At 39.6% G+C, this 576,716-nt stretch overlaps 2 protein-coding genes, 1 long non-coding RNA gene and 1 pseudogene across 47 annotated transcripts; 3 read left to right on the top strand and 1 right to left on the bottom strand.

Moving 5' to 3' along the window:
- Positions 1-88,727: 88,727 nt before the first annotated feature.
- Positions 88,728-115,859, top strand: RESF1 (retroelement silencing factor 1). 42 transcript variants are annotated; one of them, XM_086401390.1, is made up of 10 exons: positions 88,728-88,792; positions 90,064-90,152; positions 92,754-92,888; positions 97,587-97,724; positions 100,976-101,038; positions 101,525-101,651; positions 106,524-111,555; positions 112,758-112,841; positions 113,480-113,668; positions 115,140-115,859. In XM_086401390.1, the coding sequence occupies exons 7-9, from the start codon at positions 106,581-106,583 to the stop codon at positions 113,662-113,664; spliced, it is 5,244 nt and encodes a 1,747-aa protein (XP_086257516.1). In that variant the 5' UTR covers positions 88,728-88,792; positions 90,064-90,152; positions 92,754-92,888; positions 97,587-97,724; positions 100,976-101,038; positions 101,525-101,651; positions 106,524-106,580; the 3' UTR covers positions 113,665-113,668; positions 115,140-115,859. The 42 variants fall into 42 exon arrangements, 36 of the variants coding, with proteins under 36 accessions (XP_086257516.1, XP_086257515.1, XP_086257513.1 ...); XM_086401389.1 differs by having other exon boundaries at positions 88,728-88,796; XM_086401387.1 differs by lacking the exon at positions 92,754-92,888.
- Positions 115,860-128,300: 12,441 nt separating this feature from the next.
- Positions 128,301-129,112, top strand: LOC147372493 (integrin beta-1-binding protein 1 pseudogene; annotated as a pseudogene).
- Positions 129,113-305,016: 175,904 nt separating this feature from the next.
- Positions 305,017-558,762, top strand: BICD1 (BICD cargo adaptor 1). Of its 4 annotated transcripts, XM_086401424.1 has the most exons (10): positions 305,017-305,943; positions 417,416-417,628; positions 485,602-485,754; positions 502,013-502,438; positions 512,219-513,310; positions 517,078-517,229; positions 520,289-520,606; positions 521,566-521,759; positions 548,950-549,025; positions 552,768-553,609. In XM_086401424.1, exons 1-10 carry the CDS (start codon positions 305,731-305,733, stop codon positions 552,853-552,855), a joined length of 2,925 nt encoding a protein of 974 aa, XP_086257550.1. In that variant the 5' UTR covers positions 305,017-305,730; the 3' UTR covers positions 552,856-553,609. The 4 variants fall into 4 exon arrangements, 3 of the variants coding, with proteins under 3 accessions (XP_086257550.1, XP_086257548.1, XP_086257549.1); XR_015164115.1 differs by lacking the exon at positions 548,950-549,025 and having other exon boundaries at positions 520,289-520,496; XM_086401422.1 differs by lacking the exon at positions 521,566-521,759 and having other exon boundaries at positions 520,289-520,496.
- LOC147372491 (uncharacterized) lies at positions 546,460-563,441 on the bottom strand. The gene is made up of 2 exons (XR_015164116.1): positions 563,379-563,441; positions 546,460-546,657 (listed from the first exon to the last, which is right to left on the bottom strand). It is a non-coding gene; the product is annotated as an uncharacterized LOC147372491 (long non-coding RNA).
- Between the last annotated feature and the right edge of the window lie 13,275 nt (positions 563,442-576,716).

Genomic DNA, 576,716 nt, shown 5'->3' with positions numbered 1-576,716 from the left:
CAAAGTGATGTCTCTGCTTTTTCATATACTGTCTAGATTTATCATTGCTTTTCTTCCAAGGAGCAAGTGTCTTTTAATTTCAAAGCTGCAGTCACAATCTGCACTGATTTTGGAGCCCAAGTAAAGAAAATGGGTCACTACTTCCACTTTTTCCTTTTCTATTTGCTATGATGTGATGGGACTGGATGCCATGATCTTTGTTTTTTGAATGTTGAGTTTCAAGTCAGCATTTTCACTCTCCTCTTTCACCCTCAAAATTTTCTGCCATTAGAGTGGTATCATCTGTATATCTAAGGCTGTTGATATTTCTCCCAGCAGTCTTGATTCCAGCTTGTGATTCATCCAGCATGGCATTTCCCATGATGTACTCTGCATAGAAGTTAAAAAACGAGGGTAACAATATACAGCCTTGTTGTATTCCTTTCCCAATTGTGAACTAATCAGTTGTTCCATGTCCAGTTCTAACTATTGCTTCTTGACCTGCATATAGGCTTCTCGGGAGACAAGTAAGATCTCTTTAAGAATTTTTCATTGCTTGTTGTGATCCACACAGTCAAAGGCTTTAGCATAGTCAATGAAGCAGAAGTAGATGGTTTTCTGGATTTCTGTTGCTTTTTCTATGACCCAATGTATGTTGACAATTTAATCTCTGCTTCCTGTGCCTCTTCAAAACCAAGCTTGAACATCTGGAAGTTCTTGTTTCAGGTACTGCTGAAGCCTAGCTCAAAGGATTTTGAGTATTACCTTGCTAGCATGTGAAATGAGTACAATTGTGCAATAGTTTGAAAATTATTTGGCATTGTCTTTCTTTACAATTAGAATGAAAGCTGATGTTTTCTAGTCCTGTGGTCACTCATATAGTCACCTGGAACAGACAAATTCACAGAGACAGAAAGTAAAATACGTTACCAGGGGCTGGGGAGAGAGGAGAATGGGTAGTTATTGTTTAATGGGTAAGGAGTTTCAATTTAGGGCGATAAAAATGTTCCAGAAAAGAATAGTGGTTGTACAACATTGTGAGTGCAATTAATGCTACTGATTCTACACTTAAAAATGGCAAATTTTATGTTATGTATATTTTATCACAATAAAAATGTAGACAAACATTACTAGCTCTATAAATTTACATATAATGTAAGCTTTTCCTTCATTTTGTGGTAGAAACATTAAAGCAATGATTCTTAAATAATTGAAATTAAAAGAATTTCAAATATCACTTATATTAGAGAAGAAAACACCAAAAAAGAGAAAAGCCCACCATGCTTTTAAAAATAATTAACAAAATGTACTCCATAACATGTGCATATTTTTTATTTATGTTCATAAGTTATACATATGAACATAAATGTTATAAAATTTTTAACTATATATGTAATATATATTTGTGGGAAATGACATGTATCATGAGAAAGAAAAGTTATGTGACAAAAAATAAATAGCTTTCAGGGAAGAATACAAACTATCTTAAACAATTTACAAAATTCACAGTTTCCTGAACTTTAACAGCATCAACAAGGACCATTTACTGAGAGGATGTGGCTAGAGGTTTTCTAATGAACTCTGTTCATTTCCAAAGCAAACCATTCAATATCACAGTAATCCAAGTCTATGCCCTAACCAGTAACGCTGAAGAAACTGAAGTTGAACGGTTCTGTGAAGACTTACAAGACTTTTTAGAACTAACACCCAAAAGAAGATATCCTTTTCATTATAGGGGACTGGAATGCAAAGTAGGAAGTCAAGAAACACCTGGAGTAACAGGCAGATTTGGCCTTGGAGTATGGAATGAAGCAGGCAAAGGCGAATAGAGTTTTGCCAAGAGAATGCACTGGTCATAACAAACACCCTCTTCCAACAACACAAGAGAAGACTCTACACATGGACATCACCAGATGGTCAACACCAAAATCAGATTGATTATATTCTTTGCAGCCAAAGAAGGAAAAGCTCTATACAGTCAACAAAAACAAGACCGGAGCTGACTGTGGCTTAGATCATGAACTCCTTTTTGCCAAATTCAGATTTAAATTGAAGAAAGTGGGGAAAACCACTAGACCATTCAGGCATGACCTAAATCAAATTTCTTATGATTATACAGTGGAAGTGAGAAATAGATTTAAGGGCCTAGATCTGTCAGATAGAGTGCCTGACGAACTATGGAATAAGGTTCGTGACATTGTACAGGAGACAGGGACCATCCCCATGGAAAAGAAATGCAAAAAAGCAAAATGGCTGTCTGAGGAGGCCTTACAAATAGCTGTGAAAAGAAGAGAAGCAAAAAGCAAAGGAGAAAAGGAAAGATATAAGCTTCTGAATGCAGAGTTCCAAAGAATAGCAAGGAGAGATAAGAAAGCCTTCCTCAGCGATCAACGCAAAGAAATAGAGGAAAACAACAGAATGGGAAAGACTAGAGATCTCTTCAAGAAAATTAGAGATAGCAAGGGAACATTTCATGCAAAGATGGGCTCGATAAAGGACAGAAATGGTATGGAGCTAACAGAAGCAGAAGATATTAAGAAGAGGTGACAAGAATACACAGAAGAACTGTACAAAAAAGATCTTCATGACCCAGATAATCACAATGGTGTGATCACTGACCTAGAGCCAGACATCCTGGAATGTGAAGTCAAGTGGGCCTTAGAAAGCATCACTACGAACAAAGCTAGTGGAGGTGATGGAATTCCAGTGGAGCTATTTCAAATCCTGAGAGATGATGCTGTGAAAGTGCTGCACTCAATATGCCAGCAAATTTGGAAAACTCAGCAGTGGCCACAGGACTGGAAAAGGTCAGTTTTCATTCCAATCCCAAAGAAAGGCAATGCCAAAGAATGCTCAAACTACTGCACAATTGCACTCATCTCACATGCTAGTAAAGTAATGCTCAAAATTCTCCAAGCGGCTTCAGCAGTATGTGAACTGTGAACTTCCAGATGTTCAAGCTGGTTTTAGAAAAGGCAGAGGAACCAGAGGTCAAATTGCCAACATCCGCTGGATCATGGGAAAAGCAAGAGAGTTCCAGAAAAACATCTACTTCTGCTTTATTGACTATGCCAAAACCTTTGCCTGTGTGGATCACAATAAACTGTGGAAAATTCTGAAAGAGATGGGAACACCAGACCACCTGACCTGCCTCTTGAGAAACCTGTATGCAGGTCAGGAAACAACAGTTAGAACTGGACATGGAACAATAGACTGGTTCCAAATAGGAAAAGGAGTACGTCAAGGCTGTATCCTGTCACCCTGTTTATTTAATTTCTATGCAGAGTACATCATGAAAAACGCTGGGCTGGAAGAAGCACAAGCTGGAATCAAGATTGCCAGGAGAAATATCAATAACCTCAGATATGCAGATGACACCACCCTTATGGCAGAAAGTGAAGAGGAACTCAAAAGCCTCTTGATGAAAGTGAAAGAGGAGAGTGAAAAAGTTGACTTAAAGCTCAACATTCAGAAAAGGAAGATCATTGCATCCGGTCCCATCACTTCATGGCAAATAGATGGGGAAACAGTGTCAGACTTTATTTTTTTGGGCTCCAAAATTACTGGAGTTGGTGACTGCAGCCATGAAATTAAAAGACGCTTACTCCTTGGAAGGAAAGTTATGACCAACCTAGATAGTATATTCAAAAGCAGAGACATTACTTTGCCAACAAAGGTCCGTCTAGTCAAGGCTATGGTTTTTCCAGTAGTCATGTATGGATCTGAGAGTTGGAATGTCAAGAAAGCTGAGCACTGAAGAATTGATGCTTTTGAACTGTGGTGTTGGAGAAGACTCTTCAGAGTCCCTTGGACTGCAAGGAGATCCAATCAGTCCATTCTCAAGGAGATCAGTTCTGGGTGTTCTTTGGAAGGACTGATGCTAAAGCTGAAACTCCAATACTTTGGCCACTTCATGCCAAGAGTTGACTCATTGGAAAAGACTCTGATGCTGGGAGGGATTGGGGGCAAGAGGAGAAGGGGACAACTGAGGATGAGATGGCTGGATGGCAGCACTGATTCAATGGATGTGAGTTTGAGTAAGCTCCGGAAGTTGCTGATGGACAGGGAGGCCTGGCGTGCTGCGATTCATGGGGTCTCAAAGAGTCAGACACGATTGAGTGACTGAACTGAACTGAACTGATTTTTAGGTAAGCATGTCAGGTAACACTAAAACAATTACTGTTAAAAGATACATAGCAACTGTCTTATAATTCTTCACATTGTTCTATAGATGAGTTGAAATAGTCCAAAAGAAGTGTAATTTCATATTTCAGAGTATTTTCAAAAGTCTTAAGTGCTTTATGTAATGTGAAAATGAAGAGTATGATGTGAATGCCTGACCCAATGACAATAAGCTTCATTTTGGCCATGAACTATCAAACAAACCTCTTTATTCAACAAACCCCATGTGAGTGCTTACATGGCATAAGCTCTGGAATCCGACAGACAATGGGGTCTTCTAGAGGCTCCATTTGAAGCTGTGTAGAATACACAGAAGAACTGTACAAAAAGGATATTCATGACCCAGATAATCACAATGGTGTGATCACTCACCTAGAGACAGACATCCTGGAAAGTGAAGTCAAGTGGGCCTTAGAAAGCATCACTACGAACAAAGCTAGTGGAGGTGATGGAATTCCAGTGGAGCTATTCCAAATCCTGAGAGATGATGCTGTGAAAGTGCTGCACTCAATATGTCAGCACATTTGGAAAACTTAGCAGTGGCCACAGGACTGGAAAAGGTCAGTTTTCATTCCAATCCCAAAGAAAGGCAATGCCAAAGAATGCTCAAACTACTGCACAATTGCACTCATCTCACACACTAGTAAAGTAATGCTCAAAATTCTTCAAGCCAGGCTTCAGCAATATGTGAACCGTGAACTTCCAGATGTTCAAGCTGGTTTTAGAAAAGGCAGAGGAACCAGAGATCAAATTGCCAACATCCGCTGGATCATGGAAAAAGCAAGAGAGTTCCAGAAAAACATCTATTTCTGCTTTATTGACTATGCCAAAGCCTTTGACTGTGTGGATCGCAATAAACTGTGGAAAATTCTGAAAGAGATGGGAATACCAGACCACCTGATCTGCCTCTTGAGAAATTTGTATGCAGGTCAGGAAGCAACAGTTAGAACTGGACATGGAACAATAGACTGGTTCCAAATAGGAAAAGGAGTTCGTCAAGGCTGTATATTGTCACCCTGTTTATTTAACTTCTATGCAGAGTACATCATGAGAAACGCTGGACTGGAAGAAACACAAGTTGGAATCAAGATTGCCGGGAGAAATATCGATAACCTCAGATATGCAGATGACACCACCCTTATGGCAGAAAGTGAAGAGGAACTCAAAAGCCTCTTGATGAAAGTGAAAGTGGAGAGTGAAAAAGTTGACTTAAAGCTCAACATTCAGAAAAGGAAGATCATAGCATCCGGTCCCATCACTTCATGGGAAATAAATGGGGAAACAGTGGAAAGAGTGTCAGACTTTATTTTTCTGGACTCCAAAATCACTACAGATGGTGACTGCAGCCATGAAATTAAAAGATGCTTACTCCTTGGAAGGAAAGTTATGACCAACCTAGATAGCATATCAAAAAGCAGAGACATTACTTTGCCAACAAAGGTTCGTCTAGTCAAGGCTATGGTTTTTCCTGTGGTCATGTATGGATGTGAGAGTTGGACTGTAAAGAAGGCTGAGAGCCGAAGAATTGATGCTTTTTAACTGTAGTGCTGGAGAAGACTCTTAAGAATCCCTTGGACTGCAAGGAGATCCAACCAGTCCATTCTGAAGGAGATCAGCCTTGGGATTTCTTTGGAAGGAATGATGCTAAAGCTGAAACTCCAGTACTTTGGCCACCTCATGGGAAGTGTTGACTCACTGGAGAAGAATCTGATGCTGGGAGGGATTGGGGGCAAGAGGGAAAGGGGATGACAGAGGATGAGATGGCTGGATGGCATCACTGACTGGATGGATGTAAGTCTCAGTGAACTCCGGGAGTTGGTGATGGACAGGGAGGCCTGACGTGCTGCAATTCATGGGGTTGAAGACAGTCGGACATGACTGAGCGACTGATCTGATCTGATCTGATCTGAACTTGGGAACAGTTACTTAATTTTTCACTGCTTCAATTTCCTGTCCACAAAATGGCAGTTAATAATAATCTTGTTTGAATGACTAATAAGATAATGTATATAAGATTCTTATATCTCAGATGGTAAAGAATCTGCCTATAGTGCAGCAGACCTGGGGTTTATCCCTGGGTTGGGAAGATCCCCTGGAGAAGGATATGGCTACTTGAGTATTCTTGCCTGGAGAATCCCATGGACAGAGGAGCCTGGCAAGCTACAGTCCATGGGGTAGCAAAGAGTTCGACATGATGAAGTGACTAAGGCTTTCATTTTCACTTCACATATAAGATTTTTAGTACTATGCCTGGCACAAATGAATGACATGGTATTACAAGTGATGGACTGTGTAACGGGCTGAAAATGACTTACATGGCACAAGGTGCAGTTTGAGCCTGTGGTCTGCTCACTCTAGGTTCGGACAATGTGGTGGGTGTGCTAGACTGGTGGCCAGATTTAAGAGGAAGAGAAGAATCTCCTGAAAACCTCTCTTTCCTCCAAGAGGAAGACAGGGTTAAGAAGAAAAAGTTTAGTTCAAGGAAAAGAGGCTAAAGTAAGAAAGGAGAATAGCAATGCAATACTCAGTGTAATCTACTGGTCACAATCTCTGTCTACAGTGCAATTCAATTAAAAATTTATTGTAAAAATAGAGTGAAATGTATTTGGTAATTTAAAACACACCACTAAATAACCCATGGAACCAAGCAGAAATCTTAATAAAAATTAAGAAATCTTAAACTGAGTGATAATGAAAAGTACCAAATATCAAAATTGGGGTGCATCTGAAGCAACAAGAAGTGAGTGGTTCTCCCCTGCTGGTCTAACAGCTAAGATTCCATGCTCCCAATACAGGGGGCTCCCACTTTATCCCTGGTCAGGGATCTAGAGCCTGCATGCTGAAATGAAGACCGAGTATAACCAAAATAAATTAAAAAAAAAAAATTAAAAAAAAAAAAACCACCATGTAGAGAATTTTTTCTTTCTCTCTCTCTCTCTTTTTTTTTTTTTGGTTTTATGTCTATAAAATGTCTATATCAAGAAATAGGAAAGGCTGGAAATTAAGCTTAAGGAGTTTTTTTTGTGTGTGTTTGTTTTATGTCTGTAAAATGTCTTTATCAGGAAATAGGAAAGGCTGGAAATTAAGTTTAAGGAGTTTTTTAAAAAATGAGCAATTGAATAAATAAAAGTTCAGTTCAGTTCAGTTCAATCATTCAGTCGTGTCCGACTCTTTGTGACTCCATGAACTGCAGCACACCAGGCCTCCCTGTCCATCACCAACTCCCAGAGTTCACTCAGACTCACATTCATCGAGTCAGTGATGCCATCCAGCCATCTCATCCTCTGTCGTCCCCTTCTCCTCCTGCCCCCAATCCCTCCCAGCATCAGAATCTTTTCTAATGAGTCAACTCTTTGCATGAGTTGGCCAAAGTCCTGGAGTTCCAGCTTTAGCAACATTCCTTCCAAAGAAATCCCAGGGATGATCTCCTTCAGAATGGACTGGTTGGATCTCCTTGCAGTCCAAGGGACTCTCAAGAGTCTTCTCCAACACTACAGTTAAAAAGCATCAATTCTTCGGTGCTCTCACATCCATACATGACCACAGGAAAAACCATAGCCTTGACTAGATGGATCTTTGTTGGCAAAGTAATATCTCTGCTTTTGAATATGCTATCTAGGTTGGTCATAACTTTTCTCCAAGGAGTAAGTGTCTTTTAATTTCATGGCTACAGTCACCATCTGTAGTGATTTTGGAGCCCAAAAAAATAGTCTGACACTGTTTCCACTGTTTCCCCATCTATTTCCCATGAAGTGATGGGACCAGATGCCATGATCTTTGTTTTCTGAATGTTGAGTTTTAAGCCAACTTTTTCACTCTCCTCTTTCACCTTCACCAAGAAGCTTTTTAGTTCCTCTTCATTTCTGCCATAAGGGTGGTGTCATCTGCATATCTGAGGTTACTGATATTTCTCCCAGCAATCTTGATTCTAGCTTGTGCTTCTTCCAGCCCAGCGTTTCTCATGATGTACTCTGTGTAGAAGTTAAATAAGCAGGGTGACAGTATACAGCCTTGATGTACTCCTTTTCCTATTTGGAACCAGTCTGTTGTTCCATGTCCAGTTCTAACTGTTGCTTCCTGACCTGCATACAGGTTTCCCAAGAGGCAGGTCAGGTGGTCTGGTATTCCCATCTCTTGAAGAATTTTCCACAGTTTATTGTGATGCACATAGTCAAAGGCTTTGGCATAGTCAATAAAGCAGAAGTAGATGTTTTTCTGGAACTCTCTTGCTTTTTCCATGATCCAGCGGATGTTGGCCATTTGATCTCTGGTTCCTCTGCCTTTTCTAAAACCAGCTTGAACATCTGGAAGTTCACAGTTCACATACTGCTGAAGCCTGGCTTGGAGAATTTTGAGCATTACTTTACTAGCATGTGAGATGAGTGCAATTGTGCGGTAGTTTCTGCTTTCTTTGGCATTGCCTTTCTTTGGGATTGGGATGAAAACTGACCTTTTCCAGTCCTGTGGCCACTGCTAGTTTTCCAAATTTGCTGGCATATTGAGTGCAGCACTTTCACAGCCTCATCTCTCAGGATTTGAAATAGTGCAACTGGATTTCCATCACCTCCACTAGCTTTGTTCGTAGTGATGCTTTCTAAGGCCCACTTGACTTCACATTCCAGGATGTCTGGCTCTAGGTCAGTGATCACACCATCGTGATTATCTGGGTCATGAAGATTTTTTTTGTACAGTTCTTCTGTGTATTCTTGCCACCTCTTCTTAATATCTTCAGCTTCTGTTAGGTCCATACCATTTCTGTCCTTTATCGAGCCCATCTTTGCATGAAATGTTCCCTTGCTATCTCTAATTTTCTTGAAGAGATCTCTAGTCTTTCTCATTCTATTGTTTTCCTCTATTTCTTTGCATTGATCGCTGAGGAAGGCTTTCTTATCTCTCCTTGCTATTCTTTGGAACTCTGCATTCAGAAGCTTATATCTTTCCTTTTCTCCTTTGCTTTTCGCTTCTCTTCTTTTCACAGCTATTTGTAAGGCCTCCTCAGACAGCCATTTTGCTTTTTTGCATTTCTTTTCCATGGGGATGGTCTTGATCCCTGTCTCCTGTACAATGTAACGAACCTCATTCCATAGTTCATCAGGCACTCTATCTATCAGATCTAGTCCCTTAAATCTATTTCTCACTTCCACTGTATAATCATAAGGAATTTGATTTAGGTCATGCCTGAATGATCTAGTGGTTTTCCCTACTTTCTTCCATTTAAGTCTGAATTTGGCAATAAGGAGTTCATGATCTGAGCCACAGTCAGCTCCTGGTCTTGTTTTTGTTGACTGTATAGATCTTCTCCATCTTTGGCTGCAAAGAATATAATCAGTCTGATTTTGGTGTTGACCATCTGGTGATGTCCATGTGTAGAGTCTTCTCTTGTGTTGTTGGAAGAGGGTGTTTGCTCTGAAAAGTGTGTTCTGTTGGCAAAACTCTATTAGCCTTTGCCCTGCTTCATTCCGTATTCCAAGGCCAAATTTGCCTGTTATTCCAGGTGTTACTTGACTTCCTACTTTTGCGTTCCAGTCCCCTATAATGAAAAGGACATCTTTTTTGTGTGTTATACAAATAAATGTATGCAAATTAATTTGAAAATTTAGATCAAAAATTCAAAATTTTAGACTTACTTGATGGTCCAGTCGTTAAGATTCTGCACTTCCACCGCAAGCAGTGAGTGTTCCATCCCTGGGCAGGGAAATTAAACATGACTTGAGGCATGCCTCCACCCACCAAAAAAAAGAGAGAGAAAAATTTTTAATTTTAGAAAAAAGATAACTTACCAAAACTTATTGAAGAAGAAATAGAAGCTTAAGTAGTTCCATCACTAGTAAAGTACTTCAAATACAGTAGCCTTTCCTTCCTTCAGGAGATCATCCAAACCCAGGGATCAAACCCAGGTCTCCCGCATTACAGGTTGATTATTTACCAGTTGAGCTACAAGGGAAGTCCAGAAAAATATATGAGACCCTTTAGATTTTAAATGCATTGTATTAGACCTTTAAGAAATAGATCATTGTGATCATATGACTCTTCCAAGTAGTAGGAAAAGAGACAAAGCTCTTGGTAGGAAAGCTGTCAATTGTACACTTAAAATCTTTTTCCCCTTCTTCCAAAGGCAAGAAGGCTACAGTGGACATGTATCACCTAGCCAGAGACTCTGTTTCTCCCTCTGTTGCACTTAGATGCGGTTATGTGAATAAGTTCTCCTCAACTGAATGTGAGCAGACATAAGTACAATGTCCTTCCCTTAATACAGTTTGTGTCCCCACAGCACACATTTCTTACCTTTTCCTGCTGGATGAAACATGGATGTAGCTGCAGCTCTTGTTTCAACCATGCAAAGGGAACATAATCCTAAAATCTGGCTTATCCTCAAATTCGAAGAAATCTGGGTTCCTGAATGACAAGGACTGGATCCACCTGGCAAGTTGGGACCCCTGTCCTTGACTTTAATATATTAAATGGAAAACTATATTAAAATGAAAAAGAGTCAGTTTTTTAAAAATGGAAAAGATATGTCATAAATTAAGAGAAGATATTTACTATACATATTATCCCTGAAAGATTAGTGTTCAAAATATATTTTAAATATCTGACAAATCAGTCAGAAAAAGACATCTTTTAAGATGGGCAAAAGCTATAAACAGTCATTGATATTGATGGTGTTCAGAACATGGTACCACTAAATATAGCAAGTTGGCATTCTAAATATCATAAGCTGAAAGAGTCTGAGAGAACAGCAGAAGCAGAAAGATCACTTTGATTTCCTTCCTTGCCCTTCTTCCCCTAAAACAGGTCATAAAATCCTTCTGTGAAAGGTCTCTCCCTATACCCCTAGGAAACAAGCATCTTTATCTCCAAAGAGGAAGGCACACTGAGAATGTAAACAAACAAGACTTGCTAAGTTTTTCCTAGTTTACTGCACTTCCCTCATACTCCTTAACCTGTCATATTCCCCCACACCTATCCACTCTTCATTAAACCTACTGTAAAAATACTGTTTCTCTGGGTCTTCATTTTCTTATCAAGGCTTCCCTGTGCATAAAACTTATACTAAATAAATTTGTATGCTTTTCTTCTGTTAATTTATTTTTGTAAGTTTTATTTTTAGACCCAACTGGGGACACTAAAAAGGTTGAGGAAAACTTTTTCCTCCTCTACACTGTTCAGTCAACTTATATATCTTTGTTAACCAAATATTCAACTAAATATGTATTGAATATCCACAATGTTTTAGGCATTACTCTTCGTACTGGGGCTACAAAGTTCTTGAACTCCTGAACTTAAATCCTTGTAGATATGTAATTCACAAAAGTGAAGGGCACAAATAGCCAATAAACATGAAAAGATTCTCATTGCTCATCAAAGCAGCAATCAGATACAATTTTAAACCCATCATGGTTGCAAAATTTAAGTTAGACAATACCAAATTTGGGGAAATTTTTGAAGCAGAAGACATCTTATATACTACTAGGGGTGGGGCACATGATGGGGATTGTAAGTTGCTAAAGCAACACTGGAAGATATGTTGATAATATTTAGTAAACTTGAAGATGTGCCTACATTGTATCTGTATTGTATTATTTTCATCTCTAGGTATGTGCTGTTCATCCAAAATAAAAAGCTGTGATAGAATGAATATAGTATAATACCACTATGTAAAATAAAAACCACACAAAATGATTCTATGTTTTATTTAATAATACATACATATATTGTGAATAATATAACATGTAATGGAATGATGAAACAACAAACTCAGGGTAATACTTAATTCTTAGAGAGAAAGGTGGGGATATATATAAACTAAGGATTTAAATGCATTGGTATAACTTTTTCCTTTGGCTGGGTAATGAGTATTTTTGTGTTTGCTGAGCTATTCTTTACATATTCCTTACATGTCTTAAATATCAGAAGAAAAAAAAAAAATTGGGGAATTTCCTGATGGTCCAGTGGTTGGGACTCAGTGCTTCCATCATGGGGGTCCCAGGTTCAATCCCTAGTCAGGTAACTAAGATCCCACAAACCACACAGCATGGCAAAAAAAAAAAAAGGTAAATAATAAGATTGGGACTATCCCAAGTTAAATCACAATCAGAAAGGCATGATTGAAATGTTACTGTAACTAAAAAACTGAGGCTTAATGAACAGTGCTTCATTCTCTCTATGGAAGGAATGTTTTTAACTGTCTTGAATTGATCTGTAAGGCATAATAAAAGGGACGTTGCAGACTAAGAAACTCTAACTAAGCTGGTAAAAAATCCACCTGCAATGCAAATCGAACCCAGTTCAATTCCTGGGTCAGAAAGATCCCCTGGAGGAGGGCATGACAACCCACTCCAGTATTGTTGCCTGGAAAATCCCTATGGACAGAGGTGCCTGGAAGGCTACAGTCAATGGGGTCGCAAAGAGTCAGACATGACTGAGCAACTAAGCACACAGAATCTGGGAAGGACGCTGGGGAGAGGATTCTATACCTGCTTGACTTGACTGAAAACCAGGTAATGTACTTTCAGAGTAACATCTGGCATGCTCATTGATAGTAATATTTATCACAGTAAAGTGACAAATATAAAAGCCAAAATCTCTATATGAGATTTTGAGCCTATGTACCATAATGGCTAGGATTATGTCTGTTTTGTTCACTTTGTATTCTCGACACATGGCACCAAGATAAACACATAATTATTTAATGAAAGAATGGTTAAATGAATCTCTTGAGTTGGTTCAATCAACTTTGGGTATATTTAACAATTTAGTTTGTAAACTAAAGAACAGACCTTGAACTGGATGGTCCTGGAACTATAGCATGAGGAGCCTGTGCACAAGTCTGCTTGTCCTTGAAGAATGGCAGAATTTGCCACCATAACATGTGCATTTTTGGCCATAAGGATTCTTTTGAGGTGAAGGTACTTGAAAAATAGCAAATGCAGGAATTCTCCTTATCTGCCTAAAGACAGATCCTCCAAAGGAAACTCAGTTGTCATAAATCTCTTCCCCAAGAGTTTCATCAGTCAGGTAACATTGACTCTTACCACAGGAGAGGAGTTTAGAAGTCAACATCACACCCTGATATACTTGTCATACTATCTCTTTTAAGGATTCATTCGATTTTTCTAAAAACAACTTACTTTCCATTAAGCCTAATCCTCCTTCCCTTACCTCCCTATGACCATATATAAACCCTTCAAATCTCACTGCTATTTGGGATACTCAGTTTTTTCCCCCCTGATGTCTTCATGCTGATACTGATTTCAGACATGTGCAGCAGTAAATGGTAGCAAGCAGTAGCTGGAAGTAAGGTCTTAGTTTCCAAGACCAGGAGTGCTAACCACTGGAGCACAGGGGCCAGCAGTTAGGGCTAGAGTCCCTAGTCCTTGTCTGTCTAGTCAAGAACAAATTTAGGTGAGGTGGCAGAAGGTAAAGCAAGAAGTTTACTGAAAAGTACATGTGGAAAGGCAAAAGGGCAAACTCGGAAAGAGTCGCCCCTTTGGGAAGTTTAAATCCTTTATAAGGGGGCAGTTTTCTGGGTCTTTGTCTCCTTTCAGGCCAATCATCTTGCTTTGTCTCCTCCCCACCTCCCCGGTTAATTTGTCTCAAGACCCTCTCCTGGGGTGCCCTTGCCCTCCTCAGCCAAGATGAATCTCGAAGTGAAGGCTTCCTTTGACTTTTGACTTCAAGGTGCCTTTTTGTAGTGTTTCCCTTGTCCTAAAAAGGGTGGGGAGAGAGAATCCCTTAATCCTTTACTCAAATAGAGTTTTGCCTCTCTGTCCTTGCCGTGACTTGAGATGTTTACAAGAGACAAAGACTGGCTGTCTGCCCTATTTCTGTTGCTACTTCCCTTTAAGAGGGTAAACAGGAATCCCTCAACTGGAGCCCATCTATCTCTTAGCTCAATACTACTAAAAATTAATGAATTGGTATGTCTTTTCTCCTGTTAATCTTCCTATTGTTGGTATTTCATAGATCCAGCTATCAAACATAAAAAGTGTATAAAGAAAGTCTTTCCTCCCATACTCTTTATTCAGGCATAATTTAATTCTTCTCACTCACCCTCCAACTTCTTTTACTCTCTTCCTCTCCTCTCTTTCCTCCTCTTCTTTCCCCTTCAAACCCAGTGTATGCTTTACATTATAATACATTTGACTTGTGATTCAGAAAATGCAAAGTAAGAGAATTTTGAAAGAGGAAGCTGTTGTTTCTGTTTCCTAATGATATACACATGAAAGACCTGAGTATTCTGAAGTTAAACCAGTTCATTGTTTACTCTTACGATTTGCTTAAAATGTTCTGAAAACAGATTTGCTATTGGTGAGTAAGCCTTTACAAAATGATAAACTCTACATATGCGTTTCCAGTGGAATGCCAATGGGAGGCCGCAAGGTTAATGAAAAAGCTTTAGAAGCATTCCAGCTTAAGATGGTGGATAGAACACATCAGTCTAATCGTTCCCTCCCGAAAACTACAATTTTTATGAGTCATGTCCTACTCTTTGCGACCCCATGGACTACATAGTCCATGGAATTCTCCAGGCCAGAACACTGGAATAGGTAGCCTTTCCCTTCTCCAGGGGATCTTCCAACGCAGGGATCAAACCCAGGTATCCCACATTGCAGGTGGGTTCTTTACCCACTGAGCCACAAAAGGGAAACCCAAAACTACAATAGTGATTTTTTTTTTTTTTAAAGAAAAGACTGGACTGCATGAAGAAGGGGACAACAACAATAAATTTCTGGAAAGCAAACACTGAAAACTAACTTAGAAAACCTGAGAAAGCTGAAATCTATAGCGATGGTATAGAAAATTGAAAATAGACATAATTTTATCAAAGAACTACCCACAAACTCAAATCCTCTCCCTAACTCCACGCTACTGAATGACCGTTTGTCCCTGACTCCAGGAGAAACTCCAGAGTCTCTAGAGAGGGTAAAGAGAAAAGTCTCTGGACAGGGAACAGCAGGCAGTCTGCCAACACGAGTTCATGTGCTTGATGCACAGTGAGGCCAAACAAACTGAAATGGTGGCCAGAGTTTTGAGCAGAGATAGGTCTACTACAGAGCCTAGCAAGCAGAAAAGCCCCAAACTTCCTGAAGGGGTTTCGCAAAGGACTTTTAAAAGTCAGGTGAGGGAGGAGGGTCTCAGTGTGTGTGATCTGCTCGTGCACAGTTCTCTGATTGGCTGATGATGAGGTAGCAGAGTGCTGTCAAAGGGTTTAGCATTATCAGTCCTTAGGCTCCAGAAGGCCTGGGGCTAGGGGCTCATGGTCATCAAGTAGTTAACATTTTCCATTTGTTAGAAAGGAGGAGGTTTTTAACATCTGCAAAACAATTCAGGTATTGTGCATCAGATACTATTATCTAGGCACTTCAGAGAGGAACTAAAGCAGAGGATATGGAGGAAAGTTTATCACCCTCTCTCATTCCCCTGCAAGGCCCCATGGGGTCTTGCTCTGTTACAAGTTAAGGGCATTGACACCATGAGAAAGTGAAGGTTTACATAGTCACATGTATCCTGCTTGCTAAGGCTCCACCTCCTTCTCCATAGTACTCAACTATAAGATCATGGCATCTGGTCCCATCACTTCAAGGGAAATAGATGGGGCAACAGTGGAAACAGTGTAAGACTTTATTTTGGGGGGCTCCGAAATCACTGCAGATGGTGAATTCAGCCATGAAATTAAAAGACGCTTACTCCTTGGAAGAAAAGTTATGACCAACCTAGATAGCATATTGAAAAACAGAGACATTACTTTGCCAACAAAGGTTCGTCTAATCAAGGCTATGGTTTTTCCAGTGGTCATGTATGGATGTGAGAGTTGGACTGTGAAGAAAGCTGAGTGCCAAAGAATTGATGCTTTTGAACTGTGGTGTTGGAGAAGACTCTTGAGAGTCCCTTGGACCGCAAGGAGATCCAACCAGTCCATCCTAAAGGAGATCAGTCTTGGGTGTTCATCGGAAGGACTGATGTTGAAGCTGAAACTCCAATACTTTGGCCACCTCATGCGAAGAGTTGCCTCATTGGAAAATACTCTGATGCTGGGAGGGATTGGGGGCAGGAGGAGAAGGGGACAACAGAGGATGAGATGGTTGGATGGCACCACCAACTCGATGGACATGAGTTTGAGAGAACTCCGGGAGTTGGTGATGGACAGGGAGGCGTGCTGTGATTCACAGGGTTGCAAAGAGTCGGACATGACTGAGTGACTGAACTGAACTGACTAATTCTGTCCCCAGACCAAGGCAGTCAGATGTTTACCCTTTAGGCCCAAGATTGGCACCCTTCCTTGGGGAAATGTGGGCAACCCAAAACAGACTAAGTAGAGAAACTGACATTTGGGATTATCCAAATGTGTGCACACTCAGTCGCTTAGTAGTATTCGACTCTTTGAGACACCATAGACTATAGCCCAACAAGCTCCTCTATCTATTGAAATTTTCAGACAAAAATACTAGAGCGGGTTGCCATTTCCTTCTTCAGGGGATCTTCCCAACTCAGGGATCGAACCCTTGTGTCTTGAGTCTCCTGTATTGGCAGGTGAGTTCTTTACTACTAGTGCCACCTGGGAAGCCCAACAAATAAATGGTCCTACGGTAAATTTAAGAAATAAATTCTTAAGCAAGTTCTCTTTGTATTCAGAATTTCCAGTCATCTCTTTAGTCCATCTCTCTCAGTCATCAGGACAAACACAAGATTACCAGAACTCTAGAGAAAGTCTCTTACTATGCAAGATGAAGCCCAAAGGAACAGAAACACACCTTGAAGGAAACAGACTGTGTAGATGAAAGAAAACTTTATAATATTTGTGTTCAGTCAAAGCTTTCCAGAAGAAAAGCATGAAAGTGAAAGTCACTCAGCAGTGTCCAACTCTGTGACTTCATGGACCATACAGTCCATGGAATTCTCCAGGCCAGAATACTGGATTGGGTAGCCTTTCCCTTCTCCAGGGGATCTTCCCGACCCAGGGATCAAACCAGTGTCTCCTGCATTGCAGGCAGATTCTTATCAGGGAAGCCCAAAGAGACCAAAAGAAATTTGTTTAGTTCAGTTCAGTTGCTCAGTCGTGTCTGACTCTTTGTGACCCCATGCACTGCAGCATGCCGGGTTTCCCTGTTCTTCACCAACTCCTGAAGCTTGCTCAAACTCATGTCCAGCAAGTCAGGGATGCCATCCAACCATCTTATCCTCTGTTGTCCCCGTTTCCTCCTGCCTTCAATCTTTTCCAGCATCAGGGTCTTTTCCAATGAGTCAGCTCTTCATATCAGGTAGCCAAAGTATTGGAGTTTCACCTTCAGCATCAGTCCTTCCAAAGAATATTCATGACTGATTTCCTTTAGGATTGACTGGTTTGATCTCATTGCTGTCCAAGGGACTCTCAAGAGTCTTCTCCAACACCACAGTTCAAAAGCATCAATTCTTCAGTGCTCAGCTTTCTTTATAGTCCAACTCTTACATCCATACATGACTACTGGAAAAACCATAGCTTTGACTATCCAGACCTTTGTTGGCAAAATAATGTCTCTGCTTTTTAATATGCTGCCTAAATTGATTATAACTTTTCTTCCAAGGGGCAAGCATCTTTTCATTTCATGGCTGAAGTCACCATCTGTAGTGATTTTGGAGCCCCCAAAAATAAAGTCTCTCACTGTTTCCATTGTTTCCCCATCTATTTGCCATGAAGTGATGGGACCAGATGCCATGATCTTAATTTGCTGAATGTTGAGTTTTAAGCCAACTTTTTCAGTCTCCTCTTTCACTTTCATCAAGAGGCTCTTTAGTTCTTCACCTTCTGCCATAAGGGTGATGTCATCTGCATATCTGAGGTTATTGATATTTCTCCTGGCAATCTTGATTCCAGCTTGTGCTTCATCCAGCCCAGAATTTCGCATAAATACTCTGCATATAAGTTAAATAAGCAAGGTGACAATATACAGCCTTGATGTATTTCTCTCCCAATTTTAAACCAGTCCATTATTCCATGTCCAGTTCTAACTGTTACTTCTTGACCTGCATACAGATTTCTCAGGAGGCAGGTAAGGTGGTCTGGTATTCCCATCTCTTGAAGAATTTTCCACAGTTTGTTGTGATCCACACAGTCAAAGGCTTTGGCATAGTCAGTAAAGCAGAAGTAGATGTTTTTCTGGATCTCTTTTGCTTTTTTGATGATCCAACAGATGTTGGCAATTTGATCTCTGATTCCTCTGCCTTTTCTAAATCCAGCTTGAACATCTGGAAGTTCTTGGTTCACATAATATTGTACAATAAACACCAAGCTTGGTTTGTTAGAAACGTGCCAGGCAAGGGAGACATTGGACAAATGAAACCAGTCAAATGAACTCTCTGAGACTTTATGTAGTTTTGTTGGGGAGGAGTTAATCAAAGGATGGAAGTTAGCAAGGGTGAGGGAGGGGCAGGAAGGAAGGTTAGGCTAAGACAGGAAAGAAGTAGTCAGATTGCAAGTGAGTTGAGTCTCTGACTGCTTTGATAGGCTAGGCAAGGCTGTTTGTGAACAAGCCTGTGGTTTTATCTTTCTTGAACACATGTGTTTAAGCTGAGCTCTTGCTGAAACAATTTGTTTTGCAAGTTGTGGAACTAAGATCTCACAAGCTGCAAGGCACAGACAAAAAAAAAAAAGAAAGAAAAAATTTGAAGAAAATGCCCAGAACTGAAGGATCCAAATTTTCAAATTGAGAGTCATCATAACAGATTAAAACTGCTCTACACCAAAGCATATGATTGTAAAATTTAAACATTTAGAACAAAAGAAGAGATTCCCAAGCTTCCAGAAAAGTAGGTGAAAGCGAACAAGGAACAAAAAAAGAGAAAAAGAAATTAGAATACCTTTGGACTTCTCAACAACGAAGTGGTGAGAAGAGCAACATGTTTCTCATGACCCTCTAAACATCCCTGACTGGGTCTGAAAATTGAACTGACAAAGACAGATTTACAGGAGAAAAGCATACAAATTTTATAGGGATTTTACATGTCCATGGGAGCCTTCACAGGAGAATAAAGAACTGAAGAAGTGAATGGAGCCAAAGGCTTTTATACTTTTTAGACAAAGAAACAATACCTTTTGAAGAATTGACAAGACAAAGGTTTTGGAGTATGGGTGGTAAAAAGCGAAGAAGTAACAAGGTTTGTTTATACAGACTTCCAGGCCCTGGACTCCTGTCTCTGCTAATAAGTTTTTCTCCTGATACAGGAAGGGTACCTAGAAGATTTATCTCCTGCTTTTGGGGAAGTGTATGCCAAGGTGCCATATTTTGGGGGTAGCACATCCTGGTATACTGCAATGCTTTAAAAATCCCGAAGAACAATTTATTCCAGCAGACAACTCTATTCAACCAAATTATCAAACAAGTGCTGGTTTATACAAAAACTTGCAAAGAGTAAAAAGAATACTTTCATATGCTCTTCTTAATGAAAATGCTAAAGGAAATGTGCCACAAAAAAATGATAAAACAGAGAAAAGAAGGTATGAAATATAAGAAACGAGATAGAGGCAAAGGGATGCCTGAGATGATGGTGACAGAAAATCACAGGGTGAAAACTGATATCGGGTGGCCTTGACGTGCAATGGCTTAGAACAGGACTTGGGTTCCCAGCTGGAAATTGGGCTGTGTCACAGCAGTGAAAGCACCAGATCCTAACCACAGAACAGTGGTCAGTGACAAGGGCCCTGGCCCTTCGGCTTTGCAGAAAAGAATTTCCACAAAGACGGAAAGTAGTGAAGCAAGTAAAGTATTTATTAAGGGGGAAAAAGTACAGTACGCCACAGGCGTACTCAGAAAGAGAGAGAGTCAGAGTTGCACCCTCATGGCAGTTTGAATTACTTTTATGGGGTACTTATTCCAGGTTTCCTTTGGCCAATCATTTTGATTCGCTTGGCTCACAGTCTGTATTGGTATATCTCTGGATCCTCCCATATGTGCGCACGTATCTCTCAGCCAAGGTGGATTTCACCGAAAAGGCGTCTGGATAGAGCATCCCTTGACATAACTACCCCTTTGACCCTCAAGGAGCCTTTTCTGAGGGAAGTCTCCTGACTTTGGGAACGAGAACTATGTGGTCTGAACAGGGTCCATCCTCCCCCTTTAACTGCCCTGCTATTCTTGTCTTCGAGTTTCAATCCACAGGGAATGGATCTCCAATCACTTTATGCTGGGTAGGGGTCCATATACTTCCTGCCTCAAAAACTAGGTACCAAGTGTAGAAGGCAACTGACCCAGATCGGGAGCAATGTAGCTCAGGAGACAGACGCATTGAGAATCATCCCAATGATGCTTACTGCCCTATTTGACCTGAGCTCAGAATCTTGTCTCATTTGGCTTGTTTGTATTGCTTGTGCTTCTCCCTCACTGCCTGATCATATAAGAATCCTTTTATCCCATAAGTGTTCTGCTTTGGTCTATTCCTGAGATCTAGATGTAGGCCACAGTTAGCTAGAAATAGAAAATATAGAGCATTGCATGCTCCCTTACCATATTCCTGCTGGATGTCCATTCCTGAGCCTACACCACACCCTTGCATTTTTCAGGATTCATGACCCTGCCCTCATATTGCCCCAGATGGGGTTCTTACAAACTCTCAGAAGACATTCAGCTCTGCCTGAGAATTTTTCACTAAACAGTGGCAATGCTACATTTTCTTATCCAGATAATTTTGTTCTTGCTATACAGTGTTTTACAACCAAAAGTACAGCAAATTATTTCTTAATGAATGATGAATGGTCACCCAAAATTGAATTGCAAAATGTTTAGGGTCATTTCAGCATAATAAAATGATCAGGTGCATCTGCACAGTTAGCTTGCTGAGAATTCCAAGGAACAGAGAATTGTCTTTCTTCCTAAAAGACCACCAAAAAGATCCAATGATCAAACAAAGCTAAGTTTATTGGGCTTACTGCTGAAAGAAAAGACACCACTTTGACACAGTCTCAGTAGTATCTCAAAAGCACAAAGTCTCAAAACAATATTTTTAGGGTTTTAGGGCCAGTGCAGGGGGGTTTATGATGGGTCTCACAAAGCAGAGAGTTTAATGCGATTAGACAAAGCTACTCTATAATGGTTTTGAATTGTGTAGGAGGGCCAGATGAGTGCCTTGATGTAGGTACTGACTAGCAAGCTTGATGAATAAACTATTTTATTTGGTTCCTAGTTTCATGTCATACTATGAAGTATTTCTATGAAAGAGTAACTATGTTATTTTTGTTTATCCTAGCATTGTTTAGCACAAAGGCAGGAAAGAATCCTTCATCTCAGAGTTACTTAACACAAAGATAGGGAAATATGTTGATTTTGCTACTGAACTCCAGTTCATGTGCCTGACACAGTGAGGTCAAACAAACTGAACCACGGAAGATTGGAGCAGAGAAAGGTTTATTGCAGGGCCAAGCAAGGGGAACAAGTGGCTCCTGCTCAAAAGCCCTGAACTCCCTAATGGTTTTCAGGGAGAAGCTTTTATAGGTAAAAATTGGGGTGAGAATGAAGCCAAATCCAGCCTTTGTACCCCAACATTGCAATTAAATCACAGAGTTTTTGGTGAACTAGAAAAGAATAGCTTTTAACAAGGTCTTACTGTATACCACAGGGAATTATATTCAATATCCTGTGATAAACCATAATGGAAAAGAATCTTTAAAAAGGACATGTATATGTGTATAACTGAGTCAATTTGCTATACAGCACATTGTAAATCTACATCAATTTGGAAAAAAAAAATAGCTTTGTTGCAGGGAAAAGCCAATTTTGACTGTATGGTAGAACTGTTTCCTTGACTTGCTTTTTGTTGTTTTTGTTATTATAATCATACATAATGGCCTGCCTCAGAGAACACTCTGTCTCACTGTTACCAAGTGGCTTTGTTCAGAACCCTGTCCATCTATAGATGACAGGAAGGAAAAAATTAACACATCCTCTGCCTGAGACTTTGCATTCTAGGAGATATTTATAAGATTACTGGCTTTTTCACTTTGTTTCCTTACCTCCCCCGTCTCTGATCTATAAAAGAACCTGGCTTCCAAACCCCGACAAGATGGCTATTTTGAGACATTATTCTGCCGTCTTCTCTATCAGCCAGCTCTCCAAATAAAGTTGTATCTTTGATTCAGCACTTTGTCTCAGATTCACTTGCCTGTCATGTGGCAAGCAGAGCGAGTTTGGATTCCTTAACAGCTTTGTGGCTTTGGCAGGCAAAGAGAGGTACAGCAGACTAATGCCCTCAAAACTGTGTGTCCCCACTTGCAAGGGGGAGTGAGGAGTTTTATAGTAATAGTTCAAAGAGGGCATGATCAGCTTGTGAGCATTCTTCTGATTGGCTGATGGTGAGGTAAGTGGAGTTAGCATCATCAACCTTCTGGTTCCAGCTGGCCTGGGGTCTCTGTGTTTACCTGCCCATGGGCAGCATAAAGATAACTTCTCCCACCTAGAAGTGAAGTGAACTTGCACAGTCGTGTCTGACTCTTTGTGACCCCGTGGACTGTAGCCCTCCAGGCTCCTCCGTCCTTGGAATTTTCCAGGCAAGAGTACTGGAGAGGATTGCCATTTCCTTCTCCAGGGGATCTTCCTGATCCAGGGATCGAACTCAGGTCTCCTGCATTGCAGGCAGATGCTTTACTGTCTGAGCCACCAGGAAAGCACCTCCCACCTAGGAGGGATTTTAGTATCTACAAAACAACTAAAAGATATTGTTATGTATATCCTTTGAGGGGGAACCAAGACTCTGTCCCAAGGCTTCACTATTGTTTCTTGACTGCTCCTCCCTTTGTCACCACACCTTCTCCCTTCCCAAATTAGCAAATGTTTGAACTTTCCCCTTGGAACTCAGGGAAAGTCCTGGCAGCTGAAAGGACAGGGAAAGAATTTGTACCCAGGAGAGCCACTCAGAGGCCTGATCAGTTTCAGTTATCATAACTATTATCTAAGATCCAAATAAGGTAAGAGACTGAAGAATGTTGGGATATTTTTATTGAATTTGTAAATCCCACTGGCATTATGGGAGAAGACTGTGCCAATCTCAAGTAACTGGAAATATTTACAAGTATTTTTCTAAATGAATCGTGACATCTACAATAGCATCAATTCCCCACAGTTAAGGCACTAAGTCCTTACCATTGGACCGCCAGGTAATTTACTATATTCTATTTTGAAATCATCAAACCTCAATTGTGTTTAAGAGTGGAACCCTTTTGGGTAGGATGTCATGAAGGAGTAAGAAAGGCAAAATCTACATGGGACATTATCATATTGGATATTATCTTCAATCAAAGAGCAAGATGAGAAAATCATAATTTGCTCATATTTGACATTCAAGCATCTTTCATATATGTTTCCTCAAGTAAATTTGCATCTCATGAAAATGTTGCAGGAAGGGGGACCCCTTCCAGGGCCCAAGAGTGGGCTCTTGTCTAATGCTCAGAAATGAATTGTCTGCAGAGATATGTGTGCTGACAAAGCAAGAGATTTTATTGGGAAGGGGTGCCCAGGTGGAGAGCAGTAGGGTAAGGGAACCCAGGAGAACTTCTCTGCTTTGTGGCTCGCAGTCTCAGGTTTTATGGTAGTGGGATTAGTTTCTGGGTTGTCTTTGGCCAATCATTCTGACTCAGAGTCCTTCCTGGTGCACACACATTGTTCAGCCAAGAAGGATGCCAGCGAGAAGGCTTCTGGGAGATGGTAGGACACGTGGCGTCTGCTTTTGACCTTTCTCAAACTCTTTTGGTTGGTGGTAGCGTATTAGTTCCATGTTCCTTACTAGAACCTCCTGTCATAAAATAATTCACACAAATGTTTACTATGGTGCCTGGCCAGGCTGGGTGGTTTCAGTCAGTGTCATCCTCTAACAAAAAGAGCTTTGTGTGCTGTTTTCAAGGACTGAGGGAGTAGGTACAGAATAGTATAGACTTCTGTCTCACATCTAACTTGAGACAGAAAAAAATGAGTGGTAGGTGTTTGGGTGACTTTCCTTCCAATATCATGTGAAATATTTTCTTCAAATGTTATTTGAATTGTTTGGCATTATTTCACAGTGTTATTGAACATGGCTTCTGAAGTTAGAAAGACTGGTTTAATTCTTGTTTTGCCATTTAGTTGCTGACTGGTCTTGGCACAGTTACTTAATCATTCTGAGCCTTAGCTCTTGCATCTGATAAATGGGGATAAATAATAATATCTATGCACTGTATCACTGAGAACATTAAATAACATAAAGATTGTCAAACACTTAGTACCATGCTCAATAAATATTAGTGGAGGTTTTAATAACTTTCCAGTATTGTCCTAAAAATCTTAAAAATAAAACTCAAGATGGCATTTTTTAAAAAGACTTTCCTAATCTGGCTCTTGCCAATCTCTCCAGCTTCACCAAACTTCAGATAGTTTCCTCCACAAACTATAGAGTTCCTTGAGTCCCAGCCTTCTTTAAGCCTTCACATTCTCTACTCCCAGAAATATCCTTCTCTTCTTAATTCATTATCCTCACCTTGGCATTACTTCCTCTCTGAAGTCTCCATTGACTGAATTAAGGTGCTTGTTTTTTGCACTTATCATAACTCCTGTTCATACCTTTCTATAGCTTTGTACTGATGACTTGGTTAGTTTAAATTCTGTGAGCTCCTTGGGAGTACAGATTATGTCTAATTCATGTTTTGAACTCCAGACGCTAGTGCAGTGGTTTGTAAATGGTAGACATTCAAAGAGCCCTAGATAATTAAATAACGAATGAATAAACTAATTACCTCCAAGTTCTAATCTGGTGTTTTGCAGGTCCTGGACCTCTTTTGCTTGAACATTCAGGAACACACAAGCTTAAGGGAACTGAATCACACTAAATAGACTCTCGATGTAGTGTGTAAAACAGAATGCAGCCTATTGAAAAATAACTCCTGTCAATGTGATGGAAGAAACATTCCCCTATTGAGTTTTGAGAAAGCTATTCTGGCTCATACATGAACTCGATCTCTACCAGAACAGCCTATATTATAGCCTGTCAAACATGCATTGTACTTCTACTTTAACCATTAAAAAAAAAAAGATTATCCAGAGGTTAATAGTGTCCGTTTTGAAGAGAGGAATAAATATCCCTTCCTCTCTATGATACCAATGCTAGTACTCCTTCAAAGATAAGACTCCCTTTTCAGACACCAAGGTCATACTGACTTACTGTGTATGCTAATCTGTCTTTCTTTTTTCCCCAAAGTACAGCATGTGGGATGCTGTGAAAGTGCTGCACTCAATATGCCAGCAAATTTGGAAAACTCAGCAGTGGCCACAGGACTGGAAAAGGTCAGTTTTCATTCCAATGCCTAAGAAAGGCAATGCCAAAGAATGCTCAAATTACCGCACAATTGCACTCATCTCACATGCTAGTAAAGTAATGCTCAAAATTCTCCAAGCCAGGCTTCAGCAATAGGTGAACTGTGAGCTTCCAGATGTTCAAGCTGGTTTTAGAAAAGGCGGAGGAACCAGAGATCAAATTGCCAACATCTGTTGGATCATTGAAAAGCAAGAGAGATCCAGAAAAACATCTACTTCTGCTTTATTGACTATGCCAAAGCCTTTGACTGTGTAGATCATTGTAAACTGTGGAAAATTCTGGAAGATAGGAATGCCAGGCCACCTGACCTGCCTCTTGAGAAATCTGTATGCAGGTCAGGAAGCAACAGTTAGAACTGGACATGAAACAACAGACTGGTTCCACATAGGAAAAGAAGTATGTCAAGGCTGTATATTGTCACTCTGCTTATTTAACTTATATGCAGAGTACATCATGCGAAATGCTGGGCTGAAAGAAGCACAAGCTGGAATCAAGATTGCCAGAAGAAATATCAATAACCTCAGATATGTAGATAATACCACCATTATGGCATAAAGTGAAGAAGAACTAAAGAGCTTCTTGAGGAAAGAGGACAGTGATAAAGTTGGCTTAAAACTCAACATTTAGAAAACTAAGATCATGGCATCTGGTCCCATCACTTCATGGCAAATAGATGGGGGAAGAGTGGAAATAGTGTCAGACTTTATTTTTTTGGGCTCCAAAATCACTGAAGATGGTGACTGTAGCCATGAAATTAAAAGACACATACTCCTTGGAAGGAAGATTATGACCAACCTAGACAGCATATTAAAAAGCAAAGACATTACTTTGCCAACAAAGGTCTATCTAGTCGAGGCTATGTTTTTTCCAGTGGTCATGTATGGATGTGAGAGTTGAACTATAAAGAAAGCTGAGGGCCAAAGAATTGATGCTTTTGAACTGTGGAGTTGGAGAAGACTCTTGAGAGTCCGTTGGACTGCAAGGAGATCCAACCAGTCCATCCTAAAGGAGATCAATTCTGAGTATTATTGGAAGGACTGATGTTGAAGCTGAAACTCCAATACTTGGGCCACCTGATGTGAGGAGCTGACTCATTTGAAAAGACCCTGATGCTGGCAAAGATTGAAGGCAGGAGAAGAAGGGGATGACAGAGGATGAGATGGTTGGATGGCATTACCGACCCAAAGGACATGAGTTTGAGTAAACTCCAGGAGTTGGTGATGGACAGGGAGGCCTGGCATGCTGCAGTCCATGGGGTCGCAGAGAGTTGGACACGACTGAGTGACTGAACTGAACTGAACTGAAAGTGTGTGGGGCTTCCCAGGTGGTGCTGGTTGTAAAGAACCCACCTGCCAATGCAGGAGATGCAGCTTTGATCCCTAGGTTGGGAAGATCCCCTGGAGAAGGAAGTGGCAACTCACTTCAGTTTTCTTGCCTGGGATATCCCATGGACAGAGGAACCTGGTGGGCTACAGTATTTAGAGTCACAAAGAGTTGGACACAACTGAAGTGACTTAACACACATGCATAGTGTGTAGATTTATTTAGCTTCCTCCAAGTTACATCTGTGATGCAGGCAATGAGAAGAGAGATAGGATGCTATCGAGAGCAGACATGCAGGTGGTGGAGACCATGGTGCCTGGACCTCCTCCATACTCGCTCAGCTTGACTAAGGGCTCCTGCCTCTCGGCCCAGGACACAGACACTCAAAACTGTTAACGGATATAGGAACAGTTGACAAGGACCCTCCACTGGGGGCCTTGGCTCTTCATAAGAGCACAAAGAAGAATCTGAGGTCTTACCTGTGACAAAAACAAGTTTATTAAGCAAAGAACAGAAAGAACACCTCAAGGGAGAGGCAGGCCAAAGCAAGAGAGGCAGTATAGGGGTTTTCAAGACAGGGCTTTTATATAATCATTTAGGTGGGTGTGGTCTGACAATTTTGATTGACAGTTACAAGCTACAAAATAACAGGCTCTCTTGTGCATGTCTTTCCCATAATTCAGTTTGTTATAATCAGATGTGTGTATGTATAGAATATTTATGAACCCTTAACAGACTCTATGGAGAAGGCAATGGCACCCCACTCCAGTACTCTTGCCTGGAAAATCCCATGGATGGAGGAGCCTGGTGGGCTGCAGTCCATGGGGTTGCTGAGAGTCAGACACGATTGAGCTACTTCACTTTCACTTTTCACTTTCATGCATTGGAGAAGGAAATGGCAACCCACTCCAGTGTTCTTGCCTGGAGAATCCCGGGGATGGGGGAGCCTGGTAGGCTGCCGTCCATGGGGTTGCACAGAGTCGGACACAACTGAAGTGACTTAGCAGCAGCAGCAGCAGCAACAGCAACAGACTCTCAGATGCCTAAGGTCATTTGAGGACACAGCTGTGCACCAAGAAGGGTGTGCTAGAATTGGAGAACTCCCTGTGGTTAGTTTGTATCCACTGTACCCCTAGGGCACAGGAGCTGGATTTGGAAAAGTTGTCATTTTTGTAGCATATCTGTGAGCTCTCCTAGGCTGCAATGGAGTATGTCTGGAGGCGGAGTTTAGAAATCAGTTTGAACCTTTTTCAGCTAGGTCACCCCTTGTTCCTCCTGCTAAAGTTTCTACCAAACAAAACAATGGCATGGCTCAGGGTCACAACCACTCCCTGGTGATGCTGAGTTGGGGAGCTGGTCCTCCAGCCACTGGTGTTGGGGGAACTTAGCCACCTTCCATGCCTTGAGGGCCTGGACGGCAGCCACCCTTGTGGCCGCCTCGTGGCTGTGTAACTGCTGGGCTGTGAGAAAGGGCGATTCCAGGCAGCAGTGATTCTCCACCTGAATCTCCAGGCAGTGGACGTACACGAGCCTCAGCCTGGGTGCTTTCTGATGCACTGGCAGCCTGGATGCAGCATGGCACAGGAGCATGGTAGGAACACGGTGCCAGTCATACCTCAGATCTGCCCTCCGAAGCAATCTGTGTCTTTTGAAACTTTCAAGGAATGTTTCCCCATTATGTTTGATGTTTGTTCTTTGTTCCGACAAGATATAAAAATGTGCTGAAAACCATGCATCTCCAGACCACTTTCTTCCTTGGTGGAGACCACACTTTTGGGCAATAGTCCTCAGTTTCACTCAGATAAAACTCTTCGATTCTTATTATAGATTGTTGATTATTTGCATCAAAAATGCATTATCTCTCCCAGAGGAAAATGTTTAGTGATAATGTAATTTTTCAGGAGCCTGATGTGTTCTGGGTACTGCCCTGTACTCACCAAAAGCAAGTCCATCCCCCTAATATATAGCACAGGGAATTCTGCTCAGTGTTATGTAGCAGCCTACATGGGTGGGAGGCTTGGAAGAGAATCAGTCAGTTCAGTTTAGTTGCTCAGTCGTGTCCAACTCTTTGCAAACCCAAGGGGGAAAATCAGTTCAGTTTAGTTCAGTCGCTCAGTCATGTCTGACTCTTTGTGACCCCATGAACTGCAGCACGCCAGGCCTCCCTGTCCATCACCAACTCCCGGAGTCCACCCAAACCCATATCCATCGAGTCGGTGATGCCATCCAACCACCTCATCCTCTGTTGTCCCCTTCTCCTCCTGCCTTCAATCTTTCCCAGCATCAGGGTCTTTTCAAATGAGTCAACTCTTCACATCAGGTGGCCAAAGTATTGGAGTTTGAGCTTCAATATCAGTCCTTCCAATGAACACCCAGGACTGACCTCCTTCAAAATGGACTGGTTGGATCTCCTTGCAGTCCAAGGGACTCTCAGGAGTCTTCTCCAACACCACAGTTCAAAAGCATCAATTCTTTGGTGCTCAACTTTCTTTACAGTCCAACTCTAACATCCATAAATGACTACTGGAAAAACCATAGCCTTGACTAGATGGACCTTTGTTGGCAAAGTAATGTCTTTGCTTTTTAATATGCTGTCTAGGTTGGTCATAACTTTCCTTCCAAGGAGTAAGCATCTTTTAATTTCATGGCTGCAGTCACCATCTGTAGTGATTTTGGAGCCCCAAAAAATAAAGTCTGACACTCTTTCCACTGTTTCCCCATCTATTTCCCATGAAGTGATGAGACCAGATGCCATGATCTTAGTTTCTGAATGTTGAGCTTTAAGCCAGCTTTTTCATTCTCCTCTTTCACTTTCATCAAGAGGCTTTTAAGTTCTTCTTCACTTTCTGCCATAAGGGTGGTGTCATCTGCATATCTGAGATTATTGATATTTCTCCCGGCAATCTTGATTCCATCCAGCTTGTGCTTCTTCCAGCCCAACATTTCTCACGATGTACTTTACATATAAGTTAAATAAGCAGGGTGACAATATACAGCCTTGACATACTCCTTTCCCTATTTGGAACCAGTCAGTTGTTCTACTGTTCAGTTCTAACTGTTGCTTCCTGACCTGTATTCAGGCTTCTCAAGAGGCAGGTCAGGTGGTCTGGTATTCCCATCTCTTTCAGAATTTTCCACAGTTTATTGTGATCCACACAGGCAAAGGCTTTGGCATAGTCAATAAAGCAGAAGTAGATGTTTTTCTGGATCTCTCTTGCTTTTTTGATGACCCAACAGATGTTGGCAATTTGATCTCTGGTTCCTCTGCCTTTTCTAAAACCAACTTGAACATCTGGAAGTTCATGGTTCAAGTATTGCTGAATCCTGGCTTGGAGAATTTTAAGCATTACTTTACTAGCATGTGAGATGAGTACAATTGTGCGGTAGTTTGAACATTCTTTGGCATTGCCTTTCTTTGGGATTGGAATGAAAACTGACATTTTCCAGTCCTGTGGCCACTGCTGAGTTTTCCAAATTTGCTGGCATATTGAGTGCAGCACTTTCACAGCATCATCTTTCAGGATTTGAAATAGCTCAACTGGAATTCCATCACCTCCACTAGCTTTGTTCATAGTGATGCTTTCTAAGGCCCACTTGGCTTCACATTCCAGGATGTCTGGCTCTAGGTGAGTGGATACATGTATATGTATGGCTGAGTCCCTTTGCTGTCCAGCTAAAATTATCACGGCATTGTTAATTGGTTATACGCCAGTACAAATTAAAGGGTTTCTTTTTGTTCGTTTGCTTTTTTAAAAAGCAAGTCCATCTCTTGATAATGGACCAATGTTAAGTAGGCTGTTGAGATTGCTTTACAGATCTGTTATGCCACTGTGAAACCATTTACCTCAGATTGGGACTTGAACCCATGTTCTGGGATTTGAACCCAGCCAAAACATTGCTTGTGACTCAAACTCACGTGGCTGGGACTGGAACCCAGCCAAAACCCTGCTTGGGACATGAACCCAGCCAAAACCTAGTTTTAGGACTCAAACCCATGTGGCTGGGACTCAAACCCAGCTAAAACCATAAGACCTGGTTTCAAGACATAATGAAGCTCAGGTTCTTGATGTCACATCACAGAAAGAATTCAGTGAGAGACAAAGTGATAGGTAAGAAGTGAATTTATTCAGATTCAGAAAGAAGCACACTCCACAGAAAAGGGTGGGACATGGCAGAGGGTGAGTGCAGCCTTGAAATTTGGCACGATTAGTTTTTATAGGCTAGGTAACTTCATATGCTAAGGAGTGGGAGGATTATTCCAACTATTTTGGGGAAGGGCAGAGATTTTCAGGATTTGGTCCACTGCCCACTCCTTGGTCTTTTAACAGTGTCTTGGAACTGTCATGGCACCTCTGGGTATGTCATTTCACTTGATTATTGAGGATCAAGGTCTAGTCTTGTCTGCCAACTTGGTCCCATTTGATTCTAATCAATTTATGTTGTGTCCTTGGGCTACGTCCTTCTTTCAAAGGTTGTGACCTGCACCTTTCCCTCCCATTACAAATGTATTAATTTACAATTTCATTGAGCTCAGAATGTTCACTTCTATGTGAGGAGCATATTCTCACCCAGCACTCAAGCACTCAAGCTTCAACAGGAAGCTGTAACAGGAGGGAAAAATCCTCCCAGTCATTAGCATATGAATTCACCCAGCATTTAAAAACTGACTACCCTGCATTTCTTAGCTGAATTCACCCTCTGCAATGGTCCACATTCTGCCTGTGAAGTGTGAGCCTCTCTGAATCTGAATAAATCCACTTCTTACCAGTCAGTTTGTCTCTCACTGAATTCTTTCTGTGATGAGACATCAAGAACCTGAATTTCATTAGGTCCTGAAACCAAGTATCATGGGTTTTGGCTGGATTCGAGTTCCAGCCAAGCAGTTTGAGTCCAAGCAGGATTTTGACTAGGTTCAAGTCTTGGTCATGTGGATTTGAGTCCCAGTCTGAGGTAAACAATTTCAAAGCCAATGACAGTCATTAAATCACAAGGTAAAATCATTAATTCACAATGTAAAATCACTAAGACAAGAAAGAAAAATACCAGTTACCGATAGTTCACTGTTGCCAATAAATCCAAGAGACGAGTGTGGAGGCAAAGGATATTTTGCCTTTATTCAGAAAGCCGGTAGACCAATAAGATGGCAGACTAATGTCTCGAAATGCCAGCTTCTTTTATAGAGCAGAGATGGGGGAATGTGAAGAAATAAAGTAAAAAGGGCAGAATAGTTAAGGAAAGGTAGTGAGAAAGTAAAGTAAAAAGGGCCATCAGAATTACAAAATGTCTCTGTGAAGGGCCAGCCTGTGGAAGGGATTAAACTCTTCTTTCCTGTAGTCATTCACAAGTGGGCAGGGTCAGATTATCTCCCTGTGAGCTGAACAAATGCACTTTAGTTTAACAGTCAGGCAGAGGAGCAGGGTTTTCTGAGGTAGGCTATTACGTAGGATTATAATAACAAAAGCAACAAAAAGCCAGTCAAAGAAACAGTCCCAACATGAAGTCAGAATAGACTCTTTCCTGCAACATACTCAGCAACTTGATGATGAGAACATTGTCTCTACAGACTGAACTACCTACAAAGCCAAGTCAAAATTAGAATGAAAGAGCCTAGATGCTCCCATCATTTCATAGCGTATAGAAGGGGGAAAAGTGGAAACACTGACAGATTTTATTTTCTTGGGCTCCAAAATTGTTCCCCGAATCTTGGCTCTCTGCACCCAGTGCCAAACAGAAATACAGAGACAGAGTTATGGAGGAGAAGGAAAGACTGTCTTTATTACTTTGCCAGGCAAAGGGGAGCACAGTAGACTGGTGCCTCAAGAACTGTGCCCCCATCCCTAGTGAGTAGGAAAAGGTTATATAGTCAGGCAGGAGTATGTGATAAGGATCAAGGCAGTAGCAGTCTTGTGAATGAGTGAGTGAGTGGGTCGCACAATCGTGTCCGACTCTGCGACCTCATGGACTATAGCCTGCCAGGCTCCTCCGTCCATGGGATTTTCAGGCAAGAATACTGGAGTGGGTTGCCATTTCCTTCTCCAGGGGATCTTCCTCACCCAGGGATTGAACCTGGGTCTCCCACATTGCAGGCAGACTCCCTACCGTCTAAGCCACCAGGGAAGAACAGTCTTGTGATAGTGTCAGTCGCTCAGTCGTGTCCAAATCTTTGTGACCTCATGGACTGAACTGTAGCCCGCCAGACCTCAAATAGTCTTGTATTCTTCTGTAATGTTTCAAAAGGGTGGGGTTGCTGACTGGTTAGGGTGTGTGCTGGGTCTTAGGTGGTCCATCTCCTAATCTTGATGAGCCTTTCTTGTCCTTTAATCTTGCCTCAGGTGGTTTTGTTGCTGTTCTTCCTTTGATTAGCAACTGTTTTGCCATTTGGAACTGAGATAAGGTCATGGAGGCTAGAGTCTTGCCTATAAGAAATGGGGGACAAAAAGGCCTCCGTGCCTAGGAGTCCCATAGGGCCCTGCTAGGCATCAAAATCACTGCAGACACTGACTGCAGCCATGGAATTAAAAGACTCTTGCTCCTTGGAATGAAAGCTATGACAAATCTTGAGAGTCCCTTGGACTACAAAGAGGTCAAATCAGTCAATCCAAAAGGAAATCAACCCTTAATATTCACTGGAAGGCCTGATGCTGAAGCTGAAGCTCCAATACTTTGGCCAACTGATGTGAAGTGCCAACTCATTGGAAAAGACGCTGATGCTGGGGGAGATTGAGGGCAGGAGGAAAAGGGGGCAGGCAGAAGAGGATGAGATGGTTATGTCGGGAGAGTACATAATTTCTTTGGCTTAGTCTCACCAAACGAAGATTTGAAATGACAGGCCAGTGTTACAACTCTGTTACAGTTCAGAATTTTACTTGGTAAACAGAAACACCACCAACTTGTGAGGGTGGGCCGACCCTGAAGGAGAGGCCTCAATCCATCTTGACTCACTCTTTTTATACTTTTTGTCCTCTCTCTCTCCCTCCCAACCCCCAGCCTGCCCTATGCAAATTAGGCCCGCTTCTGCTGCTGCTGCTGCTAAGTCGCTTCAGTCATGTCCGACTCTGTGCGACCCCATAGACGGCAGCCCACCAGGCTCCCCCGTCCCTGGGATTCTCCAGGCAAGAACACTGGAGTGGGTTGCCATTTCCTTCTCCAATGCAGGAAAGTGAAAAGTGAAAGTGAAGTCTCTCAGTCGTGTCCGACTCCTAGCAACCCCATGGACTGCAGCCTACCAGGCTCCTCGGTTCATGGGATTCTCCAGGCAAGAGTACTGGAGTGGGGTGCCATTGCCTTCTCTGAAATTAGGCCTAGCACCCATCATTGATCAAGAAAGGGATGCATTTGTTTCATGTGAGGTTTTCACTCCAGTCCTTGGATTTTTCCTTTGTTCCCTTTTTGTGGGCTTTTCTTCTTTCTTTGTCTGTCTTTTAGCTGCCATGATTTTGGATTTTTCTATTCTAATTACCTAACAGTTAGCATCACCAACTCAGTCGACCTGAATTTAAGCAGACTCTGGAAGATAGTGAAGGACAGAGGAGCCTCATGTGCTACAGTCCATGGGCTTGCAAAGAGTCAGACAAGACTTAGCATCTGAACAGAGAATATAAGGCTAAAATAGAGACAATATGTTAAAGGGAACTGGATACTTAAAGTCTGTGGTTTAAAGCCTCTTCCTTACTGTAAAACCACCAAAGAAAACTTGTGAACTATATCTTTTATAACATTTACTTGGCTGACCTATCACCTTCACACTAAACCACTGTGGGTGGGTTAATCTAGTAGGCAAACTTTTCCTTGAAGGTGCATGCATGCTCAGTCATGTCTGACTCTTTGCTACCCTATGGACTACAACCTTCCAGGCTCCTCTGTCCATTGGATTTACCAGGTACGAACACTGGAGTAGATTGCCATTTCCTCCTCTAGAGGGTCTTCCTACTCAGGAAGAGAACCTACGTCTCCCTCATCTCTTGCATTGGCAGGCAGATTCTTTACCACTGAGCCACCTGGGTAGCCCCTTTCTTAAAGGACCAAGTAATAAATATTTTCAATTCTGTGGGCCATGTGGTATCTGTTATAAGTACTCAACTGCCGTCTTAGCTCAAAACCAACTACATGTACTACTTAAGTAAGGAAATTCTCTGGCAGTCTAGTGGTTGAGACTGCACCTTCACTCCAAGGATGCAGGTTTAACACTGGTCAGGGAACTGAGATACCTCCATCCTCAAAGTGCACACGCACACCAAAAAAATAACCCAAAACAAAACAACAAAAAGCCCAAAACTAACAACAACAACTTAAGTGAATGAGCTTGGCTATACTCAAATAAAATCATTTATGGGATGTCCCTGGTGGTCCAGTGGCTAAGATGCCACACCTTCAATGCAGAGGGCCTGGGTTCAGTCCCTGGCTAGGGAACTAGAATTCCATATGCTGCAACTGTTTGCATGCCACAACTAAGACTTGGCAAAGCCAAATAAATAAGTATATTAAAAACAATTTTTTGGACACTGAAATTTGAACTTTCATTTAAAAATAAATCTTTCCTTTTCTATAGCTCTTTGGAATTCCTTCCTATTTGCTAGGTGAGATGCAGCCCAATTTATAAATTGTTGAATAAAAACAATTCAATTTTCAACTTATACAGTTGAATTTTGTTTTTTAATAAAGAACTTAAAAAATGTTTTTTTCCTATTAGTGATATAAAGGATTAAAGTGGAATCTGGTTGTAAAGTAAAATCCTACTATTTTCATTTATATTACACACAATAATCTGAATATTCACTGCATGCCAGTATCTAGGACTCTTCACTGAATGGTTCTGATGTGGGTTTTCCACATGTTGAGCTGAAATAGTCTACCAGATATTTCTCCAGCAGAGATGGGTTCATTTGGGATCAGTAGAGAATTGCAATTTGGGGTCTGCAACTATGAGGAGCCATGTGCAGGTCTCCACACACAAAGAAAAGGACAAAACTTTAATGAAAAGGAAAGGGAGTTGGGAGAGCTATAGTGAGCAAAAAGCCCATGGCTCTTCCTTGGCTGAAAAACTGCCAGGAAAGAAGAGGGGTCTTTCCTCTTTCTCTTGGGCTCTGCTATCATCTCAGGATAGGAGAGTTTCTCCGTCTTGTCTCTCAACTCTTTTTAACTGAAGTTTCTGGGTATTACTTTTTTACATTTTACCTTTAAAAAACGCAATAACTTTTTACTTTGTATTGGAGTATAGCCAATTAACTACATTGTGATAGTTTCAGGTGAATGGTGAAGGGACTCATAACCATTCAACCCCAAACTTCCCTCCCATTCAGCCTGCCCCATAACATTGAGCAGAGTTCCATGTGCTATACAGTAGGCCCTTATTGATTATCCATTTTAAATATAGTGATGTGTACTTGTCCACCCACAACTCCCTAACAATCCTTTCCCTCCATGCTCCTCCCTTCCCCTACTCTGGTGACCATAAGTTCATTCTCTAAGTCTATGAGTCTCTTAATATTTTACCTTATTGATCAAGGTCTTCCTCTGAAGGCATCCCAGATCAAGAGTCAGGTTTTCTAGTTTTAGCAGCTTTTTGTATCTCTGTCTAGAGGAAAGACCTTTCTTGGGTGTAGTGCTTCACATCAGAGGGAAAGTACACGAATTGGAAACCTACTGAGGTCACATTCAAGTAACAAGAGTAGAGAAGGAGGCAGGATGGAGAACTCTCAGGCACATTTTATCTAAAGTTCACATGTAACCAAGATCATAAACTTTGGATAGTCTCTGAATCATTTTGTCATCATTGTAAGTTTGCTCAACAAACGTTCGTAAAGCCTAGCCTAGGTGTCTTGGGAAACTTGTCTCATCAGATGTCATTTGCTTCATTTCTGGGAAATCTTCACATTCAGGTGACCAGATGATGTACTGGTCCAGTAGGGATTCCATGTTTTCTTTAGATGTGTCATATGCGGACATGACTGAGCAACTGATCTGATCTGATCTGATGAATCCAAGAGTCTATTTCTGGAGTTTGGTGACACAAAGGTTGGTTATCACTGCCTGATAAGGGCCTCTCCAGTGAGGTTGAAGAATATTCTTCTGGAAGTGTCTTTTCCAATAGACAAAATCTCCAGATTGCAAGTTGTGATGCTTAAGGTCTTCATCTCTCAAGGGTGAAAAGATTGCTCTACAAACTGTGGTTATTTTTAATAGAAGCAATTAGGCCTTTGCAAAATTGGAACATCTCTCCATTTATCAATTGTGAGTCAAAAGAAGCAGGAGCCAAGTGGATTGAATGTCCTGTGGCCATCTCAAAGAGTGAGAGTGTGAGTTTCTAAAGGGGTAGATCTGAGATTAGAAGCACCCACAGCAATGGTTTGGCCAAGTTAGTCTTAATAAAGCCATTAGTGTGTTCAACTAAACCAGAAGATGGAGGATGGTAAAAGAGGAACCTTTGTTCTTCCTGTTGACCTCTATCATCCAAGGGCTCCTCCTTCTGGTCTCCCAATTCTGTTTACTTGAGGTTTCTATTCATTAATTTTTTATCCATGCTCTCAGCAATTCTGTGACACCAGCTGGGTATCCTACAACATAATTCTGACAGTATCTACCTGGAGATAGCATTAGAACCTTTAAGAGCTTAGTCTTACAAGACTCTTCCCTCACCTCCACTTCAGAGTCCAACTGCTAGTCCAGGTGGTAACCTGTGCTTCTGACAAGCCAGCTGTAAATTAAAGTTTCTCATCACCTCCTCCTTGGGTTTGATTAATTTGCTAGAGCAGCTCATAGAACTCAGAAAAACACTTTACCAGTTTATTACAAAGAATATTAAAGGATATGGATAAACAGTTAGATGAACAGATACACAGGGCAAGGTTGGGGAGAAAGGTGGGAAAGTGTGTAGAGTTTCTATGCACTCTTAGGTATGTCAGTCTGTCAGCATTTCCATACATCCAGCCTGGAAGCTCTCCCAACCCTGTAGTTCATGCTTTATTACTTTGACATGACTGGTTAAATCACTGGTCACTGATGACTGATTCAACATGCAGTCCCTCTTCCCTCCCCAGAGATGGGTGGTGGGGTGAGACTGAAAGATCCAACAGTGTAAATCACCAGCTAGTTTCCCTGGCCACCAGCTCCACTTTAGGAGTTTACCAAAAGTTGTCTTATTAACATAAACTCCTGCTTGATTGAGAGAGGATTGCAATATGAATAACAAAAGACACCCATTTTACCTTAATTCCTCTAGAATGATTTCAGGACCTGGGAACATAACTAAATATTAAAACAATTGAACATCTTACATTGGAAATTACAAGGGTTTTGCCAGGAACAATGCACGAAGACTGAAAACTAATCAAAGGAAACCTCAAATAAAGTTAGAGTTGGGGAGCCCTGTAAAGAGGGCTCTCACACCCTACCACTCATCCCCAGTGACATGACAGATATGAAGGAGAGAGGCCTAGAGCCTGGGCTTCCATTCTGAATGCTTAACTTGTGTTTTTCTTAATTTTCTAACACATAGAGGAGATTTTCTAGTTATCATTTTATTTTTTTTTAATTTGTGGCACAGCAGGTGGGATCTTAGTTCCCTAACCAGAAATCAAACCTATGCCCCTGCAGTGGAAGCTCAGAGTCTTAACAATTAAACCACCAGGAAAGTCCCTAGTTATCATGTTAACTTATGTTATATATATGCTTTTAATCTTGTGAGTTTTGTTAAGATTTGTATTATGGCCAAATAAATGGTGTCATTTGTGCTTAAGGAGATATTTATTTATTTATTTGCAGTGCAATACAGTGTTCTATGTTTCCATTACATCAAATTTTGTAAATCATAGAAATCAAATTATCTACATTCTTTTTTTGATAATATGAATATTTTATTGATTCACTGATTGATTAACTGAGGTATTATTGATCAACAACATCAGTTTCTGGGACTTCCCTTGTGGCCTAGTAGGTAAGAATCCTTGCTTCCCATGCAGGGGATGTAGGTTCAGTCCTTGGTGTGTGAATCCTACATGCCACACTGTGTAGCCACAAAAAAAAAAAAAAAATTATACTTTATTAAAAAATGGCTGTATTTCCCAGTGCTGTACAAAAATCTTCTGTGTTCTTGCTAAACATTTTTTGTCAATTACTAAACTTTTCCATGGTGATTATAGACTTGTTTCTTCTGTTAATTATGTTAGTCTTTCTTCTATATATATGTGTGTGTGTGTGTGCGTGTGTATGTATTTTAAGGCTATGGTTTTATTTTCTTGGGTTCCAAAATCACTGTGGACCATGACTACAGCCATGAAATTAAAAGACACGTGCTTCTTGGAAGAAAAAAATATGACAAACCTAGACAGTGTGTTAAAAAGCAGACAGTTACTTGGCTGACAAACCATGGATTTTCCAGTAGTCATGTACAGATGTAAGAGTTGGACCATGAAGAAGATTGAGTGCCAAAGAACTGATGCTTTTGAACTGTAGTGCCAAAGAATGAGGGTCCATGGAATTGTAAGGAGATCAAACCAGTCAATCCTCAAGGAAATCAACGCTGAATATTCAATGAAAGGGCTGAAGCTGAAGTTCCAAAACTTTGGTCACCTGATTCTAAGAGCCAATTCATTAGTAAAGACCCTGATGTAGGGAAAGATTGAGGGAAAGAGGAGAAGGGAATGACAGAGGATGAGATGGATGGATGGCATCACCACTCAGTGGACATGAGTCTGAAACTCTGGGAGATAGTAAAGGTAAAAAATATATATCAACATTGGATAAATCTAAACAAATGTCAACTACAAAATAATAATAGACTAATAATCAAATTTAAAAGAAAAAATCCAAAATAAAATTAAAATATACAGTAGGTTCATCTTTTGGAAGAGACAAAGATATTGATTAACTTTAGACATTGTAATTTAAGTAAACATATTGCAATGTATAGAATAAATACCATCAGAGAACAAAACCACATTCTAAATACAAATATGATGTAAAACTTTCAAAGTAATAGGAAAATAATAAAATTCTGCTAAAAGAAGGCAAAAGGGAATAGGAAGTAAAAGAGCATAAACTAGTATAGGAGATTTTTAGGTGACTAATTTCCTAAAAGATGAATGAACTTGATTCTTTAATAGTTAAAAATCAGTTCAGTTCAGTTCAGTCGCTGTCATGTCTAACTCTTTGCAAACCCATGGACTACAGCGCAGAGGCTTCCCTGTCCATCACCAACTCCCAAAGCCTACTCAAAGTCATGTCAATCGAGTCAGTGATGTTATCCAATCATCTCATCCTCTGTCGACCCCTTCTCCTCCTGCCTTCAATCTTTCCCAGCATCAGAGTCTTTTCCAATGAGTCAGTTCTTCACATCAGGTGGCCAAAGTATTGGAGTTTCAGCCTCAGCATAAGTCCTTCCAATGAATATTCAGGACTGATTTCCTTTAAGAGTGACTGGTTGGATCTCCTTGCAGTCAAAGAGACTCTCAAGAGTCTTCTCCAACACCACAGTTCAAAAACATCAATTCTTCAGCCCTCAGCTTTCTTTATAGTCCAACTTTCACATCCATAAATGCTGCTGCTGCTGCTACTGCTAAGTCGCTTCAGTCGTGTCCAACTCTGTGCAACCCCATAGACGGCAGCCCACCAGGCTCTGCCATCCCTGGGATTCTCCAGGCAAGAACACTGGAGTGGGTTGCCATTTCCTTCTCCAATGCATTAAAGTGAAAAGTGAAAGGGAAATCGCTCAGTCGTGTCCTACTCTTAGAGATCCCATGGACTGCGGCCTACCAGGCTCTTCCGTCCATGGGATTTTCCAGACAAGAGTACTGGAGTGGGTGCCATTGCCTTACATGACTACTAGAAAAATCATAGCTTTGACTAGACAGAACTTCGTTGGCAAAGTAATGTTTCTGCTTTTTCATATGCTGTCTAGGTTGGTTATAGCTTTTCTTCCAAGTAGCAAGTGTCTTTTAATTTCATGGCTGCAGTCACCATCTTCAATGATTCTGGAGCCCCCCAAAATAAAGTCAGGACTGGAAAAGGTCAGTTTTCATTCCAGTCCCAAAAAAAGGTAATGCCAAAGAATGTTCAAACTACCCCATGATTGCATTCATCACACACATTAGCAAAGTAATGCTCAAAATTCTCCAAGCCAGGCTTCAGCAGTACATGAACCATGAACTTCCAGATGTTCAGGCTGGATCTAGAAAAGGCAGAGGAACCAGAGATCAAATTGCCAACATCTGTTGGATCAGCAAAAAAGCAAGAGAGTTCCAGAAAAACATCTACTTCTGCTTTATTGACTATGCCAAAGCCTTTGACTATGTGGATTAGAACAAACTGTGGAAAATTCTGAAAGAGATGGGAATACCAGACCACCTGACCTGCCTCTTGAGAAATCTGTATGCAGGTCAAGAAGCAACAGTTACAACCGACATGTAACAACAGACTGATACTAAATCAGGAAAGGAGTACATCAAGGCTGTATATTGTCACCCTGCTTATTTCGCTTATATGCAGAGTACATCACAAGAAATGCTGGGCTGGATAAAGCACAAGCTGGAATCAAGATTGCCGGGAGAAATATCAATAACCTCAGACATGCAGATGATACCACCCTTATGGCAGAAAGCAAAGAAGAACTAAAAAGCCTCTTGATCAAAGTGAGAAAGAGGAGAGTGAAAAAGTTGGCTTAAAAGTCAACATTCAGAAAACTAAGATCATGGCAACTGGTCCCATCACTTCATGGCAAATAGATGGGGAAAGAATGAAAACAGTGACAGCCTGTATTCTTGGGGGCTCCAAAATCACTGCAGATGGTGACTGCAGCCATGAAATAAAAAGATGCTTGCCCCTTGTAAGAAAAGTTATGAACAACCTAGGCAGCATATTAAAAAGCAGAGACATTACTTTGCTAATAAAAGTCCGTCTAGTCAAAGCTATGATTTTTCCAGTAGTTATATATGGATGTGAGAATTGGACTATAAAAAAAAGCTGATCACTGAAAAATTGATGCTTTTGAACTGTGGTGTTGGAGAAGACTCTTGAGAGTCTCTTTGACTGCAAGGAGAGCCAACCAGTCACTCCTAAAGGAAATCAGTTATGACTGTTCACTGGAAGGACTGATGCTGAAGCTGAAACTCCAGTATTTTGGCCACCTGATGTGAAGAACTGATTTATTGGAAAAGACTCTAATACTGGGAAAGATTGAAGGCAGGAGGAGAAGGGGTCGACAGAGGATGAGATGATTGGATAACATCACCGACTCGATTGACATGACTTTGAGTAAGCTCTCAGAGTTGGTGATGGACAGGGAAACCTGGTATGCTGCAGTCCATGGGGTCACAAAGAGTCAGGCATGACTAAATAAAGTCTCTCATTATTTCCATTGTTTCCACATATATTTGCCATGAAGTGATGGGACTGATTGTCATAATCTTGGTTTTTTGAATGTTGAGTTTTTAGCCAGCTTTTTCACTCTCTTCTTTCACTTTCATCAAGAGGCTCTTTAGTTCTTCTTCACTTTCTGCCATAAGGGTGGTGTCATCTGCATATCTGAGGTTATTGATATTTCTCCTGGCAATCTTGATTCCAGCTTGTGCTTCAACCAGCCAGGCATTTCACATGATGTACTTTGCATATGAGTTAAGTGAGCAGGATGACAATAAACAGCCTTGACGTACTCCTTTCCCAGTTTGTAACCACTCAGTTGTTCCATGTCCAGTTGTAACTGCTGCTTCTTGACCTGCATACAGATTTCTGAAGAGGCAAGTAAGGTGGTCTGGTATTCTCATCTCTTTCAGAATTTTACACAGTTTGTTGTGAGCTTCACAGTCAAAGGCTTTGTCGTAATCAATAGAGCAGAAGTAGATGTTTTTCTGGTTTTCTGTTGTTTTTTTGAGGATCCAATGCATGATAGCAATTTGATCTCTGGTTCCTCTGCCTTTTCTAAATCCAACTTGATCGATCATCTGAAAGTTCACAGTTCACATACTGTTGAACCCTGGTTTGGAGAATTTTGAGCATTACTTTGCTAATGTATGAGATGAGTGCAATTTTGCTGGGTTTTAAAATCCATTCTAGGGTCTGCCTGCATAACTTTAGAAATGTTGAAAGAAAATAGTAATAGGAAAGAATAGAATAGAAATAAATAGACGGAAAACTTTTACCAGGCAAAATAAAGCCAGTATATACACATTAAAATGAGAAAACAATACAGTTCAATACAAGTAGAATTATTAGAAACAAACGGGTGCTAACACTGACTGAGGTAAAAGCGTAAGGACTTCCCGGTGGTCCAGTGGTTAAGAATCTGCCTGCCAATCCAGGGGACACCGGTTTGACCCTTGGTTCTGGAGGACCTCACATACCTTGGGGCAACTAGGCCCATGTGTCACAACTATTGGTCTGAGCTCCTAGAGTCTGTGCTCTGCAACATGAGAAGCCACCGCAACGAGAAGCCTGAATACGGCACCTGGAGAGTAACTCCCACCTGCTGCAAAAAGCGAGTGCACAGCAATTAACAGTCAGCACAGCCAAAAATAAGTAAATACATTTTTTAAAAAGATAAAAACATCAAATTGTTATTGGCTCACTAATTCTTGTCATTTTATAATTTGATCCAACATGGTGGTATGTCATATTCCTCATTATCAAAACAAAGATTTGTTCATAAAACTTTGCCTTTCTTCTTCAAATATCTCATTCTCCCTCTCCCCCTCTGCCTTCTCTTCATGCTCCATCCACCCTCCTTATTTTTTATTTCAATAAACCACCAACATTAATCTTATAGGGAAAAAAGCATTTCAAGATTTTACTTTGAATTTCTACTATTACTTGTAAGGTTGAAAAAAAGTGACTGGGCCATTTTTTCTTTTTTAATATTTATTTTTATTTATTTGGCTTCTCTGATTTTCCCTCAGGATCCTAAATACTCACTGCAGTGTGTGAAAGCCCAGCAGTGGTGTGTGGGATCCAGCTCCCTGACCAGGGATCAAACCCATGCCCCCTGCATTGCAAACAGGGTGCCCTGGCCACTGGACCACCTGGGAAGTCCTGAACATATTATCTTTTTTTGGCATTTGAATTTACTCCTTTCTGTATTATTGTCTCACAGACTTTACATATATATCTAATGGCATAATTACACATTTATATGTAAATTATTCAAAAGGGGAGACTACCACTCTGTACCTGTAACTAAACAGATGAATTTATGACTTAAGAAAGACAGAACTGTTAAGAAACCACTGACCTAAACAGTTCGCTTTGGCCAGGCAGGATGACAACTACCTGTCTGAGTTTTCTCACAACAAGAGGTTCTGATAAAGATGGTGCAGCTGCCTCTGAAAGCTAACCTGGAGAATTCAGGAGGGACCAAAAGGAGGAAGGAGGCACCAGCCTATTGTATGTCTTATAAAACTAACCTAAAAATTTGGGAGGGGCCAGAAGGTGGAGGGACAAGACAATATGTCCTACCAACCTTTCAGAAGCCATGGAACTGGAATCCATCTTGGCTGAGAGAGGGAAGGACCCTGAGTTAGATCAAATAGAGGTAAAAGAAACATAATCGGCCAGAGGCAATCTGGAAACTAACCCCACTGTCATAAAAACTGAGACTGAGAGTCACGTGACAAAGTAGTTCTTCTGGGTTCTGTTACACTGAGGCTCTCTTCCTGAGCACCCCCTTCCCAATAAAGTCATTGGCGTTGTCAGTACATTTGTCTTTTCAGACAATTTATTTCAGAGTGTTAGACAAAGGTTAGAAAAAGGAATGCAAAAAGGCAAAATGGTTGTCTGAGGAGGCCTTACAAAGAGCTGAGAAAAGAAGTGAAAGGCAAAAGAGAAAAGGAAAGATATACTCATTTGAATGCAGAGTTTCAAAGAATAGCAAGGAGAAAAAAGAAAGCCTTCCTAAGTGAACAATGCAAAGAAATAGAGGAAAACAATAGAATGGGAAAGACCAGAGATCTCTTCAAGAAAATTACAAGAAAGGAACATTTCATGCAAAGATGGGCACAGTAAAGGACAGAAATGGTATGGACCTAACATAAGCCGAAGATATTAAGAAGAGGTGTCAAGACTACACAAAAGAACTATACAAAAAAGATCTTAATGACCCAGATAACCATGATGGGGTGGTCACTCACCTAGAGCCATACATCCTGAAGCTAGTGGAGGTGGCGGAATTGCAGCTGAGCTATTTCAAATCCTAAAAGATGATGCTGTTAAATGCTGCACTCAATATGCCAGCAAGTTTGGAAAACTCAGCAGTGACCACAGGACTGGAAAAGATCAGTTTTCATTCCAATGCCTTAGAAAGACAATGCCAAAGAATAAACTACTGCACAATTGGACTCATTTCACATGCTAGCAAGGTAATGCTCAAAATCCTCCAAGCGAGGCTTCAACAATAGTGAACCAAGAATTCCAGATGTACAAGCTGGATTTCAGGAAGGCAAAACCAGAGATCAAATTGCCAACATATGTTGGATCATAGAAAAAGCAACAGAAATCCATAAAAACATCTGTTTCTGCTTCATTAACTACACTAAAGCCTTTGACTATATGGATCACAACAAACTGTGGAAAATTCTTAAAGAGACAGAAATACCAGACCACCTTACCTGCCTCCTCAGAAACCTGCATTCAAGTCAAGAAGCAACAGTTTGAACCAGACATGGAACAACAGACTGGTTCCAAATCAAGAAAGGAGTACGTCAAGTTTGTATATTGTTACCCTGCTTATTTAACTTCTTTGCAGAGCACATCATGTGAAATGCCAGGCTGAATGAAGCTCAAGCTTCAGTCAAGATTGCCCGGAGAAATATCAATAACCTCAGATACACAGATGACACCACCCTTATGGCAGAAAGCAAAGAGAAACTAATAAGCCTCTTGATGAAGGCAAAAGAGGAGAGTGAAAAAGCTGGATTAAATTCAACATTCTAAAACAAAGACCATTCCATCTGGTCCCATCACTTCATGGCAAATAGATGGAGGAACACTGCAAACAGTGACAGGCTATTTTCTTGGGCTCCAAGATCACTGCGGTCGGTGACTGCATCCGAGGGAAAGACACTTGTTGCTTGGAAGCTACAACAAACCTAGACAGGGTATTGAAAAGCAGAGACATTACTTTGCTGAATAATGTCAGGATAGTCAAAGCTATGTTTTTTCCAGTAGTCATGTTTAGATGTGAGAGTTGGAGCATAAAGAAAACTGAATATTGAAGAATGGATGCTTTTGAGCTGTGGTGTTGGAAAAGACTCTTGAGAGTCCTTTAGACCGTGAGGACATCAAACCAGTCAATCCTAAAGGAAATCAACGCTGAATATTCATTGGAAGGACTGATACTGAAGCTGAAGCTCCAGTACTTTGGCCACCTGGTGCAAAGGGCTCTCTCATTGGAAAAGACCCTGATGCTGGAAAAGACTGAAGGCAGGAGGAGAAAGGGATGCCAGAGGACGAGATGGTTGGATGGTATCACTGACTCAATGGACATGATTTTGAGCAAGCTCGGGGAGATGGTGAAGGACAGGGAAGCCTGGCATGCTGCAGTCCATGGAGTCGCAAAGAGTCAGACCAGACTGAGCAACTGAACAACAGACAAGGGCTCACTCTTGGGCCCTGGAAGAAGTACCCTTTCCTGCAACAAAACTACGCTATTGAGCACAATATCCTTGAGACAAGCTAACTTCCTGTCTTATGAGGGCTTTGGGAAGCAGAGTTCTAGTAGTTTTATTGACTATAGAGGTAAAAGTGGGTTTACACCAGTTGTAGAAATGTGACTTATGCTAGTTCCTGAGATGAGAGTTGGTCATTCTGGCAAGACTTGTTGAATAGCTGATTTCAGGAAAACTAGGCTGTCTCTGATTAGCCAACTTTCAAAGGCATTTCCAGGAAAGCAAATTGATTTAAGAGGGTTACTTTATACCATGGCTATGAAACTATTAGTCTATCCTAGGAGCATAAGGACTTTATAATATTCAGCTTGCCATATTAAAGAGATTAAGCTTTTGTCATGTTGTATAAATTTATGTTTACACTTTTTCTTTTAATTTAGAGACTCTTCAAATGTAAAAATCTATAGTTTGTCAAATGTTCTTTTTTTCACTTTTGGCCAAGACCTACCTGCACCTTTCAGGATCTTAGTTTCTAACCAGGGATTGGAACCAGTCTGTTGTTCCATGTCCAGTTCTAACTGTTGCCTCCTGACCTGCATACAAATTTCTCAAGAGGCAGATCAGGTGGTCTGGTATTGCCACCTCTTTCAGAATTTTCCAGTTTATTGTGATCCACACAGTCAAAGGCTTTGGCATAGTCAATAAAACAGAAATAGATGTTTTTCTGGAACTCTCTTGCTTTTTCCATGGTCCAGGGGATGCTGGCAATTTGATCTCTGGTTCCTCTCTACCAGTAAACAAGCCTTTTCCAAATGCAAATTTCTGAGCCCAGGTGAAATAAAGCCAGCTATTTAAGCCATTAGCCACTTCCTCCTCGGTAAACACTGAGGAGTTGGGGGGAGGTGGCCATCCCCCATATTCACCATCTTTTACAGTAAACAAGGAATTAGTATGTGAACAATAAGGAAAGCAGGATTGGCCCCAAATAGCTAGAGGCATATGAAAGAAATGATTTTGGCACACTTGGACACTTGCTTCTTCCCATACATAGAAGATAGCTAAATCTCTTCATGTGAGAGATTTAGTTTTCTCTTCATTAACAGTAATGTTTTAATGTTCAGATTAACTGCCCCTTGCTGCAAACTTGCATATAGCCTGGCTCCTCCTTAGTCTCCTTGGAGTCAGCTCTCTCCAGATCACCTGAGATACTGTCTCCCAGGCTCAAGTGTTAACATTCCCACTAAATAAAACCTAACTCCCAACATTTATGTTGCATGTATTTTTTAGTTGATATAAACTTGAGAGATAATAGACTATCAAGTGCAATAAGAGTTAGTAAGGACTGATGTAAAACAAGGATAAGTTGTGTTGCAGGAAGGGGGACCCCTTTCAGGGCCCGAAAGTGGCCTCTTGTCTATCACTCACAAATGAATTATCTGAGGAGACACATGTACTGACAAAGCAAGAGATTTTATTGGGAGGGAGTGCCCAGGTGGAGAGCAGTAGGGTAAGGGAACCCAGGAGAACTGCCCTGCCTTGTGGCTTGGGTTTTATGGTGATGGGATTAGTTTCTGGGTTGTCTTTGGCCAATCATTCTGACTCAGAGAACTTCCTGGTGGTGCACACATTGCTCAGCCAGGATGGATACCAGCAAGAAGGATTCTGGGAGGTGGTTGGATACATGGTGTCACCTTTTGACCTTTCCCGAACTCTTCTGGCTGGAGGTGGCTTATTAGTTCTGTGTTCCTTACCAAGACCTCCTGTCTTAAAGTAACTCACACAAATGGTTACTAAGGTGCCTGGCCAGGGTGGGCGATTTCAGTCAGTGTGCATCCCCTAACTGCTGGATGTGGGAAAAGATTCTGGAAGGGATAACTGAGGATTCAAACTTGATACAACTCAACTGGTCAACAAAACTTGTTCTTTTGGGCAACACAAATTTCAATCATATTTTTAAAAAAAATTCTGCCCTTTATTTGGCATTAGTTCAGTAGATTGCAAATAGTGGAGTCCTCTTGTGGGATTTTAGTAAGGGAAGATGATTAAGCATAAAGACTGGTCTTGTAAAAAGAGCCCCTAAAAACTGAACTTAATAAATCCTCAGGGAGGATTAGAAGACTGAGAACTCAGGTGGCAGCTTTATTTAAATGGCTATTCTAAACCTAGCCAACAAAACTAATCATGATTAGTGTGCTTACCCTGGGGTGGTTCTCAAAGGTGTATAAATCCCTAAGTCACACCTAGGACATCCCTACAGATAAGTAAAATGAAAAGTTACTTTCCATTCCCAAAAAAATTCTCAAAAAAATTTGTGAATATTGTATTATGTTAAAAGGCAGAAAGGCCTACATCTGGACCTCACATTACATGAGATAAAAAATTTCCACATGGTGATGAAAGAAAGGGGAAAAGAGTGGGGGAACGGAAAGGAGGCAGGGAGGGAAGAAAAGAAGAGAAAGGGAAAGAAGAAGGGAGAGAAAGGGGAAGGAAAGAAAGAGAAGCAAAAGGAAAACCAAGCAGCTTAGAAATGAAAACTCACATTCAATTAATTGGTAGATGTGAAGGAGAGAGGCCTAGAATCTGGGTTTCCTTAAGAAAAGTGCTACGCCTTTTATAGGCTAATTGTATACTACTGGTTTTTGACAGACAAAGATATCTGGAAGCAACCTAGTTCAACCTAGTTGAATTTTTTAAAGAAAAAAATCAAATGCCCAAAGGTTAAATTACTTATGAAAATTTAGTACCGGAGTTGGAGCTTTAACTGAGATCTTCTGATTTGTAAACTAATAGCAGGTACTTTCGGAGAAGGCAATGGCACCCCACGCCAGTACTCTTGCCTGGAAAATCCCATGGATGGAGAAGCCTGGTAGGATGAGGTCCATGGGGTCGCTAAGAGTTGGACACGACTAGCGACTTCACTTTTGCTTTTCACTTTCATGCGTTGGAGAAGGAAATGGCAACCTACTCCAGTGTTCTTGCCTGGAGAATCCGGGGGATGGAGGAGCCTGGTGGGCTGCCGTGTATGGGGTCGCACAGAGTTGGACACGACTGAAGTGATGCAGCAGCAGCAGCAACAGCAGGTACTTTACAATATGCTTTATTGCACCCCTCAACCTCAACAGCTAATGAGTAAGAGAGGAAAAACTCAGCTAAACAGAGATGTTCAGCTATATCTTAAAGATTCTGCATAAGATTATCCCTTTGGATGAATTCCCAAGAATGTAAATTAATATTTCCCAGGAGTACTAAAGTCAAATTTTTAATTTCTTATGTACCTCATATGACCAAATTTTCATCCCAATCCCAAAGAAAGGCAATGCCAAAGAATGCTCAAACTACCACACAATTGCACTCATCTCACACTCTAGTAAAGTAATGCTCAAAATTCTCCAAGCCAGGCTTCAGCAATATGTGAACTGTGAACTTCCAGATGTTCAAGCTGGTTTTAGAAAAGGCAGAGGAACCAGAGATCAAATTGCCAACATCAGCTGGATCATGGAAAAAGCAAGAGAGTTCCAGAAAAGCATCTATTTCTGTTTTATTGACTATGCCAAAGCCTTTGACTGTGTGGATCACAATAAACTGTGGAAAATTCTGAAAGAGATGGGAATACCAGACCACCTGATCTGCCTCTTGGGAAACCTATATGCAGGTCAGGAAGCAACAGTTAGAACTGGACATGGAACAACAGACTGGTTCCAAATAGGAAAAGGAATATGTCAAGGCTGTATATCGTCACCCTGATTATTTAACTTATGTGCAGAGTACATCATGAGAAATGCTGGGCTGGAAGAAGCACAAGCTGGAATCAAGATTGCCGGGAGAAATATCAATAACCTCAGATATGCAGATGACACCACCCTTATGGCAGAAAGTGAAGAGGAACTAAAGAGCCTCTTGATGAAAGTGAAAGAGGAGAGTGAAAAAGTTGGCTTAAAGCTCAACATTCAGAAAACTAAGGTCATGGCATCTGGTCCCATCACTTCATGGGAAATAGATGGGGAAACAGTGGAAACAGTGTCAGACTTTATTTTTGGGGGCTCCAAAATCACTGCAGATGGTGATTGCAGCCATGAAATTAAAAGACGCTTACTCCTTGGAAGAAAAGTTATGACCAACCTAGATAGCATATTCAAAAGCAGAGACATTACTTTGTCAACAAAGGTCCATCTAGTCAAGGCTGTGGTTTTTCCAGTGGTCATGTATGGATGTGAGAGTTGGACTGTGAAGAAAGCTGAGCACTGAAGAATTGATGCTTTTGAACTGTGGAGTTGGAGAAGACTCTTGAGAGTCCCTTGGACTGCAAGGAGATCCAACCAGTCCATTCTGAAGGAGATCAGCCCTGGGATTTCTTTGGAAGGAATAATGCTAAAGCTGAAACTCCTGTACTTTGGCCACCTCATGCAAAGAGTTGACTCATTGGAAAGGACTCTGATGCTGGGAGGGATTGGGGGCAGGAGGAGAAGGGGACGACAGAGGATGAGACGGCTGGATGACATCACTGACTCGATGGACATGAGTCTGAGTGAACTCTGGGAGTTGGTGATGGACAGGGAGGCCTGGTGTGCTGTGATTCATGGTGTCGCAAAGAGTCGGACACGACTGAGCGACTGAACTGAACTGAACTGAGGAAGAAGATAAATCACTTATGATGACTCTAACAAATGTAGCCTTTCTCCCTAAAACTTGAAAAACAATGAATTCAGTTCAGTTCAGTTCAGTTCAGTCACTCAGTCGTGTCTGACTCTTTGCGACCCCATGAACCGTAGCACCCCAGGCCTCCCTGTCCATCACCAACTCCGAGTTCACCCAAATCCATGTCCATTGAGTCAGTGATGCCATCTAACCATCTCATCCTCTGTCGTCCTTAAGAACCCCATGAACAGTATGAAAAGCCAAAATAATGAATAGGGATAGCATACAACAATCCAAGAAATGACTCTACACATGGACATCACCAAATGGTAATATAGAAATCAGATTGATTATGTTCTTTGCAGCCAAAGATGGAGAAGCTCTATATAGTCAGCAAAAATAGGATCTAGACCTGATTGTGGCTCAGATCATGAACTCCTTATACAAAATTTAGGTTTAAATTGAAGAAAGTAGGGAAAACCACTAGGCCATTCAGGTGTGACCTACCCTTATGATTATACAGTGAAAATGACAAACAGATTTAAGAGATTAGATCTGATAGACATAGTACCTGAAGAACTATGGATGGAGGTTCATAACATCATACAGGAGGCAATGACCAAAACTTTCTCCAAGGAAAAGAAATGCAAGAAGGCAAAGTGGTTGTCTGAGGAGGCATTACAAATAGCTGAGGAAAGAAGAGAAGCAAAAGGCAAAGGAGAAAGGGGAAAGATATACCCAACTGAATGCAGAGTTCCAGAGCATAGCAAGAAGAGAATAGAAGGCCTTCTCAAATGAACAATGCAAAGAAATAGAAGAAAATAATAGAATGGGAAGGACTAGAGCTCTCTTCAAGAAAATTCGAGATATCAAGAGAATATTTCATGCAAGGATGCACATGATAAAGGACAGAAACAGTAAGGACTTCACAGAAACAAAAGAGATTAGGAGAGGTGACAAGAATACACAGAAGAACTATACAGAAAAGTTCTTTATGGTTAGATCTTTGGCCACCTCATGCGAAGAGTTGACTCATTAGAAAAGACCCTGATGCTGAGAGGGATTGGGGGCAGGAGGAGAACGGGACCACAGAGGATGAGATGGCTGGATGTCATCACCAACTCAATGGACATGAATTTGGGTAAACTCCAAAAGTTGGACAGGGAGGCCTGGCGTGCTGTGATTCATGGGGTCACAAAGAGTCGGACATGACTGAGTGACTGAACTGAACTGAACCATAATGGTGTGGTCATTCACCTAGATCTGTACATTCTAGAGTGTGAAATCAAGTGGGCTTTAGGATGCATTACTATGAACAAAGCTAGTGGAAGTGATGGAATTCCAGCAAACTATTTCAAATGCTAAAATCTGATGCTGTGAAAATGCTGCACTCAATATGTCAGCAAATTTGGAAAACTCATCAGTGGCCACGATACTGGTAAATGTCCCTTTTGACTCAAATCCCAAAGAAAGGCAATGCCAAATAATCTTCCAACTACCATATAGTTGCACTCATTTCCCTTGCTAGCAAGGTAATGCTCAAAATCCTTCAAGTTAGACTTCAGCAGTACTTGAACCAAGAAATTCCAGATGAACAGGCTGGATTTAGGAAAGGCAGAGGAACCAGAGATCAAATTGCCAACATTCGTTGGATCATGGAGAGAGCAAGGGAGTTCCAAAAAAACATCTACTTCTGTTTCATTGACTATGCTAAAGCCTTTGACTGTGTAGATCATAACCAAATGTGGAAATTCTTAAAGAGATGAGAGTATCAGAACATCCTACTTGTCTCCTAAGGAACTTGTATGCAGGTCAAGAAGTAACAAAATCAGACATGGAACAATTGACTGGTTCAAAATTGGGAAGGAAGTATGACAAAGTTGTATATTGTCACCCTATTTATTTAATTTATATTACTTCATGGAAAATGCTGGGGTGGTTGAATCACAAGCTGGAAACAAGATTGCAGAGAGAAATATCAACAACCTCAGATATGCAGATGATACTACTCTAATGGCAGAAAGTGAAGAAGAATTAAGAGCCTCCTGATGAAAGTGAAAGTGGAGAGTGAAATATCTGGCTTAAAGCTCAACATTCAAAAAACTAAGATCATGGCATCCAGTCTCATCACTTTAAGGCAGTAGAAGGGGAAAAGGTGGGAGCAGTGACAGATTTTATATTGTTAGGCTCCAAAATCTCTGAGGACAGTGACTGCAGCCATGGAATTAAAAGATGCTTGCTCTTTGGAAGAAAAGGTATAACAAACCTAAATAGCATACTAAAAAGCAGAGACATCACTTTGCTGAAAAAGGTGGGCAACTAGAGAAGAGTGGGCATAACAATGAAGACCCAGCACTGCCAGAAATTAATACATAACTTAAGAATAAGAAACATACAGGAAAGGAGATTGATTTTATTCAGATCAGAATACCTCAGCAAGGTGGTCTTGCCTTAGACTTTTATTGGTAGGGATAAGTAAGTATTGTTGGGGGTGATTTCCAGTTGACCTTGTTTTGTAAGCAAGGTAAGTCAGTCAATTGCTGGAACAAATATTTTTCTCTCTAGTTAGCTAGTTTCAGGGAGACAAATAGTTCTAATCTTAGCTGAAAATCCCTAATAGTTGGAAGATTCTTGGGCATTGCCCTTCTTTGGGATTTGAGTCAAAAGGGACATTTACCAGCTAAGAAGACAAAGAATGAGAAGTTGGTTGGATACAAAGCAGGTTCAGGCAAATGAGAAGAGACTGTGTCTGCCCTTGTTGCAGCCTTTTCCCAATCAACAATTATTGAATCACTGATTATTTTCTTCATTAAACTAGATTCCTCAAGTAATCAAATTCTTCATTGCTTTAAGTTTGATGGAAAGCTCTCAGTTAAAAAAATTAATTTATGGAAAATAGAACAGTTTGCTGTGAATGCTTTTAAGTTTTTAGTTATCAATGTTTTTGCAAATGAAATTGTCTAAAAACAGCTCTCAGAGTAGACTTCAGTAATGTATGCAGGAATTACATAAATACAATATAGAAAAAAATCAGGTCCTCCCTGGTAACTCAGTGGTAAAAAATCTGTGGGTCAATGCAGGAGACACTGGTTCTGTCCCAGATCCAGGAAGATCCCATATGCTGCAGTGCAACTAAGCCTGTGTGCCACAACTACTGAGCCTTTGCTCTACAGCCCATGCTCTGAAACAAGTGAAGCCACCACAGTGAAAAGCCAATGAGCTCAAACTAGAAAGTTGCCCCTACTTGCCACAACTACTGAAAAGCCCATGCAGCAATAAAGACATTGCACAGCGAAAAATAAATGTATAAATTTATTTTTTAAAACAGGAAAAATCAGAGGATAGTATGGCAGTGACAGTTGTACATTGCAAATGTACTTAATGATACTAAATTGTACATTTAAAATGGTATATTTTTGTCACAAGTATTTTACCACAATTCTTTTAAGTATATAAAAAAAGATGAAATCAGAAAACATAATTGGAAAAATCTTTATAACAGCAAGAGAAACTAGAGTATCTCAGAAGAAAATTATAACTATAAAAATGCATAAAAGAACACAAAGATAAAGAGAAAAGAAAAAATAAAGAATAAAAACAAAACAAAGAGAGACAAAAAAAAAAAAAGAATAACAGAACATGAAGACAAGTGGAGAGATTTACTATGCTCCTGGATTAGAGGACTCAATGTAAAAAAAAAAAAAAAAGGAAAACCTAGTCTAGTGGTTAAGTCTTCAGGCTTCTACTAGACGGGGAATTTCCACATACTATGCTGCTGGTGATGCTAAGTCGCTTCAGTTGTGTCCAACTCTGTGTGAACCCATAGACAGCAACCCACCAGGCTCCCCCGTCCCTGGGATTCTCCAGGCAAGAACACTGGAGTGGGTTGCCATTTCCTTCTCCAATGCATGAAAGTGGAAAGTGAAAAGTGAAAGTGAAGTCACTCAATCGTGTCCGACTCTTCGCGACCCAGTGGACTGCTGCCTATCAGGCTCCTCCGTCCATGGGATTTTCCAGGCAAGAGTACTGGAGTGGGGTGCCATTGCCTTCTCTGCCACATGCTATGATAGATGGCTAAAAATTAAAACAAACAAACAAGCAAGGAAGTTCTCCAATTTACCTATTCACTTTATGTAATGTAAAGGAAGTCTTAATAGAATTTACATACACCCATTCCCACCAGAGATGCTCAGAGGGCTCAAACAAACCTTGTGCACACCAGGACCCAGGAACCCCCCAGAGACTGAGACAGAACTGTGAGCCTCTCCTGTGGAGGTACAGGTCAGCAGCGGTCTGCTGCAGGGACAGGGACTCTGGGTGTGGGTATGGCATAAGTCCTCTTGGAGGAGGTCAACATTAATCCACAAGAGAGCTGCCAGAACTTACCCAGGACTGAGAATAGACTCTTGGAGGGCACAACAGAACCTTGTGCACAAGGACCCAGGAGAAAGGAACACTGATCTCACAGGAGATTGTCCCTGACTTGCCTGTGGGTGTCCAGGAGTCTCCAGCAAAGGCATGGGTTGGTGGTGGCCTGTTGCAGGGTTGTGGGCACAGACTGTAGCAGTACATGAACAGGATATTTTGAGGGAAGTCACCATTATCTTCATTACCTCCACCATACTTTCAGTTCAGTTCAGTTCAGTCACTCAGTAGTGTCCAACTCTTTGCGACCCCATGAATCACAGCACGCCAGGCCTCCCTGTCCATCACCAACTCCCAGAGTTCACTCAAACTCACGTCCATCAAGTTCATGATGCCATTCAGCCATCTCATCCTCTGTCATCCCCTTTTCCTCCTGCCTCCAATCCCTCCCAGCATCAGAGTCTTTTCCAATGAGTCAACTCTTCACATGAGGTGGCCAGAGTACTGGAGTTTCAGCTTTAGCATCATTCCTTCCAAAGAACACCCAGGGCTGATCTCCTTTAGGATGGACTGGTTGGATCTCCTTGCAGTTCAAGGAACTCGCAAGAGTCTTCTCCAACACCACAGTTCAAAAGCATCAAATCTTCGGTGCTCAGCTGTCTTTATAGTCCAATTCTTACATCCATATATGACTATTAGAAAAACCATAGCCTTGACTAGACAGACCTTTGTTGGCAAAGTAATGTCTCTGCTTTTGAATATGCCATCTAGGTTGATCATTACGTTCCTTCCAAGGAGTAAGCGTCTTTTAATTTCATGGCTGCAATCACCATCTGCAGTGATTTTGGAGCCCCAAAAAATAAAGTCTGACACTGTTTCCCCATCTATTTCCCATGAAGTGATGGGACCAGATGCCATAATCTTAGTTTTCTGAATGTTGAGCTTTAAGCCAACTTTTTCACTCTCCTCTTTCACTTTCATCAAGAGGCTTTTGAGTTCCTCTTCACTTTCTGCCATAAGGGTGGTGTCATCTGCATATCTGAGGTTATTGATACTCCCGGCAAACTTGATCCCAGCTTGTGCTTCTTCCAGCCCAGCGTTTCTCATGATGTACTCTCCATAGAAGTTAAATAAGCAGGGTGACAATATACAGCCTTGACATACTCCTTTTCCTATTTGGAACCAGTCTGTTGTTCCATGTCCAGTTCTAACTGTTGCTTCCTGACCTACATACAAATTTCTCAAGAGGCAGGTCAGGTGGTCTGGCATTCCCATCTCTTTCAGAATTTTCCACAGTTTATTGTGATCCACACAGTCAAAGGCTTTGGCATAGTCAATAAAGCAGAAACAGATGTATTTCTGGAACTCTCTTGCTTTTTTGATGATCCAACAGATGTTGGCAATTTGATCTCTGGTTCCTCTGCCTTCTCTAAAATCAGGTTGAATATCTGGGAGTTTACGGTTCACGTATTGCTGAAGCCTGGCTTGGAGAATTTTGAGCATTACTTTACTAGCGTGTGAGATGAGTGCAATTGTGCGGTAGTTTGAGCATTCTTTGGCATTGCCTTTCTTTGGGATTGGAATGAAAACTCACCTTTTCCAGTCCTGTGGCCACTGCTGAGTTTTCCAAATTTGCTGGCATATTGAGTGCAGCACTTTCACAGCATCATCTTTCAGGATTTGAAATAGCTCAACTGGAATTCCATCACCTCTACTAGCTTTGTTCATAGTGATGCTTTCTAAGGCCCACTTGACTTCACATTCCAGGATGTCTGGCTCTAGATGAGTGATCACACCATCGTGATTATCTGGGTCGTGAAGATCTTTTTTTGTACAGTTCTTCTGTGTATTCTTGCCATCTCTTCCTAATCTCTTCTGCTTCTGTTAGGTCCATACTATTTCTGTCCTTTATTGAGCCCATCTTTGCATGAAATGTTCCCTTGGTATCTCTAATTTTCTTGAAGAGATCTCTAGTCTTGCCCATTCTGTTGTTTTCCTCTATTTCTTTGCATTGATCGCTGAGCAAGGCTTTCTTATCTCTTCTTGCTATTCTTTGGAACTCTGCATTCAGATGCTTATATCTTTCCTTTTCGCTTCTCTTCTTTTCACAGCTATTTGTAAGGCCTCCCACCATACTTTGGCCCCCGGAAAATAGCAGGGAGGGAACACAGCTCCACCCATCAACAGAAAATTGGATTAAAGATTTACTGAGCATGGCCCCGCCCATCAGAACAAGACCCAGTATACCCCTCAGTCAGTCCATCCCATCAGGAGGCTTTCATAAGCCTCTCGTCCTTCTCTGAGCCACCAGGGAAGCCCCCATCAGAGGGCAGAAAGGCTTAAAACCACAGTCACAGAAAACTAATCAATCTGATCACATGGACCACAGCCTTGTCTAACTCAGTGAAACTATGATCCATGCCATGTAGGGCCACCCAAGATGGACAGGTCATGGTGGAGAGTTCTGACAAAATATGGTCCACTGGAGAAGGGAATGGCAAGGAACTTCAGTATTCCTGCCTTGAGAACTCCATGGAGAGTATGAAAAGGCAAAAAGAAAAAGACACTGAAAGATGAACTCCCCAGGTCAGTAGGTACCCAGTATGCTACTGGAGATCATTGGAGAAATAACTCAAGAAAGAATGAAGAGACAGAGCTAAATAAAAAACAACACCCAGTTGTGGATGTGAATGGTGATGGAAGCAAGGTCTGGTGCTACAAAGAGCAATATTTCTTAGGAACATGGAATGTTAGGTCCATGAATCAAGGCAAATTGGAAGTGAACAAAAGAAGACGGCAAGAGTGAACATCAACATTTTAGGAATCAGTGAACAAAAATGGACTGGGATGGGTGAATTCAACTCAGATGACTGTTATATCTACTACTGTGGACAAGAATCCCTTAGAAGAAATGGAATAGCCATCATGGTCAACAAAAGAGTCTGAAATGCAGTACTTGGATGCAGTTTCAAAAATGACAGAATCATCTCTGTTCATTTCCAAGGCAAACCATTCAATATCACAGTAATCCAAGTCTAAGCCCCAAACAGTAATATTGAAGAAGCTGAAGTTGAACCATTCTGTGAAGACCTACAAGACCTTTGAGAAATAACACCCAAAAAAGATGTCCTTTTCATTATAGAGGACTGGAATGCAAAAGTAGGAAGTCAAGAAAACACCTGGAGTAACAGGCAAATTTGGCCTTGGAGTACAGAATGAAACAGGGCAAATGCTAACAGAGTTCTGCCAAGAGAATGCACTAGTCATAGCAAACACTCTCTTCCAACAACACAATAGAAGACTCTACACATGGACCTCACCAAATGGTCAACACTGAAATCAGATTGATTATATTCTTTGTAGCCAAAGATGGAGAAGTTCTATACAGTCAGCAAAAACAAGACTGGGAGCTGACTGTGCCTCAGATCCTGAGCTCCTTATTGCCAAATTCAGACTTAAATTGAAGAAAGCAGGGAAACCCACTAGACCATTCAGGTGTGACCTAAATCAAATCCCTTATGATTATACAGTAGAAGTGACAAATAGATTTAAGGGACTAGATCTGTTAGAGTGCCTGATGAACTATGGTCAGAGGTTCGTGACACTGTACAGGAGACAGGGAGCAAGACCATCCCCAAGAAAAAGAAATGCAAAAAAGCAAAATGGCTGTCTGAGGAGGCCTTACAAATAGCTGTGAAAAGAAGAGAAGTGAAAACCAAAGGAGAAAAGGAAAGATATACCCATTTGAATGCAGAGTTCCAAAGAATAGCAAGGAGAGATAAGACAGCCTTCCTCAGTGATCAATGCAAAGAAATAGAGGAAAACAAGAGAATGGGAAAGACTAGATCTCTTCAAGAAAATTAGAGATACCAAGGGACCTTGTCATGCAAAGATAGGCTCAGTAAAGGACAGAAATGGTATGGACCTAACAGAAGCAGAAGATATTAAGAAGAGGTGGCAAGGATACACAGAAGAACTGTACAAAAAAGATCTTCATGACCCAGATAATCATGATGGTGTGATCACTGACCTAGAGCCAGACATCCTGGAATGTGAAGTCAAGTGGGCCTTAGAAAACATCACTACGAACAAAGCTAGTGGAGATGACGGAATTTCAGTTCAGCTATTTCAAATCCTAAAAGATGATGCTGTGAAAGTGCTGCACTCAATATGCCAGCAAATTTGGAAAACTCAGGAGTGGCCAGAGGACTGGAAAAGGTCAGTTTCCATTCCAGTCCCTAAGTAAGGCAATGCCAAAGAATGTTCAAACTACCGCACAATTGCACTTATCTCACACACTAGTAAAGTAATGCTCAAAATTCTACAAGCCAGTCTTCAACAGTACATAAACCATGATTTTCCAGATGTTCAAGCTGGTTTTAGAGAAGGCAGAGGAACAAGAGATCAAATTGCCAACATCCACTGGATCATTGAAAAATCAAGAGAGTTCCAGAAAAACATCTGTTTCTGCTTTATTGACTATGCCAAAGCCTTTGACTGTGGATCACAATAACCTGTGGAAAATTTGAAAGAGTTGGGAATACCAGATCACCTGACCTGCCTCTCGAGAAACCTATATGCAGGTCAAGAAGCAACAGTTAGAACTGGACATGGAACAACAGACTGGTTCCAAATAGGAAAAGGAGTTCATCAAGGCTGTATATTGTCACCCTGTTTATTTAACTTATATGCAGAATATATCATGAGAAACGCTGGACTGGAAGAAACACAAACTGGAATCAAGATTGCCAGGAGAAATATCAATAACCTCAGATATGCAGATGACACCACCCTTATGGCAGAAAGTGAAGAGGAACTCAAAAGCCTCTTGATGAAAGTGAAAGTGGAGAGTGAAAAAGTTGGCTTAAAGCTCAACATTCTGAAAACGAAGATCATGGCATCCAGCCCCATCACTTCATGGCAAATAGATGGAGAAACAGTGGAAACAGTGGCAGACTTTATTTTTGGAGACTCCAAAATCACTGCAGATGGTGACTCTAGCTATGAAATAAAAAGATGCTTACTCCTTGGAAGAAAAGTTATGACCAACTTAGACAGCATATTCAAAAGCAGAGACATTACTTTGCCAACAAAGGTCTGTCTAGTCAAGGCTATGGTTTTTCCAGTGGTCATGTATGGAGGTGAGAGTTGTGCTATAAAGAAAGCTGAGCGCCGAAGAATTGAAGCTTTTGAACTGTGGTGTTGGAAAGAGTCTTGAGAGTCCCTTGGACTGCAAAGACATCAAACCAGTCAATCCTAAAAAAATCAGTCCTTAATGTTCATTGGAAGGACTGATGCTGAAGCTGAAACTCGAATACTTTGGCCACCTGATGCGAAGAGCTGACTCATTTGCAAAGACCCTGATGCTAGGAAAGATTGAGGTAAGATGGAGAAGGGGACAAAACAGAGGATGAGATGGTTGGAATGCATCACCGACTCAATGAACATGAATTTGAGTAAACTTTGGCAATTTGTGATGGACAGGGACGCCTGGCGTGCTGCAGTCCATGGGATTGCAAAAAGTCAGACATGACTGAGCAACTGAACTGACTGACTGGCTGACAGTGTTGATAGATAAGCATACATAAACATGTACACGTATTGATTCTATATTATCAATTATCTGGAATGAATTATTCAAGGAATAGTATTATGAAGAGTGACTAACTAGAAAGTGATCGTTGAACTCCTACAACTGAAACGGTGTAACTCACACTAGGACTTGAACCCACTTGGCCAGGACTCGAATCTGGCCGTACCCATGGTCTTCCAACTGAGATCACACACCTAGTTTTAACACTTAATGAAGCTCATGTTCTTGATGTCTCATCACAGAAATAATGCAATAAGAGAAAAAATGATAGGTAAGTGGATTTATTGAGAGAGAAATACACTCCACAGACAGAATGTGCACCATTGCAAAAGGCTAAAGCAGCGTTGATATGCGGTGTGGTTAGCTTTTATCGGCTGGATGATTTCATAGGCTAGTGAGTGGGAGGATTAATCCAACTATTTTGGGGAAGAGGTGGAGATTTCCGTGAATTGGGTCACCACCCACTTTGTGGTCTGTGATGGTTGCCCATGGAAATGTCATGGTGCCTGTGGGTGTGTCACTTAGCTTGCTGATATATTACAATGAGCTTGTATACTGAGGCTCAAGTCTAGTGGAAGTCTGCCATCTTGGACCCATTTAGTTCTAATCAGCTTATGCTGTGTCTTTGGTCTATGCTTTATTTTAAAGTTTGTCCCCTGCCCCCTTCCGTCCTGCTTCCCAACTTACCTTACACAAAAATCAATTCCAGAAAGATCAATAAAAACAAAGAAAATCTAGATATTTTTTCTCCAAATGTACTAAAAGCTTAAACAGGCATCACATTGATGGTGAAATTTGGCCTCTGTACACTAGTGGGTGCTCAGTCGCATCTGACTCTCTGCAACCCCATGGACTGTAACCTGCCAGGCTCCTCTGTCCATGGGAGTATCCCAGCAAGAATACTGAAATGAGTTGCCATTTCCTACTGCAAAGGATCTTCCTGACCCAGGGATCAAACCCAAGTCTCCTGTGTCTCCTGCTTTGGCAGGCAGATTCTTTACCGTTGCGCCACCTGGGATTGAATCTCAGATACAGAGTATTGGGTGAATTAGAAAAGAACAGCTTTACTGCTTTGCAGGCAAAGGGAGCTCCGGTGTCCCAGTTCTGGTGCGAGGGTTGGGAGGAGGGATGAGTTGTGAGGAGTTTTATGGTCAAGGGGTGGAGTTGTTGATAAGGATCAAGGTGTGTCCAGGGCCTGCATTCCTTCTTCCTTTTGAAGATCTTCTGGAATCGTGTGGTCTCCTGATCTGTTGTTCCTGAGGTTACTGAGTTGTGATCTTCTCTTGAATATCTTCCATTTGGTGGAGGTTTTAGTCTTTAGCTGCAGAAAAGCTCAAAGATACTGTTCTGTATATCCCTTGAGGAGAAACCAAGACCCTGCCCCAAGGCTGCCCTATTGTTTCTCCTCCCTGTCTCTGTATCCCCTCCCTTCCCTGATTAGCAACTTCTTGAACCTGCTCTTTGGAACTCAGAGAAGGGGACACTGAAGGGCTTTTGTGTCCAGGAGCCCCAAAGGGTCCTGCCCAGTTTCAACATCAAATAGAAACTCCATGAGGAGGAATGGAGTGGAAAGTTGCCTTAGCATATGTAAACTTTTATATGTAGAATGAATAAACAACAAGGCCCAACTGTGAAGCATGTGTGCTTGCTCAGTCATTAAGTCAAGTCTGACTCTTTGGGGCCACGTGGCCTGTAGCCTACCATGCTCCTCTATCCATGGGATTTTCCCAGCAACAATACTAGAGTGGGTTACCATTTCCTCCTCCAGGCCTATTGTATAGCACAGAGAACTATATTCAATACCTTATGATACATTATAATGGAAAGAATATAGAAAAAAATGTATAAATATGTATTACTGAGTGACTTTGCTCTATAGCAGTAATTAACACAACATTGTACATTAGCTATACTTAAAAAATAAATAAAAATAAACAGAAATTCCAAACAGCAAATAGGTTAAGGTGCTAATCAATTCCCATAATAATCAGTAATATCACATTAAGTTATGTCTATATATGCACCAGAATGACTGATTTTAAAAGGCTGATTAAAAAAACCACATATTGTTTTTTTTTTTTAATTTTATTTTATTTTTAAACTTTACATAATTGTATTAGTTTTGCCAAACATCGAAATGAATCCGCCACAGGTATACCTATGCTCCCCATCCTGAACCCTCCTCCCTCCTCCCTCCCCATACCCTCCCTCTGGGTCGTCGCAGTGCACCAACCCCAAGCATCCAGTATCGTGCATCGAACCAGGACTGGTGACTCATTTCATACATGATATTATACATGTTTCAATGCCATTCTCCCAAATCTCCCCACCCTCTCCCTCTCCCACAGAGTCCATAAGACTGATCTATACATCAGTGTCTCTTTTGCTGTCTCGTACACAGGGTTATTGTTACCATCTTTCTAAATTCCATATATATGCATTAGTATACTGTATTGGTGTTTTTCTTTCTGGCTTACTTCACTCTGTATAATAGGCTCCAGTTTCATCCACCTCATTAGAACTGATTCAAATGTATTCTTTTTAATGGCTGAGTAATACTCCATTGTGTATATGTACCACTGCTTTCTTATCCATTCATCTGCTGATGGGCATCTAGGTTGTTTCCATGTCCTGGCTATTATAAACAGTGCTGTGATGAACATTGGGGTACACGTGTCTCTTTCCCTTCTGGTTTCCTCAGTGTGTATGCCCAGCAGTGGGATTGCTGGATCATAAGGCAGTTCTATTTCCAGTTTTTTTAAGGAATCTCCACACTGTTCTCCATAGTGGCCGTACTAGTTTGCATTCTTGGCAATAGGAAACTTTATGCTCTGCTGCTGGGAATGTAAACTGATACACCTTCTTTGAAAAACAGCTTGAAATTGAACATACACAATAACTCTAAAATTCTTCTTCTATCACTTCAAAAGAATATGATTTGTTAATTAAAAAAAAAATCAGGAAGAGTAAATTCACATAAAGGGAGTAATACCAGGCTTCTGCCCCGAAAAACTTTGTGTCCCCATCACAGAGGATTTGATTAAGGGTTTTATAACAGTAGTTCTAAGTGGGGTCTCTGACAAGATTAGGGTATGAGTGGGACTTGTAACCCCTTATTCTCTAGTGATTGGTTTCCTAATCTTGATGAACTTCTCTGGTCCTTTTAATCTTGCCTCAGGTGGTTTCTTGGCTGCTGCTGCTGCTGTTGCTGTCGCTTCAGTCATGTCCGACTCTGTGCGACCCCATAGACTGCACCCCTTCAGGCTCCCCCGTCCCTGGGATTCTCCAGGCAAGAACACTGGAGTGGGTTGCCATTTCCTTCTCCAATGCATGAAAGTGAAAAAATAAAGTGAAGTCGCTCAGTCGTGTCCAACTCCTAGCAACCCCATGGACTGCAGCCCACCAGGTCCTCCGTCCATGGAATTTTCCAGGCAAGAGTACTGGAGTGGGTTGCCGTTGCCTTCTCCGGGTTTCTTGGCTACTCTTCCCTAGATTAGCAACTGTTGGAATCCATCTTTGGAACTAAAGAAAGATCAAGGATGCTGGAGTTTTGCCTACAAGAAATGGAGGACAGAAAAGGGTCTTCATGCCTGGAAGCCCCACAGGGTGTCATTTGGTTTCACTTCCCCAACCAGGGATTGAACATGTACTCCGTGCATTGTAAGTGTGTAGTCTTAACTACTGACTTGCCAGGGAAGTCCCTGAACTGTTTTCTTAAGAAAACAGCACTGGAGACTTCCCTGGTGATTCAGTGGCTAAGACTTCGTGCTCCTCATGCAGAGGGCTTAGTTTGATCCTTGGTCAGGGAACTAGATTCCACATGCCGTAACTAAGAGCTCACATGCAACAACTAAAGATCCTACATGCTACAACCAAGATCAAAGATTCTGCTTGCTGCAACTAAGACCCATAGCAGCTAAATACATAAATACATTTTGCAAATAAATAAAAATAAAAACTATGCATAATAAAGCAAACATGAGAGGAAAAACATCACAACAAAGAAAAATTAATGAATAGTTGATTTATGGGAGAAATAGAGAATTTTATTCAAGTCAACTTGAGGATTGCAACCCAGGTGACGGTCTTTTAGGAAACTCTGAAGACTGTTCCACTTGTTAGAAGTCAAAGATACAGTTTTATACATTTTGGACACAAAAGATGTCCACTGTCATTTTACATGTAGTTTACCAAAGATACTTAGTCTCGACCTACAGGTACCAAGAGTGTAGCAGGTCACTATGACTACTTACAGCATTAAGAAAAGAATGTTATCTTCCAAGTGTTGTGGAATCCGGAGTCACAAAACACACCTCAGAGGACACTCAGGACAGTGGAGTACAGTTTATTACACCAGCAGGTCCAAGGGGAATCAGTTCCCTACAAGGACCTTGACGTTTCTGAGAGGCCATTTTATACCCCCCACTACATGACTGGCTACATGTTAACAACCTCTTTGTTGTATATGATTGAGTTTTACAACAAGTAGGTGCTAGCAGAACAAACAATTAAGGTTAAAGGGGGGTAACAATGAGTATACATCAAGGGAGGATGTCTCCATGGTTAATCTAACAGGTACAGCCTGACCTCAACTACAATCTCCGTTTGTCATCTGTAGGGAGGGAAGTCTTCAGGAGACATGGTTTTCATAGCAACGGTTTCCTCACTTTTGGGCAGGGTTAAGGCCCAGTTTACATCCTGTCTTTAAGGTGGATGACAGGCTTCAAGATGGAGTCTCTCCTGCTTTCCTCACACTGGCCCCAACATAAGTAGTTATGTTTCTAGAGTCAGAAGAAGGGGAAAAAATTGATCTTTATGGTTGAGCGGACATTCCCACTTTTAAGGATGTCTGGTTAATGTATAATGCTGATGCACACTGCACATTTAGGGAAGACCCAATACAGACAGCTAATACGTTCTGCTTAATTTTCTTAACCCAGCTTAAAACATAAATTTTACTTCATCAATCAGTATATTAATATATATCTTTGAGAAATAGATTATTAATAATATTTTATTAAAATTTTTTTTCATCGTCTAATGAGCATTTATTATTTTTAAAATTATTTTATTTTTGGCTGTGCTGGGTTTTCATTGCTGTGCACAGGCTTTCTCCAATTGTAGTAAGTGGAGGCTTCTGTCTAGTTTTAGTTCGTGTGCTTCTCATTGTGATGGCTTCCCTTGTTTCGAAGCATAGTCTATAGGCACACAGGCTTCAGTAGCTGTGGCTCACTGCCTTAGCCGCCCCACTGCATGTGGAATCTTTCCGCACCAGGGAGCAGACACAGAAAGTCCTATTATTTTTATAAGAAGGAAAATGGTGGTACAAAAAAAACACAGCATGTTTCAGCATGTCCTGACTCTTCTTTTAAGATGGGTGATGCAATAAGCTGGTCTCTTGTGGGTTTTACAAAAACATGTAGTTTGTGTTTTTCCCCATGCCTGAGAATTTTACCTCATATAATGAGCATTTGATAGGTCTGTAAAACAGGGCAAGTTAATGCTTTAAACTGTGATTGAATTACACAGACTGCAGGTCTTTTCCAAGTTCTGACTAGGAAGACATTTCTGTACTGTGTTGTTAATCAAAGCAACTTCTTTGGATAGTATACTTGGAAAACAGTTAGTTTTAACCTAAGGCAATGAGAGGAAAAACCCTACTTGAAAAGGTTTACTGCCTGGAGGTGTGCTAATTAAACTAACAAGACAGATTAACAGGAGAAAAGTTTTTTGTTTTTTTTTTTTTAATGTGAGTAGGAGTTCACAGAAAAGAAGTGAAGTGAAGCCGCTCAGTCGTGTTCGACTCTTTGAGACCCCATGTACAGTAGCCCACCAGGCTCCACCATCCATGGGATTTTCCAGGCAAGAATACTGGAGTGGGCTGCCATTTCCTTCTCCAGGGGATCTTCCCAACCCAGGGATCGAACCCAGGTCTCCTCATTGCAGAAAGATGCTTTTACTATCTGAGCCACCAGGGAAGACCATTCACAGAAAAGAAGTGAAACTCAAAGAAGCAGAGTTTCTTCAGAAGAAAGGGGTTTGAGAGACTTCTCTGGTTGTCCAATGGCTAAGATCCTGCACTTCCAATGGGCATGGGTTCAATCCCTGGGCAGGGATCTAAGATTCCACATGCCACTAGGGTAGCCAAACAAACAAACAAACAAACAAAAAAAGTGGAGCCTGGGAGGGATTGAACTTCAAGGGACAAAAACTCCTAATGAAGTGAAACTAGTGAAAGATAAAGGCTCTTTTAGAAAGAGTTTGTTTATGCAAATTGACATTCTTCTCTCCCTGTTGGGGTGGGAGGGTAGGGATAGCAGGTGGGAGTGTTTCTTAATGCCTTCAGCTCAAAATAGTCTTTATATCAATGTGGCATATTTAGAGGTGTCATATTCTGATCCCTTTCAAAACTCTATCCTACAAAATAAAACAACCAGTTATTTGACCAGTGTAATGGGTTTATTCAGGAATAGGAGAGGAACTGCAATTAGAGACAAGAAATTTATAGCAAAAACCATAGGCAAGCCCAATTAGCAAAGGAGAGGAAATTTTATTTTATAGAGAAAGACGAGGAAGTTGGGAGGTGTAGTTTTGAACAAAAGTCCATTGGAAAAAAGTGAGAATCAGGGTGGCAGAGCTTTTCCCATTGGCCGGACTTATTGCCTGGCAAGAAGAACTCTTCCTGTTTAGATCTGTAATTGATGGTTCCTGTTGGGATTTGTAATTGATGACAAGTGGTAGTGCAGGAGGGCTCCCCATTCGGGCCCCTTAACTCCATTTAAAATGAGGTTTTCTTTATTCTGTTTCAAAAAACAAAAATGAATGAAGTCAAAATACCCATGAAGTAAAAAAAAAAAAATTACCATTCTGTGCCCAGAAATCACTGCTGTGCAGAGTTTATGCCCCTTGGGGAGGCAGGATGACACAGTATTTTTGAGTAGAAGCTCCCAATTCCCCCGCTTTTGATATTCTAGCAGTGTGTTCCTGGGCAAATTTATTAATCTCTTTGAGCTCAATTTCCTTACCTGGAAAATAGTGTTGTAGTAGAGATCAAAAGAGATAAGGCACACTTAGTAAAATGTCTGGTGCCTAGCACACAATGAATGTACCAAATGTAATTTTATGTTCCTTCTTTGTTGTTGTTCAGTTGCTCAGTCATGTCCAACTCTTTGTGACCCCATGGACAGCACACCAGGCTTTCCCGTCCATCATCGCCCAGAGCTCGCTCAAACTCATGTGCATTGAGTCAGTGATACCATCCAACTATCGAGTCCTCTGTCATCCCCTTCTCCTCCTGCCTTCAATCTTTCCGAGCGTCAGGGTCTTTTCCAATGAGTCAGCTCTTTGCATCAGGTGGGCAAAGTATTGGAGCTTCAGCTTCAGCATCAGTCCTTCCAATGAATATTCAGAGTTACCTGATTTCCTTTAGGATTGACTGATTTGATCTCCTTGCAACCCAAGGGACTCTCAAGAGTCTTCTCCAACACACAGCTCAAAAGCATCAATTCTTTGGCACTCATCCTTCTTTATGGTCCAACTCTCAGATCCATACAAGACTATTGGAAAAAACCATAGCTTTAATTATCTGGACCTCTATTGGCAAGGTAATGTCTTTGCTTTTTAATATACTGTCTAGGTTTGCTTGGCATGCTGCAGTCCATGGGGTCTCAAAGAGTTGGACACGACTGAGTGACTGAACTGAACTGAACTGAGGTTTGTCATAGCTTTTCTTTCAAGGAGCAAGCATCTTTTAAGATGCTTTTTGCATGTGTACTGACTTCTTGTATCAGGCAGAGTTTGAAGACAGAAGCAGAAACACCATGGATAATTCAATAAGAAATTCATTATAGGCATTAGACCTTAGACAATTATGGTAGCTGATTAAGAAGTCTCTGCAAGGCTGTTGGCTCTGTATTGTGTAGGACTTGAAGTCATCCAGGCTAGTAACCAAGGGAGCTGGATATTAAAGTAGGGATGAGCAAGAACTAGAATCTATAAGGATAAACTAGAAACCACAAGGGTAAATCATGATATTGAGTGAAATGCAGGAGAAGCCAGTGCCCTTCACCATGAAACTACCTATGCATTTGACCCAGGACTAGGAAAAGTTGAATGAGGAGATATGGGTTTGCTTGAGAAACTATGCATTGGGTACTACTGTAACCTCACAATGTGCATTAGCAGATCAGTGACAGTATGTACTCACTATGGCAATGCCTGACACATTATACTGACTTTCAATGTGAAAAAACGTGACAGTTAATTCACTCAGGCCTTCCAAAAAATGCTCATGCTTCTCCTGTGGCCAACTGTAACTCAGAATCATGCAGGGAAAGAAATTTTTGGAAAGTTAGTTTGAACTTAGCTAAGTTAACATAATACAAAAACATTATACTACTTGTATTGTTTATGATCCTGTCTACTTTGGTCTGGAACTGAAAACTTGAAGGAAAAAACACACCATAACATTTAGCATTCTTTTATTTTGAAATTTGGGGCCTTCAAATAGCAAAAACCATTACCTTCTTTGTTCTATTTAATGAATTTTTAGTTAAGAAAACAAATATTTCTTCAAAAGATATAATTTTTGTTTTTTTGGGTCATGCCACATGATTTGTGGGATCAGGAACACCCTGATCAGGGTGTTGGGCCTCTGGCCCCAACAGTGAAAGCCCAGAGTCCTAACTACTGAGCCTCCAGGGTACTTCAAAAATGTAATTTTTATCATATCACATAATTTGTTTCAGAAAAGACTGTCAAACTCTTGTGCAGATTTGGCCTTTGGTAGAGGGTTTGAGTGCATGCTAAGTCACTTAAGACTTAAGTGTTCAACTCTCTTCAACCCTATGGACTGTAGCCCGCCAGTCCCATGGACTCTTCTGTCCATGGGATTCTGCAGGCAAGAAGACTAGAGTGGGTTGCCATGCCCTCCTCCAGGGGATCTTCCTGACCCAAGGGGCAAACCCGTGGCTCCTGCAGCTCCTGCATTGCAGGAAGATTCTTTACCGCTGAGCCACTGGGAAAGCAAGGCTGAGTGTGTTGTGCCAGCATGTCTAGCTTGACTGCATCCTTGTTTGGTACTCAACTAGTGCCCATCCACACAGATGTGGATGTTTAGACGAGTTTCAGAGAAGTCGGAATGAGGCAGGTAAATTCCCAAATAAGCACATGACAGTTGTGATGCCTGCTTTCCACTGAGTGAGACAGAACAGTGGTGGAGCCTAGCGTATTTCTGCAATGGATGACATATGTGCAGGAGGAGAGGATATGGTTTTTTAGGAAGGCAATCTAGAGGCAGAAAAATGAAAAGTATTTTTGTCAGAAATAGGATCTGGGATTTCCCTGATGGTCCAGGGGTCTAGTAAGAATCTACCTTATGATGCAGGGGATGCAAGTTCAATCACTAAGATCCCACATGTGTCAGGGCGGCTAAGCTGGTGCTGCAACTATTGCTTTCACACACTCCAGAGCCCATGGGCCAAAACTAGAGAGTGTGTGCACTGCAATGAAAGATCCTGCATGATGCAAAAAAGATCCCTTATCCCGTAATTAACTAATTAATTAAAAAAACAAGGTCTGAACAAAACAAAAGAAACAAACAAACAAAAAATCATAATAAGGTCTGAACTGCATCAGGGACCATGAAGTTAAATATAAATAGTAAAGTTTAGTTCCAGCTGCTGCCATTGCCCCCAAAATTGTTGGATGGGCTTTTGCTATGGGGTGAAAATAGGGGGATATAATCAACTGGTCTCTGATTCCATTGTGCTTTGTTAAGAGCCCTAGAATTTGTCCTGATATTTTATACACAAATAGAAATAAAGGCTTATGATAATTAGGGAGTCCAAGGGTGGTGAATCTATTCAGGGCAAGGATTCAGGTCTGTCTACTAGTTAAGGTCTTACAAAGAGGCAGCCAGTAGAGAAAGTTAGGAATCCATGTCTACCATGCCCCATGAATTAAGAACTCTTTCAAAGTATGCTTTGGTAATTAGCCACGTAAAGTTATGAAGAGTTTCCATTCTCTGAAGCAAAAAATACTTTCCATTTTATATGGTGATGTCATGACTAACACAAAGAACTTTGACTTAAAAATTGTAGTTTATCCATTGAAAACTTGCATCTCTCATTTGATAATACTATCATCGAGTGGACAGAATCAATTCTTCAAGAACTTTCTATCTGGAGAGCATAACAGAAGACCTACACCTTATATTAGAGTTTCCCCATCTCTGGGTCTCATAAATAGATGAAACAATTGGTGGAGTTTAGAGATTCCATAGAGGGCTTCCCTGGTGACTCAGTGGTAAAGAATTCGTTCGCCAATGCCAATGAGGTTCCATCCCTGGGTCAGGAAGATCCCCTAGAGAAGGAAATGGTAACCCACTCCAGTATTCTTGTCTGGAAAATCCCACCGACAGAGGAGCCTGACCAGCTACAGTCCATGGGGTCTCAAAGAGTCAGACCCAACTTAGCCCCTAAACAGCAACAAGAGAAATTTCTCTCTTCCCTTAGGAGGATTTAGACAGTTTTTTTTTTTTTCCTCTCTCTCACTTACCATTTTATTGTTTTAATAGCAAATATATATATAAAATATTCATTTATATATTTAAAATAACCTCCACATGGTCCTACAGAAGGTACTGCAGGGTTTGTGGGAACCCAGCCCTGTGCTTGGCCATACTCCTGACAGGGCTCCTACTCTCTCTGCAGGACCACTTCCCCAGCTTCCTAGCGTGCTCACGGACCCGATGTTTTTGTCATTGTTTAGTTTCAGTGACAGAAGACAGAAAAGCCAACTCTGTTTTGGGGAAAATGGTGTTTAATGATGCTGCCCTGTTAGCCTTAAAAATAGCCTTGGTGCATTCATTCTTAGAAAACCTTTCCACTCCATTACGTGCGGGCAGGTTGGTCCTAAAGCTGCTGGGGGCAGCACTCACGGAAGTGGGCGCTAGGGAAGCAGTCATGGGGGCAGAAGGAAGGCGGACATGTGGCTCCATTTGCTCGTCTGAAATGTGGGTGAGAACTGCCTCCTGTCTCCTGGTCTGGCGGCTCCAAGGAGTTGAGCACACCGCCCCTCCATTTCCGGGTACGTTCCAACACACACAGGTGAATTTAAGGGGGAAAAAAAGACAGATCATTCCTTGCGATGGTGGCTGAGCCAGCGGAGGGCCCCAGAGGGCACACAACCTCTTCCGGGCCTGCTCACCGTGCGCGGCAGGAACACAGAGGCGCTTTCCTGAGCAGCTCGCCCAGCGAAGAGCACTGTCCATCCGTGGAGCGATAAGAGAGTATCAATTCTTAAAGGCGATGGGGATGGGGAGACAAAAGTTTGTCAAGCTGCCTCAAGGAGTAGCTAGTTGGAGCAGCTGTCCTGGGGCAGGATTTCCAGTGCCCCACCTCTCTATATAACTGAACTGGGCTGGGTGGGGACGGTGCTGAGGTGCTTCTGTGTCCTGGGGATCATGCTCATTGCAATCGCAGTGAAGCTCAATAGTCCCTCCTCGCTCATCGGTCAGGCCCTCACCGAGATCCTCCAGCACCAAAAGCATGCGTGACCCCCCTTGAGTGCTGCTCCTCCTAGTAAGGGGCTCGGGGCCCTCGAGGAGGCTGCTGCAATGCACAAGAGCAGGGCGAGGCTTGGGACATCCCGCAGCACCGGGGAGGGGTGAGCAAATGGAAGGGACCTTGTCCCCAGATATCCGAGGGTCAAGCCACGGACTTGATCCGAGCAGTGGGCACAGTGTACGGTGTCACATCCATAGCTCACCATCCTCACCCAGAACCTGGGGTGGGGGCAGCCAAGGGGGGACCTGGCGCAAGGCCTGACCACAGCCACTTCCAGCCACGTGGCTTTCCGCAAATGACCTTCACTCTCTGAGCCTCAACTTCCTCCAGTGGAAAGGGGTAAAACTTTACCTTTTCAAGGTTATCTTGAGGGTTAGAGAAAAAGTGAGTAGCACACAGTAGAGTCCCAGTAGGCAAGAACTGGTATTATCAGAGGACACGGGCCTCTCTTTACACTCAGTTGGAAGAATCCAAGCTTGACCCTGCCCTGGGCAGAGAACACAGTCAGAGCCCCCACACCATTGTCTACAGAACTGAAAGATTGTAAACCAAGCCAGGGAACAGTGACATGAAACTTGTTCTACCTTTCCATCTTGATAACCTGGAAGGCAGTTTTAATTAATTTAGAATTCGTAGCTTTCTTGGATTTCTGCCAGAAAGATGAGCCCCATCTGGGCCCTGTCTGGTACAGGCTGGCGGCTGGCACTGCATCCGTTGTTGTTTAGTTTCTCAGTCATGTCTGACTCTTTGCGACTCTATGGACTGTAGCCTACCAGGCTCCTCCATCCATGGGATTTCCCAGGCAAGGATCCTGGAATGGTTGCCATTTCCTTCTCCATAGATAGTTGTTAATGACATTATGCAAAGCTGATCTTGACCAAGCTTAAAGCTATGAGGTCAGCACACTTGGTCATCATCTTTACCTCTGATATAAGACATTATGAGGGGACATTGTTTGGTGAAAGGGGTATGTTTAAAAAGGAGCAATGGAGAGAAGAGAAGAGAATCTAGGGAAGGCACAGGAAAAAGAGGATGAGCAGAATGAGAGGTAGGAGGAAGAGGAGATACAGGGTTCAAGGAGGAAAATCAATGTAGGTTTGGATCAGAAGAAAGAGAAGAGATTTTAAGATTGGATTTTAGATCTTCCACATGTTTATTAGCCTTTCCTGAGGCATCATTAATGGCAGGAATTTTCAAATTTTCCTTTAGAGGGTTCTTCATGCTGTTGCCAGACTCAATGAGTCTGTGCCAACAAACACGCTAAGTTCAGTTCAGTTCAGTTCAGTCGCTCAGTCGTGTCTGACTCCTTGCAACCCCATGAACTGCAGCACGCCAAGCCTCCTTGTGCATCACCAACTCCCGGAATTCCTCAAATTCATGTCCATCAAGTCGGTGATGCCATCCAGCCATCTCATCCTCTGTCGTCCCCTTATCCTCCTGCCTCCAATCCCTCCTAGCATCAGGGTCTTTTCCAATGAGTCAACTCTTCGCATCAGGTGGCCAAAGTATTGGAGTTTCAGCTTCAGCATCAGTCCTTTCAATGAACACTCAGGACTGATCTCCTTTAGGATGGACTGGTTGGATCTCCTTGCAGTCCAAGGGACTCTCAAGAGTCTTCTCCAACTCCACAGTTCAAAAGCATCAATTATTCGGCATTCAGCTTTCTTTATAGTCCAACTCTCACATCCATACATGACTACTGGAAAAACCATAGCCTTGACTAGACAGACCTTTGTTGGCAAAGCAATATCTCTGCTTTTCAATATACTGTCTAGGTTGGTCATAACTTTCCTTCCAAGGAGTAAGCATCTTTTAATTTCATGGCTGCAATCACCATCTGCAGTGATTTTGGAGCCCCCCAAAATAAAGTCTGACACTGTTTCCACTGTTTCCCCATCTATTTTCCATGAAGTGACGGGACCAGATGCCATGACCTTAGTTTTCTGAATGTTGAGCTTTAAGCCAACTTTTTCACTCTCCTCTTTCACTTTCACCAAGAGGCTTTTGAGTTCCTCTTCACTTTCTGCCATAAGGGTGGTGTCATCTGCATATCTGAGGTTATTGATATTTCTCCCGGCAATCTTGATTCCAGCTTGTGTTTCCTCCAGCCCAGCGTTTCTCATGATGTGCTCTGCATATAAGTTAAATAAGCAGGGTGACAATATACAGCCTTGACGAACTCCTTTTCCTATTTGGAACCAGTCTGTTGTTCCATGTCCAGTACTTTCTGTCAAAGCAGAAGTATTTATTACTTGTAACAAGTAAAAGAGGTGAGAAAGTAGTTCTCAAAGCACTGTCTCTGCAAACAGCAGAATCAGGGGAGTTCTAAGCTAAAGGCATCTGCATATTCAAGAAAGGATGAGTGTGATCTTCCACTAGAGGTGGAGTTCTAGAGGTGATTTTGCAGTGTGACAACAGGCTCAGACAGATGTTGCTGTTTAAAGCACAGCAGCTATCCCCGCCCTTGGGGCGGAGATTTTAACTTTAAAATGAGGCAAAGGTTACTCTAGGTTGACAAAATCCAGGCATCTAATTGAAAGAAGTCAAGAGGGTCAGCAAAGGTCAGCATCATCAATCCTTAGGCTCCACTTAGTCTGGTGGTTGAGTGCTCTGGGGGGGTTTGGATCCTGCAAAACAGCTCATGAATGTGCTTCAGACTGATCTGTACCTTTGAAACAGAACTAGAAGTCTTTATGACTGATTTATTATCTTTCCTGTGGCTACTTCTCCTTCCTGCTAATAGTCATTTGCTCCTGCATTCTTTGTTCCTTTTAAAATCATTAACTGCTGAGATCTATTCTTTGTTTCCACAGGAACACCAAGGAAACCATAGTTTATCTTTCCCCCAGTCATCAGCAAAGAGAACACAGAGGGGTTCTGAAATAAGCTTATCCAGTGTATGCTACTATAATATTTCTCTTTTACATGTTAGTCTACTTCTGCAAGATATGATACAATCTGGTTCAACCCCATCCCTTCCTTACTAACAATGCTCATTTGAAAATGCAAATGGTTAAATTTTTAGAAGCTTTCAACCACTGTTTCTAAGGTAGCAAGCAAATGAATTGTCTTATTCATATCCCAAGTCCCCCAGAATAACCACTGAAGTTCTGAAGTGTCTTTTGTGAGGGACTTCCCTGGTGGTCCAGTGGTTAAGACTCCCCATTTCTACTGCAGAGGTATGAGTTCTATCTTTGATTAGGAAACTGAGATCCCAGATGCATATGGTGCAACCGAAAAGAAAGAAAGAAAGTGTCCTTGGTAAGATCCTGCCAGACCTTCCAATATTGAATACTTGTTGCCCCTCAAATTTTGATGCCATTTTCAAATGACAAGAGCAAACAAGAATAAGTGGGCCAGGAAGGTGTCTTGGAGGTATGAGCCCAGTTCATCTGTGAGAACCTGAAATAGTGAGAACAAATAAGTAGGCTTGCACCACAGATAAAAAAAGAATAAAGTTTTAGGTGGTGCTTCAATACAGACAGCAGATCAGGAGCCGGGCTCCTTGCAACATGAGAGGACATGAAAAGGGGTCTCAGGCATGTTCTTTTCTCCTTGTTGTGCCCGGGGTCTGAGTAGCAAGGGGTCCAGTCCTCATTGGAACTGAAGTGCCACAATATTAGAAAATGGGCCGGAACACTGTTTGCATAAACCTTTATTGAAGAATGCTGCGTATGAGCAAGGATGGTATTTTAGCAAGAGGGGCCCATTGAAATTTAGCCAATTTGAGAAACAGATGGCCAAAGATGGGTCCTTGAGAAAGAGAAATGATTCTTAAGTATCGGTAGCCACTGTTTGGTAAAGAGGAATTGAGGGGTGGTGACAGGTAAGGATTATGGTCAGGTGCAAGTAGGGGTAAGGAGGAACCACTGTGGAGACAAGGACATGAAAAGGCCACTCACGTCTTTCAGTCTCTCACAACCTTCAGTATCACCTTGGATATCACCACTGAGAAGGAACAGACCCGACAGAACGGGGTTAAAGTAAGGTCTTTAAAAACAAGTTGAATTTATCCTCCTTAATCACGAATCTTGAAAGAATAGTAGCTTCAACAAAGAGTGAGTTGATTAGCAGCATCAGTCTCCAAGACTCAAAGCTTTTAGCACCTGAATTGCTGGGCTATTTTCTTTTTTGATTGCTGAATCCTGTGGCTACCTTCTCCCTTTTTGTTCTTTGTTTTCCAAATTAACCTTGAATTTTGTTTTCCAGTTGGTATTTCAACTCACCAGGTCTTTCTGACTGTTCAAATACACACAACAATGAGATCACTTTACTTAGATTGAGACGTTAATACCCATTGTCAATCATAGCAAAAGAATAACTTTCTTGGCACTACTGAAAACTGTTCTAGCCTTTAAAGGAAGTAATCTGGCAATACCTGTTACGTTGAAATTCCAGTTCATCCTAGCAATTCTCCTCCTGGGAATTCTTCGAATACTTGTGGATTGTTCACAAGTGGCAAAAGTTGGAAACAAAGCAAGTTTCATTAGAATAATAATGAATTTTAGGTAATTATTAAAAATGGCTTAGTGCTATTACTATAACCTGGAGGGATTGCTATGGCTTGTTGAATAAAGTAAGAAGCAGAAAAGAATGAACCATATTCTATTTAATAAAATGGTGAGTAATATCTCTGTATATGTATATTAATATATGGTTAAATGAGCATGGATAAAAGTACTGATGTACACACGGATTAGGGGGAATTCTTGCCTGGAAAATCCCATGGACGGAGGAGCCTGGTAGGCCGCAGTCCATGGGGTCGCGAAGAGTCGGAGACGACTGAGCAACTTCACTTTCACTTTTCACTTTTATGCATTGGAAAAGGAAATGGCAACCCACTCCAGTGTTTTTGCCTGGAGAATCCCAGGGACGGGGGAGCCTGGTGGGCTGCCGTCTATGGGGTTGCACAGAGTCGGACACGACTGAAATGACTTAGCAGCAGCAGTGGTTAATATTAGTGGTTTATACTTATACCAATACCACAGTTCTTGGTTATTATATAGCATGTCTTTAAATCAGGTTGTGAAAGTCCTTTTTAACTGTTCTTCAGGACTGTTTTCATTGTTCTTGGTCCTTTGCATTTCCAGGCTTAGGTCTCCAATTATTCCCCTTCTTGTCAAATCCAAAGAATATTTTCCAGTTTATTCTTACTTGATCTTTAAGAGGACTGAAAGTTTGGTTTTTTTTTTTTTTTTTTTTTTTTACTTACGTGAACTGCTCTCTTTCTCTGCCTCTGTGAGTATTCTTCTAGTTTTCCTTCTGTTTTTCTGGCTGTTCCCATTTCTCTTTAAGGTGTATCTTCCTCCTTTTCTATTAAACATTAGAATTTTTCAAGACTTGGTCTGGACACTTTCCTCATTACACACTTCACATAAACTAATACTGTTTCATAACCAGAACTTTAATCAACTTATAAATGAGAGAAATTTATCTTTTTCTCTGTAATAGTCCTTTCCTGGTGGCTGGCTTAGTGATAAAGAATCCACCTGTCAATGCAGGAGATGCCAGTTTGTTCCTGGAAATGGACATGGCAACCCATTCCAGTATTCTTGCTTGGAAAATCCCATGGACAGAGGAGCCTGGTGGGTTACAGTCCATGGAGTTGCAAAGGAGTTGGATACAACTGAGCAACTAAACAATAGTAATTTCCCCAGCTGGTGGAAAACTCTTCTTTACAGAACTTTCAGTACCTAGTTTACTTCTATTTTGTCCCTTAAACATTCCCTTGGGCAGAGGTTATATAACATGGAGTTCATTATATTGATTTTTCTGTTGCTGACACAACAAATCACCACAAACTGAGCTGCTTGAATAACACCTACTTATTATCTCTCACAGTTTCATTTCCAAGCTTATTCAGGTTGTTGGCATAATTTATTTCCTTCTCATGCTTTGCACATGGCCCCTCCAATTTTAGGCCAGCAACAGTTGAGCCCTCCTCATGCTTTCATTCTCATATACTCCCTGTGATGGAGAAGGAAATGGCAACACACTCCAGCATTCTTGCCTGGAGAATCCCACAGACAGAGGAGCCTGGCAGACTACAGTCCATGGTGTCGCAAGAGTCGGACATGACTTAGTGACTAAACCACCGACGACCACAACCTGTGCCACCTCTCTCTGGCTTCCTCTCCTATCCTCATTGTTTGGGTTTTAACGTTCAAATGATTATGCTGGCTGCCTCACCTAGATCCAGATAAATCAAGCTAATCTGCCTATTTGAAGGTGTATGGTTTTTCCTGTGGTCGTGTATGGATGTGAGAGTTGGACTGTGAAGAAGGCTGAGTGCCGAAGAATTGATGCTTTTGTGCTGTGGTGTTGGAGAAGACTCTTGAGAGTCCATTGGACTGCAAAGAGATCCAACCAGTCCATTCTAAAGGAGATCAGCCCTGGGATTTCTTTGGAAGGAATGATGCTAAAGCTGAAACTCCAGTACTTTGGCCACCTCATGTGAAGAGTTGACTCATTGGAAAAGACTCTGATGCTGGGAGGGATTGGGGGCAGGTGGAGAAGGGGACGACAGAGGATGAGATGGCTGGATGGCATCACTGACTCCATGGATGTGAGTCTCAGTGAACTCCGGGAGTTGGTGATGGACAGGGAGGCCTGGCGTGCTGCGATTCATGGGGTCGCAAAGAGTCGGACAAGACTCAGCAACTGAACTGAACTGAACTAAAGGTCAGCCGATTAGTGATTTTAGTTATATCTGCAAAGTCCCTTTTGTATGAAAGCAATAATAACCGGGACTTAAACTGAAGTAAGTAAGGAAAACCACTAGACCATTCAGTTCAGTTCAGTTCAGTCGCTCAGTCGTGTCTGACTCATTGCGAACCCATGAACCACAGCACACCAGGCCTCCCTGTCCATCACCAACTCCTGGAGTACACCCAAACTCATGTTAATTGAGTCAGTGATGCCATCCAACCATCTCATCCTCTGTCATCCCTTTCTCCTCCTGCCCTCAATCTTTCCCAGCATCAGGGTCTTTTCCAGTGAGTAAGCTCTTCGCATCAGGTGGCCAAAGTATTGGTGTTTCAGCTTCAACAACAGTCCTTCCAATGACCAACCAGGACTGATCTCCTTAAGGATGGACTGGTTAGATGTCCCTGCAGGCTAAGGGATTCTCAAGAGTCTTTTCCAACACCACAGTTAAAAAGCATCAATTCTTCTGCGCTCAGCTTTCTTTATAGTCCAACTCTCACATTCATACATGACTACTGGAAAAGCCATAGCCTTGACTACAGAGCTTTGTAAATGAAGTAAAGTCTCTGCTTTTTAATAAGCTGTCTAGGGTGGTCATAACTTTCCTTCGAAGGAGTAAGCATCTTTTAATTTCATGGCTGTAATCACCATCTTCAGTGATTTTGGAGTCCCCAAAAATAAAGTCAGCCACTGTTTCCCCATCTATTTCCCATGAAGTGATGGGGCCGGATACCATGATCTTAGTTTTCTGATGTTGAGCTTTAAGCCTACTTTTTCACTCTCCTTTCACTTTTATCAAGAGGCTCTTTAGTTCTTCTTCACTTTCTGCCAGAAGGGTGGTGCCATCTGCATATCTGAGGTTATTGATATTTCTCCCGGCAATCTTGATTACAGCTTGTGCTTCTTCCAGCCCAGCATGTCTCATGATGTACTCTGCATGTAAGTTAAATAAGCAGGGTGACAATATACAGCCTTGATGTACTCCTTTTCCTATTTGGAACCAGACTGTTGTTCCATGTCCAGTTCTAACTGTTGCTTCCTGACCTGCATACAGATTGCTCAAGAGGCAGGTCAGGTGGTCTAGTATTCCCATCTCTTTCAGAATTTTCCACAGTTAATTGTGATGCACATAGTCAAAGGCTTTGGCATAGTCAATAAAGCAGAAATAGATGTTTTTCTAGAATGCTGTTGATTTTTCAATGATCCAGTGGATGTTGGCAATTTGATCTCTGGTTCCTCTGCCTTTTCTAAAACCAGCTTGAACATCTGGAAGTTCACGGTTCACGTATTGCTGAAGCCTGGCTTGGAGAATTTTGAGCAACACTTTTCTAGCGTGTGAGATGACTAAAACTGTACAGTAATTTGAGCATTCTTTGGCATTGCCTTTCTTTGGGATTGGAATGAAAACTGACCTTTTCCAGTCCTGTGGCCACTGCTGAGTTTTCCAAACTTGCTGACATATTGAGTGCAGCACGTTCACAGCATCATCTTTTAGGATTTGAAATAGCTCAACTGGAATTCTATCCCCTCCACTAGCTTTGTTCGTAGTGATGCTTCCTAAGGCCCACTTGACTTCACCTTCCAGGTTGTGGTGAGTGATTAGACCATTGTGATTATCTGGGTCATGATGATCTTTTTTGTACAGTTTTTCTGTGTATTCTTGCCACCTCTTCTTAATATCTTCTGCTTCTGTTACGTCCATACGATTTCTGTGCTTTACTGTCCATCTTTGTATGAAATGTTCCCTTGGTATCTCTAATTTTCTTGAAAAGATCTCTAGTCTTTCCCATTCTCTTGTTTTCCTCTATTTCTTTACATTGGTCGCTGAGGAAGGTTTTCTTATCTCTCCTTGCTATTCTTTGGAACTCTGCATTCAAATGGGTGTATTGTTTCTTTTCTCCTTTGCTTTTTGCTTCTTTTCATTTCACAGCTATTTGCAAGGCCTCCTCAGACAGTCATTTTGCTTTTTTGCACTTCTTTTTCTTGGGGATGGTCTTGATCCCTGTCTCCTGTACAATGTCACGAACCTCCATCCATAGTTCATCAGGCAATCTATCAGATCTAGTCCCGTAAATCTATTTCTCATTTCCACTGTATAATCATAAGGGATTTGATTTAGGTCATACCTGAATGGTCTAGTGGGTTTCCCCACTTTCTTCAATATAAGTCTGAATTGGAAATAAGGAGTTCATGATCTGAGCCACAGTCAGCTCCTGGTCTTGTTTTTGCTGACTGTATACAGCTTCTCCATCTTTGGCCACAAAGAATATAATCAATCTGATTGCAGTGTTGACCATCTGGTGATGTCCATGTGTAGAGTTTTCTCTTGTGTTGTTGGAAGAGGGTGTTTGCTATGACTAGTGTGTTCTCTTGGCAAAACTCTATCAGTCTTTGCCCTGCTTCATTCTGTACTCCAAGGCCAAATTTGCCTGTTACTCCAGGTGTTTCTTGACTTCCTACTTTTGCATTCCAGTCCTCTATATAATGAAGGGACATCTTTTTTGGGGGATAGTTCTAAAAGGTCTTGTAGGTCTTGATAGCACTGTTCAACATCAGCTTCTTCAGCATTACTGGTCGGGACATAGACTTGGATTCCTGTGATATTGAATGGTTTGCCTTGGAAACGAACAGAGTTCATTCTCTCATTTTTGAAATTGCATCCAAGTAGTGCATTTCAGACTCTTTTGTTGACTATGATGGCTACTCCATTTCTTCTAAGGGATTGTTGCCCACAGTAGTATATATAATGGACATCTGAGTTAAATTCCCCTTTCCAGTCCATCTTAGTTTGCTGATTCCTAGAATGTCGATGTTCACTCTTGCCATATCCTGTTTGACCTCTTCCAATTTGCCTTGATTCATGGACCTGACATTCCAGGTTCCTATGCAATATTGCTCTTTACAGCATTGAACCTTGCTTCTATCACCAGTCACATCCACAACTGGGTGTTGTTTTTGCTTTGACTCCGTCCCTTCATTCTTTCTCGAGTTATTTCTCCACTGATCTCCAGCAGCATATTGGGCACCTACCGACCTGGCTGCATGGTGCAGGAGCAGTGGTTGTGACGTGCAGGAGTGGATAAGAGGAGATATCCCACGTCCAATGTCAGGAGTGGCGGCCATAAGGAGCTCCCCCCCAAATCCAAGTTAAGGAGCAGTGGCTGTGCTTTGCTGGAGCAGCCATGAAGAGATACCCCACGTCCAAGATAAGAGAAACCAAAGTAAGATGATAGGCGCTGAAAGAGGTCATCAAAGGGCAGACAGACTGAAACCACAATCACAGACAACTAGCCAATCTGATCGCATGGACCACAGCCTTGTCTAACTCAATGAAACTAAGCCAAGCCATGTGGAGCCACCCAAGATGGATGGACGGGTCATGGTGGAGAGGTCTGACAGATTGTGGTCCACTGGAGAAGGGAATGGCAAACGACTTTAGTATTCTTGCCTTGACAGCCCCATGAACAGTATGAAAAGACCATTCAGGTATAACCTAAATCAAATCCTGTATGATTATACAGTGGAAGTAATGAATAGATTTAAGGGATTAGAGCTCTTAGACAGAGTGCCTGAAGAACTATGGAAACAGGTTCATGATATGTACAGGAGACAGGGATCATGATATTGTACATCCCCAAGGAAAAGAAATGCAAAAAGGCAAAACAGTTGTCTGAGGAGGCCTTACAAATAGCTGTTAATAGAAGAGAAGCAAAAGGCAAAGGATAAAAGGAAAGATATACCCATTTGAATGCAGAGTTCCAAAGAATAGCAAGGAGAGATAATAAAGCCTTCCTCAGTGATCAATGCAAAAAAGAAATAGAGGAAAACAACAGAATGGGAAAGACTAGAGATCTCTTCAAGAAAATTAGAGATACCAAGGGAACATTTCATGCAAAGATGGGCTCAATAAAGGACAGAAATGGTATGGACGTCACAGAAGCTGAAGATATTAAGAAGAGGTGGCAAGAATACACAGAAGAACTGTACAAAAAAGATCATCATGACCCAGATAATCACAATGGTGTGATCAATCATCTAGAACCAGACATCTTGGAATGCGAAGTCAAGTGGGCCTTAGAAAGTATCACTATGAACAAAGCTAGTGGAGGTGATGGAATTCCAGTTGAGCTATTTCAAATCGTTAAAGATGATGCTGTGAAAGTGCTGCACTCAATATGCCAGCAAATTTGGAAAACTCAGCAGTGGCCACAGGGCTGGAAAAGTTCAGTTTTCATTCCAATCTCTAAGAAAGGCAGTGCCAAAGAATGTTCAAACTACCGCACAATTGCATTTATCTCACACGCTAGTAACATAATGCTCAAAATTCTCCAAGCCAGGCTTCAACAATATGAGAACAGTGAACTTCCAGATGTTCATGCTGGTTTTAGAGAAGGCTGAGAAACCAGAGATCAAATTGCCAACATCCGCTGGATCGTGGAAAAAGCAAGAGAGTTCCAGAAAAACATCTATTTCTTCTTTATTGTCTATGCAAATCCTTGGACTGTATGGACCACACCAAGCTATGGAAAATTCTTAAAAACATAGGAATTCCTGACCACCTGACCTGCCTTCTGAGAAACCTGTATGCAGGTCAGGAAGCAATAGTTAGAACTGGACATGGAACAACAGACTGGTTCCAAATTGGGAAAGGAATATGTCAAGGCTGTATAATGTCACCCTGCATATTTAACTTATATGCAGAGTACATCATGAGAAATGTTGGGCTGTATGAAGCACAAGCTGGAATCAAGATTGCCAGGAGAAATATCACTAACCTCAGATATGCAGATGACACCACCCTTATGGCAGAAAGTGAAGAAGAACTAAAGAGCCTCTTGATGAAAGTGAAAGAGGAGAGTGAAAAAGTTGGCTTTAAAGTCAACATTAAGAAAACTAAGATCATGGCATCTGGTTTTATCACTTCATGGCAAATAGATGGGAAAACAGTGGAAACAGTGTCAGGCTTTATTATTTGGGGCTTCAAAATCACTGCAGATGGTGACTGCAGTCATGAAATTAAAAGATGCTTGCTCCTTCAAGGAAAAGTTATGGCTAACCTAGACAGCATGTTAAAAAGCAGAGACATTACTTTGCCAACAAAGGTCCATCTAGTCAAAGCTCTGGTTTTTCCAGTAGTCATGCATGGATTTGAGAGTTGGACTACAAAGAAAGCTGAGTGCCAAAGAACTGATGCTTTTGAACTGTGGTACTCAAGACTCTTGAGAGTTCCTTGGAGTGCAAGGAGATTCAACCAGTCCATCCTAAAGGAAATCAGGCCTGAACATTCATTGGAAGGACTGATGCTGAAGTGCCAATACTTTGGCCACCTGATGAGAAGAACTGACTTATTGGAAAAGACCCTGATGCTGGGAAAGATTGAGGGCAGGAGGAGAAAGGGATGACAGAGGATGAGATGGTTGGATGGCATCACTGACTCAATGGATGTGAGTCTCAGTGAACTCCGGGAGTTGGTGATGGACAGGGAGGCCTGGTGTGCTGCAGTATATGGGATTGCAAAGAGTCGGACACAACTGAGTGACTGAACTGAGCTAAATAATAACTATGGAGTAATACCAGGAGGTGAAAGTCATATGGTCCAAACTTATGCCTACCACATCCATGGATAGAATTCAGGAATACCATGAATTTGAATGGCAAACAATTTATTTTCACTAAACATTTTATCGAAGGATACCATTTCCTTCAAATGTAAATGTTGGCAACAAAGCCACAGAAATATAGCACTATTAATGTTTTTTCACCATAAAAATCACAGGTATTCTTATGTTATTAGAGTTAATGCAGATAATCTTGAAATGGCATTTATGTATCACTTTTAAAATCACAGTTGCTATTAGATCTGCTACTAGATCTTATTTGTTTTGTTAATACAGAAACATTGTCATATCACACATTTGTTTTTTAAAATATTTTGTTAAGTTTTTATACTCAATTTCTTTTGTAATCATATATATTTTATTTTAAGCATTCCAAAACATTATTTTATGAAGGGGTCTATAAGCTCCACCAAACTGCCAGAGAAATTCATGGCACAAGAAAGGAAAAGAATTTTTGCCTTCAGGAACAGTTTTCCTTTCTGAGGTTGAAATTAGGTTACTGCCATTTCTACATTCCAGTATAAACAAATTAGAGAGAGGAATTTCAGGGTAAGACATTCCTTCACACAGAAGTTGCATACAACATTTTTTGCTCTTATGTCATTGTGAGATCTGAAATGTGGCAATATTTAGCTGCAAGGGAGGCTTGGGGAATGTATTCTCCAGGAAAGTGACCTTGTACCTAAATACTACTAACAAGGAGAAACAGAATATTGGGGACAACCAGGGCTTCCCTGGTGGCAGTAAAGAATCTGCCTGCAATGTAGGAGATATGGGTTTGATCCCTGGGTGGGAAGATCCCTTGGAGGAGGGAATGGCAACCCACTCCAGTATTCTTGCCTGGAGAATCCCCATGGACAGAGGAGCCTGGTGGGCTACAGTCTGTTTTGTCGCAAAGAGTCAGACACAACTCAGCGACTAAGCACAAGAAAAGAAAATCAATGACCTCATTTATCTCTTAAATGAATAATAGGCATCTTTATTTATTTTTTACAAATTTCTTACTATGGACTTGCTAATGATGTCATGCATTTTTCCAAAACATGTTTTTTAAGTTAAGGCATTAACAAGCCTGGAGTCTAAGTATTATGCCTTTGAAAGACTGAGATAACATCTATAGCCAAAGTAATTTGACTTGAGAGACTTTTCTTTTGAATACTGTAAAACACAGGGAGAGGATCTGTAATCTATGATAGGGGACACAGCATAGAACAATCTGATCTTTTGAGGGCTCTTTCCCCAGCCTGACCAGTCAGATAACAAAGTTATTCATTTGGCATACTGAGTTATAAATGTCTTAAAGAGAAGGCAACTTATAGTCCAGCCCCTGATTAAACAACTTTCAGGTCTTGGAGATTGTGTCCTCCCCATGCAAGTTTTCTTGCTGGTGACCCTTCAGGGCTGCTGTATTAACAAACGTCAGTTGTACTTTAAGAGTGGTGGAAAGACTACACTTTGGAAAATCAGACAGGCTTTCATTGTCTAAAGCAGACAGGAGAAAGTCAGCACAAACACAGGCAAGGATATACAGCACGGAGATCAGCAACTCCATCTCAAATAGAGTTGTAGCTTCCTGGGCACTACATCTTGCTGGAATAATATCTTCCTTAGGCTTCCTTCCTTAGGCACTATAGGGGGCTTCCCTTGTAGCTCAGTTGGTAGAGAATCTCCCTGCAATGCAGGAGACATGGGTTCAATTCCTGGTCAGGAAGATCCCCTGGAGAAGAAAATGGCAACACACTCCAGTTTTCTTGCTTGGAGAATCCCATGGACAGAGGAGGCCGGCAGGCTACAGTCTATGGGGTTGCAAGAGTTGGACACAACTCAGCGATAACAGGGAGACAGGCTCTATAGGAGTGGGATCTGTGTCAGACTTTCCTGCAACAAAACGCCTTGTTTCTTGGGTACATTTCTGTTTGCTGACTTGTGTGGCTTAGGTTCTAGAAAACCCCTTATGTGACCCAAGTATACCACCCCAGATTCCCAGAAACTGCTTTTAGCCATGTGTTAGTTGATGTAAGTATCCCAACAATCCTGAGGTAAATATTAATGTTATTCTCAATTTACAGATGAGAAAACTGAGCAGAGACAGGTTAAGTAATTTCCCCAAAGCTGTATGTCTAGTGAATGGCAGGGTCATGAGGGCAAAGGAATACCCTTTCCTGTATATTGCAAGAACTAAGCACCTCTGCCCTTTCTCATTCTTATTCACTCAGATTGGATTACTTGTTTACTTTGTTGACTTTAAAAATGAAAGTTATTTTCCCAGCTAGAAATGGGTTTATTCTAGAATAGCAGGGGACTTGTAACACAGAAGAACAAACCTGACTCCATATTGGATCTGTTCCTTTAGCTCTAACCTTTTGCTGGTGCTCAGTCATGCTGGTTCTGCAGTTTTGTACAAAAGAATGTTGCCTGTAGCCTGAAAGGTACATGATAGTCCATTCTCAAGGCTCTGCTTCCCAGGCTTGACCTTTAAATGTGTAACAGTTTTCGTTTGTTGTTGTTTTGTTACTAACTGTTACCCTTTTATGACTCCATAGACCATAGCCCACCAGGCTCCGTGTCCATGGGATTTCCCAGGCAAAAAATATTGGAGTGGGTTACCATTTCCTTCTCCGGTGGATCTTCCTGACCCAGGGATCAAATCTGGTTCTCCTGCATTGGCAGGCAGAGTCTTTACCACTAAGCCACCAGGGAAGCCCAATTTTCTTTTATGCAGAGATAAAAAATTGCAGAACAGAGAATAACAATTGTCTTGTTTTATGTTTACAGGACCATCCTAACCAGACCTATGTGGATGGCTGCAGGAGCAGAGGGTTATCATATCATCCTGGGGGCATGACCTGCACCAAGAAGGTCACACCTTCATACCTGCAACACCCAACCACACTCCCTCCCCCTTTAGTATAAAAGAAGCCTGAATTCTAATTCAGGTTTAAGATGTTTCTTTGGGACACTGCTCTGCCATCTCTTCTGTCTGTTGGTTTTCTGAATAAAGTCGCTATTCTTTGTTCCAACAACTGGCCCCTCGATTTATTGGCCAGTCATGCAGCAGGCAGTGTCAGTTTGCATTTGGTAACTAAATACAATTTGGGTCAAGCAAACTGTAGCAAAAGCCAGAGTCCAACAAACAAAGCAAAGTTACTTTATGGAGAAAAAGGAGTTTGGGGGCAGTTCTTTTGAAGGAAGTTTCATTGGGGAAAAGTGAGGGTGACAGTTTCTCATTGGCTGAGTTGTGGGGTAGTCTATTTCTTTTAGCAGCCGCAATGTATGGGTTGGTCAAAAAGTTTGTTGGACAGCTTACATCTTTTCCTGTTGGGCCCTGTAATTGACAATTCTTTCTGTAATTTACTGAGAGTGGTACCGTACTGTATGACAGCTCCCTCTTCTGGCCTCTCAACTCTATTTTGGTGAGATTTCCCTTTACTGTATTAATTTTCACAACTTTGATCTATAGAAATCCTCAGGCAAAAAGAGTCTATTTGCTTTGAGAAAGTTTTTCTGTGTTAAAGGATGTTCCCCTTTGTTAGAAATATACATTTTCAGCCCGGAGTTAGACTTACTGAATGGGTAATTTTGTAGGTGGTGCTTTTCAGTCCCTTTTTAACCTTCAAAAGATTCTGATGCAAGTTAAAGACAAAGAGCCACTGTTGGAGAAGTTTCCTTCTTCAGATACATGAGCTAGCTGTGCAAGCTTGGGAGATAACCGAAGGGCCAGGCTCCCCGGACTCTACTTTATCCGAGCGGCACTAGGACCCCGGTACCGGATACCGGGTCTCGCTACAGCCGTTGCGCCGGGGCGGGGTTGGCTTTCCGGGAGTGGGCCTCCCCCTCGACCCGCCCCTGGAGGCGGACCCGAGTTGACTTAAACTCCGGGGCCGAGAGGAGCTGCGTTTTCCCGGCTCGCCCCGGTTGGGTTCAGCTCCGGTAGGTAAGTAGGGACCTGGTTCCCGCCGGCACTCGCACGTTTCCTCGAGTTCTCGGCGGGGCGGGGGGGCACCGGCAGCCCAGGTGCCCGCAGGCGGGGACTGGGTGTGCGCGGCGAGTGCTTTTGTTCTGTGGTGGGGACTGAGCGGCGGCTACGGGCTCTCCGGGGGCTCGAGTCTCTGGCCAGCGGTGAAGGCTGGCCCGCCGGGCTCGGCTCGGTGCCCGCCCACCGCGCGGGGTGGGCCGGGAACCGGGGCGGACGTCGACCCCGAATCAGAGGGCGGCGCCTCGCCGGGTGTTTCTGTAGAACGCCTTTCCTCACCACAGAGGTCGCGGGTGGCGACTGCGAGGACGCATTTTGTTAAACTGCAAGGCGATTGGTTAGACTGATGGATGTGAGAGTGGCTTATGTTTTTAATGATTTCCTGTCGCTGGCTTGAAAAAAAAAAATCTTTGTTTTGAATTTATTTTTCCAGTGTTCCCTTCTTCCCCACCCCCATTAGGCCGAACCTCCCAAAACAAAATTGCTCAGCTTGGGTCTCCAAGTGGCCCGCAAACACGTTGGTGCCGGAGTCGCTTTCCGTTCCTCAGCAGTAGTTAGTCCCTCGAGGCATTTTTAAATGCACAAATGCGTACCGATTTTAGATGTTCTCGAGGGATACGAATTTCCTAAGCAGATGTCCTTTGGGAACAGCAAGTTTTCAGAGAATGGTTTCAGTGAAAACAATTTATTTGTAATATTTTAGTGTCTGCCTTCAAAATAAAAAGAAGAGTAGGTGAAGGGGATGAGCTGGGGTGTATTTAAATAAACGCGTCGCAGAGCTTGTTTGGGGATTTTTCTGATTAATGTGTTAACTCTAAATCAAACGAGTTCTATTAGGTGTTAACATGAAAGAGTTATGGTTTTATTTTTTTCTGTGCAGTTGGATTCTCATTTTCTAATTCGATAAAGAATTGTTAAGTTGAAAGTGTTTAGAGTGATAGAAGGAGTGGGTCAGGAGGCGTGCACTTGAATTATCACTTAAAAAGTAAATGGTAATTTACGGTAGACCCAGTTTCTATTTGTTACTTTGCCTTCTTAAGAATTCAGTAAGCTTAGTTTGCTTTTGATCCAGCCTTAACACGGTTTGAGCAGCAATGTCATAATCAAGTAAGCAAATGAGTATGTATCTTTATTATAAGTTTAATGTGAATTTTATATAAATAACATAAAATTACAAATTTTATATTGAATTTATTATCAATTATAAAATGTTTATTGCTGTCCCTAGGACCAAAGAAGTAAACACTGTGGAGTGGTACTGACAAGTTTGGAGGGAAATGGTAGCATATACAGTAATAAAGGAGTAATGATTTAAAGGTAAGTGTGTTAGCTTTAAGTAGTCTACTCTAATTTATCTGTTGTGGAACAGAATGATTAAGCTGAACTAGTATTGGTTCAGTATTAAACTACAATGGCTCAGTAAAGAATCCACTTGGAATGCAGGAGGCCTGGGTTTGATCCCTGGCTTGGAAAGATCCCCTGGAGAAGGGAATGGTTACCCACTCCAGTATTCTTGCCTGGAGAATTCTGTGGACAGAAGAGCCTGGTGGGCTACGGTACCTGAGGTCACAAATAGTTGGACAGCACTGAGTAGCTAACGCCACCACCAGCTTACAATGGATTTGATGACAAAGTTTGAGGAGAAGTAATAACAGTTGACACAACAAGGAATTTTAAATTACTAAGGAAGAGGTCTACTTAACATTATTCTCTACATGGTCTCTTTCTTGTTTTATTTTTCAAATTCATTACTTGTGGCACATGGGATAAGGCAGCACAGAGCAGAACTCTGAGAGAACTGATCCCTAAAATAGGGACCTGTACAGCCAAAGTGGTCATTTCTGGGGCGTCCATTCTGTAAACTCCAAGTAGTATTAGGAAACTTTCTGTACTGATTTGAGACCATGGTCCCTGCAGTCACACTGCTGAGCATCAGATCTTGGCTCTTCCACTTACCATCTATGCAGCCTTGGGAGAATTATTAAACTTCTCTATCAATTTCCTCATCTTTTGTAAAATAGGGATAACAATAGTATCGACCTCATGGGATCGTTACAATAAGTTAATGAGTTTTGTAGATATAACACACTTGGAAGAGCTCCTGGTAAATGTAAGTGCTTAATAAATTTTAGCTGTTGTCATGTTAGAGAAAATATATTTTATGGCCTGTCTTATAGGAGATGTTTCACTCATTTAAACTCTAAGTCAAGTTATCAGCTTTGTGTTGATTAAACCCTTCCCTGTAGATCCTGTAAGTTCTGTTTTTGTAAGGAAGTACCAGATGCAACTCTAGTTTTTACCTGCAGGAATGTTTGAAGTCAGCAATGCTTCTACAAAATTTTCCAGCCAGGGCAGATTTGTCCAAAAGCCTTATATTCCCTGTTCTGGATATACAGGACTCTTCTTCCCCGATAGCTCAGTTGGTAAAGAATCCATTTGCAATGCAGGAGATCCTGGTTCAATTCCTGGGTTGGGAAGATCTGCTGGAGAAGGGATAGGCCACCTACTCCAGTGTCCTTGGGCTTCCCATGTGGCTCAGCTGGTGAAGAATCCGCCTGCAGTGTTGGAGACCTGGGTTTGATCCCTGGGTTGGGAAGATCCTCTGGAGAAGGGAAAGGCTACCCACTCCAGTATTCTGGCCTGGAGAATTCCATGGATTGTATAATCCATGGGGTCGCAAAGAGTTGGACAGGACTGAACGACTTTCGCTTTCATTTTTGGAGAAGGAAATGGCAACCCACTCGAGTATTCTTGCCTGGAGAATTCCATGGTCAGAGGAGCCCAGCAGGCTACAGTCCATGGACTTGCAAGAGTTGGACACGACTTAGCGACCAAACCACCACCACTTCCCATTTAGATTAACAATGTTTTAGATGTGATAAAGTGCAAATGTTCAGTGCAAGTGATCCTACCTAATGTTTAAAAAGGATTTAGAAAGGTGAATTTCAGGAATTGCTTTTCATTTTAAATCAGTCATCTCTGCACTGCCACCCCTAGCCCCACAAAGGCATATTCTGTGTGAAACAGGCTCAGAAAACATTCAATTTGAGACTTTATGACTCTGTGACCCATGCTCTGCAGCATGCTAGACTTCCTTTTCATTCACTATCTCCTGGAGTTTGCCCCAATTCATGTCCACTGATTCCAGTGATGTCATCCCAACCATTTCATCCTTTCTCGCCCCCTTAACCAGACAGTTTACCAACCCAATCTATTGAAATGTGAATTAAAATGTACTTTGTAATAAACCTTGTAAAGAAGTATCTTACGGACCTTTGAAGAATTCTGACAGCTCTGTGGTATATCCATCCTTGATATCATAAGAGTGCTTATAAACTGAAGGGCAATGTTAGAGGCTAGCCTATTGTAAAAGTCTCAAGTGAAGCATATAGTTCCATGTAATGGTTGCAGAGAATGTCTCAAGTGAAACATATAGTTATATGTAATGGTTGCAGAGATTTTGTGACAATCACCAAGATTCTCTTGATATGTATTAAATTGCAAGGCTTCACTTGTAAATGAAAACTGTGTCCAGTACTTTGTCCACCTGATGTGAAGAACTGACTCATTGGAAAAGACGCTGATGCTGGGAAAGATTGAAGGCAGGAGATGGTTGGATGGCCTCACCAACTTGATGGACATGAGTTTGAGCAAGCTCTGGGAGTTGGTGATGGACAGGGAAGCCTGGTGTGCTGCATTCCATGGGGTCTCAAAGAGTCAGACACAACTGAGCAACTGAACTGAAATCACTTGTAAATAAAATCTTGTGGTTAAAATTGCAGAGTGTTACAAGAAATTATGTTGTCCAGTTAGGTTTTAAGAAACAAAAAGTCATAAGCAAGTTTTTAGTTTTTAAGCTCCCAAAGAGAATTTATTGGATCATATAAATTAAAGGGTTCCATGTGGCTTGACTTTCAGGTTTGACTGGATCCAACATTTGAATCTGAAAGTTGTAAAGACTTGAAACACTGTCTTTGAGCTCTGCTGTCTGCTTTGGCATTGACTTCATTCTCAGGCACACATGCCTTCATTGGATAGCCCTAATATCTCCAGGTATATGATCAGTCAGCTTCAACTTGCACAGAACATGCCTTTTGTCTGTGCTCTGCCAAAAGCCTGTAGTTCATTGTGTCACGTGCCCATGTCTGTGCTAATAACTGGGGAAAAAAAATTTAAGCTACAGTTTAGAGATATAATTCATATGTTATATTCATACAATTATTTATCTATTTACCATGTACAGTGGTTTTGCATATACTCAGTACTATGTAACCAATACCATCGTCACTTTTGGAACATTTTCTTGACCCCGGAAAGAATCTCTGTACTCATTAACGGACACTCTCCATTCTACCCATCTGCAGGCAACCATTTAATCTAGTTTGTCTCTATAGATTTGTGTATTCTGAACATGTGGTCTCTTACGACCCTGAACACCTTGCATGATGTTTTCAAGATGCATTCATATTAAAGCATATAAAAGCATATTAAAGCATGTCTTTCATTCATTTCTATTGCAAAGTAGTAATTCCATTGTATAAATATACCACATTTTGTTTTCCTTTCATCAGTTCACACACATTTGGATCATTTATGCTTTTTGGATTCTCTGAATGATGTTGCTGTGAGCATTCATGTACAAGTGTTTGTATGGACATATATTTTCAGTTCTCTTAGGTATATACCTGGGAGTGGAACTGATCTGTTTTATCATTTGGTAACTATATTTGGCCTTTTGAGAAATTGCCAGATTTTTTTGGCCACACCTTGTGGCATGCAGGATCGGGGATCAAACCTGTGCCCCCCGCAGTAGAAACACAAAATCTTAATCACTGGACTGCCAGGGAAGTCCCTGTCAGACTATTTTTGATGAACCCTGTACATTCTCAATAGCAACATATAGGAATTTTAGTTTGTCCACATCCTTACCACACTTGTCTTTTTGGTTACAACTACTGTAGTGAGTATTAAGTGGTATCCTGTGATTTTATTGCTTTCCCATGGTAGTTGGCAACCCACGCCAGTATTCTTGCCTGGAGAATCCTGTGGATGGAGGAGCTTGATAGGTTGCTATCCATTGGGTCACACAGAGTCGGACACGGCTAAAGCAACTTAGCATGCATTGGAGAAGGAAATGGCAACCCACTCCAGTATTCTTGCTTGGGAGTTCCATGGACAGAGGAGCTACAGTCCATAGACTGCAGTCCATGAGGGTTGCAAAGAGTTGGACACAACTGAGTAACTAACACTTTCCCTAGTTCTTTGTATATTCTGGATTCTAGTTTCTTGCTAGTGATCATGTATGTGAGGACTTGTTTTTGGTTTCTGTTCCATTGATTAGTGTCTATCCTAATTTAGTCCCACGTGGCTTTGTTTACTGTAGTTTTGTAGTTTAAGTTTTAAAATTGGGAGGTGTGAGTCCTTCAACATTATACTCTTTCAAAATGAATTTTAGGATCGGGTTCTCAATTTCTGCAAAGAAGACATCTGGAACTTCGGTAAGGGTTGTCCTGAATCAGATCAATTTGAGAAGTATTGCCTGCCACCTTGAGAGTGTCTGAATGTGGCATACTTTTCCACTTGTTCATTTAGGTCTTTAGTTTCTTTTGAAATTATATAATTTCTGTATAATAATTTCTGTAAATTTTCCACATTTGTTAAATTTATTCCAAAGTGTTTCATTCTTTTGCTGTTAACTGTAAATACATTTGATTTTTGTATATTGAGCTTGTACTAGGCAACCTAGTCAAAGTAGTTCTATTAGTTTTTTTAGTGGATTCCTTATAATTTTCAATATATGAGATGCCATATGCAAGTAAAGGTAGTTTACTAGGTAGAGGGAAAACATTCAGGCTTTAAAGCTGTGGCTTTTTTTTAGATGTCTTACTAAATTGAGGAAGTTCCCTTCTGTTCTAGTTGTAGTGTTTTTATCTGAAAGGACATTAGATTTTAGGATGAATTTAATTTCAGTCATGTTAGATGCTTTTTATACCTCCATTTCAGATGGTCATGTGGTTTGTGTCCTTTATTGTATTGGTGTGTTACAGGATATTGGTTCTACATTAAAAAAAAGAAAAGTCAATCTTGTATTTCTGGGATAAGTCCCACTTCATTATAGCATATAATTATTTTTATATGCTGTTATCTTTGTTTTGCTAGCATTTTGTTGGTTTTTCCATCTATATTCATAATAAATTGGTCTGTAGTTTTACTGTTTGTTTTTTCCCCTTTTTCTGCTTTTGGTATCCTTAGTTTTCTTAGACATTAAGTCGCCATCCCTTGACCTTTTCTCATGACCCCCCACCATTTTACAGTGGACCAGATGAAGGGGCTAAAGATTAATGATCACCAGTTGTTTATCCCTCAGGCATATGGAACAGAAGTTAATTACTACCCTTTCCTGGATCCGAGAGCTGATAATTTATCAGACCAAGGACACATTCCTCTGAGAGCCAGGAATTCGAGACAAAGGATATAGTTTTAGGTTAATGGAGTGGGATGTTTGTTGCAACAGGCTGAGGTCTCAGAGTTCCTATACTAACTCCCTAATGATTTCTACCTCAGTATTTTATAGGATGATGGAAATTGATCTCCAGTGGGTCACTGCTTCATTAGGTCCCTAAAGAGTCACTGCCACAAACTCTATGAGATTTTACTTTTTCCTTCTATACAGTCGTGTTATTTGAAAAAGTGTTGTGGCTCAGGTGCATGGGATTGCTCACTTTATACTTTCACATTATTTCTCATCCAGCAGAATTTGAGTGGCTCCCTTGTGCTTGCTGGGGAAGGAAGACAGTACTGATCAGGGGGTTGAGGGTACATAGAAGTCATTAATTTACCCTAGATTGTCACCACTATCTTCAACATAGTTGCAGGCCAAATGAAAATCTTAATTATAAGGACACTTGGAAACTCAGCAGCTGCTGATTTGGGGAGTGGACGTCCTTGGAGCTGTGTCCTTGGGCAAAGGCCTGAAAACCTCATCCTATTAGTCATGATTTCTCACGGTTTTCTGATTAAGGGGAAGCAGAACTCTCTTGTATACATTTTCTAGAATGTAGTTATGGCTCTGAATTTAACTGTTTGCTGGATCTGTCATCCTTTACTTGACCCTGCTGAAGATAAGGTAGATTATGTCCTATATGTCTCTTCTGGTACTTGGGGGTCTCTTTGCGTCATTAACGTCAGCCTCTGGTTTTATAAAATCTGGATCTTAACCCCATGACAACAAAATGTCTCCATTGCAGTTCTTAGAATCCTGTCAACAACCTGGGACTACCAAAGCAATCACTATAATGTGCCTGTAATGACAGGAATAACTAACAGAGTAAAAGATTATATCAGTTGTCCCTTTAGAGGCATTTCATCCTAACTTTATGGGAGCTGAATGGTGAACCTTAGTGGCCTCTGGAACATATTGGGAGCCTGGTTATAGCGTGATCATCATCTTGCTGGGACTTCCTGTCTAGTCACCCTTACCCAGTGTTAACTAAGTAGAAATATACTTAAATAGGAGGTTGAGTGCCAAAGAATTGATGCTTTTGAACTGTGGTGTTGGAGAATATTCTTGAGAGTCCTTTGGACTGTAAGGAGATCAAACCTAAAGGAAATCCTAAAGGAAATAATCCTGAATATTCATTGGAAGGACTGATGCCAAAGCTGAAGTTCCAATACTTTGGCCAACTGATATGAAGAGCCGACTCATTAGGAGAGACCCTGATGCTGGGAAAGATTGAAAGCAAGAGGACAAGGGGACTACAGAGGATGAGATGGTTGGAGGGTGTCACCGACTCAGTGGACATGAGTTTGAACAAACTCTAGGAGATGGTGAAGGACAGTGAAGCCTGGCGTGCTGCAGTCCATGGGGTCGCAAAGAGTCAGACACCACTGAGTGACTGAAGAGGGTATCTGATTGAGTTGACCTGTGCTTCTGAATCATGTTTGGAGCTGGATACCTGAAAGACTGGAGAGCAGAGATGGAGGTGAACAGCTTCACCACGGTGCTCTGGTGACCTTTTGTAGGGCCTCACAGGAAAGCTTTGATTGATCTCAGGTGACTGATACTTTGACAGGACACCCCACAGGTCTTTCTGGTACAAACGTTGATAAGCAGCTTCCTGAAAAATGGTACAAGGTGATTCTCTCTGCCTCCCTTGTTTCAGTTGCACCAAAGACTTGACTGTCTCCTTCCTTTGGGGGTGTAGTGGTAGGCTATGAAATGACTGCAGTTTAGAATTCTCAGTAGTCTGTTTTCTCATCCACCTCTGTATTGCCTTATGGGACTAAGGACACTGATGTTGGTTTTGCTATTTGTGTTAGAAAAAAAACTTCATGAGAACCCATTCAGTCTTAATCTGCTTTTTTTCTGCAGCAGTGTAGAAAGCCAGCCTAAAAGCCGGGACAGTGGGACTTCAGCCCTGCCAGCCCTGGTCCTTCTGCTTAGGACTGCTTGGCTTCATGCATTTGTTGTAACCATTAAATGTGACAGTGCACTCAAAGCATTCAGTACAGTTCTTGACATAAGTTTTCAAAGGTTAGCTCTTACTACTTATGGAGTTGTATTATAAATGTAAAATTTAGGATAGTCTATTCTTGAAAGCCTAATTCAAGGGAAGGGACACAAAAGCCAGACCTGAAATAGCTTGAGTAAATCTTGATGCTTTGGAATTCTTCAGAAGTGGGTTTTATATTTGCTGGTATTTGTGGTTTAATTGAGTTTTTTAAAAGTATCTGTACCTTTTTCCATTGCAGATCAGTTTTTAAATGAAAAACTCTAGTTTTCCTCAATTTAACCACATCAGGGGACTCTGCAAAGAAACAGAAGCAGAATGAAAGCCATAAGGAAAAGGTCCAATTTAAAATACCAGAACAGATACAAGTGTTTTTGAGGTATGAGAAGAGTATCATATTTTTTTAAGAAATCCTATATTTTTGAGGTACTGGAATGCTGACAGATGAAATCATGCGATGTTTATGGTTGACACAGATGTGAAGGGAGGGGTGGAGACTTTCCCATCTACAACTTTAAATAGGGACTTCTCTAACTTGGTCTTCAGCAATTATAGGTAATGTTTATTCATTTGACAAACATTTATCAAAGCTTTCTAGACAACTACTATAGATATACATCCTTTTAAAAAAATTTCTTGGCCACAGAGCACTGCATGTGGGATCCTAGTTCCCTGACCAAAGATCCAACCTGTGACCTCTGCCATGGAAGCATGGAGTCTTAACAAGTGAACACCTGGGAAGTCCTTATATATGCATCTTTTAGGTTACCCTGAAACAGCCTTTATTTTAAAAACCCGTCTCTCTTGATTTTAATAGCTTTATCTTTCACTATGATAATGTTCCAGTTTCTTTGATAAATTAATGGTTACCCTTGCATATAAGATAATCATGTGGCCTAATTTGTCCTCTCATGTTGTTTCTTACTATTTTGTCTAACCTAAAGTAGGCCTAGCCATGGGAAACCATGAGAGGTCCATTTCAGTAGAGTTCTTTCTGTTGGCGGTTGTATGTGCTTGTGCACATGTGCTTAAGATAGGTATTAATATGATTATTCTTTAAAGGTATGATTTTTAGGTTATTTTTTGGTTTGTAATTTTCTGTGATAAGGCTGATTTTAAAATAAAGGAGGCTTTCCAGTTAAACCATATGTGCATTGTATGGATATAGAATATTTTTTAAAAACTCACAAGTCTTAATGTTAGTGAGGTCTTCATGAAAATTTTATGTGAAAATCCACAGGCATTGTTACATTTAGTCTACTGTAGCCGTTGACTTCCCTTTTTTTTCCTGCTTCACAAATTGGTCTTAATTTTGCAGTTTACAGCTTGCTGTTCACTGCTTACTCAGCCATGGATTTTAGTGACTTGCTTTGTTAATTTTTCTCACCAAGTAATATTAATAATATGTAAGATTTAAATGTAGGGATCGTCAAAGCTAAATTTTTGTCTATTTTCAGGATTTAAGTTTTTTTTTAATTAGGAAATTTGAAAGATTGTTTTTGTGATGACACAGAACGTTTCCATGGATTCTCTTTGAAATAGGAGTATATGAATTATGACTGTGAACCACCCCCGCCCAGTGTAGACACTAGCACTTTATCAATATCAACACACCCGGACTGCTTGCCTCCCCTCCTGGTGAGGGCCACCTCACCTTATCAGCATCAGCAGATTAATATTGCTTGTTCTCCAAACTGTAAAACCGACATTCAGATGGATGGGTTAGTAGAGCCAAACTTTGTGCCAGCTATATCAAGGATCATTATTTAGGGCTTGCTAATTTACCTGTAGCTGTTCATAGCTAGGAGCATTCCCTGCAGCAGAATATAAAAATCTAGAGCTAGGTGGCTTGCTGGCATGTGCACCCGTCACTAGACTGCTTGCTGACCCTTTTACCACTTGACAAAAGTACATGAACTGTTGGATCCAACCTGTAGTAACTGCCAGAGAGCAGACAACCTTAAAACTACAAGCATCCAATGGACAGCTGTGTACTAACCTACAACCTAAAGGTACTGTAGTTTTTTAATTTTTTTAAAATCTCCAGTATAGAAAGGTGGGTGTGTATAGTATGTTCAAAACTCCTATTTCCTTGTGTGATTTTTTCCCCCTGCCAATTCTGTTCATTACCAAAAGTGGGGAATTGAAGTCTTTGACTTTTGGTGAATTGCCTGTTTTTGACTTGTCTATGTTTTACTTATGTTTTAATGCTCTCTAAAGTGCACATATATAGTTGTTATGTATTGGTGGATTGACCCTTTTATGGTTATAAAATGTCTCTCTTTATGTAGAGAAAAATTTTTTGTTTTAGTCTTACTTTTTTCTGATAATGTATATAGTTATTCTGCCTTTCTTGTGGCTGTTGGCATATCTTTTTTTATCCTTTTGTTTTCAGTCATTTTTATCTTTGAATCGAAGGTATACCTATTCAAATATATAGTTGGCTAGCCCTTTTAAAAAAGTAATCTGACATTCTGTCATTTGAATTGTTTAATCTACTCACTTTTAGTGCAAATTGTTAATGTGGTTGGATTTATATCTGCTGTTTATACTTTTTATTTTCTGTCTCATGTGTTTTTGTTTCTCACTATTTTCTTTTCCATTAAGTGAATATTTTCTAATGTATCATTTTAGCTGCTTTAATAATTTTTTCAATGTATATTTTAAAAGTTATTTTATAAAAGCACAAATTACTTTTGAAAGTCATTTTGGGGGCTTCCCTGGTGACTCAGTGATAAAGAATCCACCTGCCAGTGCAGGAGATGTGGATTCAGTCCCTGGTCTGGGAAGAACCCACATGCTGCAGAGCAACACTTGAAGAAGTTTCCATACAGGCCATGGAAAACATTTTTCACAAATTCTAGAAGTCCTGTGACTAGCCTATGTGCATCACAGCTTTTGAGCCTGTGTTTTGAAGCCCAGGAGCAGCAACTGCTTAGCCCATGTGCTGCAGCTACTGAAGCTTGCATGTCCTGGAGCCCATGCTGCACAAGAGAAGCCACCACAATGAGAAACCCAAGCACTACAACTAGAGAGCAGCCCCCTCTCACCACAAATAGAGAAAAGCCCTTGCAGCAACAAAGACGTAGCATAGCCAAAAACAATCAATAAAATCATCTTTAAAAATCATTTTTGTTTCTGTCTTTAAGGGTGTTAAGTAAGCATCCTAAAATCTGATTTGTTGTATTTGTGATTTTATATTATTTTAATGCCATAGCTCAAGGTAGGCATGTGGAATCTTAGTTCCCTGACCAGGTATCAAACTCAGGCCCAAAACAGTGAAAGTGCTGTCCTAACATCTGGACCACAGGGAATTCCCAGAGGTAGGATTTTAAATACAGAGATTTGATACTGTAAATACAGATTACATTTACGAGGCTGTGATTTATAGATTTGGTGATAGTAGGGTGGCAGATAGTGCTATTTTTTTTCCCTCTGAAATATAAGCCCCTGAGTAGGGGGAGCATGTTTATGGGTTGGTGTCTCTGGGGACCAGGGAGGAGAGAAGAGTGGGAAAAATAAAACTACTTTAAAGTTACAGCAGAATAAAGTAGAATTGTTGTACACCTATTGATGTTTATATAAACTCAGTCCATTGGCTTGTGTGATTTTTTTTTTTTTCCCCCCCAGATAACTTTGGCTACTCCTGTGCAGAGAGGTTCTTAAAGTTCAGCCTTCGTTGGAATTTGTTAGGTAAGTGCCATGGCTGTCAGAAGTTGGGAGTGATCAGAGGGTATGGAGATTTGGGGGCAAAAGTTTTTTTCCAAGAAAAAGTTAAATGATACACCATTGAAATCCTGACTCTGGTAATCTCCATTAAAATATATTTTTGAAATATCTAAGAATATATTGTATCCAGAAGTAGAAACTGTAGTCAGGAAAAAGATCAGAAAACTTTTAACTCCCCCTTTTTGTGGGGGGTGGGTGGCACACTAAGCAGCATGTGGGATCTTGGTTCCCAGATGAGGGATGGAGCTTGCACCCCTGCAGTGGAAGTGCAGAGTCTTAACCTTTGGACCCCCAGGAAATTCCCTTAACTCCTTCTAATTTAGTTAGTTCAATGTTGAGTTTTTCTGTGCCAGCGTGAGAGGTCGGGGGGGGGCGGAATCCGACACCCCCAAATTGCTCCTAAAGAGCATCCAAATTACTCCTAAAGAGCATTTTTCTTCCTACCCGTAGGCTCTTTTGGAGAAGGGAATGGCAATGCACTCCAGTATTCTTGCTTGGAGAATCCCATTGACAGAGGAGCCTAGTGAGCCACAGTCCATGGGGTTGCAAAGAGTCAGACACAACTGAGTGACAAACGGTACACTACTATAGGCTCTTTTATTAGTCTGCCGGGACTGCTCTGACAAAATGACCAAAGTTTGGTCTTTTTTTTTTTAACCAGCTGAGCTTAAACAATAAATTTCTTACAGTTCTAGAGTCTGGAAGTCTAAGATAAAAGTTTCTGGTTTCTTCTGAGGTCTCTCTTCTTGGCTTGCAGACAGCTATCTGTTTATGTCTCCTTACATGGTCTGTGTGTGCATGTACCTGGTGTCTTTCTTGTAAGGTCACTAATCCTGTTGGATTAAGGTCCTAACCCTTTTGACCTCATTTAACCGTAATTGCCTTCCTGAAAGCTGTATCTCCAAATTCAATCACACTGGAGGATAAGACTTCAATATATGAATTTAGGGGGGACAGAATTCAGTCTGTAACAGTGTCCCACCCCCCCAAGCTCACATAAGAAATAGGGAATTATTGGGAATTCACCATCAATATTTTCAGTACTACTGTTTATGGCTGCACTGGGTCTTCTAGCTGTGAATGGGATTTCTCTAGTTATAGTGTGCGGCCTTCTCATCACCGTGGACTCTGGGTATGCACGGGCTCAGAAGTTGCAGTGCAGGGGCTTCGTTCCCCTGCAGCATGTGGAATTTTCCTACACCAGGGATCAAACTCCTTTCCCTGCATTGGCAAGTGGATTTTTAACCACTGGACCACCAGGGAAGTCTTATAGTTAAAGCTTTTTACTTTGTATTATACTTCTCCCTGGTCACTTGTCTTATTCAAGGAGCTTTGCTGGGAGAAGGCCTGTGAGGAAAATATAGCTCTTTCTTCTTAGCACCTGTTTTTAAACCAAAATATATGCTGTCATGATGGATACGGATGATCTGGTTCCCTGACAAAGTAAAATCTCAAAGAGAGGAGGTTTCTTTAGTACCTTGATCAAATGACAGGTCAGGACAAACAGATTTCACAAGGCCTTGAAAGGCTCCCTCCTATTACATTGTGTGTGTGAGTGAGTCAGTCATGTCTGACTCTTGATGATCCCATGAACTGTAGCCCACCAGTCTCCTCTGTCCATGGAGTTCTCCAGGCAAGAATACTGAAATGGGTTGCCATTCCCTTCTCCAGGGGATCTTCCCAACCCAGGGATTGAACCTGGGTCTCCTGCATTTCATGCAGATTCTTTACCCTCTGAACCATCAGGAAAGACTATTAAGTTAGTTATGAGCAAATACAAAAGTAAACATAAATATTCCCAAGAATAATACACATAAAACCAAAACTTGTGCCTTCTTCAATCTAGTGTGAGTGCACTATGATCCATAATGTAATAGATCTAAAAGATCTACAGATTATTTTGGATATTCTACACAACTGATACAAATAGTTTGTTGTATATTTTCCTTCTCAATTCTTAACACTTTTTACCATCTTCAGTGCAACAATGAACAGAAGTGGGTGATAGTGGTGCCTTTATTTAAATTGTTTTATTACTAATAATTTTACTGTTTGCTAAATTTTTTTAAAGTTACCATTTATCAAAATTAAGGAAACTTCTGTTCTTTGTTTCATACAATTGTCCTTTTAATGAATTTTATCACCTGTTCTTAGTCAGTTCAGTTGCCTGGTTGTTTCCGACTGTTTGAGACCCAATGGACCATTGCACGCTAGGCTTCCCTGTCCATCACCAACTTCCAAAGGTTGCTCAAACTCATGTCCGTCAAGTTGGTGATGCCATCCAACCATCTTATCCTCTGTCACCCCCTACTCCTTCTGCCTTTGATCTTTCCCAGCATGAGGGTCTCTTTCAGTGAATCAGTTCTTCGTATCAGGTGTCTAGGTTGGTCATAGCTTTTTTTCCAAGGAGCATGTGTCTTTTTGTTTTGTGGCCACAGTCACTGTCTGCTGTGATTTCGGAGCCCAAGAAAATACAGTCTGTCACTGTGTGATATTTTGCTCACATTTTGCTTAGGACTGTTGTGTTTGTTTCTGAGAGATTGACATCTTAATTGTCTTTCTTTTCAGCCTTGGTATCAGAGGCTCAGTAAATAAGTTATGAAGTGTCCCCTCTTTTAAAGAGAGAGTATTTTTATTATGTCAACTCTGGGTAGGGTATGTTTTTTTCAAGGAATTTCTCTATTCCACGTAAATTTTAAATGTTTTGAAAATATTTAATAAATACACTATCATTTTAATGTCTATAGGGTCTAGTGATACTCTCATTTCCCAATATAGGGTTTTTTTTTAAATGACCAGTGTTGACAGAGGCTTATTAGTTTTTATTCTTAACCAACTTGTGACTTGTTTAATCTCTGTTTTCATTATTTATTTCACTCTGTCTTTTCCTTGGATTAATTTGTCATTCTTAAATTTATATGATAAATACAGAGATTATCTCCCAGTCTTTTTTTTTTAAACATACATCAACCCATTTTATTTCTCCTTTATTGACTTCTCTGTTTCACATGTCCTAGTGGATCTGTCAGCAAATTTTGTGGTTTCCTCCTTCACAACATACACAGATTCTAATCATTCCTCACCACCTCCTCCAGTCTCCCAGTCTTCTATTAAATAAGTCAAGTCTTATGTTAATATGAGGATGGGACCTGTTATGAACTGAACTGTCTTGTCCAGTCTTATGTCTTGTCCTCTATTCTACCCTCCCACCAAATGTATATATTGAAGCTCTAACCTCAGTGAGACTATTTAGAGATGGGGCCTTTAAGGGAGATAATTAAGGTTAATGAGGTCATAAAGTGTTGTGGTCTTTTACAGACTGGGACCTGGGGACTGGAGTAAACGAAAAGAGAGAAAGAGCAATATCCCTTGGGTTACGGGGAAAACCAGTAAAGCCCATACATAGGACTTGAACTGCTCACGAAGGCCGACTGCATCCTCTCAAGGAGGTCTTGAAAGCCTGGGTGAGAAAGTGAGCTTGGTAGGCTTCCACGCTCCGAAGAACTATCCAGAGACAGAAAGAAGGACGTGGGGGACCCAAGTCTCTAGTGGAACAAGGGTATTTTATTAGCAGAAATGCATGCTTATATATCTTCAGTAAAATGATTACTCAGCCGTTAAAAAGAATGAAATTCCACCAGTTGCAACAAAATGGATAGTCTGTTAAGTACAAGGTTACTGAAGGGAGTCACTGAAGGGAATCCAAGCAGGTGCTCTTTCCTGTGATCTCAGTCATGAGAACTGTGTGCAGCTCTACTTGTTCCTGTATTCCAGGAACTGATAAGGAACAGAGAATCCTTGAGAAATGACACACAAAGAAAGAAAATGCAACATATTGGATCCGTTAAAGTTAAACGTCCCTGACAATAAGGGTGGAATCTTATTCAGTAGGACTGATATCCTATTGGATATTTAGAGGAAGAGACACCAGAGCCCACTGCATTCTTTGTTTCTGAATTATTGGCAATTTCCTAGTTCCTTCTATAATTTCTAGATTAATTCCACTGTGAATTAATCTGAAATATTTATCCTTCAAAAATGAGATCTGTTTATGGCCTAGCAATATGGTCAATACTGGTAAAAATTCCCTGTGCTCTTAGAAAGAATGTGTATTCTGTAGTTGTTTGGCATATTATTAATATGTTTGAGTCAAATTTGTTTACCCTGTCATTTAATATGGTTGTGTGTGTGTGTGTGCACACATGCACACACATGCACTCATTCACGTCTGACTTTGTGACCTCATGGACTGCAGCTCACCAGGCTCCTCTATTGATGGAATTTTCCAAGCAAGAACACTGGAGCAGGTTGCCATTTCCTTCTCCATGGGATCTTCCCGACCTAAGAATTGAATTCATGTTGCTCGCGTCTCCTATATTGGCAGGCGGGTGTGTTTTTTACCAGCTGAGCCATCAGGGAAGCCCATTATGGTTACACATTTGTCCATTTTTTAGATATGTCCATGTAAGTGTTCTGGAGAAGGAAATGGCAACCCCACTCCAGTATTCTTGCCTGGAAAATCCCATGGATCCTGGTGGGCTACAGTCCCATGGGGTCGCAGAGTCAGACACGACTGAGTGATTTCACTTTATGTAAGTGTTGGTGAGAGTATAATTTATTTCAATCTGTTTGAAAGGCAATTTGTCACTGACTATGAAAACAATTTTAATGTCTTTTGAATTTCACTTGTAGAAATTTCCAGGAACATATAGCACAAATATAAAAGCATAAATACATGCTTTAGTGTAGGATAGTTTACAAGTGCAAAAACCTAAGAAAACCAAGTATTCATCAATAGAGAAATGGTTAAATATTGATATACTCATAAAGTGGAATGTTTATGCAGACAGTGAGATAGGTATATGTGTAATGGAATGATAAGATGTCCTAGTTATAGGGATGAAAATCAGGCAAACTGCAGGCAGCATGTTTGGTAGGATTCTGATTTAAAAGAATGAGATTTTATGTGTTGGTGATTTTTATGTATAGAAATTGTCTGAAAGAAAAGTTCACAGTAGTAGATAGCCCTCGGGAGTTAGACACTGGAGATGAACAGTAGTAGTAAAGACTTCATAGTATATGCTTGATTATTTTTTAAGTTTTTTTACAGTGAGTATCGGTATCTTAGAATAAAGAGCTGGTTAAAATAAATAAATACAGAAAGTACTTGTCTCTTAAGTGTAGCAAAAAAAATTGCTAATTATATTGAGTAGAATGAGTTTCTGTTAAACACCACTGAAAATTTTATTGAGATTTTCCATATTTATTGTTGCATCTTCCTTTGCTGTTTCTCTTACCTGAATTGAAGATGAGGCTTTGTCTAGTGTGAGGTTTCAGGAATTTTGATTGACATGGTCAGCATTAGTAATAAAGGTAAGCTGAGAAAATTATCTTAAAAATTCTGACCAGGCCAAACAGCTTTTTAATAAAAGATGTTTATTTCCTACAGATTCCTGGCATTCAAAACAGTTGGCTTTCAACACACTGATACTGCATCAACTTGACAATGAATTGGAATGCAAAACCAGAGAGTGTCACCTTACCACCACAGTATCCTAAAAAACAAGCATCTTTTTTGGAGCAAGGTTTAGTAAATACACTTAGCACAACATCTCAAAGTTCTTTCCATACTGGAAGTAACCAAGAACCATGCCTGTTTCTCAGTAATTCACATCCAGTTTCACAGCCGCTACTCAACATCAGGAATCATAAGACTCCTCCACAAATCCCTATTTCTGATTTGCATAGTGGGACCATTGTGACCTCACAAACTTCAGTAGAAAGAATAACATATGCAAATGTTAAAGGACCCAAACAACTAAGTCATGATTTGCAGATTTCTTCAGGAGTTACACCAGATGTATGGTTGAACTCACCAATGGGGAGTTCTACGCTTTCTCATACAGGGGCAACTGTATCTCATCAAACTGGTTTTGGAACGAATGTACCCAATGTGCATGCACTACAGAATCAGTTTCTAACATCAGATACCTATTCTATGCAACTGCATATGATCCCTTCTAATTCTGGAAGAGTTCCTATAACTTACCAAGGAAACACAAGACTAAACCTACCTTTGTCGGAGCAACAGGTTGATTGGGCACCTCAGCGAGCATCCAGTGGACTGACTTATCAAGATTACAGACCACTTCCAAAGCAATACAATTATTCACCACGAAGCTTTTTGCAGGAGCCTGCTCTTCAGAAACAAAACCCTATGTCATCTGTATCATTCCAAGTTAAAAATAATCAATCTCCAAATCCTGCACTGACATTTAAGTCAAAGCAGATTGCAGCTGTACCATCATATCAATATGCAGTTACTCAAACTGACAAAAGACCTCCTCCTCCTTATGACTGTAGATATGCAAGCCAGTCTTTGCAAAGTACTCCACGTGTTGTTAAACAATCCTCTATGGAAGTTCCTCAGAGTCAAGAAATGCACTTACCTGAAATGAGGAAAGACTTTTGTAGAGACTTTCAACAGCAGTGGCAAAACCTGAATGAAAATTTCAGTATGATGGGAGGTTCCTGTAACTTGAAAGTAAATACCAGTGTCAATCATCCTTTTAATGAACCTGTTAGATCATCTGTGACTGGTGCTCAGGCTCTTGCTCAAAATAATCAGGAGAGAACAGTGGATTCTCAAAATCTAACTTCAAATCAAGCACTAGACACAAGTGCCACAAAAGAAAAGTTAGTGAGGGATATTAAAACATTAGTAGAGATAAAAAAGAAGTTTTCAGACCTTGCAAGGAAAATTAAAATTAATAAAAGTCTCTTGATGGCAGCAGGTTGTATTAAAACACCTAATACCTCTTACAGTGAATCAGCTCAAAATTCTGGATTGTCTCTGAAACAAACTGCCAAAATCCAGTCTGAACCACAGCTAACTCTAGTCACTCCAGAGATTGTGGAGGATAAACCACCAACAGTAATGGAATCTGCAGAAGAAACTAATAGACCACAGAGGGTGTTGAGTTCCAACCTTCAGGACAGAAATTTTAACCAAGTCAGTTCTGTTTCACTAAATTCTGCCTGTTCAGAAAAGTTGCCAATACCAGAACAAGTCCATGATTTGGAAGTTGTAAATTCTTTAAAGACATCAACTGTTGAGGTAACTCAGGCACCATTAAATAACACCCAGCTTTCATCAGGAAATTGTGTCAGCATTGCACAAAATGTGCCAACAAATTCTGAAATAACTTTTCTTCCTCATTCTACATCATCTGAGGAATATATTTCAAAATATCCAAATAAAAATAGGCTAATTCTCAGTTTACTTACTTCTGGAAGTAAAACTCAGAAGAAATTATTAAAAGACACTGGTGAATGTATTCATGATTCTAAACTGCATAATTTTGAAATGAATGCAAATACCGAAAACACTGGTAACCAACTGAAAACCACGGAAACTGTAAATCTTCCAAGGACTTGTAATAGAAATGCCAAAATTGCAGACACTTCTTGCTCGGAGTGTAAATCATTTAATGGGGTGTCTTCTAACAGTGGCTCTCGCTTTTCCATGGAATTGCTAGCAACATGTCTGTCTTTGTGGAAAAAGCAACCTTCAGAACCTACCAAAGAAAAACAGGATAATGAGTCAAAAACAAACATAACAGCCATTGCAGTTTCAAAGCCTGCGCCCATCTGTGAGAGTAGTCCATTTTCACCTGTGGCAAATTCTCAGAATAAGATAGTAAACAGCTCACTAGAAACTATTTCATCAGTGGTAGCACAAAATTATGAGTCTTCAGGAACAACTACTACAAAAGGAATTGCTGTAGTATCACCCTTAATTCTTTCAGATGTCAATACATTGTCTGTCAAAGATACAACATCTGAAGCTTTACCTGAAATGGTGTATCCAGTTATTAAAGAAGGCAGTGTTTGTAGCTTACAAAATAAATTGACGGAAAATACTGCTGCTTTGAAGATTAATGTTAATGAACCAGTAACAAGTACTACAGGCATTATGATTTTCCCACTAATTGAGGACAAGCAAAGTGAGTCAACTAATACTAATTCAGAAGGCATACCTAATACCAATCAAGGAAAGCACAATGAATCAGAACCAGATATCCAGTGTCCTGTGAGTGATCAGCAAACGTCGTATATATCAAAGGACAGTAGTAGTGTGGGCAGTGATGTATTACAGATTGGCAGTATTTGTTCTCTTGTGGAAGGTGATACCTCTTATGATTCCCAAATAGCAGAGATATTCAACTTGCTCCCTTTGCAAAAAGTTGAGCCACAGAAACCTCTACCCAATCACCAAATGATGAGTAGTAGACAACAAAATGAACGTTTAGAAAACATCACTGAAAGTAAAGACTTTGACTTTAAAAAAGATGAATTTGTGCAGTGCACAGATGTTTCAAATAAAATAACAGATCAGTCAGAATCACTGCAACTTCCAGCACTGTCACCTTTGAAATGTGTTGAAGCAAAGAGTGGAATTCTAGAGGATGGCAGTTTGGAGCATATCACTGAAAATGAAAGCATGGCAAATGATACATGTTCATCAGCTGCTACTCAGCAGGACAGTTACCCTCAGGAAGCTGATATGTCCTGCAGTTATACTGAACAGGATCCTACTACAGATGAAAGTCTCCATGATAAGACATCTATCTTATACCTACATGATCAGCTGTCAGAACTTTTAAAAGAGTTTCCCTATGGTATCGAACCTGTGAACATGCATGAAAGTTCTGTGGTACAGCAGATGGCAAACCAAATTTCAGAAGCTCAAACTTGTGGTAAAACTGACTGTGACTCCAAAGGTTCAACAGACCAGATACAAATTACAATATTAAACACAGATCAGATGAAAGAATTGTTTCCTGAACAGGACGATCAACCCAGCGAGGTGGACAAATTGACAGAACCTCAGAAAGAAAAGCCTGTAACAAAGGAAGAGAAGCAGTGTGACCCACAGGCATGCAGAGTTGAAGAACGCTGTGCTTCTGTACCATTGGATTCGGAAAAAGATGATATCCGCTGCTGTGCTTTGGGGTGGCTCTCTATGGTTTATGAAGGAGTACCTCAATGCCAGTGTAATTCCATCAAGAAGTCAGATTCAAAAGAAAAAAAACAGATAAATCCTTGTTCTCCTTCAGAGGCCAAGAGTTATAAACAAGGAGAGAGAACCTCTGACAGAGATGTTCTTGTTGCATTAAACAGTCCTCCAAATAATCCTCCAAAGAGTCCTCTGACTTCTTCAGTTGAGAAAAAACATTTTCCTGAAACAAAGCAAAGCAGCAATATAAAAGACAAATCCAAAACAGAACGTAACAGTTCACTAAGGACAGAGCAAGAATTATCTGGTCAACTTTTATCTAAAGGTGATAAAAAACTGGATTCTTTGCAGAGTCACAAAAGAAAGAGAAATCTGCAATTTCATGAGGTAAATTTTAATTCTGCTAATAAAATTACAAAATTTTCTCAGGAGAGCCTGCAGAGGAAGTTCATGGCACAAAACTTAGGGCCACTAAAACCAAAGATGAGTTTTTTGACAAGCAAAACTAAAGATTTGAATATGAAGAATGGTTCTTTGGTACAGTCAGTATCACCAGAAAAGAGAAAATTGAAATCAGATGGCTCTAAACAAAAATCTTTGGAAGAAAGGAAATTAGATGAAGGGATCACACTTGATTCAGATATAAAGAGGAAGAAACATGATAAACAAGAGCAGAATAAAAATGTGGGAGGTGGTGCATTTAAATTCTGTAATTTTTCAACGCCAAATGAAAGAGCTTGGATTAAAGAAAAGACAGTATCAAATGTTAAATCCTCGGGCTCTAAGGATAGCTCATCTAAAATGAATAGAGTTCTATCACCAAAGGAGTATTTATCAAGGCAGAAGCATAAGGAAGCATTAAAGAAAAACTATCTGAAAAATAGTGATTCTCAGTATATGAGGCCCAGTAAACTTTCTGTGCAAGTGGAAAGTTCTGGGAAATCAAATGAGAGACCCAATGGCAGTGTACAGACCTGTAAGGAATCATTAAATATTGGTACAGGCCATGGTAAAAGCATCAAAACCCATCATTCCAAAGAGTCTAAAACATATATTTCAAGGAATATTAAAGGAACAGTTGGTGGAAAGCAGTCTGATAAAATGTGGATTGATAGAACCAAGCTAGACAAAAATTTAAATAATATAAATAATGAAGGTGAATTAAGCCAAATGTCTTCCCAAACAAAGGATCAAAGGAAGCTGTATCTGAACAGAGTTGCATTTAAATGCACTGAACGTGAGCGCATTTGTCTCACAAAATTAGACAATTCACCCAGGAAGCTTAAAGAAAAGAGACCGGAAAGTAAATCTAAGAACCCATTACCTGTGAAAGATACCACGGAAAAACTAAGCATGCTGGAGTTTAAATTATGTCCAGATGGAGTGTTTAAAAATACAAACACTGTTGAAGACCAGAAGGATCTGCAGCACACACCTAGGAAGGAGCAAGCCCCTGTGCAAGGTCCAGTATGATTTTTTTTTGCTGGTGTCTGCAAAAGTGTAATGCATTGTAGGTCAGCAAGTGGCAGAGCACCTCTCTCAATGTCTGGGTAGCTCGGGAACACTTAAAACTTATTTTGCGTTTACTGAGGTTTTATCAGTATGTTGATAGTTCATTGGTCAATATTTGTTTTAAAAGTTTTTGCCCCACTTGTTGTAAATTATATTACATGCACATTAATGACAAGGTTTATAAAATTTGCAAGGTTTTCCAAATACAAAAGATCTCCCTTTTCACTAAGTAGTGAAGAACATTCTTTGAGCAGTTATAAAAGTATCAGGTAAACATTATTTTAAGTCTTGCTTTTTGTTCAGTTCTTTGGGCTTACAATTTCAGACCCCCAGTGATTTTGAAGTTTTGGTCTAAATACTAATAGCTGTAATTGTTAATGAAATCTTTTTGTTTGTACAGAAGTAGTTCAACTTCTTGCCATCTTTAAGTCAGTTGGTGACTATTTTATCACTAAGGTTAAAGTGGTACCTTCTCATATACCCCATAATGGCAATCATGACTTTTCACTAGCTGAAGGATAGAATTCTCAACACAGTGCAAGATGGAATGAGAAAATAGGGGACTCAGTATTTGTGGTAGTAAGGAAATATTTAAAGGTGGTGGTTAGTAAATGTAAAACATTGTGTTGCAGAAACCCAGATTGGAAAACTAAAGGACTTGAATGGAAATCTTAGTTTCTCTTGCACTGTTCAGACAGTGTCTGTTGGGGTGTATAAAATTACAATGAATAAGTTACTTTTTCTTGGAAGGTGTATGGATATGTGAGTATATAGAGTATAAATTTGTATTGATTACACTTCGTTCTTAAAACTAGATTATTAGAATCTGAGGACCTGATAGTAACAGAAATGTTGGGTGTAGATGCAGCAGTGTGAGGTATGTTCTGTGTCATGCCTTTAAGTCATTGACATGTGTTGGTGTTCAGTCCAGGTGAGAGAAGCATAGTTACATTATGAAGATAAACTTTTTAATTGTGAGATTCAGTCACCTCATATGGAGAAAGCATTTTTCCAGGCCCTTTTTAGAGTTAATGTGTGAGTATACCTAATGCCTTCTAAAATCTGTTTTAGGCTTACGTGGTTTTCCTTCATTATAGTACTAGAAGAGATGAGTAGCAAAGTCTAGAGATCTGAAAATGAATATTTAAATAGTTTCAGGAATAAAAAGTACAAAAGAAGACTGGTTAAAATGTGTGACTGAGGAGAAAAGGATGCCGGAAGCCAACCAAGAAATAGGTAAAACTTATCTATTTGAAGTTTTTATTTTACTTACCTGACACTCATATCTAAGCTGGATTAGTTCTGAAACTATTGTGAAGCTTGGTTTTTATCCATATTTCTTTTAAAAAATGATTCAATGTTTGAGTAGTGGGAAGACATTCTCCTATGTTTTCTGTCATGCTTTGGACAGAAAAGTAGTGATCTGTTTCCTTTTAAGAAGAAAATTCTCCCCTTGACTTAGGCAAGGGGTTGGCATACTTTTCCTGTGTAGACCATGTCCAATAAATATTAGGTTTTGCAAATCATGTTCCCTAAATACTAGACTCTAATGTTACGATAACATGAAAAAATGGCTGTAAAATAACAAATGAATATGGGCTATGTTCCAATTAAAGTTTACTAAAACTTGTAGAGGCTGGGCTTGGCCCACAGGCCTGTTAGCTTACCCTCAGGCTAGATTATTTGCAAGTTAATTTAATTTTCCAAACCAAGTAGACAAAGATATTCACATTTATCAGTGAAAGGTTAGATCATTTGATTAAAGTTACATAGCAGCAATAAAGAGAAGCAAAAGAGGAAGTGTGACAAAGGTTTATTATTGTTGTTTAGTTGCTAAGGTGTGTCTAACTCTTCTGCAACCTCATGGATGATAGCCTACGAGGCTCCTCTGTCCATGGGGTTTCCCAGGCAAGGATACTCGAGTGGGTTGCCATTTCCTTCTCCAGGGGATCTTCCAGACCCAGGGATCGACCTCATGTCTCCTGCATTGGCGGGTGGATTCTTTACTGTCGACCCATCAGGGAAGCCCACAGAAGAGTTAAAAAACAAATATATATAAACAGGCATGTATAATTTGAGTCTTCTACATTGAAGATGTATATGGGAAAAAAATTCAGCTGAATCAAATCGAAAGAAAAAGGAATGAAATCTTAATTAGAATAGGAAGACAATGGAAAGTGCAAAAAATGAATTAGTGAGAAAGTAGAAAACACACTCCTAAAGTTGAGAAAGATGTAAATGGGTGTGGTGATTGGGGCAAAAAAGGTCTTTGGAAGTGGGAGGGGACATAACTTGCCTCATTGCCTCAGAGATGGCATGACCTGAGTCCGAAAATACTCAGAAGACAGACACATTCGCAGTGACCAGAGAGGCTCAGGAAACGTCATGAGCTAAACAACAGACAAGAAGATAACTGCAGACAGGGTGAGCAATAAACAGTGAAGGTGGGACATAGTACTCAGGTTCATGATGAAAAAAACACAAACCGGGGCCCAGAGCAGAGCTGCACGCAACGGGGTGAGGGGAAAGCTAAGAAACAAGTTTGGAGCTCTGTCAAAAGTCTAATGAGACGCAAGGAAATCATGAAAAAGCATACCAAGATGAAGAGGCTAAAGAATTAGAACAAGCTTAAAGCAAAGGTCATCAATTCTTAGATGGCTATAAAAAATACATTTTAGATAAGTGACAGTAAATTTGGTGGCAAAAGTTGGAATGTAAATGGAGTAAGTGGTGAAACTGTCAGGCTGAGGTAGAAGAGGAGGTGACAGAATCCAGTGGAAAACCACTTAGAGCCCACCTCAGTGATCAGCATTGAGGACAGAACACTAATGTGGTCAGAGAAGAACTTGAAACATTAAGAATTTAACAGTAACCATACTCTGTTACCAAAAAATGAAGAATAATAATTAAGAGGACAGAGTACTTGACCCATCTGGCTGGAAGAAGTAAAATAAGACTTTTAATCCAGAAAGGAATGGCTAGAGCAGGAAGGCAAAGTATAGGAACTCAGAATTGGAATAGCTTCTCAGATAAAGAGGTACGTTTTAAAATGCACAGAAAGAGGAATAGCTGGCTGGGCCCATCAAAGGGTAGTGAGACTAATGATAGCACTATAGTTGAAAGAAACAGATACAGATATTTCTTAGAATACCTCATGCATAGTAAGGCCAGAATATGCAAACTGTACTTCCATGTGCTCTTTGGAACTGGCTTGCCCTGATGCATTTTATATTGCTAGTTTAAATGGCTCTTAGGAGAGTCACATTCTTAAAAGTATGCAAGTGATAAGACATTTTCCTTGGTAGGGGTATAGATAAAGGAGAATAGCCCTGGTCAGTGAAGATGGGAATGGGGTAGTAAAGGGGAGGCAAGATGTCCTGTTTATATACATTATAATTCTGTAGGTAAAGAGCCATTGTTTGTTATACTTTACTCTTTATTGCAGATAAGAATGCATGTTTTCCCTCTCAATTTACATTGATTGTACTGGTCACTAACATTAAGAGTAACAAAGTAAAATTTTTGTTTCCTTAGATGATAATGTTTTGGCTAATTCAAGGCTCTCCAAGAGAAACTGCAGTGCAGATGGATTTGAGATACTACAAAACCCAGTAAAAGATTCAAAAGCAATGTTTCAAACCTACAAAAAGCTGTACATGGAGAAGAGAAGCAGGAGTCTTGGTAGCAGTCCTTTAGAATAATTTTGAGACTTTAATTCTTCTTACCACCAGAAAATTTCTGTTAAATATTTTTCTGGAAATACTCAAGATTGCCATGATAAAATTTCTGAGTCTGGTTACCCCTTAGGTTATACATATCATTGAAATTAATTAAATTGGCTTGAGAACCTTATTTTGTGGGTAGCAGACATAAGAAATAGGTGGTATTTGTCAAGGAAACCATAAGCTATTGAATTCTGACATTACTGAACCAAATGTACCATTATCTTAAATTTTTATACAAATCTTGTTTTGAAATGCGAACTATCCATCCTAAGGGAGATTTGTTCCTTATTTAAGGACTAGTTTATTTCCTCTGGGACTGTATTTTTGTTTTGAAAACTTTTTAGCAAAACTTATTTTTTCAGAAATGCTCACTGTGAATGTCGAAGTATATTCTTTAGTATTTTATACTGAATTGTTAACTTTTTGTTGGAAGTCTCGTTTTATACTTATTAAACTGAATACAGTTTTTGGAATAATGTTTAAACATTACTTTTCATACTTGAAATAAACATTTATTTTTTAAAAACTAGGTTGGAAATGGTTTTAATTTTGTTGCCTATCCTCACAGCAGCACTTTTTAGAAAGGTGTTTTTAAAAGAAATGTTAAATATTTTCAGGTTTATTCAGAAGAGGAGCAAAAATTTTTCTAGGTTTAGGAAATTTCAAGGAATGCAAAATAAAATTGTTCATATGTTTCTGGGCTTTACTCTATATGACAACTAGAAGTACGGATTTGTTGTTTTCATAAAACCTTAATGTTACAAGGTTTTAAAAATACATTTTAAAATTTTTTCTGGGAGTAGGGAGAAATGGAATATTCATTGAAAGTACTGATGCTGAAGCTGAAGCTCTAATACTTTGGCCACCTGATGCCAAGACCTGACTCATTAGAAAAGACCCTGATGCTGGGAAGGAGTGAGGAGAGGAGGGAAAGGGGATGACAGAGGACCAGATGGTTTGATGGTATCACTGATTCAGTAGACATGAGTTTGAGCAAGCTCCAGGAGATGGTGAAGGACAGGGAAGCCTGGTGTGCTGCAGTCCATGGGGCTGCAGAGTCAGAAAGGACTAAGCAACTGAAAAACAAGGGAGAAATGGGGAGTTACTTAATGGATGTATAGTTTCTGTTTTGCTAGTGTCAGTATTCTTAGCACTGCAGAAATATGCACTTTAATAAACATCTCTGAGGTGGTAACTCATTCTTCACAGGTTTTAAAATTATTTTCTGAAGAGTTCAGAAGATGGGGCATATCAATATATTAAGCAGCATGCTTCCATAGGAAAAGTCACTGTGCTCATCCTGAGTATTCGATGGTTTAAATGTCAATAGAAGGTTCAGTTAGAAAAGCAAAATTGTAAAATGCCATCAGTTGAGGCAATGCAATAGTTGGAGACTAATAATGGTCATCAGGTTGGTCGTTGTGTTCTTTACCGCTGGGATCTCTCAAAAAAAGTCTCCCTTAAGAATGTCTTTGATAAAGTAGTGCAAGTTGTTAAGTCTTAGCCCCTGAATATACATCTTTTAAATGTCCTAGGTGATGAAATAGCAAGCACATATAAACTATATGCATTCCAGAATGATGTAAAGCAAGAGATACAAAAGCAATGGTGATGTTATGGTCATTGAGTAGTCCCATGGAACATCATTTTTACTTGAAGTCATCTGACATGTTTGTCTCAAACTACATCATCCTGATAATTCAAGGTGAATAAAAGTATTTGTTGCCAGTGATAAAATTTAAGCTTTCAAAGAAAAATTGGGATTTGGGGAATTTTTTATCTAAGACCATGCATTTGATAGTATCCCACTACCTGGACCCATACTCAACTCAATGAGAATATTAATGAACATAATTATTTTTGATATTATACACCAAAATGCCAGTATTTGGAACATCTATATAGCTTAATGGACCAATATTTCTGATGACCAATGCAAAGAGATAAGAGATCCATTCAAAATGCCAGGTAGACCAATGGATTTTAATAAAACAATGTGAAAATTTCTTTGTGGTATCAGCTTCTTACCAGCTGAGAAGTAAAGCTAAATTCATTGCCACTAAGTCTTTATGGAACAGTTGCTTGTCAACTTTTGATGCAGTATCAAGAATGATGCATGATTATCTGAAAAGGCTGTGAACACTATAAAAAAACAGATTGGATTTTGTTGATGTCAAGACTGTATCAGCAACAGAAGGCGCAAATAATTAGGGAATTCAGTTGTATGCTATAAAGTTAGATTTGCAAAAAATGTAAAACAATGATGCTTTTCTCAAATTTGTTTTTAGATAATTATTTTTTGTAACTTTCTTTTCTTTTGGCTGTACCACTCAGCATACAGATCTTAGTTCCCCACCTGAGGGAGTATGGAGTCCTAATCTCTGGACTTCCACGGAAGTTCCAAAATGTTATCATGTAATGGGGTTACTTTAAAATGAAAAGTGCTTTTAAAAATGTGTTTAATCTCTATGAGAGATTAAATTTTGAAAAACATCTATTGAGTTTCCTCAGTTTTTTAAGATTGTAAAAAAAAAAAAATCTCAGTGGTTAAAGTGGTGATTCTGGAACAAGCACAATTAGATGGATAAGTTTGGTCTCACCTCTATCAAATAACTTGCAAATATTTTTCTCAAATCAGGTAAGATATTTAGGGTTGCACATGTTTACTTAACAGTGTTGAGGGACTTCCCTGGTGGTTCAGTGGCTAAGGCTCCTTGCTCCCAAAATAGGGGTTCTGGGTTCAGTCTCTGGCCAGTGAACTAGATCCCACACACTGCAACTAAGTTCACATGCCTCAGCTAAAAGTCCTGCATGCCGCAATTAAGGCCTGGTATAACCAAACAAGTAAAGAAATATATATTTTTTAAATGTTCAATTGGCTGCTGTCACTATTTTTTGTTTAGAATTGACTGGGTTGATCTTGCTTTCCAAGGGACTCTCAGGAGTTTTCTCCAGTACCACACTTACAAGTAGCAATGAATAATTAATGACATTGAATTTCAGCAGAGAATGAAAGAAGACTGCACTGATTTAATAAAAAGAAATTAAATCTTTTAAGTGATGTGAGGTTCAGGGGAATTGTGTGTAAAATATTACTTTATGCATAATACAAAGAAAAACCCCCGGGGAAAGAAAGGATGAAGAGGTCTTTCAGGAAGAAGGGAATTTAAAAAATAGTAGAAAGTAGGATGCAAGAGTGAAAGATAAATCAATAAATACCCACCTAAAGAATTGACTGTAGAAAGTAAACTGTAATTAATAACTAATTTTAGAGGAAAAATACAGAGTAAAAATATTCATCTGAATGGTGACATTCTGGAGGAGACCCAATAGGACTTAATAGTAGGTAGACAGGGTAAGGGAGAAAAGGGAAGAATCTTGTTTCTGGATTGTGCCACTGAGTGGGTGGTGAGGTCTCCCTTGCCTGTGTGGGACCAGATATCTTGGGACTGGGGATTGATTGTCTTCAGCGAGTGGCCAGCTTTAATGGAGGTTTTGCAGTGACCAACTCCTTTTCTTGGAGGACAGGCTGTAAGGCCACAGTCTTAAACAAGTTAACCTGCACTTCTTAGTGGTTGAGTCAGGGATTGACTGTCTTAAGCAAGTGGCCAGCTTTAATGGAGGTTTTGCAGTTGAGCTATTTTAAATCCTAAAAGATGATGCTGTGAAAGTGCTGCACTCGATATGCCAGCAAATTTGGGAAACTCAGCAGTGGCTACAGGCCTGGAAAAAATGAGTTTTCATTCCAATCCCAAAGAAAGGCAATGCCAAACAATGCTCAAACTACTGCAGAATTCACTCATCTCACATACTAGGAAAGTAATGCTCAAAATTCTCCAAGCCAGGCTTCAACAGTACATGAACTGTAAACTTCTGGATGTTAAGGCTGTATTTAGAAAAGGCAGAGGAACCAGAGATCAAATTGCCAACATCTGTTAGATCATCGAAAAAGCAAGAGAGTGCCAGAAAAACATCTGCTTTATTGACTATGCCAAAATCTTTGTGTGGATCACAACAAACTGAAAAATTCTTAAACAGGTTGGAATACCAGACCACCTTACCTGCCTCTTGAGATATCTATGCAGGTCAGGAAACAACTGTTAGAACTAGACATGGAACAACAAACTGGTTCCAAATTGAGAAAGGAGTATACCAAGGCTGTATATTGCCACCCTGCTTATTTAACTTATATGCAGAGTACATCACGAGAAACTCTGGGCTGGAGGAAGCACAAACAAATCAAGATTGCTGGGAAAAATATCAATAACCTCAGATATGCAGATGACACCACCCTTATGGCAGAAAGTGAAGAACTAAAGAGTCTCCTCATAAAAGTGAACTAGGATAAGCTGTGGTACATATACACAATGGAGTATTACTCAGCCATTAAAAAGAATACATTTGAATCAGTTCTAATGAGGTGGATGAAACTGGAGCCTATTATACAGAGTGAAGTAAGCCAGAAGGAAAAACATAAATACAGTATACTAACGCATATATATGGAATTTAGAAAGATGGTAACAATAACCCTGTGTACGAGACAGCAAAAGAGACACTGATGTATAGAACAGTCTTATGGACTCTGTGGGAGAGGGAGAGGGTGGGAAGATTTGGGAGAATGGCAATGAAACATGTAAAATATCATGTAGGAAACGAGTTGCCAGTCCAGGTTCGATGCACGATGCTGGATGCTTGGGGCTGGTGCACTGGGACGGCCCAGAGGGATGGTATGGGGAGGGAGGAGGGAGGAGGGTTCGGGATGGGGAACACATGTATACCTGTGGCGGATTCATTTTGATATTTGGCAAAACTAATACAATTATGTAAAGTTTAAAAATAAAATTAGAAAAAAAAACAAAACTCAACATTCAGTAAACTAAGATCATGGCATCCGGTCCCATCACTTCATGGCAAATAGATGGGGAAACAGTGGAAACAGTGTCAGACTTTATTTTTCTGGGTTCCAAAATCACTGCAGATGGTGACTGCAGCCATGAAATTAAAAGACGTTTATTCCTTGGAAGGAAAGTTATGACCAACCTAGATAGCATATTGAAAAGCAGAGACATTACTTTGTCAATAAATGTCTGTCTAGTCAAAGCTATGGTTTTTCCAGTATTCGTGTATGGATGTGAGAGTTGGACTATAAAGAAAGCTGAGCGCCAAAGAATTGATGCTTTTGAACTGTGGTGTTGGAGAAGACTCTTTAGAGTCCCTTGCACTGGGGAGAAGATCAAACCAGTCCATCCCAAAGGAAACCAGACTTGAATATTCATTGGAAGGACTGATGCTGAAGCTGAAACTCCAATACTTTGGCCACCTCATGCAAAGAACTGACTCATTCGAAAAGACCCTGATGCTGGGAAAGATTGAAGGCCGGCGGAGAAGGGGATGACAGAGGATGACATGGTTGGATCACATCACCAACACAATGGACATGAATGAGTTTGAGAACTCCAGGAGTTGGTGATGGACCAGGAGGCCTGGCGTGCTACATTCCATGGGGTCGCAAAGAGTTGGACACAACTGAGCGACTGAACTGAACTTGCAGTAGCCAACTCCTTTTCCTGGAGGACAGGCTGTAAGGCAACAGTCTTAAACAAGTTAACCCACACTTCTTAGTGTTGAGTCAACCCGGTATAGATTTTACAGAGGAATGGAGCTATGAACTTGGACCCAGGGCACCATCTTCCCAGACAGCATTCTTTTCTTGGATGGTATTTTAGGATAAATTTTAATAGAATGTCTGAGGTTTAATATGGAACCTTTATAATTTATCCTACCATTTGCTTTGTCTAATTAGGATAGATTTATCTGTGAGATAAACGGATTTTTTTTTTTTAAGATAGCCAGAAACCTACACTCTTAACCTGAATTGAAAGAGAAGGGCACGAAAGAAAATTTAGCCTTTCCTGTTTTAAGTCCTTTAGTTGCTTCCTTCCTGTCTTTTATTCTCTTCTCTCTCTCCGTAACTCCAAGTTGGTGATTTGCTTGAGATTCCAGGCAATTGTGGAGATCCAGTAATCTGGGAACTGCTGTATTTTAGGTATGTTACATTCCATTGGTCACTGGTATGGCATGCTCTGATTGCTATGATTATACAGTGGAAGTGATAAATAGATTTAAGGGACTAGATCTGATAGAGTGCCTGATGAACTAAGGACGAAGGTTTGTGACATTGTACAGGAGACAGGGATCAAGACCATCCCCAAGAAACAGAAATGGAAAAAAGCAAAATGGTTATCTAAGGAGGCCTTACAAATAGCTGTGAGAAGAGAAGAGAAAAGCAAAGGAGAAAAGGAAAGATATACCCATTTGAATGCAGAGTTCCAAAGAATAACAAGAAGAGATAAGAAAGCCTTCCTCAGTAATCAATGCAAAGAAATAGAGGAAAACAACAGAATGGGAAAGACTAGAGATCTCTTCAAGAAAATTAGAGATACCAAGGGAACATTTCATGCAAAGATGGGCTCGATAAAGGACAAAATGGTATGGACCTAACAGAAGCAGAAGATATTAGGAAGAGGTGGCAAGAATACACAGAAGAACAGTACGAAAAAGATCTTCACGACCCAGATAATCATGATGGTGTGATCACTCACCTAGAGCCAGACATCCTGGAATGTGAAGTCAAGTGGGCCTTAGGAAGTATCACTATGAACAAAGCTAGTGGAGGTGATGGAATTCTGTTGAAGTATTTCAAATCCTAAAAGATGATGCTGTGAAAGCGCTGCACTCAGTATGTCAACAAATTTGGAAAACTCAGCAGTGGCTACAGGCCTGGAAAAGATCAGTTTTCATTCCAATCCCAAAGAAAGGCAATGCAAACAATGCTCAAACTACCGCACAATTGCACTCATCTCACATGCTAGTAAAGTAATGCTCAAAATTCTCCAAGCCAGACTTCCAACAGTACGTGAACCATGAACTTCCAGATGTTCAAGCTGGTTTTAGAAAAGGCAGAGGAACCAGAGATCAAGTTGCCAACATCGGCTGGATTATCGAAAAAGCAAGAGTTCCAGAAAAACATCTGCTTTATTGACTATGCTAAAACCTTTGACTGTGTGGATTGCAATAAACTGTGGAACATTCTGAAAGAAATGGAAATACCAGACCACCTGACCTGCCTCTTGAGAAACCTGTATGCAGGTCAGGAAGCAACAGTTAGAACTGGACATGGAACAACAGGTTGGTTCCAAATTGGGAAAGGAGTATGTTCAAGGCTGTTTATTGTCACCCTGCTTATTTAACTTATATGCACAGTACATCATGAGAAACTCTGGGCTGGAGGAAGCACAAGCTGGAATCAAAGATTGCCAGGAGAAATATCAATAACCTCAGATATGCAGATGACATCACCCTTATGGCAGAAAGTGAAGAACTAAAGAGCCTCTTGATGAAAGTGAAAGTGGAGAGTGAAAAAGTTGGCTTAAACTCAACATTCAGAAAACTAAGGTCATGGCATCCGGTCCCTTCACTTCATGACAAATAGATGGGGAAACAGTGGAAACAGTGGCTGACTTTATTATTTTGGGCTCCAAAATCACTGCAGATGGTGATTGCAGCCATAAAATTAAAAGATGTTTCCTCCTTGAAAGGAAAGTTATGACCAACCTAGACAGCATATTAAAAAGCAGAGACATTACTTTGTCTACAAAGGTCTGTCTAGTCAAGGCTATGGTTTTTCCAGTAGTCATGTATGGATGTGAGAGTTGGACTATAAAGAAAGCTGAGCACTGAAGAATTGATGCTTTTGAACTGTGGTGTTGGAGAAGACTCTTTAGAGTCCCTTGGACTGCGAGGAGATCAAACCAGTCAATCCTAAAGGAAATCAGGGCTGAATATTCATTGGAAGGAGTGATGTTGAAGCTGAAACTCCAATACATTGGCCACCTGATTCGAGGAGCTGACTCACTGGAAAGTTGAGTTGGGATGTTGGGAAAGATTGAGGACAGGAGGAGAAGGGGATGACAGAGGATGAGAAGGTTGGATGGCATCACCGACTCAATGGACAGGCGTTTTGGTAGACTCCTGGAGTTGGTGATAGACAGGGAGGCCTGGCGTGCTGCAGTTCATGGGGTCGGAAATAGTCGTTCACCACTGAGTGACTGAACTGAACATATCCAAAATGTGGCTCCTACCTTGTAATACTGTTGGGTTACTGAAAACATAATTCCAATTTTGGACTTTGAATTTTAAATAATTATAACTAGGCTCAAGCTCTTCTTTATTAATCAAAATAGAAACTATTCATTACATTCAACACATTTTTGACAATGAGAATTAACTTTATTTATTCCTGTAGTGTAAAAATCTGTGCTTGGGATTGAACAAACTCTTGGAAAGCATCCTGCTGGTTGTGGAAGTGTTTTCCCTACAAAAAGTTGTCAAGATGCTTGAAGAAGCGGTAGTTGTGAGAGGTCAGGTGAATATGGCAGATGAAGCAAAACTTTGTAGCCCAGTTCATTCAACTTTTGAAGCGTTGGTTGTGTGACATGTGGTTGGGCTTTGTCATGTATAACAACTGGGCCCTTTTTGTTGTCCAAAGCTGGCTGCAGGCATTGCAGTTTCCAGTGCTTCTCATCAATTTGCTGGGCATAATTCTCAAATGTAATGGTTTCACTGGAATTCAGAAAGCTGTAATGGATCAGATGGGCAGCAGACCACCAAACAGTGACCATTGCCTTTTTTTAGTATAAATTTGACTTTGGGAAGTGCTTTGGAGCTGCTTCGGAGAAGGCAATGGCGTCCCACTCCAGTACTCTTGTCTGGAGAGTCCCACGGATGGAGGAGCCTGGTAGGCTGCAGTCCATGGGGTCTCTGAGAGTTGGACACGACTGAGCCACTTCCCTTTCACTTTTCACTTTCATGCATTAGAGAAGGAAATGGCAACCCACTCCAGTGTTCTTGCCTGGAGAGTCCCAGAGACGGGGGAGCCTGGTGGGCAGCCATCTCTGGGGTCGCACAGAGTCGGACACAACTGAAGTGACTTAGAAGTAGCAGTTGGAGCTGCTTCTCTGTCCAATCATTGAGCTGGTCATCACTGGTTCATATACAAAGTCCACTTTTCATCACACATCACAGTCTGAAATCATTTGTTATTGTTGCATAGAATAAGACAAGATGATACTTCAGAACAACAATATTTTGGGTTTCTGGTCAACTTATAAGGCACCAACGTATTGAGCTTTTTCACCTTTCCAATTTACTTCAAATTGTTGACTGTAGAATAGTCAACATTCAGTTCTTAGGCAACTTTTCATGTAGTTGTAAGAGAATCAGCTTTGATGATTGTTCTCAATTGGTTGTTGTCAACTTCTGATGGCCAGCCACTACCCTGCTCATCCTCAAGGCTCTCGTCTCTGCAAAACTTCTAGAACCACCACTGGACTGTATGTTCGTTAGCAGTTTCTGGGCCAGTTGTGTTGATGCTGCCAGTTGTCTCTGATGCTTTACAATCCATTTTGAACTCGAATAAAAAAAAATTGCTCAAATTTGTTTTTTGTTGAACATCATCTCCATAGTCTAAAATAAATATAAAATAAGCAGCAAGTAATAAGTCATTAATAACTATAAAGCAGGAAATGCATATTAAAGTGATATACAACATAACCACATTATTAAAGTGTATTCCAATATCAAATGGCAAATTTTAACAATGCAAAACCACAGTTACTGTACCAACCTAATATATTTTCCAAAGTCTATTTTTAAGATATCAAATTATCAAGTGTAAATCATTTATTTACTCATGACTGTATGGCCTGAGTTAAATATCAAGTTGTTTGGCTTGGGGAGAATTACCTCAACTCAGTTCTTTTTATTTTTTGTTTTTTAAAATTGATCTATAAATTCAAAGTGCTCCCAATCTTAATCAAAACAAGTTATTTGTGAATTTCAACAAACTAATTCTAAAAAATTTATGGACAGGCAAAAGACCCAGAATACTCAATGCAATACTGAAGGAGAATAGAGTTGAAAGACTGACATTCCCTGACTTGAAGACTTACTATAAAGTAACAATAATCAAAATAGTGTGATATTAAATAATAAATAGTAGATCAGTGAAGCAGAGTAGAGAGACCAGAAGTTGTTGCTCAGTCGCTCAGTTGTGTCCAAATCTTCATGACCCCATGGACTGAAATACCAGGCTTCCCTGTCCTACACTGTCTCCCAGAGTTTGCACACTCATGTCCATTGAGTTATGCCATTCAATGTGTTCATACTCCTCCTGCCCTCAATCTTTCCCAGCATCAGGGTCTTTCCCAATGAGTCAGCTCTTCACATGAGGTGGCCAGAATATTGGAGCTTCAGCTTCAGCATCAGTCCTTCCAATGAATATTCAGCATTGATTTCCTTTAAGATCGACTGGTTTGATCTCCTTGCAGTCCAAGGGACTCTCAAGAGTCTGCTCCAACACCACAGTTCGAAAACATCAATTCTTCAGCATCAGCGTTCTTTATGGTCCATCTTTCACATCCACGCATGACTACTGGGAAAACCATAGGTTTGATTATATGTACCTTTGTTGGCAAAGTGATGTCTCTGCTTTTTAATATGCTGTCTAGATTTGTCATAGCTTTCCTTCAAAGAGCAACCGTCTTTTAATATCATGGCTGTAGTCATCATCAACAGTGATTTTGGAGCTCAAGAAAATAAAATCTGTCAACTGACAGAGGATGAGATGGTTGGATGGCATCACCAATTCAATGGACATGAGTGAGCAAACTCCAGGAGATAATGAAGAACAGGGAAGCCTAGAATGCTGCTGTCCATGGGGGTCACAAGAGTCTGACATGACAGAGCAACTGAACAACAGCAATACATCTATTAAAGGAGACAAAATTCAAAATACAAAACCAAATGCTAGAGAGCCTTTGGAGCAATAGGAAGTCTCATATATTGCTGGTCAGAATGCAATGCATTTCACCCACTTTGGAAGAGAGTTTGTGGTTTCTTACAGAAATAAACTCTTTTACCATATAATCCAGCGATCATGTTCCTTGGTATTTAGCCAAAGGAGTTGAAAACTTGCACACAGATGTTTATAACAGACTCTTTGCAACTCCATGGACTGTATCCTGCCAGGTTCCTCTGTCCATGGAATTCTCCAGGCAAGAACACTGATGTGGGTTGCCTTTCCTTTCTCCAGGGGATCTTCCCAACCCAGGTACTGAACCTAGGTCTCCTGCATTGTAGGCAGATTCTTTACCATCTGAGCCACCAGGGAAGCCTTATAACAGTTTTATTCATATGAAAACTTACAAGCAAAAACATTGTCTTAAGTAAGTGAATAAATAATGGTACATCTAGACAACAGGATATTATTCAATGCAAAAAAAAAAAAAAACCAATGAGCTACCAAGCCATGAAAAGACATGGGGGAATCTTAAAAGCATATTACTTAGTGAATAAGAAGCCAATCTGAAAAACCTACCTCCATACTATACAATTCCAACTAAGATATTCTGGAAAAGGCAATGAAAATTCTATATATGATACTATAATAATAGGTACATGTCATTATTTGTCCAAATCCATAGAATATACAACACTAAGAGTGAACTCTAAGGTAAAATGTGGATTTTGGATCACTACAGATTCATCAGTTGTAACAAATGTACCACTCTGGTGGGGATATCAGTAATGGGAGAACCTATGCATGTTTGGGGCAGGAGGTACTTGGGGTTCCTTCCTCAATTTTGTTGTGATCTTAAATCTACTAAAAAATAAAGTCTTGGAGTGACATCAGCATTATAGGGGCATGATACCCTCCTTTGTCTCTCATCTTCAATTTACAATCAGTAAAACATCCATGACTCAACCAAGGTTCCTCTGACCAACACACCAAGACACCAGAGTTCTACACATCAATACCTCAAAAGGGTGTGCACTGGAACACATAGTGGAGGCAGAACTAGGGGAAAAGTGGAGGCCGCGCTTTCAATCCTAGCCATCAACCACCTGAAAGCAAAAGTATACAAACCCTTGAATAAGGTGATTATTTCAGAATCAGAAAATTACAACTCTATATCAGTATAGGTTGTTAAACAATTACAACATAAAGGTTAAAGGTGGGGGAGGAGCAGTAAAAATAACTATTTTGCTGTTGTTTGGTCACTAAGTCACATCTGACTCTTTTCCGACCCCATGGACTGTAGCCCAACCTGCTCCTCTGTCCATGGAATTCTCCAGGTAAGAGTACTGGAGTGGGTAGCCATTTCCTTCTCCCGGGGATCTTCCTGACCCAGGACTATAGGTACTTCAATACCTTACTTCAATACCAAACTTACAACATAAAATGAGACAATTTGCGACAACAAAAACATAAAAAGGTAAGAGGAAAAGGACAGAACTCACATAGGCAAGTGAAGATAACATGTTATTGACAGAAAAAGGACTATTTGAGACATTTTATAGAAACCTCATGTTGATCTTTTTGAACTGTGGTGTTGGAGAAGACTCTTGGGGAGATCCAACCAGTCCATTCTAAAGGAGATCAGTCCTGGGTGTTCTCTGGAAGGAATGATGCTAAAGCTGAAACTTCAGTACTTTGGCCACTTCATGCAAAGTGTTGACTCATTGGAAAAGACTCTGATGCTGGGAGGGATTGGGGGCAAGAGGAAAAGGGGACGACAGAGGATGAGATGGCTGGATGGCATCACCAACTTGATGGACGTGAGTTTGAGTGAACTCCAGGAGTTGGTGATGGACAGGGAGGCCTGGCACGCTGCAGTTCATGAGGTCGCAAAGAGTCGGACACGACTGAGCGACTGAACTAAACTGAACTGAACATGTTAACTACAAGGCTAGAGCAGAGACACAAAGCCTATTAAAAGAGGAAACTGAGTAGAACAGGAGTTGCAACAGCAGCTCAGGCTGCGCAGGCAGTGAGTCTGTGACCCTGAGTGCAGACAGTAAGGTACCTTGTTTTTCTGATGAGTAATGACCGTGTTGGAATGAAAGGAAGCTATCTGTGCAGACCACTGTCTGTGAAATCTTTGAAGGTGATAAAGTAGTGTTGGATTCTGCAGTGAGAGCCTCTGGGTCAGCTATGTAGTAAGATGTTTCAGAAAGATAAGAAGCAATACAATAGTAGCAATTCCCAGAGCAGAGAAATCAGTAGTAAGGGCAAGTCTGTAGATTCCAGCCTTGGGAGGCTTTCACAGTCCAGCAAGGTGGCAAACCTTGACACCAATTCCACCAAGACCTCAGGACAAAGCAATAATAATTCAGATACCTGTGCAGGATTTATATAAAAAAAAATACATTGATGCAATTGAGAAACTGAAACTCTCTGAAGGGTAAAGTCTTGAGGGGCTACTAGAACTGATAAATTATAAAGAAGTCACTCAGGAAGATAAAAAATTGCCTTTCGTCCCTTTGGAGGAAGAATTTACTATGCAGGTTACCAAGTTTGGTATAGAAGTATCCACATCAGATCAGTATGATGTTTTACATGGGTATGCTCTGTATTTAATCATCCAAAAGGTATGTTATGATGATGATCTGGGTGCAGGAAAAAGCTTATTGGCTTTGAAGACTACAGATGTGAACAATGAAGAATACAGCCTGTGGGTTTACTAGTACAATAGCCTCGAACAAGCACAAGCAATCTGTAAAGTTTTATCCACTGCTTTCAACACTGTACTGACATCTGAGAAACCTTGAATTTTGCAGTCAAGGGGAAGTTGACTTCAAGTGCAAGTTCAGCTGTTTTCTCAGTAGTTCTGTTTTCAATCTGTGGTGTTGAACTATTATGGACATATAAACGATCCTTTGCTCTAGATTTTCTGAAGAAAATGCAATGTACAAAATATCAACCATCTGTTTTTCTATTGTGTCTTATTTGCTGCTAAGTTGTTTCAGTCGTGTCCGACTCTGTGCGACCCCATAGACCGCAGCCCACCAGGCTCCCCCGTCCCTGGGATTCTCCAGGCAAGAACACTGGAGTGGGGTGCCATTGTCTTCTCCAATGCAGGAAAGTGAAAAGTGAAAGTGAAGTTGCTCAGTCGTGTCTGACTCTTAGTGACCCCATGGACTGCAGCCTACCAGGCTCCTCCACCCATGGGATTTTCCAGGCAAGAATACTGGAGTGGGGTGCCATTGCCTTCTCCGATGTCTTATTTAACAGTGAAAAAGAGGAAACTGAGAAAAACAAAATAGAAAACCATGAAACTAAAATGGCAAACAAAAATTCAAACAAAAAAAGAAACAATGGAGATATAGAGCAACTAGAAAATAAAAGGTAAAATGGCAGTACTAAGTCCTCATTTATCAATAATCATCCTGGAAATTGAATCCATGAATTAAAAGACAGAAAGTAGCTGATAAGTTTGAAAACAAGACCCAACTAAATGCAGCCTCCAGAACACTTAGTTCTAAAGACAAATGTAAGCTCAAAAGAGAAGGGATGAAAGATGATACTCCAAGTAAATGAGAGCCCAATAAAGCAAATGTAGCCATACTTATATCCAACAAAAATAAACTTCAAGCCAAAAAACATTACAAGAGACAAAGATGGACATTATATAATGATAAAGGGGACAACTCAAGAAGAAGATATAATGATTATTCATATATATGCACATAACATAGGAGCACCCAAATATATAAGCTAATTATTAACAGATTTAAAAGAGAAACTGACAGCAACACAATATAGTGGACTATTTTAGCACCCTACTTATATCAATGGATAGATCATTCAGGCAGAAAGTCAACAAGGAAACAGTGGCTTTAAAATAAAAATTTATATCAGATAGGCTTAATAGAATCACAGAGAACATTCCAACCAAATGCAGCAGAATACACATTCTTCTCAAGTGCATATGGAAAATTCTCCAGGATAGACCATAATTTGGAAAACAAAACTAGTCTCAATACATTTAAGAAAATGAAAACCATATCAGGCATTTTTTTTTTGCCACAATAATTATAATCTAGAAGAAAGCTAGAAAAATCACAAATATGTGGAAACTAAACAGCATGTTATTTAACAGCTATTGGATTTAACATAGAACTCAAAAGAGAAATAAAAACATATCTGAGGACAAACTAAAATGAAAACATGATATATCAAAATCTAAGGAATGCAGCAGAAGTGGTACTAAAAGGGGAGTTTATAGCAATGCAGGCCTATCTCAAGAAACAAGTAATAATTCAAATAAGCACTCTACCCTTACACCTACTGGAACTAGATAATGAAAAGCAAACAAGACCCAAAGTCAATAGAGAGAAGGAAATAATGAAGATATGAACAGAAGTAAATAAAATAGAGACTAAAAAAAACAACAAAAAAGACCAATGAAACTAAGAGCTGGTTCTCTGAAAAGAGAAATAAAATGAACAAAGTTTTCCCTAGACTCACTAAGAAAACAAAGAATAAAGTCAGGAAAAAAGCGGGGAAATTACAATTGAAACCACAGAAAGGAAAAGAAGTAGAATACCATGAACACCTATATGACAACAAATTAACAACCTAGAAAAATGGACAAATTCTTAGAAGCACACAATCTTCCAAGTCTGAATCACGAAGAAATAGAAAATCTGAACAAACCAATCACTAGCAAAGAGATTGAAACAGCAATCAAAAACTTTCCAAAAAACAAAGTCCAGGACCAGACAGCTTCACTGGTGAGTTATCTCCCCAATTCAGAAAAGATATAAGACATATATTCTTCTTAAACTTTTCCAAAAATTGAAGAGGAGGGAACAATTCCAAAATTTTACAAGACCAACATTACCAAAAGTTAAGTGAGGACAATAAGAAAAGAAATTTACAGGTCAATATCCCTGATGTACATAGATGCAAAAATCCTGAACAAATTATTAGAAAACTGAGTATTAAAAATACATCAGAAGGATTATATACTATGATTAAGTGGTATTTATTCCAGTGGTGCAAGAATTGGTTCAATAGTCACAAATCAACCAATGTAATACACCACATTAACAAACTGAAGTATAAAAATTATGTTATTTTATCAATAGATGCAGAAAAGGGCATTTGACAAGTTAAACCTGTTTTTCAAAGATTTCAATCTCATTCATGCACAATAAAGCTACTAGCCCTTGCAATGGCCTGTGAGCCCAACTTCAGCAGGAGCTAAAGTATCTAGGACTTAGAGTCAGAGAGTAGTGATTTCATCCTGACTTTCCAATGAGCTGATAGGCTGTGACTGCTAAGCACTGAGATACAGAATTCAAAGATGTAGTATCTGCCTTTGTTCCTGGCAGAAAAAGAATTTAATGTTTTTGCCTTGTTGTGAAAGAATTCAGAGATGAAGCAGGGAGGTTAAAGAGTAAAGTGAATTTATTTAATCAAGAATACTCAGAGGGAGAGCAGGTAGACAGGTGAGGAGCTGCTGTCCTGTTTCTCTTTGGCCATCTGGTTATGAGGGCCATACAAATGAAGGGGCAAAATATTCACTGGGGAAGGAGGAATTTGGGGGTCATATTCCTGATTTTCCTCCCCACTCTATCTTCCTGAGGGCAGGAGGGATTTTTTTCTTACTTAGCTTAGATAGGAAGTGTCACAGCATAGGTGCATGACGGGTACTTCTTATCTCCAAGGCTAGTTTTATTGCAATGAGTGCATATTAAATAAGTTACATTCACATGCAGGAGATTCCTGCCTTTATCTTTCTTTATCTGCTTCCAGGACACTTATTGCCCAAAAGGTGTGGTTTCCTGTCAGTCCGCATGTTCCTGATTTCCTCTGTCTGCCCATGAACCCCCGCTGTTTACAAGATGCATGATTTCCTGCCACCTGGCCCCTGCCCCCATTTCTCTGCTCTTATCTAACTACCTACCTGCTGTAACACCTTAAAATTAAACACTAGCTGGCAACCCAGGCAAAGAAAGATTACAGAAAAACATTTTTTATCTCACTAGCATTCACTGAGCACCTACCATGCACCAGATACTATTCTTCACAGCATGGAATCATGGTCAAAAGTACAGACTCTGGAATCAGCCTCCCGGAGTTCAAATCCTAGCTCTGCCATTTACTAATTGTGCTACCTTGGACAATGTATTCAATACTTTACCTCTCTTTGCTTTACTTTCCTCATCTATAAAAGGGCACTAATAGGAATTCCCTGTCAGTCCAGTGGTGAGGACTCTGTGCTTTCACTGCCAAGGGCAGAGCTTCCGTCCCTGGGTCAGAGAACTAAGATCCTCCATGCTGGGTGGAGGATTTATTTTAAAATTTTAAAGGGGAAAATAATAACAATACATACCTCAGAGCACTATAATAAAATGAGTTCCTAACTGTAAATGACTTAAAGACAATGCCTGGTCTTCCCTGGTGCTTCAGATGGTAAAGAATCTACCTGCAATGCAAGAGACCTGGGTTTGATCCCTGTACTGGGGAGATCCCCTGGAGAAGGGAATAGCTACCCACTCCAGTATTCTGGCCTGGAGTATTCCATGGACAGTATGGTCTATGGGGTTGCAAAGACTCAGATATGACTGTGACTTTCACTTTCACTAAGACAATGCCTAGCACATCGGAAATTATATTTGTTTTGTTAAAAATTAGTCTTAAAATCTGTCTATCAGGACCTTGGTGTCATGGTCCAGGAGTGGGTTGGAAAAGAATTTCCAGATATGAGACAGAATGAGAGGTAAATAAAGTTTATTAGAGTGGGAGATGCTTTTAGAACAGTGGGCCAGCTCAAAGGAGAACCGACTTTGAACAGGGGTCCTTAGTCCGCTTTTATACCCAGAGTACAAGGAGTGGGATAGGGGTCTTGCAGGTCATTTACTGATTGAATGAGGCACATGTACTGGGTGGGGGAAGAGTAAGGCAAATACCTTTTCCCTGTGTAGGGTAGGAAGGGAGACAGGTTATATTGCTCAGGAAGACCTGAAATCCATTAATAGTTAACAGCATGGGGGAAGGAAGGACAATAATGGTCTGATTTTTCTGTTCCTGAATTCCAAGACCCTCCTTCGTTTTATCTGCTCATTAGTCTTTGGGTCACCACACTTGGCATGGAAAAGGAACAATTTATTTTATTTAACACACTTTTCCCATTTTGAGAGGAAGATTATGAAATAAAGCACTAATTTAAATGTCAGTTTTAGAAATTCTTTCATCTGCTCCACAAATATCTATAGAGTCCTCCTCCGAGACAGGCACTGTCCTGTCCAGTAAACAAAGTGTCAAAGAATTTAGAGCCCAGTGGGAAAGACAGCATGGAATAAGCGTGCAAATAAACATAAACTTAACAACTGAGGTTTGTGCCAGGAGGGAAAAGGCAGAGTGCAAAGAAAACTATAGAAGGAAGACAACCTAAACTGGGAAGCCTGGGGAAAAGTCCTAGGAAGTGATATTTAAGGTGAAATCTAAAGGATAAGGCTTAGAGGAGCAAAAGGAATGTAGAAGGGAAGTGGGGAAACATTCCAGGAAAGGGCACTGCAAAAGTGAAGGCCTTGAATGTCAGAGGAATTTGGGGGTCCTTGAAGAAATGCCACAGGAATCTGGGGCCTTGGGAAACAGTGAGAGAAGAGCAAACTGAGACATGAAAACTGACACTTAGGCAGGAGTCACAGAATGCAGTGCCTTTTGCCCATACTAAGGATGATGACAAATTACCTTTGGAGCAATAGAAAGGCATTAGAAACCATGCACAAAAGTGCTGACAAGATCGTATTCATACTCTAAAACATCCCTCTGAATAATGAAGAATCAAAGTGTAGCAGACCTACCATATTCTATTTTCTATAAATTCTCGCATTAAGTTAAAGTAACTAGGGATGTTTTAGATGTAAAACAGGTAAAATTAATTGTTCAGCTTCTCCCTTCAAAGATGCAAGTCCTAATCTTGACTAAATATGTTTACTTGTTATATTGAGAAAGTGAAAGCGAAAGTCGCCCAGTCGTGTCTGACTCTGCGACCCCATAAGACTGTATAGTCCATGGAATTCTCCAGGCCAGAATACTGGAATGGGTAGCCTTTCCCTTCTCCAGGGGATCTTCCCAACCCAGGGATCAAACCCAGGTCTCCCACACTGCAGGTGAATTCTTTACCAGCTGAGAGCATACTAGTAATTATATGGCAAAAAAAAAAAAAAAAAAACAAACCCTGACCGTGAGAATGTTAACAAATTTGTACTATTTGGCCTCAAATGGCCAAGTGTTGTCATTTTATTTATCTTTGAAATTTTTCCCTGGCTGAACATCTTGTGGAATCTTAGTTCCCCAACCAAAGAATGAACCCTGACCCTTAGCAGTGAAAGTGTGGAATTCTAACCACTGGACCACCAGGGAATTTCCAAAGTATCGTTATTTTAATTTGATTTTGATAAGTGATAGGAAAAAATGAGAGTAGGATATAAAAGAATAGACTGTACAAAACTACAATGAGTTATCATTTTATACTGGTCAGAATGGCCATCATCAAAAAATCCACAACCAATAAATGCTGGAGAGGGTGTGGAAAAAAGGGAACCCTTCAATACTGTTGTGGGGAATGTAAATTGATACAGCCACTATTATGCAGGTTCCTTATAAAAATAGATATACTATATGACCGAGCAATTCCACTCCTGGGCATATACTCAGAGAAAAGCATAATTCAAAAAGATACATGCAGCCCAATGTTCATTGCAGCCCTGTTTACAATATCCAGAACGTGGAAGCAACCTAAATGTTCATCAATGGAAGAATGGATGAAGAAGATGTGGTACATGTATACAGCGGAATACTACCCAGCCATAAAAAAGAATAAAACGATGCCATTTGCAGCAACATGGATGGACTGAAAGACTGTCACATTAAGTGAAGTAAGTCAGACACAGAAAGACAAATATCATATGATATCACTTATATGTGGAATCTTAGAAAAAGGGTACAAATGAACCTATTCACAAAACAGAAGTAGAGTCACAGATATAGGGGAAATAACTTATGATTACCAGGGGATAAGAGGGAGGAGGGATAAATAGGGAGATTGGGATTGACATACACACACTATAATAAGAACCTGCTGTATAGCACAGAAAACATGGCTCAATATTCTTTAATGGCTTATATGGAAAAGAATTTAAAAAAATGGGTGACTCTATGTATATGTATAACTGATTCACTTTGCTGTACACCTGAAGCTAACATAATATTATAAATCATGTACTCCAATAAAATTTTTGGAAAAAAAAAGATTATATTATTGTTATTCTCTATTTGACAGAGAATTTTATTTACCTAAAAATTGTGAAAAAAATACCCATTTTATTGTCAAAATTTTCTCAGCTTCCCATAAGACCACCAAAGAAATCTACTCAATCAAGCTGAGTTCACTGATGTTACTGCAGCACAGAAGAGACCACCTTGATTCAACTGTGACCTGGGAGCGAGGCTGCTGATTAGGGTAGGGCTGAAGATTAAGAGTTTGAAGGCCTACACTCATGGTTTAAAGATGGTTCTTCAAGGCAGGGACTTGTTTGGAGCTAGGCAAAGTTTATGACTGCTAAGTGAAGATTTTAAAATAATTTTTGATAAGCAAACTGGTGTCAAAGAAGCAAGCTCTTTGTCCAAGTTACCAAGCTGTTATTTTAATAGGAGAGCTATTCCTGTGGATGATCTGCCCAGACACACTGCTTGGCAGACATATCCTGAGGTAAGCAGTGAAGTTATTCATTCCTCTTAGTCCTATCTCCCTGGGTAAAAATTTCCTGGAACAAGAATTAAGGCATGTAAGTCTCTATTTTCCAGAGAAGGCAATGGCACCCCATTTCAGTAGTCTTGCCTGGAAAATCCCATGGATGGAGGGGCCTGGTGGGCTGCAGTCCCTGGGGTCGCTAGGAGTCTGACACGACTGAGCGACTTTACTTTCACTTTTCACTTTCGTGCATTGGAGAAGGAAATGGCAACCCACTCCAGTGTTCTTGTCTGGAGAATCTCAGGGACGGTGGAGCCTGGTGGGCTGCCGTGTATGGATTCGCACAGAGTCGGACACGACTGAAGCGACTTAGCAGCAGCAGCAGCAGCAGCAGTCTCTATTTTCACTTTCCCTTCAAAAATTCTCCTTTCAAAATCCACTAATAGGAACTTCCCTGGCAATCCAGTGTTAAGATGCCGTGCTTCCAATGAACAAGGGCACGGGTTCAATCACTGGTAGGGGAACTAAGATCCCACATGCTATGTGCTGTGGCCAAAAATTAAATAAATAAAATCCACTAATACAAGAAATTGATGGGATGTAGTTCAGGAACGTAGTTGGACTACAAGTATAGTAAAGGATTAATATCTTAATGTATAAAAAATGATATTAATATTAAATATATATACATTGCTATATATTGTTCATATAAGCTTTAAATATGAAGACTCAAATAGGTTAAAATTAAAAGCACGAAAAAAGTTACACCATGCAAACTCTAGTCTTAAGAAAACTGGAGTGGCTGTGTGTGTCAGACAGGCGGACTTCAGGACAAGGAATGTTAGTAGCGATAGAGATATATTTCATGGTGATAAAAGGATCAATCATCAAGACAACATAACAGTGCAAAATATGCAAAATATATATGCACTTAATAACAGAGTTTCAAAACAGACTGTTATGTAGGAATGAAAGTGACAAAACTGAGAATTTGACTTTCTCAGTTATTATTAGCAATGGTTTTCAATTATTTTTTCACCCCTCTCCCAATAATTAATAGAAAAATAGAAAGCAAAAAAAAAAAAACAGAAAAAGATAAAGAAAAATTAAAGAAAGAATGACAAAGTCAAGAGTCCTTCCTTGTCCTCAATCTGTATGCCTCATCAGTCACAAAGTCTTGGAAATATAGTTTCCTCTACATTTCTTAAATCTGTTCTGTCATCCCCATTTCCATGAATTGCAGACATGAACTGATCTCCTTCCCTCATTAGCTAGCAGCAATCTGATTTTCCCGTGGTAATCAGGATAAAAAGCAGAGACATTACTTTGCCAACAAAGGTCCATCTAGTCAAAGCTGTGGTTTTTCCAGTAATCATGTATGGATGTGAGAGTTGGACCATAAAGAAGGCTGAGCGCTGAAGAACTGATGCTTTTGCACTGTGGTGTTAGAGAAGACTCTTGAGAGTCCCTTGGACTACAAGGAGATCAAACCAGTTAATTCTAAAAGAAATCAGTCCTGAATATTCATTGGAGGGACTGATGCTGAAGCTGAAGCACCAATACTTTGGCCACCTGATGTGAAGAACTGACTCATTGGAAAAGACCCTGATGCTGGGAAAGATTGAACGCAGGAGGAGAAGGGGATGACAGAGGATGAGGTAATTGGATGGCATCAGCGGATGGCATCATGGCTCAAACTCATGCTGGACATGAGTTTGAGCAAGCTTTGGGAGTGGTGATGGACAGGAAAGCCTGGTGTGCTGCAGTCCATGGGGTCACAAAGAGTTGGAAATAACTGAGCAACTGAACTGAAATGAAAGGAACCAGATGCAAAAGGCCACCTATTACATGATTTCATTCATATGAAATATCCATAATAGGCAAATAAATCCACAGAGAGTAGATTAGTGGTTACCTAGGATTGGGGGAGGAGGAATGGAGGTGACTGCTGAGGGTACAGGATTTATTTTGGAGATGATGACAGTATTCTGGAATTAGTGGTTATGGTCGCAAACTTAATGAAAATACTGAATCACTGAATTGTACACTTTATATGTATTGTGAATTATGTCTCAATTTTTAAAAAGCGAGAGGAAAAATCACTTCATGGCAAATAGATGTGGAAACAGTGTCAGACTTTATTTTTCTGGGCTCCAAAATCACTGCAGATGGTGATTGCAGCCATGAAATTAAAAGACACTTACTCCTTGGAAGGAAAGTTATGACCAACCTAGACAGCATATTGAAAAGCAGAGACATTACTTTCTCAGCAAAGGTCTATTTAGTCAAAGCTATAGTTTTTCCAGTAGTCATGTATGGATGCGAGAGTTGGACTGTGAAGAACGTTGAGCGCCGAAGAATTGATGCTTTTGAACTGTGGTGTTGGGGAAGACTCTTGAGACTCCCTTGGACTGCAAGGAGATCCAACCAGTCAAGCCTAAAGGAAATCAGGCCTGAATATTCATTGGAAGGACTGATGTTGAAGCTGAAACTCCAATACGTTGGCCTCCTGATGCGAAGAGCTGACTCATTTGAAAAGACCCTGATGCTGGGAAAGATTGAGGGCAGGAGAAGAAGAGGATGACAGAGGATGAGGTGGTTGGATGGCATCACTGACTCAATAGACATGGGTTTGGGTGAACTCCAGCAGTTGGTGATGGACAGGGAGGCCTGACGTGCTGTGGTTCATGGGGTCGCAAAGACTCAGACACAACTGAGTGACTGAACTGATCTGAAGGGGAGAAATGAATAGAACCTTTGTGAACCTCCATTCCTTGGCTCCTCGGCTCATGTATTTAGCTATGAGGGAGAGGTTGCGATGTATTTCCACTGATTTAAGTCACACATTAACCTTGTATAACAATCCTGTTAGGTAATTTTCTTTCAGCTGATGTGGTCACTGAGCCATTCTACCACATTGTCAAGCCAGATGCTTCTGGGTTGCTGGGGCTTGTGATAATGCTAATGAATTCTGTAAGTATAATTTCAATCTATTATGTCCTTCTCTGCAGTCTCCTTGGTCTGAAGTGGTTTGAATGGAATATGAATGGCAATGAATGAGGCCTTCTGTTTAGTGCCAGTAGAAGCATTTTACACAGGAAAGGCAAATTCGTATCTGGAAAATGTTTCTATTCCCAAGAGGACAATATCTGCTCCTTGTATGATGGAAAGTGTCCAATGCATCAGTTTGCCTCCAACCGGCTCACTGGTTCCTGGGAGAATGGTGTGTTCAATAAGGGGCTCAGCATGGCCTTGGCTTTTATCACATGGAAACTCAGAATAGGCAGAAGCCAGATCAACCTCAGTGAAGAAAAGCTCAATCACAGCCTCCTTTCCTGTTGTCATATCACTTCATAAATGGGCCTGTTAAGTAAGTACTAGGCAGCTGGAGAAAGAGATTGATTGACATCCATAGGATAGAATGTAGTGTCTGTCTGATTATTGAGAGCTTTTCTGCCATAGATGTCCTCTGATGAGCATTGATATAGGTCATGGATTTGTCATACATGCCCATTCTGTGAAGTCCTCCACATAACTTTTCCCCTAGACTTCACCAATCTTCCAATTTTGTTCTTCCTAAGCTTTCATGCAATAGGTCAACCCATTAGTCACTGTACATGAATTAACATTTTCAAAATAGGATACATAGCCATCTATTTCCAAAGTTAATAACCAAATACACTGGCTCTTCAGGCACTCTGGTACTTGTTTAATAGGTTTATCAAATGATATACTCTGGCATTTTGTACAGATTTCTGGTAGTTATTGTTAGTTTTGATCTGTCTGGACTAGTTTGTAGATGCTACACAGGTAAATGAAGCAGTACTTTCTGTTTCTGCTCCACATTTAATCCCAACCAAGAATTTGCTCTTGTAGAGGCTGTGGGGTATTGGAGTATATGTAACTAGAAATGATTTAGAGTATTGATTCTTCTCTGTTCCTGGTGGCAGGCTATAATGACTTTGGCTTCATTACTGTCTTTTAGTATCATCTCTGAGATAAGCTATAAAATACTTCTCTTGAAGTCAGCATACTGTACAAACCATATTTGGGTATACTCAAATACTGTAGGGTACACCAGGACCCTACTTTCTTTCCTCACTCCTCATAAGGCCGTACATGTGGTCTGAGGGAAAGCTAGTACAGAAGGAGCGGTTATGACAGAATGCTGGGCTTCATGTTTATGTTTTAATTATGCCTTCAAGATCTGTATGAGCTGGTAATGTACATACTGTTTTCACTTAACAGTGAAATGCTGCTGCACTGGTTCAATTATAGAGCTTTGTGAATCAGATAACACTGCATTCCTGGGCAGTTGAGTCTGCATAGTCAATTTGTGTCCTAAGAACAGGGCACAGTAGCAACCTAGGAGCTTTTCTCAAATGGAGAAAACATGTTAACAAAAGAGGACATGGTGCTAAGGAATTTGCTAGGATTCTCCTAAAAGATGCTTGTGGGAGGTTTCAGACAGCACTGAAACTCCTTGTACCAGTGGGCTTGTGGGGCCACTAGACCTGAGGAGTAGGGCAGGTTGCACCACCCCCTGGGCCTGCTGGGGAACTTTCTCTTATCTGAGGCCCCGCAGAGATCTGGAGTCCTGCGAGTTACTTGATAAATTGCTTAGGGCAACACATCCAGAGGCCCATCAAATACCATGCCTCTTTGTGGTAGTGTTACTGAGTCCAAGCTCAAATTGAGAGACAAGCTATTGGGGCAAGGAATAGCAATGGAAAAGATAGCAGGCTAGTATCCCTACCATCTTACATGAGTTAGAATTCAGGCTTCTTTTATATTAATAAGGGAGGTTAGTTGTTGCAGACTTCTTGGTGTAGGTTATACCCCAGAGAAGATGTGATAATCCTTTATTCTTGCAGCTATCCACATAGGTCTTGTATAATGTTCCTGTAAGCCTCCAACAAGACAACTGTTATTCTGTTCTGCAACAGTTTATCTCTATTTGAATGGAAAATGTTGTACCTTTAAAGGTCAAGCCTGGGAGGCAGAGTCTTGAGAATGGGCTATCATGCACGTTTCACTCTGTAGGCAACATTCTTTTAGACCAAGGCCCAGAGCCAGCATGACCAAGCACCAGCAACAGAACACAAAGGTTACAGCTAAAGGAACAGATCCAATATGGAGTCAGCTGTGTTTTTCTCTGGAAGTGGTACAATTTGCACCAGACTACTTCTAGACACCCAAAACATAATTAATGTACCCAGCCCTTGAATTTTTTACAAGGTTTATTTCATATCCTCTGGCATACGTGTGCTTTATTAAGTCTTTGGACTAGGTAGCCATTCCCTTCTCCAGTGGATCTTCCCAACCCAGAGGCTGAAACTGGGTCTCCTACATTGCAGGCAGATTCTTTACCATCTGAGCTACCAGAGAAACCCTTATTAAGTCTTATAGAATGGTCATTAGTTTCTGCTTGTCAGGTCCAATTAGCATATCATCAAAGAAATGGACCAATGTTCTGTAGGATGTCAATATGACAAATTTCACTCTATAACAGAAAGCAAAGTGCTTGAAGGCAGATGAGTAAGTTACAACCAGGTACATGTGCTGTTGTGGGCCCACATCCTAGTGCTGCTGAAGCCGGTCCGTTGAGAAACCAAGTACTGCTCTTAGAGGGTTGGAGAACTCAGGTTTATTATACCAGCAGGCCCTGAGGAGCTAACACTTTCAGCTCTGTGCCCTGAATAAGGAGTTACAGAGTTTTTAAAGACAGTGCATAACACCAGACTTTAGTGGGCAGTGCTGACTGTTAATAGACCAGTTCAAACTAGGAGTTCCACTCAGGAGTGAACAGCAGTTAGGACACAGCAGAGGGGATGCCTGATCTTTACAGAAACAAACATGGCTAAGCAGGATTACAGGGGCTGGGTAATTGACAAGGGTGAGTGAGGTAAGTTTCTGTTCCTAGCACTGTTGCAAGTTTCTGTCTTCCCAAAACTATGTAACCTACATGACTTTGAAAGGAGCTAGCTGAGTTGCAGAAGCAGAATATGAGATTATTTCTAGCTGGGTGCAAGTTTTTAAATCTTCCTCTTCAATCTCCCCTCTTGATGCCTCTTAAAGCTTTATATATTATAAAAGGCATCAACCTCTTGAGCTTCTTGGCTCAAGGGCTGATAACTTTTCAGTGCTAGGAAGAGTGTGGTGGCCTTCCTGTTTGCAACGGCCTCAGCTAGGCTGGAAATTGTCCTCACAAATAATGGCAAGAGACGAGGAAAGAGGAGAAGGTTTGTTTTGAATCCTAGAGTTTTGAATCCTCCTAGATAAGAAAACCATCCCCCCAGATAACTCTCCAGATTACATCCCTTCCAGTCTGGACTGGAACATGAGCTATGTTAGTCATCTTTCTTGTTATTTCTTCTATAATCTTGCCCTTATCATCTATTTGTAGGCAACAGTTACTAAGATTGAACTTTCCACACATGCCCCCTTCTGCAGTCAGTAAGTAATCTAGGGCCAGGCAATTTTGATAAATAACATCCTGGTTTGTTGTTCTGCCAGTAAATTATGAGCCTTGGACATTTCATTAGTAATAATTTCAATCACCTCCTGGAGCCAGATAATTCTGTTAAGCATGTAAATTGGGGTTTGGTAGTCCCAGAACCCATCTTCTGCCTGTGTGGCTGGCCTATAGGATTGGATTATGCATTCAGGAGGATACTCGTCATCTTTCCAGTCTCCAATCTGTAGAGACCTGCACTTTTTGGTGGGGCCTCTCTCTTTATAAACTGGGACTCCCAGTGATTCATCTTGGGCTACGGGGAATAGGAAAAAGGAGAGATGGATAGTCCCCAGTACACATGCCCCTGACCAGTTGGCTGGCAAAACTGAATATGCGTTAGTTCCACAAATCCAGTATAATCTTTCTGGAGCAGGTCAATGGCCTTCAGTGGATAGGTCATCCCACTGGGTATTTAAATTGGGGAAGCTTGCTAGAGGTTGAGGATTAGGCTCTGTATAGTTGGGGCTTCCCCACCAACTAGAAGTATGAGTAGTTGTATTTGGCCAAGACAAGTGAGGTTTCCTACCAGATCATTTGGGCCCCACCATGTCAGGCAGGTTTTTTTTGTTTTTTTTTTTTGTTTTTGCCAATTATGGAAGTCTTTAAATGCCAAATTCTGACCCTGGTCTTCTTGAATTTTTCTGAATTGTTGAAGGGTCTTTGTGGATCTAACTCTTTAGTTCCCAGGGCCATTGGTCTTCCATATTAGTTCCTCCACACATAACAAGAAGTAACCATCAAAGTCTGGGCTATGGTCTCTGCTAGGGCTAGAAACAGATTTTTAGTCTTGGCTGAAGTAGGAGGGTGGCCACTTTCCATCTCTTCATAAAAGAAATGGAAGAGCTTGTGTGTGGAAATCCGGAGTGGAGCAGAAACGCTCTGAATATCAATACAGTTCTTGAGTCACTACCTCTCTCATTAATACAGATTTGATTTGATGACCCTTTTTCCATTTTGGGTCTCTGAGGTTGAAAATAGTGAAATTGACTGGGTTACATGTCCCCACCTTACATTTGGGATCAACATTTCTCTTTTGGAGGAGTGCTACTTTATCCTTATTCTCCCAAGTTGCTTATGTATTTTCCAAGGTTGAGCAACTGACACAGGGGCCAGGTCCAGCAGCAATACCAGGTATCTTCATAACACCCAGTGTTATGGCATGCTGGGTTACATATATATTTGTCATTGAATGTATATTCTTGTTCCCATGATAAGCCCTTGCAATTTAGAATTAGGGTTTTTGTCAGCAGCAGGGCATACATCAAAATACACCAACACCAGGTGTTCTAAATTCGTAATTTGTGTTCAGTTAATCAGGAGTCTTCCTTCTAGGTGGCAAATTTCTAATGAATTTTCATTGAGGGGGAAACCGGGGGTCAAAACAAATATATTGGTCTTCTTGTTGACAAATAGAACAGGTTGTTTTGTTATATACGTAAGTTTCCTTTACCTCTCCTTGGCAAGAGAAGTGAGTATGATAAAGCAAGGTCCAAGTGACCCCCTGACCTGATCTAGTCATGTGAATGCATGAAATACATGTGGGGTCTGTTTTACTCTCTAATACACTACAGCTCAAAGCTTGTGGCTCAGACGGTAAAGCGTCTGTCTACAATGCAGGAGACCCGGGTTCGATTCCTGGGTCGGGAAGATTAATGGAGAAGGAAATGGCAACCCACTCCAGTATCCTTGCCTGGAAAATCCCCTGGACGAAGGAGCCTGGCAGGCTACAGTCCATGGGGTCACAAAGAGTCGGACATGACTGAGCGACTTCACTTTCACTTTCAGCAGGATATAAACCGCTATTATACAAAACATTTGATTCCACTTAACAATCCTTTAGGTAGACTGTAGTCAAGGCAACCTTTTGTATCTGACTCACAGAAAGCATCAAAGCCAGTAGAATAACCAGCCCCATTCAGCAGAGTGTCATCATAACCCTGACTTTCTGATGTCCCTAGTCAAAGAAGGGAAGGCAAGGGGTGGGGTGGAGGGATGGGATATCTGACCGGGGAGTGATTACAACAGGCTCCTAATAGGGATGATACTCCCCACTACGATGAGATAGCAGACAGCTAACAGCAGCTTCTGACCCAAATTCCAGTCCTGGGGTGTGGCTGAAACTAGTTCTATAGCAAAGAGCACAACAGTAATGCCGATCGGGGAAGGGGCCAGGGTGACAATGGAAGCCCATTCATATCTTGATAACTGGATCCTCAAGCTTCCACCGTACATCAACCAGCCAGTTGACAGGATGTAACTGGAACAGGGCTGAAGAATCCTCAAGCTTCTGCCATGAGTTGACTAGTCCCAGAGTGACTAGAGCAGGACTGTTGATTTTGGATCCAGACCTTGAGTGGGTTCTCGGAGTCTTGAACTCCTTTCCAGATGTCCTTATCATGGAGAGCTGCTGTCTTAACTCTGGTGTGGTGGATCCAAGGGGTGACATCTGTAACTTAAACAGCAGTAGGGGTTGCCAGGATGACCATATGGGGGCCTGTCCAAACTGGTTGAAGTGGTTTCTTTTTCCAGTCTTTAACCCATACCTCATCTCCTGGCTGATAGGGATGAACCCAATGGCAAAAAGGAATGGGAGTCCTTTCTAAGGTTTCTTGGGTGATATGACATAAGACTTCTCCCAGGGCCAGGAGGTGTCGGGACATCTCCAGGTCATCTAGTTGCTGGGGGTCTCTCTTGAGCTTTCCTATCACTGGGGGTGGTCTCCTGCCGGGGTCCGGCCCCGGTGGATCCAGGGAATTCGAAGCGGGGACGGCGTCGGCGAGGATCAGGAAACAACTGCTTAATTAAACGTTAATTAAGGATATAAAAAGTAATAGAATGAGGATAGCTCAGTGAGGAAATTCAGTGGAGAAAAGAGGCTGAAATAAGGATAGCTCAGTAGGAAAATTCAGTGAAGAAAAGAGGCTGAATAATTCAGCCAGAAGGTAAGAGAAAGAACGACATGGGGAGACCAAGTTTCGGTGAACAAGGCCCGCACTTTATTTTCCAAAGTAGTTTTTATACCTTAAGTTATGCATAGAGGATAATGGGGGAAGGGGTAGAGTCATGCAGCAAGCCAGGCTTTCTTCCTGCAAGCTTATCATATGCAAAAGCTTAGGTGATTTGCATTATCTTCTGGCCCGGAGGCCTGTTAACATTTTAAGACCCTTTCTTCAGAAAACTTATTTTTCTCTAAAGGTGATAAGTCAAGCGCCACCCTCCAAAAGCGTTAGATAAAGTTGCATTCCTACAGAGCAAAGGTGTGGTGGGCTATAACAAAAAAAAGAATTAACTCAAGGGTCCCAGGTTACAAACATTAAAGCTACTATTTACACCAATTATATTAATCAATACACTGCCAAGGACACAGCAGGTAAGGGATATGGAGACTTAGCAGCAAACATTGGCCCAACAAGTGAAAATCCCTTCACCAATACAATTTCTAATCAATCTTTTAACTGCTCAAAGGAATCTGTATTTAGACAGTTTAGAACATCTCATGCCTCTCACAGTTGGGAGGCTCTGAGCAATCACATGTGGCCGGAAAACCTATTCAGGCAGGCTAGAGGACTTCCAAAGGAGTTTGTAGGTTGAAACACTGTCACACCCAGGAATTATTAACTGGAGCTGTAAGCTAACTCTTGTTTCAGAGAGAGGTAGTGGGGGACAGCCCCCCGTAAAGTCTGAGGTGTAGGTGAAAGCACAAAGCAGAAAGTAGGCAGACTCTGGTTTTGGGGGTAGATGCTCTAGAATTTCCAGGGAGACTCCTGAGGCTTGATCCCGCCTTTCCGTATGCCAAGCCTCCTTCCTCATGACCTTTGCCATGGGCGGAGCTTGTTCCCCGCAGTCTCCCATATAAGATCTCAAAGGGAGAATAGCCTGAGGACCTCTGGGTGCATCAGGTTCAGAGTAAGGCTAGGGGTAGCATGTTGACCCAAGGTAACTGGATCTCCTAACAGAGCTTAGCTAACGTAGTCTTGAGGGTCCGATTCATTCGCTCAACTTGCCCAAAGCTTTGTGGCTTTTAAGCAGTATGGAGCTTCCATTTGACTCCTAGTATCTTGGACAAGGTCTGACTTATCTCAGACACAAAGGCTGGCCCGTTGTCAAACCCCATGAAGAGAGGTAGCCCATATCTCTGGATTATGTCTCTTAGTAGGGCCTTGGCCACCTGTCATGCCCATTCAGTGCACATGGGTTAGGCCTCAGCCTATCCCAAATAGGCACAGACTACCACAAATAAATACTTATAGCCCCTATAGGGCTTGACTTCAGTAAAGTCCACTTCTAAATCTTTAAAGGGCAGTGTCCCAACTATCTGTACCCCTGGGCTGGGTCTTGGTCTTTGACTGGCATTGTTTTGTGCACAAGTCACACATCTAGCACTGATCTGGGCACACAGGGTTGGGAACTTAGGAACTAAATAGTAATAACTCAGTAAACTTTCCAGCACAGTTTTCCCTAAGTGAGTTGTCTCATGGTGCTGTTTCACCAGCTGGACTGTATATTTCTGGGGACAAAGAGTCTTGGGTCTGGTAGCTTCTACCAGCCCTCTTTTCCTTTTGTTCCTCCCTCTCTAAAGCCTTTTGATCTTCTTCCTTGGTATATCTCAGGGACAGAGGCAATTCTGGTGCCAAGAGGACCTTAGAGAATGGTTTAGGACCCAATGTGGGACTCAGTTGGGTTGCCACCTCCTTGGTTGCCTGGTCGGCCAACTGATTCCCTTTGCTGACTAGATTGGTTCCTCTTTGATGGCCTTCGCAATGGATGACTACTCCTTGGGAAGGCTTCCAGGCTGCCTCTAACAGCTGAAGGATTTCTTCTTTGTTTTTGATCTCCTTTCCCCTCCTGTTAATAGTCCCCTTTCTTTATAAATGGCTCCATGAACATGTAACGTAGCAAAGGTGTACCTTGAGACAGTGTAGATGTTAACTTGCTTTCCTTCAGTGTGCCTTAGTGACTGGTTGAGTGCCCACAGCTCAGCCCCCTGTGCCAACCATCCTTGTGGCAAGGCCTCAGTCTTTACTATCTCATCTGTTGTCATTATTCCATAGCCTGCCTTGCATTATCCATCCTGGACGAAACTGCTTCCGTCAGTAAATAGTTCCAGTGCCAAGTTCTGGAGGGGAGTGTCCATCAGGTTTGGCCTGCTCAAAAAAATTTCATCTATGACCTCCTTGCAGTTATGATCGAGGGTTCCCACCTCTGTAGGTAAGTAGGTAAGTAGGTGGTGGGATTCAGTGTCCGCACAGTCTCGAGGTGGACCTGTGGGTTTTCACAAAGCAGTCCCTGACAGTGAGTCATCCTGGTATTGGTCAGTTACTTGTGCCCTTGGCTGTTCATCAGCACAGTAACAGCATGGGGAACTTTTACATTTATATTTTGTCCCAGTATAAGCTTATCTGCTTCTCTGACCAGGACCACAGTGGCAGCCAATGCCCAGAGACATGGCAGCCATCCCGTGGCCACACAGTCCAGTTGTTTGGACAGGCATATGACCAGGCGCTGCTATGGTCCAACTGTTTGCATGAGGACCCCCAGTGCAGTGTGATTTTTCTCATGCACAAATAAGTTAAAGTCCCATGTCACATCTGGCAGCCCTAATGCTGGAGCGTTGGTCAAGAGTCTGTTTATCTCCCTGAAGGCTTTTTCTAGGGGGTCCTTACGAGATCCTGCTGTGCCTTGTACAATGCTTTAGCAATTTCAGGAAAGCCTAATATCTGATCTGGCAGAATCCAGCAGCCCTGAGGAACTGACAGACTTCTTTCTTGGTACTTGGCCTGGGTATTGAACAGATGGTTTGCTTCCTCTCATATCCCAGCACCCGATGCCCTTTCTCAATGACAAATCCAAGGTACTTGACCTCCTGTTTGCAGATCTGAGCCTTTTCCCATGACACCTTGTAACCCATGGTGGAGAGTAGAGCCAAAAAGGCATACAATCTAAAACCACTGGCTTAGAGGAACTTGCCCCCCACCCCCATCATGTTAACAAATATAATCTACCTTTCTGACCAGGAGGGAGAGGGGTGTGCATGGGAAGGGCCTTGTCTTACGGCCTTATATCCTAGATAGCACTGATGTCGCCACTCCTGGAAGGCCTAATATTCCCAGACAGCAAGATTACGTGCCTCCTTGAAGACAGCCTTGATTGCTAAATGCTTCAGGGGGTCAGAACTGAAAGGAGGTGATCCCTTGTAATGGGATTCATGGAGGAATAACTTCAGGCAGATCTTCGGAGAGGATCTGGGTTGATTGACCATCTCAAGGGCACTGAGCAGGTGGAGAGAGCAGTATATGTACTCCTTGCTTAGGTGAAGGGCCTAAAATCCTTGGGGAATTAGGGGATTATGAAGGAAAAGGTGACAAAGGAAGGTAGCTTTGTAGTGAGAATTCAAAAGTGTGCAGGAGCACATCAGAGTGTGCCACTCCACACAGGCTGGCTCAGGGAATCAAGAGAGAGGGATACAAATCAGTCTGGCAAAAGGGGCAAGTTTTTCAAGGGAAACCTAATTTTTCAATACATTAGTTCAAAGAGTCAGCTGACAGAAGGGGAGAGTGAGGCTTAAAATTTTAGGAAAATAATTTTGATGGAGGGCCCTAGGGCAAAGGGCTGTTTGGACATAATACAATTTTAAATAAAATCAATAACCAATTGTTCCCCCTCCTCATGTATCCCGCCCTGTGTCGGTGGCGTGAAGACAAACAAGGGTGAGTGCCCCCTCAAAAGAAGAGTTCATTCAGGTGCTCACCTGGCCACATCCTCGTGGAGAACTTAGGGGTCTCTTAGCTTTGATGGGTCAGTATAAACCCCTGACCCAGATCTGACTCGCAGGGAGGGACTGGGTCCCCCAGAGACAGACACTGTGTTGAGCCATATGAGGTCACCCTGAAACCACATGTTAGGGCCCACTTGGACTCCATAGCCACACAGGCTGTGAAGTCACACAATCCCATTGGAACAAGACCATCCAGGGCACTCACTCACACACACATTCAGGCCAGAGCTTGTCACAGTACCTCCCCTCCCTGGGAAGGTCCCTAACTGGTGGTTTTCTTACTGAAGATCATAGGAATTGATCAAGCTCCTCTTCCATCTGGAGATGGGACTTGACTGGGTTCTGTGCCCTGGGGTCTTACCTTATTATGTGGCTGTGTTCCTGGTGAGTTGGTCCGTCCCTCAAATAAGTCCAATTGGGGCTTGGCCATCTGGAGAGTTGGAATCTTGGTCAGAAATCCAGAAAACTGTCAGGTGGTGTGCCTCCTTATTTGTCTCGGAGTTCCTCTGCTCTGGCCTGGTCAAGCCACTGGTCTGGCAGCTCAAGGGGCCAGCATGGTTGAAATCTCGCTGGTGCCTCCATAAATGTTGCAGAAGTCAGTCTGTGGAGAAACCAAGCACTGTTCTCAGAGAATTGGAGAACTCAGGTTTATTATGCCAGCAGGTCCAGAGGAGTTAACACTTCTAGCTCTGAGCCCCAAACAAAGAAGTTACAGAGTTTTTATACAGACAGTGCATAACACCAGACTTTAGTGGGCAGTGCTGACTGTTGATCAGATCAGATCAGATCAGTCGCTCAGTCGTGTCCGACTCTTTGCAACCCCTTGAATCTCAGCACGCCAGGCCTCCCTGTCCATCACCAACTCCCGGAGTTCACTCAGACTCACGTCCATCGAGTCAGTGATGCCATCCAGCCATCTCATCCTCTGTCATTCCCTTCTCCTCCTGCCCCCAATCCCTCCCAGCATCAGAGTCTTTTCCAATGAGTCAACTCTTTGCATGAGGTGGCCAAAGTACTGGAGTTTCAGCTTTAGCATCATTCCTTCCAAAGAAATCCCAGGGCTGATCTCCTTCAGAATGGACTGGTTGGATCTCCTTGCAGTCCAAGGGATTGTTAAGAGTCTTCTCCAACACCACAGTTCAAAAGCATCAATTCTTCGGCGCTCAGCCTTCTTCACAGTCCAACTCTCACATCCATACATGACCACAGGAAAAACCATAGCCTTGACTAGATGGACCTTTGTTGGCAAAATAATGTCTCTGCTTTTGAATACGCTATCTAGGTTGGTCATAACTTTCCTTCCAAGGAGTAAGCATCTTTTAATTTCATGGCTGCAGTCACCATCTGTGGTGATTTTGGAGCCCAGAAAAATAAAGTCTGACACTTTTTCCACTGTTTCCCCATCTATTTCCCATGAAGTGGTGAGACCGGATGCCATGATCTTCGTTTTCTGAATGTTGAGCTTTAAGCCAACTTTTTCACTCTCCACTTTCAGTTTTATCAAGAGGCTTTTGAGTTCCTCTTCACTTTCTGCCATAAGGGTGGTGTCATCTGCATATCTGAGGTTATTGATATTTCTCCCGGCAATCTTGATTCCAACTTGTGTTTCTCCCAGTCCAGCATTTCTCATGATAGGTCAGTTCAAACTAGGGGTTCTGCTCACTCTGGAACAACTTGGTTATAACACAGCAGGAGTGGAGGGGGGGAATGCCTGACCTATATACAAACATGGTTAAACAGGATTACAGGGGCTGAGTAATTGACAAGGGTGAGTGAGGTAAGTTTCAGCTCCTAGCATTGTTGCAAGCTTATGTCTTCCTAGAACTATGTAACCTACATGACTTTGCAAGGAGCTAGCTAAGTTGCAGATGCAGAATGATCATGAGGTTATTTCTAGCTAGGGGCACGTTTTCAAATTTTCCTCTTCACTAGAAGTTGAAAAAATTAAAATCAGGAGGCAAGAGGGCTGCCAGGTCCTAGATAGGACCCACAAGGGACCTGGGACCCACAAGGAACCTAGATAAGGCCTCTGACAGGCTTTGCCAGGTCTTAATCCTATCTGGCAAAAACCTGTGGGAATCCTAGTGACTGAGAGATCCACTTGTGGGAATTTTCCACCCATTTTATTAACTCTATACCAACTAGTAAGAAACATAGCCAAATAGCCACATGAAGTATTTAGGTTTAAATTAATTAAAATTAAATACGGTTAAAAATTCAATTCTTCAATAGACACACGTGCCTAGAAGCTACACTGTTAGCCCGATATAGAACTACTGGATGCTGCTACTATGAAGTCAGAGTGGAAGTAGCCAATGATACCCCCCTACTTAACCAACAAAGAAGATTCCCAAAGGCCTGTCAAACCAACCCACACACTTATGGTCAATCAATCTATGACAAAGGAAGCAAGAATATACAATAGAAAAAAGACAATCTCTTCAGTAAGTGGTGCTGGCAAAACAGGACAGCTACTTGTAAAGGAATGAAATTAGAACATCCTCTAGTACCACACACAAAAATAAACTCAAAATGAATCAGAGACTTAAATATAAGGCAAGAGACTACAAAACTCTTAGAGGAAAACAGGCAGAAAATTCTTTGACATAAATCTCAGCATTGTCCTCTTTGATCCACTTCCTGGAGTAATGAAAATAATAACAAAAATAAACAAATGGGACCTAATTAAACTTAAAAGCTTCTGCACAGTAAAGGAAGCCATAAACAAAATGAAAAGACAACCTACAGAATGGGAGAAAATATTTGCAAATGAAGTGACCGACAAGGGATTAACCTCCAAAATACACAAATAGCTCATGCAGCTCTTTGTCAAAAAAAAAAAAAAAAAAAAAAAACAAACCAAAACCCAAAGCAAAAGAACAACTCAATCAAAAAATGGGCAGAAGATCTAAACAGATACTTATCCAAAGAAGGCATACAGGTGGCCAAAAAGCACATGAAAAGATGCTCAATATCACTGATTATCAGATAAATGCAAATTATAGCTAAAATGAGCTAAATCACTGCACACTGGTCAGAAGGGCCCTTGTCAAAGTCTATAAACAATAAATGCGAGTGACAGTGTGGAGAAAAGGGAACCCTCCTTACACTACTGGTGGGAATGTAAATTGGTACAGTCACTATGGAGAACAGATTGCAGGGTCCTTGAAAAACTAAAAATAGAATTACCATATGATCTTGCAATTTCACTCCTGGGAATATACCTGAAGAAAATTCAAAAAGATACATGCATCCCAATGTTCATTGCAGCACTATTTGCTATAGACAAGACAAGGAAGCAACCTAAATGTCTATTGACAAAGTAATAGATAAAGAAGATGTGGCACCTATGTAAATGGACTATTACTCAGCTATAAAAAGGAACAAAATAATGGCATTTGCAGGAACAGAGATAGACCTAGAGATTTTCATACTGAATGAAGTAAGTCAGGCAGAGAAAAACAAATATCATATGATATCACTCATATGTGGAATCTAATTTTAAAAAGCAGTAAATGAATTTATTTACAAAACAGAAACAGACTCAAAAGACTTTGAAAACAAACTAATGATTACCCAAGGGGAAACTTGGTGGGGAAGGATAAATTAGGAATTTGGGCCTAACTACACACACTCCTATGTATAAAATAAATAACCAACAAGGACTACTGTATAGCATAGGAAACTCGACTCAATATTCTATAATAACTTGTATGAGAAAGAGTCTGAAAAAGAATGGATATATGGATATATATAACTGAATCACTTTGTATATCTGAAGCTAACACAACATTGTAAATCAATTATATTCCAATAAAATTATTTTTTTCTAAATGTTGAAATGGCAGACATCCCTGGTGGTCCAGTGGTTAAGAATCCACCTGCCAATTCAGGGGACATGGGTTCAATCCCTGGTCTGGGAACTAGGATCCCTCATGCTGGGAAACTAAACCTGTGCAACACAACTACTGAGCCCACACATTCTAGAGCCAGTTCTTCACAAGAAGAGAAGCCACCACAATAAGAAGCCCACCCACTGCAATTAGAGAGTAGACTTCCCTCTTTGCAACTAGAAAAAAGCCCATATGCAGCAACAAGGAGCCAATGCATGGCAAGGAAGACCCAACACAACTTTGTTGTTGTTCAACCTCTAAGTCATGTCTGACTTTCTGCAACCTCATGGCCTCTAGCATGCCAGGCTCCTCTAATCCTCCACTATCTCCCAGAAATTGCTCAAATTCATGTCCATTGAGTGAGTCAGTGATGCTATCTAGTCATCTCATCTTCTGCCGCCCCATTTTCCTTTTGCCTTCCATCTTTCCCAGCATCAGGAACTTTTCCAATGAGTTGGCTCTTTGCATCAGGTGGCCAAGTATTGGAGTTTCAGCTCCAGCATCAGTTCTTCCAATGAATATTCAGGGTTGATTTTCTTTAGGATTGACTGGTTTGATCTCCTTGCTACCCAAGGGACTCTCAAGAGTCTTCTCTAGCACCACAGTTTGAAAGCATCAATTCTTCAGTGCTCAACCTTCTTCATGGTCCAACTCTCACATCTGTACATGACTACTGGAAAAACCATAGCTTTGATGATAGGGACCTTTGTCAGCAAAGTGATGTCTTTGCTTTTTCATATGCTGTCTAGGTTTGTCATAGCTTTCTTTCCAAGGAGTGTCTTTCAATTTCATGGCTGCAGTCACTGTTCACAGTGATTTTGGAGAACAATAAAATAAAATCTCTCACTGCTTCCACTTTTTCCACTTCTATTTGCCATGAAATGGTGGGGCTGGATGCCATGATCTTAGCTTTTTGAATGTTGAAGTTCAAGTCAGCTTTTTCACTCTTCTTTCACCCTCATCAGGTAGAGTCTTGGGAATAAACATCAGGACTAAACAGAGTAACAATATACAGTCTTAATGTACTTCTTTCCCAATTTTGAATCAGTCTGTTGTTCCATGTCCATGTTGTTCCATGACTTCAAACTGTTGCTTCTTGACCTACCTACAGGTTTCTCAGGAGGCAGATAAGGTGGTTTGGTATTCCCATCACTTCAAGAATTTTCCACAGTTTGTTGTGATCCACATAGTCCAGAGCTTTTGTGTAGTCAATGAAGCATATGTAGATGTTTTTCTAGAACTCCTTTGCTTTCTCCATGACCTAATGAATGTCGGCAATTTGGTCTCTGATTCCTCTGCCTCTTTGAAAGCCAGCTTGTGCATCTGAAAGTTCTCAGTTCCCGTACTACTGAAGCCTGGCTTGAAGGATTTTAAGCACATCCTTGCTGGCATGTGAAATGAGCACAATTGTATGGTAGTTTGAACATTCTTTGACTTGCCCGTCTTTGGGATTGTAATGAAAACTGACTTTTCCAGTTCTGTGGCCACTGCTAAGTTTTCCAAATTTGCTGACATGTTGAATGTAGCACTTTTTTACAGCATTATCTTTTAGGATTTGAAATAGCTCAGTTGGAATTACATCACCTCCATTAGCTTTGTCCATAGTAATGTGTCCTAAGGCCCGTTTGACTTCACACTCTAGGATGTCTGGCTCTAGATGAATGACCACACCATCATAGTTATCCAGGTCATTAAGACCTTTTTTGTACAGTACTTCTGTGTATTCTTGCCACTTCTTCTTAATCTCTTCTGCTTCTGTTAGGTCCTTACCATTTCTGTCTTTTATCATGCCCATCCTTGCATGAAGTATTCCCTTGACATTCCCAATTTTCTCAAAAAGATCTCTAGTCTTTCCCATTCTATTGTTCTCCTTGATTTCTTTGCACTGTTCACTTAAGGAGGGCTTATTATCTCTCCTTGCTACTCACTGGAACTCTGCATTCAGTTGAGTATATCTTCCCCTTTCTCTCTTGCCTTTCACTTTTCTTCTTTCCCCAGCTATTTTAAAGCCTCCTCTGACAATCACTTTGCCTTCTTTGCATTTCTTTTTCTTTTGGTAACTGCCTCCTGTACAGTGTTACAATTAGACCTGATTCCTTGAATCTACTTGTTACCTCTAGTATATAATCATAAGGGATTTGATTCAGGTCATACATGAATGGCCTAGTGGTTTCCCTACTTTCTTCAACTTAGGACTGAATTTTGCAATAAGAAGCTCATGATCTGAGCCATGCTTAGCTCCAGATTTTGTTTTTACTGACTGTATAGAGCTTCTCCATCTTTGGTTGCAAAGAACATAAACAATCTGATTTCAGTATTGACCATCTGGTGATGTCCATGTGTAGAGTCATCTCTTGTATTATTGCAAAAAGGTGTTTGTTATGACCAGCATGTTCTCTTGACAATATTTTGTTAGATTTTGCCCTGCTTCATTTTGTACCCCAAGGCCAAACTTGCCTGTTACTCCAGGTATCTCTTGACTTCCTACTTTTGCATCCCAATGTCATATGAGGAAAGTTAGTTAGTTATAGAAGGTCTTGTAAAATCTGTCAACTTCAGCTTCTTCAGCAACTGCTCCTCCCACCCCCAAAAAAGATTAAAGGAAAAGTCTGTCAAACCACATAGGAAATCTTTATACAGATTCTGCTGGTCACTTAGTCTTGGTTTTGGCTTTCAAGATCATGTCTGCTTGTAGTTGCTACACAGGTAAATGAACCAGTCCTCTCTCTCTCCTTCAAATTTAATTACATCCAATAATTTATTTTGCTCATTAAAAGACTGTGGGATGTTGCACTCAAAGAAACTCCTGGGCTGTTTAAAAGAGTTATTTTCTTTCTAGTGATAGATATAATGATGTTGGTTGCAATCAGGATTCACTTTTTATTGGTCACATGACACCACATGTCATGATATGTGTCTTAATATTTATTTTTTAATAATCTCACTTAAAAATTTTTTTTGATCCACTAGTGCTTCACATAAGTGATACATGATGGATTCTTATATTTTTGGTTAGGTTTCATGTTCTTATCAATGTGATAGTTATTAATTAACATATCAGTTCTTTCATCTATCTATAGAGGAGGCATTAAGAAGAGTGAGGAGCTCTGGAGTCAAGTCAGAGAGCTGGATTTGAAACTTGGCCTCTATTACTCACTTAACACAAGTTATCTAACTTTTTTAAGCCCAAACATTCACTGTTTAATAGTCATTCACTTATTCATAAAATAAATAGTTTTAAAAAATAAACTAGAAATTGGGTAAATAATGGTGAAGAAAACAAGTGCTTTTTCTCTTTCACAATGGAGATAAAGATTCCTGCACCTCAAGGTGGAGTGTGCACTAAACGAAATAATATGTGCCAAGTGTTGAACAATAAATTGGCATAGCACTTGACAAATCCTAAAAAAATGAGGACATTTCATGTACTTATAGATACTTGAGCACCTTTTATGCACTAGCCTGTGCTGTCCAATTCAGTGGCCACAAGTCACATATGGCTATTAAGAATTTGAAATTCATACAACTTAGGATGAGCTGTACATGGAAGATATATACACCAGAATTCAAAAGAAAAGAAAAAGATATAAAATATCTCATAATAATTTTTATACTAATTACATGTTGATAATACATTTTAAATATATTGAGTTAGATGAAATACATTGTTAATTTCACCAGTTTCTTTTTACTGTTTTTTAACACAACAACTAGAAAACTTAACATTCTATATGTAGTGCATGTTTCATTTCTATTGGACAGCACTGTGATAGACAAGAGGCACTGTGAATACAAATATAACTAACTCAGGGTTCCTGCACTCCACGAGCAGCTAGAAACTGAGAGTAATTGTAATATAATGCAATAAGCACTCCTACAGCAGTAGAAAACTCAGCAGGGTAATGTACAAAGAGAGAAACAGTAAGAGAAAATGTCATGAAGAACAGTGCAGAAAGAAGTCTAACTGCAAGAGAAAAATTGATTCTAGGGAAAGGCATTTAATCAGGTTCTTTGCAGATGATTTGACTGATGCTAATGGTGATTGCAGGTATGAAATTAAAAGACGCTTACTCCTGGGAGGAAAGTTATGACCAACCTAGACAGCATATTGAGAAGCAGAGACATTACTTTGCCAACAAAGGTCCATCTAGTCAAGGCTATGGTTTTTCCAGTGGTCATGTATGGATGTGAGAGTTGGACTGTGAAGAAAGCTGAGTGCCAAAGAATTGATGCTTTTGAACTGTGGTGTTGGGGAAGACTCTTGAGAATCCTTTGGCCAGCAAGGAGATCCAACCAGTCAATCCTAAAGGAAATCAGTCCTGAATATTCATTGGAAGGACTGATGCTGAATCTGAAGCTCCAATATTTTGGCCACCTGATGCGAAAAACTGACTCATTGGAAAAGATCCTGATGCTGGGAAAGATTGAAAGCAGGAGGAGAAGGGGACAACAGAGGATGAGATGGCTGGATGGCATCACCGACTCGATGGACATGAGTTTGAGTGAACTCCGGGAGTTGGTGATAGACAGGGAGGCCTGGCATGCTGCAATTCATGGGGTTGCAAAGAGTTGGACACGACTGAATGACTGAACTGAACTGAATGGAGTTTCCAAAGCCCCTTGAATACCAGTGGAATTTAGACATAGTGGAGATATCTCAAGTGCACACAGAGTGGTGATAGTTCTGCCCAAATGAAGCAATTCTATGGGACTGGATCACTGAAAGAGTTCCTGTGACTTTGCAGGATACACTTTGGTAATTTTTAAAAAGAAGTATGTAGTACAGCTGGGGTAAAAAGTGCAGACAGCTAGAGAGAGCTGAGTCTTCTGGGCACAGCTCTCAGGGCCCTCTCTTAGTCTGTGGACTATGAACCACCAAGACAGGGGCGAGATGCAGCAGTCTCAGGGATGCTGAAGAACAGGTCTACCCAGGGGTCTTTTAGCCTCTGCACTAGGTAACTAAAACCAGTCTATGCAGCTGGTTAACCAGGTGCATCACTGTCTATCCTTATCTTGGCCCAGGAGCCAGACTTCCAGGCTTCTCTGGAATAAGCATAGAGTTACTCAAATTACACAGAAAGTTCATGTGTCCATTTAGCCTTCCATCCCCAAAGAATAAACGATGCAGGATTTCATTTAGGAAAAGACTCTTAGGTAGCCTCTAAGATGGTCCATAGTGATCGCTTCACCTTCTTTTTTTAAAAAAAAAATTTATTTATTTGCCTGTATTGGGTCTTAGTTGCAGCATGGAGGATCTTTCATTGAGATGCACAGACTCTAGTTGTGGCACACGGATTCTTTATACATTAATACTTGAGGTGTTGCAGGAAGGTGGACCCTTCCAGGGCTCAAATAGGGCTCTTGCCTAACACTCAGAAATTAATTGTCCGAGGAGACATATATACTGACAAAGCAAGAGATTTTATTGGGAAGGGGTGCTCAGGCAGAGAGCAGTAGGGTAAGTAACCCAGGAGAACTGCTCTGCCATGTGGCTCGCAGTCTCAGGTTTTATGGTGATGGGATTAGCTTCCGGGTTGTCTTTGGCCAATCCTTCTGACTCAGAGTCCTTCCTGGTGGTGCACCCATTCCTCAGCCAAGATGGATGCCAGTGAGAAGGATTCTGGGAGGTGGTTGGACACTTGTCTCCTTTTGACCTTTCTTGAACTCTTCTGGTTGGTGGTGGCTTACTAGTTCCAAGTTCTTTATGAGGACCTCCTGTCATAAAGTAACTCATGCAAGTGGTTACTATGGTGCCTGGCCAGGGTGGGCAGGTGCTTTCTCTAACAGTGGCACTTGGCAGACAAGATCTTAGTTCCCTGACCAGGGATCAAACCTGCATCCCTTAAAGGCAGATTCTTAGCCTTGCATTCAAAGGCTTCCAGGGAAGTCTCCCTTATTTATACCCTTGGATAACCCCCTCATCTTCAGTGCACCTTGAACCTGGCGATCTACTCCTAACAAATAAAACAGCAAAAATAATAGGATGTCACTTCTGAGAATAAGTTACAAAAAGATTGCGACTTTCATCCTTCCAGCTCTTTCTCACATCCATGTTCTATTGTTTTGACAAAAGTTAGCTGCCATTTTGTGTTGCAGGGAAAAGCCAATTCTGAATCCATGTTGAAACTGTTTCTTTGACTTGCTTTACATTGCTTTTGTTATTATAATCATGAATAATGGCCTGCCTCAGAGGACCCTGCCCCAAGAAGAGATGGCAAGAATACACAGAAGAACTACACAAAAAAGATCTTAATGACACAAATAGAGACGATGGTGTGCTTATTCATCTAGAGCCAGCCATCCTGGAGTGCAAAGTCAAGTGGGCCTTAGGAAGCATCCCTAAAAACAAAGCTAATGGAGGTGATGGAATTCCAGCTGAGCTATTTCAAATCCTAAAAAATGATGCTGTGAAAGTGCTGTGCTCAATATGCCATCAAATATGGAAAACACAGCAGTGGCCACAGGACTGGAAAAGGTCAGTTTTCATTACAATCCCAAAGAAAGGCAATGCCAAAGAGTGCTCAAACTACTGAACAATTGCACTCGTTTCACATACTAGCAAAGTAATGCTCAAAATTCTCCAAGCAAGGCTTCAATATTACCTGAACTGAGAATTCCAGCTGTTCAAGCTGGATTTAGAAAAGGCAGAGGAACCAGAGATCAAATTGCCAACATCCATTGGATCATAGAAAAAGCAAGAGAATTCCAGAAAAACATCTACTTCTGCTTCATTGACTGTGCTAAAGCCTTTGACTGTGTGGATTACAGTAAACTGTAGAAAATTCTTGAAGAGATGGGAATACCAGACCACCTGACCTGCCTCCTGAGAAATCTGTATGCAGGTCAAGAAGCAACAGTTAGAACTGGACATGGAAAAATAGACTGGTTCTAAATTGGGAAAGGAGTACGTCAAGGATGTATGTTGTCACCCTGCTTATTTAACTTATATGCAGAGTACATCATGCAAAATGCCACACTGGATGAAGCACAAGCTGGGATCAAGATTGCCAGGAGAAATATCAATAACCTCAGATATGCAGATGACATCACCCTAATGGCAGAAAGCAAAAAGGAACTAAAGAGCCTCTTAATGAAAGTGAAGGAGGAGAGTGAATAAGCTGGCTTCAAACTCAGCATTCAAAAAACAAAGATCATGGCTTCTGGTCCCATCACTTCATGGCAAATAGATGGGGGAAAAATGGAAACGTGAGAGACTTTATTTTGGGGGGGGAGCTCGAAAATCACTGCAGCCATGAAATTAAAAGACACTTGCTCCTTGGAAGAAAAACTATGACAAACCTGCTGCTGCTGCTGCTAAGTCACTTCAGTTGTGTCCGACTCTGTGCAACCCCATAGACGGCAGCCCACCAGGCTCCCCCGTCCCTGGGATTCTCCAGGCAAGAACACTGGAGTGGGTTGCCATTTCTTTCTCCAATGCATGAAAGTGAAAAGTGAAAGTGAAGTCGCTCAAACCTAGACAGCATATTAAAAAGCAGAGACATTTACTTTGCCAACAAAAGTTCATTTGGTCAGTGCTATGGTTTTTCCAGTAGTCATGTATGGACATGAGAGTTGGACCATAACACAGGCTGAACACTGAAGAACTGATACTTTTGAACTGTGGTATTGAGAAGACTCTTGAGAGTCCCTTGGACTGCAAGGAGATCAAACCAGTCAATCCTAAAAGAAATTAACCCTGAATATTCCTTAGAAGGACTGATGCTGAAGTTCCAATATTTTGGCCACCTGATGTGAAGAGATGACTCATTGTAAAAGACCATGATGCTGGGAAAGATTGAAGGCAAAGAAGAGGGCAGCAGAGGATGAGATGGTTAGATAGCATCACTGACTCAACAGACACGAATTTGAGCAAACTCTGGGAGATAGTGAAGGACAGGGAAGTCTGGCATGCTTCAGTCCATGGGTTGCAAAGAGTTGAACACGACTGAGATACTGAAACATCAAGGCCTCACTGTTAAATTAAAGTGACTTTGTTCAGCTCACAGAGAAATAATCTAACCCTGCCCACCTGTGAACAGCTGCAAGAAAGAAAAGATGAACACATCCCTTCCAGAAGTTGGCCATTCCCAGAGATTTTTTGCAAGACTGATGACCCTTTTCACTTTACTTCCTCATTGTCTCTCTCTCTACTCTGCCTTCAACTTTAGCTCATCACCGCTTCTCTCTATGGTTCTGTAAAGAACCTGGCATCCAGGCTCCAATAAGTTAGCTATTTGGTGACTCAGCTGGTAAAGAATCCACCTGCAGTGCAGGAGACCTGGGTTCGATCCTTGGGTTGGGAAGATCCCCTGGAGAAGGGAAAGGCTACCCACTCCAGTATTCTGGCCTGGAGAATTCCATGGAGTTAATAGTTATAGTCCATGGGGTTGCAAAGAGTTGGATATGACTGAATGACTTTCACTTTCACTTTGAGACATTAGTCTGCCATCTCCTTGGTGAGATGGCTTTCTGAATAAAGTCATATTCCTTGCCTCAACAGCTCATCTCTTGGAATTATCGTCCTGTCGTGTGGCAAGCAAAGTGAGCTTGGACTTGGAAGCTGTGGTAGAGAATGAAGAGACCTGCATGGCAAAGAATTGAAAGAGGTTCCAGGCCAATGCCTATAAGGAACTAAGGCTCTCAGTCAATCTGACAGCTTGAGAAGCCTGAATCCTGCCAAAAATCATATGAGTGAACTTAGAAGTGGATCCTTTCAGTCAAGCCTTCAGGTGAGACCACAAGCCCAGCCAACACTTTGACGGCAGCCTTATGACAGACCTTGAGAGCACTCAGTTAAGCCACTTCCAGACTTCTGACCCACAGAACTGTGGCACAGTAAATGCTTACTGTTTTGAGCCCTGCACGATGACAGTAATGTATGCAAGGATCTAACAATGAGCTGATCAGATCAGATCAGATCAGTCGCTCAATCGAGTTTGACTCTTTGCGACCCCATGAATTGCAGCACGCCAGGCCTCCCTGTCCATCACCAACTCCCGGAGTTCACTCAGACTCACGTTCATTGAGTCAGTGATGCCATCCAGCCATCTCATCCTCTGTCGTCCCCTTCTTCTGCCCCCAATCCCTCCCAGCATCAGAGTCTTTTCCAATGAGTCAACTCTTTGCATGAGGTGGCCAAAGGACTGGAGTTTCAGCTTTAGCATCATTCCTTCCAAAGAAATCCCAGGGCTGATCTCCTTCAGAATGGACTGGTTGGATCTCCTTGCAGTCCAAGGGACTCTCAAGAGGCTTCTCCAACACCACAGTTCAAAAGCATCAATTCTTCGGCACTCAGCCTTCTTCACAGTCCAACTCTCACATCCATACATGACCACAGGAAAAACCATAGCCTTGACTAGATGAACCTTTGTTGGCAAAGTAATGTCTCTGCTTTTGAATATGCTATCTAGGTTGGTCATAACTTCCCTTCCAAGGAGTAAGAGTCTTTTAATTTCATGGCTGCAGTCACCATCTGCAGTGATTTTGGAGCCCAGAAAAATAAAATCTGACACTGTTTCCACTGTTTCCCCATCTATTTCCCATGAAGTGGTGGGACTGGATGCCATGATCTTCGTTTTCTGAATGTTGAGCTTTAAGCCAACTTTTTCACTCTCCACTTTCACTTTCATCAAGAGGTTTTTGAGTTCCTCTTCACTTTCTGCCATCAGGGTGGTGTCAGCTGCATATCTGAAGTTATTGATATTTCTTCTGGCAATCTTGATTCCAGCTTGTGTTTCTTCCAGTCCAGCGTTTCTCATGATGTACTCTGCATAGAAGTTAAATAAGCAGGGTGACAATATACAGCCTTGATGTACTCCTTTTCCTATTTGGAACCAGTCTGTTGTTCCATGTCCAGTTCTAACTGTTGCTTCCTGACCTGCATACAAATTTCTCAAGAGGCAGGTCAGGTGGTCTGGTATTCCCATCTCTTTCAGAATTTTCCACAGTTTATTGTGATCCACACAGTCAAAGGCTTTGGCATAGTCAATAAAGCAGAAATAGATGCTTTTCTGGACCTCTCTTGCTTTTTCTATGATCCAGCAGATGTTGGCAATGTGATCTCTGGTTCCTCTGCCTTTTCTAAAACCAGCTTGAACATCAGGAAGTTCACGGTTTACATATTGCTAAAGCCTGGCTTGGAGAATTTTGAGCATTACTTTACTAGCGTGTGAGATGAGTGCAATTGTGCGGTAGTTTGAGCATTGTTTGGCATTGCCTTTCTTTGGGATTGGAATGAAAACTGACCTTTTCCAGTCCTGTGGCCACTGCTGAGTTTTCCAAATTTGCTGGCATATTGAGTGCATCACTTTCACAGCATCATCTTTCAGGATTTGGAATAGCTCAACTGGAATTCCATCACCTCCACTAGCTTTGTTTGTAGTGATGCTTTCTAAGGCCCACTTGACTTCACATTCCAGGATGTCTGGCTCTAGGTCAGTGATCACACCATCGTGATTATCTGGGTTGTGAAGATCTTTTTTGTACAGTTCTTCTGTGTATTCTTGCTATCTGTTCTTAATATCTTCTGCTTCTGTTAGGTCCATACCATTTCTGTCCTTTATTGAGCCCATCTTTGCATGAAATGTTCCTTTGGTATCTCTGATTTTCTTGAAGAGATCCCTAGTCTTTCTCACTCTGTTGTTTTCCTCTATTTCTTTGCATGGATCACTGAAGAAGGCTTTCTTATCTCTTCTTGCTATTCTTTGGAACTCTGCATTCAGATGTTTATATCTTTCCTTTTCTCCTTTGTTTTTCGCTTCTCTTCTTTTCACAGCTATTTGTAAGGCCTCCCCAGACAGCCATTTTGCTTTTTTGCATTTCTTTTCCATGGGGATGGTCTTGATCCCTGTCTCCTGTACAATGTCACGAACCTCCATGTATAGTTCATCAGGCACTCTATCTATCAGATCTAGGCCCTTGAATCTATTTCTCACTTCCACTGTAGGATCATAAGGGATTTGATTTAGGTCATACCTGAATGGTCTAGTGGTTTTCCCTACTTTCTTCAATTTAAGTCTGAATTTGGCAATAAGGAGTTTATGGTCTAAGCCACAGTCAGCTCCTGGTCTTGTTTTTGCTGATAGTACATTCCAAATATAGAAAGTTGGTAGGTTGTACCGAGTCGTAAATGAAGAAAGAGAGGCAGTAAGCAAAGTTAAGGTCATACTGACACAGGAAAAAGTTAAGGTAGAAAAGCACAAGGCCGCTAGAAATTTTAAGTGCAAAGCCAAATACAGGTGGAAGCTGAAGGACAGTCTGAGTACTATGCTGGGATTATTTAGAAGGCATATTCTGGCCAATTAGTCCAGTACTTATATTCATGGAGAAAGGGCAAGTGTTGACAATATTCACCATGGAACAGAAATGCTTCTTGGTAACTGTATGCAATTGTTAATTTTAGTATTTGAGGTCAAATTAGAGGATTTTTGATGATTATATTCTTAGGCGCTATTTTATTAGCATAAAAGCTGTTTAATCTTAAATTAATTTTCTATAGTTCGGTTTTCTCATATGTATAAACAAGGACAATGTAACTTCCTGGTTTACTGTGAATATTAACTTTTCATTAATGAGAGACAATGAGTATGGGTTAATTAATAAACAGTGTACTTGAATCTGACCAGAAAAATTAACTATTCATACATTTTGTTTTCTCCAAGATTCTCTGAAACATCTAAAAAGAACTGAGAGATTTCCTTGATGGTTCAGTGATTAAGACTCCACGCTCCCAATGGAGGGGGCATGGGTCAATCCCTGGATGGGGAAATAAAATCCTGCAAGAGGCAGGGCACAGCCAAAAAACAACAACAACAACAACAAAACTACAATGTGAAAGTGTTAAGGAACACAAGTTCAAGTTCATGTGCTTCCTGCACAGTAAGGCCAAACAAACCAAAACATTGAAGTTGGGAACTAAGAAATGTTTATTGCAAGGCCATAGAAAAAGATGGGTGGCTCCTGCTCCCCAAACCCCAAACTCCCAGAAGGGTTTCAGCAAAGCAATTTTGAAGGCAAGTGAGGCAGGGGTGAGGTTGGTTATTGCAGACTTCTTGGTGCAGGAATTCTTTGTTCTTGCAGAGGTCCGGGAAGGTCAGGTCATGAAGTTTCCATAAATCTCCAACAAGACAATTGTTATTCTCTGTTTTGCAACTTTTTACCTCTATATGAATGGAATCTCAAAGATCATAGCCTTGAGAATAAAATGTCCTGTATATTTCAGGCTATATGCAACATTATTAACTCAAAGCAAAAGCAGTAGAAAATAAAAGTTAAAGTTAAAAAAAAAAAAACAAAACAGATATGATATGGAGTCAGATTTGTTCTCTGTAACAAAAGGCCTGGGGCTTCTTTGGTAGCTTAGCAGAAAAGAATCAGCCTGCATTGCAGAAGCCAAAGGAGACAAGGCTTCGATCCCTGGGTGAGGCAGACACCCTGGAGGAGGGCATGGCAACCCACTCCAGTATTCTTGCCTGGAGAATCTCATGGGCATAGGAGCCTGGTGGGCTACAGTCCATAAGGTCGAAAAGAATAGGACATGACTGAAGCAACTTAGCACACACACACGCATAACAAAAGGCCTAGCGAAAATCTAGAAAAGTTTCTACTATTTTTCATCATAATTCATTTTTTATTGTTCAGTGATTACAATCTTAATTCATTGCATTATTATTATTGTTATCTTAGTTATGAAAATATTCCCACCACCAAGTCTATTGAAATTTTCATAATCTCATGTTTTTTATATCTGAAGGTTTTTACTTACTTATTTTTATTGAAGTATAGTTGATTTAATGCTTTTGAACTGTGGTGTTGGAGAAGACTCTTGAGAGTCCCTTGGACTGCAAAGAGATTCAACCAGTCGATCTTAAAGGAAATCAGTCCTGACTATTCATTGGAAAGACTGATCCTGAAGCTAAAACTCCAGTACTTTGGCCACCTGATGGAAAGAACTGACTTATTGAAAAAGACCCTGATGCTGGGAAAGATTGAAGGCAGGAGGAGAAGGGGACAACAGGATGAGATGTTTAGATGGCATCACTGACTTGATGGACATGAGTTTGGGCAGGCTCCTGGAGTTGGTGATGGACAGGGAGGCCTGGCATGCTGCAGTCCATGGGGTCTCAAAGAGTCAGACACGACTGAGCAACTAACTGAACTGATAGTTGATTTACAATGTTGTATTAATTTCAGGTTTTACAGTAAAGTGATTTAGTCATATATATATATATATATATTGACATATATATTTTTGCCATATTCTTTTCCATATGGGATTCCCTGGTAGCTCAGCAGGTAAAGAATCTGTCTGCAATGTAGGAGACCCCGGTTCAATTCCTGGGTTGGAAAGATCTGCTGGAGAATGGATAGGCTACCCACTCCAGCGTTCTTGAGCTTCCCTGTGGCTCAGCTGGTAAAGAATCTACCTGCAATGTGATAAACCTGGGTTCAATCCCTGGGTTGGGAAGATCCCCTGGAGAAGGGAAAGGCTATCCATTCCAGTATTCTGGCCTGGAGAATTCCATGGACTATATAGTCCATGGGGTCGCAAAGAGTCGGACATGACTAAGCAACTTTCACTTTCACTAAAGTGATACCACATGATGTTTGTCTTTTTCTCTCTGACTTACTTCACTTAATATGATAACCTCTGCTGCTGCTGCTAAGTCCCCGCAGTCGTGTCCGACTCTGTGAGACCCCAGAGAGGGCAGCCCACTAGGCTCCTCTGTCCCTGGGATTCTCCAGGCAAGAATACTGGATTGGGTTGCCATTTCCTTTTCCAATGCATAAAAGTGAAAGTGAAGTCGCTCAGTTGTGTCCTACTCTTAGCGACCCCATGGACTGGAGCCTACCAGGCTCCTCCATCCATGGGATTTTCTAGGCAAGAGTACTGGAGTGGGGTGCCATCTAGGTCCATCCATATTGCGGCAAGTGGAATTATTTCATTCTTTTTAATGGCTGAGTAACATTCTATTGCATATACATGCTATCCACATCTTCTTCATCCATACATATGTCAACAGACATTTAGGTTGCTTCCATGTCTTGGCTATTGTAAATAGTGCTGAGGAGGTTGTCTGAGGAGGCCTTACAGATAGTTGAGAAAAGAGAGGGGAAAGACATTAGAGAAAAGGAAAGATATACCCACCTGAATGCTGAGTTCTAAAGAATAGCAAGGAGAGAAAAAGCCTTCTTAAGTGAGCAATGCAAAGATAGACAAAAACACTAGAATGGGAAAGATTAGCGATCTCTTCAAGAAAATTAAATATGAAGGAAACATTTCATAGGCACAATAATGGACAGAAATGGTACGGACCTAGCAGAAGCAGAAGATACTAAGAAGAGGTGGCAACAGTACACAGAAGAACTGTACAAAAAGGTCTTAATGACCCAGATAACCATGATGGTGTGATCATTCACCTAGAGCCAGACATCCTGGAGTGTGAAGTCAAGGGGGGTCCTAGGAAGTATTACTACAAAGTTCGTGGAGGTGATGCAATTCCAGCTGAGTTATTTCAAATCCCCAAAGTTAAAGTGCTACACTCAATAAGTCAGCAGACTTGGAAAACTCAGCAATGGCTACAGAACTGGAAAAGGTCAGTTTTCATTCCAATCTCAAAGAAGCGCAGTGCCAAAGAATGTTCAAACTATTGTACAGTTGTGTTCATTTCACATGCCTGTAAGGTTATGCTCAAAATCCTTCAAGGTAGACTTTAGCCATACGTGAATGAAGAACTTCCAGATGTACAGCTGGGTTTGGAGAAGGCAGAGGAACCGGAGATCAAATTGCCAACATTTGTTGGATCATAGAGAAAACAAAGGAATTCTAGAAAAACATCTACTTCATTGTTTATGGTTAAACCTTTAATGTGTGGAATCACAAGAAACTATGGAAAATTCTTGAAGAGATGAGAATATCAGACCACCTTACCTGCCTCTTGAGAAACTTATATGCAGGTCAAGGAGCAACAGTTAGGATGGGACATAGAGCAATGAACTAGTTCAAAATTGGGAAAGGAGTATGTCAAGGCTGTATATTGTCATCCTGTTTATTTAACTTATATACAGAGTACATCATGTGAAATGCCAGGCTGGATGAAGCTCAAGCTGGAATCAAGATTGTCGGGAGAAATATCAATAACCTCAGATATGCAGATGACATCACCCTAATGGCAGAAAATGAAGAGGAACTAAAGAGCCTTTCCATGAATGTGGAAAAGGAGAGTGGAAAAAAAAAAAAAAAAACTGGCTTAAAACTCAACATTCAAAAAACTAAGATCATGACATCCAGTCCCATCATTTCATGGCAAATAGATGGGGGAAAAATGGAAAGAGTGAAGGACTTTATTTTCTTGGGCTTCAAAATCACTGTGGACAGTGATGTAGCCATGAAATTAAAAGACAGTTGTTCTTGGAAGAACTATGACAAACCAATACATGATATTAAAAAGCAGGCTGACAAAGGTCTGCATAGTCAAAGCTATGGTTTTTCCAATAGTTGTGTACATATGTGAGGGTTGAACAATAAAGAAGGCTGAACCCTGAAGAATTGATGCTTTTGAATTGTGGTGCTGGAGAAGACTCTTGAGAGTCCCTTGGACAGCAAAGACATCAAACCAGTCAATCATAAAGGAAATCAACCCTGAATATTTTTTGGAAAGGCTGATGTTGAAGTTGAAGCTATGATATTTTGGCCACCTGATGTGAAAAGCCACCTCACTGGAAAAGACCCTGATGCTGGGAAAGATTGAAGGCAGAAGAAGAAGAGTAGATGAAGGGTGAGATAGTTGAATGATATCACTGACTCAATGGACATGAGTTTGAGCAAGCTCCAGGAGATGGTGAAGGACAGGAAAGCCTTGCGTGCTGCAGTCCATGGGGTTGCAGAGTCGGACACAACTGAGCGACTGAACAACAGCAACAGGAACATTAAGATGCCTCTGTGTTTTCAAATTAGCGTTTTTGTGTTTCCTGGATATATATCTAGGAGTGGGATTGCTGGATCACATGGTGACTCTGTTTTTAGTTTTGGAGGAACCTCTATGCTGTTCTCCTTGTCGTCTGCACATATTTATTAATATATTCCCACTAACAGTGTAGGAAGGTTCTCTTTTCTGTATACCCTCTCCAGACATCTTTTCATGTGCCTGTTGGCTATCAGTATATCTTCTTTGGAGAAATGTCTATTTAGATCTTCTGCCCATTTTTTGATTGGGTTTTTGTTTTTTTGATATTGAGTTGTATGAGCTGTTTGTGTATTTTGGAAATTAAGCACTTGTCGATTGCATCATTTGCAAATATTTTCTCCCATTCTGGAGGTTCTGTTTTCATTTTGTTTATGGTTTCCTTTGCTGTGCAAAAGCTTTTAAGTTTAATTAGGTCCCATTTGTTTATTTTTGCTTTTACTTCCGTTATTCTAGGAGACAGAGTCAAAAAAATATTATTGCAATTTATGTCAAAGAATGTTCTGCCTATATTTTCTTCCAGGAGTTTCATAGTTCACATTTAGGTCTTTAATCCATTTTGAGTTTATATTTGTGTGTGGTGATAGAGAATGTTCTAATCTCATTCTTTCACATGTAGCTGACCTTTTCCCCTACAACCACTTATCTAAAAGACATTCTTTTCTCTACTGTATATTCTTGCCTCCCATCATGTACTGAATTAGTACATCCATCACCTCAAATATTTGTCTTCTTTGTTGTTAAACCATTTAAATTCTACTCTTTTAGCAAATTTCAATTATATAAGACAATTTCAATTACCATTTAATATAATGTTATTAACATAGTTACCATGTTTTACATTCGATCTTCTATCTTATTCATTTCATAGCTGAAAGTTTGTACTTTTATCAAATTTTCCCTATTCCTCCACCTCCCAGTCCCTGGTAAACACTTATCTACTCTGTTTCTATGAATTTAACTTTTTTTTTTTTTTTTTTAGATTTTGCATGTAAGTGATACCATGCTGAATGTGTTTCCTCTGTCTTTCATGTTTCACTTAATATAACGCTGTCAAGTTTCATCCAAGTTGTTGCAAATGTGAGGATTTTCTTCTTCCTCCTAGCTGAATAACGTTCCATGTATGTATCTTCCTTATACATTCATCTGTTGGACACAAGTAATTTCCATATTTTGGCTATTGTGAATAATGCTGCAATGAACATGCAAGTGCAGATATCTCTTAGATATTCTGTTTTCATTACCTTTGAGTATATACCCAAAAGTCGGGTTACTGGATGATGTTGTAGTTCTATTTTTTGATTTTTGAGAAACCTCCATACTGCTTCTATAGGGACTATACCCTATACATTCCCACCGATAGTACACAGTAGTTCCCTTTCTCTATATCCTTGCCAACACTTGTCATCTCTGGTCTTCTTGATGATAGCCATTTTAATAGACATGAAGTAATAGATATCTCATTGTCATTTTGACTTGCATCAGGGAAATCCCTGATGATTAGTGATGCTGAGCACCTTTTCATGTACTTTTTGGCCATTTGTGTGTATCCTTTGGAAAAATCTCTATTCAGATCCTCTACTCATTTTAAAATTCAATTAATAAATATATAATGATTTTATAAATAAATCCTAATTCATTGAAAAATGTAAATGCACATTATTTCCATACTCCTTTTCTTTGACCCAGATCAAAGTTTTTCTAAATTTCTCTTTACAGTTAATGTCTGCGTAGCATGACTGGATGAGGTCCAGATTCCAATTCTTATGGCTAGTCCAATATAAAGTTTTCAGGCAGCCCGTGTCAAAATCCGGAAACTGTTGAAAATAAAACCAAATCAATAAAGCTGTATCCAGTAAGAGTTTATTGTGCATAGAAGAATAGTTTTAAAACCGGGAGTTTTCAGGTGAACAGTGGCATTAAGCACAGAGACATGTTATAGGATGGCTTATACGTTGAAACGGAGAAGGCAATGGCACCCCACTCCAGGACTCTTGCCTGGAAAATCCCATGGATGGAGGAGCCTGGTAGGCTGCAGTCCATGGGGTCGCTAAGAGTAGGACACAACTGAGTGACTTCACTTTCACTTTTCCCTTTCATGCATTGGAGAAGGAAATGGCAATCCACTCCAGTGTTCTTGCCTGGAGAATCCCAGGGACGGGGGAGCCTGATAGCCTGCCGTCTATGGGGTCGCACAGAGTCGGACACAACTGAAGTGACTTAGCAGCATACATTGAAAACACAAAAACTAGTTAATCTTTATAATCATTGATTATAGCAGTGGGGTTTTTCCAAATGACAGGGATTTGTTAAAGTGGTCTTCATATGCCATTTTGGGCAACCTTAAACAATTTAGGTCAATTTAGGTTTAGTTTATGATTTTCAGGGGCATTTACAATCCAAGTTAAGTTTCGCTTACTCTGCAGAATAAGCTATACTAGGTGTTGCTTACGTAGCTTAACTGGTTCTGTCTGCTCAGGAAATTTTCAAGTGTGATCTCAATTTTGTATTTTAACAACTTTATTCTTGTTCACTCGAGAAATGAACTTAAATGCTTTCCCTTACACAATGAGCAATTAAGGAAGGATATAACACACCTGCCCACCAAAAGCATAAGCAGACAAGTATAAAATTAAAAGTTAAATTTGAACCATGTGATGCTGAAGCAAAATTATCTCATACAGCATCTCATCCAACCTTCATTTGAGGATGAAACTTTTAGTTAATGAAAGAGCCTGAATGAGAACTCAAGTTGCCTCATTATATTCATTGGTCATTGAATTACCATATATTTATTAAGCACAACATTGTGCCAGACACTAGTGAGTGCTCATTAGACAAAAAGAACAAGAGAGATAAGGTTTCAGCCCTTGCCAAGCTTACAATCCAGTGGGGAACAGACTACAAAAATTGAATAAGGAAACTGTATCATAATAAATTGCATTAATGCTATAAAGATAAAAGTAAGAGTGCTCTATAAAAGAAAAAAGGAGGGGAAATAACTAAAACAGATCAGATGGCTAAGTTTCTCTTAAAAGAGATAACATTTAAGTAGAAAACTAAAGGATGCTAGAGAGCCTACTATGGTTGTTTCAGGGAAAAGCTTCAGGAAGAGGGAAGACCATGTGAAAGCCTGGGATAGGAATCAGATCAGATCAGATCAGTCACTCAGTCGTGTCTGACTCTTTGTGACCCCATGAATTGCAGCACACCAGGCCTCCCTGTCCATCACCAACTCCCGGAGTTCACTCAGACTCACGTCCATCGATCGAGTCGGTGATGCCATCCAGCCATCTCATTCTCTGTCGTCCCCTTCTTTTCTTGCCCCCAATCCCTCCCAGCATCAGAGTCTTTTCCAATGAGTCAACTCTTCACTTGAGGTGGCCAAAGTATTGGAGTTTCACCTTCAGCATCATTCCTTCCAAAGAAATCCCAGGGCTGATCTCTTTCAGAATGGACTGGTTGGATCTCCTTGCAGTCCAAGGGACTCTCAAGAGTCTTCTCCAACACCACAGTTCAAAAGCATCAATTCTTCGGCGCTCAGTCTCCTTCACAGTCCAACTCTCACATCCATACATGACCACAGGAAAAACCATAGCCTTGACTAGACAAACCTTTGTTGGCAAAGTAATGTCTCTTCTTTTCAATATGCTATCTAGGTTGGTCATAACTTTTCTTCCAAGGAGTAAGCGTCTTTTAATTTCATGGCTGCAGTCACCATCTGCAGTGATTTTGGAGCCCAGAAAAATAAAGTCAGCCGTTGTTTCCACTGTTTCCCCATCTATTTCCCATGAAGTGATGAGATGAACCTGTGTATTCCAGAACTAGAGAAAAGACCTGGATACTAGGAGCTCAGTGAGTAAAGGGTGCAGCTTGTTTTGTCTTTGCTGCTGCTGCTGCTGCTAAGTCCCATCAGTCGTGTCCGACTCTGTGCAACCCCATAGACGGCAGCCTGCCAGGCTCCGCCGTCCCGTCTCTGGGATTCTCCAGGCAAGAACACTGGAGTGGGGTGCTGTTTCCTTCTCCAATGCATGAAAGTGAAAAGTGAAAGTCAAGTCACTCAGTCGTGTCCGACTCTTTGCGATCCCATGGACTGCAGCCCACCAGGCTCCTCCGTCCATAGGATTTTCCAGGCAAGAGTATTGGAGTGGGTTTCCATTGCCTTCTCCATGTTTTGTCTTTAGCATCCTTAAAAAAAAAAAAAAAAAAAACTTATGCTGCAACCCAGTAAATAAAATACCTGAGAATACCCTCTTCTCTGGGGCTTCCTTGGTGGCTCAGTGGTAAAAAATCTGCCTGCCAATGCAGGATATGTGGGTTTGATCCCTGGGTCAGGAAGATCCCCTGGAGAAATGGCAACCCACTCCAATATTTTTGCCTGGGAAATCCTACGGACAGAGAGCCTGGTGGGCTACATTCAATAGTGTCACAAAGAGTCCAATGCGACTAAACAACAGCTTCTATGATGGAAAAGCTGGGTGGAATTCGACCTAAATGAAGGCATTAGCATGTGAAGGGAGCAGAACTATGCCTGGTTCATAATAGGTACTCAACAAATGTTGGCTTCAAAAAAGACAAGAATAAGAAGCCTTATTCTTCCTCCCTCAACTTTCCAGGTGTCCCCTCAGGAGACTCAGAGAAATACCTCAGCTTCCAAAGAACAGAGCTTGATAATCACTGCACTGTTGCTGCTGCTTCACAGAAGAGTATGAATTTCTGAAACTATTGTTCATAAAATCAACTTAATACAAAGAGTATGAAGGAACCTTGATTAGTGAGGAATTCTGATTAAAAGTTGCTTATGGGTCTTGATTTATGGAGAATCTTGAACAACACATAATGGTAAGAGAGAAGTAGCAATGTGAAGAATCTCAGATAAGGCCCAACTGGTGCAGTAAATGAAGTAAAAATGAGAGCAAACAAGAAAAGATAGCTAGATGGCAAAATGCAATCTGGTCCAGTGCTTCTCAAACATTCAAGCATAAGGATCACCTGAAAAAGTAAAAACAGCTCCAGAGCTTCTGATTTAGCAGATCCGAGCTGGGTCTTGAGAATTTGTACTTCTAACAAGTTTCTAAATGATTCTGGTACCTCACTTTGAGAACCACTGGTCTAGATCCTAGAAACCTGAAAAAATTAAAAAGAAGCAAATGGAGGGACAGGTCATACTCAACTATGAGGTCCTTTTGACTGAGTCTCACACAATCACAGGGGGGTGAGGGTCAGCCACTCAGTGTACTCTCCCTGCCAAGTTACAGTGAAAGCATGTCTGTGAAGCCCTGCTCTATGCGTTCAATCCGCTGTCACTTTAGAGGCCCAGAGCACACCTAGCCAACAAGTTCTTTCAGTTAATCAGGATAAGAGTCAGTCTCACAGACCCCAAATCCTCTGAGCTGATGGCTGGATGCAGGTTGTTTGGGGATCAAGATTTGGATACTGTCCTTTAGGTCTACAGACTTCCAGAGCTCTGTTCACAAAAGCATGGGAACATTCCTAAACTATTTCAGCCAATCCACTTTTCTTGAATATCACTAATTACACTAATAAAAATCCATTTTTAAAACTCACTATGATAATTTGTAAAGATGCTGGGCTTTTAGAAGCACAGAACTCAAGTTTGTACTGCTAACTTCTAGATTATGGCCTTCCTAGTAAAATGCTAGATACCCCTTTGGTGCGCTACCTGATAGGACACCTACTCTGCTTATCCTAATGTGTTTGATGACAATTACTTTGTAAGGGTCACAAGACATTGTAAGGCGAGCACGAGAAAAAAAAGAGCGAGCCAGGAAGTCAGGCAGAGAAAGATTTGTTACAGGAAGAAAAAAAGTGACTGGCTTTAGAGAGAAATCAGTGCTCCCCCTTTTACAGCCAATCATTCTTATACCCTAGTGGTGGAAAATTGTGCCCTGAAGGAAGGGGTCCTTAGTTTATCTTTAGCTTGCAGCTGGGGTCTTGTGATCACATAGTCGGAGGGGTCTCATGGTCAGGTGGTCTTGTAGTCTTGAGAAACTGGCACCAGCAGGGAAAAACAGGATGTCTCCTTAAGGAAAAAAGAGGATCCCACCAGGGCAATGTGGCCACTGTGACTTCATCCCGTGTTTGTCAGGTCACCACAATGGGCCATTTTTTTAACAATACACTATGAGCCCCTTGTGGATCCTAATAGATACAGTAAAATTTCAAAAGTGAAAAATGATTTTTAATAAAGTTGAGGAAAGATAATATTCACAGATATAATGGAAAGTGGGGTATACTCTATTTTTTCTTGGCCATGTGGCTCATGGAATCCTAGTTCTCTGACCAGAGATCAAACCTCTGAAGTGAAAGCACATAGTCCTAACCACTGGGCCACCAGGGAAATCCCAGGGTATATTCCAATTTAGCTTAGCATGTTGTTGGTGGACTAAGAATGATCTGGGGGGGAGGAGATCTTAAAATTCTTTAAGTTCTGATTGCAACAGTGTCTGCTCCTGCTCTCCCTTCTTCCTTTCTTACCCTCCCAGCTCCTTCATGAGACACCTTCTTTAAATAACTTGTGCTGCAATGCATCCGTGTGCTATTTATGGTGCTTTATCCTGAGTCAGATAGAGTGGAGGACCAGTTATACAGAGTCACAGAGCATGAATCTATGAATAGGGAGGTTCATCACACATATTATCTTCCAAACAGTACCATTTTGAAATTAAAAGGAGGTGTGAAAAATAATTTATGGTTACTTCCAAGATTTTTGAAATATATGTGTATTGATCAACAAATTAGTTATATTATTTTGGTGGATCTACGAAAAAAAATTAATTCCAAACTAAGAACTAAAGAGCCTCTTGATGAAAGTGAAAGGAGAGTGAAAAACCTGGCTTAAAGCTCAGCATTCAGAAAACTACGATCATGGCATCTAGTTCAATCATTTCATGGCAAATAGATGGGGAAACAGTGGAAACAACAGCTGACTTTATTTTTCTGGGCTCCAAAATACTGCAGATGGTGATTACAGCCATGAAATTAAAAGACGCTTACTCCTTGGAAGGAAAGTTATGACCAACTTAGATAGCATATTAAAAAGCAGAGACATCACTTTGCCAACAAAGGTCTGTCTAGTCAAGGCTATGGTTTTCCCAGTGGTGATGTATGGATGTGAGAGTTGGACTATAAAGAAAGCTGAGCGCCGAAGAATTGAAGCTTTTGAACTGTGGTGTTGGAGAAGACTCTTGAGAGTCCCTTGGACTGCAAGGAGATCCAACCAGCCCATCCTAAAGGAGATCAGTCCAGGGTGTTCATTGGAAGGACTGATATTGAAGCTGAAACTCCAATACTTTGGCCACCTGATGTGAAGAGCTGACTCATTGGAAAAGACCCTGATGCTGGGAAAGATTGAAGGCAGGAGGAGAAGGGGATGACAGAGGATGACATGGTTGGATGGCATCACTGACTTGATGGACATGGATTGGGGTAGACTCTGGTAGTTGGTGATGGACAAGGAGGCCTGGTGTGCTGCTGTTCATGGGGTCACAAAGAGTCGGACATGACTGAGCGACTGAACTGATTTTCAAAATAATATTCTAAGAAATAAAAAATAAGATCTATCTGTATATGTTAGACCAAAAATTAAAAATTTTATGTTGATTATACAAATATTAAAAAAACATGAGCAAAATAATTATCTTAGGTATATATTCACATATCTTAATCAAGTTTTCTTCTATTTTTCAGCTTTATTGAGGAATAATATATAAATAAAATTGTTCATATTTAAGGTACAACATGATGATTTGACATACATATATACTTTGTGAAATGACCACCACAATCAGTTTAACTAATACATCCATCTACTCATATAGCTATCTATGTGTGTGTGTGTGTGTGTGTGTGTGTGTGGTAAAAATGCTTAAGGTCTACTTGTGGCAAATTTCAAGCACACAACAAAGTAATATTTACTATAGTTACCATGTGGTACATTAGCTCCCCAGAACTTATGCTTCTGACAAATGAATCCTTTGACTAGCATTTCTCATCTTCCCCACATCCACCTTTCCCCTCAACTCTCTGGCCCTGGTAAACATCATTCTGTTCTATTTCTATGAATCAACTTAAAAAAAAAAAAAAACATTCCACAAATGAGCGGGATCATGCAGTTTTTGTCTTTCTTTGGCTAATTTCACTTAGTATTATATCCTCTGGATTCATTCCTATTTTTGCAAATAGCAGACTTTACTTTCTTCTTCATTGTATGTGTGTGTATGTGTGTGTGTGTGTGTGTGTGTGTGTGTGATATCACATCTTTATCCATTCGTCTATTGACAGACACATAGTTTGTTTCCATAGCTTGGCTACTGTGAGCAATGCTGCAATGAACACGGGAGTGTGGCTACCTCTTTCAGATAATGATGGTTTCTTTCAGATACAAGCATACCTCAAAGATATTGTGACTGCAATTGCAGACCACTGAACTAAAAAGTTGTAATAAAGCGAATAAATGATTTTTTTCTTCGTTTCCCAGTGTATACAAGTTATCTTTACACTATATTGCATACTCTTAAGTGTGCATGTCTTTAAAAACAATGGACATACCTTAATTTAAAAGTACTTTATTGCTAAAAAATGCCAACCATCATCTGAGCCTTCAGCAAGTCATAGTCACATTTGGACAAGTGGAGGGGCTTGCCCAAATGTGATGATGGTTGCTGACTGATCAGGGTAGCAGCTGTGACAATTTCTTAAAATAAGACAACAATGAAGTTTGCCACGTTGATTGACTCTTCCTTTTGCAAACGATTTCTCTATAGCATACAATGCTGTTAGATGACATTTTACTCACAGTAGAAATGCTTTCAAAATTGAAGTCAATTCTCTCAAACCCTGCCACTGCTTTACAAACTAAATGTATGTACTATTCTAAATTCTTTGTTGTCATTTCAACGGTTTTCACAGCATCTTCACCAGGAGAGATTCTATCCCAAGAAACCACTTTCTTCATTCATAAGAAGCAACTCCTCATCCACTGGAGTTTTGTCACGAGTTGTAGCATTCAGCCACATCTTTAGGCTCCACTTCTAATTCTAGAATCTAGGATGGTGAATATTTTCCAGAAGGTTTTCAATTTACTTTGCTGAGATTCCATCAGAGAAATCACCATCTATGGTAAGTTATAGCCTCACAAAATGTGCTTCTTAAATAATAAATTTGGAAAATTGAAATTACTCCTTGATCCATGGGTTATAGAATGGACGTTATGTTAACAGACATGAAAACATTAATCTGGCTGTACATTTCCGACAGAGCTTTTGGATAATGAGTGCCATTCTACATGCCAGGAAGAATATCTGTGATTCATGGAAAGACGGCAAAGTATCAATATTGATAGGAGTTTGGAGGCAAGTAATTCCAGTCCTCATGGGTGACTTTCAGAGGTTTAAGACTTCAGTGGAGGAGGTAACTGTAGATGTAATGCAAATAGCAAAGGAATTAAAATTAGAGGTATTTTTAAACTGTGATATGTACATTTTTTAAGACATAGCTGCCGTCTATGGGGTCACACAGAGTCAGACACGACTGAAGTGAATTAGCAGCAGCAGCAGCATGGTTGTACACTTAATAGACTACAAGTATCAGTTCAGTTTAATTCAGTCTCTCAGTCGTGTCCAACTCTGCGACCCCATGGACAGCAGCATGCCAGGACTCCCTATCAATCACCAATTCCCGGAGCTTGCTCAAACTCATGTCCATCGAGTTGGTGATGCCATCCAACCATCTCATCCTCTGTTGTCCCCTTCCCTTCCTGCTTTCAATCTTCCCCAGCATCAGGGTCTTTTCCAATGAGTCAGCTCTTCATATCAGGTGGCCAAAGTATTGGAGTTTCAGCCTCAGCATCAGTCCTTCAAATGAATATTCAGGACTGATTTCCTTTAGGATTGACTGGTTTGATCTCCTTGCTGTCCAAGGGACTCTCAAGAGTCTTCTCCAACCCCACAGTTCAAAAGCATTAATTCTTCAGTGCTCAGCTTTCTTCATGGTCCAACTCTCACATCCATACATGACCACAGGAAAAACCATAGCTTGACTAGACAGACCTTTGTTGGCAAAGTAATGTCTCTGCTTTTTAATATGCTGTCTAGGTTGGTCATGGCTTTTCTTCCAAGGAGCAAGTGTTTTTTAATTTCATGGCAGCAGTCACCATCTGCAGTGATTTTGGAGCCCAGGAAAATACAGTCTGTCACTGTTTCCACTGTTTCCCCATATTTTTGCCATGAAGTGATGGGACTGGAAGCCATGATCTTAGTTTTTTGAATGCTGAGTTTTAAGCCAGCTTTTTCACTCTCCTCTTTCATTTTCATCAAGAGGCTCTTCAGTTCCTCTTCACTTTCTGCCGTAAGGGGGGTATCATCTGCATATCTGAGATTATTGATATTTCTCCCTGAAATCTTGATTCCAGCTTGTGCTTTATCCCACCTGGCATTTTGCATGATGTATTCTTCATACAAGTTAAATAAGTAGGGTGACAATATACAGTCCTGACATACTCCTTTTTACTTTCACTTTATCAGCTGAAGAAGTAATAAAATAATTTTATAGACAGGGGAGACATACCACTGGTTTGTCTGTATGGTTCCTACATACCAGAGACTTATATGTTTATTTGGAGAAAGTGAGAAGTTTAATATGGCTGGCACACACACAAAAGCCATGACGTTGGAGCATGGGATGAACGTAAAAATCATTTGTGAAAATAAAAATAGTTTGTGAAAATAAAGACTAACTGAATGAGAACAAGTGAAAGTTATTCAGAGATTGCTATAACAAGGGAATCAGTCACCATTGCTTGTGTTTGGCAGAGACTCAAAGGTATGCAGATGAGTGGGAAATTTTTATAGTGGAAAAAAAAGAAGACTTTGGTCAGTAACTGCCAGCTTCCCTAATTTTCTCCATGGATTCCAACTAGGAACCAACCAGAGAAAGCCAATTATGCTCTTCTAACCAATCACATAGGATGTTTCATTTCTAGTTAGCTGGTCACCAGCTTCTCCATGCCAACAACCTCTGATTGTAACATACATGGAGGCTTCCCTTTTTCCACTATAAAGATATCCCTCTCCTCGGCCTGCCTTGTCTTTATTAAATTGCAAGTAATTGTGGCTGACTCCACAATAGCAAGCTCTGCATAAAGAGCCTTTTCTTTTTCTCATTTGGGTGGTCTTTGTTTATTTCCACATGGTCAAGTTTAAGCTACTATCTGGACCTCCTCAAATTTCCTCTTCAACTCTTGCCTCCTCCAATAATATAAATTGATACCAATTACCTGGTACTAGTGGTAAAGAACCCATCTGCCAATGCAGGAGATGTAAGAGATGTGGGTTAAATCTCTAGATCCCTTGGAGCAGGGCATGGCAACCCACTGCAGTATTCTTGCCTGCAGAATCCCATGGACAGAGGAGCCTGGTGGGCTACAGTCCATGGGCTCACAAAAAGTTGGACATGGCTGAAACGACTTAGCATGCACTCATGCACATATCTAAATCTTCTAAAACATACAAAATAATACAGTGTTGCATTACTTGTAGCTGCCACTGTTGGTGCCCCTATCCATGTTCCTGACACTATAGTGTATCCTTAGCCGATTTCCAATGCTCTGAGGGTTTTCTCTGATGCATTTAAACATCCACCCAGGAGTCCGTGACCACTTACTGAAGGCAATTAGTATATAAATACCTCAGCTCTCTCACCCCTTTCGTGGGATGAATGAGAGGCCTGCTTTCTACACAAATTCCCAGAGTTTCCCAGCAGGATTAAACTGCAGTTGCTCACAATGGCAGCTGACTTGATAACTCATCCTTTCTTTAGTTGCCTTCCTTTTCATCTTTGTCTCACTTCTCTATTCCTCTCACCTAAAATCACATCCCAAATAAATTACTTGCTTTCAAATCCTTTCTTTAGCATCTGCTTCAGTGGAAACCCAAGTGAATATAGCATCTGAACTAAGAATAACCCAAATCACCTTCATTCTAATAACTAACAACTGGAGAAAGAAGAGGAGGCCACCCCCCAATAAGTTTTCACTGCAATATATGTCATGAAAAAATAAAGAAAAGAAAAAGAAGGGAATTGGTAATTCCATAATAACTTAAAGTATAACATGTATCTTATTCATTAAATAATTTTCTAATGAGAATAAGTTACATGTCTCTATGCAGTTATTTAAGACTTTCGAATTAACACAAAATTAAATGTAGAAGATTTCAATGCAAATGGTTAAAGACAGAATCAATAGCAAAAACAAAGTTTTGGAAGAGTTTAATTTCTTCATGGAATGGAACAAAACTCGACCAGAAATCTATCATTTATGGTAAATGGGGAGTTTCATCAATAGTTAAATAAAGAAGCCAGTGTTTTAGCAGTGGTTCTCAAATGTTTTTGACTCAGAACACATTAATACTCTTAAAAATTATTGAGAACTTCAGTGAAGTTTTATTTACATAGTTTTCATTTATCAATATCTATTGTATTACAAATTAAAACTAAGAACTTAAAAGGTTTATTAATAATCCATCTTAAATTGCAATAAATAATTGTGAAAAACACAATTTATTATTGAAAAATAATAAACCTCCCAAAACAATTTTCTCTGAGAATGGAGGCATTGTTTTACATTTTTACAAATCTCTTTGATGTTTAGCTGTTGAGGTCCTTTAATGGACCGGAACCTGGTGGTCTGGAGTCGACCGATAAGAAACTAAAGGAGAGAGAAAGAGGCTGATATTCCTTGGTTTACGCAGAAAGCCAATAAAGGCCCTGCCCGGGGCTTGCTCTGTTCACGAAGGCCTCAGGCGCCCTCTCGATGGGGCGAAGGCACAGAGCACCTTCTCGAGAGGGTCTTAGAAGCCCAGTCAGGAAAGTGAACTCAGGGAGCCTCTGCACTCCAAAGAAATAGCCTGAGAGAGAGAGAGGAAGAAAGCAAGACACGGGGACCAAAGCTCTGATGGAGCAAAGGTGTTTTAATCAACATGGTGTGGGCATATATACTGTAGTTATTCTCAGCAAAGATAAAGATTAAAATTCCAGACTTACAAAACATAGGCGATCCATATTAAAGAGAGAGAGAGTTGTAAATAATCACTTTTACCATATGGTTCATAAAAAGGAGGCGGGTACTTATCACCATATAGAAAAACTAACAAAGGAAATGCCTGGATTCCTCAGCCCTGGGGAGAGGCTTGCCTCTCCTCTTAATTCCTGAATATTCAGGAATTAATAAGAAACACAGAATTCCTGACAGATCCAAAACAGCACACAGGAAGCCTCCTGTTAAATGCTTCCTGACATTTAGCCAACCAGAAGACAGCTTGATTCTCATATCTGCTGTAGATTCATTCTGTTACGATACCAATGTCATGCAGCCTCTGGAACACTTCATTCTACATTCATAAGAGAAAGAAAGTAAAAAAAAACAAATAATGACATAGCATTATTTTGAAAATAAGTTTTGACCTTATGGAACCCCCGTAAAGATTTGAGAGTTCCCCAGGGTCTCTGAACTACACTGGAAGAACTGTTGCATTAAAGGATACACAAATCAGGGCGCACACATCCCAGTGAATATTGTTACACCATAAGAGGTAGGTGTTGAGATATCCAGTCTTTCTTATCTTGGTCTTTTGGTACCGTTCTAACCTCGGGAGCCACGTCATTATCTCCTTATAAGGAAGTAACCCCCTCTCGCTAATTGACAAGTCTCCAACATCTGTTGCTCATATTCTTCCTATTGCTATTTATTGCTGCTGCCCATGCACCCTGAGCATAAGGATAAGAACTTTCCAGCTTCTGAAGCACAGAGGCTTGGAGGAATCAAGCAGGGGAAATGTGCCAGCCACTGGTAGGAATCTGACAGGCCTAGCTTTTGGAGCATGACTAATCTTCACATGACTTGACCACATTTCTTTGGTTGGATCATGGAGGGAGAGTCAAGCTTCTTTCTCTTATAGCAATGTGATCCAGTTATACATGTGTATGTGTGTGTGTATTATTTTTTAATATTCTTTTCCACTATGGTTTATCTCAGGATATTGTATATAGTTCCCTGTATTATGCAGTAGAAACTTGTTGCTTATCTGTATTGTTCCCTTCTTAATACAGGCTAGGCAGCAGGGAAGTTGTCTCACTTATATGCCATATTTTTCATTACAAAAGAGAGAGATTATCTTTCTTTTACTTTTATTTTTCAATTAAAATTGATATGATATACATATATGTAGCAAAAATATTCCTGCATGCTAAAGCCACTTCAGTCATGTCAGACTCTTTGTGACCCTATGGACTGTAGCTCCTCTCTCCATGGGATGCTCTAGGCAAGAGTACTGAAGTGGGTTGCCATGCCCTCCTCCAGGGGACCTTCCCAACCTAGGGATTGAACCTGCATCTCTTACCTCTCCTGCAATGCCAGGTGGATTCTTTACCACTAGTGCCACCTGGGAAGTTCAAAGTATCTTTCCAACAAGCTAATTCATCCTATAGACTGCAACTCAACATCTCCCCATTTTCCTCACCTCTCTCTCCCTCCAAAAACTAAAAATAGAACTATATGATCCAACAATGTATCACAGTATATATATTCCAAAGAAATAAAATCAGTACCTCAAAGAGACATCTGCACACCCAGGTACATTGCAGTATTATTCGCAATAGCCAAGAAATGGAAAAAGAAACAAATACCCAAGTATCTGTTGAGAGATGAATGGATAAAGAAAAATGCAATGCGATATACACATGCACATGTACAATGGAATGTTATTCAGCTTTGAAAATGAAGGAAATCTTGCCATTTGCCACAACCTGGACACAGTATGCTGAGTGAAAGAAACTAGACACAGAAAGAAAAAAAAAATTGTAATCTCATGAGTATGCGAGATCTAAAAAAGTCAAACAGAAGTGGAGAGTAGAAGTGAGACATTCCGTAACTCCAAAATTGTAAGAGTAAACAAAACATACAACTGCAATTGGAACTGTCGACTTAAAAAAAATGCACAACTTGAGAGTTGTGAGTTAAGTTTTATTGGGGGCAAAATGAGGACTGCAGTCCAGGAAACAGCACCTCAGAGAGCTCAGAGAAACTGTTCCAAAGAGCTAGGGGGGAAAGTTCGGTATATATGTGATTTTGGTGAAGGGGGAATAGATGCAATTAAGTAAATATTTTCCCAGAAGTTTTCTGCTGGTCTTGTGAAGCTTTGCTAGTCATGAGAAACAGTAGTCACCCTGAAGGATTTTAGTGCCTTTCTAGATATGGGAGATAACAAGAATTTGGCTCATAAAATTGGCTCCTAAAAATATCCAACTATCTGAAGACCTGCTCTGCTAGTTTTTGTCTGAGCAGAATGCCCCATTTCTGCTTTGCACCCTGAGCTGCTTTCAGGGGTTGTTGAAGGTCAGCAGCTGCAGCAAGCAGCACACAATTTAATCCTCATAGAGGTACCTACCTCATAGAGGTGGATAGGTAGGTGCCCATAGTAAGTGCCAATTTATAGTGGACAGAACAAAGCACACCAAATACAAAATAGTGGTGGCTTGAGACTGAGGGTGGAAAGCATACCAGAGGGACTTTAACTTCAATATATTTTTCTTTTATTAAAAAAATTCAAAGCAAACATTACTAACTTAATACTTGCTAATTGCGGGAGGTAGGTATTTTGGTGTTTAAGGGCAAATATAAATAGTAAGAGACTTAATTCCCCCTCTTAAAAATGAGGGAAGAGGGACTTTTCTGGTTGCCTAGTGGTTAGGATCAGGGCTTTTACCACCATGGCCTGGGTTCAACACCTGGACAGGAAACTGAGATCCCACAGGGCAAGACCAAAAAAAAAAAAAAAGTGAGGGAAGGAACTCCTCTATTTTCTTAGAGCATTTTCTTTAGAAAACTTGTAAGTGTAAATTTCTTCTCTGCCTCTTTGAGATGTACGTAAATCTTTTAAAAAGACTTTTTACTAGTTTTGTAACCCAGGGACACTTTCTCAAGGACCTGGGGGGCCATCTCTTTGAAGTGTAAATATCAAGGGAGAGAGTGCCTTTGTCTAGCAGTTGAGATTCTAGGAGCCTACCTTTGGTGGGTTGCTGCTGCTGCTGCTAAGTCGCTTCAGTCATGTCCGACTCTGTGCGACCCCATAGACAGCAGCCCACCTTTGGTGGGTACTTAGCTCCAAATTGGCTTAGAGGATAAAACATCTGCCCACAATGTGGGAGACCCAAGTTCAATTCCTGGGTAGGGAAGATCCCCTGGAGAAGGAAATGGCAACCCACTCCAGTACTTTTGCCTGGAAAATCCCATGGATGGAGGAGCCTGATAGTCTATAGTCCATGGGGTCGCAAAGAGTCGGACATGATTGAGCGACTTCACTTCACTTCACTTAGCTCCAAACTGCAAAACTAGATCCTCTCAGAAAGACATGATAAGTCCATTTTTCTTCATATAAAGTCAGTTAACACAGATGGCTACTGCAATTTCCAGGTGAACTTAGAATGTGTGCCAAATTGTGTTCTTTTACTTGAGGGCTAGTTATTGTTTATCTTCAGAACATGTGTTTGATGGGTTGTATCTGTCTGGCTATACAAAAGGGTGAGATTTTTTTCTATCTTTGCAATCTCTTAAGACACCAACCTGGGCTTCCCAGGTGGTGCTAGTGGTAAAGAACCTGAGTGCAATGCAGGAGACATAATAGGCATGGGTTCGATCCCTGGGTCAGGAAGATCCCCTGGAGGAGGGCATGGCAACCCACTCCAGTATTCTTGCCTGGAGAATCCCATGGACAGAGGAGCCTGGCAGGCTACAGTCTATAGGATCACAAAGAGTCGGACTGAAGCAGCAGCAGCAGCAACAGGACACTGCCTGTGATACACATTACATTCTAGTTTAATACTTACTCAATTAAAAAAAAACTGGTTTCTTTTTCTACAACGTTCATGGAGAGGTTTGAGAACTAGAATATTTCTTGCCATGTAAGTAAACAAGGATGTCATAGTCATCAGTGATAGCAGTCTTCCAATGTGAGCCAGTGAGCCCTGAGGGAACTCAAGAAGGAGAATACCTGCCATCTAGCAGCCTTCAGACTACAGCCAATCCCTATGGTGAGCCCTGAAGAAAGGAGGCTCAGGATGTGAAAAACACAGGAAACTGGCCCCAGATAGATGAGGTGCATATCAGAGGAATGATTTCAGTGAGCCCAGACGCTTGCATCTTCCCATAGAAAGAAAAGAGCTAAATTCCTTAATTTGAGATGTCTGATTTTCTTTAATTAACAATAATCTTTTGATGTTCAGACTATCTGCTTTTTGTTGTGAAACTTCTATATTACCTGGCTCCTTCCTTTGCCTCCTCAGAGCATGTTTCTCAGGGTTATTCAAGATACTGTCTTCTGGGCTTGAAGTCTTAAAAATTCCCACCAAATGAAACATAATTCTCAACTTTGGAGCTGGAGATTTTAAGTCAATAAATTTCTTTTAAGTCAATAGATTTCTTGGGCTGGAGAAAGATTTTTTTTCTAATACTTTCCCTGCACACCCCAATAAGGAAGAAAAAAAGATATACTCATGAATGACTGCTAAAAAAAGTTGTCTATTTTCCTATATTGCTCTTTCCTAAAGCAAAATTTATTTTGTTTAGTAACTAAGCTATTTTTCCTCATGCAGTTAATTTATGAAAGGAGTTTTTGCCTTTAAAAGTCTAAAAAACTGCATTAAGTCCTTAGTATTAAATACATTTTCAAGATTAAGAGGCTTTAGAAGGAGAGTTTTTCTCTCTCTTAAAAATGTTTTCTAGTATCTGTCAACTAAAAAAAAAAAGCACAATGTAAATGTTGAGAATTATGTTTTATGTGGGGAAAATTTAAGCCTTAGGTAGCTCTGAGAGACTGTTTTAGAGAGGCAAGAGAAGAACAAGGATACATAGACATTTTTTAAAAAACAAAAACATGTAAGTAGTTGACCATTAAAAGATAACTGCCACTTAAAGACAAGGTCTTCCCGGATGACACAGTGGTAAAAAATCTGCCTGCCAGTGCTGGAGATGCAAGAGACATGAGTTCAATCCCTGGGTCAGGAAGATCCCCTAGAGGGAGAAATGACAACCTGCTTCAGTATTCTTGCCTGAAAAATCCTATGGACAGAGGAGCCTGGCAGGCTACAGCAAAGAGTCAAACATGACTGAGCATACACCCACACAATTAAAAAAAAAAAAAACCCTGATATCTCAAGTTAATATGGCACTTTTCTATGTATGAGAAGATGAAAGAGTCGGGGCTTAATGAAATTACTCCTTTGATATGCACCTTATCTAGGGCCAGTATCCTGTATTTCTCAGTCCTGAATTCCTCAGCAAGCACCATCAGGAGGTAGATGGCTGCAGGGGCTGATGGCTTGATGACTATGATGTCCTTTATTTACTGATAAGGTAGATGACATTCTTTGTCCACAAATCCACTGCAGTTTCTTCTTTGATCCAAGATTTATTTATCTTATTTGCTTATTTTTTTATTGAAGTTTATAGTTGACTTATAATATTATGTTAGTTTCAGGTGTATAACAAAGTAATTCAATGTTTGTATAGATTACAGTCCATACAAAGTTTTGTAAAATATTGTAAAATATGTCTTCTGTGCTGTACATTATATCCTTGTAACTTATGTATTTCACAACTAGTACTTTCTAGCTTTTGACCCACTTCACCTATTTTGTCCCTCCTCTCACCCTCTCCCTTCTGATAACCACTAGTTTGTTCTCTGTACTTATGAGCCTGTATTTGTTTCTAGAAGAGTTTTAAATCTAAAACAGTACAATGAAATTCATAGAGGATTTATTTTAATATAGTATATGCTTTAAAAATATAACATAATTTTTCCTAGCTTTACTGAGAAATCCTCATCCATCAGAGGGCAGACTGAATGAAAACCTCAGTCAGAGAAAACTAACCAAAATGATCACATGGATCACAGCCTTCTCTAATTCAAGGAAACTATGAGCCATGGCATGTAGGGCCACCCAAGGTCCACTCCACAGGTCTTGGTGGAGCGTTCTGATAAAACTTTTAGTAAGTTTTATCAGAGTTCTGATAAAACTCCAGTGGTCCACGGAGAAGGGAATGGCAAACCACTTCAGCGTTCTTGCCTTGAGAACCTCATGAACAGTATGAAAAGGAAAAAAGATATGACACTGAAAGATGAACTCCCAAGGTTGGTAGGTGACCAATATGCTACTGGAGAAGAGCAGAGAAACAGCTCCAGAAGGAATGAAGAGGCTGAGCCAAAGTAGAAACAACACCCAGTTGTGGGTGTGTCTGGTGGTGAAAGTAAAGTCTGATGCTGTAAAGAACAATATTGCGTAGGAATCTGGAATGTTAGGTCCATGAATCAAGATAAAATTGGGAGTGGACAAACAGGAGATAGCAAGAGTGGACATCGACATGTGAGGAATCAGTGAACTGCAATCAGTAAAATGGACTGGAATGAGCAAATTTAATTCAGATGACCATTTTATCTACTTCTGTGGGCAAGAATTCCTTAGAAGAAATGGAGTAGCCCTCATAGTCAAAAAGAGTCTGAAATGCAGTACTTGGGAGCAATCTCAAAAACAAGAGAATGATCTCTATTCATTTCCAAGGAAAACCATACAATACTACAGTAATCCAAGTCTATGCCCCAACCACTAATGCCAAAGAAGCTGAAGGTGAAGACGTACAAGACTTTCTAGAACAAACCAAAAAAGATGTTCTTTTCATCAGAGGGGACTGGAATACAAAAGTAGGAAGTCAAGAGATACCTGGAGTAACAGGCAAGTTTGGCCTTGGAGTACAAATGAAGCAGGGCAAAGGCTAACAGAGTTTTGCCAAGAGAACGCACTGATCATAGCAAACACCCTCTCCCAACAAGACAAGAGATAGCTCTAGGACGGTTCTAAGATGGTGGAGGAATAGGACGGAGAGACATTTTCTCCCCCCCAAATTCATCAAAAGATCATTTAAATGCTGAGCAACTTCCACAAAACAACTTCTGAATGCTGGCAGAGGACACCAGGCACCCAGAAAGTCAGCCTGTTTTCTTCAAAAGGAGGTAGGACAAAATATAAAAGACAAAAAGAGAGAGACAAAAGAGTTAGGAACGGAGACCCATCCCAGGGAGGGAGTCATAAAGAAGTTTCTAAACACCAGGAAACTCTCTCACCTGCGAGTCTGTGAGGAATTTTGGAATTTCAGAGGGCAACATAACTGGGAGGAAAACACACACACACACAGAATACACTCCTAACGCAACTCTCAGTGGAGAAGTAGCCCAGATGTTCACCTCCATCACCAGCGAGTGGGGCTGAACAGGGAGGCGTGGGTTGCATGCTTAGGGTAAGGACCAGGCCTGAATGCCTTGAGGGCAAACTGAGGGAGCTAACATGAGATAGCAACCCAAACTGAGGGATAGTCAGAGAGAGAAAAAAGAGAGAGAGAACTTTCCCGCAAAAAGCTCTAACCTAAGGCATAGGCTGGTATGCTCACAGAACAAAGGACTGAGTGAATTCCAAAGGAGAACTAGCCAGCTGCGGACTGGCTCATCCCCTTGTTTGAGGCAGAGAGGCAGGTGGGCAACAGCCGGAGCTGGAAGGCAAGGGGCAATCTTGGGCTCAGAGACAGCATCCTCCACCAAACTGTGAGCAGGCTTCCAGTTGCTAACCAAGTTTTCCTGGGATCCTGGACGGTTGACATCTACCAGGATTGTCTCAGCCAGAGATCAACTCCCCAGAGGAGACACACAGCACACCTGAGACGGCGCTCTCGTAGCGCACCCAGGAAGCCAAGCAGCCGGGACTAGGGAGGTGATTAAGTCACACAGACCACCTGGGACAGTGCGTTCGCCAAGCACCTGGTTGCCTGAGCTGCTTGGACCTGGGAAGGGCACAAAATCCAGGGTCCACCTTAGACAGTTCCCCTGTAGAGCAACCTGGAGCCTGAGCAGTGTAGACTGGGACAGCACATGCACTGTGAGCTGGGGAAAAACCCAATGTGGTCTATACACTGCGAGCACTCCCGACTCACACCAGCGATATTTGTTTGCAGTGTTTCTTTCTACCCACAGCACAACTGAACAAGTGAGCCTAAATAAGTGACCACCTTCGCCCCCTTGTGTCTGGGTGGAAATTAGACACTGAAGAAACTTGCAAACAGAGGAAGCCAAAATAAGCAAAGAAGAGGGAACTGCTCTGAAAGTGACAGATGCAACAGATTAAAACGCTGTAGTTAACATTGACTAAGCATTGAAAGGAGCCTGTAGACCTTGAGAAGAAGTATAAGCTGAAACAAGAAACTATCTGAAACTGAACTGACCCCACACTGCCCTCAACAGCTCCAGAAAAATTCCTAGATATATTTTACTATTATCATTTTTTTATTTTTAAGTTCATTACTCCTTTAATTTTCATCTTTATAACCTACTATTACCTTGCAAAAAGAGGCCCTATTTTTAAGGCAAATTTCATATCAGTTCAGTTCAGTTCAGTTGCTCAGTCGTGTCCAACTCTTTGTGACCCCATGAATCGCAGCACGCCAGGCCTCCCTGTCCATCACCAACTCCCGGAGTTCACTCAGACTCACGTCCATCGAGTCAGTGATGCCATCCAGCCATCTCATCCTCTGTCGTCCCCTTCTCCTCCTGCCCCCAACCCCTCCCAGCATCAGAGACTTTTCCAATGCGTGAACTCTTCTCATGAGGTGGCCAAAGTACTGGAGTTTCAGCTTTAGCATCATTCCTTCCAAAGAAATCCCAGGGCTGATCTCCTTCAGAATGGACTGGTTGGATCTCCTTGCAGTCCAAGGGACTCTCAAGGGTCTTCTCCAACCCCACAGTTCAAAAGCTTCAATTCTTCGGCACTCAGCTTTCTTCACAGTCCAACTCTCACATCCATACATGACCACTGGAAAAACCATAGCCTTGACTAGACGGACCTTTGTTGGCAAAGTAATGTCTCTGCTTTTGAATATGCTATCTAGGTTGGTCATAACTTTTCTTCCAAAGAGTAAACATCTTTTAATTTAATGGCTGCAGTTTTATAATTTTTGTGATTGATTGTGTTTTGTATTTTTAATATTATAATTTTGAGAGTCTAACCTTTAGATTTTTAATCTTTACTTTTTTGTTATTTTTAAATCAGTTTTGTACCCTTAAGAATCTAATCTTTGGTACCCATTTTTACTTAGGGGTTTGATTACTGGCTTGATTGCTCTCTCCCCTTTTGACTCTCCTTTATCTCCCCCAGGTCACCTCTATCTCCTCCCTTCCCTTTCTCTTCTCTGCTTAACTCTGTGAATCTCTCTGGGTGTTCCAAGCTATGGAGAACACTTAGGGAACTGATCACTGGCTAGATTGATCTCCCCTCTTTTGGCTTCCCCTCTTCTCCTGGTCACCTCTATCTCCCTCCTCCCTCTTTTCTTCTCCATGTAACTCTGTGAACCTCTCTGGGTGTTCCAGACTGTGGAGAGCACATAGGGAATTGATTACTAGCTAGATTGCTCTCGCCCCTTTTGATTCCCCCTCTTCTCCTCCTGGTCACCTCTATCTCCCTCCTCCCTCTTCTCTTCTCCATGTAACTCTGTGAACTTCTCTGGGTGTCCCTCACTGTGGAGAATCTTTTCACCATTAGCCTAGATGTTTTATCATCTGTGCTGTATGGATGGAGAAGTCTTAAGGCTACTGTGAGAATAAAACTGAAAGCCAGAGGCAAGAGGCTTAAATCCAAAACTTGAGAACACCAGAAAACTCCTGACTTCAGGGAACATTAATTGACAGGAGCTCATCCAAAAGCCTCCATACCTACACTGAAACCAAGCTCCACCCAAGAGTCAATAAGTTCCAGAGCAAGACATGCCATGCTAATTCTCCAACAACACAGGAACATAATCCTGAGCATTAAAATACAGGCTACCAAAAGTCACATCAAACCCATAGACACCTCAAAACTCACTACTGGACACGTCATTGCACTCCAGAAAGAAGAGATCCAGCTCCACCCACCAGAACACCAATGTAAGCTTCCCTAACCAGGAAACCTTGACAAGCCACTAGTCCAACCCCACCCATAGGGAGCAACCTCCACAATAAAGAGGAACCACAAACTTCCAGCATACAGAAAGGCCACCCCAAACACAGCAATCTAAACAAAATGAAAAGGCAGAGAAATATTCAGCAGGTAAAGGAACATGATAAATGCCCACCAAACCAAACAAAAGAGGAGGAGATAGGGACCTACCTGAAAAAGAATTCAGAATAATGATAGTAAAGATGATCCAAAATCTTGCAAACAAAATGGTGTTACAGATAAATAGACTGGAGACAAGGGTTGAGAAGATGCAAGAAATGTTTAAAAAGGACCTGGAAGAAATAAAAAAGAGTTAATCAATAATGAATAATGCAATAACTGAGATCAAAAGCACTCTGGAGGGAACCAACAGTAGAATAACAGGCAGAAGATAGGATAAGTGAGGTGGAAGATAGAATGATGGAAATAAATGAAGCCGAGAGGAAAAAAAGAAAGAAGAATTAAAAGAAACAAGAGACCTCTGGGACAATGTTAAACGCCCCAACATTCGAATCATAGGAGTCCCTGAATAAGAAGACAAAAAGAAAGGCCATGAGAAAATACTTGAGGAGATAATAGTTGAAAACTTTCCTAAAATAGGGAAAGAAATAGCCACCCAAGTCCAAGAAACCCAGAGAGTCCCAAACAGGGTAAACCCAAGGTGAAACACCCCAAGACACATATTAATCAAATTAATGAAGATCACACACAAAGAACAAATATTAAAAGCAGCAAGGGAAAAGCAACAAATATCACACAAGGGAATTCCCATAAAGATAACTGATATTTAAATAGAAACTCTTCAGGCCAGAAGGGAATGAACATACTTAAAGCGAAGAAAAAGAAAAATCTACAACCCAGGTTACTATACCCAGTAAGGATCTCATTCACATATGAAGGAGAAATCAAAAGCTTTCCAGACAAGCAAGCCGAGAGAATTCAGTACCACCAAACCAGCTCTTCAACAAATGCTAAAGGATCTTCTCTAGACAGGAAACACAGAAAAGGTTTATAAACTCGAACCCAAAACAACAAAGTAAATGGCAATGGGATTATACTTATCAATAATTACCTTAAAAGTAAATGGGTTGAATGCCCCAACCAAAAGACAAAGACTGGCTGAATGGATACAAAAACAAATAATATATGTTTATAAATATATGTTTATAAATATAAATATATAAAAAGTATATGCTGTCTACAAGAGATTCACCTCAAAACAAGGGACACATACAGACTGAAAGGGAAGGGCTGGAAAAGATATTTCACGCAAATGGAGACCAAAAGAAAGCAGAAGAAGCAATACTCATCTCAGATAAAATAGACTTTGAAATAAAGGCCGTGAAAACAGACAAAGGACACTATATAATGATAAAAGGATCAATCCAAGAAGAAGCTATAACAATTATAAATATATATGCACCCAACATAGGAGCACTGCAATATTTAAGGCAAATGCTAACAAGTATGAAAGGGGAAATTAACAGTAACACAATAATAGTGGGAGACTTTAATACCCCACTCACACCTATGGATAGATCAACTAAACAGAAAATTAGCAAGAAAACACAAACTTTAAATGATGCAATGGACCAGTTAAACCTAGTTGATATCTATAGGACATTTCACCCCAAGAAAATGAATTTCACCTTTTTCTCAAGTGCACATGGAACACTCTCCAGGATAGATCACGTCCTAGGCCATAAATCTAGCCTTGGTAAATTCAAAAAAATTGAAATCATTTCAAGCATCTTTTCTGATCACAACGTGGTAAGATTAGATGTCAACTATGGGGAAAATATTAAAAATACAAACACATGGAGGCTAAACAACATGCTTCTGAATAACCAAGAAATCACAGAAGAAATAAAAAAAATCAAAATATGCATAAAAACGAATGAAAATGAACACACGACAACCTAAAACCTATAGGATTCAGTAAAAGCAGTGCTAAGGGGAAGGTTCATAGCAATACAAGCTTATCTCAAGAAACAAGAGAAAAATCAAATAAATAACCTAACTTTACACCTAAAGCAACTAGAAAAAGAAGAAATAAAGAAACCCAGGGTTAGTAGAAGGAAAGAAATCATAAAAATTAGGGCAGAAAAAATTGAAAAAGAAACAAAGGAGACTATAGCAAAAATCAACAAAGCTAAAAACTGGTTCTTTGAGAAGATAAATAAAATTGACAAACCATTAGCCAGACTCATCAAGGAAAAAGGGAGAAGGATCAAATCAACAGAATTAGAAACAAAAATGGAGAAATCACAACAGACAACACAGAAATACAATGGATCCTAAGAGATTACTATCAGCAACTATATGCCAATAAAATGGACAACTTGGAAGAAATGGATGAATTCTTAGAAAAGTATAACCTTCCAAAACTGAACCAGGAAGAAATAGAAAATTTTAACAGACTCATGACAAGCACAGAAAACGAAACTGTAATAAAAAAAATCTTCCAACAAACAAAAGCCCAGGACCAGATGGCTTCACAGGTGAATTCTACCAAAAATTTAGAGAAGACTTAACACCTATCCTACTCAAATTCTTCTAGAAAATTGCAGAGGAAGGTAAACTGCCAAACTCATTCTATGAGGCCACCATCACCCTAATACCAAAACCAGACAAAGATGCCACAAAAAAAGAAAAAGAAAGAAAAGAAAACTACAGGCCAATATCACTGATGAACATAGATGCAAAAATCCTTAGCAAAATTCTAGCAAACAGAATCAGTTCAGTTCAGTTCAGTCACTCAGCCATGTCCGACTCTTTGCGAACCCATGAATTGCAGCATGCCAGGCCTCCCTGTCCATCACCATCTCCCAGAGTTCACTCAAACTCACGTCCATCGAGTCGGTGATGCTATCCAGCCATCTCATCCTCTGTCGTCCCCTTTTCCTCTTGCCCCCAATCCCTCCCAGCATCAGAGTCTTTTCCAATGAGTCAAGCCTCCCTGTCCATCACCATCTCCCAGAGTTCACTCAAACTCACGTCCATCGAGTCGGTGATGCTATCCAGCCATCTCATCCTCTGTCGTCCCCTTTTCCTCTTGCCCCCAATCCCTCCCAGCATCAGAGTCTTTTCCAATGAGTCAACTCTTCGCATAAGGTGGCCAAAGTACAGGAGTTTCAGCTTTAGCATCATTCCTTCCAGAGAACACCCAGGGCTGATCTCCTTCAGAATGGACTGGTTGGATCTCCTTGCAGTCCAAGGGACTCTCAAGAGTCTTCTCCAACACCACAGTTCAAAAGAATCAACAACAGATTAAAAAGATCATACATCATGACCAAGTGGGTTTTATCCCAGGGATGTAAGGATTCTTCAGTATTTGCAAGTCAAACAATGTGATACACCACATTAACAAATTGAAAGATTAAAACCCATATCATTATCTCAATAGATGTAGAAAAAGCCTTTGACAAAATTCAACATCCATTTATGATAAAAACCCTCCAGAAAGAAGGCATAGAAGGAACATCAGATCAGATGAGATCAGTTGCTCAGTCGTGTCCGACTCTTTGCGACCCCATGAATCGCAGCACGCCAGGCCTCCCTGTCCATCACCAACTCCCAGAGTTCACTCAGACTCATGTCCATCGAGTTCGTGATGCCATCCAGCCATCTCATCCTCTGTCATCCCCTTCTCCTCTTGCCCCCAATCCCTCCCAGCATCAGAGTCTTTTCCAATGAGTCAACTCTTCGCATGAGGTGGCCAAAGTACCTGAGTTTCAGCTTTAGCATCATTCCTTCCAAAGAAATCCCAGGGCTGATCTCCTTCAGAATGGACTGGTTGGATCTCCTTGCAGTCCAAGGGATTCTCAAGAGTCTTCTCCAATATCTCAACATAATAAAAGCCATATATGATAAACCCACAGCAAACATTATCCTCAGTGGTGAAAAATTGAAAGCATTTCCCTTGAAGTCAGGATCAAGACAAGGGTGCCCACTCTCACCACTACCATTCAACATAGTTTTGGAAGTTTTAGCCACAGCAATCAGAGAAGAAATAAAAGGAATCCAGATTGGAAAAGAAGAAGTAAAACTCTCACTGTTTGCAGATGACATGATCCTCTACATAGAAAACCCTAAAGACACCACCAGAAAATTACTACAGCTAATCAATGAATATAGTAAAGTTGCAGGATATAAAATTAACACACAGAAATCCCTTGCATTCCTATACACTAACAATGAGAAAACAGAAAGAGAAATTAAGGAAACAATTTTATTCACCATTGCAATTAAAAAAAATAAAATACTTTGGAATAAATCTACCTTTATTGTGCCCATCTTTGCATGAAAATTTCCCTTGCTTGGTATCTCTGGTTTTCTTGAAGAGATCTCTAGTCTTTCCCATTCTATTGTTTTCCTCTATTTCTTTGCATTGTTCACTTAGAAAGGCTTTTTTTTTCCAATCTCCCCTTGCTGTTCTTTGGAACTCTGAATTCACATGGGTATATCTTTCTTTTTCTCCTTTTCTTTTCATTCTCTTATTTTCTCAGCTCTTTGTAAAGCCTCCTCAGGCAGCCATTTTGCTTTTTTGCATTTCTTTTTCTTGGGGATGATTTTGATCACCACCTCCTGTACAATGTTATAAACCCCTGTCCATACCTCTTCAGGCACTCTATCAGATATAATCCCTTGAATCTATTTGTCACTTCCAGTGTATAATTGTAAGGGATTTGATTTAGGTCAAATCTGAATAGCCTAGTGATTTCCCCTACATTCTTCAATTTAAGTCTGAGTTTTGCAATAAGTTGCTTCAGTCGTGTCTGACTCTGTGTGACCCTACAGACGGCGGCCCACCAGGCTCCCCCGTCCTTGGGATTCTCCAAGTAAGAACACTGGAGTGAGTTGCCATTTCCTTCTCCAATGCATGAAAATAAAAAATGAAAGTGAAGTTGTTCAGTCATGTCCAACTCTTAGCGACCCCATGGACTGCAGCCTACCAGGCTCCTCTGTCCATGGGATTTTCCAGGTAAGGGTACTGGAGTGGGGTGCCATTGCCTTCTCCGCCACTCTGTTGTAACAAGTAAAATGCTGAACAGACTGAAAAATCAACTTTTCTTGGATCTGTAAGTGGAGAGGGCACAGGGCAAACTGCTCAGTATGAAGAAGTATGTAAGTTAAAAATTCTAGGGGGACTCAGTCATAGAGGGGACACTACATTTTTGTGAGTTGTACCTCCAGGAGCTCAACAGGTTCTCACAGTAAATATCAGAGAAAATATCAGTGCTTCTGGCCAGGGGATAGGACAGGAACTATTTTGAAATATACCAGAGCACTCGGTTCTAACAAGGCCTGCCCTCAGGGAAAACTAGTTAACCAGATCCTAATGAGCTGGGATATTATAATATCAGAGACTAATCGAACTGGGAGAAGGAAAATAACCAACTCCCACACACTCTAGTTATGCTGTCCCACCTAAGCAGGGAGAAAAGGCTGAGAAACACTTGTGAAGTTCATAGTTCAGAGGCAGAAGCTCACTAAGATTGAGACTTACCCATATAACTATGGAATGCTTCTTATCCCCCTCACACTTCACCACATTACTAAACTCCCATTTATAGTAGTTTTTACCTTGTATATACTGTGTGGCTATCAAGAAAAAAATTTCAAGGCACTCTAAAAGGCAAAAAAACACAGTTTGAAGAGGTAGAGCAAGCATCAGAGCCAAATATGTCAAGGATGTTGAATTTATTAGACTGGGAACTTAAAATATCTATAATATGCTAAGAATTACACCTGACTTCTCAGAAAACATGCAAGCAAGAAGAGAGTGGAATGAAATACTTAAAGTATTGACAGGAAAAAAACCGCCAATCTAGAATTCTGTACTCTGTGAAATTATCCTTCAAAGGTGAAAAAGAAATAAAGACTTACTCAGACAAATAAAAACTGAGAGAACCTGATGCCAGTAAACCTGCCATGCAAGATACTAAAAAAAGTTCTTCAGAGAAAAGGAAAATTGTATAGGTTGCAAACTCAGAGGTACATTAGGAAAGGAACAGCACTGAAGAAAGAACAAACGAAAGTAAAACAATAACTTTTATTTTTCTTATTCTTAATTGATCTAACAGATAACAGCTGCTCAGAATAATAGCAGCAATGTACTTGATTATGTATGTTTATGTCTTATATATGTATATACATGCTTGTTGTTGTTGTTGTGCTCAGTCATGTCTCACTCTTTGCAACCCCATGGATTGTATAGCCCACCAGGTTCCCTTATCCACGGAGTTTTCTAGGCAAACATACTGGAGTGGGTTGCCATTTCATACTCAAGGAAATCTTCCCAGTGCAGGAGTCAAACCAACATGTCTTGCATCTCCTGTATTGGCAAACAGAATACTTTTACCACTGTGCCATCTGGGAAGCCCTATATATATGCTATATATACTTTTAATAAGTGAAATGAATGACAGCAATGATACAAGGGATAGGATGAAGGAGTTAAGATTATTTTATTATAATAGGTACTCATACTACCTCGGAAAAGGTATACTACTGTTATTTGAATGTGAACTTGGATTAATTATAAATGTATATTGCTAACTCTAGGGAAACCACTAAAAATGGTAAACAAACAAAAAAAAAAATGATACATATATGTGTGTGAGTATTTACATATATCTGTGCAGGAGATATACGCAAAAAAGCAAAGACTGAAAAACAAACAAACAAAAAGGAACAAAGAACAAGGGCAAAATATATAAAAAGCAGTAATAAATAGGATAGATATTAATCTACTATATCAATAATCACCTTGAGGGTCTTCCCTGGTGATATAGTGGTTAAGGGGGCAAAAGTTCAATCCCTGGTCAGGGATCTAAGATCCCGTATGCTGCACAGAGCTCCCAAAAGTTTTTAAAAAATTATTTTGAATGCCAATAGTATAAATGTACCGGTTAAAAGACAGATTGTCAGAGTGGATCAAAACACACAAAAAATTTTGCTTTCTACAAGAAATTCACCTTAAATATATTCATTAAAAACACATATAGATTAAAAGTAAAAAAAAAATGCCATAAAAACACTAATCAAAAGAGAGCAGGAGGAGCTAGCTAAATTAACTTCACACAGAGCAGACTTCAAAGCAAGGAAGGGTATCAGGCATAAACAAAGGCATTCAGTTCAGTTCAGTTGCTCAGTCATGTCTGACTCTTTGCAACCCCATGAACTGCAGCACGCCAGGCCTCCCTGTCCATCACCAACTCCCGGAGTTCACTCAGACTCACGTCCATCGAGTCAGTGATGCCATCCAGCCATCTCATCCTCTGTCGTCCCCTTCTCCTCCTGCCCCCAATCCCTCCCAGCATCAGAGTCTTTTCCAATGAATCAACTCTTCACATGAGGTGGCCAAAGTACTGGAGTTTCAGCTTTAGCATCATTCCTTCCAAAGAACACCCGGGACTCATCTCCTTTAGAATGGACTGGTTGGATCTCCTTACAGTCCAAGGGACTCTCAAGAGTCTTCTCCAACACCACAGTTCAAAAGCATCAATTCTTCGGCGCTCAGCTTTCTTCACAGTCCAACTCTCACATCCATACATGACCACAGGAAAAACCATAGCCTTGACTAGACGGACCTTTGTTGGCAAAGTAATGTCTCTGTTTTTCAATATGCTATCTAGGTTGGTCATAACTTTCCTTCCAAGGAGTAAGTGTCTTTTAATTTCATGGCTTCAGTCACCATCTGCAGTGATTTTGGAGCCCAAAAAATAAAGTCTGACACTGTTTCCACTGTTTCCCCATCTATTTGCCATGAAGTGATGGGACCAGATGCCATGATCTTCATTTTCTGAATGTTGAGCTTTTAGCCAACTTTTTCCCTCTCCTCTTTCACTTTCATCAAGAGGCTCTTTAGTTCCTCTTCACTTTCTGCCATAAGGGTGGTGTCATCTGCATATCTGAGGTTATTGATATTTCTCCCGGCAATCTTGATTCCAGCTTGTGCTTCTTCCAGCCCAGCGTTTCTCATGATGTACTCTGCATAGAAGTTAAATAAGCAGGGTGACAATATACATCCTTGATGTACTCCATTCCCAATTTAGAACCAGTCTGTTGTTCCACGTTCAGTTCTAACTGTTGCTTCCTGACCTGTATTCAGGTTTCTCAAGAGGCAGGTCAGGTGGTCTGGTATTCCCATCTTTCATAGAAGATAGAAGCAAGGTCCGATGCTGTAAAGAGCAATATTGCATAGGAACCTGGAATGTCAGGTCCATGAATCAAGGCAAATTGGAAGTGGTCAAACAGGAGATGGCAAGAGTGAATGTTGACATTCTAGGAATCAGCAAACTAAAATGGACTGGAATGGGTGAATTTAACTCAGATGACCATTATATCTACTACAGCAGGCAGGAATCTCTCAGAAGAAATGGAGTGGCCATCATGGTCAACAAAAGAGTCCAAAATGCAGTACTTGGATGCAATCTCAAAAATGACAGAATGATCTCTGTTCGTTTCCAAGGCAAACCATTCAATATCACAGTAATCCAAGTCTATGTCTGAACCAGTAACACTGAAGAAGCTGAAGTTGAATGATTCTATGAAGACCTCCAAGACCTTTTAGAACTAACACCCAAGAAAGATGTCCTTTTCCTTATAGGGGACTGGAATGCAAAAGTAGGAAGTCAAGAAACACCTGGAGTAACAGGCAAATTTGGCCTTGGAATACGGAATGAAGCAGGGCAAAGGCTAGTAGAGTTTTGCCAAGAGAATGCACTGGTCATAGCAAACACCCTCTTCCAACAACACAAGAGAAGACTCTGCACATGGACATCACCAGATGGTCAACACTGAAAGCAGATTGATTATATTCTTTGCAGCCAAAGATGGAGAAGCTCTATACAGTCAGCAAAAACAAGACCAGGAGCTGACTGTGGCTCAGACCATGAACTCCTTATTGCCAAATTCAGACTTAAATTGAAGAAAGTATGGAAAACCCTGAGACCATTCAGGTATGACCTAAATCAAATCCCTATGATTATACAGTGGAAGTGAGAAATAGATTTAAGGGCCTAGATCTGATAGATAGAGTGCCTGATGAACTATGGACGGAGGTTCGTGACATTATACAGGAGACAGGTATCAAGACCATCCCCATGGAAAAGAAAGGCATTACATAGTGATAAAGGGATGAATTCTCCAAGAATACATAATAATCTTAAATGTGTATGAATTTAACAACAGAGCAGAAAATGTAAGACGAAAACTGATAAAACTGCAAAGAGAAATAGATGAATCCACTATCATGGTAGGAGACTTCAACAGTCCTCTGTCAGAAGAGGACAGATCCAGCATGTAGAAAATCAGTAAGAACACCGTTGAACTCAATAGCACCATTAATCAACTAGATGTAGTTTACAGGTAGGGATTACTTCACCCAGCAGCAGCAGAATGTACATTGTTTTTAAACTTATATAGAACATTCACCAGAATAGACCACATTCTGGGCCATAAGACACACCTTAACAAATTTAAATAAGTAGAAATCATACAATCTCCTCTCTAAACACAATAAAATTAAACTAGAAATCAATACTAGAAATACAACTGTAAATACTAAAATGTGGAGATTAAACATCACACTTCAAATAACATACAGTTTATGTATGTTAGTCTTGGGCTTCAAAATCACTGCAGACGGTGACTGCAGCCATGAAATCAAAAGACGCTTGTTTCTTGGCAGGAAAGTGATGACAAACCTAGACAGTGTGTTGAAAAGCAGAATCATTACTTTGCCGACAAAGGTCCATATAGTCAAGGTTATGGTCTTCCCAGTGGTCATTTACAGTTGTGAGAGCTGGACTGTAAAGATGGGAAAACACCAAAGAATTGCTGCCTTTGACCTGTGGTGCTAGAGAAGACACCTGAAAGTCCCTTGGATAGCAAGATCAAATCAGTCAATCTTAAGGGAGATCAACCCTGAATCTTCACGAGAAGGACTTATGCTGAAGCTGAGGCTCCCTGTGTTTTGGTTATCTGATGGAAACAGACAACTCATTGGAAAAATCCCAGATGCTAAGAAAGATTGAGGACAGAATGAGAAGAGGGCATCAGAGGATGAGATGGCTGGATGGCATCACCGATGCAATGAACATGAACTTGGGCAAACTCTGGGAGATGGTGAAGGACAGGGAGGCCTCGCATGTGGCAGTCCATGGGGTTGCAAAGAGTCAGACATGACTGGGTGACTAAACAACAATAAGGAAAAAAATCTCAAGAGAAATTTTAAAATATTTTGAACAAATGAAAACACAACTTATAAAGACATGTGGGATGCAATGAAAGCAAAGCTCAGAGGGAAATTTATAGTACTGAATGTATATAAGAGAAAAAAAAGAAAGATCTAAAACCAATGATTTTTTTCTACCTTAGGAAACTAGAACAAAAATAGCAAATTAAAAGCAAAGTAAGAAAAAATTAGAGCAGAAATCAATAAAACTGAAAACAGGAGATCAGTAGAGGAAATCAATGAAACTAAAAGCAGTTTCATTGAAAAGATCAATAAAATCAATGTGCCTCTAAACAAGATAACTAAGGAAAAAAGAGAGTAGATACAAATTACTAATGTCAGAAACAAAAGGGAGAACATCACTAGGACATTAAAAGGATACTAAAGGAATATTAAGAACAACTCTTGCCCACAATTTTGATAAACTAGATGAAACGGACCAATTCTACGGAAGACACAATCTGCCAAAACTCAAGCAAGAATAAACAGGCACTCTGAACAGACCCATATCTATGAAATAAATTGAATCAGTACCTAGTAATATTCCAAAACAGGAAGCACCAAGCCCATGTGGTTCATTGGTGAATCCTACCCAACATTCAAGGATAAAATTATGCTGATTCTTTACAATCTCTTCAGAGCGCAGAAGCAGAGTGAATACTTCTTCTGTGAGGTTCATATTGCCCTAATGACAAAATTAGACGAAGACAATAGTAGGGGGAAAAAAACTGCAAACCAATAACTCTCATGAACATAGATGCAAAAGTCCTCAACAAAACATTAGCAAATTGAATTCATTAATGAATGAAAAGAATTACACACCATGATGAAGTGGGATTTATCCCAGGTGTGTAAGACAGGTTCAATACTCAAAAATCAATGGATGTAATTCATCAAACAGAGAGGCTAAAGAAGAAAAGTCAGATAATTGTGTCAATGGATGCAGAAAACACATCTGACAAAATCCAACACCCACTCATGATTAAAACCATCAATAAACTATGAACGGAGGGTAATTTCCTTAATTTGATAACAAATATCTACAAATTCCTACAGCTAACATCATGCTTCTTGTGAAAAACTAGAAGCTTGCCCACCAAGATCACAAACAAGGCGAAGAAGTTCTCACTCACCACTCCTTGTCAACTTTGTACTGCTAATGCATCTTAAGACAAGTAAATGAAATAAAAGGTATAGTTTAGGAAAGAAGAAATAAAGTCTTTGTACATGATATCTGTATATAAAATGTGAAAGAATCAACCATGCTCAACATCACTCATTATCAGAGAAATGCAAATCAAAACCACTATGAGGTACCATTTCACGCCAGTCAGAATGGCTGCGATCCAAAAGTCTACAAGCAATAAATGCTGGAGAGGGTGTGGAGAAAAGGGAACTCTCTTACACTGTTGGTGGGAATGCAAACTAGTACAGCCACTATGGAGAACAGTGTGGAGATTCCTTAAAAAACTGGAAATAGAACTGCCTTATGATCCAGCAATCCCACTGCTGGGCATACACACTGAGGAAACCAGAAGGGAAAGAGACACGTGTACCCCAATGTTCATCACAGCACTGTTTATAATAGTCAGGACATGGAAGCAACCTAGATGCCCATCAGCAGATGAATGGATAAGAAAGCAGTGGTACATATACACAATGGAGTATTACTCAGCCATTAAAAAGAATACATTTGAATCAGTTCTAATGAGATGGATGAAACTGGAACCTATTATACAGAGTGAAGTAAGCCAGAAAGAAAAACACCAATACAGTATACTAACGCATATATATGGAATTTAGAAATATGGTAACAATAACCCTGTGTACGAGACAGCAAAAGAGACACTGATGTATAGATCAGTCTTATGGACTCTGTGGGAGAGGGAGAGGGTGGGGAGATTTGGGAGAATGGCATTGAAACGTGTATAATATCATGTAGGAAACGAGTTGCCAGTCCAGGTTCGATGCATGATGCTGGATGCTTGGGGCTGGTGCACTGGGACGACCCAGAGGGAGGGTATGGGGAGGGAGGAGGGAGGAGGGTTCAGGATGGGGAACACAGGTATACCTGTGGCGGATTCATTTCGATATTTGGCAAAACTAATACAATATTATAAAGTTTAAAAATAAAATAAAATAAAAAAAAGAATCAACCCAAAATCTCCTGGAACTAGTAAATGTTTATAGCAAGTTTGCAGAACACAAGATTAATATAGGAATTCAATTTAATTGCACTGTGTTTTATTGTTTTGCTGATGTTGTTTTGTTTTTTCCTTTGAAAATTGAAGATTTTTGGCAATCCTGTGTTGAGCAAAATCTACTGATAACTTTTTTACAACAGTATTTGCTTACTTTATGTATATGTGTCACATTGTGGTAATCCTCATAACATTTCAAACCCCAGTACCAGTAAAATGTGAACAAGGCAAAGAAATGGAGGAAAACAATAGAATGGGAAAGACTAGAGACTTCTTCAAGAAAATTTGAGATACCAAAAGAACATTTCATGCAAAGATGAGCACAATAAAGGATTGAAATAGTATGGACCTAACAGAAGCAAAAGGTATTAAGAAGAGGTGGCAAAAATATACAGAAGTACTATTAAAAAAAAGGTCTCCATGACCCGGAAAACCACGATGATGTGATCACTCACCTAGAGCCAGACAACCTGGAGTATGACGTCAAGTGGGACTTAGGAAGGATCACTATGAACAAAGCTAGTGGAGTTGATGGAATTCCAGCTGAACTATTTCAGATCCTAAAAGATGATGCTGTTAAAGTGCTATACTCAACATGCCAGCCAATTTGGGAAGCTCAGAAGTGGCCACAGCACTGGAAAAGGTCAGTTTCATTCCAATCCCAAAGAAGCGCAATGCCAAAGAATGTTCAACTTTCTTAAAGAGTTATTAAAGAAAATTCTTAAAGAGATGGGAATACCAGACCACCTTACCTGCCTCCCGAGAAACCTGTATGTAGGTCAAGAAGGAACAGTTAGAACTGGACATGGAACAACAGACTGATTCAAAATTGAGAAAGGAATATGTCAAGGTTGTATATTGTCACCCTGCTTATTTGGGAAGCTCAGAAGTGGCCACAGCACTGGAAAAGGTGTTTCATTCCAATCCCAAAGAAGGGCAATGCCAAAGAATGTTCAAACTATACACATGCTAGAAATTTAATGCTCAAAATCCATCAAGCTAGGCTTCAACAGTACAAGAACTAAGAACTTCCAGATGTACAAACTGGATTTAGAAAAGGCAGAGGAACCGGAGATCAAATTGCCAACATCCACTGGATCACAGAAAATGCAAGGGAATTACAGAAAAGCATCTACTGTTTCACTGACTACCCTAAAACCTTTGACTGTTAGATCACAACAAACTGTGGAAAATTCTTAAAGAGATGGGAATACCAGACCACCTTACCTGCCTCCCGAGAAACCTGTATGTAGGTCAAGAAGGAACAGTTAGAACTGGACATGGAACAACAGACTGATTGAAAATTGGGAAAGGACTATGTCAAGGTTGTATATTGTCACCCTGCTTATTTAACTTATATGCAGAGTACATCATGCAAAATGTTGAGCTGGATGAAGCACAAGCAGGAATCAAGATTGCCAGAAAAAATGTCAATAACCTTGGATATGCAGATGATACCACCCTAATGGCAGAAAATGAAGAGGAACTAAGGAGCCTCTTGATGAAGGTGAAAGAGGAGAGTGAAAAAGCTGGCTTCAAACACAACATTCAAAAAACAAAGATCATGGCATCCAGTCCCAACACTTAATGGCAAATAGATGCAGAAACAATGGAAACAGTGACAGATTTTATATTGTTGGGTTCCAAAATCTCTGCAGACGGTGACTTCAGCCGCGAAATTAAAAGACTTTCTCCTTGGAAGAAAAGCTATCACCAGCCTAGACAGTATTAAAAAGGAGAGACATCAGTTTGCCAACAAAGGTCTGTAGAGTCAAAGCTACAGTTTTTCCAGTAGTCATGTATGGATGTGAGAGTTGGACCATAAAGAAGGTTAAGCACCAAAGAACTGATGTTTTCAAACTGTGATGCTGGAGAAGACTCCTGAGAGCCCCTTGGACAGCAAGATTAAACCAGTCAATCCTAAAGAAAATTAACCCTAAATATTCGTTGAAAGTTCTGATGCTGAAGCTGAGACTCCAATACTCTGACTATCTGATGTGAAGATAGAATAGACCCTGATGCTGGGAAAGATTGAAGACAGGAGGAGAAGGGGGTGATAGAGGATGAGATGGTTGGACGGTCTCACTGTCTCAATGGACATGAGTTTGAGTAAACTCTGGAAGATAGTGAAGGACAGGGAAGCCTGGCATGCTGCAGTCCATGGGGTTGCAAAGAGTTGGACATGACTGAGCAACTGAATGACAACAACCAGCAAAATGATTATGACTTGCTGAAGGCTCAGATAATGCTTCACATCTTTTTAGCAATAAAGTATTTTTAAATTGTTATGTACATATTTTAAACATAATAGAAAGTGAAATGAAGTCGCTCAGTCCTGTCCAACTCTTTGTGATCCCATGGACTGTAACCTACCAGGCTCCTCTGTCCATGGGATTTTCCAGGCAAGAATACTGGAGTGTGTTGCCATTTCCTTCTCCAGGGACTCTTCCCGACTCCGGGGTTGGACCCAGGTCTCCCACATTGTAGGCGGACGCCACAATGTGTCTGAGCCACCCAGACACGACTGAGCAACTTCCTATATACCACAAATAAACAATGGAATTTGAAATTAAAACACAATACCATTAACTTTCAGTTCAGTTCAGTCGCTCAGTCATGTGTGACTCTGCGACCCCATGAATCACAGCACGCCAGGCCTCCCTGTCCATCACCAACTCCCGAAGTTCACTCAAGCTCACGTCCATCGAGTCGGTGATGCAATCCAGCCATCTCATCCTCTGTCGTCCCCTATTCCTCCTGCCCCCAATCCCTCCCAGCATCAGAGTCTTTTCAAATGAGTCAACTCTTCGCATGAGGTGGCCAAAGTACTGGAGTTTCAGCTTCAGCATCATTCCCTCCAAAGAAATCCCAGGGCTGATCTCCTTCAGAATGGACTGGTTGGATATCCTTGTAGTCCAAGGGACTCTCAAGAGTCTTCTCCAACACCACAGTTCAAAAGCATCAATTCTTCAGCGCTCAGCTTTCTTCACAGTCCAACTCTTCACATCCATACATGACCATAGGAACAACCATAGCCTTGACTAGACGGACCTTTGTTGGCAAAGTAATATCTCTGCTTTTCAATATACTTTAGCACCCCTCAAATAAAATACTTAGATATAAATTAATAAAATATGTACAAGATTTATGTGAGGCAACTACAAAACTCTGACAACAAAATTAAAGATCAATTCCACATTGTAGAATTTTGCTGTGGAATTTAGGTGAAAAAAATTCTCTTCTTTTCCTCCTCTTCCTCGTTCTCCTTCTTCCTTCTTGTCCTCATCTTTGCCTTCTTCCCCTTTCCCTTCTTCTTTCTGTCTTATTGAGGTAAAAATGACGGAAAATTTTAAGTTTCAAACTACTTGCACTTTGGGTGTTTTTTTTTTTTTTGGTTTTGTTATGTCTTTGTGTGTTTTAATAAACTGTGGATAAACTTTCCATCAGTTGTCAGTAAGCTGCAGATATGGAAACACAATCTTCAGAACACCCTTGGGAGTCACCATCCTCAGCCTCAGTAAGACAACTGCTGTTTGATAGTGATGCCAAAGTGGACTCAGTCTAATCTCCAGATGCTTTGACTTCAGGTAAATTGAGGAATAATGGAGAGGAACACCAGCTACACTTACCACCATCTAATGTCTTCTAGACTGTCCAGAGGGCAAACTCGAGTAAAATTCAATAAAAACATATTCACATCTATGTGCAATTCACACACCTCTCAATCAGTGGGCATGATGCTAGCAGGAAGAACTCTGGTAGCCAAATATGAAGATGAAGTTTCTCATTCTGAATTTATCACTGTTTCTATTAATATATGACCTTGAGTAAATAACTTCATGTCAATGGCATTAACTTTTTCTCATTTGTAAAAGTAATGGAGCTTGATTTAAGATATTCTTTACAGTCCTTCAGGATTATTTTTGTCTATATCTCAGGTGAGGGAGGGGGGATCACAGGGTATGCGATCATCTCTTGCACAGTTCTCTGATTGGTTGATGTTGAGGTATCAATCCTTAGGCACAGTAGTTCTGAGTGTTCAGCATCGTCAAGTAGTTAGTTTCTCCCATTTGGTGGTGGTTTTAGCATCTGTAAAATAACTTGGGAAGTGTGCGTCAGATACTATTATCTAGGTACCTCGAAGAGTAGTTAACAGCAGAGAATAACGGGCAGAGGTCTGTTCCTGTAAACTCTATAGGGTCCTGCTCAGTTACAAAACAAGAATTGATATGTTTTTTCTTCATTCATATCTGTCCACTTTATTCCCTCCTGTCTACCAGAAGCAAGTGAAAAAGGCTGGTTGCCACAAGGTGAGAGAAACAGGAGGAGAATGGTAATTCAATGAGTACTGAGTTTCATATGCAAAACTTAGGACAGCCAAAATTTCCCAAAATGATTACCAGTAATATTGATTGGTAGCTGAATTGAAAGAAGTAGGACTAGATCTCAAGTCCTGACCTTTAGATATCTATGACACCTAGTATTACCTTGTTTATTTTTTCTTCAAGTAATGACTGGGCATTTCCTAGAATAGTTCTCAAAGGAATATACCTTATATTATGTTCTAGGGTAAATACATACACACGTGATTGAATTAGCACTTAGCCCTGACATCATACAATGCATTCTCTTCTTTTCTATTCTGTTTGTTTGTTTCTGTTTTTAAATTTTTGGTATCCAATAGCAATTTAAAAGCATTGTCTTGGGGTAGAGGGAATATGGCTAGCAGCTGTCTCCTTCTTGGACCTGGGCTGTGGATTTTAGAACAGATGTTTGTTATTCACTTCCAAGCTTCCTGGGCTATTTGCCAGTGTGGTTGTCCTGCTGTTGGTCTTTGAGTATTGATGGCGCATCTGTCCTGGCTCTTGATGAGAGTGGGGTTAGAAGTGGGGTACTCAGAGAGAAAGCTCATTAAACGTGGCCTTGTTTCAGGATTCAGAATGTGGTGGGTCTGCTCTAAATCACCCTGTCAAATAGGTAGTTCCTTAAAGGAAATTTGGGGATATTCCCTGGCCGACCAGTGGTTAGGACTCCATGCTCTTGCTGCTGAGGGGCTGGGTTTAGTCCCTGGTCAGGGAACTAAGATCCCATAAGATGTGGCAGGACCAAAAAAAAAAATTGGATCTATGATTTTAAAAATTCTTTAAAATAGTTAACCAATTTAGAAATGTAGTCACCTCCTGCTGCATATCAGGAATCTGTTACTAAAAATTTAGTTCTGCATGAAAGTGCTTATCTGGAGCCTTTTTACAATTATTCAAACAGGAAAAAAAAATTAGTATGTCAACTCCAATTCCTTAAGCAATTTCTTAAACAGTTAGCTAAAGTGTGCTAATACACCTAAATATAACTTAAAAATCCAAACCATCTTGTTAAGTGTCAAGTGCTTAAAACTTTGTTTCTTAATCAACAAGTTATTAATATGGTTGATAACAAGCAGCGGCCTTTGTGCAGGAGAAGGTCACTACCAAGATGGCTTTAATGTTCCCCTTGGGCTTCCCTGGTGGCTCAGACAGTAACAAATCTACCTGCAATGCTGGAGAGCCAGGTTTGATCCCTGGGTCACGAAGATCCCTGGAGAAGGGGATGGAAACCCACTCCAGTATTCTTGTCTGGAGAATTCCATGGACAGAGGAGCCTGGAAAGCTACAGTCCATGGGGTTGCAAAGAGTCAGACTGAGCCACTAACATTTTCACTTTCAGCCTAACTAAACTTAAACTGGCTTTTTTTTTTTTTTTTTTTTTGAGTTGAGGCCCTTTGGCTCCTTTTACTTTGGAAGACTTGTAATTTTTTTTTCCTCTGCCCTTTTGATATGTTAAATCTTTTTAATAGCCTCTTAGTTTTACAACCCAGGAAAGTCTTTCTCAAGAATCTGGGAACCCTCCTTTTGAAATGTAATCAGCAAAGGAGATTGCTTTGCCCCAATTTTACATCTACTGAAGGACGGTAGGCACCAACTCCACATTTCCTTGTTCAAGATTCCACAACTGTCTCTTGCCATAAATCTGAAAATTTTATTTTTCATTTCAGTTCAGTTCAGTCGCTCAGTCGTGTCCGACTCTTTGCGACCCAATGAATCACAGCATGCCAGGCCTCCCTGTCCATCACCAACTCCTGGAGTTCACCCAGACTCACGTCCATCGAGTCAGATATGCCATCCAGCCATCTCATCCGCTGTCGCCCTCTTCTCCACCTGCCCCCAATCCCTCCCAGCATCAGAGTCTTTTCCAATGAGTCAACTCTTTGCATGAAGTGGCCAAAGTACTGGAGTTTCAGCTTTAGTATCATTCCTTCCAAAGAAATCCCAGGGCTGATCTCCTTCAGAATGGACTGGTTGGATCTCCTTACAGTCCAAGGGATTGTTAAGAGTCTTCTCCAACACCACAGTTCAAAAGCATCAATTCTTCGGCACTCAGCCTTCTTCACAGTCCAACTCTCACATCCATACATGACCACAGGAAAAACCATAGCCTTGACTAGACAGACCTTTGTTGGCAAAGTAATGTCTCTGCTTTTGAATATGCTATCTAGGTTGGTCATAACTTTCCTTCCAAGGAGTATGCGTCTTTTAATTTCATGGCTGAAATCACCATCTGCAGTGATTTTGGAGCCCCCAAAAATAAAGTCTGACACTGTTTTCACTGTTTCCCCATCTATTTCCCATGAAATGATGGGACTGGATGCCATGATCTTCATTTTCTGAATGTTGAACTTTAAGCCAATTTTTTCACTCTCCACTTTCACTTTCATCAAGATGCTTTTTAGTTCCTCTTCACTTTCTGCCATAAGGGTGGTGTCATCTGCATATCTGAGGTTATTGATATTTCTCCCGGCAATCTTGATTCCAGCTTGTGTTTCTTCCAGTCCAGGGTTTCTCATGAGGTACTCTGCATATAAGTTAAACAAGCAGGGTGACAATATACAGCCTTGATGTACTCCTTTTCCTATTTGGAACCAGGCTGTTGTTCCATGTCCAGTTCTAACTGTTGCTTCCTGACTTGCATACAGATTTCTCAAGAGGCAGACCAGGTGGTCTGAAATTCCCATCTCTTTCAGAATTTTACACAGTTTCTTGTCATCCACACAGTCAAAGGTTTTGGCATAGTCAAGAAAGCAGAAATAGATGTTTTTCTGGAACTCTCTTGCGTTTTCCATGATCCAGCGGATGTTGGCAATTTGATCTCTGGTTCCTCTGCCTTTTCTAAAACCAGCTTGAACATCAGGAGGTTCACGGTTCACATATTGCTGAAGTCTGGCTTGGAGAATTTTGAGCATTACTTTACTAGCGTGTGAGATGAGTGCAATTGTGCAGTAGTTTGAACATTTGTTGGCATTGTCTTTCTTTGGGATTGGAATGAAAACTGACCTTTTCCAGTCCTGTGGCCACTGCTGAGTTTTCCAAATTTGCTGGCATATTGAGTGCATCACTTTCACAGCATCATCTTTCAGGATTTGGAATAGCTCAACTGGAATTCTATCACTTCCACTAGCTTTGTTCGTAGTGATGGTTTCTAAGGCCCACTTGACTTCACATTCCAGGATGTCTGGCTCTAAGTCAGTGATCACACCATCGTGATTATCTGGGTCATGAAGCTCTTTTCTGTACAGTTCTTCTGTGTATTCTTGCCATCTCTTCTTAATATCTTCTGCTTCTGTTAGATCCATACCACTTCTGTCCTTTATCGAGCCCATCTTTGCATGAAATGTTCCTTTGGTATCTCTGATTTTCTTGAAGAGATCTCTAGTCTTTCCCATTCTGTTGTTTTCCTCTATTTCTTTGCATTGATCGCTGAAGAAGGCTTTCTTATCTCTTCTTGCTATTCTTTGGAACTCTGCATTCAGATGTTTATATCTTTCCTTTTCTCCTTTGCTTTTCACTTCTCTTCTTTTCACAGCTATTTGTAAGGCCTCCCCAGACAGCCATTTTGCTTTTTTGCATTTCTTTTCCATGGGGATGGTCTTGATCCCTGTCTCCTGTACAATGTCACGAACCTCCATGTATAGTTCATCAGGCACTCTATCTATCAGATCTAGGCCCTTAAATCTATTTCTCACTTCCACTGTAGAATCATAAGGGATTTGATTTAGGTCATGCCTGAATGGTCTAGTGGTTTTCCCTACTTTCTTCAATTTAAGTCTGAATTTGGCAATAAGGAGTTCATGGTCTGAGCCACAGTCAGCTCCTGGTCTTGTTTTGGTTGACTGTATAGAGCTTCTCCATCTTTGGCTGCAAAGAATATAATCAATCTGATTTTGGTGTTGACCATCTGGTGATGTCCATGTATAGAGTCTTCTCTTGTGTTGTTGGAAGAGGGTGTTTGCTGTGACCAGTGCATATTTTTTGGCAAAACTCTATTAGCCTTTACCCTGCTTCATTCCGTATTCCAAGGCCAAATTTGCCTGTTACTCCAGGTGTTTCTTGACTTCCTACTTTTGCATTCCAGTCCCCTATAGTGAAAAGGACATCTTTCTTGGGTGTTAGTTCTAAAAGGTCTTGTAGGTCTTCCTAGAACCGTTCAACTTCAGCTTCTTCAGCATTACTGGTTGGGGCATAGACTTGGATTACTGTGATATTGAATGGTTTGCCTTGGAAATGAACAGAGATCATTCTGTCGTTTTTGAGATTGCATCCAAGTACTGCATTTTGGACTCTTTTGTTGACCATGATGGCTACTCCATTTCTTCTGAGGGATTCCTGCCCGCAGTAGTAGATATAATGGTCATCTGAGTTAAATTCACCCATTCCCGTCCATTTGAGTTTGCTGATTCCTAGAATGTCGACATTCACTCTTGCCATCTCTTGTTTGACCACTTCCAATTTGCCTTGATTCATGGACCTGACATTCCAGATTCCTATGCAATATTGCTCTTTACAGCATCGGACCTTGCTTCTGTCACCAGTCACATCCACAGCTGGGTATTCTTTTTGCTTTGGCTCCAACCCTTCATTCTTTCTGAAGCTATTTCTCCACTGATCTCCAGTAGCATATTGGGCACCTACTGACCTGGGGAGTTTCTCTTTCAGTATCCTATCATTTTGCCTTTTCATACTGTTCATAGGGTTCTCAAGGCAAGAATATTGAAGTGGTTTGCCATTCCCTTCTCCAGTGGACCACATTCTGTCAGATCTCTCCACCATGACCCACCCATCTTGGGTTGCCCCACGGGCATGGAAAGCCTATTAGCAAACACAGATGGCTTGTGACTTCCCCATAATGTCCTCCAGTACTTTTCTACTAGCTCACCCCAGCCCTTAAAAAGCCCTACCTCACTGTTGCCACGGAGTTGAGTTCAGACTTAGTCCTGGCCTCTCCCTCCAGCTGCAGGAGCATTGAATAAAGTCTTAATCATCCGATTAACTTTTTGTTGTTGTTGTTCTTTTTTCCTCCTTAATAATATACATATTTTATTGAAGTATAGTTGACTTACAATGTTTCAGGTGCACAGAAAGGTGATTCAGTTTTACTTATACACATATAATTTTTCTGAATTATTTTCCATTGCAAGATATTGACTATAGTTTCCTGTGCTATAGAGTAAAATTTGTTGCTCATTGCATATCTCTTGGAGGAGGCAATGGCACCCCACTCCAGTACTCTTGCCAGGAAAATCCCATGGACAGAGGAGCCTGGTGGGCTGCAATCCATGGGGTCGCTAAGAGTCAGACACGACTGAGTGACTTCACTTTTACTTTTCACTTTTATGCATTGGAGAAGGAAATGGCAACCCACTCCAGTGTTCTTGCCTGGAGAATCCCAGGGATGGGGGAGCCTAGTGGGCTGTTGTCTATGGGGTCACACAGAGTCGGACACGATTGAAGTGACTTAGCAGCAGCAGCAGATCTTTTTTTAAACTAGAAATTTAGCATTCTTACTAAATCAAACAATTGGAATCAAAATGTCAAAATTTCTTAAGCAAAAATTCATAAACTTTCTAAAATATATATATATATATTATACATTTATATATATACAAAAGCTTTTCTACCACATCTGATAAAAGCCTGAGAAAGAACATCATTAAAAAAAATTATGAAATAGAAAAACTGAAACAAACTAGATAAAAGTAAAAGATCATCACATCATCCAGTTGTTTTTAAACATGGCTGCTCATTAGGAACACATCTGGAGCTCTAGAGAAAAAAATGCAATACCTGGGCATTTGTATTTTTCAAAAAATTCCAAGATAATTCTGATATGCATCTGTATTTTAAAGAATGATTACAGGTTTTTCTATTAAATTATAGTTTTGGTGATACAGAGTTCTATTATTTTTCTGTTGACCAAACATGATACAATGGTATTAAGTTAGTAAAAGATGTTTATCAGTTTTCCCAATCAATATATTGACAGATGAAAAATAAGATAATTACAATTGCAAGCCACAATGGGAACATGAGTAACCTAAAAATAAAAAATAATTACACACAATTGAGGGCAGGGGGAATCAAACAGAGTGATGTTGTAAATGAGAGTGCATATGTGCACATGTTTTCATCTACTCAGCCAGTCTATGTCTTTTGCTTGGTGCATTTAATCTATTTAGATTTAAAGTAATTATCAATATGTATGAGGCCAGGGGCGGTGGCCGGGAGGACCAACCCCACACCGTGGCTGCATGGGCACAGGAGGGCCTAGAGAAGCTATCCCATGCTGAAGGTCAGGAAGGGCGGCGGTGAGGAGATACCCCTCGTCCAAGGTAAGGAGCATTGGCTGCGCTTTGCTGGAGCAGCCGTGAAGAGATACCCCATGTAAGACGGTAGGTGTTGCAAGAGGGCATCAGAGGGCAGACACACTGAAACCATACTCACAGAAAACTAGTCAATCTAATCACACTAGGACCACAGCCTTGTCTAACTCAATGAAACTAAGCCATGCCCATGGGGCAACCCAAGATGGGCAGGTCATGGTGGAGAGATCTGACAGAATGTGGTCCACTGGAGAAGGGAATGGCAAACCACTTCAGTATTTTTGCCTTGAGAACCTCATGAACAGTATGAAAAGGCAAAATGATAGGATACTGAAAGAGGAACGCCTCAGGTCAGTAGGTGCCCAATATGCTACTGGAGATCAGTGGAGAAATAGCTTCAGAAAGAATGAAGGGTTGGAGCCAAAGCAAAAAGAATACCCAGCTGTGGATGTGACTGGTGACAGAAGCAAGGTCCGATGCTGTAAAGAGCAATATTGCATAGGAATCTGGAATGTCAGGTCCATGAATCAAGGCAAATTGGAAGTGGTCAAACAAGAGATGGCAAGAGTGAATGTCGACATTCTAGGAATCAGCAAACTCAAATGGACGGGAATGGGTGAATTTAACTCAGATGACCATTATATCTACTACTGCGGGCAGGAATCCCTCAGAAGAAATGGAGTAGCCATCATGGTCAACAAAAGAGTCCAAAATGCAGTACTTGGATGCAATCTCAAAAACGACAGAATGATCTCTGTTCATTTCCAAGGCAAACCATTCAATATCACAGTAATCCAAGTCTATGCCCCAACCAGTAATGCTGAAGAAGCTGAAGTTGAACGGTTCTAGGAAGACCTACAAGACCTTTTAGAACTAACACCCAAGAAAGATGTCCTTTTCACTATAGGGGACTGGAATGCAAAAGTAGGAAGTCAAGAAACACCTGGAGTAACAGGCAAATTTGGCCTTGGAATACGGAATGAAGCAGGGCAAAGGCTAATAGAGTTTTGCCAAAAAATATGCACTGGTCACAGCAAACACCCTCTTCCAACAACACAAGAGAAGACTCTATACATGGACATCACCAGATGGTCAACACCAAAATCAGATTGATTATATTCTTTGCAGCCAAAGATGGAGAAGCTCTATACAGTCAACCAAAACAAGACCAGGAGCTGACTGTGGCTCAGACCATGAACTCCTTATTGCCAAATTCAGACTTAAATTGAAGAAAGTAGGGAAAACCACTAGACCATTCAGGCATGACCTAAATCAAATCCCTTATGATTCTACAGTGGAAGTGAGAAATAGATTTAAGGGCCTAGATCTGATAGATAGAGTGCCTGATGAACTATACATGGAGGTTCGTGACATTGTACAGGAGACAGGGATCAAGACCATCCCCATGGAAAAGAAATGCAAAAAAGCAAAATGGCTGTCTGGGGAGGCCTTACAAATAGCTGTGAAAAGAAGAGAAGTGAAAAGCAAAGGAGAAAAGGAAAGATATAAACATCTGAATGCAGAGTTCCAAAGAATAGCAAGAAGAGATAAGAAAGCCTTCTTCAGCGATCAATGCAAAGAAATAGAGGAAAACAACAGAATGGGAAAGACTAGAGATCTCTTCAAGAAAATCAGAGATACCAAAGGAACATTTCATGCAAAGATGGGCTCGATAAAGGACAGAAGTGGTATGGATCTAACAGAAGCAGAAGATATTAAGAAGAGATGGCAAGAATACACAGAAGAACTGTACAGAAAAGAGCTTCATGACCCAGATAATCACGATGGTGTGATCACTGACTTAGAGCCAGACATCCTGGAATGTGAAGTCAAGTGGGCCTTAGAAACCATCACTACGAACAAAGCTAGTGGAAGTGATAGAATTCCAGTTGAGCTATTCCAAATCCTGAAAGATGATGCTGTGAAAGTGCTGCACTCGATATGCCAGCAAATTTGGAAAACTCAGCAGTGGCCACAGGACTGGAAAAGGTCAGTTTTCATTCCAATCCCAAAGAAAGACAATGCCAACAAATGTTCAAACTACTGCACAATTGCACTCATCTCACACGCTAGTAAAGTAATGCTCAAAATTCTCCAAGCCAGACTTCAGCAATATGTGAACCGTGAACCTCCTGATGTTCAAGCTGGTTTTAGAAAAGGCAGAGGAACCAGAGATCAAATTGCCAACATCTGCTGGATCATGGAAAAAGCAAGAGAGTTCCAGAAAAACATCTATTTCTGCTTTCTTGACTATGCCAAAACCTTTGACTGTGTGGATGACAAGAAACTGGAAAATTCTGGAAGAGATGGGAATTTCAGACCACCTGGTCTGCCTCTTGAGAAATTGTATGCAGGTCAGGAAGCATCAGTTAGAACTGGACATGGAACAATAGCCTGGTTCCAAATAGGAAAAGGAGTACGTCAAGGCTATATATTGTCACCCTGTTTATTTAACTTATATGCAGAGTACATCATGAGAAACCCTGGACTGGAAGAAGCACAAACTGAAATCAAGATTGCCGGGAGAAATATCAATAACCTCAGATATGCAGATGACACCACCCTTATGGCAGAAAGTGAAGAGGAACTAAAAAGCATCTTGATGAAAGTGAAAGTGGAGAGTGAAAAAATTGGCTTAAAGCTCAACATTCAGAAAATGAAGATCATGGCATCCAGTCCCATCATTTCATGGGAAATAGATGGGGAAACAGTGAAAACAGTGTCAGATTTTATTTTTCCGGCCTCCAAAATCACTGCAGATGGTGATTTCAGCCATGAAATTAAACGACGCTTACTCCTTGGAAGGAAAGTTATGACCAACCTAGATAGCATATTCAAAAGCAGAGACATTACTTTGCCAACAAAGGTCCATCTAGTCAAGGCTATGGTTTTTCCTGTGGTCATGTATGGATGTGAGAGTTGGACTGTGAAGAAGGCTGAGTGCCGAAGAATCGATGCTTTTGAACTGTGGTGTTGGAGAAGACTCTTGAGAGTCCCTTGGACTGTAAGGAGATCCAACCAGTCCATTCTGAAGGAGATCAGCCCTGGGATTTCTTTGGAAGGAATGATACTAAAGCTGAAACTCCAGTACTTTGGCCACCTCATGGGAAGAGTTGACTCATTGGAAAAGACCCTAATGCTGGGAGGGATTGGGGGCAGGAGGAGAAGGGGACAACAGAGGATGAGATGGCTGGATGGCATCACTGACTGGATGGACATGAGTCTGAGTGAACTCCAGGAGTTGGGAGGCCTTGCGTGGTGCAATTCATGGGCTTGCAAAGAGTCGGACATGACTGAGTGACTGATCTGATCTGATCTGATTTGATGATCCTATTAACATTTTGGGGGGTTTGTTTTCTTTAGATCTTTCCCTTGTGTTTCCTAAATTTCCTTTGGCATTTGTTGTAAAGCTGGTTTGGTGGTGTTGAATTCTCTTAACTTTTGCATGTCTGTAAAGCTTTTGATTTCTCCATCAAATCTGAAGGAGAGTCTTGCTGGGTAGAGTATTCTTGGTTGTAGGTTCTTCCTTTTCATCACTTTAAATATATCATACCATTCCTCTCTGGCTTTTAGAGTAACTGTTGAGAAAACCATTGATAACCTGATGGGAGTTTCCTTATATGTTATTTGTTGTTTTTCCCTTGTCACTTTTAATATTCTGTGTCTTTAATCTTTAATTTTTGTCTGTTTGATTGCAATGTGTCTTAGTGTGTTCCTCCTTGTGTTTATCCTGCCAGGGACTCTCTGTGCTTCCTGCATTAGGTTGACTATTTCCTTTCCCATGTTAGGGAAGTTTTCAACTATTATCTCTTCAAATACTTTTTCAGGTCCTTTCTCTCTTTCTTCTCCTTCTGAGACCCCTATAATGTGAATGCTGGTGTGTTTAATGTTGTCCCAGAGGTCTCTTAAGACTATCTTCATTTCTTTTCATTCTTTCTTCTATATTCTGTTCTGCAGCAGTGATTTCCTCCAGTCTGTCCTCCTGTTATTCTGCTATTGATTCCTTCTAGTGTATTAATCATCTCTGTTTGTTCTTTAGTTTTTCTAAGTCTTTGGTAAACAATTCTTTCAACTTCTCTATTGTTTTCCTGAGATCCTGAATCATCTTCACTATCATTATTCTGAAATCTTTTTCTGGAAGGTTATCTATCTCCCCAAAAAACCTACTGGTTTTTCCAGTAGTCATGTATGGATGTGAGAGTTGGACTATAAAGAAAGCTGAGCGCCAAAGAATTGATGCTTTTGAACTGTGGTGTTGGAGACAACTCTTGAGAGTCCCTTGGACTGCCAGGAGATCCAACCAGTCCATCCTAAAGGAAATCAGGCCTGAATATTCATTGGAAGGACTGATGCTGAAGCTGAAGCTGAAGCTCCAATACTTTGGCCACCTGATGCAAATAACTGACTCATTGGAAAAGACCCTGATGATGGGAAAGACTGAAGGCAGAAAGAGAAGGGGATGATAGAAGATGAGATGGTTGGATTGCATCACTGACTAGATGGACATGAGTTTGAGCAAGCTCTGGGAGTTAGTGATGGACAGAGAAGCCTGGCGTGCTGCAGTCCATGGGATTGCAAAGAGTCAGACACAACTGAGTGACTGAACTAACTGAACTGACTGCTTATCTACAGTTCATTTAGTTGTTTTTCTGGGGTTTTATCTTCATCTGTGACATAACTTTCTGCTTTTTCATCCTGATTAACTTTTTGTAATGTGTTTTTTGTTTTTTTGTGTTTTTTTTTTAGCTCCTGTGGGACTGTGGTTCTTCTTGCTTCTTCTGTCCACCCTCTGATGCAGGAGGCTAAGAGGTTTGTATAAGCTTCCTGTTGGGAGAGACTGGCAGTGAGAAAAACTGGGTCTTGCTCTGGTGGGCAAAGCTTCATTCAGTAAAGCTTTAATCCAATTATCTGCTGATGGATGGGGTTGCACTCCCTCCCTGGTAGTTGTTTGGCCTGAGGTGACCAAGCCCTGGGGTCTATGGTCTCTAGTAGGGTTAACGGCAACGTCCAAGAGGGAGCATGCTAAGACAGACCTTCCCGGATTGCTGCTGCCAGTGCCCCATCCCTGAGGTGAGGCCCTGCTGATCCCTCCAACACTAGCAGGTAGTTTTGGTTCAGTCTCCTGTGAGGTCTCTGCTCTTTTCCTCTGAGTCTTGGTGCATACAAGATTTTGTTTGTGCCCTCCAAGACTGGAGTCTCTGTTTTCCCCAGTCCTGTGGAAGTCTTGTAATCAAATCCCAGTGGCTTTCAAGGTCAGATTTCCAAGGATTCCCAGTTCCTTTGTCAGATCCCCAGCTGGGAAGCCTGACATGGGGTTTAGAACCTTTACAACAGTGGGCGAATTTCTTTTGTATTATTGTTCTCCAGTCTGTGGGTTACCCACCAACGGGTATGAGACTTGATTTTATCGTGATTGTGCCCCTCCTACCATCTCACTGTGGCTTCTTCTTTGTCTTTGGATGTGGGGTATCTTTTTTTGGTGGGTTCCAGAATCTTCCTATTGATGGTTATTCAACAGCTAGTTGCAATTTTGGTACTCTTGCAGGAGAAGATGAGCACTCTTCCTTCTAATCTGCCATCACCTGTTTAACTTTGTCCAGTGTAATTTTTTTTTTTTTTAACTCTGTCAATTGTCCTGTATATCATCCTTTTGAGAAACACTCAATTTCTCAGTTTTCAAAAAATTTTTATGGAGGCTCTGTATTAGTTTCCTGGGGCTATCATAAGAAAGCACAATAAACTGGATGGCTTAAAAACAAACAAACAAATTCATTCTCTTACAAATTTGGAGGCCTGAGCCCAAAAGCAAAGGAGCTGACAGGACCATGCCCTTTCTGAAGGCTCCTGGAAATTCTGTTCCATGCTCCTTGGTGCTCCTTGACTCGTAGCTGCATCATTCCAGTCACTGCCTTCATGGTCTTGTGGCATTCTCCCTATGCATTTCTCTCTCTCTGTCTTTTCTCTTTTTATAAGAATACTAGTCATACTGGATCAAGGGCCCACACTACTTTCCTATAACCTCATCTTAACTTACATCTTAATTATATCTGCAATGACCCTATTTCCAAATAAGGTCACATTCACAAGTACCAAGGATGAGACTTCAACACACTTTTTTCAGGGGGCACAAGGCAACCGAAAACTCACACTGTAGAAACATCAATAGTACTTAGAATAAAAGGCTTCCCCTGCATTTAATATTTTGTTAAAATATTGTATTATGTTTGTACAGGGGAGAGTCTATTTGGACTGCATGTTAGATCTGCTTCTTTTGACTTTAACTCTTGTTTTTTGTTGCTTTTGTTATTGCAATCATACATAATGGTCTGCCTCAAGGGACCTTGTCCTTCTGCCTGACTGTTATACCAAAGTGCCTTTGTTTAGCTCACAGGGAGATAATCTGACCCTGCCTTCTTGTGAATGACTGTAAGAAAGAAGAGACTAACACACCCCTTCCAAAGGCTGGCCCTTTCCAGAGATGTTTTGAAAGAATGAGTTCCTTTTCACTTTACTTCCCCACTGCCTCTCCCTCTATTTCTGCTTTATTGACTATGCCAAAGCCTTTGACTGTGTGGATCACAATAAACTGTGGAAAATTCTCAAAGAGATGGGAATACCGGACCACCTGACCTGCCTCTTGAGAAATTTGTATGCAGGTCAGGAAGCAACAGTTAGAACTGGACATGGAACAACAGACTGGTTCCAAATAGGAAAAGGAGTTCGTCAAGGCTGTATATTGTCACCCTGTTTATTTAACTTATATGCAGAGTACATCATGAGAAACCCTGGACTGGAAGAAACACAAGCTGGAATCAAGATTGCCGGGAGAAATATCAATAACCTCAGATATGCAGATGACACCACCCTTATGGCAGAAAGTGAAGAGGAACTAAAAAGCCTCTTGGTGAAAGTGAAAGAGGAGAGTGAAAAAGTTGGCTTAAAGCTCAACATTCAGAAAATGAAGATCATGGCATCTGGTCCCATCACTTCATGGGAAATAGATGGGGAAACAGTGGAAACAGTGTCAGACTTTATTTTTCTGGGCTCCAAAATCACTACAGATGGTGACTGCAGCCATGAAATTAAAAGACACTTACTCTTTGGAAGGAAAGTTATGACCAACCTAGATAGCATATTCAAAAGCAGAGACATTACTTTGCCAACAAAGGTTCGTCTAGTCAAGGCTATGGTTTTTCCTGTGGTCATGTATGGATGTGAGAGTTGGACTGTGAAGAAGGCCGAGTGCCGAAGAATTGATGCTTTTGAACTGTGGTGTTGGAGAAGACTCTTAAGAGTTGGAGAGACTCTTGGACTGCAAAGAGATCCAACCAGTCCATTCTGAAGGAGATCAGCCCTGGGATTTCTTTGGAAGGAATGATGCTAAAGCTGAAACTCCAGTCTTTTGGCCACCTCATGCGAAGAGTTGACTCATTGGAAAAGACTCTGATGCTGGGAGGGATTGGGGGCAGGAGGAGAAGGGGACGACAGAGGATGAGATGGCTGGATGGCATCACTGACTCGATGGACGTGAGTCTGAGTGAACTCCGGGAGTTGGTGATGGATAGGGAGGCCTGGCGTGCTGCGATTCATGGGGTCGCAAAGAGAGTCGGACACGACTGAGCGACTGATCGGATCTGCCTCTCCCGCTCTATACTGCCTTTTGACTTTAGTTCCTCATTGCCTCTTTCTCTGGCTCTACAAAAGAACCCAGCTTCCAGACCCCGACAAGACAGTTACTTTGAGACATTACTGTGCCATATTCTCAGTCAGTTGGATTTATGAATACAGTCACTTTCCTTGACTCAACACCTCGTCTCTCAGATTCATTGACCTGTCTTGCGACTAGCAGAGCAAGTTTGGGCTTGGTAACATGTTTAAGATGCAAACAGATTTGTCTGTTGGCTGGAATGCTATATTGAGAAATACATATGTCTACAAAGTTTGCATATTAAAAATAGAGAAGCATCTGTCTCTCTGGGGAGAAGGTTTACCTGGAAGATACTGTGCAGGGTAGGTAGTACTCTGTCTGCCTGGACAACAGGTTAGGTCTGGTGAAGGTGATGCTTCTTTAAGGAGGAATAAAGGAATATGTCAAAGACAAAACCCAGCAAGTAAGGAGGTTGACTTTATTCAGACTGTTGTGGTAAGGAGAACACCCAGATCCAACATCAAAGTGCCTCTATGGGATGGCTTTGCCTTAAAAAAGATGCACAACATGAGAGTTGAAAGTTAAGTTTTATTTGGAGCAAAATGAGGACTGCAGCCCAGGAGGCAGCACCCCAGTTAGTTCTGAGAAACTGCTCCAAAAAGGCAGTGAGGAAAGGTCAGTTATATATGTGATTCTCATGAAGGGGGAATTCATATAGTCATGCACATATTTTTCCAGAAAGTTTCTGCTAGTCTTTGAAGATTTTGCTACTCATGAAAAACAGTAGTTAACATAAAGGATTTTTAGTACTTTTTGAGAATATGAGGAAATACAAGAATTGGGCTCATAAAAATTAGCTCCTGAAAATATCCATTTGAAAACCTGTCCTGCCAGTTTTTCCCTGAGCACAGAGAACATTTATGTTCTCCACACTGAACTCCTTTCAGGAGATGTTGAAGGTCAGCAGCTGCAAGCAGCACATGATTTAATCCTGTAGAGGTAGATGGCAAGTGCCCATGGCAAGTGCCAACTTACAGTTGACAACTTACATAGGGAGAGGACATAAAGAGGTCATAGTGGAGGGTATTACACTTGAAGTTGCTCTGTAGGCAGGAGAAATCTGTCGGCAGCCAACTGAGGCTAGCTAGTTTCAGGGGAACAAATAAATAGCTAATCAATTATAACAAAGAATGGGAAATTGGAGGATCTCTGTATGGTCTTGTTGGCAAGTTCAGGCAAAAGGAGAAAGAAATATCAGTGTTTGGCCTCATCACAGGCACACAGAGGATTATGAGACAATTATGGGAGTCATGAGATTTTTGAGTCAAATGGGGAAGGTACACAGTGGATTTTTATGAGTCAAATGGGGAAGAGTGATTCTTTGAATAAGCCCTTTCCTAGAACACAAAAGAACGTGGGGGTTAGGAGTGGGGATGGATTTTGGAAAACAGAATGTTGCAGGAGGTGTTCTTTATCACTGCTGCCTTCCAGAAGCACAGGATAAAATTCAACAGTGTCAATTGTCAGAAGGAAGGACCCATGTATGGCTGACTGCATCTTGTCATTGCCTGCCTTTAACTATTTACAGTTCTCTTTTAAGAAGAGGCTTATTTATCCTTGCAAAAATGAATTCCACAGTTCCAGGATGCCACTGCCACCAAGTGGTGATATCCACTTAGTGACTGCCAAGCCTCGGGTTGTGTGTACCCCAGGAGCATGCAAGAAAAACCACTGGGATGCAGTAAGAAAATACCAGTTTCTACTTTACTTGTATCAAAAAAGCAAGAAGAATTTAAAATTTAGTACTGATATTTAACATACCGTTCATGCTGGGTTCCTCATTCTGAATCTGTGAAGGTGTCACAAGTCACATTCTCAGGGAGGAGATGAAGCTTCACACTGTGGTAACTTTCCTTTCTGAACTCCTTCTAAGTGTAGTAACTTTGCAGACTGTAAGTGCCTGATTACGGGCAGATAATATTACCTTGTTGTTGCTCAGTTGCCCAGTCATGTCCAACTTGTTGCAACCCCATGGACTGCTGCACGCCAGGCCTCTCTGTCCCTCACCATCTCCCAGAGTTTGCCCAAGTTCATGTTCATTACACTGGTGATGCTGTCCAACCATCTCATACTCTGATACCCTCTTTTCCTTTTGCCCTTGACCTTTCCCAGCACCAGGGACTCTTCCAATGAGTCATCTGTTTGCATCAAATGACCAAAATATTGGAGCTTCAGCTTCAGCATCAGTCCTTCCATCAGAATATTCAGGGTTGATCTCCCTTAAGATTAACTGGTTTGATCTTCTTGTAGTCCAAGGGACTTTCAGGGGTCTTCTCCAGCTCCACAGTTCGAAGGCATTGATTCTTTGGCTTTTTGCCTTCTTTACAGTCCAGCTCTCACAACCCTACGTGACCACTGGGAAAACCATAGTCTTGACTATATGGACCTTTGTCAGATGAGTAACATCTCTGCTTTTCAACACACTGTCTAGGTTTGTCATTGCTTTCCTGCCAAGAAGCAGTTGTCTTCTGATTTCATAGCTGCAGTCACTGTCTGCAGTGATTTTGAGCCCAGGAAGGGGAAATCTGTCACTACTTCCACGTTTTCCCCTTTTATTTGCCCTGCAGTAATGGGGCTGGATGCTATGATCTTAGTTTTTTAAATATTTAGTCTTCAGTCAGTTCATTTGCTCAGTTGTGTCTGACTCTTCATCCAGATATTTAGTCTCAAGCCAGCTCTTTCATGCTCCTTCTTCACCCTCATCTAGAGGCTCTTTAGTTCCTCTCTACTTCCTGCCAGTAAGAGTGGTAGGTATCATCTGCTCTGAGGTTATTAATGTTTCTCCCACCTATCTTAATTCCACCTTGTAACTTATCCAGTCTGGCATATCTCACAATATGCTCAGCTTATAGATTAAATAAACAGGGTGACAACAGACAGCCATCATACTCTTTTCTCTATCTTGAATCAATCTTTTGTTCCATACAGGGTTTTACTGTTGCTTCTCGATCCACATACAGGTTTCTCAGGAGACAGGTAAGATGATCTGGTATTCCCATCTCTCTAAGAGCTTTCCACAGTTTGTCATGATCTACACAAAGGTTTTAGCGTAGTTAATGAAACAGAGATAGATGTTGTTCTGAAATTCCCTTGCTTTTTCTATAATCCAGTGAATATTGTTAATTTGATCTCTAGTTCCTCTTTCTTGTCTAAACCCAGCTTGGACATCTGGAAGTTCTTGGTTCACATAATGCTGAAGCCTAGCATGCAAGATTTTAAGTATGACCTTACTAACATGGGAGATGAGTGCAATTGTCTGATGGTTAGTACATTCTTTGGTACTACCCTTCTTGGGAATTGGGATGAGGATTGACCTTTTCCAGGCTTGTGGCCACTGCTGAGTCCTCCAGATTTGCTGACATAATGAGTGCAAAACCTTGATGTCATCTTCCTTTAGGGATTTGAATAGTTCTGCTGGAATTTCATCTCATCCACTAGCTTTATTAACAGCAGTGTTTCTTAAGGCCCATTTGACTTTGCATTCCAGAATGTCTGGCTCTGGGTGACTAATCACACCTTCATAGTAATCTGGTTCATTAAGATCTTTTTTTATGCAGTTCTTCTGTGTATTCTTTCCATCTCTTTTCTTGATCTCTTCAGCATCTACTAGGTCTCTATCATTTTCATCCTTTATTGTGCCCATTTTGGGGCAGAATGTTCCCTTGATATTTTCAAATTTCCCAAAGTGATCTCTAGTCTTTCCCTTTTTGTTGTTTCCTTCTATTATTAAACACTATTCATTGAAGAAGGCCTTCTTGTCTCTTCTAACTCTTCTTTGGAACTCTGAGCTTAATTGGATGTACCTTTCCCTTTCTCCCTTGTTTTTGCTTCTCTTCTTTCTTTAATTATCTGTAAAGCCTCCTCAGATAACCACTTTGCCTTCCTGCGTTTCTTTTTCTTTGGGATTGTTTTGTTCACTGCCTCTTGTACAATATTATGGACCTCTGTCCATAGTTCTTCAGGTACACTGTTATCAGATCTAGTCCCTTGAATCTATTCATTACCTCTACTGTTAATTCATATGTGATTTTATTTAAGTCATGCCTGGCTGGCCTAGGGTTTCCCCAGTTTTCTTTAGTTTAAGCTTGAATTTTGTTATAAGGAACTGATGATCTGAGCCACAATCTGCTCCCAGGGAAGCCCCTAATATTACCTTAGTTTCAACTAAATCTAGTCTTACACAATGGACAAGTAGCTTTAAGAGACACTTGCAGAGGATCCACTGGTTTATAAAAACAACTTGAATAGTGCATATACCAATAAACAGGAATCTGTGATATCACTGACAAATATTCCTACAAGAGTAGAAGCTCTTAGACAGCTGCTTGACCAAAAAAAAAAAAAAAAAACTAGCATATTTTACAAGAAGCTGATCAAAACATTCAAAATTGTCAATACTGTTTGAAATATGGACTTACTTTAACATTGTTGAAAAATGGAATATTCCCTGCCATATCAGTACACAAGGATGTCATAATAATCAGCAATTGCAGCCACCATGGATGGTGAGCTGGTAAGCCTGGAGGGAACCCAGGAAGGAAAAAATACCTGCCATCTAGCATCCATCAGACTGCAGCCACTCCCTATGGTGCACCCTGAGGAAGTTCAGGATGTGAAAACACAGGATACTGGCCCCAGATAGCTGAGGTGTGTATCAAAGGAATGATTTCAGTGAACTCAGACTCTTGTATCTTCCCTTGCACAGAAAATTGCTAAATTCCTTAACTTGAGTCATCTAGTTTTCTTCAGTTAACAATATCTTTTGATGTTAAGACTACCTGCCTTTTGTTGCAAAACTTCTATATAACCTGGCTCCTTCCCTCACCTCCTTGGAGCACTTTCTCAGGGCTATCTGAAATGCTATCTCCCAGGCTGCAGTTCTCATTTTGGCCCAAATAAAACTTAACTCACAACTCTCATGTTATGAACTTTTTTTTTTCAGTATTGTTAATCTGAGCCTCACCCTAATTGTTATGGTGAAACCTAATTGAAGAGGTTTCATGAGATACATGTTTTGGTTATTACAGCCACTTGCCCACCAAGATTTGAAATAAGCTGAATTTATGTCTATATTTCACAGTGTTAACACAGCCTTTTCAAAATTTGTGAAATGCAATATATTCCATCACTAGTCCTGTCCCCATTACAGTGGAGAAGATCAGTAACTAGAGTCTATGCACACTTAGGAGATATAAGTATAAACTCTAGGTTAAGCATAATTTTTGAAAAGGTAAAATCATGACACTCTGGCAAATATAAAATGAACTCATGTCAAAGATTTAATTAACTCATTAATTAATAAGGCAACCAATAAAAATGCTATGATCAATTCAAAGAACATCTTAGAAGCAAAGGAATTTATATGATAAGATTTATAGAGTATAAAACTGATTAATGCTCAACCGGCCACAAATCTTTGAGTTATCTATTCTACCTACAGGAGAAGGCAATGGCACCCCACTCCAGTACTCTTGCCCGGAAAATCCCATGGATGGAGGAGTCTGGTAGGCTGCAGTCCATGGGGTCGCACAGAGTCAGACACGACTGAGCAACTTCACTTTCAATTTCCACTTTCATGCATTGGAGAAGGAAATGGCAACCTACTCCAGTGTTCTTGCCTGGAGAATCCCATGGACGGAGAAGCCTGGTAAGCTGCAGTCCATGGGGTCGCACAGAGTCAGACACGACTGAAGCGACTTAGCAGCATTCTACCTGCAGAGTTACTTGCAGCTCTACCAGACAAAAATCTCCAAGCTAACAAATAACTTCACTAATTCTAGGACCTTTAATCAATAGTAAATAATGGGATAAATTTATGTTACCATAACCTTCTGGCCAAATTCAGGCCATGTATTTTGTAAATAAATTTTTATTGGATCTCAGTCATTTCTTAACTTATTACCTATGACTGCTTTTGTGCTATATTGGAAGCACTGAGTACTCAGGGTCCTAAAGCAACCAGACCCTTAATATTTACTATCTGGACCTTTACAGATAAAGTATGTTAGCCCTTGGCCTGGACAATCCTTGGGCAGATTTTGCCTCCATATGGTACTGAAAGGGTTTCTACTCATCATTTTTGCCTTATTTCTAAGTTTTGGGTAATTTTCTTGACAGCTGCTTGAGAATTCTTTAGTTAACTTATCCATTTCCATTATCTTCAAATAGGTCTTTTGGTTCAAATTCCCCATGTTTTATTTTTTTTTTAGTATTTTTTCCCTCAAAGTGTTTTAGATATCAGTTTTCTGTATATTGTTTTATTAAGTATAAGTAATTCAAAGGGCATTTACTTTCATCCTTTTAAATGAACTGCAACATTGCTCAAAGTATAAAATTTTGCATTTTTTACTTTGAAGTTTAATTGATAACACCATGATATATATTGTATTATTTCAATTTCATGGGGTACAGTGAGACTCCCATCCACACATCTAATTCAATAACATTTCCTTTGGTATGTTTTCTTGAATTTACACACCCATCATTGTTTTGTATTATGTTGTCTATTTTCCATTTCTCTCATTTTCTTGTAAGTCACTTCAATCACTTTGCACATTTTCTTTATAACTGATGTCATTTCCACAAAGTGCTCTTTCAGGTTATTGCTTTACATTTGTTACAATGTCACTTTTCTTTGTATAATCAAAACAATTTCAGCAATAGCATTAACTTTATCTTAATTTTTGTACTTAGTTCCCCCAGCTCCTTTTCCCCCCTGATCTTATGTAGCCTTCTTCATTCAGTCTTAATCAAACATTTAATTTTGCCCATGTATTCTTTAGTTTTCCAGATCACCAGTTCATTGTAAGAGGATATACTTCAGCACCAGAGAGACGGAAGAAATGCATAAAGCAAGGTATGTGAGAAGCGATGCAGAGCCTCCACATTCTCTGAGTGCACATGTCTCACCTAATCTCCATGTTTGCCAATATGGAAACTCCCAGTTCCCTAAGTTTTTGTTCAGCAAATGAATGTTTATGGAACACATACTATGAGCCAGATAGATACTGCAACAAATAGACCTCTCTCTGTTACTTCCACAGTATAGTAAGGAAGTCATGTGTGTTATGGTAAAAAGGTTTTCTCTAGGGGCAAACTCTGAGTCAGTCTGAGAAAGACATCCTAAATGTGTGAAGACTGGAGACAGGGGGAAAAAGGGAAATGAGACACAGTCAATATATGCTAGAGGAGAAATCTGAATTGCTATTGGGATCCCTTTGGTTTTGAAAAAAAAACACGTCAATATACCTTTTGATTGTTGTTGTTTAATCACCCAGTCACGTCCAACTCTGTGATCCCATGGGCTGCAGCATCCCAGGCTTCCTGTCCTTCACTATCTCCCAGAGTTTGCTCAAATTCACATCCATTGAATCGATGATACCATCCAACCATCTCATCCTCTGTCACCTTCTTCTCCTCTTGCTTTCAATCTTTCCCAGCATCAGGATCTTTTCCAATGAGTCTGCTCTTCACATAGGTGGCCACAGTATTGGAGTTTCAGCTTAAACATCAGTCCTTCCAATGAATATTCAGGACTGATTTCCTTTAGGATTGACTGGTTGGATCTCCTTGCAGTCCAAGGGAATCTCAAGAGTCTTCTCTAGCACCACAGTTTGAAAGCATCAATTCTTCAGTGCTCAGCCTTCTTTATGGTCTGACTCTCACATCTGTACATGACTACTGGAAAAATCATAGCTTTGACTATACGGAATTTTGTTGGCAAAGTGATGTCTCTGCTTTTTAGTACACTGTCCAGGTTTATCATAGCTTTTCTTCCAAGGAGCAAGTGTCTTTTAATTTCATGGCTGTAGTCACCATCTGCAGTGATTTTGGAGCCCAAGAAAATAAAGTCTGTCACTGTTTCCATTGCTTCCCCATCTCTTTGCCATGAAGTGATGGGACTGGATGCCATGATCTTCGCTTTTTGAATGTTGAGTTTGAAACCAGCTTTTTCACTCTCCTCTTTCACCTTCATCAAGAGGCTCTTTATTCTTCACTTTCTGCCATTAGGGTGGTGTTACCTGCATATTTGAGGTTACTGCTATTTCTCCCAGCAATCTTAATTTCCGCTTGTACTTCATGTAGTCCAGGATTTCACATGATGTACTCGGCATATAAGTTAAATAAGCAGGGTGACAATATACAGCCTTGACATACTCCTTCCCAATTTTGAACCAGTACATTGGTCCATGTCCAGTTCTAACTGTTACTTCTTGACCTGCATACAGGTTTCTGAGGAAGCAAGTAAGGTGGTATGGTATTTCCATCTCTTTAAGAATTGTCCAGTTTGCTGTGATCCACAGTCAATGGATTTAGCCTGGTCAATGAAGCAGAAGTATATGTTTTTCTTAAATTCCCTTGCTTTTTCTGTGATCCAACAGGATGTTTGCAATTTGATCTTTGTTCCTCTATCTTTTCTAAATCCAGCTTGTGCATCTGGAAGTCCTCAGTTCACATGCTGTTGAAGTCTAGCTTGATGGATTTTGAGCATTACCTTGCTAGATGTGAAATGAGTGCAGTTGTGTGGTAGTTGGAAGATTATTTGGCATTGCACTTCTTTGGGATTGAAATGAAAAACTGAACTTTTCCAGTCCTGTGGCCACTGCTGAGTTTTCCAAGTTTGCTGGAATACTGAATATAGCACTTGAACAGCATCATCTGCTAAGATTTTAAATAGCTTTTCAGGAATTCCATCACCTACACTAGCTTTTTTCATAGTAATGCTTTCTAAGGCCCACTTGACTTCACACTCCAGGATGTCTAGCTCCAGGTGAGTGACCACACCATCATGGTTATCTGGGTCATTAAGACCAAAAGTCAAATCAAAGTGGTATTTTGGAATGGAGATGTATCAGGCAATGTGAAGCTAGGCTGTTTTTCTCAGGACTGTAAAATGTCTTCACATGTGTCTCCTTTCAGTAATAAATATATTGGAACACCCACTTTACTACATACCTACTCATGCTGACTTTATTTTGGGGGGCTCCAAAATCACTGCAGATGGTGACTGCAGCCATGAAATTAAAAGACACTTACTCCTTGGAAGGAAAGTTATGACCAACCTAGACAGCATATTAAAAAACAGAGACATTATTTTGCCAACAAAGGTCCGTCTACAAGGTTATGGTTTTTCTAGTAGTCATGTGTGGATGTGAGAGTTGAACTATAAAGAAAGCTGAGTGCTGAAGAATTGATGCTTTTGAACTGTGGTGTTGGAGAAGACTCTTGAGAGTCCCTTGGACTGCAAGGAGATCCAACCAGTCCATCCTAAAGGAAATCAGGCCTGAATATTCTTTGGAAGGACTGGTGTTGAAGCTGAAACTCTAATATTTTGGCCACCTGATTCAAAGAGCTGACTCATTTGAAAAGACCCTAATGCTGGGAAAGATTGAAGGCGGGCAGAGAAGGGGACAATAGAGGATGAGATAGTTGGATGGCATCACAGACTCAAAAAACATGAGTTTAAGTAAACTCCAGGAGTTGGTGATGGACTGGGAGGCCTGGTGTGCTGCAGTCCTTGGGGTTGCAAAGAGTTGGACACGACTGAGTGACTGAACTGAACTGAAGGTAACAAAGTGAAAGTCACTCAGTCGTGTCCAACTCTTTGTAACCCCATGAATTACACAGTCCATGGAATTCTCCAGGCCAGAATACTGGAGTGGGTAGCCTTTCCCTTCTCCAGGTAACCTTCCCAACCCAGGGATTGAACCCAGGTCTCCCGCATTGCAATCGGATTCTTTACCAGCTGAGCCACAAGGGAAGCCCAAGAATACTGGAGTGAGTAGTCTATCCCTTCTCCAGCGGATCCTCCTGACCCAGGGATCAAATCGGGGTCTCCTGCATTGCAGGAGGATTCTTTACCAACTGAGCCCTCAGGGATTGGGACTATCCAAAAGACTTCCTAAAATTTCCACATTGCCCTCTAGAGGGCAGTACAGTTCCTGCGGAATATCACTGAAATCAAAAAGATCTACTACAGGCTAAACCACCCTGGGTTGCCATTCCCTTCTTCAGGGGATCTTGCGGACCCAGGGATCAAAACCAGGTCTATTGCATTGCAGCCAGATTCTTTACCATCTGAACCGCCAGGGAAGTCCCTCAGGATTTAGGTAGGGAGCATTATTCTCCTGCCTGGAAGGCTGGCTTAGGGTGAGGGTGAGTGGTCGGATCAAAGGTATATTTTTTTCTTTGCCTAGCCCCCCAGGAAGTTCCTCTGGAGAGGGGACTGGCAATCCACTTCAGTGTTTTTGCCTGGAGAATTCCATGGACAGAGAAGCCTAGCGGGCTACAGTCCTTGTGGTCGCAAAGAGTTGAACATGACTGAATGACTAACACGTATAACACACACACAGTCCCCAGGAAAGGCAGGAGTTTTGGTGCTTCCACAGAAATGAAAGCCAAAGGTAACATTTGATACCTTTCTCCTGCATTTTAAATTTTCCTTGATCAGTTTGCCTGGCATAGAAAGCTAGGGTCAAAAACGTTTCCCTACAAAAAATGATGGAATAAATGCAGAGATTTCCGTCTGTATCTATATGTGGGGATGCACATATAGGCATATTGTATCCATACGCTCATACATGTTGATTGTGTCAATGTATTGTAGAAAAAGTGAAGGCAATCTAAATGTCTGTGTACAGGAGAGTTGATTTTAAAAAGAAAAAACAAACCTATGGCACATCATTAAATGAAATTCAGGAGATATTTGGAGGTATTTCAAGTATAGTAACCAAAAGTGAGGGTTCAGCTGCTTGCTGCTCAAAAGTCACTAAAGAAACAAGGCTGGTGGAAAGGAAATGCTTTATTTTGGAGGAGGGCAACCTGGGGGTTGGGGAGGGCAAATCAAAGGCTGACCCCCTTTTACCTCTCACTCCCACCAACAATCAATGGGCAAGAGCTTTAGTAGATGGAGGGATGGGGCTACATGCAGAAACAGCAGTCAGCTCTGACAGTCATGTAGTGGTCTGATCAGTGTCATCTTGACTGTTTTAAGTACAATTAATTTCGATTCCAGAATCGGTTTGTTCTTATTTCTTTGAGGCCAGTTCTTGGAATTGTAGCAGCTTATGTCATGGCTACGGTCTGATTATCAGTTAATTTCTTCCACCTGATAAGGGTTTCGATATTTATAAGACAGCTCACAGGATATAGCTCAGAATATTTTCTATAGCCCTTGAGGAAGAACTAAAAGTCCTGGACTTTGCTTAATAGCTATATTATTATTGTTGAATTTCCTTTGACTGTTTTCCTTTCTTTTCTTTTCTGCATTTTCTCACTTCTCTGATTGAACTTTTTCTTTAGCTAAAATTTTTCTGCAGACAAAAGGCAGGCTGAGGACATGGGGGGCAAGGACCATATGCTCTGTTTCAGTACTGTTCCAGACCACTGTAATAAAGCAAATAATGCAATAAAGCAAGTCACAAGAATTTTTTGGTTTCTCAGTGTGTGTAAAAATAATGTTTACACTGTAATGTAGTCTATTAAGTGCACAATAGCACTACATCTAAAAAACCAATGTACATACTTTAATTTAAAAATACTTCATTGCTGGGAGTTCTCTGGTGGTCTAGTGGTTAGGATTGAGTGCTTTAAACTGCTATGGACTGGGTTTACTCCTTGGTCAGGGAACTGAGATGTGGTGTGCCCCTCCTCCAAAAAAAGAATTAAATGTTCATTGGCTACATTAAAAAAACAAAAACTTTATTTGCTAAGAAATGCTACCCATCACCTGAGCTTTCAGTGTTATAATCTTTTAGTTTGTGGAGAGTCTTGCTTGTAATTTATGGCTGCTGATTGATCAGGGTGGTGGATGATGAAGATTGGGGTGGGCTGTGGCAATTTTTTAAGATAAGACAATGAAGTTTGCCATATCAATTGACTCTTAACTTTCATGAACAATTTATCTGCAGCAGTCAACGCTGCTGTCAATAGATAGCATTTTACTCAAGGGAGAGTTTCTTTCAAAATTTGAATCAATCCTCTCAAGTCTTGCCACTGCTTTATCAACTCAGTTTGTATAATTTTCTAAATCCCTTGCTGTCATTTCAACAATCTTCACCAGGAGAGATTCAATCTCAAAAAAACCACATTTTTTTTGCTCATTCATAAGAAATAACTCCTCATCCATTTGAGTTTTATCATGAGATTGCAGCCATTCATCCATATCTTGAGGTTCCACTTTTAATTCCAGTTCTCTTGCTATTTTCACCACATTTGCAGTGACTTCCTCCACTAAAGTCATGAACTCTTCAAAGTCATCCATGAAGGTTTGAATAAACTTCTTCCAAACTCCTGTTCATGCTATTTTGACCTCTTCCCATGAATCACAAATGTTTTATATATGCATATATATAATTGTATTTATTTATGTAGACTGTGCTGGGTCTTCTACGCAGGCTTTTCTCTACTTTGGAGAATAGGGGCTACTCCCTAGTTGTGGCGCACAGGCTTCCCATTGAGGTGGTTTCTCTTGTTGCAGAGCATGGGCTCTAGGGAGTATGGGCTTCGCTAGTTGTGACTCTTGGGCTCTAGATCACAGGCTCAGTAGTTGTGGCGCATGGGCTTAGTTGCTTTGTGACATGTGGGATCTTCTGGGATCAGGGTCAAACCTCTCCTTCATTGGCAGTCAGGTTGTTTACCAGTTAGCCACCAGGGAAGCCCTCACAAAGGTTCTTAATAACATCTAGAATGGTGAATCCTTCCAAGTTTCTAGTTTATTTTGCTCAAATCTATTAGAGGAATCACTAATTAAGTCAGCTACAGTCTTGGAAAATGTATTTCTTAAATACTAAGACTTGAAATTTGAAATTACTTCTTGATCCATGGGCTGCATAAATGATGCTGTATAAACAGACATGAAAACTACATTAATCTGGTTGTACATCTCCCTCAGAGCTTTTGTGTGTCCAGGTGCATGTCAAGGAGCAGTTATATATGTTTTTTAAATATTTTTTAATGTGGACCATATTCAAAGTCTTTATTGAATTTGTTACAATATTGCTCCTGTTTTATGTTTCTGTTTTGGCTGCAAGGTATATGGGATCTTAACTGCCTGACCTGGGATCAAACCTGAATCACCTGCATTGGAAGGCAAATTCTTAACCACTGGACCACCAGGGAAGTCTTTGAGCAGTTATATTTTGAAAGGAGTCTTTTTTTTTCTGAGCAGTAGCTTTCAACAGCGGGCTGGAAAAACCCACTGTTTTAAACCATGTTGTAAACAGATGTGCTGTCATTCAGGCTTTGTTGTTCCCTTTATAGAGTACATACAGAGTCGATTTAGCATAATTCTAAAGGCCATAGGATTTTTGGAATGGTAAGTGAGCATTGGCTTCAACTTAAAATCACCAGCTGCATTAACCCCTAACAAGACAGTCAGTCTGTCTTTGAAGCTTGAAGCCAGACATTGACTTCTCTCTAGTCATGACAGTCTTAGATAGCATCTTCTCCCAAGAGAAGGCTGTTTCATCTACAGTGAAAACCTGTGTGTAGTGTAGCCACTTTCACTAATGATGTTAGGTATGTCATCTGGATAACTTGCTGCAGCTGCTGCATCTGCACTTGCTGCTTCACCTTGCACTTCTATGTTTAGAAATGGCTTCTCTCCCTAAGCCTCATGAACCAGCCTCTGTTAGCTTCAAATGTTTCATCTGTAGCTCCCTCACCTCTCTTAGCCTTTGCAGAATTGAAGATAGTTAGGGCCTTGTTCTAAATCAGTCTTTGGCTTAAGGGAATGTTGTGGCTGATTTAATCTTCCATCCAGACTGTTACAACTTTCTCCATATCAGCAAGAAGGTTGTTTTGCTTTCTTATCATTGGTGTGTTTACCGAAGTAGCACTTTTAATTTCTTTCAAGAACCTTCCCTTTGCATTCATAACTTGGCTAATTGTTTGGCAAAGAGCCCTGGCTTTCAGCCTATATCAGTTTTTGAGATGCCTTCCCCACTGAGCTTAATCATTCCTTTTACTTGAACACTTAAGGGGTCATTGCAGGGTTATTAATTGGTCTAATTTCGATATTGCTGTGGTTCAAGGAATCAAGAGGCCTGAGAAGGCAGAGACAGATGGCTGGACCATGAAGCAGTCAGAATATACATATTTATCAATTAAATTGATCATCTTACATAGATGAAGTTCATAGTCCAAAATAATCACAATAGTAACATTAAAGATCACTGATCACAGATCACCATAATAAAATAATAATGAAAATTTTGAAATATCATGAGACTTACCAAAATGTGACACAGAGACAAAAAGCAAGCAAATGCTATTGGAAAAAATGGCACCAACAGATTTGCTGGTTGCTGGGTTGCCACAAACCTTCAATTTCAACAAAATGTAATATCTGTAAAGTGCAATAAAATAAGCACAATAAAATGAGGTATGACTGTGTCACAGTAGCCATTAAAAAGTGATGTATATCAATTCACTGACTTTGGAGAATTTTCTCAGTAGCAACAAAACTATAAATTTGATATGTGTAGAAATTGAATTGAAACAATACAAACTAACGTATTAGTGGTTAACATATTAGTAGTAACATATTATGATTAGTTATTCTATCATCTGAAAATTGCAGGAAATGTTAGGAGGTTTACAGTAGAATGACCCTGTAAGTCATGACTATAAGCCACAGAAATCCATGTGTTGATGTCTCAATTTTAATCTGGTCTCTCTCATTTTTTTTTCTTTTTCCAATATTGCTCAAATTTATGTGACTATGAAACCCTATTTTCATGTGAAATTCTTTTAGAACTATTTTGCTACATCTTTCAGAGAAAGCAGAATTTGAAAAAATTGGTAGGTAGTGAGATGAATACAAATGCATGAATTTTCTTGTGAAATAATACTGTAAACATACAGAGCTCTAATTATGTTCTAGGTATTGTTTTGGTGCTTTACAAGTATTCACTCATTTAATATTCATGACAAGCCTATGAGATGAGTTACACTTATGGTCTAAGACAGATCCAATTTCATAAAATTATTAAGTGGTAGAGCTGAAAGTTGAATCTGAATAACTTGGCTCCAAAATCTATCCTACCTGATGATTTTCCATTTATGTTGTTGCAAATGGCAAGATCTCATCTCTTCATTGGCTGAGTAGTATTTCATTATATGTGTGTGTATGTGTGTATCTAGATATATATAATCTCAGAATCTTTATTCATTCACTCATCAATGGCCACTTAGGTTATTTCCAAGTCTTAGCCATTGTAAATAATGGTGCAATAAACACAGATGTACACGTATCTTTTCCAGATAGTGATTTCATTTCTATCAGATAAATACTGTGAAGTAAAATTGCCAGAGTATATGGTAGCTCTACCTTTAATTTTTCGAGCAATCTGCATACTGTTTTCCATAGAGGCTGCACCAATTTGCATTTACAAGGTTCCCTTTTCTCCTCATCCTTGCCAAGGTCATTTTCTATTGTCTTTTTGATAAAAGCCATCTTAACAGGTATGAGGTGATAGCTCATTATGGTTTTAATTTGCATTTCCCTGAAGATTAGTGATGTTGAGCACTTTTTCATGTAATCTTTGGCCATTTGTATGTCTTGTCTAGTGAAATGTCTAGTCAGATTCTCTGCCCACATTAAAAAAATTTTTTTTATTGGAGTATAGTTGTTTTACAATGTTGTGTTAGTTTCTGCTATACAACAAAGTGTATCAGCCATAAATATGCATATATCTCTTCTTTCTGGATTTTTTCCCATTAAGGTTACCACAGAGCATTGAGTAGATTTCCCTGTTCTATACAGTAGGTTCTCATTAGTTATCTAGTTTATAGCAGTGTATATATGTCAATCCCAAATCCCAATTCATCCCACCTCCCCTCCCCACCACTTTGGTGTCCATGCATTTGTTCTCTACATCTGTGTCTCTATTTGGCTTGGCAAATATGGTCATCTGTACCATTTTTTTCCATATTCAACATATATGTGTTAATATACAATATTTGTTTTTCTCTTTCTGACTTACTTCACTCTTTATGACAGTCTCTAGCTTCATCCACATCTCTGCAAATGGCATCATTTCATTCCTTTTTGTTGTTGAGTAATATTCCACTGCATATATGTCCCACATCTTCTTTATCCATTCCTCTGTTGATGGACATTTAGGTTGCTTCCGTATCCTGTTTATTGTAAATAATGCTGCAATAAACATTGGGGTACATGCATCTTTTGGAATTTCATTTTTTTTTCAGGTAAATGCCCAGGGTAGGGATTGCTGGGTCATATGGTAATTCTGTTTTTAGTTTTTTAAGGAATCTTCACACATTTCTCCACAGTCTCTGCTCATTTTTTAGTCAGATTTTTTTCTATTAAGTTGTATCAGTTCTTTTTGCATTTTAGACATTAGCCCCTTATCAGATAGATGATTTACAAATATTTTCTTCCATTCAGTAGCTTTTCATTTCCTTTACTATACAGAAGGTTTTAAGTTTGGTGTAACCCATTTACCTATTTTTACTTTTTCTGTCAAATCCAAAAAAAAAAAAAAAAAAGGAACATGCAAAAAACCATTACCAAGATATCAAAGACCTTATCCTCTATGTTTCCTTCTGGGAGTTTTTATGGTTTCTAGGAGTTCTTCAGTTTTTATGGTTCTGTGTTCAAGTCTTTAATCCATTTTGAGTTGATTTTTATGTATGGTGTAAGTTAGTGGTCCAGGTTTCTTTTTAAGTGGCTGCAAAGTGGCTGTCCACTTTTCCCCAACACAATTTACTGAAGAAACTGTAGTTTCTCTGCTGTGTATTATTGGCTCCGTTCTCATAAATTAAGGGACCTTATATGTGTGAGTTTATTTCTGGGCTCTCTATTCTGTTCTACCAACCTAAGTATGTATTTTTATTCCAACACCATATTGTCTTAATTACTAAAGTTTTGTAATACAGTTTGAAATCAAGAAATGTGATTCCTCTAGCTTTGGTCTTCTTTTTCAAGATTTCAAGGGTGGCAGAGTTGGTAAAGAATCTGCCTTCCAATGTAGGAGATGCAGGAGATGTAGGTTTGATCCCTGGATTGGGGAGATTCCCTGGAGTAGGAAATGGCAACCCACTCCAGTATTCTTGCTTGGAAAATTCCATGGACAGAGGAACCTGGTGGGCTACAATCCATGGGGTCACAAAGAGTTGGGCATGACTGAGTGACTGAGCATGCATGCATACATGTCCAGATATCATTTTTTTATTTTTTAAAGTAATAAATTCAACTTTTTTCTTTTATTTTATCAACTTTTTTCTAAGAAAACTTATCTACAACTTGAAGATAGAGCAAAATTATGACTGTATGCTTTCAAAGTTATACTAAAATAAGTTCTGCCAAATATTGCCTAATTTTCTGGGACAATGGTTTTCAAATGTGTTGGCTTTACACCTCCCATAAATTCTAAAAATTATTGGGAATCTCAAAAACTTGGTTAGATGGGCTATGTCAATCAATATTTAATGTATTATTTAAACACAACAATAACAAATTCATTCCAGATCAGCAAAAATAACATATTGTTTAAAGATAACTTATATTTCCCCAAAATAAAATAATTACTGAGTAGAATGGCATCATTTTACATGTTTTCGAATCTCATTAATATCTGCCTTAATAGAAGGCAGGTGGGTTTTCATATCTGCTTCTATATACAATCTGCAGCAATATCACATGTAAACTCCATAACCTTGTGAAAGAAAGAGAGAGAAAAAGGCAAATAATGTCTTAGTAGTATTACAAAAACAGTTTGACTCCACAGACCTCTTTAAAGGATTCTGTGGCCCCTACCATCCCGGGGTCTCAAAGACCACACTTGGAGCTCCTGCTGTAGGGGAACACAGAGTTAGGATTCAGACCCTGTGAAGTTAAATGTTAAGTGGATGGAAAATTTCCAAGTGATATCTTCTTTTTCCTCACTGGGCCTCCGTGTGGCCCCCAGTATATTGTCTTTACCGACTGAGCTATCACGGAAGCTCAGTTGGTAAAGAAACAAAAGAAAAGTTTTTGGATTTTTCACCAACTGAGCTATTCTGTACCAACTGCGCTATCAGGGAAGCCCCAGTGTATTTTCTAGTACAGATTTAAATCATTTCTGTCCCATAGAAAAGATAACTCAAAAAGGTACAATTTTCATTTTAATTAAACAGTTTTCTATTTAATTTAGCAATCACATGTTCACATTTTCCCCCCTTAGTGGTTGTGTGTGTGTTTGTGTATACATATATACACAGTTCTTCAAATTCTCCTTTGAACCAGTTTTTCCATCCAGCTGGTCCCCCTCATTAATTAGTTAAATAAACTTTTAACCTAGATTCACCTTTGGTAGTTTCTCACCTTATATTTCTTTAATTCATGTTTGTAAGTATTTGAAAGTTATACTTTGATGTTTCTCAACATTTTATCTTGAAAAATTCCAAAATTTTAGAGAAGTGGCAAGAGTACTGCAGTGAGCACTTTTATGCCACTTACTTCGATTCAATCATTACATTTTTACATTTGCTCTAACTAATTCTCTCTCTCTTTCCATTCACCTATTAGTCTATAGTAAAGATAAGGATCGGTGGCTGCAGGGGCACAGGAGGGCCGAGAGGAGCCACTCCACATTCAAGGTCAAGAGGGGCGGTGGTGAGGAGATACCCCTTGTCCAAGGTAAGGAGCAGTGGCTGCACTTTGCAGGAGCAGCCGTGAAGACGTACCCCACGTCCAAGGTAAGAGAAACCCAAGTAAGACGATAAGTGTTGCGATAGGGCATCAGAGGGCAGACACATTGAAACCATAATCACAGAACTAGTCAATCTAATCACACTAGGACCACAGCCTGGTCTAACTCAATGAAACTAAGCCATGCCGTGTGGGGCCACCCAAGACAGACGGGTCATGGTGGAGAGGTCTGACAGATTGTGGTCCACTGGAGAAGGGAATGGCAAACCACTTCAATATTCTTGCGTTGAGAACCCCATGAACAGTATGAAAAGGCAAAATGATAGGATACTGAAAGAGAAACTCCCCAGGTCGGTATGTGCCCAATATGCTACTGGAGATCAGGGCAGAAATAACTCCAGAAAGAATGAAGGGATGGAGCCAAAGCAAAAACAATACCCAGTTGTGGATGTGACTGGTGACAGAAGCAAGGTCTGATGCTGTGAAGAACAATATTGCACAGGAACCTGGAATGTTAGGTCCATGAATCAAGGCAAATTGGAAGTGGTCAAACAGGAGATGGCAAGAGTGAACGTCTACACTCTAGGAATCAGCAAACTAAAATGGACTGGAATGGGTGTATTTAACACAGATGACCATTATATCTACTCTGCAAGCAGGAATCCCTTAGAAGAAATGGAGTAGCCATCATGGTCAACAAAAGAGTCCAAAATGCAGTACTTGGATGCAATCTCAAAAACGACAGAATGATCTCTGTTCGTTTCCAAGGCAAACCATTCAATAACACAGTAATCCAAGTCTATGCCCCAACCAATAATGCTGAAGAAGCTGAAGTTGAACGGTTCTATGAAGACCTACAAGACCTTTTAGAACTAACACCCAAAAAAGATGTCCTTTTCATTATAGGGGACTGGAATGCAAAAGTAGGAAGTCAAGAAACACCTGGAGTAACAGACAAATTTGGCCTTGGAATAGGGAATGAGGCAGGGCAAAGGCTAGTAGAGTTTTGCCAAGAGAATGCACTGGTCATAGCAAACACCCTCTCCCAACAACACAATTGAAGTCTCTACACATGGACATCACCAGATGGTCAACACTGAAATCAGATTGATTATATTCTTTGCAGCCAAAGATGAAGAAGCTCTATACAGTCAGCAAAAAAAAGACCAGGAGCTGACTGGCTCAGATCATGAACTCCTTATTGCCAAATTCAGGCTTAAATTGAAGAAAGTAGGGAAAACCACTAGACCATTCAGGTATGACCTAAATCAAATCCCTTATGATTCTACAGTGGAAGTGAGAAATAGATTTAAGGGACTAGATCTGATAGATAGAGTGCCTGACGAACTATGGACGGAGGTTCGTGACATTGTATAGGAGACAGGAATCAGGACCATCCCCATGGAAAAGAAATGCAAAAAAGCAAAATGGCTGTCTGGGGAGGCCTTACAAATAGTGGTGAAAAGAAGACCAGCGAAAAGCAAAGGAAAAAAGGAAAGATATAAGCATCTGAGTGCAGAGTTTCAAAGAACAGCAAGAAGAAATCAGAAAGCCTTCCTCAGCAATCAATGCAAAGAAATAGCAGAAAACAACAGAATGGGAAGGACTAGAGATCTCTTCAAGAAAATTAGAGATAACAAGGGAACATTTCATGCAAAGATGGGCTCGATAAAGGACAAAAATGGTATGGATCTAACAGAAGCTGAAGATATTAAGAAGAGGTGGCAAGAATACATAGAACTGTACAAAAAAGATCTTCATGACCAAGATAATCACGATGGTGTGATCACTCACCTAGAGCCAGACATCCTGGAATGTGAAGTCAAGTGGGCCTTAGAAAGCATCACTACAAACAAAGCTAGTGGAGGTGATGGAATTCCAGTTGAGCTATTTCAAATCCTGAAAGATGATGCTGTGAAAGTGCTGCACTCAATATGCCAGCAAATTTGGAAAACTCAGCAGTGGCCACAGGATTGGAAAAAGTCAGTTTTCATTCCAATACCAAAGAAAGGCAATGCCAAAGAATGCTCAAAGCAAAGCCAAGCAAAGCACTCTCTCAGTCATGTCCGACTCTTTGCGACCCCATGGACTGTAGCCTACCAGGCTCCTCCATCCATGGGATTCTCCAGGCAAGAATACTCGAGTGGGTTGCCATTTCCTTCTCCAGGACATCTTCCCAAACCAGGGATCAAACCTGGGTCTCCCACATTGCAGGCAGACGCTTTACCGTCTGAGCCACCAGGGAAGAATGCTCAAACTACCGCACAATTGCACTCATCTCACACACTAGTAAAGTAATGCTCAAAATTCTCCAGGCCAGGCTTCAGCAATACATGAACCGTGAACTTCCAGATATTCAAGCTGGTTTTAGAAAAAGTAGAGGAACCAGAGATCAAATTGCCAACATCCCCTGGATCATCAAAAAAGCAAGAGAGTTCCAGAAAAACATCTATTTCTGTTTTATTGACTATGCCAAAGCCTTTGACTGTGTGAATCACAACAAACTGTGGAAAATTCTGAAAGAGATGGAATACCAGACCACCTGACCTGCCCCTTGAGAAACCTATATGTAGGTCAGGAAGGAACAGTTAGAACTGGACATGGAACAACAGACTGGTTCCAAATAGGAAAAGGAGTACGCCAAGGCTGTATATTGTCACCCTGATTATTTAACTTCTATGCAGAGTACATCATGAGAAATGCTGGGCTGGAAGAAGCACAAGCTGAAATCAAGATTGCCAGAAGAAATATCAATAACTTCAGATATGCAGATGACACCACCCTTATGGCAGAAAGTGAAGAGGGACTAAAAAGCCTCTTGATGAAAGTGAAAGAGGAGAGTGAAAAAGTTGGCTTAAAGCTCAACATTCAGAAAACAAAGATCATGGCATCTGGTCCTATCACTTCATGGGAAATAGATGGGGAAACAATGGAAACAGTCAGACTTTATTTTGGGGGGCTCCAAAATCACTGCAGATGGTGACTGCAGCCATGAAATTAAAAGAAGCTTACTCCTTGGAAGAAAAGTTATGACCAACCTAGATAGCATATTGAAAAGCAGAGACATTACTTTGCCAACAAAGGTCCATCTAGTCAAGGCTATGGTTTTTCCAATGGTCATGTATGGATGTGAGTGTTGGACTGTAAAGAAAGCTGAGCACCAAAGAATTGATGCTTTTGAACTGTGGTGTTGGAGAAGACTTTGAGAGTCCCTTGGACTGCAAGGAGATCCAACCAGTCCATTCTAAAGGAGATCAGTCCTGGTTGTTCTTTGGAAGGAATGATGCTAAAGCTGAAACTCCAATACTTTGGCCACCTCATGTGAAGAGTTGACTCATTGGAAAAGCCCTGATGCTGGGAAGGATTGGGGGCAGGAGGAGAAGGGGACGACAGAGGATGAGATGGCTGGATGGCATCACCAACTCGATGGATGTGAGTTGAGTGAACTCCCGGAGTTGGTGATGGTCAAGGAGGCCTGGCGTGCTGCAATTTATGGGGTCTCAAAGAGTCGGACACGACTGAGTGACTGAACTGAACTGAACGGAAAGATAATTAGTCTATTAGTACAGATAATTTAAAAGATAAATTTTCCAGTGTCCAGGAAGGGAAGGAAAGAATTTCCCCCTATTTCCCTTCTTTTTTTAAAAAAATTAATTTATTTTTTTATTGAAGGATTTTTGCTTTACAGAATTTTGTTGTTTTCTATCAAACCTCAACATGAATCAGCTATGGGTATACATATATCCCCTCCCTTTAGAACTTCCCTCCCTTTTCCCTCCCCATTCCACCCCTCTAGGTTGATACAAAGCCCCTGTTTGAGTTTCCTGAGCCATAAAGCAAATTCCTGTTGACTGTCTATTTTACATATGGTAATGTAAGTTTCCATGTTACTCTTTCCATACATCTCACCCTCTCCTCCCCTCTCCCCATGTCCATAAGTCTATTCTCTATGTCTGTTTCTCCACTACTGCCCTGCAAGTAAGTTCTTCAGTATTATCTTTCTAGATTCCATATATATACATTAGAATATGATATTTATCTTCCTCTTTCTGACTTACTTCACTCTGTATAATAGGTTCTAGGTTCATCCAACTCATTAGAACTGACTCAAAGACATTGCTTTTTATGACTGAGTGATATTTCATTCTGTATGTGTACCACAACTTTATCCATTCATCTGTCAGTGGACATCTAGGTTGCTTCCATGTTCTAGCTCATGTAAATAATGCTTCAATGAACAATGGGATACATGTGTATTTTTCAATTTTGGTTTGCTTGGGGTGTATGCCTAGGAGTGGGATTGCTGGGTCATATGGTGGTTTTATTCCTGGTTTTTTAAGGAATCTCCATACCATCTTCCAAAGTGGCTGTATCAATTTACACTCCCACTAACAGTGCAAAGTGTTCCCTTTTTCCATACCCTCTCCAGCATTTATTGTTTGTAGCCTTTTTGATGATGGCCATTTTGACCGGTGTGAGATGGTACCTCATTGTGGTTTTGATTTGCATTTCTCTAATAATGAGTGATGTTGAGCATCTCTTCATGTGTTTGTTAGCCATCTATATATTTTCTTTGGAGAAATATCTGTTTGGGTCTTTTTTCCACTTTTTATTGGGTTGTTTGTTTTCCTATTTCCCTTCTTTAGAGCATTTCTGTGAGAAAGGCTGTGAATCTGTTCTCTATTTTTTTTAAATAAACATTTTTACTTTAGATGCTAAATGTAAGGGCACTCTCCTACAGATCCAAACACAGTGATCTCACTCAGAAAGTTTAGAATTTATATAGTAAGCCAGCCTATTATCTAACATACATATTCATATTCTAATTTCCCCAATAGTTTTAATAATCTTCTTTAGAGCTTTTCCTTTGTTTCTTTTTGTTTCAGGATCCAACCAGGATTACACATTTCTTCTTTAGGAATTTAAACCCTCCATTGGCTTGGTAAGAGCTTACAACTTTAACTTTTCCTCAGTCAGAGTTTCTGCTTTATACAGAAAAGTATAAAGAAAGAAACAGGTAGATCATAGCTTAATGTACTAGATTCAAGTCTTTATATTTGCAAATTAATTTCACTAAGCCTCAGTAAATCTGTTAAGATGCTTTTGGTTGCAAGTAACAGAAAATGCAAAATAAAAATGACTTAATTACAGTTAATATCTCATATTTAAAAACTTCTAGAATTAGAGCAGCTACTCAGTAATGCTATCAAGAAACCAGGTTTCATCCATCTTTCCATTGTGCCATTTTCAGCGTATTGGTTTGTTTCCTTAGACTGCTCCCCTCATGGTTCCAAGATGGCTGCCACAATTTCATGGTCACATAAGAATAATAATGTTCACAGGCAGAAAAAATCATTTACCTCTACTTGACTCTGTTTTTTAAGAGCTCAGAAAAACCTTTCTAAATGTTTCCTCTCACACCTGTTCTCCCTACCCTCCCAGTGGTGGATTGCCCTGGCTAGAATTTCATTCCGTACCCTTGTTCACATAAGCCTTTTGTCAAGCTCCATGAATGCTCAGGCCAATTAAGATTTCTCTCCTATCTGGCAAGGGGCTCAGATTTTCATGAAGAATTTGTCTACATGATAAACAAAATCAGGCTTAGGAAAGATGACAACAGTGTCTGCTATACTCAGTTTTCTCCCTTATCAAAAGGAGGATGGTAATACCTACAGAAAGTTGCTATGAGTATAAAATGAAATGTGTGAAATTCCCTAAGCTAGTGACTGGCATAAAATATGTGTTGATTAAAATTAAATTTCTTTCTTAAATTTCTGCTTAATATTTTCTACTGTTGTTCGGCCAAAAGATGGCAGCAGAGGGGAAAATCTTTAATTGAATAGGCTCTGCTAGCAGTTACCCAGAAGAGAATATTAGTTTGCCTAATTCATTACAGTATCTATTTTAGATTTTATCTGAATCTTTAGGCACTCTTAATTTTAACATTGCTAGCAGAACAATCCTTAACAGGTCATGACTTGCATTTAAAATTTTTTAAAATTTATTTATTTTTTGGCTTCACTGGGTCTTCACTGCTGCATACCAGCTTTAGTTGCAACGAGCAGGGGATACTCTCTGGTGCAGTGTCCTGGCTTTTCATTTTGGTGGTTTCTCTTATTGCAGAGCAGGGGTTCTAGGGTGTGCCGGCTTCAATAGTTGCAGCATGTGGGCTCAGTAATTGTGGCCCACAGGCTCTGTTGTCCTGCAGTAGATGGGATCTTCCCAGACCAGAAATTGAACCTGTGTCCCCTGCATTGGCAGGCAGATTCTTAACACTGGACCACCAGGGAAGTCCCCATGATTTGCATTTTTAATGTTATAATAACTGTTCTTGAATCATATATGATTTCCACATGTATCAATCATCATATATCAATCATTTTAGAAGAAAAAAGTACTGTAATTACAATTCTTAGCTAAGTGAAAAATTAAATTGACTGGAAAACAAGCTACCAAAAACCACCCTATTTCTCCAATTACTTATATTTGAGGGGCAAATGACTTAATAATTTCACAAAGCCTCTATCAATATATATTAATCAACTACCAACTGATTAATACTTATATCTTCCAATGGAATTTGCTATAATAACTTCAGAAAACATTTTTAAAGCACCTGTATATGCCAAGCTTTGTGCTCTGTGCTGCCTTGGAAGAGTGTACTGGTTTGGGCAATGACATGAATAGAAATTCCAACAAGTAAGGTAAGTGCTAAGGTAAATGTGTGTACATGGTACATTAATAGCATTGTGAAGGGAAATAAATCCGTCTTAGAAATTAGGGAAGTTTTTCTAGGGTAGATGAGGCCTGAGCTGCTGTTCAATGAGTGGGATGGGTTTAGAAGAGCAAAAGTTGGCTAGCAAATAAAGTTGGGAAGACATTGTAAGATGAGAACAATCACAAGCCATACCATAAATCTCAAGATGTTGGAAGAGAGGGAGCTCTGTGCAGGTAGCAATATTATTGAGACTAAAGTTTATCATAGGAAGAAGAAGGAGATGAAACTGGGGACCTAGGGGGCACAGTTCACAGAAGGCTTTGCAGACTTACTGAAGAAGATGATTTAAAATTAATAAAAATTATTTATTAAAAATAAATAAAAGTTTATTAAATTAATAAACTCTGAAGAGTTTTAGGCAAAGAAGTAATATGGTGAAAATTTCCACTTTGGGTAGTTCAGTCTGACAGATGTGGCAGATGGGTTTAGGGAAGACAAGATAAGCATCAGTCATCAGACTAGGGGTATTTTCTAGGTGAGAGGTTACATGGGCTTGAACTCGGATAGGGATGTTAGGTGGAAAGGATTGTTTTAATGATTGCAGAGAGTTAAAAATTTTTAATTTTGACAAAGGATGAACAAACAGATATAGAGAAGTTAAGGATATAAGTGAATGGGGAACAATTAATGAATAAAGGTACTGAAGAAGATGTTTCATACAACCAGGTTCCTATTCATAGCTATCCATAGCTATGACTACTCATTCAATTATTCTTGTGAATGTTTGCAAGGAGGCTCTGGATGGTGGGTTTGTCCCATTTTTTTGGTCTACCCAGCAACAGAACTCCTTGATAAACGATTGGGAGAACTTCTCCAATGAATCTTAGTTGGAGGCAGAGATTACCTTCCACAACAATAGGCCAGATACTAGTACTTTCTCAGTCCATGTTAACTCAAGTACACAGACACGTCACTGGCATGTCTGGCAGTGTTCCTGTTTGACTTTTAATTTTAGGCAGAGTGGTAGAAGAAACAAATATGATGAAATTTCTCTGTAGCATCTGCTGGCTGCTCAGATTTAAGCATGGTCCTCTCAGTTCAGTTCAGTTCAGTCGCTTAGTCATGTCCAACTCTTTGAGACCCCATGAATCGCAGCACGCCAGGCCTCCCTGTCCATCACCAACTCCCAGAGTTTACCCAAACTCATGTTCATCGAGTCGGTGATGCCATCCAGCCATCTCATCCTCTGTCGTCCCCTTCTCCTCCTGCCCCCAATCCTTCCCAGCATCAGGGTCTTTCCCAATGAGTCAACTCTTCACATGAGGTGACCAAAGTATTGGAGTTTCAGCTTCAGCATCACTCCTTCCAATGAACACCCAGGACTGATGTCCTTTAGGACGGACTGGTTGGATCTCCTTGCAGTCCAAGGGACTCTCAAGAGTCTTCTCCAACACCACAGTTCAAAAGCATCAATTCTTCAGCGCTCAGCTTTCTTTACAGTCCAACTCTCACATCCATACATGACCACTGGAAAAACCATAGCCTTGACTAGACGGACCTTTGTTGGCAAAGTAATGTCTCTGCTTTTCAATATGCTATCTAGGTTGGTCATAACTTTTCTTCCAAGGAGCAAGTGTCTTTTAATTTCATGGCTGCAGTCACCATCTGCAGTGATTTTGGAGCCCAGAAAAATAAAGTTTGACACTCTTTCCAGTTTCCCCATCTATTTCCCATGAAGTGATGGGACCAGATACCATGATCTTAGTTTTCTGAATGTTGAGCTTTAAGCCAACTTTTCACTCTCCTCCTTCACTTTCATCAAGAGGTTTTTAAATTCCTCTTCACTTTCTGCCATAAGGGTGGTGTCATCTGCATATCTGAGGTTATTGATGTATCTCCTGGCAATTTTGATTCCTGCTTGTGCTTCTTCCAGCCCAGGGTTTCTCATGATGTACTCTGCATACAAGTTAAATAATCAAGGTGACAATATACAGCCTTGGCATACTCCTTTTTCCTATTTGGAACCAGTCTGTTGTTCCATGTCCAGTTCTAACTGTTGCTTCCTGACCTGCATACAGATTTCTCAAGAGGCAGGTCAGGTGGTCTGGTATTCCCATCTCTTTCAGAATTTTCCACAGTTTATTGTGATTCACACAGTCAAAGGCTTTGGCATAGTCAATAAAGCAGAAATAAATGTTTTTCTGGAACTCTCTTGGATTTTTGATGATCCAGCGAATGTTGGCAATTTGATCTCTGGTTCCTCTGCCTTTTCTAAAACCAGCTTGAACATCTGGAAGTTCACGGTTTACATATTGGTGAAGCCTGGCTTGGAAAATTTTGAGCGTTACTTTACTAGTGCGTGAGATGCGTGCAATTGTGCGGTAGCTTGAGCATTCTTTGGCATTGCCTTTCTTTGGGATTGGAATGAAAACTGACCTTTTCCAGTCCTGTGGCCACTGCTGAATTTTCCAAATTTGCTGGCAGCCCTCCAAATAATTATCTGAGAAAAGTGATATCTGTTGAGTAAACTTTCTATCTGCTTAAATCAGCCAGAATTGACTGCTGTGGCTCACAAGTGGAATGTCAGGTAGGTAGAAACTCATTCCAATGTCCTTTGGAGCCATCACTAGTCACTTGCTGAGAAAATGACTCTTTCCCACTTTGTTCAGGCAGAGGTGCATCTGCTAATCCTATCTTCTGTGTGCTGTGTCTCCTGTCACCTCCAAAACCAGATTGGTATGAGGAAAGAAATTGTATGTGAAAGATAGGCTGTGCTGAGGTGACTGCTGTGTAGTGAGAGGAGCCTGAAGCACGGGGACAGAAAAAATATCTATGCATGCATTTTGTTGTGCTTCAGAGAAAATCTTGTACTTGTTATATACTCTGTGGTACTTAAAAGTTGTGTGATCAGTGTGGAAAAAGAATAGCATGGGCTTAAATGCCCGCCTATGCTAGAGGGGCTGTTTGAATCCAAATTAAGTGGATTATTTGAATATGAAGATCTAGGGCTCAAGTTGGATGAAGCTCTTGGCTGCCTGACACCTGACTCTTACAGACACAGCAGGCATAAGGTTTTGTCATATGCAAAGTCCTTGAATAAACTGATTTCCATGGCTTAAATTTGTTCCAACCCAAATCTATTCTGTTTATAATCAAAAAACCAAGGTGATGGATGCTGGGGCATCTCATGTATACATCAGTTGGAAGAGAGATGCTTGCACATTTACTCCCTGTTTCACATCTTAAATCCCCTTAAATTCAACCTTCCCCAGGAAGGAGTTAGGGGATGTTACAAAGACACAAGTGGAAAGAAATGTGGAAGTGGTAAAAGCATCTGAAACAGAAGTGAGCATACAGTATTGCCTATGAGTCTGGCTCCTCTTAGATGCAAACATCAAGATAAGTTTAAACATGAAGTATTTTATTAGAGAAGATGCTAGTGTGAAAGGAAATAGGGAAGGAGTTGAGGAAGACAGAGTGATCAGAAACATCAGACTGATGCAAAACTGACCCGGGAAGCACCTTACACAGTCTGCAGCATAAAAATGATTCAGCCAAGCCTTTGAGGAACCCTTGAGCTAAAAGTAACAATAATCTTTCAATATCACCCAATACCCACATTCAAAGTTCTACTAGTAAATCTTGATTCAAGTTTTTTCAAGGGTCTAAAAAATCTATATTATTGGTTTTCTTGAATTAGGGTACAAAAAAGTCTACTGCTGCTGCTGCTAAGTCGCCTCAGTCATGTCCAACTCTGTGCGACCCCATAGACGGCAGCCCACCAGGCTCCCCTGTCCCTGGGATTCTCCAGGCAAGAACACTGGAGTGGTTTGCTATTTCCTTCTCCAATGCATGAAAGTGAAAAGTGAAAGTGAAGTTGCTCAGTTGTGTCCGACTCTTCGAGACCTCATGGACTGTAGCCTACCAGGCCCCTCCGTCCATGGGATTTTCCAGGCAAGAGTACTGGAGTGGGATGCCATGTCCTTCTCCAACAAAAAAGTCTACTTATCACATTTGTTGTCTCTTAAAAGTGTTTTGAAACTTTCTTGGGGAAACAAGAAATTTAGACCCAAAGGAAGACTCAAATTCATAAACATAGAATTAGCTGTTTATTATTTTTTAAAAATTAAAAGATTTAAATTTTTTAGCTTTACTGAGGTGTAATTCACAAAGTTGTAAGATATTTAAAATGTACAATGTGATAATTTGATGCATGTATACATTGTAAAAAGAATTTTCCCCATCAAATTAATCAACATATCTGTCACCTCACTTTTTGTGTATAAGAATTCTTACTTTTAAAAATTATAGTTGATTTATAATATTGTGTTAGTTTCAGATGTACAGCAAAGTGATTTAGTTACATGTGTTATATATTTTTCAGACTATTTTCCCCTATAGGTTATTAGAAGATATTAAATGTAGTCCCTGTGTTATACATTAAATCCTTGTTGCTTATCTATTTTAAGTACGGTGGTTTGTATCTATTAATCCCATACTTTTTTTGTTGTTGTTTAGTTTTTCCATGCTGAAGTTTGTAACCATTTTTCACATTAAAAAAAAAAGTTTATCTATTTAGTTTTGGCTGTGCTGGGTCTTGTTGCTGCGCTCTCTGGTGACAATGAGCAGAGGCTGCTCTCTAGTTGTGGTACTTAGGCTTTTCATTGCTGTAGCTCCTCTTGTTGCAGAGCACAGACATGAGTGCTTCAGTAGTTGTGCACAGGCTTAGTTGCCCCCTTGCATGTGGAATTTTCCCAGACCAGGGATCCAACCCATGTCCTCTGCACAGCAGGCAGATTCTTAACCACTGGACCACCAGGGAAGTCCAATCCCATACTTCTAGTTTATCTGCCATCCCCCCACCCACTGCATAAGGAAAAAAAAGTTCATGCACTCAGGTAGTTCATGCGTGATTACAAACCTTGGTGGATTTTCAGCTCTGTTTACCTAAAATTAAAGCTACAGATGTTATACACCATCCTACTGTTGGTGAACTCAGTTTACTTGTTGCATTAACACCGTAACATTGGACATTATTTTGATGTCCTGTTTTCATAATTCTTTATCAATGCTCCCTACAGTTGCCCCTGAAAGTGCATTTGCTTGACAGTATATATGACCAGTCACATTATTCAACATTTTTCAGTAAAATTAGGTTGCATTCAGTTTCTCACAGTGTCTTTTGACCTATCATAGCCCACCAATTCTTTGTTTGCTTGTTTGTTTTTGGCTGTGCTGGGTCTTTGTTGCTGCACTTGGGCTTTCTCTAGTTGCTGCGGGGTGAGGTGGGAGCAAGGTTATTCTCTGCTGCTGCTGCTGCTAAGGCACTTCAGTTGTGTCCGACTGTGTGACCCCAGAGATGGCAGCCCACCAGGCTCCCCCGTCCCTGGGATTCTCCAGGCAAGAACACTGGAGTGGGTTGCCATTTCCTTCTCCAATACATGAAAGTGAAAAGTGAAAATGAAGTCCCTCAGTTGTGTCCGACTCCTAGAGACCCCATGAACTGCAGCCCACCAGGCTCCTCCGTCCATGGGATTTTCCAGGCAAGAGTACTGGAGTGGGTTGCCATTGCCTTCTCCAGGTTACTTTCTAGCATGCGGAATCTCCCCAGACCACCGATCCGTTCTGTGTCCCCTACACTGGCAAGTGGATTCTTAACCACTGAAACACCAGGGATGTCCCATAGCCCACCACTCTTAATAAAGAATGCTGTTGACTTGATTACAAAGCCAGGTCAGTTGCTCTGCATAACGTACTAAATTCTGGTTTTAACCAAAGATTCATCCTTAACTTTTTCCTCTATTCTCCATGTTTCCTATAGACATTAGGATTGATTGGATTCAGGCTCAAGGGTTTAATTTTGTTTTGTTAAGACTATTTCATGGGTGATGCTGTATGCTTCATATTGCCTTGTATTTGAAAGCATGTTATATCTGATTGTTTCACTTCTAGTGGATGCTAAGACTGATCAATGAGTTCAAGTGTTGGCAACTTGATTCCTTTATTGTAGTTTTCCATTTATCTTAATGATTTTATCATATATTGATAACCATAGTTTGAGTCATTTCATTAGGAGTTGCAAGATGTTGACTTTCTAATTCTAGTATGACTCTTATCCAATAGAACTATTAGATTTCCAGGAAGCACTATTAATACTGCAAAAACAATATAAAATCTCAGTTCTTTCGCTTTAGTTAGCAGTTTTAAAAATAATGAGTTGGTGCCCAACAACCTTTAATTATGGCCATGAAGGCTTGTATTTTTCCTTTCTCGTTTTATATTTTTCATTCATTTTAATCACTTGGAATAATAGTGTTTTTGAATCATCAAATCATCTCACCTTTGGCCAATGGGAGCCTCCTCAATCTGTCTCATGAGTTTTTTGTTTTTGTTTTTAGATGTGTACCCATTATTAGCCTTTGATAGCTTCTTTGCTTTCTGGTACAACAATCTGTTCCAAGCTCATCTTGTATATTTTCTGCCCCAGAATTGGATTAAGCTTGGTGCCTTTTAGTGAAAATCATATTTAATTGTAGCTATTCTAACTGGGGGTATAGTGGTATTTCATTTTGGATTTAATTTGCATTTCACTGATAGCTAATGATTTTGAACTCTTTTCGTGTGCTAATTGATCATTCATACATCTTCTTTGGTGAAAGTGTTCAAATCATTCACCCATTTTAAAAACTGGGTTGCATTTTTATTATTAAGTTGCAAGGATTTCTTTTTGAGTTCAGGATGGGGAACACATGTATACCTGTGGTGGATCCATTTTGATATTTGGCAAAACTAATACAATTATGTAAAGTTTAAAAATAAAATAAAATTTTAAAAAATAAATAAAAAATGTATATTCTGAATATAAGTCCTTTGACAAAACATGTATTATGAGTATTTCTCCCAGTCTGTGGCTTGCCATTTAATTTCCTTAATTGTGTCTTTCAAAGAGTAGATGTTTTAATTGATGAAGTCCCACTTATTAATTATTTCTATTTGGTTTCTGCTTTTTTACGTTCTAAGATATCTCTCCCTACTATAAGATTATAAACATTTTTCTCCCTATGTGTTTTAGAAATATTATGAGTTTAGCTATTATCTTAGTTCTATGACCCATTTTGAGTTAACTTTTGTGTATGGTATGAGGGTAAACATTGATGTTTATTTTTTACTGTATGGATATGCTGCTTTCCACTCATTTGTTGAAAAGACTTTTCTTCCCATCATTTTTGAAAATCAGTTCACCACATGTGTATGGGTCTTTGGACTCTCTATTCTGTCCTGTTGCCCCATATATCTACCCTTATGCTAATATAAAATTGTCTTGATTACTCTTGCTTTATGGTAAGTCTTGAAATCAAGTAGTATAAGTCTTTGAACTTTGTTTTTCTTTTTCAAAATTGTTAGGTTCTTTGAATTTTTATATTAATTGTAGTTTGTCAATATCCACAAAAGAGACTCTCAGAATTTTGATTGGAATTGCATTGAGGCTATTGATCAACTTGTGGAGCATGGGCATTTTAATAATATTGATTGTTCCCGTCTATGAACATACACTATGTTCCATTTATTTAGATCTTCTTTAATTTCTCTCAGAAATGTTTTATAGTTTTAGTGTACAGGTCTCATAAGTATTTTGTTAACTTTTTTTTTTAATTGGCCACACTCCATGTAGCATGTAGGGTTTTCCCAGACCAGGGATTGAACCTGTGTCCCCTGTGTGGGGAGCACAGAGTCTTAACCACTGGACCACCAGGCAAGTCCCTAAAATTTTTTCTAAATAGTTTATGTTTCGGATGTTGCTATAAATGGTATTTTAAATTTCAGTTTCCAGTTGTTCATTGCTAATATATAAAGGTTTGTATCCTGTAACTTTGCCAGATTCACTTATTAGCTTTAGTTACTTTTTGCAGATGAAAAATGATATTTGAAGACTGCAGTCTAGATTTGGGGAACATTCATTGCTATTAATACTTGATTGTCCTTGTTTCTAGGGCTCTTCATTGGATAGCTACAGGAAGAAATTGTGAGTATACACTGATATTTCCAACTCAAATCTCAGATTACTAGGTTTTTACTTCAAACCTTTGATTTAAATGAATTGTATCTCAAGTTGAAAACTCTGTTTCCAAATAATATTAGCATAATTACTTATTTTAGCTTGCAATATGAATATATTTGTACCAATGTATCAATATTAATGTCATTACTAACAATAACAGTATTGAATGAAGTTCAAGATTTTTTTACAGGTCTTTTATCTTTAGAATATGTATCATTGAGAATGTTCAAATATACTGTGCATATAGTGAATATTCGTTTTGATTTATTTTCAATTTCTGTACCTTGATTTTTAATTTAATTTATTATTATGTGAACATTTTTATTACTACAAAGTTAAAACTAAATAAACACATTCAGATAAGTCTCATTTCCATAACTTCTCCTTCCATCCTATTTCTTCATGGGCAACTATTTTCATCAGCATTTCATTAACTTTTAATTGATGGATTATGCAAATATAAGCAAATATTTTTTGTTTATTTATGCTTACATCTTTGTGATAGACTACTAAAAATGGGAATGTTGGACCAAAAGATAAATACACCTGTAATTTTGTTAGATATTGACAAATTCTGCTTTATAAAGCCTGAACTAGTTTTAATTTCCATCAGAAGTGTATGACAGAGCCTAATTTTCCCACAACCTTGCTAGCAGTATAATGCCAAATTCAGGGGTTTTGCCAAAAGTTGAAAAATGGTATTTCAATATGATTTTAATTTATATTTTATACCATATTTCAAAGATTTTTAAAAAATATTGATGATGCTAAAAAATTTGCCTTTTAACATGTACTGCTGATCCTTGGAAAGGGAAATGGATTTTATTACATGGATTTGACATTAATTATCTTCTGTGTTGAATTCTTGATCAACAATCAATTATATGCTAATTACATATTAATTAATGTAAATTCAGAAACTGGCTATCTACATCACGGATTAGCTAAATCCATATTTCCTCTCTTCCTTCTTCTGTCATATTATCTATAATTATTTTACCAATAATTAATGCTTTTCTCATTAGCTGACTCAGTTCAGTTCAGTCGCTCAGTCGTGTCCGACTCTTTGCGACCCCATGAATCGCAGCACGCCAGGCCTCCCTGTCCATCACCAACTCCCGGAGTTCACTCAAACTCACGTCCATCGAGTCAGTGATGCCATTCAGCCATCTCATCCTCTGTCATCCCCTTCTCCTTCTGCCCCCAATCCCTCCCAGCATCAGAGTCTTTTCCAATGAGTAAACTCTTTGCATGAGGTGGCCAAAGTACTGGAGTTTCAGCTTTAGGATCATTCCTTCCAAAGAACATCCAGGACTGATCTCGTTTAGAATGGACTGGTTGGATCTCCTTGCAGTCCAAGGGACTCTCAAGAGTCTTTTCCAACACCACAGTTCAAAAGCATCAACTCTTTGGTGCTCAGCTTTCTTCACAGTCCAACTTTCACATCCATACATGGCCAATGGAAAAACCATAGCCTTGACTAGACAGATCTTTGTTGGCAAAGTAATGTCTCTGCTTTTGAATATGCTATAAAAAAATAATGGAAACTTAACTAAATTAATCAGTTTCACTGTGTACTGATTATTCAACATTACAGTTAGTTAAACTGTAAACTTCCCCCTGCATTTTTTATTTTAATAGTGCATGTTAACTCTACCACCTTGGAAAGCTGAGTGTTGTCTGAAAGACACATGTGCCCTGATAACATATGTTTTAACAGGCTCTCTGGAGAATGGAATAAGAAAGTGGTGGTTTGCATGAGTGAGTTTACATTTCTGAACTGTTTTTCAGCTCTATTCATAACTGTAATTTAGGTTATCTTGTTAGTAAAGTGAACCATCACTGACAGAGTTTTCAGGCCATGTCGGGCAACATGGAGGGAAAATGAAGACCCAGTCACAACTGTTAGAAGTATAGACACCTGCACTGACAGTTTATTATTAATGCCATATGTCGCCGACTCTCCTGTTCTCGATGTATCCTGATTATCAGTTAAACTGGTAATGCCCACATTTACCAGGGGAATATTGGGCTCTGAAAACCTAACTGGTAAGATGCAAAGGCTGAGGACAAGTGACACGTGTAGGGTGCTCCAGTTGACTCTCCTTGTACTAGAGGAAGAGTAACTCTAGTTGTAACCCTTGCCCTTTGTGAAACGGTGGGAACACTTTCTGAGAAGCAGGGATACTAGTTTCCTGAAGCTGTCATGGTCTTAGTGTGAGTGGTCTGTCCCTTTGGAAATCTCCTGAAATAGTCTCCTGACTGAAACTTTCCTTTTAGACTGTCAGGTCCTTGAAGACAGGACTCCTGTCTTGTACACTTTTGATCCCTACATGAAACTCATTCCTTCCATATTAGAGGGTGCTGAAGCCTTGGTAAGTTGTGGCCTTGGACAGTAGTTACTGTTCAGGGGAAGCTAGTGAACTTCATGAGGGTAGGGATTACATGCTTTGCCTTCTATTGTATGTCCAGCACTTAGAATGTTTGGTGCTCAATGGGTGATCAGTTTGCTAAAGGAACAAATTTCCCTCTTGCAACAGCTGAGTGTCACAGCCTTGCTTTACACCTGCAGTCTCCAAGTCAATGAAAAACAAATCTGCCTGGATTAGGGCCTCCAGCATCTCACATGGGTAGGATCTGGAGTTGATTTGCTTACCTAGAGCCCAGGGCAAATTTCAGATGCACAGCTCTTTTCCCTTCCTCACTGCATATTTTGTGTGTCTAATTTGATTAATGGGAGTCTGTGCCTATCGGGATTTGAGTCCTACCATTAACCAGTCCACCTGGTGATGGACCAAATCCCCTGCATAGCTCTAGTTAACCTTCTTTTTTCTTCCCAGTAGAATTGGTCTCAGCACCCAAATACTCCAGCTTTGTTCTGTCTCTTGACTATCCCTGAGTCCACAGTGGTGCTATAATTTTGACATCAATTTTTGCCAATATGCATTGACTCTTACACCAAAGTCCCTGTCTATCAGAAGGGATTCCTTAGCTACTGACTTGACCTGGATCAGACATGAATCAACCTCTACCTCCACAACACAGACACAGACACACACATACACACACAGGACTTTGGACTTCCTAAGTTTAAGGAACTGTCAATAGTTTGGGGTGTGGTTCTATTACCAGTATGCTTCCTAGTCACATTCATTAATTTCTTGGGCATATCTCCATCTCTCTGCCAGTTCATGTTGGATTTCCAGCAGATCTTAAGACAGGGCTATATATGGTTATAAGAAACACTTCTCTTCTTGGCACTGCACAAGAACTTTCAGGGATAAATAGAAAAGGAAAAAAAAGCTTGCCTTTATTGTTTCAATTCACCCTATGTGTCCACTTCTTAAAACAGGAATATTTTGCTTTCCCTTTATAAACCAAACAGCTAACATGACATATTTTTTAATTAAAGAGTTCCTTATGATTTTGTTTCCTTAGCTAATAATTTATTTAAAGTGGATACATGAGCCAGTTCCGGCAAATGAGATGGAAGTAGAGCTGACCTAGGAGGGTTACCTTTCCTGAAAAATAAAACAAGCACACCAAAGGAAAATGCTCTTGCCCCCTCCATCTTTTCTTGGCTTGAATTGGGGGATTTCTTGGAGCAGTATCCTTCCTGCTACATGTAGAGGACAAAAGCCAATGATAAGCACAGCAGAGCCAGAGGAGAGCTGAATCCCTCATGGCATCATTTCGCAGCTTAACTGATGCAGCAACAATCTACTTCTGGCCATGTTTTATGAGAAAATTTATTTGTTACTTGTTTAAAAATGAAATGAAATTTTCTTTTACTTGTTAAAGCATGAATTCCTAACCTATAGTTAACTTTCTCTTTTTAGCACATCAGTCTGGTCTTATTTCTAAGCATTATCTCATCTGACACTGTGAGCTCACATTCACATATTCCTGGCCCAATCCTCTCCTGGAATTTTATTTTTTGTTTTGTCCTAGTTTGAACTGAATACTTTTCCCTGCCCACCACTGGATGTCTTTAAACAGTTTTGTAGTCTACTCCAATATAAATATTATGCTTTTAATATGTAAGACACAATGATGTATGAAGAACCTATTATTAATGAATTATCCTCCCCCTACCCCAATCCCTACACTAGTTATGTTATTAACATCACCTCACTGTCTCTTCATAGCATCCCCATGTGGTAGGTATTAGCCTCCCCCAAACCTCCTTTTGTAACAGTGGAACTTAAGCACAGAGAGTTTGGGGAACTTGCCCAAGATGTCTCAGCTAACAATTATAGAGTCAGTTTTCACATCCAGGGATACTGGATCCTCAAAATGCTCTTGCATTTAGGGACCAAGCTTGTATTTGTCAGGATTTTAGTTGAAACAAAGTAATGCACTCTACCTCTTTATTTTAGAATATAGGGTAGCTTGTAGAATTTCCAAGAGCTTGAATAATGCACAGCTCAAAGAAATACCCTACAACACCATGGGCTGCCAACACAGAAACCCCACTGCTACTCATGCATGTAGGCACTGGGGACCCATGATACTAGGGCTTGGTCAGTAGAACCTCTGCCTGGAAGAACAAATGCCTCTGCAACAACTGTACAGCCTTTTCATCGATCTTTGTCAACTTTCCAAATCTCCCAGGCTTGCTTGGCAAAACCTGGGTCATATATGTAACTGTGGCCACAGGGAGTCTAGAAAACTGAGTTCTTAGTTTTCCAGCATACACAGTGCAGGACGGAAAGCTAGAAGGGGTTGGAAATAGCACTAAGTGAGCCAATAGGAGGCTCTTCCACAAGATTTCCTAAACAAGGATTATTCTTTACAGGAGATACTTCGTAAATTTAGTGACTGCCACAAGACACAGAAAGCAAATGGATTGCAAGTCAGCAGTATCTCTGAAAAAGCAGCTGTGTTAGAATGATTAAGATGGAATTTCATAATGTTGGCCATGATGAATGGATGATACCTCCCATGGCCTGAGGAGGAGGAAATGTGGATTCTTGCTATAGGCTAAGAGTTATTCCCGAGAAATTTCTTTTTGGTAGCTCAGTATATAAATTAATTACAATATTTATAAATGTTTAAATAATTGTAATATAATTATATAAATATAAATTAGATATAATTTATATGGTATTCTTAAAAAGACGATCTGTTTCAAATAAATTAAAAGCTTAAAAATTTTGTTTTAACTTGTTTTAAATTGATTTCTGAAGGAATATGGCCAAATAAAATCTGCTCCTACCTTGTGTATATGAAAACTCCAACCTGTGGACATACCTTTTGTGTTGCTGTGATCTTGAGATGTGATCCTGAGATCTTCCTTCCTTACAAAGGGAGAATTTTGTGTTGCTATGATTAAAGTGAAAGTGAAGTCGCTCAGTCGTGTCCAACTCTTAGTAACCCCATGGACTTCAGCCTCCCAGGCTCCTCCATCCATGGGATTTTCCAGGCAAGAGTACTGAAGTTGGGTGCCATTGCCTTCTCCAGTTGCTATTATTAAGACACACTAAATAAAAGGTCTTGTAGAACTGAAATGTAGAAGAATGCTTGCTAACTGCTCCCACACTCAACACTTCAGTAATGGGGACATTTTAACACCTTAAAAAAAAAAACTGAAAGTTTTTTCATTGATTATTCTATGCTAAATTGTTAGTTTTGTGGGTTTTTTTTTTTCTTTCAATGTCGTTATTCATTAATTTAGTACCACCAGCTAGCTAACAGGTTGTCCTATAGCCTGTCAAGGGCATTGACAATTGACAAGGATACTGCTTTTCCTGAAGGATTCTTGGGGGCTCTTCACCCTCCAAGAACAGGGTTCTGACAGCAGAGAATGTCAGTGCACTGATGAGGAGTTTCCAAATGGCAGACTGAACATTTCCTGCTGCTGCCAGAAAGCAGATACCACAGAGTGAAGCTCTTATTTGCATTCAGTTCCACCCCTGTTCATTCATTTTCAGAGCCTGTTTTTCCTTTGACAGTATTTCTCAGAGAGAACTATGACAAGTGTACAAATGAACTGTCTATTTCTACTTTGAAGTACAGCAACATGTCTACTGTCTTAAATCCTCAAACTTAGCAGCTTCTAGTTCATTTTCTTGATGTATCCATTATGGTAGCTCTACCAGGGTTCTCTAATCAAATTTTCTTTAGTGAATATCTCAGAAGATACAATATATCTCTTTATAGGACTGCATAGCTTTCATAGAATTTACTATGAAGTTACTTGAAACTGAATCATACTTTTCTTATTAACATCATCTTTCGAAGGAAGAATTTCATGTGTAAAAAAAGACTAGTCGGAACAGATAAACAGAAATACTCAACAGAAATACTCAAATTAAGATATAGATTTTTAAAGGAAAAAAGTGAAAGTGTTAATTGCTCAATCATGTCTGACTTTTTGCAACCCGTGGACTGTAGCCCACTAGGCTCCTCTGTCCATGGAGTTCTCCAAGCAAGAATACTGGAATGGGTTGCCATTCTGTTCTCCAGGGGATCTTCCCAACACACGGACTGAACCTGAGCCTCCTGAGTTACAGGCAGATTCGTTAACACCTTGGCCAACAGGACATCAATTATAACATTTATTTATGTTAAGAACATATATTTGTTGTGGCATAAATATAAGATTCAATGTTTTTTGAAAACAAATCATGCTGTATTAAGGTTAATCTCCCTTGGTTATTAGGCCTAGTTAATAATGCCACCCGCAAAAAGGCAATGCCAAACAATGCTCAAACTACCGCACAATTGCAGTCATCTCACATGGTACTAAAGTAATGCTCAAAGTTCTCCAAGCCAGGCTTCAACAATACGTGAACCGTGAACTTCCAGATGTTCAAGCTGGTTTTAGAAAAGGCAGAGGAACCAGAGATCAAATTGCCAACATCTGCTGGATCATTGAAAAAGCAAGAGAGTTCCAGAAAAACATTTATTTCTGCTTTATTGACTATGCCAAAGCCTTTGACTGTGTGGATCACAATAAACTATGGAAAATTCTGAAAGAGATACCAAACCACCTGACCTGCCTCCTGAGAATCCTGTATGCAGGTCAGGAAGCAACAGTTAGAACTGGACATGGAACAACAGACTGGTTCCAAATTGGAAAAGAAGTATGCCAAGGCTGTATATTGTCACCCTGCTTATTTAACTTAAGAACAGAGTGCATCATGAGAAACACTGGACTGGAGGAAACACACACTAGAATCAAGATTTCCAGGAGATACATCAATACCCTCAGATATGCAGATGATACCACCCTTATGGCAGAAAGTGAAGAAGAACTAAAGAACCTCTTGATGAAAGTGAAAGAGGAGAATGAAAAAGTTGGCTTAAAGCTCAACATTCAGAAAACAAAGATAATGGCATCTGGCCCCATCACTTCATGGCAGATAGAAGGAGAAACAGTGGAAATAGTGTCAGATTTCATTTTAGGGGGCTCCAAAATCACTGCAGATGGGGACTGCGGCCATGAAATTAAAAGACACTTACTCCTTGGAAGAAAAGTTATGACCAACCTAGACAGCATATTAAAACGCAGAGACATTACTTTGCCAACAAACGTCCGTCTAGTCAAGGCTATGGTTTTTCCAGTGGTCATGTATGGATGTGAGAGTTGGACTATGAAGAAGGCTGAGCGCCGAAGAATTGATGCTTTTGAACTGTGGTGTTAGAGAAGTCTTGAGAGTCCCTTGGACTGCAAGGAGATCCAACCAGTCCATACTAAAGGAAATCAGTCTTGAATATTCATTGGAAGGACTGATGTTGAAGCTGTAACTCCAATACTCTGGCCACCTGATACAAAGAACTGACTCATTTGAAAAGACCCTGATGCTGGAAAAGATTGAAGGCAGGAGGAAAAGGGGATGACAGAGGACAAGACGGTTGGGTGACATCACCAACTCAGTGGACATGAGGTTGAGTAAGCTCTGGGAGATTGTAAAGGGCAGGGAAGCCTGACGTGCTGCAGTCCATGGAGTTGCAAAGAGTCGGATATGACTGAGCAACTGAACAACAACAATAATGCCAACCATATCCTTTTCATCATAGGGGAGAGTAATGCAAAATTAGGAAGTCAAGAGATACCTGGAGTAACAGGCAAGTTTGGCATTGGAGTACAAAATGAAGCAGGGCAAAGGCTAACAAAGTTTTGCCAAGAGAAACCACTGGTCATAGCAAATGCCTTCTTCCAAAAACACAAAAGATGACTTTACACATGGACATCAGCAGATGGTTGTTATGAAATCAGACTGATTTTAGTCTTTGCAGCCGAAGATGGAGAAGCTCTATACAGTCTGCAAAAACAAGACCGGGAGCTAACTCTGTCTCAGATCATGAACTCCTTATTGCAAAATTCAGGCTTAAATTGAAGAAAGTAGGGAAAACCACTAGACCATTCTGGTATGACCTAAATCCAATCCCTTACAATTATACAGTGGAAGTGACAAATAGACTCAAAGGATTAGATCTGATAGAGTTCCTAAAGAACTATGGGCAGAGCTTTGTAACATTGTACAGGAGGTGATGATCAAAACTGTCCCCAAGAAGAAGAAATGCAAAAAGACAAAATGGCTGTCTGAGGAGGACTTACTAATAGCTGAGAAAAGACGAGAAGCAAAAGGCAAAGAAGAAACGGAAAGATATTCCATCTGAATGCAGACTTCCAAAGCATAGCAAGGAGACATAAGAAAGCCTTCCTAAGTCGTCAATGCAAAGAAATAGAGGAAAACAATAGAATGGGAAATAGAGATCTCTTCAAGAAAATTAGAGATAACAAGGGAACATTTCATGCAAAGATGGGCACAATCAACAATAGAAATGATATGGACCTAACAGAAGCAGAAGATATTAAGAAAAGGTGGTGACAATACACAGATGAACTATACAAAAAAGATCTTCATGACCCAGATAACCACAATGGTGTGATCACTCACCTAGAGCCAGACATCCTGGAGCACAAAGTCAAGTGGGCCTTAGGAAGATTCACTACGAACAAAGCTAGTGGAGGTGATGGAATTCCAGTTGAGCTATTTCAAATCCTAAAAGATGATGTTGTGAAAGTGCTGCATTCAATATGCCGGCAAATCTGGAAAACTCAGCAGTGGCCACAGGACTGGAAAAGGTCAATTTTCATTCCAATCCCAAAGAAAGGCAATGCCAAAGAATGTTTAAACTACCACATAATTGCACTCATTTTACATGCTGGCCAAGTAATGCTCAAAATTCTCCAATCAGGCTTCAACAGTGAACTGAGAACTTCCATATGTTCAAGCTGGATTTAGAAAAAGCAGAGGAGCCAATATCAAATTGCCAACATCTAGTGGATCATAGGAAAAACAGAATTCCAGAAGAACATCTACTTCTGCTTTATTGACTATGCTAAAGCCTTTGACTGTGTGGAGCACAACAAACTGGAAAATTCTTCAATAGATGGGAATACCAGACTACCTGACCTGCCTCCTGAGGAACCTGTATGCAAGTCAAGAAGCAACAGTTAGAATTGGACATTAGAACAGTTTGAACCAGTAACAATGGACTGGTTCAAAACTGGGAAAGGAGTACATCAATGCTGTATATTGCCACCTTGCTTATTTAATTTATATGTAGAATACATCATGTGAAATGCCTGGCTAGTGAAGCCCAAGCTGGAATCAAGATTGCTTGGAGAAATACTGATAACCTCACATACACAGATGACACCACCCTTATGGCAGAAAGTGAAGAGGAACTAAAGAGCCTCTTAATGAAAGTGAAAGAGGAGAGTAAAAGAGCCGGCTTCAAACTCAACATTCAAAAAACTAAGATCATGGCATCCGGTCCTATCACTTCATGGAAAATATGGGGAAAAAATGCAAACAGTGACAGACTCTTTTCTTGGGCTCCAAAATCACTGCAGATGGTGATTGCAGTCATGAAATTAAAAGAAGCTTGCTCCTTGAAAGAAAAGCTATGACCAACCTAGACAGCATATTAAAAAGCAGGGATTTTACTTTGTCAACAAAGGTCCATATAGTGAAAGCTATGGTTTTTCTAGTAGTCATGTATGGATGTGAGAGTTGGACCATGAAGAAAGCCGAGCACAGAAGAATTGATACTTTGGAACTGCGGTGTTGGAGAAGCCTCTTGAGAGTCCCTTGGACAGCAAGGAGATCAGTTCCATGAATCCTAAAGGATATCAGTCCTGAATATTCATTGGAAGGACTGATGCTGATGCTCCAATACTTTGGCCACCTGATGCAAAGAACTGACTCATTGGAAAAGACCGTGATGCTGGGAAAGATTGAAGGCAGGAGGAGAAGGGGATAACTGAGGATGAGATGGCTGGATGGTATTACCAAATAGATGGACTTGAGTTTGAGTAAGTTCCGGGAGTTAGTGATGGACAGGGAAGACTGGCGTGCTGCAGTCCATAGGGTCACAAATAGTTGGACATGACTGAGTGACTGAACTGAACTGAATAAAGTCAACAAAAATTTAATAAATAGTCCGAGAAAGAAATGGAATTTTTTATTTCAGCCAAACCGAGGATTATGGGAGACAGTTTCTCAGAAAGTTCAGAGAGGAAAATGAGGAGGTCAGTATACATGTGATTTTGGTGAAGGGGTACATTCAACCAAGCTGACTTCTCAGTGGAAGGTTGCTGCTAGCCGTGAGGAACAGATATCTTAGTTAATGGTTTTAGCGCTGTTCAAAGTATGGGAAGAAGTAAGAGTCCAAGTTTACAAAAAATATCTCCTGAAATATTTCTAACTACCAAGAGCCTGTTTTTTTTTACAATTCCCCTTCATTCTGAATTTTGACCAAGATTCAGGAAGCGTTTTATGACCCATTTGGCCCATGATGCTAGGAATGCTCATTCCCAGGTCAGGGAAGATTTTGTTGACAGGCCACTCAGTGTATTATTGCTGGACTGCATGCGTGCATGCTCAGTCATGGCCAACTCTTTGCAACCCCATGGACTGGAGCCAGCTAAGCTCCTCTGTCCATGGGATTATCCAGGCAAGTCTACTAGAGTGGGTTGCCATTTTCTTCTCCAGAGCATCTTCTTTACCCAGGGATTGAACCCATGTCTCCTATGTCTCCTGCATTGGCAGTAGATTCTTTACCACTGAGCTACCTGGGAAGTTCCTCATTGCTGGACTAGGCCTTGTTAAAAGTAACCAAAAAGTCTCTGGACCACCTGCTTTACTAGGCTGTTATGATCCTGGGAATGGTTCCCTTTCATTTCTTCTTCCTATATCTAGAATTGCAGTATTACAATCATTGATCTCAGTCCATCCTAAAGGAGATCAGTCATGGATGTTCATTGAAAAGACTGATATTGAAGCTGAAACTCCAATATGTTGGCCACCTGATGCAAAGAGCTGACTCATTGGAAAAGACCCTGATGCTGGGAAAGATTGAGGGCAAAAGGAGAAGGGGACAACAGAGGATGAGATGGTTGGATGGCATCACCGACTCAATGGACATGGATTTGAGTGGACTCTGGGAGTTGGGTGGACTCAATGGACATGGGTTTGGGTGGACTCTGGGAGGCCTGGCGTGCTGCAGTTCATGGGGTCACAAAGAGTTGGACACGACTAAGTGACTGAACTGAACTGAACTGAATCATTGATCTTATTGAACTATATATGTGATCCATCATTTTGAGGCTCAGTCGCCCATTTGGCAAAGCAAGAAATAATAATCTTGTAGAAATAGGCAGAATATAAGTAACATAGCTAGTAACATTTATAAGGTCACAATTAAGTATTTAAGCTAAGAACTTCCATTAGGTGTGGCCCAGTATCTCCCCAGGCCATAATATCTCCCCAGGCCTGACCAGTCTGTTCTGCACCAACCACTATCTTTAAGGGAAATGATATATTGGCATTCTTCATGACGTTCACCAAAGATGTCTACACATACAAGGCAAGTGGTGAGTCACTGTGATCCCTTAAAGAATTGAGAAAGGAATATTATCTTCTATGGTTGGTGCCAGAAAAAAAAGATTGATCTTTATGTTTGAGTGGGTATTTCTGCCTTTGGGAAGGTCTTGTTAAAACAGTATGCAGATGCACAATTCACACTAGAGGGGAGGGAAGAGGCTGAAATAGAGAAAAAAAATCATGTTTAAATTTTTCTTGTCTGGCCTTAAAATGTGAATTTTTATTTCACCAATAAGTAACCCTTTTAAAATCTCAGATATTGTTTGTAGCCATTTGTTTCAAAGGAGTCTGTGTTTTACTCTCTGCTCATCAATTTGATTTATTTCATTAAAGGCTTCTGTTTGTATAACAGGTCTCACTATCTTCAGTATATCAGATAGATAAAATGCTCTATTGTCTTTTGTTAAGAGTTTCATGCTATTTTTATTAAGCCTGAATGTTTGATTGAACACTTGTTACTAGTTGAGGGTTGGTTTAACCCAGGGCAGGAGTTGGCAAGCTGGGGGTCTTTGGCCAAATCTGGCCCAATGCCTGTTTTTGTTTAGCCCATGAATCAAGAATGGTTTTTATATTTTTAAATGATTGGGGGAAACAGGTCTATTTTGTAGCATGTTAAAATTATAAAAAATTCAAATTCCAACATCCATAAATAAACTTTTATTGGAACATAGCTGCTGTGTTTGTGTAAACATGGTCTATGGCTGTTTTCATACTGTAATAGTTGACTTGAGATGTAGTGACAGAGATCATGTAGCCTGAAAAACCTAAACTATTTACTATAATTGGCCTATTATGGCAAAAGGTTGTTGACCTGGACTAGATTTCTGAATTTCAATGTTGATACCTTTCTCTCTTCGCTTCTCCTTCCCTATGTTCCTCCTTTCTAAGTACTTCTCAGGAGGTCCCAATCTGATCAGAGGTGGCAGTCTGGTTAAAGTGAGGGTCTTGGTTTATACCTAAGTCTGAAGTGGATGAGGTTCAGAAAGAACAGAGGAGAACTTTAAAAAAAATCTTTTTATTTTATATTATAGTTGATTAACAATGTTGTGATAGTTTCAGGTGAACAGCAAAGGGACTCAGTCATACATATACATGTATCCATTCTCCCCAACCCCTTTTCCATCCAGGCTGCCACATAACATTGAGCAGAATTCCCTAAGAGCAGAGAACTTGATAGAAGACAAACCTGGGTTTGGATTCTGGCTGTGCTGGATAAATATCTCTACTTAATGAACATCAGTTTTGTCATCCATAAAGCAGTAAAATACTTCATAGATGTGTACTGTGGAGTTAAAAAAATTGACTATGTACAGCCTGATATGTACTAAGTTTGCAAAAAAATACAAATTTCCTTTCTGTTTCTCTGTGTTCCATGCTTGTGGTTGTTGACCTAAATTTGTAGAGATGGCCTGGAGACAAAGAACTCCTTACATGGAGTAGGTTTTTCTTTGGTTCCTCTCTCAGTGGGTTGATTAAAACAGCATTTCTGGCTTAAGTGAAATTTCTCTCAATACTGCACTAAGGCAATTTCAGCGTAGGTCTGAGAAAGTCTGCCTGCAAAGTAATATTGTGGCTGATGTGTGGAATTTGTGCTTTAATGACTTTTTATTGTTTTGCTGAAGTTCATCAACTTTGTTTTCATGTCCATTAGCTCTTTTTAAAAAGTAAGCAATATATGTCTAAATTTACATTTATAATGAATCTCACTATCCTATAATATGTCTTTTTTTGTGTGGATATCCCTAAAACAAGATTCTGGTCACTATCAACACATTTTTTTGACCAAAATGCCCTGAAATTCTTTGACCATACACTCATCTTTTAAAAAATTAATTTTTATTGGAGTATAGTTGTGACCATATGCTCTTAAAGATATACTGTAAACCTTAAGCAATTTGCTGTGTTTTTAAAGTGCTACTCTTTTTTGCTATGCCAAAAAGTATTTAACAAAGTTCTTGCTGTTAAAAATGCTTCCATGATCATTGCTATATCTCTGCTTTGTTTTTGTTCTGGATAGAAGCCACAGTAATAACTTAGTTCATTCCATGAATTCTGAGTCTATTTTGCTAAAATAGACAACAGCTGAACCATACTTACATCATAATCTAATGACCTAACAGTGTATAAAATAACATTATAAATCTGGTTCCTTTTTGAGAAGGAAATTTACTTAAAATACAATTTTCTTTTATACTAACAAAAGTTTTCACCATGATTTATATATATATATGTATGCATATAGATGAGATGGCTAGATGGCATCACCAATGCAATGGACATGAACTTGGGCAAACTTCAGGAGATGATGAGGAACAAGGAGGCCTGGCGTGCTACCGTCTATGAGGTCACAAAGAGTCGGACATGACTGGGTGACTGAACAACAGCAACATATATATTTTAATACTTGATCTCTAGAGATAATATTAAATATTGTTTTATTTTTAAATATAATTAAATATTATATTTAACATTAAATATAATGTTTAGAGTTTTTGCTAAATAGACTCAGTCCTAGTGTCAAAACTAGGCTTTGATGATTAGAACAAACTTTGCTTTTTCATCTTTATGAAATGAGAATGAATTTAATTTCACAATCTTAATCCCAGGTTCATGATTGCATAAAGGAAGCACCAAGAGCAGAAGGAGGGAGCCCTTTGAGTCTGGAAGGAGCAGAGAGTGAGTTTCTTCACAGCTGGCACAGAACAGAGATCTCCTCCCTGCAGTACCCTGGAGGTGGCAGGGCTGCTGATGGGGCCGGTTGTGGGTAACTGGGTACTGTTTCTTGAGAGCCATGGTATGGGACTGCAGGGGGGTCCTTTCATATGAATTACGTGATACGTGCAATTCTTTGTGACTGGCTTCTTTCACGCAGCACATTTTCAAGCTTCACCCACGTGCAGCATGTATCAGTACACATTTCCTTTTATTGCTGAATAATAGTCCACTGTATGGACATACCACATTTTATTTATCCAATTATCAGTTGATGGATATTTGGGCTGTTCCCACTTTGGGGAAAATAATATAAGGTCCCATGCATGGCAATTTTGTTTAATTCTCTCTCCCTCTTTTTCCAGCTCAATGAAGGGAGCTACTAGGTATATGTATCTGCTCTACTGTGCCAAACTTGTCCTCAGGGGAGCTATTCTAAGGTCTAGACTGGAGGATGAAGAGTTAATAAATCATTTTGTCCTCTGCACAAAGCTTCATCTTCCACATTAAACTTAATCAGCACTAAAAGTGTATTTGGGTTTCCTATTCCTTTGTAATATTTCTCAGTTAGTCCAGAACCTAGGTGGGAAGAGAAAGACTGTTACCAAAAGGAGTGTGGGGTCTCATTGCTTGGCGCTCAAAAGACAACAAACAAGCCAGGTTGGTGGAAAGGCAAGTTGGCTTTATTTCAGATGTCTGCAACCTTTGTGGGGGAGGGTGGCGGACATCTGTACAAAGGCTAACTACCCCACACTGGCAACCAGTGGGGCAAGAGCTTTTATAGACAAAAGGAGGGGGCTACATGCAGAAACAGCCTAGTCAGCTCTGAAAGTCATCTTCAAATTGGTCACCGTGGTCTGACCAGCAGCATCTTAGTTGTTTTAGGTAGTTAATCTGCAGTTCTAGGGTCCATTTGTTCCCATTTCTTTAAGGCCAGTTCTCGGAATTGTGGCAGCTTATGTCGTGGGTACAGTCTGGTCATCATGTAATTAACTTCTCCCACCTGAGGTTTCTGTATCTATAAGACAACTCACAGGATATGGCTCAGAATATTACCTATTGTCCTTAAGAAGGAACTAAGGTTCCTTGACTATGCTTAATGACTATATTATTATTATTTGGTCTCTTTTTACTGTTTTCCTTTGTTTTTATATGTTCTCATTTCTCAGATTAAACTTATTCTTTGACTAAAGCTTCCCACAGATAAAAGGCAGGGAAAAGGACATGGGGTAGGGACAAGGACCATAGGGTCCTGCTCCATTTAGGCCTATTTGTGAGTTCCCTTCAAAGATTTGATCAATAATCAATCTCAAAATGTCATGACTTTCACACAAATGAAGAGGAATAAAATGAATATTGGACATGGTTGTTAACTGGTATACAACAAGTTATTTCTTGATAAATAACTGGTTCACTGCCCTTAGTTAGAAATAGGTCAGGGTTAAGTACTCTGCCCGGAGCCAGCGAGAGACATTCCACTCGTGACAAAGGTCATGAGGAAGGAGGCTCGGCATACGCAAAGGCGGGATCGAGCCTCAGGAGTCCCCCCGGATATTCTCGAGCATCTACCCCCCAAAAAACAGAGTCTGCCTACTTTATTGCTTTGTGCTCTCACCTCTGACTTTACTGGGGGCTGTCCCCTACCACGATCTCGCTCTTTCTGTCAAAGAGTTAACTTACAGCTCCAATTAATAAAGTTCCTGGGCAATTAGGAGTGTTTAAATCCAAACCCCTCAGATGGTTCTCTAACTCGCCTGACAAGTTTACCCGGACTCCTGCAGCTATGCATACGATTGTTTACAGTCTCCCAGCCTCGAGAGGCACGGGAAGCTTAAGATATTCAAATAGCTTAGAGCCTCTCAGAGAGTTAGAAACTGTCAGAATAAAACTAGTAAAAGATTTCATTGATGAGCCAATGCTTGTTGCCAAGTTTCCACATCCCCTGTGTTGTATCCTTGAATGTGTATTAATTAATATAGTTGGTATGTAGAAAAAATAAGTAGTGGCCTTGGTGTTAGTAACTTTAGACCCTTAAGGTAATAAATTCTTTCCTTTGTTGTAAACCCATTACACATCCGCCCTATAGGAATGCAATTTTATCTTCGGAAGATGGCGCCAAACCTTAAAATAATTACTCTTAGGGAAAATAAGTCTTTGTTGATAAGTCTTTGTCAAGAGTCATAAGATGTTAATAAGCCTTCTGGCCAGAAGATGATGTAAATCACCTAAACCATTTGTATACGATAAATTTGTAGGAAAGAAACCCTGGTTTTTGATAAGGATCAAAGACTGCTGACTTTGCATCCCCTATTATCCTCTATGTGTAACTTAGGGTATATAAGCCCCTGTTAAAAATAAAGCTACAGGCCTTGCTCACCAACGCTTGGTCTCCCCATGTGGTTCTTCCCTTTAACTTCCAGCTGAGTCTCCATCTGGAGCGTGGATATCCTCTGCGACCATTTATTTGCCTGGGCTTCTAAGACCCACTCGAGAAGGTGTCTAAGGTGGGGCATCTTCCGCTATTCGAGAGGGCGCCTGCAGCCTCCGTGGTCAGAGCTAGCCTGGTGTCACGAGTTATATTGATTTTCCGCGTAAACCAAGCTACTCAGCTTCTTTTCTCCACTGAATTTTCCTACCGAGCTATCCTCATTCTATTACTCTTTATATCTTAGAAAAATAAATAAATAAATAAATAGTCGCCTAGGCCGTCTCTCCTTCGAATACCCTGGATCAGCCGGGGCTGGACCTCGGCAGTACTCCCCATCCCTCACTACCAGGTTATAATGAAATTAAGTTTCAGACAAAATTAGACCACCCATATATGTCATGGAGCATGAACTTATCAGCAAGCGGGCACACAAAGCTCATACAATCTGTCCTATTTGGTTAGACGGAGGCCCAGTCTGTCTCCTTAGGCTCTGAAGCATCTCTCACACAAAAGGTTCATTCTGAGGCATAGGTGTCAGTATTTTGGAGTCTGGATGTGGGTAACTTCGTCACTGTTCCTCAGGCAGCTGAATCCTCTGAATCAATGGCTGAACATGGGAGGCTGAAGGCCCAAACTGGGTACCTTCCCTTAGGCACAGGCACTAAAATTCCTAGATTCTTTTTCCATTTTTAAGATTATTTTACTTTTAAAATTTTAAGGTTTTTTTTTTATTGAAATATAGTTGATTTACAATATTTTGTTAGTTTCAGGTATACAGCAAAGTGATTCAGTTATACATACATATTTTTTCAGATTACTTTCCATTACAGATTAATATAAGATATTGAATATTGTTCTCTGTGTTATACAATAAATCTTGTGGCTTATCTAGTTTTTGTATAGTAGTTTGTATTTGTATCCCTGGTGACTCAGATGGTAAAGCGTCTGCCTGCAATATGGGAGACCTGGGTTCGATCCCTGGGTTGGGAAGATCCTCTGGAGAAGGAAATGGCAACCCACTCCAGTACCCTTGCCTGGAAAACCCCGTGGATGGAGTAGCCTGGTATGCTACAGTCCATGGGGTTGCAAAGAGTTGGACACGACTGAGTGATTTCACTTTCCTTTCTTTCCTTTCCTTTTGTATCTGTTAGTCCTATACTCTTAATTTACCCCTTCCCTCCCCCACTTTCCCCCTTTTAACCATAAGTTTGTTTACTATGTCTGTGAGTCAGTTTCTGTTTCATGTATAGATTCATTTTTATTATTATTTTTTAAATTCTACATATAAGTGATATCATATAATGTTTGTCTGACTTACTTCTGATTTTCTCTGCTGCTGCTGCTAAGCTGCTTCAGTCATGTCCAACTCTGTGGGACCCCATAGATAGCAGCCCACCAGGCTCCCCCATCCCTGGGATTCTCCAGGCAAGAACACTGGAGTGGGTTGCCATTTCCTTCTCCAATGCATGAAAGTGAAAAGTGAAAGTGAAGTCGCTCAGTCATCTCCGACTCTTAGCGACCCCATGGACTGCAGCCTACCAGGCTCCTCTGTCCATGGGATTTTCCAGGCAAGAGTACTGGACGGGGGTGCCATTGCCTTCTCCTCTGATTTTCTCTAGGTTCATCCATATTGCTGCAAACAGCAATATTTTGTTCCCTTTTATGGTGGAGTAATATTTCATTTTGAAGATCCAATGGATGTTGGTAATTTGATCTCTGGTTCCTCTGCCTTTTCTAAATCCAGCTTGAACATATGGAAGTTTATGGTTCATATACTGTTGAGGCCTGGCTTGAAGAATTTTGAGGATTACTTTGCTAGCATGTGAGATGAGTGCAATTGTGCAGCAGTTTGAACATTCTTTGGCATTGCCCTTCTTTGGGATTGGAATGAAAACTGACCTTTTCGAGTCCTGTGGCCACTGCTGAGTTTTCCAATTTGCTGGTGTGTTGAGTGCAGCACTTTCACAGCATCATCTTTTAGGATTCGAAATAGCTCAACTGGAATTTCATCACCTCCACTAGCTTTGTTCATAGGGATGCTTCCTGAGGCCCACTTGACTTCGCATTCCAGGATGTCTGGCTCTAGGTGAGTAATCACACCATCGTGATTATCTGGGTCATGAAGATCTTTTTTGTATGGTTCTTCTGTGTATTGTTTCCACTTCTTCTAATATCTTCTGCTTCTGTTAGGTCCATATCATTTCTGTTGTTGATTGTGCCCACCTTTGCATGAAATGTTCCCTTCTTATCTCTAATTTTCTTGAAGAGATCTCTAGTCTTTCCCATTCTATTGTTTTCTTCTATGTCTTTGCATTGATCACTGAGGAAGGCTTTTTTATGTCTCCCTGCTATGCTTTGGAACTCTGCATTCAAATGGGTATATCTGTGTGGAACACAACAAACTGGAAAATTCTTCAAGAGATGGGAATACCAGACCACCTTATCTGTCTCCTGAGAAATCTGTATGCAAGTCAAGAAGCAACAGTTAGAACCAGACATGGAACAACAGACTGGTTCCAAATTGGGAAAGGAGTACATCAAGGCTGTATATTGTCACCCTGCTTATTTAACTTATATTGAGAATACACCATGTGAAATGCTGGGCTGGATGAAGTACAAGCTGGAATCAAGATTGACAGGAGAAATGCCTGTCAGATATGCAGATGACACCAGCCTTATGGCCAAAAGCGAAGAAGAACTAATGAGCCTCTTGATGAAAGTAAAAGAAGAGAGTGAAAAAGCTGACTTAAAACTCAGCATTCAAAAAACTAAGATCATGGCATCCGGTCACATCACTTCATGTCAAATAGATGGGGAAATAGTGAAAGACTTAAGTTTTTTGGGCTCCAAAATCACTGCAGATGGTGACTGCAGCCATGAAATTAAAAGACGCTTGTTCCTTGGAAGAAAAGCTATGAACAACTTAGCATATTAAAAAGCAGAGACATTACTTTGTCAACAAAGGTCCATCTAGTCAAAGCTATGGTTTTTCCAATAGTTACGAAAGGATGTGAGAGTTGGACCAAAAGAAAGTTGAGCACAGAAGAATTGATGTTTTTGAATTGTGGTGTTGGAGAAGACTCTTGAGAGTCCCTTGGACTGCAAGGAGATCAAACCAGTCCATCCTAAAGGAAATCAGTCCTGAATACTCATTGGAAGGACTGATGCTGAAGCTGAAACTCCAATACTTTGGCCACCTGATGTGAAGAACTTACTCATTTGAAAAGACCCTAATGCTGGGAAAGATTGAAGGCAGGCGGAGAAGGGGACAACAGAAGATGAGATGGTTGGATGGCATCACCGCCTCAATGGACATGAGTTTGAGCAAGCCCCAGGAATTGGTGATGGACAGGGAAGCCTGATGTGCTGCAGTCCATGGGGTCACAAAGAGTCAGACATGACTGAGCGACTGAACTGAATATTTCATTTCATATATATATATGTACATATATACCATATCTTCTTAAATCAATCAGTTGGGTATTTAGGTTGTTTCCATGTCTTGGCTATTATAAATAGTACTGCTATGGACACTGGGGTTCATGTGTCTTTTTGAATTAGAGTTTTTGTCTTTTCCACATATATGCCGAAGAGTAGGAAGGACTGCTGAATCATATGGTAATTCTAGTTTTAGTTTTTAAGGAACTTCCATACTATTTTGCATACTGGCTGCACCAATTTACATTCCCACCAGCGGGGTTCCCTTTTCTCCACACCCTCTCCAGTATTTATCATTTGTAGACTTGATGATGGCCATTCTCACTGTTGTGAGGTGATCATTGTGGTTTTGATTTGCATTTCTCTATTAGCAAGAAAATCTTTGTTCCAGCAAAGAGTGAATAAAACACTTTAGTCTCTCCACATATCCTGTTGTTGCTGTTGTTCCATTGCTCAGTCATGTCTGACTCTTTGAGACCTCAGGGACTGAAGTATGCCAGGCTTCTCTGTCCTTCACCATCTCCTGGAGTTTGCTCAAATTCATATCCACTGAATCCGTATGCCATCCAACCATCTCAACCTCTGCCGCCCCCTTCTCCTTTTACCTTTAATCTTTCCCAGCATCAGGATCTTTTCCAATGAATCAACTCTTCACAAAAGGTGGCCAGCTTCAGCTTCAGCATCCCTCCTTTCAATGAATATTCAGGGTTGATTTCCTTTAGGATTGACTGGTTTGATCTCCTTGCTATGCAAAGGAGTCTCAAGAGTCTTCTCCAGCACGACAAATTGAAAGCATCAATTCTTTGGCGCTCTCCTTCTTTATGGTCCAACTCTCATATTTGTACATGGTTGGTGATGGACAGGGAGGCCTGGCATGCTGCAATTCATGGGGTCGCAAAGAGTCGGACACGACTGAGCGACTGAGCTGAACTGAACTGAACTGGAAAAACAATAGCTTCGACTAGATGGATTTTTGTTGGCAAAGTGATGTCTCTGCTTTTTAACATGCTGTGTAGGTTTGTCACTATTTCCATTTTTTCCCCATCTATTTACCATGAAGTGATGAGCTTGTATTTCTGGAAGTTCTTGGTTTACATATAGTTGAACTCTAGCTTGGAGAGTTTTGAGCATTACCTTTCTAGCATGTGAAATGAGTGCAGTTATACAGTAGTTTGAACATTCTTTACCAGTAAGAACTCTTCTAACATCAAGATGCTAATTAACAAAGTCTCCTGCTGATTAAAGATAAAGAACTTGCATGGTACACTTTCTGATTAGCATGCTGGCTGGCCCCCTGAAGGGGTGGGGAAGTTTCAAAGAAGGGCATTTGACCTGCGTCTGTCTCTTGTGTTCTATAGAGCACACAGCCTCTGCAAATGGCTGGTTCAATGTCTTTGCAGCAAAGGACTTCAAAAATATGCTGATTTGAGTTATTGACTATTTTGAGCTGAAGGCTCTTGAAAAACAAAGTGTTAGAGGAGGCTTTCTTTGAACTTGCCTTATCTGCCTAAAGACAGATCCTCCAAAAGTCATTCAACTGTCTTAGATTCCCATCTTGCTAGTTTTATCAACCAGGAAAAACTGACTCATCACAGGAGAAAAGACCTGAAGATAACACCACACCCTGACACATTTGTCACAAACTATCATCTCTCCCATCTGTTCTAATGCCCATTTGTCATTCCTAAAAATCAGTTACTCTTTCCAAAGTGGCTTACATCCCTCTATCACTACCTCATAAAGACTGTATATAAGCTCTCAGATTGCATATTTTTGGGGGATATTCTCTTTTTTGCCACATCCCTGTAATATTAAAAATTACTAAATTTGTGTTCCCTTTGTTAATTTGCCTGTTGCCAGTTTATTTATTGACCCAGATATCATACCTAGAGGCTTCCCTGCTGGCTAAGTCATAAAGAATCCACCTGCCAATGCAGGAGACACAGGAGACACATGTTTGATCCCTGGGGTGGAAAGATCCCCTGGAGAAGAAAATGACAACCCACTCCAGTATTCTTTGGGGGGAAATCCCATGGACAGAGGAGCCTCGTGGGCTAGAGAGTCCATGAGGTTGCAAAGAGTTGAACATGACTTAGCAACTAAACAACATCAATCCAGAAGGGTAAAGTCTTTATGCCCCTACAAAGGTTTGTAAGCTTATATTTGCCCATAAACAGAAGAAAAACACAATAACAAGGTTCCTATTTCCATACATATTTGAATTCTCCAATAAAGAGAAAGTATAAAATTTATAAGCAATTATATTTTTTCCATTTATTGTTTGATCACCAATTTTGTTATTCTTTTTTCCTTCCTTTTCAATGTTTGAATATATTCCTTATTATATGTTATAAATTGAATGATTTAGGATTTCTTAGTTCCTGCTGCCTGCCCCTAACATTTTTAATTTTTCCTCAGGCAAATTAATGGCCACAGTTCAATTTTCACTGGAGGCTTTGTTGAATACCATTATTATCCTAACTACCATTTCATTGGTTTCCTTAACCCAAATTATTCCATGTCTCATCTTTTTTAAAAAAACTATAGCATTTTGCACAGGGTTTTTTTTTTTTTTTTTTTTTTCAGGTCTTAGTTCACAAGTTTATTATGAAAAACACTGCAATACCCTTGTGCAGTAACATCATCTTGCACAGGTTTTAAAGATGGCAAATTGTGTCCCTCAAAATGAATGATTTATAGAAGCCCAAGTTGTGAACTGGTGAGCTCAATGAAGACATAATTAAAATAGTTCCCAGTCCATTGTGTCTGACTCTTTGTGGCCCCATGGACTGTAGCCCACCAGCCTCCTCTGTCCTTGGAGTTTTCTGGGCAAGAATACCAGAGCGAATTGCCATTTCCTGCTCCAGGGGATCTTCCCAACCCAGGGATCCAACTGCATTTCCTGCCCTGGCAGGCAGATTCTTTACTACTAGCACCACATTAGGGATTGGTTGTATCTACAAGATCTCCCTAGGTAAGAGAATTCTCTTTAGGACAAAGTTAGCTTGGGCTTCCCTTGTGGTTCAGCTGGGAAAGAATCCACCTGTAATGCATGCAGGAGACCTGGGTTCGATCCCTGGGTTGGGAAGATCCCCTAGAGAAGGGAAAGGCTACTCGCTCCAGTATTCTGGCCTGGAGAATTCCATGGACTATACAGTCCATGGTGTCACAAAGAGTTGTACATGACTGAGCGTCTTTCACTTTCAGTGTGGCCTGATACAGTGACTCTCCTGGTGATTAAAATTTCTTCTACTCACCTCCCATGTTCTCCACTAGGAGTCCTTTTTAGTCCACACCTTCACTCTAATAGAAGAACAAGTTTTGCCTGCTGCTCTGCTGCTGTCTATTTCCAGCCACTTTTGAAAGGTGTAATAAGTATTTATGGAGAATGCTTTCCATAGGGTAAGATGGGTCCTGAAAGCATCAATCTTGCCTGAGCCACATTGGAGACAGAGCCAACCTTACTCACTCAGCTCAAGAGAATTCTACCTGTCACATTCCGGTAAACAAAAATCAAAAGAGTTTGGGATTTCTTTAATTTTGTCTTGGGGCTAAGTGACAGAATTTCTGGTATTGAAGTGAAAAAATGATTTTTAAAAATTAATTTGGTGTGTTGTGATATGATTCACATACTTCATCTAGTTGTCTTTTCTTGGGATGTGTTCAGCTTCATTATATGTTTCCATAGTCTGGAAAACCTGCCCCTCATGTTCTTGCTGCCTCCTATTTTGTGCAGCAATTGCTTCAATGGTCCATTTCAATTTTTAGTCATATTAACTGCTTCAGGAGTGTTGTTTGGAAACATGAACAAAAATCATCAATGGTTTTTCAGTTGACTCATTCCACATTGCTTAAAATACATCCCCAAATTTGTGGTTATGTCAGTTAGGAGTATGTTCTCTGGACAACTCAGGTTTCTAGACTTTTCACTGGGGTCTCTTGTTGTGCCCTTGGTCTGACTGAGCAGGCAAAGCTTAAGCCAGAATGATTGTCAAAACTAGTAAAGAAAAGCCTCTTAAGTCTCCCAATGCCAGTTATGTCTCAGGATGTGTCTGCTAACCAAAGTGAATTGTCCCCATCATGTCTTTATTCAGCTCATCAGGCCGTGGTTGGGACAAGAGTCACCACCTTCAAGGCTTGTGCAATTCATGGTTCCAGCCACCAGCACTTCTCTCGTTGGGCTGTGACTGGTGGATGGCATGGCAGATCCATTCTTGAATCATGCCAACAGTATTTACATGAGTAAGGTGGGTAGGAACTAACTGAATGACCTCTTAGAGTTGCTGTAAGAGTTAAATGAGATAATGCATGTAAAACCCTTTGCACAGAGCCTCAGTTCAGTTCAGTTCAGTCACTCAGTTGTGTCCGACTCTTTGCGACCCCATGAATTGCAGCACGCCAGGCCTCCCTGTCCATCATCAACTCCCGGAGTTCACCCAGACTCACGTCCATCGGTCAGGGATGCCATCCAGTCATCTCATCCTCTGTCATCCTCTTCTCCTCCTGCCCCCAATCCCTCCCAGCATCAGAGTCTTCTCCAGTGAGTCAACTCTTCACATGAGTGGCCACAGTACCGGAGTTTCAGCTTTAGCATCATTCCTTCCAAAGAAATCCCAGAGCTGATCTCCTTTAGGATGGACTGGTTGGATCTCCTTGCAGTCCAAGGGACTCTCAAGAGTCTTCTCCAACACCACAGTTCAAAAGCATCAATTCTTCGGCGCTCAGCCTTCTTCACAGTCCAACTCTCACATCCATACATGACCACAGGAAAAACCATAGCCTTGACTAGATGGACCTTTGTTGGCAAAGTAATGTCTCTGCTTTTGAATATGCTATCTAGGTTGGTCATAACTTTCCTTCCAAGGAGTAAGCGTCTTTTAACTTCATGGCTGCAGTCACCATCTGCAGTGATTTTGGAGCCCCCCAAAATAAAGTCAGCCATTGTTTCCACTGTTTCCCCATCTATTTCCCATGAAGTGATAGGACCAGATGCCATGATCTTCATTTTCTGAATGTTGAGCTTTAAGCCAACTTTTTCACTCTCCACTCTCACTTTCATCAGGACGCACATACATCTTTCAAAACTTAGCTCCAATATTGCCTCTTTTGTGAAGCCTCCTTGACAAATTCCCAAGAGCATGGATATAAAAAGTCACTGGAGTTGCTCAAGATTTTTCACTTTAACAAAGACCTTTCCTCTCCATCATCTCATTTGACTACTATGACTGCCATGGGAGGTTATTATTATTATTCCCATCTGACAGATGGTAAGACCAAAGCCCAACAGGATGAAATGACTTTACTGAAGCCACACAGGACATGAATCCAAGTCCTATGACTACTAGTCTACTGTTTTGTCCACTACAGCATTGTGGTAGCAAACATGATCTGTAATTCTTAGTTATTCATTGGGGATAGAGGCGAAAGGGGTAGAAAATTCAGTAGGTGAGGAGTACATGGCCTAGGAGAGAAGTTTGTATTAATAGCCAGTAAACATCATTTGCCAGCTGCAAGATCTTTGGCAAGATACCTAATTTCTCTGTGCCTTCATTTCCTCTGTCAAAATGGAATATTACCCTATCATTATAATAACCTTCAATCTCCTTAGTTAATATATGTAAAATGCTTAGAACAGGGCTTGGCATAGAGTGGTATTCAAGACAAATTATCTTTAAAAAAAAAAAGTTGAAGAAAAAACTATGAGTTAGGAAGGAACCAACCTTTCTATCTGTTTTCCAAATTGGATTTCAAAAGCTTGTAACTGGGTTTTCCTTAAGTACCCAAAGACTGTATTTATACATGAAATAAATTGCCAGTGGTTTGTCAAGTTTGGCTATGGGCTAGGCACATCTTTTTCTCAAAGTAGCCTCATGAAAATAGGCTTCTGCTATACACAGGGACCTTATTAGGAGAAATCAGAAAACAGATGAGAGAGCTATTATAGCATGTGCTTTGTGCTTATTAAGAATCTTTAGAAAGAAGACAAAAAGCTAAATTGTCACAGAAGAGAAACTAAGAAGTTGAGTTAGGTGTGCAACACAATGCCAAACCATTTAACTTCCCTCCACTGCCAATGAGAGAACGCATTTCTAAAATGAAATGATTTTAGAGGAATTCCCTGGTGGTCCAGTGCTTAGGACTCTGTGCTTTCACTGTTCTGGTTGGGAAACAAAGATCATGCAAGTTGTAAAGCCAAAAACAAAAAAGTAAAGTGAAATTATTTTAGTATAGTGATTTATTTGACTTTGTTACTAAAAATTGTCTGTGCAAGCTGGTTGTGTAGCCGTGACATCAGTTGGGTTTCCATGGTTATGAAAAATAATTACTCTCCTACAAACAATCTTTGCAACAGAGAAGTCTTTGATTATGATTTTACAGTTGTATTGTAATTCAAAGAATGCTATTTCTTTGAAATAACAAAGCATGTTAAAACTTAACATTTAACTTTTTTTTTTTCTGGAATTGGTCATATTTTAAAGTATAGAGCTTAGGTGGCTCAGACAATAAAGAATTTGTCTGCAATGCAGGAAACCCTAGTTCAATCCCTGGGTCAAGAAGATCCCCTGAAGAAGGAAATAGCTACCCACTCCAGTATTCTTGTCTGGAGAATCCCATGGACAGAGGAGCCTGGTGGGCTACAGCCCATGGGGTCACGAACAGTTGGACATGCCTGAGGCAACGGAAAAACAACAATCTATTTAAAAAGATATAAGGACAAATACCGGAGAAGGCAATGGCACCCCACTCCAGTACTCTTGCCTGGAAAATCCCATGGACGGAGGAGCCTAGTGGGCTGAAGTCCATGGGGTTGCTGAGGGTCGGACACGACTAAACGACTTCACTTTCACTTTTCACTTTCATGCATTGGAGAAGGAAATGGCAACCCACTCCAATGTTCTTGCCTGGAGAATCCCAGGGACGGGGGAGCCTGGTAGGCTGCCGTCTATGGGGTCACACAGAGTCAGACGTGACTGAAGTGACTTAGCCTAGCCTACCCTAGCCTAAGGACAAATACAAAGACCTCAATAAGAAAATTGTGAATGATGGAAAGAGAGAGAAGAAATATAAACGATAAATAAACAAACATAGCAGTTTTGATCAAAAGGCTCATTCTCATTCAGTTCAGTTCAGTGCATGGGGTCGCAAAGAGTCGGACACAACTGAGTGACTGAACTGAACTGAACTGATACTTCAATTAAAAAAAAAAAAAAGTGTATTACACTTCCTCCCACCAAAAAAAGAGAAAGAAATTAAAGAAAGAAAAGAGTACTCACCTTCGTGTTGCCAAATTCAGTGACATTTCTGTGTACACATCTTATTTGACTCCACATCTTACTCGACCTTGATCTCTCAATGGCATTGACTTGGTCCTTATTCTTTTACACTTCAAACCTTCTCTTCTTTTGTTCCCTTCAGATGTTTCTCTCCTGATTTTCCTCCTACCACACTGAATGGTCCCCTTTCTGCAGGCTTCTCCTCTTCCAACTCAACATTTACTAGGGGTTCCCTCAGGATAGGTCCTGGATCCCTTCTCTTCTCTATTTACATTCTTTTACTAGATAATCTCATTCATTTTCTTTGCTTTAAATACCAATTTAATACTAGTGATTTTTCAGAGGAGAATTTTTTGTATCTCCCAAGAAGTCTTTCTTAAATCTGGTCTTACATTCAATTATCTACTAAACATTTCTATTTAAATGTCTCAAAAGTGTCTTGAACTTAATATGTCCAAAATAGAACTCTTAATCTCCAGCAACTCCCCTGCCCCAGCCTTCCAATCTAACTAATGCAAACCATTGTCCTGATTGCCCAAGTCAGGAAATTAGAATTTATTAATGGTTCCTTTTTCTCTCTTCTCCATCCTATATCTACTCTCCAATCAAGTCCTGAGACTTTTTCCATCCCCTCTCCCAGTATATTCTGAATGCATCCACTTCTTTTTTCTATTGCCACCACCTTAATTCAGGCCACCATTTTTTTTTTCCTCTCGGACAATTGCAACAGCTTCCTAACTAGTGACCCGCTTCTATCTTTCGATACCTCCAAGCTTTTTTGTGCATAGAAGTGATATTCTTAAGATACAAATAAAAAAATTTCATTCCTGGCTGAATAACCAATAATATCCCACTGCATTGAGACTAAAATCCAAATTTCTTATTCTTTTTTTTCTTTTTGACTGTTAGGCAAAGGAAAGCTTCTGAACAGATTTGGGATCGCTATATAAATTCTGAGGCCATCAAAAACCAAGAGAAAAGAACATATGTTAACAAAAAGAAGTAATTAAGGAATTCTACTCAAATCTTGAAGAGTTGTGAAATGAAAGTCACTCAGTCGTGTCCGACTCTTTGAGACCCCATGAATCACAGCACACCAGGCCTCCCTGTCCATCACCAACTCCCTCAGTTCACCCAAACCCATGTCCATTGAGTTGGTGATGCCATCCAGCCATCTCATCCTCTGTTGTCCCCTTCTCCTCCTGCCCCCAATCCCTCCCAGCATCAGAGTCTTTTCCAATGAGTCAACTCTTTGCATGAGGTGGCCAAAGTATTGGAGTTTCAGCTTCAGCATCAGTCCTTCCAAAGAAATCCCAGGACTGATCTCCTTTAGGATGGACTGGTTGGATCTCCTTGCAGTCCAAGGGACTCTCAAGAGTCTTCTCCAACACCACAGTTCAAAAGCATCAATTCTTTGGCACTCAGCTTTCTTCACAGTCCAACTCTCACATCCATACACGACCACTGGAAAAACCATAGCCTTGACTAGACGGACCTTTGTTGGCAAAGTAATGTCTCTGCTTTTTAGTATGCTATCTAGGTTGGTCATAACTTTCCTTCCAAGGAGCAAGCGTCTTTTAATTTCATGGCTGCAATCACCATCTGCAGTAATTTTGGAGCCCCCAAAAATAAAGTCTGACACTGTTTCCACTGTTTCCCCATCTATTTCCCATGAAGTGATAGGACCAGATGCCATGATCTTCATTTTCTAAATGTTGAGCTATAAGCCAACTTTTTCACTCTCCTCTTTCACTTTCATCAAGAGGCTTTTTAGTTCTTTTTCACTTTCTGCCATAAGGGTGGTGTCATCTGCATATCTGAGGTTATTGATATTTCTCCTGGCAATCTTGGTTCCAGCTTGTGCTTCTTCCAGCCCAGCGTTTCTTATGATGTACTCTGCATAGAAGTTAAATAGGCAGGTGACAATATACAGCCTTGATGTACTCCTTTTCCTATTTGGAACTAGTCTGTTGTTCCATGTCCAGTTCTAACTGTTGCTTCCTGACCTGCATATAGGTTTCTCAAGAGGCAGGTCAGGTGGTCTGATATTCCCATCTCTTTCAGAATTTTCCACAGTTTATTGTGATCCACACAGTCAAAGGCTTTGGCATAGTCAATAAAGGAGAAATAGATGTTTTTCTGGAACTCTCTTGCTTTTTCGATGATCCAGCAGATGTTGGCAATTTGATGTCTTGTTCCTCTGCCTTTTCTAAATTCAGCTTGAACATCTGGAAGTTCACAGTTCACGTATTGCTGAAGCCTGGCTTGGAGAATTTTGAGCATTACTTTACTAGCATGTGAGATGAATGCAATTGTGCGGTAGTCTGAGCATTCTTTGGCATTGCCTTTCTTTGGGATTGGAATGAAAAACTGAACTTTTCCAGTCCTGTGGCCACTGCTGAGTTTTCCAAACTTGCTGGCATATTGAGTGCATCACTTTCACAGCATCACCTTTCAGGATTTGAAATGGCTCAACTGGATTTCCATCACCTCCACTAGCTTTGTTTGTAGTGAGGCTTTCTAAGGCCTACTTGACTTCACATTCCAGGATGTCTGGCTCTAGGTCAGTGATCACACCATCGTGATTATCTTGGTCATGAAGATCTTTTTTGTACAGTTCTTCCGTGTATTCTTGCCACCTCCTCTTAATATCTTCTGCTTCTATTAGGTCCATACCATTTCTGTCCTTTATCGAGTCCATCTTTGCATGAAATGTTCCCTTGCTATTTCCAATTTTCTTGAAGAGATCTCTAGTCCTTCCCATTCTATTGTTTTCCTCTATTTCTTTGCATTGATCACTAAGGAAGGCTTTCTGATCTCTCCTTGCTATTCTTTGGAGCTCTGCATTCAGATGCTTCTATCTGTCCTTTTCTCCTTTTCTTTTCTTCTCTTCACAGCTTTCAATACTGAGTAAAGGTTGTGACTGTCTAGCTTCATCTACCCTCTGATATTACCTTGGACCTCAGGCTATCTGGCAAAAAGAAATCAGCTATAAAGAGAAACACTTCTCGAGTGTCTGCTTTACCCTCAATTACTACCACACCAGTTGTGTCAGTTTTCCATACATCAGACAATTCTGCAACACCAGCTAGATGTCTTACAACTTAATTCTGACACTACCTACCTTTAGATAGCGTCAGATCCCACAGGGTTAAAGGCTCAGTCCCATAAGATTGTCCTCTCTGCCCCCTACTTCAGACACCAGTTTAAAGTCTAGGTTGTTACCTGTGCTTCCCACTGTTGTTGAACCAAAGTTTATGTACCTGATGCACAGTGAGGTCAAACACACTGAAACATCAGTTTGGAGCAGAGAAAGATTTATTACAAGAGGCAATCAAGGATAATGGGCCACTCATGCTCAAAAGACTGAACTCTCCTATGTGTTTCAGGGAAGAGTATTTAAAAGCAAATTTGGAGTGAGGGCCGCACGGTGTGTGACCTTCTTTTGATTCATTGGTGGTGACGTAACAGGATGGTGTTCCAAGAATCTCAGTCCTCAGTCTTCTGATTCTGACCAGTCTGGGGTCCATGTACTTAAGTTCAGCCTGAAGTTACTATCCTACACCTGGATGGAGGCCTTAGTTCCTCTAGAAGAACTCAGAGACATGCATCAGACTGTTATCTATTTATATCCCTTGAGGAGGAACTAAGGTTCTGTTTTTATCAAACTGTTTGAATCTCCTTTGGAACTCACAGAAGGTCTAGGAGGCTGAAGCTCTTTTCCCTACAAACAAGAAATAGGGAACATGGTCTGGCTTGGTTTCACTGTCAGCTATAAACCAGAGGATTCCACACCCTAGTCTTCAGCTTCAATTAGTTTGTTGCTCCAGAATTTAAGAAAATAGTTTACTTGCTAGATTACTGATTTTTAAAAACATTGAATATGTTTTATAAAGTGTTATCTCTCTTTTTAAACAGAGATTTCTTTAACTTATGTGTGCCCTGGGTCTTTGTTGCTGCATGCAGGCCTCCTCCGTTGCAGCAAGCAGGGGCTACTCTCTACTTGTGGTGCATGGGATTCTCATTACAGTGGTTTCTTTTGTTGCAGAGCACAGGCTTTAGAGCACTGGCTCAGCAGTTGTGGTACAGTGGCTTAGCTGTCCCATGGCATGTGGGATCTTCCTGGGCCAGGGATTGAACTTATCTCCCCTGCATTGGCAGGCAGATTCTTTACCACTGAGCCACCAGGAAAGCCCAATTACTGATTTATTATAAAAGATATAATAATGGATATAGATAAATAGATGAAGAGCTACATAGGGCAAGATTTGGAAAGGCCTCAAACATAGCTTCTCTCTTCATGCAAGTGGGGTGTATACTACCTTATTGGCACATGGATGTGTTCACCAACCCAGAGGCTCCCCAAACCACATCCTTTTGGGTTCTTATGGAGGATTCATTACGTAGGATTGATTAATTAAGTGCCCAACAGTGATTGATTCAATTTCCAATCCTTCTCCCCTCCTTGGAGGTGGGGCTGAAAGTTCCAACCCTCAAATTTTGATTGATCTCCTTAGCAACCAGCCCCCCTCCTTAGGAACACTTCAAAAGTTACCTACCTCATTAACATAAACTCAGATGTGGTTGAGAGGGGCTTGTTACCAACAACAAGATACTCTTTCACCCTTATGGATCTGGAGCTATTCAGTACCAAAGACCAAACACTATAACAAAAGATGCTCCTGCTGCTTTTATCACTTAGGAAATTCCAAGGGTTTAAAGAGCTCTATGCCAGCAAACAAAACAATGAACAAGGTGAAAAGACAACCCACAGATTAGAAAATATTTGCAAATGATGTGACTGACAAAGAATTAGTCTCCAAAATTCACAAACAGTTCATGATGCTTAATAGCATCAAAGCAAACAATCCAATCAAAAATGGGCAGAAGACCTTAGTAGACATTTCTCTAAAGAAGACCTACAGATGGCCAAGAGACACATGAAAAGATGTTCAACATTGCTAGTTATTAAATAAATGCAAATCAAAACTACAATGAGGTATCACCTCATACCAGTGTGACTGGCTATCATCAAAAATCCACAAACAATAAATGCTGGAGAGGGTGTAGAGAGAAGGGAATGTTCCTACACTGTCAGTCGGAATGTTAATTGGTTCAGCCACTATGGAGAATAATTTGGAAGTTCCTTAAAAAAATAAAAATAGAGCTATCATATGACCATGCAATCCCACTCCTGGGCATTTATCAGGAGAAAAACATGATCTGAAAGAATACATGCACCCCAGTGTTCACTGAAGCACTGTTTATAATAGCCGAGATATGGAAGCAACCTAAATGTCCACAGACAGAGGAATGGATAAAGAAAATGTGGTACATATATGCAATGGAATATTACTCAGCCATTAAAAAGAATGAAATAAATGATATTTGTAGCAACATGGATGGACCTAGAAATTGTCATAATGAGTGAAGTCAGTCAGATAGAGAAGGAGAAATGTCATATGACATCCATTATAGGTGGAATGGAAAAGAAAATGATACAAATGAACTTACTTAACAAAACAGAAGGAGACTCACAGACTTAGAAAACAAATTCATGGTTGCTGGGGGGAGGAATGGGGGATGGAATAGTTAGGGAGTTTGAGATGGACAGGTACACAATGCTGTATTTAAAACGGATAACCAACCAGAACCTACTGTATAGCACAAGGAACTCTGCTCAAAGTTATGTGGTACCTGGATGAGACGGGGGGTTGAGGGAGAATGGATACATGTATATGTATGGCTGAGTCCCTTCACTGTTCACCAGCAACTATCACAACATTTTTGTTAATCAGCTACCAGTTCAGTTCAGTTGCTCAATTGTGTCTGACTCTGTGACCCCATGGACTGCAGCACGCCAGGCTTCCCTGCTCATCACCAACTCCCGGAGTTTACTCAAAAACTCATATACTCTTGCCTGGAAAATTCCATGGATGGAGGAGCCTGGTAGGCTGCAGTCCATGAGGTCGCTAAGAGTCGGACACGACTGAGCAACTTCACTTTCACTTTTCACTTTCATGCATTAGAGAAGAAAATGGCAACCTGCCCCAGTGTTCTACCTTAGAGAATCCCAGGGACAGAGGAGCCTGGTAGGAGGCCGTCTATGGGGTCGCACAGAGTCGGACACGACTGAAGCAACTTAGCAGCAGCAGCAGCATGTCCACTGAGTCAGTGATGCATTCCAACCATCTCATCCTCTGTCGTCTCCTTCTCTGCCCACCTTCAATCTTTCCCAACATCAGGGCCTTTTCTGATGAGTCACTTCTTCACATCAGGTGGCCAAAGTATTGGAGTTTCAGCTTCAGCATCAGTCCTTCCAATGAATACTCAGGACTGATTTCCTTTAGGATGGACTGGTTTGATCTTCTTGCAGTCCAAGGGTCTCTCAAGACTTCTCTAACACCACAGTTCAAAAGCATCAATTCTTTGGCACTCAGCTTTCTTTATAGTCCAACTCCTACATCCATACATAATTACTGGAAAAATCATAGCTTTGACTAGACAGACCTTTGTTGGCAAAGTATGCTGTCTAGGTAGTCATAGCTTTTCTTCCAAGGAGCAAGCATCTTTTAATTTTGTGATTGCAGTCACCATCCACAGTGATTTTGGAGCCCAAGAAAATAAAATCTGTCACTGTTTCTATTGTTTCCCCATCTATTTGTCATGAAGTGATGGCACCAAATGCCATGATCTTAAAGTTTTCTGAACGTTGACTTTTAAGCCACTTTTTTCACTCTTCTCTTTCACTTTCGTCAAGAGGCTCTTTAGTTCTTCTTGACTTTCTGCCATAAGGGTGGTGTCGTCTGCATATCTGAGGTTATTGATATTTCTCCCGGTAATCTTGATTCCAGCTTGTGCTTCCTCCAGTCCAGTGTTTCTCATGATGTACTCTGCATATAAGTTAAATAAGCAGGGTGACAATATAGAGTCTTGACATACTCCTTTCCCGATTTGGAACTAGTCTGTTGTTCCATGTCCAGTTCTAACTATTGCTTCTTGACCTGCACACAGGTTTCTAAGAAGTCAGGTCAGGTGGTCAGGTATTCCCATCTCTCGAAGAATTTTCCACAGTTTATTGTGATCCACACAGTCAAAGGCTTTGGCATAGTCAATAAAGTAGAAGTAGATATTTTTCTGGAACTCTCTCGCTTTTTCTAAATTCAACGGATGTTGGCAATTTGATCTCTGGTTCCTCTGCCTTTTCTAAATCCAGCTTGAACAGCTGGAAATTCGCAGTTCACATACTGTTGAAGCCTGGCTTGGAGAATTTGAGCATTACATTGCTAGCATGTGAGATGAGTGCAATTGTGCAATAGTTTGAGCACTCTTTGGCATTGCCTTTCTCTGGGATTGGAGTGAAAAACTGAACTTTTCCAGTCCTGCAGCCACTGCTGAGTTTTCCAAATTTGCTGGCATATTGAGTGCAGCACTTTCACAGCATCATCATTTAGGATTTGAAATAGCTCAACTGGAATTCCGTCACCTCCACTAGCTTTGTTTGTAGTGATGCTTCCTAAGGCCTACTTGACTTTACATTCCAGGATACATTCCCTTTTTTTCCCTTCCAGGTAAGGGAAGTTATACCCTTACCTCACTCAGTATATGAATATTAAATTCAAAGTGGATCAGAGACCTAAATGTAAGGGCTAAAACTACTAAAATACTTAGAATAAAACATAGGTTTAAATCTTCATAACTTCAGATTTGGTAATGGATTCTTAGATATGACACTAAAAGGAAAGGGAAGGGGAAGGGAGAAGGACACTTACCAGCAGTTCTACACACATTTTAAACCCAGTTAGCCAGATCTTAGTCACTAGCAAGTGACTTAATGTCCTAACTTAAATGGCCATATTTATTACATGACCATGTACACAGTGAGAAATTGGAGATGTAATCATTATAGAAGGGAATAGATGTTGAAAGACATGAAACAGTGAGCCATATGCCATGATTTAACTCATCAGCTATCTTTTCATCAATATCTTCAGTTTCCATGTACCCTAGTCCTCTTGCACACTCACAGATAAAACTATAATCCTACATTGATACAACTACTATTAATATCATCTCTACTGTTACAACTCGGTCCTCTAAAAAAAAACCATACAGCTATGTGGTTTTTAGCACTTCTATAAATTCATTGTTTTTAACTTCAGCTGGACTTTTGACTCAACTGGGTGACAAAAATTTATTAAAAAACAATATTTATAGTTCTTTGATCCATGCATGTGGTGCTAAGTTGCTTCAGTTGTGTCCTACTCTGCAACTCCAGGGACTGTACCTCACCAGGCTCCTCTGTTTATGGGATTCTTCAGGCAAGAGTCCTGCAGTGGGTTGCCATGCCCTCCTCCAGGGGATCTTCCCAACCCAGGAATAGAACCCATGTCTCCTGTATTGGCAGCTGGGTTCTTTACCATTAGTGCTGCCTGGGAAGCCACTCTTTGATCCATGTGCATGCCAAGTAGCTTCAGTCCTGTCCAACTCTTTGCCACCCAGTGGACTGTAGACCCCCAGATTCCTCTGTCCATTGGATTCCCCAGGCAAGAATAATGGTATGGGTTGCCATTTCCTACTCTGTCTTTGATACATAGCACCTTATAAAACTTTAGCTGGATTTATCACTTGAACTGCTAACATATAGTTCTGCACACTACAGTGGTTCTCAAAATAAACTTTATAAAAAAGAGGAATTGGTATTTTAAAGCAGGTGACTCAGAACATTGTCTTAGATCAAGAAAATCAAGGCTCATCAGAGGACAAATGCTAAAGAAATAATGTTACAGGGAAGAACTGACTCCATGTTGGATCTGTTTCTTTTACTTTAATCTTTGCTTCCTGTTGCCTTTGTTCATTGAAAGGATACTGTTCATACATAACGGCCTGCCTTGGGGAACGCTGCCTCTCTGCCTGAATGCCTTTAAACCAAAATGCCTTTGTTCAAAACCCTGTCTACCTGTAGATGGCTACAGGAAGGAAGAAATTAACACATTCCCTTTCCCAGGCTGGCCATTCCAGGAGGTAACTGCAAGATTAATGAAATTTTTACTTTACTTCCTCACCTCCCCCCATCTCTTTTCTTTTTTTTTTTTTCCCCCCATCTCTTTTCTACAGCAGAATCTAGTGTCCAGACCCTGATAAGACGGCTATTTTTAGACATTAGTCTGCCATCTTCTTGGTCAGCTGGCTTTCAGAATGAAGTTGTATTCCTTGCCTCCACACCTCATCTCTCATTTAACTGGCCTGTCATGTGGCAAGCAGAGTGAGCACAGACTCAGTAACAATAAGACCTGGTAGTCAGAATTTTTTAGTCTTCTATGAATGAAAGAGTAGTTACATTAGCTTGTATGCTGTTCAGTTCAGTTCAGTCACTCAGTCGTGTCCGACTCTTTGTGACCCCATGAATAGCAGCACGCCAGGCCTCCCTGTCCATCACCAACTCCCGGAGTTCACTCAGACTCATGTCCATCGAGTCAGTGATGCCATCCAGCCATCTCATCCTCTGTCGTCCCCTTCTCCTCCTGTCCCCAATCCCTCCCAGCATCAGAGTCTTTTCCAATGAGTCAACTCTTCGCATGAGGTGGCCAAAGTACTGGAGTTTCAGCTTCAGCATCATTCCTTCCAAAGAAATCCCAGGGCTGATTTCCTTCAGAATGGACTGGTTGGATCTGCTTGCAGTCCAAGGGACTCTTAAGAGTCTTCTCCAACACCACAGTTCAAAAGCATCAATACTTCGGTGCTCAGCTTTCTTCACAGTCCAACTCTCACATCCATACACGACCACTGGAAAAACCATAGCCTTGACTAGATGGACCTTTGTTGGCAAAGTAATGTCTCTGCTTTTCAATATGCTATCTAGGTTGGTCATAACTTTTCTTCCAAGGAGTAAGCGTCTTTTAATTTCATGGCTGCAGTCACCATCTGCAGTGATTTTGGAGCCCAGAAAAATAAAGTCTGACACTGTTTCCCCATCTATTTCCCATGAAGTGATGGGGCTGGAGGCCATGATCTTCGATTTCTGAATGTTGAGTTTTAAGTCAACTTTTTCACTCTCCTCTTTCACTTTCATCAAGAGGATTTTTAGTTCCTCTTCACTTTCTGCCATAAGGGTGGTGTCATCTGCATATCTGAGGTTATTGATATTTATCCCAGCAATCTTGATTCCAGCTTGCACTTCTTCCAGCCCAGCGTTTCTCATGATGTACTCTGCATAGAAGTTAAATAGGCAGGGTGACAATATACAGCCTTGATGTACTCCTTTTCCTATTTGGAACCAGTATGTTGTTCCATGTCCAGTTCTAACTGTTCCTTCCTGACCTGCATACAAATTTCTCAAAAGGCAGGTCAGGTGGTCTGGTATTCCCATCTCTTTCAGAATTTTCCACAGTTTATTGTGATCCACACAGTCAAAGATTTTGGCATAGTCAATAAAGCAGATATAGATGTTTTTCTGGAACCCTCTTGCTTTTTCGATGATCCAGCAGATGTTGGCAATTTGATCTCTTGTTCCTCTGCCTTTTCTAAAACCAGCTTGAACAACTGGACATTCATGGTTCATGTATTGCTGAAGCCTGGCTTGGAGAATTTTGAGCATTACTTTACTAGCATGTGAGATGACTGCAATTGTGCGGTAGTTTGAGCATTCTTTGGCATTGCCTTTCTTTGAGATTGGAATAAAAACTGACCTTTTCCAGTCCTGTGGCCACTGCTGAGTTTTCCAAATTTGCAGTTTCACAGCATCATCTTTCAGGATTCAATTCTGGTTCTTTCCAGATGAAATAAATGAAGGATAGATTTAACAATGAAGAAAGAACTAATGAGATGAGACTGTCCCCCAAATAGGCAAATGCTGATAACAAAAATGGTAAAAACCAAGAATTAAAAAAAAAAAAAAACACACAAAATACATCATTTAGAAGGTAAATGAAAAAAAAAGTTGGAAAAATGCAATCCCAACTAAAATTAAATTGAGTGCTTTGAGAATACCAGTGCTGTTCTAGTGGGAAGATCCTTAAGTATTCAGGCTGTGGCTAAGAGAAAAACCTAGAGAAGCTAATCATTACTCATTTTGAATATATAAAACAGGGAGAAAACAGTCATGTGGCTTCCCCCCCCACCCCCCGCCAACATAAAATATTCCAGCTTTTATTAATTAGCATCAGGCATCTTAGAAGAGACAAAAGATGAGGTAGCAGAACTGGGAAGGCTGTCTGAATAAACACACAAAATAGAGCAGACAGGACTCAGGAAGTCATGTGAGCAGAGGGAGCCAGCATCCTCTGGGAGTGCCCCTGGACCCAGGGGTGCTCCAGGATCTGGGCCAAGGGCAGCTGCCCAGACAGCTTGCATTTGAGCAGCTTGAAAATCAAGTCCCAGCTTCAGAAGGCATTGATGGGGGAACCTCACATCTACCTTGAGGACTCATTTGGAGGTCTCAGTGCATGAGGTTGTTTTGAAGCGTGGATTTCCTACCAGCAGTTCATAGCAGAGGATTCCAATGAACCACAGATGCACCTTCTTATTGTATGTTTTCCCCTCCATGTTTCTCCAGTCATGGAACTGTCTGCTCAGGCTGTCTCCACATCTTAAACTTCTCCTCATGACTTAATCTGCAGCAATCTGGTTTCTACCGTCTATGTTCCATGCAAGCTACTCTTGCCAAGAATATGAACCTCTGAGGGATGTAACATACAATATGATACATATAATCAACACTGCTGTATATTATATATGAAAGTCATTAGGAGAGTGGGTTCTAAGAATTCTCATCACAAGAAAAAATGTTTTGTTTCTATTTATTAAATTTTATATCTATATGAGATGGCAGATGTTCACTTACTGTGATAATCACTTCATGATGTATGTAAGTCAAACCATTATGCTGTACTTCTTAAATTTATACCATGCTGTATATCAATTATATCTCAATAAGACTAGAAGAAAAAATAAACTTATAGGGAAAATTTTTTAAAAGATCTATAATCTGAGAACTATAAAACACTGATGAAGGAAATTGAAGATGATTCAAAGAAATGGAAAGATATCCTATGCTCTTGGATTGGAAGAACTAATATTGTTAAAATGGCCATAATACCCAAAGCAATCTACAGATTAATTTGATCCCTATCAAATTACCCATGATATTTTTTCACAGAACTAGAACACAGAATCCTAAAACATATGTGGAACAACAAAAGACCAAAAATTGCCAAAGCAATCCTAAGAAAAAAGAATGAAGCTGGAGGTATAACCTCCCCAGACCTCAGGCAATATTATAAAGCCACAGTAATCAGAACAACATGGCACTGGCACAAATAGACATTTACCTCAATGGAACAGAATAGAGAGCCCCCAAATAAATCCATACACCTATGATCAATTAATCTTCAACAGAAGAGGCAAGAATATACAATAAAGAAAAGACAGTGTCTTCAGCAAGTGGAGTTGGGAAAGCTGGACAGCTACATATAAATCCATGAAGTCTTCACACAGTATACAAAAATAAACTCAAAATTGCTTAAAGACCTAAATGTAAGACCATATATTATAAAACTCCTAGGTGAGAACACAGGGAAGACATTCTCTGACATAAATTGTAGCAATATTTTCTTAGATCAATCTCCCAAGACCAAAGAAATAAAAGCAAAATAAACAAATGGAATCTAATCAAACTTAAAAGCTTTTGCACAGCAAAGGAAACCATAAAATAAACCAGGAAAGACGACATGCACCCCAATGTTTATGATAGTATTATTTACAATAGCCAAGATATGGAATCAATCTAAGTGCCCATCAAGAGATGAATGTATAAAGAAGATGTATACATATACAATGGAATATTGGTTTCCCAGGTGGCGCTAGCAGTAAAGAACCCACCTGCCAATGCAAGAGTCATAAGAGACAAGAGTTTGATCCCTGGGCCAGGAAGATCCCCTGGAGGAGGAAATGGCAACCCACTCCAGTATTCTTGCCTGGAGAATCTCATGGATGGAGGAGCCTGGGAGACTACAGTCCATGGGGTAACAAACAGTTAGTCTTGACTGAGCAACTTAGCACAAACAAATGAGATAATCCCATCTGCAACATGGATGTACCTAAAGGTTATCATACTGGGTGTATACTGGGTGAAGTCAGTCAGATTGAGAAAGACAAATATATGGTATCACTTACATGTGGAATCTAAAAAAATAATACAAATGAACCTATATACAGAACAGAAACAGAATCAAGCACAGAAAACAAACATGGTTACCAAAGGAGGAAGTTAGCAGGGGGGATGGATCAATTAGGAATATGGGATTAACAGATACACATTATTATATATAAAAAACAAGAACTGACTGTATAGCACAGGGAAATATATTAAGTATCTTATAATAACCTATAATGGGAAAGAATCTGAAAAAATATACATATAGCTGAATCATTTTGGTATATATCTGAAACTAACACAATATTTTAAATCAACTATACTTGTCAACAAAGGTCCGTCTAGTCAAGGCTATGGTTTTTCCAGTGGTCATGTATGGATGTGAGAGTTGGACTATAAAGAAGGCTGAGCACAGAAAAATTGATGCTTTTGAACTGTGGTGTTGGAGAAGACACTTGCGAGTCCCTTGGACTGCAAGGAGATCCAACCAGTCCATCCTCAGGGAAATCGGTCCTGGGTATTCATTAGAAGGAATGATGCTAAAGCTGAAACTCCAGTATTTCAGCCACCTGATGCAAAGAGCTGACTCATTTGAAAAGACCCCGATGTTGGGAAAGATTGAAGTCAGGAGGAGAAGGGGATGACAGAGGATGAGATGGTTAGATAGCATCACCGACTCAATGAACATGAGTTTGGGTAAGCTCTGGGAGTTGGTGATGGACAGGAAGGTCTGGCGCTACAGTTCATGGGGTCGCAAAGAGTCGGACACGACTGAGCGACTGAACTGAACTGATATTTCAATTAAAAAAAATAAAGTGTATTACACTCAGTTCAGTTCAGTTCAGTTGCTCAGTCGTGTCCGACTCTTTGCGACCCCATGAATCGCAGCACGCCAGGCCTCCCTGTCCATCACCAACTCCCGGAGTTCACTCAGACTCATGTCCATTGAGTCAGTGATGCCATCCAGCCATCTCATCCTCTGTCGGCCCCTCTTCCTCCTGCCCTTAATCCCTCCCAGCATCAGAGTCTTTTCCAATGAGTCAACTCTTCGCGTGAGGTGGCCAAAGTACTGGAGTTTCAGCTTTAGCATCATTCCTTCCAAAGAACACCCAGGGCTGATTTCCTTTAGAATGGACTCCCTACCACCAAAAAAAGAGAAAGAAATTAAAGAAAAAAAGAGTACTCACCTTCGTGTTGCCAAATTCAGTAACATTACTGTGTACACATCTTATTTGACTCCACATCTTACTCGACCTTGATCTCTCAATGGCATTGACTTGGTCCTTATTCTTTCACACTTCAAACCTTCTCTTCTTTTGTTCCCTTCAGATGTTTCTCTCCTGATTTTCCTCCTACCACACTGAGTAGTCCCTTCTCTGCAGGCTTTTCCTCTTCCAACTCAACATTTACTAGGCGTTCCTTAGGGATAGGTCCTGGATCCCTTCTCTTCTCTATTTACATTCTTTTACTAGATAATCCCATTCATTTTCTTTGCTTTAAATACCGTTTAATACTAGTGACTTTTCAGAGGAGAATTTTTTGTATCTCCCAAGAAGTCTTTCTTAAATCTGGTCTTACATTCAATTATCTACTAAATATTTCTATTCAAATGTCTCAAAAGTGTCTTGAACTTTTGTCTAAATTAGAACTCTTAATCTCCAGCAACTCCCCTGCCCCAGCCTTCCAATCTAATGCCAACCATTGTCCTGATTGCCCAAGTCAGGAAATTAGAATTTATTAATGGTTCCTTTTTCTCTCTTCTCCATCCTATATCTACTCTCCAATCAAGTCCTGAGACTTTTTCCATCCCCTCTCCCAGTATATTCTGAATGCATCCACTTCTTTTTTCTACTGCCACCACCTTAATTCAGGCCATCATTTTTTTTCCTCTGGGACAATTGCAACAGCTTCCTAACTAGAGACCCTACTTCTATATTTTGATACCTCCAAACTTTTTTGTGCATAGTAGTGATATTCTTACAATACAAATCAAATAATTTCATTCCTGGCTGAATAACCAATAATATCCCACTGCATTGAGACTAAAACCCAAATTTCTTTTCCTTTTTTTTTTTTTTTTGACTGTTAGGCAAAGGAAAGCTTCTGAACAGATTTGGGATCTCTATATAAATTCTGAGGCCACCAAAAACCAAGAGAAAAGAACATATGTTAACAACAAAGAAGCAATTAAGGAATTCTACTCAAATCTTGAAGAGTTGTGAAATGAAAGTTGCTCAGTCATGTCCAACTCTTTGCAACACTTTGGACTATACAGTCCATGGAATTCTCCAGGCCAGAATATTGAAGTGGGTAGCCTTTCCCTTCTTCAGGGCATCCTCCCAACCCAGGGATTAAACTGCGGTATCCTGCATTGCAGGCAGATTCTTTACCAGCTGAGCCACAAGGGAAGCCCCAGAATACTAGAGTGGGTAGCATATCCTTTCTCCAGCGGATCTTCCCGACCCAGGAATCGAACTGGAGTCTCCTGCATTGCAGGTGGATTCTTTACCAGCTGAGCTACCAGAGAAGCCCTGAAGAGTTGCCTTAGGCACAAATGATATTTGTCTTCAGTGTTCCTAGCCTCCTCCTTTTCAACCATTCTGTTCTTTCTTTGGTGTAACTATCAGAATCAGGGGGAAATAAAAGCAATTATAACTGTAAGTTTAGTAACTTTTTGCATTTTTAAAAAATGTACTTCTAATTATGAGATAATAGACTTCTTTTTTTATTACCAAAGAAGTTTCAGATGTCATTGAGGGGGATTAGAAAGAAGGGGAGAGGGTTAAAAAAAGTCCTTTCTAGGAGTCTCAAAAATCATAACTCATAATCCATCAGCTCTTCTGACTTTAAGGCTGATTCCGTTGTGCTAAGTCACTTCAGTCGTGTCTGACTCTTTGTGACTCTGGACTGTAGCCTGTCAGTCTCCTCTGTCCGTGGGATTCTCCAGGCAAGAATACTGGCGTGGGTTGCTGTGTTCTTCTCTAGCAGATCTTCTCAACCTAGGGATTGCACCCTCATCTCTTATGTCTACCTGCATTGGCAGATGGGTTCTTTACCACTAGTGCCACCTGGGAAGCCCAGGTTCGGTTAATAGGGCTATTTAACAAGTTTTCTAGTTCATGTTGAGAAGCTAAACAGAACTATCTTGTCTCTTCTTGTTTCTGTGATGTGAAACTCATTTCTCTTGGAAAATTTTTACTCTGTGAACATTTACAGTTTGAAACATCAGACTCTTTTTCTAAATTGAGATATAATTGACATAGAACATTGTATTAGCTTCAGGTGGGCAACAGCCAAAGTCTCTATCCTAACCTGCAAGGTAGACATGATTTCCGAGTATGTTTCAGTGTTGCCTGTCTCTCTAGCGTAGTCTTAAACCATCTCCCCTTTGCTTAATCAACTTCAGCCTCTGATTTTTATTCTTCGCACTCATCAAGTTCTTTTGTGCCTTAGGTTTTTACACATGCTGTTCCCACTCCCTGGAAAGGTCTTCCCCTGCATTTTCCATGTCTAATTCCTTCATGTTCCTTAGATACTAAGATAAAATCACGTCTTCAGAGAGATCTCCATTGATTATCCTGTTATTTATTTTTTCTATCTCAATTTTATCCTTATGTGTATGCTCAGTCGTGTCTGACTCTTTGCGACCCTGTGGACTGTAGCCCTCCAGGCTCTTCTTGTCCATGGAATTTTCCAAGCAAGAACACAGGAGCGAGTGGATTGCCATTTCCTCCTTCGGAGGAGCTTCCTGACCCAGGGATCAAACCCTTGTCTCCTCTATTGGCAGGCGGATTCTTTACCACTGTGCCACCTGGGAAACTCCAATTTTATCCTTATTTTTCTTCAAAAATTTAAAGAAACAAGCACACATATGCTGCTTGAAAGCAGAAAGTGTTAGTCGCTCAGTCGTATCCAACTCTTTGAGTCAGTATGGACTGTATAACCCACCCAGCTCCTCTGTCCATGGAATTCTCCAGGTAAGAATACTAGAGTGAGTTGCCATTCTCTTTTCCAGGGCATCTTCCCGACCCAGGGATTGAATCTGGGTCTCTGGCACTGCAGGCAAATTCTTTACTGTCTGAGCCATCAGGGAAGCCCATATGCTGTGTATTAGGTATCAAATACTATTCTATTCACAGCAATCTCACTAGTTGATTAAGTTATTTTTCCATCTTTAAGGATGAGGCAACTGAGGCACAATAACTAGTAAGTGGTGAATTTGGATTTCGCCCCAAGCCAACTAGCTTGTGCTCTTAACCATTTATGCTGTATTTTGCCTGTCAATAGAAGAAGGCAATGGCAACCCACTCCAGTACTCTTGCCTGGAAAATCCCATGGACGAAGGAGCCTGGTAGGCTGCAGTCCATGGGGTTGCTAAGAGTCTGACACGACTGAGCGACTTTCACTTTCACTTTTCACTTTCACGCATTGGAGAAGGAAACGGCAAACCACTCCAGTGTTCTCGTCTGGAGAACCCTAGACGGGAGCCTGGTGGGCTGCCGTCTATGGGCTCTCAGAGAGTCGGACACAGCTGAAGTGAATTAGCAGCAGCAGCAGCCTGTCAATGTCAAAATTTGGAATTATTGTATTACTTTCCGTTTTTGTTGTTGCTGTTTTTTTCATTTACGTTATTCTTTCCCTGTCCCTCCCAGAACATAAACTCCGTGAGTCAGGGATACTTGAACATTGTCATCTTATTGGTCATTGATTTCACAAGGTTTAACTGTTGTACCTCGGACACAATGAGTACTTAATAAACATTGGTTTAGCCACTGAATGAATGAATGGGAGCAAGAGAAAACAATATTCATGCTGACAAAGTTGGTGAAAGGTTGGTTTGAGGTGGTGGTGGTGGCAGTTTAGTTGCAAAGTCATGCCAGGCTCCTCTGTCCATGGGATTTCCCAAGTAAAAATACTGGAATGGGCTGCCATTTCCTTCTCCAGGGGATCTTCCCCACCCAGGGATCAAATCCACGTCTACTACTTGGCCGGCAGATTCTTTGCCACTGAGCCACCTGGGAAGCTCTGGTTTGAGGTACTAGACCACAAAAACACAACTTTTTAAAATATATTTGTGAGAAAGTATCATAAATGACTGGAAGTTGCAAAGATAAAGAAATATGAGGGAACCGTGCTTCTACAAATGATTTAAGAAATTATTTTCTGGGTACCTGACATTGATTTATATATATGTATGCACGTATATATGATACGGGAGACAGAAATGGTAACCCACTCCAGTATTCTTGCATGGAAAATCCCATGGATGGAGGTAGCCATGGGGTTGCAGAGTCGGACACGACTGGGCGACTTCACTTTCTTTCACTATGACACATATATGAATAAAGAGAGAAATATAACTGCAATACTGGAAGAGTATGATATATAAGGAAATGCTTACTTTTTTCAAGTTAAATACTGACTTAGAAAGGATCAAAGTTGTAATCAAATCTTAAACTATTAAACTAGTATACATGGCTTAATGAAGTTAGGCTGAATATATTAACAAAATTGTATCAATCAGGAAAATGGGGCATAGGCAATGGGTGGCAATGGAAACTTAGGAAAGTTACAGAATAAAACTCCATTGTTTGTTCTATCCAGAGGAAAAAGAGACACAGCGATCTACCCCAAGTGTTGTGATCCCTTTGAAGAACTGTGCTTATACTTTGTGGCGTGAGGGCATCCTGGGAAGAACGCAGTTTAGCTAACTGCAATTACAGGTTTCCTCTCCTTTTCTTCAGCAGTGCACGGTCATTCGTCCTTGTCACGGAGACTGGACACTAAAGGAGCACATGGGGTGGGGATGGGCTTCTTAACTGCAGTGAGATCAAGGCTGCAAAGCTGGAATAGAATTTCCTGCTGCTAAGTTGCTTCAGTTGTGTCTGACTCTGTGAGACCCCATAGATGGCAGCCCACCAGGCTCCCCCATCCCTGGGATACTCTAGGCAATAATATTGGAGTGGATTGCCATTTCCTTCATGGTGATCCAAATCCAAAACAAATTTCATGTGTTTTCTTTTTCCTTTCCCTTCCCTTTCCTCCTCTCCCCTCTCCTTCCCTTGCCTTCTCTTCTCTCCTTTCTTGATCAGATAATCACAAGAGAATATCCTGTTGTAACTGTGAGCATGTGGAAGGAATCTCTTGTTTTGGTCTATTTTTGAAGAATCACATCCAGAGAACCTGTTAGTCAAGGCTTTATAAGGACATTGTCATTTGCTCTTCCTCCCACACCATCAACCACTGTCTTTTTTCCCTTCACCTTGTACACAATGAAGGGAGAGTCCTGCTTAAAGAGAGAGCATGTGTGTGTGTGTGTGTGTGTGTGTGTGTGTGTGTATTTGAACACTTCTTGGCCACTTAGAAACAACTCTGCAATAAGTGCCACCAGGAGAGAGGGAAGAAACTGGTCAGGTCCTTGATCTATTGACTCCATAGCCTATTGCATGCTAAGTCACTTCAATCGTGTACGACTCTTTGCAACCATAAGGACTATAGCCTGCCAGGCTCCTCTGTCCATGGAATTTTCCAGGCAAGAATATTGGATTGGGTTGCTGTTTCATTCTCCAGAGAATCTTCCTGACCCAGGCATCAAACCCATATCTTTTATTGCCACATCTCCTGCACTGGCAGGCAGGTTCTTTACCACTAGCTCCACCTGGGATGCGCCTCCACAATCTACTAGTTACACAGAAATAGTGTAATTTTTTCATTTTCTGCTCCTATTGCTGCCTTTCTTCTTGGTTGTTCTCAATTCCCATTTCTTCTTCATTCTTTATTTTCTTTCACTCTGACCTTGCCTTCATTTCCTTTTGTGACTCTTCATTATCACTCTTCATATTGATTACAGAGGTCATTTTATAAGCATGTAATATAGTTTTTGGTTTTGCATTAGTAATGAGTGAAGGTGAATAAACATAATGATTCAGGTTACAGCTCTAGAGTTATGATTAAATTTTGGCTTCATCAGTTAAGAGTTGCCTGACTTTGGGCAAATCACTCAAATTCCCTGTGCCTTTCTTTCATCACCTGTGAATTGCAATGGTTCAGACCTCAGAGCTGCTGTTAGGATGGGAGAGATTGCATATACCATACTTAGAATGCTTGGCACATGGTCTCCAGAACTGTTAGCTCTTTTTAAGACTATTTATTGTAGGGTACTGTTGATACTATATAGAGGGAATTTCATGCAGTTTTCCTTTATTGAAGAATCCGTGGAGTAGAACTACTGGGGCAAGAAATAATAGTACCCAGAGGCCTACATTATAGATCTTTTTCTAAGCAGTGATGTGATAAACTGGACACAGAAAGCTTGGGTGAGGGCAAACAATCTTTAGCGAAGACTGTCCTGAGACAGTAAGGTTACTCGGAGAGGGCAGAGGTGAAGGATAGGGAAAGGAGCGGGCACAAGGGGAGACGAAGGAGGCGGAAGGGGCGGAAGCAGGAACCTTGTGTGTGTGTGTCGAGGGGCGGGGTGCTCCTAGAAGGCTTTGGAAGCAGAGCGTTTGGGTGCAGAAGACCGGGAAGGGTGCTGCGAGACCGGGGCGTCTGAAAGAGGATGCTCGGGCCCCGGGCACGAGCGCGCTAGTTACCGTTTGCTTCTCTTCGAGGAAGGCACCGGTTCCAGGCAGCTTCCTGAGCTTGGGCTCACGTCTCAGCGAGAGCCAGGCGCCTAAGCCACCCTCTGGGGCCTCGACACCCATCCGGCGGCCAGCCGGGCGGGCAGGGCCAGGCCGGGCTGGGGTCCCACCCCGCACGCGTCCAGCTTTCTCAGCCTCAGCCCCCGGCAGCCGCGGTGCGGACCGGCGGGAGGCGCCTCCGGAGGTTTCCGTCTGGTCCCTCCCCCTCCCCCCGCGCCGACTCCGTCCGCCTCCCCGCCTCCCGCTCTGAGCCCCGGCCAGCGCGCAGGGAGGGAGCGGGCCGACGCTGCATCATTCCGCACCGGCTGCAGCGCGGCCGGAGGGAGCAGGTGGAGCGGGCGGGCGCGGCGAGCCGGAGCGCGGGACCTGGGGAGACTGCAGTGACGCTGCCCCGAGACATGGCGGCCGCGCGCCTCTGAATAAGCAGAATCGGAGCCCCTTGTCGCCCCCGGCCGCCGCAGCTGGGCCATGCCGCACCGCTGCTGACCGCAGGCAGGGTCCGGCCCGGAGGACACATGCCGCAGCAGCTGCCACCTCGCCGTTGATCCTCTCCCCTGCATTCTCCATGTTGCGTTTCTCGCCAGGTTCTCAGGCAGTGTAGCTGCGGCTGCCAGAGAGGCAATTCTTTTCCCATTTTCATCCTTCCCTCTTTAGTTCCTTCTCCCTTCCCCCGCCTGCTTTGCATCCATCTCCTCCACCCGGTTACCCACTCCTACCTCCGTCCACCGGGGCTATGGCCGCGGAAGAGGTATTGCAGACTGTGGACCATTATAAGACCGAGATAGAGAGGCTGACCAAGGAGCTCACGGAGACCACCCACGAAAAGATCCAGGCGGCCGAATACGGACTGGTGGTACTAGAAGAGAAGCTGACCCTCAAGCAGCAGTATGATGAGCTGGAGGCTGAATACGACAGCCTCAAACAGGAGCTGGAGCAGCTGAAAGAGGTGAGTTGCCTGTCACCTCTTCCCCGCTCGGCCTGGTCCCCCCACCCTCGGCGCCCACTCATCATTTATAAAGTAGTCGGGAAGCTTACTATTGAAAGGACTGTTTCTTCACTTAGAACCCTTGTAGATAAGAAAAGATTGAAAGAGTCCATTGTTTTAACCCCAAGAGGGAAATTGCCCAGGAAATGAATGTATAATCTGGAATTTGGGAGGCGATGGCTGTTTGGCCTGTGGGGGAGGGAGATTCGTAAGAGTCCTCAAGTCTCAGCACTCAGAGGCGACATTCAGCCGGGTCGGAATGCATAAATCAAACTTCTCAAAACTGCTGTTATATCAAGCTCAGGTTTCAGTGACAATCCCATAATCCACAAAGGCTTTGAGTAGGTTTGTGTTGAGGAGCCACAGTTTCAAAGGATGTAGAACCTCAGCCTTCTGATGAATGTAACCACTCCTTGATGAGATTGGAAACTGTTATTAAGAGAATTCCCCGCCAATCCCATTTGAAAAAGAGTGAGCACTCTTCCTTTTCCTTGGCTTTAGTTATCCTTGTCTGGCTGCAGGAGAAAAACAACTCTACTGCTGGGGATTGCTGCTGCCTCAGTTTCCCCTCTGAGTGAGGATGGGCCATGCCCAAAGTCTTATAAGGTCACCCTGACCAGGGAAAATTAAGTCCCCTACAGATGGTCTGAAAGAATGGCATACATCAAATGCATGAGTAGCGGTGCATTTCAAATAAGGCTCTTCTGTTTTAAATGACTGTATATATAAAACCAGAATGTCACAAATGGACCGTGTATATATAACAGTTGTCCTCTTTAATCTTTTGGTATTGGCTTCTTTTAAAGACTAGCTAATGTTTGGAAAAAAATAAGTAGTGAATATACTTTGATTTCCTATCAAAAGACTTAGAGGAATATACATATTGTTGAAGAAATTCAGTCTGTTTTACCCAATTCCTGAGGTACTATGTGTAGCATAAATGAAAATGTACACACTGCTTTTCTGTGTGGCACGTCTTTATTTTTATGTGCCTGTTGGCATTTAAAATGTTAATTTTAATCTCGTATATAATGTTAATCATACATGTTTTTCTTATAATGTACTCAAACAGTTTCTCAGGGGGCTGTCTTGTTTTGTATTATTATATTTAAGAAGCATGATCTATGACATATCTAATCAACCTGCCTTCTAATTTAATACATAATATGGTAAACATTTATACTTTCAGATATATATTATTTTTATTCTTATGCCTAAATGTCAAAAAAAATAAACATATGGTAAAAACCACAATTGGAAATCTGATTTTTTGTGTGTTAGGCTGTAAATTTCTAGTTTATGTTCTTTTGGTTTTGTCTTTTGTTTTTGTTTTTACCAAGTATATGTCTGTTCTTAACTACAACTAGATTTAATGGTATTTTCCAACTTAGATTAGGTCTTTACCTGATACGTTTAAATTCAATAATGATAAACCTGGTGAAGTCAGCAAACAGGATGGTGATTGTAATTTTCAGGGACGTTTTGATGTTGTCTACACTTATCAACACTGTTTTACCAAGACAAGGAAGTGCAAACCAGGCAATGTTAAGCCATCACCTCTTTGATAAAGATGGTAGACTTAATTTAATGAAATGGAATATAACTGTTGACTAGCTTTCCTGCTTGATTCAAATAACCCTACTACGGTTTTTCTGTGTCATTGCATTCACCATATATAGTAAACTTTAATGCAATTGTCGTTTGCCTTTACTAGACCATGTGTTCTCTAGGCAAGGAATCTGTCTTAATTAATATTGCATCCAAAGTCTTTAACACAAAGCCCACTACATAGTGAGCCTACAGTAAATATTTTATGAAAGAATAAATTTATACTGGAAGAATATATACTTTATCAAGCATTCACCAGTCCATATTGGTTAGTGTCAGAGAAAGACTAAGAAAATGAGGAAGTATATGTAGTGACTAGTGTTAAAAGCTACCTGTATTACTTTCATCAGCATCATAGGAAAAATGAGAAAAAATGTTTTATAAGAATATTGTGACATTTTTCTTAATATAGAATAATGCAAATACCAATTACAATTTTTTTCCTACAAAAATTGAGGTGTATTTTGTTCTGTATATCAGGAGATTAACAAATATTTATCAAAATTATTGTCAGCAAATGATACTTGTTTACATATGTATTTTGAGTTTGCATTTAGCATAAATATAATTGAAAGTTCCCAGTGAACTGGCTTATACAATTATATAAAAGTGTATTTTAGGGTAATAAAATTAATCATTATATTTGATAGTGAGACCTGTTATTTTGACCCTTTAAACACAATGTATCCTTTAGGTGGGAGTATTATTTAAATGAGCTAAATCAGTCTCAATAATATTTCCTGTGTGAAAAGTAAATGTAAAATAATTGTGGAAACTAAAATATTGCGGTGATGATATCACATAGAAGTCATTTTTGAAAAACACATTTTATTAGTGCTCTGATTTATCAAAAGGAAGTTTCGTTCGTTTGAAGGTATATATAGGAAATGATGTTGCTGCACTAAACTATAAAGCCAAGTATAAAATCTTTGGTTTATTTCCTAGCTGTTTCAACAGATATAATTTATTTAAAAGTAGTTGGACCAGTCAACAGAAAAATACTGTGCTAAGTTCAAGTTGGACATTAGTAATTTGCAGTGTCGCGACATGGCTCAGTCTTTACAGGTCATGTTGTTTTCAAGAGTCAGCACCCAGCAATGCTGCTGTCCCCCTTTCCCAGGCTGTGTACAGCTCTGACTGTAATGCAAGTGAGCAGTATTGCTGAAGATGCGCAGAATCAAAATGATTAATTCACTGTTATCTAGTTACTTTCTTTCCTAAGCCTGGAATGTTCTTTGTCTTGGCTTCATAACATTAGGGCTCTGCCCTGTGCCTACATGACTGTTGTAATTACAAAAGAACATGCTAAGTTGCTTCAGTCGTGTCCGACTCTGTGCGACCCCATAGACGGCAGCCCACCAGGCTCCCCTGTCCCTGAGATTCTCCAGGCAAGAACACTGGAGTGGGTTGCCATTTCCTTCTTCATACTTGAAGAAAAAAAAATACTAATGCTGTGAAAAAAGAATGACTTCTGACATCATCATACTGCTCTCCTTTTCATTATCTTTGGAGAGCGGGACAAAGTACATGTCCACTAAAATACTTGACCATGGCTTTATGATTTCACGGATAATGCTTGCTTTTCAGTGGCCTGAGGGCCTGGCTGGGCGTAGTTTTGGGATGTGTGTAAATGAGCACTGTGCCTGTCACCCAGGCCAAAATAGTATTTGAAGAAGAGTCATGGTTCTAAAATAATTTGAAAATTAAACATTCATTTTAAAAAAATAAAAAAAACCCTAAAATTTAACTTTAAGAGTTGTGTTTTTTGGCTTTAAAAATGTTTAAAATGTAGAGAAGTTTTTTTTTTTTTTTTTTAATGTAGAGAAGTTTTAAGAGATCCTCTTCGAAAGGAATGATTCAGCATTCCTGGTAGCATGAAAACATGTCCATGTGACAACTTTAGAAAAGTTTGGCAGCTAGGTTACAGTGCACTCTCTACTAAGAATCTTTACCTCATTTCCTCCTTTTGTCAGCCTGACACTAAGGATAGACACAGGGTGCTGAGGGAGCACTTTGTGGACACAGAGCAGCTTTTCCTCTTAGAGCCAACTTGATGCTTTTTCAGGATTCTAATTAAATCGTCCAAGAAATAAACACTGAACTTAAATGTTTTTAGAGATTGTCATATTAGGGACCTGACAAAAGTCATTTAAGTACCTGAGTTCATCTTTAAACAGAACTCATTTTTTTCCCCTCTTATGGTTAGAAAGATTGTTAGTTTCTCTTCTCTTTGTAAATTCTAAATCATAAAATCATATGAGGGGAAAAACCCAGATTTATTTTCCAGTCTATGAAGAAACATAGAGAAAGTATTTATTTATCTAAGCTAGTAGTTTTATTGTTTTTAAAGAAGAAATGTTATACTTACAGTTGCATTTATTATCAAGTTAATGAAAACATCTAAAGTATGTGGACATATACTTTTGGAAAGTGTTTATAAGCAACCTCAACAAGCAAACATAATCACACTTTCAATCATATTTCTTTTTCTTTTTTTTTTTTTTTCACCTAGTTTCTCTAACTTGTGGGCTTCCCTTGTGGCTCACCTGGTAAAGAATCCTCCTGTAATATGGGAGATCTGGGTTCTATCTCTGGATTGGGAAGATCCCCTGGAGAAGGGAAAGGCTACCCACTCCAGTATTCTGGCCTGGAGAATTCCATAGACTGTATGGTCCATGGGGTTGCAAAGAGTCGGACATGACTGAGCAACTTTCACTTTTTCTCTTAACTTGCACCATTTTTTTTCTTTTTATTTCAACTCAAAATTTCATCTCTAGAGAAGTTATTTCTCAGATACTACTTAGCAAAATTTTATCGTCTCATCACATTCATCATATTTGCATGAACATGTACAGCAGCCATGATTTGAAGATGGTTTTCAAAATTTAATACTTACAAATATTCTCCCCTGTCTTCCTCTTAAATATGCTTGTACTGTATGGATATTGCATTCCAAATTTGAAAATACAATAATTAGCTTGCATGTTGAAATACATAGTAAAGGACTTTCCCACACCTAAGATTTTACCTGTAAACATGGCTTTGAAGGAGAGGAGGGTATAAAGAGGTGCAGAGTCTGACTGTTAAATAATTGATTATGCTGAAGGAGAAGTGGCAGAAAATGAAATTGGGAAAGTATCAGTGACTGTATTTTGTTAGAGATGGGGAACCATTAAAAGGAAATGAAAGGAAACAATAACTGTTTGGTGCCTTACATCTTATTTAATCTTCAAAGTAACTCAGAGGTTTATTGCCTTTTTTTTTAACAGATAAGAAAATAATTAAAGTAATAAAGACTTGAACTATGTATACAGCCCCATTTAGGACTAGGCACTTTGCATGCCTTATCCGTAATTCTTACAGCAGTCCTTTTACAAGATAGATATGGCTTGCATCATACAAAGAGAAAACCTAGTCTTAGGGAAGCTAGGGGTCCTTCCCAAGGCCACAAAGTGAAGTGGTGAAACCTGGTTCAGGAAGAAACTCATTTTCTTTGCACTTATTACCTGAGAGGCTCCAACACCTGAGTCAGCATGTGGTTAAGAAGGTCATGGTGTTGGTCATAGAGGGTGGATTGGAACTGCAGAGGCAGTAGGCGTAGTGGTGTGAGGGGGTACAAAACCTGAGGGCTGTAAAAGGGATGTAGGGTGGAAGGTGGTGTTGGATGTGACCGGTTGTGGAGAGTGAAGAAGAGAGTAGGTTTGAGAATACCGGGATGGATTAGAAGGTGGTTTCATTCACAAAGGAAGGTTCTAGGGAGAAAGTTTTAGAAGGCAAAGTTGATGCCTGAGTTATATGAGTTTTTAAAATTCATGTTTTCCTTGAGGGGAGGCATAAGTTGCTTGATAAATTAAAATACTCAACTCTTAGTTTAATAAAACAAATGAATAATTTTTGCAGTTGGTTGTCATTTTATTCAGTCCTAATTTCCAGAATATGGAATACACAAATAATTTAACAATGTTTTCACCAGTTACCCTGATTGCATTCTGAATTAGGAGATGTGCCAACTCATAAACAGTGGGCAAGAAGCTGGGCTGGCCCAGTGAGGAAAACCAGCCCTTGCAGACCTCGTGGGTTAGGGGTGGTAGGAGCAGCAGCACCCCAACCCTCACTGACTGAGTGCATTAGCACTTTTTCTTTTTTTGGCCACAAGAGTTTGACTGCTCTTTAAAAATTATAGCTGTATAATTATGACCATTTGTGGCAATGATCCTAGTCAAGTAAAAGCGTAGACAATTAAGTAGTTTCCCCTGCCTTTCCTCCCAGTTCTGTCTCTGTGTTAGCACTTTGGTGAGTATTCTCTTATACTTGTTTTAAATATCTTTAAACATGTGAATCCACATGCAAGTTTTTTGTTGTTCTTTTGTTTTTATTAAAATAGAATAATGTCATACATATTACTTTGTAACTTGACATTTAAATTTAATAGTATATCCTTTTAAAATGAAGTATTTCTAGGGCAGGACTGTATTTTTAAGGCACTGATGTTTCGAGTATGAAGCAAATGGGACTGATTTGGGAAGAAAACCAGAGAGCCTCAGGGAGTGTGGTTGGCACTGGAGGCTGGAGGGGGTGGGGAGGTGACCAGAGTTGGCCCTAAGGCTAGCTTGGGTGGTCTGTGAGAGAGAAAACATGTGTGTGTGTGTCATAGAAACTGGTGGAATTTGTTGGGTTGCCCCATGACAGGCCTGTGTGATAATACCAAGGGAAATGATGAAAAGTTTTCTGGGTGAATTAGCAGTGATTTTGATTCCTTGTCTTCTTGGCTGGTGTTGGAGCTACATGGATCACCATAATAGGTGGCTGGTTTCCAGGGCCAGCAAGAGCTGGTCCTGCATCCTGCAGTATGGCCACATCCTGTCCATGCCAGGTCCTGGGGAGAAGCCAAGATGATGCAGAAGCAACTGGGATTCATTACGTGATCCCTTCTTTGCCCTGTGATACTTGAGGTTTTGTTTTGTTTTTAACTTTTCAGAAAAAATTACTTTTATTATAATACTACTTTGGTTATAACTATAAATATAATTTACTTTTATTGAAGACAATAAAGTACCCAAAATTATGAAGAAAATTAAAACCATCCATAATTTTTATTGGCCTAGTATTTTATAATCTACATGTTCAACTATTTTACATTTTATACCAACTGGATTTTTTTTTTCTTTAGATTGTCCATTACTTCTTTTTTTAAAAACACAGGCTTCATCAGAGGCATGTCCATTACTTCTTGTTTTATTTCATTTATTCATTCAAAAATTTTTACTCAGTGGCTACTATGTTGGTGGCACTGTGCTGCTTTCTGAAGATAGCAAGATGGGACTCCCTGAATGAAGCTTATGGGGAGAGAGTCAGCAATCACACACACATGTCAGATGTGAGAAATGCCATGAGTGAAGAGATGAAGGCTTGCTGGGGAAAACACGATCAGGAAAAACCTCTCCCAGGGATGACATTTGAGCCCAGATCTGAGTGATTAGAATGAGCCAGTCAGGTAGAGATTGAGGGAAGTGAATTTTAGGAAAAGGAACAAGTACAAAGATTGTGGAACTCTGCTGGTAGTTGTTAGGGGAAATGGTGGGTCATTTTGCCCTGTAAAATCAACTGTTCATATAAAGAAGATGTGGTACAGTGGAATACTACTTAACCATAAAAAGGATGAAAAATTTTGCTGTTTGCAACAACGTGGATGGAACTGAAGGGTATTATGCTTAGTGAAATGTCAGACAGAGATGAGACTTACCTGGTGGTCCAGTGGTTAAGACTTTGCTCTTCCACTTCAGGGGGCTTGGGTTCAATCCCTGGTCAGGGAACTAAGATCTCGCATGCCACATGGCATGGCCAAAAAAAAAAAAAGAGGAAGACAGAGTGTTATCACATACGTGTGCATGCTTAGTCGCTTCAGTCCTGTCTGTCTCTGTGACTCTATGGACTGTAGCCCATCAGGTTCCTCTGTCCATGAGATTCTCTAGGCAAAAATACTGGAGCGGGTTGCTATGCCCTCCTCCAGGAGATTTTCCCGACCCAGGGATCAGACCTGCATCTCCTGTGTCTCCTACATTGCAGGCAGATTCTTTGCTAAGCTACCTGGGAAGCCCGTTATCACTTGTATATGGGATCTAAAAAATAAATGAATGAATGTATCAAAACAGAAACAAGCTCCCAGATATAGAAAACAAACTAGTGGTTACCAGTGGAGAGGGGCAAGACGAGGATAGGGGATTAAGAAATACAGACTATTATGTATTAAATAAATAAGCTACAAGAATATATTGTACAACATAGGGCCTATAGCCAATATTTTATAATAACTTTAAATGGAGTATAATATATAAAAATTTTGATTCATTATGTTATACATCTGAGAACTAATATAATATTGTAAATCAATGATACCTCAGTAAAAAGGGAAAATTAGAAACATTCATTTGAAAAATGACCATCCATAAAGTAGTATATTATCTTTAGATTCTTCAAATAAGATTTTGGAGCTCAACATTGGAAGTGTTTGTACAGAGCCTGGATACCCCGTGAGGTCTTCTTTTTGAAGAGGTGACAGACTACTCACTAGGATCAGTTGGTGGGTGATTTGTAAAGCTACTGCTGCCTGGACCCCATCTGAGACAGTTCAGCCATTGGAAGTAGAGCGGGGCTTCAGCATGTTAACCCCACTCCCATGGGTGCAGCCAGGGCTGACAGCCTCTCTCCTAGAAACTTCCAACTCTAGGAGTAAGTGACTCTGTAGAAATGTGAGTGTTTAGTAAGAAAAACTGGAAAGTCATGAGCTAGTACGTAGACCTCAGTCACACGTGTTTTTACTTCTCTAATTCCTATAAATGAAGACATGGGAAAGGCTTTTTTTCTGTAATTGAAGACATGAGAAACCAACAGATATCATCAGAAGCTTAATTGCATTAGACAGTTAAGATGTGTGCTAAAAGTGTATATTTTCTGATCTTTCAGGGTTCTTTAAACTTTTTTTAAAAAAGTTGTCTCCTTTTGTATGAAATTTATTTTAAAAGTTATTTGTCTCCTTTGTTGTGTCTGTTTCTTGCTCTGTTACAAATTTTGTTGTTGTTCAGTCACTAAGTTGTGTCTGACTCTTTGCAGTTCCATAGACTACAGCATGCCAGGCTCCCCTGTCGTTCACTATCTCCTGGAGTTTGCCCAAACTCATGTCCATTGAGTTGGTGATGCCATCCAACCATCTCATCCTCTGTCATCCCCTTTTTCTGCCCTCAATCTTTCCCAGCATCTGGGTCTTTTCCAATGAATCGGCTCTTTGCATCAAGTGGCCAAAGTATTGGAGCTTCAGCTTCATCATCAGTCCTTGCAATGAATATTCAGGGTTGATTTCATTTAGGATTGACTAATTTGATCACTTTGCAGTTCAAGAGACTCTCAAAGAGTCTTCTCCAACACCACAAATCAAAAGTATCAATTCTTTGGCGCTAAGCCTTCTTTATGGTCTAACTCTCACATCCATATATGACTACTGGAAAGACCATAGCTATGTCTATACAGACCTTTGTCAGCAGGGTGATGTCTCTGCTTTTTAATACACTGTGTAGATTTGTCATAGCTTTTTTTCCAGTGAAAGTGGAGTTGCTCAGTCATGTCCGACTCTTTGCGACCCCATGGACTGTAGCCCACCAGGCTCCTCCGTCCATGGAATTTTCCAGGCAAGAGTACTGGAATGGGTTGCCATTTCCTTCTCCAGAGGATCTTCCTGACCCATGGATTGAATCCAGGTCTCCTGCATTGTAGGCAGCCGCTTTTACTGTCTGAGCCACCAGGGAGCAAGCATCTTTTAATTTTGTGATTGTAGTCACCATCTGCAGTGATTTTGGAGCCCAAGAAAATAAAGTCTGTCACTGTTTCCATTGTTTCCCCATCTATTTGCCATGAAGTGATGGGACTAGATGCCATGATCTTAATTTTTTGAATGTTAAATTTTAAGCCAGGTTTTTCATGCTCCTCTTTCACCTTCATCAAGAGGCTCTTTAGTTCCCCTTCACTTTCTGCCATTAGGGTAGTATCATCTGCATAGCTGAGATTGTTGATATTTCTCCCAGCAATCTTTTTTTTTTTAGTTGAAGGATAATTGCTTTACAGAATTTTGTTGTTTTCTGGCAAACCTCAACAAGAATCAGCCATAGGTATACATACATCCCCTCCCTTTTGAATCTCCCAGCAATCTTGATTCCAGCTTGTGCTTCATCCAGCCCAGCGTTTCACATGATGTACTCTGCATGTAAGGGTCACATAAGCAGGGTGAAATATACAGCCTTGACATACTCCTTTCCCAATTTTGAACCAGTCCATTGTTCCATGTCTGGTTCTAACTGTTGCTTCTTGACCCCCACACAGGTTTCTCAGGAGGCAGGTAAGGTGGTCTGCTACTCTCATCTCTTTAAGAACTTTCCACAGTTTGTTGTGATTCACACAGTCAAAGGCTTTAGTGTAGTTAATGAAGCAGAAGTAGATTTATTTTTGGAATTCCCTTGCTTTCTCTATGATCCAGTGGATGTTGGCAATTTGATCTCTGGTTCCTCTGCCTTTTCTAAATCTACCTTGTACAACTGGAAGTTCTTGGTTCTTGTACTGTTGAAGCCTAGCTTGAAGGATTTTGACTATTACCTTGCTAGTATGTGAAATGAGCACAGTTGTACTGTAGTTTGAACATTTTTGGCATTGCCCTTCTTTGCGATTGGAATGAAAACTGACCTTTTCCAGTGCTGTGGCCACTGCTGAGTTTTTCACATTTGCTGGTATGTTGAGTGCAGCACTGTAACAGCATCATCTTTTAGTATTTGAAATAGCTCAGCTGGAATTCCATCACTTCCACTAGCTCTGTTCATAGTAATGCTTCCTAAGGCCCACTTGACTTCACAGTCCAGGATATCTGGCTGTAGGTGAATGACCACACCATTATGGTTATATGGGTCATTAAGACCTTTTTTGTATAGTTCCTCTGTATATTCTTGCCACCTCTTCTTAATCTCTTCTGTTTTTGTTAGGTCCTTACCATTTCTGTCTTTGATTGTGCCCATCTTTGCATGAAATATTCCCTGGTATCTCCAGTTTTCTTGAAGTGATCTCTAGTCTTCTCCATTCTGTTGTTTTCCTCTATTTCTTTGAAAATTCATAAATATTTATTAATTTAAAGTTTGCAAATTCATAAAGAGAATTGCTTTGGTGGGTTGATCTTTAACTTCCGGGGGTTATTCTCACCTGTTCTTTTAGTTATTCTTAGTGTTTCAAACACTATTTTATGGAGAAATAGCACAACTCTAAAATGTAATATTTAACTGCTGTGTTTCTATCTTTCTATTTAGAGTTGAAATAAAGAGACCTGTTTACATTCATGGGCAGTACATAATAACAGTAGCAATTTCCTTAAGAATGTTTTTTGCAGTTTGGCCTGAGTCTGTAAATAGAAGGCTCAGAATGATGGGTCTTTGTTTTTCTCTGGCACCCTGCAGAGTAATGTGGAATCAAATGCCACTGCTAAAGAGCTCTTAGCCGTCAATTTTTGAAATTGAAAAAGGTTTATATTATAACATGAATGTGCCTTGTTGATAAGCCTCACTGATTGCCATTCTCTAGATAGTATTAGATTTTTTGAAGTTGATCTCAATGTGAGATAACTAGATGGAGACAGGATAAATTTAATCTTGTACATGATTTTGTTTGATGAGCTGAAAGTAATGTCGTCTTACAGACTGTCTTTCTGGCATACATGGCCATTTTCCTCCCCTTTAAATTGTAATCTGATATTCTTTCTCCTAATGCTGATATATGCATGGAGCCTTTAAGCTCAAAACCTCAAGGACATACAATTAGGAGAAAAAGCAACCATTAGAAAGAAGGATATATTATGTAAAGTTTAAAAATAAAATAAAATTAAAAAAAAAAGAAGGATATAATACACTTGAAAACAAATTATAAATACTTTTGAATTTTTGGCCCTTTGATTTATATTTTAAGTTGATAAAGGTTCTTAGTGTCGGTAATTCACAATTAACTATGATTTAATTATTTCATTCTAATGATCTAAACAGCAATAACCCTTTTGTTAATATTTTAAAATAATTTAGAACTAGAATCATTTTTTTTAAAGAATTCTTAGGTTCTCTATCTTAATCACTGCAGTTATTTCCAATCAAGTTTTATATGCTCTTTTCATTTTAGCCGAATAGATAATATATCTTTGCAAGTCACATTGAAGCATTTGGGATAATATGAGCTATTATTTGCTAAAATTGAGACCAGGATCTCAAACCACAATTATATTTTTAGACAATGGTTACAGTAAGACATTTCAGGAAATGACAATGAAAAGAATCGTCAATTCCAAGAGAAAATTTTATAAGTTGCATTTTAATTTGTGATGCTAAATGTGATTTAGACGTGGACAATGGACACCAAAGTAAATACCAAGAACAAGTAGGTCATTGCATAAAGCTGACTAAGGTTCATTCATTCTTTTCTACAATAACAATATATTTAATACCTCCTATGTGTTAAGCACAGATCTAGGTGCTGAGAATGCAGCAGAGACAAGACCAACAGGAATATACATGTTCATGAAGTTTACATTCTGCAGGAGAATGGAAGGGGAAACAATAAACAAAATAAATAAGTAAAGTAGAATGTTAGATAGAGAAAAATAGAGCAGGGAAGGGGGAAATGGCAAGATAAGTGGGGAAAGGTCAGAGGGAGCCTGGAGAGGGATGGCCAAGAGAGTGTATAGCTGGAAGGAGGTGGGGAGTGGTGTGAGCAGTAGATGAGGTCAGAGAAGGAATGAGTATCAGTGATGCAGCAGCTTTTAAATTATTACCAGGACTTTGGCATTTGTTCTGAGTTATATGGGAAATTTCTGGAGGTTTTGAGCACAAGAGTCACAATGGCCTACTCTTCCCTCCCCCTGACCTGTGTGTACATTCAAGGACACTGTAACCTCTTTCAGGGAAAGGATTTTAATTAATCTGGTAATTTATGAGATTTGTTGTATTCTCCTCTCTGCCTTACCTATAGCAAGTGTTTAAGAGATGTTTATGGTATTGCGTTCATTTAGGGTGAAAAAAGAGATGAAATAATTAAGGTAGTTATTTTGAAAAGAAGTTGAACTAGACTCTCCTTGTTTTAAAAATAATTATGTGTTTGACGAATTAAACCAGCTTCCAAAAAAAGATACTGTGTTGTCTTGCCTTGTTCCTTGAACCAGAATCTTTACCTAACTTTCTTCTACTCTCTGTCCCTTATTCTGGACCATCTGAGCCACTTGGTAGCCGCTAGTCTAATGTGATATAAGGACAATTTTATATTGTATTACTGGTTCTGTACCATGATATTCTAGTCCTTGAGGGACTGGAATGGATGCTTGGTCATTGATTCATTCATGTATTTATTATTTAGAGAGCATCGGTTATATGCCAAGTTTCTGCTGAGTGTATCAATCCAAAAATGAGGAAGATATGGTCTTTAAGTTAGTTATTTGTTGTTAGAAGGAAAGACATGAGCAAATATGATTAAGGTATTTTATTGGAAGGATCACAGGTTTTTGGGTCAGAACAAACTGCATTAAAATGTGTTTAGTAGCTCTGCGATCTTGGGCAAATACTTAAAATTCTATGAATCTCACTTTCCTCCTGTAAAATGGAGGAAGATAGTAACTATGAATGTTAAAGAGAAGTCCATGTAATAAAGCATTTAATACAATCCCTGACACATAGTAAGCACTTGATAAATGGTGGATGTGGTGATGATAATTCATCATAATAATAAAATAGTAAAAATAATAGTTTTTTGGCTGTGTTTGATAGGCCACCAGAGTGGAGGGCAGTAAACTCAAAGGAATCAGGAAACTTTCTGATCCAGGAGGACATGTGAGGAGGCATAAAGAACATGTGAGGAGGGATTTTCCAGGCATGTAAGGGGCAGAGTCATTCAGGAAAAAGAAATAGCCTGCAGAGAAGGGAGGATTGGAGAGATTGTTGCTCATCAGCATCTGTGTTGTTGCAGGTGGTATTTAAAAGGGGATGAGGGGTGGGAGGTGAACCTTGGGGAGGTGGTTTGGGGCCTGACCACAGAGGGCCTTGTAACGAGGCTTGGCGAGGCTAACTCTGTGATCTCTGCAGGGAAGGCTTTGCCCCGAGAGCCAGACTTCGATAGGGTGAGAAGTACCTCTAACTAACAAGGTGTCTTCAAGTCTCTGCTGCTCATGTGCCCCGTTTGTTTTAGCTTCCTGGCCTCTTGTCTGGCAGCTTCTGCGTCTTACCTCCATTGTGAACAGATTGCCTAATTGCCCCTTCTTTCTGGGTCCTCAGTGCCGCTGGCCTTCCTTGAGGCTGGGCTGCTCCTGTTCCTTACAACCCTCATCACTCCCACTCCCTCTAGTTCCTGATTCTCTTGGCTCTGAGAGTCTCATGCCCTGTGGTCCTGACCTAGATTCTAACCTGTTGATCAAGCCTCAGATGTTGAGTTCTGTTCATACTAGACTTAATATTTCCTTGGCTTTGCTGCTTAGGATTCATGGCTGTTTTCCTCCTCTCTTGTCTTTTCTCTCAGTTGCCATTGATTCAGCTTCAGCCTCCATTTTGCTGCTGTTCTGGGTCTCCTTTATGCCTTTAGAATGGAGTCAGGTCACTTGTGGGAGTGATAAGGAGCTTCATCTATTTACCGTGGGAAAAGCATTGATAGTGTCAAAGCAGGACAGTAATATCATTAACTTTATGTTTGAAAACAGTGATTTTTGACTTTTGATTCTGACAGTACAGTAGTGTAGGACCTCTGAGTAACCCTTCTGCTGGGAACAATTAAAAATGCTAGATAAAATATAAAACTATAATATATGCATATACACAATACTATATAGTTTTATATAATATATAAAAATATAAAATGCATGAATGAATTGACTTCTTAGTAAGAATGCTCAGAGGCTAAATGGAAAAGCAAGAACCTTTAGAAGAAAGCAGTGTATCAGCACTTTTGCCTTGAGTAGCAAAAGGTATTTATTACCTGTAGCTCTATAAAAATTCTGCCCTTAGTTATTTTATCTCAGGCATTGGAAAAATAAATTTCTATACTAATTCTCAATATCTGATCTCTTTAATAACAAATAATATCATACTCCTGTAAAATTTAAAACTTTTATGAAAAAGACTCAGATGAACTATCACCTGAGCTGAAATTTATTTTTATCATCTTACGTTATTTCATTTTTCACAGTATGAAAAATATAATAGTTTGTCTTTTTATTTTAAAAAAACCTTCATAGTGTTAACTTGTGTTCAGATAGTTATAAATCAATACTTTTCCCCTTATGTTTATAGCTTAATTATGTTTTCAAGTCAAAACTATTTGAGGTTTTCCCCTTTGATAATCTAATATTAATAATATGGATAGTAAAAACTCAGCGATCCAGCATCACATTTAAAACTCCCTATTTAATGTTTTAAAAATAAGACTTCTTCAGTCCCTTTTTTCTCCTTGTATACTTTCCTTTCTCATCTTCTTTTATCCCCTCACTTTACATTAACTTCACACCAGAATATCAAGGATTTAATGGAATATGAAAGAATGAACTCTAATTAGGAGAAAATTCCCAGAATTTTATATGTCAGTGTGGAAGAAATCTTCTAAGCAAGATATAGAACTTAGACTCAAAAGGCAAGACTGACATACTCAGTTACATAGAAATTTTTTTTGAAAGTGGATAGGCATCATAAGCAGAAGTGCAATACAGACAACAGACTAGAAAAAAATGCAATATGATTGACTTACAAAGGATTATTACCCCTAATATCCAGGTACCCTTGAATTGATTGAAAACAGCAATAATAGAAAATGGGCAAAGACTGTAACTAGACAAACAGAAGAGGGTTTGCAGATAATAAATATGTAAAAGATGCTATATGTCAGCAGTCAGTTAATGCAAATTAAATAATAGGGAGTTTTCACTTTATTACTAAGCAACTTACAAAAATTTTAAATATTGATAACATACAGATTGCAGAGTGTGTAGAAATGTGAGCATTCTTATACATTGTTTGTGGTAGTATGAATTGCTGTGAGCTTTGAGAATGTGATTTAGCAGTCTGTATTAAGGTGTAACATGCATATAGTATTCGAGCCCAACAGTCTCTCACAAACCATAGGTAAGTGTATACCAGTTCTCAAATACCATGCATCAAACCGAAGCACTGGTTAGCATTAGTACCTAACTAGACCCTCATAACTCTAAACATGTATCGTATATGTGTGGAACATAAAATAAATCAAATTATACTCTTTTTTTTTTATGTATCCTAACAGATTGCTATATGTTTAGGTAAAATCATATCTTAAAATCTAGCTGTAATTCCATACTTATCACTCCTCTCTTAGCCCATTTCATAGACCTGGTTTAAGCTTTTGGCATAGTGGTCTTGGAGCGTGACTTTTAAAACATTTATTTTGCATTACTTTCAACTCTTCTTGATCTTGAAAATATGTTTGTGAGCATTTTTGACAAAAAAGTGATACTTATACTCTATTCTGGTGGATTCGGGGGCTGCTCCTCTCAACAACAACTGTGCTTGTTGTCCTCAGAAGCAGTCCTAGCACTGGACTCCTGACCCTACGGACTGAAGAAGTAACACATTCACTCTGAGATTTACAAAAATATTTATAAGAAAATTCTCTTTCACACTCTGTGAACAAGCTAGGTGCTGATTTGAGATGTTCTAAGCTTACTGTTACCTCTCTGTATTTACGTATTTATGTAATAATAAAAGTTGTGGCATGTAAAAGCAACTTTTGACTGAGAATCCATTACAAAAAGGAAAACTTAATATAGGAAAAAGTAACTAGAAATGAAGGTTAGATGATCCTTTAGGTCCAAATGAAGTTTTTTTCATTCCTAATCCTAAACAGGAAAAATTATTGTGGACATTTATTTTTTCACAGATGATAATTGAACACCTGCCATGTCCTAGGCATTGCAGTTAGGTGCTGTGGCGTACAAAGTTCCTGCTGGAGGGACTTGACATACCATTGGGGGAGAAAAGCATAAAAGAGTAAGGAAATAAATAATTTTGCATAATGATGTGTGCCAAACAGTGAAGAAAGCAGTAAAGAAATAATAAGACTATTATTATGCCAGGTATACTGGTGGGGGAGGCTGTTCAGAAGTGAGGGCCAGATATGGCCTTTCAAAGGAGATTGCATCTCAGGTGATGAGAAACAGCAAGCCTGGAAAAGATTTCAGTGTCCTGGGCTGAAGGTAACAGCAAATATGAAGGCCTTGAGATGTGAATGAGCTTGGTGTTACTGGCATTTTGGGTACAGCAGTCCGTGCAGCAAGAATATTTCTGTAATCACAATGACCTGAGAGTGGGGACACCCTGGCACATTGTGGGTGAGGCCAGGGGTGCTAACATCCTCCAGGAGCCCCTGGAGGATGATTTCTGTAATCATTGTGATTACAGAAATATTCTTGCTGCACAGCATAGTGGCTATAGTTAACATTACTCTTTTATATATTTAAAAGTTGCTAAGAGAAGACTCTTGAGAGTCTCTTGGACTGCAAGGAGATCCAACCAGTCCCTCCTAAAGGAGATCAGTCCTGGGTGTTCATTGGAAGGACTGATGCTAAAGCTGAAACTCCAGTACGTTGGCCACCTCGTGCAAAGAGTTGACTCATTGGAAAAGACCCTGATGCTGGGAGGGATTGGGGGCTGGAGGATAAGGGGACAACAGAGGATGAGATGGCTGGATGGCATCACCGACTCGATGGACATGAGTTTGAGTGAACTCTGGGAGTTGGTGATGGACAGGGAGGCCTGGCGTGCTGCGATTCATGGGGTCGCAAAGAGTCAGACACGACTGAGTGACTGAACTGAACTGAACTGAACTGAAGACGGTAGATCTTAGTTGTCATCATTAGAAAAAAAATAGAACTATGTGAGATGTTGGCATTAACTAGACTTCTTGTGGTGATCTTTTTGCAATGTACCATATAACAAATCGTGTTATATACCTAAAAACGGATACAATGTTATATATCAATTATATCTCAAATAAAATTTTAAAAAACAAAGAATAAACAAAAAAACCACCCTCACACTTTTCCCTCCCTTCCCCCCAGGGTGAGGCTATACTACCCTCAATAGAGAACCCATACAGTCTGGAGCAAGGGGATAGTATGGATGTTAGGAGGATGGAGCAGTGGACAGCAAACAAATCCTTGAGCCCTGGCAAGAAGTCTGGACTTTATTTTAAGCATAACCGGCAGCCACTGGAGTGATGTGATCTGATAAATATTTCAGGAAAGATTACTCGGTCTCCGCCTTGCAGACTGTCAAAGGAGTGATCCAAGGAAGGGAGCTATTACAGTAGTTCCAGTGTCAGGTGATGGTGGCTTGGGCTGGGGGAAGAGCTACTTGGGGGTGAGAAAAGAATAATTAAGAATGCATGTTGAAGGATTTGCTGATTAATTGATTATGAGAGCAAAAGAAAGGGAGAAATCAGGATGGCTCCTAAGTTTCTTTATAACAAGCTAAGAAGATTATAAAGGAATATATATGATGAGATACAGAAGTAAAGGAATAATATTTCACAATTAAATTTAGGAAATGAAATACATATTTATTTGAATTTGAAAATTCTTATGGATCCCAATTTTGATGCTTTTGTTTAAAAAAGAATTTTAAAATGTGTCTGCCAAAAGCATTTAACATTTGGAAAGGATTCATGACTTTGACAGAAAAACAAGCATCTTATAGTTATTATGCTCGATGATGTAATTTACTGGACTTAAGTTGGCTACATTTCATGATACACATTATGTAGCCATATTTCTTCATTTTATTACAAAGCTAAAATGTTGTCATTTTTCTTCCTATAAAATAAAACAAGCTAGCCATATATACTCTCTTGATTTTCTGTGATGGCAACCCCGTCCAGTTACTAAAATGGATATCAGTGTTTTTTAAACTAAAGAGTTAATTATTTATAGGAAGCAATGTGTATACTCTAGATTAGAAACAAGGAGAGTGGGGCATAGATATATCCTTAAACTGGAATTAAAGTAAAAAATGCGACTGGTACAAGTTAACAGCTTTCCTTTTCCTCTGCTGTGGGTCTTTGTTGGCTCGCTTGCAGTGCTAGATCATATTGTAGTCCCTAAGGGCCAGGGAGGCAAGTGTACAAGACTGTGAACATGCTGATGTGACCCTAGTCTGCAGGAACAGAAATGCTGTCCAGAAGGTAATGGTAAATGTCTGTCCATCCACTCCAGGAATATTTTGTTCTAGGTATCATGATCCAGGCAGAAACAATGGACAGCAGAAACAAGAGAACAGAGCTCAACTTAATATGAAGAAGGACCTTCCTTTATGGAACACTAAGAGCAGAGGGGAGAAGTAGCAGACTTTCTGAGGAGAGAGACTTCCTTTTTGGCTAATGGAGATGTTTAAGCAGAAGCCAAAAAGCTGTTTGGTAGGAATGTCAAGGAAGTGAGTCAGGCATTGATGGACTTTGGAACAGAGGTCATCTAAATTGTTTTCAGCATTGTAACTCTATCATTAAACATGCCTGTCTCACTGATACTGCAGAATTATAGTCCTGATGACAACAGCTGTACCAGTCCTATTTTGCAATGGCTGCTGGTTGTTAAACTCTGCAGGTGAAATACCAGAGTGACAGAGAACAGTGGAGAACAGTGCCCATGAGATTGGCCAACCTCACCAGAGCAGAGATCACACACTCTACTCTCATAGGCGAAAAGCAGCCCATTGATTTAGGAACATTTGATGTAGGGAGCTTCTTTTTATTTACAAAAAGGAAAGTCATGTGAAAAATCTGGATTTGAAAGCTCTCTCAGAAAACTGGAAGGTTTCACGAAGCCCGTGGCCCTCATTTCTTTATGAACGCAGTATGCTGGAGCCAAGTCTCTTTTTTTCAGAAAGGGCGTGAGTCTCCGGTTCATCACAGTCCCCACCATTCCATCTCTTCCATAACACCTTACTGTCTGCCTCTCTCACTTGTATTATCTGTCACTTCCTTGTTGGCGTTTGAAGGTTGTTGGGTTTTTGTGTGTGTGTGTGTGTGTGTGTGTGTTTGTGTTTTGGCCAGGCAGCTCTCAGGATCTTAGTTCCCAGACCAGGGATAGAAACCGTGCCCCCTGCAGTGAAAGTTGGAGTCCTAACCACTGGACCACCAGGGAAGTCTCTGACATTTGAGTTTTGACTTCTGATCTAGATGCTGACAGTCTTGACCTTCTATGGAAAAACAGAGAAAGGAAGAAAGCAAAGTCAAGAATGAGAAAGCAGAGGAGTTGGAGTCGGATCATTGTACATTTCCAAGAGCTCTGGATTTGGGTTAAAAGGACTCAAATTTTATTCTGAGTCTTCCTCATATCTCAAAGCCTCCATTTCTTCATCTACTAAATAAGGACAGTAAACAGGTCTATGTTTACTTTTGAATGAGATGGTAAGTGCAGGAGTGCCTGGCACGTGACTTTGCCCAAAGTACATGTTCTGGTTAGCTAATGTCCCTCTATGCTCTCCTGTATAACTGAAGGCATCTCTAGTGTTCCCCTGTTCAGTGATTGTTGATTTTCATGTCTGTTTTCTGTTTCTGTCTTATTCAACTTTATATCACCAAGCACTGAACTTGACATTTTGATGAATGAATGGAGTGAATTTTGAGAGTGAGGGAAGAGAGAACTGAAAAAGTATATGACTGGGCATCCCCTTCCTTCCCTGTTTCTCAGATGCTCCTCCCCTCCTTCCTGGATCCTCAGTCTCCTAGGCCTGCCCTGAACTCCAGTCTCTAGATGGATGTCCACCCGTACTCTGGACCACAATGTGCCCACGTTGAACATTCTTAAAGAAATTACGAAGGTGGTTCTTTGTTAAGTGTATCAGGAGCTTTATTATCAGGTTTGCTTAAGGCTTCTGAAACAGTTACTAACAGTGGGTGTATAACACTGTTTTGGTTTATCATGACTCTGGTTTTCACTGAATACTTAGTATTTTAAAGTGGTTGTTTTATTAATAAGTTATTTTGCTTTTGTGGCCTGAAATACTCTCAGATTTTTACTGTGGTGATTCATTACTCAGATATATGATTTTTCTCTGTGTTTCAAAAAGGAAACAAATCATAGTAGAAAAAAAGAGAATGGGGTAGCATGTTTGGTGGTGTATGTTTCAGCTGGGGCATCTGGCTTGATTATCTTACATCATATAAAGCCTTTCCACACCTAGTGTCAGCATATGCAACCAATATTACTTATCGTTTCTGTATTATATTAATATGTGGGTGTATCTGTTTGATTAAATGGACTGTTTTATGTTTCCCAGCAGTGTGGCTATAGAAACTACTCTAAATGTTGTCAGGAAACCTGAGTTTTAATTCCAGTTCCCTATGTACTTGCTAGGAGACCAAGACCAAATATTTAAACTGTTAAAACTGCTAAACTGTGTTCACTGCCTACCAGACCAAGTAGTCTGCTAAATATGTAGTCTGTGTGATCTCAACACCCTCAGTAGTCTATGAAATAGATTTTTTTATTATTTCCATTATATAGACGAGAATATTGAGTCAGGTTGATTAGGTAACTTGTCCAGTTAATGATGGTACCAAAATTTGAGTCAGGCAGTATGACTTTAAAACTTGCATTAACAATAATGGTAATATTAGCAATAATATTACTGTAATGGTAGGAGTAATAGTTGGACTAAGAAAGTGTTGGTTGTGTGACAAGCATTTTTCCAGGTATTACACATTCATTTAATTTATTTGAATGTATTGAACTGTGCTTTCTTAGTTCTTAGATTTGCTACAAGTATTAAATATGAATTGTGTATACTATAGAAATTGTAAGTTAACTCAATTTCTTGGGTGGCATTATTGTACAGTCACACATACGAATGAAGAATTCTATGATTTTTGAGAATTCCCTGGTGGTCCAGTGGTTAGGACTTGGCATTTTCAATGTCGTGGCTGGGGAACCAAGATCCTGTAAGCCATTACAAAAAAAAAAAAGCATGAATTTTATTATTTTGATTAATTCATATCATTTAAAGTGACCAGGAAGGTAGAATTTGCTGCATGCAGAAAGGCAGCATTTGTAATTAGTTTATTTAAAAAGTATGACAGTAATAGCTTGGTCCTTCTTTAGTAAGTTTGTAGTTAAATTTTCATTTTCCTTAAAACTTTTTACAAGATAGAATTTACTCAGGGCTATTATTTAGTGACTGTATTATAACTTCATAATTGGAGGGGCTAATTATCTGTCTTGTGCCCTAGTCGCTGTGGTTGCTATGGTGACTGCTTTAATAACATTCAGTTACCTTGACTGCTGAATTAAGTTTCAGTGCACCATCACTTGTTTAAAACCATGTTTTCCAGTGTGGAACCACTCTGCTTCTGTAAATTTGTGTTTGTTATTATCTAAAAAATTTTAAGGCAGTTGTTTTATGGCTTCTGCTGTAATTTTGTGTGTGTGTGCAGCATGATGAAAAAACCAAAAGCCCTTAAATTAAATCAGAGTTTAATCCATGTCCTTAAACTCTATGGTAAGCTGATTTTGGCCTTTTCTTATCCCTTATACACAGTCCCAGCTCAGTAAATCCTTGCTGACTGACTCTCAAGTTATGGATTATTTTTATAGTAGCATATGGTAGGCTTAAAAAAAATACTGGTAGTTGAAAGCTTGTTGGCATGTATCCATTTTCAGATTTTTCTAGAAGGTCTCATACTAAACAAGAAGCAAAGGAACCATCTGTCCCTGCACCTCGGGTGGATCTCAGTGGTCTCCTTTGGGTTGCACTGTCTTTGTAGTGGATCGCCTTGCTGCGTTGTAATTAAGTCAGCTGGTGGGGTCCCAGTATTGAAGGGGTTCTCTCCCTGCTGGATAAGTACCACTGCCTTTGTGTTACATGCCATGTTACTGTGGAGTGGATAATTTTTTTCCCTGCACAGGTCTTGATTTAACAGCAGGATCCTCGGGGCTTCTTCCAAGAAGCACCACATCTCCCTGAAAATAAATGGAGGATGAATTCTTTCTTGAGATTCTGAAAATAAATAAAAGCTTTTCTGTTTCTCATGTTCAAAACAGTCCGAAATGTTTATAGTTATGTTCCCAGCGAGTAACTTAGTTCACTGGCTTCCTTCCTGCTCTGGCAAAAATGGTTTTTTTATGGCAGAGAAATTTTTATAAAAATGTAAAATTTTTTAAAAATGCCTAAAAGTCAAGAACATAATATCCTTATTAACCTCTCACTGTGGGCTAATAAAAGAAAGGCTATAAATAAAATGGTTATACTTGGATTTGAATACCCTTTATTCATCTTTTCTCTTATTCTTATCTTCATAAAGCCTTGTGTTCTCTCCCCTAAGCAAGCCTCCTTCCTCTCATCCATTTTCTTACCCTCTCACCCATATCCTGCCAAACTTTCTACTTACCTGTTTGCTACCCTTCTCCATGGTAAGAAAACATTCTTGTGTCTTAATCTCCTCCCAGAACATTCTTTCCATCACCTCAACTGGGTTTACTTATCTGTCCCTGCTGTGCCCTGTAGAAGATAGTGCTCGTTTTCTCGCATATCCTACAAATCTAAGACTCCAGAACCAATGGCATAGTCTCCCCTCAACCCCCATTGCAATCTCCAGGCCATTATTCTATCACTGCCTGTACTTTTGCTATGCATCCTTGTCGATAGTCTTTTTTGACTGAATCATTCAGTGAGAAAGAATAGACTCAAGTGCTCAGATGGGGAGACACAGGGGGAGAATTCTTCAGCAAATATGTTATGATGTAATGCTTTTACTCCTTTATGAGAACCTATCACTGCATTCATAAGCACACAATTCTGACTACATGGCTGAATACAAGGCAGCTCCAAGAATAATAATATAAAGTTTGGATATTTAAGTTGAAGGTAGAAACAGTATTAGTTCACTGGTAAGATGCATAATCTTATCTTAAAATGTCTGGTAAATCAAGTAAAAAATGGACTTCAGTTTTTCAGGAAGCATTTTATGGCACTTTCATTTCTTGCCGGAAGTCTTCGCAGGGCTGACCTTTGGGAGCCTGCTTTGCCCTAAGGATGTATCAGTAGGAACAAACATATGATTAGAAATGTAGGTTATAAAAAATGCTGGAATTTATTTGCAGTTACAAGTGTTACTGACCTGTCATATAAGAAATAGAAATCTACTGCCTTCTTTGCCAAAAATTCTTACTTATTGGGTAGGTGAAACATAGAATGTCACTCTATTTTGAATTTTTATGGTATTAATAAAGTTGAACAATTTTTTTCATGTTGCTTACCATTTTAAATTTGTCTTCTGTTAGATTGTTTTGGGGGTGTGTCCTTTGTCTTATCAAACTGCATGTCAATGCTTCCACTGAAAGAAGTGCCATATAGTTTGAGAGGACTTATTTTCTAAGCAGATTATTTGATTAAATGTTTATAAGAACTAGATCCTCAAATAAGAAGCAAAATGTTGGGTTTTAATTTGTTTGGAAAAATAAAATTTTATATGTGTATCCTCATTCTCATGGGGTTATATATTTAAGAGTAGCAGTTTTGCATTTGAGAAAGCAGAACTGAAAAAAAAAAGACATTAATAATTGCATTAACAGAGTGATATATACCAGAGGAAATGCGGTGACTTAAATTCAATGACTGAAAACTTAATTTTTCATTGTAGTTGAAATCTTCCTTAGAACGTACTTGTTTCCTTGACTCAGAAAGGAAAATGTGTTGGGTAACACTAGGTACCTTATAATTCTGTGAAAATCTGTTACCTTCTGAGGGTATGAAAGTTCAGAACTAGGGTTCTCTGTTTTGTTTCTTTGCCCTGACAAGTAATTACTTTTTCTGAGCCCTTGGCTCTCCTTCTGTGAACAGAAGGTGCTCCATCTGCCGTTTTAAAGTGAAGATTTACAGTTCAAACAGGACAGCGTTTAGATCTTACACATGTTTTCTGATACCCACTTAAAATTTAAGACAATAGAATTATTCAAGACCTTGCTATCTTCTTTGTGACTTATTCAGAATTTATATTTTTGATTTATTTTTGCCCTTTTATTTTATCTGCTTTTGGCCAATTTGTTGTGTTTTTGTTAGGTTAAACATGTATGAAAAGATGTCTCAGAACAGTAGCCTGTATTTCTAATGCCCAATAAGAACTTCGGTGTGGAGTCCCTTCCTTTGGACAAACTTTTGTATAGCACATACCACACTATCCTCTACATGTTGGTTTCCTTACCTTTTTTATTCCCCATTCTTTTGTGAATTTCATGAGTCAGCAGCCTTGCCTTACTTGTTTTGTGTCTCCTTAGGGCCTAGGGCACAGAAGGTGGTCAACTAATGTTTATTAAATGAAGACCTAAATCTTCATGGTCTCATGGTCTCATTTCTTAAAAGGTATAAATTTTATCAATGTTTTCCATTTTGCTGAACAAAAGAGGAGATAATGGATTCCTTTCTCCTATTCCTTTCTCCTATTATTCCTATCTCCTTAATAGAAAGGAAAAGTCATAATAAAAACCATAGAAGTCTCTTCACTTTTCTCTGCATAATGTCAACTCTTCAGGCATCACTGGGCAAGACCTGTGCAGGAGGGATGAATTGTATGAAATTTCCATTTTTATAGATCCAAAATTATAGGATACGTAATCCCACATAGCTCAGTCTAATATAATAAGCAAAAAGGTATGGATGTGGGGGCTTAAAGTTTAATCCATTTTGGGAATCTCTGTTATCTGAGAACAACTGATAAGCACAAAAAGTCAAAGCAAAATAATTTACTTAAAAATTAGGACCAACATTTCATAGTGGATAGTCAAGAAAAAAATTAAAATTCTTTATTAAAAAATATACATATATATACATGTGAAACTATGCATATGTATGTGGAAATATGTTGGAAAAATAAAAGTAAACCAATTTTCAAACTGAAAATGGTTTATTGTTACCTATGGCATTTTTTCCTCTACAAAAAAGCACATTGCAACAGACTTCACTTCACATATGACTCTACAAGCATTTCTTTAAATAGATTCCAAACTGAATTTGAGGACTTCATTAACTTTCCAGGGTTAAAAAAATACTTAAATCATTAAAATTATTTTCTTATGAAGCATCCAAAATATAAACAGGCTTTCTTATTTTCTTTTCTTCAATTATGAACAGTCTAAGTCTGCAAAACTCTTATCTATCAGGGACTTGGGGTGTTACTGGAGCCATATTTTGTGGGTTTTATGAAGTCCTGCATCTTTTGTGGACCTTATGAAATCCTAAACAATTTGAAAATTTATAGTGAATTCTGTTTGGATTGCCTTTGCTATGTCCACAGCAGCACTCCGTGAAACCACTGCAGAGACTGATTCTCTGACTATAAATAGTTCTCTCAGTTCTACCCATGCCCCTTATCCTGCTTTCTGTTTTTTTGTGGCTGTTATTATCTCTTGACTATATTTTTTTGTCATTTGTCTCCTCCCATCTAGTTTCCAGAACTAGTCGTATATGTCTGCATCAGTTCAATTCAGTTCAGTTGCTCAGTCGTGTTCGACTCTTTGTGATCCCATGAATCGCAGCACGCCAGGCCTCCCTGTCCATCACCAACTCCCGGAGTTCACCCAGACTCATGTCCATCGAGTCAGTGATGCCATCCAGCCATCTCATCCTCTGTCGTCCCCTTCTCCTCCTGCCCTCAATCCCTCCCAGCATCAGAGTCTTTTCCAGTGAGTCAACTCTTCGCGTGAGGTGGCCAAAGTATTGGAGTTTCAGCTTTAGCATCAGTCCTTCCAGTGAACACCCAGGACTGATCTCCTTTAGAATGGACTGGTTGGATCTCCTTGCAGTCCAAGGGACTCTCAAGAGTCTTCTCCAACACTACAGTTCAAAAACGTCAATTCTTCAGTGCTCAGCTTTCTTCACAGTCCAACTCTTACATCCATACATGACCACTGGAGAAACCATAGCCTTGACTAGATGGACTTTTGTTGGCAAAGTAATGTCTCTGCTTTTGAATATGCTATCTAGGTTGGTCATAACTTTCCTTCCAAGGAGTAAGCGTCTTTTAATTTCATGGCTGCAATCACCATCTGCAGTGATTTTGGAGCCCCCAAAAATAAAGTCAGGCACTGTTTCCACTGTTTATCCATCTATTTGCCATGAAGTGATGGGACCAGATGCCATGATCTTAGTTTTCTGAATGTTGAGCTTTAAGCCAACTTTTTCACTCTCCTCTTTCACCTTCATCAAGAGGCTTTTTAGTTCCTCTTCACTTTCTGCCATAAGGGTGGTATCATCTGCATATCTGAGGTTATTGATATTTCTCCCAGCACTTTTGATTCCAGCTTGTGCTTCTTCCAGCCCAGCGTTTCTCATGATGTACTCTGCATATAAAAAACATCTTAAACTGTGAAATATGCTATATGTACAGGAAAAGTACACAAACACAAATGTATAGTCTAGTAAATAATATAAAGCCACTATTCATGTAGTCATCACCCAGGTGACTGAATAGAATACAGGAAATAGAGTATGTGAGCATCCCAGAATCTCCCTTTGTGCCCCTCCTCCATTGCAATTCCTCCACCCCAGGTAATGCATAATTTTGAATTTCCTGTTTTATGAAATGCCTATTTAACTCTTTAGCCATTTGAAATATTAGGTTATCGGTCTTTTTTTTTTTAAAGATATAGGAGTTCTTTATATATATTCTGAATTCTAGTCCTTGGCTGCTGCTGCTGCTAAGTCACATCAGTTGTGTCTGACTCTGTGTGACCCCATAGACGGCAGCCCACCAGGCTCCTCCATCCCTGGGATTCTCCAGGCAAGAATACTGGAGTGGGTTGCCAGTTCCTTCTCCAATGCATTCAAGTGAAAAGTGAAAGTGAAGTTGCTCAGTCGTGTCCAACTCTGTGTGACCCCATAGATGGCAGCCCACCAGGCTCCGCCGTCCATGGGATTCTCTGGGCAAGAGTATTGGAGTAGGTTGCCATTGCCTTCTCCCCTAGTCCTTGGGGTGAATGCCAAATATTATGGTTTAAATCAGCAAAATATAATTTCTTAGATACAAGAAATATTTTGTCAGATATAGCCTCTAGCTATATCTGGGCCACTTGACAAATCATCCAGAGATGTTATATAGAAAAATGAATCCATTTAGGCTAACAGCATTTAGTAATTGCTTTCATTAATCAAAGCAGGTTAATTTACTGTCTACTTGCATAACAATGTCAAAAAAATCTCTCATGTACTAAAATCTTTTATACAGCATGTTTAGGTGTTTATTTCCTTCATTAAGATTCAAATATTAATCCAAATTACTCAGAATCATGTTGTCTCCTTCACATTTCTGACACCCCTCCCCATTCTCCTGCAAGACAGGCCAAGCTGCATAATCAGCCATCCCAGAGCTCAGAGTCCTTCTCTTTTGTATTCAGATACCATGCTCCTGGGCTTTCCCCATGACTCAGTGGTAAAGACTCCACCTGCCAATGAGGAGCCTCAGGTTCAATCCCTGAGTCGAGAAGATCCATGGAGAAGGAAATGGCAACCCATTCCAGTATACTTGCCTGGGAAATTCCGTAGACGGACGAACCTGGTGGGCTGTGATTCATGGGGAAGCAAAAGCGTTGGACATGACTTAGCAACTAAAACAACAGCAACCATCCATTTACTTTTATGGACAGATGCCAATGGCATTTCTATGGGAGGGGGCAAATGAAATTGTCTCTTATCAGGAAAAGAGTTGATTGTCTCCTGGTGGTTGAGTGATACACATAGATGTTGAGGGAGATCTAAGTGTTTTTGAAAGCAGTATTCCTTAATTCTTGTCAGTGTTTTCATCAGTACCACTATGCATGTATTTGGAGAAGGAAATGGAAACCCACTCTGGTATTCTTGCCTGGAGAATTCCATGGACAGAGGAACCTGTTGGGCTATAGGCCATAGGGTCACAAAGGGTCGGACATGACTGAGTGACTGAGCACATGCATGAATTATCTCTGCATATCTTAGCACTTTGTTTTGGACTCATACCTTTTGGTCTTTGCTTTTGCTAAGGGGCTGAGTAAGAGAGGAACAAGAAAGTAAAGAAGACTTGATACTAAGTACATCCATTCAGTGCCCACAGCTACACATTATTGAAATATGAGGAATGCTATTAACACATGTTAACGATCATGGATATGACAAAAAGTGGTAGAGAAAAAAGTCATGGAGAGGTGAAGTAGGAGGAATGAAAGAATTCATCTGTGCTGTCAAAATCTGTTTGTTGTTGTTCATTCACTAAGTCGTATCCAACTCTTTTTGACTTCATGGATGGCAGCATGCTAGGCTCCACTGTCCTTCACTATCTCCCAGAGTTTGCTCAGATTTATGTCCATTGAGTCATTGATGCTATCTAACCAGTTCATCCTCTGCTGCCCCCTTCTTCTTTTGCCTTCAATCTTTCCCAGCATCCAGGGTCTTTTCCAGTGAGTCAGCTCTTCGTATCAGGTGGCCAGAGTATTGGAGGTTCAGCTTCAGTATTAGTCCTTCCAATGAATATTCAGGGTTGATTTCCTTTAGGATTGACTGGTTTGATCTCCTTGTAGTCCAAGGGCCTCTTAAGAGTCTTCTCCAGCATGACAGTTTGAAAACATCAATTCTTTGGGGCTCAGCCTTCTTTATGGTCTAGCTCTCCTATGCATACATGACTACTGGAAAAACAATAGCTTTGACCATACAGACCTTATAAAATCTTTTATCTATATTCCTAAATCCCATTTTTTCCTTCTTTTGATTATTTAGGGGTTACCAATTAAATTACCAGACACCATGTTATTACATAGGAGATCCTGAACATCTTTAAGTAGCTCCTAAAGGAGATCAGTCCTGGGAGTTCATTGGTAGGACTGATGTTGAAGCTGAAACTCCTATACTTTGGCCACCTGATGCGAAGAGCTGACTCATTTGAAAAGAGCCTGATGCTGGGAAAGATTGAGGGCAGGAGGAGAAGGGGACAGAGGATGAGACGGTTGGATGGCATCTCCGACTCAATGGGTTTGGGTGGACTCTGGGATGGACAGGGAGGCCTGGCATGCTGCAGTTCATGGGGTCACAAAGAGTCGGACATGACTGAGCGACTGAACTGAACTGAATCTGAGAAGAGGAGAAGAGGCGGGAGATGCTAAAATAATTATAATACACTCTTATAATATACCATAATGTGAGAAATGTGTTGGGAGCACAGAGAACCAGTAATTTTACCCAGAGAAAACAGTTTTTGAACTGATCTTGAAGGGCCAGCTTGATAAACTTTGATGTTCAGTTAGATTTGATGTGTTACAGAGAGGGAGTTTTTTCATTTGGTTGTTTTAAGGCTAGATGAATATTATTTCTTAGTGACGAAAGTGCTAGAAGACAGCAGATTTCTATTTTCTGCATATTTATACATTATGAGAATTCACTTACAGACATGCTCATCCTTGTACATAAATTATTCATGTAATATTTACCTTCCCCCAGTCTGAGTTGTCAGCTTTGGACATAGAGAACAGGGAGCCAGTTCCTCCTCCAGTGGGTATTTGGGTGGAATGCTTTCAAAGAAGCTTCTTTCTCTTAGTTCTTTTTATTTTTCCACAAGTTCAAAGATTTTGATTAGATATTTTGCTTGTGTCATACCTTCCTGATCTATTGATGTCCAGGAAATCTGATAACAGAGACGTTTAGACCTGTTTAATCTTTGAAATGACCCTCAAAGCCAGTTCAGTTTTGCTGAAGTGAAGATCACTGTCACAATTTGAGTCTTTGAGCTAGTGAAATAGAGAAATTTCTGGTCAAATGATGAACTGAAGACTCAGCAGATATGCTGAGACAGTTTTATTTGTCCCACTAGACATCTTTCCTTTTTTGTGGTGGCATTAGACTGATATTATATATTGGCATTCTGTAAGCCTACTTTTATCTACTTTGACAAGTGAAAGTAGAGATCAATTGTGTTTTCACCTTATTGTGTTTTCACCTAATTGTGTTAGCAATTATGTATCCCAGCAGGAGTTTACTAAGTACCTACTATATGTGAAACACTGTATAGGTGCTAGCCACACAAAGATGAGCAAAATAGGGGTGAGTTCTGTCTTCCTAGCACTTAGAGTAGGAAAAATGGAATTAATCAGCTTTCCATGTTTATAATTACAAATGACATACACAGAAGTAAAGGCTCTCTCATAACCCATTCATTCTTCTTTTTTAATCTTCTTCCTAATTATACCATGTGTATAAGTTAACAGTTATATGTCAGGCTTATTCATCAACCAGCTAAGACATTTTTACTAACAATTGCTGTTTATTTAGTCACTCTTACATATTGGCCAGTAGTGCGTCACAGCCACGTTGGCTTCCAGATTATCACCTTGGGAAAGCAGGAGATGAAGAGATCATCAACTGAAGTAGAAAACATAGGAGGAAAGATTTGAGACTAAGAAAAAAATGTTTTGAATACATGGAGTTTAAGGGAATTATAAGACATTCGAGTGAAGGTACTAAACAGTACTGAACAGGCTAGTGCCAATACACTTCTGAATCTCACCAAATGGAAAAGCAAGAAAATTAATAAGGAGCCATTACGTATCTTGCTCTGATTGTGCAATATATGATGTCAAATTATTGCATATAAGTCATTCTTGGAGTCATGGAGTGAATGAGTTGAAAGACCCCCAAGACTCACTGTCCTCAGAGCTGGTGAAGGAAGAGGATGCAGGGAAAGGAGAGCCGTGAGAAGGACCAGGCAGGAGTGGTGAATGGAAACCAACGTGGGAAGTGTTTCAAGATAAAACACTTCAAATGTTTCATGAGAAAAACCAAAGCTGAGAGAGGCCAGGAAATATCAGAGCTAGAAAGCAGCTGGATTGGAGGTTGACAGGAACATGAGCAGAATTCTGAATTCTGAAACTCAGCTCTCATTTTACTAAAAGGGCAATTGGGTGATGATTTTTTTTCCCCTGGCCACCATTTTGGATATTTGATTACCTATTAGACAGCTAAACTTCCTATTTCTTGGTAGTTAAGATTTACCAAGGAGAATTTCTGTGCTATTTAAATGATTTGTGATTAAAATCATTCAAGTTCATTGTTCACTGCTCACTCAGTTTATTTCTTTTGTTTTGCTTTTTAATGTCTGCTTCAAGGCTACTATCTTTATAGTTTCCATGGTGATAATTTTTAAAGCTTTTTCAAGTTTTCTTGAAACATAAATGCACAATGGCTTAGTGAATGTGGGCAGTGAGTAACTGGCTCTGTGATTAACAGCTGCCATCTCAGGCAGTACTTAAGTATCGGCAGCACTTTGAGAGCAAGTCTAAATGGACCCATGTGTAATCTGCTGTGAAAAACCATTTGTATAGTTTCACTATTTAATGTGTAAAAATAAATCAAATTAAAAGATTTCTATACAAGTCACATTTGGTTTTAAGTTTTACTAATTTTTATATGTAAATATGTAAATAAAGGATACAATGTACAAATTGAAAAAAAAGCAACTTTTGACAGCAGCTGTTAATGATTGTGCAAATTGAAAAAACCACTTAAAGGGCCAGAGAAGGAAAAACCTGAGAGAGACAGCATGGCCAGCAAGCTTTGACTACAATCTTAAGAAAAAGTGATATCTGTACAAGACTGCAGCAATCCAAGGTAGCTTTGTTTTAAAAAATAAGCAAAGAACCAGAAGGATCTGGAAGCAGTTGTTTGCCATGTCCATCCAAGATCTGAGCAGGGGTGGGTACCCTGCATGGACCTGTAGTGGTCAGTTCTCCTAAGAGACCTGTGCTGTGGAGACAGGTGTACTGGGTTGTTAGGGTCTGATGCAATTACATTTAAAGCAGGCAGATCTCATGTTGACTCTTCATCCATGATCTTCCAACTTGCATACTTGGTTAATTCATTTCTGGAGAGCTTGCCTTTGAAGAGAAAATGTGATTTTTCTACGGATGTCTTTCCCTGGCCTCTTGGCAGTTCTCTAAGTTTTACTGTAAAATAAATGTCTAAGAACTTCCCTGGTGGTCCAGTGGTTAAGCCTTCATGCTTCCAATGCAGGGGGCATTGTGCCCAATCCCTGGTTGGGGTACTAAGATCCCACATGCCACAAGGCCAAAAAAAATTTTGTCTGTTCTGGTTTTTTGCATCAATCTCCTGTGGGTTTAATTCATGTGCCAGAGTATCACGAGCCTGAATGAGTCTGGAAAGGGATAGTTTCCTTGTCCACGACTCATGACCTAGATCATCAGATTCATCAAGTTATGCTTCTTGTTAAAATCTCTAGGCCTGCAGGCAAGTGGGCACTTTCCTAAAGAGATTCCTCCATTTCACCATAAGGCCTTCCACTGGGCAATTACATGTTAGTTATTTTTCTAAAAATGATAAAATTTAATATAGTAAGACTTAATTCTGTAATAGTAAAAATGTGAAACAGATATTACCTGAATGACTGATCAGTTGTAAATGTCATAATTGTTCCCATATTGCATTGTGTCTCCTTGTGCTAAATTGCATGAGCCAGGCCATTTGTATAACATGGTTCTCTGAATAGGTCTTCTGAATCATCCTTTGAATGATGCTCCTAAACATATATTAAGTATAGATCCTGGGTAGTATTGGAGTCAGTGTTGGTCATCAATAAAGCTTTTCTCTGTGGTGATGGGCTGGTTTCTTATGAATGACAGCATTTATACAGCTATATGTTCTTATATATTGACATTATTTAATAATGCATGTAGCTTTGTAATAAGTTGAATAAGCCACATTACTTAATAATCCAGTCTGCCTTAAAATGAAAGTGGAGAGTGAAAAAGTTGGCTTAAAGCTCAACATTCAGAAAATGAATATCATGGCATCTGGTCCCATCACGTCATGGGAAATAAATGGGGAAACAGTGTCAGACTTTATTTTTTTAGGCTCCAAAATCACTGCAGATGGTGACTGCAGCCATGAAATTAAAAGACGCTTACTCCTTGGAAGAAAAGTTATGACCAACCTAGATAGCATATTGAAAAGCAGAAACATTACTTTGCCAACAAAGGTCTGTCTAGTCAAGGCTATGGTTTTTCCAGTGGTCATGTATGGATGTGAGAGTTGGACTGTTGAAGAAAGCTGAGCGCTGAAGAATTGATGCTTTTGAACTGTGGTGTTGGAGAAGACTCTTGAGAGTCCCTTGGACTGCAAGGAGATCCAACCAGTCCATTCTGAAGGAGATCAGTCCTGGAATTTCTTTGGAAGGACTGATGCTGAGGCTGAAACTCCAGTCCTTTGGCCACCTCATGCGAAGAGTTGACTCATTGGAAAAGACTCTGATGCTGGGAGGGATTGGGGGCAGAAGGAGAAGGGGACGACAGAGGATGAGATGACTGGATGGCATCACTGACTCGATGGACGTGAGTCTGAGTGAACTCCGGGAGATGGTGATGGACAGGGAGGCCTGGTGTGCTGTGATTCATGGGGTCACAAAGAGTTGGACACGACTAAACTGAACTGAACTGATATGTGTTACACAACAAACCATTTTTTTCTGAAGTCAAGAAATACATATTGTTTTATGTTGCTAAATTTGTGTGCTTTGTCAGAGAAGTACTGCCAGAAAATCATCTGAAATGCAGAACAATAAAGTTGGGGCTTTAGATGATTTAGGCGAACCAAGAAAAAAACTAATGTCAGAATTAAAAAGATGCAAAATAAGAATAAAGGCAAAACATCGACCCTGTCTGACTTGGGAGAATACTGGTCACTTGATCTTAAGACATGTGAGTAACCAGTTTGAGATTCTGCAGTAGTCCTTAGTATTTTGGTCTGTCTGAAAGTTTTGTCAAAAGAAAGAAGAGAAAATGCATGTATTTTCTTCTTGACCTGGAGAATTTAGCTTGGTTTGCTGTGTACAAACAGGACGATCCTACGAGTTGCCCACTCAGTTTTAGAAAGGCATGTGGATAAAGATAGGGATTAGAAGAACTGGGCTTTGGGGCTGAACAGAGAGAATGATGATCTGAAAGGACACCCAGGAAGATGCTTATCTTTAGCTGCACCCATGTAGTGCTTGTTAACATCTCTGAATTCCTGTTTTTGCTTTCCCATGCTATAGACATATAATTTCCAGGGCTACTGTGTTGTACAGCTTTGCAGAATAGTGACAGAAATGCTACCCCAGATGTTATGCAATGCAAGTCTGCACAGCCTGATACAGAAGCCTTGGTTGGGTCCATGGTGGGTACTGAGTGTATGATAGTCTGATATCCCACTAGAGAAGAGGTTTTCTCGTATCTTATGAAATAGATAAGACTATGCTGGCTATTGTTTAGAGACAGTAGTCTGAAGAGGAGAGCCCTTTCCATAGGGAAGGAGGCAGACAAGACTCAAATAAATTCTGTGACTCTTTTTTCTGAGCATTTCCCTGTCATTTTCATTATAGCTCTTGTACTCTTCATATAAACTGCACTGTGCTTCTCAGCAATTATGATAAATCTTTTGTACTTCAGCAAATATTCCCCCAAAATGTAGGGTCCGCTGGCTTATGTCGTTACTGTAGGCATCAAAACAGATGGTGGTGGCATTGTCAGAAAAATGGAGCAGACACAGTTGCTTAAAGATATAAAATTTCCTTGATGTAAAAGAATACTGAGATTTATGTGACTGTGACTTTCTGCTCAGAGCATGTAACAGTGTGTTGTTGTTCAGTTGCTAAGTCGTATCCAACTCTTTCCAACCCCGTGGACTGCAGCATGCTAGGATCCTCTGTCTACTATCTCCCGGAGCTTGTTCAAACTCATGTTTATTGAATTGATGATGCCATCCAACCATTTCATCCTCAGTCATCCCCATCTCCTCCTGCCTTCAGTATTTCCCAGCATCAGGGTCGTCTCTAATGAGTCCGCTCTTAGCATCAGGTCAACAGTCCCAGTGAATATTCAGGGTTGATTTCCTTTAGGGTTGACTGCTTTGATCTTGCAGTCCAAGGGACTCTAAAGCACTACAATTTGAAAGCATCAATTCTTTGGCACTCATCCTTCTTTATGGTTCAACTATCACATCCGTACATGAATACTGGAAAAATCATAGCTTTGACTATACAGACCTTGGTCAGCAACATGATGTCTCTGATTTCTAATACACTGTCTAGGTTTGTCAGCTTTGTGATGGTTATATTTCCAGGTATCCTTAGGCTTTTAACTGTACATTGTGGTTACTATGTGTTGGGTGATGACTAACCAAGCTTTAGCAGATTCTCCTCCTGGAAATTTGTGAGACAGGGAGGAACAGAAGTGCCAGCTGTGGAATCAGAGGCTGTAGAAGGAAGAGGAGCAGACCCTGAGAGCAGCTGAGTCACAATGAATATCTGAGTGGACTCACGCTGAAGGGTGTCCCCAACTCTGCCTCTCTTTTCCTGCCTCGGGTTTGCCGTTTTCTTCATGGTGGAAGGCTTCTCCAAGGCTTCCCTGGTGGCTCAGTCAGTAAATAGTCTTTCACAATGTGGGTGACCTGGGTTTGATCCCTGGGTTGGGAAGATCCCCTGGAGAAGGAAATGGCAACCCACTCCAGAATTCTTGCCTGGAGAATTCCATGGACAGAGGAGCCTGGTGGGCTACAGTCCATGGGGTCACAAAGAGTCGGAGATGACTGAGTGACTAACTTTAACTTTCACTTTCCATGGTGGAAAGTGGATGCTCCACAGTTCCTGAGACTATATGTCTTTAGTTTAAGCAGTTGCAGAGGCTGGTGCAAATCCCAATTGCACCTGCCGGTGAGAGAGAAATGGGTTGGCCCACCTGGGATAAGCAGTTGGTCCATTTATAACCAGGGAGATTTGTGTGTGCAAACATGGCTTCTGGGACCCAGTCCTGAGAAAACAGAAATATGAGCAAAGTGAGAATAAGTTCTCCTGTTTAAGGAGTTATTTCTCCCGTTTAAGGATATAAACAAGCATATATCCTAATCTTTTCTTTATTTTTTCTTTTAAAGAAATCAAACCTACTTCATATAGTAGTAATATCATCAAAGAAATGCACAGCTATATATGTGGTTAGATTTGAGTGGTCATCTGACATCTGGGTCTGAGAGCAGATTCTTCAGTTCATTCGAGAAGCTTCATAGTAAAACTGCTCTGAAGAAGTCAGTCCACAAAGCCCACCTGACAGGAGAGGAAATTCAAAACCTTAAATCAGTTAAGACTTACCAGATTCCTAGTACTTAAAATCAGAAACATGAATCAAAACTTAACCTACTCTAAGATTTTTTGGTAAAATCCCCAAGTTCATCACGGACCTTATCTTAAAGTCAGGAATATTGTTTTTTCAGTGTTGAGTGTTCTGGACATAACACTTTTAAATTATTTCCTTCATCTCTAAGCTTCTATGACATTCTTTTCCCTCATTCTCATTTTAAGTCTCTTCCTCCAAATTTCCCCAAATGTTCTTTATCTCTCCCCTCTGTGAATAGGGACCCAAGTTAGTCCTTCTTGGCCTCTGCTCTTCATTTTTACTCTTTTTCATGAGTTTTTCCAACATCTTGGTATTAAGGAGGCACATTTCTAGGCTTGACCTCTCATTTAACCATTTTTTGTTAGAGATGCCAACTGAGTGACAACTCTGTGGCTTCATGTCGTTCAATTACTAACATTCCCATAATTTTATCAATGCCAGTGAAATTCTCCCAGTTGCCTATGCTTAATACCGTGAACTCATTCATCTTTGGCAACTTTCCTTCCTTGAGTCCCATTACCAAGTCCAGTTGAGTTTTCCTATGTAGTGATTGTAGGAATAATTCCTTCTTCTCCATTCCTGTTGCCATGGCTACATATTCTCATTGAAATGTCTTCCGTGTTCTCCCAAGAGGGTTTTGTTGTTGTTGGGTTTTTTTTTTGGGGGGGGGGGTGGGCATTTGTTTTGTTTTTTTAAAAACTTCTGGTTTAGTAAGTAGCTCAGACACGAATCATAACAGAATTACTTGAAGAATTACTCTGAGCTCCATTACAATCACAATATCTGGAGTGATCTTGAAAAATAAAGGCAAGATTTAGAGTAGAAATGTTCCTAGGTAATTCTGTTGTGTGCCCTGGGTTAAGAATTACTGCTCTGGTCTCCACTTCAGTTTATCTTACTCACCATTGTTAGATCTGTTGTTTAAATACCACTTAAAACCTTCCTTTGCGAACAGCCTCTTCAGGTCTGCCAGCTGAAGGTCAAGTTTCTTAATCGGACATTCACAGCTGCTCACTATTCCTGCAAGTGAGCCCTGAACTCTGAGTAGCTAGTGTTTCCTTTGTCTGTCACATTTGTGTTCACTCCGTGACCTTGCTGGTCTCAAAAAAGTAGGTCTTTTTTAACTTCCCTCAAGACCCACCTTCTCCTCGAAGCTTTTCCAATGAATGTAGCTCACTCATATTCTCCTTTCCTCTCCTCAAATTCCTGGGGTCTTATGGCCTGTACTGCTTGTAACCTAATACTTTATTATGTTTTGTCTTGTATGCATGACTCTTTTCTATTAAAGCAGATTTTCAGTTTCTTAAGAGAAGGAACATATTTGATATCCTGTATATAGTTCAGCATAGCCTGGTACTGTAAATCAACTTAATCATACACTAAATAATATCTGTACTGTGGATAAACCTCTTGCTTTATTCTGCATCCAGTTAAAATGAACCCATTTAAGGCTTTCCCCTAATTCAGGCATTTTACCCCGTATTGTTTCTGCAATTAGGCAGAGAAATGATCATCTGCAAAATTAACCTTTTTGCTTTTCTTACTTGAAATGCAATGCAAAAAAAAGTTGTCGTTTTCTTAAAATCAAGTATCTTGAATACAATTTGTTGTTATTTTTTCAGTTAATCAATATATTTTTTAATTTATTTAATTCACAATGCAGACAGGGCCTAAAAGCAAATGTGAACTTTGTCCACAGCTGTACCCTATCAGCCACTAACAGTCCGCATTATTTCAGACATAGCAATCATTTACACTCTTTATTACCCAGGGGCATTTCAAACTGTTACTGAAATGCATCCATCCCCGGAGTAACCATCTGTGAATTGTAACACCATAAGGTAGAATGATGAGCAGCTCCATCTAATTGATATGCAAAAAGGAGGGTTTCAGCTGTCCAGCTATGGAGATTAAAATTCAACCTTTTAGTAGGCTATTTCAGCTGAATTTTTTTTATTGTAGTATCTATTTCAAGGACCCACTGTTTTAAGATTCTCAAAAAGAATAATATAGCCCTCTTCTCCACTGAGATAAGAACATCTCAAAATAAAAGTATCCCCTTTAATAAATGTTTATGGTAAAAAAAAAATTTGAACCCTACAAAGAAAGGTAAATTATTGTAAAAAGCAAAATTACTATTGGTGTTCTAGAATATCACAATAGCAGTGCATTTCTTTCATACATCTGCTTGCACTCCAAAATCCTAAGAGGAAAAAAAATGCTTTATTTTTAATGTTTCAACTGCATTAAAATAAAAGAAACTGTTGGGAGCAGTATGTGTTTACATAGTAAGATATATTTGCTTATATTAAATGGGTTTTATAACAATGACTTGAAATCGTTGAAAATTTTCTGCCCCTTTATTACAACATGTAACCCTGAAAGGGTCTCAAATTTAACTGTCTGGCTAGAGGTACTAAGCCCTCCCTTCCAGTGACACCAGCCTATTGGGAATTATCCAGGAATCCTACTGACCAGTATAGTTCAGAGAAGTAGTTCCATGGTGACTTTTTTAACTCTGTGGAGAATAACATTTTCAAATTGCAGTGCGGTCTTGAAATAGCCATTGCTGTTGCTGCCCACTGAGAGATAACTACTCTCCTGAGGTCTGTCCCAACGGCTGGAAGGAAAATAGCAGCTCCTGTCAGTCTGTGACAGGAGTGGATTATCAGACATTTGTAAAGAGACAGAAGCAGACTCAGGCCTTTCTTCAGTAAAACTGCACTTAAAAATGGCTGTTCCTCCAGGGTTTTTGTGTGCGCCATTAAGACTCATTGCAGTCCAGGCAGCAGGCAAACAGCTCTCATTGAATATCTGTGTGTGCAAAGTGCCTGCCTGTACCTACAAGGATGCAATGCCATCATCTCTGCTCCTCAGCACAGCTCAGGCCCAGCCCCAGGGATGAATTAGTAATGGGATAGAGCCGAGGGCGGCTTTAGCCATGGTTCGAGTTCCCAGCTATCATGCTGCCGGAGTCTAGGGAAGCGCTTAAAGTACTGAAGCAAAGCACAGCAGGATCGTATTGGCTCCAGATGGGACACTCTGGGAGATCACTGTGTGAACAGCCTTGTGGGAGTTATTTGGTACTGGAAGCCTAGACTATTTCCCCTAAAATTTCAAATATTTTTTGGTGTTTTGATATTATTCTTTTGAAAGAGCTATGAGCTGCCTGTCAGTTTACACTTTGAGATTATACTGTGATGACATCTCTAAGCTTGTCTTGGTGTTACTTACTACAGGCAAAACATGTATGTATTTCAGAACACATATGTTTAGATCAACTAGGAGAGCTGCTGTAACACAGCAGTTGAAGCTAGAAGCAGTTGAAACTACTTTTTGTATTCTTAACAAGTCATTTGAAATTACTTGTTTTCAAGAAAAACTCCAACTATTTGCATTCTCTTCTGCAAAGCAAAAAATTCTTACATATACATGTACATATATAAATGTAAATACCAACACACATAAATTTAAATATGTGCATATAAGAGATTTTGTTTCATGTCATGCAGGGTGTGATACTGTTTTGTGATGTGTGTGTGATGCACTGTTTACTAATGTATTTTTGATTCTGTATCTTAAGATTACTACCCATTTGACAGTATTGACACTATAATGTTGTGATATAAGAATAAATCTCAGGAAATCCTTACGTTTTAGCTCTCAAAACAATTTCTCAAAAATTATGGTACTGTTTTATACTGGATAAATGCTTTACTGGTAGTGGTGGTTAGTTGCTAAGTTGTATTTGAGTCTTATGACCCATGGACTGTAGTCCACCAGGCTCCTCTGTCCATGGCATTTCCCAGGCAAGAATATGGGAGTGGGTTGCCATTTCTGTCTCCAGGGGATCTTCCTGACCCAGGAATAAACCTGCATCTCCTGCATTGGCAGGCAGATTCTTTAACCCTGAACCACCAGGGAAGCACAGCCCATAAATGCTAGTCAATCAGTTTAGTCACTCAGTTGTGTCCAACTCTTTGCAACCCCACGGACTGCAGCACACCAGCTTCCCTGTCCATCACCAGCTCCCAGAGCTTGCTCAAACTCATGTCTATCCAGTCGGTAATACCATCCAACGATCTCATCCTCTGTCGGCCCCTTCTCCTCCTTCCTTCAATCTTTCCCAGAATCACCGTCTTTTCCAATGAGTCAGTTCTTTGCATCAGGTGGCCAAAGTATTGGAGTTTCAGCTTCAGCATCAATCCTTCCAATGAATATTCAGGACTCATTTCTTTTAGGATTGACTGGTTTGATCTCCTTGCAGTCCAAGGCACTCTCAAGAGTCTTCTCCAACACCACAGATCAAAAGCATCAGTTCTTTGACACTCAGCTTTCTTTATAGTCCAGCTCTCACATCCATACACAACTTTTGGAAAAACCATAGCTTTGACTAGATGGACCTTTGTCAGCAAAGTAATGTCTCTGTTTTTCTATATGCTGTCTAGGTTGGTCATAGCTTTTCTTCCAAAGAGCAAGCATCTTTTAGTTTTATGGTTATAGTCATCACCTGCAGTGATTTTGGAGCCCAAGAAAATAAAGTCTGTCACTGTTTCCATTGTTTCTCCATCAATTTGCCATGAAGTGATGAGACCAGATACCATGATCTTCATTTTCTGAATGTTGAGTTTTAAGCCAGCTTTTTCACTCTCCTCTTTCACTTTCATCAAGAGGCTCTTTATCTCTTCACTTTCTGGCATAAGGGTAGTGTCATCTGCATATCCGAGGTTATTGATATTTCTCCCGGCAATCTTGATTCCAGCTTGTGCTTCATCCAGTCCAGCATTTCACATGAGGCACTCTGCATATAAGTTAAATAAGCAGGGTAACAATATACAGCCTTGATGTACTCCTTTCCCAATTTGGAAGCAGTCTGTTGTTCCATGTTCCATTCTAACTTTCCCAATTTGGAAGCAGTCTGTTGTTCCAGTTCCGTACTAACTGTTGCTTCTTGACCTGCATATAGATTTCTCAGGAGGCAGGTAAGATGGTCTGGTATTCCCATCTCTTTCAGAATTTATTGTGATCCACACAGTCAAAGGCTTTGGCATAGTCAATAAAGCAGAATTAGATGTTTTTCTGGAATTCTGTTGCTTTTTCTATGATCCAACAGATGTTGGCAATTTGATCTCTGGTTCCTCTGCCTTTTCTAAAACCAGCTTGAACATCTGGAGGTTCATGGTTCACATACTATTGAAGCCTGGTTTGGAGAATTTTGAGCATTTCTTTGCTAGCGTGTGAGATGAGTGCAATTGGGCGGTGTTCTGAACATTCTTTGGCACTGCCCTTCTTTGGGATTGGAATGAAAACTGACCTTTTTCAGTCCTGTGGCCAGTGCTGAGTTTTCCAGATTTGCTTGCATATTGAGTGCAGCACTTTCATCTTAGGGTTTGAAATAGTTCAACTGGAATTCCATCCCCTCCACTAGCTTTCTTCGTAGTGATGCTTTCTAAGGCCCACTTGACATTGCATTCCAGGATGTCTGGCTCTAGGTGAGTGATCACACCATGGTGGTTATCTGGGTCATGAATATCTTTTTTGTATAATTCTGTGTATTCTTGCCACCTCTTCTTAATATCTTCTGCTTCTGTTAGGTCCATACCATTTCTGCCCTTCATTGTGCCCTTCTTTGCATGAAATGTTCCCTTCAGTTCAGTTCAGTCACTCAGTCGTGTCCAGTTCTTTGCGACCGCATGGACTGCAGCATGCCAGGCTTCCCTGTCCATCACCAACTCGTTATCTCTAATTTTCCTGAAGAGATCTCTAGTCTTTCCCATTCTATTGTTTTCCTCTATTTTTTTGCACCGACCACTGAGGAAGGCTTTCTTATCTCTTCTTGCTATTCTTTGGAACTCTGCATTCATATGGGTATATCTTTCCTTTTCTCCTTTACCTTTTGCTTCTCTTCTTTTCTCAGCTATCTGTAAGGCCTCCTCAGACAACCATTTTGCCTTTTTGCATTTTTTTTTTTCTTGAGCATGGTCTTGATCACTGCCTCCTGTACAATATCACCAACCTCCGTCCATAGTTCTTCAGGCACTCTATCAGATCTAATCTCTTGACTTTATTTGTCACTGCTGCTGCTACTACTGCTAAGTTGCTTCAGTTGTGTCCGACTCTGTGCGGCCCCATAGATGGCAGCCCACCAGGCTCCACCGTCCCTGGAGACGTCCAGGCAAGAACACTGGAGTGGGTTGCCATTTCCTTCTCCAATGTGTGAAAGTGAAAAGTGAAAGTGAAGGCGCTCAGTTGTGTCCGACACTGTGCGACCCCATGGACTGCAGCCCACCAGGCTCCTCCATCCATGAGATTTTCCAGGCAAGAGTACTGGAGTGGCTTGCCATTGCCTTGTCTGCTATTTGTCACTTCCACTGTATAATCGTAAGGGATTTGATTTAGGTTTTACCTGAATGGTCAGTGGTTTTCCCTACTTTCTTCAGTTTAAGTCTGAGTTTGGTAATAAGGAGTTCATGATCTGAGCCACAGTCAGCTCCTGGTCATGTTTTTGCTGAGTATATAGAGCTTTTTGGTGATTGTATAATTGCTACTGACCTATTTTAAAAATAATAACTTTTAACTTGACATTTGCAAATCAAGTAGTATTTTCATAGTCAAGCTAATTCTCTGACTTGTAGATTACTTTTTACAATCATTTAATCCTCAAAATTATTTTATGGTGTAATTGTTATTTTTGTGTTTGAAGTGAAAGTGAAAGTCCCTCAGTCATGTCTAACTCTTTGGGACCCCATGGACTATACAGTCCATGGAATTCTCTGGGCCAGAATACTGGAGTGGGCAACATTATCTTCTTCAGTGGATCTTCCCAACCCAGGGATCAAACCCAGGTCTCCCACATTGCAGGCGAATTCTTTACCAGCTTAGCCACAAGGGAAGCTCAACAATACTGACGTGGGTAGCCTATCCCTTCTCCAGAGGATCTTCCTGACCCAGGAATTGAACTGGGGTCTCCTGCATTGCAGGCGAATTCTTTACCAACTGAGCTATTACATAGTAAATAATTTGCCTGAGGATACATAATCAGAAGAGCTAGGAGCCAATACTAGATTTTCCAGACGTCAAATACTGTGACCTTTTGTACCATGTTGTCTTCCAAGAAGGAGTTGTAGACTGTAGTTTAGACTTTTATTTATTTCTTAAATTGTTTATATTATATAGTGTAGTTCAGTGTTTAGGAGCATGGCTTCTAGAGTAAAAATGTATGGATTTAATTCTAGGTTCGTTACTTGCTAAACTGTGGGACATTACTTAACATCCCTGTGCCTCAGTCTTCTTATTTGTAAAATGTATGTATTACCTTGTGGGGTTTTACATATTTATCTATACATATTTATCTATTTATTGGAGAAGGAAATAGCAACCCACTTCAGTATTCTTGCTGGAGAATTCTGTGGACAGAAGAGCCTGGCAGATTACAGTCTAGGGGGTCGCAAGAGTCGGATATGAATAGTGACTAAACTGCCACCAAACCACCACCACCGTTTATCTATTTATACATAGGGCTTCCCAGGGGGCACTGGTAGTAAAGAACCCACCTGCCAGTGCGGGAGATGGAAGAGACGCAGAGTCAATCCCTGCATCAGCGAAGATCCCTGGAGGAGGGCATGGCATCCCACTCCAGTATTCTTGCCTGGAGAATCCCATGGACAGAGGAGCCTAGCAGGCTACAGTCCATAGGGTCACAAAAAGTCGGACACAGCTGAAGTGACTTAGCACACACACACACATGCATATTTACACATCATTTTTCCTCGCTCTCCATAGATGTATAATATAGATATATATACACATCTCCACCCCTATATACATATACAGAACGAATTAGTATGTATTTGTGGTTCTTAACTGGGAGTAACTTGCCCTCTTCATCTCCATCCTCCACCTTGGGAGACATTTGGCAGTGTCTGGAGACATTTTTGGCCATGGCAATTGGAGGTTGCTGCTGGCTGCTAAATGTCTTACAACGCATTGGACATCCCTCCAAAACAAAGAATGATCTGACCAAAAATGTCAATATGGCTAAGGTGACTGTCTCTGGATTAGTATAAATTAGCTATTGTCAATCTGAATATATTTGTGTGAGTGTGTATCATGTATATACATATATAGAGAGACAGACGTACATACACTAAATGAGTTAGTAAATTGCCTGAAATATAATTACTGGTATGTGTGTATTAGTTATTATTTTTCTAAATGAAAGGTCTGGTTTTTACAGATTTAGCAAATGTGGGTGTAATTGGCATATGTTTTAAAATATTAGATGTTAATTCAACAGATGAAGTTCTTTAGAAATCACACTTCTGCACTATTATAATTATTTTGAGTCTAGAGCCTTATTTTCAGAAATAAGTACTTGATCCCTGCCTCTGTGTGTCCATTTGAATTTCATTTTTTAATGCTTATTCCTTTTTGTAGTATCCTTTATGTACAGATACAAATGTTAATGAAGAACTGATTCACTTTTATGGATGCTAAGGAATCTAACTTCTGTAGAATGATGAAATGTCAGGAGGACAAACCTCTTTGTCTAGGAGAAAAATGCAGTTGTTGTGTTATTATTTTAGCTAGTTTACATTAACAGATTTTCAGAGCCACCCCTAAGCACTTTGGGGGCCTAGGACAAGAGGATAAACAGAAGCCTGCACAGTCTATGTCCAGATATTAAAAATGATAAATCAAGGGTGTACCCCCACATTTTCTGCTCATTCTGGAAGGAAACAAGATTCTGGGAGCTCAAGGGTACCTACTGGGAGGTACTAGGAGGCATCCAGCCCTAAATCTTCTTGCCGCCATTTCTTTGTCTTCTCAGCATGATAGTTTATTTCCTAGGTATTCTTTCAATCTCTCTCTCCTTTTATTCCTGTCTTCATTGGGCGTAGCTTAATGAATTGTACCTTGGAAATTTACTTTTTCACCTATTCACTTAAAAAAAAAATTCCCATATTCACTTTGCTGTCATGATTAAGAGTGTGGGTTCTGAAGACTGACTGCCTGGACCAAATCCACTGTCTGCCTTGGACTGGCTGTGTGATTCTGGGCAAGTTTAACTTCCCTTTGTGTCAGTCTCTACATCTGCAAAATGGGGTAATAATCCCCATAGGGTTTTGATGCCAAATGAAAATATACATGAAGGTTGGTAATAAGGGTGGCCTCCTCTACAGTTGTGCCTTTAGTACCTAAAGGACCTTTAGCCAGCAGATGTCACAAAATGGCAACCCACTCCAGTACTCTTGCCTAGAAAATTCCATGGATGGAGGAGCCTGGTGGGCTACAGTCCATGGGGTCATGAAGAGTCAGACACGACTGAGCGACTTCATGACTTCATGATTAATTATTGGGTACCTACTGTGTGATGAGGATTGAGGCAGTAATATAGTTAAGTAGTTAAGGTGTGGGCTTTGGAATTAGACTGCCCGGTTTTAGATCATGGCACCTCTAGAGGTATGAGCTTGGGCATGTTATTTAACTTCTCTGTGGCTCATTTTTCAGATGTAAAAGGAAAATAAAAATAATAGCAACACGTTAAGGTTGTCATAAGAACTAAATGAGTTAATATGTGAAAAGAATACCTTTGACACAGAGTAAGCATTCAACAAATGTTAGCTATTCATCTTCTTTAAATTCTTATGGTGGCGGATTTGGCCCCTGTCCCAGGATGCAGAGAAGTTCATGTAATTTATTTGCCAACAACCCTCCATGAGTCTCATGAGAGCTTTGCTTCCAACTCTATGCAACTTTCACACTTGTACAGAACTCTGTTACAGCCCCTGTGAGGTCCCGAAGTGTCATTTTATAGTCCCTCTTCTCTGTCCCTGTTGGTTTATGAGCTCTTCAAATGCAGAAACTTGGTCTTTGGTGTTCTTTTCCTAGGGCCTTGCACAATGCCTGCCACTTTTGATTAAAGACGCTTAAGAAATGCCTGTTGCATGGGTGAATGAAAGAATGGGACCAGTGATACGAGTATAATTTGTATACCATCAAAAAGTTCGGTTTACAAGTTTTCTAGAATATAGAGTTAGCTATATTAGTAAGATGTTTGATTTTGGTGAGGCTGATAGGGAGAGTAGGGGAGAGAGAAGTTGCTCATCAGGCATACTGACAGCAAAAAGTGACTCCCAGTAGGCTGCCAGGGAAGGAAGAGAGAAAAACCACAAGAAATGTAGTGGTCTAGGGCTATTCATTGTAGACTCAGTAATGCTACACATACCTGTAGCCCTGTCGGGCATTGCTGTAACATCATGGTACAGTAACCAAAGTCTATGTGTCCTCCTTCCTGTTAGCCTCAGCCTTTACTGTTCTTCATCTGTCAATGCTGCTCCAACATCTTGGTTCCAAGAGCCCATCCTGGCAAAATGTTCAGAGAGAACCAGTTTACCAGCAGGTGGGATTCTGGAATTGTTTTGCATCCAAAGTGTTTGATATGTCAAAATGATTGCTGGTTATATATGTCCCCAAGCAAAAGTTGCCATGTTTACCATCTTACTGGGATTCTGGCTTGAACTCTGTTTCCCTGGTGTATTGACATTCTTCCCCAATTGCCTTGCCATCCCTGTGCCCAGGGGGGAAGTAGGGCAGTTAATTCCTACCTATAGTTGGGCTTCCCCTTCAGCAGGAGTCACATGGCTACCCACTTGGATCACAGCTTTCTTTGTGTAGGATGCGTTGGGCCTAACAGGCTGAAGTTCAAATCCAGGCCCCACCATGCCCAGTTGTCACTCTTGGGAAGTATTGATCTCTCCAAGCCTCAGATTTCTCACTTGCAAAATGGGGAAGATATTGCCCAGTTGTGACAATGACATGTGTGTATTGGCATCTGACACCTCTAACACAAAGCTAAACTATTGCAAGCTAAAGAAAGTGAAAGTGAAGTCACTGAGTCGTGTCTGACTCTTTGCAACTCTGAGGACTGTAGCCCACCAGGCTCTTCCGTCCGTGGGATTCTCCAGGCAAGAATACTGGAGTGGGTTGCCATTTCCTTCCACAGGGGATCTTCCCAACCCACGGATCGAACCCAGGTCTCCTGCATTGCAGGCAGATGCTTTAACCTCTGAGCCACCAGGAAAGCTAACGTATCTTTAAAAATCTATCATATCATATTCCATAAATATGGTTCAAAGTAACCACTCTTGTTGAGATTTTGTTCATTTATCTTGAAAATGGAAGTGCCTCACTTAAAAAAAAATTTTTTTTTTGTGCCTCAGTACAGATTTTGGACAGTCAGGAAGCATGAGTTTTTCAATATTAAATCTGGGTAAGAAGAGCTAGTTTATTGAAATCAATTTTAATCCTTATAATCTGGTATGAAAATATGAATTATTTTGAAATACAGTGGTGCCAGTTAAAATTGTTTTTATCTTTCATATTCATTCATCTATGCAACAATTTAGAGTATATTATGTATAAGATACTGAGTAGATTTTCCTGTTATTGGTGAAACCTATTTTTATATAATTAAGTTTCAGATCTCTCCCTCTCTCTCTTTCACACGTACACACACACACACACACACACACAAATATACATACCTTATTAATTTTCCATTTTCCTCCTTATATAATTAAGTTAAAACAAATGAAGGTAGATAATGTTTCACTTGTACTTAAACTCTACCCAAATTTGCTTTTTTTGCAACAGAACTATGTATGATATAACCTTATAAATATCTAACATCATTTATTTTTTTAAAAACTATTTTAATGGGATAGGTTAACTCTACCACTCTATGAGCAATATATTTATCTTTTGTCTGGAAGTCTTAATGTACAATATTACCCGATATTGCCCATAATCTATTCAGATCCAGAAAGAAGAAGATTTGGATGACAATATTTCTTGAGACTCACCTAAATCCAATCTTTTACATGACTTGCTGAACCCCGCCCCTCCACATTGTCAAAAATTTGAGCCTGATGACAACCTTGTGAAATTATTGCTTATCCTAATGCTGAGTAGTAATCCTTCCAAGCTGAAAAATGGCATGCAGTATAACAAATGAAAGGGAGCTGACATTAGAAAGAACATTAGTGAGATCAATGTCATTCAACCAGAGACATAGACTCCATTAAAGGCATGTCAGTATGACCAATTATTTTCCACAGCACTGACATCATGATTATATTTTTTTTTCTTTGTCTTTAGGAGAGAATGCTTTTGCTTACGGTAACTGTTGAACTGTAGTCATTTGCCAGAAGATCTTCTTGGAAGTTTTGCATTGTCATCATTACTGGCTTGAATTTGTCTTTATTTGATATCCAAACTCCTGATTATAGCTTACCTTTATTTGAAATTTTTGATCAATAAACTGGACTAAACATTGAGTAAGTTGAAGTGAATTCTAGAAATTCTTGATGGTATTTACTGCCCAAGGAGTAAGATGAAAGCTGAACTTTAAGGGTAATCAGTATTTGTAAATAAACATTTATTTGTATAATTAATTTGTTAATTTCTGCTCCCCCCACCCAACTAGGCTGAAAGCTCCCTAAGTACAGGGACATGTATATTTTACTTGTGATTGTATTCCCATCACATACTACGGAATAGTGTGTACAAATAGAATGCTCTGATGAATATTTTTTAATGCGTCTATGACTCTTCATGGATTTTTGTCCAATTTTCTGATATTGGGAAGCTGTCAGCTTCAGAGTTATACCACCATGACAGTAGTAAAGAAGCCAACATCATCAGGAAACTGCAGATGCTGTTGCTAGTTGCAGAATCATGCCCTGCCTGCTGTAATATGCCCAGTAAAAGGATGTCCCTCGTCACACCCTTCAACATCCATGAAGCAAGGGAGTTGACGCTGCAGTCTCTGGTAGGATTGTAACTGAGAAGGAAAATTCCACCATGCTGGATAGCAGAACCAGCGTTAACCTCAGCCTTACGTCCTCCAGTTAAATCCCACAAAAGTGTTTCTACGGTGACTCTAAATCACACTCAAAAACCTAGCAGCAAGGCAGTCCTATAAAATGTAATTTTTAATATTCCAGCTTCTACTTGGAAAGAAACCTCATTAGAAAGAAGTTAGAATGAATGTTAAGCACCAACCTACAGTATCCATTTTGCCTCCTTGAAAGTTTACATTCGTTTAGCAATCTCTGGAAGAATGCTATGTAAATTATGATTTTTCAGTGTCAAAAAATAATTAATTTGTATAGGGTAGTTGTTAGGAGAGCAGGCTCAAAAGTCATGCTGCTGCTGCTGTTAAGTCACTTCAGTTGTGTCTGACTCCATGTGACCCCATAGACGGCAGCCCACCAGGCTCCCCTGTCCCTGGGATTCTCCAGGCAAGAACACCGGAGTGGGCCACCACCTCCTTCTCCAATGCATGAAAGTGAAAGTGAAGTCGCTCAGTCGTGTCAGACTCCCAGCGACCCCATGGACTGCAGCCTACCAGGCTCCTCCGTCCATGGAATTTTCCAGGCAAGAGTACTGGAGTGGGGTGCCATTGCCTTCTCCCGTAACTGGGTATAATCTTGTTTCAAAATATAAATTTGAGGAATAAATGAGGTAAAGAATGTGATATGCTTAGCACATGCCTGACCAGTGGTAACTTGCCAGTAATGTTACCTGTTGTAATTCTAACCCATATTCATCAAAGCTTTGTTTTCTAATAGGAAATAGAAATTATTTGATTAAAAAATAAAATTTGAATTCTATTGTAATAGATTTTTATGTAAGAATGTAACAAATCTCATTTAATACTTTCTGTTTCCTTTTCATTCATGCAGTAAGAGAGTTTATTATGCACAATGTACTGAAGTGGGTTGATACTCTAATTTTATTTGATTGATATAAATTCTTAATACATGCTCATTGTGGAGAATTTGACAATAAGGATGTATATAAAGAATAACATTAAATATTTGGAATCATACTATACAGAGATAACTGTTGGTAACAACGAAGTTGTTTTCCTATAGTCTTTTTTCCTTTAAAAGATAATATATATTCAGTTTGTATCCTGCTTATTTACTCAAGGTTATATTGCTGCTGCTGCTGCTGCTAAGTCGCTTCAGTCGTGTCCGACTCTGTGCGACCCCAGAGACGGCAGCCCACCAGGCTCCCCTGTCCCTGGGATTCTCCAGGCAAGAACACTGGAGTGGGTTGCCATTTCCTTCTCCAATTCATGAAAGTGAAAAGTGAAAGTGAAGTTGCTCAGTCGTGTCTGACTCCTAGCGACCCCATGGACTGCAGCCTCCCAGACTCCTCCGTCCATGGGATTTGCCAGGCAAGAGTACTGGAGTGGGGTGCCATTGCCTTCTCCCAAGGCTATATTAGGAGCTTGGAAAACATTTTAATGATTTGATCATAATATTTAAGTGGAATAGAAAAGTTTCTATTTTCAGTTTTTCAATATTATAGTAACATCTTTTGAACATAGATTCTGGTGCTCACCAAATACTGCATGTGCCTGTACATGGCCCACTTCCCTTTTAGTTGAGTTAGGGTCCTGAGACTAGTTTTAGACTATGACCTGTGAACAGAATTCACAGAATTCACTAGTGTCACTTACAGGCCAAGGTGTTGGGAGACGGTGGGTTTCCTTTGTTCCTTTCTTCCCCTGCTGAGATGAACATGGAGAGGCATAGCTGGAGGAGGGCCGTCCAATCTACTTTAGGCTTTACCTGAGTGGGAAATAGACATTTGTTGCTTTAAACCATTGAAATTTTCAGGTTTGTCTATTATAGCAGCTTCTTTTAATTACCCTGATAATTTACAGACTTTGTCTTGCTTTATCAATGACACTGATTTACTATTGCAGGCGTCTGTTTTTGGTGGCTTCAATGGCCAGGCTATTACGCACCAATTATCAGGAGTTCACTTAACAATCAGTTCTTTCCACTGTGTAAACTGAAGATAAATCAGGATAGGTGGTTCAAAAGTGAGAGACTAAAGAAAGTTTACTACCACATAATTTATGTTTTCTTTTTTCTCCTTTTTATTGACATCAAAGCAGTCAGTATTTTAGACTACAGATGTTCACTGCATGGAGGAAAGTGAATGGATTGGGAAAAACCTTGTTTTTAAATGAAACTTTATGGTATTTGTTACAGAGGCAATTAGGGTACTTAGAGAAAGCCGAATATAACCTGTCTTTATCTCTGTTCCTTAGTTCTGAGGGTCAAAGGGGGAACATTGCTGTATGGATTCAGAAATCCCCTTCAATAGCACATTGATACTTAAAGAGATAAAGATTGTTCTTCAAGGGCCTCAAAGGACAAAAGTGAATCCATTAACACTCTAGAAAACAATCTGACTGCTGCGGTGGGAAAAAAAAATCAAGCGGTAAAATGAATTTTAGAAGGTCACCAGAGCTAACTGTCAGTGTTTCTGCTCTTAATCAAAATTATTTTTAATGAGCTCCCTAATAGCTGTGCATCCTGACAGTGTAGGGGAAATGGCAAGTCTAGGATCATCAGGGCATAATTAGATGACACTACCCTGCTTTTGCTGAACCAGAGGGAGATCTTCCCTAAGAAGGATCCAAAGGGGACCATGATAGGTTAGACAAAGCATTCCTTGGGAGCTTGTATTTCATTTCAGACTCAGGAACTGCAGTAAAGATGAATGGGGTTCGTGAGTATGTAAACTCATGATACAGAATGTATAGAGAGAGTATTTATACTCATAGAATATTATGAGAACAAAGACTGGAATTACTAGAAGTCTCTTTGAAAAGAGACTGCAGGAATTGACTGTTCAGATTTCTATAAAAGTATTTGAGGAGATACTTGGCTAAAGTTCATTTTTCAAGATTTGGCAGTTAGCCTTAAGCTGATTTATAATTTGACTGATTTGAAGATTTGTAAGGATTCGACTATTCAAAAACTAAACTGTAAAATGATGCAGAATACCTAGAAACTAGAGAGAAGTACATGTGGACCCTTTTAAGAATTCTAAAGGGCACCTTTATAAAAGGAGATTTGTAGGTAATTTTTATTGAATTAGTTTTGTAAGAATAGTCTGTTTCAGTTAACAGACTATCTTAAAATCAGGCTTTAACAGTTGGGAGCTATATTGTCCACCTCCCCCTTCCGCAGTGTCTGTGACATTTTTGGTTTTCACAACTAGGGGAGCAACGCTCCTGGCATCTAGTGGGTAGAGGCTAGGGATGCTGCTAAACATCCAAAGTCCTGCGTTGCACAGGACAGGGCCCACAACAAAGTCATTCAGCCAACAGTGTCATTACTGCCCAAGTTGAGAAACCCTGAGTTAAAGTAAACCTGTGTTTAAATGAAAAGGGATAAAACTGGGAGAGAACGAAAGCTAACCACATTTGTTAAACCTCTATCCACAGTGCCTAAAGTAGGGTTGTAGGTGGGGTACCTGCCTCATTGGACTCATTGTATTAGCAATTTTCTAGTCCTAGGTTGGGACACTTGGCTGAGGTTTCTAGACTTCTCTAAGCCTCAGTTACCCCCCAAAATGGGAATAATAATAATATTTGCCTTGTAGGTTTTTGTGAAGATTTAACAAGGAAACATAAGGGCTTGGCATGGTGCCTTACAATCTTTAAATTCCAAGTAAGTGGTAGCTGGTTTCAGCATAGAAATAAAATGGACAGTGTTTGCATTGGTTATCACTGGGCCGTAAGTTTTAACTTTGTTTTTCTCAGATCGTATTTTTAAAATTTCTACCATAACATGCATTATTTTTATAAGAAGAAAATAACTTGTTTTAAATCAATTCAAAAAAATGGTTCAGATTCCATTTCTTAAATTCTAGATATTCTTTTCTCTTTTCCAGAATCAAGTCTAGGTTATATAGATCACGAAATAATCAGATATTTTCAGCTACTACCTAATTCATAAGTATACAAAAGCTGTGTTATTGGAATGAAATGAAAATGAGAAGTAAAGTGTTTGCCAATACTCTGAAATAGAAGAGCAAAGATGCGTTTATGACAGATTGGAGAATAGATTACAGGACCTAGCTTGGTTGAAGTTACTCATATGTATTCATGTTTTGCTTAGAATTTAAAAATATTTCTCCTTTTATGGGCACCTAGCAGTTATAAGGAAGTAGCTGAGAGTCATTCTTATTTGACATGGATCTTCCTAATGTTAGGTCACATGTGAAATCCAGAGAGGATCTTTCATAGTGGTTAAAAGCACAGATTCTGCAGACCAGCTTCCTTGCATCAAATCCCAGCCTTGCAGGACATTTGGTTCTGTCCAGAACATTCACGAGCCATTTGGTCCATGCCAAAAAAGTGCTTGAAATTTGGTCCAAATGTCCATGAGCATATTTGGTCTTTGCCAAGGGGTTTGAGCAGGACTAAATATCAAGGACCTTTTGGTGTGGACCAAATGACTTAGGGACGTTTTGAACAGAACCAAATGTCTGCAAACCAATCCCAGCCCTACCACTCATAAGCTTGTGGGTTAGTTTCCTCACATTTAAAAAGGAAATAATAATGTACTCAATAATGTTAAGGAGATGGCATGTATTTATATTTATGTAAATAAATGTATTTTCTTCCCTCTAAATAATGTCTGGCTTATAGTAGGGCCTATGTAAGTGTTTGCTATTATTATTGAAAGTTGGGTTTTATTTTTTATTAAAATTTTTTTTTTTTGACACAAAGAGAGGCATGTGGGATCTTAGTTCCCTGACCATGTTTGGAACCCATGCCTCCTGCATTGAGAGTGCAGAGTCTTAACCACTGGACCACCAGGGAAGTCCCTGGATATATTTTTTAATGTCTGTGTATTTAACCTATTTACAAAGAAGAAATTCGCAATACTAATTTTGATAAAGCAAAGATAGTTTTGATAGACTCTTTTCAATGTGTAAATGAGAAGTATCAGACTGCTCTGTGTTATTTAGTTCAGTTACAGGATTGCATTCTGTAGCTTATTCATGCTGTCAGTTACATCGGATTATGTAATGTTATTTAGAACTAGCTACTAACACATGACTAAGCTTTGCCAAGTTATAGTTCTTGGTCAAACACCTTTCTCCCACTCTTCTCAAAGAGGACCTCGAATATACATTTGAATCATAAAATAAATCTGAGAATGCATACTTTTGTATTCTTGGTGGGAGGGAGAGTGAAGGTTTCAAAGTTCTGTTTCCCCGGCGCAGTTTTTTGTTCCTTGTTTTGTGTGTGTGTGTGCGTGTGTGTGTGTGTGTGTGAGCAACGTTAGTTGCTCGGTTGCGTTGGACACTTTGCAACCCCATACACTGTAGCTCACTAGTGTCCTCTGTCCATGGAATTCTCCAGGTCAGAATACTGGAGTAGGTTGCCATTCCTTTCTCCAAGGGATGTTCCCAACCCAGGGATCGAACCCTGGTCTCCCACATTGCAAGCAGATTCTTTACTGTCTGAGCCACCAGGAAAGCCCCATTGTTTTCTATGCAAGCCCCTTGCTTTCTACTTACCTGTTAAGACAGCCTCAATGAGCCTTCTGCTTAAAAGACCTCACTCAGGACAGAGGGGCAAGGCCTGGTGAGGGGTTCAGGGCAGGGAATGAAAGCCAGCTGCTCGGGGTGGTTCTTGCCTGACCTTGAGGGAGAGGGGTCAGGGAGGCAGTCCTTGAGGCTGAGGTGAGAACAGTTACCTGGCATTTGGCTGACAGGAGCCAGAAAGTCAAAGCAGTGGATGGTCGCTGGTAACATTAATGTTGAAAACTTTTTAGGCTCAGATTGCCTCAGCAACTCTGAGCAATGTAGCAATTTTTATGTGAAACAATCATTAGGTTAGGTCCTGAGTGGATCCAAAATAGATTTGTGAGAAGAATCCTGACTTAAATGGGACTGCCTGCACGTGGCGGAGAAGGCAATGGCACCCCACTCCAGTACTCTTGCCTGGAAAATCCCATGGATGGAGGAGCCTGGTGGGCTATAGTCCATGGGGTCGCTAAGAGTCGGACACGACTGAGCGACTTCCATTTCACTTTTAACTTTCATGCATTGGAGAATGAAATGGCAACCCACTCCAGTGTTCTTGTCTGGAGAATCCCTGGTGGGCTTCCGTCTATGGGGTCGCACAGAGTCGGACACGACTGAAGTGACTTAGCAGCAGCAGCAGCAGCCTACACCTGGAGTGAATCCTGGTCAGGAACTTTCATTTCTGTGATGTAAGTGGGCTCAGTGATAAACTCTCTTAAGTCTAAGCATCTGGGCTTATTTAGCACTTTAGGCTCTGTTGGAATTGTACTGGGAACTGTCACTTTTCTCATTAAAAGTGTAACTGAAAAAAATATTTTAAGGATAATAATATATACAACAATGGTTATTCTGGTACTTAGCATGGAACATAACATATATTTATTGAATTGTTGAATCCATTTTAGGCATTTAAAGTTTTATTCTCTAGGTTGGTGCCTTTTGAATTTTGTTACAGGAGCCTTCCGAGCAGGACAGACAGTGATGGGAGGGAAAGTGCAGCTTTACCTCAGTCTGACTTTTCTAGAAGGTTCTCTCTGAAGAAAAGTTTTCTCCACCAACCACATTTTGAAAACCACTTTTGTAGGCAAATGACATCTCATCCTTGGATCACCTAGGTCACTCCAAGCTTTTATGGAAAGCTCTTCATGTTGCTTTAGCTTACCAAAGAAATACTTTCACCAAATTGTGTTTAAAAGAGATGTTTTTAAATTATATTCAGCTATTATACAAGAAGCACCTTTTCCTGTGAAACCATAGAATATGAGTCCTCACATGAAACATATCTCTGAGTTTAATCCTAAATAAAACCTTGTTTCTCTAGAAAATAATTTTTCTTCTCTGACAATGCAAATGTGTGCTTGTGTGTGCTTACTTGCTAAGCCATGTCCAACTGTTTGCGACCTCATGGACTATAGCCCACCAGGCTCCTTGGTCCATGGAATTCTCCAGGCAAGAATAATGGAGTGGGCTGCCATCTCCTTTTCCAGGGCATTTTCCTGACCCAGGGATTGAACCGGGGTCTCCTGCTTTGCAGGTGGATTCTTTACCAACCAATAATGCAAATTATATAATTATTTTATTTCTGACTTTTACTTAGACATCCTGAAATTCTGAGCTACATTTTATGCACAATTGCAGAAATGATGCTGACTTTTAGGACTAGAATATTTGTTTCTTCTTGTTCATTACATATTTCCCTCTATTTTTATTACATTATTTCCACTTTTGTTATCTATGCTTCTTTGCAACCTGCCACAGATGCTTTTTGGAATTAAGGCAGGATATAAATTCAATAAATAAAATATGTCTAAACCACTTAAACGTTTGAAACCTTTTTGGGACAGAGCCTAAGCATTACTCACATAAAAGGATCTGGTTCCCTGCCTTCTGCAGAAATATTGTTTGCTCATTTCCTTGTAGTGTACTTTATTTTTTTAAAGGTTACAGAACTTTAATTAGCATAATAGAAGGCTCATGGATCTATATTTTGTGTTTACAGCAAGTGAAGCCTCACTTTCAAAATGTTACTTTACAGATTATAGTTATTACTTTCCTGAACTGGCATATTTTGTATGCCCAAAATTTGGCAAAGAGTCTTATTGGTTTAAACATAGGTTAGTGGAGCATTGAATTTGAGAATTTGAAGTGACATAAGAGAGAATCTAGCCCTCAATGTCTGGAGACATTTTGGTTGTCACTTCTGGGTTGGGAGCTTTGGTATCCTGAAGTAAAGGCCAGCCAGGAATGCCGCTAAACACCCACAATATGCAGGGAAGCTTTCACACCCAAATGTCAATACTGCTGAGGTTGGAAACCCTGATTTAGTCCGATCACAGTATTTCAGGCAAATTGAGGCCCACAGAGGTTAAGTGACTTGTCCTTCAAATATAAGATTTCAAATAATCACCCAGATTCATTCTTAAAATAGTTAAGTGATAAGAAATTCCTTTTTGAGACTGAGATCAAAACAAAGATGTTCACTATGGAAGAACACCCTCTCTGTGCGTGCCTCTCTATAGGAACATTGTACATTCCTGCCCTGGTAAGCTCAAACATGGCACCTTGACTAGTCTGGACCTATGAAATGTGAGACAGACATCCCTCTCAAGTGGGAGCCTTGGGAGCTTGCACCGCTTGCCATGTTTCTTCTTCCTCTGCCAGCGTGGTTGGCGGTGCTCCAGGCAGGGCAGGTCTGTTAGCCTGCTCTCAGAGCCACAGCCAACTCCTGATGGGGATGTGGTAAGAACTAGAAATTAAGACTTTACTGTCATTTTAAAAATGTAATCACATCATAAATTAGGTCCCTAGGAAGTGTGATATATAGTATTCCCACATAGAACAAGATTTTGATGCTTCCCTTTCCTTTATAACTTAAGATCAACACACAGCAGTCAGTACTTTTTTCTTTTGCTATGGTACCTCACTCAGGGTACCCTTTGTTCTTCCCCATCTGGAGTAAACAATAAGGCTTACATCACAGTTATGTTATGGCTGAGCTAGCAATGTAAATGCTTTTCTTTTTTTGTTACTTATGTATTTGCATTTTTGAAATTAAAGTACTAAAACTGCTAGAACTGAGCACTAGTCTTTAAGATAGCCTTTTCTTTCCTTTCTCCCTTCTTTGCATCAGTTTTCCCTGCCTTCCTCCCTTCCTTATTTTAATATTTGTTTCTACTTAGGACTGAGTGCTAATGTATTCATTACTGGCTGCTTTTATCTGTCTCCATGTGGTAAGTGTAGAACAATCAGTTATCCAAAGAGGACAGAGTCAGTGGCTGGTGGATTATTGTTAGTTGGGGTCACCACTGCTGCTGGGATCTTTGTGAGTGGGAGGGATTGGTTTTCTTTTATACTAGGTACTGGTGATAAAGAGAGGAAAAGACAAGATTTCTTTACCCAAAAACCTTAGAGTCTTTTTTTATGGGAAATAGACTTGCCAGCAAGCTACTTTGCCTCTTTATCCCTAAACTCACACTTGAATCTCGGATCATAGCACTTTGCTGTGGAAGAAAAAGCCCTTCCAGAGAAAAGGCAGTAGCAGAGTCAGAGTCCAGACCTTTCTTAGAGTAGATCTGGCTCCATTCACCTTCTTCTCACTCACCTCCTGCCCACCGTTAGTCCTACTCACCATTTCACATCTTTTGAAGGGGTGGAGTAGTCCCAAGGCTCAGGCCATCTTACCTCTTTCCTGTGTAGAGAAGTCTGAAGTGTTTAGTGCTCTTATGCTTTTGTGAATGGTTGGTGGTTAGGACAGAATGTCTATTCATTCCTTCATGTGCTTTCCTGGCACCAAAATTGGGGATAGTCTGCTAAATAAGACAGGCCTTGTCTTTGCCCTCAAGGTGCTTATGTTCTAGACATTAATTATATTAATCTCTATTCTATACTATTCCCTAGGCCAAGTCATTGTCTGTTGTGATTATTGTCTTTAATAATGTGCCGGAGTCCAGCCCCGGTGGATCCAGGGAATTCGAAGTGGGGACAGCGTCGGCAAGGATCAGGAAACAACTGCTTAATTAAACGTTAATTAAGGATATAAAGAGTAATAGAATAAGGATAGCTCAGTGAGGAAATTCAGTGGAGAAAAGAGGCTGAATAATTCAGCCAGAAAGTAAGAGAAAGAATGACATGGTGAGACCAAGTTTCGGTGAACAAGGCCCGCACTTTATTTTCCAAAGTAGTTTTTATACCTTAAGTTATGCATAGAGGATAATGGGGGAAGGGGTAGAGTCATGCAGCAAGCCAGGCTTTCTTCCTGCAAACTTATCATATGCAAAAGCTTAGGTGATTTGCATCATCTTCTGGCCCGGAGGCCTGTTAACATTTTAAGACCCTTTCTTCAGAAAACTTATTTTTCTCTAAAGGTGATTGGTCAGGAGCCACCCTCCAAAAGCATTAGATAAAGTTGCATTCCTACAGGGCAAAGGTGTGGTGGGCTATATAACAAGAAAAAGAATTAACTCAAGGGTCCCAGGTTACAAACATTAAAGCTACTACTTACACCAATTATATTAATCAATACACTGCCAGGGACACAGCAGGTAAGGGATATGGAAACTTAGCAGCAAACATTGGCCCAACAAGTGAAAATCCCTTCACCAATACAATTTCTAATCAATCTTTTAACTACTCAAAAGAATCTGTATTTAGACAGTTTAGAACATCTCCTGCCTCTCACAGTTGGGAGGCTCTGAACAATCACATGTGGCCAGAAAAACCTATTCAGGCAGGCTAGAGGACTTCCAAAGGAGTTTGTAGGTTGAAACACTGTCACACCCAGGAATTATTAACTGGAGCTGTAAGCTAACTCTTTTTTCAGAGAGAGGTAGTGGGGGACAGTCCCCCGTAAAGTCAGAGGTGTAGGTAAAAGCACAAAGCACAAAGTAGGCAGACTCCGGTTTTGGGTGTAAATGCTTGAGAATTTCCAGGGGGACTCCTGAGGCTCGATCCCGCCTTTGCGTATGCCGAGCCTCCTTCCTCATGACCTTTGTCATGGGTGGAGCTCCTCACGCTGGCTCCGGCAGTGATAGAATTCCAGTTGAGCTATTCCAGATCCTGAAAGATGATGCTGTGGAAAGTGCTGCACTCAATATGCAATATGCAATATGCACTCAATATGCAATATGCCGGCTCCCGGCAATAATGCATTGTTCAGTTTTTCAGTCAGCATCACCAGGTACGGTTATGCCTATATGGTTATGCTGTTGGGTTATGACAGCTGCTGCTGCTGCTAAGTCGCTTCAGTCGTGTCCGACTCTGTGCGACCCCATAGACGGCAGCCCACCAGGCTCCCCCGTCCCTGGGATTCTCCAGGCAAGAACACTGGAGTGGGTTGCCATTTCCTTCTCCAATGCAGGAAAGTGAAAAGTGAAAGTCAAGTCGCTCAGTCGTGTCCAACTCTTTGCGACCCCATGGACTGCAGCCTACCAGGCTCTTCCATCCATGGGATTTTCCCATTGGGTTATGACAGCATAACCCAACTAATACCAGCAACGTAAAATGCATGAATTTACTACCTACCTCTGCTCTCAACTCTCTGGCCAGGGCTGCTACTGCATTTAGAGCAGAGCTCTAATTGCCATCAGTACTAATTTCCCCTTAAATTCCTTAAAGCTCTATCCTGCTTACCTGATTAGCTATCTCAACACTAACTGCTGTTGAGATAAGCTTGCTGCTGCTGCTGCTGCTAAGTCACTTCAGTCGTGTCCGACTGCCCACCAAGCTCCCCCGTCCCTGGGATTCTCCAGGCAAGAACACTGGAGTGGGTTGCCATTTCCTTCTCCAATGCATGAAAGTGAAAAGTGAAAGTAAAGTCGCTCAGTCGTGTCCGACTCCTAGCGACCCCATGGACTTCAGCCTACCGGGCTCCTCCATCCATGGGATTTTCCAGGCAAGAGTACTGGAGTGGGGTGCCATTGCCTTCTCCGGAGATAAGCTTAGTGTTGACTTATTTCTCAGCTATCAATGAGAACTTTAGCTTACAAGATCATTTTTATAAATGCTTTCTTAAGGAAGGGAAGAAGCGCAAGAGGATGGAGGAAGATGGAAAGTAGAAAGAAAATAAGAGAAAGGAAGGGAGGGAGAGAGAGAAAGGAAAAGACAGAAAGAAAACAGAAAACAGCTAGGGAGTCATGCTCACATAATTTTAACTTTAGGGTGTTGTCTCTTTTCTTACAAATGCAGTAACTCAGAACTAGATCAAATACCCTAAAGTAATCTCTCACTCCATACGCAATTCTTACCAACCCTTTAGAAATTATTAGCCACTTTTTTCATTTTAGTTTTCCTCTGAAACATTATTTAAATACAGCTGCCATCAAACATTTCTTAAGAAACTTGCACATATTTGGGATTCAATAAATATTGAATAAAGGAATGTGAAGTCTGTAGGAACCACTTATTCCACAAATTATCCCTCACCAAGATTTTCAAAAACTATTTTTGTATTAAATCAAAAAAGAAAACATAGAGAAACTGTCTGTTTCTTCCCACAGAATTTTAAAACATTTTTTGCATAATAATCTTGAACACATTTTGATCTTATTTATGGTTGACATAAAAAGGCATCATCACATTTTTCCTTTGGGTATTTCATTGTTTTCCCCCATAATTCATAGATATTCTTTGTCTCAAAAATAGTTTTTCCTGGTATACAATTTCTCTATTGGATATTTATATATGTTTTGCCTTGTGTGCTCAATATTGTCTGACTCTGCCACCCCATGGACTATAGCCCACCAGGCTCCTCTGTCCACGGGATTTTCCAGCAAAAATACTGGAGTGGGTTGCCATTTCTTCCTCCAGGGGATCTTTACCACCCAGGGATCAAACCTGCATGTACTGCAGCTACTGCACTGCGGGCAGATTCTTTACTGCCAAGCCATTGGGGTTTGTTTCCTTGGGTTTGCTTTTTCTGGGCATTTCATATAAATGGGATCATATAATATGCGATGTTTGTGACCGGCTTCTTTCACTTAGCATAATGTTAATTAAGGTTCATACATGTTGTAGCATGTGTTGTAGCAGTACTTTTTTCCTTTGTTGCTATGCTATGCTATGCTAAGTCACTTCAGTCATGTCCGACTCTGTGCGACCCCATAGACGGCAGCCCAACAGGCTCCCCCGTCCCTGGGATTCTCCAGGCAAGAACACTGGAGTGGGTTGCCATTTCCTTCTCCAATGCATAGAAGTGAAAAGTGAAAGTGAAGTCGCTCAGACATGTCCAACTCCTATCGACCCCATGGACTGCAGCCTTCCAGGCTCCTCCGTCCATGGGATTTTCCAGGCAAGAGTACTGGAGTGGGGTGCCATTGCCTTCTCCTCCTTTGTTGCTAAAAATACTGTCTTGAAAGGATATACCACATTTTGCCTATTCATTCATTAATTGTTGGATTGTTGTTTCCACTTTTTGGTTATTGTGAAAAATCCTGACATGAACATCACATGCAAGTCTTTTTGTAGACATGTTTTCATTTTTCTTGGATATGTGCCTTGGAATAGAATTGCTAGTTCATTTTCTGGTTTTTGAGAAACTACCAAACTGTTTTCCAAAGTGACTACACCATTTTATATGCAATACCAAAGTTTTTCAGTTTCTCCTTTAACTTTTTCCTCCCAATTTTATTAATGTATGATTGAGATATTATTTGCATTGAGGTATAGTTTACATGCCACAGTACTCAGATCTTAAGTGTACAGTTCAGTGACCAGTATGTCAGTCAAGATATGGAACATGCCCATCACCTAGAAAGTCCCCTTGTCTCTTGCCCCTCAGATGTAATTACTGTTTCTATTCCTATCATTATAGATTGGTATTATCTACTCTAGAATATCATATAAACCAACTCATAGAGATCTGCTCTTTTGTGTTGATTTCTTTCACTTAACATAAGGTTTTTGAGGTTCATCAGTATTACTGTGTTTATCTCAGTAGTTCTTTTTTTTTTTTTTTTTACTGCTGAGAATATTTCGGTTTATGAATACATCACATTTTATCAATCTACCTATCAATGGACCTTAGTTTATAGTTATTAGGAAAAAAGATACTATGAAGCATTCTTGTATAAGTCTTTTGATGGACATGATTTTATTTTTCTTTTGTAAATAGGCAAGAGTGTAATTTCTAGGTCATAAGACAGTTGTATGGTATCTACTGATTCGTATGTGACATTAAGTCACCTTACAAAATTCTATAAGAATCATAGTTTTTTTGCCATATAACCCAGCAATCCCACTGCTGTGCATATACCCTGAGGAAACCAGAATTCAAAGAGACACATGTATTCCAACGTCCATTGCAACACTCTTTACAATAGCTAGGACATGGAAACAACCTAGATGTCATCAGAAGATGAATGGATAAGGAAGTTATGGTTGGGATTCTCAATTATAAAAAGGAATGTATTTGAGTCAGTTCTAATGAGGTGGATGAACCTAGAGCCTATTTTACAGAATGAAGTAAGTCAGAAAGAGAAAGACAAATACTGTACATTAATGCCTATATATGGAATTTAGAAGGGCGGCACCAACAATCCTACATGCAGGGCAGCAAAGGAGACACAGATGTAAATAAGAGACTTTTGGACTCAGTAGGAGAAGGCAAGGGTGGGATGATTTGAGAGAGTAGCATTAAAACATGTACATTACCATATGTAAACTAGAAGACCATTGAAAATTCAATGCATGAAGCAGGGTACCCAAATCTGGTGCTCTGGGACAACCCAGATGGATAGGGTAGGGAGGGCAGTGGAAGGGAGTTTGGGATGGGGGAGACGCATGTATACCTGTGGTCAATTCATGTTGATGTATAGCAAAAACCATCACAATATTGTAAAGTAATTATCTTCCATTGAAAATTAATTTAAAAAAAGGATCACAGTTTTTGAAATATCATGTCTTTGGTTTTCTAAATAATTGTACAATTTCCTGATATATGATTTTATCTTTTATGATATTTTACTGAATGTTTACCTACAAAGGTCCATATAGTCAAAGCTATGGTTTGTCCAGTAGTCATATATGGATGTGAAAATGAAAGTGTTTTCAGTCATGTCTGACTCTTTGCAACCCCATGGACTTTAGTCTGCCAGGCTCCTCTGTCCATGGAATTCTCCAGGAAAGAATACTGGAGTGGGTAGCCATTCTCTTCTCCAGGATATCTACCTGACCCAGGGATTGAACCTGGGTTTCCCACATTGTAGGCAGATTCTTTACCATCTGAGCCAACAGGGAAGCCCATTTGGATGTGAGAGCTGGACAATGAAAAAGACTGAGTGCCGAAGAATTGATGCCTTCCAGCTTGGTGCTGGAGAAGTCTCTTGAGAGTCCCTTGGGCAGCAAGATCAAACCAGTCAATCCAAAAGAAAATCAACCCTGAATATTCACTGGAAGGACTGGTGCTGAGCTGAAGCTCCAGTACTTTGGTCGCCTGATGCAAAGAGCTGACTCATTGGAAAAGACTCTGATGCTATGAAAGATTGAGGGCAAGAGGAGATGGGGACCACAGAGGATGAGATGGTTGGATGGCATCACTGACTCATTGGACATGAGTTTGAGTAAACTCTGAGAGATGGTGAAGGACAGGGAAGCCTGGTGTGTTGCAGTCCATGGGGGTAGCAAAGAGTTGGACACAACTGAATGACTGAACAACAACAACTGAGTATTTATTTTCTTGTATCAGTTCAGTTCAGTCACTCAGTCGTATCAGACTCTTCGCGACCCCATGAATCGCAGCACGCCAGGCCTCCCTGTCCGTCACCAATTCTCGGAGTTCACTCAGACGCACGTCCATTGAGTCAGTGATGGCATTCAGCCATCTCATCCTCTGTCGTTCCTTTCTCCTCCTGCCCCCAATCCCTCCCAGCATCAGAGTCTTTTTCAATGAGTCAACCCTTTGCATGAGGTGGCCAAAGGACTGGAGTTTCAGCCTTAGCATCAGTCCTTCCAAAGAAATCCCAGGGCTGATCTCCTTCAAAATGGACTGGTTGGATCTCCTTGCAGTCCAAGGGACTCTCAAGAGTCTTCTCCAACACCACAGTTCCAAAGCATCAATTCTTCGGCACTCAGCTTTCTTCACAGTCCAACTCTCACATCCATACATGACCACAGGAAAAACCATAGCCTTGACTAGATGGACCTTTGTTGTCAAAGTGATGTCTCTGCTTTTCAATATGCTATCTAGGTTGGTCATAACTTTCCTTCCAAGGAGTAAGAGTCTTTTAATTTCATGGCTGCAGTCACCATCTGCAGTGATTTTGGAGCCCCCAAAATAAAGTCTGACACTGTTTCCATTATTTCCCCATCTATTTCCCATGAAGTGGTGGGACCGGATGCCATGATCTTCAATTTCTGAACTTTGAGGTTTAAGCCAACTTCTTCACTCTCCACTTTCACTTTCATCAAGAGGCTTTTGAGTTCCTCTTCATTTTCTGCCACAAGGATGGTGTCATCTGCATATCTGAGGTTATTGATATTTCTCCCGGCAATCTTGATTCCAGCTTGTGTTTCTTCCAGTCCAGTGTTTCTCATGATGTACTTTGCATATAAGTTAAATAAGCGGTGTGACAATATACAGCCTTGATGTACTCCTTTTCCTATTTGGAACCAGTGTGTTTTCCATGTCCAGTTCTAACTGTTGCTTCCTGACCTGCATACAGATTACTCAAGAGCCAGGTCAGGTGGTCTGGTATTCCCATTTCTTTCAAAATTTTCCACAGTTTATTGTGATCACACAGTCAAAGGCTTTGGCATAGTCAATAAAGAAGAAACAGATGTTTTTCTGGAACTCTCTTGCTTTTTCCATGATCCAGCGGATGTTGGCAATTTGATCTCTGGTTCCTCTGCCTTTTCTAAAACCAGCTTGAACATCAGGAAGTTCACGGTTCACATATTGCTGAAGCCTGGCTTGGAGAATTTTGAGCATTACTTTACTAACACGTGCTGCTGCTGCTGCTAAGTCATTTCAGTCGTGTCCGACTCTGTGCGACCCCATAGACGGCAGCCCACTAGGCTCCCCCATCCCTGGGATTCTCCAGGCAAGAACACTGGAGTGGGTTGCCATTTCCTTCTCCAATGCATGAAAGGGAAAAGTGAAAGTGAAGTCGCTCAGTTGTGCCCGACTCTTAGCGACCCCATGGACTGCAGCCTTCCAGGCTCCTCTGTCCATGGGATTTTCCAGGCAAAAGTACTGGAGTGGGGTGCCATTGCATGTGAGATGAGTGCAATTGTGCAGTAATTTGAGCATTCTTTGGCATTGCATTTCTTTGGGATTGGAACAAACACTGACCTTTCCCAGTCCTGCGGCCACTGCTGAGTTTTCCAAATTTGCTGGCATACTGCGTGCAGCACTTTCACAGCATCATCCTTCAGGATTTGAAATAGCTCAACTGGAATTCCATCACCTCCTCTAGCTTTGTTCGTAGTGATGCTTTCTAAGGCCCACTTGACTTCACATTCCAGGATGTCTGGCTCCAGGTCAGTGATCACACCATCGTGATTATCTGGGTCGTGAAGGTCTTTTTTGTACAGTTCTTCTGTGTATTCTTGCCATCTCTTCTTAATATCTTCTGCTTCTGTTAGGTCCATACCATTTCTGTCCTTTATCGAGCCCATCTTTGCATGAAATGTTCCCTTGGTATCTCTAATTTTCTTGAAGAGATCCCTAGTCTTTCCCATTCTTTTGTTTTCCTCTATTTCTTTGCACTGATTGCTGAGGAAGGCTTCCTTATCTCTTCTTGCTATTCTTTGGAACTCTGCATTCAGATGCTTAAGTCTTTCCTTTTCTCCTTTGCTTTTCGCTTCTCTTCTTTTCACAGCTATTTGTAAGGCCTCCCCAGACAGCCATTTTGCTTTTTTGCATTTCTTTTCCATGGGGATGGTCTTGATCCCTGTCTCCTATACAATGTCATGAACCTCCATCCATAGTTCATCAGGCACTCTATCTATCAGATCTAGGCCCTTAAATCTATTTCTCACTTCCACTGTAGAATCATAAGGGATTTGATTTAGGTCATACCTGAATGGTCTAGTGGTTTTCCCTACTTTCTTCAATTTAAGTCTGAATTTGGTAATCAGGAGTTCATGATCTGAGCCACAGTCAGCTCCTGGTCTTGTTTTTGTTGATTGTATAGAGCTTCTCCATCTTTGGCTGCAAAGAATATAATCAGTCTGATTTCGGTGTTGACCATCTGGTGATGTCCATGTGTAGATTCTTCTCTTGTGTTGTTGGAAGAGGGTGTTTGCTATGACCAGTGCATTCTCTTGGCAAAACTCTATTAGTCTTTGCCCTGCTTCATTCCATACTCCAAGGCCAAATTTGCCTGTTACTCCAGGTGTTTCTTGACTTCCTACTTTTGCATTCCAGTCCCCTATAATGAAAAGGACATCTTTTTTGGGTGTCAGTTCTAAAAGGTCTTGTAGGTCTTCATAGAACCATTCAACTTCAGCTTCTTCAGTGTTACTGGTTGGGGCATAGACTTGGATTACTGTGATATTGAATGGTTTGCCTTGGAAACGAACAGAGATCATTTTGTTGTTTTTGAGATTGCATCCAAGTACTGTATTTCCGACTCTTTTGTTGACCATGATGGCTACTCCATTTCTTCTGAGGGATTCCTGCCCACAGTAGTAGACAATCATCTGAGTTAAATTCACCCATTCCAGTCCATTTGAGTTTGCTGATTCCTAGAATGTCAACATTCACTCTTGCCATCTCTTGTTTCACCACTTCCAATTTGCCTTGATTCATGGACCTGACATTCCAGGTTCCTATGAATATTGCTCTTTACAGAATCGGACCTTGCTTCTATCACCAGTCACATCCACATCTGGGTATTGTTTTTGCTTTGGCTCCATCCCTTCATTCTTTCTGGAGTTATTTCTCCACTGATCTCCAGTAGCATATTGGGCACCTACTGACCTGGGGAGTTCCTCTTTCAGTATCCTATCATTTTGCCTTTTCATACTGTTCATGGGGTTCTCAAGGCAAGAATACTGAAGTGGTTTGCCATTCCCTTCTCCAGTGGACAGCATTCTGTCAGACCTCTCCACCATGACCTGCCCATCTTGGGCTGCTCCACGGGCATGGCTTAGTTTCACTGAGTTAGACAAGGCTGTGGTCCTAGTGTGATTAGATTGACTAGTTTTCTGTGAGTATGGTTTCAGTGTGTCTGAAAGTGTATACATTTTCTTGTATAGAACCTCTTAAAAATTCAGTCATAATGACGATGTTTGTCATTCTTGTTTTGTTGCTGATTTTAGTGGATATGGTTTTGATGCATCATTTGGTATGATGTTTGTGTTTGGTAAATTGTCTTTCAGTTCAGTCAGTTCAGTTCAGTCGCTCAGTCATGTCCAACTCTTTGTGACCCCATGAATCACAGCACGCCAGGCCTCCCTGTCCATCACCAACTCCCGGAGTTCACTCAAACTCACGTCCATCGAGTCGGTGATGCCATCCAGCCATCTCATCCTCTGTCGTCCCCTTCTCCTCCCGCCCCCAATCCCTCCCAGCATCAGAGTCTTTTCCAATGAGTCAACTCTTCGCATCAGGTGGCCAAAGGACTGGAGTTTCAGCTTTAGTATCATTCCTTCCAAAGTAATCCCAGGGCTGATCTCCTTCAGAATGGACTGGTTAGAATCTGTCTTTATCATATTTAAAATTTTAAGCTTTCCCTATTTTTCCTAACTGCTGAGTTTTACCAAAATATTATGGGAATCTCTCAGTGTCTTTTTGTGTCTCTCCTCTTTTTGTTGATATAGTACATTATGTTAGTAGATTTCCAAAATGAACTATTTTAGCATTCCTGAAATAAGTCTTACAAAAGACAAAAAATAGGAATAGGATTCTACAGAAGAGGAAATCTAAATGACCAACAAACATGAAAAGAGGCTCAGCCTTAGTCTTAGTTAGAAAAATGTGTATTAAAATAATGTTGAAATACTATTGTTTATCTGTCAGATTAGCAAAAAGAGTGATGATAACTTGGTGCTGGTGAGAATTTAAGAAGAGAACACACTCATATTTACAGGAGGGAATGTGAATTACTTTTGGGAATTACAGCTTTTTGGGAAAGCTATCTGGGAAATATTTAAAAACTAATAATATATACAATTATTAGATCATATATCTAAGATCTGTGACCTAATAATCATAGTTTTTGTTTATGTTGGAGTAGCTTTATGTTTTTCATGAATTTTATGCCATGTAAGAGTTGAATTTTATATTGGGAGTGAGTGAGACAGTCTTAAAATCAGAACATTGAGTTCTTGAATAATTAATGCTACCTCTGATTAGCATATAAAGTAACAGTACACATCCAGGCTTTTGATTGTTTTGAAATAACATTATAGTAAAGTTCTAATTATCAGGTCATTATTTTTATAGTGTAATAAACACCAGGATTTTGTATAGTAATAAATAGAATAAGGAGAATAAGTGAAGTAAGAATTAAAGAGTGGCATCCTTTAAGAAATTTATAATAGAAATGATAATGGTCTTCCAAAAAGGACAAGTCCAAGAGTTAATGAGATATTTGTTTTGTAATCAATGGCACCCCACTCCAGTACTCTTGCTGGAAAATCCCATGGGCGGAGGAGCCTGGTAGGCTGCAGTCCATGGGGTCGTGAAGAGTTGGACACAACTGAGCGACTTCACTTTCACTTTTCCCTTTCATGCATTGGAGAAGGAAATGGCAACCCACTCCTGTGTTCTTGCCTGGAGAATCCCAGGGACAGGGGAGCCTGGTGGGCTGCCATCTCTGGGGTCGCACATAGTCAGACACGACTGAAGCGACTTAGCAGCAGCAGCAGCATTAATGTTTATAAGTTTAAAGTTTCCTACATGTACATAAAAGTTTATTGTATTGCGTGCTCCTGGCTTCTAGTAAAAATGTTTTACAGTACATATACACAATGGAGTATTACTCAGCCATTAAAGAGAATACATTTGAGTCGGTTCTAATGAGGTGGATGAAACTGGAGCCTATTGTGCAGAGTGAAGTAAGCCAGAAGGAAAAACATCAATACAGTATACTAACGCATATATATGGAATTTAGAAAGATGGTAACAATAACGCGGTGTACGAGACAGCAAAAGAGACACTGATGTATAGAACAGTCTTATGGACTCTGTGGGAGAGGGAGAGGGTGGGAAGATTTGGGAGAATGGCACTGAAACATGTAAAATATCATGTAAGAAACGAGTTGCCAGTCCAGATTCGATGCACGATACTGGATGCTTGGGGCTAGTGCACTGGGACGACCCAGAGGGATGGTATGGGGAGGGAGGAGGGAGGAGGGTTCAGGATGGGGAACACATGTATACCTGTGGCGGATTCATTTTGATATTTGGCAAAACTAATACAATTATGTAAAGTTTAAAAATAAAATAAAATTTAAAAAAGAAAAAAAAATGTTTTACAATAGAAAAGAAAAAATGCTTTATTTTCCACACTTTTAAAGTAAGAGTAATTTAAAGATGGCATATGTTCTTTATTTTCTACAATTCTCTTTCTTTAACATTGTATATTTTTCTTAAACTGTGCATTTTCTCCCCTTTAACATATTAGATTTCTATTTATTTAGACTTAATGTATTTAGTAATAGTAGTAATAGTAATGTTTGAATTAAAACTCCAGCCAAATTGTATATTCTTCAATATTAATATTATGGGTAGTTTTTCTGTTCTCATTATTCTAATAAAATAAAACTTCTTACAGTTAAAAAGGATCTATCTTAAAGAAATAAAAGTTCCAGGATTCAAATGTATGTATGCAAAGTCAATTTTATGTTATTTTTCTTAATGTCAAGGATTAAAAAATAATAAAGCCCATCGGTAAGAGAATGGTTGAATAAAATCCATACCATGGAATTTATACAAGTAATAAAAAAAAATGAGTTAGATCTTTATCTGTTGATTAGGAATAATTTCTGAATTTTTTTTTAATTTACTTATTTTATTTTTGGCTGTACTGGGTCTTTGTGCTGCATGGATTTCTATAGTTGTGAAGAGCAGGAGCCACTCTCTAGTTGAGGTACACAAGCTTCTCACTGCAGTGGCTTCTCTTGTTGCTGAACACGAGCTCTAGGGCTTGAGGGCTTCAGTAGTTACAGCACAAGGGCTCAATAGTTGTGGCTCACAGGTCTAGAGCCAGCCGCAATAGTTGTGGTGAATGGGCCTAGTTGCTTCTTGACACGTAGGATCTTCCTGGATCAGGGGTCAGACTCATGTCTCCTGCGTTGGCAGATGGATCTTTACCACTGAGTCACCAGGGAAGCCCTCTAGGATTTATTTTTTAGTGAAATAAGCAAGTTGCTGAGTAAATATGCTATGTACATATTTGAAAATGTAAATAATATAAAACAAATTTTATAAGACAAGCATTAATATGCATTTGTTTTGTTGACTGAAAAAATACACACGAGAGTGCATTTAAGTGAGCTAAGTCTTATTTGGGGCAAAATGAGGGCAAGCTGAAATCAAGATTGCTGGGAGAAATATCAATAACCTCAGATATGCAGATGACACCACCCTTATGGCAAAAAGCAAAGAAGAATTGAAGAGCCTCTTGATGAAAGTGAAAGAGGAGAGTGAAAAAGCTGGCTTACAACTCAACATTCAGAAAACTAAGATCATGGAATCTGGTCCCATCACTTCATGGCAAATACATGGGGAAACAATGGAAACAGTGACAGACTTTATTTTGGGGGGCTCCAAAATCACTGCAGATGGTGACTACAGCCATGAAATTAAAAGACGCTTGCTCCAGTGTCAGACTTTATTTTTTTGGGCTCCAAAATCACTGCAGATGGTGACTGCAGCCATGAAATTAAAAGATGCTTGCTCCAGTGTCAGACTTTATTTTTTGGGGCTCCAAAATCACTACAGATGGTGACTGCAGCCATGAAATTAAAAGACGCTTACTCCTTGGAAGCAAAGTTATGACCAACCTAGATAGCATATTGAAAAGCAGAGACATTACTTTGCCAACAAAGGTCCGTCTAGTCAAGGCTATGGTTTTTCCAGTGGTCATGCATGGATGTGAGAGTTGGACTGTGAAGAAAGCTGAGCGCCGAAGAATTGATGCTTTTGAACTGTGGAGTTGGAGAAGACTCTTGAGAGTCCCTTGGACTGCAAGGAGATCCAACCAGTCCATTCTGAAGGAGATCAGTCCTTGGTATTCTTTGGAAGCAATGATGCTAAAGCTGAAACTCCAGTCCTTTGGCCACCTCATGCAAAGAGTTGACTCATTGGAAAAGACTCTGATGCTGGGAGGGATTGGGGGCAGGAGGAGAAGGGGACGACAGAGGATGAGATGGCTGGATGGCATCACTGACTCGATGGATGTGAGTTTGAGTGAACTCCAGGAGTTGATGACGGACAGGGAGGCCTGGCGTGCTGCGATTCATGGGGTCGCAAAGAGTCGGACACAACTGAGCGACTGAACTGAACTGAACTGAACTGCTCCTTGGAAGAAAAGCTATAACAAACTTAGACAGCATATTAAAAAGCAGAGACATTACTTTGCCAACAAAGGTACATCTAGTCACAGCTATGGTTTTTCCAGTAGTCATGTATGGATATGAAAGTTGGACAATAAAGAAAGCTGAGCACCAAAGAATTGATGCTTTTGAACTGTGGTGCTGGAGAAGACTCTTGAGAGTCCCTTGGACTGCATGGAAATCAAACCAGTCAATCCTAAAGGAAATCAGTCCTGAATATTCATTGGAAATACTGATGCTGAAGCTGAAGTGCAGATACTTTGGCCACCTGATACAAAGAACTGACTCATTGGGAAAGACCCTGATTCTGGGAATGATTGAAGGCAGGAGGAGAAGGGGACGACAGAGGATGAGCTGGTTGGGTGGCATCATCGACTTGATGGACATGAGTTTGAGTGAGCTCCAGGAGTTGGTGATGGACAAGGAAGCCTGGCGTGCTGCAGTACATAAGATTGCAGAGTCAGACACAACTGAGCCACTGAATGGAGCTGAGGATTGTAGCCAAGGAGACAGCATTTCAGGTAGCTCTGAGAAACTGCTCCAAAGAGATAGGAGGGAAGGTCAGTGTAGATGTAATTTTGGTAAAGGGGGAGTACATGCAATCAGGCACACATCTTTTTGCAGAAGGTTTCTGCTAGTTTTGTGAAAGTTACTGCTAGACATGAGGAGGAGACACCACTGAAGGATTTTAGTGCTTTTCTAGATACTAGGAGATGTTAAGAATCGGACTCATAAAGTAGTCTCCTGAAAATATCTAGCTATCTGAAGACCTGTTCTGCCAGTATTTCCCACAGCACAGAGTGCCTCATTCCTGATCACCACTCTGAACTCCTTTCAGAGGGTGTTGTAGGTCAGCAGCTGCAGCGGCTCTTAATTGGATCCTTGTGGAGGTAGATGGCAAGTGCCAATTTGTAGGTGAGTGTTTACAGTCTTACAGGCAAGGGAAAAGATTCAAACCTGTCCACTGGGATGCTAACCCTGGTTTTCTGGCTGGAGAAGTGAGGATGGCTAAGGAGAAGAGGGAAGGAGCTGAGTTTTTATTTAAGGGAATCAAAAGTAAAAATATATTGAAAAAAAAAGTGATTTTAAAAGAGTCTAAATATTTATATAAAATAACTTCATATAATGGTAAAAATTTGGAAACAGCATTAATGATTAGTGAAGTTATTTGCAGCTGTTATAAATAATGATATAGATGTGTTTAGAATGTATATCAATGAAAATTTAGATTGCAGAATTATATACATATGATGATCCAGTTTACAAAGTAGACATATATATATGATAATATGGTTTGTGATGGTGGGCATTTTTTGGTTTGCTTGTTTAATTTTATAGAGAAAATGCACAAAAGTTATTTCTAGGGATATGAACTACTAAACCACTTGTAGTCTGTATTACCTGAATTATACTCTTCCTGGTATAGCTGTAATTTCATTTAGTTATTTAGATTTAGTCGTATCTTTAATTTGTGTAGAAGGCTGCTTGAGGGGAAGAATAACTTCTGTGTGTCACTCAGAACTCAGAGCAATTCTGGTTCATAATATCAAGAGATCACCATTGTACACAGCCTAAATGAGAGAATGGGCTCAGCATCAAAGAGATCAAAGCAGGAGCTTTAAAAAGAGCAGGTCATGGCGAAAGTATTATCCACTGACTGCAGTGGTGGCTGCCTGCTTGTTGTGATTATAAGTCTTGACTGCAGTTCTCACTGGGACTTAAGGTTCAGTTCCTGGGAAAAGGATAAAAAGGTGACATAGGGCAGGACCAGGGTTAAATGGAACTAATCTGTTTGCCAGGTCAGCAAATCAACCCCTGATTTACAGAAATTTAAGATTGGATTTTACTTAAATTTGATTAACTTCAGTACTCCAGGATATACTGTCTAGTAGACAGACCACAAAAGCATGAATCTCATGACTTCGAAATATTAAGAAGTCAGGCAGGTTTGGTTCTCGTGCATGCATGCTAAGCTGACTCAATCTTGTCCAACACTTTTCAAGTCTGTGGACCATAGCCCACCAGGCTTCTCTGTCCAAGGGATTCTCCAGACAAGAATAGTGGAATGGATTGACATGCCCTTCTCCAAGGGAATCTTCCTGACCCAGGGATCAAACTTGCGTCCCTTACATCTCCTGCAGTGGCAGGCTGGTAATTTACCACTTGCACCACTGGGGAAGCCCTGATTGTCTCTACATCTGTGCAGGAGCCTGGGAACTGGTCAGGTTGGTAAAAAGCAGGTAGCCCTCCCTACTGCTGATGTAGGGAGTTGCTCTGTTACTGTGGTGACTGTCCTATAGCACTGCAGGCTGGCATCTGGGGGTCACTCAATTCAAACCTTTCCCCTGGGATGGGCTTTGTCTTGCATTGTGTGTAAGGGGCTTCATTTCCACTAAAATCGTTGTTTCTTAGATAAAGCAGCACACCGTTTGTAACAGAACGCAGCCACTTCTTTCCTCATATGACAGGAATAAGCTTTGGAGAGTGTAAAATATTAACCAGTAGAATGCGAAGTACTTCATAGTTATTTTAAGCCCACTGAAAAGTAAATAGTTCTTTAAGAGGGATTACTCCACAAGTGAACGGATTGTGCTTTGCATTTTTTCTGTGTAATCTGTTTATGCCTTTATAGAAACCGCAGGCCACACCTCAAGTGATAAAGCAATTCTGCAGAGAAACCCATTTACACAAGATTCCGGATGCCATTTCCACCAGAAACAATTCCAAGAAAATACTTACATTTTAAATAAATGATAAAAGCAATTTCTAGATGATGTGCGCATTGCAAGATAGAAACTTTATGTTATTGGTGTTTTTATCAATCCATATTAACTAAAGTTAAAGCTAACAGAAAATATTGACCCCTTCTTAAAATAGGTAAAACATATTTTGAAGTAAATTATTTTTTTTCCTATTTGTGCTGGTGCTTAAAATCTAATGATAGGATAGTACAGGGGTAAAAGAAGCTTTCCTCAACTCTCTTAGGGTCCCTGACAGGGTCTGAAAATTAAACTAACATACAGGTTAACAGGAGAAAAGAATACAAATTTATTAAACATACATTTTATGTGATATGTTTATCAGGAAGTGAAGACCCGAAGAAACTATTATACCTGAGGATTTTTGATAATACTCAGTATTTTGAGTAAGTCTGATGAAGTGTGAACATTTGTGGAGAAATATGGTGGGTCAGAGTATGAGATTACTGAAGTAAGCTGGGGGAAACTTAGCAAGGACTGTTTCTTTGCATTCTTTTGGGTCCCTCTGTGTCCAGAATGAAGGATGTGCCTTTCTACCCGTATAAGAAGGGCATGTCTCACATGAGAGGTTATGACCTTCCCTGCCTCTGTCATTTTCTCAAACTCCTTTATCCTAAAATATTTGATATACCAAGGTACCGTACTTTCAGATAGCATGTACTGAATCCCAACAGTAGGTTAAATAGTAAAGGAATTTAAATTTCTACTTTCTTGATACTAAAACTATGAATATAAGCAAAATATTTTAATAGCTATAATACTGATTTTTTTAAATATATGTATATATGCAGTTTGTGTATTAGGCTGAAGTAATCCATATTTTTGTAGTAGGACTAAAGGGGAACCTAAAGTGGAGGATTCCCCTCTACCAGGCAAAGAAGCAAAGCCCTGTATATTCACTGAGCCCAAACCAGAATTTCTTTCCAAATTCATCCTTTCCCTTATTTAGTGCACAGCTGGTGATGTCCAGATGTGGGCTTCAGTGCTTTAGAGCTATTAGTTTGGCCTGATAGCTCTAGTGTGCTCAGAGAGCCCTGAGGATTTATGTCTGGACCTTGAGGTCACCCACTGAGATTTGTCTTCCAGGTCTGCTTTCCCACCTTCCTCGTGGATGTGTGGGTGTCTTCTCTGATATCTTCTGGAAAAGTGCCAGCTGCACTCAGCTGTCCATCTAAAGAGGGACTCAGATGCCTTAAAATAGGTACCTGGTACACATCTACTTATGATTCTGGAGTGAGGCCCTTCTCTTGATAATTCCTGTGGTCATATTTTTTGTTTCTGAACTTTATCAAATTTCCGAAGATACTTCTCCCTTGGGTCTCTTCATTCCCTTCTGCAAAGGGTTTCCTACGCAAGGCTACCCTCATCCTGCTGCAGGTACACAGTCCCCTAGAGGAGTCTATAATAGAGCCTCTCCTTCAGTAATTCACAACTGGTATCAAGAGGTTACATTTTCCTCCTAGGTGTCCTGCTAAATCAAATATCATGCTATCTTCCAAAAGGTCACCATTTGTAAACATTTTATTAATAATAAAACTGCATTTATTGAACACATTTTTTTAACATCCATTATCTCATGTAATCCTTACCATAATGTTATTAAGAGATGTTTGCTTTCTCAGTCTGGGATGTCAGTGACTCCTCATTCCTGTGTATCCCAGCTTTTAACAGATTGTTGCTGTTGCTTCCTATCACATTCTTTTATATTTGTGTGTGTATATGTATCTATATTTACATACACATATAAAATTTTTTTTCTACTGTAGCTTTAGAGGAGTTTCAGGAGGTAGAAAAATAATGTTTTTAATCCATCTTTACCCAGAAGTTGAAATATTATCTTTCACAGTAGAATCAGAAGTGAATTTAGAAATATTTTTGGCATTTGAACAGATGTATAAAAGAACTAAAGAGTTGTTTATGAAAGATTCCACTTTTTATTAATTTGTCAAATTGAATGCTGTGTGTATGTGTTCAGTTGCTAAGTTGTATCTGACTCTTTGCAATCCAGTGTACTGTAGCACATCAGACTCTTCTGTCCTCCACTCTCTCCCAGAGTTTACTCAAATTCATGTCGATTGAGTCGGTGATGCTACCTAACCATCTCATCCTCTGCCATGATGTATAGTCATTCTGGCTATAAAATGAAAAGAATTATTTTTAGACTTGATTTTTTTCTCTAATTAACATTTGAAATCATTTGGAGTTACTATTAGGAGCCCTTCATTTTATGCATATAAATGCTACACGACAGCTGGTTATCTTATGCATTATAGGAAGGATTCTATTTTAGCACATTTTCAAAATCAGCTAAGCTAATTATAAAGAAAATATTTTTTACTTACTGGCTTTTGGAACATAATTCAATTTTCTTAGCAAATTTTGCTTATTACTGGGATGTACTTGTTATAATTCTAACAGAAAAAAAGATACTGACCTATGTAATTTTGGGCTTTCCTGGTGGTTCAGATGGTTAAGAATCTGCCTATAATTTGGGAGACCCGGGTTCGATCCCTGTGTTGGGAAGATTCCCTGGAGAAGGGAATGGCAACCCACTCTAGTATTCTTGCCTGGAGATTTCCATGGACAGAGGACCCTTTGTGGGTTACAGTCCTTGGGGTCACAAAGAGTCAAACTTAGTGTCATTAAATTTGTCTCTTTACATTTATTTGTACCTTATCAAATTAGCCAAAACAAAAGCAAAGCTAGAAGTCCCTGCAGCAGATTGCAAGGGAAAAGGTATTTGCTGATGTTTCTGCACTGTAAGACCCTGGAGTCTGGTGGAATTATGATAGTAATTGCTCTAAGATGCATTCTGTTTACAAAGACTAATGTTGCAGCTGTTTTTAATTAGCTGCTGCAAATGAAAAATTGCCAATGTATGCTTGTTAGATCTAGTTAAATTTATTCCATTCCAAATAAAGGAGAATTTAAAGATATCAGTGTAGAAGAGGAAACTGTACATTAACTATTAGGTTCAAGGAAAAGTTATTGAAAATGAAAGTCTCTCATTCGTGTCTACCTCTTTGCAGCCCTATTGACTATAGTCCAGGGAATTCTCCAGGCCAGAATACTGGAGTGGATAGTCGTTCCCTTCTCCAGGGGATCTTCCCGACCCAGGGATCAAACCCAGGTCTCGCGGTGAGGTGGATTCTTTACCAGCTGAGCCACCAGGGAAGCCCAGGTTCAAAGAGGTTGGTGGTAAATATCTGAATATACCCTTATGATTTTATGGGAGGAGAAAAACTCAATTTCCTAATGTACAGACAATTACATTCTATATTGTAGTTTTCCAGTTTTTATTTATGTAAATTTCTGTCCTAAGCAGATGATTCATTCCCAAAGAAAAGGATCTTTGCAGTCCCCACTGTCTGGCACTGTGCATAGAAAATACATGAGATTTGTAGTATTTCCATTCATGAGAAGTTTTAGAATCGTTTTGAGAAAACCAAAAGGTTGGAAATGAAGGAGAATTAAAAGTATTATTATAATTTATCATGAAATTTGGTGGCTATCATCCACTGAGTTTTATTTGTTCAATGGATTTGAAAAAAATCTGTTCAGTTCAGTTCAGTTCAGTTCAGTCGCTCAGTCGTGTCCAACTCTTTGCGACCCCATGAATTGCAGCACGCCAGGCCTCCCTGTCCATCACCAACTCCCGGAGTTCACTCAGACTCAAGTCCATTAAGTCAGTGATGCCATCCAGCCATACCATCCTCTGTCGTCCCCTTCTACTCCTGCCCCCAATCCCTCCCAGCATCAGAGTCTATTCCAATGAGTCAATTCTTCGCATGAGGTGGCCAAAAGACTGGAGTTTCAGCTTTAGCATCATTCCTTCCAAAGAACACCCAGGACTGATCTCATTTAGAATGGACTAGTTGGATCTCCTTGCAGTCCAAGGGACTCTCAAGAGTCTTCTCCAAGACCACAGTTCAAAAGCATGAATTCTTCGGCGCTCAGCTTTCTTCACAGTCCAACTCTCACATCCATACATGACCACTGGAAAAACCATAGCCTTGACTAGACGGACCTTTGTTGGCAAAGTAATGTCTCTGCTTTTGAATATGCTATCTAGGTTGGTCATAACTTTGCTTCCAAGGAGTAAGCGTCTTTTAATTTCATGGCTGCAGTCACCATCTGCAGTGATTTTGGAGCCCCCCAAAATAAAGTCTGAAACTATTTCCCCATCTATTTCCCCTGAAGTGATGGGACCAGATGCCATGATCTTTGTTTTCTGAATGTTGAGCTTTAAGCCAGCTTTTTCACTCTCATCTTTCACTTTCATCAAGAGGCTTTTTAGTTCCTCTTCACTTTCTGCCATAAGGGTGGTGTCATCTGCATATCCGAGGTTATTGATATTTCTCCTGGCAATCTTGATTCCAGCTTGTGCCTCTTCCAGCCCAGCATTTCTCATGATGTACTCTGCATAGAAGTTAAATAAGCAGAGTGACAATATACAGCCTTGACGTACTCCTTTTCCTATTTGGAACCAGTCTGTTGTTCCATGTCCAGTTCTAACTGTTGCTTCCTGACCTGCATATAGGTTTCTCAAGAGGTTAATTTTCTTATTTTCTGTTTCTACAGGCTTTGAGGCCATTTTGCTATTAGTTGAAAAGAAAGCTGACATTTTAGGTTCTTGTAAAGTGAAGTCACTCAGTCGTGTCCTACTCTTTGCAACCCCATGGACTATATATAGCCTACCAGGCTCCTCTGTCCATGGGATTTTCCAGGCAAGAATACTGGCGTGGGTTACCACTTCCTTCTGTAGCGGATCTCCTGACCCAGGGATTGAAGCCAGGTCTCCCACATTGCAGGCTGACACTTTACCATCTGAGCCACTCTGATGGTATCTAATGCAGTGCCTTGCACGGAGAAAACATATTTATTGATTTGATTTCATGGTACACTGTACACTGATCTCTTGCTACTCTGTGACCTTGTATAATCAGTAATTGTAACTAAAGTATTATTTGAAATATGATTGTTTTCCATCCTAGGTGAATACCTAAGGAGAATTTGCTTAAAATAACAGCAAAGAGACTTAGACTTTAGAAAAGCAAAATGAGAATGATAAAAATCCTTTTGCTGTAAGACTCCTTTTGTCTGAAACTTTGGAAATAATTAGATAAATTAGATAGCCAAATCGTCTTGATTTCTTGATTTTCATTGTTTTGTGAAACGTTTATGAACCCGTTAAATTTTCTTCAAACTTCAGCATTTTAGAGACTTGAAACAACAAAGGTTTAAGTCTCTCATGCTGTACCTCCATTGCAGAAAATTTAAGACTCTATTAATATGTCAGTGTCATTCGGAGACATGAGCTGAAGGAGCAGTCCCTTTCTGAGGGAGAGAAAAGGTGGAAACATGACACATCTTAAAGCTTCTGCTTGAAAGGGATGCATGTCATACCTCACACATTTCCAAACCCAGTCAGATGGCTGCTCTGGGGATGTGTGGTCCTACAAAGAAGAACAGTGAGGCTTGGTGTCAGTGGGTCCAGGATGTATAATTATTTCATGGTGAGGGACAACAAATACTTTTGAATAAGGACATAGTCTATTACAGTTATGAAACCTTGAGACTTGCTGTAAATAATTTTTCATCTGTTTGTGTGATAAGATCTGAATGTTGCTGACTTCTATGGCAGAGATAGCCCTGTATACTCACCACCTCATTTTATTATCTTCCTTGGTCTATTGGAAGATAACCCTTCTCAACCCCTTTACATATGTGTGGGGCCAGGAAACTATTGATGCCCAGTGGATTATGAGAAGAAGTGGCATGTGGCATGTTTGGACCTAGCTCCCATACATCTGACAAAATCCATTTCCTCTCTCTCTCTCTCAATATTGACTAGGTGAATACAGAGGAGCCTGTCTCTTCAAATCACTGCTCAGAGACAGTATTCAGGAGAACCATCTGTCCAGAAACATCTACTTTGAACTATGGGTTAGAACAAGTGAACCTTTGTTGTGTTAAGTAAGACACTGAGGTTTTATGGTTCCATGGTTCTGTGTTACCCTGTCCTTATCAATATAACCTTGCTTTCTGGGTTTATTGAATGATACACATTTACTGGAGTGATGTACATTTTGGAGCCAAGTGGCCAAATACAACATATCCCCCAAAATGGCTAATGTACATGAACAGTTCTACTGTAGAAATATAAATATGTGAACAAAGAATTGATTTAAATTTTTTATTTAATTTTAATTAGTTTAAATTTAAATGGCCACATATGGTGGTGAATAGCTACCTTATTGGACCGCATAGCCTTGAGAGTAGAAAGATTTTTTGGCTATGTGATGTATTATAAATCTTACCACTATCTCAGCGATCCAAACATAAAACCAACACATTGTCTAAATTAGACACTTTCTGGATGACTAAGAGCCATAAAAGTGAGCATCAAAAATAACTATGTCTTTATGTAATGTTTCATTGGTGATGGTTGTAACATTGGAGTACTAGTCAAAGTTCTTTTCTAGTACAAATTGAGATGAAGGGTATATGTTAATTAACTTCCAAGTGTAAAGTACAGAAGAGCAAATGGTGGAATGGACATTTTTTCCCCAAAGGATAAATGTGGTCTTTAGTGACATAAAATAAATGTAAAATGAATGAGACTTCACATTCATTTCTGAGTTTCGCATTGTGAAGTATGTGAGGTGTTAGAGTTGATAACCTTGCTTAAATTTCTGTATTACATTTGTAGAGGTGCTTGCAATGCTGAGAACCATTTACAAGTATTATAAAAGGCTAAGTTTTTCTACTTTAAAGGACTATTTCAAGGAGCTGAGTCATGCAATGAAAGAACATTGGATTCAGAGCAAAATATCTAGATATTTGTGTTGTCCACTCTCTCTATATGTCTATATGAATTTGGGTGGGTTATTTAAACTCTTTGAGTCTCATTTTCTTCCACAGTGAACTTATGAGCTTGGACTACTCAGTTCAGTTCAAGTCAGTGATTCAATCATGTCAACTCTTTGCAACCCCATGGAGTACAGCATGCCAAGCTTCCCTGTCCGTCACCAATTCCCAGAGCTTACTAAAACTCATGTTCATGGAGCTGGTAATACCATCCAACGATTTCATCCTCTATCATCCCCTTCTCCTCCTGCCTTCAATCATTCCCAGCATCAGTGTCTTGTCAAATGAGTCAGTTCTTTGCATAAAATGGCCAAAGTATTGGAGTTTCAGCTTGAGCATCAGTCTTTCCAAAGAATATTCATGACTGATTTCCTTTAGGATGGACTGGTTAGATCTCCTTGCTGTCCAAGGGACTCTCAAGAATCTTCTCCAACACCACAGTTCAAAAGCATCAATTCTTCAGCGCTCAGCTTTCTGTATAGTCTAACTCTTACATCCATATATGACTACTGGAAAAACCAAAACTTTGACTAGATGGACCTTTGTTGGCAAAGTAATGTCTCTGCTTTTGAATATGCTGTCTAGGTTTGTCATAGCTTTTCTACCAAGGAGCAAGCGTCTTTTAGTTTCATGGCTGCAGTCACCATCTGCAGTGATTTTGGAGCCCCCCAAAATAAAGTCTGTCACTGTTTCCATTGTTTCCCCATCTATTTGCCATGGAGTGATGGGCCGGATGCCAATATCTTAGTTTTATGAATGTTGAGTTTGAAGCCAGCTTTTTCACTGTCCTCTTTGACTTTCATCAAGAGGCTCTTTAGTTCTTCTTCGCTTTCTGCTGTAAGTGTGGTGTTATTTGCATATCTGAGGTTATTGATATTTCTCCCAGCAATCTTGATTCCAGCTTGTGCTTTTTCCAGCCCAGCATTTTTCATGATGTACTCTGCATATAAGTTAAATAAGCAGTGTGACAATATACAGCCTTGATGTACTCCTTTCCCGATTTGGAACCAGTCTGTTGTCCATGTCCAGTTATAACTGTTGCTTCTTGACCTGCACATAGATTTCTCAGGAGGCAGGTCAGGTGGTCTGGCATTCCCTTCCTTTTAAGAATTTTCCACAGTTTGTTGAGATCCACACAGTCAAAGGCTTTGACATAGTTGATAAAATAGAAGTAGATTTTTTTCTGGAACTCTCTCACTTTTTCAATGATCCATCAGATGTTGGCAATTTGATCTCTGGTTCCTCTGCCTTTTTAAATCCAGCTTGAACATCTGGAAGTTCACAGTTCACAAACTGCTGAAGCCTGGCTTCGAAAATTTTGAGCATTACTTTGCTAGCATGTGAGATGAGTGCAATTGTCTGTAGTAGTTTGAGCATTCTTTGGCGTTGCCTTTCTTTGGAATTGGAATGAAAACTGACCTTTTCTTGTCCTGTGGCCACTGCTGAGTTTTCCAAATTTGCTGGCATATTGAGTGCAGCACTTTCACAGCATCATCTTTTAGGATTTGAAATAGCTCAACTGGAATTCCATCACCTCCACTGGCTTTGTTCGTAGTGATACTTCCTAAGGCCCACTTGACTTCGCATTCTGGATGTCTGGCTCTAGATGAGTGATCACACCATCGTACTTATCTGGGTCATTGAGATCTTTTTTGTATAGTTTTCTGTGTATTCTTGCCACCTCTTCCTAATATCTTCTGCTTTTTTTAGCTCCATACCATTTCTGTCCTTTATTGAGCCCATCTTTGCATGAAATGTTCCCTTGGTATCTCTAATTTTCTTGAAGAGATCTCTGGACATTCCCATTGTATTGTTTTCCTTTATTTCTTTGCGTTGATCACTGAAGAAGGCTTTCTTATCTTTCCTTGCTATTCTTTGGAATTCTGCATTCAAATGAGTATATCTTTCATTTTCTCTTTGCCTTTTGCTTCTCTTCTTTTCATAGCTACTTGTAAGGCCTCCTCAGACAGCCATTTTGCTTTTTTGCATTTCTTTTTCTTGGGGATGGTCTTGATCACTGCCTCCTATACAATGTCACGAACCTCCATCCATAGTTCTTCAGGCACTGTGTCTATCAGATTGAATCCCTTGAATGTATAGTCACTTCTGCTGTATAATCATGAGGGATTTACTTTAGGTCATACCTGAATGATCTAGTGGTTTTCCCTACTTTCTTCAATTTAAGTCTGAATTTGGCAATAAGGAATTCAGGATCTGAGCCAGTGTCAGCTCCCAGTCTTTTGTTAACTATATAGAGCTTCTCCATCTTTTGCTGCAAAGAATCTAGTCAATCTGATTTTAGTGTTGCCCATCTGGTGATGTCCACGTGTAGAGTCTTCTCTTGTGTTGTTGGAAGAGGGTGTTTGCTATGACCAGTGCATTTTCTTGGCAAAACTCTGTTAGTCTTTTCCCTGCTACATTCTGTACTCCAAGGCCAAATTTGCCTGTTACTCCAGGTATATCTTGTCTTCCTACTTTTGCATTCCAGTCCCCTGTAAAGAAAAGGACATCTTTTTTGAGTGTTAGTTCTAGAAGGTCTTGTAGGTCTTTATAGAACCATTCAACTTCAGGTTCTTCAGTGTTACTGGTCGGGACCTAGACTTGGATTACTGTGTTACTGAATGGTTTACCTTGGAAACGAACAGAGATCATTCTGTCATTTTGAGATTGCATCCAAGTACTGCATTTCAGACTCTTTTGTTGACTATGATGGCTACTCCATTTCTTCTAAGGGATTCTTGCCCACAGTAGTAGATATAATGGTCATCTTAGGTAAATTTACCCATTCCAGTCCATTTTAGTTTGCTGATTCCTAAAATGTTGATGTTCACTCTTGGCATCTCCTGTTTGACCACTTCCAGTTTGCTTTGATTCATGGACCTGACATTCCATGTTTCCTATGCAATATTGATCTTTACAGCCTTGGACTTTACTTCCATCACCAGTCACATCCACACTGGATGTTGTTTTTGCTTTGGCTCTGTCTCTTCATTCTTTCTGGGCTATTCACCAACCTCTAAAACTATAGGGTTGAACATCTCTCTGTTTCAGGCCCTTTTTTCCTCCTTAACCATTTATTTTCACATATGGAAAGGGAGGTATTAGAATGAACCCGTCCATGTCAGCATGACTTGACTCTTTACTCCAGGAAATTCTTGCCCAGAGAGATGAGACAGTAAATTAATAAATAACTCCACTGTTTGCTTTACAGAATTCTTGCAAATCAATTTATCAGGACAAACAGTTTTCTCGTCTGGGCAAACAGCTGTCTTATTAGAATAATATATCATTCACCTGGGTAAACAACTTGACAAGTACATGGAAGAATGATATGCATCGTGGTCTTGAAGGTGGATCTACTATAGATGCTATATTATTTTACTTTCTAACTAGGAGGAAAGCATCTTAGTATGTGAGTCTAGCGTGTGTTTCATGTCTGGCATGAGACTACATAGTTTGTAAATGGTGAGGTTAGTTATAACAAGATGAGTGAAGTCATAGCCATTGAGTTAATTATAATAAGGCAGGTGAGCAAAATCAGTTTCCTGTGTCAAACGTAGTTTATAACCTTACATAAACAATCACTTGTCTGTAATATACATTCTAAGAAATTCCGTTTTCTATGACAGACATACATACTCTTTTTTTGTCACCAAACTAAATTTTTTATTTTGTTTGGATGGCGCTAGTGGTAAAAATCTGCCTGTCAGTGCAGGAGCCACGGGTTCAATCCCTGGGTTGGGAAGATCCCCAAGAGGAGGGCATGGCAACCCACTCCATTATTCTTGCCTGGAGAATTCATGGACAGAGGAGCCTGATGGCCTATCCATAGTGTCCCGAAGAGACACGATTGAAGCGACTTCACGTGCACATAGCCAGTTAACAATGTTGTGGTAGTTTCAGGTGAACAGTGAGGGGACTCAGCCATTTATATACATGTATCCATTCTTCCCCAATCCCTCCTCTGATCAAGGCTGTCAAATAACATTGAGGAGAGTAGTTAAAGCTTAAAGACTTTGTAGTTTGAAATTACAAACCCCAGAGATTCCCTGACATTACTTCCCCAACGTTAAGCTACTTTTTTGACAAGAGACAGAGCAGGTGCAAGTTTAAACTGAGAGCAGAAGTTTGTGCCTCTTGCTTAAGTGTTCTTTGTTCAACATGCTCTTAAGAAAGTACTTTGAATTTTTAAATAACCTGAGTTATTTTTCTCGAAGTTTCTCACTAAATACCTTTATCACCCATGAGTTCTCATTAATTTTAACTAAGGCTGAATTAAACTGTTCTCAAGTTTCTGGTTTTTATTTCTTCATGAAGCTCAATAGGAAAAGCTTTGTCTTTAGGTTCACACCTTTTCCTCAGGAAGTTTAATCACAGATCTGAGAGTAGCTTGTTGAGGATATGAAGTTAGAACTTGGAATGTGCCCTGAGAAAGAGTTCCGTGACATTCACATCTATTGCTTTGACATGGCCATTTTGATGTGGAAGCATTTGATATAGACTGGAAAAAACACTGATTTTCATTTAAAAGAGATGTACAAAGTGTACACCCTCACTTTCCAAGCCTCCCCCTCACTGTTGATCAGCCTCTTGTATTTGCTTTCTCTTCCTCCCCCCAGTTCCCCTTCATCCTGCCCTGCCCTGTCCACTTAGATTAGAGATGTGGTGACTTAAAATCAAAAGGAAGTGTGAGATGCGTTGGCAGTTAACTAACATCTGGCAGGCCAACCACATATGATTGACATTAGAAGTTTACCAGCTGTCAGTTTACCAGCCACCATCTTAGGAAAAGCTGTCTGTCGCTCAAAGCAAAGCATCTTCTCCTAACTGAGATTTTACTTATATCTTTAATGTCCTTACCTCAAATTCCACGTCTCTCTTTTCTCACCAAAAGTTAAAGTCGTTGATGATGGTAGGGGTGGGGTGAAAACTTTTGGGCCTGTGGAAGAAAAGTTCATGTTAGTATTTTTTTTTTATTTCACTGGGTCTTTGTTGCTGTGTGCCTGCTTTCTCTAGTTGCGACAAGCAAGGGCTACTCTTTGTTGCTGTGTGCAGCCTTCACTGTGGTGGCTTCTCTCATCATGGAGCACAGTCTCTAGGTGTGTGAGCTTCAATGCTTGTAGCATGTGGGCTCTGTAGCTGCATCTTTTGGGCTCTCTAGTTGCATCTTGCAGGCTCTAGAGCACAGATTCAGTCGTTGTGGCGCTGGGCTTAGTAACTCTGTAGCATGTGGAATCTTCCTGGACCAGAGATTGAACTCCTGCCCCCACAGTGGCAGGTAGATTCCTATCCAGTGTACCAACAGGGAAGTCCTCATATTAGTATTTGTTCAAAGAAAAGAATCTGCTTATGGTTATCAAATTACTGCAGTCAGGCCCATGAGAAAAAGCTTTTAATGTTTTCTTATTGACAAAGGAATTTTCAGCACTTACCAAAGGGGGACCATATGGAAAGCAGAAGACAGCTTTCTTGACAGCCTATTGGTTATGTATACCTTCAAAATTAATGACTATATTTCCCAAGAAATAGGATTAAACTTATGAAGTCTAGATATCTCAAAGTAACTTGCTACAAACTAGTTAAGACACTTTTTATGATGACAAGATAAAGATCAGCCATAGGAAAGAAAGAGCCTTTGGCTGATCTTTATCTTGTCATCATAAAAAGTATCATAACTTTGGTCATAACTTTCCTTCCAAGGAGTAAGCGTCTTTTAATTTCATGGCTGCAATCACCATATGCTACCTAGATAGCATATTCAAAAGCAGAGATATTACTTTGCCAACAAAGGTCCATCTAGTCAAGGCTATGGTTTTTCCAGTGGTCATGTATGCATGTGAGAGTTGGACTGTGAAGAAAGCTGAGCACTGAAGAATTGATGCTTTTGAACTATGGTGTTGGAGAAGACTCTTGAGAGTCCCTTGGACTGCAAGGAGATCCAACCAGTCCATCCTGAAGGAGATCAGCCCTGGGATTTCTTTGGAAGGAATGATGCTAAAGCTGAAACTCCAGTACTTTGGCCACCTCATGCGAAGAGTTGACTCGTTGGAAAAGACTCTGATACTGGGAGAGATTGGGGGCAGGAGAAGGGGATGACAGAGGATGAGATGGCTGGATGGCATCACCAACTCGATGGACATGAGTTTGAGTGTACTCTGGGAGTTGGTGATGGACAGGGAGGCCTGGCGCATTGCGTTTCATGGGGTCGCGAAGAGTCGGACACGACTTAGCGACTGAACTGAACTGAACTGATCCTAAATAAGTAGTCTGACTGGCCTCTACCTGTATCATCTAGCTGTAAAACAAATCTGTGAATAACTAATGTGAATCATATTTTTTAAAATCCTTTGTAATGATGATTTTTGGGAAAGGACCAAAATGTCCTTGAAATTCTCACAGACTTTAAAATACATTTTAGGAGAGGAATGGTTATAAGAGTAATACATTTTGAAAACTACTCCAAAAGTACTAAAAAGAAAATTCATGAGGAGGCTGAAAGTCCTCCATACTCAGAACAGGGTTAGAGATGAATGTTGCATTATTTGGTTGGAAAAAAACCCCCAGCAATTGTGCATTTTGACAAGACTGTCTTAATACCCTGCTTTGTAGCTGGGTGCTCCCACTTGTTATTCTGTTTTGCCACCCACATCCTTCCCATGCTTAGGTACCTCTAAGCCTACTTACTTTATTACCTCACACTACCCCTTTAGGTCCTTGTACTTCGCCAGGCTCTGCTTTTCTTAAATTAGCCCCCACTCTCTTGGCTTCTGATGGTCCATGGCAAGGACTCTTTACCCTCTTCCCCTCCCTCCAAGGCCTTTGCTAAACTTGTCACCCTCAACTTCTTTCCACTTCCTTCTTGCTGGTTCTGTCAGTGGCATCCTTTAAGACCAACATCATGCTGCTGCTGCTGCTGCTGCTAAGTCGCTTCAGTTGTGTCCAACTCTGTGCGACCCTATAGATGGCAGCCCACCAGGCTTCCCTGTCCCTGGGATTCTCCAGGCAAGAACACTGGAGTGGGTTGCCATTTCCTTCTCCAATGCATGAAAGTAAAAAGTGAAAGGGAAGTCACTCAGTCATGTCCGACTCTTAGCAACCCCATGGACTGCAGCCTACCAGGCTCCTCCATCCATGGATTTTCCAGGCAAGAGTACTAGAGGACCAACATCATAAAGGAGTCTTTATGTTTCAGCCCTGGTTTCATCAATTACTGAACCTGTGTTTCTGAACAAGATTCTTAAATTTAATTTCCCATGATCTTTTTTCCCTTTGACATCATGAGTCAAGCTGTTGACTTCTGCATCTAACTTTCATTGCTTGCTACCTTTACTGATATTTCAGTTTTTTCCTATTAACAGTATATACTATGAACCCTGTGAAAGGTCAGTGTTACTATGCTCCTAAGTAGGACTGAGAGAAATTCACATCTTTTAGAAGAAATGAATTTGATACTAGTAGGGATGAGTTGTAGAGAGAAATAAATGGAAGAAAAAAAGGAAGTTATTGTGAATTAGAATAAAATTTATTAAGAGTTCTTATATATTTCTGGCAAGAAAGTATTGAGGATTATTAAAAATTTAAAAATTATGTAAGATATATATGTAATCTGATTGTAATGTGATTACATTATGTAATCACCTAGGATTCCACAGTGTTTCATGGAAAAAATTCAAACAGGAGCAGTTTAAACATAAAAGTCCCGAGGTAAGTAGTTCAGGCCTAATATGGCAAATCCATAGTCACAAGGGACCCAGGCTCCTTTTTATCTTCTTTTCTGCCATCCTTAGTGCCAGTTTACTGCCAGAAGTCTCCTCATGGTCACAAGATGCTCCTAGTGCTCCAGTCATCATGTCCGCATTCCAAGCTGAAAGAAAATGGAACGACCAAAGTGCGTATCTCTCAACGGACACAGCCCCCTTTGAAAGAGATTTCCTGGTTTCTACCAATTTGACTTCTGCTTACATTTCCTTGAATATCCCTAGAAGCCAAGGAGATTAAGAAAAGTAGTCTTGTAGCTGGGCACATTGCCACCCCAAATAACATCAGCATTTCTTACTATGGAAGAGGGAAAAGTGCATTTGTATAGGCAGCTCACAGGCCCTTCTACAATTGCAAACTAGGGCAGAGATAATTTGATGATGATTTTGCTCTAGTTTAGCCTAGACAAGCTCGTATCTTTCTCTGCTTAAGCTACTTCAGTACTTCTTTACTTCCTATAAGTTCATAGCAAAAGTTTCATGTTATTTTATTAATGCTTCTTATTATATTCCTTAAGTCTAATCTCTTGCTGCAGTTCTGCTATCCACAGTGTGGGACAGTTAATGCACCAGCTCTGGGATGGGACAATTCACTGGACTTTGAATCCTGGCCGTGCCACTTAACAGCTTGTGACTTTGGCAAGTTAGATGCAAAATAGGAATAATGTTATTTGTTATCATAAATAATGCTTTTAAGGCTGAATCAGTTTTTAATTGATTTTTTTATTGAAGTATAGTTGACTTGGAATGTGTTAGTTTCTGCTGTACAGTAGTGATTCAGTTATACATATATATACATTCTTTTTCATATTCTTTTTTATTATGGTTTATTGTAGGATACTGAATATAGTTCTATGTGCTATATAGTATGATCTTGTTGTTTATCCATCCTATATACAATAGTTTGCCTCTGCTAACCCCAAATTCATAATCTATCTCTACCCTCACCTTGGCAACCACAAATCTGTTCTCTATGCCTGTGAGTCTGTTTCTGTTTTGTAAAAATGTCCGTTGGTGTCATATTTTATGTTCCATGTATAAGTGATATCATATCGTATTTGTCTTTCTCTTTCTGACTTTATTAGTTAGTATGATAATCTCTAGGTCCATCCATGTTGCTGCAAGTGACATTATTTTCTTCTTGTTATTGTTAAGTAGTATTCCATTGTGTGTATGTATATAGACCACATCTTCTTTATCCGTTCATCTGTTGACGGACATTTGGGTTGTTTCCATGTCCTAGCTATTGTAAATAGTGCTGCTACGAACACTGAAGTGCATGTATCTTTTTTAATTATACTTTTGTCTGGATATATGCCAAGGAGTGGGATTGCTAGATCATATAGTAACTCTATTTTTAGCTTTTTGAAGAACCTCTCTACTGATTTCCAATTTAGTGGCTGTTGAATAAATTGGATGGCTGTTCCAATTTATATTCTCACAAAGAGTATAGAAGGGTTCCCTTTTCTCCACACCCTCTCCAGCATTTGTTATTCATAGAATTTTTAACAATGGCCATTCTGACCAGAGTTTGACGGTACCTCACTGCAGCGTTGATTTGCATTTCTCTAATAATTAGTGATGTTCAGCATCTTTCCATGTGCTTGTTGGCCATCTGTATGTTTACTTTGGAGAAATGTCTGTGTAGACCTTCTGCCTATTTTTAATTGGGTTGATATTTTTTGTATCGAGTTGTATGAGCTGTTTGTATATTTGAAAATTCAGTCCTTGTCAGTCACATTATTTGCAAATATTTTCTCCCAGTCCGTAGGCTGACTTTTCAGTTTTTTTATGGTTTCCTTTGCTGTGCAAAAGCTTATATGTTTGATTTGGTCCCAGAAAAACAGATTTACCTATTTTTTATACATGTTTTGTTCAAAAAAACAGAATTTATAAGAAAAGTTGAATAATTTCTGGTTATATGTGTACATTTGAGTTTTGCTTCTGGACAGACATATTCTGCTTAGCAGTCTCTTTTGAGATTACTTGTTATTTTTCCCTTTTTTTCCTACTGCCTTAGGAGATTGACCTAAGAAAACATTGATCTGATTTACATTAGAGAATGTTTTGCCTGCATGTTCTCCTCTCATAGTTTTGTGGTATCATGTCTTATATTTAAAGTCTTTAATAAACTGAGGCAATTTTAAAACCTTCAAGTGAAAGATCACATTGCTTCTTGTGGGGAGAAGACACACTCAAAGCATATGTTTCATTCTCTTTGTTAACCAGTAAGTCCTAAGTGCCCATGTACAGAGCAAAGGAAACATGTCTGAGAAACATTTTTCTTTTCTTGCTGCTGCTAAGTTGCTTCAGTCGTGTCCAGCTCTTTGCAACCCTATGGACGATAGCCTGCCAGGCTCCGTTGTCCAGTGGATTCTCCAGGCAAGAATACTGCAGTGGGTTGCCATTTCCTCCTCCAGAGGATCTTCCCAATCCAGGGATCAAACCTGCATCTCTAACATCTCCTGCATTGACAGGTGGGTTCTTTACCACTAGTGCCAACTGATAAAAAGATCCTTCCATCCACGTTGGAGACAGTTTCTTAAATTATGTATTTTTCCAGTCTTGGTTGCAGGTTGAGATTAGAAATAAGGGTCACTTGATCTATTCTTTTACATTCCTAGTCACTGCCGTCTATGGGGTTGCACAGAGTCGGACACGACTGAAGCGACTTAGCAGTAGCAGCAGCATCCCCATCCTTACAATACAGGTAAATTGAGGACCTTCAAATCTTAGGCAACCATACATGACTCCTGGAAAAACCATAGCTTTGATTATCCAAACCTTTATTGGCAAAGTGATGTCTCTGCTTTTAACATGCTGTCTAGGTTTGTCATAACTTTTCTTCCGAGGAGCAAGTGTCTTTTAATTTCATGGCTGCAGTCACCATCTGCAGTAATTTTGGAGCCCAAGAAAATGAAATCTTTCTGTTTCCATTGTTTCCCCATGTATTTGCCATGAAGTGATAAGACCAGATGCCATGATCTTCATTTTTTGAATGTTGAGTTTTAAGCCAGTTTCTTACTCTCTTTCACCTTCTTTAAGAGTCTTTTCAGTCCCTCTTCACTTTCTGCTATAAGGGTGGCATCATCTGGATATCTGAGGCTATTGATATTTCTCCAGGCAACCTTGATTCCAGCTTGTGCTTCATCCAGCCTGGCATTTCACATGATGTAATTTGCATATAAGTAAAATAAGCAGGGTGACAAAATACAGCCTTAACGTACTTCTTTCTCAGTTTGACCCAGTCATTTGTTCCCTGTCTGGTTCTAACTGTTGCTTCTTGACCTGCATACAGGTGTCTGAGGGGGCAGGTAAGGTGGTCTGGTATTCCTATCTCTTTAAGAATTTTCCAGTTTGTAGTGATCCACACAGTCAAAGGCTTTGGTATAGTCAATGAAGCAGTAGATGGTCTTCTGGAATTCTCTAGCTTTTTCTACGATCCAATGGATGTTGGCAGTTTGATCTCTGGTTCTTCTGCCTTTTCTAAATCCAGTTTGTACATCTGGAAGTTTTCAGTTTGTGTACTATTGAATCCTAGCTTGGAGAATTTTGAGCATTAATTTGCTAGTGTGTGAGATGAGTATAATTTGCAGTAGTTTGAACATTCTTTGGCACTGTCTTTCTTTGGGATTGGAATGAAAAACTGATCTTTTCCAGGCCCGTGGCCACTGCTGAGTTTTCCAAATTTGCTGGCATACTGAGTGCAGCACTTTCACAATACCATCTTTTAGGATTTGAAATAGCTCAACTGGAATTCCATCACCTCCACTAGTTTTGTTCATAGTGATGCTTCCTAAGGCCCACTTGACTTTGCACTCCAGGATGTCTGGTTCTAGGTGTGTAATCACACCACCATGGTTATCTGGGTCATTAAGATCTCTTTTGTATAGTTCTTTGTATTCCTTCCACCTCTTCTTAATAATCTGCTTCTGTTAGGTCCATACCATTTCTGTCCTTCATTGTGCCCATCTTTGCATGAAATATTCTCTTTCTATCTCTAATTTTCTTGAAGAGACCTCTAGTCTTTCCCATTCAATTGTTTTCCTCTATGTCTTTGCATTGATCATGTAGGAAGTGATCATTATATCACTTGCATAAAGGGAAAAACCCTAGGTTTTATGTATTCACTGACTAAATTTCAGCGTGTCAGTGGAGTCAATGTGGATTCACTCCTTTTCTAGGAAACATTTCATTGCCATTAGTGTACTTTAGAAGAGACATCCAGTTTGATGGAGATATTTCAAGGTTTAAATAACTTAATGTATAAAGTTTAGTTGGTACAGGCTACCCCTTTGTCTTTTGAACACATATATTCATAGCACCCGTCATGGCAAATAGATGGGGAAACAATGGAAACAGTGGTGGACTTTATTTTCTTGGGCTCCAAAATCACTGTGGGTGGTGACTGCAGCCATGAAATTAAAAGACACTTGCTCCTTGGAGGAAAAGCTATGACAAACCTGCTGCTGCTGCTGCTAAGTTGCTTCAGTCGTGTCCGACTCTGTGCGACTCCATAGACGGCAGCCTACACCAGAGACATTACTTTGCCAACAAAGGTCCGAGGAGTTAAAGCTATGTTTTTCCAGAAGTCATTTATGGATGTGAGAGTTGTACCATATAGAAGGCTGAGCAATGAAGAATTGATGCTTTTGAAGTGGGGTGTTGGAGAAGCCTCTTGAGAGTCCCTTGGATTGCAAGGAAATCAAATCAATCGATCCTAAAGTAACTCAACCCTGAATATTCATTGGAAGTACTGATGCTAAAGCTCCAATATGTTGGCCACATCATGTGAAGAGCTGACTCATTGGAAAAGACCCTGATGCTGGGAAAGATAGAAGGCAGGAAGAGAATGGGACGACAGAAGGTGAGATGGTTGGATGGTATCACCAACTCAATGGACATGAATTTGAGCAAGCTCCGGCAGATGGTGAAGGACAGGGAAGCCTAGCTTGCTGAACTACTTGGGGTTGCAAAGAGTCAGACATGATTGAATGACAGAACAACAGCAGCAACATTCAATGCACCTTTATCTATAAAGCCAACACTGAAACAGGTGTTCAACAGAATAGTATTTCCAAATGGAATGCTACTCAGCAGTAAAAAGTAACAACTTACTTATTTACATGAATATATGAATCAGTCTAAAATACATTTAAAGCAAAAGAAATCTTTCACATACATACACAGGACACAGAGTATAATTTTATTTAGATGGAATTCTAGGACAGGTAAGACTAGAGTGAAAAATTCTGAACAGTGTGGATGGTGCATGACTAGGAAGGAATAGGAGAGAGTTTTTCCTGGGATTATGGTAACCTCTCAATAGGGGTTCAAATTATGCAGGTGTATACATTTGTCAAAACTCAGAATTGTCCTGTTTAAGATTTGTGTATTTCATTGAATATAAATGTCACCTCAATAAAAGAACAATGAATAAATTTTGAACTCTAGTTAATGGATGTGCATGCTGAAATGTTTGAAGATAAAGAATACTGAAGCCTGCAACAGATGCATCAAAAAAATAAGATGGTTTAAAATATGAAGAATGTGATGGAAATAATAGAAATTAGGTGTGATTATACAGAGTGGTGTTCATGCCACAATTCTTTCTACTTGTCTGTATGTTTGAATTATTTTATACTGAAAATGCTGGCAAGGAAAAATATTGATGAGCCTTTCCTCAGGAAACACAGTATTGTACTTTTCAAAAGCTCTTTCCTAAAGTAAATGGGATATTGCAATATTGCAGATGAGAAAACAGAGATACCATATAAACCCTAAAGTCAGTAATCAAACCTAATTTCTTGTCCAGTACTCTTGCCATGATATATAAACATGTAACATTTCAAGTCACTTTAATTTTATGGGGGGCCTCACAAACTCTCATTTAGTAAGTAGAGATGATTTCTCTTAATTTGCATATTTTAAAGTCATGCTCATTGGGATGAAATGGTTTCCTCATTGTTGTCGTTCAGTCACTAAGTCATATCCAACTCTTTGCTACCCCATGAACTGCAGCACACCAGCCTCCCCTGTCCATCACTATCCCAGAATTTGCTCAAACTCATGTCTATTGAGTCAGTGATGCCATCCAACCATCTCATCCTCTGTCATCCCCTTCTTCTCTTGCACTCAGTCTTTCCCAGAATCAGAGTCTTTTCCAGTGAGTCATTCTTCACGTCAGGTGGACAGAGTATTGGAGCTTCATCTTCAGCATCAGTCCTTCCAATGAATATTTTGGATTTATTTCCTATAAGATTGACTGGTTTGATCTCTTTTCCGTCCAAGTGACCCTCAAGAGTCTTCTCCTGTGGCACAGTTCGAAAGCATCAATTCTTCAGCAGCAGCCTTCTTTATGGTCCAACTGTTACATCCATACATGACTACTGGAAAAACTATAGTTTTGCTATATGGACCTTTGTTGGCAAAGTGATGTCTCTGCTTTTGAACATGCTGTCTGGGTTTGTCATAGCTTTCCTTCCAAGGAGCATCATCTTTTAATTTCGTGGCTGCAGTCATTGTCCAAAGTGATTTTGGAGCCCAAGAAGATAGTCTGTCACTCTTGCATTGTTTCCCCATCTCTTTGCCATGAAATAATGGGACAGGATGCCATGATCTTAGTTTTTTGAATGTTGAGTTTGAAGCCAGCGCTTTTACTCTCCTCTTTCTCCTTCATCAAGAGGCTCTTTAGTTCCTCTTCGCTTTTCTTCCATTACAGGGGTATCATCTGCATGTCTGAGACTACTGATATTTCTTCCAGCAATCTTGCTTCTAGCTCGTGATTCATCCAGCCTGGAATTTTGCATAATGTACTCTGCATAGAAGTTTTATAAGCAGAAATATAGAATAGCTTTTTGACTTTGGAAGATGGAAAGTTATTAAATGAGATGGGAAAAGTGCTAGCCAGAAAGCAAGATTGGTCATTGGACTATTTTAAAATCAAGGATATTACTTTATTAAAAGACATCACCAAAAAGAGCTCGGAGAGGTGGAAACCACCAACTGTCAGAAAGTATTTGACACCCATGTAACTGAAAAATGATAAAGATACAGGAAACTGTCCTTCAGACAATGATTTCATCAAAAGATGCTGTGATATGGGTGAAAAATCAAGCCATAAATTCTGGGGAGAGATTTTTTTTTTGCATATGGCTGACAAATCATTAAAGATGGTAAAAAGCATTCTGTTGAAAATTGAAAAAAGCCTTGAATAGAAATTACACAGAAGTGGAAATGTGAATGGTCAATAAAATATGAAATACTTTGTACTAAATAAAGTATATACTTTATACTAAATACTAAGTAGAGAAGGCAATAGCACCCCACTCCAGTACTCTTGCCTGGAGAATCCCATGGATGGAGGAACCTGGTGGGCTGCAGTCCATGGGGTCGCTAAGAGTCTAGTTTCAGTAGAAATTAGGAAAATGCAAATTAAAACCGCCAGATGTCACACTATGTCACACTCCCCAGAGTGGGAAAAGCTTTAAAGTCGAAAAGTCAACAGTAAGAACGTGGAACTCTTAGACGCTGGTGGCAGTGTGAATCAGGGCAGCCACTTCCTAACAACCTTGCAGTCTTGTTAGGAAGAGTTGAAGCTGTGTGTGATCTATAGGCTTGTCATTTAGCTCCTGATCCACACTCTAATATAGTGATTCTCAACCCTTATGTTAGAATCTAAAAATGCTGTTTTTCAGTCACTGGTCATGTCCAACTCTTTGTGACCCCATGTACTGCAACACGCCAGGCCTTCACCATCTCTCAGAGCTTGCTCAAACTCATGTCCATTGAGTCAGTGATGCCATCCAACCATCTTGTCCTCTGTCGTACCCTTCTCCTCCTGCCTGCAATCTTTCCCAGCATCAGGGTCTTTTCTGATCATCAGGGTCAACCCTTGTGTTAGAATCTAAAAATGAGCTGATCAGAAATAGTTTGGCTGGGCATTTCCCCAGACGTGTAGTTACCAGATTGTGTTTGTAGGTGCCCAGGGGCACTACCACAAACTCACAGAGGACTGTGGGGTATTTTACATGTTCGAGAGAATACTGTGATACTCTGCTGGACACTGCATGAACTGCTAACTCAAGGTGGTTCAGGTCACAGTTTCCTTGTTAGACTTGCTCCATTCTTTTCTACTATGCAATATTTTGCAAAACTAGATCTTTCAGTGGTTGCTCAAGTAAAAAGCAGATAGGAAAACCATAGGAAAATCACTGTGGAACAAGAAATGAAGATGGCTTAGTCCACTCTGATTCCAGGGTTTGAGAAGTTGTACAGAGTCAAACAGGTGCATGTATACCATTCCTAAGCAATTGTGGTTTTTTAAGAATGAAACTAATATTTTTTCTTTCAGTTTTTGCACATTAGTTTTTCAGACAGATTGTGCATCATTTTGGAGAAGGAAATGGCAACCCACTCCAGTATTCTTGCCTGGGAAATTCCATGGACAGAGGATTCTGGTGGGCTACAGTCCATGGGTTGAACAGTCAGACACGACTGAGCTACTAACACACACAGTGCCTCATTTGGACGTGAAGACTTAGTAAGTTGTTTGGAACTATTTAGTAAATGGACTTGTTCGGTATTTCTTTTGTCCTGGGGTGCCATTAAAAAAAAGTTTTGAGACACCAAGTGTATCTTGAACCAAGAATGTTTGACAATCTCTATCCCAAATTAGTTAACTGAGAATATTTGGGGCTGGAGTCTGTGTGTCTTTGTTTTTGAAAAACTTCCTAGGTGATTCCAATGGCCCCTAGAACTGAGAAGCACTGCTAGGGAAACTCATACACATGTGGCTGAGGATAATTCTATTCAAAGTATATCTGGGGACCAGTGCCGTTTTGCACATGATTTTCTACAGGTCTTTGTCAAGGTGTAGTTTGTATTAATCACATCTTCAGTGAATAACAATACAGATTTTGTAATTTTTTTTATCCCTATGTTACATTTGTTCTGGTTAAATTTATTGAAGTGTAATTTCCTGACTGTTAAATCTAATAATAAAATAATAATAATAAAAAAATGGATAGTTGGACAACATGAACTCACTCATTGCAGCCAAATGGTGCAGTCATTTTGAAAGACAGTTTGGTGGTGTTTTACAAAAGTTAACATACTTTTACCATACAATCTACTAATCATAATCCTTGGCTTTCCCCAAAGGAGTTGAATACTTATATCCACATAGAAACCTGCTCACATATGTTTATAGCAGCTTTGTTCATAATTGTCAAAACTTGTAAGCAACCAAGGATGTCCTTCGGTAAGGTGAATGGACAACTAAACTGTGGTACATCCAGACAATGGAATATTATTCAGTGCTAAAAGCAAATGAGACATAAGCCAAGAAAAGACATGGAGGAAACTGAAATGCACGTTACTAAATGAAAGAAGCCAATCTGAGAAGACTTCATACCATATGATTCCAAGTATATGACGTTCAGAAAAAAGCAAAATTCTGGGACTGTGAACAAGTCAGTAGTTGGCAGGAATTGGAGGGTATAGCAGAACAGATAGAGCAGAGAGTTTTTAGGGCAGTGAAACTACTCTGTATGATAGTGTAATGGTAGATACATGTCATTCCGGCTGTGTCTGAATCCACAGAATATATACCACCAAGAGTGAACCCTAATGTAAACTGTAGACTTTGGGTGATTATGATGTGTGAGTGTAGGTTCTTCAGTGAAACTACTCTGTATGATAGTGTAATGGTAGATACATGTCATTCCGGCTGTGTCTGAATCCACAGAATATACACCACCAAGAGTGAACCCTAATGTAAACTGTAGACTTCGGGTGATTATGACGTGTGAGTGTAGGTTCTTCAGTTGTAATGAAAGTAGCTCTCTGGTGGGGGAGGCTATGCATGTCAGAGGGCAGGGAGTATTTGGGAAATCCCTGTACTTTCCTCTCAATTTTGCTGTGAACCAAAACCACTCTAAAGGAAGTCTTTAAAAAAACCATTGGGGCTTACATTCTGTGTTTTTCTTCTAGTATTTTTCTAGTAATTTATTATTTATATAGTTTTATTAAAGTATAATTGACATACAACAAACTGCACATACTTAAAGTGTACAACTGGATGAATTTTGACATATGTATACATTTGTGAAATCATCATCACAAACAAGATAATGAATATATCCGTTAGTCCTTAAAGTGTTTTAGTGTACCATCATAATCCTTCCTTTTTCCTTTCCACACTGCTTCACTGCTTCCTTAAGCTCCCCCAGCTCTCTGCCACCCACACCCCTCTCCAGGGCAACCACTCATCTGCTTTCTGTCAAGTAGATAAGATTTGTCTGACCTATTTTACTCAGCATACTTATTTTACAATTCAACCATGTTGCATGTATCAATAGTTCATTCATTTTAACTTCTGAGTAATAATCCATTTTATGGATATACTGCAATTTCTTTATTCATTCATCTGTTGATGGATATTTCAGTTTTTGTCTATTACATATAAAGGTGTGCACATTTGTGTACAAATCTACATGGACATGGTTGGGTCATGTCATAGATACATGGTTCCAGTAGTACATTTTTATTGTATTTTGCAAAAGTGTTAGTCCACCAATGATTGGAAATAAAACAAATCCTTCCCAAAATGTATTTTGATAAGTACTAACCAGGGAGATATGCACACTGTTATGATAGCAAAATAACTGGATGCAATGGATCCAGTCATCCATTGTTAAGATTAGGAGAATGGAATATTAAAATGAGGTATATACTTATTCAAAATAATATAACAATGAAAATAGATCAATAATAGCTACATTTATCAAAATGGTTAAATATTAGCCATTGAAAGTTGAGTTTAAAAAGCAAATTGCAAAAGAATGCCTATGGAATGATTCCATTATGCAAATTTTAAAAGAAAATGATATTAAATATTCAGAAGATGTGGCAAGAATACAAAGAAGGACTGTACAAAAGAGATCTCAGTAACCCAGATAAGCAAGATGGTGTGATCACTCACCTAGACTCAGACATCTTGGAGTGTGAAGTCAAATGGGCCTTAGGAAGCATCACTACAAACAAAGCTAGTAGAGGTGATGGAATTCCAGTTGAGCTATTCCAAATCCTAAAAGATGGTGCTGTGAAAGTGCTTCACTCAATATGCCAGTAAAATTTGGAAAACTCAGCAGTGGTCACAGGACTGGAAAAGGTCGGTTTTCATTCCAATTCTAAAGAAAGTCAATGCCAAAGAATGTTCAAACTACCACAGAAGTGCACTCATTTCACATGCTAGCAAAGTAATGCTCAAAATTCTCCAAACCAGGCTTCAACAATATGTGAACTGAGAACTTCCAGATGTTCAAACTGGATTAAGAAAAGGCAGAGGAACCAGAGGTCAAATTGCCAACATCCACTGGATCATCAAAAAAGCAAGAGAATTCCAGGAAAACATCTAATTCTGCTTCATTGACTATGCTAAATCCTTTCACTGTGTGGATCACAACAATCTGTGGAAAATTCTTAAAGAGGTGGGAATACCAGACCACCTTACCTGCCTCCAGAGAAACCTGTATGCAGGTCCAGAAGCAACAGTTAGAACTGGACATGGAACAATGGACTGGATCAAAATTGGGAAGGGAGTACGTCACCCTGCTTATTTAACTTATATGCAGAGTACATCATGTGAAATGCTGGGCTGGATGAAGCACAAGCTAGAATCAAGATTGCTGGGAGAAATATCAATAACCTCAGATATGCAAATGACACCACGCTTATGGCAGAAAGTGAAGAGGAACTAAAGAGCCTCCTGATGAAAGTGAAAGAGGAGAGTGAAAAAGCTGGGTTTAAATTCAACATTCAAAAAAACTAAGATCATGGCATCTGGTCCCATCACTTCATGGCAAATAGATGGGTAAACAATGGAAACAGTGAGAGACATTTTTTCTTGGACTCCAAAATCACTGCAGATGGTGACTGCAGCCATGAAATTAAAAAAGACACTTGCTCCTTCGAAGCAAAGCTATGACAAACCTAGACAATATATTATTTATTTATTTTTATGCAGTGACAATCTTGTTTCTTCCTTGATTTACTGTGGATTAAAGATCAATACAGAGTTATATAGTTCATGTACATCTTATTTCAAATCTAACGGACCTCCTAGCATTCGAGTATCCCAAAACTCATTTATATAAAGTAATTTTCTTATGTTTATTTTTTTAATTTATTTATTTTACTTTACAATATTGTATTGGTTTTGCCATACATTGTCTTGAATCCACCATGAGTGTACATGTGTTCCCCATCCTGAACCCCCCCTCCCTCTTCCCTTCCCATCCCATCCCTCTGGGTCATCCCAGTGCACCATCCCCAAGCACCCTGTATCATGCATCAAACCTGGACTGGGAGAAAATAATAGCAAACAAAGCAATGGACAAAGAATTAATCTCAAAAATATACAAGGAACTCCTGCAGCTCAATTCCAGAAAAATAAAAGACCCATTAAAAGTGGGCCAAAGAACTAAACAGACATTTCTCCAAAAAAGACATACAGATGGCTAATAAACACATGAAAAGATGCTGAACATCACTCATTATCAGAGAAAATCAAATGAAAACCACAATGAGGTACTATTTCACGCCAGTCAGAATGGCTGCTATCCAAAAGTCTATAAGCAATAAATGCTGGAGAGGGTGTGGAGAAAAGGGAACACTCTTACACTGTTGGTGGGAATGCAAACTAGTACAGCCACTATGGAGAACAGTGTGGAGATTCCTTAAAAACCTGGAGATAGAACTGCCATATGACCCAGCAATCCCACTGCTGGGCATACACACTGAGGAAAAGAGAATCAAAAGAGACACATGTACCCAGTGTTCATTGCAGCACTGTTTATAATAGCCAGGACATAGAAGCAACCTAGATGTCCATCAGCAGACAAATGGATAAGAAAGCTGTGGTACATATACACGATGGAATATTACTCAGCCATTAAAAAGAATACATTTGAATCAGTTCTAATGAGGTGGATGAAACTGGAGCCTATTATACAGAGTGAAGTAAGTCAGAAAGGAAAACACCAATACAGTATACTAACACATATATATGGAATTTAGACAATATTTTAAAAACAGAGACATTACTTTGCCAACAAATGTCCATATAGTCACAGCTATGGATTTTCCAAGAGTCACGTATGGATGTGAGAGTTGTATCATACCAAAGGCTAAATGTCAAAGAATTGATGCTTTTAAAGTGGGGTGTTGGAGAAGACTCTTGAGAGTTCCTTGGACAGAAAGATCAAACCAGTTAATCTAAAGGAAATCAGTCCTGAGTATTCACTGGAAGGACTGATGCTGAAGCTGAAGCTCCAATTCTTTGGCTACCTGATGTGAAGAGCTGACTCACTGGAAAAGACCCTGATGCTGGAAAAGATTGAAGGCAGGAGGAGAAGGGGATGACAGAGAATGAGATGGTTGGATGGTATCACCAATGGAATGGACACGAGATTGAGCAAGCTCCGGGAGATGGTGAAGGACCGGGAAGCCTAGTGTGGTGCAGTCCATGGGGTCTCAAAGAGTTGGATACGACTGAGCAACTGAACAACAACAACAATATTAAATTATTTGTTGCTTCCAAGTGCATAGATATATAGTAAAGTATAAAGAAAGCAAGAAAATGGTAAATACAAAATAGGGTATTGCTTCCCTGAAGAGAGGTTGGGGTACAGCAGAGGAGATAGAATCAAGGAAGGGTATACAGAAGCTTTTGAGGCTAATGTGTCATAATCTCTTTCCTATGATCCACATAGTCAAATGCTTTGGTGTGTTAAGAAAGCTGAGGTAGATGTTTTTCTGGTACTCTCTTGCTTTTTTGATGATCCAGCGGATGTTGGCAATTTGATCTCCGGTTCCTCTGCCTTTTCTAAAACCAGCTTGAAGATCCGAAAGGTCATGGTTCATGTACTGTTGAAGCCTAGCTTGGAGAATTTTGAGCATTACTTTGCTAGTATGTGAGATGAGTGCAACTGTGTAGCAGTTTGAACATTCTTTGACATCGCCTTTCTTTGGGATTGGAATGAAAACTGACCTTTTCCAGTCCTGTGACCACTGATGAGTTTTCCAAATTTGCTGACATATTGAGTGCAGCACTTTCACTGCACCATCTTTTAAAATTTGAAATAGCTCAACTGGAATTCCATCACCTCCACTAGCTTTGTTCGTAGTGATGCTTCCTAAGACCCACTTGACTTTGCATTCCAGGATGTCTGGCTCTTGATGAATGTTCACACCATGGTGGTTATCTGAGTCATGAAAATCTTTTTTGTACAGTTCTTTTGTGTATTCTTGCCACCTCTTCTTAATATATTCTGCTTCTGTTGGGTCTGTACCATTTCTGCCCTTTATTGTGCCCATCTTTGCATGAAATGTTTCCCTATTTTGTCTAATTGTCTTGAAGAGATCTCTAGTCTTTCCCATTCTGTTGTTTTCCTCTATTTCTTTGCATTGATCACTGAGGAAGGCTTTCTTATCTCTCCTTGCTATTCTTTGGAACTCTGCATTCAGATGGGTATATCTTCCCTTTTCTTCTTTGCCTTTAGCTTCTCTTCTTTTCTCAGCTCTTGTAAATCCTCCTCAGACAACTATTTTGCCTTTTTGCATTTCTTTTTCTTGGGGATGATCTTGCTCCCTGCCTTCTGTACAATGTCAAGAGCCTCTGTCCATAGTTCTTCACGCACTGTCTACCAGACCTAATCCCTCGAATCTATTCATCATTTCCACTATATAAACATAAGGGATTTGATTTAGGTCATACCTGAATGAAATTAAAAGATGCTTACTCCTTAGAAGTAAAGTTATGACCAACCTAGACAGCATATTAAAAAGAAGAGACATTACTTTGCTGACAAAGATCAATCTAGTCAAGGCTATGGCTTTTCCAGTAGTCATGTATGGATGTGACAGTTGGACTGTAAAGAAAGCTGAGCGCTGAAGAATTGATACTTTTGAACTGTGGTGTTGGAAAAGACTCTTGAGAGTCCGTTGGACTGCAAGGAGATCCAACCAGTCCTAAAGGAAATCAGTCTTGAATATTCATTGGAAGGACTGATGCTGAAGCTGAACCTCCAATACTTTGGTCACCTGATGTGAAGAACTGACTTATTTGAAAAGACCTGATGCTGGGAAAGATTGAAGACAGGTGGAGAAGGGGATGACAGAGGATGAGATGGTTGGATGGCATCACTGACTCAATGAACATGAATTTGAGTAAATTCTGGGAGTTGGTGATGGACAGGGAGGCCTGGCATGCTGCAGTCCATGGAGTCGCAAAGAGTAGGAACACGACTGCGTGACTGAACTGAACTGAACTGATATGCGTGGTATAGTGGTTTTCCCTACTTTTTTCATTTTAAGTCTGAATTTGGCAATAAGGAATTCATGATCTGAGCCACAGTCAGCTCTGGGTCTTGTCTTTTGTTGACTGTATAGAGCTTCTCCATCTTTGCCTACAAAGAATATAATCAATCTGATTTCAGTATTGATCATCTAGTGATGTCAGTGTGTAGACTCATCTCTTGTGTTGTTTGCTATGAACAGTGCGTTCTCTGTACAAAACTCTGTTACCCTTGCCCTGCTTCATTTTGTACTCCAAGGCCAAATTTGCCTGTTATTCCAGGTATCTCTTGACTTCCTACTTTTTCATTAGAGTCCCCTATAATGAATAGGATATCTTTTTTGGGTGCTGGTTCTATAAGGTCCCGTAGGTCTTCATAGAATTATTCAACTTCAGCTTCAGCATTACTGCTTGGGGCATAGACTTGGATTACTGTGATCGAACATGGGTTGAGTGAGTGAAGTCTCAGTTGTGATTGACTCTTTGCGACCCTTCCATGGGATTCTCCAGGTAAGAATACTGGAGTGGGTTGCTGTTTCCTTCTCCAACATGGGTTAGAGTACATAAAATTAAAAACTTATTTCTTTGGTCATATTGCCACATTTCAAGAGCTCTTTTGCCACACGTGGACAGTGGTTACCATATTGGACAACACAGATATATCATTGATGGGAGTCCTATTTGGCAGTGCTGTTTTATGCTCTTACCCTGAATTTCATTTTTAAATTTTTCTAACATTATACCACATACTTATTGATTTATTTGTGTTCCACTAGAATTCTCCCAAAAGCAGAGATTTTTTTTCTAAAATGTTGCTGAATCCTTAGTGCCTCAAGCAATGCCTGTTCACAGTTATCTGTAAATGCTTGTTTAGTGAACAAACAAATGTATGAACAAGTTTTAGGATTTCAAGTAAAAACTACTTTGTCTACTGTCCTTGAATAACCTAGTATACCCTTTTGTCACAATTTTTAAGATGAAAGAATGAAAGTCCTGTAACCAAGGATCATATTTGAGAGATAATATGATATTATTAAATATACTAGCTGAACTTCATCTTTCATATTATGAAAGACAAGAAGCATGAAAATTCCACTTAACGGTTAACATATTGTTTTGAATATGAAGGTAAAAAATACCAGTTTTCTTTGGATTAAGAGGTCATGTGAGTAGAATAAGAAAGCAAGGTATACTTATTATATAGCTAAATGGACTTAAACTGCCTCACAGTTGAAATCAACTGATACACTGTGATGCACTATATTAAAGGTGATAACTGTGGAATTATAGCTACACATATGATGAGAAATCCTAGTACATTCTAAAATTGTATAGAAATGTCAGTTTATCTCAAACTAATTTCAGATAAAGATTGTCCATGAAATGACTGCAGTGCCTAAAAAGAATTTGCTATCTGAACAAAATATAACTAGAAGCATGACTGCCCTACGTTTGCCTATAAATAACAAAGCTAGTTTTGTGATTTCTGCCAAGCATGCAGCTTCAGTAGTCTTATAAGAGACTGCTTCTCTTCTCTTGGGTCCAACTTTGTCAGGAGTTACTTGGAATGGTGGTGGAGGAGGGAGGTACCTGGCAGAGCCACACAGGCCTGGTAAATCAGCATCAACAATTAGCCGCATGATAGTTGTCAGCTGGCTGTCATGGCCAGTTCTGGTTACCAACAGTTAGGAATTGGGTAAAATAGGAGTGTTTTCTCCTTCACTCTCCCTTAATGCAGATTTTTCTGAGTCGTGTTAGTTCTCAAAGAATTTGCAAATGTAGATCATGGAACATCTGTAGCCTGTGCTGGATTGGTGTTATTTTTATATTAAAAAAAAAATTACACCATATAAATGTTCTTGAAGAACTTTCCATACTTACACTGGTTTTAAATCAGGCCTAGTGAAATTACACATTCCTCATAAAAATGATGACTAACTTTTGGATACCCCTATGCTCAGTTAAAGTTTCTGAGCTGCAATAAATATGAGTTAAGGATTCATCAAAGATGAATTTGTCAAAAATGAATTCATCAATTTGTATTTTCAGTTTCAATTCTTGACTGTATTTTGAAGATCTCTTCTGTGTATATACTGAAATGTTTTATTTCCTTTGGTGCTGGATCCAGAGTACACTTGCTATTAATTAAGATCTTAGGGGTCAATTTAGCCACCAAGGGAGCATTGCCTGTGTGCTGAGAATAATGTGAGAACCATAGGTTGCCTTAGTCTATTGATTTTACTCAGGCAGAGTTAAGAAAATGGCCTGTGGAAGTTTTCTGTTACCTAGTAGTGAGGAAGTAATTGTGAAAAAGAAGCAGGCTGAGGTGCCTGACACAGAGTTCATGCTAATTTTAGATTTCACTAGTACTTAAGTATATAGTCGGGCTTCACTGGTGGCTCATTGATAAAGAATCCACTTGACAATGCAGAAGACCCAGGTTCAATCCCTGGGTCAGGAAGATCTGGTGGAAAAGAAAATGGCAATCCACTCCAGTATTCTTGCCTGGAAAATCCCATGGACAGAGGAGCATGGTGGGGTATAGTCCCTGGGGGTAGCAAAAGAGTTGGGCACAACTTAGTGACTACACTAAGAAGATATAGTTAAGGTTCATTTGCCAGGGTGAGGGTCTACTGAAGATGTCACCAGGTCACCACGGAGAGATGTGCTGCCAGACATCTTTCCAAAGGCATTTTAATAAGTAATGAGTTCAGAATTGCTCTCACAGAGTCTGATCATTACCAATGGAAAAGCAAGGTCAGTGGCACCTCCAAAGTTAATTTTTCATCTGTTCATAAGTCTATACATGTATTATCACATGTAGAATCTTGGCTACTCCAATAAAGTATGTCTTTCTGTCCTGAGACTGAAGAAGCCAAACACCAAGAGTATCCTTCTCTGTTGATTCTAGCCTTATTTCTTCATGATCTGTACACAGTCCAGAAGCATCATTTAATAACACTTGAAATTTTAAAATATATGTATGTATGTATGTGTGTGTGTGTGTATGTGTGCTGAGTCGCTTTAGTCATGCCTGACTCTTTGCAACCCCATGGACTGTAACTCGTCAGGCTTCTCTGTCCATGGAATTCTCCAGGCAATGATACTGCAGTGTGTAGCCATTCCCTTCTCTAGGGGATCTTCCCAACCCAGGGACTGAACTTGCAGGCAGGTATTTTACCGTCTGAGCTACCCTAAGGTAACCAGAGTACAATTATGGGGACCAGAAATTGACATTGCTACAATATTATTAGCCAATATTAAGAGTATATTCTGATTTTGCCAAATGTCCTACTAATATCTTTTTTTCAGGGCTGGCTGCAATCTAGGTTCCTGTACTGCATTTGTTATGTTTCCTTAGTCTCATCTTGTCTAGAGAAGTCTTTCTCTCTTTTTCCTAACCTTAATACTTTTGAAGGGTCCTGGCCAATTATTTTGTAGAATGTTTCCATTTTGATTTGCTTCATGCTTTCTTGTGGTAAAAACTGGCTTATGCATTTTTGGTAAGAATATCACAGAAATGACCCTGTGCCTGCTGCATGTGTTGATCAGAGGGTACACAATGTCAGGATGTCTTGTTGCTGCTGAGCTAAGTTTTGGTCACTTAGTTAAGGTCTACTGGGTTACTCCATTGCAAAGTTACTGTTTTTCCCATTGGAATTAATAAATATCTTGGGAGAAAATGCTTTAAGACTATGCAAATATCCTGTTTCTCATCATATTTTTTACCTGTTATTTTATATTCCATATATTTCATTGATAATCTTTACCTGCAATAATTATTACTTGGTATCTGCCAAGTAATGCTGATGTATTTTATTTCTATTAGAATTAAATTATTAGAATTCTACTGTGAAGAAAAGCTGTTTCTTCTTCCCTTATTTATTCAGTTATTACATCAGTGTGGACTCATGAATATTGATTTTGTTCTGTGGATTATAATTCACTACTGTAACTCTTTTGTTTTCCCCAATTATCCCAGATTTGGCCATTTGGGAGCCTCTTTAGTTAGACTCTTGTGTCCTTTGACATATCCACGTCATTTTTAAAAAGCATTTTGTTACTCTTTGGCACCACAGCTTGCACCAAGTTCATTTTGCTCCAGCCAGGGACTCAGTCATTTCTTCAAAGAACCCTAGTTCTTTTAATTGGGGATTGATATTTAGAAACAAAATTTGGCTGCAAGGTTTGCTGACAGAGCTAGAAAATCTGTGTACACAACCACACATAAGCAGTTTTGTCTCTCCATTTATTGAACTACTTCCCTGTTAAAGACTATCCTGATACTTCTAATTACAACTCAATACTGCTAGTTTCCTTCTCCCTTTCTTTATTTGTAATGCCTTTCTCCAGCAGGGAGAAATTTGGCTTTCATTATCCATAATATGTTTACTTATTTCCTCAAACCTAGTGTACAAAGGAGTTTTAGAATTGTGTCTCTGTAATCCCCATGAGAAACAAATTTACTAACTAGACTATAGTGTTTGGGTACAATTTGTTTTGTCTTTAGCTTTATAGTGTATAGCAAAAATACCCATTTCCAAAATTGCTCAGGTTAGATCTTTTTTTCTTGACTCCTTTCAATGTAGTCATGTTGTTCATTTGTAGTACAGCTGGGTTCATTTGTTACTATTTGTGTTCCATTGGGTCCCTGGACACATAGAGGCTGATCTTAATTATTATTTATTTGGGAGGTACATGAAACATTATAAAGAGTAGAGGCCTTACTTTGCTAACAAAGGTCTGTATAGTTAAAGCTATCATTTTTCCAGTGGTCATGTATGGATATGAGGGTTGCACCATAAAGAAGGCTGAGCACCAAAGAATTGATGCTTTTGAACTGTGGTTTAGAGAAGACTCTTGAGAGTCCCTTGGACTGCAAGGAGATCCAACCAGTCAATCCTAGAGGAAATGAATCTTGAGTATTCATTGGAAGGACTAATGCTGAAGCTGAAGCTCCAATACTTTGGCCACCTGATGCAAAGAGCTGACTCACAGGAAGAGACCCTGATGCTGGAAAAGAAGGCAGGATGAGAAGGGGATGACAGGATGAGATGGTTGGATGGCATCACCGACTCAATGGACATGAGTTTGAGCAAACTCTGGGAGATGGTGAAGGACAGGGAAGCCTGGCATGCTGCAGTTCACGGGGTCGCAAAGAGTCGACACAACTGAGCTACTGAACAAAATGTGAAACTGCATACTGTAGTTCTAAGAGTGAGAATGATATGATAAGACAATCTCAAAAAGTGTCACTCCTATGAAATGTGATCTGTTGTATAGCATTTCATTCCCTCATTCTTTCTACCTCGTTCCTACTCACCAACTGTAGCTTATCAATTTCATTAATTTCTGGGTTTTTAAAATTTCTTTATACACAGATATGTTTTCTTAAATATTGATCTCATTTTATGTCTTTTTGTGGTACCAGAAGTTTGAATGCTGTTTGGTAGTTTTCTCTCTTAAAGGTGTTGTTTGTAATTGATATATTCTTACCACTAATGTATTAGAAAGCTAATGAAACTATCATTTTCTTTCTCGAAAATTATTTTGGGAATTTTTTTTCTAGACTGAAAATTAGAATATGAATTTTTATGGTTTCCTTAGTGCTTAACTGTCTATTCCTTGATAGGATTTTTCTAAAAAATGGTAACATAAAACAAGCAGTAATGTTTTTCAAGTTTTAACACATTATATCTATATTTTAGCAAAACATTTAAAATTTTCTTTCTCCTTATTAAATTGAATTATTTCAAGTGTCAGTGAGAGCTGCTAGCCTGTTACATGAACTGTGTAGTTTTTGCTTCTGAAAGTCTTGCTGAATAGCTTTTCTTGTACACAAATCAAAATGAATCATGTTCCCAATTCTGTTGAGTAGTGCAGCGGTGCATTTCATTTTGTGCTCTTTCTCTTTTCAAATCCTCCGCAGGCGTTTGGGCAGTCCTTCTCCATCCACCGTAAGGTTGCTGAGGATGGAGAGACTCGGGAGGAAACGCTTCTGCAGGAGTCAGCATCGAAGGAAGCTTACTATCTGGGGAAGATCTTGGATATGCAGAACGAACTGAAACAGAGCCGGGCTGTAGTCACTAATGTCCAGGCAGAAAATGAGAGGCTCACAGCCGTCGTGCAGGATCTGAAGGAGGTAAACAAATAGCAAACATATTCCCTGTGAGAGAGCTGTGGGAGAGAGAAGATAAAATTCTTGCTAGGAAAGAGGAATAAAACTTTTTCACTAATCAGAGGAGCTATATTAAACAAGAAGCACATAATGTCAATGCTAGCAATTTTTTCTGCTTTTTTAGTGAAATGAAAGCTTATTCTGAAGTGAGCTTTTCTGTCTCTTATCATTATAAAGCCTTTATTTATTGAGTACTTGGGACCTGGTCTTGCTATTTCTGCAGAGGTGTTTAAAAAATATAGTGAGCTTAACACTTCCCTCCCTTTACCTGTTTCAATACAATGTGGAGAGGAATGGTTGGCTCTTATGCTCAGCGTCAGCACTAATTCAAAATGACAGTGGTGTTAGCACAGGCCTCTCCTCACTGAGGGAGAGAGACTGGCGGAGGAGTGTTTTGAGGGAGTCCGAGAGTCTGGCGTTAGAGAACCATAAATTGTTTTGCTGGTTGTAGACAAGCAGCAAATTATAGCTGGTATGAATCAGATTAGGAGCCTTCTTCATTCCAAGGCCTCCCCTGAACTCGCTCGTTCCCTTCAGCTTTGTACTTAGCAGCATCACATGCCAGATGGTTTCAGAGTGGCAGAGTCATTCTGCCCTGCACGGAGGAGGTGATCCTGGGGACAGAAATAGCCAAAAGCAGCTTCATCCACTACCCGTTTAGGAGTAGTTTTGAAAATTTCATATTAAATTGTTCACTCCATTTTTTGATTAAGAAAGCTGTAGAAGAGGTGCAGGTATCCTTTAATTCCTACACCAGTGCAGTGGAGGTTAATGAACAAATGCTGGGTACACTACCAAGTAGGCTCATTAACTGAGCATTATAATAGAAAAACATCGGATGAAAAAATTGTTTGATACTGTGAAATGCAACCAAAGCAACCCACTGATACCCTTCTCTTGAAATTAGTGGCATATTACAAGTAAAGTTTCATTATTACAAGATATAAGTTGTCTAAAATTTACTTAAATTTAATCAATAATTTACATTAGCCTGTGTCTATATTACACTGAAGTCAGTGAATATTGACAGTAAAGTATCTGCTTTACCTAGTTTGTTGCCTTTGGGCATGCTCCAAATATAGCAGTATGACTCTGGAGACAAAGAAAGGAGCCAACCAAGGGGAATTCAGTGCTGAGTACCGAGAAGAACATGAGCGTTTTCAGGACACTCTGCCTCACTTTCCTAAATGATTGTTAAAAAACAAAGCCCATCTCCAGTTCTTCATTTGTCGCATCTGTATGTGCTGGGTTTTCATCATCACTTGCTTATCCTTTTATACCAGACCTCCTCCTCCAAGGGGACTCAAGGTGCCATAGGCTACCTTCCTGGATTAAGCAAAGCCTAAAGCATCCACAGGCAGGGCCCTCAGCCACCATGAACAGCAGGCTCACATAGCAGGTTGGCAGGGGGGCTGTGACATGGCAACCTGTGCCTTGGGTACCCATGTGCAGGTGGATTGTACAGAAGGACTGAAACCAGTGAGTCGGGCAGTTTTGGTTGCCAATTGGATGGATCTTCTGAAAGCTGCACACCCCATCTTGTGCGTGGCAGTTGCAGCTGAGGGAAGAATAGCAAAGGTTGAGGAAAGGGTATCCATCGATGTTTTTCTGTTGATGCAAGACAATGGGGATTGACAGAGCATCCTCACTTACACCATGCTTGATTGCAGTTTCCAAGGAGTAGGCTTATGATAAGCAACAGGAGTTGGTTATGAATGAGCATGCAAGGTAGAAATGAACTGAGGCCATAAAGGAAACAAAATATTGAGAACCCCTTCATTCAGATCATTTCTCGAATTTTAATGAGCACCAGAATAACCTAGACAACTCATCAAAACCTAGTCTTGTGCTCCAGCCCCTAAAATTCTGATTCAAAGTCTAGGTGGAATTCAAGAATTTGCATTTCTAACAAATTCACAGCACAAAGAGACCATGCTTTAAGAAACATTAATTTAGACTTTTTTTTGGCTGGGTATTGGAGTATAATAAGGCTCACAATTTGGGGAATTGCTGAATGATAACTTGGTTATAATCCTTTGATTTCTATGTATTTTCGATAGTTGATTTGCAGTAAGAGAATAACTTATTACACCCAAATTTATGTATTTTTTCAATCAAGGCACTATAGCCATTTGGGTTTGTCGGTAACTAAAAGAGAAAAACAGGTGGTCAGTTTCCTGGTTTTCTAAGTGTGTCAACAGTGTATCTGTTAATATTCTTTCTGATGGGCTGAAAGCTAGTGAGTGGTATTACTACACCCTGGAGCCCTGCTGTTTTTCATGCAGACCTTAGGTTTTAATGTCACTAATAAAATTATTATTAGCATGCAGGGTTGAGTACATTTGAAAAAGGAGAAAAGGAATAAATTCTATTTCTTGGTATGTTGATATAGACTTTTGATGACTTGTGTTAAATTGAAATCCCGGATTTGTGTTTATTGTAGGCTCAGTTTTATTTGTCTTTTTGTATTCTGGGTACAGATGGGTGCATAGTGACTGAAAGAGAGACGTGATAGGACCATGAGAAGTAGACAAAGATAACCAATGCAAAACACAGTAAATCATCAGCTTGACAGATGCTGCGTGAATTTGATAAGTTAATTAATGGAATTATTTTTATTTACTAAAAGGACTAATCTCTAATTTCAGTAGAATCATCAGTACTGGTAAAGGTACCTGTGTTTGTATGTGTGCTGTGTGTGTTATGGACATTTTACACTCACATGTGCATGCATGTGTGTGTGTATGTATCTGTAATTCCATGGCCAAATTCTTTTCTATATGTGGTATGTATAGGATAGTATAGTGAAAAAAATGGAAGCATTTATGAATTGGGTTTGCTGCTGCTGCTGCTGCTAAGTCGCTTCAGTCGTGTCCAACTCTGTGCGACCCCATAGACAGCAGCCCACCAGGCTCCGCCGTCCCTGGGATTCTCCAGGCAAGAACACTGGAGTGGGTTGCCATTTCCTTCTCCAATGCATGAAAGTGAAAAGTGAAAAGTGAAAAGTGAAAGTGAAGTCGCTCAGTCGTGTCAGACTCTTAGCGACCCCATGGACTGCAGCCTACCAGGCTCCTCTGCCCATGGGATTTGCCAGGCAAGAGTACTGGAGTGGGGTGCCATTGCCTTCTCTGAATTGGGCATTAGAAAATCGATATTCTAGTCTCAGCTCTGCTAAAAGTTTTAGAATTATACTTGTGGTATTTGTTAAAGATTATTTTGTTATATAGTAAATATATAATAAACATAAACTGTTATTATTAATAACTTTCTGAATCCTCCATAAAAATATTATTGAAGATATCATTTATTATGTAGGTCCATATTCTTAGGTTAAAGAAACATTAGGTAAATACCTCTCTGAATTTATTGCCTTGAAAATTCTTTCTGTTGAGATATGAATCAGATGGTAGGAATTACAGTATGTTTTTATTATTGCTTTAGTTGTTGAAAAGCTCCAGCACTATGTGTGACTGTAAAACCTAACTTAGATTTTTCATGTAATTCTTATTTTTAGACATTTTAAACAGCATTATTGTATGTGTTTTTAAAAAGTGAAAGTGAAAGTGTGAAGTAGCTCAGTCATGTCCGACTCTTTGCAACCCCATGGACAGCAGGCTCCTCCATCCATGGGATTTTCTAGTCAAGAGTACTGGAGTGGGTTGCCATTTCCTTCTCCAGGGAATCTTCCCGACCCAGGGATCAAACCCAGGTCTCCTGCATTGTAGACAGATGCTTTACCGTCTGAGCCACCAGGGAAGTAAATAAGATTTTTAAGGACAGGGAGTATAAAGGAAAAATGTCATCCAATCAAAGGACCAAATGGGAGCTAATCAAATTAAGTGTTAATCCTTCAGGTCCAGTAACAAAATGTTACCTATTGGTAACATTAGGATATGGTCATTTTATATTTCAAAAGTTGCTTAATTCATATGATTTTTTTTATCACATTTGAAGCTCCATTTTCCCCTCAGTGGAATAACCAGATTTTATAATATACCAGCTCAATTTCCAGAAATCTGTTATAGCCACATCTATGAATTTGGGCATGTAGGCACCTTAAGTGATTATTTGATAAAGACTACTCCCAGATCAATAATTCTTTCTCTAGTAACCTGGAATGGTTATGTAACCTTTATTCAGACACTTCTAGCACTGTGGAGATGGTAGACTCTGAATCTTTCCAATGAAGGAACTGTCTTCTGTCTGTCATTTATCTTGGTATTTCTCAGGACTTGGTATAGTCCCTGGTCAAAAGCAGACATTAAAAAAAGAATGTTTGTTGAGTTGAACTGAACAGAAATAACTTATGTTAGGAGTTAGCTACCTCTGGTTTGAGTTCCAGATGTGCCACTTAGCAACTGTGTGATATTGGACAAGTCACTTTTGTTCTGTAAGCATCACTTTCCTCACTTCTGACCTGGAGATGATAATACTAATGTAAGGTCCTATACATTATACAGGTCCTATGTCCAACGCCACGCACATAGGAGGTATTAAATTACTGTTCACTCCTGTCTTCTAGCTCCCTCCCAAGCCTGCCCATCCTGGTGCTTGGCAGCTCCAATTGTTAAACTGCCCTGTTTTGTTCAGTGAAAAATTGATTCTCTGTAATTTTCACTAACTGGTCATATTCCTAGCCACTGGATCTACAGAAAATACATTTTTTTTTAAGTTTTCTATTCCACTTGACAATTTTAGCCCATGCCCATAACTTAAAATATTTGGAAAGAGCAATCTTATTTTCTCTTTTTCAAACTAAACATATCTAGATCCACTAGCACTTCCTCATGTGACATGGTTTCAGGATGCCTGAGCATCCTGGTTATTACCTTCTTAGACTGACATCCAGTGTCTCTTAAAAATGTGTGTCTGCTCTTTAACCACATACTATTGACTATCTTTACCCCACTGGAAATTTTTGAAAATATGAACTGCTGGATATAGCGTTTGAGTTTCTTATCCTATGGTTTTCATCTTTTTAGATTTTCTACTTTGAAATCACACATTAATTTTTTCAACAGAGGTCTCTTCAGTGATTGCTATGAGTCAGATGCTTGGGTACCTGAAAGCATCAGTGAACAAAAATTCGACAATGAGTGGTTGTTTTCAATGCTAAGGCAACTCAGTGTGTTCAGGAACTCTTTCTTTCTATGTTTAGTATCTCCGGAGATAGTGAGCTGTGTTTTAGACAGCATGTACTATAGATTGAATGTCTGTGTCCCCCCAGCATTAATATGTTGAAACCTAATCCCCGATGTGATAGTGTTTGGAGGTAGGGCCTTTGGGGATGATTAGGTCATGAGAGTGGAGCCCTCATGAATTAGACTCTATAAATACTGCAGAGAAGCTCCCTTACCCCTTCTACTATGTGAGGACGCAGCAAGAAGATGGCCAACTCTGAACCAGGAAGTGGGCCTTCACCTGACTTCACAATGTGAATGACTTCACATTCATATGGTAGATATGAATCTGCTGGTGCCTCAATTTTAGACATCCTAGTCTCCAGAGCTATGAGAAATAAATGTCTGTTTAAGCAGCCTAGCCTATTGTGTTATTGTTAGAGCAGCTCACATGGACTAAAAACACATATAACATTTTGTATAGTAAATTACCCTCATCTTAGTCTCATTAAAACCACAGATAGATGGTACCTGCTGTGACTAAGCAAGAAACATCTAAATAGTCAATCAGATGTGTGATTAAACTTCTCATTTTTCCACATAAACATTATAATAACACCTCTCCTACTTCTCATGGTATTTATAAGGATAAAATTTTTTTATGAAACTGCTTCACAAGAAGTAGAGGACTATGTTAATGTTATTTATTGTTTCAAAGTTTGGTAATCAGACTTATTTACACACAGCAAGACAGAAACAATAAATGTAGAAAGATGTATTGGGGTCTACTGTCAGAAGGCCCCAGCACCTTCTGACAACAAGAAGCAATGGCTGATATCCTGACACCAAAATAAGAAACATCACGTGTTTAAAAGCCCATAGGTTGCCAGAGGAGAGCCTTCTAGGTGTTTTTAAATACCATCAGTGTAAATAACCTGTTGTACCTGTCTGGTTCTTAAAAGGGTCACAGCATTATTTCTCAGTACAACATTGAATGTGCTTACTGGTGGGGAGAAGTTGAACTATTTAAATTAAGGCATCCAATAATAACAAAGCTTTTCTTCTAGTCTCTAAGATCTGGTTAAATGATTGGTCAGTGAGAGCTGATTTACACACAGCTGAATAAGATTGACACTTCCAATGAATGATGATTTTCCATTCTGTAAAGGCATGGCTTGGCTATAGCTGAAAAGTTATTTCCCTAAAATGTTCCAGTTTCTGTCCTGCTCTTTGTATTTGTTGGGAATGGACCTCATACCTCCCTGGAATGTTGCAAAGTGTCAAAAGTGATATTTAAAATTTAATTTAAAAAGAATGATCAATCTTTTTAATTGGTTTAAATAATATGATACCTAACATTTATGAGAGCTTATCATGTACCAAGCACAATACTCAGCATTTTACATTCCTTCAATTATCTCACCTAATTCTCTTAAACTTATGAGGCATGTACTATTTCTATCCCCTCTTTACAGGTGAGACAGAGAGGCTAACAACTTGTCCACCAAGCAGTCAGACTGTTGTCCTAAACCAGGCATGGTTAAGAGTCCTTGCTTCTTTCCCACACTTGCTGAGCTGTAGTAAACACAACATCCCTATTACCATCATATTACCATCATCAAGAATTTGAAAGCAAAGTTCAACAATATTCAAACAATTCGCTTTTGAATTATTGTGATTTCATTGTGCCTTTGGGAATAATGATTTACATTAATGAGTTTGTTTATAGGATTAATTTAAAGTTACAGGTTCACAGAATTTTTAAAATGTATGTGTGGGTAGTTCTGTGAATTTTAACAAATGTAGATTTATGTAACTACACTTAGGATGCAGAAGTTTTCTCACCCCCCAAATCTCCCATCTCTTCTACTCCTTTGCGGTCATACCCTCCCCTCTTCAATCTCTGATAGTCAGTGATGGTTCCTGTCACTGTAGTTGTGTCTTTTCAGGCATGTCATGTAAACGGACCTGTATGGTACGTAACCTTTGAGAGTGGGTTCTTTCCCGCAGCATAATGCCTCTGAGATTCATCTAGTTGTTGCATGTTAGTTGCGATCCTTCCTTTTTATTGTTAAATACTACCATATGCATATACCACAGTTTTGTTTTACTTTTTAATCAATTCACCTATTGAAGAACATTTGGGTTATTTTCAGATTTTGGCAGTTACAAATAGAGCTGCTATATACATTCATGTACATTTATATTTTAATGTGAACATAAGTATTCATTTTTCTATGGTAGATAGCCAGGGAAAGAGGAGTTTGTGGATGCATTGCTGGTACCCCTGCAGGTTTGAATGAAGAGAGTCTTTGCAGGTTCTTTTCAGGTTGCTTCAATTTTTTCACTGAAGGAAGCAAGGTCAGCAGCTGAGAGGGAAGATGGGCTGTGGGGTATTTGAGGATAGAGAAGTGGTGACATAATCACTTAGAAAAGCATGAGTCACTAAGGTATGATCTTGGAAATGAGTGGTTGACAGGAGAGGATCCCCCAAGAGGAGGAATTCCAGGAATTGAGATCATCTTTATGCATACTGAGAATACTAGGAATTAAGACCAGGAGTTCAGGAAACATTGGCAGTGAACCAGGAGGTAAAGTCTTAGAAAAATGAGGGGGAATGAGTTGGTGTTTGATAAGGGACAAGAACAGTGCTGAGCAGTGGATAGTATGCAGTGTCTGAGCCTCTCCTACTGCTGTTACCCTGTCCCTTGAGGAAGTTAGTGTTAATTTGGTTTTTAAAAATATACATTTACTAACTTAAAAAAATCTCATGATGACATGAAATTTAAAACAGATAGTTTTAGATGTGAAGGAGAAGGAGAACAAATGAAACAGCCATGAGAGGCAAGAGGAGCACCCATCTCACCTCCAGGTCCACACTCGAGAGAGTTGCAGGGGAAACAATGTCCCCAAGGGAGAATCAGGTTTCCATTAATTGAGGAGTGCATTATTCACATCTGTAAAATCATCATGCCTGCTGTCATCCCATATGCTCATGGAGTCAGTGAATACTGATTAAAATGCATGCCTTGTTGTAAGGAGCATATACATTTAATTTCTCTTTGTTTTTAAAGTCAGAAAGCCAGTTTTTTTGTTTGTTTGTTTTAATTTTGAAAGCTCTGCCATGTTTGTTTCTAGCAGGTGTCGATGGTCACTTGCCACATTCCTACCGGGTTGTCCTTGTAGCCAGCAAGTAGATTCTGGTCATCTTCAGATAATTTCTCTTTTTAAGAGTTGAAAATACTTTTTCCCTATGATTTAGAAAGTTGAGTTGTTGTATTTGTCAATGAGAAATAACAGAACAACTTTTAAATAGCTCTCAAAACAACATCAGTTGATCTTCAGTCAAAAATAAATTTAGTCTTTTTTATCATTGTTTTGGGGAAGTAATAAGGACCAGCATCTCCATAATCCCAAATATTCTAGGGAAAACTTCACAATTGAAGGCATGTGTAAATGTTGCATCCAGCATCCAGATGTTGGACAGCATTAGGACACAGGTTCAAAATACTACCATTTTCATTTGTGAATCATTTCTTTCTGCATTAGACAATAAGAAGAGGCATAAACTTCTGGCCTGCTAACGACAATTGGATCAACTTCCTGTGTAACAGCCAGTCATTAAACTAGTGTCAAATATAGAATTAAATGGGAAACTTCACCGCAGTCAAGCTAATGTTAGAAATGGCGAGGGAGCTTTGCTTGGGGCAGGATGTTGTTGTTTAGTCGCCAAGTCATTTCCAACTCTTTGCAGCCCCATGGACTGTAGCCCACCAGGCTCCCCGACAATGGGATTTTCAGGCAAAAATACTAGTGTGCATTGCCATTTCCTTCCCTAGGGGATCTTCCCAACTCAGGGATCAAACCCACGTCTCCTGTTTGGCATGTGGTTTCTTTACCACTGAGCTACCTGGGATGCCCTTGGGGCAGGACACAGAAATGGCAGATCTGGAGCTGGCATAGATTAAAAAATAAAATCTTTTTAAAAAAATTCATGTGTAGTTTCTTTACAGTTTCTAAGGTAATCGGGTTTTATCAGTTATCATTCAGCATTAAAAAAAAATAAGCAGCAAAAGCCAACCTACTTTTTTAAAAGGTAGAACTGGTATGGTATATACTTGATGTATATATCATATATATATATGTTATATATATGAATTACATATATAATATATAGATAGCTATCTTTCCTTTCCTTTCCTTCCTTCTTTCCTCCTCCTACCTACCCTCCCTCCCTTCTCTTTCCTGTCTTGTGAATTATGGTCAAACACCAGACTTCCACCTCTTGGAACATAAGAATAAAGATCAGTGCGCAATCTATTTTGTACACACTGATGTTTCGACTATAAATAGCTTGATTCTGTTTCAAAATTTTTCTCCCACCCCAGGCTCAGATTTTGCTCCCAGTGTGGACTGAGTAGAAGGCATAGTAATGCACAATCAGCATGTCTGCTAGAATGCTTAGTGGACAATGTTAATCTTTTTTTTTTTTTTTTACATCTTGACCTCTTTCCAAAGAAGACCCTGGTTGGCAGATCTAGCCTGATTAAGATTCTATTCAAGCATTTAATGCTCCTAAGGGAATTTATAGCTTAATCTTACAGTCAACAATACCTGAATCTACTGAGAACTTAATTTCTTGAAGGTTACAGGAAACTTTTACTTGAGCAAGGCAGAAAGAGCAAATTAATGAGTGAGCTTAGTGATATAATGAATATTGATATGTATCTTGACTTATTCTTTTTAATGCTTAATCAACAAAGATATTTTTAAAAATACTGTAGACTGAATCATACTAGATATATTAATATACACAGATTTTTAACTTTCAGTTTGTGTGAAAGCTGAATGTATCCTATAAGAAAGGCTACCCACTGGTTAACTACTTATATAGCTTTTTCATCATCACTTGTTCAATAATGCTAAAAGTACATTAGAAATAGGTTTCTGATAGAGTTTTGGTTTCACTAAAACAATTATGCCAAAGGTAGAATTATGATTAAACAATCTCTTCCAAGGCTGTCACAATAGTCATAAACCTTCCTGTGTTACATTTTAAAAATCTGGAATATTAAAATGTACTTTGTAATGGGCTTTGGCACACAATTTCAAACATACACATTAATAGATTGACACTATTTATGGGCCAAATTATTCCTATACTCATAGGAGAGAATGCCTGTCTAAAAATGAGGTAGAGGTTTGGCTACTTGCACAAAGAAGTGGTCAGCAAGCCTTTTCTGGATTGGTAAATTCTGTTGTTAGAATGAAAGTATAGAAGAACCTGTCAAGATAGTAATATCTATTTTGTCTAATGGTGTCAAGGTAGCAATGTTTTTTTTTTTTTTTTTGTCTAATAGCATTATCTAACTGCTAATGGTGATGAAATGGGCCTTGAGAGTAATAAAAAGTGTTGCTTCAATATTTGAATCAAACTGTCATTGACAGTGCTTGCCAATGAACTGTTGTTTCACAACCTATTTTTCATACTCAACTCCTTAAAGAGCAGTTTGGGGGCTTCCTTGGTGATAGGCTCTTCCTTGGTTAACAGTCTACCTTACAATGCAGGGGATACCTGTTCAATCCCTTATCTGGGAAGATCCCACATGTCATGGGGCAAGACCAAGTTCCACAACTATTGAGCCTGAGCTCTAGAGTCCTAGAGCCGCAACAAGAGAAGCCACAAGAATAAGAAGCCTGAAAACTGAAACTAGAGAGTAGCCCCCACTCTCTGTAACTAGAGAAAGCCTGTGTGCAGCAAAGAAGACCCAGCACAGAAAAAAAAAAAAGAGCCGTTCAGATATTTTTTTCCCTAATTGCCACAAAACAAAATACTGAGGAATAAGATTTTGTAGGGTAGTGTTGAGCTTGAGAGGATCACAAGCTGTTGTAATATATGACTTTTTTGCTTCCCCAAGAATTAATTTTTACTCCTTTGGGGGCTGTATTAATTCTTGTGAGATACTATAACAAAATACTTAATATTTGGTGGCTTAATGAAAATACAGACTTATTGTGTTACACTTCTGCAGGACAGAAGTCTGCAGTTTACTGGACTAAGTTGTTGGCAGGGCTCCACTTCCTCTGGAGGTGCTAAAAGAATGTCCTTCTCTTCCAGCTTCTAGGACTGCACCCCTTGCATTTATTGACTCATAGTCCCTCTCTCCATGTTTCAAAGCCAGCATTATAGCATCTTATTTCAGTGTCATATCACCTTCCTCTTTTGTGTCAAATCTTCCTCTGCTTCCCTCTGATAAGTGTAAGTGTTAACTCCCTCAGTGTATCCAAGTCTTTGTGACTCCATGGACTGTAGTCCAGAAGAGCCCATGGACAGGCTCTTCTGTCCATGGAATTCTCCAGGCAAGAATACTGGAGTGGATTTCCATGCCCTTCTCCAGGTATCTTCCCGATGCTGGGATCAAACTGGGGCCTCCTGCACTGCAGGCAAATTCTTTACCGTCTGAACCACACTAATCTACCTGGAATCCAGGATAATCTCTCTGACTCAAAAGTCTTAATCACATCTGCAATGTCTCTGTTACCACATAAGCTACCACATCCACAGACTCTAGGAATTAAGACCTAGATATTTTTGGAGGCCTTTATTCAGGTTACCACAGAGGTGATACCAACCCCTACTGGAAATACATATTCTACACCATTAAAAAAGAAAAGAAAGAAAGAAGAATAAAGATAATAAATATGCAGCTTTTAAAATATATATTTTTTAATTTTATTTATTTATTTTGGCTGCGTTGGGTCTTTCTTTGCTGTGTGGGCCTTTCTCTAGATGTGAAGAGCAGGGGCTCACTCTCTAGTTACAGTACGTGGGCTTCTCATTACAGTGGTTTCTCTTGTTTCAGAGCACAGGCTCCAGGGTGCTCAGGCTCAGTCTTGTGGCTCCCAGGCTCTAGAGCACAGGCTCAGTCGTTGTGGCACATGGTCCTAGTTGCTCCACAGCATATGGGATCTTCTCGGATCAGGGACCAGACCCGTGTCTCCTGCATTGGCAGGTGGATTTTTTACTACTGAGCCACCAGGGTAGCCCTGTAACTTTTGCTAGTAATCAATTTTTTTTACTATATCCTAATCTTCTTGGGGCATTTGCCATTAGAACGGAATATATGATTAACATTAGTAAGATTCAGAAGCCAAATAGTTGGTGATGCTTATCTCATTATGATGTACTAACCCATCCATTTACTTTGCATCACTGTTTCTGCTGGAGTCAGCAGAGAGGGCAATGACACTCCAAGGTCAGACAGTGTTACTACCTAATTCTAATTACAATGGGCAAATCCACCATTAAGCTTCAGATTGAGAGAAATTCTACTGACTTGGCAAATGTTTTCAATGTGTATATGTAGATCATCATATGTAACCACAATTTTTTAGACTCTGTGGCAAAGAGAAATGAAAATTCTGTACTGTATTTTAATTTGCTGCAAAATTTCTCCTTTAAGAACGACCATTCTATTGAGCACCACTCTGCAAATCAGCCTCTATTAGAATGTTGAGGAATAAAATGAATACATAATTAATTATAGTACTGGAAGCATGTCTCTCCCCTTGGGCTGCTTCTTTGAACCTGAAGTAAAACAGGAAATACCTACCTGACATCCTCTTAAGCACACAGCCTGATTAAAGCCCTCTGGGAAACATCCAGTGGATACCACTTGGCTCTCCAGCCTATTATTAATTAAAGACTCAATGCCAAGGTCTTCTTTGTTTATTGTAATGGTGATCTTAGATGGTGCTGATTGATCACTTCTGTATTAAGAATCCATGTATTATACTCTCATTTGAAATGCATAGAGGTTATCATGGAGATTGAGTAATATATTTAATACAAAAATAAGGTTGAATTCAACAAGAATACTTTTGAAGTCAACTGGTTTCTTAGTACTCTGCTCCAGCTGCTTTTGGAGATAGAGTTTCCCTGATACAGACCCCATGCTCCTAATGCAGGAGAGCTGGGTTGAATCCCTGGTCAGGAAACTAGCTCCCACAAGCCACAACTAAAGATCACACAAGTCACATGCCACACTAAGACTCAGTGTGACCCAAATAAATAAATAAATATTTAAAAAACAAGATTGTCAGAGAATGTTACTGAAGCCTAGTAACATAATATTTCATGTTGGATAGAGCAGATGCACAAAAATAATTGTATTCAGTACAATTCCTTGTTATTGACTAGACAGTCACTAACTCATGTCTCACTCTTCATGACCCCATGGACTGCAGCACACAAGTCTCCTCTGTCCTTCACTCTCTCTCAGAATTTGCTCAAATTCATGTCCATTGGGTCAATGATGCTGTCTAACCATCTCATCCTCTGCCTCCACCTTCTCCTTTTGCCTTCAGTCTTTTCCAGCATCAGGGTCTATTCCAATTAGTTGGCTCTTTTCATCAGGTGGCCAAAGTATTGGAGCTTCAGCATCAGTCCTTCCAATGAATATTCAGGGTTGATTTCCTTGCTTCCCAAGGGACTCTCAAGAGTCTTGGTATGGGGAGGGAGGAGGGAGGAGGGTTCAGGATGGGGAACACATGTATACCTGTGGCAGATTCATTTTGATATATGGCAAAACCAATACAATATTGTAAAGTTAAAAAATAAAATTAAATTAAAAAAAAAGAAAAAAAAAGTCTTCTCCAGCATCACAGTTTGAAAGCATCAATTCTGCAGTGCTTAGCCTCCTTATGGTCCAAATCTCACACCCATACATGGTTTCTGGAAAAACCATAGCTTTGACTGTATGGACCTTTGTTGGCAAAGTGATGTCTTTGCTTTTAAAACCCTGTCTAGGTTTTTCTTCCAAGGAGCAAGTGTCTTTTAATTTCATGGCTGCAGAAAATCTGTCACTGCTTCCACTTTTTCCCCTTCTGTTTGCCATGAACTTATGGGACTGGATGCATGGTCTTAGTTTTTTGAAAGTTGAGTTTTAAACCAGCTTTTTCACTCTCCTCTTTCACCTTCATCAAGAGGCTCTTTAATTCCTCTTCACTTTCTGCTGTTAGAGTGGTATCATCTGCATATCTGAGGCTGTTGATATTTCTTCGGGCAATCTTGATTCCAGGTTGTGATTCATCCAGCCTGGCATTTCACATGATGTACTCTGCATAGAAGTTAAATAAGCAAGCCTTTGTCTTACTCCTTTCTCAATTTTGAACCAGTTGTTCATGTCCAGTTTTAACTTTCCTACTTGACCTGCATACAGGTGTTTCAGGAGACAGGTAAAGTGCTCTAGTATTCCCATCTCTTTAAGAATTTTCCACAGCTTATTGTGATCCAAACAGTCAAAGGCTTTAGGATAGTCAGTGGAGCAGAAGTAGGTGTTTTTCTGGAATTCCCTTGCTTTCTTTCAGTTCAGTTCAGTTCAGTTCAGTCGCTTAGTCATGTCTGACTCTTTGCAACCCCATGAATCGCAGCATGCCAGGCCTCCCTGTCCATCACCAACTCCCGGAGTTTACCCAAATTCACGTCAATCGAGTCAGTGATGCCATCCAGTCATCTCATCTTCTGTCGTCCCCTTCTCCTCCTGCCCCAACCCCTCCCAGCATCAGGGTCTTTACCAATGAGTCAACTTTTCACATGAGGTGGCCAAAGGACTGGAGTTTCAGCTTTAGCATCATTCCTTCTAAAGAAATCCCAGGGCTGATCTCCTTCAGAATGGACTGGTTGGATCTCCTTGCAGTCCAAGGGACTCTCAAGAGTCTTCTCCAACACCACAGTTCAAAAGCATCAGTTCTTCAGTGCTCAGCTTTCTTCATGATCCAACAAATATTGGCAATTTGATCTCTGGCTCCTCTGCCTTTTCTAAACCCAGCTTGTACATCTGAAAGTTCTCGGTTTACATCGTGCTGCAGCCTACCTTGAAGCATAACCTTACTAGCGTGTGAAATGAGCACAGTTGTACTGTAGTTTGAACATTCTTTGGCATTGCCCTTCTTTGGGATTGAAATGAACACTGACCTTTTCCAGTCCTGTGGCCACTGCTGAGTTTTCCAAATTTGTTCATATTGAATGCAACACTTTCACAGCATCATCTTTTAGGATTTGAAATAGCTCAACTGGAATTCCATCACCTCCACTAGCTTTGTTCATAATAATGCTTCCTAACACCCACTTGTCTTCACACTCCAGGATGTCTGGCTCTAGGCGAGTGAACATACCATCATGGATATCCAGGTCATTAAGACCTTTTTTGTATAGTTCTTCAATGTATTCTTGCCATCTCTTCTGCCTCTGTTAGATCCTTACCATTTCTGTCCTTTGTCATGTCCATCCTTGCAAAAAATGTTCCCTTAATATCTCCAATTTTCTTGAAGAGATTTCTAGCCTACCCCTTCTATTGTTTTCTTCTGTTTCTTTGCATTGTTCATTTAAGAAAGCTTTCTTATCTCTCCTTGTTATTGTCTGGAACTCTGTATTCAGTTGGGTATATCTTTCCCTTTCTCCTTTACCTTTCATTTCTCTTCTTTCCTCAGCTATTTATAAAGCTGCAGCCTTCAGAACGGGAGAAAATAATAGTAAATGAAGCAACTGACAAAGAATTAATCTCAAAAATATACAAGCAACTCCTGCAGCTCAATTCCAGAAAAATAAAAGACCCAATCAAAAAGTGAGCCAAAGAACTAAACAGACATTTCTCCAAAGAAGTCATACAGATGGCTAACAAACACGTGAAAAGATGCTCAACATCACTGATTATCAGAGAAATGCAAATCAAAACCACTATGAGGTACCATTTCACTCCAGTCAGAATGGCTGCTGTCACAAAGCCTACAAGCAATAAATGCTGGAGAGGGTGTTGAGAAAAGGGAACCCTCTTACACTGTTGGTGGGAATGCAAACTAGTACAGCCACTATGGAGAACAGTGTGGAGATTCCTTAAAAAACTGGAAATAGAACTGCCATATGACCCAGCAATCCCACTGCTGGGCATACACACTGAAGAAACCAGAATTGAAAGAGACACGTGTACCCCAATGTTCATCGTAGCACTGTTTATAATAGCCAGGACATGGAAGCAACCTAGATGTCCATCAGCAGATGAATGGATAAGAAAGCAGTGGTACATATACACAATGGAGTATTACTCAGCCATTAAAAAGAATACATTTGAATCAGTTCTAATGAGGTGGATGAAACTGGAGCCTATTATACAGAGTGAAGTAAACCAGAAAGAAAAACACCAATACAGTATACTAACGCATATATATGGAATTTAGAAAGATGGTAACAATAACCCTGTATACGAGACAGCAAAAGAGACACAGATGTAAAGAACAGTCTTTTGGACTCTGTGGGAGAGAGCGAGGATGGGATGGCTTGGGAGAATGGCACTGAAACATGTATATTATCCTATGTCAAATGAATCACCAGTCCACGTTTGATGTATGATACAGGGTGCTCGGAGCTGGCGCACTGGGATGACCCAGAGGGATGGGATGGGGAGGGATGTGGGAGGGGGGTTCAGGATGAGGAACACATGTACACCCATGGCAGATTTGTGTCAATGTATGGCAAAACCAATACAATATTGTAAAGTAATTAGCATCCAATTTAAATAAATTTATATATATATATAATATATATATATATATATATATATAAAGCCTCCTCAGACAACCAATTTTCCTTTCTTACATTTCTTTTTCTTGGGATTGGTTTTGGTCACTGCATCTTGTACAATTTACAAGTATCTGTCCGTAATTCTTCAGGTACTCTGTCTTCCAGATCTAATCCCTTGAATCTATTTGTCACTTCCACTGTATAATCCTAAGGAATTTGATTTAGGTCATACCTGAATGGCCTAGTGGTTTTCCCTACTTCTTTCAATTTAAGTCTGAATTTTGCAATAAGAAATGCATGATCTGAGCCATAGTCAGCTCCCGGTTTTGCTTTTACTGACTGTATAGAGCTTCTCCATCTTTGACTGCAAAGAATGTAATAAATCTGATTTTGGTATTGACTATTTGGTGATGTCCATGTATAGAGTTGTCTCTAGTGCTATTGGAAAAAGGTATTTGCTATCACTAATATGTTCTCTTGGCAAAATGCTGTTAGCCTTTGCCCAGCTTCATTTTGTACTCCAAGGCCAAACTTGCCTGTTACTCCAGGTATCTCTTGACCTCCTACTTTTGCACTCCAGTCCCCTCTGATGAAAAGGACATCTTTTTTTGATGTTAGTTCTATAAGGTCTTGGAGAAGGCAATGGCCACCCACTCCAGTACTCTTGCCTGGAAAATCCCATGGACGGAGGAGCCTGGTAGGCTGCAGTCCATGGGGTCGCAAAGAGCCGGACACAACCGAGTGACTTCACTTTCACTTTTCACTTTCATGCATTGGAGAAGGAAATGGCAACCCCCTCCAGTGTTCTTGCCTGGAGAATCCCAGGGATGGCGGAGCCTGGTGGGCTGCCATCTATGAGGTCGCACTGAGTCAGACACGACTGAAGTGACTTAGCAGCAGCAGTAGCTATAAGGTCTTGTAAGTCTTCATAGACCCGATCAACTTCAGCTTCTTTGGCATTAGTGTTTGGGGTATAGACTTGGATTACTGTGATAAAGAATGGTTACCTTGGAAGCAAACCAAGATCATTCTGTCATTTTTGAGATTGCACTTGGTACTGCATTTCGGATTCTTTTGTTGAACCTGGGGGCTAGTCTGTTTCTTCTAAGGAATTCTTGCCCACAGTGGTCATTTGATGAATGAAATACAGTCATCTGAATGAAATTCACCCATTTCCATCCATTTTAGTTCACTAATTCCTAAGATGTCAATGTTCACTCTCGACATCTCCTGATTGACCATGTCCAATTTATCTTGATTCATGCACCTATCATTCCAGGTTTCTATGCAATATTGTATTTACTGCATTGGACTTTAGTTTCACCATCAGACACATCCACAGCTGAGTGTCATTTCCACTTTGGTCCACTCACTTTGTTCTTTCTGGAGCTATTAGTAATTCCCTTCCACTCTTCCCCAGCAGCATTTTGGACACTCTGTGACCTGGGTGCTCATCTTCCAGTGTCATATCTTTTCGCCTTTTCATATGGTTTATGGGGTTCTCGTGGCAAGAATACTGGAGTAGTTTGCCATTCCCTCCTCCAGTGGACCATGTTTTGTCAGAACTCTCCACTGTGACCCCTCTGTCTTTGGTGGCCCTGCACAGTATGACTCATAGCTTCATTGAATTATGCAAATACCTTCACCATGACAAGGCTGTGATTCATTGAAGTTAAAAGCTTTACATTTTATTTTAGAGTTAAGTGCAGATTTTTGAGGTGTATTTATCTCCATATTTGCCAAGGTTTAACACTGGGTTATGCACATATTAGGAATTCCCTGGTAGCTCAGTGGTAAAGAATCTGCCTGTAATGCAGGAGACCAAGGTTTAATCCCTGGGTCGGGAAGATCCCCTGGAGGAGGGCATGGCAACACACTCCAGTATTCTTGCCTAGAGAATTCCATGGACAGAGGAGCCTGGCGGTCTGCAGTCCATAGGGTGGCACAGAGTGGTCACAACTGAGACGACTAAGCAGCAGCAGCAACATGCACATATTAGCTGAATAAACTTACACAAATGATTATCCTTTCTGTATCTCAATATTGTTGTCTTGTAAATGGAAATAAAAGTAACACCTACTGCCACAGGGCTGTTGTGAATACTTACATGTGATGCACTTGACACTCAGCAGGCAGTGAGTCAGAGTTGGGTTTTGCATTATTTCACTGCTGTTTGCATATATTTTGGAAATGTATTTAGGATTATTTCTTCAGAATAGCATTCTAGAAGTAGAATTGCTGGAGGAAATGGTAAGAGGTTTTTTTTTTTTAATGTTATACATGTAGTTATATTGGTTTTCTAGAGGATTAAAACAATTTCTGCTTTCATTAGTAATAGAAGAGAATTCCCATTACACTGAGCCCTAGGAAGCATTAAGCTTCATAATTCTTTCAGGTGCTTATTTGATAGCTGAATAGTGGCATTTCAGTATTAATTTATAAGGTCATTGATGGTAGGCATATGGTCTATCTTGTTCATCACTATATCTTAGTACAGAACGTGGTATGTACTGGACACTCATTAAGAAAAAAAAAATAACAAATGAGTGAATAAGAAATTTGCCATTTTCATTAATTTTTTTGACTAATACATAAACAAATTCATTAATTAAGGGGTAATTTCTATAACAACTTTTTGCACATTTATTAGGTTTTAACTTTTCTATTATTTATGTGTGCTTCAAGAAATTATTATTTTTCTTAATCATTTGCTATGAGTATTACCCCCAGTTTATTTACCTTTTGACTTTATTTTACTTTTGATACCTTTTGACTTTATTTTACTTTTACATTGAAATTTTGCTCTGTTTTTACATCTACTGCTTGTTTCCTTTGGGATTCCTTTTAGTGGTTTTAAAAGTAGGATGCTTCCCTTTCAACAAAAAGAATTAAATATCTAGGAATAAACTTACCTAAGGAGACAAAAGAACTGTACTCAGAAAATTATAAGACACTGATGAAAGAAATCAAAGATGACATAAACAGATGGAGAGGTATTCCATGTTCCTGGGTAGGAAGAATCAATATTGTGAAAATGACTATACTACCAAATGCAATCTACAGATTCAGTGTGATCCCTATCAAATTATCAATGGCATTTTTCACAGAACTAGAACAAAACATTTCACAATTCATATGGAAACGAAAAAGACCCCAAATACCCAGTCTTGAGAAAGAAGAATGGAGCTGGAGGAGTCAACCTTCCTGACTTCAGATTATACCACAAAGCTACAGCCATCAAGACAGTATGGTACTGGCACAAAATCAGAAATATCGACCAATGGAACAAGGTAGAAAGCCCAGAAATAAACCCACGCACCTATGGGTACCTTATTTTTGACAAAGGAGGAAAGAATATACAATGGGGCAAAGACAGACTCTTCAGTAAATGATGCTGGGAAAACTGGACAGCTACATGTAAAAGAATGAAATTAGAACACTTTCTAACACCATACACAAAGATAAACTCAAAATGGATTAAAGACCTAAATGTTAGACCAGAAACTATAAAACTCTTAGAGGAAAACATAGGCAGAACACTAGATGACATAAATCAAAGCAAGATCCTCTATGACCCACTTCCTAGAGTAATGGAAATAAAACCAAAAATAAACAAGTGGGACCTGATTAAACTTAAAAGCTTTTGCACAGCAAAAGAAATTATAAGCACGGTGAAAAGACAATCCTCAGAACGGGAAAAAAATAATAGCAAATGAAACAACTGACAAAGGATTAATTTCCAAAATATATAAGCAGTTCATATAACTCAATGCTAGAAAAGTAAACAACCCAATCAAAAAGTGGGAAAAACACGTGAACAGACATTATTCCAAAGAAGACATACAGATGCCTAACAAACACATGAAAAGATGCTCAACATCAGTCATTATTATAGAAATGCAAATCAAATCTACAATGAGATATCACCTCACATTGGTCAGAGTGGCCATCATCAAAAAGTCTACAAACAATAAATGCTGGAGACTGTGTGAAGAAAAGGGAACATTCTTGCACTGTTGGTGGGATGTGAATTGATACAGCCACTATGGAAGTCGGTATGGAGATTCCTTGAAAAACTAGGACTAAAACCACCATATGACCCAGCAATCCCACTCCTAGGCATATACCCTGAGGAAACCAGGATTGAAAAAGACACGTGTATCCCATTGTTCATTGCAGCATTATTTACAATAGCTAGAACATGGAAGCAACCTAGATGTCCATCGATAGATAAATGGATAAAGAAGTTGAGGTACATATACACAATGGAATATTACTCAGCCATTAAAAAGAACACAGTTGAGTCAGTTCTGATGAGGTGGATGAACCTAGAACCTATTATACGAAGTGAAGTGAGTCAGAGAAAAATAAATATCATATTCTAATGCACATATACAGAATCTAGAAGAATGGTACTGAAGAATTTATTTACAGGGCAGCAGCAGAGAAACAGACATAGAAAATAAACTTATGGGCATGGGGAGAGGGGAAGAGAGGGTGAGATGTATGGAAAGAGTAACGTGGAAACTTACATTACCATATGTAAAATATCAGCCAATGAATTTGCTATATGGCTCAAGAAACTCAAACAGGGGCTCTGTATCAACCTAGAGGGTTGAGATGGGAGGGAGGTTCAAAAGGGAGAGGATATATGTATACCTATGGCTGATACATGTTGAGGTTTGATAGAAAACAACAAAATCCTGTAAAGCAATTACCTTCAATTAAAAAAAAAAAAAAGACGAGGATGCTTATTCTTCCTTCTTCTCGCCTTGAATCTTCTCAAAACTGTAAAACTGTAATGTTCACTTATATCAGTTTTTATGGTTTAATTTTTACTTTTAATGGTTTAGTCTATGTGAGATTCAGTTTCATGTGTGGAACAGTGTCAGAGTTTAAATTTAAAATGTTCCCCTAGGACTTTCCTGGCCATACTTACTCCTTGGAAGGAAAGTTATGACCAACCTGGATAGCATATTGAAAAGCGGAGATATTACCTTGCCAACAAAGGTCTGTCTAGTCAAGGCTATGGTTTTTCCAGTGGTCATATATGGATGTGAGAGTTGGACTGTGAAGAAAGCTGAGCACCGAAGAATTGATGCTTTTGAACTGTGGTGTTGGAGAAGACTCTTGAGAGTCCCTTGGACTACAAGGGGATCCAACCAATCCATCCTAAAGGAGATCAGTCCTGCGTGTTCATTGGAAGGACTGATGCTGAAGCTGAAACTCCAGTACTTTGGCCACCTCATGCGAAGAGTTGACTTATTGGTAAAGACCCTGATGCTGGGAGGGGTTGGGTGCAGGAGGAGAAAGGGATGACAGAGGATGAGATGGCTGGATGGCATCACCGACTTGATGGATATGAGTCTGAGTGAACTCTGGGAGTTGGTGATGGATAGGGAGTCCTGGCGTGCTGCTATTCAAGGGGTCGCAAAGAGTCAGTCACGACTGAGTGACTGAACTGAACTGAACTGAACTGATAGTGGTTAAGACTCCAGGTTTCCAATGCAGGGGACATGGGTTTTATCCCTGGTCAAGGAACTAAGATCTCACATGCTGCAGCAAGGCAAAAAAATATAAATAGATAAATGATAAAAATAAAAATGTTCCCTTCATTGGCTAATGGCCCAACACCATTTACACCATGAGGCTTCTCTTTTAATAAAAATGTTAAATTCTTATCTATACTTTGTATTCAAACTTATCATAAACAGTGAGAGAATTGGAATAGACTATAGTCTCAAAAAAAAAAAAAACAACAATATTTTTATGTTACAGAGCAAAATAAATGAGAAGAATGAATTATTATTAAAGTTATTTTCAATTTGAGATGAAAAATAAGCATATTTAATATATTAATACTATTTCCTATAATATACAACTTTTGTGATTTGACATAGATCTTTAAGACATGATTTATAAACTTTTGGAAGTAGCATAAGTCCTGGGGTGGTTGTTGTTATTCAGTTGCCCAGTCATTTCTGACTCCTTGTGACCGCATGGACTACAGCATGCCAGACCTCCCTGTCCCTCACCATTTCCCAGAGTTTGCCCAACTTCATGTTCATTGCATCAGTGATGCCATCCAGCCATCTCATTCTTTGACCCCCCTCTTCTCCTGCCCTCAGTCTTTCCCAGCATCATTGGGACTTTTCCAATGAGTCATATATTCGCATCAGATGACGAAAATACTGGAGCTTCAGCTTCAGCATCAGTCCTTCCAGTGAATATTCAGGATTGATCTCCCTTATTATTGACTTGTTTGATCTCCTTGCTGCCCAAGGGACTTTCAGGAGTCTTCTCTAGCACCACAGTTCTAAGGTATCAATTCTTTGGCGTTCTGCTTTGTTAATGGTTCAGTTCTCACAACTCTATGTGACCACTTGGAAGACCATCAGATCAGATCAGATCAGATCAGTCACTCAGTCATGTCCAACTCTTTGTGACCCCATGAATCACAGCACGACAGGCCTCCCTGTCCATCACCAACTCCTGGAGTTCACTCAGACTCACGTCCATCGAGTCAGTGATGCCATCCAGCCATCTCATCCTCTGTCGTCCCCTTCTCCTACTGTCCCCAATCCCTCCCAGCATCAGAGTCTTTTCCAGTGAGTCAACTCTTCGCATGAGGTGGCCAAAGGACTGGAGTTTCAGCTTTAGCATCATTCCTTCCAAAGAAATTCCAGGGTTGATCTCCTTCAGAATGGACTGGTTGGATCTCCTTGCAGTCCAAGGGACTCTCAAGAGTCTTCTCCAACACCACAGTTCAAAAGCATCAATTCTTCAGCATTCAGCCTTCTGCACAGTCCAGCTCTCACATCCATACATGACCACAGGAAAAACCATAGCCTTGACTAGACGGACCTTTGTTGGCAAAGTAATGTCTCTGCTTTTGAATATGCTATCTAGGTTGGTCATAACTTTCCTTCCAAGGAGTAAGTGTCTCTTAATTTCATGGCTGCAGTCACCATCTGCAGTGATTTTGGAGCCCAGAAAAATAAAGTCTGACACTGTTTCCACTGTTTCCCCATCTATTTCCCATGAAGTGATGGGACCGGATGCCATGATCTTCGTTTTCTGAATGTTGAGCTTTAAGCCAACTTTTTCACTCTCCACTTTCACTTTCATCAAGAGGCTTTTGAGTTCCTCTTCACTTTCTGCCATAAGGGTGGTGTCATCTGCATATCTGAGGTTATTGATATTTCTCCCGGCAATCTTGATTCCAGCTTGTGTTTCTTCCAGTCCAGCGTTTCTCATGATGTACTCTATGAGAGTATGGCTATAGCCATATGAGAGAAAGACCATAGCCTTGACTATATGGATCTTTGCCGGCAGAGTATGTCTCTGCTTTTCAACACACTGTCTAGGTTTGTCATAGCTTTCCTGCCAAGAAACAAATGTCTTCTGATATCATGGCTGCAGTCACCATCTGCAGTGATTTTGGAGCCCAAGAAGAGGAAATCTGTCACTATGTCCACCTTTTCCCCTTCTACATGCCATGCGACTAGACTGCATGATTTTCAGTTTTTTTAATATTAGTATTTTTTAATAGCCGGCTCTTTCACTCTCCTTCTTCACCCTCATCAAGAGGCTCTTTAGTTCCTCTTTGCTTTCTGGCGTTAGAGTCATATCATCTGCATATCTGGGTTGTTGATGTTTCTCCTTCCTACCTTGATTCCAGCTTGTAACTCATCCAGCCCGGCATTTCTCATGATGTGCTCAGCATATAGGTTAAACAAATATGGTGACAGCAGACAGCCCTGTCACTCCTTTTTCGATCTGAAACCAATTATTTTTTCCATACAGGGTTCTACTATTGCTTCTTGACCCGCATACAGGTTTCTCAGGAGACAAGTAAGATGGTCTGGTATTCCCATCTCTCTAAGAGCTTCCCACAGTTTGTCATGATCCACACAGTCAAAGGCTTTAGCGTAGTAAGTGAAACAGAGATAGATGTTTTTCTGAAATTCCCTTGCTTTCTCTATAATCCACTGAGTGTTGGCAATTTGATATCTAGTTTCTCTAACTTTTCTAAACCCAGTTTGGACTGGGTTTAGAACTGTATAGAACTGTTTAGAACTGTAAGAACTGTAAAAAGTTCTTAATGATCCAGATTACTGTGATGGTGTGGTTAGTCACCCAGAGCCAGACATTCTGGAGTGCAAAGTCAAGTGGGCCTTAAGAAGCACTGTTGTTAATAAAACTAGTGGATGTGATGAAATTCCAGCAGAACTATTCAAATCCCTAAAGGATGATGCCATCAAGATTTTTCATTCATTATGTCAGCAAATCTGGAAGACTCAGCAGTGGCCACAGGACTGGAAAAAGTCCTCATCCCAATCCCCAGGAAGGGTAGTACGAAAGAATGTGCTAAGACCTGGGATTAAGGGTTTCCATTTCTGATAAGTTTCAATCTAGGAAAATATAAAAATATAATCAATAATCAAATTTAATCTTATTTTCCCCAGCCTGATTCATCAGCAGTAGGACTTGATTGGCTTCCTGTGACCTAAATATTCACTAGCCTAAGGGTTTCTTATTAGGTTTCTGAATAAATAAGGCATTCTTTTTGGCCTGAATGAGTTTCTTCGTGATTTTCCTTTAATTAAAATTGATTCCTGTTTCAAAAGACACTTTTATTTTCTAAAAGAACCCCCACAGTACTCTATCTTCACTGTATTGTGTTCTTATATCCTGTCTACCTATCTATCCTATTTCTGGCCTATATTGTCTTATTTCTATCATATTCTGTTATTCTCTCTACCTACTCTTATGCCAGAGATTCACTTTGTAATGATCACCATGTAACAATATGTTAAAGATTACTGGTACTGTTTCTCTCTCCCTTTCTTTTTAATATTTCACTTACTTTGGTGGCCCTTTCATTTTTATTTCATGTTAAATGGTCAGGTTCAGTTTTTAGATTATCAGTATACTTGTATGCTTGATTTGTAAGACAAGCTTAGGCTCTCCTGCATTTTTTTTCCTGTGCTGATATAATTTTTTTTCTCGGAGTGACTTTAAAAATTCATTAATTCAGTTGTCTCCAGGTAAGAAGAGTTATCCTTAATCAACTGTTGCAAAATTAAAGTCATTGATTTCATATACATTCTTTAAAATGAAATATGGACACAAAATCATATTCACAACCAGAAATTGCACAAATCAATGCTAAGATTCTTTCATATTTGAAATAGAAAGCTAGTAATATCTACTCATAGAACTTTCCAATCTCATCTCTTTTTCTGCTAATGGATACTCATTCTGACAGAAGTCTTAAGGACCATTTCACCCTGTGACTCTCTTTACCCGTCCCCCTTATGCAAATAAGATGACTCTTACATCTAGTCAAATCATCACAACAGACTTTTAATCATTTTTAATGGAATGTCAGCTTTGCCACCTGCTTTTATCCCCCTTCAGTCTGCAATGTAAACTAGTCAACAAAGGCTGTCATCAGAGAGAGTTATTGTCAGTGGCCTACTTGTTATTCTATTCCCATCAGAAATTCAGCTGACAGATATCCAAAGGTCATAGCCCAAGTGACATGCAACCTGCCAATTCCCACATTTTTGTCTTAAATTTTAGCCTTCTCTTGATATAAAGTATTAGAAAGCTGTAAACGCTTACAGCAGTATGATGTAATGTTTAAAAATAGAGACCCAGAAGTCAGATAAGAGTTGAGTTCAGAATGAGACCCCACCACTTACTTTCAGTGGAACCTTATCATAATCTTTCTAAACTTCATTTCTGTATCTTTAAAATAGGGACAAAAAATAATGGTGAAGAAATATATTTCTCTCGATAAACCAATGGTATTTTGTTAAACCAAATAACTAGAATTGTTATGACTCTTTTGTATTTCCTTTTTTACTTGTTGGCTGGGAAACAGAGAACTCACTCGGTTTAAAGCTCAATTAAAATTAGTATTTGAAATCTGGTCAAATATCACTATTTGGTAAGGTGAGCAGTCTTTTGCCTAAGATCAATGGATTTTCCATAATCTTATCTGCTCTGAGCAGTTTCCCTGGAACAAACAACTAAGCCATATTGACATGGGGGTTTCTCAGTCCCAGTATCTCCATCATGTCAGTGTTAATAGTCATGCTTCTCCCATACAAGTGCTAACCTGGCCTGACTACTTAGCTTCTGAGACAGATGAGATTGGGTGCATTCATGGTGGTATGGCCGTAGACTGGTCATGCTTCTCAAGGATATTTGCTGCTGCTTTTTTCCCCCCCAAATTTCCTGTTTTAACTGCCTTGTTATGTACACATATTTTACTGTAATGGCCTCAAAACATTTAAAGCAGAAGTTATAAACGGTAATAATAATAATAAAAGTGATAGTATCCAAGCCATCAGCAGGTGCAAAGAAAGCAAAAGACGCTGTATGCTATAATGGTTAATGTATGGGATCTTGGTCAGACATGGGTTTTAATCATGGCCCTGAGCAAGTTATTTACTTCTTGCTGTCTCAATTTCTTAATTTGTTAGAAGAGCATAATATTGCTAAATAGGGTTACTTTGAGGATTAAATAAGATAGAGCAAAACGTTTGGAGTAGTTAAGTTCCCAGTAAACAGTAGTTTAAGAAAAAAGGATGAAATCACAACTTGGCATTTTAAATATTGTTGGTGAAGCAAAATTGAGATTTGGAGAGAAAAAGTGTCCCTTGGCATTTTTGAATCAAGAAACATGAACTGCAGTAGACAAAAAAGTGCTTAACTTTAACCTGGTCCTGCTAAGTTTAAGGATTATTTAAAGAATATCACAAAGCCCTGATTTTGGTTAAATTTTCTGAAATAGCCTAATTCCAAATTCCAGAGCTGGAAATGGACCTGGTAATCACTTTAGTCTTAAAATCAAGATATCCAGATATCCAAGGAGCAGCCAACATTGCTTCCATTTCTTTCTCTACTAAATGGAAAATTTATGAACTGCTGCCTAACTTGACTTTTCCATTTTGGTGTAGAAAGAACATTTAGATTGAAAAACAACTGCCCACTGGTAAATAAGGCAATTAATACCTTTGAGTCTAGGGACACTTGAATGGCCTTTCAGTTCAGTTATTTGTTCTCCTTCTCAGGATAACTAGGAGAAGGATGGATGAGATTAGTCTCTAAAGAGGAAAATTTATTATCTCTACCTTCAGAAATACCACTATATTTATATGGCAGATTTCTACTAAACCCTTTTTTAAAATGCACTTTTCTACTGATTAGGAAGAACTACTACGAAAACATTTTATATTTATTTGATATTTGTATATTAAATATTAAATAGCATATTAAAAAGCAGGGCCATTACTTTGCCAACAAAGGTCCATCTAGTCAAGGTTATGGTTTTTCCAATAGTCATGTATGGATGTGAGAGTTGGACTGTAAAGAAAGCTGAGTGCCAAAGAATTGATAATTTTGAACTGTGGTGTTGGAGAAGACTTTTGAGAGTCCTTGGACTGGAAGGAGATCAAACGAGTCAGTCTTAAGGAAATCAGTCCTGAATATTCATTGGAAGAACTAATGCTGAAGCTGAAGCTCCAGTACTTTGGTCACCTGATGTGAAGAACCGACTCATTGGAAAAAACCTTGATGCTGGGAAAGATTGAAGGCAGGAAGAGAAGGGGATGACAGAGGATGAAATAGTTGGATGGCAACACTGACTAAATGGACATGAGTTTGAGTAAGCTCTGGGACTTGGTGCAGGACAGGGAAGCCTGGCGTGCTGCATTCCATGGGGTCACAAGAAGTTGGACACAACTGAGCGACTGAACTGCACTGAAACTTGTAGTTTTTCAAGTGCTTATTGTTTTTACTTTCTTACTCCCACTATACTGCATTCATGAAATATTTATTGAACACCTTTTAGTTGCCAGATACTAGTCTAGGCCCTGAAGACAAGACAACAAGACAAGAAACAAGACAACATCCTTGTTCTCATGAAATTTGTGTGGGTGAGATGGACAGCAAATATAATTATAATGTCACATTATAAAATGAGAAATCTTCATGGAGGGACTGGGTTGGTGTGTTGGGGTGTGGTGACATCAGGAGTTCTGTTTTGATCACATTAGGTTTTGAGATGCCTATTAGATATCCAAGTGAAGCAGGTAATCCAAGCCATGGGCCCAGATGTGATCACTGTGAAGTGACAAGAGAAGACATCTGACGATCAGACCTCAGACACTCCGATATACAGAAGTCAGTGAAGAAAACAGCGAGTCATTAAAGGAGACTAAATCCTAGAGATAAATGTGCTTCCAAAAGGAGAAAATAAAGAACTGTGCAAATAAGATGAAACTAAGAATTGATCAATAGATTGGGAAGATGGAGGTGGCCAATTACCTTGGCAAGAGATTTCCCTGGAGTAGAGGGAGTCAAGGCCTAATTAAAGTGGGCCATAGACAGAATGCAAAGAAATGGAGATATCAGGTATAAGCAAATTTAGTTGAGGATTTTGGCATCTGTGGTGGTGGTTTATTTTAATGGGAGATGTGTGTGTGTTAACTGAAAAACCTTAAAGAAGGATAAATTGGAGAAGAGAGGTAGAAGGGGTAATTGCAAAAGTGAAGTCCTTGAGCAGTTGAAATCTGCTTTCCTGATATGCATGAAAATGCAAATCTTAAAATGAAAACGAAAGATTCTTGTACGGATTTCAAGAACTCGAAGTTAGGATAGGGTGAACATGATGTGGGTAGGGGAAAGGGGGAACTGGGAAGCTGAGGTGCCAGTATGTTACTTAGTACTATTTTCTAGGGAGAAGAACCCCACATAGCTAGGGTCACTCAGTCATGTCTGACTCTTTGTGACCCCATGGACTGTAGCCCTCCAGGCTCCTCTGTCCATGGAGTTCTCCAGGCAAGAATACTAGAGTGGGTTGCCATTCCCTTTTCCAGGGTATCTTCCCAGCCCAGGGATCGAACCCAGTTCTCTTGCATTGCGGGCGGATTCTTTACCAGTTGAGCCATAAGGGAGGCCTAAAAAGTATGGTAACAGCTGGCCAATAAAAAAAAAGATTTGAACAAGCAAACTTCCTGGTGACCTGGGATGAAAAAGTGGGTCTGGCAGGAAGCCTGATATGTACGAGTATCTCTTTAAAACAAAATATATTCTTGTGCATGTTCCTTCAAATGGTGTAATTGATCCTGTATTATGGTTCAGTTCAGTTCAGTTCAGTTCAGTAGCTCAGTCATGTCCGACTCTTTGCAACCCCATGAATCACAGCACGCCAGGCCTCCCTGTCCATCACCAACTCCCAGAGTTCACTCAAAATATAAATCTACTTTAAAGTTGTTTATTGATTTGTCTGTGAGTGTGTCTTTCCTTTTCTCTCTTCCTCTCTCATCTGGAGTTAAAACAAGAGAGAAGAGACTTTCTGGTTTGATTTTCACAGAGGAAGATGATACAGATCATTATAGCTGGAGAGGGAGGGAATATATATAGTTGTCCCTGACAACATTCAAATGGAGTCTAAGTTAAAATGCTATGTGTGTGGGACTGTTTTCTTAGAGATCACTAAGGGGTACAGGGACCTGAGGATGAGTTTGTTTGCTTTCTCATATTTTAAATTTTAATTGTTTAATTGGCAGCATTGAATTGAAGTTTTTCCATTATTTTATTCTGTTTATTTTTATGCACAAATATCTTCCTACGTGAGTTGATAATACCAGTCATTTGCAAGTGATTCTGTTGCAGCACTAGGTTGTGTTCCAGGAATACTGAAGCATGGGTCCTACAACAGAGACTTGAAAAGGACAAAAATGGGATTTAATAATAAATGTTGGTATACCAGTCCATTTTAGTTACTGATCCACCCCTTGAAATAGGAGACACAAGAAGGATTGTTGGGAGAACCTGTATGAAAGAGACGCTAAACTATTTTAATGAAAAATACTAAAAAGCATATCATTATGTTAATTCCACAGCCTTAGATCTGTGATGCTTAAAGTACCAGTAAAACTAAAGCTTTTCCTACACTATATTAATCACAAGGTACACATTGAGTCAGACTTTCCTGACTATATTACGTACAGGTAATACTGTACACTCTGCAATTTTCCTCTAACTATTCAAATCTGGGTGTCATCACTTATTAGCTATGTGGATTTGGGGCAGGTAACTTCTTTGTGCCTCAAAGAAATAGGCATGATAATAGTGCCTACCTTAGTAGGTTATGAAGATAAAATGCAAAACATAGTAAACAATTAGAACAGTATCAATGGCATGGGTTAGATTTTTTTTTTTTTAATTGCATTATGATATAATAAGAAGACTGTCTGGCTTCCCAGGTGGCTCAGTGGTAAAGAATCCACTTGCCAGTGCAGGAAACTCAAGAAACATCAGTTTGATCCCTGGGTCAGGAAGATCCCCTGGAGTAGGAAGTGGCAACCCACTCCAGTATTCTTGCCTGGAAAATTCCATGGACAGAGGCGCCTGACGGGAGGAGGAGGAGTCCCTGAGTTTGCAAAGAGTCAGACACGACTGAGAGCACATACATGTACACACACACACACACATACAATGACTGTCTAGAAAACATTGTGCAACTAGCAGTGCATATTTATCACTTAGTTAATTTTAAGAGATAGTGAAACTATAGGGCAATGATGCACACCTATTGAATACTCAGGGATGAGAAAGGAAACTCGAGTTTTATCTTGTTTTGTTTTTGCCTTTCACTAGGTATTCCGCCTACTTTTTAAAATTGTATTAATCTTTTAATCTTTTTACACACAGACATACTCTAAGTATGTTTAGGTCACCTTGTGTAATTTGTAAGGGTGAAACTGCAAACTCAGTTTCTAGTCCTTTTGAGTTTACTAGCACCTGTACAAAATTTCCCCTCTTTAAATTTTTTATTATGTTTACCTCATTATTTCTGGCTATAATAAAAAATTTTCTTTAAATTTATTGCCACTATAAAGGAAAAATACAGTTCTCAAAGTACCAGTTAACTCAACCCTTCATTGTTGTTATGTATTTTAAAAGTTATATATACATGTCAAAATACTTAACTAAAGTGGAATGACATAAACATGAAATCTTTCTTCACACTGCCCAACCTCCAGCCCCACTCTACAGAAGTAACCACTTCTGTTAGTTTGTTGTGACAAATTACCATAAACTTTGTGGATTAAAAAAATACATTCTTATAGATCTGTAGTTCAGAAGTCTGAAATTCATCTCCCTGGGCTAAAATGGAGATGTTAACAAAGCTGTCTGTTTCTAACTTCAGCTAAATGTCATCCTGCATAGCACATCCCTGACACCCAATCACAATTTCTCTGGCTTGCTGCTCTGTGCCAGATGCTTTGCTGTATGTAAAAGAAGACAAAGATCAATAGTAAAAAGCCAGGCTTCTTATAGTGTTGTTATTGTTGTTGGGTTGCAAAGTCGTGTCTGATTTTTTGTGACCCCATAAATTGCAGCACGCCAGGCTTCCCTGTCTTTATAGCGTTACCCTTAGTAAATGTTGGCATGTGTGTAGTGTTATTAGTAATAGCTAGCATATATTGAACACCTACTATGTATGAAGTACTATGCCAAAGATTTACGATTATTTCTCTGATTTAATCCTCTGATGTACATATGATTGTTATCCTCATGTTGCATCACATCAGTAGGCTGCAGTTTAAGGAGATTCACTCACTTGCCAAAGGCCATTCACAAAAAAGTAATAGATAATCAGTTTCCTTGGGCTTCAAATTTTAAGCCCAACAGGATTTCTCTTTTGCCAAATGATAAAAATAAAAATTACAATGTATCTTTGTTTTGAAAGACTGGGAAAATAATAGCTCAGAAACAAAATTATGAAAAGAGGCAGTGATGATTCATAAAGATAAAGGTATTTTGTAATCAGACAGACATGACTTTGAATTCTGACCCGGCCACCTCTGTCACTTCTCTTATCATCTTTTTCTTATCTGTAAAAAGGAAATTATGAGATTACATGAGATAAGAAACATTGGCTTTCATGAAAAAGAGGGCTTTCCTGGTAGCTCAGCTGGTAAAGAAGCCACCTGCAACGCAGGAGACCCTGGTTTGATCCCTGGGTCAGGAATATTCAATGGAGAAGGGATAGGTTACCCACTCCAGTATTCTTGGGCTTCCCTGGTGGCTCAGCTGGTAAAGAATCCGCCTGCAATGTGGGAGACCTGAGTTCAATCTCTGGATTGGGAAGATCCCCTGGAGAAAGGAAAGGCTACCTACTCCAGTATTCTGGTCTGGAGAATTCCATGAACTATCCATGGGGTCACAAAGAGTCGGATATGACTGAGCGACTTAAGTGAAACATTGGCTTTCTTAAAAAAGAATGAAATAATGTCAGTGCAGCAATATGAATGCATCTAGAGACTGTCTTACTCAGTGAAGTAAGAGAAAGACAAATATCATATGATATCACTTATCTGTGGATTCTTAAAGAAAGGTACAAACAAACTTATTTACAAAAGAGAAATAGAGTCACAGATGTAAAAAGCAAAGTTACAGCTATCGTTGGGGAAAGGGAGGAATGATAAATTAGATGAGGATTGACATATACACACTACTATGTGTGAAATAGGTAACTAATAAGGACCTAATGTGTAGCAAGGGAACTCTTAATACTCTGTAATGACCTATATGGGAAAAGAATCTTAAAAAAAATTATAGCTGATTCACTTTGCTGTACAGCATACGCTAACACAACATATTAAATCAGCTATATGCCAATAAAAATGTAAAATAAAAAAGAAACACTGGAACTAACAGATTCATTCAATGTTAATTTGATTTCTTGGATATTAGCAAAATTCAAGTACCTAATTATTTTGTGCAGTTCACCACAAAGCAGAAATATGCATTCAATAATTTCTTTTTAATGATATAAACCTTTTTCTAAACATCACTAAAACTAGAAATGTAAATTTTCTGGAAATGTCCAAGCTATGGAGAAAAGATCAGGTATTGTGTTAGGGAAGTAGAAATATATACAATTACATAAAGTTATTTTATTTATTCTGGAATATGAAATGTATTCCTTATATTAGTGTGGATCCAATGATCATTCACATTTGTGTAACGTTTGGTTGAGCCTCTCTATCTCTTCAAAGCTGCACCAGGGTATAAAAAAGGTATGGATAACACCAAATGTAAGTGAAGTTGGGACCCTCAGGAGCATTAAGGGTGGGCATGCAATTTAGTACAACAACCTTGAAAAACTGGTGGGTCTTATCTAGTAAAACTAAAGCTGTATAGATTCTAAGATCTAGCAATTCCAATCCTAGGTCTATACCCTAGAAAACTTCACTTTTGAGTTAGGAAAGGTACACAACAAAGTTCATAGCAACTTTGTATATGACATACATTGTATATCAATTATACATATATGTATGTATGCATATATCTCATTGTATGAATATATCAATTTATTTTTCCATTGTCAATTGGCATTTGAGTTGAGATATTTGGCTATTAGAGATGGCTTCCTTGGTGGCTCAGCTGGGAAAGAACCCGCTTGGCAATACAGGAGACTCAAAAGATGTGAGTTAGATCCCTGGGTCAGGAAGATCCCCTGGAATAGGAAATGGCAACCTGTTCCAGTATTCTTGCCTGGAGAATCCCATGAGCAGAGGCACCTGGCGGGCTACAGTCCATGGCGTCACAAAGAGTCAGACACGACTGAGAACACGAGCATGCAATTAGGAATAAGGCTGCTATGAACATCTTTGTTTGTGTATTTTGGAACATGTATATGTACATTTCTGTCAGTTATGTGCCTGGTAGTAGAACTCCAGCAGAGTATGCCTGTTCAGCTTTAGTAGAGATTGCCAAACAATTTTCCAGAGTGATTGTACATGCCTAGGAAGTGAGAGCTTGGTTATATCACATCTTCACCAGTGCTTGGTATTTTCTTTCTTTTTCATTTTAGTCATAGTGAGTGTAGAGTGGTAGTGGACCATGATTTTAATGTGCAATTTCCTGATGACTAATAAAACCGAAGTTCTTTTAGTATGTCTGTTGGTCATTTGGTATGCTATTATTTTAAAAGTAAGATATTATTAATAAAAGATCCTTAGAAGCACTATTTAATAAAGCTGATTATGAAATGTCTGTATAAATCATCATATCAATGAATTAAAGCTGAGTTATCCTACAATGTGAAGAAGGAAATGGCAATCCACTCCAGTATTCTTGCCTGGAAAATCCCAGGGACGGAGGAGCCTGGTGGGCTGCTGTCTATGGGGTTGCACAGAGTTGGACATGACTGAAGCAACTTAGCAGCAGCAGCAGCATCCTACAGTGTGATAAAACTTAAGAATCTCAGTGGCTTAAAACAGCAAGATCTAATTCTTGCTCTTGCCACGTGTCTTTTTCTGATGGTCGGCGACTCTGCTCCACATGCCAACCATTATGGCCGCTTGGGAAGGGACAGCCCCCAGTTGTGTCATTGCTGGTCTCCAGACAGTAAAAAAAGAGGTGGCAATGCAGTGGATCACACTCAAGCTCCTAAAGCTTCTGCTTAGAGGTGGCAAGTACTTCACTTCCTTCACATTCCACTGGCCCAAGCAAATTGTGTGTCCATGATTAACGTCAGTGAGAGCATTGTGTGATCTTCCCCAAAGAAGAGGCTCAGAGGAAAGGGCATTAAATATTTGTAAACAAGAGAGTGACGCATAGCATCTCTTTCTGCAGAGGAAGTTTATAACAATAATAGTCTAGGATGGAATACTCAAACTGTTTGTCTGTGGGTGGGCTGTCTTCAACACACATACTTGTGCTGCACCTCTGTTTTTTTGATCAGTTGTCATCATTTAAAAATCGTGGCATTTCACAAAGATGCAGATTTCTGGCTTTTCTTGGAAATCTAAGTTACAGGAAGAACCATTTGGAGCTGAGTGGCATCACCATTCTGGATGGGATGTGCACTGCTCTGGTGCCTTGCAAACATTTCTTACATAACCCACAATAAACAATGCATTTTGCATTACTCCTCACATGCATACATATGCAGGTGTACACGTTCAGGTACAGGTATACGTGTGCATATACTTACATATTTCCAAAGCAAATCCGTGAAATAAAGCTTACTGTTTTCTACAGTGCATGCTGATATCATCTCTTCTCTTCTATCCTGCTTTACCTTATTCTTTCCTTTCTTTTTTTTTTAATTTTTTTAAATTTTATTTTATTTAACTTTACAATATTGTATTGGTTTTGAAATCAACCTCTAAATTGATTTCACAAACCCTTGCTAGGTCACAGGTCACAAGTTGAAAACACTGCTCTCGAACATATTACTTGTCTGCTGTTCCTCTGGATGCCACTGGTTACTTTTCTAGGTTGAATTTCTGTGTAAACATTTCCAGATTCCCAGGACAGCTTGTTGTGTGGGTGAGCAGCAGCTGCTTTCCCTCAGTGATTTAAGCCTGTGCATTTACTGGCTTTGCCCAAAGGTCTTAAATAAAATTTATACTGCTTGAATGCCTGCAAGTTACTATGATTACCCTTCCCTTATTTGACCTTCTGTTTCAATCAAAATAGCTTTTTAGGCAATAGATCTCCAATTCAAAATATCACAACTTCCTGGCTGGGCTAGGGAATAAAGGATGAAGTGTAAGTGAGTCTTGGGCTTCCCAGGTGGCGTTAGTGGTAAAGAACCCACCTGACAATGCAGGAGACAGATGCCAGTTCAATCCCTGGGTCTGGAAGATTCCCTGAAGGAGGTCCCCACTCCAGTAGTCTTGCCTGGAGAATCCTATGGATAGAGGAGTGTGGTGGGCTACAGTCCATAGGGTCACACAGAGTCGGACACGACTGAGCAACTGAGCAGCACAAGTGAGTCTTTCTTTGGGTGCAGGAAGGAGCGTTCTCAGAGGCTGAGCACTTTATTACCTCGGGAGACCCAAGGACATGTTTTCCACAGATCAATTCCTCTGTATCATGGATTCACTTAACAAATATTTATTGTTCACCTGTGTTCCCTGTCCTAGGGAACTCATCCAAACTTTGTACAAAGATCTAGTGTAGATAGTAGTCATTTATTTCTGTGTTTTATTGCCTTGTTGTTTGCTGTTTTCTTCACTTGACCCAGAAATTCATCCATTGTCAGAGGGCAATTCTAGTTAAGGGTATGTTACTCAGATGTGTCCTCCTGCTCAGATGTTTGTTGATTCTAACTGCTGTCTGTCTGTATGTATAAGTGATGGGTTTATGTGTGGTGTTGTAGGTAGAGGGTATGGGAATGATGAGACACCAAGTAAAAGTCTCTTAGCCACTATGACACAAGCAGTATTGCTATAAAACCAAGTGAAAAGGGTTGTACTAGAGGGAAAGAAGTACCTTCGTGTTTTCATAGGGTTCGGTGAAGCTTTGCATTTTGAGGAGCAGTGCACTTGTGATACCGAGGGGATTCCACTATCTCCATGGTGTTGGTCTCTGGAAGCAATTCAACCACCTAAGTAGCGTTGGTGTCAGGTGTACCCAGCATAATTGGGCAGCAAGGCCTGGTGGAACATGGCAAGAGGGGCTTACCAGGATCATTCAAAGCAGTAGTAATGCCCCTTCCTGCCAGCTGGAGGCAGTGGAAGCCCCACAGTGGACATTGCGGGACAGGGCCAGAACGGGAGAGGAAGGAAATGGCTAACATGTTTCTGATTCCAGGAGGACAGCTAAAGGAGACTCCCAGAAATAATTATAAGGATGAGATGAGTTCATATTTAGAGATATTGCAGTAGCTGATAGAGGCGAGAACCAGTAATATATGGACTGTTACTATTAGTAATGTGACCCCAGGGTAAGTCATGGATTTAGACAGCAAGATTATTTCTCCTTCTCTATGTATGTACTTTACCTAAAAATGTCCTTTTATAGAAGCATGAATGTAGCTCATTACCAAAAATTCCTGAACACTGTCTCCAAACCTGATCTCTTGTGTCTATATTCAGGCCTGATGAGAGGAGAGTCATGAACTCCTTGGCTGCGCTGTTACTTGTGTCTTCTATTTGTATCTGCTTTTTCTTTTTAAAAAAAATTTTTAAAAATAAATTTATTTGTTTTAATTGGAGGTTAATTACTTTACAATATTGTATTGGTTTTGCCATACATCAACATGAATCCACCACAGGTATACATGTGTTCCCCATCCCAAAACCCCCACCCTCCTCCCTCCCCGTACCATCCCTCTGGGTCGTCCCAGTGCACCAGCCCCAAGCAACCAGTATCATGCATTGAACTTTACCTGGCGATTTGTTTCATATATGATATTATACATGTTTCAATGCCATTCTCCCAAATCATCCCACCCTCCTCTATTCTTGTTACTACCAAGTCCCTCCCTGATGTCCTGGCCATATCCCCTTTATCTTCCTACTGTCCTCAGTTAGCAAAACAGCAAAAAATAATAGCTAAGGTGGATATAGTGGACAGAATTATGGCTCCTAAATTAATGCCATATAGCTCAACACATGCTAACCTCTAGTACCTCAGACTGTGACTTTATTTGTAATAAGTGTCTTTGCAAATGCAGTTACCGTAAAGATCTTGACATGAGATCATCCTGGATTAAAGTGTGCCTTATATCCAATGACAAGTGTCTTATAAGAGACAGATGATGAGAAAACAGACAGAGACCCAGGGAAGAAGCCATGTGAAGACAGAGGCAGAAATCACAGTTCTGCTGACTGAGACAAAGAATGCCGGGTGCCACAAGATGCTGGAAAACTCAAGGAAGGATTCTCCTCTAGTGCCTGCAGAAGGAGTGCTGTGCTCCCCACCCCTGAATTTCAGACTTCTGGATCTAGAACTGTGAGACAGTAAATTCTATTGTTTAAGCTAGCAAGCTTACTGCAGTTAGTTATGGCAGGCCTGGGAAACTTGGACAGTGAAACACCAAACAGCACCAAAGAAACATTTATTTCACAATTGGTGAATATTTTAAAATAATAAAAAATGTTCTAGAAAAGACTATGCAAATATTTTCAATCATTAATAATTAAAAGACTTTGCTAAATATTTTTAACATTTGCTAAATAATTATTTTTAACACAATTATAGAGCCAGTTCTCATCTGACAATAAAGTCCTCCTAAAGTTAACATGCGAAAAGTTGACTCATTGGAAAAGACTCTGATGCTGGGAGGGATAGGGGGCAGGAGGAGAAGGGGACAACAGAGGATGAGATGGCTGGATGGCATCACTGACTCGATGGACGTGAGTCTGAGTGAACTCCAGGAGTTGGTGATGGACAGGGAGGCCTGGCGTGCTGTGATTCATGGGGTCGCAAAGAGTCGGACACGACTGAACGACTGAACTGAACTGAACTGAAAGTTAACAGTCCTGGGTGTTCACTGGAAGGACTGATGTTGAAGCTGAAACTCCAATACTTTGGCCACCTGATGCGAAGAGCTGACTCATTTGAAAAGAGCCTGATGCTGGGAAAGATTGAGGGCAGGAGGAGAAGGGGACGACAGAGGATGAGGTGGTTGGATGGCGTCACTGACTCAATGGACATGGGTTTGGGTGAACTGAGGGAGTTGGTGATGGACAGGGAGGCCTGATGTCCTGCGGTTCGTGGGGTCGCAAAGGGTCAGACATGACTGAGCAACTGAACTGAATCAAAAGTTAAGACATAAACAAATTGTTTGAGACTCATAATACATCTTTTCCTACAGGAGTCATGTGATATACTATGGATATTTTCCAGATATTAACCCATAATAATTGTTTTAATGGTAGTCACATGTGGACTATAGATTTCCTAAAAGTCAGGATTATGCTGTATATATATAAGTTCACTACCTCGCAGACTGATTTGCATATGATAGACACCCCCAGTACCAATAAACTCTCTTTGAATAGTTCATTTTTGAGCATCATACAATAGTGTTTAATAGCATCTGTTCTGGAATCTAAAAATCTTGGCCCTGCCACCTCCGGAACGTTTAAGCAAATTATGTAAACTCTCTGTGCCTGACTTTGTTTATCAAATTGGAATAATAATACCTACCACATAATGTTGTGAGGAGTTAGTAAATTATTAGTAAATTATTACATATAGACTGCATGCTCAGTTGTGTCCAACTCTTTGCGACCCCCTGGACTGTAGCCTGCCAGGCTTCTCTGTCCATGGAATTTTTCAGGCAGGAGTACTGGAGTGGGTTGCCATTTCCTACTCTGTATTACATATAAAGTACTTAGAATTAAGACTAGTACTTGCATACCAGGATTCAATAAATGTTAACTATTATTAGTGCTAAACACATTTACCAACTAAATTACAAACTCTTTGAGATAGAGAAATGCCCAGTGTTTTTTATAATCTCAGAACCTACACAATTTTTTGCATAGTATATTCATTTAATATGTATTTGTTGAACTAATAGAAGGAATGAATGAGTGGTTACCTGTTTATAATACTTTCTTGCCCCCAAATCATGCAGAATCAATAAACATTTGTTGACATGTTACAATAAAAATGTATTAAGAAATTAAACGGTTAAATGATTATCAAAGAACTACAAATATAATTAAGAAAAGAAAAAAATTACTACCAATGTGAAATTGTTCATCATATTTTAGCCCCTGGACGCTGGCAACTTGTGCTGTGTTTCTTGTTAATTCGAGAATTGTGCATCATGTTTTGCTTCCAACCCAGGAAGAACACAGGAAACACACAGATTTCTGGAGGTCTCTCTCTTTGTCCGTCCTTTCCGGAATTCTGCCCTGCAGCTTCCTTCCACCTCAGCTTCCTGAGCTCTGAACTCCTCACCTCAGCGGGGCCTCTAGGTTCTCTAGGGTCCCACTCCCTACATCTGCAGTCCATGAATTGCATCCAGGGTGTTCATAGCACTCATCTCCTGTTTCCCTTCTTCCGGAGGTCAGTCTTACAGGCCCCTTGTTCAGTGTCTGAAAACAGCTGTTTCATGTGTTTTGTTTAGTTTTCTAATTGTTCACAATGAGAGTGAAGTTCTTGTTGCTTTTAACCAAGCAGGTATCTTGGTTAAAAGAGAAAAAAAAAAGAGTTAACTATAAACTAAGACTTCTACCTTTATTTCGTTGGTTCTTTTGTTGATGAAGAACTACAGAGCCCTTCCTTAGTTTTGAAGAGGTTCTGCTAGGCAAGTTTTCAGGCTATGTCGGCAGTTGGCTTCAGAGATACACCCTTCCATCTTTACTTCTGGCTTAAAGAAATAAGAGTGGAGAAGAGAATTCTAAAGTATAAATAAAGACTGTATACTGTTGCCTGTACCAAAGCACATATCTCATAACTTGTTAGGCAGAGTGGTAAGATCTCTCTCCCATTTATTTGTGCATTCCTTTTCATATAGTCATATTCTATTAGGATCCTCTATTGCTTTTCACAAATTGGTTTCAACTTTTAACAATGATAGATACAGATTTGCTCAGCTGAGCACAGAGGCCATTTCTGTTTATGTTATTTCTGTGCAGTCAGTCATTCCCCTTCAAGGTCATAGCCCAATAGCTGTGTCATACATAAACAATCTATTTTAATAGATGGTTGTGGGAGTCATTTCATCAAAGAAGTGCATTATATCTACTGGAGGATTTTCTTGTCTGAGAACACTCCTGAAATTATGTTTTCCCAAGATTTCAAACTTTATTAAAATTTTCAATTTTATAAAAAATGATTTTCTTTTCGGCATAATTATTATCTACTGTGATAGCAATCAGGTCACATTCTGAGTATTCATTTCCTTGTTAATTTTTATCTAACTCTTAAAAGCTCCTTTACGTGAGCTGCCAGAACAGTGAAGGAGCCCCATCGATTAAGAAATTTGGGGGCCACATATGGTCCAAAATCCAACATAATGATAGCTGGAATAGAATGAACAAGAAGTTAATGAATAATAACCTCAGTCATTTCAGGGGAATTAAGCCCTGCTGGAGAACTCTGGCCCTGAGAATTGAAGTCTGTTATCTACAGAGAGAACCTCCCTGTATCCCACTACCTTCATGGCTCCATTTGTCAGCATGAGACTTGCTGGTGACAGAGACTGGCAGATGTCAACGTATAAGGCATTCTTTCTGCTGGGATGTTTATTGTCTCTTCCATGGTAGATGTTCTCTAAATGTTAATGGAGACAAAGGTCTCCATACTGTGTGAGCACTACCACATACCCATCCATACACCTCTTGTCCAGACGTCCCCAGTATAAACTTTCTTCTGAGTCCCTGTATACATGTATATGTGTGTGTATATAATATATACATATAATTTAAGTAAATAAACTACATAACTTACTTATGTCTGTTGTAAGCAAGGCATATAAGTTTAAGAACACAGATTGTCATAGTTTTTTGTTGTTTACTGTATACCTGTTACCAACCAGGGTTCTTGGCCTCCTTAATCAATAGAAATTGATCAGAAATCAGACAGGAAATTCAGGCAAGGCTTTATTGGAGCCCCTGCTTTTCAGCAGGAAGGAGTAAGTACAAGTAACAGGTTCTCTTGTTTGCCTGCTCCTGGGTGGGTGTGTGTCCAGGGGTCAGGTTAGAAGGTGGCTTAGGTAATTTGCTTACCCCTTAGGTGGTGTCGTGTTCAAGAGACATGTGCAGTCTCCTACTTTTGCTCTCAACCCTCTGCTTTTGTTCCAGGCTCTTCAGAAGTGACAGTTGGGTTTTTTGGTCTCTTTGTATCTTTTGTCCAAAATTTGATCTAACCGTACATGCATGCAGTTATTTTTAGTCCCATATAGTTTCTTGTATTTTGTGCTAGAGGAGAGGTGTGTCTAGGTAGGAGCATTGCAGCACTGCAGCAAAGGGTCCCAGGTCCCAGACTGTCTCATCCCTAGCACTTGTAATAGTGTCTTGTGCATTTGAATAAATACTAAATACAAGTCTTTGCCAATATGTATGAGAAATATATTCCTAGTTATACTTTTGTCTTATCATTAACTTTATTGTAAGTGATACTCAGAAGAACAGAAATATTAAATTTTAGTGTAGTTAAGTATATCAGTCTTTTCTTCTACAAGTAGAAGGCGTCCCTGGTAGCTCAGATGGTAAAGCATCTGCCTACAATGCAGGAGACCCAGGTTCAATCCCTGGGTCAGGAAGATCCCCTGGAGAAGGAAATGGCAACCCACTCCAGTATTCTTGCCTGGAAAATCCCATGGACTGAGGAGCCTGGTACGCTACAGTCCATGGGATCGCAAAGAGCCAAACACAAGTGAACGATTTCACTCACACTGATGAATAGTGGCTCAAACAGTAATGCATCTGCCTACAATGCTGGGGACCCAGGTTCAATCCCTGGGTCGGGAAGATCCCCTAGAAAAATAAATGGCAACCCACTCCAGTATTCTTGCCTGGAAAATCCCATGGACAGAGGAGCCTGGTTGGCTACTGTCCATGAGGTCGCAAAGAGTCGGACATGACTGAGCAACTTCGCTTTACTTCAAGTATATCAGTCTTCTACAAGTAAGCCATCTTTGTTTCTTATTGAAGAAATTCTGTGCTGCAAAGTCATAAATATGTTCTTCTGAATTTTCTTGTAGCCCATAATTCCCCCGTTGATCTGCAGTGACATTTCTGTTGTTTATTAAGTTTCAATATAAATGTGGTCTGTTTCTAGGCTGTCTATTTTGCTCCATTGTCTGTTTGTCTATCCTGTTTATGTCATTGAGTAGATAATAGACCAACCTGCTATGAGCATTTGTTTTCTGGATGAACTTCAGCTTTTGTTAATTGATCTTTTTTATCTGGACTAGTGGTTGTCAGACTTAAGGTGCATCACAATTGCTTATTAAAACGCAGATCACTGGGAGTTCCCTGGTAGTCTAGTGGTTAGGATTTGGCATTTTCACTGCTGTGGCCCAGATTCAGTCCCTGGTCAGGCAACTAAGGTCCTACCAAATAATATGATTTCAAGTAGTCATTATTTATTTCTTTTCTCCTAGAATTCATGTTACTAGATTTAAACAGTAGTGTATATATTAATATGGAATATTATATTAGAAAGGCAGATGTATTTAAAATATAATATTGAAAATAAATACATGAATACATAATATTTTGGACTTCAAGTAAATGTTGCCATGATTTTTTTTAAAGGACTTTAAATATGAATACTGTCCTCCCAGATTTTGATAGTAGGAATTGTTGGTTTTTTACTGCAAACTATCTTCTTAGACTGAAATGTAGAGCATATTTCTCTTCAGACTTAATTATAGGAGCTAAATACAAGTTGAGTAATTTAATAGTATATTCTCCATATGCAAAAAAATCATTTTTACTAGTCAATACAGCTTTCTAATTTGATCTTAATCCACAGAAAAACTTATCAGCAGAGATAGGTAAATAATGCATCATTTTAGTATTTATGATGCAGTTTTATGGAGAAATATTAAATTCTCTGGGTTTATAACACTTTAAAAGTGTCTTTTGAGTGTCACCATAAATCTGATGGCTGAGACACTGGTTGGTAACTCATTAGGAATACATGCTAAAATTATTTGCTTTGATTTTTTTTAATGTTTAATTTTATGTTCCCCTAAAATTGACTTATATTAAACCAATCATATCTTGGGCCCCAGGAGTATATTAATTTACCATTGTGATTGCTTCAAGATATTGTTATTTAGACTTATATCCTCAATTCACTAATGAAAGATATTAAAATAATGATGAATAAAATATATGGATAGTAATAAAATTATATAATATATCTTCAAAGTCTGAATATAACTGATAACATGTTTGTGTTATGGCTGATTCTTTACAAAAAGCAGCTCTGACTTAATGAAAACTTTTTATTTTAAAAGTCTATCAGTAAAATGTTTCTGGAGAATGTGAGCTTTACTGAAAGTATACATCATTAACAAGAGTAGAATTAAATAACTGAGGTGCCACTAAAGAATCAAAGATATCTCACACATACTTTGATGAAACAAATGGTGAGTGGAAACATATTTATCCCACTATGTAACTCAGTAAAATGTTAAATAGGTAAAACAAAGAAGGGCATTATCAGGAGTTTTTAGGTAAGATTAAAAAAATATGAGACTCCAACAGAATGCTCTTAGGCAATATTCCTCTCATGTACATGCTGAGAATTCATTTGGCTAATCATGATTCTCAATATATACTTTATGTCTTTGGCTTGGACCCACAGACTAAATGCAGACATTTCTGTCATTTTCAGGTTTGTTGCTTAGGATGCTAATTGAAATTCAGGGCAGGGAAAACTACATCACTGGCTTTTGTGTGTCTATGAAAGGCCTTCTTATTAGACTTTGTTCAGTGTAAAATCTTCTCTTCTCTGCAAACTGAGAGGGACCCTATGTGTGAAGTGTGTCCAGTCGTGTCTTCAAGAACAATGTAGACACCAGTCGCTCACCAGCCAGAAGCCCTCATGCACACTGCTCAGCAGGGAGCCCCTGACCATCAGGTGCCAAAAGAAGACGCCCACTCATCTTTCTAAAATTCTTTCCCAGGGGTGGGGGATGGGAGCCATCTTTTGAGCCTCTGTACAGAACCTTGAATTTCCAAGGAAGGAAATCATGTTTTCATCCCCCCAATACTATTTTGTCCCTGAGTTAATGTCCTTTGAAACTTTGAGCCAAACTAGATAGCACTCAGAACTTAAGGCTCTGGCCCCTTTGTTCTCTATTTCATAGTGCTCCCAGCCTTCTCCTGAGTTTGGAGGCCTGGAAAATGAGGAATTCATTTTGATTTGGAGAGAATTCTTAGTTTTCCCTTTGCATATTTTATTCTTTTTGTTTCAGTCTGTTTTCTTTGGCTTTTGGCATGAACCCAGGAGGCAAAGTCAAGGTGTCTTAATGAAAAGAGCTCAGAATTAGGGTGTGGAGTACTTGGATCAAAGCCTAGAGCTATCATTTCATACTTCTATGACCTACTTCAATTTCCTTAATCTCCTTCCTTAATCCCAAAGAGATTTATTGGTGTATATTGTAGTAAAATATATACTACGAGTTCTTTTTATTTAACTACTTGTACCATATTTAATTACCAGCAATTAATATTACGTATTAGTTGAATATTTTTGAATCATAGCATTCTTTTGCTGTCTTTTCTTTTATGCCCAAGAAATTTCTATCCTATGTCTAATAAGTAATTTGTAAGCATTAAAACAACTATTTTAAAAACAAATAGCTGAGAAAAGATGAGAAGCTAAAGGCAAAGGAGAAAAGGAAAGACATATCCATCTGAATGCAGAGTTGCAAAGAATAGCAAGGAGAGATAAGAAAGCCTTCCTCAGTGATCAATGAAAAGAAAACAAAAGAATGGGGAAGACTAGAGATTTATTCAAGAAAATCAGAGATATCAAGGGAACATTTCATGCACAGATGGGTACAATAAAGAACAGAAACTGTGTGGACCTAACAGAAGCAGAAGATATCAAGAAAAGATGGCAAGAATACACAGAAGAACTATATAAAAAAGATCTTCATGACCTAGATAACCGCAATGGTATCATCCCTCACCTAGAGCCAGACATCCTGGAATCCAAATTCAAGTAGGTCTTAGGAAGCATCACTACAAACAAAGACAGTGGAGGTGGATGGATTCCAGTTGAGCTATTTCAAATCCCAAAAGATGATGCTGTGAAAGTGCTACACTCAATATGCCAGCAAATGACACTCATGGCCACAGGACTGGAAAAGGTCAGTTTTCATCCCAATCCCAAAGAAAGGCAGTGCCAAAGAATGTTCAAACTACACACAATTGCACTCATCTCACATACTAGCAAAGTAATGCTCAAGAACCTCCAAGCTAGGCTTCAACAGTACATGAACCAAGAACTTCCAGATGTACAAGCTGGATTTAGAAAAGGCAGAGGAATCAGAGATGAAATTGCCAACATCCATTGGACCATAGAAAAAGCAAGAGAATTCCAGGAAAACATCTACTTCTGCTTTATTGACTATTCCAAAGCCTTTGACTGTGTGGATCAAAACAAACTATGAACAATTCTTAAAGAGATGGGAATACCAGACCAGCTTACCTGCCTACTGAGAAATCTGTATGCAGGTCAAGAAACAACAGTCCCAACAGACATGGAACAACGGACTGGATCCAAAATAGGAAAAGGAGTACATCGAGGCTGTGTATTGTCACCATGCTTATTTAACTTATATACAGAGTACATCATGAGATACGCTGAGGTGAAAGAAGCACAAGCTGGAATCAAGATTGCCAGGAGAAATATCAATAACCTCAGATATGCAGATGACAGCACCCTTATGGCAGAAAGTGAAGAAGAATTAAAGAGTCTCTTGATGAAAGTGAAGGGACGACAGAGGATGAGATGGTTGGATGGCATCACCGACTCAATGGACATGAATTTGGATGAACTCTGGGAGTCAGTGATGGACAGGGAGGCCTGGCGTGCTGAGGTTCATTGGGTCGCAAAGAATCAGACACGACTGAGTGACTGAACTGATGCAAGGTACATCATGCAAAATGCTGGGCTGAATGAAGCACAGTCTGGAATCAAGATTGCAGGGAGGAATATCAATAACCTCAGATATGCAGATGACACCACACTTATGCCAGAAAATGAAGAACTAAAAGAGCCTCTTGATGAAAGTGAAAGAGGAAAGTGAAAAAGTGGGCTTAAAACTCACCATTCAAAAAATGAAGATCATGGCATCTGGTCCCATCATTTCTTGGCAAATAGATGAGAGAAACAATGGAAACTGTGACAGACTCTGTCTTCTTGGGCTCCAAAATCAGTGCAGATGGTGACTGCAGCCATGAAATTAAAAGACACTTGCTCCTTGGAAGAAAAGCTATGACCAACCTAGACAGCATATTAAAAAGCAGAGACATTACTTTGCCAACAAAGGTCCATCTAGTCAAAGCTATGGTTTTTCCAGTAGTCATGTATGGATGTGAGAGTTGCACCATAAAGAAAGCTGAGTGCTGAAGAAATGATGCTTTTGAAGTGGGGTGTTGGAGAAGAGTCTTGAGAGTCCCCTGACTGCAAGGAGATCAAACCAGCCAATCTTAATGGAAATCAGTCCTGAATATTCATTGGAAGGACTGAGGCTGAAGTTGAAGCTCCAGTACTCTTGGCCACCTGATGTGAAGAGTTGACTCATTAAAAAAGACCCTGGTTCAGGGAACAATTGAAGGCAGGTGGAGAAGGGAACGACAGAGGATGAGATGGTAGGATAGCATCACTGACTTTATGGACATGAGTTTAAGGAAGCTCTGGGAGTTGGTGATGGACAAGGACGCCTGGCATGCTGCAGTCCATGGGGTTGCAAAGAGTCGGACATGACTGAGAGACTGAACTGACTGAACTGAAAACAACTTTTATTAAAATGTTAAATAATCAAGATTTTCCACTTCAGTAGTACTGTAATTGAAAAATACACTTTGAGTGATTGTAAAATAAACAGTGAAAACAAAGCAGTTGTTACTTTTATATAAAAGAGAGAAAACCACAAGACTTAGAATCTATTGACCTTCACCTGCCAAGAGGAAGGGCTTCCCAGGTGGTGCTAGTGGTAAGGAGCAATGCAGGAGCCTTAGGAGACACTGTGTTGGATTGCTGGGTCAGGAAGATCCCATGGAGAAGGAAATGGTAACTCACTCCAGTATTCTTACCTGTAGATTCCCATGGACAAAGGAGCCTGGAAAGCTATGGTCCATAGGATCAAAATGAGTTGGACACAACTGTAGTGACTTCGCACACACACTGAGAAGATAAAATATTATTGGATATATTTATTCAATGTATGTATATCTTTCAGATATTTATAAAATAAACTGAATTTCTGTTAAGTGAATGGTATTCAAATGTTTGTTTTATTTTGCCTTAGTTTAAGGCAGAGGAACCAGAGATCAAATTGCCAACATCCGCTGGATCATAGAAAAAGCAAGAGTTCTAGAAAAACATCTATTTCTGCTTTATTGACTATGCCAAAGCCTTTGACTGTGTGGATCACAATAACCTGTGGAAAATTCTTCAAGAGATGAGAATACCAGACCACCTGATCTGCCTCTTGAGAAATTTGTATGCAGGTTAGGAAGCAACAGTTAGAACTGAACATGGAACAACAGACTGGTTCCAAATAGGAAAAGGAGTTCGTCAAGGCTGTATATTGTCACCATGTTTATTTAACTTATATGCAGAGTACATCATGAGAAACACTGGACTGGAAGAAACACAAGCCAGAATCAAGATTGCTGGGAGAAATATCAATAATCTCAGATATGCAGATGACACCACCCTTATGGCAGAAAATGAAGAGGAACTCAAAAGCCTCTTGATGAAAGTGGAGAGTGAAAAAGTTGGCTTAAAGCTCAACATTCAGAAAACGAAGATCATGGCATCCGGTCCCACCATTTCATGGGAAATAGATGGGGAAACATTGGAAACAGTGTCAGACTTTATTTTTCTGGGCTCCAAAATCACTACAGATGGTGACTGCAGCCATGAAAAGATGCTTACTCCTTGGAAGGAAAGTTATGACCAACCTAGATAGCATATTCAAAAGCAGAGACATTACTTTGCCAACAAAGGTTCGTCTAGTCAAGGCTATGGTTTTTCCTGTGGTCATGTATGGATATGAGAGTTGGACTGTGAAGAAGGCTGAATGCTGAAGAATTGATGCTTTTGAACTGTGGTGTTGGAGAAGACTCTTGAGAGTCCCTTGGACTGCAAGGAGATCCAACCAGTCCATTCTGAAGGAGATCAGCCCTGGGATTTCTTTGGAAGGAATGATGCTAAAGCTGAAACTCCAGTCCTTTGGCCACCTCATGCGAAGAGTTGACTCATTGGAAAAGACTCTGATGCTGGGAGGGATTGGGGGCAGGAGGAGAAGGGGACGACAGAGGATGAGATGGCTGGATGGCATCACTGACTCGATGGACGTGAGTCTCAGTGAACTCCGGGAGTTGGTGATGGACAGGGAGGCCTGGCGTGCTGCGATTCATGGGGTCGCAAAGAGTCGGACACGACTGAACAACTGATCTGATCTGATCTGATCTGATTTGGTTTTAGAAGTCTTATCTGCAAAGATGAAGCTTATAGAAAAATATTCTAAATTTCCTTACTGCTACAGAGTGTGTGAAAAAAATGAAAATGCCTTGGAGTACTCTCTTAGGAAGGCAAAAATTTCTGATGCAGCTTGTAGCCTTGACACTTCTGTTTCCTTTCAGGACTGACTAGTATGCTCTGCCTTCTCATGACTGAGCAGCTTACTCTCATCTGAATGTTCAGGGTATGAGTAAGGGGGTCTGCACCTTGTTTTCTGTGCAGTATCTTTCTGGATGGTTGCTGGAACTTATAATTATGCACTCTGCTCTCCTAGCCTCAATTCTATTTCTGTTGGCTTTTCCTGAAGTTGCAGCAATTACACAGTGTCAAATAATTGAAAGGACTCACAACATTCCAATATATGACTCTATAGGGCAGAAAAAATTTCCCTCCTTCCTTCTAGGTTCTACGGCAGGTCTCATAATTAAGTTGACATAAGACAGATTCACAGAAGAATATCATAAGTTTAGTTCAGTCTCTCAGTCGTATCCGACTCTGTGACCCCATGGACTGCAGCACGCCAGGCCTCCCTGTTCATCACCAACTCCCAGAGCTTGCTCAAACTCATGTCCATTGAGTCAGTGATGCCATCCAACAATCTCATCCTCTGTAGTCCCCTTCTCCTCCTGCTTTCAATCTTTCCCAACATCAGGGTCTTTTCCAGTGAGTCAGTTCTTTGCATCAGGTGGCCAAAGTATTGGGGCTTCAGCTTCAGCATCAGTCCTTCCAATCAATATTCAGGACTGATTTCTATTAGGATTGGCTGGTTTGATCTCCTTGCCGTCAGGGGACTCTCAGGACTCTTCTCCAACACCCCACTTCAAAAGCATCATTTCTTCGTCACTCAGCTTTCTTTACGGTGCAACTCTCACATCCATACATGACTGCTGGAAAAACCATAGCTTTGACTAGATGGACCTTTTTTGGCAAAGTAATGTCTCTGCTTTTTAATATGCTGTCTATGTTGGTCATAGCTTTTCTTCCAAGGAGCAAGTGTCTTTTAATTTCATGGCTGCAGTCACCATCTGCACTGATTTTAGAGCCCAAGAAGATAGAGTCTGTCACTGTTTCCATTGTTTCCCCATCTATTCGCCATGAAGTGATGGGACCAGATGCCATGATCTTCGTTTTTTGAATGTTGAGTTTTAAGCTAAACTTTTCACTTTCCTCTTTCACTTTCATCAAGAGGCTCTTTAGTTCTTCTTCATTTTCTGGCATAAGTGTGGTGTCATCTGCATATCTGAGGTTTTTGATATTTCTCCCTGCAATCTTGATTGCAGCTTTTGTTTCATTCAGCCCGGCATTTCACATGATGTACCTTGCATATAAGTTAAATAAGCAGGGTGACAATATACAGCCTTGACATAATCCTTTCCGAATTTGGAACCAGTCCATTGTTCCATATCCAGTTCCAAGTGTTGCTTCTTGACCTGCATACAGATTTCTCAGTAGTCAGGTAAAGTGGTCTGGTATTCCCGTCTCTTGAAGAATTTTCCACAGTTTTTTGTGATCCACACAAAGGCTTTGGTATAGTCAACAAATCAGAAATAGATGTTTTTCTGGAACTCTCTTGTTTTATCAATGATCCAGCAGATATTGCCAATTTGATCTCTTGTTCCTTTGCCTTTTCTAAATCAAACTTGAACATCTGAAATTCACAGTTCATGTACTGTTGAAGCCTGTCTTGGAGAATTTTGAGCATTACTTTGCTAGCATGTGATATGAGTGCAATTTTGAGGTAGTTTGAACATTCTTTGGCATTGCCTTTCTTTGGGATTGGAGTGAAAAATGACCATTTCCAGTCCTGTGGCCACTACTGAGTTTTCCAGATTTGCTGGCATGTACTTCTTGCATTGAGAACCCCATGAACAGTATGAAAAGGCAAAAAGATATGATACTGAAAGATGAACTCCCCAGGTCAGTAGGTGCCCAATATGCTACTGGAGAAGAGTTGAGAAATAACTCCAGAAAGAATGAAAAGATGGAGCCAAAGTGAAAACAACGCCCAGTTGTGGGTATGACTGTTGATGCAAGTAAAGTCCAATGCTGTAAAGAACAAGTCTGCATAGGTATGTGGAATGTTAGATCCATGAATCAAGGTAAATTGGAAGTGGTCAAAACAGGAGATGGTAAGAATGAACATTGACATTTTAGGGATCAGTGAACTAAAATGGACAGTGATGGGTGAATTTAATTCAGATGACCATTATATCTACTACTGTGGGCAAGAATCTCTTAAAAAAAAAATGAAGTAGCCCTCATAGTCAACAAAAGAGTCTGAAATGCAGTACTTGGGTGCAATCTCAAACATGACAGAATGATCTCTGTTCATTTCCAAGGCAAACCATTCAATATCACAGTAATCCAAGTCTATGCCCCAACCACCAATGTCTATGAAGACATACAAGATGTTCTAGAACTAACACCCAAAAAAGATGTCCTTTTCATCAGAGGGGACTGGAATGCAAAAGTAGGAAGTCAAGGGATACCTGGAGTAACAGGCAAGTTTGGCCTCGGAGTACAAAATGAAGCAGAGCAAAGGCTAACAGATTTTTGCCAAGAGAACACACCAGTCATAGCAAACACCCTCTTCCAACAGCACAAGAGAGGACTCTACACGTGGACATCACCAGATGGTCAATACCGAAATCAGATTGATTATATTCTTTGCAGCCAAAGATGGAGAAGCTCTATACAGTCAGCAAAAACAAGACCAGAAGCTGACTGTGGCTCAGATCATGAACTCCTTATTGCCAAATTCAGACTGAAATTGAAGAAAGTAGGGAAACCCACTAGACCATTCAGGTATGACCTAAATCAAATTCCTTATGATTATACAGTGGAAGTGACAAGTAGATTCAAGGGATTAGGTCTGATAGACAGAGTGCCTGAAGAACTATGGACAGAGGTTCGTGATATTGTACAGCAGGCAGTGATCAAGATCATCCCTAAAAAAAAAAAAGACATAAGGAGACGCCATAAAATATGAAACTCCCTGGAAGCCAGATAATCAAAGCTTCTGTACCATCCTGAGCTCAGAAGGAGGAATTATGGGTCTGGAACTTCAAAGGGGAGGAAGACAATTCACAGAAGATTAGAAGAGCAAATGTTTGATGAACAAATGTTTGCTGCACCATGCAGACAAGTCTTTCTGATACAAAAAGTTATATCTGATAATAGCTGTTTTCCTGATTTAAGCCCTCGATCTAAATTCTTTTAAACAAGTAAGAGGCAGATTAAAAGCTCTTCCTAAGTCTGCTGGATCCCTATGGTTTTCAGCTCAAAATAATCCACGTTCCAAAGTGGCATATACTGGGATGACTTATTCCGCTCTCCCTCAGCTTTGATCAACTGAAGAACAGGTACAGCAGAGGAGAGGAAACAGTCAGAGGTCTGAGACTTCCAGCGCAGCTGCAGGGCCCTTTCTTAATACCACTGGATGTGTTTTGTTTTCAGGTTGTGAAGCACTAAGATACACACGCGATACCTGTTTTCATATAATTTTACAGAAGAGTCTTTTATACCCACCTGCTCATAAATAGCTAAAATTAGACAGTATAACCTATGGAGCCAAGTACCAATCGTCAGCTTATAAATGTTCTATAAGTAATGGAGACAAACTAGTAGAGTGTGTGTCAAGGGAGTTTCAGGTTTAAGCAGCACATTATAAGTCACTGATAAGTCACTAATTAGTCACTAGTTCATCCTATTAGGGGCCAGGGTCAGTTGCAGTTGTCTGGGGTCTCTGAAGATGAGCAAAGAGTGAACTTTAACTACCGATTAACCCCAACCTTACACAATAGGCCATATTCTTTGCCAGTATTGCTTCCCTCTCACCTGGACCTTACCAGTTTTAAATTTCACTACCTAGGTCTTCACCTGTCTCTCAAGTTATCACTCCTGCCATAGCAAAATTCCTTTCTCTAGGTTTTTCCCAAGTTCAGTTTCCACTTATTTCAAAACAAAAGGAAAAGCCAGTACCAGGAAGATGTTGGTAAGGAGACATCTTTTCGAAAGGTTAATGTAGATTGCAATGGTAGCAAATTGGTCACCTTTAATAATTACCTAAAAAAATATATCTCGAATTTCTTAGACTTTTAATATAAATGTTGAAAAGCAGAATGCCGGGCATCTTAAGATACTTCAGGGTTTTGAACTTACATTTTAATAAGCACATATACAGCAGAATTCCTGTAGTATTAGTTAGCCTATAGTACTCACATGCCCAGAATATTGAAAGCCTTCGGAAGGGAAAGATTCTGGAGACACTGTAACAGTCAGGGTCAAGGTTATGGCTTTGCTTTAGCAGTCAGAGGTTTTACTCTGAAACTTAATAGACAATGAATGGTCAAAACTTGGGCATCTCTTGGTACTATTACATCATTATCTCTAGAATCAGTTCTTTGCAAGAAGTTATGTGTTGAAAATAATAAAATAATTTATTTTTCAGAAATAGTATCCACTAACGTTATAAAATGGAGCAAATTTACTGAGGCATTTGAATTTCTATTCATTCCTTATTTCATAGAAGGAAACTAAATCCTAGAGAATTTACAATAATCTGGTTCATAATAGCCATCATAAGCCATTCAAGCAACAGTTCACTTAATAAGCCATTTTTAGGCTTGGAACTTCCCTGGTGGTCCAGTAACTGGGACTTCATGCTCCCAGCAGGGGCCCCAGGTTCAGTCCCTGATCAGAGACCTAGATCCCACATGCCTCAATTAGGAGTCCACATGTCACAACTAATGATACAGCATGCAACTAAGACCCCAGCGCAGCACATTAAAAAACATCATTTTTAAAAAGAAGAAGAAAGCAGATTTTAATGGTTCAGAATACATGTTCTAGAGCTAGATTGAACTCCTGACTCTGCACTTATTCTTGAACTTGGAGGAAATCATTATATAACCTACCCATGCCTCCATTAGCCTAGCTGTAAAATGGGATTATAATGGGCTCTACTTCATAGAGTTGTTATGGAGACTAAAAGTTTAAAAAGTTTTATATTTCTGAAGTGCTTAGAATGGTCTTGGCACATTGTAAACATTATATAAGTGCTTATTAAATAAATAAATTCTAGCTTGTAACTGAAGAATGCTATACGAGATACGGATTCTAGTGATATGTATGTATATCACTAAATGTGTATGTGATATATATGTATATATATGCCACACATACATATATATAAATAATTTTATCATGATTAGTCCATTATATAATTATGTTAACCATGTTCATTCTCATGTGGGAACAAGTTGGCTTTGTAGATACAGTTTGAAATAAGCAAAATGTAAAGAAACTGCGAATATACATGAGATACTAAGAACAGCAGGTTGGAGGGATGGAAAAAGTTGAGAGTGAGATTTTTATTCATTGCATATATTTTTATAATTTCTGGGTCTGAAATCAGTATCTCCTCGTTTTAAATTATTCATATGATGAGCTAGAAGCATATCTACATGTTGATGGGTTTTTTTTTAAGAATCTTCAAATGGTGATTGATAAAGAAATTCTGAAGAATTTCCAACACTGTTCTATAAAAGCGTTTAACTGACCTTTTTTTTTTTTTTTGAGAAACCATTTATTTTGTTTTTTTTTTCATTTTATTTGTTTATTTTTAACTTAACAATAATGTATTGGTTTTGCCATATATCAAAATGAACCCACCACAGGTATATATGTGCTCCCCGATAAAAGAACTACCTCTTAATAAGGATGTAGGATGGCTCGTTACAATTTACAAAGTGCTTTTAGAAATATTTTCTCATTATTTCTGACTACTCTGGAGTGAAGTAGAGAGCTATTTTTATGTTTTTAGAGGTAAGAAAATTGAAAGTGCTGGAAATTTTTTGGTGTAAGCTAGCATTCAAATCCAGGTCCAGAGCTATTTTTACTCTACCACCCACTTCTTTGTAAAATAGTTGTTTTTCTGAAGGTGTTATTTTTCATACTATTCTATATATTGAAAACTTCATTTGAGTAACTATATTCACTATTAGTTTAAATTTTCTTCTTTATTACCAATGTTTGGGTTATTTGTTTCCTGGGTAATAAAGGTGCTTTATAATGGCTCAGACAGTAAAGAATTGCCTGCAATGCAGGAGACCCAGGTTTAATCCCTGGATGGGGAAGATCCCCTGGAGAAGGAATTGGCAACCCACTCCAGTATTCTTGCTGGAGAATCCCATGAAGAGAGGAGCCTGATGGCCTACAGTCCATAGGGTTGCAAATGTCGAACATGGCAGAGTGGCCAAGCACATGTGTGTGCATGCGCACACACACACACACACACACACATATTAACAAAAATAAGCAAGTAAATCAGACCAGTCAGATACCCTGTAAAAGTTTCAGAACTATCTGGATGAATCAATCAGCCTCTACTATATGCACATACTTAAGGAATAAATAAAAATAGTGTTAACTTGTATCTTTCAATCAAGTTATAAATTGCATCAATACCTCCCTTTCTGTTCAGGATTTTATCCCCCTGATACTTATCTCACATTTTGTCATTTTTCAATCCTTTCTTCTTTTTCATTCCTCTAATTTTTTATTTCAGTGTTCACTGCTATTTTTAAAAATTGTTTTAAATACATACCATTACTTCCACTTTTGTTCACTTCTTTCCTTTTCATGGTCTTTCTTCTCATTAAAAATCTTTATATAGGGTGTTCCCTTGGAAATGGAAACTAAAATTAATTATTATACTCAGTGATTTTGAAACTATTGATTCTATTCTTTACAGCAATGTCACAAGAAAGTCTGTGAAGTTGAGGTGAAATAGGTGAGGTGCTAGAGATCCAACTATCTCTGGAATATCTGTCAATTGAGCCTTGATGTTTATTGCACAATCTAAATTTCAAATCTGTTTAGTGTACATTTCCCTTTCCCTAAATTTCCCTTTTCCATTTAATAAATTATTACAGTAATTGTGTAATCAGGGCAGCATGGATATTCATAATTATAAGGAGATACTATCAGAAAAGAAAACTGTCATACCATCATTCATTATGATGTTTTGCATCGTTAAATTAAAAAAAAGAGAAATTTTAAAAAGAAAAACCAAAGTAGTAAGTAAGAGGTAACTAGACTATTTTGGGAAATGATCATGGTTTCCTGACTTCAAGTTTGAGTATGGAAAGAAGAAAAGATCCCAGTATTTTAATATCTGCAAAAGCTCATTCCAAAATGAGTCAGTATGTCCTGATTGCAATACCCACCTCTCAAAGCCACACTTTCACTGATTACAAAGTAATTGACAGGATGGAGGAGCCTGGTAGGCTGCAGTCCATGGGGTTGCTAAGAGTCTGACATGACTAAGCGACTTCACTTTCACTTTTCACTTTCATGCATTGGAGAAGGAAATAGCAACCCACTCCAGTGTTCTTGCCTGGAGAATCCCAGGGACAGGGGAGCCTGGTGGGCTGCTGTCTATGGGGTTGCATAGAGTCGGACATGACTGAATCGACTTAGCAGCAGCAGCAGCAGAGTCAGACACCACTGAAGTGACTTAGCAGCAGCAGCAGCAACAGTTCCTTGAGTGAACTTCAAATGAGCATACTACTTTGTGAAACATAGTATCTCTGTTACTGGATCTGATATGTACTGGACACTGCCAGTGTCCATATCATACTGAACACTGCCAGATATCAGCACAATTTGCTGATATCATGTGGAGTATTCATGCTGCAGGAAAACTCTATCTGTTACTGAAAGAATGTGGAGGGTCCAGCTGCTCACCTCTCAAAAGCCAATAGACAGTCCAAGTTGGTGGAAAGGAAAGTTTGCTTTATTTCAGATGCCTCCAGGTGGTGTAGGGAGGAGGGCGGACATCTGTCCAAAGGCTGATTTCCCCCCAGTGGCAGCCACTGGGGCAAGAGCTTTTATAGACAGAAGGAGGGGACATATGCAGAAACAGTACAGTCAGTTCTGACAGTCATCTTCAAACTGATCATCTGTGGCTTGACCAGCATGATCTTGGTTGTTTAGGTACAGTTAATCTTCAGTTTCAGGTCCATTTGTTTCCATTTCTCTGAGGTCAGTTCTCAGAATTGTGGCAGCTGATGTCGTGGATACAGTCTGTTTATTATATAGTTAACTTCTTCCCCCTGGTGTTTTAGTATCTATAAGACAGCTCACAGGGTATGGCTCAGAATATTATCTATAACCCTTGAGAAAGAACTAAAGGTCTTTGACTATGCTTAGTGACTACATTATTATTTGGTCTCCTTTGACTGTTTTCCTTTGTTTCTGTATTTTTCATTTCTCTGATTAAACTTATTCTTTGACTAAAGTTTTCTACAGACAAAGGCAGGCAAAGGACATGGGGACAGAGGGGTAAGGACTGCACTGTTTCATATCAACTTTGCAAAAAAAAAAGATATTTTATCAGCAGTTAAATATTTTATAGTCTCTCAAAAGACTATAAGCAAATAAAAAGTAGATTAGTGGTTGCCTTGGGCTAGAGGGGATGGGAGTGGCAATAGCTAAAATACATGGAATATTTTTTTTCTTTTTACCTCACTGTACAGCTTTTTGTGATCTGAGTTCCTTGACTGAGGATTGAACCCGTGCCCTCAGCAGTGAAAGCGCAGAGTCCTCAGCACTGGAACTGCCAGGGAAGTCCCTGGAATTTGTTTTTTGCGGTGATGAATATGTTCTGAAATTGAGTGTGGTTATGGTCACAACTCTGTGACTGTATTAAAAACTATTGAATTGTATGCTTTAAATGAGTGAATTTTAGGTATGTGAATTACATCTTTAATAAAGTTGATACCAAAAAAATTTTTACACAAAAAGTTCTGTAAAACACATCTTCCACCCAATTAAGATGCAATGTAAATGTTTATTAAGCTATTAAAATAATATCTGTATTATTTTAATGTCCTTTTATACAAGTAAAAGAAGGAGAAAATGGTAAATCAGGGTATAAGAAAATCAGTCATCTCTTATTTATTTTGTGCCATCTCAAATGTTTACACTAAAAAGGTGGATTTTATGTTGCTGTCGAGATTTTGCTTAAGAAGAATGTTTAAAATGAGGTATTGAAATGTGAATTGCTTGTGAGATGGCTGGTCCTTGACTTCTAATGGAGGCTGATATCCCCTGGTAAAGATGCTGATATTGCTTCAAATTCAATCTAGAATAGATAACTCTTGATGATGCCACTTTCTTCAGAACAAGATTTGCAGGTACTTTCAAAGTGAGGATTACAGAGTCTTGCTTTGTTATAGCTATATTACTCTTGTATACTTGATCATCTTGTCTCACCCCTTTTCATACCTATTCACTCCTCTCCTTTTAATCTCCATTATTTAAATCTGATGATCCATTCAGTGCTTGGCAATTAGAAGGAATCTGGAGTTGTGCTGTAAAGAGCTTGGTGGTTTACCCCACTCAACTGTATAGGTACTGTCATTTTCTACTGCCTTAGTGTAACAGTTTTCAGTGGTTTGGTCTGTGGATTGATCAAAATGCTCCTTTTAAAAGGCAAAGATCTTGTGGTCAAAAAAATTTAGCAAATGCTACATATCACATCTTACTCTTAGAAAGTCTCAATGCATGTTAGCATATCAAGGGCTCTGAGAAGTCTAGCAGAAAAAAGATGCGTGTAACTTTAATATTCCAGTAACCCTGCACAGAACTAGCCTCATGTGGATCTCACTAATGGACAATGCTGTCCTAAAGTGGTAATCCTCTCCTCTATTTCTCTTCCCCAGCCATGGCAAATCTTGTTACGTGCTTTTTTTCCTCACTGAGCTTGTTTGTTTTAAGCCACATTTCAGACTCACCTTGTTTGTTTTTCCTAGCTATTTCCCAGTTGTTTAGTCGGGATTGTACCTGGAGATGCTGTCTGTATGGTGCTCTGGTCATCTCGTTTTCTTCACTGATAGCTCTCCTGAAGACTGTGAAGCCCACATGACTGCCTGATAGAGCAACTGGTCTTCCTTTATTGTGATTTTGGGAAAAGATCTCTTTGTCTATCAGCTTGTTATTGGCTGATCTCACAAAGACATCACAGTGTCAATGTCCCTCATGGATTATACCCATTCTTAAGAGAGATTACATAATAAGTTGTGTCAGTCCTATGCATCTACATCTATAGATGTTTATCAAACCCTTTTCTTGTTACAAATTTCTACAGAGATGGAATAAAGTATAAATATACATGGATTGGATGTCATTAAAAGGGTTTTTAAACACTGGAGAATTTTACCTGTGGCTTGCTTTGTAGATGAGCATTTTTTTCCAATCTATAAACTCACATATATGAAATGTACAAATATACCTGTACTTTTTTGGCTATACCCAGCTAAGTTCACCCATTCAAAGACTTCCCAACTTTCTTCACAATTACCACCAATCCACCCCAGGCTGGAAGTGATGAGTCTGAGCTGTGGGATATGACTACCATAAGTGACGTACTTCCCTGGGTTCTGAGGTACATGGGGACCAATTATTGAAAACTAGTGAAGGACATCTGGTCCTTCTGACATCTAGTGAAGGAAAAATAACCAATACCCAGAAAACAAATAAATAGTGATAAACACTTTTCAGACCATTAAAACAGGGTTATGTGAGTGTGACTGGGCAGCTATTGGGTACTTTAGATTCAATGGTCGTCTCTTGTGGAGATGACATTTGGGATCCTAATAAAGAGACCAAAAAAAGTGTGAACAAAGAGGGAAATCTAAGCAGAGGAGACACCTGGTGCAAGGACTCTAAAGCAGGACCCAGCTTGAGATGGTTAGGAAATCAGAAGCTCAGAAAGCAGGGGCATGATGTGTTTGTTGGAGAAAGCTATAGGATGAGCACTTTAAGTAAGCAAGAATCAGGTCCGTAGGGTTCTGTTAGCCCTGGTGGGGATTTGAGAGTCATCAGCATATCGGTGGTATATTTAAAGCCAGAGCCCTGGATGAGGTTACCTTTGGAGAGTAGTCAGAAAAGGGAGGGGCTCAGTATAGATTTGGTACACTGAACAGTAGAGAGGTTGAGCTGAGAAGGAGAAGAGCAAGTCAGAAAGAACTGCAAAGAAACAGCCAGTGAGATTAGAGTTTAGATGTCTGAAAAGCCAATAGCATAAAGAAAGAGTTTCAGAAAGGAGGGAGTGGTAAACGCTGTTGAAGGAGTGGGGTGAGAGGAAAACACAGGCATGGCCCCCAAATCCAGTGGCAACATGGAAGTTATTGATGACTTTGACAAGAGCAGATGCAGTGTTCATTGGAACGGATTGAAAAAAAAATCATGACTATAGAAATTGAAATATGGATGTAAAAGTTAGAGTTTCTTTAAGACTGGATTTAGTCTTTAAACTGTGTACAGTAGCTTAGAAGAAAGTAATGAGAATGGGAATATGAACCATACCTCCTTATCTTCTGTCCCACCCCCAACCCAAGTAAACATGAGGCAAGATTCTCAGGATAGAGGAGACTGATCGTAGGAAGAGAGAAGCTGGGAACTTACCACACTGTGGATATGTTTATGAATGACCAATAAAGAATGCCTAAGGTCCCATCAAGTCATGGGAAATAGATGCAGAAACAGTGGAAACAGTGTCAGACTTTATTTTTGGGGGCTCCAAAATCACTGCAGATGGTGATTGCAGCCATGAAATTAAAAGACACTCTTTCGAAGGAAAGTTATGACCAACCTAGATAGCATATTCAAAGCAGAGACATTACTTTGCCAACAAAGGTCCGTCCAGTCAAAGCTATGGTTTTTCCAGTGGTCATGTATGGATATGAGAGTTGGACTGTGAAGAAAGCTGAGTGCCAAAGAATTGATGCTTTTGAACTGTGGTGTTGGAGAAGACTCTTGAGAGTCCCTTGGACTGCAAGGAGATCCAGCCAGTCCATTCTGAAGGAGATCAGCCCTGGGATTTCTTTGGAAGGAATGATGTTAAAGCTGAAACTCCAGTCCTTTGGCCACCTTATGTGAAGAGTTGACTCATTGGAAAAGACTCTGATGCTGGGAGGGATTGGGGGCAGAAGGAGAAGGGGACGACAGAGGATGAGATGGCTGGATGGCATCACCAACTCGATGGACGTGAGTTTGAGTGAACTCTGGGAGTTGGACAGGGAGGCCTGGCGTGCTGCGATTCATGGGGTCGCAAAGAGTCGGACACGACTTAGTGACTGAACTGAACTGAACTGAAGGCTTGTTTGAGAGATTCAGAACTGGTTTGTTTTTTTAATCCACCACTCATACCAGGCACCATTCTGATCCACCTAACAGATGGAGGTTATTCCCCTGACAGGAAAAGAAACAGGCACAGAGAATTAGTAACCTTGACCAAAGCTACTGTGTTGAAGCATGGGTTTGAACCCAAGAAAGTTTGGTCCAGAGTCAGGGCCCTTCACCACCACATCCCACTACCTCTTCATGAGTTGTAATTGAAACCACAGGGCATGGATCTGTATTTTGTCCAGTTCTGTCCTTCTTTGGGCATAACAAGGCAGAAAGTTGGGTTCTGTGTTCGAGAGAGAGAGATGCAAGGGAGTAAAATGTGTTTGAAAGACAGTATGTGATAATAGTGGAATCAAACATGGGTAAAGAAGGAAGTAAAAACACAGGGTTGAAGATAATGAGAACATTGGAGATAAAAGCATAACAAACTTTGATGGAAGAATGTCTTTCCTCTGGGGAGAACTGGAGATGATTTAGAAAAATAGGAAGTAAGTTATTCATTATGTGGGACAGAGAACAAATCACCTAAGCTGAGGACATGAGAGGTCAGGCAAGAACTGTCATCCACTCCTCTCACCAGCAAGAGAAGAGTTAATTTTTGGCCAAAAGAAGGAAAATAAATATTAAGGTCTTGAAGTGCCAGAACTCCCCATCAGCAGCAACTCTATGGGAGAGAAGTAAGAAAGTCAGTACTGCATATCCCATTCTTTCCCCTCTCCAGTTGTCTTCCTCACTCCGCTCACAGATCCAGAAATTCCTGGTTTGACTACCCAAATTAATATTACATGTAATTATTAAGAAGACAAGTCTTTAACTCTCATGTTCACTTTGTTGTAAAATTTCTTCCTTTCTTACAGTTCTGTTATCCTTATTAGGCCGTTGTTTTTTCACTCTACTCTTCTTCCTCTTTCATTTATTATTACATCAGTCAGTGCCCAAGTCTTGTTCATGCTGAGATGTTCCTCAATATTCCTTATCCTCTTCCTCATGCTGACTTTTAGGGGATGGCTTAGCTTGTTCTCCTGTCCACCTTCCCACCTCTCAGAGTGACTTTTCAAGACATGGGTCTTGTTACATGACGACTTTGTTTAAAAGACTTTGATGATTCCCCAAATTCCTTTGTTTAATATAGAACTTCCTGCAAAGTCTATCTCGTTACTTTGCACCAACCATACCAAACTGCCCTATTTCCTAAACCACAGCCTAGTAAAGAACTTGAAAGATTCCAAGTAATGAAAATATTTTGGTTCCTCCTACTACCTCATAGGTTAACCACACTAGATGGTAATTTAACATTTTATTTTATGAAATAACACCAAATGTAGACATAAGCTGAAAATAATTAGCTTTTTTAGATTTTCCTGAATTTCTGTCTTCTCTTTCTCTCTGTCAGTGCTCCAGCTTCACTGGTGCCCTAAGGAATGCTCAGTCTGGCTATTGGCTATTTTAGTATTGTCCTCAACCAAATAATACTCTCCTTTTGGCCAAAAGTTTACTTTGAACTGGAAGGGTTCATCCACCTCTTTACCATTTAGTCAACTCTACTTGTCCTTCAAGGTTCTAGTCAAATATTATGTCCATTATAAAGCTACCCCTGACTCATCCAGGAGTAATTAGAAATAATAATAATTGCTCTCAGTCTTTAGATGTGAATGTCTCTCTGTAGAAGCACATATTCCACTGTTAGGGAAATTTTCTGTGTGCTGGGCATCTCTGCTCATTTCCCCATATTATATCATTAAATTCTCATAACTACCATATAATATTAAGTATTAGTATGCCCAATTTACAGATGAGTAAGCTGTGGGCAAGAACTTGTCACCCAACTCACACAAGCTATTATTGAGATCTAATATGACAATGAATATAATTAAGTTATAAAAAGCTAAGAGCTATAGACCTGGAAGGCACTGTTAGTGTTTACACTTTTTTAGCCTTTGTGTAGTAATAAGTGCTTATATTTTCATATCTCTGGCCAATAGTAGAGGGAATTTATTATTCCCACAAAAAGAAATCCTCTTAACGTTAATCAAAAGAAAACCCTCAGAATGCTGCTACAGTCAAGTGCAATGCAAACCATGAGGATCGTCTACCCCAAACATTTCAGGGACTCCCCTGTCCTCTGAGAAGAGGCTGGGGCTCAGGTCTTTGGAGGTGAAAGCCTAGAGTATTCCCTGGTTATGCCATTTTCTCTACTTTCTCATGCTTTAGTTTCCTCACTCTAATTATTCTTGATAAGGGTTTTTAGTAGAGCTCAGCATCATCTTATCCCAGAAAGAAAAAAAAAATGTCAGTGATGAGTGGATGATGAGTATGCAAAAAACAAACATAGCAAATTTTTAAATTTGCTGTGGAAGCATTGCCTGAAAATTTAACTGTGGCAATTCAAAAAAACATGAGTTTCTAGCAAAATAAATGAGATCAGTTTTCTTCCTCTGGGTCTTATGTCTGTTTTATTGCTAGAAAGTCTTTCAATTTAACCGGTCTCCACACCAAGCTCTTCCTTTTCCTTAATTAACATCAGAAGTTTTCATTCGCTGTCTTATGAGTTATTTGTTGGTGACCCTTATTAGCTTTGCCATGGCCTTAAATTTGTCCTTACATTTACTGTCTTACTATGTAAGATTTTACGGTTAATTCTGAGTTTATATGAGCTAGATTTCCTGGGCATTATATTTACATTGTATACAGTCACATTTTATAGAATTTTTGTCTATAATTTTATGTAAATGACTAGCATCCAGTTTGTTAGCTTCCTCATATGTTCATGCATATAAATGAGGAGAACTAAATAACTATAAATCATTCAGTTAATGGTAAACCTTTAAAGATACAGAAAAATATTAAGATTTCCTATTTCTACAAAATAAAAGAATTTAATAAAATATTGTAATTTGGCTTTACCACCAAACTCTACTGTTTTTCATTCTATACTTATTGAACATATATGCTTAAAGTATTTTTCAAGGAGCAGGGAATAAAGTAATGTTTCTGCCTCCAAATAGCTGGACAGTACATTGAAGAATTGTAACAAGTCAAGGCATTTCACAGATTTCACAGATTTGGGTATGTTTATTTGAAAATGTGTTTTCTCACTTTGTTCCCTGCTCTAAGAACCCAGAAGAAAACCATAATCCCTACAATAATATTTTTTAGATCTTGTTTTCAGCTATTTGTATACCTGTTTATTCATTCCATGGTTATAAAGACCTAAAATATGTCAGGTATTAGGGACACATGAGCAACACTATAGAAAAGATTGATTATATTCAGATGTTAAAAATGTAAAAGGTATGTAAATTACTAATTTCAAGTAATGTTTAGTGCTGTTCTTTCAACAGTTATTTTTTCAATATCTACTCCATACTAAAATTCTGATCTATAAAGGAAATCATGTAAGAATATGGGAGACTGAAGGGCAGAGGTGGGGGAGTTGTTCAGGGAAGGCCTCTGTGAAGAAATAACATTTGAACTGAGACCTAAATGACAAATAGAAGCAGAAAAGTTTCCTAACTTGGGTCAAGGGAATCTGTGGATCAAATGCAGAAGACCTGTAAACTTGGAGGGAAAAATTATTACATCTCCTTTTTCTCTAGACTCAGACTAAAATTTAACGTTTTCTTCTGTTTGAATGTAGGCAACAAACTTCAGTAGCATTAGCAACACCGTTACTTTGTATATTTTCATACCACATCATATTATAGACTCTTTAAATATCATCATTGCTTTGGAAATATATTTCTTAGATCTACCACTAGATCTGATTATACATTCCATTAATAAAGAGTCACATGTATTAGTGTGTCAATTATGTATTACTAATCACCCCAAATTTAAGGGCTTAAAATAATACCCCATGATTCTGTAGATCAGATATTCAAGCTGTACTCAGCTGGGCAGTTCTTACCAACTAGCCTGTGGTCACTCATGTGGCAGCCATCATCTGGCAGCCATCTGAGCCGAAGAATTCAAGGTGTCTCACTCCCATGCCTGGCAGCTGGTGCTGACTATTTGCTGAGGCACATGCTCCAGCAGGCTAGCCTGGGCCTCTTCACGTGGTGGTGGAGTTCCAAGAGAGGAAGAACAATAGCTTCAAGGCCTCTTAAGGCTAAGGCTTCCACTGCATTCTGTAGGCCAGTTCAGGGTTGACTTGAAAGGAGACTGTACTGCGTGTGACCACAGGAAAGTATGATTAATTGAGGGCCACTACCATAAATAATCTGGGGCTTCCCTAATGGCTCAGATGGTAAAGAATCTGACTGTAATGCAGGAGACCCAGGTTCCATCCCTGAGTCAGGAAGATCCCCTAGAGAAGGGAATCACTACCCACTCCATATTCTTGTCTGGAGAATTCCATGGACAGAGGAGCCTGGTGGGCTACAGTCCATGAGGTTGCAGAGTTATACATGAATGAGCAACTAACACTTTCTTTTTACCATAAATAATCTACCTGATTACCATATCATAATTTTATAAAATACTATATTAACTTAATTTTAACATAGTCAGTGTCCTTTATAATGTTGTCTTTTATGCTGTAAGGGAAGAAAATTTCCATCTATCTTCTTAGATTCTGTGACTAGGATGAAGAATTCAATTGACATAAAGCTGATTAACAAGAAAAAAAGTATATAAATGTATTGAATTTTTTTACAAGTACATGGGAGTCTTCAAAAGGAAAATGAAGGCCAGAAATCATTAGGCCCAAAAACTTATATACCTTTTTTGCACAAAGAATGATAAATTATGGGGATATGAGAAGACAAAGGAGCTTGGACGGGGGGTAGTATATCATGGGACAGTGACTAGGAACTAAATAGACGGAACTAATGGGAGATCATTTTAGTAGGTCTGTTTGCACAGGTCCATTTTGGCACTGACTCCCAGTCTCTGGCGATGAGTGTTCTCTTCCAGTACAAAGAAGGCACCTTTCCAAGGGAAATTTCATGTCCAGCTTTTATGTAGAAAAGGAGAGGGAAGAGAGCCCTTCCTGAATCTGCTGTCTGTCAAATGCCTTCAGCTCAAAATGATCAATATACCAAAGTGCCATATTTTGGCATTGGAAGATCTGAACTCTTTCAGTGCCCTTTAAAATATTCTGAGAAGTGGTCTGTCAGCTTCACCACATTGTCAGAGAGTCTCATGGCACCTTGATCTGGAGGCAGGGAGTCTGGGAGGGGAAATGCAAAAGTCTGAAGGCAGGAATGAGCTGCCAAGTTCAACATCTTGTGGGAGCAGAAAGAAGTTTCTGTGGCTGAAGCCAGGGTAGCTGGAGCAAGGCAGAATTAGGCCATGTGGCTTTAGTTGGGAGATTTTGAAACTTGTAGAAGGACTCCCCCATCAAAGTTAGGAAAATTGGTGGTTTTATGCATGTGTGCGTGTGTATGTGTGTGTGTGCGTGCACACACACATGTGTGCATGTTCAATCGTGTCTGACTCTTTGCAACCCAGTGGACTGTAGACTGCCAGGCTCCTTTCAAGAATACTGGAGTGGGTTGCCATTTCCCATTTCAGGGGATCTTCCCGACCTAAGAATCAAACCATATCTCCTGCATTGACAGGTGGATTCTTTACCACCGTGCCACTTGGGAAGCATATTAATCTATAATTTTCTAAATATATGGTGGCTAAATTTCCATTTTAGTGCATAAAACTACTACTCATTCCTTTTTCTCAAATAAATTATTTTAAATAATTTTATATTTTCCACTAAAGGATGCATGATCATTTCATTGTTCCCTATTATTAGCAAATATTTAAACTTTTCCTATTCTTTGTGTAAGTATGTATGACTGTATTTTTCTTTTCGTTTATGTCTAAGAAAGTATGCTTAAGAATGATTTTAGAATTGCTGGGTTATGTGTATGTGCTTGTAAAGTTTGACAGATTTTAAATTGTTACTCAAAAAAAGATGGTACCAATACCAATTTACACTCCATGTGATATTTTTATTATTATTAACTACCAGGACTTTATCTACACTTATTAAAATCTATTGTAAGAAACTTTTGTATTTACTGTTTATTCTCTTGTTTCAGAACAATGAGATGGGGGAGCTACAAAGAATACGGATGAAGGATGAAATCCGAGAATATAAATTCCGAGAGGCCCGTCTCCTTCAGGACTACACTGAACTAGAGGAGGAAAACATCACGCTGCAGAAACTGGTGTCCACATTAAAACAGAACCAGGTGAGGTTTAAGATTTTTGGTTGCACTCCAAATGGATTCACACCTTCTGAAATCTTAAATCTTCTTCCTTCTTAATCTTAAATCTTAAACCTTCTTAAGCCTCTATACTAAAATTCTGATCTATAAAGGAAATCATATAGGAATATGGGAGACTTTATCAGAAAATAAACTGTTGAAGTTTGCCTCAATCTCCCAACATTAATTATGTGCTGAAATTTCCCAACCCTCCTATTTTAGCTAAAATTTAAAAGGCAAACCTAGAAGTACTATAATTACCAAAAAAACTTTATTGGATAGAAAAAATTTACTTTATTCTTTAGTTATATGTTAATTTATTTCTGGAGTAAGCTAAATGTGTTGTAATTAATCTAACCTGACAACTTATTAAAAACCTTATTTTAAACTTATAATACAAGCTTAAAGTTTCCCTGCAATCTATCTCTTTCACTCTCTCTCTCGTAAATTGTTTTCAAACCATGCAAGGAGGGGTATAATGAAACGTAAATCAGTAAGAAAAACATTATAAGAAAAAGAAGATGCCTAATTTCTTTGTTCTGCTGTAACCTGACAAAAAAGATTGCATGTGTACATTTGAATAATTTTGTGAGTAATGAGGCTTAGAAAACGTAATCATTTAATTTTCCTGATCAGTTTGCTTTGTGGTTTGTTATAGCTATTAGTGGGCTTTCCTGGTAGCTCAGACGGTAAAGCGTCTGCCTACAATGTGGGAGACCCGGGTTCAATCCCTGGGTTGGAAAGATCCGCTGGAGAAGGAAATGGCAACCCACTCCAGTATTCTTGCCTGGAAAATCCCATGGACTGAGGAGCCCGGTAGTCTACAGTCCATGGGGTCGCAAAGAGTCAGACACGACTAAGCGAATTTGTATTGTATATGTGTATAGCTATTAGTAATAGCATTCTTGAATCTGTACTTTTAGTAGGATTTATTTATGAGTAAAATTTATAGATAGTTAAGCAAAGATAAGCTGGATTTCAAGGTGTTTTCAAAGGTGGTTTTTCCACCACAGCCCTATTCTGGTCTAAATGTTGTCATAAGCTCTCAGATCAGGTCAACAAACTGCACCAGACACTGTGCTAGGCTGAATTCAGAATCCAAAAGGTAGGATTCTCGTCCTCTGTCAATTCGGAGGTCAGTCCAGATGTATGCTTCCACTTCTCTCCCTTCCCAAGTTAGTATCTTGGGATACTGATCCATGGGGTCTATGTTTGCAGTTTCAACCAACCACAGATTGAAATTTTTCTTTAAAAAAAAAAAAAGAAAGAAATTCCAGAAAATTCCAAAAAGCAAAACTTGAATTTGCCTTACACTGCCAGGTACATAGCATTTATATTGTATTAGGTATTTTTAAATAGTCTAGAATTGATTTAAAGATGTGTCAGTGTGCATAGGTCATATGCAAATGATCCATGGGGTCTATGTTTGCAGTTTCAACCAACCACAGATTGAAATTTTTCTTTAAAAAAAAAAAAAGAAAGAAATTCCAGAAAATTCCAAAAAGCAAAACTTGAATTTGCCTTACACTGCCAGGTACATAGCATTTATATTGTATTAGGTATTTTTAAATAGTCTAGAATTGATTTAAAGATGTGTCAGTGTGCATAGGTCATATGCAAATCCTGTGACTGCTTTATCTAAGGGATTTGAGCAGCCACAGAATTTGGTATCTGTGGGAGCTCCTGGAACCAATACCCTATGGATACTGAGGGACAATGGTGTGGTTTTGATAGATATAAAGATGAAGAGGGGAATGGTAAAATCCAGAAGGAAAAAAAAAAAATCCGTGTATTGACACAATTGAAATCTGATTTCCCATCATTGCCACTTTCCCCTAATGTTGGGGAGCAAGATGTCTACTAAGGAGTGCAGAGGGTGGTTCTAGACCATTAAAAAAGAGTTACCTGTATATTCCATGTGTTTTTACCTCATTCCTTTCCATTTAAGCACTGAATCATTGTGTGTGCTGAGGCTGGCAGTACTTGAGGTCCCAGGTCTTGATTTGGCTGAGGTCAGTAAGCTCACCTTGGAGAAAATTAGAAAATTTAAAAAAAAAAAATGTTTTTCAGAAATGTCTTAAAATAAGAAAGGTATTTTTTGTTGTTTTGGTTTTTTGTTACTGATGAAGAATGTAGAGGACTTGAAGTGCAAAGAAAGTGGTCATTTCCCCTGATCCCCAAAGCCCTCACAGCTCTCTGCACGGGCGGGAGTGTGAGAGCACCCATCTGCACTGTAGGGAACCCATCACTGCACGTGGTAGACTGATGTCCTCAGGAGGTTAATTTAGGCCAGTATTAGGTATTCTTGAAAGACTGCCAAGGTATCCTGTGAGGATTCATTAGCCCAGATGCCGTTTCTATGGGAATTTGTACTACGAGTCTGGCTGATTACTGTTTACTGTTTACTCATGCCCTCCCATGAGTAATTGAAACATGGAAATCAAATGCTTAACTCAGAAGTTGGAAAAAAAAAAAAAAAACAGGAAAATATATGCATCTTTTAAATTTTATTTTCTAGATATAATATGGTAATTTTCCCAATTAAGTGTTGAATTAATTAATTTAAAATCATTTTCCATGCAAAAGGTCATTCTGGCTTATTTAACAAGTGAGAGCACTGTAGTACCACATGTTTCTCCTAATTAACAAAACGCTGATTTTGTTTTTTTTCTTCCTATTGGCCTTTACTTACAGAATTTAGCATTCAAATACATAACAATGGCTGGCTTTCACTTTCAGAATTGGTCTGAATGTTGCTTTGTACTGAAGTTTCCTATACACAATATACTCCTCCAGCCTGGTTTGAGGTTTCCCTAAATAGCAAAGCTGCTAGGATTGTAAAGTGTTCAGTTCTAAGAACTAAACAATCAATAGATTATTTTCTAAATAATTGTTTAAATAGCACTTCTTACTCCCTATGTAGCTTCCATATTTTATAGTCTGTTTCTAGCTCTCTTCATTACAACATAACACCTAAAACAGGGCCTGGTCCGTAGTTGCTGCTGCTGCTAAGTCGCTTTAGTCGTGTCCAACTCTGTGCGACCCCATAGACGGCAGCCCACCAGGCTCCCCCGTCCCTGGGATTCTCCAGGCAAGAACACTGGAGTGGGTTGCCATTTCCTTCTCCAATGCATGAAAGTAAAAAGCGAAAGTGAAGTCGCTTAGTCCTTAGCGACCCCATGGACTGCAGCCTACCAGGCTCCTCCATCCATGGATTTTCCAGGCAAGAGTACTGGAGTGGGGTGCCATTGCCTTCTCTGACAGTAGGCATTAAATAATTGTTAAAGAATAAGTAAATTTTTTTTCTTTATCTTACATCCACAAGTCAGCTTAGAGAGGAAACTAAAATTTAAGATTGTTGTTATTAACCATGTCAATTTTTATTTGTGATCCTAATTATGAAGTATAGGAACACCAAAGAGTTGACTCTGAAAACTTTAGCCACATTCCTCACATTTGGGTCTATGTCCCAAATAGCTCAGTTGGTAAAGAATCCGCCTGCAATGCAGGAAACCCTGGTTCAATTCCTGGATTGGGAAGGTCTGCTGGAGAAGGGATAGGTTACCCACTCCTGTATTCTTGGGCTTCCCTTGTGGCTCAGCTGGTAAAGAATCCACCTGCAATGCAGGATACCTGGGTTCGATCCCTGGGTTGGGAAGATCGCCTGGAGAATTCCTTGGATAGTCCATGGGGTCGCAAAGAGTTGGACATGACTGAGCAACTTTCACTTCACTTTGTCTAAAATAAAACCAGACCTTGCTTTATATTAAATATGCTTTATACCTTTATACTTTTCAAACCCAAATATCTGAAAGTGCAATAAGCAGAAGTCATATGAAGGTATCAATTGTCATTTCCCCAACAAACCATCAGAAAAATTCATTGATTATAAAAAAAAAGCTGATAATTAGACCTCTTGCAGTAAGATATCACCTCAGTAGAGATTTAGCAGAATCTCAAAATGAGGTGTCCAGGGGAAGGATGTTCGTATGATTTGAGGATCTGACCTGGTGGCTCTTGCATGGTGGGAAAGTGGTTGGGACAGACAGAGTTTATGACATAATAGCTTTGAGTAGGGAGGTACAACAAAGTGAGGGTCTTGATTTGCGTCTTGAGGAAGCTGTTTTAGTTGAGTGTTATCTTCCAGGAGCATATTGTCACTCAAGTAGCTAGTTTTATATGCCTCATCCCAGTATCGGTTAACATAGAGGAAAGACTAACATGGAACAGGAAATCATATTCAATTCTTAGAGATGTGATGGTAGGAGAGAGAAATAATAAATTCCATGTCCCTCATGTCTCACATACTGAACTAAGGCACTCAATATTTATTGTTTGAGCACTGACAACTATAGTTTTCAATTAACAAGTTAATCATATTTTTATTATGAAGAATATTTCCTCTAGGGATATTTTTCTATATTAAGTAATTATGTCATAAGAGACCCTGGAATCAATTCAGTTTGATTTCATTTAACCAATATTTCAGATGTAGCTTTCTATGAAGCCATATTTTTAAATTTATTTTACTTTATCTTTAATTGGAGGATAATTGCTTTACAATGTTGTGTTGGATTCTGCCATACAACAATGTGAATCGGCCACAACTATGCATACATCCCCTCCATCCTGAGCCTCCCGCTCACTCTAGCCCCCATCCCACTCCCTTAGGTCGTCAACAGAGCAAGGCTGAGCTCCCTGTGTTTTACAGCAACTTCCCACTATCTCTTTTACACATGGCAATATATATAGTTCAATGTTATGCTCTCAATTCCTTCCACCCTCTTCTTCCCCCACTATGTCCACAAGTCCATTTTCTACATCTGTGTCTCTGTTCCTGCCCTGCAAATAGTTTCATCAGTACCATTTTTCTAGATTCCGTATTGTTGTTGTTGTTGTTCGGTCACTAAGTTGTGTCCGACTCTTTGCAACCCTATGGACTGCAGCACGAGAGGCTTCCTGTTCTTCACTATCTCCCGGAGTTTGCTCTAATTCATGTCCATATAGTCAGTGATGCTATTTAACCATCTGTCTCATCCTTTGTCGCCCTCTTATCCTTTTGCCTTCAATCTCTCCCACCATCAGGGTCTTTTCAAATGAGTCCCCTCTTCCCATCAGGTGGCCAGAGTATTGGAACTTCAGCTTTAGCATCAGTCCTTTCTATGAACAGTTAGAGTTGATTTCCTTTACTGGTCTGAGCTCCTTGCAGTGCAATAGACTATCAAGAGTCTTCCCCAGTACCACAATTGAAAATCATAAATACTTCAGCCCTCTCTTTATGGTCCAACTCTCACATCCATACATGACTACTAGGAAAATCATAGCTTTGACTATATGGATCTGTGTCAGCAAAGTGATGTCTTCGCTTTTTAATACGCCGTCTGGGTTTGTTGTAGTTTTATTCCAAAGAGCAAACGTCTTTAAATTTCTTGGCTGCAGTCACCATCCTCAGTGATTTTGGAGTCTAGGAAAATAAAATCTGCCACTGCTTCCACTTTTTCCACTTCTGTTTGCCATGAAGTGATGGGACCAGATGCCGTGATCTTAGTTTTTTGAATATTGGGATTAAGCTAGATTTTTCACTCTCCCTTTTCACCCTCATCATGAAGCTCTGTAATTCCTCTTCACTTTCTGCAATTGAAGTAGTATCATCTGCATTTCTGAGGTTGTTGATACTCCTCCCAGCAATCTTGTATCCAGCTTGTGATTCATCCAGCTGGCATTTCGCATGATGTAATCTGCATAGAAGTTAAATAAGCAGGGTGACAATATACAGCCTTGACATACTCCTTTCCCAACTTGGAACCAGTCCGTTGTTCCCTGTCCAGTTCTAGCCGTTGACTCTTGACCTGCATATTGGTTTCTCATGAGACAGGAAAGGTGGTCTGGTATTCCTATCCCTTTAAGAATTTTCCACAGTTTATTGTGATCCACACAGTCAAAGGCTTTAGCATAGTCAATGAAACAGAAGTATGTGTGTTTTTTTTTTTAATTCTCTTGCTTTTTATATCATCCAGTGGATGTTGGCAGTTTGTTCTCCGGTTCTGCTGCCTTTTCTAAATCCAACTTGTATATCTGGAAGTTCTTAGTTCACATACTTTTGAAGCCTTGCTAGAAGAATTTTGAGCATTACCTTGCTAGCCTGTGAAATAAGCACAGTTGTATGGTAGTTTGAACATTATTTGGCATTGCCTTTCTTTGGGATTAGAATGAAAACTGACCTTTTCCAATACTCTGGCCATTGCTGAGTTTTCCAAATGTGCTGGCATATTGAGTGCAGCCCTTTAATAGCATTATCCTTTAGGATTTGAAATAGCTCAGCTGGAATTCCATCACCTCCACTAGCTTTATTTGTAGTAATGCTTCCTAATGCCCACTTGACTTCACACTCCAGGATGTCTCCTAGGTGAGTGACCACACCATCGTGGTTATCCAGTTCATTAAGACCATTTTTGTACAATTCTGTGTATTCTTACCACCTCTTCTTAATCTCGTCTGCTTTCTGTTAGATCCTTGCTGTTTCTGTCCTTTATTATGCCTATCTTTGAAAGAAATGTTCCCTTGAATCTATAATTTTCTTTAAGTGATTACTAGTCTTTCCCATTCTATTGTTTTCCTCTATTTCTTTGCATTGTTCATTTAAGGAGACTTTCTTATCTCTCCTTGCTATTCTCTGGAACTCTGCATTTAGTTGGGTATATCTTTCCCTTTCTCCCTTGCTTTTCATTTCTCTTCTTCTCAGCTATTTGTAAGGCCTCCTCAGACAACCATCTTGCCTTGTTGCATTTCTTTTTCTTGGCGATGGTTTTGATCATTGCCTCCTATACAGAGTTACTGACCTCTGTTCATAGGTCTTCAGGCACTCTCTCTATCAGATCTAATTCCTTGAATCTATTTGTCACTTCCACTGTGTAATCATAAGGGATTTGATTTAGGTCATGCTTGAATGGCCTAGTGGTTTTCCCTACTTTCTTCAATTTAAGTCTGTACTTTGCAATGAGAAGCTCAAGTGATCTGAGCCATAGTCAGCTCCAGGTCTTGTTTTTGCTGGCTGTATAGAGCTTTTCCATCTTCAGTTGCAAAGTATATAATCCATCTGATTTCAGTATTGACCATCTGGTGATGTCCATGTGTAGAGTCATCTCTTGTGTTGCTGGAAGAGGGTGTCTGCTGTGACCAGTGTGTTCTCCTGGAAAAGATTTTGTAACCTTTGCCCTGCTACATTTTTTACTCCAAGGCCAAACTTGCCTGTTAGTCCAGTTATCTCTTGGCTTCCTACTTTTGCATTCCAATTCCCTGATGAAAAGGACGTTTTTGTTTTTGTTTGTGTGTGTATTAGTTCTAGGTCTTGTAGGTCTTCATAGACTCTTTAACTTCAGCTTCTTTGGCATTAGTGGTGGGGGCATAGGCTTGGATTACTGTGATGTTGAATGGTTTGCCCTGAAAGGAAGTCAAGATCATTCTGTCATTGTTGAGACTGCACCCAGTTACTGCATTTCAGACTCTTGTTGACCATGATGGCTACTCCATTTCTTCTAAGGGATTCTTGCCCACAGTAGTAGATATTATGGTCATCTGAATTAAATTCATCCATTCCATTCCATTGTAGTTCACTGATTCATTCGTATAATGTCGATCTTCACTCTTGCCATCTCCTGTTTGACCACATCCAGTTTACCTTGATTCATGGACCTAACATTCCAGGCTCCTGTGCAGTGTTGTTATTTCCAGCACTGGCTTTACTTTCACCACCAGACACATCCACAACTCAGTGTTGTTTCCACTTTGGCTCAGCCTCTTCATTTTTTCTGGAGCTATTTCTCTGCTCTTCCCCAGTAGCATATTGGACACCTATGACCTGGCAGGTTCATCTTTCAGTGTCATATCTTTTTGCCTTTTCATACTGTTCATGGGGTTCTTAAGGCAAGAATACTGAAGTGGTTTGCCATTCCCTTCTTCAGTGGACCACATTTTGTCAGACCATGACCCATCTCAGACTCTCCACCAGACCTGTCCCTCTTGGGTTGCTCTATACTACATGGCTCATAGCTTCATTGAGTTACACAAGGCTGTGATCCATGTGATCATTTTGGTTAGTTTTCTGTGATGGTAGTTTTCACTCTGTAGGCCATGAGATTGTAGTTCTTGCTTCTTCTGTCTGCCTTCGGATGGATGAGGATAAGAGGCTTGTGCAAGCTTCCTGATGGGAGGGACTGGCTGTGTTCCATGGGGAAAACTGAGTCTTGCTCTGGTGGGCTGGGCCATGCTCAGTAAATCTTTAATTCAATTTTCTGTTGATGAGTGGAGCTGTGCTCCCTCCTTGTTAGTTGTTTGTCCTGAAGCAGCCCAGTCCTGGAGTCTGCAGACTCTATGGTAAGGCTAATGATGACCTCCTCCAAGAGATGCCAAGATGTGCCTTCATGGACTGCTGCTGCGAGTGCCCCTGACCCCACGGCAGGCCACTGTTGACCTATACCTCCACAGAAGACCCCCAAACACTCACAGGCAAGTCTGACTCGGTCTCTTGTGGGGTCACTGCTCCTTTCCCTTGGGTCCTGGTGCACACAAGGTTTTGTTTGTGCCCTCCAAGAATCTCCATTTCCCATAGTCCTGTGGAAATTCTGTAATCAAATCCCTCTGACCTTCAAAGTCAAATTCCCTTGGGATTACCAGTCCTTTTGCCAGATCCCCAAGTTGGGAAGTCTGATGTGGGGCCTAGAACCTTTGCAACAGTGCAAGAAACTTCTCTGATATGATTGTTCTCCAGTTTGTGGGTTGCCCAGCCAGCAGCTCCATGTTAGGGCTGCAAGCTCTGTGGTAGGGCTAAGGGCAACCTCCTCCAAGAAGACTTAGGCCACATGCCATGCCTACTAGGACTGCTGCTACCAGTGCCTCTGTTCCTGCAGCCAGCCACTGCTGACCCATGCCTCCACAGGAGACCCTCAGACATTCACAAGCAGGTCTGACTCAGTCTCTTGTGGGGATCACTGTTCCTTTTTCCTGGATCCTGGTGTGCACAAGGTTTTGTTTGTACCCTATAAGAGTCTCTGGCAGGTATGAGTTTTGATTTTAACATGATTGCACCCCTTCTACTGTCTTGTTGCAGCTTCTTCTTTGTCCTTGGATGTAGGGTATCTTTTTGGTAGGTGTCAACATCCTCCTGGCGATGGTTGTTCAGCAGCTAGTTGCAATTTTGGTGTTCTCACAGGAGAAGATGAACGCACATCCCTCTACTCCACCATCTGAACTGAAAAGCACAAACTTCTCCCCCAGGGCATCCGAGTTCAGAAGAGAGGTTTACAGGGAGAATATCCTCCTCACCATGAATCTTGGAGGGTACTCAGTAAGTGTGGGGTCCTGGCACTAACTGCTCCCACCCTTGCCTTTGGACTTTGGCCCCTTTTTGTTTGTTTATTTGGGTTGTTTGTTTTTCTGATATTGAACTTTGTGAGTTGCTTGTATATTTTGGAAATTAATCGTTTGTCAGTTGCTTCATTTGCAATTATTTTCTCCCATTCTGAGGGTTGTTTTCTCATCTTGTTTATAGTTTCCTTTGCTATGCAAAAGATTTTACATTTAATTAGGCCCCATTTGTTTAGTTTAGTTTTGTTTTGTTTTTTCATTAATCTAGGAGATGAGTCAAAGAGGACCTTGCTGTGATTTATGTCAAAGAATGTTTTGCCTTTTTTCTCTAAGAGTTTTTAGTTTCTGGCCTTACATTTAGGTCTTTAATCCATTTTGAGTTTATTTTTATGCATAGTGTTAGAAAGTGTTCTAATTTCATTCTTTTACACATAGCTGTAAAAGAATTTTACAGCTTTTAAAAAACTGTAAAAAAATTTTACAGTTTTTCCAGTGCCACTTATTGAAGAGAGCCTGTCTTTTCTCCATTGTATATTCTTGCCTCCGTTGTCAACAATAAGCTGCCCATAAGTGCATCAGCTTATCTTTGGGCTTTCAGTCTTGTTCCATTGATCTATATTTTGTTTTTGTGTCAGTACCATACTGTCTTGATGATGGTAGTTTTATAGTATAGTCTGAAGTCAGGAAGGTAGATTCCTCCAGCTGCATTTTTCTTTCTCAAGATTGCTTTGGCTATTCAGGGTCTTTTGTGTTTCCAAACAAACTGTAAAATTTTTTTTTCTAGTTCTGTGAAAAATGCTATTAGTAATTTGATAGAGATTGCACTGAATCTGTAGAAGGCTTTGGGTAGTATAGTTATTTTCACAATATTGATTCTTCCGATCCAAGAGCATGATATATCTCTCTATCTGTGTCATCTTTATTTCTTTCATCATTGTGTTATAGTTTTCTGCATGTAGGTTTTTTTTTTCCTTAGGTAGATTTATGCCTAGGTATTTTATTTTCTTCTTTTGTTGAAATGGTGAATGGGTTGTTTCTTTAATTTCTCTTTCTGATTTTTCATTGTTAGTGCATAGTAATTCAAAGAATTTCTGTTAATTTTGTATCCTGCAGCTTTACTAAATTCATTGATTAGCTCTAAGATCATGGCATCTGGTCACATCACTTCATGGCAAATAGATGGGGAAACAATGGAAACAGTGACAGACTTTATTTTGGGGGGCTCCAAAATCACTGCAGATGGTGACTGCAGCTATGAAATTAAAAGATGCTTGCTCCTTGGAAGAAAGGTTATGACCAACTTAGACAGCATGTTAAAAAGCAGAGACATTACTCTGCCAGCAAAGGTCCATCTAGTCAAAGCTATGGTTTTTCCAGTAGTCATGTATAGATGTGAGAGTTGGACTATAAAGAAAGCTGAGCACTGAAGAATTGATGCTTTTAAACTGTGGTACTGGATAGCATTCTTGAGAGTCCCTTGGACAGCAAGGAGATCCAACCTGTCCATCCTAAAAAAAATCAGTCCTGAATATTATTGAAAAGACTGATGCTGAAGCTGAGACTCCAATACTTTGGCCACCTGATGCAAAGGACTGACTGTTGGAAAAGACCTTGATGCTGGGAAAGATTGAAGGCAGGAGGAGAAGGGGATGACAGAGGATGAGATGGTTGAATGGCATCACCGACTAAATGGACTTGAGTTTGAGTAAATTCCAGGAGTTGGTGATGGACAGGGAGGCCTGGTGTGCTGCAGTCCATGGGGTCGCAAAGAGTCAGACACGACTGAGCAACTGAACAGTGAGAGTTTTACTTCTTCTTTTCCAATGTGGATTCCTTTAATTTCTTTTTCTTCTCTGATTGCCATGGCTAGGACTTCCAAAACTATGTTGTGTAATAGTTGCAAGAGTGGGCACCCTTGTCTTATTCCTGATCTTAGAGGAAATGCTTTCACTTTTTCACCACTGAGAATGTTTGCTGTGGGTTTGTCATACAGAAGCCATGTACTTTTTTGAGGACAAAAAACATTGTTACTGGCTCAAAGAGCTTAGGGTCCCATGTAATTGAAGAGTAAAGCTATCTGTTAGTCTTAGCAATACAGGTTGAAATTAAGATCTTCACAATTCCCAAATAAAACCCAAAAGGAAAACAAAAAGAAAACAAAAGATCTTTAGAGTTCCTAAACTCTGCAAAGATTACAGTGTTAAATGCTGTCTCCAACCCTCACATAGTTAAAAATAGAATTACTAAACTATGAAGCTGTTGTAAGGAAATGCAACTAAGTATTGATTTTTATAATGGTGACTACTTTGATGCTGTCTTCAAAATGTCAATTACCGATTTTTAAGTGCCTTCCCATTCTATTTCTGGTGCTTCCACTTTGCTGTGATTCTAATCCTATGATGCAGCCTTGCTATAATGGTAGAAGAATAGAGTGATTTGTTTGCCTGAGTGGGTCAACAAAGACTTCAGTTAGTATCAGAGTCTTGATTTGGGTCTTGAAGAATGAATAAGAGTTTTCAGGAATACTGTCTTTGCCTAGGCAGAGAAACATGAAACAGCTGGGTAAATAGAAGCACAAACCACATTTGAGTGAGTATGAGTGAAGCTGACCAGATAGAAAGAGATCAAGTCATAAGGAAGTCTGCTATCAATTAAGTAAAAGTTACAGAATAAAAAAATCTACAATACAAACTAAATCAATGTCTTACTTCATTAATTAATGTCTTCTTTCCTTCCTCCTGTAGACCAGGAGTCAGCAAAATTTTTCTATAAAGGGTTAGGTAGCAAATATGTTAGGTTTTACAAGCCATATAGTCTTTCTTGCAACTACCCTACTCTGCTGTTCTGGTGTGAAAAGCAGCCATAGACAATATAAAAATAAAATAATGTGACTATATTCCAATAAAATTTGCTTATAAAAATAGGCTGTGAGCTGGATTTAGTCCAGAGGACACAGTAATATTTGAAAATGCTTGGTCTAAGACATCAGTCTATCAAGGATTACAGGATAAAATTTCTGCATTGCCAACTAAATTAATATCTGCAAATGTAAGCTATCACATAATCTGAGGCCAGTCAGAAGATTGCTTGAAATACTGGGAAAGACTGGCAAGTCAGTATCCCAATTTGTCCAGGGATAGAAAAGGTAAAGATCAGGAGGAAAATGACTCTACAGTATCTAAGGCCTGGAAGAAACCATGGTGCAAGGAAACAGACCCTGTTATACTAAGAAAATTTTATGATTTGACTCTTTTAAGTAATTCTATCATGGACCTGCGAATTTCCACAGGTCACCACCACTGTCTGAGTGAGTGGTGGTGAGTGCTGACTATCCATCAATATCCATTGTTTCCTTCTTCCAATATATTACCCAATTTTTAACTGGGCACAAGGCTACTGAGAGTGAAGACTACATTCTTCACCGTCTTTGCAACTGGTACTAGCCAATGGGATGTGAAGAGAAATGAAATGGCCAACTTTGAGACAGGTCTTTAAAGAGACAGGAGGGTGTAGCCTTATTTTGTCCCACTTCTTGGAACATGATCAAGAAGTCAAGCAACCTTAGATCATGTAGACTAGTATAGGAGGCAGTGCAATAAGATGGGAGGAGTCTGATTCTTGGATGACCTCATTAAACAGAGATTTTATACTGACCCTTGACTGTTTGATGCTGTTCACTCGCTAAGTTATGTCTGACTCTTTGCAACCTTAGGGACTGTAATGCACCAGGCTTCCCTGTCTGTCCCTATCTCCCAGAGTTTCCTCAAACTCATATTCATTGAGTCAATGATGCCATCCAACCATCTTATCCTCTGTTGCCCCGTTCTCCTCTTGGCCTCGATCTTTCCCAGCATCAGAGTCTTTTCCAGTGAGTCAGCTCTTCACATCAGGTGGCCAAAGTATTGGAGCTTCAGAATCAGTCGTTCCAATGAATATTCAAGGTTGATTTCCTTTAAGATTGACTGGTTTGATCTCTTTGCAGTCCAAGGGACTCTCAAGAGTCTTCTCCAGCACCACAGTTCAAAAACATCAGTTCTTCTGTGCTCAGCCTTCTTTATAATCCAGCTCTCACATCCGTACATGATCCTGGAGAAACCATAGCTTTGACTATACCTTTGTTGGACCTTTGTTGGCAAAATAATGTCTCTGTTTTTTAATACACTGTCCAGGTTTGTCATAGCTTTTCTTCCAAGGAGCAGCATCTTTTTAATTTCATGGCTTCGGTCACTGTCCTCAGTGATTTTGGAGCTCAGGAAAATAAAATCTGTCATTATTTCCATTTTTTTTTCCCCTTTTATTTGCCATGAAGTAATAGAACCAGATGCCATGATCTGAGTTTTTTGAATGTTGAATCTTGACTATTTACCTCCGTACTATTACATGCGAGAGAAACAAATTTCTTTCTCAAATAAGTCACTCTTACTTAGGTCTCTCTTACATCAGCCAAACCTACACCCTAATTAAATCTGTATCAAGACTCTTATCTAAAGCTTGCAAGACAAGTCACTGAATTGAGATTATGTGAAGAAGATGTAGGGGTGTGGGAAAGAATACAAATATATGAAAATGATCATTATCTATGATCTCTATCCTTTAGTGTTTTTTTGTTTATTTAAGATTTATTTATTTATTTTGTTTGTGCTGGGTCATCATTGTTGTGTGCAGATTTTCTCTGGTTCTGATGAAGGGGTACTATTTTTGCTGCAGTTCACGGGCTTCTCGTTGCCATGGTTTCTCTTGTTGCAGAGCACTGGCTCTAGGCATGTGGGCTTCAGTAATGGCAGCGCATGGGCTCAGTAGTTGTGACACATGAGCTTAGATGCTCTGGAACCTGCAGGAATCTTCACAGACCAGAAATCAGCCTGTGACCCCTGCATTCGCAAGCAGATTCTCAACCACTAGACCACCAGGGAAGCCTTGTCCTTTAGTTTTTAAAATCCTTTACAAAACAAAGGTTTAAAGTCATATAAATATTAAAATATATTTAAAGGTAAACACAGTTCATATTACTATCTAAAATCATAATTGACATTGTCATATTTTTTTCCATTTTATTTTTTCATTCACAATAGTTTATTCAGCAAATATTTATCAGGAGCAGAATTTTATTGAGACACAAGAAGGGATATTAAAGCACTCTGAGGGACACCTAGGTGCATAAAAAATATTTCCTCTTAGTTAGTTGTGGAGATAAAAACACTTATTAAAGGATGACCTGTGGCAAGAGCCATGGAAAAGGCCCCAAAGAAGGCAGTTGTGTTCAGAGTGGGATATCTCTTTCATTTGTGGACTTTCACAACCAAGGAGGTGTTTGAACAGGCTCCTACTTGGTTGTAATTCAAAAGAATATTATATTGATAACAATATATAGGTATTTTTTCCTTAAAAATCACCTTTATTCCCACCATTAAAGATCAACTGTTAACATTTTCTTAAGTTTCCATTTGCTCTCTTATATTGCATGGTTGTAATAATATATTATCCTTTTTCACTGAGTTTTATTTATTTCCTATATCAATACAAACCAATTGTTGACATTGTTTTTGATAACTAAGATTATATCTTGTTCTTAAGAAATTATTTAAGGAATTATGGCTATGCTTTTTTAAAAAAGTCATCTTTGAGAGATAGATCCTAAAGTACGTGATATCTTGGAGTTAATAAATCCAGCTAGGAGAGTGAATGAAAATATAGATGAAAGGAGTGGCCAGGAGTTGATGATTGTTGAAACTGAGTGGTGGGTTTCCTGGGAGTTATTGAACTCTTCTCACTACTTGAGTATTTTTACATTACCCACAATAAAAAGTTTTTTTAAAAAGTCTCATCGTGTGATTATAAAAGTGTGTGGTAGATTTAGATTGTTCTCAATTCTTTACTCTCTCCCACTGCCATAACCTGGTAGTGCCTTAAAAGTAGCAGAATAAATTCATCAGCTCCACTGACATTGGAATATTAGCAGACATAATGGAGCACAGATTTCAGACATCCAACCTTGGTTTGACTAATCTCCTTATTTTCCTGTATCACACTGAGAAAAACCACACCCCAGGAAGCGTGACCCTTCAAGTTTGGTCCTAAAACAAGACATGTACAGCAGACTTGAACACAATCTGAAGCCTGACGCCAAGTCTGTCCAGCTGGCATCCTGAAGCAGAGCTGCCAGGGCTGGTACACAATCACCTGGTTAGGGGGGGCTCTTCCTTGCAGCTTTGCTTGTGTGAGAGATCTTCTGCCAGTCTCCAGTTGGTTTTCTGTGAGAATTGTTCCACATGCAGATGTATTTTTGATGTGTTTTGGGGAGGAGGTGAGATCCATGTCCTCCTGCTCTACTGTCTTGATCCACTTCCACTTTTGTTTTGGAGTAATTGGCACTGTTATTCCAGGTTCTTTCCTTAAGCATGTGAAGTATTTCTTTGCTTTCTCATCTTACCCTCATACATATTTTATTGAGGTTATATTCATACTGTGATCTTTTAACTTAGCCCTGAGTATAAAAATTTCCTCATTATTAATAATTTAAAACAAAGTAATAGTGATGATAAAAGCCTTTTCTTGGATTGTGAGTATTCTGATATACTATTACAAAACATGGTATTGATTGATTAGGCAAGTAGTGTCCCCTTTTGATCATTGGAACCTATAAAAGAAATTCTAAAAGAGGTACCTTTTTCATTTCTGCTAAGAACTGAATTTATATATATATGGGTATCTAAAGAAACCATTCTGTTACCTTAAATGTATATATATACATCATGTGCTTTTTAGATTTATTTTGTAGACTTTTAATTTTTTAAATGTTAGGTCCACTAGAGTGTTTAATGGCAGTTTTGTAAGACCCAAATTTTAGTTTTATGAATCTTCTTTATCCTATCTAATTCAGGTTGAATATGAAGGCTTAAAGCATGAGATTAAGCGATTTGAGGAGGAGACGGTGCTGTTGAACAGCCAACTGGAAGATGCCATCCGGTTGAAAGAGATCGCTGAGCACCAACTGGAAGAAGCCCTTGAGACCTTAAAAAATGAAAGGGAGCAAAAGAACAGCCTGCGGAAGGAGCTCTCCCAATACATCACCCTCAATGATAACCATATCAGCATCTCAGTTGATGGGCTCAAGTTTGCTGAGGATGGGAGTGAACCCAACAATGATGACAAAATGAATGGACATATCCACGGGCCCCTTGTGAAACTGAATGGAGACTATCGGACTCCCACTTTAAGGAAAGGAGAGTCTCTCCACCCTGTTTCTGACTTGTTCAGTGAGCTGAACATTTCAGAAATACAGAAATTGAAGCAGCAACTTATGCAGGTAAGAACTCTGTTTAGGGCTTGTTTAGTGACTTTTCTGGAAGTTACGTGTAGCATGGTGTGGGATTTCTTATTGTCATATTTTACTTGCCGATTATTTTTTTAAATTATTCTTTAACTAGCCACTTTGAAAGTACAATATTTTAGAAAGATACAAAAGTGGTGTTAAGAGAATATCTCATTTACATTGTTTTATGAAATTTATCTCTTAGATAAATTAGATGGCAACTGAGTGTGAAGGGGGAAAGATGGCATCTTGATGCATTTCTCACAAAAAAATTCAGAAGCTTTATACAGGAAAAATGATAGAAAATGAAGTTTCCCATCATAAGCGACTCTATGTATATATTCAAGATTAATGGTTATGCTTCACAACAATATTTTAAGCTCTAAAAGACAAGAAGGATTTTCTATATACAAACTAGCTAGGATATTGTATGATTAAAAATACAAAAGAGGTATAAATCTGAAAGCAAGGCATTCTTACTCGTACATGAGCTAAGCCTTAAATTTTTAGCATCTTCAAATCAAACATCTTGGGGAGAGTCCCAATTTTTAAGCTTATGTCACTGTAAAATGGCTTTCTGTTAATAGTGTAGAGTCTTGCCGCCCGACCATACCTTAATCCTATGATAATGGAAATGCTGTCTGAGGAACAGCATCACCACAGCCACCATCACGTGGGGGTTTCTGAGGAGACAATTGTTGGGCTCTTCACAGATCTACTGAGTCAGGAATCTAGTTCAACAAGCTTGTCAGGTGATTCAGTTCAGTTCAGTTCAGTCGCTCAGTCGTGTCTGACTCTTTGCAACCCCATGAACTGCAACACGCCAGGCGTCCCTGTCCATCACCAACTTCCGGAGTTTACTCAAACTCATGTCCATTGAATCGGTGATGCCATCCCACCATCTCATCCTCTGTCATCCCCTTCTCCTCCCGCCTTCAATCTTTCCCAGCATCAAGGTCTTTTCAAATGAGCCAGCTCTTCACATCAGGTGGCCAAAGTATTGGAGTGTCAGCTTCAGCATCAGTCTTCCCAGTGAATATTCAGGATTGATTTCCTTTAAGATTGACTGGTTGGATCTCCTTGCTGTCCAAGGGACTCTCAAGAGTCTTCTCCAACACCATAGTTCAAAAGCATCAATTCTTCAGTGCTCAGCGTTCTTTATAGTCCAACTCTCACATCCATACATGACTACTGGAAAAACCATAGCCTTGACTAGACAGACCTTTGTTGGCAAAGTAATGTCTCTGCTTTTTAATATGCTGTCTAAGTTGGTCATAACTTTCCTTCCAAGGAGTAAGCATCTTTTAATTTCATGGCTGCAATCACCATCTGCAGTGATTTTGGAGCCCCCCAAAAATAAAGTCTGACACTGTTTCCACTGTTTCCCCATCTATTTGCCATGAAGTGATGGGACCAGATGCCATGATCTTAGTTTACTGAATGTTGAGCTTTAAGCCAACTTTTCACTCTCCTCTTTCACTTTCATCAAGAGGCTCTTTAGTTCTTTTTCACTTTCTGCCATAAGGGTGGTGTCATCTGCATATCTGAGGTTATTGATATTTCTCCGAGCAATCTTGATTCCAGCTTGTGCTTCATCCAGCCCGGAGTTTTGCATGATATACTCTGCATAGAAGTTAAATACGCAGGGTGACAATATACAGCCTTGACGTACTCCTTTTCCTATTTAGAACCAGCCTGTTGTTCCATGTCCAGTTCTAACTGTTGCTTCCTGACCTGCGTACAGATTTCTCAAGAGGCAGATCAGGTGGTCTGGTATACCCATCTGTTTCAGAATTTTCCACAGTTTACTGTGATCCACACAGTCAAAGGCTTTGGCATAGTCAATAAAGCAGAGATAGATGTTTTTCTGGAACTCTCTTGCTTTTTTGAGGATCAGGTGATGAGTTTAAGACTTATTCTTCAGTCTGTTATCCTGCCAAGGTTCTTTGCATAAAGCTGATATTTAGAGGCCTTAAGACTCTGGCAATCACTTATTTTTATAGCAAACAGGGCTTATAATTTTCTGCATCTACAGAAATGATGATGGAAAATGTAGTTAGCAGAAAGAAATGAGACTAGAGAACCAATGAAATTAATATCATAGACTCATTTTTAATACTATATCAAAAGTTAACATATCTTTTTACTTTTAACTTTACCTGCCCAGTGCTCTTAGCTGCTGCTAAGTTACTTCAGTCATGGCCGACTCTGTGTGACCCCATAGACGGCAACCCACCAGGCTCCCCCATACCTGGGATTCTCCAGGCGAGAACACTGGAGTGGGTTTCCATTTCCTTCTCCAGTGCATGAAAGTGAAAAGTGAAAGTGAAGTCGCTCAGTCGTGACTGACCCTCAGCAACCCCATGGACTGCAGCCTTCCAGGCTCTGTCCATGGAATTTTCCAGGCAAGAGTACTGGAGTGGGTGCCATTGCCTCTCCAGTGCTTTTAGCTGCTGAAAGATAATTAGTGAGAATTTGTTTTCTCAGTGTTCAATTTCAATCAAGGTAAGAAAATATGGACACTGGAAGAAAATTAATTTCTTATAGTTTTAGTTGGCTGCAAAGTCCAGTTCTGTGTAGTTAATACTTTTCTATTAGTTTACACTAATATATGCAAGTGAATAGAAAACATATTTCCTTGTAAAAAAAAGTTTATGTGACATGTATTTATAAGAATGTACGCCCTCAAACTGAATAGAATTAATGTAAAATTTTTCTGAAACTATCATGTTTGTTGCTTTAGGATGAAAGGTTACTGAATGGAAACTTTTGTTTCTTTTTATTTTGGTGATAGTGTGTAAAATATATGAGGAAGTAGGGGTTTTATGGGTAAAAGAGCTTGAAAGTTTTCAACCAGATCACCTATTTGGTTGAAAGCTCAGAGCTGTTCTCAGTTTTATATAATGCTAAATGTCATCTGAGCTGGGGAATACAAAAGTCCAAAAAAGAAGAGTAGTTTAATAAAAAGAATGATGGAGAACAAGTTCTCAGTAAGAGAGTGGTTCTCAGTGGGAACCACCTTGCAGCATTTGTGATGGGGTAGTTCCTCATTGTCTGAGCCTGGCTGATGATTTACAGGAGGTTTAACATCTCTGGTCCCAACCATTAAATGCTAGTTACCTCTCCTCATAGATATACTGACCAAAAAGTCCCAGACTTTTCAAACATCCCAAGGGTCAGCCTCTAGTTGAGAGTCATTCTTAGAAGGACAGCATTTTCTCCCATAAAATTGGGACACATTTTACTTTCCTCAAAGTGTCATGAACTTATGAATTAATGTACATAGAGTGCTTAGAACAAGGCCAAACACATGATAAATGCTCAATAATTATGAACTATTATCACTATTTCAACTCCACAGTGTCTTTAATTTGTTAAGCACTCCATTTATTTAACTATTATTATTACTATTAACTGTTACTATTGGGTGATTAGCTCAAGAATTGTAATCTCACATGGGAGTAATGTCGTTGCTGGTGGGAATACAGAAAGGTGACAGCTAAAACTCAAAGCATGAGACAGTCTGAAAAGCAGTGTTCATTCAGCAAAAAGTTACAGTGAGAAAAACTTGGCTAGGTAAACTATTCTTTAATATATGAGAAAACTTTGTACCTTTGAATCTTTCATGAGTGCTTAATTGATGTGACAATTTGTTAAGCTGTAGAGGGATATGCATAGGGCCTTTTATTCCCAAAGTATGCTTCTAATTTAGTTACAAAAACTAGGCTTAACACAGGAATGAATTTGAAGCTTCTAGTCTCACACTAGGAACAGTAACTTCTAATTTTGTTGTAAGTAAAGTGAACACCTGTTTTTCTTGTAATCAGCATTTTTTGTAAGAACTTATCTCATTTGAACTGTTGAACACAAGTATAGCAGAACGTATACTCTCGTGCATAATTTCTTTATAATCTGAACTTTTCCTTAGCTGTGTGTTTCTTTATGTTTAATTCGTGTAAATTATATAAACATTACAGTAGACATTGCCTAGAAGTTATTGCATTTGGCACTGATGTGAATGAGCCTTGAAAATAAAATGGCAATTCTAATAAACAACACTTAGGCACTGTTGACTTTAAAAATATTCATAACATACAAGTTGAGAAGTAAAGGGAAGTAAAATTTGCTCAGTCGTGCCTGACTCTTTGCGACCCTAAGGACTATACAGTCCATGGAATTCTCTAGGCCAGAATACTGGAATGGGTAGCCTTTCCCGTCTCCAGGGGATCTTCCCAATCCAGGAATCAAACCCAGGTCTCCCTCATTACAGGCAGATTCTTTACCAACTGAGCCTCTCAAAGGTCGAGAGTTATGTTTTATACAGCGACAATTTTTAGGACTTCAAGCCTGGGAAGCATCATTAAAGGTAACCCTGAAGAACTGCTCTGAGGAGGCAAGGGAATGAGCCAAGTTATACAGAAGTTTTGCAACAAAGGGCAGATGGTCTGAAAGTCAACAGATTATTGTTGATTAAAGGAAAACCAGATATCTCAAGGAATTTAGCGCTTTTCCGTGTAAGGGAAGATGCAAGAGTCTGGGCTCACTGAAATCATTCCTTTGATATGCACCTCAGCTGTCTGGGGCCAGTATCCTCTGCTTTCACATCCTGACTTTTCTCGGGGTTCACTGTTGGAAGTGGCTGCAGTCTGATGGCTGCTAGATAGCAGGTATTCTTTCCTTCCTGAGTTCCCTCAGGGCTCACCAGTTCGTCTGCAGTTATGTGTACAATCGCTGATGGCTGTGACATCTTTTGTTTCCTGATACGGCAGGAAATATTCCATTTCTCAGCCCCTTGTAACACATTCTGTGTCAGCATCATTGTTTTGGACCTTCAGAGGAGGCAATAAAATGCCCTTTCACTGTGTCCATCTGAAACACTTGGGGCCAGATGTGTTTTGAAATTAAATATTCTGACTATAGAAAGTATAGGGATGGAAAAAATTTCCCCTCTTCCCTTCTAGGTTCTTTGGCTGGTCTAATAATTAAAGTGAAGACAGATTCACAAGTGAAAAACAAATTTAATTTCATTTGTAGAAGGGCAGAGAGAGGGATGTGACACCCTTTACCAGGGAATATGCAGCTTTTAAGATTTTCTTTCTTAGGGTTAAAGAAACCCTCTGAAAACAGCAGGCCTGAGTCAAAGCCTATCATCTTTTTCTTAACTTATACGATTCCATCTGTGCGTATAAATTGTTTTCCCATCTAAGAGTATTTACTCAACTTCTTTCTGAAAAGAAAAAAAAAAAACAAAAACCTCTGTTTCAGCCGTGGGTATCAGGAATGTTGGGTGAATTGCTTCACTTCTCTGAGGTGCATTTACAAAGGGGAAGGTAATAAATTAGCCCCCATCACTAGTCTCTATGATACCTTGCTTGGAAATGGTGAGGGAGGAGGCGGGTAGGGGAGATCCCCTTTATATTTATAATTACCATTTCTCAGCAGATGGAGATGGCAGTATTATATCTTGAGGAAGTGGACCTTTTTTTTTTCAGGGTATCATACTGCCATCTGCTGGGAAATGGTAATAATAAATACAAAAACCTATACTAACTACAATTTAAATAGTGACTCCCAGAGTTGGATCACTGTCAAAACTCAGTTATTTCAAATAGAGTACAATAATAATTCCCAGTGACAAGTAGCTTAATTCATTTTATTAGAATGAAAATAAGTAGATCCTGCCCGGGAACACTAAATAATATAATCTATTAAAGGAGTCTCTATGCTTGTGCTAAAATTTGTACCTTTGATAAATAATCTCTGTTCACTGTGAACTTCTGTTCATGCAGCCTGGAGTGCTGTGTCCATGGGGTCGCAAAGAGTAGGACACGACTGAGCAACTGAACTGAACTGAACTCAACTTCATATCACACAGAGTCAGACTAAACAGGAGAAACTCTCTGGATTGTTTTCTTTAATATCATTCTAGCTATGTAATTTCATGTGTGATGTGAGAAAACAGTAATATTTCTGTAAAACTGAAATTAATGTTTTGTTGTTTCCTTATGGATGTGGAAGAAATGGCGATTCATATTGTGTTCAGATACAGTTTGTTAAAGGCAATTTTAATTTTTCCTATAGTGATAGAAATGTTATGTATGTCTCCAAAGAGTTCAAAGCAATTTATGTATGTTTGCTTTATTGGTGGGTGTTTATAACAACTAAGAGGTATATGGTGTTATCCCCATTTTACAGACAGGGAAACTGAGGCACAAATATGTTATGTCATTTGTTCAAAGTCAAAAGCCTTGGAAGTGGAGTTGCTACACAGAAAGAAAGTCAAACCAATCAATTATCTGTGTTTAACAAAGACTCACAGAATATTTATGAGATGAAATTAATTAAGACAAGATTGGTCAGTTCCTGGTTTTTAAAACATAATGTGACAAATACAGTTTCCGAGGACAAAGTTGACAGCTTAAGTTGTCAAACTATTATAAACTTTACAGTTAAAGATTACCTTTAATAAGCTTTAGGCAAACATATTTCTCAGAAGTCTTACTTTTTTTTTAAACCATCCACCAGTAAACATTTACTTTTTTTTTAAACCATCCACCAGTAAACATAATAAAAGCATCCATGATCGAACAACAAGGGATGAGTCTATACAGTTTTTTTCAAGAACTGCTTTATGGTGATTATTCACACAATCCACCCATTTAAAGAGTGTAATTCAGTGTTTTTTAGTAAATTACACAGTTATGTAGTCATCACCACAGTCAATTCATTACACCAAAAAAAAAACCCCACTTGGTCATGTTTTTTAGCTGGATTCAGTTTGCAAGTATTTTGTTCAAGATTTTTGTGTCTGTATTCATAAGAGACACTGGCCTGGGGTTTTCTTTTCTTTGTCTGGTTTTGGTATCAGAGTAATATTGGCTCTTAGAATGACTTGAAAAAGTCCCTCCCCTCCCCCCTGCGCCTTTTTTTTTTTTTTTTTTTTTTGAGTCTTTGTCCAGTTTGCTGCTGCTGCTGCTGCTAAGTTGCTTCAGTCGTGTCCGACTCTGTGCGACCCCATAGATGGCAGCCCACCAGGCTCTCCCGTCCCTGGGATTCTCCAGGCAAGAATACTGGAGTGGGTTGCCATTTCCTTCTCCAGTGCATGAAAGTGAAAAGTGAAAGTGAAGTCGCTCAGTTGTGTCCGACTCTTTGTGACCCTATCGACCATAGCCCGCCAGGCACCTCAGGAATGGGATTCTCCGGGCAAGAATACTGGAATGGGTTGCTATGACCTCCTCCAGGGGATCATCCCAATCCAGGGATTGAACCCGTCTCTTATGTCTCCTGCATTGACAGGCAGGTTCTTTACCACACCTGGGAAGCCCTTACTATGTATCCCATTACAAAAATCACACCAGTCATTCAGGTGTCAAATTGAGAGTCAGATGACCAGGATAAAGACTTTATGGAAATTAATAACTCATAGAACAGCTTTTATTTCTTTTCCTGTCAAAGTCCTAATATTAACAAGCAAATCCCGTTATCTTTTCTTTTGTTCCTTCACAAAAGAATTTATCAGTACTCGATACATGTTAACGTGTTTATTTAAAAGTAAACACTCAGTGAAATTAAACATAATTTCTATGGGATGGGACTTCCCTGGTGGTCCAGTGGTTAAGGTTCTGTGCTTCCACTGAGGGTACACAGGTTCAATCCCTAGTCAGGGAACTAAGGTCCTACATGCCGTGTGGCCAAAAAATTACTCACTCAGGTTTTCTGGCAAAACAACCGGCCCTACTACACGAAATAAAATCTTCAGTTTCAGATAGAAGATAGAGATTGTAGGAAGAGAAATAAAGCAAATGTTCTTAGTCATTGTAGATTATATATTATTTATATATAATTATAGAAGACTATAATATTTAACTCAGCTAGTCTCTCTTGAATAAGTTCTTCACAAATGGAGATTAAAATATACAATTAAAATGAATAGTAATTTTAAACTTTAAAGTGCCTTGCATTTAATAATTCAAAGCACAATGTATTTTAAATAGTTTAAACTCTGCTCTCTGAAATTCAAATACAGTTTAGTACTTCAAGCCTCAATAGTACTTCAAGCCTCAATAGCTGAGTGAAAAATGTAATGCCAGAGTTATACAAAATTATCCACAATTTAGTTTTCTTTTTTTTGGAGGAGGGCAGAGCAGCCTTAATTGTCCAGAAAAAATACACACACACACACACATATACGTGTGTGTGTGTTTAAAATTTGGATATCATTCCCTATTCAAAAGATTCCACCAGAAATATATTAAGTGTAGAAATTAGTACTGTATGTGGAGCATATATATATGACAGAGACAGTATTCTATTTGATGTTTTCTGGAGGTGCTATTATGAAGAAACTGATAGATTTATAATTGAGACTTAGAAAATATTTACATTAAATGAGAATTAGCAAAGTCCAGGGTTGGAAACTCTCCTAAAGGCATTATCTCAATCATCATAATACTGCTGCCTCTAAAACAAACCTGAGACATATTCAGTACATTTTGTTTTGATCCAGTTTTTAGCTTATCCAAAAGCTTTTTTTTTTTAAGTTTATTTTATTTTTTAACTTTACAATATTATATTGGTTTTGCCATACGTCAACATGAATCTGCCACAGGTATACATGTGTTCCCCATCCTGAACCTTCCTCCCTCCTCCCTCCCTGTACCATCCCTCTGGGTCGTCCCAGTGCACCAGCCCCAATAAAAAGCTTTCTGAACTCAGCTTTTCGTATTGTATTCTTGTATACTAATCAAATAATGACTTAGACTGTTCAGGAAAAATTCACTTAGTTTTCAAGAGAAAGAGAGGGAAAAAAAAAAAAAACTCCTGAAACAATCCATTTCATTGAGATTGTGTACATTACCTACATAGACTATTTAGGAGATTTTCTGTCTCTTTTATCATCAAAAATTCAAATGTCTTGACTTTTCATCAACTACCATATGGATTTTCACTTGAAATTATTGCTTAGTAGTCTGACTAAATCAGTTCATCTTCAGCTATATACAAATACAATCTGTTGTATCTAATGAAACCCAGCTAAGAGGATTTATATTCAAATATATCCTAACTCTGAGATGAGTTAGTTTTGCATATACAAATACAAATTTGTAAAATAAATGTGTTTGTCATGTAGAACCATATAAGTATGGGAACTGGACCACAGTTACCCAAATGTTAACAAGCTCTAACGTTATAATTGTTGTTGTGGTTTTTTAGTCACCAAGTGGTGTCCACTTCTTTGTGATGCCATGGACTGTAGCCCACCAGGCTCCTCTGTCCATGGGATTTCCCAGACAAGAATACTGGAATGGGTTGCCATTTCCTTCTCCAGGGGATCTTCCTGACCCAGGAATAGAACCCGTATCTCCTGCACTGGCAGGTGGATTCTTTACCACTGAGTCGTCAGGGAAGCCCAGCATTATAATACCTTTTAAGTTCACTGTCTTACTGAATCACCCAAATGTCCCTAGGAGACAAGGACTGTTATGCTCATTTTATAGATTATCAAACTGAAGCTTATCCAGATTTACTTGTGTATAAGGCATAAGAATTTGGATAGGTAAATATACAGAGCATAATTCTTTTGGAATGATGTACCTTTTGATTGATTGACCTACCAGAACTGAAATAAAAAAACACACTCCAATTCAATTTGTAGTAACAGGAGTATCGTCTCTTCTGCATTTTTAAAATGTATATGTGTCCAAATGTGAATGGGTCAAGTTCATCACTGGCATTGCCTTGAAGTCACTCAAAGACTTTCTTTTACCATTGCAGGTAGAACGGGAAAAGGCCATTCTTCTGGCCAATCTCCAGGAGTCACAGACACAGCTGGAACATACCAAGGGGGCACTGACGGAACAGCACGAACGGGTGCACCGGCTCACGGAGCATGTTAATGCCATGAGGGGCCTACAGAGCAGCAAGGAGCTCAAGGAGCTAGATGGGGAAAAGGGCCGGGACTCAGGGGAGGAGGCCCATGACTATGAGGTGGACATCAATGGCTTAGAGATCCTTGAATGCAAATACAGGGTGGCAGTAACTGAGGTGATCGATTTGAAAGCTGAAATTAAGGCCTTAAAGGAGAAATATAATAAATCTATAGAAAACTATACTGAAGAGAAGGCCAAGTATGAGAGTAAGATCCAAATGTATGATGAGCAGGTTACAAGCCTTGAGAAGACCACCAAGGAGAGTGGAGAGAAGATGGCCCACATGGAGAATGAGTTGCAAAAGATGACCAGCATAGCCAATGAAAATCACAATACCCTTAATACAGCCCAGGATGAATTGGTGACATTTAGTGAGGAGCTTGCTCAGCTTTACCATCATGTATGTCTGTGTAATAATGAAACCCCTAACAGGGTCATGTTGGACTACTACAGGCAAAGTAGAGTTACCCGTAGTGGCAGCCTGAAAGGCCCCGATGATCCCAGGGGACTTTTGTCTCCACGGTTGGTCAGGCGGGGTGTGTCATCCCCGGTAGAAACAAGGACCTCACCTGAACCAGTTTCAAAAGAAAACACAGAGGCCAGCAAAGAACCAAGTCCAACTAAGACCCCCACCATCTCTCCTGTTATTACTGCCCCACCATCTTCTCCAGTATTAGATACAAGTGACATTCGCAAAGAGCCAATGAATATCTACAACCTTAATGCCATAATCCGGGACCAAATCAAACATCTGCAGAAAGCTGTGGACCGGTCCTTGCAACTGTCTCGTCAAAGAGCTGCAGCACGGGAGCTGGCCCCCATGATCGATAAAGACAAGGAAGCCCTAATGGAAGAGATCCTCAAGCTCAAGTCCCTGCTGAGCACCAAACGGGAGCAGATCGCCACACTGAGAGCGGTGCTGAAAGCCAACAAACAGGTGATCTCATTCTACTGATGAGCTATGCTAGCCAACACTTTAGTTTATGCCTGAATGTTTTTAGTGTCCACTACCATCAGGATGGGAGAAGGAAATGGCAACCCACTCCTGTATTCTTGCCTGGGGAATTCCATGGACAGAAGAGCCTGGAGGGCTATAGTCCATGGGGTCACAAAGAGTCAGACATGACTAAGTGACTAACACTACTATTACCACCATCAGGATGAGGGTTCAGATTCCTGGTCAGCAGAGAAATAAAATGAACTGTGATCAGAGCCAGATCAGAACCTAATAGTTTCCTTGAAGTGCGTGAATGGATGAGACAGGAGAGTAGCTATGCCTTACTAAGGTAGAAGTGAGGAATTTAAAGCAGAAACAGAGAAAATCCAGTTGCGTATGTAGAAAGGCAGTCCCGGCAGTACTTACCTGGAGCCCAGCAATCATTGAGTGTAGAAAAGGGAGATGGAGGGATGCAGAATAGGCTGGCAAGGCTCTCTGGTAGGCAGCTGGAGCAGAGAGAGGCAGAGAGAGAAAATAAATTATGCACTAACTCTGTCAGTGACCACTTATCTGAAATTTAGGTCCACTTGGGATGTTAATTCACCTGAGTCACAGCTTAAACAGTAGAAAACATTTCCTAACCATAGATCTTGTCCTTAGGGCATAAGCAGGAACGCTACCACATGATTCTACCAACTCCTAGATCTCTTTGATGTCTGTCTGTATTTGTGTTTTACCCTCAAACTTTACCTGAGTGACAGTGCTGTGAAATACAGGTGGGAAGATATTTTTAACCTCTGTCTAGTTTCTCTGGAAAGTGAGACTTGACAAACACCTTTGAAAAGGGTGGTGAATAAAGAATATCAATAAAGAGAAGCAACAAAGCATCAAATAACTTCTTGCAAATGTAAGCAATACTAGTGTTGGAAAGTGAAAGTTAATTTCAGATTCAGACGTCCTTTTCCGTTTGCATTTAAATGGGTATCTACAGTCAAGCTTTCTACCCTCTTTATCTTCAGTTACCATAAACCTGTTGGTATAATTTGGAGGTCTATAATACAGGTGTTGAAATGTTTAACTGACATAGATGTATAGGTAAGCATGGTTGATCAACCAAGAGAATTTGTCAATAAGCATTCACTAATTGCATATTTTATGGCAGTTAGTAAGTAGGGATGCAAAAATAAGTGACTAGTAATCTAGTAGAATTTCAATATATGCCTGTAACTGTTTACAAGATAGGACCAATCATCAAGCACTTTAGAGTGGTGTAAACAGTGCTGTAGGAATTAAGAGCAGTACAAAGCATTTCTGGGTGAATTTTAATTTTCACAGTGGTTTGTGGTACTATTTGCATTACATTAGTGTCACATCCCATATGGCCTCAGTAAATTAAATGTAAACACATTTCTAGCCATGCCTTTAGTTTACATTTTAATGATGTTAGGGCTATTGCTGTGATGCTGTGTGCCATGAATGGCTCAGGTATCTACAGAGGACATCCAGTATATTTAGACATTGTGGAATGTTTATCATTAAGGCTAAGCTAAGAATTCTGTCATAGAGGAAAAAAAGAGAATCCTGTTTTTATTAAAATAAGTGTTCTGCATTCTTTATAACTCTTTTCATATATCTTAAGGTTTTTAATAAGCATAGTGTCTTCTGATGAAATAAGTAAATGTTTAGAAAGGACCCTCTTTATACTACTAGGCTATGATGAATGCCAAAGATTCAAAGAAGGCCAGTACATGGTCCCTGACTTCCAGAAAAGGATTCACAGACTTATGGGGATGTCAGAGTAGAACAGATAATTACAATTTGATATTAGATATACTGTAATCCAATTTATGGGAACATTGCAAAGAAAGTAACTAATGAATCTAGATCTCTGTGGCTAGAAACAAGATTTTTTTATTTAAAAAATAAATTTCAGGAGAATGTGGTAAATGCAGATGTCAGCAAGTCTGCTAATGGGTCTTAGACCTCCTTAATTCCGAAAAAGCTTTATGCAGTCTTGTGGACAAAAATCTGCAAATGATGCTGAGTCCTTTGGGGGCATTTTTCACAAATAATAAATGACTTTGTACTTCTATTTCAGATCTTGCTCTACTATCACTTTCTTCTCTTCTCCTCTTAGATAACTGACCATGTGGTTCCACATGCTTACAAACTCGTTACATTTACATTTTCACAACTTCACTCTCTGTTCTTAATGATTTTGTGTCTAAATTTTTAAAAAATTTAAACAGCTCCCATTTTCCCCAGGTTGATTTCTGCATTATGGGTAACTTTCTGAATCTATAATATTTCTAAAGATTCCACTGAGTTACAACACTGCAGAACATATTGAAGTATTTTATGAGTAACTTCTTTTAATCTAAAGTTAAATTCAATCAAAATTATTGTTATGTTAACAATAAAAATTTTTAAAACAATTAAGTTGTGACTTTAGAATAAAAACATTAACCAACTACATTGCTATCCCAACATTGTTTTAATTTAAAAAAGAATCTATTTATCTCTATAGATGGATTGGCACTTTGTATAAGAAAGTTGAAGCTGAAGCTCTCCACTTGAAGCACGAAAAGAAATGCTAAGGAACCATGGTAGTCTTTCTGGGAAATCCTGTTACTAGTGGGTTTTTTCATTAGTAATGGGCTTTTTTCATTAGCATTGAATATTTTACACACTCTGAAAAGCTGTAGTTAGTAGTTTGTAAAAATGGTTTGTTTCTAGTTTGGCTTCAGTATGAATACCATGGAAGCTATACTTCAAACAGGCAGTCCCTAAATGTACATTGATTTTATACATTGATTTAGCCAGCATTTTTTGTTTGGTTTTTATTTCGTACTCTGTGTCAGGCTAGTTCTCACTTAGAAACCCTCTTAATTCCAAGAACTTTAAACATGCCCAAATTCAAACAAATATTTTAATTCATTCAATATTGTGGTGCTTGCTTGGGTAGCACATCCAATTTTACATATATATATATATATATATAGCTGGAGTAGGAAATGGCAACCCACTCTTGCCTAGAGAATTCCATAGACAGAGGAGCCTGGAGGGCTACAGCCCATGAGATCACAAAGAGCTGGACATGACGGAGAAACTGAGCATGCACATGCATATATATATATATATATATCTGCTTTTATGAAGATTGTGAAAAAGAATTTGACTGTAATTTATTAAAGAAATTATATACTAAGACGTAGGAAAGAATTGATTCTTTGTTAATTCTTTTCCTTAAATATATAATACAGATTTATAGTTTGTCATACTCATGTTATAAATCGCAATGACTTGTGCCTTTTATTCTATTATGTTTCAGATCCACTGCGCAGAGATGACACAAGTATATTTGAGTTCTATTGTATTTCCTTTGGAAGTTGTGCTTCTTCCCTAACTTCTTGATAAAATCCTTCTTATATAAAGTTTCATTTTGATTCCTTCATATCTGAAAATCCCATATTCTCAATAATCTGCATTAAATATTTACTACACTATTATATATCTTTCCCTTAGTCACTGATAATGACTCTGGTTCACAGCTGGCTTCTAGGGCAATTTATCCATATTATAGATTGATATTTATGTTTTGACATAAAAAATTGCCCTATGTCCAAAGTATACATATATGTTTATATGAAATTCAACCTAGACAATTTTACTTTTTATTTATGAAAGAAATAGACCCAGCATGAAGAAATGTGTATGATAGATTTTCCTGATAGAAAATTGTAAGCCCTGTCATTTTTCTGCTTTAGACAGCTGAGGTGGCATTAGCTAATCTCAAGAACAAATATGAAAATGAAAAGGCGATGGTGACTGAAACTATGACAAAACTTAGAAATGAACTGAAGGCTTTGAAAGAAGATGCAGCAACTTTCTCATCCCTGAGAGCAATGTTCGCAACAAGGTAACAGTTTTCTCTTGCAAGGTTAGGTGTGGTACATGGGGATAAGGTGTGGTACATGGCTTCCCTGGTGGCTCAAATGGTAGTGTCTGCCTGCGATGTGGAAGACCCGGGTTCAATCCCTGGGTCAGGGAGATCCTCTGGAGAAGGAAATGGCAACCTGCTCCAGTACCCTTGCCTGGAAAACCCCATGGACAGAGGAGCCTTGTATGCTACAGTCTGTGGGGTCATAAAGAGTCGGACACAACTGACCAACTTCACTTTCCTTCATGGGGATAAGACTTTAAAATGTACATGTTCATCTTCCTGCATCATGAGTGTTATTTAGTGTGTCATCTAAAAGGGCAAAGTGCAAAGAAAATACATGAGATTCCACTCTAATAAATCTAAAATAAAACCTTTTGTGTTGTTTTCCAGAGCCCTCTACTGGACACCCTGGATCAAGCAATTCTTTTACATGAAAGTGTTTTTATTTTATTTTATTATTTTTTGGCCATGCCATGCAGCTTGCAAGACCTTAGTTCCCCAGCCCAGGGTCGAACCGGGGCCCCCATTAGTGGGAGCACAGAGTCTTAACCACTGGCCCTCCAGGGAATTCCCTATACAAATGTTTTTAAGTTAATACAATAGATATTTTTTCTAGAGCCTTCTGTACCCAAAAGAATTAGACCAAGGAAAACAAAACCTCCAATAAGGGGGAAAAACCCACTTCCTGAAATAGCTAAATATTACATTATCACCATTGACATTTATTTTTGTGTACATAAAGTGTTTATCATTAGCAAGTATTTGTATGAAAAGATATCTTCATAATGAAGATTAATATTTATCATATCAGCTAATCACTTAGACTTAATATGTTGTTCTTGTTTAGTTGCTAAGTTGTGTCTAACTCTTTTGCAACCCCATGGACTGTAGCCTGTCAGACTCCTCTGTCTGTGGGATTTTCCAGGCAAGAATACTGGAGTGGGTTGCCATTTCCTTCTCCAGGGAATCTTCCCATCTGAGGGACTGAATCCATGTCTCTGTATTAGCAGGCAGATTCTTTACCACTGAGCCACCAGGGAAGCCTAGACTTAATATACTGTAAATTAAATTATGATTTCTAAGATGTTATATATCACCAAATTTTTCACACTACCCAACTAATTATTTAGGCAAATGTTAGTTACTACCTCCCCCAACCAGTTTTGTTATGACGCACCTCTGTATTTTATTTTTAGACTTGAAATGATTGTTCAAAAAGTATTGATTCAAAAAAAAAAAAGTATTGATTCGATGGTTTCAAAATCTTGAGATGTTCAGTACAGTGATGCAATTCCCTTTTTGCTGTCACAATTCAGTGCCAAAACAAAAATAATTCTATATTTTATATAATGCAAATGGTGTAAAATTCACAAAGCATAACTATGGTTATGCTTTATTTTCATATTCAATAAATTACTTGCATATAGCTAATATAAATGTAAAAATAAATCCTGGGCCCTGGAATCTGTCCAGCTTCCTTTTTGTGTCAGGAGAGAAAAGGCTCAAGCTCATACTTTTTGATCGACTCTTGGAAATGACAATGAGGTGACTAAGTGCCTAAGAGACCACAGGGTATAGGAGAACTGAAGGGAACTGACTTCTTGGTCTGAGCACAGAAGAGTTTGCATACCTCTGGCCTCTATGGGGAGGTAGGGACGGAGAATGGGTTTCATGCATAATGCCTCCCTCTTTGAAAAGGAAATCAAAAAAATTTTAAAGGGACATTTAATGTCTCGATCTCCTTATATAAGAATTATTACCCCAAAATAATGTATTCTCACAGAAACTTGTTTTTTCAGGTTATTAACTTCCTACTCCATTGTATTTTTTAAAATATTGTTATCTAACCAAGTAAAATAAATCCAGGGTCCCAAAAGCCACATGTTATTTTACTAAGCCCTGATTTTTCTTATAATATTCCTACTGTGCTTCTTGACATTCAGTGTTAAAAAATAATGAGACCCACCTGGAGCTCAAATTCTTTCACTACAAAGTCTATTTTTTTTTAATGCCATAAGTCTTGTGTTAATTTCAAAGTTTATACATTTGGTAACTCCGGAAAGTCATTAACTATCTTCTGATTTGTGAAGAGTGTTTTTAGTGGGTAAAAAAACTCAGAAAAAGCTCTGAATAATTGTGTGAATAATTCTTCATTCCAAATGAACATGTGCTCACTCAGGTGTCACTTTGGTGGAAAAAAGACCACTGAGCTTATCCTCCTGGTGCAGCAGTATCAAACCTGAACAAAGTCAACTATATCTGTATCAAACCCTCTGCAAATCTTGGTCTTCTCTGACACTTATTGCTTTATCATTTGGTTGGGAAATCATTGAAAATACTCAGGTTTCTAGTTCAAGCAAATGTGCCATGTTGAAGTCAGTAGCAACTATAATCTGAACTCAAAAATATAAATAAACTACATGTTTTCTTTACAAATATTGTTATTCTTTTGTATGCTAAAGGCATAGACTATAAAGTTGTTATAACACACCTATGATGCTATGTACATTACCTGATACTTCACTGTTGGTTTTTTTGCATCATGGAGCAGCCCTTACAATAATTCTGTCTCTGGAGTTTAAGATACTGCCTATTAAGAGTGTCCCTGGTGGGCTGCCATCTATGGGGTCACACAGAGTCGGACACGACTGACACAACTTAGCAGCAGCAGCAGCAGCAGGACTTCCCTGGCCAGCCCAGTGGTTAACATTCTGTGCTTCCACTGCAGGTGGTACAGGTTCAATCCCTGGTTCCCTGGTCAGGGACCTAAGATCCTGCATGCTTCACAGCAAGGCCAAAACAAAACAAAAAGAATGCCCCCATATGTACTTCATTGTATAGATGAACTGTCAGTTATTGAACCTGCTCTGTTTTCAACTTTCTACTCTAATAGATTATTTGTATCCCATTACTTCCATTATAATGAAATTACATCCATTACTTCCAAATCCTAGTAACATTCATTACTTTCAACTGAACCCCAAATTTAATTGCACAAAGATTTTCCCCTGACCACTTTTCTGTTGTGGTTCTAGATGTGATGAATATGTCACACAGTTGGATGAGATGCAGAGACAGTTAGCAGCTGCAGAGGATGAAAAGAAGACTCTAAACACTTTGTTACAAATGGCTATCCAGCAAAAACTCGCCCTGACCCAGCGGCTGGAGGACTTAGAGTTTGACCATGAGCAGTCCCGTCGCAGCAAAGGCAAACTTGGAAAGAGCAAGATCGGCAGCCCTAAAGTAAGTGGGGAGGCATCAGTCACCGTGCCCACCATAGACACTTACCTCCTGCATAGTCAGGGCCCACAGACACCCAACATTCGGGTCAGCAGTGGCACTCAGAGGAAAAGGTATGCATGCAGCGATCTTCATAGTATGGTGCAGTGGCCAGATTTTAGTTAACTGCAAAAATTAATGTTCTCTTATTGTGGAGGATGGAGGAAGGGAAGGAAGAGAAACAGTGGGAGTGGGTGTATAAATGGGCCTTGCCATTGTTGGTTTTTCCAAATTAAAACCTTTTGATCATTGTGTTTATTTGTTTCTGTCCCCCACACCCCATCTCTTGGTTAACCATAATATACTTTTCAAGTGTCTGTTAACATTTTTGCTGTTCCTTGTATGCGTAAATATGCCTCTCCCTTACCTCCAACCTAAAAATTGGTAGATGAAAAGTGGATATTAAGAATGAAGCTATGTTTTACATGGGTGATAATTTGAACGGTAATGGTGCTATTTACCAGCTTCTCTCTAATGAGGCAAGAATATGAATGTGTTCTCTTAGGGGAACTTTTGTTCATATGCCGAAAACTGATCACCGACTGAAAGGAGATGTCTCTATTTCAGTCAAGTAGAATGGAATGTGTATAGTGTTTTTCTTAAAAGCAGGTTTTTTGTGCTTTTTCTTTTAGTATGTAAATATTGTTTAAAAAAATCACTCATAAGGTTATTAATGGCTTGATTTTATGACCTTTCTCTAGAGTCCTGGATGTTGAATTACTTACCCTGTATTTTTCAGTTAATAGTGAAATTTTATTTTAGGAGCTTTCAATTAAGAATCAAACAATATAAATATTTTCTGTTTGTGGTTCAAACTGACTAACTATAATACATCTCTTTTCCAGTATCCAGTACAATTTCCAAATAGGGTTGTATCCTGGTATGGAAACTAAACATTTAGTGAAAATCTTGATTTACTTGTTAAAAAAATTAAATGCCAATATAAATAATGTTGTCACTGGTGAGGCTTTGAAAGGTAATTAAAGTAAAACTTTTTTGTTTCCTATATGTATTTTCTTGGATCTCCTGCAAGACAATTTTCACCTTCCCTTTGTGATCAGAGCCGTCCCAGGACTTCAGGGGCTTCCTACCTACAGAATTTATTAAGAGTTCCCCCTGATCCCACCTCCACAGAGTCATTTCTTCTGAAGGGCCCCCCTTCCATGAGTGAATTCATCCAAGGGCACCGGCTCAGCAAGGAAAAAAGGTTAACCGTGGCTCCACCAGGTAAACATTTTTTCCTTGGGTGCATGTGATGCAAATGATGAGTTGAATAGACCAACTCTCCCCTTCCTTCCAGCTACTCACACCCACCCATCCACAGAGTCTAACTTTGATGATGATAAATTCCTACTGTTAAAGTAAAACACCTTTATACTTTGCTTCCGGTTTCCTTCTTTACTCAGCCAGACAGTCATTTCTTAGGCGTCTCCAGGGACTTCCCTTTTTAGCAGCCAAGGATGAAAAATGAGAGTTGGAAGGAATGGGATAGGTGAAGGGAAACTAGCAGCAGGCACAAGGCAAGACACACAGTCCTATTTGCAGTTTGGTAGCTCCTAGCAATTCTGTCTTGGTCAAATTTTGTCATTTTCTTCTGATCATTTTTAACATAATTTCAGTCAAGGGAGCCATCTTTATAAAAAGCTCTTTGGGCTGATCTCCTTTTGCAGTGACTCAGAATGTCTTCTCAATTATAGAAAATATAAAAGTAAAATCCTCTGAGGTTTTGCTCCTCAGGAACATTTAGGTCTTAATATTATTAACATTATATTATTAACATTAATATATTAACATTATATTAAGACAATGTTCTTATAGTTTGTAAGCCCTTATTGATTTGTGCTTATCAGCATGCTCACAACTTACTTTAGCTTCACTGTTTTGCATTTTTCTAATATTTTTTGTTTTTTCTCTGAAGGGCCTCATTTGAAAATATGACTTCTGGCAGATAAACATTCTTTTGGGAAATCCCTGCATATTAACTATAGGCCAAAGGTGGTGCACTTGAATTCTGTGAAACAAAATAAGCCCAAAGGCAGCTGTTATTAGCCTATCTAAGAAATGAAAAATTAAAAACTAATTCTAGTTAGTTGTCAACAGTTAGAAATTCAAGAGATTTCACCGGGACAGCTGTCTTTCTGGCCTCCCTTGAATGATCCTGGCAGCCTTAAGTCTGCATTCATGTATGTCAGCAACCTGCTGGAGCTATGTAGTGGCTGCTGCTTTTACACAGGGCAAACTGCAGTTTACCACAGGTCCCCTCACTGCCAATTACATATACCCAGCCTGCTGCACTTGTTTCTGTTGTCATCTGGCCCCTAATGTAACCTTTGAGTTTGTCACCTTTGCCACAAAAAAAAAAAAAAAAAAATTTTTTAATTACTTCAATTTTACCTTAATTCCTTTTTGGAAACCTCAGCCTTTGGACCTCTAATACTGTACTTCCCTTATCTGATTCATGAATCAGCCTGCTGATTGGGATTAAAATATATGGTGTGAAAATTTATAGCACAACTTAAACATTCTAAGAATCTTTGAGGACATAGGTAGTGTGATAAGGAGTTGGAGGAGACTAACAGCCAAAATGTTCACCTAAAATAAAAAGCCAGACTTTCCTGGAGGTTCCTCCTTTCGTGACTCTTTTGCTCTTGTTTTAGACCCCTTTGGAAGCTACCTTGAAGTATCTGTGAGTCCCAAAGTGGTCCTGATTCATCAGAACACCTAAGTTAAATAAAATCCAAAGATCTTATTATGTTCCAACTGGACCTAGTAGCATTATCTCCTAGAACTTAGAAAAGAAATTCTGTGATTAATAAGTAAATCTATTGTATTTTAATTTTTAAAGTGACATATCAATAATACTAAAATTAATAATAAATAGTAATAACAGCTATTTTCATTTTGTATATGACTACTTGATCCTTATTTACATTAATATCTATTTTATATCAGTCATTACATTGCAGAAACCACTAACAGATATCATAAATTGTTCTGTTACTATCTAGTCTTATTTTTATTTTTAAAGGTTGTATCATAAATTTTGCTTCAGATATTATCATTTCATTAATCACCACTTCCTCTCTTGTTAACCACTGAGATGGTTTTCCATTATTTGTTATAAGATGCTGTTAGAAATATCATGCATTCAACTTCTCATCTATTCCATTCTTTTCTCAAGAGTGAGATCACTGGGTTAAAAATGAACATCTTTATGTTTTTTGCTCTATTTTGATGTTCTGATGTGATGTCCAAAAGGGTATATCAATGTACTGAAAGTCTTACATTTCCCCCATTTTCACACATTCTGAATCTTTCTGCTACTGCTAGTCAGAATACATGAATGAGAATACTATTACGTGGCCTGAAATTCTTTAGTTTTGAATAATGAGAAAATGCCATAGACCTTAGAAATGATTGCTATATACAAGATGAGATATAAATAATGTGGAATTCAGAATCATCACTAGGCCAGAAAAGCATTTTAATTACAACTTAGCACATTGATAAAACTTATATTTTAACCATTTATTTGAAGTTAAAGTAATAAAAGTATGAAGGAAGTAAATCTGTTATTATAGCCTGAAGATTTTTCAATCTTATAAGATGTATCATGGAACCAACCAGATTAGTCCTTAATAAATTCTTAGATCAACCCAGCAACATTTTCTAAAAGGTTCTGTTTAAATAAATAGAAACTGATTAGCCATGTACACCAAACTCTACCTTCTAAAAATATTTGCATTATTGACAATATATATTTTTGCTAGACTAAACTATATTGGATAAGGCATATTAAACATTATTTACAATGTTTTCACTATATAAAATGTTTCATTAAGCTGAGGGAGGGGAAGTGTGCCATTTATATCCAATCCTATGTTCTATGCAAGAATATCTTAAACCTATGGAAAGTAATAGGTTTTATGAGTATTTTTTATTCTTGAGTTTAATATAAGTTATTGATTATTATAGATTTACTTGCTGGTAACAATCTATATTCATCATTTTAAAAGAACGATTTCCTGTTAATTTATCAGAATTTTTTGATAGGCATTGTTTTCTAAAATGTATTTTTAATGTTTTCTACAATGTATTTTTTAGTTTATTTTTTAGGTGATTTTAATTATTCTAGTAAGTCTATAAACAGATTGTTTCTATTGAGAATCATTGAAGAAATTAAATCAATGTAAATGATATTAGTCTAATTTGTTTTGGATTCTTTTGGTTGAGGAATTGCAAGACATATAAATCTAATGTAAATTTTAAAATAAAACATAGAATATTATTTATCATATATAGAATATTTACAAATATATTTCATTTCTATGATATGGTTAGCAGAAAACCCCATCTTCTTCAAGGCACAATTTCTCAATTTCTGGGAAATCAGTTCTAGAATAGGGCATTAATTTTCAAAATTAGTAGACTGTTTTGTGCTAATTTATTAGTACATTGTTCTGATTGATTTCTAATATTAGTAAAACTTTGTGGAGGAAAATTCTGGCTATGGCTCAGCCTCTGCTACCTCAGCTCTAGAATCTAGAGTTTCTGGCCATGACTTACTGACTTTCTTTCTCCTGACTTATCCTTATCCAGCATAAAAACTTCAACATCCTCCCCTCATGTAGCTTTGAAGAACTTGAATCAAAGGGTTCCCTTCTGATATCAACAAGTTTGCAATCAGACAGCAGATAGTATATCTGCATAATATTAGTGGTTATTTTGTAGCCAACATTTCATCTCAATGCCTTCACTGCTGCTGCTGCTGCTGCTAAGTCGCTTCAGTCGTGTCCGACTCTGTGCGACCCCATTGACGGCAGCCCACCAGGCTCCCCCGTCCCTGGGATTCTCCAGGCAAGAACACTGGAGTGGGTTGCCATTTCTTTCTCCAATCCATGAAAATGAAAAGTGAAAGGGAAGTCGCTCAGTTGTGTCCGACTCTTAGCGACCCCATGGACTACAGCCTACCAGGCTCCTCCATCCATGGGATTTTCCAGGCAAGAGTACTGGAGTGGGGTGCCAATGCCTTCACTACCTAGGTCTATATAATTAATAGAAACTTACAATTTAATCAATAATTAAAATCAATCTACCAGAGTATATGAAGGGAATCTATTCAGATCATAGGCCAGAGATGTTATTTCTGTGGTAAAGACCTAACTGCATCATTTGTACAAGTGAATTAGGTTCCTGGACCCAATTGCAATGTGAGCAGGGGGAGAAGGGAATGCTTCAGCACACCAAGCAGTTCTTTGATATCAGCTGGTTGCCATAGGATTCAACTCAATTCTGACACTATCTACCTGGAGATGGCATCCAATTCCACACACTGAGGACTCAATCTGACAAGATTGCCCCATACCATCATCCCCACTTCTTAAGCCAATCAAAAGCCTGGGCTATTTATTACCTGTGTCTCCGACCCACCACTATAGATTGGGGTTCCCATGACCCCTCTTTAGACTCCAGATGCCAGTCCAAAGTCCAGGTTGTTTGCTTAGTTCTGAAGTCTAAAGTCTAAAGTCAAAAGTCTAAAGTCAAATAAGTAATGACTGACTATAAACCAAAGGTTCCCACGACTCCTGTTCAGTTTCAGTTAATTTGCTACTTCCTCAATCACTGGTTTATTATTAAAAAAAAAACAAAAAAAAAGTAACTCAGGAACAGCCAGACAGAAGAAATTTGTAGGGCAAGAAACAGGGAAAAGTGCCACAGTTTGCCTACTCTTCCAGCCTGACACTCCTCCCGTAATCTCCATGTGTTCACCAACCCAGAAGTTCTATGAACCTGTTAAGATTTCTATGGCAGCTTCATTTCAGAAGCATCAAACTCATGGCCCTTTGATTGATTCAACCTTCAGGGGTTGAAACAGAAAGTTCCAACTCTCTAATTCTGTGGTTGGTTCCCCTGGCAACCAGCCTCCACCCTTAGGCGGGGTCTTAAAGTCATCTCATTAACACAACAAGAGACACTGTTGTCATTCTTAGCACTTAAGCTAAGAGCCAGGAATCCTGGAGGAAGACCAAATATACGTTTCTTATAAATCATAGTATCGCAACAGGATAAATAAGAAATCTGAAACTTGAAAAAGCAAGCTTTCTTCTTGAAGTAATAGCCTGAGCAGTTTGCTCTTCATGAACTTGTGTTTTCCCTGTAGAAGCTTTTTCTCTTGAATGTTCTGCTTCCTGGTGTCATTTCAGTTCCTCTGTTCCTCCCTACTTCACTCTTTTCCTTCCTCCTCGCTCTCTGAAACCATTACTGAACTAATGTGAAAGAATGGTTTTGAAACCTGAAATTTTTCTATGGTATTTTAGATCTTACAATTTTTAAAGCTCATAGAAATATATTAACCTTAGTATGTACTCACTCCTTCAGTACCAAACATGCTACTAAACATGTTCATTAGTAAAAATTGCCTTTACATTTCCCTACATTCAAATAGTAAATATGTATGTGTTTGTTGTATTGCAAAGCCTATATTCTTAAATATGTAGCCAAATCACATTTCTTTCATTAACTCATTTTCTCATTCACTTGTTTGTCAAAATTTAGCAAAGTATATTGTGCACCTACTATGTGTCAGGCACTTTTTTTTGCTTTTGGTATAATCCATGGTATTGCAAAGAGTTGGACCTGACTGAGTGATTTTCATTTACTTACTTATGTATAATGTGAAAGTGTTAGTTGCTTAGTCACGTCTGACTCTTTGCAACCCCATGGACGGTATCCTGTTGGGCTCCTCACTCCATGGGATTCTCCAGGCAAGAATACTGGGTTGCTATTTCCTTCTCCAGGGGATCTTCCCAACCCAGTGATATTCAAGTAAAACATCACCTCTGTTCTCCCCTTTAAGGGGAGGTAGACAGGCAAATAAATAATGATATTAGTAAATGTTCCTGGTAAATAGAAAGATTGGGGTGATGAGGAAATCCTGCCTGAAGAAATGCAAGTACTGGTCATGAAAGGTAACTGTAGACCTTAATAGGCAGAAGGCAGAGGTGCAGGTGTGGGTAAAGAGAAAAGCCTTAAAGGAGATCAGCTTGCACAAAGGCTGATGAATTAGGGGCTAGAAACTGGATCAGGACTTGGGAGTGATGGGAATGACTCTAGGAAGGCAGACAGGGACTTGAAAGTAGAGGGCCAGGTTAGTGAGAGTAGACATTATTCCAAGGGCACAGATAGGTTTTCAGAAGAGGAGAAGATTTTTAGTTTTATAAGTCTAAATAGTGTATTTAGTCTCCACCTGACAGCGAGGTGGAGAATGGATTAGATGTGGGTAATGTTAACCGATGCTAGGAAAGATTGAAGGCAGGAGGAGAAGGGGACAACAGAGGATAAGATGGTTGGATGGCATCACTGATGTGATCGACATGAGTTTTAGTAGGCTCCAGGAGTTGGTGATGGACAGGAAAACCTGGCATGCTGAAGTCCATGGAGTTGCAAAGAATTGGACATGACTAAGTGACTGAACTGACTGACTGAATGTTACCCAAAAAACTGGGTTCTCCTCTTGATGGGTGTCAAGCCAAAACACAACTGAAACCATATAACTCAGATTGGGACTTGAACCCATGGTCTTTTAACTGATATCACACTTAATCTCAGGACTTAATGAAACTCAGTTTCTTGATGTCCCATCACAGAAAGAATTCAGCAAGAGGCAAAGAGATAGGTAAGAAATGGATTTATTTAGCGAGAAATACACTCCACAGAGTGTGGGCCATCTCAGAAGGCAAGAGCAGCCCCTGAGTATGGAGTGGTTAGTGTTTTTATGGGCTGGGTAATTTCATAGGCTAATGACTGGAAGGATTATTCCAACTATTTCGGGGAAGGGGCAGGTTTTTCCAGGAGTTGGGTCACTGTCCACTGTTTTGCCTTTGATGATCAGCCTCAGAACTGTGATGGTGCTGGTGGGTGTGTCATTTAGCATATGCTAGTGTACTCAGTTCAGTTCAGTTGCTCAGTCCTATCTGACTCTTTGTGACCCCATGGACTGCAGGACTCCATGCTTCGCTGTCCATCACCAGCTCCCAGCTCTTGCTCAGAGTCAAGTCCATTGAGTCCGTGATGTCATCCAACCATCTAATACCTCTGTTGTCCCCTACTGCCTTCAGTCTTTACCAGCATCAGGGTCTTTTCCAGTGAGTTAGTTCTTCACATCAGGTGGCCAAAGTATTGGAGCTTCAGCTTCAGCATCAGTCCTTCCAATGAATATTCAGGACTGATTTCCTTTACTATTGCCTGGTTTGATATCCTTGCAATCTCAAGAGTCTTCTCCAACACCACAGTTCAAAAGCATCAATTCTTCCACGCTCAGCTTTCTTTGTGGTCCAACTCTCACATCCATACATGACTACTGGAAAAACCATAGCCTTGACTAGATGGAATTTTGTCAGCAAAGTAATGTCTCTGCTTTTCATGTCTATGCTGTCTAGGTTGGTCATAGCTTTACTTCCAAGGAGCAAGCGACTTTTAATTTCATGGCTACAGTCACTACAGCAGTGATTCTAGAGCCCAACAAAATTAAGTCTGTCACTATTTCCATTGTTTCCCATCTATTTGCCATGAAGTGATGGGACCAGATGAAATTATCTTCATTTTTTGAATGTTGAGATTTAAGCCAGCTTTTTCACTCTCTACTTTTACTTTCATCAAGAGGTTTTTTAATTCCTCTTCTCTTTCTGCCATAAGGGTGGTGTCATCTGCATATCTGAGGTTATTGATATTCCTCCCTGCAATCTTGATTCTAGCTTGTGCTTCATCCAGCCCAGCATTTCACATGATGTACTCTTCATATGTTAAATAAGCAGGGTGACAAAATGCAGTCTTGATGTACTCCTCTCTCAATTTGGAACCAGTCCATTGTTCCATGTCCATTCTAACTGTTGCTTCTTGACCTGCATACAGATTTCTCAGGAGGCAGGTAAGGTGGTCTGGTATTCCCATCTCCCAAAGAATTTTCCACAGTTTGTAGTGATCCACACAGTCAAAAGCTTTGGCATAGTCAATAAGCAGAAGTAGATGTTTTTCTGGAACTCTCTTGCTTTTTCAATGAACCAGCAGATGTTGGCAATTTGATCTATGGTTCCTCTGCCTTTTCTAAATCCAGCTTGTACATCTGGAAGTTCTCAGTTCATGTACTGTTGAAGCCTGGCTTGTAGAATTTTGAGCATTACTTTGTTAACATGTGAAATGAGTGCAATTGTGCAGTAGTTTGAGCATTCTTTGGCATTGTCTTTCTTTGGGATTGGAATGAAAATGGACTTTTTGCAGTCCTATGGCCACGGCTGAGTTTTCCAAATTTGCTGGCATATTGAGTGCAGCACTTTCATAGCATCATCTTTTAGGATTTGAAATAGCTCAGCCGGAATTCCATCACCTCCACTAGCTTTGTTCATTGTGATGCTTCCTAAGGCCTCCTTGACTTCACCTTCCAGGATGTCTGGTTCTAGGTGAGTGATCACACCATCATGGTTATCTGGGTCATGATGATCGTTTTGTATAGTTCTTCTGAGTATTCTTGCCACCTCTTCTTAATATTTTCTGCATCTGTTAGGTCCATATGATTTCTGTCCTTTATTGTACCATTTTTGCATGAAATGTTATTTTGGTATCTCTAATTTTCTTGAAGAGATCTCTAGTCTTTCCCATTCTAGTGTTTTCCTCTATTTCATTACATTGATCACTGAGGAAGGCTTTCTTATCTCTCCTTGCTATTCTTTGGAACTCTGCTTTCAAATGGATATATCTTTCCTTTTCTCCTTTGCCTTTTGCGTCTTTTCTCCTCAGCTATGTAAAGCTTCCTTGGACAACCATTTTGCCTTTTTGCATTTCTTTTTCTTGGGAATGATCTTGATCACTGGCCTCCTGTACAATGACACAAACCTCCATCCATAGTTCTTCAGGCACTCTGTCTATCAGATCTAATCCCTTGAATCTATTTGTCTCTTCCACTGTATAATCAATCGTAAGGGATTTGATTTAGGTCACACCTGAATGGTCTAGTGGTTTTCCCTACTTTCTTCAATTTAAGTCTGAATTTTGCAGTAAGGAGTTCATGATCTGAGCCACAGTCAACTCCCAGTCTTGTTTTTGCTGACTGAATAGAGCTTCTCCATCTTTGGCTGCAAAGAATATAATCAATCTTATTTCAGTATTGACCATCTGTGATATCCATGTGTAGAGTCTTCTCTTGTGCTGTTGGAAGAGGGTGTTTGCTATGATCAGTGTGGTCTCTTGGCAAAACTCTATTAGCCTTACTTCATTTTGTACTCCGAGGCCAAACTTGCCTGTTATTCCAGGTTATCTCTTGACTTCCTACTTTTGCATTCCAGTCCCCTGTGATGAAAAGGACATCTTTTTTGGGTGTTAGTTCTAGAAGGTCTTGTAGGTCTTCATAGAACTCTTCAACTTCAGCTTCTTCAGCATTAGTGGTTGGGGCATAGACTTGGATTACTGTGTTATTGAATGGTTTGCCTTGGAAACAAACAGAAATCATTCTGTTGTTTTTGAGCTTGCACCCAAGTACTGCATTTCAGACTCGTTTGTTGACTACAAAGGCTACTCTGTTTCTTCTAAGGGATTCTCGCCCATGATAGTAGATATAATGGTCATCTGAATTAAATTCGCCCATTCCAGTCAATTTTAATTCACTGATTCCTAACATGTCAGTGTTCACTCTTGCGATCTCCTGTTTGACCATTTCCAACTTACCTTGATTCATGGCCCTTACATTCCAGGTTCTTATACAATATTGTTCTTTACAGCATTGGACTTTACTTCCATCACCAGTCACATCCACACCTGGGTGTTGTTTTTGCTTTGGCTCCGTACTTTCATTCTTTCTGGAGTTATTTCTCCACTCTTTTTCAGTAGCATATTGGGCACCTCCTGACTTGGGGAGCTCATCTTTCAGTGTCATATCTTTCTGCCTTTTCATACTGTTCATGGGGTTCTCACAGCAAAAATACTGAAGTGGTTTGCCGTTTCCTTCTCCAGTGGACCACACTTTGTCGTAACTCCCCACCATGACCTGTCCATTTTGGGTGGCCTTCCACGGCGTGGCTCATAGTTTCATTGATTTAGACAAGGCTGTGAGTGTCCAGGAGTCTCCAGCAGAGGCGTGGGTCAATAGTGGCCTGCTGTAGGGTCAGGGGCACTGACTACAACAGTGCATATACAAATCCTTTTGAAGGAGGATGCCATTACCTTCATTATCCCTTCCATAGTTTGGCCTGAGGCCAAACAACAGAGGGAACACAGCCCTGCCCATCAGCAGAAAATTGGATTAAAGATTTACTGAGCATGACCCCGCCCATCAGAACAAGACCCACTTCCTCCCACAGTCAGTCTCTCCCATCAGGAATCTTCTATAAGTCTCTTACCATATCCATCAGAGGGCTAATGTATTACAATGAGCATAAAATGTGACTAAATTCCACTGGAAGTCGAATCTTTTGCCACCTTGGACCTTGTTAGTTCTAACCGGTTTTCTTCATGTCCCCAGTCCATTCTGAAGGAGATCAGCCCTGGGATATCTTTGGAAGGAATGATGCTAAAGCTGAAACTCCAGTACTTTGGCCACCTCATGCGAAGAGTTGACTCATTGGAAAAGACTCTGATGCTGGGAGGGATTGGGGGCAGGAGGAGAAGGGGACGACAGAGGATGAGATGGCTGGATGGCATCACTGACTCGATGGACGTGGGTCTGAGTGAACTCCGGGAGTTGGTGATGGACAGGGAGGCCTGGCGTGCTGCGATTCATGGGGTCACAAAGAGTCGGACACGACTGAGCGACTGAACTGAACTGAACTGAACTGATGGCTATGTTTTTTTAAAGGTTGTACCCTGCCCCCTTCCCTCTTGTTTTACAACCAAATCAAAGATTGGGGGAAGGAAAGATTTATTACTTGCAGCAAGTAAGAATACTAGGGATCTTGCCCAAAGCAGTGTCTCCCCGAACAGTAAAATTGAGAAAATTTTAAGTATAAGTGTATTCATGAAGGGGTTTGATTGAGTCCAAGCTATAGCTGGTTGAAGTCAGGAGGGTCAGAAAAAGGTCAACATCATCATTCCTTAGGTTCTAGTTGATCTGGTGGTTGAGTGCCCCAGGCTGATCTTTACACAGATTTGGGAGTGTCCTTACTTCTCTTGCTTGATAACAGGCAATGTTTCTGCCTGTTGACACAGAACTGGGAGTGTCCTTACTTCTCTTGCTTGATAACAGGCAATGTTTCTGCATTCTTTAGTTCTCTTAAAATGTTAATTACCGAGACTTGTTCAGGCCTGGCTTAGATCACAAAATGGCTTAGGGCAAAAATGGTTTCTCTTCTGTCAAGAAAGCTGTCTTGGTTCTCTTTCTCTTCAACCCTCTTGCCCTAACTGCTTACAGCAATACCTGAGATAAAGAAGCAACTACAGAGTCTAATGAAATGTGAGATGAGAGGTGGCAGAGACTCAGAAAGGAGACTGTGAGGAATATGAATGTTTGTAAGTGTCTGAAATCAGAGAGATTCAACTCTATGCTTAAGCCAGAGTGTCCTGTGTGCATGCAACCGACTCTAACTGCGCCTTCATCCTCTCATGGTTTGTCTGTGGAAGGAGCTTGGCTAATGCTAATTGAACTGACTTCCTGAACTAACAGCCTCACTGGTTTTTTGCCTAAAGTTGTGTTTATTCCCTATAGAGGCTTCTCCATTTTTGTCTGTTCCACTTCCCCATATAGTTTCTTTGTTCACAGGATTCATTTCTTGAAATAGCAGGAGTGAACAGCATTGTGTTGAAACCTGTAACCTTTTAGGGTTGTATCTGCTTTTAACACAGCTTCTGCAGTTTTCCCTCCAGAGGAAAGCTTGGGCATTTTCTCATGCTAGAGCGCGTTGCCCTTAGTTTGGAATCTGCTGAAACAAAAATTAATTTAAAAATGCTAATTCACAAAATTATCAACCATATGTTTAAAAATACATTTTTGTATCTTGCTCCAATGTAATATGCAATCAAAAATTTGTTCAGATTTCCAGATTTTAGTGAATCTTCTATGCTTGTTGTTGTTGTTCAGTCCCTAAGTTGTGTCCAACTCTTTGCGACCCCATGGACTGCCCCATGGACTGCAGCATGCCAGGCCCCCCTGTCCCTCACCATCTCCCAGAATTCACCCAAGTTCATGTCCACTGAATTGGTGATGCTATCCAACCATCTCATCCTCTGCCTCCTTCTTCTCCTTTTGCCTTCAATCTTTCCCAGCTTTAGTGTCTTGTCCAATGAGTCAGCTGTTTGCATCAGGTGGCCAAAGTAGTGGAGCTTCAGCATTATTCCTTCCAGTGAGTATTCAGGATTGATTTCCCTTACAATTGACTAGTTTGATGTCCTTGCTGTCCGAGGGACTCTCAAGAGTCTTCTCCAGAACCACAATTCAAAAGCATCGATTCTTCAGTGCTCAGCCCTCTTTATGGTCCAACTGTCACATCCGTACTTGACTAATGAAAAGACCATAGCTTTGACTATATGGACATTTGTTGGCGAAGTGATGTCTTTGCTTTTTAATACACTGTCTAGGTTTTTCACAGCCTTCCTTCTAAGAAGCAAGCATCTTCTAATTTCATGGCTGCAGTCACCATCCACAGTGGTTTTGGAGCCCAAGAAGAGAAAATCTGTCACTGCTCTCACTTTTCCCCCTTCTTATTTGCCATGAAGTGATGGGACCAGATGCCATGATCATAGTTTTTTAATGTTGAGTTTTAAGCCAGCTTTTTCACTTGCCTCCTTCACCAAGGAATCATGTATGCTACAAGAGTATTTTCTCTCTTCTTCTGGGTTAGCTCTGATTCATTGCACAGTGGAAATGTGCACATCATCGAATTTCAATTCTTTCAGTATTTCTTCAAGTAGCAATTCCATTTTTGCAAGAAATTTTTCAGTATAGAATGGTCTTGGGTTGGAATGTGCAAAGAATGTCATTGGAGAAATATATCTCATCTTTAGATTCTGTCCATCTATGTGATGACAGATGTTGTTGTTTAGTTGCTAAATTGTGTTCAACTCTTTTGCAGCCCCATGAACTATAGCCTGCCAGACTCCTCTGTCCATGGGACTCTCCCAGGCAAGAATACTGGGGTGGGTTCCCATTTCCTTCTCCAGGGAATCTTCCTGACCCAGGGATCAAACCCATGTCTCCTGCATTGGCAGGCAGATTCTTTACCACTGAGCCACTAGGGAAGCCCATAATGACAGATACCTAATGGAAAACCGAAAAATATAAGAAATTATTTCATCTTTCTCAAATAGCTCTGTATTTGCATTGTTTAAATAAGTCTCAAATATCCTCCAGTTTAGCTGAATGTTTTGATTTTCATCCAGATAACTAGTTTCATATAAAAATATTTTGGAATTTTAGGATTTTTTTTTTCCCTTCTTTTTCTTGCAAAGAGTTTAAGCTAGATGTATCTTTTATACCAGTTTTGAAATTGTGTGCATAAATGCACAAAATTTTTAAGTTTTCTGATCCCTTGCCTCCACTGGGTCAAATTAGCTGCTTAGCCCTCTATGCCTCACTACAGATTAACACAAAGTTTGTATTAAAAACAAATTCCTTTATAAGTCTGTAAGCTTTTGGGCAGAAACCTTGTCTCTTTTAACCCCCAGAATCTTCCACTGTACCTAGCACATAGTAGGCCCTCAATTTGTTGGATAATTGGTAATTAATCCAAATTTTCTACAGTATCTCAAAATATACAGCTTTATTGTGGTTTATCATCTCTACATGTAATTCTTCATGTACAGAAATATAGTACATTTCAGATGTGGTTTAAAGTAGGTGATGTAATAAAGATCTATATAACAGTTGCATTAGGAAAATTTTCAAATGAGTTATTCATTTCTCTTACTGTTTAATTTAGGCAGCATATGTATCATTTAAAGGTTCTTGATTTGGTTGTTTTAATATATTATGCCTGAAAATCAAGGCAGTTATAAGAAAATACTCACTTTTTTTGGCCATGCCCCACAGCATGTGGGATCTTAGTTCACTGACCAGGGATTGAACCTATGCCCCCTGCAGTGGAAGCACAGTGTCTTAACCACTGGACTGTCAAGGAATTCCCTGAAAATATTCATTTTACAGAGCAAAAATGTATGAACCCATGTAATACACACCAGAAGGCTATGTATAAATACATAGGCTTTCCTTACTTATTACTTTCTTTTATTCCATTTTATGTTTTATATTTTTCAAGTATATTTTTCAATAGAAAATGGTTATTCAAAATTGAAAAGGTATAATTACAAAAGAGTATACAAATAGAAAGTAGTTTTCTCTGCCACAACTGTGCCCAGCCAAACTTGGGTATCCTCTCAGAAACATTCTGCGCATATACAAGCAAATATATGTAAATATATGCATATATAATCACATATATGTATTTTATATATGCATTACAATAACATTGGCACAACCACAAACATCATTATGTATACTATTGTTTTTCACTTAATCTATCTTGGCTTCTTTCTCCTTTCATATTACTATTCATCTTTTTTTTATTTTTAACTAGATGTCTGGAGGAGAAGGAAGATATGCTTGAACCCTTTAAGAAAGTTTGAAATGTCTTTATGTGTAGAATTGAAATACATCTTGCCAAACAATAAAATGACAGCTACAAGAATGTTTCACATTCTAGACCAAAGCTATTCAATTTTAATAATGTGGTAGCCATGTGAGAAAAAGGAAAAAGAAACAGATAAACTTAATTTTAATAATATATTTTATTTAACACAGTATGTCCATAATACTGTGATTGTAACATGGAATAAGTAGAAGCAATTATTAATGAGATTTTGCATCTGTTCTTCTGACTCAGTCTTTGAAATGCAGTGTGTATTTTGCACTGACAGCACATCTCAATCTGAACTAGCCATATTTCAAGTGCCCAATAGCCAGATTTGGCTAGTAGCTTCTGTATTAGACATTGCAGTTATAGACCTTACTTACCAATGGCTCCAACTAGATGTAATTTCTACACTGAAATCTAATCACTAACATCTAATTTTCAAATAAGATTTAAGGTATCACGTTTTGATTTTCTTTTAAAATGAAATATTGGGACAAATGTTTGTTGTTACTAATTGATTCTGCTTTATTTGTCTCTGGTAGCAATATTCTTTCAAATAGATACGTATTAAATGTTTGTGTACCCTTCTCTGTACATCTCCTTTGTTTACTAGGTGTCCTTGTCATTAAGAATTTAATTCCTATTGTTTAGATATCCTAGGAAACCCTACTTTTAAATATTATTGAAATAGTAAAAACAGCTTAATTTGTGTGTGTGTATGTAATCAAGCTTGTAAAAAGTCTATGTTATTTATTCAAAGCAAGGAGTGCCTGGAAAATATTTCCTGCCAATTTTAAATGGCAGCATTTAATTCATATTTAGACTGAAAACACATCAGACTTTTCCAAGGTGTATTCCATGTGTCTTCCTATTTCCAGGATAAAAGAGAAGATAAAGACAATACTAAGTAAACCATTCCATGGTACAAATTGGAGCCACTCAATAAATAATGAATGATGAACGGAACATTTGATGATCACAGTTCTAGCAGCATCTTTGTTTTATTTTTGGGTTTTGTCTTCTACTACCTCCTCTGTCAGGTACACTATCCAGAACTTGTGTATTCTTAAAAGATTGCATATCCAAAACCTAAGCATCGTAAGCAAAATAAGTTATGATAAAATGATGGCATAACTTAATTACTGAGGATCAACATGAAAACCTAACACTGTAATAGGAATGTACCTATTAAATTAGATCATACTTTCAATCCATGTTGACTCTTTTAATATAACTGTCATATAAGTCTTTTAGTATAATTATGCTTTACAGCCTTCTAAGTTTTATTAATATTTTAATAAATCCATGGAAATTTAAATTTTTTAATTAAAATCCTCAAGGGAAAATAACTACAATCTTTCTCTAATATATCCATTAAGTGAAAAAAAATATACTTATTTGACATTTCTAATTATTACATATTTAGGGCAAAAGTGATCACATTATGCTTGTGTCCGCCAGAATTCACCCATGTGGTGTGAAGAGAGAAGCCTCCAGAAGGGGGCTAAGTCTGGAGGAATAATGGGGAGGCACAGGTGGGCTGAGACACACGGAAGGCCCATGACATTGTAGGTGATTATCCCTCCTTGACCCTGCCCAAATGATACTTCTGGCTCACTACAAAGTATCGTCAGGCAGGTAGGAAACTCCAAAGAGATAAGCACCTAGGTCTGCAAGCAGACTCACAGAAGTGACCAACCTCTGCCACCGAAGGACAGACTTGTCCAGATACTGAATATTAAAACTGCACATTATCTCACCACCTTCTACTATGCACGTTCCTCACCTGTAAATCAGAGAACAGCTTTTGTTCTACCAGACTACAATCAATTACTTACCTACAGCAGTTAACCCTTGGTTTCTTTGGTATCCTTTGCACCAGGGAGTCATGTGTATAACTGTCTGCCAGTGGCAGGCCCTGCCTTCAGATCCCAAAGCCCTCCATAGGCAAAGAAAATGTACAATACTCCATTGTGATGGCCAGTAAGGCCTCCCCCTCATTGTATTCCCAGGAAAATGGCCATCAGCTATGCTATGCTCCTCACACTATTTAATCCAACTTGCTGGCATCAGATATTGAATTCTACTGTTTGTCCTCACTGTAACTACATGTAACCACTCTATTATAAAAATGCTCTGATTATGAGCATTCCCTGGGATGTCATATTCAAACTGCAGTTTTCAAAAGGATGTCTTTTACCTACAAGAAGTACTAAGGAAAACATAATTTTAAAAGACACAGTGGATACCCAGGAAAGCTAATCTTAATTAACAACTGCAGGCTGTCCTTTACATTTATGAGGATACGTGAACAGCTACAGTGAAGGAATAGTGAGGGAGCTCTCTCAACTCTGAGTCTCTCTGATTCAGTGAATACAAATTTTCTTTCCATGACTGGGACTGGGTCTTATTGTGTACAATCCATGTTTTTAATATATTAAAATATCTCAGTACCAGATAGTGTAGTTTTCATCAAGAAAAAGTAAAATTCCCATTATCTAATAATGCAAACTTTTTTTGGTACAATTTAAAGTGTCTAAGTGTTATAATCTGAGTCTACAAGGCACGAGATTCAGAATTAATTCAGAATTAATGCTGAATTCTTGAAGAGTGGTAACATTTTGCTTTCTTTCCCAAAACATATGAGATTCTGTTTCTAAAAGTATATCTATATTGTTACACTGGCTACAGGGCCACTGACTTAACTGAGAAATCCTTCTCTGGTACTCATCAGCATGGCAGCCATCAGACTCTTCTGAGGCACATTAGCAGTCTGGGGAGTGGCCTTTGTGCACGCTAAACCTGGTTCCAGCGGCTCCCTGAGAGCCACTGTGAGCAAGTCGGGCAGGGTCTGAAGGAGCAGCTTAATTCTGGCTGAGAGCATGGTGCAAACGATAAGCAGTTCTGATGTTCACAAAAAGCCTACACTTGGTACTTCCTTTGTTTTAAATTATGTAATATAGTTCCTTACACTTACTAAATTTAGATTACTTAAAGGAACTTAGGCATTGAACTCATACAGCTAATCAACCAGAAAGATTCACAGTGCACTGTATTCGTTGTACAACAGTGAAACACCCTGCCACCCTCTTGTTTTGCTCTTGCATAGCTGTATGTGCCTTCTTTCACACATCCTTCTCTTTAGCCATCTGCTGATGCTTGTTTGGTTTTCTTGGCTGTTTCCCAGTGTATTATGCATAAAAGGTATGAGAGAACAACAAAAAAAAGCACAAAACGGTTGACTTTATTGCTTTCTATTGTTTACTAAAAAAGTAAATGTAAAGTTATAAAGATATCATATAACCATTAATTTCATAGTCACCTCTCAGCCAAAAAAGAAGTCATTGGTATACTCTCCATATCACAAATTTAAAGTTTTTGTAAACTGTACATATAAGAGCCAAATTTGTTTTGGCTATGCTCATTACTAGAGTATAGATGTCCTCTTTTCTTTCTTTCTTTTTTTTTTTTTTGGTATATACATTATTTTTATGTCACTTCAGTGTGTCCAATTCACAAATCAAGTGTTCTTTAGGGGGACTGCTTCCTGAGCTGAGCTTCTCATGTAACCTCCATTGTCAGTGAATGTTCTTGAAAGATGGGCTAGGTTAGATTGTTACTCTTAAACTAATTATTTAAAAGAAACTTTGATAACTTCAAATATTTGCATTTATATGGTTTAAAATTTTATATGAAATTATATGCATTTACTTTGCAGGATAATGGTTTAGAGCAGGACAGTTGTTTTAATGAAACCTGCTTTTGGTGGATATATAATTGGTACATTTTTTAGTTTAAGGATATATGCTTTCCTCATGTTAAGGACGTTTTGCTGCTCCGATGCTGTTCATCTAGTCCATTTTTGCTCTAAATTGAGTTTCACCTCCTAGTCCTTCATCGCACTTAAGATTTTGTCTTATTAACAATGGAAAATCAGCCTATGATCAGTTTGAGTCATAAGAACTGAAATTAGAAATTTAGGGTAGGAATAGATACCCAATGTGGATGTTGTTTAATTCATCTTAAATACCTATTCTGACTTTCCAGGAAGTCCCAGCTCTACCACTATTGGTAGGATTCTGTAAAACAAACAAACAAACAAAAAGTATAGTATAGTCATTTACTCTGAGTAGGTGTTTATGGAATAAGCCATTATGATCCGAGAATCAGTTAAACATAAATTTTTTTCTCTTTTTATGCACTACTTGACATCAAAAGCAAAAAGAGGTAAGTTGGCTATAAACCTGAGTGAACCTTATTTTCTTTAATAGATTTATTTCTGAAAGAGCTTTGCTTCAATTTTCTACAAATCAAGTACTTTTACATTAGGAAGCTTGCTATTGTAGATCTTTAATCTTTTCTTTGAAAGCTGAATAAGCACCTTCTGTAAACTTGGGTTTTAAAAATATTTAATATTTAAACATACTGCTTTTCCTTTAACCAAGTTATACATATGGTTTAATTTTCTTGTGAGGAACTTTGGTTTAGTTTTGGGGTTTCTGGGTTGTCCCCCTCCTCAAATATGGAGGATTACATGTTATAAGTAGTTCTTCTTTACTTAAAAAAAAAAAAAAAAAAAAAAAGCCAAGAAACAACTGATATTGGTGAAAATCTATAATTTTCTTATTCATTGCTTTACAGAAGAGGATGCCCTGAACCTCTCAGAATATTTTCTAGTGTGATTTGTGTGTGTGTGTGTGTTATTTTTTTTAATTAATTTATTTTTTGTTGAAGGATAATTGCTTTACAGAATTTTGCTGTTTTCTGTCAAACCTCAACATGAATCAGCCATAGGTATACATATATCCCTTCCCTTTTGAAACTCCCTCCCATCTCCTTCCCCATCCCACCCCTCTAGGTTGATACAGAACCCCTATTTTTTTGAAATGACTATAAAATAAGAAAATCAAACACATTTTACTGAGTGGTGTCTCATATATTTTTCTTGTTTGGGATATATTTTCACTTGATTTTTTAGTGGGCTCTTGTTTGTAGTTTAACTTATTTCTCTCATTTCTTTTTGATGATGAATTAATTCTGACATTTCAAAGGAATAGATGGTCTTCATCTGATACATGCTGTTATTGAGATTGTTTAATGAGAACAGACCATCACACCATCCTGAGTTAACTTTGTACCAGCTGACACTGTTCTTGAGAAGGTCATTTCTGAACAAAGTTATTTTCTAAAAGGTACTTAATTGATGTAAGAATCTGGAAGCAAAATGTACTTTTACCTCTTGGTGCCACTGTATTTAATTACCCTCTTCCCCTTTATCTTCCATGTCTTCCTACATAGGCTCATGCTCATGGTTTAATTGTAAGTTATTCAGAAGCAGAAAGTTGACAATACCGCAGGGCATTTTTATATTTCTCTTTTTCAAGGTTCAAAATAAATATAGATTTATTAATACTGCTTTGTTTTATCAGCTAGTCATGTGATATTCCTCAGGACAGCAAGTGGAAAGCTGTGTGAAAGTTTTTGTCTACTCTATAATCACTGAAATGCCTATAAATGTTCCCTGTCTTTAGCAAATCATGCTCTGATTCTGTATTGTTGAAGACAATTTTAATGCTTGTCCCCTAAGCATGATAACCTATGCACAGTTGTCATTTATATGAAGGCAGAGCCAGATGTTTTAAAGAGTCATATGTTTTTAAAGATCATATTTTTTCATTGTCTATACTGAAATATTTTTACGTGTTTCAACAATTCTGCTTTTTTCCCTGGAAATTTTTAATGAATAATGATTGTCTCTAACTATAATAAGGGTATAAACAAATAAGGGGATTTGCTATGTTAAACACTGATGTAAAGTTAAGGCTGAAGTGACTGGTGACATAAATTGTAGACTACACTCCTGAGTAGCCGGAAACTATGTAATTGTTTTATTTGTGGGTACTTCCAGAGAAATTCATGTGATATATTTGGCAAAAAGGGATGAGATAGCCAACTCTATGTGTTTGATTATAAAATGTTAAAAGCTGTTCACAGCTATCCATTTTTACTAGTGCTGATGTACCATTAAGTTCATCATTGGATTTTTTAAAGTATTTCAACTTTTCCTATCTACTGTTTATATTCATGTAAATGTTTCTATCTCACGCTCTCATTATTTTTCTTTATATAATGTTTCTATCTTAATTTTTTCTTAAATTCTCTACTGGATATGTCTGTTTTTTCAGTTTATGTGTATAGGCATCCATAGGACTACTTAAGTGTTCAAGTTACTACTACAAGAAGAATGTATTTTGATGCTTTTTCCCATTTACTTTTCTGTTTATTCACTAACACACTATTACTCATTTCATAGATTTAGTGAGGAATAATTTAGTATCGATGTTATTTGACCTATTTTATATAATAGCAATTATAATTTCAAGATTTATACATCAAAGTCTTAAAATTTATTAAAGAATCATTAATCACCTAATATCACTAAACTAGCATTAAAATCTTTGTTGGAGAGTATTTTCTCTTTCCTATTCCTTTTGTTAGGAGGATGTTATGATGATGACAGGAAAGTCTAAATTGTACTCTTTCTTTCTCAAGTCAACCCATCACACAATGACATTGATAATGTAACTAATAAACAAATCTAGTGATCCTTTAGGGAAGGCAAAGTCAGTATATTAGCAGGTATTCTGCATCACATGCAAATTCTCAAAGTAAAGGACTGTGGGAAAACAAAGAATTATAAGGCAGGGTCTTCTTTGTCAACTGCATAGCATGACTGAAGAATTCAGATACACTGCAAGGAAAACAGTGTTCAAAAGCTGAAGACAATGAGATAAGTACTATTGGAGTTTAGAGGAAGCAGACACTTCCTTCTGGGGTGGTCAGGAGTAAAAACTGAAACTTGTTAGTTCTGAACAGTCCAAGAGAAGAAAAGAGCATTTTAGATGAATGTAATAAAAGGAGCAAAGACTTGCTGAAATGATTTTATCATACGGTCTATTTTGGCCTTTTAATTTCTGTTTTAATGGCAGTGACTTTGTTTCTTGAAACTGAAAATCTCAAGGTCATCTTGACTTCTCCTTTTGGCCCCTCGTGTGTTATTCGATGACCAGTTCTTACCCATGGGCCCTGGGCTTCATGCTTTCACAAACATCCTCTCACCTGATCTGCAGGATTGATATTTAATGTCCTCACTTAACAGAAAAGCTGAGGCTAGGACTGAATTCACTTCTTCAATGTCCCTCACCTACTGGTTTGTGGAGCAGGGAGTCTAAACATTAAGATCTCTCTGATGGACCTACATCTTATGCTGATACAGAGGAAAGTTGAAGAGCACAGAAGAGAAAGAATAAAGAGGAAGGCAAAGAGACCATAAAAAAAAATTGCTGCAGAAGCATCGCTGGGCAATGGAAGGAAATTGTGATGTACCCATTATCCAGTCCCGTGGATTACTGTGTAAAACCCTCATTTAAGAGCTGAGTATGTGCATAAGTATATCAGTAATTAATTGTGAAGAACACCTTTGTGCTATTATCCACAAATATTCAGAGTTCCTGAGTTGGGAGACTAAAAACATACGATATGCAAGTTTTATGTCTCTACCTTGGTACACAATGCATAAAAATTTGTATTTTTTACCAACTCAAATTTCACATTCTATCATCAATTTTGTTTTCTCCAGGACTGATTTGATCACTTTAACTTCACTCTACTTTGATTTTTGCTAAAAAGAAAGTCAGCTGAAATTGGAGTATGGATTTTCATTTAGAATTTGTGCTTGTGTATATCTTTTCCTGTGAGTTTCCTTGAATTAAAAAATATTTATTTCAACCCTTCACCTGCTTAGAGTTGAGAAGAATCAAGGTCATGACTGTCACATTTTCTAACTTGAGAGGAAAAATAAAAGGAAGAGGAAGTTGATATGGTAGATGACAGAATAGGACCTAAGAGATGCACCAGGTAGGAAGAAGTAAAACTTATTAGAAATTAACATAAAGTTAAAAGTATATAAAATATTGCATTGGAATTCCTGACACTGTAAGTACAGAATGGAGGAGGTATGACCTGACAGCACCATCTTCAAACAAAGTAAGCTCATGTGAAGTTGGCAGTCTGATGTTGCTGCCCAAAAAATGTCATGCAGGCTTCTGTTTTGTTTTGTTTTTAAATAGAATCAGAATGTCTCAGGTGAGGCAGGATGCTGCCACACCAGTCAAGCTGTTACATCTTACTGTGCATGGTTTCCTCTCTGAGCACCTCAGTTTTAGAAGATTGTACACAACCTGGAGCATGGTCAGAGAGCAAAGAGGAGGGTATCGGAGGTTATGTCCTCTGAGGAAGAACTTGAATTATTTAGCCTGAGGAAAACTCAGGAGATAGAAATCATTCCAGGGGAAAGTATGAAGCATCTGACACAGTGTATGGTCATGAGGGAAGGAGATGTGGTATTGAAAATACCTCATGAAATGGCAAGGATGCATTAATTCTCAAGTCAGGAAAACCAGGCACTGGAGTGCAGGCCATTCTGTAGGAAACTGCCAGCCACAAGCAGCTGCTGCTCTGCCCCCGTCAGAGTATCCTGGCTGTGGGAAGCCACCCCTGAAGCTGCACAATGTCCTTACCAACTCCTCTCACTGCCATCTGAGGCACACATGGGGCCGAAAACATAGAGGTGTTCCTAGCCTCCTTCGTCGAGAGGCCCTCCCAAACAGTCAGTGGGCTCATGGACTCCCAAAGGTATTGACTTTTAGAAAATTGGTTGGTGTTCTAAACTGCATGAAAGAGTTTAAAAATGGTAGATACCTCAAGGAAAACCATATGACAAGACTTTCCTTCCTGCCAATGAAATTCGCCACTTTCAGCCACCTCTTTATAGAAACTAGATATTATCCTCATTCTTGTACCTTTTATCTTTCTTTGTGTTTTTGAGGTAACTAGCTGCCTTCAAATTACTGTCAATCGTCTAATGAAGTTCTTATGTTTCTTTGGCAATATGGGTCTGATATTTTCTAGAGGTTGGTGATGTTCAGTTGCCAAGTCGTGTCCAACTCTTCACGACCCCATGGACTGCAGCATGCCAGGCTTCCCTTTCTCTCACCCTCTCCCAGAGTTTGCCCAAGTTCATGTCCATTGAATCGGTGATGCCAGAGGTATCTAGAGGTATTTCTAGAGGTAGCTGGCATCAATCAGAGAGACAACCAGAGTAGTGAGTATAGAGGTAGCTGGCATCAATCAGAGAGACAACCAGAGTAGTGAGTAGAAAATAAGCCTTAACATCAGAAAAATCTTTATCTTTGCTCAGCCGCTTCCTAGCAGGTGGTCATGTATTAACTAAATCAATGAATGTTTGTGGAGAACAAACATTTGTTTTTGGTGGTAGAGATCATGAAAAATGTAAAGAAAAAATAGTTCTCAGTAGATAAGAGATTTCAATATAGTCCCATAGATCAAAAATACTTACTTTCCTCATGATAGGAATAGTGAAAATAACAACTGCAGAGTGTTGCTAAGATTTAAAACTTATATACAGTTCCTAGGAGAAGTAACATCATACTGATTCATGAAATAATTTCCTTCCTTCCTTCTCCCCTTTTCTATCTTCCTTTCTACTGGAGGCTTTGTTTATGGAGGAATGTCAAATAAGTTCATATGTATATCAGGACATATAGACGTGTTAAACAATAATATCCCTTATTCATCTCTACCCTTGAGGCACTAACAATCTCTTCAGTTTTGTGACATTTCTCAGGCCTATAGCCTTATAATGTAAATGTTCAGTGTTATCAAATTCTGGGCATTTCAAGTAAACACTTTAATTTTGTAAAATATTGTATTACTATTAGTAGAGGCCATAAACAGCTTATAGTTGCTAAATTCTTTAACTAATTTCTTTTCTAGGTGTACAACCTAGATATCACAACCTCTAAGAAGCATTTCCTGACCACTTAGATTAGTGAATTGTTTCTGCTCTGAGAGCCCAACTTTTCCCTATCATGGGGAACAATGCAATGAAGTGTCTCAAAATATAACTCAGCCCTTGGATCATTCAATCCTGGATTCAAATTCCAGCTCCACCTCTTAGTGAACTTTGGCAAGTTATTTAACCTGTTTCTCCCCATTTTGTAATCCACAAATTGGGGTTAATAAAACACGGTTAAGGGAGAGCACACATATTAAGTGCCCACACAGTGCCTGGTGCATGGTAGGCAATGAATGAGTACTACCAGGTGCTGCCACCACCACTCCATCTCATCATCATCATCGTCATCATGACACTTTATTTTGTTTGTTGAATGTGCTTGTCTTTCTCAATTGACCAGGGACCATATCTTCTGTTTTCCTTTTATCTCTACCACCTAACAGTTGCAGACACACAATGGGAGTTTAGTAACTAAATTGCTGAATGGTTGAAACAAATTCTGGTGGCCCCCGATGACAGCAGTGACTTGCGATGTTCTGAGACTCCTCCTCCTTAAATCACATAATTCTAATCTTCTGTGCCCTCAAAAGCAATGAGGTGAGGCCTAGTTCCTTTGTGAATAGGTCTACCAGAGTAGAACCTACAAAGAACACATAAGATCATGTAAAGCCCACAGCATCTCATAGCTGGAAGGGATTTTCTCAACCTCCCAACCTCCCCTTTCATTTTCAAAGTACATGCTAAACACACATTGCTGTTCAACTGGGTTAGCAGAGTCCACGATTGGAGGATTGTTGATCACAGAAGAGGAATTCAGAAGACAATTGAGTCAGAGCAATTAATTATTTTTCAGATTTCTTTTTAAAATCTTTTACCACCTTATCTATGGAATTTGTTTTTAATTCTTTAAGTATAACACTTAGCTAAGTACTTGTAAATAATAAATGCAAAATAATAATTAGCTGGAGGCAATATAATTTCTAAAGAGGGGAAAACTTATATTCACTACAAATGTAAGAAATATCCACCACATATCAAACAGTTCATTAAGAGGGTGCATTGTGGTCCTGCTTGCCTGTTTTCTGAATTTCATCACAAAGTATATTTCAAATGAACAAAAGTCTGTGACTGTATTAACTAAAAAAAAAAAAAAGGAAAATCTTACAGAAATAAGAGATAGAATTTAAACCATTTAAAAACTCTAATTCTGAGGCTTGCCATTCCACAGATGAAGAGCTGGCAATAGGAAAAAGCAAGCTAGACTCCCAAGTGTTCGTATTTGTTTATTGCCTTTACTCAAATGTAACATAAGAGGGCAGCATACATCTGTTTAACTTAGGTCTGCTGGCGAGATTAAAATAGTTGTCTAAATTTGTACAACTTTGTCTAAAATTATCCTTTATCATGGCTATTGAAAAAAATGAAAAGCGCATAAAGGAATTCATCCTTTAAGACTCCTGAGTTTCTACAAAAGGGAATCATTGAGCTAATCAAGCTGCAAAATGGAAAAACAAAGACTTAAAGAAAAAAATGAAAAGAATTTGCCAAAGCTAAGAAAATGGAAATATTTGTTATATTTGAAAGACTTTTACTGAGTATGATAATCTGAACAACAGCTACTCAACTAATCAGATATACTCCCTATTAAAAAACAGTAATTAATAAGTTACTCTGGAACCAAGACCAGTTTATGAAAAGGTCCTCTCTCTTCAGTGATGTTCTCTTGAATGAATTTAAATCAAGCCTATCTTATTTTCTACTTTCCATCACAGACATTTAGTGTATTTGCAATGTCTTCTATAAAAGCATCATGAATTTTGATATTTCCGAGTTATACAAGCAAGTTTTGTTGTAATAGAGAATATATTGACTTTAGAACAAGTAGTGCTTAGATTCAAGCCTTTGAATGTAAATTTCAGTAAAAGCTCATTAATTCAAGACTTTAAATCCAGAATTTGTAATTAATTTGGCTTAACTATTACCTATATAACATATAGGGAAAGATACATAGTCTAAGCAATTAGTAAGAAGAAATTCTGCAATTAAAAATAATTGAAAGTTTTTGTTCTAATTTGAACTTTTTCTGCAAAATCTTTTTGCAGAAATATAATGTATGCATTTCTAACTAGCTTAACAGGTGATTATAGTACATCAGCAAACAGACTGCTCTTTGATTATTTCAGAACACAGTCTTTCTTGGAGTAGATAAGTAACATAACTGATCAGCTAAAGAATGAACTTTTAACAGCTAGTGATTTGTCAACCTAATGTGAGTTATGTGATTTTCAGAAGACAAAAATAAAAGACTTATCATTCAGATTAGCTTTCTCCATCAATCCAAGTAACTAACAACTTAATATAATAAAATAAACATTCTAAGACTTCTAACTAACAAGTCTTACTTTTGGTAAATAAAATCTATTTTCAGAAAACTGTGAAGCTAATTTTCTTCTCAGATATCCTTCTGTTAATCATAGAAAAGTGTGTATTGCATGCTTTTCTCAATATACCTGTGTGTCCAAATACAAAGTCAACTATCTGAATATAAAACATTTTGGAATAGCAAATCTAAATGCTAAGCAAGTAACTACCACCATGTTCAAGTTTAGAACTTGAGGATCTTTCATTATGTTAATACATCTTTTATTTTTAGATGTAACCAAGCATCAAATATGAATGGCTGTGTATGTCCTAATGTACTTGAGAAATTTCACTACTAATTTTTTTCACTAATTTTTAAATACTGTGTTTAATTAAGGAAAAAGCCTTGTCTTCTCTGTTGGCATCATTCAGGGGAAAAAAGCTTAATTCAGATGTTTCTATGTGACTACACATTCCTCACTAAATCTCTCAGGCAACTGCCTAAGTTACTGTTACTAACACGTTGCTCTGCCATCTCTGTATACATGTCTAATTTATCAGTTTCTTATAGATTGTCAGCAGCCTGCTGCCTCCGTACCGCCACAGTGCTCACAACTAGCCGGGAGGCAAGACTGCCCAGCTGTCAGGTAAATTCAGACGTCCTTACTTTCCCACCCAGCCGCATGTCAGTTCCACAGACCCCAAGCTCTCCTTTCCCACATGATGACTTCTTATATATAATTATACTTGCCACATTTTATTTCAAACATGGACTATACAAACACACATTGGATTCCTGAAGTTCACATGTGCCCACTGAAAATACAAGAGAGCTAGAATTTATTTTACTGGTCACTAACAGGTAGACTACAGGCTGCCTTCAGCTTCCTTCTGTGAGTAAATCCTTGGATTAGTCCAGGGTTTCATTACCTTTCAAAACATAAAACCTTGAGTTGTTTGTCTTTTGCTTTAGAATATATTACTCAGGCAAACAATTAGGAAAGTATAAAGCATATCTAATGTCTGTTCCAAGACAACTTTACGAAAGTGTTTCCGTTTTCTGTCCACTCAGTACTCTCAGTGAAACTGAAATCGAAAGATGAAGAGAACCTTGTAATTGGCATTCAAAAAAGAATATTTTCAGTGATAGTGCCTTTATGTAAGATTCACTAAACAATTTTAAAGGCAAATCTACAGACTCCCTGGATGGTAACCTGGAGAGTAAGCTAAACAATTTCTATTCCAATAAAAGCATTGCAAATACATCATGAATTTACTTTCATGGTAAATTTCATGGCCAAACTTTGACACAAGCATCAGAGCACCCCATCAAGACCTAAACATTTTCTTGAAATCCTTCATCTCCAGTTATTTGCCTCTGATGGTATCTAGTTTTTATAATCTGGCTGTGGCTTTTATAGCCTGCTTGTTGTTCTCTCCTTATTTTAATATGACTGTTGCTCTTCTCCCAGGGCAAGGCTTCTTTTGAGTAAGGGCAGGCCCAGACGTACTTCCATGTGTGTCTGAGGAGTAGACATCAGTAGCAGGCTGCATGTTGGTCAAGGGTTAGAGCTGAGAGCTGCAGATGCTTTCCACAAGCAGCAGCAGCCAAAGCCCCAGTGTGACTCGGTCTCTGAGGCAGTTGGGCAGCCAGCTATTTAAGTGGAACATCAAGTTAGCAGGAGAAAGTATGTGATTAAATAGGCCCCAAGCCAGTGTCTTCCAACTGATGTCTCGGCCTGCTGTTCCCACCCCTTCCAGCAACAAGGTTTTTACTTCAGGAAAGTTCTTCACTAACATACAAATGCTATTTAATAACAGCAGCCAACTGTAGAGCAATTTCAATTACTAAGTAACTGAATATAATTATAAATGTTCAAATCCATCTCAGTGGGATTCTCTGTTTGTAAGGCAGAAGAACATGGGCTCTAAACTTAGTCGTTCTCCGAAAAGCACCTTCACCCCACCCAAGGCTGGGGTAGTGCCAGGAGCACGACAGAAGTTCAGTGAGTGAATGAATTCTGCAGTCACATTATCTGGGTTTGGTTCCCACTTCTAATACCTATTGGCTGTGTAATCTTGGAAGTTGCTTTTGCTGGCTAAGATTCCATTTCTTTACTTGTAAAGTGAGAAAGAGAATGGATATTGGGAGATTCAGGGAGGCACAGGCCTGGCCTACAGTGTGTTCTCAATATCTTTAATTACTACTAACCAGTCTTAGTACCTAACCATTTCTCAAGACAGAAATCTGCAATCTCTCATAATCTCTCTAACTTGCTTGGGCAGAGTGGAGAAAGCTACTGTTTTAAGTGTTTCAGTTAGATAAGAAATGGAAAGGCTAATGAGGAATCTTTCTAAGTTTAATTTTACTTCACCTTGCTTCTTTTTCTTTTTTTTGAGAACCAGTTTGACTAAATGATTAGAACTTATTATGATTAAGTGATTATGATTATTATGATTAAATTATTTGATTAGAATTTATCAAATACAGTATTTATATTCAAGAAGTGATTCCTTAATCTGTAAGCCAAAAATATGCCTCTGTCACATAAAATACACAGTACAATTATATTTTGTGCAAATTAAAAATAGTAATAGTATAATATGAAATATTTGTAACCTGTCACTTTAAGAAATCAGAAATAATGAAAAAGAATTTTAATTATCACGAACAACATAATGTGTTGGGCCAAGTGAGCTGTAACCTGTGTGTGAATGTGAAGTTGCTCAGTCGTGTCCGACTCTTTGCCACCCCATGGACTGTAGCCTACCAGGGATTTTCCAGGCAAGAATACTGGAGTGGGTTGCCACTTCTTTCTTTAGGAGATCTTCCCAACCCAGGGATTGAACCCTAGTCTCCCGTATTGTAGGCAGACGCTTTACCGTATGATACACTGGGGAAGTCGCTGCCACTATACACCTCACCAGGTCAAACAGAAATGCTTGCCTTCCTTTATACAGAAGATTATTGAACTCCATGGGTCTTCAAACACTTATCCCTCTTGTATGATGTGACCACCTTATGCTACTTGCCATAACTTATGCTGAATAATATGTTTCCTTCCCTAAAAAGAAGCTTGTTTTAGATCATGCAAACTTAACAGAAAGAAACTCAGGTCCATGGGAAAGTCTGCCTTTCTATTTCCAGGTCATCTGAGGATGGGGGAAACATCCTGCCATGCAGTATTTTCTTAGTCCTCGTGTTGAACCTCTAGCTCTCCCATGTTTACTTACCACATTTTAAAAATAGATAAGAAAAATCGTTTTTATCACTGGTTATCCTAACAAGTGCAGAAAAGTATATCTCCATTTAAACTACATTTATAAGAGTTCAAAGATTTTTGGGAGAGAGACCCGAAGTAGAGTAGTATTGTACATAATTATGATTTTGTATTAAAACTCAAGAGATATACATGAAAAAGCAAAGATAAAAACTGTTAATGCTAATTTTTAATGACTTGAATGATTATATTAGCTTTATGATTAAGTTAATAAATAACAATAATAAACCTAGAATAGCTTTCTCAAATAACACTCCTGGCAGAAATTATTCTGTGGTACTGAGTTCCAAAGTATAAAGGAAAAAAGCAAAGTTTTAGAAAAATGCCAGTCTTTTTCAATTGAAAAAATTCCCCATAATGTGATTTTCCCCCATTAGTCACATTTTAAAAGTTCTGAACCCAAATGTATTTGTAATATTACCTTAGAAAATTCAATGATTTTGCATCCTTATGCTGCAATATTATTCATCAAGCCGTTGATGAGCCTGAGCATTTCTGTGTTCATTTAAACTAGAGGCTCTCAGAAGTGGTCATGTGGGAACAACCATATGCATCATATAGTTACTCTTCAGTCATCTTTATACCACCAAGCTAAAACAGGTAGAGGGAACCCTTACAGCAAATTAGACTTCCACAGGCAAATTAGTTCTACTGAATCTGGATCTACTTGAGAACTGTGGAATCCTCAGAAGCCTTGGTTCAGTAGGTCCATGTCCCCAGGACCTTGTTAGAAATGCAGTTTCTCAGGTCCCACCTCAGACCTATTGTATCAGAATCACTCCCAGGTAATTGCTATATAATCATTAAATTTTGAAAAGAACTAATCTTGCAACTAACCCAGAGACCTAGGGGAATGACTGGGTGCAGAAATTGAAAACAGTGACTGGCGGGAAGGAGTTCATATGTTGTTTCCCTAACATGTTTCATTTTTCTTCTGGGTTTTTTTTTTTTTTTTTTTTTTTAAATCTACAGTTGTCCTGGCATGCTTTAGATTTAGGCCATTTTCTGTGCAAAATTCCTGTGAAAATAATGTCTGTCGAACCGTTACCATTGTGCATAGCCCCTTGCTAATCTGTCTCTCGCTGACATGCTTGTTTCTCATTTGCAGTCCTGACGTAGCTCTGCCTGATGAGCAGCCACATTCCAGCTCGCAGTGCGCCCCTCTCCACTGTCTCTCCAAGCCTCCTTACCCCTAGTCTTCATCTCCCGCGGACAAACACTTGTGGTGAACGTTTCGTAGCCATACACAGGATACTGCCCAAGATCCAGCGGCTGGTTTCTTCTCGTTGGTTAGATGTTTGATTGCATTAATGGCCATCATTTTGGAAGATAAGAGGAAGTTGGGAAGAATAACACAAAGCACAGACTCCAGTGTAGCAAAATGCTTTATGGTTTCTCTAAATCACAGATAAACTTCTGTAATCAAATGGCTACAGTTAAATTAAATCAAAATAAAATGAAACAGGAAATATGTATCTCAGATGGCTGGCTTTACCTCGATAGCATAAGAGAGACCTAAGACAATGTAAAATACATATATTGTAAAATCATCTTTCCTTATACTTCAATTTCAGCTATAGAAGTTAATTCTAATTTTTTGGTCATTGATATTTATTTTGTACTTTACTTGCCACATATATATGTCTGTAAAAATCATTTCTGTGAGAGGTGAACATCATTTATTTTAAGATATGCATAATATGCTCAATTAAGTATGAGTTTTAATTTAGTTTGAAATCTGGAATTGGCCAGACTGGTCATTTTTCTTGCACAAAATGATAAACGAGGTGCATCGGAATGTTAACAATAACTGTATTTTGCTGCTACACTGATACTGTTTATGCACTTACTTTCTAATCAGTAGCTCATTGACCGCTGGGTTGTTTTTGTTTTGTTTTTTAACTCGAATTCGTCATTGGACGTTATTAAGTAAATCTGAAAAAGAGACTATGTTATGGTTCATTGACTTATTCAACTTTTGACGGCATCTTTAATTTTTTTTAACGGCAGATAAGTAGACGCACTGGTGCTGCTCCTTTGTGTGTGTGTGTGAGCGTATGTAATAACGTTAAAGAAGGCTAAATAACATGATGGGAAAAAATGGTGTGTTTATTTAATGACCAGAATTTTTTTTTTACTTCTCCCAAATTCAGGGTCCTATTAGGAGTCTTTCCTGCTATAAGATATCAAGTATAAATGGGAAATATATACATATACAGATGTAACTTAGCCTTTGGTTAATTAACTTACCCAGAAAGTGTTCAAATTTTGATTAAAATTGTATGTTCTGTTGTTGTTAGTTTTTCTCATAATGAATCTTCCTTGCCAAAAAAACAAGAGGTAATAAACCTTAGCTCATTGTCTACTTTTGACAAACACTCAGGTGCCTACAATCATTATATTATATTGAGATACTTCATGTTCCTAGTTAATTTACAGATTCTGCTGGGTAACTTTTATGACTTAATTTAAGGCAGTGGATTTTCACAGCAAAATTTATTTTGCACATAATCTGACAAACAAGGAAAACAGCTAATTGAGCTGAAAGGTCTAATACTCTTGGGCTCCTTATATCAAGTGCTGCCCACACACCTGCTCCTAGCCCTGATTCCTTGTCTAGTCAGGTAGCCTTAACTTGTTTAAATCCATAATGGTTTGACCTTTTCCTGTAATGATATCTGTAACTTCTCTTTAAAACAAAAGCAATCCTCACTGTTAACAAAAGATAGTTAACAATGCAGGGCTTTAATAATGACGACCCAGTAGGAGTCACTCAGCTGACTGCGTGGAGGTATCGGAGCACTGGTAGGGTGACCCATCAAAGGTGCCAGCCAGTCGGCAAGTCTTAAAGCACAGAGCAGGAGCTCTATCAGTCATACACCTTTTAAGTAGAGGTCACTATTACCAAAGCCACCAAGAGATTTTGAGTTCCTTACATGTGTGCTATTTTCAACAGTGTCATTTATTATGCAACTTGCAGTAGCTGAAAATCTTTATCCAAATAGAGATTCAGGTTAAAATATGGGAAAAGAAACAAATCTTCATAAAGCCCTGATCATGGCAACCTAACCTTTTGCTCTTTCCACCTGCACTGACTTGCTGTTCCTAAACATTTTCTTTATTTTGTTGGTGTTGTATCTGCCTGGTACTAGTCTTAGTGAGACAGCATGGATTTATTAGAGTTCAATTAAAGGAAGCTCCCCAACCCCTACCCCTGCTTTTTTTTTTCAAGTATCATGTGTTTGGACCTGAAAAGTGGCATAGCTGCTAAGTTGACTTTTAATAAAAACTGTGCCTGGGGGAAAATATGCCTTTTTAAAAAGTACCTCAGAACATTTTCCTATTTTGCCTCCTCAGTTTCATTGGTGGTACAGGGAATTCAGCAGTAAGTATCGTCTGTGTGTAACTACAGGGCATTCGTGCTTCCCCACTCTGTATTTGTGACCAGCTGAAAAGCTGGGTCATAGACAAAACATTTATTTCTTCCAATAAAAGTTTATGATTAATCCTATTACATACTAGTTTTGTTTCAATTCATTATATTAATAGAGTGGGAAATGCTTGTTTTGAAATAGCAATTCTATAAAAATATTAATTTTAGCAAATTTTGCCAAAAAGATATAGAAATTTGGAAATAAATTTCTCATTTTCAGCACAAAAATAGATAATAGTCCCTAAGAGAATTCCATGTATTTAAATTGTGGCATCACTTAGTATAGTTTAAACTGAGCCATATCTATATTTGTTTATAGGCATTTAAAATGACCAAATATGTGTAGCATTGATAAAAATCAGTACCTGTAAACATCAGGATTTAAAAGGAAATTGGAAAACTGAAGAACTAGTGAAAATAAAAAAAGAATGAATCTCAGTAAGGCTACTTGAAGACAGACTTGGGGTAGAAAAATCAACTATAGAACTATAATGAAAATACTGGCTAATTATTACAAACACAGTGGGCAAAGATTAAAAATAACTAGCAAGACTTTAAAAAGTAAGCACAATTACCATACTGGAAAGACTAGAATTCAGAAATGCTTTCCTATTGAGAATTTTTCCTAGGTAAAAAAATAAAAAGGAGCAATAAATTGCCTTTGGTCTGGGTGCACAGGGGTATACAGGACCCTAGAATTAATCTTTCCAATCAATTCATGATTCATCAGATCCTTTTTTCATATCCAGTTCTGTTTCAATAAGAAGAATTTGGAGGACGTGGAGAAAATGGAAAGTTATTAAATAATTAAGAAAAGACCTATTTATAAAGATTATACGTTAGCTTAAAGAAGAAGAGGTATGTAGTGATCTTCAAGAAAAGTTAATAAGGGATAGGCACCCACTATGGCTACTACTAAGTCTAGAATAAGAAAAACAATCATCACTGTGAAGCATTTATGTTCACTCTGGGAAAGAGATTTTTAACAGTAGGAAATTTGTCAGTGAAATTGATATTCATAAGGAAGATTTGTTTTTTAAGAATTAAATATTATTGGTTGAGAATTAAATATTATTGATTGTCTAGTAAGGATTAAGTTTTGTGGCAAGATATCTTATGATAATGTGTGATAATTCTGGGATTCCACAATTTTTTGCTGCTTTTATTTAAAACTTAAAAAGTACATTAACGTTATACTGGTTAGACTTGAAATATTTTGTCCCTTAATAGGATAGCAATCTTAATTTTTCCAAAACATTTGGTGAAAAACAAAACAGAGTTGTTGGTGTTATTTTTCCTTCCAGCTATATTTCATAATATCTTTAAAGAATGTAGTAATTTTACTATAAAAAAGCCTCAATTGTCAGAGTCTAAAAAAACAAATGTCCTCAGGAATATTTCAGAAATAGGTATGCAACCCCTCAGGGGAACAAATGCCTCTCAAATTTTATCTTTTCTTAAAAGAATCTTCAATTTAAAATATTTGCTTTTCCCATGCTTTAGAAAATGTTCCTGTATTGATAGTCTTTCTGTTTCAAACAAGCATGAAACATCACTCAAATAAATCAACTACAAATGTGGACATTTTCTGATATTCTGCTTTAAATAAAGTCCTTATAATTCTCAATTGGAAATTATAAAATATGAAAAGGAAGACATGAAATATATTTTCTACTGGGTTAAGAATGGCAAATTATAATTAACCAGCCAAAAAACATAATCTGTATCTCAGAAAGACACACCATGGGAAGCTGATGGATTTCCACCAAGGAACTGTGCTGGTTCAACCCATGGAGGCCACTGCATTAATATCATAAAGAAGAACTAGACTCAAAAGGAACTCTTAGGATAAATTTTAAAAATTTGCCCTCCCTCCATGTTTTTTTTTTTTTAATTTATAAACCAGAGTGATTTTAAATAGTCCTTATATTTAAGATTGCAAAAAATTTACAACATGTTTTCAGTAAAGAGAATACAATTCTTCAAAAAGCTATTAAATTGGAAATGTGATAGAAAGCATGATCAATGCTGATACTGATTAACAAGTTTTTACTTTAAAATCAATTTCTGTGGACATACAAGACCAATCTAACTCCCGAGTGATCTTTTCCATAATAATTGTTTGTAATAATGCCCCCACATGAATTGTATCTGTAATTTAATTCATCTTTATTTAAATGCCATTAACTACCACAGTATGTGGTATATGTATCCTGATTCTTTTTTGTTTACATCTGAAAAATGTCATCTAAACATCTCTTTTGTCCTTCTTACTCAAAGAATAACTTAAAAAAATATTCAGTATTAAGATATATTCCCCAATCAAGAATTTTCCAGAAATAATATTCTGCTTACAAAGAAGAGCAGCAATTAACTGCCTTTAGTGTAAGGATGTGAGTGCATAGAAGTCTACTGTGTAAAATGTTGCATGAGATATTTCACATCATGTAAGCTTTCCCATATTCATAATACAAACACTATAGAAAGTCTTATTTCTCTTGTGACCTCTTGTTAGGAACGTAAGGAGATTGTTAACCTGTATCTGGTCTCCTTCCCATATTGAAATGCATGGCTCTATTCCTCAGTGTATTTTTATCCCTTTCCTCTGGAGTTATTTAAAATTTGCCCTATTTAAACCGAAGCCTGGACAAACTGCAGAGCCAGATTATTTCCGTGATTGAAGTTTAATTGCTGTAGAACTTTGGTTGAGAATACATTTTAAACTTTTTTTTCTGTCAGAATTATTGTTATGGTTCTCTAATGAAAACACTGAGAAGTAAATCTGATGCTTTCTAGTGTGACTGTTTTTCTCTTTAAAAAGTCATTTTAAAACAAAGATCAGAGAACTATAAACAGAAATGTCACCATTTTGTTGACAAATCATTATTTGATGATAATGGAGACAAAGAATGAATTGTTTTGTTGTTTGACTTCAGAGATATGATTGTGCACCAAATCTTAGAGGAAGTAAATGATTTTAATATTATTGTCACAGTTTTTAGCTCAATGGTTTGACTGTTAGCATTGATTAAACAATTCCTTGAAAATATTTTATGACATCTTGGTAATCTACACAGTGTTTTTATTTGCATGAATATGCATATGTGATGAACCATACATAATTCTGGCATTGTATTTCTTCCCAGTATTAACACTTGTGTAATGTATGACCAACCCTGATTTGTATACTGTATGATTATTGTTGTAATGATCCTGCATTTAATTGCAATTTTGTTATTATCCCTTTCAGTGTTAAATGATGTAAAGTGTTTCCACTGAATAATGATACCATATGAAAACATGACTAAAAATCTGACCTAAGAAACTCTTTAGTAGCTAATTATTTTTTAAAATTCGAATTTCAAAGGAAACTTGTTCTTGAAGACAAATGTGTTTAAATCCAGACAGTTATTTTATGAATTCATTTTTGCTTGTCCTTTTAAAGGTTTTTGTTGTTGACAATCCTAAGTGACTGTCTCACGGGAGAATCCATACAATATGTGCTTGTATTTGTATTTGATCATGCACTCAATGGTTGGAAAAGGCACTACAGTGCTAAGAAGATAACTGAGGCCAATACATCAATTCTTTTATCTTGGTTTATGTTGCCAACTGAATATGGTTTAATGTATAACTCTTTCTAGTAAATAAACTGGTTATCTTTCATTCATTTCATCTATGCTACATTTTTATCAGTCTGAGCAGTTTTTCTGTATTTTATATTGATTTGTACTTACAAAAAAAGAAAAAACATTATGAATTTCTATGATTTATATATTTACTCAAAGTGAGCACTTATTCAAACTAAAAACTGAATGCTTTGCCTTGACATTTCTACACATTCTTATTAAGAAATGTGTATCAACTTTATCCATTTTCTCTTTTTCTTAATATCATCACTCCTACTTGTAATCTTTTCTAAGGTTATTTTGACAGGAGGATATGCTTAGCTGACTTAGATTAGAAACATACCAACATGAAGGAAATGCCTATTCCTAAGAAAGGAAATATTCTTTTAATGAAAGAAGAATGAAGTTTGTATACTTTATTTTGGGAGACAATGCTTTGTTCTCTTTCATATGAAGAAACAGCAGATCCCAAAACTTTAAGGAAGGTTAATTTAGTAACTCCTTCTCCAGATATTTGGGGCTTCCCTGGTGACTCAGACAGTAAAGAATCTGCCTGCAGTGCAGGAGACCTGGGTTCAGTCCCTGAGTTGAAAAGATCCCCTGGAGAAGGAAATCGCTACCCACTCCAGCATTCTTGCCTAGAGAATTCCAAGGACAGAGGAGCCTGGCAGGCTACACAGACCATGGGGTCACAAAGAGTCGGACACAACTGAGTGACTTAACTCTTTCTCCAGATATGTGTTGTGGCAAATCAGCTGCTTGGGAGTAATCTGCTTTGACTTGGTTTTATTTCTAGAGGCAGAGGAGAACCAGAATATTGACTTATGTGAGGTTCTAATGAGTTGAAGCCTCTAATGCAAGCCTTCTTTTATGAATCAAATTAGCTCACCATGGACACTGCAACAGTCCCAGCTAAAGTAACTTGCTTACCTGTTGAATAAATACAACTCCAGAAAGAATAGTATAAAATTCCCTAAAAATCTCTTTTTTGTGTCTTCTGAAAGCTATTGCTTTTCTTTGAGATTATAAGATTATATTTGATCCTTGATTTTCTCATATACAATAAAGCTGATAGTCTGCTACATTCAAAAGCAAAAATAACTGGATCACTCTCCAGGAGTATTGAGGTCTCTTCTCATCCTACATTTTGTAGGCAACTTGGACTGAGGGCAATGTGGATGGTTCTGCAACCCCACTGAGGATAAGAAAGGGGCCAGAATTGATGACATCTCCTAGAAGGGGTTTTCTTAGTTTTGGGTGTATAACCGAAATGTGTACATTGACTAGCACACTGTAAGAACTCAATGGAAGTCCTAGACTCCTTGCCATCTACTTTTCTGATAACACATGTGGAACTGAGTTTATAGAAACTGTCACCTACTATAAAATGAACCAGCACTAAATGCCAACTAATGGGGGGAAATGGTCTTTAAGTGAATGGCTATTCCTATCATTTTCTCCTGTCAATCTAAAAACTATATCTCTAATGTTGTATTTGAAAAGAATTTGAATAATGAAACAATATGAGTCCCTTCTTAAACATTTTATGAATCAACTATCACTTAAATACCTTAAGAAGAAACTCAGGGTAATTCATCCACACCATAACTCTCAATGAAGATAAATTTCACTGGGAAAAAATATTGTCAGTGTCAAAAGGAAACATAATTTATAATATAATTTAAATGTAAAAAGCAATATAAACAAATCATAACTAAGTATAGTGACATCCTGTTAAGTAGTAATCGTATAACTGTCTACATAAATTGTGAGACCCAGTATAAAATTAACATGCAGATCTCTCTGTTCAAAAATTATTAAGATTTTCAAGACAGTAGCAGCAGACACTACACTAACAGGGAGCTCTAGGCACAGGGCCCTGTGTGACTGCAGAAGTCCACATGCCCAAGAAGCCAACCTATTCTCAAAATATGCTAAAATGATTTAGAAACTCAGCACAATGTAGCTACCCAGAAAATGACCTGGGCTTTATTTTTAACAGAATGGATTTTCCAATTTGTGGGCTTGAAAGAAAAACTAACATGTTTTTTGTTTTGGAGAAAAATTTCAATGCTATTACTTCAAAGAGTTATAACATTGAATCTTGCAATACTCTTATATCCTAACGCAGTCATACTTCTCAACTCAAAGCTTCTGAACTCTCACATGTGTACCAAGTTGTACAGAGATTATAAAAATAATTAAAAGAAATCTTCAAAACGTCATCAGTAGACATTTTAATTAGTGTATATTAAAATAAAACTAAGAATCCTGATACCTTCATAATTTGACTTCCTTTGAAGTTATAAATTATTAATAATGTCAGTCAAATGTCACAGGAAGATTCACCTCATTTAAAAGATCTATTAGCCCAAGATGGCATCCGGTCCCACCACTTCATGGGAAATAGATGGGGAAACAGTGGAAACAGCGTCAGACTTTATTTTTCTGGGCTCCAAAATCACTACAGATGGTGACTGCAGCCATGAAATTAAAAGACGCTTACTCCTTGGAAGGAAAATTATGACCAACCTAGATATCATATTCAAAAGCAGAGACACTACTTTGCAAACAAAAGTTCGTCTAGTCAAGGCTATGGTTTTTCCTGTGGTCATATATAGATGTGAGAGTTGGACTGTGAAGAAGGCTGAGCGCCGAAGAATTGATGCCTTTGAACTGTGGTGGTGGAGAAGACTCTTGAGAGTCCCTTGGACTGCAAAGAGATCCAACCAGTCCATTCTGAAGGAGATCAGCCCTGGGATTTCTTTGGAAGGAATGATGCTAAAGCTGAAACTCCAGTACTTTGGCCACCTCATGCAAAGAGTTGACTCATTGGAAAAGACCCTGATGCTGGGAAGGATTGGGGGCAGGAGGAGAAGGGGACGACAGAGGATGAGATGGCTGGATGGCATCACTGACTCGATGGACATGAGTCTGAGTGAACTCCGGGAGTTGGTGATGGACAGGGAGGCCTGGCGTGCTGCGATTCATGGGGTTGCAAAGAGTCGGACACGACTGAGTGATTGATCTGATCTGATCTCTAATATCAACTTTCCTTCTAAATAAATCAAAGGGAAAAAATTATTTACCTCATGAAATCTAATGACACTGGAAATATGGGCTCTTATTATAATAAGCTATCCTATATGTAAGAAATGGAGAAAATAACAATATATAATAATTTTTTCCTATTTCTGATAAGGTAACAGTGGAAACCTATAGAAATGGTTATCTGTGAAAGAGCAAAGGGTTGGTGGAGGGGAACCAGTGGGGAGCCAGATTTCTCAGTAGGTGAATACCTTTTTATTTTGTGTTCCTATTTCAACCACAGAAATATAGCATCTATCCAAAAATGAAAAAAATAAAATAGCTCAAACTTGCCACAATGAAGCCAGAAATTAAAATTAACATGAATTCTAGAGAATTGTTCTAAAGCAGGCTCTGTCAGTAAAAATATTTTTAAATGCATGAGTTTTTGTGCAAATTTTCATTCTGGCACATACTTACCAACTCTGAGACTTTGCAAAGTTACTTCACATCTACAAGGCTCAATTGTCTCATTTTTAAAGAGTATAAAACTGTCTACCTAGTAAGGTTATTGCAAAGATTAAGTTAGACAACACACATGACATCTTCCAAACAGTATCTAGCCTTTGGTTTTATTGGAAATAATAATAATATTTCCAACAGAACAGTACCTAGGCTACTGGAGTCCCATATGGATGAAATCCATTCATTCACTTATACATACGTTAATTCAGCAAATATCTATTGAGAGCCTATCATATCAGATACTGCTCCAGGAGCGTCAGATACAGTAGAGAACAAAACAAAGAAGGTTCATGCCTTTTTGAAGTTTGTATCATCTATGTGGCATTGATGAGAGAGATAAATAAGTCCCAGCAAACATAATATTAATAAGTATGGAAATACCAAAGTGTGTCGGTGAGACTGTTATGGAAAAATAAAAAAGTAGAACAGGGAAAAGCGATTGTGCTGGGTTGGAGTGGATAAAAAGTCAAATAGATTATAATATTAAATGGTGTGGTCAGGCCTTATTAAAAAGAAGAGTAAATAAGATAAAAATCATCCTGTTTATACCCTGATTGCTTCACTTTTAAAAATTATTAAATTACATAGGTTTAAAATAACTCATAAAGTTGTTTTTCAGTATATAGTCACAGATTAAGCTATTCTTTCTTCCAGTGCGTAATCCCAACTCTATCCTCCTTGCATGACACTTTCATCCAAATTTTCTGTAAAATCAAGGGCATCTTGTAAAATACATTCTCTCAAACTTTCTTCCTAGTACAAAGGTAAGAGAGATAATACTGTCTTACTAAGATTTGCATTTGCCTGTTGCTGAGTGTTACCATTTTACTTAGATTTGGATAGGTCCAGAATTCAAGCATGGCTATTTTAGTAGAATTGACAGAAAGTAATACGCATTTAAACTCAGCCTTCTGTCATGAATAGTTGTCCTAATTCTGGGTTACTTTATTAGAAAATAAAGGCCACATTACTAAATATATTTATGTAATATGCGAAGGACCTCATCAAATTACATGCCTAGATAAGTATGCATACTTAACAAATATCAAAGATGAAAATAAAATCCAACTGATGAAAATAACTACTTATTAAAAGTGTTCATTACCTCATGTGAAGTATTCTTTAATGTCACTTCTTGCCAGCAGATGCAAAAGGAAAGCAGACCTGTATACAAGTATAATTATGATAATGTGATTTTAATTACATACATCAAACCAGTCAAAGGTTGTCTTTTTAAAGTGTGCTTCAAAGTCCCTGGTGGTCCAGTGGTTAAGAATCTGCCTGCCAACGTAGAAGACACCACTTCAATCCCCGGTCCAAGAAGGTCCCACATGCTGCAGGGCAACTCGGCCAGTGTGCCACAACTACTGAGCCCGCACCCTCGAGCCTGTGAGCTACAACTACTGGGCCAGAGTGCAGCAGCTGCTGAAGCGCACAGCCCTAGAGCCCACGCCATGCAGCAAGAGAGTAGCTTCCACCTGCCACAACTGCAGAAAGTCTGCGTCCAGGAACAAAGATCCAGCACAGTCAAAAATAAATAAAAAAAAAATTTTTTAAGTGTGCTTTATCTGGAAAATAGTTGTTCTTTGGACTGGATGATCGCAGTCTACCATTATTTGTAATATCATTTGATTTCCACATCTAATGATTGACAGGAAAAGCAAGATTTTTCTGAAATATTCCTTAGAAACATTCTTATTGGATGTTGAATGCTCCAAATTCCATATTTGCATATATTGTGCACATTCCAACATAATTTCTATATATTTAAAAAAAATAGACACCTTACATTTAAAGGTGTTGATTGACAACTTAATATTTTCTTGTTCAATGTACTTCATTAGAACTTTGAAGATGAGATCAGGTCAGGAAAATGGTGTAACTTAATGTTTCTTCTATTTTTGAAATTATAACTAAATGAGCTCCAGTGATATAGATTCTTCTCCTATATTCTCTTGATAATAACTTTTTAGGAACATTAAAACTGCAGTTTTCTCTTATAAACAATTTAGCTACTAAAAACTGATGGCAGTTAGTAGATAAACATTTATTGACTGTATACTACAGGCATCAGTAGGTAGAATCTCAAAGATTTAAGATTAGGATTGAGCAAAATGATAACAACTACTAAACATGAAAAACCAGAATATGTGCTGAAATAACTGCATTCTCCTATCATTTGCAACCTTACACTGAACAATATTGATGCTTTTAGAGCAGTCCTATTATTTAGGATATATGACAGAATCATAATACCCTTATAATATGTACCAGAATACATCTGATAAAGTTTGAAGACAAGCACAGAAAGTCCATGACTGCATCTATTTTCAGATGGAAAAACCTTCCATATGAATATTCTAAGAAACAAATTATTCAAGAACTGATTGTGTTCTTAAATATTCTCTAATTAGCAAAGACACAGGGTGATAATCCTCTGGGTAAGTGATGATCATACCAGTGAGGCTGAGGCTGTGGAGGCAGTGTCAGCTTTTTAAGTTGAAGGTCATTTATCCACAGCCCAGGCTTGCTCATTCATATTTGTCCCTGGTAGAACTTCTCTTTGTCTGGATGGGAGTTCATCTCTCACAGCCAGGAAGTGTGGGAAAACCCGCTGTGTTCAGGATGAAAACACTCATTTCATTTAAATCAGGTTATTTTCCTTCAGAATGGTCATTGATGAGTTTCTGCCAACCCTATTCATTTATTTCCCAAGTGTTTGTTTCTATTTTCCCAGTAATAAAAGCATGCTTATTATAGCAAATTTGGAAAATGTGGAAAAGTAGAGAGAGACACCAATAAAGTTCACCCACAATCTTTTCTCAGTGAAAACTGCTGTTAACATTTTGGTGCCTTTCCGTGAAATCACACTGAATACATAATTCTGAATCCTGAAATTTTCTCGTAACATTTTTATGGTGATCTTCCCCCTAGTTTAACAAAAGTTTTCAACTACATTATTATTTTTAAAATTTGTATTTATTTTGGCCATACTGTGATGCACAAGGGATAATTCTCTGACTGGGGATTAAACCTGTGTCCCTACAGTAGAAGCACATAGTCTTAACCACTGAACTGCCAGGCAAGTCCACAACTACATTATTTTTAAGACTGGCATAATATTCTATGGGATGGATAAGCCATGCTTTTTTTTTTTTTTTTAAAAAGAAACATCTCCTATTAATCTTTTTATATTTATATACTTTTAAAATATTTTATAAAATATAAATATAAATGGTTTTTTATATTCTTTTTAAAACAGAAGTATCTCCTATTATTGGATATTTAAGTTACTTCTAGACTCTTACTACTTCAAATAATTACACCATTAAAATCTTTATACAGAAATTGTCATCTAAATTTCTGACTACTTTCAGACCATTTCTTTAGGAGGAATACTGTTAATGGTCATGAATTTTTTCCTTACATGCATTTTTCTGCAGTAAATTTCAGTGAGCATTTTATTATGCGGAAGTCATTGTACAAGATGCTACAGAGGATATGAATTAGATGAACTGCCATGAAGGAACTTACAATCTAGAACGGAAACTCAGAGCAAGGTATCCTAGGTGGCATTTGTGGTAAAGAACCCACCACCTACCAATGCAGGAGACATAAGAGATGCAGGTTTGATCCCTGGGTGGGGAAGATCACCTGGAGGAGAGCATGGCCACCCACTCCAGTATTCTTGCCTGGAGAATCCCTAGACAGAAGAGCCTGGTGGGCTACAGTTCATAGGGTTGCAAAGAGTTTGACACAACTCAAGAGACTTAGCACACACATATACATAAGAATAATATATGGTGGCAGGTGATACAGTCCATGAATAAAAGTTTTGCTTTGTGCTTTAAGGGCTTCCCTGGTGGCTCAGAGGGTAAAGCATCTTCCTGCAATGCAGGAGAACCTGGGTTTGACCCCTGGGTCAGGAAGATCCCCTGGAGAAGGAAATGGCAACCCACTCCAGTACTCTTGCCTGGAAAATCCCATGGACAGAGAAGCTTGGTAGACTACAGTCCATGGGATCGCAAAGAGTCGGACACAACTGAGCGACTTCACTTTGTGCTTTGAGACTCAAAAAGTAGGAGTTTGTTTTCACATGACAAACTGAAAATCATTCACATGAAAATGTTTATTCCTTTAAAAAAATTTTTTTTCTGATTGCTCCTATTCTCATTATTATGTTTATCATATATCTATTTGTGTCTACTTTAGAAAAGGCCTCTATTGGAAGCACTGCATAAATAATATCAGTGATTTCAAATTTATACTTTATCTTGTTTTCATAGGAAATTTTAGGATGTCTTGAATATGGTTATTTTGTATTCTAATGATTCAGAGCTATGTGGGCTACTGCAAATGCTTATAGAGGTGTCAGCCTTGTAATAAAGCAAAGGTGACATTGGAGAAAGATGTAAATTTATAATTGTAGATTGGCATTGCAGTCTTACATGTATGTCACTTTCTGTTGACATTGTTATGGGATGTACAAAGGCAGAGCTTAAATTATAGTTTTTGATAATAGTTTGATCATTTTTCAAAATCAAATGAAACTTTTTTACGTAGGTTTCTTATTTCCATCTACATCAAAAGTCAACAAACTTTCTCTATAAAGGACCAGGTAGTAAATATTTTCAACTTTGCTGTTTATCTGGTCTCTGTCCAAACTACTCAATGCCATTGCTGTGGTGTAAAAGCAGGTATAAACTCTTGATGGGTTTCAATGAAACTTTATTTTAAAAATTAGTATTTTATATAATTCGTATATATTATGGAATATTCTTCCTCTGATTTTTCTCTATTTAAAAAAAAAAAAACAATTGTTAGAGGATTTCCCTGGTGGTCCAATGGTTAAGACTTTGTGCTTCCACAGTATGGGGTTTAGGTTCAATTCCTGGTGGGGGAACTAAGATCCTGGATGCTGGGCAGTGGAGTCAAAACAAAAGGAAAACAAGGCTAAAAAACCATTGTTAGTTCATGGGCCATAGAAAAAACTGTGGGCTAGGTTTGGTCCACAGGTCACAGTTTGTTGACCTCTTATCTAGATCAGTTCAGTTCAGTCACTCGGTTGTGTCTGACTCTTTGCGACCCCATGAATCGCACGCCAGGCCTCCCTGTCCACCACCAACTCCTGGAGTTCACTCAGACTCACGTCCATCGAGTTGGTAATGCCATCCAGCCATTTTATCCTCTGTCATCCCCTTCTCCTCCTGCCCCCAATCCCTCCCAGCATCAGGGTCTTTTCCAATGAGTCAACTCTTCGCATGAGGTGGCCAAAGGACTGGAGTTTCAGCCTCAGCATCAGTCCTTCCAAAGAAATCCCAGGGCTGATCTCCTTCAGAATGGACTGGTTGGATCTCCTTGCAGTCCAAGGGACTCTCAAGAGTCTTCTCCAACACCACATCTCAAAAGCATCAATTCTTCGGCACTCAACTTTCTTCACAGTCCAACTCTCACATCCATACATGACCACAGGGAAAACCATAGCCTTGACTAGACGGACCTTTGTTGGCAAAGTTAATGTCTCTGCTTTTCAATATGCTATCTAGGTTGGACATGACTTTCCTTCCAAGGAGTAAGCGTCTTTTAATTTCATGGCTGCAGTCACCATCTGCAGTGATTTTGGAGCCCCCAAAAAATAAAGTCTGACACTGTTTCCACATCTATTTCCCATGAAGTGATGGGACCGGATGCCATGATCTTCGTTTTCTGAATGTTGAGCTTTAAGCCAACTTTTTCACTCTCCACTTTCACTTTCATCAAGAGGCTTTTGAGTTCCTCCTCACTTTGTGCCATAAGGGTAGTGTCATCTGTATATCTGAGGTTATTGATATTTCTCCCAGCAATCTTGATTCCAGCTTGTGTTTCTTCCAGTCAAGCGTTTCTCATGATGTACTCTGCATATAAGTTAAATAAGCAGGGTGACAATATACAGTCTTGACGTACTCCTTTTCCTATTTGGAACCAGTCTGTTGTTCCATGTACAGTTCCAACTGTTGCTTCCTGCCCTGCATACAGATTTCTCAAGAGGCAGGTCAGGTGGTCTGGTATTCCCATCTCTTTCAAATCTTACTCAAAGACAACAAATGGATATGTATAAATGAAACCTTTCCAAGTAATAATAATAAAATCATTAAGTGTAAGGCTTTGCAATGTTATAACTTCAAGTGCTTTTCTTTCTTTCTTTTTTGGATGCACTGTGAGGCATGTGGGATCTTAGTTCCCACACAGGGACCAAACCCATGATCCCCTGCACTGAAAGTGTGAAGTCTTAACCACAGGACCACTGGGGAAGTCCCTCAAGTCCTTTTCTTAAAATTTAGATAAACTATTTTTTTCCTGTATCAGTACAGAAAGACCTCTACATATAAATGCGTTCCTTTCCCAGAACATGTTCCTAAGTCCAATTTGTTTGTAAGTCCAACAAAGTAATCCTAGGTACTCAACTGATACAATTGGTTATGTAGTACTGTACTGTATTAGGTTTATAATACTTTTCACACAAATAATACATAAAAAGTAAATACAAATTAATATTTAAAATCTTACAGTACAGTACCTTGAAAAGTACAGTAGGAGAGTACAACAGCTGGCATACAAGGGCTGGCATCAAGTGAACAGGCAAGAAGAGTTACTGACTGGAGAAGGAAGAGGGGTGGGAGATGGTAGAGCTGAAGAATCATCAGCAATAGGAAATGGAGGGCAGGTTGCAGTTTCTCTCATGCCTAATGTTGATGGCACAGGCTCTGGTTCCTTGCTGGATTCAGTTCTGTGTGCCCTCTTATAAAAATGATCCAGTGATGTCTAGATAGTAGCTCTTTTTTTTTTTTTCTCATCACAGATGATGTGGTAGAACAGAATTGCATTTGAACAAGTGCCAGAGCCTTTGTGTACCACTGTACATTCCAGTCTTGTGCCTCAATAACTACCAGTGCCTTCTCAAATAAAGAAAACCCCCTTACCATTTTTTCACGAATCTCTTAGGTTCTTCAGTTAATTCTTCCTGTTGTCTCTCTTCATCCTTTCTCTGGGCCTCCAATTCCACCAGGTCTTCATCACTATGGTACATGCCTTCATTAATAATTTCCTAAAGAGTTTCTTGAAATTCCTGGGCACCTCCCATATCTGCACTCGCTGCCTCACCACTTACTTTTACGTTGTGAAGGTTGGCTCTAGCCTCAAACCTATAAACCAGTCATGCATGCGCTCATGCTAAGTAGCTTCAGATGTGTCTGACTCTTTGCAACCCTATGGACTGTAGGCCACCATGTTCCTCTGCCCATGGGATCCTCCTCCAGGGGATCTTCTGACTCAGGGATTATGAAACTAGTCATGGATAGCATTAAAATTTGTGCCCTCTGATTCTTTGCTGTGTTTCTTCAAGTCTTCATAAAGGCTTTTAGCTTTCTCTTGAATCAGGAATAAACTGAGTGGGACTTGACACCGATGCTGATCCTACATCCATACTCTGAGAAGTTACTCCATTTCCTCCATCATTTTTCCATGTGTCTTTGATATTATTATTGTTGACATCATTGGCACTGTTGACTTCACATGTTCCATACTCTTGTCCTTGTTCTTTAGAATTGTGCCGATGGTTGAATATTCGTGTTGTAAGAATGTAAGCCTCTACCATCTTTTCGCCTTGCTCCCTTCAATTATTTTCACTTTTGTCTCCATTGTTATTGCTTGGTGCTTCTTATCAATACCAGCAACATCACCATTGCTTTTACACTTTCGTCCAGACATTCTGGACTTGAAATAAAGTACTACTGTATTCTATACAGTACCAAGCAGTAAAGTACACAAAAGCATGACTACTTGTAGAGAACACATGCACATGACAATGTACACCAGACAGTAATTGTGACTGGACATGCAAATGCACAATGCATCTTTGAAAGTTCAAAAGCTGAATTTTGAATGTATGTTTTGGCTATAAGTAACCAAAAAACCTGACTGACAACTAGGACAGTTTATTTTGTCACTTATTAAGGATTCAATAAGTAGGAAGTTTCAGGGCTGATTCAGTAGCATATTAAATTTAGCAATGCCCAGGATTCTTTCCATCATCCTGTTCTGCCACCCTCAACAGATTGGTATCATCTTCCCTCTGGGTCACCAGATGGCTACAGTAGTTCAGGACTTACTCTGTAGCTGTACAAAACCACATCTAAAATCAAGAGGAGTAGGGAGAAGGTGGAGAAGGCAATGGCACCCCACTCCAGTACTCTTGCCTGGAAAATCCCATGGATGGAGGAGCCTGGTGGGCTGCAGTCCTTGGGGTAGTGATGAGTCGGACATGACTGAGCGACTTCTTTCACTTTTCACTTTCCTGCATTGGAGAAGGAAATGGCAACCCACTCCAGTGTTCTTGCCTGGAGAATCCCAGGGACTGTGGAGCCTGGTGGGCTGCCATCTATGGGGTTGCACAGAGTTGGACATGACTAAAGTGACTTAGCAGCAGCAGCAAGGAGAAGGTAGATATGGAGTGGGTTCCTTTTAATAAGTTCTCTTATTGAGGAAGAAAATCCTTTCCAGAAATCCACAGCCTATTTCCACTCTAAACTCAGAACCATATCATATGCCCCTCCTAACTCAACACTTGGCAAAGAAAATTGCCTGACCCTATCCAGTTTTTTATGAAGAAGCACAACCTATCAGACCACATTGATATTAACATTTGAATGAAACTGGGTTTTGTTAACAAGGAAAGGTGGGGATGGCAGTTGAGCAAACAACAAAGAGTATTTGCCACGTTCTTATAATTTGTAATTAATTTTTAAAGCAATGTATTTAAGGTGTATAAAACCAAATAGAAAAAAAGAACACACATTATCGAATGAGACGTGGTTTTTATGACGCTATAATAAATTTTCTAACTTCTTTATATCAGTTGTGTTCAGTTCAGTCATTCAGTTGTGTCCAACTCTTTGCAACCCCATGGACTGCAGCATGCCAGGCTTCCCTGTCCATAACCAACTGATGGAGCTGGCGAAAACTCATGTCCATCGAGTCGGTGATGCCATCCAACCATCTCATCTTTTGTCATCCCCTCCTCCTCCTGCCCACAATCTTTCCCAGCATCAGGGTCTTTTCAGTGAGTCAGTTCTTCACATCAGGTGGCCAAAGTATTGGAGTTTCAGTTTCAATATCAGTCTTTCCAATGAATACTCGGGATTGATTCCCTTTAGGATTGAGTGGTTGGATCTCCTTGCAGTCCAAAGGACTCTCAAGAGTCTTCTCCAACACCACAGTTCAAAAGCATCAATTCTTTGACACTCAGCTTTCTTTATAGTTAAACTCTCACATCCATACATGACTACTGGAAAAACCATAGCTTTGACTACACACACCTTTGTCAGCAAAGTAATGTCTCTAATTTTTTAATAAACTGTCTAGGTTGGTCATAGCTTTTCTTTCAAGGAGCAAGCGGCTTTTTATTTCATGGCTGCAGTCACCATCTGCAGTGATTTTGGAGCTCAAAAAAATAAAGTCTGTCACTGTTTCCGTTGTTTCCCCATCTATTTGCCATGAAGTGAAGAGATTAAATTGTGAAGTGAAAGTCACTCAGTTGTGTCCGACTCTTTGTGACCCCATGGACTATACAGTCCATGGAATTCTTCAGGCCAGAATATTGGAGTGGGTAGCCTTTTCTTTCTCCAGAGGATCTTCCCAATTCAGGGACTGAACCCAGGTCTCTTGCATTGCAGGCGGATTCTGTATCAGCTGAGCCACAAGGGAAGCCCAGAGATTAAATTAAGATATTATAAATTATGCATATACATAAACAATTGAAATCTCAACTTGGACCAACTCAAAATATCATACTGTTTAGTAAGTTTCTATTAAAATAAATACATCATCTTCAATTAGGTCTTCTTGAAATTATCTTCTGTATCGTGAACAACAAAAACAAAAAACAAGGAGCATCATTCATCAACCAGATATAAAAGGGTTAAGTCACAACTCACTGCAGTTGGCTACCAACCCTATTCCCTGAGATGAAATCAGGATGAAAAAACAGGATGAGCACTATGTGCTGAGGATAACAGGCCTTTAAATAGTTAGATGTACATCTCAGAAAGAATTTAAATTACTGGGGATTCTTGCATCTTTTCATACATAGAAAAGCCCTAAAATCATTACCTTAAGATAGCTCTTCTTGGTAACTACTATAATCTTTTACCAAGATGTATGCATGACTATGGGCTTCCCTGGTCCTCAGACTGTAAAGAATCTGCCTGCAATGCAGGGGACAGGGTTGGATTGCTGGGTCAGGAAGATCCCCTGGAGAAGAGAATGGCAACCCACTCCAGTATTTTTGCCTAGAGAATTCCATGGACAGAAGAGCCTGGTGGGCTACAGTCCATGGGGTCGCAAAGAGACACAATTGTGCAACTCACACACACACACACGACTACATGTATATCCTAGGCAAAAAATTCATAAATATAAACTGGCTCCTCTCCAACCTCTTCAGAGAAGTTTACTCAGTTATTGACAGACTGTCTCCTGGGCTATAGTCTTCAGTAAGACTCTGAATAAAACTTGAAACTCTTAAAATTCATTGTTGTTCAGTTGCCCAGCCATACCCGACTCTTTGCAACCCCATGTACTGCAGCATGCCAGGCCTCCCTGTCCCTCATCATCTGCTGAAGTTTGCCCAAGTTCATGTCCATTGCATTGGTGATGCCATCCAGCCATCTCATCCTCTGACACCCTCTTCTCCTTCTGCCTTCAGTCTTTCCCAGTGTTTCATACTGTGGGTTTTTCTTTAAGTCAACAATTTTTCAGCCCCTAATACTACTACATAAAGTCAGTATAATTCATGCCTTTTAGTGACCTTTATTGCTTTAATGATATTTATATAAATTCCTACTCTGACAGCATCAAATAACTAATAAATTTATAATTCATTTACTGAGGAAATAACACAATTTACTATTAAAGCAAGAGAAATATTTTTCTTTCTCTAGGCCACAGGACTGGAAAAGGTCAGTTTTCATTCCAATCCCAAAGAAAGGCAATGCCAAAGAATGCTCAAACTACCGCACAATTGCACTCATCTCACACGCTAGTAAAGTAATGCTCAAAATTCTCCAAGCCAGGCTTCAGCTATAATACATGAACGATGAACTTCCAGATGTTCAAGCTGGTTTTAGAAAAGGCAGAGGAAACAGAGATCAAATTGCCAACATCAGCTGGATCATCGAAAAAGCAAGAGAGTTCCAGAAAAACATCTATTTCTGCTTTATTGACTATGCTAAAGCCTTTGACTGTGTGGATCACAAGAAACTGTGGAAACTTCTGAAAGAGATGGGACTATCAGACCACCTGATCTGCCTCTTGAGAAACCTATATGCAGGTCAGGAAGCAACAGTTAGAACTGGACATGGAACAACAGACTGGTTCCAAATGGGAAAAGGAGTATGTCAAGGCTGTATATTGTCACCCTATTTATTTAATTTATATGCAGAGTACATCATGACAAATGCTGGGCTGGAAGAAGCACAAGCTGGAATCAAGATTGCCGGGAGAACTATCAATAACCTCAGATATGCAGATGATACCACCCTTATGGCAGAAAGTGAAGAGGAACTAAAGAGCCTCTTGACGAAAGTGAAAGAGGAGAGGGAAAAAGTTGGCTTAAAGCTCAACATTCAGAAAATGAAGATCATGGCATCTGGTTCCATTATTTCATGACAAATAGATGGGGAAACAGTGTCAGACTTTATTTTGGGGGGCTCCAAAATCACTGCACATGGTGATTTCAGCCATGAAATTAAAAGACGCTTACTCCTTGGAAGGAAAGTTATGACCAACCTAGATGGCATATTCAAAAGCAGAGACATTATCTTGCCAACAAAGGTCCGTCTAGTCAAGGCTATGGTTTTTCCAGTAGTCATTTATGGATGTGAGAGTTGGACTGTGAAGAAACCTGAGCGCCGAAGAACTGATGCTTTTGAATTGTGGTGTTGGAGAAGACTCTTGAGAGTCCCTTGGACTGCTGTGATTCATGGGGTCGCAAAGAGTCAGACACGACTGAGTGACTGAACTGAACTGAATTGAGTGAGATTAAAATGAGTGAATCTGCTATAAAGTATTGATTTCTCTTAAATTCTAGTTTTGGAAGTGATGTTCTGCCAACAGCTGAAATTGCTTATTGATTTATATTTTTTCTCTTGAGTGTTCCTTTTTGGTTTTATCTTATTTATTAGGGACTAGACAAATCTGAGACTGGTTATGTTAAAATTAAATCAAATGTTTGTTTAAAACATTTTAATTAGAATTAAGAGACATAATATATACATAATTTTTGCTACACTAGAACATATAAAGATAATATTTAAGGAACGTGGATTAGTTTAGTCTTCTTATGCATTTTGCTAGTCTGATTTTGTGTTAATTCACAGCAAAGGGGTGATTCTGGGCTGCCAGCTCCTCTCCATATAGTGGCTCCACCATGGTTGAGGGCTCAGGTTCCCGCACTGGCCCCTTTGCATTCTTTGCAGTTGGAGAAGATGTCCAGTGTGCTAAAGTCAGGCCTGAAGGTGATACACATTACTTTTGCCCACAAAACTTTTTGAAGAATTTAGTTAGGTGGCTCCACCTAACCGTAAGGGAAGATTCAAATCAGTCTCTTTGTGTGCCTCAGGAAAAAGATAGATGATTTAGTCAGCATTCAGCAGTGTCTCAGTCACGGAGACATGGAGTATAAGGAACTATGTACTGCATGCATCTCTGTATTTCAGGACCCAGCACAGTTCTCATTCAATATATGGTAATGAATTATATTGCACTTTCTGTTGGCTATATAAACAAATAAAATAGCACATAAGGACTATATCATCATTTATAATGATTTTCAAAAATTTTGTTCTATTCTAGCCTATAATAACTTGAGATCAAATAAAGTTCTGTTGACCTATTTATTTAATGTTGCAAAAATATAGTCATCAAATGCAAAGTCCTTTAGAAATGGTTTCTATCAGAAAATAATAAGCATCATAACATTTAGAGGAAATGTCAGATGATGTATGAATGCCTGAAAATACGACATCCACTGTTGTGAACTAACATTATCTTAAGTAATGTGAACAACTTGAGCCAAAAAATAGAAATATGTATAATGTAAACAAGTTAAAATATCCAAATGAGGACGCATTAAACTACTGCCTTACATATGTCTGATAAGATATCTTTTTGCCCCATATAGGTATGTTTACTGCAGTTCTCCACAGAAAGAGTAAGCACCAATACTGAATAGTAGCAGGGAGGCAGTTAGGGGGAAATTTTTCATCAGTAGCCAGTTCTCTAAAAGAGAAGACTACCATCATCTTCTCACTTAAAAATAGGTCGCTCTGAAGCAGGTTGCTGCTGCTGCTGCTGCTGCTGCTAAGTCGCTTCAGTCGTGTCCGACTCTGTGGGACCCATAGACGGCAGCCCACCAGGCTCCCCCATCCCTGGGATTCTCCAGGCAAGAATACTGGAGTGGGTTGCCATTTCCTTCTCCAATGCATGAAAGTGAAAAGTGAAAGTGAAGTCGCTCAGTCGTGTCCGACTCTTAGCCACCCCATGGACTGCAGCCTACCAGGCTCCTCCATCCATGGGATTTTCCAGGCAAGAGTAGGTTGCTAGTATGGTATTATTGATTGCAACACCACCTTTTTTTTTTTTGCTCCCACCCCACATTGCCTTTTTATTGAACCAAATAAATTATGTTAAAAAACCTGCATTTAAGTTATAGTTAACTTATGCATACAGAAGTAAAACCTCTTTCATTATTTATATTTGAAAGCACTTGTTTAAATCACTTCTGACATCATATAGTGTAGTAGATAACACAATTACAGAGAAAGAGTAACAATAGTTACAATACAGTGATACAGGGATAATAAATCCAAAGGGAGCAAAAGCTCCTTTTAACAAGGTCAGAATGGATGCATTAAAAACTATGCATGTAGTTTCTTCTAAAGGGTACATTTATTGGAGTAATGGCCAAGGAGACTAAGACAGTTGAACTGCCTCCTAAAGGCTTCTTGAGGAGGACTGGGTTATGGGACATACTTCAGGGAGATGGAAGAGATGTTACCTGGGTGAAGGTCCATCTGAAAAAAATGTGGGGTGACTTTCAAGGTGGGAGTGATGGCTGGGGAATTCTTTCTGCTTCAGCTAGGATACTTTGAACGCTGCTCTTTCACCTCCTGTCTCTGTGGTTTTGTAACTCAGCCTCTTCACTTTAATGAATTCTAAAATGCAGGTAAGCAAACCAATGGAAAAAAAATTCAATTTACTATTTGGCTGACGCTTCTAAAAAATGACTTGACAAATTAAAGGATTCTGAAGAGCATTACTAACGAAGCCCCAAAAGTGTTTGTGGTGATGAAGGGGCTGATACTCTTCAGGAAACCTGCGGATCTTCAGCGCCACCTTTTCTTTTACT

Source organism: Bos grunniens, chromosome 5, assembly GCF_055505025.1.
Source record: "Bos grunniens cultivar Pamir isolate PY7600 chromosome 5, Bosgru_T2T1.0, whole genome shotgun sequence".
Taxonomy (NCBI): domain Eukaryota; kingdom Metazoa; phylum Chordata; class Mammalia; order Artiodactyla; family Bovidae; genus Bos; species Bos grunniens.
The sequence above is the reverse complement of the archived record's forward strand: the minus strand, read 5'-3'. Positions and strand labels throughout refer to the sequence as shown.

Bases quoted from the DNA above. Each gene is read 5' to 3' on its own strand.
- BICD1 (XM_086401424.1), top strand. From the start codon at position 305,731: ATGGCCGCGGAAGAGGTATTGCAGACTGTGGACCATTATAAGACCGAG. The intron at 305,944-417,415 runs GTGAGTTGCCTG...AATCCTCCGCAG, and splicing joins AGCTGGAGCAGCTGAAAGAG to GCGTTTGGGCAGTCCTTCTC. The intron at 513,311-517,077 runs GTGATCTCATTC...TTTCTGCTTTAG, and splicing joins TGCTGAAAGCCAACAAACAG to ACAGCTGAGGTGGCATTAGC.
- RESF1 (XM_086401376.1), top strand. From the start codon at position 106,581: ATGAATTGGAATGCAAAACCAGAGAGTGTCACCTTACCACCACAGTAT. The intron at 111,556-112,757 runs GTCCAGTATGAT...ATATTTAAATAG, and splicing joins GGAGCAAGCCCCTGTGCAAG to TTTCAGGAATAAAAAGTACA. The intron at 112,842-113,479 runs GTAAAACTTATC...CATGGATGATAG, and splicing joins GGAAGCCAACCAAGAAATAG to CCTACGAGGCTCCTCTGTCC.